Here is a 566,237-nt window from a genome sequence, read left to right as displayed (position 1 = left end):
GGGGGCTCTGCGCCTCTATTTCCATTATTCCCTACACTCAGAGTTGCCCATCCACGCTGCCCCTCGATGCCCCCCCAGTGCCCCGTCCCCTCTACACTGCCGCCCAGGGCCTCGTCCCTCCACGCCACCGCCCCGGGATCCGTCCCGACCTGAGTCAGGGGGTGTGTGTCGGGGGGTTCCAGTGACTTCCCAGTGCCAGGCTCCACGGGGGACCTCCCTTGCTGAGGGGCCACAGCACGTGCTGGTGACCGGGGAGCCTGGGGTCTGCAGGTGGCCAGCCCGCGGGTGGGGGGTGGGACAGGCCGCTCCTCTGCCAGCCCCATGTGGCCACTAGGGCTGGGCCTGTGCAGGGAAGTCATTCTGGGTGGGGGGGCACCTCCTTGGCCAGAGCAGAGCTATGGAGCCGTGTGTGGCTCTGGAAACCAGCTTTGTAGCAGCTAAGCTTCGTGTTCATCACCATGGAAACCTTGTCTGATTCTGTTGCCCCAGGTCCCAGGCTAGGCCCCAGTCTCCGGGTTCCCTCTTCGTCCCACTGAACAAAACAGACCTCCCTCGAGGGCCTGGCGCTCAGTTCTTGGGGCTGAGTTCTTGTTTCCATGGTGGCTGCTAGGAAGCTCGAGATTCTGCTTGTTGCTCAGTGAACACTCCGTTGGATTTTGAGTTTGTGACAAAATGAACTTCCTTTAGTGTCTCTCCAGTTTTAATGGTTATTAATCTCTGAATTGACTTTAATTTGCCATGTTTCTAACAATAGTACATGAGAGTGTCAGGTGCATCGTCCTCTTCTCTGCTAATCTGACATTTTTAATAGGTTATTTTTGGTTGCTATTTAAATTCTTATGTCTTTGCTGAGCATTTTTGCATGTTGTTATTTTCTCCTATAAACCTCTGTGTCTACCTCTTCCATTGTTATTAATCTAGGTGATATCAGTGATTCACTTCTTGATCTGTATGAATTCTTCAACTATTAAAATTATTTACCCTTGGGTTGTAAAAAAATTTTTTTTAATTGCCTGTTAGTGTATGTGCTTTTATTTTCAGCTGCCTCAAATAGTTTACCAGAAATAAGCGGGGCAGAAAATGAATGACTGGATTAAATTTCTTGTGTATACCCAACGAGTATTTATGGAGCAATCTTTCTGACCATCCACTTTATCTGTGATTTGGTTTCTATGGTAAGAACAATTGCTGGTGTTTATTGAGTGCTTATTATGTGCTAGACATTGTCCTTTACATGTATTAACTTACTTCATGATGACCTTATGAGGTAGTTATTATTATTATCCCCATTTTACAGAAAGGAAAACTGAGGCACAGATTAGTTCAGTAACAGCTAGCAGAGGGTAGGGCTGGGATGCTAACTCAAAGCCAGTACTCCACTGGTTCTTTTTTTTTTTTAAGATTTTATTTATTTATTTATTCATGAGAGACACACAGAGAGAGAGAGAGGTAGAGACATAGGGAGAGGGAGAAGCAGGCTCCATGCACCGGGAGCCCGACGTGGGACTCCACCCAGGGTCTCCAGGATCACACCCCGGGCTGCAGGCGGCGCCAAACCGCTGTGCCACCGGGGCTGCCCTACTCCACTGGTTCTTAACAAAGGATGATTTTTACCCCCAGGGACGTACGAAATGTCTGGAGATGTTTTTTGGTTGTCATCACTGGGGAATGGCTTCTATCATGTGCTGAGTAGAAGCCAGGAACGCTACTAGACATTCTGTGGTGCACAGGACAGCCCCCGGCACCTGGGCCCTAACAAAGGATGATCCGGCCCGAATGTTGGTAGTGCTGGGATTGAGCCCCCATGTAGACCAACCATTGCCGTATACTGTCTCCTTGGGCTTCCCCAAAGCTCTTTCGCCTGGTTCTTTGTCCTTGATCTGCTGGGTAACTGAGGATACCTCAGGATGGGCTCAGCAGCCGTAGCCTCCAGGGGACATGTCCTGGGGCTTGGATAGCCTCAAGAGTGCAGATCTCGGGGATCCCTGGGTGGTTCAGCGGTTTAGTGCCTGCCTTCGGCCCAGGGCGTGATCCTGGAGTCCCAGGATCGAGTCCCGCGTTGGGCTCCCTGCATGGAGCCTGCTTCTCCCTCTGCCTGTGTCTTTGCCTCTCTCTCTGTGTCTCTCATGAATAAATAAATAAAATCTTTTAAAAAAAAAAAAAAGAGTGCAGACCTCATTGAGAAAGATTTCTGAAGGCAAAAACCAAAACCCAGAAATCCTTTCTGCCCACTGTCATTGCAGGTCCAAGGGTCGGCGGGGGCCTGTCACCTTAGGGAATGGGGCCCATCCCATGATGAGAACCGGCCAGAAGGCCCAGGTCACTGAAGGCCCAAATAATGGCTCCAGGTCACCGTACACACCTGCTCCTCCCCGCCTCCACCTGTGGCTTCCCTTGTCCCAGGTTCCCAGGGACTAAGCCCACATCTTTCTGGTTGAAGCCTCTAGGAGCAGGTCCCTCTTAGCTGCCCCCTCCCCTGTCACCTAGATGTTGATGCTCCCTGGGGCAGGAGCCCTGTCTCCATCGCAGCCTGCCCCCCAGCCCACTGCAGGCCCTCCTACCGCAATCTCAGCTGCAGCCTTCTAGAGAATGTTGCTGGGAGAAAGCCCCTAGTTCTGGCAGCTGGGACACCTCCTTTGGAAGGAAGTGCTCTTGTGGAAAGGACGATGCACAAGGAACTGGCAGGTCCGGGCTGGGGGCTTGTGCCTCCAGGAGTCCTGCATGGGGCTCACTGCAGACCTGGGTTACACTTGTCTCCTGCATGGTGCCTGGCACGGGGCTTGGCTTGGAGCTGGTTGTCAACAGTCACTTGTGGGGTGAAATAAATGCAGCACTGCTCTGCTCTCTCCTATCTAGACAGATTGAAAGCACCTCCATGGATGGACTCAGGTGGCGGCAGCAGCCTACTCCTGGGCAGAGGATGCAGGACACAGGTCAGTCATGTGTGGAACACGGCTGATGAGCTTACCAGTCTCCTCCTGCTGCTGTGTGGCCGCCCAGACAAGTGGTGAATCCTGCCTCTTGTCTGTGGGCTTCACTCAGCCTACCCCTTACCTGCTTGGGCTAGAGGATCTCAGAGGTGAGGGGCCACTAGTGAATCACACACAGACGTACCAGGCGCCTGCTCTGTGCCAAGACCCGGGCTGAGTGCTGTAGGTGCAGCATTTAGTGAGGTCTGAAAGGGTGACGTTTTAGGTTGGCAAGAAACAGACGTGGGATTACAGCCACATCCTCGGAGATCTAGCTGGTGGTCCTCTGAGCAGCCCAGCTGCCTCCCTCCACTGGACTCCCTCCACGAGAAGACACCTGGGTTAGGGTTCTTTTATTTTTAAATAAAAGTTTTATTGAGATGTAACTCACATGCCATGAGAGTCAGCCTTTCCGAAGTGAACAATTTAGTGGGTTTTAGTAAATTCTAAATTCTAAAAATTTAGTAAATTCTGAATTCTAAAAATTCTGTTTTAGTAAAACAGAGTCGTGCGACCAACAGCACAATCCAATTTCAGAACATTTTCTTGCTACCTTGAGAATCTGGGTAGCCACTGAGTAGCGGCTGGTCCGGGAAGAATGAGGAGGTTCGTGGAGCCCCCCTGAACCCAACCGGCAGCTGGAGCCAACCACAAAACAGCCACAGCTGAGCCACAGATACAGGAGTGAAAAGAATCAGTGTAGAAACATGCAAGTGACTTTGGTATCAAATAGGCCTGGTTTGAGTTCCAGCCTGTGGATTCTATCATCTTATTACCTAATGTCTCTGTGGCTGTTTGCATGACTGTAAGGTGGGGTGACACATCTCTTACAGAGCTGCTTGAGGGTGAAGGTGGCGAGCCGCAGAGCCCCTCATATAGCAGGGCTCAGTGGAGCTGTGGGCTGCCCGCAAAGCAGCCCTTCCCCTTGCCCACATAATCCCAGTTTCTATTTAGGTTTCCCACATGCACCCCCATGCTTCCTGGGAAGCTGACTGCACCCTGAACTCCAGAGCTGGTCTTGATGAGCGGAAGGGAAATCCCCACTCTCTTGCCACCCTTTGGCCCAGGAACTCAGGTGTATGCCGGTCAGCAGAGGGCACAGGTCCATCCCCGGCCGTGTGCTCAGGAGTGGGTGTGGGTATCAGTCAGGTTCTTAGCTGCAATGACAGAGGCCAAGTCCGGGTGATTCAGCACTTCCAAAGTTGATAGGAAGGACAGTGGGTGGTTCACAAGATCATAGTGAGAGCTGGAAAGCCAGGTTCCGGGCCAAGCTGGCCCAAACCACTCCACAGGTCAGAGCTGACGAGAAAACTGCCACCGACACCAAGATCCGGATGCACGTAATGCAGACTGCCAGCAGCTTCTGGTCCAGGAACTCGACTTTACTCTGCAGCCACTAGTGCCTCCATTCTGTGGTGTGTGTGTGTGTGTGTGTGTGTGTGTGTAGCAGGCAGGCAGCGGGAGTGGAGGGGAGGGACGGAGAAGAAGCCACACTCCATGCTTTCTTCTTGCATCACCAACTCTTGAGCAAAAGACCCATGTCTGCGTCGGGAGAGCAAAATCTGGCTTCTACTTTGAGGAAGTGGGACTTATAATTTCAAACTTGTCCTAACAAAGGAAGAGCAAAATCTGGCTTCTACCTCAGAGAGGCAGAACTTATAATTTTGAGCTTGTCCTAACAAAGGATGAGTGTTCAAAAGAGCCAGAGTGACCACAAGTATGACAGATGTCTACCGCAAGATTTTGAGAAAATGAGGCACAAGGGGCTTGTTTGTTGGAACTTCTTATAAAGAATCTTCCTTGTTAATAAACGGAACCCAAGAAGAGATTCTTCTTTTCCCTGGACATGGCGATGTGTTGACGTGGAGTCTGGAGTACAGTAAATCTTTCCACATGAGGGAAGCCAGCCTGAAAATGAAGCCAATACATGGAGGAGGGAAAGAAAGCAAGAGGGGAGAAGAGAAAGAGTGCAGAGCTGGCCCTGAAGCCACCCAACCTCCAGATTTCCAGATATATGAGCAAGCGTGACTTGGATTTTCTGTTGCTGGCAACCCAGTGCGTCTGAACTGATATATTAGTGATTATACATCAGAAACTACTACAAACAGTGAAAGGTGAGGAAATGGTGGAGAGACCTGAGTTTTGGCCCCATTTCTGCCTCGTACCTCCCAGCCCAAGCATTAGCCTCTGGGCCACAGCTTTGCTGTGAGAGCGTAAGGGAACTGTGTAGACCAGAGCACAGAGGATTCTTCTTCCCCAGGGGCTCTTATAATTAAACAGGTCAGGGGCAAAACTAGGGTAATGCAGGAACAAACAAACAGCTGCTCTCTCAAAGGCTTGAACATGCCAGGTTCCCCTTTGGCCCAAGTTTTCATGTGTTCTCTACACTTGGCAGCTGGCTGGGAAGTGGTGGGAGGTAGGAAGGAGACGGAAACGCCTTCAAGTGGAATTAGGTCAAAGCTGATCATTAAACAGCGTATGGATTGGGGAGTTTGCCTCCCCTTGTCTCTGTTCTGAAAGAAGCACGGGGAAAACAGTCGGCTCCCTTCAGGAGGAGCAGGAAGGGGGATGCCAGATGTGCCAGGCGGGTTACCTTCCTTCTCTTCTGGTGTCCTCACAGCAGGTGTGGGGGGGGTGCGCCTCTGTTTCTCAGACGCAGAAGTGGTCCCAAGAGGTAAAGTCACCTGCTCTGGGTATGAACTTGACCTTGGTGCCCTGAGATTCCAGACCCAATGCTCTTTTTGATACCGCCCACTGGCTCCCAGGAAAACACAGAAACCTACTCCATTTGATATTTGAGTTCCAAAGGTTCAAACAGGAGCATTCCAGGAGGGCCAAGGGAAAGTGTTGTCTCCTCAGGTGAACTTCAATTGTTCTTCCTTCCCTGAGGGAGGCAACCATGCTATCGGAAGAACGTGGTTGTATTTGTACATACCAAGGGTATGTTGGAAGGACACTCAAGAGCTGGTCATAGTGGGTGATCTGAGGGTGGCGGGGAAGGGAGCCTGGTCACCGAGGGTGAGGAAGAGATAGTTTATCACCATTGGCCTTTTTCTTTGGTGAATGTTGCAGCATGTGCCTGTATTACCTACTGAGAAAGTAAATAAATGAAATGATTTTTGGCATTTAGGTGTTGGGTCTGCTGCTTCCCAACAGTGACCTGGGCTAGTCACTCTTTAATGTTTCCTCATTCACAAAATGAGGATAGAAATGTCTGTCTCTCAGGCCTGCTCAGGAAATTAGATCACATCATGCACATGAAAGAGCTTGGCATTCAGTAGATGTTCAATCAACAGAAGGCATTTGTCAAGACTGCAAACTCTAGCCACATGAAAACTACAATTAGTAAGTTATTATTGTTTGTTGTTCAGGGTGTTAATACAGATAATTTTGGAATATTTTATTTTATTTCATTTTTTTAAAAAGATTACTTCTTTATGCATTTGAGAGAGAGAACGAGCAGGGGGAGGCGGGGAGAGAGAGGGAGAAGTACGTTCCCTGCCGAGCACAATGCGGGACTCAGTTCTAGGACCCCAAGAACATGACCTGAGCCAAAGGCAGAGTCTTCACTGACTAAGCCACTCAGGTGCCCCTAATTTTGGAATATTTTAATTTTCAACCCGGACTACCTGCTGGGCCTACAGTAGTTTAAGTTCACCCTATGTTAGAGGAAAGAACACAGGGGTGGAGTCACACAGATCTGATTTCAGAACCTAAAGCAGTGTCACCCTGAGCAAGGCATTCAGTGTCTCTGAGCTTCAGCTCCTGATCATCCCTGGGCTGATTAGTTCCTCATGGGTGATCTTCAACCTTGTTTGATGCCCGCCTCCCAAACCAGATCCAATTCCATAACATATTGACTAGAAATCTTTTCTGGGGGATGTGGGGAAGGAGATACAGATCACACACCACACAATAGAATTTAAATCAAATTCCCCATCAGGCACCTCCCAGATTTCTCTTCCCTGCCAGGACTTTTTCTCTCTCTTTCTTTCTCTTCACCTCCAGGACTTCTTAAGACCCCTTTCGTTGTCCAGAGCAGTTCATGTCTACCCTCAGCTGGCATGCTCCATTCAGCAAAAAAAGACCAGGCGGCAGCTGCTTTCCTTGACTGTGTCTCCCTGCGGGTGGGAAGGGGTGGCCTCAGTTTGTCCGGCCACAAGTGAGTAGGGGATGATAATACGCCTGGCTTGCCCCTCATGAGGATGGGCAGAGCTGGGATCCAGGTCCAAGTTTTGGGACCTCAGGTTCAAGATCCCTTCCCACAGCTACCTCAAGATGACAGGATATTATAGAGTCTTGGTTGCTAGTTTTGTGGTGGTTGTTAACATTCAGTCTTTAGAAGAGACAAAGAGTTAGTCAGGAATGTGAAAGGAAGAATTCAATTTCCAGAGCCTGTGCTGGGGTCAGTACAAATTCATGCCAAAGTCTTACTCTCTGTTATCTGTGATGCCAGCCAGGGAAACTTGAATGTGGAGTAATGCCCCCTGAGACAGAATGGCCTCCTCCATCGTCCGAGAGCCACCTTATGTACACTGACTTCCACTGAGGCAAGAATGTGGCTTGAGATATTTCAAAAATCATCTGCAAGACATGAGATGTGATGGATGAGGTTTTCTTCTCAGCTGATGTCCCACTTCCTAAGCCTTCCAGCAAGTTGGGACTTTATCACAGATAACCTTCTAGGAAGGGACTCAGAGTGAGCAAGCCCATCAGTTGGGGTTGGCAGAGAGGCAAGGTAGTCAGTAGTAGGGCCCTGAACTGAGTGTATATTAATTTCCTAGAGCTGCTATAGCAAAGTACCGCAAATGTGGTGCCCTATCCTCTTGGTTCTAGAAGCTGGAAGTAAGAAAATCAAGGCACTGGCAGGGCCATGCTCCCTCTGAAGGCTCTGATCCTTCTTTGCCTCTTTCCAGTAGCAGCCCTTGTGTTCCTTGGCTGGCAGACACATCACTCTAATCTCTGCCTCTGACATCACGTGGTGGTCTCCCTGTGTGTCTCTTTATCTCTTTCGTCTCTTCTTATAAGGACACCAATCATTGGATCAGGCCCACCCAATCCAGGATGACCTCATCTCAACTAATCACACCTGTGAAAAAGAACTCTATTTCCAAATAAGGTCACAGTCACTGTGAGACTTTTTTTCTGGGGATTAGGACTTTAATTTACTGTTTTGGGAGACACAATTCAGCCAACCACAGAGTTTGCTGGCAATGGTGTCTATAGAAGTGATTTCATAGCTAGAACCCAACTAATGGTGATTGAAAGCAGGCGGGGTAAGAAGGTAAACCCGTAGGGAGCAACTTTCACGTTTTCAAAAATGGGGCAATGGAGCTCTTGAGTACCAGCTTGGGCCTTCCTATCCGCCTCCATTCCTTGGTGAAGGCAGATTTTCAAAACTAACGTCTGATGCTCATCTTACCCTGACCCATCACTTCAAAACTAATGCTGGCAAATTGGCCCGTTCATCATTTATAAGGCACAGTTTTGCATGATGGTTAACATCTCCTTCAAAGGTGGATGTGCGTGTAATTCACTCCAGTTTTTAAGAGGGATCTCCCAGAATTCTGCTCAGATTTATTATCAAATAACAGTTCTGAAAAATTGCATCTGATGCTGACTCAGGCCTGGCGGAGAGAATTGTCGCAGGCACTGAGCTTTGGCATCAGTTTGTGACTTCCCAGTGAGAGAACCTCAGGGGTGGAAGCCCACGGGCTGATTACCCTTTTGGATTAATATTTAATAGGATGACCGCCCCTCCCAGCCTGCCAGCCCGGATCAGTGCCACAAGCCAAGGCTCGGCCTTGCCATGTATGGGGGCTTTGAGGAAGACTTGGCAAAGTTTTAATTAATGAAGATAAATCTACACAGAGACTGTGAGTCCATTAGTTGGCACCACCACCCAGAGAGAAAAGGCCTCGCTAATCACACGCCACAGTAGGTGAAATGACCTGCAGACCAGCAGTGTCCATTTGCTTGCAAATTAAAAAATGCATTTTCAAAATAAATATGCATGTGGTCTCCATTTGTCATGTTTTCTCTCTTGAAAAGCAGGAAAGCTGAGTTGTTAATAAGCAACCGTTTTCAATATTTTTACTGCCCAGGGAAGCTGAAAACCCAGCTGCGAGTCCAGCAAAAAAAGGCTGGAATTGCCTGGAGAGGAAAGTTGTTCAGGAAGCCAAGCAAAGGCAGTCAACGATTGAGAATCATCCCTGCACAGAAGTGCAAAGAGCACAGTCAGCCTGAGTCCCAAAGCGGGTGAAAACTCAGGTGTGGCAGACATTTGCTCTTTGCTCCGTGTTGAGGAGTCAGTAATTCAATGGCCTTGGTCTATCCTGAGACGGCCAAGTGGCAGGGCTGGGGCTTAAGTTTCCAAAAGCCTTGAGGGAGGATTTTATAAACTTTTTGAAGATGGTCGGAAAGTGGGCACTCTGTTTGGGCCTTACAACAGATACTCATCACTTTCTCTGTAACAAGTGCAACCCACGTGGGTCTGGATACACAGCAGTGAGGGAGATTTCATAGTCTCTGCTCTTATGCACCTTATATTCTAGTTTGGGAAGATGGACAACCAGCACACAAGAAACGACCAGGTGACAACTAAATGCAGAGACCTGGATGGGGAGAAAGAGCTGGTTGTGCAAAGACCTGGAGAGCGTTCCTGGGAACAACAAGTGCAAAGGCCCTGAGACAGGGAGGAGCTCAGTCTGTTGAAGGATTGGAGAAAAGGTGAGTGGTTGAAGCTCCATGACAAAGGGGCTGAGTAGTAGAAGAAAATAGACGGGGGCAAGGTTAAGAAGATAGGCTTTTGTTCCAAGTGCAGTTATTGATGTGAAACTTGTCGTTCCCACTGGATTCCAAGCCCTAAGAGTACAGAGTCTATCTTGCTCACTCAATACGTAGGCTGTATTCCAGGGCACAGGCTGTCTGCCTTTTCATCATTATTTATCCCTTTATTATTACAGGTACAAGCATGTAAAATCCACCCCCGCAATAAGTTGCAAATCACTTAATAGTTCAAGCAGGGACCCCTCTCTTCTGACCCTTCTACTATGTGGCAGGCCAGCCTCCAATGACCCTTGTCTCCTCGTGTATCTCCTCTCACGCAGAATCGGGGCTTACCCCGTGTGGCCAGTAGTACCGGGTAGAAGGCACAGTGTATGACACTCAAGGTAGGCCATAGAAATCATCATGGCACCTGGCTTGGTCTCTTGGCTTCCTTCCTCTGGGGGAGGCCAGCGGCCATGCCATGTGGACACTCAAGCAGCAACGTGGAGACACCCACCTGGAAAGGAACTGAGTCCCCCACCAAGAGCCAGCAACAATCTGCCAGTAATGTGAGGGATCCACCTTGGGAATGGTCCTCTTGTCCCAGCTGACATCTGATCGCAACTGGCCCTGTCTCAGAATTACCCAGCTGAGTCCTCCTCCCCTGCTTCCTGACCAACAGAAATGGTGAGAAATAACCAAGGATTGTTTTTTTAAGCCATTGAGTTTTGGGTGATTTGTTAGGCAGTATTAGATAACCAGGATGCCTAGGATAAGGTCACACACGAAGTAGCGGGTGGAAGCACAACCACGAGGAAGTCCTCAAAGGGAGCTCCGTGGTGGGGGACAGAGGGTAAGGGACACCTGAGGTAAGTGGAGGGCTAACGCTCTGCCTTGAGGGCATCCAAGAGCAGGTGGTCAGAAGAGACCATTAATGAGATTATTTAAGACTGAATGTGGAGGACAGAATTTATCAATTATCTCCCATGAAGGCAACAGGAGCCAGGGGATTCAACCAAAATGTATCTGTAAGATTCTAGAAGCCATGCAACTTCCCCAACTTGGCTGTTTCTGTTACCCTGGGCCGGTTTGACAGTGTGAGATGCTCTTGGATGTTTGTTTAGGGTGATGAACAACCAACCTACAGTGGGGAGGCCCAAAGCTACTTTGGTGGCGTCTACCAGGAGGGGAGGAGACCAGGTGAGGTCCTGGCACCTGCAGAGGGAATCAGGTCAGGCCTGAGAGCCTGGCAGGGCCTGAGGCAGGCCCCTGGGGCCTAATCATTGACCGTCCATCACACCTGGACGATGCAGGGAGGGAGACCATTGTGGTAACTTCCCGGGGCTTGGGCATGGCCGTCCCCTGGATCTGTCTTCTCCTGGAGACTCCCTGCCTTCGTCAGAGCTGGCATCTCACAGGTGAAAATGTGCAGTCATCTCAATTAGAGGTGTGAGGCGCATGCCCAGCAAATTATCCTCAAACAACCCCCTCCTGACATATTTGTTTGGCCAGTTATTTCTGTAATTAATTGATATGGTTCAACTGAGGTCTATTGAATTCTCGTTTCAAAATAAATTTGATCTGGAACTCCCAGGTAGCCATCCGATCCAAGTGGTGCTGCTGCAGCAAAGGCCACAGTGAGAGGAAGGGCCCTGCCTTCCCTCCACCTGCCCTGGCCCCACTCGCTGTCCCTGCGAGGCCCTTCCCGGCAATCCTAATGTTCTAAAGATCATAGCTTGAGAACCATAGACTGAAGCTGTTCCAGAGTTTGTCACATTGTTTCAGGATGATCTGTCACTTGTGATTGTTTGCACTGTTTTCCTCATGACTGCAAATAGCTAGATTAATCTTCCTTAGACACCGCCTCATCTCACACTGCCTGTGCTTTAACATCCCCCATGGGATGCTGCTTCTCAGAAGCTAGAGTCAAAGTGCCTTTCCCAGGTCATCTATGCTTCCTGGACACAGACACGAAGCCTCCTCTCCAGTCACTTTATCCTTACTGTCCCCATGTGTCTGCCCTCCCAGGCCCTGCACTTGCATTTCCTCCATCTGGAACACCATCTCCTCCCCTCCATCCACCAGACACACTTGGACCCCACTACCTGTGAGGCAACTCTCTGCCCAGGGGACTTTTCCTCAGCAGTGTTCCATTCGCAAACGCGACCCGGAGTAGCCATTGAACCTCGGTCAAAAGTCACAGAAATGTGAGGATTGCCAGGGACATGAGAGATGATCTAGTTCAAGCCCTTATTTTATACATGAGGAGATGGAAGACTGGGGGTTGACATAACTTGCTCAAGATCACAGAGCTAATCAATGCCAAAGTCCCCTCCCTGGAGGCTGGATCTCCAGGCTGTGTTTAATACTCCGGTTGCTTCTTGAAGGCAGAGACTGTGTTTTACAGCTCTCTGAATTCCTCCACATAGTAGGTGTTCAATGAATATTTGTGGAGTTATTGGTTGGTTGGTGGTTGAGGACTGCTCTTCATTTTTGAAGATAATCAGAAGCCAGCACTGAGAGGAAGGCCAAGAGGGAGCAGCTGTGGGAAGAGTATTTGTTCCCCAAAATATAAGTGCTGGGGACTGGCCACCACCAGATCCTGCGTCTGGATGGAATTTGTGAAAGAAGAAGGGTCAAGAAACATCCCTTCATCCTGAGGCTGTGTTTCTCTAATCGTTAACTTTCTGGTCTGCAAAATCAGGTTCATCTGAGGATTGGGGTAATGTACTTAAAGCACTCGGTATATGTAGACACTCGATAAGTGGTTCTTTTTCTCTTCTTCCCTTTTTAAAAAAATCATATTATTCTTATGTGTTTGTATTTAAAAAGATTTATTTATTTGAGAGAGTGCATGTGAACAGGGGGAAGGGCAGAGGGAGAGGGAGAGAGAATCTCAAGCATACTCTGTGCTGTGAACCCACCCAGGACTCGGGTCTCATGATCTGGAGATCATGACCTGAGCTGAAACCAAGAGTCGGATGCTCAATCAACTGCACCACCTAGGTGCCCTATATCATTCTTTTTTTTAAAGATAGTATTTATTTATTCATGAGAGACACACACACACACTCACAGAGAGAGAGAGAGAGAGAGAGAGAGGCAGAGACACAGGCAAAGGGAAGAGCAGGATCTCTGCAGGGAACCCGATGTAGGACTCGATCCCGGGACCCCCAGGATCATGGCCTGAGCTGAAGGTAGATGCTCAACCACTGAGCCACCCAGGGGCCTCATATCATTCTTATCTCTTCCATTTATCGTGAGACTTTTCAAACATACCACAAAGCAGAAAGAATTGTACAATGAGCAGCTGTCTACTAACCACCTAGATTCCATCATTAGCATTGAAAATGGTTTTTTCACTTATCCATCCATCTCCCTATCCCTCTCTCCATCCATGAATCTATTTTATTTTAAGTGATGCATTTCAAAGTAAATTGCAGACATCAGAACACTTTCCCCTAAATACTTCAGCATGCATATCATTAACTAGAGTTCAATATTTGTTTAGTTTTTCATATGATGTAGAATTTAGTTGTAATGAAATGCATGAATCTTAAGTGTACATTTACCGAGTTTGCACAAACGCAAATACCTGTGTAGTCCAAATCCCCATCAAGATACACAGAGCATTTCCAGCACCACAGAGAGTTTCCTCAAACCCCTTCCCAGGTCATCCCTCCCCAACTCAGGGAAGCAACCATTGTTTAGATTTTTTTGTTCCTAGCCTAGATCACCTATTACAGAAAGTCACGGACATGGAATCACATAGGATGGACTCTCTGTCGAGCTCTGTCCTCCCAGTATGATGTTTTTGAAGTTTGTCCATAATGTTGTGTGATTAGTAGTCCATCTTTTTTATTGCCAGATAGGATTCCATTTGTTTGTTTATCCATTATCCTGCTCTTCATGTTTAATAAATGCTAGTTCTCTCCCTTCTTTCCTTATGGGAGCTCATCATCAATGACATCAACCACCAGAAAACTGGATCTGAAGAGATCTGGCACCTCTTGGACAGGAAGACCCTGGGCCAGTGAGAGAAGGTACTCTTTCCAACAGCCAGCTCTTTCCTGGCTGATGTCAATGCACCAAAAGAGCATCATGTTGATGGAAGAATCAATTTTAGTTTTCTCCTGGGAGATCTCTCATCCTGTCTTATTCTTAGTCAGTGCATTCTTTCTAGCTTCCTCCACCATGAAATGAGTTGAAGCCAATTAAGAGCCTTCTGCTTCCTCATCAGTGATATTTATGACTATGGGAATGTTTATGATGCATGGAGAGGGCCTGGGTCAGAGAGGAGACTGAGCTTTTACTGTCCTTGTAAATGGGATTTGTCTCCTGCTTGTTTTTGCCAGGGTTGTAAAAAGGAAGAGTTCGCATCATATAGGTTAGGGTTTCTCCCTTCCTCATCCCCCACCCATCTAACCTTTACATTCAGGCTGTGGATTAATCTATGATAAACAATTTTTATTACCAACCTCTGTGCTTGGAATGAAGGAGGCATTTTGGTTTTCCCAACCCTTTGGTAATGTTGCCTCCTTTTTCTGAGATTGCCCTCACACGGCCTTTCCAAGCTACAGCCATAATGTACGAAGGAAAGGCCTTTTAAATCCGATGACAGAACTGCATTCTGTAAGAGGCTCAGGAGCTGTTGGGATCTACCAAAATGCCTCTGCATAAATAAAAAAGGGTCACTTACTTCATGTTTTTGGTAAAATTCCTGAGAAAGCAATCCATTCACTTTAAAATACCCATTATTAAAAATAGCCCTTCCAGCATGCCTTCTCTCCTGTCTTCCAGGAACATCCTTTTCTTTCCTTCTGGACCCCAAGTTCTCCTCCCAGACCTGGCTGCATCTGCAAACGCTCCACTGCGAATGGCTGTTCCACTTCTGCTCGCAATCACTGTTTCTAGCTCTCCTGTAATATTCACAGATAGTTATGAAAATAGATATACATATCAATTGCACAACCAGACAAACAGATACGCTCACGGAATGCCTCCTAACCTTTCGTGGGGCTGCCCTCCCTTCCTCTCACTAGTGGGATTCTTGAAAACTGTCCTCTCTGCACTAAGTTTACTCACTGGTCAGCTCCATAATGTGTGGCCGACTCCCTCCACTGGCCTGTAAGGAGCCAGGAGGCCACCATGCACTTCTCAGCTTTCCTCCTGCCTCCTCTGGTCCTGAAGACCAGTCCCTTCTCTGATGACTTTTGTGACTCTGAAACACTCCTGTCACCCTTTACCTTTGCTGGACTTTATTTTTCTTCCCACCCCCTAAAGGTGCTCCTCACCTCCAAGTGGTGTCATTGGGGCAATTGCATGCCTTCTCCCACCACACTGTGGGCTGTCCCTATGGGCAGCTCCAAGCTCCCGGTTGCCCTCAATCCACAGTCTAGGTACTTCACCAGAGGCTTCTACCTGGGTCACCTTCCACCTAAACCCTGCTCATCTCCTCCCACAGGGGGAGGGGCATGGAACGTGGGTTCTGCCCTCTAGGAGCTTAAATTTAGTCAGAGAGACACCCGTGCCGACTCTGAAATGTTCTGTCACAAACCCCAAGACTTAATTAAAATGAAAGGTGCTGATATAACAAGAGTCCTATCACATGACAAAATGTTCAATGAGGGAGTGGTATTATCAATTCCATTGCCCAACACTCTCTTGCTCAGGCAAGGTCTTACAGACCTTGTAGGTCTTGTAGGTCAGCAAATTCACTAGGGAAGGGCAGAAAGGGGTGTTTATTCCAGACAAGAGCAGAGGAGGATAGAGCCATTCAAAGAACATTCTTTCAGGACAGGTGGCTCAGGGGTTGAGTGTCTGCTTTGGCTCAGGTTGTGATACCGGGGTCCTGGGATTGAGTCCCACGTCAGGCTTCCCCTGCAGGGAGCCTGCTTCTCCCTCTGCCTGTGTCTCTGCCTCTCTCTGTGTGTCTCTCATGAATAAATTAAAAAAAGAGAAAAAAGAACATTCTTTCAACCACACAGTAAATGATACTTCTTCACGTTTTTTCACCTTGCTCCCCTAGGAGATTTTGGAGAGGTTTTTTTTTTTTTTGCTGTTGTTAGTTGTCACATTGACTGAGGAGTGCTATTACCATTTAGTGCCTGGAAATCAGAAATGATAAATATCTTTTAATGACGAAATTAGGCTCATGCAAAGGATTGTCCTGACTGTAGCACCAACGTTGGAAAACATAAGTGGTAACTGACTCCTCCTTGCCACCTCCATCCTCCCAAGAAATTGAAAAACAGGGTCATCCTCCCCTAACCCCACCTTGGCTTGACTTTGCCAAGTCAAACCAGTAAAATCCACACATAGTGAATGGAGTTACCCTTGTATCATGGTAACTAATACCCAACGGGCAGACTCAAACACATGCCTAGGGCACCAGCCAGAAAGAAGAGTAAGTTCAGCTGCGTTGAGCTTATTCACAATTTTGCAGGCAAATTTTGCAAAATCTAGAGGTTTTTTTTTTTTAATTTTAGCATAAATTAATGTTTATTGTTGGATCGAAAAATAAAACTTTATTTTGAATTTCATGTGAGTCAGTTCCTGTGTACCTGTCAGGGGTTAGGGCCCATAGAGACATTAATTGGGCGCTGGGAGTGGCCCGGAATACAATACATGTATGACTGAGCAGTTGCTGGAAACAGTCGTCATGCTGAAGGGGCTGCTTTTAGGAAGGCAAGACGAGAAGGGACTGTGATTAGGGAACCTGAAGCCTCATTGAGGGTGCTCTATGTTGTCTGGGGGAAGACGGTAACCCATGACGGGAGGCCAGTTGGTCGGTGTGTGGGGGCACAGATAGTGACTAGTGTGTTCCGGGCACTGGGCCGGGCCCTGGGGTACAGCATGAACAAGGCAAAGGCCCAGTCCTCAGGGCAGGGGAGGAGGAAACAAGAAAAGAAAGAATCCTACAGCCCTAGGTCACATCCACATGCACCCAGACAGCCGTGAAGAGGGATTCCAGGTCAAGAAGGGAGCCTAGGGCACCGGGGGTCCGAGAAAAACACGTTGACAGGTTCATGGAGCACCTGCGGGAGCGGCGGGCGGGGGTCTGGTCCGAGGTCAGCGGGGACTGGTCCCGGCCGCACCCGGCCTAGAGGGGAGCGGAGAGGAGCCGACCCCCGGCTCGGGGAGCGGCGGGGCGGGACCGGGGGGAGCAGAAAGGTCCTGGTTGGCTGCGGGGACAGGGCCGGTGGGCGTGGCCTTTGCCTCATTGGCCGTTGGGCCGGAGGGGGCGTGGCCTGGTGGAGCCACCGAGGTGGTGCGGGCTCTGCAGCCTGAGGTCCGCAGCGGAGGGGATGCGGGATGCGCGCGACTGGGGGGGGGGGGGGTCCCAACCGGAGACACAGGACACCTTCGTCAGGATAACCGAAGAAAGGGAACTGACAGGCGTGGGTGCGGCGTGGGGGAGCCACGGGGATGTCGGGGTGATTTGGCTCCCGGGCAGCCCCAAGTGGAGGTGGGGAAGTGGACAAGAGAGACTGGGTGCAAGAAGCGCTCAGAGAAAGGTGGAGATGGGAAGGCGGTTGGGAGAGAGACTGGGGCCACCTCCCGGGGAGGCAGTGGGAGGCGGTGGGGGATACCGTGACCTTACCCCTTGCTCCCCAGTCTCCTGCCGGCCCCCGTTGGTCAGACCCGGTGGGGAGTGAGAGGACGGAGAGCAGGGAGGAGGGCTGAAGGGAAGCTACGCGGCACAGGGTGACGTGCGGGCCAGGGTGCCGGGGTCCCAGTTCTGCAAAGAAACCCTCCCTCGTGAGCGAGAGCCGGTCTCCCACGACGCTGGCTGGCGGCAGCGGAGGGTGAAGAGCTACCGAGCAGCCTGCTACAGGCCCCAGAGGCCTCAGGCACCGCGGGGTTCTGGCCCCGTCTGCTTCCTCCTATCCCCACCGCCTCACCCTCTGGCCACCACCTTTCCCTGACTGCATTTCTCCGACGGCGCCCTGCCTGGTCCTCCTGCCTCGTGGCCTCATCCAGATCTCTAGCCTGCAGCCTAATCTTTCCAAGATAGGGGCCAGAGCACTTCAGTTCCTTTCCTAAGGCCCCGGCCCCAGCAGCCAGCATGAAGTGCACACGTCCTACCGTCCTACCGTCCTACCGTGGCTTGGGGAGCTCTTCATGATCTGGCCTCACTTCCTGCCAGTCCTACCCTAGTTCTCCTTCCCTTCTTTCAACCTTCCCTCAGCCAAACCTTTCTCTCCAAATCGAGCCCACTGTGATACAGAACCACTCTCTGACCTTTCTCTGACTCCGGGGTTTGGCACATGCTCTTTCTTCTCTGAAAAGTCAGGAAGTCAATTCTAACCTAACCTTTTCTTATTCCTTATTCCTTCATTACTGGTTACCCTTGGCAAGCGTTGGGTGCCTCTCCTCTATGTTTGCACAACATCCTGGCCCTGCCCAAACCATAGTATTTATTCTTAAAATTCACTAGCTATTTACTGAAAACCTGTAATGCATCAAGCTCTTACCACCTCAGGACCTTCACTTATGCTGTTTTTCTGCTTGGCATGTTTTTTAATTCTTCATCCGACTAACACCCTTTGGGTGTCAGCTGAGATGTTATTTCCTACAAGAAGTTCTCCCTTCATGTCTGGGTGGCTCAGTCGGTTGGGTGTCTGCCTTCAGTTCAGGTCATGATCCCAGGGTCGCTGCTCAAGAGGAGTCTGCTTCTCCCTCTCCCTCTGTAGCCCCCTCCACTTGTGCTTGCTCTCAAATAAATAAATACAATCTTAAAAAAAAAAAAAAAAAGAAAGAAAAGAAGGCAGATGCTCTCTCCTCTCATTCTCCTGAACAGCATCCTGTATGATTTGGTTTACTTGATGTCCATATTCCCCTCTACGTATGGGAAGGTGCCAGATCTGCTTCATCCGTTCCTGTGTGCCTATCTGTAGTTTAGAGCCTGGCATGCAGTGGGCACAGATCACAATGCAGTGAGGGGAGGGAAGCAGTGGGGTTCTCCCATTAGACCATGGCAGGGCATAAAGGGCTGTAAAGTAAATTTTACTCTTTAAGTCAAATGCAAAATTACTAAAACAAAATCAGGCATGAAAGTGGACCTTTATTCAACTGTGAAAAGAAATGATAAGAAATTGTAGAGTTTTAAAGCTGAAAATACCAAAAATATCACAAAATACAGAAAGATGATACAGTATTTTTATCATTTTTTAAAAGATTTTATTTATTTTGGAGAAAGAGTATGTGCATGTGAGCAGGGAGAGAGGGAGAGGGAAGGGGAGAGAACTCAGGCAGACTCTGTATTGAGTGCAAAGCCTGATGCAGGGCTCTGTCCCACGACACTGAGATCATGACCTGAGCTGAAATCAAGAGTTGGACACTCAGTTGGTTAAGCCACCCATGTGGCCCTTATTATTATTTTAAAAGATTTTTTCTGAGTAATCTCTACACCCAGTGTGGGGCTCGAACTCACAACCCCAAGATCAAGAGTTGCATGCTTCACTGACTGAGCCAGCCAGGCACCCCTACAATGTTTTTATTAATTAACTGCCTAGCACACTGCTATAATTCTTTCTTCCTCTGCGTTTTTTGGCTGAATACTCTTTTATCTAAATATTCTGAAGAGGACAACAATTTTGTAATATTTTCTGCATAGAGAAAGGAAAGAATCAAGTCTTTGGGTTAACAAAAAATTGTTTTTATTATTAACAGTTGGGATGCATAAAACATGTGATTTCACAATCAGACATGCTTGCTGTTTGTAGATCTGCTATAGTTCATACCTTATAAACATAGGAATTCTGATAAATCCTATTGACATAATTCCCATCAAAAAAGAAAAAACAGTAGAGCATAGAGTTGTATCGCTGTATTACTGAATATTCCGGGTGTATATGAGTAGATATGTTTGAGAACTGGATCTTGCACTTAGAATTTTGTACATCTGATGATTGGAAGAAACCCCCATAGACTTTTATTTGGTGCTGTACGATGCAAATTTGGTTTCTCCTCCACTACCCACATGCTTCCCAGTGCCAGGCTCCATAGGACACTCTCCGATCTGATACGATCTTTGGCCTCGCTCCTCAGTGTCACAATGCCAACTGAGTCGGCACCAAGAGCAGTAGAAGGATTCCTGGAAGCCGTTTCCACACTGTGAGGGCTAGCACAAATTATTACACACAAAAGTGACTGCCAACCACCTAAATACATACCACAAAACACAAACCCAGTTATATCTCTAACTTCACTTCCCCTTCACCAAATCCCACAAATGCCCCTGGTCACTTCAGTGCCACCCTGTACTGGGGGAAACATGACAGAGGGACATCTGAGTGGAAAGAGACAGCATTCTTAACCAAGTGTGCTGAAAAGAGCTTGCTTTTGCAACGTCTACAAAAAACATGTGACCGCATCGTAAGGACCCCTTTTGGAATTTGTGCCAATGGGAGATCCTAAAACTTGAGCTTCTTGAACCTCATGGTAAATCTGCCTCTGTCTGTATCTTATTCACTATGGCACGCTGCCCCTTGCACCAATCCTGGCACATAATAGTTGCTTACGGATATATGCTGAGTGAGGGGAAGTGTTGCTTGGCCTCATTATGCAGGAGATATTTTTCTCCCCCCAGTAGATCTCATTGCCTTGATTTAAAGCCAGCGCTCATGGAATAGTTGAGTAGAGGTAGTGAATGCTGGGGGGCGGGGCCCAGGGTGGAGGGACCACTTGGTGGGATAAGCTTTCCATTCCCTCATTGCTGGGCAAATAAGCCAACGCCAAAACCTCAGCTGCCCTCATTAGCCTCAAGGCACCCTGGCTGCCCTCTCCAGGTAATTCTAATTGGCTCCAATCAGGGAGAGCTGGGCCTGGGCTTTATTAACAGTGACAGCAGCTCCACTGTTAGAATTGCAGGTAGAAAGGTCACGTTGGAAGCAGTATTTCCAAGCACAGAATAATTACAGACAGAATTCATTCTGGCTTTCGCAGCTATGCTGAGGAATATTTATTTATCCAGCCCTGCCGCTGAGGTCTTCTGATTTCCTACTTCCATTTTCTTCCTTGTTGTGAGGGCTGTTGGCCTTAAAAGTCCCACATTCATTTTCCTTTATGACCTTGGGTACAGCAAGCAGAAGCAGTCTGGATTCCCAAAGGGCTAGAGGGGTCTTCAGTACTGAAGAATTCATCGGAAATTCCAGGTAAGGAGGATGGGCTGCATTTCTAGACCAAAGGTGGTCACCTCAGGCCAGTGGTTTAAACATGCTGGTATAGGAGAACCAAGTGCAGTGAACCTCAGGCAGTGAGTCACTCCTCTCTGCTCCACAGCTTTTGGCTCATGTCTCTATTACAGGACTCATTGCACTATATTTTATTTATTTGCCTCACCATCTGTCTTCCAAGATGGACTGCCAACTCCTTGAGGGCACTGACCAAATCTTATTTGTATTTATATTCTTGGTTTCTTTGCTAGCATGGAGACTGGCACTTGTCAAATATCTATTGAATGACTCTCCAAATGAAGGGCATGGAAGATACTGGAAACAATAAGATGAAGTGATGTGAGCGTAAAGTTTTATAGTAGAAATAGCATGCCAAGTGGTTGAGCCTGGCCTTTGGAGTCAAACTGGTTTAAATTCCAGCTCTACTACTATGTTAATTAGGATTAGGTTTGGCTGTAAATGACAGAAAACCCCAAGCAATGGTGGCTCATTTCTCTAATTTCCCTTTCTTGTCAAAAGTCTAGAGGTGGGCACCTGAAGATTGCTGAGTTGACTTCTGTGGAGTCTTTAGAGACCCAGGCTCCTTCTACTTGTGGCTTTGTCTGTACCCTTGGTCGTGTCATGGCTCAAGCTGGCAGGCTTCCAGCTCTGGCTCTCATAACTACATTCCACAGCAGGAAGCAGGAAAGTAGAGGAGACTCACATGTCCAGGAAGTTGCTTTTGCATAGATCCTGTTACCTATGATTTAGTCAGACACGCCTAGCTTCAACAGAGTCTGGAGAACTTTTTTTTTTTTTAAGCTTTATTTATTTGGTAGAGTATGTGTGAGTTGGGGAGTAGGGGCAGAGGATGAAGGACAGAAGCAGACTTTCCTGCTGAGCACACAGCCCGATGTGGGGCTCCATCCCATGACCCTGAGATCACGACTGGAGACAAAATCAAAAGTTGGATACTTAACTGACTGAGCGACGCAGGTGCCCCTGGAGAATATAGTCTTAATTCTAGAGGACCATGTGGTCAGCTGGTAATGGGAGTCTATTTTTCTATAAGGAGAAATTGGATTTTAGATAAAACAGTCTCTGCCATATTCACTTACTATGTGACTCTGGGGAAGTGAATTAACCTCTCTGGTTCTCAGTTTCCTCATTCAAGAGTTAAAGGAATGCAAGCAAATACTTTAGCAAAATGCCCGGCATTTCCTAAGTGTTCAGTTATTGCTACTGTTACTAGTGGGGCTAGGTTGGCTGAAGGAGGTGTCCCTGCTAGGGAGCCTGTGTACTCAAGTCAGCCTGCTGGAGTCTGAGTCCCCTTTTTTTTTTTAATTAAGATTAAAAAAAATTTCTTTTTATTTACTCATGAGAGACACACAGAGAGAGAGAGAGAGAGGCAGAGACACAGGCAGAGGGAGAAGCAGGCTCCATGCAGGGAGCCAATAAGGGGACTCCATCCCAGGTCCCCAGGATCACGGCCTGGGCTGAAGGCGGCGCTAAACCGCTGAGCCACCTGGGCTGCCCCTGGAGTCTGAGTCTTAACCAGTATTGCTTACCTGCTCTGTGACTTGGGGGTGGTTACTTGACTTTTCTGAGCCTTGGTTTTCTCACCTATAGGATGGGGGTAATAACTCTATAGGGCTGTGTGAGGGTTGACATATTTTATGTAAGGCAATTAGCATAGTATGCAGCAAAAATACTCTGCATCACTGTTGGCTTCTTCTGTTATTACCAGTCAGGTCAAGCCCTGTGAGTGACCTTGGGTTTGACCCTGAAGAGGATAATGGAGAAGATTTCATAGGATTCTGCCCAAAATGCAACTCATTCCAAGAGGGTGGGACCAATTTTGTAACACAGGAGGCAATAATTAATTTGGCCTATGGTGACTGCATTAGTATGTTTGCATTTTGAACTATCTCCAAATGGAGCTGACTTTAAATGCAAAGGGAACATCCTCTGCCTTCCTGCTTATTTTCAATTTCCAAAGCAGTCAGCAATTCTCTCATCTACAGTGTTTTTCCTAAAGGGGTTAGGCAAGAAGCTCCAGGATGAAGAGTTCCAAGAAAAAATTTCTGGCCCCAGTAGGACCTGGGGGTCGGGGGGGTGGGGGGTGGGTGGGGGGGGGGGTGGGGTAGGGGGCGGGGTTGCCGTGCCCAGGCAGTATTTGGGCTGGGACTTCTGTCCCCTCAGGCAGGAGTTGCAGGAGAACAGAAAATATGCCAGGATCAGGCCAGACAGACTACAGCTTGATAAAATGAGCAAAACACACCGTTTTTCCTCTGCTTGGGCTCCTGGGATTAGCGGTTAAGTCCCTTGAGGATCCTGTGTGTTTATTCTCAGAAGACCCAGCACTCAAGGAGAGGGAAGAATTGAAGGCACACAGCCTCCCCAGGTAGCCGGTTGTTGCTTCTGCTTCTTGCAGGAGCTGAATTGGGACCCTCTGTTACCCTCTGTGTTCACAGGCTGCTTCTCACCTCACTGCTGGCCGGGTAGCTGCCAGGGGCCCCTGGGAAGGCAGAAAGACTGGGTGGGAAAACGGATGATCATAGCCCTGCTTGCACCTGTTGGCTCCCAGGTGCCCTTTGCATTCAGCCCCCAGGACGACCCCTCCATCAGTTACCATGGCTGCGGGGTGACCCCTGGGTACCCACCTGTACATGGAGCCACTGCTTGATGCCAGAAAACTGCCAGCTAAATGAAGATCTGCTTTCCTGCAGTCTAGAAGGGAGTTTATCATGTGAAGCAGAAAAACTGGAAACAACCTCAATGGCTAGGGGGGAATGGTTGTGCAGATGATGGTTCTAGTCCTACAAGGGATAACAGGTGGCCATTTAATCACAAAAAAATGCGGTGACTTGGAAAAACACTTATACCTATGATGTTGAAGGAAAATATGAAATCTCATCTTTGCCATGAGTAGCACCGTAAGAATTATCTGCATCTGGACAAGGACAGAAAGGACTCCAAATGAGAAAAAAATGGGGTGATAAGATTGCAGGCACAAATTTTCCTTTTTAAAATGTATTCTGATATCGACTTCTGCTGTTTGTGCACCTAAATAAGAAAATCATTTAAAGATCTTGCTTACTGCCCTAAGTCATGTACTTCCATGCCACCCCCAAAATGGGGGGAAAAAAACCCCCATTGCTGGAGTTTGCTAGTCTGGCTCCTGTGCTTATTTTGATATCAACTCTTCCATCAATATTCTCTGGAAAAGACATGACTATTTTAGGTTGAAAGCAAACCCCAGATGAACCAGGTTCCCTGTTCAATTCTCCTCCCAGTAGGTGGTGACCAGAGAAAGCAGCTCCCTAAGAGCCAAATCACCCCCGCCCTTGCCCTGTGACTGTAAACAAGGTCAGAACCTTTTAGATGCTTGCTTGCGCGTGGTGCCTGAATTCCAGGATCACAGACAATAGGTTCACCTGCTGCAGGCATGAGAGGTGGGGCCCCTTACTGTTCCACACTTGAACAAAGCTGCCAGCTCTCGAAAGCTCTTGACACTTTGGATTTGATGAGTGAACAGGGGAAATAAAAAATCATCACTTAGGGGCAGCCCCGGTGGCCCAGCAGTTTAGCGCCACCTTCGGCCCAGGGTGTGATCCTGGAGACCTGGGATCAAGTCCCATGTCAGGCTCCCTGCATGGAGCCTGCTTCTCCCTCTGCCTGTGTCTCTGCCTCTCTCTCTCTCTTTCTCTCTGTCTGTCTCATGAATAAATAAATAAAAATAAAATCTTAAAAAAAATCATCACTTAACAACAATCCAGAATTTCAGGAGCCACTTTAATACCTTTCCTGCCACCAACCCATTGTGTAAAGCAGAGGGAATCACTCAGCCACCTCTCCAGAGTAAGGGGGCCCGTTGTAACCGCCTCTAGACACTGCTGGGTGGAGAAATGAATGATAACAATGGCCCTGGGGAATTTCGCAAGTAGGAAGCAAGTCTGTTGGGAAGAACAGGGGATCTGGAATCAAGAAGTTTGGGTTCCAGCCAGGGCTTGGCCACTCATTAACACTTAAGCTGATAGTGTTTTCGTTTCCTCATCAATAAAATGAGGATAATACTCTCAATTCAGCTGGATTGTTGTGAAGATTAAGGAGCTCAGGTATGAGAAACGGCTTTGTCAACTCTACAGCATATGTGCTACTTGACTAGGGCTGCTCAAACAAGACACCATAGACTGGGTGCTTGAAACAACAGAAATTAATTTTCTCATAATTCTGGAGGCTGGAAAACTGAGTTTTGGGTATCAGATTGAGCACTGATTTCTTCGGAGGCCTCTCTTGGGTTTATAGATGGCCACCTTTCCCCTATGTCCTAATCTCTTTTTACAGGGATTAGCGGTCATTTGGATGAGGGCTCACCTTAATGACCTCATTTTAACTGAATTATTTCTTTACACCCTATCTCCAAAGAGTTGCATTCTGAAGTACTGGGTTTAGGACTTCGACATAGGAATCTGGGGTGGATTCAGCCCATAACAGCATATGTATTTTTCTGGACTTCCTCAGCACCACCCATAATGGGCATTTAAAACATTGTAAGAAACAGCTTTGCTGACTGTTCTCCATTATAGCATCAAGAGGCAGAAGATACCTGCCAAAACCTCTGAGCTCATTCCCTGCTGCTGAAAGCCTGGAATCTTCTGAGGCTGTTCTGCCTCCAGTCTTATTCAGCAAATAAATGACCCGTCTTCCTTTTGGGTTTGGAATGCTTTTGTGGAACAAATGCATTGTCAATACTTAACAGCTACTAACACAGAGCAAAGAGGTGTGTCTTCTGGAACACCCCATCTAGGTCCTATAAGGAGCTCTCATCAGCTGAAGGATAAACTACCTATCCGGAGGCCCAGTCACCTTACCTCCAAATTCTTCCCCAAGCTTTTATCTCAGCTGCTCAGAAAGGGCCTCAACAAACCTCTCTCAAGGACCTCCTTGGTGCCTGGGGCTGTGCTGGGGAGTGGAATGACTGTCCGGCCTGTGTGGCAAGCACAGACACTGCCTGACCCAGAAGGAGGGGCAAAGAGCCTATAGCATCAGGAGCTGGGAATTCCTGCCCTGCGAGTAAACTGGAGGAGGCCCTCTGTCAGTAAGTCAGGAGGTCTGGGTCTGCGACATTATCTTGTTTTCCTTGCAGATGTGCCCAGTTTACCAGCAAACCAACCCTCAGTGGCCAGAAGCCCATCCCAACATGCAATCACTGTGGGTCCCAGTGCCTCAGAGGTGGCTGGACTTAGGGGGAGGGTTCAGCACTCTTCATGGAAACTGGGATTCCAAGGCCAATAGATACAGCCTCTTTCCAAATACCTAGATTGATTCTAGCAGAGCTCTATCAACTTCCCACTGCCTCAAATAGAGCTCTCCTATGGACTGGAAGTAGCAGACCTAGGTTGTTTTGCCTACCCCCTTTAACCCCCACCGGCTTCTGGAGATAACGGCACACTTTCCCTTGAGAAACCCACCCCACAGGGTCAGGTGCTGCTGAGCTCCTCTTCCTATACCTGTCCTAACTGAAGCACAACTAATCAGTCCCTTCAGGCATTGCTATGGAAGTGAGGGGGAGAGGTGCTCTGCGTTCCTCTTGGCTAATGAACCCTTTGGAGAATTCTGGAGCTGCATGGGATCCTCCATTCCAAGATACAGAGTCACAGAGGAAAGCTCATCCCCGGAGTAAATGAAGCCAGCGTGCAAAGAGAAACAGAGCTGGGAGATGGAGCACGAAAGCAAACCTTAAAGGCGATGTTTGTGTCTCCTATCCTACTGACACTCCTTAGGGCTGGGTTTCTGTCACCTACCAAGGGACGAATCCTGGCTGGCAGGGGCAGGGTTCAGACCAAGCACCCCCAGAGATATCAGCCTTTTCTCATGCTCAGCCTGTCATGTTTCTCCTCAGCTGGAGCCCTGATTCTTTTTTTTTTTTTTTAAAGATTTTATTTATTTATTCATGAGAGACACACACACACACAGAGGCAGAGACACAGGCAGAGGAAGAAGCAGGCTTTATGCAGGGAGCCCGACGTGGGACCCCATCCCAGGTCTCCAGGATCACGCCCTGGGCCGAAGGTGGCGCTAAACCGCTGAGCCACCGGGGCTGCCCTGGAGCCCTGATTCTTATAAAACTAATTATGGGGCCCAGTATGGGGACCACATTCACTCCAGGAGTATCTTACCAATGACAATAACAGTTTACATTTGGGTTTTGTTTGTGACTGGGTCTCAAGATCCGCTGAGAGGAATGGCTTCTCCAATTTTCACTTTCATTTAGGTTTGCAAAATGAGAGCCTGTTCTGACTCCAAGGCCATAATGAAGCTTTTCTAACTCAATTTTCAGAGGTAATAAACAGAGTCACCCCTTGAACATTCGATCTGCAGGATCCTCTGCTTCCTTTTGCACAAGGTATTTGAACTGCTTCTCCTCCACTGTATAAGCCCGACAGCTTGGGTTTCTCTCCCTGCTCTGTGACACATCATGAGGGTTTGGACAAGAGCCTGGTTTTTTTTTTTTTAACGTTTTTATTTGTGTTATTGTCAAATTGCACCTCTTTAAAGGTTGCTTCTTGTCCTTAAAAAAAAAAAAAAAAAAGAAGTGGCTATATATCTTTTGCCCTGTCTGTATAAAAAGCCTTTTGTTATTGATGCAGATCTACTATTCCAGGAGCCTCACCTTTTCTGGAGGATCAAGAGCTGGCACCTTTCTCCAGGAGGTGTCCAGCCTCTAAGCCCACAGTGATGTGAATACAAAGCAGTCTTCCCTGAAAGCGTGGAGTCCATGGGCCTTAACTTGTGTGCAGCCTCTGGGATGCAGCGGGAAGAGGCCACTCTCTGCTTCAGCTTCTGGGATTCCAGCTGACCCAGAGAGGGAACACCAACGAAAGGATTTAGACTGGTGACCTCTCCATTCCACCCTGTTGTTTCTTTGAAGATTGATAGTGATTATAATTTACCGAGGATCTGTTACTGTGCCAGGGACTTTAAGCGCTCGGCAGATGTTATCTCAGGAAACCTTCAAATATGTATATGGGGTGGGGAGTATGATTCTTATTTTTATAAATCAACAAAGTCAGATGTTGAGGGAATACTTGAAAGAAGTGAAAAGGCTCTTGTTGAAGCCTGAGGTGGCCCTGGGCTTTTGAGAGTTGGCTGGTGGCCAGCACACGGGTGGGGGCTTCTGGATAGCCTGCAGACCCACAGAAGTTAGGAGGCAGAGATCCTGGAACCTACTCTAAGAAGGCAGCCTATGTGAGGACCTCCCTAATCCCAGCTTTCCCTGGAGTGGCAGCTCACCCACAAAGCCAGATGCATTCCCCAGAGGGGTGTGGCAGTTGAGGGGCTGTATCATCTTCCTAAAACTCCTGCTTAGTTTATGTTAGATTTTGTGGGGTTTGTTGATTGCATTTGTTAATGTAATTTTGTGCCCATGTGTCTTACGAGCTGTGGGCCTGAAGTAGAAAGCTATCATCTGATTTATTGTAATAGTTTTTCCCAGGGATTACACCAAACAAAGCAAAATACTTAAAAAATTCTTAATCAGACCCCCCTTGGGTTGGTAAACAGAGGTTACAGTCCTTTCAGAGTCTTATCCTGAGTTAAATTCTCAAATACCTGTGAGTTATCAGCATATCAGCAAAATGCCAGTCACCTGGAGTGAGATCCTGTTGCAGTCTTGACTCTTAGATCCTAAAGCAAAAGCCCTTTTTAATTGTTTTGCCAAGTCTAAGGAAGCCGGTATGTAGGGCCCAGGCCTGGGAGGGTTAGGGATTGCCACTAATCCTGATCTTTCAGCTCTGAGAATCTTTGACCTTTCCCATTCTCTTCACTGACACAGCTCCTGTGAGAGTCAGCAGCAGTAGTGGCCAAAGGGGAATAAACAGAATAACACCCTAATCCCGAGCTCACCTGCGGGGTGGGCTGCAGGGTGAGGCCAGAGTCCAGGCACAAGCGTTTGCCAGGGTAAATATATTTGAGTCAACTAGTGATGATAACTTTTCAGCATGGGAGGAGGAGGGGGAGGAGGCACTGCTTTTACATCCATAAGGATTTGCTTTACCGGATTAGAGTTCTAGTCACACTGTGGCTGAAATGAGGCCAACGGCAGCCAGAGTACAAAGCAGTATGGTGTGTGCTCTTGAAAATCTTGCTTATATTTTTCCATATAACCACACTATTAGTCTTTCTCTTTGCTTTGGCCCGTGGATGTGTCTTGGGAGTCGCCTGTGGCTCTCTTTTTTCTGCATGGCACTCTTGGGCTGGGCCGGGAACATGTATCTGCCCTGGGGTGCTTCCTCGTCTCAAGGACCTGGCTGCCCTTTGTCCTCAGTCTTACCTCTTTCTTCTTTCCTCTTACTTTTAGTTCTCATCAGGGCCCATGGAAGACACTGGGCCAGCCAGGAAAAGGAACCCTCTCTGGGAAGGTGTAGTCTGCGCTGGGCTGCAAGGCTTGGTGAACAGATAAGGGCTGCATCTGGACCCCTACTGTCCCCCTCAGGGGGTGCTCTTGTGCAGTGAACACCCTGCAGAGCTGAATGTGGTGGTGGCCTGTTGACACTTTGCATTTTCTTCTCCACAAACTGCAGAAACCCTTCGCAGAGCAAGGAGAGGTGTAGAACGAACACATATGTGTGCAGATATCTAAGTAGGCAGCTAAATTGAGAGGAGCAGGTGGTCCTGGCACAGAGAGTGTCCTGTACACCCTGGGGCGGTGGCGGGGGGGAGGAGAATGGGGAGCTGTCCTGGGAGAGGCTGTTTGGGAAGTGTACGTATGCTCAGCAGGGCGGGCTCCCGGGGTGAGGGTGAGCCCAGGCCCTGGCAGGAATGCAGCCTGGATTCTGAGAGGCCTGGGTGTGCTGATTTGGGAACAGGTAGGGTGATGCGATTGGAGGCTGCCAGTCGGACGCTGGCATAGAGGGCAAAAGAGCTGGCCTCTTGGGACTGGTAGGAGGAGGAGGACAGAAAGGAGAGGTGGTGGTGGGGTCGTCACTGGACATTTCCCAGGATCTGGGGGATATATTTTGTTCATGCCAGCTTGATCACAACTCCTTCCCTCCTCTGTTGGGTGGACACGTACCGGGCTGCTTGTATATGCCAAGTGCTGCGGTCCTGAGAGTGCAGTGGACACCACGGTTAGACAGAGGGTGTCGCGGCAGCACAGAGCGGGCCAGGGAGGGACGCTGTCGTGTTTGTGTTTTAGGCCAGTACATGTGTAGGAGTGTCCTTTGCTGAGACTTGGAACACAGGTGCCACAGATGGGAGATGGAAAATACGAGAGAAGCCAGTGTGGTGGAGGTGAGGACGGGCGTCGCATGTTGGACACGTGTGCATTTGAGGTAGGACACTGAGAGATGGCCAGTGGGTAGACACGCCATGAGAAGCAAGCTGTACTCCTCTCAGAGAACTTGGTGTCTGCTTTGTCCAATCCGCCTCCCCAGCACCTACAGGAGCTCCTCGCATACACAAGCTGCTTGATAAATATTTGTGCGGTGGCTATGTCACTCAGATGTGGTCCCGCCGGTCGCTCCACTCCCACCTTGGTACTGTACTTAGTATTTTGTGTACACTTTGCCATCCCTGCCAACCCTTCCACCCAGAGCCAACCCCACAGTGCATCACTAACACGTGCTGTCACATGGAGGTGCTCAGTGTGTACTTTTATATATTATAGATATAATTTATTATATATTAATGATAAACAGGTAGTATATTAATGTATTATTCCTAATATTAATGAATATGTATTAGATAGCATATTCATGATAAATAGATATCCTATATAATTTTTTTTTAATTTTTATTTATTTGTGATAGTCACAGAGAGAGAGAGAGAGAGAGGCAGAGACACAGGCAGAGGGAGAAGCAGGCTCCATGCACCGGGAGCCCGACGTGGGATTCGATTCCGGGTCTCCAGGATCGCCCCCTGGGCCAAAGGCAGGCGCCAAACCGCTGCGCCACCCAGGGATCCCTAGATATCCTATATAAATAGGTAACATGGCAAAGATTTCCGGGGAAATCAGAATAATCATGACACTGCCCATCAGATAGCAAAACAGACTTTTTAAAAAAAGATTTTATTTATTTATTCATGAGAGACACAGAGAGAGGCAGAGACACAGGCAGAGGGAGAAGAAGGCTCCCTGAGAGGAGCCCAGTGTGGGACTCGATCCCAGGACCCTGGGGTCACGACCTGAGCCCAAGGCAGACACTCCACCCCTGAGCCCCCGGGCGCCCTGGAAACAGACATTTCTTCACTCCTGCCTCCTCTTTCCTTTTCCTGGCGAGACCTCTGACCTCTCCCACGAACTGAGCCTCTGGTCTTTGGCTCTCCACCTGCATACCCCTGGGGGACCCAGCAGTCGGTCCTCTAGGATTTTCCGGGTGGCACTCGGTTCACCAGGAGAAGGGAGGCACATGGGAGCCCAGGGGGTCTGGGCCAGAAATACAGATTTGGGAGCCAGGGGAGTGAGGGGGTAGGCAGAGTGAGAGAAGGAGCTGAGGTGCCCAGCCTGGGACGGGTAAGGACAGGGAGAAAGCAGAGGCTCTGGAGACGGAGGGCTTGTGTGGCCAGCTTCCCCACCTCCATGTCCATGTCACTGCAGCCCCCACTAGTGTCACAGCATCAGGATCAGAATAGGCTATAAACAGTTTTTGAATGAAGAGAGTTCCTGTAATTCCTGTCAAAATAGACCCCCTGCTCTAGTAAACCCCAAATAATGTCAGTTCCTAGGGCTCTCTGTTCTTTCTTTCTCTCTCTCTTTCTCTTTCTTTCTTTCTTTCTTTCTTTCTTTCTTTCTTTCTTTCTTTCTTTCTTTCTTTCTTTCTTTCTTTCTTTTTCTTTCCTTTTTTAAATCTGCTCTTACCCATTTGTCCATCCATGCTTCCATTTAGTCACCCACCGGGTCCACTTACAAAGCCATGCTCACATTTTAGGTTCTTTTTTTTTTTAATTTTTTTAAAATTTTTATTTATTTATGATAGTCACAGAGAGAGAGAGAGAGAGAGAGAGAGGCAGAGACATAGGCAGAGGGAGAAGCAGGCTCCATGCACCGGGAGCCTGATGTGGGATTCGATCCCGGGTCTCCAGGATCATGCCCTGGGCCAAAGGCAGGCGCCAAACTGCTGCGCCACCCAGGGATCCCACATTTTAGGTTCTTGGGAGGTGGGGCAGCGCTCCATTTCCCTGTTCCCAAAATATGTGGACTTTTTTTTTTTTTAAATAAAGATTTTATTTATTCATGAGAGGATCATAGAGAGGCAGAGACACAGGCAGAGGGAGGAGTAGGGTTCCTGCAGGGAGCCCCATGTGGGATTTGATCCCAGGACCCCAGAGTCACGGCTTGAGCCAAAGGCAGATACTCCAGCACTGAGCCACCCAGGTGTCCCCATGTTGACATGTTTTAAAGTTCCCCAGGTCAACCTACCAGACTGAAAGTTCCTTGAGGGTGGGGGCTGAGTTTTGGCCTCTCTCTTGCCCTGAAGTCCCCAGCCTGACTCAGAGCTGATCCAGCCCAAGACACCGGCCCATTCCAGGCTCACACTGGCTCATCAGATAGACTTCCCTTTCATCCTAGGATCTTTCAACGTTTGCAGACCACTTAGTAGCCGGATGGGCAGCTACAGAAGAGGCACCACTGCAAAGAGGCATGGTACAGAAACAAAGAGAATAATAGCTCCATGCAAACTCTGTAGGGAATTTAGAGGCATCAAGGGAAAGGCTTCAGGGAAGGCTGGTCTAGTGGTTATGGAAACAAGGGCAGGATTCCCATTTGGATGTATGTATGTATGTATGTATGTATGTATGTATTTATTTATTTATTTATTTATTTATTTATTTATTTATTTATTGAGGAAGGATACTGCCTTTTAAATGACTCATTTTACTATTGGCATCTGCCCACCAAATGCAATTTCAGGGGCTTCACAGAAGTTCCTTCCCTCCCCCTGGCCCTATACCTTCTCTTAGATTTCCTAACCCCTTGCCTCCAAAGACTTCACCGTTATAAATTCATTTCTTCTGCAGAAGACTTTTGGGCTGTGGGAAAATATAAATACCTCTGGAGGAGATACACTCCAGGCCTTGCCTTCTGCTGGCTAGGGCAGTTTTAGAAGGAGAAAAAAGAAGAGGAAGCTACTGGCAGGATGTTCAGAGAAGAGAGAAGATGGTAGCTGGAAGGGACAGTGGTCCCAAGGAGCAGAGACAGCCACAAATTTGGGGATTTCAGGAAAGCCGGTGTTCTGCCCATGGTTCAGGGGGAGGCTGGCTGAGAGCTGCCACCTGCTCAGGGGCTTTTTGGCATATACTTGGCCTGATGGTCAGTTTATCATCAGTAAAGCAGTGGATATTTCACCCAGTGAGCAAAGATGGGGTCAGGCAGCACCAGGGGCCGTGGGCAGTCAGATGGACCCAGATGAAAGGATCAAACAGCTGTCACTCCAGGGATCTAGGTCAAGCTCAAAGCTGCCCTCCCCCTAGGCCATCTGGCAGATAGGCAAGCGCACAGGCTTTGTAGTGGGACAAACTGGAGTCAAACTGGGCCCTGCTCCTTGCTGCCGGGGCCGTAGACAAGTTTGCTACCCTCTCTAAACTATATCTCCCCCTCCTGTAATGTGATGATCAAACTTAGCCCAGAGGGTTGCTGTGAGAATAAACAGGAAAAGGTTTGTAACAAGCCTAATGCAGGCTCAGGGACATGGTAGATGCTCGCAAACAGCTGTCTTCTCTCTCTTCCCTCTTTTCCCCAACTTCTTGCATTTCATTAGTCAGATTTTCCTAGAACATTTCTGACTATGAACCATCCCGTACTGAAAATTCTAAAGGAGGGGTAAACTGTGTAGTGAGGACTTTCTAGGGACACAAAAGCTGGATCATTTCTGTACGTTCGTGTAACTATAGATCCGTTTTACCGAAGAGCCCGCTTGCACCACGGAGAGGGTACCACTCGCCTTCTTCGGCTTCTCCACATCGCATTTGATTAAGAGCAGAACAATGAGGCTGATTTTTGTCCTTGGATACTGAAGACCAACTAGCCAACTATATTTAGTACTTGAGATCCTGAGCCCTGAGGCAGAGCCTTCTGGATGATCTTGAGAAGCCATGTACATGCTCACAGCTGGACCCAAGCCTGATGTGGTCACAGCCAGGTCAGCAACAGGGGAGCCCTGAAGGCCAGTCTGGGGCCTGATCATCAGACCAGTCGAGCAGCACATGCAAAACTAGAGTGACCCTGGACCATGATCCCAAACACGTGCAGGCTGCTTGGAGACTCGCTGGCACAATGGTTGTGAGCACCATCACTGACACTAGCTCCAGTCAGCAGATGGGCAGTGAGAACCCACTGTGTGGGGGGCAGTGTTAGGCTTAGAGGGCAAAGACAGGACTATGGCATGGTCTCCACCCTCCCGAATTGTTAACACAATCAAGATCAGGGACTCGTTGGTGCCTCTGGAAATCACAGAGGTGGGGACCTCTTCTCAGAATATTTTCAAATGTATACTATGAAATAAGATCACAGGGGAACCCAGTCATATCAGAGCAGATGGAGGTCTCACGCACACATGGAGGAATGTCTCACTGCTGAGGAGCAGATTCTAATGGTGGTGGGTGTCTGGAAACTAGGGAGGAGATGCTGAGGACTTCCCAGGACAGAGCTGGGGGAAAGCATTCCACCAAGAGGGAACAGCATGAGCAAACACACGGAAACAAAGGAATGCAGGAGGGGCACCCTGGGGGGGCTCAGCGTCTGCCCTCAGCTCAGGGTGTGACCCCGGGGTCCTGGGATCGAATCCTACAATGGGCTCCCTGCAGGGAGCCTGCTTCCCTCTCTGCCTGTGTCTCTGCCTCTCTTTCTGTGTGTCCCATGAATGGATGGATAAAGTCTTTAAAAAAACAAAAAACAAAAACAAAGGAATGCAGGTGTGTTAAGGAAACAAAATAATCAAGTGAGGTGAGAAACACCAAGCACTTGTAACTCAGTCCTCTCCCTATCCCTTAGAGTCCTGGCCAGAGTGGGTGTGGACCACATTTGCAGTGAACTGCCTGTTCTCTCAGGCAGCCCACTAGTGATGCGAAAGTGAGCCTTCAGCACCGTTCACCTAGCAGCGTCTGCTAAGGAAGGTCAGAAAAGTGGAGGGCCCTGGCAGGGGCAAGAGAGACCTACGAGGAAGGTGTCTCATAGCAGCTCCATTTTGCCCAGAACAGCCGTGCTGGGGACCCCGATGTGCAGAGACAGAGGTAGCCCACTGCTGGCAGCTGACAGACCCCTGGGTGAGGCTCACTCACCAGCTAGCCCCTATTACTCTGCTGGAGCAAGTTTCTGGAAGAATTGTCAGAAGGGAATGACTTACCTCACTGTTGCTTCCATGAGCCTCTCAGCCCCATGTTAGTTCTCTTATGTTCTAGCAGAGATCAGAGTCTGTCCCCAGATAGGGCTTGTGCCCATGTTGGGGCCATCCCAGAACCCAGGTGAGCCCAGAATGCCCGCAGCTCGGGTGAGAGGGTGGGCCTGTCAGGGCTTATGGAGCTGCCAGGGGCAATACATGTCCTAAAGGCCGAAGTCAAGTTTGGCTCAGACACAATAGCCTGGTCAGCAGGGAACCTGCTGGTAACCTGGAGGTCAGCCAATGGGCAGCGTCAGACACCAGGCTGCTGGGCTGCCACAGATCAGGTTTATGAGGCGCTCAGGTAACCCTAGGTGCTGTAATAAGTCCTTTCCTTGCATTCTGTCCATCAGGCCCCAGCAAGGCCAGCCACGTACAGGTGATGCCTTTTTCCAGGCACAGAAACAGGCTTCAGGAGCTTATGCCAGTGGTCAGGGGCACACAGCTGGCGTGTAAGTGTAACCGTGGCTCTGCCACAGTTGTCCATGCACGTTAGGTCTAAGTGCTGACAAATACAGCACAAAGAACCAAAACACAAAATGCGAGTGCATTGAAGTTGGTGGTTGCTGGTGGTCAGATTCTGTGGGGAGGGAAGCAGGACGTGGGAGAAAGTTCATGGGTGTAGGGAAAAGGTCACACATGGCTGCTTGGAATCCCAGGGTGTGATTTCCAGCAAAGCATTGAATTTCTCAGGGTCCTGGGCACTCATCGGTTGAGCATCTGCCTTTGGCTCAGGCTGTGATCCTGGGGTCCTGGGATGGTGCCCCCCCATCTGCATCCGGGTTCCTGCTCAGCGGGGGATCTGCTTCTCCCTCTGCCCCTCCTCCACCACTTGTACTCTCTCTCTCTCAAATAAACAGTCTTAAAAATAAAAATAAAAGTCATTTAGTTTCTCAGAGCATGTTCTCTAACCTATAAAATGAGGGTTAATAATGCCAACTTCACCTCTTGGCTCTAAGGATTAAACGAGATGACATCAATAAAGCAGTCTAATAGAGGACTCGACAAACTGTGCTCAATAAATATACATTTTTCTCCCTTTACTCCTTCAGAAGAATTTTTAGAGGCTGTGTAGATTTTTGCAGCTTTATGTAAATTTGTGTGAAATGACATTCAATGAAATCGCTCATCTGTATGATCCCTTTAATGCTACCTGCATCTTCAGTAAAATTGAAATTTAAATCATACGTTTTATTTAATGGTACAACTTAGATGTCGGGGATGGGGGGGAAGAGGGAAAAAACACCCTGTGTTAAGAAGAAAAGATCTTAGTGCGAAAAATACTTATTAGAGGGTTGAAAGAGCTTTTGTTCAATGGACTCTTGTCCTTATGAAAAAAAAAGTTGAAATTTTAATCCAAAGATTTAGATTCAAATCAGGTTTTGAAAGAAAACATAACTTCAATATGGGGGCCCTATCATTTTAAAATTCTTTTGTCTTATGAATTTTTATTCCTATTTCTCATATATCTTGTTTTTTTTAGTGGGTCTTATCTTACTACATGAGAATTTTGAAGACTAAGTATAATGATTACTATTATAAAGCAGAACCATTGGGCAATTCTGGAAAAGCAATTTTGGGCTTTGAATTTAAGTATTTTTCAAAAAGATGCTCACCTACATGTTTTTAAGTATTCTTTCCAAACTGATAATGGATTTGATGTATTAAAAATACTTGTTGTAAAAAAAAAAAAAAAAGAAATCAGAAATACAGAAAACTGTAAAGAAAGTAAAAATTGTCCCAAATCCTACTACCCTGATAGAAGGATAGATGACTAAATTTTATGGATTTATGAAAACATTTTGTATATTGAAGATATTAACCTTATGCGGGTCATATGTATTTTCATAATTTGTCCACTCTCCAACTTTTTAAATGTATGTTTCTTTTTGGTGAGGAGATTTAATTTCCATACTGCAAAATCTACCAGTACTTTCTAATCTGAATTTTTTAATGTCATAAAGTTCTTTCCATTCCCAAATTATAAAAAATTTCACTTATTTTGTACTGTTTTTATGGTTTCATTTTTATGTGAACTTTTAAAATGATATTTCTGGATTTTATTTTGATATAAAAAATGAGGTTTGGATTAGGCTTACTTTTGTCAAAGGGCCAGCCAGTGTTTTTCATCACCATTTATTGAATAATCCATTTTTTTCTGTATTGATCTGAAAAAAGTGTTAATTTTTAAAATTTTTTATCTTTTAAAAAGATTTTATTTATTTATTCATGAGAGACACAGAGAGAGGCAGAGACACAGGCAGAGGGAGAAGCAGGCTCCCTGCTGGGAGCCAGATGTGGGACTCGATCCCAGGACCCCAGGATCATGCCCCTAGCCAAAGGGAGATGCTCAACCACTGAGCCACCTGGGTGCCCCGCTAACTTATTTTCTTCTAACTTGAAAATGTCAGAACTGAATGCATTTCCCCTGTGAGTTGGAGACTTCATGGGGCAGGTAGGACATAGTCCAGCCTCTGGTTGGGAATGCGGTCCTGATTTTCTGGCAGTTATCAAGGGGGAAGCTGTACTTTGATGAGAACTCTTGATTTGGAATCAGAAGAACCAGGTTTGGACTCAGCTCCACTGTTGAATAGCTGTGAACGTGGACAAGTCACAAAACATTTCTGAGTCTGTTTCTTTACTGGAGGAGAGGCATTACAGAACCCGTTCCACCTGTTTCACACACCAGAGTGAGAACCATTCATTCAGCCAGTTGATGCTGAGTAGCAGTTGTGTGCCAGGCATGGTGGCAGATACTGGGGCCGAGGGTGGGGGTAATGGGGGTGCAACCACAACATGAGACAGGCAGGGTCTCCATCCTGATGAAGATCATAGTCAAATAGGAAAGACATGTTAAATGAGTGAGCAGAGGTGAATGGAAGCGTAATGATTAGGGAAAGGAGATCCCATGTTGTGCTGAGGAAGTGCTAGAAAGTTTAAGTGAAAAGTGTGCAGATGGTAAAAAAGTCTGGAAGAATATACATCACACTATTCACAATTATCTATGAGGTGTGATACCAAAGGTCTTTAACTTTCTAAGTTCCATATTTATATATGATTGAAATGTTTTACAACCAGCCTATATTACTTTGTGTTTATAAAAAATAAAGGCATTAAAAGTTAAATTGGAGGGCAGCCCCGGTGGCTCAGTGGTTTAGCGCCGCCTTCAGCCCAGGGTGTGATCCTGGAGACCCGGGATCGAGTCCCATGTCGGGCTCCCTGCATGGAGCCTGCTTCTCCCTCTGCCTGTGTCTCTGCCCTCCCCTCCCCCCGTCGCTCATGAATAAATAAATAAAATCTTAAAAAAAAAAAAAGTTAAATTGGAAAAATGAAAGAGCATTCAAATGGCCTCAAGAATATGAAAATACTGATTTGGGGCTTGAGCTTTCATGCTGCCATTGATTTTTTTGCTGTGGTGAGTCAAGGAAAGTAGAGAATGGAGTGTTTGGATAGGAACTAGCCCATTTGCTTCGGATCTGCAGGTCGGCGGCAGTAAATGTGAGTGCTCCCTTGGGCAGCAAGTGTGGTCTCGTGGCTTAAACGAGGACCTCGCAGCATCTTCCTGTGGTGGTCCTGAACCGGCAAGGTTGGATGCCACAGGAGTAACAGCGAGTTAATCCTAACCAGTAGAGGGGGTGGAAATAATGGTAAGGGCAGCAAACTACAAATCCCATGACCATTTTCCATGGAGAACTGGCATGAATGCAGAGGGCTGGATGTGGAGACTTCTTCCTGTGCATTAAGTGTCTCTTCTCTACGGGTAGCAAAGGTCTGCCAGGTCACCGTGAACAGTCCAGAGCTCATTCCCTGTGCTCCCCATCAGTGCACACTGCCCTGTGGCCAACCTTTGTCAAAGGCACGCAGTTCACAAGCCACAGTCCTTTGTTTCAAAATGAGTGAGCCTGGGCTTTCCCCTTTCTTCATTTTCTTTTTCTGGCTCCAAATAGGTCTGTGAGTACACAGCAGATGGCTTTCTGACGAGGCTCAAATTCATCCCGCCTTTGGGGGAAAAAAAAACTATAGCAAGAAAGACTGTTATTCCAATCTGAAAAGGTTTTCTATTTTCAGCCGGAAAAATGAGTGCCTGTAAGTAGAAAAGGAAAAAAAATAATAGGAAAGTGAAAGGAACAAAAGGAGTCAATACTTTGCTTGAGAGACGGCCTTGGGGAGTTCTCAGATCTGTAGGTCCTCAGCCTCCACGCGCTGTTCTCACCTTGGCTCAGGAGCCATTGGGAAGGCAGCTCCAAACAGTAAAATATACACCTCAAATATACAGCTTCTGGACACTGTTTCCCTCTGAGGAAGGCTTCAACTGTTTCTGTAACTTTTATTTCTTTAAATTTTTTTTTTCTTTAAAAAAATAAATGGGCATAGTGGGTGCCCAAGTACTGTTAGTTATTAAGAATAGGACTATGGGGCGCCGGGCGGCTCACTTGGTTATGCATCGGAGTCTTGATCTCAGCTCAGATCTTGATTTCAGTGTGGTGAATTCAAGCTTCTATGTTGGGCTTCACGCTGGGTGTGGAGCCTACTTAAAAAACAAACAAAAACAAACAGGATCAAGGAACCAGTCTGCTGGGGTTAGGATACCAGTTCTTTCCAAGTTAGATAACCTTAGCAAGTTAACGAATTGCTCTGTGCCTCAGCTTTCCCATCTTTAAAATGGAGGTAAATAGGGGCACCTGGGTGATTCAGTCAGTTAAGCAGCTTCTTTTGGCTCAGATCATGATCTCAGGGTCCTGGAATTGAGTCCCTCGTCGGGCTCTCTGCTCAGTGGTGAGCCTGCTCTCTCTCTGTCAAATAAAAATAAATAAAATCTTTTTAAAAATGGGGATAAATAAGAACAACTATCTTATAGGGTGGCAGTGCAGGTTAAATGAGCTCATTTATTCATTCATTCATTCATTTGACAAACATTTATTGAGGGCCTACCATGTGCCAGGTACTGTTCTAGGTGCCAGAATATCTAGCAATAATCAAGGCACACAAAAAACCTATGTCCTCTGGGAGCATGTATTTCAGACAATGAGAAATAAGAAGCTACATAATGGAAAACATAGTATGTTAGGGATGAACACTAAGGAGAAACAACAAAGCCAAAGGTCAACACTGTCATTTTAGATAGGGCCGCCAAAGAAGGACCCCCGGAGAAGGGGATATTTGAGTAGAGCTCAAAGTTGGCGATTACCATCAAGTCTCAAGAAGAATGCCTGGCACTTGATAAATGTTAGCTGGTTTTTTTGTTTTGTTTTTTTTTAAGATTTATTTATTTGAAAGACACACACACACACACACACACACACACACACAGAGCAAGTATGGGGAGGGGCAGAGGGAGAGAGAGAGAATCTCCAAGTAGACTCTCCACTGAGAGTGGAGCCCTACATGGGGCTCAATCTCTTGACCCTGAGATCATGGCTGAAATCAAGAGTCAGTTGCTCAACTGCCTGAGCCACCCAGGTGCTCCATTAGCTGTTATTTTTATTATCTGTATTTGAAATATATTTTACTTGTTATGTTAACAATAAAACTCGCTAAGTCACCAAGAGGATAGATATATGGATATACAGAAATTACTAGAATAAATAACAGAACTTTCATAGCATTTTAGAAATGTTAGTCAAGGAATGCTTCACTGTATCAAGAAACCTTGATACCAGGTGATACTAAACCACAGAGGGGAAAAAAATCAGCCCCAAACCAAACAACTCAAAGGTAATTTGTATTTTAAAGAGAAAGACATAAAAAGAATTCAGTCATCCTTCTTTAAAATTGTAAACCGAAACTTATTAAATATATAGGACTAGGAATGAACAATCATTCAAGTTACAGAACACAACTGTAAATGGGAGAAGAATTCTGTATCATAACTTTTTAGAGAAGAGAGGAAGAGGGGTAGAAAAGCTAATGAAAGGAGAAATGAAAAGGAGAATGAAATTGGTATATAGAGTGAGGAACAGAAATGGACAAGCTGACACATATCCAAAAATAGGCAGAGAAAGAAGATATGAAATGACAGAAACACAAAAAGAGCAAGAAAAAGGCATAGAGTGAATTTCATGGAGTCTAACCTCCATCTTTTTGGCTCTTGTGGTGTCATCATTAAAAACTAAAATTAAGGGCAGCCTGGGTGGCGCAGTGGTTTAGCGCTGCCTTCAGCCCAGGGTGTGACCCTGGAGATCTGGGATTGGATCCCACATCAGGCTCCCTGCATGGAGCCTGCTTCTTCCTCTGCCTGTGTATCTGCCTCTCTCTCTCTCTCTCATGAATAAATACATAAAATATTTAAAAAATAAATATTTAAAAACTAAAATTAATACTGTGTTTTTGTGACTTTAAGTATTAATGGGTGCAGTGTTGGTGGTACTTTCTTTACTGGAAGGATAAATGGGAAAATGGAAAATAGTGGGCTTTAAATGTGCTGGAATGTTCTTAAGGATTCCACATGTGTCTGGAACCAGGCGAGGGTGGGCCCAAGGACTGGGCACCACCCATGGACCACCTTCCCCCACTCCAAAATATGCTGAAGTCAATAAAAGTAAAAAAATTGAGCAGCTTGAGCATATTATCCTACAAAGTTTCAGCATGGGAGATTATATCTATCCATAGCCCTTGTCTTGTTTTTAAGCAACCTCTTTCTACTGAGAGTAGACCAACAAAATCACAGGCAGATTTGGTCATGCAATCACCTACGGGATTCTGAAATACAGACTAATAAGACAAAGGTCCAAATACTCATCCCACCAACCAGTAGAGGAGCAGAGAGGATGTCACAACATAAGCTGCAGAGATAACAGGGCGGGAAAGCAAGCACTGGCATTCTGATGAAGCGTCCCATACAGAGGAGCCAAAATGGAAATACAGGCTAAATGAAAAAATGCAAAACGTTATTGGAAGAGAGCCCCGTGGAGTGTTTCAGGAGGACACTCTGATCCTGGTTGGGTGAGCTCAGAGCAAGAAGCTGGTTCCCTGAGACCCAGGGGAGCTGTGTGCAGGGAATAGCAATTACACAGAAGCAAAGTGCAATGGAATTAAGGACCACTCTACAAGGAGAAGCAACGCAAGAGAAAGTGCAGGGCCCAGGAAAGCAGCCGGCTCTGGGGACAGAGGAGGGAGACTCCCACAGAGCCCTGACGGAATAGAAAACGGACACCCTTCCAACATGCGGGATTCTTGAGGCCAAAGCATGTCCCATGCTTTATCTCGAGGGAATAAATAATGCAGGCAAAAAGGTACCTGTAGGGTAAGGTCAAATAAATTATGGCACATCTGTATGTAGACATTATACAGTCATGAAAAGGATAAGCAGTATACAGGCGCTCCTAGTTTAACACGGCAAGTCAAACCTCTGTATTTACATCTACTCCATTGGGAACAAAATTACATTAAATGATCAAAAAGGCAAAAGCCCAGGGCACCGGGGTGGCTCAGTGGTTGAGCGTCTGCCTTTGGCTCAGGCGTGATCCCGGGGTCCTGGGTTCGAGACCCGCATTAGGCTCCCCACAGGGAGCCTGCTTTTCCCTCTGCCTGTGTCTTTGCCTCTTTCTGTCTCTCTTGAATAAATAAAATCTTTAAAAAATTATCTAGACCCCAATATGACCTTTTGCCAGCCATGGGTCTGTTCCTTTCCCCTCCTTCCACGCCACAGGAGCCCTGCGGGTCTCTCCTGAGAGGGGCTGAGTAGTGTCCACATTGCAGACCATGGCTCACTCAGTACAGCCACGGGCAGGAGTGGTTTTCGAGTTTTCCCTTTGGGGCTCTTTTACAAATGATCTACAATGAACATACACTACTTGGAATCAGAAAATAATATTTAAACGTGGTAGGAATAGCGTATACTTGTAGAAAAGCAAAATGTTAACAGTCCTGAAGGGAATAGAGTTAGAAGTCCCCTCGTGCCCACTCTACTGCCACAGAGAGAAGCACAATTGATCGTTGCTTTGTCCATCCTTACAGAAATAAAAAGGTTTCACCAAATATAAAATGAAAGCAAAGCAGAAACAAAAAGGTGGGGTGAAGATCAGGAGACTTCAGTTTTGTTTAAACTCAGGAAAAGAAAAAAAAAAAAAACTCAGGAAAAGGGCAGAGATTCAGGCTTCCTTCAAGATTCCAAGAGATTCTAGGGCATGAAGGAAAAGGGACGGTGGAAGGAGAGAGGAAATGCATCCCTCTTGTCTTCGAAGATGTTGGTCAAGGTAAGGGGGTCCCACGGTCTCTTAATTTAAAAATTAAAATTTGTTCCATCATTAAAGAAACAATCTCTGTCACAAAAATAAAATTACAAATAGCTTTTCTCTTTCCTGTGATTCATAAATTTGCCCAGAAGGCTCTGACTTCCTGGAATTTTTAATAAAAACTGAATGTTCTGGGCACCCGGGTGGCTCAGCTAGTGCAGCGACCGATTCTTGGTTTTGGCTCAGGTCGTGATCCCTGGATCCTGGGATGGAGCTCCGAGTCCAGCGCTGGGCTCAGCACGGGGTCTCCCTGGCCCCTCTCTCTGCTCCTCCCTGTGCTCGCGCACACACTTTCTCTCTCTCGATAAAGTGAATACATAAGTAAAATTAAAAAAAAAAAAAGTCTGTTCTGACAGAACCAATTTTTGCTGTTAACCATTTGTCTATTCAAATGGTGAAATATCACAGCAGAGAGACAGACAGACAGAAAAGCCTACTACAGAGATGTCTTACAAATTTTAAATTTAGGACGAGGAGATTTGCATCCTGCCTCTACTTCTAATGATTAGATTTCAGGAATGTCCGCAGTCCTTGTTCTGCCTGCACAGTAAAATCACAGCTCTTCTTGTCTTATGCAAATATACAGATTTGCTTTCCTTGGCCGCTGCTGGCTATCCGCACAGGGGTGTCTTGCCAAGGTGAATAATCTTGATTAAATTAAGAATTTCCAAGGTCTTTTATGCACTTAAGGAAATACACCGCGTATGAAGTGGAAGTTTGATACGTCTTCTAAGTAGGTTACCCAGGCTCTTTCTTCAATCAAATTAGCAAATTCAAAATGCTTTAATAATGCTTTAAGGGATTCCTAGGGACTTCTGTATTTGAATCATGACATTTTGTTAAAAGGAACTATGGAATGGACATAGAAAAAAAAATCCTATTATATGGTGAGCTGCACTTTAGAAGATCGTTTTTTCATAATGTTCCTAGGAATTGTTTTTAATGTACTCAAGAACCTTGAGAGATTATAAAAGATAGAGAATTTGAGACTCACCCGAAATATCGTTAATGACTTTGCTCTTGAACGTAAAACAAATCCAGCCAGGAGGATCTGGGGCCTGTTAAAGGTGTTTTTGTGTTACTAGAAGTCAGCAAATCTGCTCATGGAAAATCTGCAGCAGACCATTGCTGAGATGTTCTATGGCTTGTTTGGTAGGTTTTGTTTCAGAACTTCTGGGTTGATAAGGCTTATTTCCACCTGACATATTAGAAAAAAAAAAAAGCTGTATTTAAAGCTCTTTTCTTTAGAATTTGTTGCACTTACACATGCTTCTGACGTTCCACACCTCCCCATGTGAACTTGCAGGGAGTGATTGCAAATCTTTGTGGAAGTGTGATAGCAGTGGTGGCGGGGGGGCAGTGAGCACAGTGCTCCCTGGCTCCTCTGGACCCCAGAGGAACACCCGCAGCTCACCCCTTCTGCATACGAGGAGCCTCCTTCCTTCCACCCCAAACATTGCTTTTTTACTTCATTTTACCGAACTTTAATGGAATGCCCACTCCACCTCTTTCTGTGGTACTTAAGAGAAGGTCACTTTCTGTAGAACAATCCAAGTCTAGGAAGGAGAGAAGAGACTCTTGGGTCTAATAAGGTGTGAGAGAATCAGAATGAGGTTAGCGTTCACAAAAGAAAATCTGCTGGTCTCTTCAATACTCCATTTTGAGGCCAGACTCTGCTCTGGCTTCCACCCCACCTTCCTCCAGCTTCAGGATCTGAAACTCCTTCATGCTTCTCTGCCCCATCCAGCTGCAGGAGTAAGATGCACCTGCAAGGACCGATAACACCTGGGGCAAGAGCCTGGGTGAAAGTAGGAGACAAAGAACTAAACATGCCTAAGGGATTTAGTGGAGGGAAGTGAAAGAAGGTGAGCAAGAGGGGTGTTGTCAGGGAGCTGGGGATCTATCTCTGTGAGCCACAGATAGTCTGTGGTACCTGACCTGCCAAACACTTAGCACCTAATTGAATATTCCCTTTAAAATTAAAAAGAAAAACTAGGGACACCTGGGTGGCTCAGTGGTTGAGCATCTGCTTTTGGCTCAGGGTATGATCCCGGGTCCTGGGATCGAGTCCCACATCAGGCTCCCCATAGGAAGCCTGCTTCTCCCTCTGCCTGGTCTCTGCCTTTCTCTCTGGGTCTCTCATGAATAAATAAATACAATCTAAAGAAAAAAATCTTTAAAAAAATTAAAATAATTAAAAATCCCCCAGGATTTCCTGCTGTGCTCATGTGGCTAAATTAGATCTTTTATTATTTTTTTTTTCCAGACTATAGGGCCTCCTCCCTCTTTCCACGATAAGGGATATAATGACGGTATAACACAAGTAATACAAATTACAGCAAAATCAGAAAATTTAAGTAAGCAAATCATAATAACAGTTACATATATTGAAATCCCGGCACCCTATAAAATCTAGAATTTAAGACTTCAGCGTGCAGACTACCAGATATTTTCCTAAGCGAATGAGTTCGGAATCAGCCTAGAGCCCAACAAGTGCTTTGTGGAGCCGGATGGAAGCTGGCAGAGTTCTGGGCCGAGTTCACCAAGAAAAAAATGGAACTGACAGGTGTCCTGATGTATATGACCACCTTGCAGGGGACTTCACATCCTGACAGTTTGGGAAGCACTGGTACTATAAATAGCGAATTAAAGCCAATGAGATAGGAGGTGATTTTTAAATCTAGAGGAAAGAATGTCACGTGAGAAAGTAAATGCAAATGGAAAAAGGAAAGGTTGTGTATACTATGTGGCTCAGCTATGAGCTGTATTTAGACTTTCTAATGTAAACACTAAATGCCATTTTCCAAAACAAAAAAAAAATGTTTCTTTTAGAATAATTATAGATTCACAAGAAGTTGTGAAGATAGCGCGGAGAGGTCCCAGGTTTCTGCAATGGTTTTACTGAGGCCGCTATAACATGGTATCAGTCACAGGCCGTTGATGTCGGTGCAACGTGTGTGTGTGTGTATTTCTTTGCCATTTCATCACGTGTGTAAACTCCTGTGACCACCGCAGTCAGGGTACAGAAAACCATCACACCAAGTGGCCCCTTGTGCTGCTCCTCTATAGCTGGGTGCCTGCCTCCCACCATTCTAAGGTCACCCTGGCAACTCTAAATCTGCTCTCTATCTCTGTAATTTCAGTATTTTGAGAATGTTACAAAATCCAAATTCCACAGTATGTGGCCATTTGACACGGTCTTTTTTCACACTCAGTCTAATGCCCCTGAGATCCACCTAAGGTTGTGTGTATCAATAGCTTTTTTTCCTTTTTATTATTGAGTAATATTTCAGCTCAATATTGGAATTTTTGGAAAGACTTATTTATGTATTTTAGAGAGACAGTGAGAGAGAGAGTGGGGGAATGTGCAGAGGGTGAGACTCTTCAAGCAGACTGTCCGCTGAGCACTGAGGCCCACGTGGGACTCCGTCTCATGGCCCGTGAGATCACAACCTGAGTCAAAACCAAGAATACAGCACTGAGCCACCCAGGTGCCCCTTTGTCATTAAATATTGTTTTAAATAAAAGTTGTGACGTAGTGCCTGGCTAGCCAGGACCGGAGTCTGGTAGTCGCTATAATAATAATAATGGCTAAGAATTATTGGGTCCTTAAAATGTGCCCCATGCTGCGTCAGTGCTTCTCCTGCGTTCTCTCTCATGGCAACAATGCCTTGATGCTCTCATTTTACAGACAAGGCGAGAGAGGCTTAGAGAGGTTAAGTAGTTTTCTCGGAGCTAAGCAGCTAATTACTGGGGAAACAGCATTTTATTTCTCGGCTTCAGAAGGAGACAGGCCATGGGCTATGCCCCTCACGACTGCGATCACCCTGCGGTCCATGCCAGCTGCCCCAGCTCTCTTCTAAGTAAAGGCTGGAGAGCACAGGCTCTTTCTAAAAATCCAGAAACTCAACTTCTGGTTTAGGCTACTAAAATTAGATTTGCCTTTACCACAGAAGTAGATTGACTTACAAGTGGCTTCTTAGTTTTAGAATTTGTACCAAGGACTCCAGGATCCTCCACTAAGTGGAGACCATTAAGGGGCTGTAAGTGGCAGTGTAAAGATTTAATATGCACAGAAACACAGAAATCCAACCCAGAGCCAGTTTTGAGACAAATGCCTTCAGGTCCTAAATGTGCCTGAGTGGTTTTTACAAAGCCTATAAAATTCGTCTTGTTATAAATGAGCAGCCAACTGTTCTGACAATAGGGCTAAATTAATTCACTGACTTGCCGAAACCAGAGGAAGAGTAAGTATGTTTCTAATAGGAGTTTCTGAAGAAAGGGCATCTTGGCCTGGAGGTGTTGCTAAAGGGTGCCCCTTCTTCCTTCTGCCTCTAGGGCATGTCCCTGGGAGGGGCAGGGCTGCCCGACGACCGAGGACGCCCCTGGCACTGGCCTTGCTCTAGTTCCACCAGCAACTAGAGGGTCCCCCGTCTGCAGACAAGTTGCCGGGAACTGTGGGTGCCTCAGGAAGAGGCACTAGGCGGAGGGATGGCCGTCCTTCTTGTGAACAACTTGGCTGGTGGCTGCAATAAGCCCGCGGCAATGACCTGTGACAAGCAGCCCAACCCTGCTCAGCATCCTCGTGATGCTTGCTGTGCACCCTGGGTGTGCGTGAGGAGATCCGTGTCCCAACAACCAAGGTGCGGACAGCAGTTCACCTCCACAGGATGCCTGCACATCGGGAACTTCACGTGTGTTGTTCCTTTAACCTTCACAAGCAGTCCCACGAGTTGGTCCCTAGGATCCTTCTCATCTCGTAAGTGGGAAAACCAGTTCAGTGAGCTGGGATGGCCCCGGGCCGCTGGCCAGCTGCAGTGGCGCTGCATAGACACGTTGGGCTGAGTTTCCTGTGTGAGCCCAGGGTCACCACATAGCTGAGGCAGGAAGTTGCCTTTATGGTGTGTCAGAGCTAGAAGGCCGGGGAAGAGTGGGAGAGGAGTAGGACCACTGTGTAGCTCCTCACTGAATTAATGGCATCAATCATCGGGCGTGGACATCAGTGGTTTCCAACCTCGTAAGACTCTGCCACACACCGAGTAGCTCCAATACCACCTGTGAAATGTCACCACATGCCGAACTTGAATCCGATTAGACGCCTCGATTTAATGATCGATTTACAGGAAATACAAGCCAGGGCAATACAGGAAGAATCTATGGAATGCAGTCGGCCAAATCCAGACAGTGGGGAATTCTACAGGGTCAGCTGGTGTCTTCAACAGAAAAATTTGTAGAAAAAGAGGAAAAGACTTGGAGGGACACTATGAATTAAAAGACACTTAAGATACAAACAATAGGGATGCCGGGGCCTCGGTTGGACGTCCATCCTCACAAGTAAACTGTCGGGGGAAGAGAAATGACTGATGGACAGTTTGGGAAATGTGAACACTGAGTATCTGCCACTACTGAGGAGTGCTGGTTGATTTGGGGGGATGTGACTGGTGGGGTTGAGGCTGTGGTTTCCAAAAGACGCGCACAGAAACACTTGACGTGATGACTTGGATTTGCTTCAAAGGAATCTGCAGAGCGGAAAGGTGGGTGGGGGTGGGGTACACACAGGATAAGGCACCAGCTGACTGTCACTGAAGCATGAGCATGGCCACGTGGGGCTCCATGGACCTCTCGTCCCTACTTTTATACTGTCTAAAGTCTTCTCTAAAAAAAAAAAAATGTGAAGGAGATGAAGAGGTATAAACTCCTAGTTATAAAATAAATAAGTTATGGAGACGAAAAGTACAGCACAGGGAATTATAGTCAATAATATTGTAATAATGTGTAGTGGCAGATGGTGACACCACCAATAGGAGTATTGGGAAACATCTAGAATTGTCAGGTCACTATGCTGTGCACCTGGAACCAATATAACGTTGGATATAATACATAAAATCAAATAAATATTTATTATCACAACTATGATACTATTGAAATATTAATAAAAATAATAAAATAATAAATTTCTTGAGAATTAAAAAAATTTGGCACAAAGAGTAGCCACGAATGAAGGCAGAAATGAAAGCATGGGGAAGTGTAATATCCCAGGGTCCGAGGGAAGAAATGCTTAGGAAAGAGGGAGCAGTCACACGGGTCGGATGCCATGGCGGGTCAGGTAGCTGAGCCCCAAGGATGATGTCAGGCACCTCTGGGATGGAGCCCACGCTCTGCCCTCACTTGGGGGTGAGTGCCCTGCTTCCCGGGGCAAGGGTTTCTCCTAGCCTCCTCACTTCGTGGCCTTATCCTCGTTTACCCCAGAACATAGAGCAATGTTCAGGCCTGTAGGACTCTCAGTCCCTGAGGCTGGTTACACTGCCCCTCTTTCCAATTCATGCCCTGCCAAGGGTTGAATTTTAAAAGATCTATTGATACAGGGCTCGAGGGGAAATTAGTGAAGTCTCCATGAACAATGCAAATGTAGTTTCTAGAATCTAGACCAAAGGTTACTGACTTGTGAGTTATGATCTCACGAAACCCTCTTATCTGTTTCATGAGGATTACCTCATTCATTTTTCTGGGTTTAGTCCTGATTCGGTTTTGTTATCTGAAGGGAGGACATTTTCTGGGGAAAACGTTAACTGCTCGGGCCACATTTTGCCAATTCCAGTTACACTTTCGTCAATGGTCTCCCCTCATCCCCTTTCTCTGCCCTCCCCTGCATCATGTTTGTGCTCCCACCTGACATCCCCTCTCTATCTCTATCCCCTTTTATCCCTGTCCATTAACCACCTACTGGAGGCAGAGAATATGGTGTCTGGAAGTTCTCTCTGCCTCTCTCTGCCTCTCCCCATGCATTTCCTTCCTTCTCTTTGTTCTAACCAGGTTTCTTAGAGCTCTACTGCATCATCACTTCAGATGACTCATGAAATGGTGGGGCCTCAAGGGCCACCACTCTACCATGAACCTTCTATTTCAAATACCACCCCTAACCAGCTTGCCTCAATGTGCCCAACTCAAATGCCCCAGAGTTGGGACAGGCTAAGCTTGGCTTATCTTTTTCTCATGGTCATTGGCCAGTCTGTGGTCTGGTTGCCCTTGAATCAGGTGCTCCACTCATCGAATCCACGCAGGGGAAGTCAGGGGTGGGGGTGGGAGTGGGGAGGTTATGTGGGGAGGCCTGTGGTAAGTAGACAGATTCCCTTGAAGGGGGTTGTGGACAGGAAGGTACCAATGGATAGTGCCCGGACATGGTTAACTGACAACCTCATCAATTATTGACCCAGAGATAAGGGAGTTAAAATAGATGTTACAGGGCAGCCCAGGTGGCTCAGCGGTTTAGCGCCCCCTTCAGCCCAGGGCCTGATCCTGGAGTCCCAGGATTGAGTCCCACGTCAGGCTCCCTGCATGGAGTCTGCTTCTTCCTTTGCCTGTGTCTCTGCCTCTCTCTCTCTCTCTCATGAATAAATAAATAAAATCTTAAAAAATAAAATAGATGTTACAAATTCCATTCACTAAAATCCCCCTACTCACAAGAAATCCCCTTGGCTATTCAATGAGTATTTACTTTTTTTTTTTCCCCAGAAAAAAATCTGCCTAAATATCTTGGTTTCACATCCACTGGAGATTCTAAGTAGCAAATCTAAGAGGGCCAAGAAAGAATAATGTAGACAGATACAAATAGCACTGAGAGTCAATACCCAAGAGGCTGATAGCATGACAAGAAAATCTATGAAAAGCAGACACAAGAACTCACAGAGCACAGGAGTCTGGGGCCACTTAAAATGTAGGTTAAAAACAGCCCTATGCAGCTCACCAGTCCCGAGGGTACTGCTGTCTTAAAGCCTCGTTAACTGCAGCTAACGCTCATGGTGCTGAACCTTGAGTATAGAAGGAAAGGCTAAAGGCTAAATTATGTTTAGAACATCCAGCTTGAGGAGGAAAGAAATTACATAATACACTTAAGAAAAATTTCCACGCACATTTCAAAATTGGTGTTTAAATTAGGAAGCTCTTGGCGATCCAAGAGCGAGTCATTTGCTGAGTGTTCCAGCATTGCTGCAGCCACTGACATGTGCTGTTTTTAATGCTTGGATGGTACAAGGCCCCTGCTCATCCAAGCTGCCCAGAAAAGATGATCCTACTGACTCTCTTGAAGCCAAGATATATAACATGAGGCAGCGGGGCATAGCTGTTGAGAGCACATGCTCCTCAGTTCAGTAATCTGGGTTTGGATCCTGGGGCCTTGAACCGCCTCTTGACCTGTCTGAGACTCCATTTCCACATCAGGAAAATGGGCACGACAACATCTCCAAGAAATGTGAGTGTCTAACAATCTGGGGAAAGTTTTACCTTGTTTGGTGTCTTTAGTTTTCATGTAGTCTCTCACATAATGAAAAGAGTGAAATTCATTTTTAAAATGTGGATTGTTTTCTAGATTTTTCCTATAGGCGGTGACTCTTCATAGAAAAAAGATGACAGCGACACCTCAGCTGGAATCAGTTTGTCAGATTAGCCCAGCGGCCGTATCATTTTTTCTAGAGGAGCAGGACAGAACTGGGAAGCCCCAAAAGGGTCGGAGGAGGACAAGAGGAAACCAAGCCAAGACATGGGGTTGGTTAGTAGGTTTGAAACAGGGGTGGAGGGAGAGTGGGTGTGTTTGAGAGTGATAGAGGGACACAGGAAAACAGAGAGGCACAGAAGGCAAGGCTTAATTATCTCAAAAATATTCCCAGGGTTATTGCCTTGGTTAAATTATGATTTTTTTGAAACATCCTCCAAAGGACAATTACAGGATTTCAGCCAGTGTAATTTTTCCTCTCTGTCCCCAGTCCTACCCCCTTGTACGGGGGAACTTTATTTAAAGTCCAAAAAGCCATGATGAGAGAATAAGAGGACTGTGATGTGTCCAGAATCCTTGAAATCTTGGGTTAAAAAGTCCTTTTGAGGTGTAGTTTGCCTGCCTGTCCAGAAATTCAATCACCGGAGTCATCTTCCTCAAATAAACATTATTACATTCCTTTTAAAAATAAACAACTCTGGCTTCCCAGAATCCCTGATAGATGAAGAGAGAGAAATTTAGTTGTCAGTCACAAGGTGAGGACATCAAATTCGCAAACAGAAAATTGAAAAGGAGGGCACAGTCACTTCATGCTCTTCCCCAGACCTGGTACAATAATGTGCACTGAACAAACTTGAAAATAACACGTGTACCAAGGACCCATCGCGCCATGTGCTTGGGTCGTCAGACTAAGATGAAAGGTTCCGTGTCAGAACTATTGCATAAAGTCGACAATCTTCAATCACGGACTAGACATACAGGTCCATCTCACTATGTTAGTCCTTTTTTTTTTCTTTTTAAGGGGATTCTTCCACTTTTTAAAAAGCGGTTTAAACACTTTTGCTAGTGTAGTAGAGATTTGAGGTTGTTTGTTTTTAATAAAAGTGGCTCTCGGCATCAATAGATTGCTGTTGTTATTTTACAGCCAAATTTTCAAAAATACTGTGATGAAAAGATCCGCCCCCTCCCCCCCAGTCTTCTACTAAGCTAATATAACAGAATTTTGCAAACAGGTGCTGCAAAGTCAGACAGCCTTTTGTGTGCACCTGATTAAATAAGAGATAAATCCTTCTGTCTGGGCATCAGTCAGTGGGAACCAGCCTCAACTGTTACGAAACACACTGGGGAGGCAGAGACATTTCAAATTATGTGTCAGCCCCAATCACTCGGTTGCTGATGTGTTTTGTTGAGAGGGTCTCATGGCTGGATCCCTGCTCATCAAGGAAGAGTTCTGCAATTAATTAGTGATGTCTGCTCAAGGTACAGGGCAAGGTGGTGACAGTATGTTTGCCACTTACCGCCTGTGTTGGCGGGAGATCTTTGTATAGCAAATTGGCAGTTTTGTTGCAGGAGATATTTTATATACATTTGGGAGAGAATCACTGTTCATTTACATCTTATGATGTAACAATTGCTCCAAAACTCTGTGGTTTCAATCAATGCTTTTATTACACTTATGGATCCTGTGGGTCAGAAACTTGGAAAGGACACAATGGGGACAGCTCCTTTCTGTTTCACAAAGTCTGAGTGAGGCCTTACTTGGGAGCCTTCAGAGACTGAAGGCGGCCCGGTGGCCGAGGACAAAAACTATGGAAAGGCATGCTCGCTGGGATTATCTCTGGCTGTCGTTGATGACCTTAACTCCTCACCTGGGGCTGTTGGCCAGAATGGACACACGCGGCTGCTTGGGTTTCCTCACAGCATGGTGGCTTGGTTCCAAGAGGATCAAGAAGAAGCTGTGTTCCTTTAACGACCTGGCCTTAGGAGTTACATCGTGTGACCTGGGCCATCATTATAAACCCTCCCAGATTCAGCTGGAAGGAACCTGGGCCCCACCTTGCCACCGGAGCTGTGCCAAATCATACATCCGGAGAAGCTCATAGGATGGGAAATGCTGATACAGTCTTCAGACAATGCAGTCTGCAGTGAGCACTTAGCTGGTGGATGTGCTAGCCCCCGTATCTCGAGACATTTTGTCATTTTTCTTCTTTTCTCTTGATGATGACATGCCTTGAGTAATAAAAATCCGATCAATTTGTGAAAGATGGTTAACTAGTAGAGATGAAACTTTAAGGAAAACTTAAAAATTCTCGAATTGTGGTTTAAAACCCGTGCAGTAAACCAAGGCTGAGGAAATAGAATCTAGAAGAATGTAATTTGCCTTTATATGCATTTTATTTTATTCTTTTTTTAAGATTTTATTTATTTATTCATGAGAGACACAGAGAGAGAGAGAGAGAGAGAGAGAGAGAGAGAGAGAGAGAGGAGGGCAGAGACACAGGCAGAGGGAGAAGCAGGCAGGGAACCCCATGTGGGACTCGATCCTGGGTCTCCAGGATCAGGCCCTGGGCTGAAGGCAGGCACTAAACCGCTGAGCCACCTGCGCTGCCCTATATGCATTTTAATCTTTGCAAATCCGGAGTTTGCTAATGGCCTCTGAATGTTTTCCTAGGTAATGTTAGGATGGTGGAAGACCACCTATATCTGTCTGATTTCGGGTTTTTTAATGTCGGCACCGCTGACATTTTGGGGCAGATAATTCTTTGTTGGTGGGGCAAGGCCGTCCTGCGCATTGTTGGACACTTAGCAGCCCCCCTGGCCTTCACCTCTCTCACAGATCGTGGAAACCAAAAATGTCTGGAAACAAAGCTGCTGTCCCCCGGGGGCGTGGGGGGGGGGAGAGCAAGATTGTCCCCAGCTGAGAACCACCGGGGCTACAAAAGTATTCTCCAGACCCCACTTCCCAGGCTACTCTGAAAGGTCTGCGGGGTCGTGGTCGCACGAGGCGGAGCTGTTAGGGTTCCCCAGCATTCTTTGAGACGTGACTCCCTAATAAAGCGAGCCCTTTCCCTATTAAAAAGTTCATTCTGGGGATCCCTGGGTGGCCAGCGGTTTGGCGCCTGCCTTTGGCCCAGGGCGCGATCCTGGAGACCCGGGATCGAGTCCCACGTCGGGCTCCCGGTGCATGGAGCCTGCTTCTCCCTCTGCCTGTGTCTCTGCCTCTCTCTCTCTCTCTCTCTCTCTCTGTGACTATCATAAATAAATAAATAAATTAAAAAAAAAAAGTTTCATTCTGCAGAGCAGAAACCCCTCGGCTACGGCTCGCACTAGACGATTAAGCCAGTCGGAGGGATGTCAGGGCAAGGAAGCAGGAGGGTATCAGGCGGTGGCCACCCTGCTCCGGAGCGAGTGGGTGGGTGTGCGTGGGGCTGGGAGCTGCGCCGCGCACCCCCCGCCCCGCCCCGGCGTCCGGGACCAGGTGTGAGTGGGACGGGGCAGGAGTCTCTCCCGAGGAGTGGCGTGGCCACGACTCTGCTGCTTGCGTTCGCGATTTGCCGCGTGGCGGATGGAGTCCCCGGGGAGGAGGGGGGAAGACAAGGACTGGGGTCCGCAGGGGTGTCCAGCGTGTGCGCTGCGGGCAACATTCCCGCGTGTAGCCTGGGCGGAGAGACGACGGGAGAGGCGGAGCCGCAGCCTCCCCAGATACTCACCGCGGCTGGTGGACAAGGATGCGGTGATGCGCACAGGCCGCTCTCAACTAGCAGGTTGATTCTGAAAGCGAATTCGCTAGAATATGTGGCTCCTCTCCCGTAAAACAGAGTCCGGTAGGCTAGCGACAGCCGCCACCCATTGCCACGGCCTACTTAGGCCCGTCAGCACTAAGCAGGCCGCCGGCACTTAGGGACCCGCATCCGACCCGCCCGGGGCTGGGCCTGCGGCCACAGACCTGGGTCAGGCGCTCTTTCCCCACTCCCCCCCTCCAGCACGCTTTCCCGGGGTCCCCCGAGGAGATGAGCCGGGCAGGGTGTAGATGCTGGGGCTCCAGGGACAAGGCGTCCCTGCTTTGAAGGCGCTTAACCGCCACCCCGGGCGCTCCAGCTCCCGCTGGCACCCGCGAGCCGCCGGAGAGCAGAGGCTCCCTTCCCAAGCTGGAGCGGGTGATCTCCCCTCTGGACCCCGGGCCCGGCTGAGGCTGGGGCTCCTGGAGGAGGGGGCGGGGACTGGCCGATCCCCACACTTCTGCGTGGGTTTTCTGTTCTTCATCGGAGCCTCTGACCAGCACACCTGCCCTTTCTTATAAGCAACTGCTGCAGATGGCAGGCATTTCCAGCTTCTCCCCAGCCCTCCAGTTCCTAAAAAACATAATCAAATAGTTACAGAAGTTTGTGAGTAGAAGAATGGAATTCAGGGGCACTCACCTGGTGGCTGGGTTGATTGGTTAAGCCTCTGGCTCTTGATTTCAGCTCAGGTGATAATCTCAGGGTCATGGGGTCAGCCAGCCTCCGGCTCTGCGCTGGGCATGGAGCCCGTTTAAGATCCTCCTGTCCAATGAACAGGAGTTCTCAGGCCCAGGGGATGGGTAAGGTCCAGCCCCTCTTCCACACAGGACCTTTTCCTCCCCAGCTCTGGGGTCAGCATAAAGGGGCCAAGTACATCTGACTCAGGGGAGAGCATCACAGGAGCCACCATGTCCTTCCAAGGAGAAGAGAAGGGTGTGTTATAGGGGGAAAGCAGCCCTGTGGATCGGGAAGGGCCCTCTGGGAGGGTTAATATTTGCACTGCAGGTCTAGAGGAGGGAGGTGGGAGGGTAAGAGGGCAAAATGAGAAATTCAAGAGTCCATGAGGGGCTTCGTGACATGGGTCAAACTTCCCTGATGCCTAACTCTTGGGTCAGGAGAATAATAGGAAATGGACATGCTAACTTTTCCTTCTGATGTTATGACTCCCCCTTTCTTTTTTTTTTCTTTTAAAGATTTTATTTATTTATTCATGAGAGACACACAACAGAGAGAGAGAGAGAGAGAAGAGGGGGCAGCGACACAGGCAGAGAGAGAAGCAGGCTCCCTGCAGGTTGCTCGATGTGGGACTTGATCCTGGGACCCTGGGATCACCACCGGAGCCAAAGGCACCCGCGCATCCCTACAATTCCCCCTACCTTATCCCCAGCCACTCAGGTAAGTCTGACACATGGTGGTGGGACAGGAGAAAAAAGGGAAGTCTGTCACCCCTGGACTGCCCCCGAAGAGGGAGAGGTGTCCCATCAGGGGACCTCGGAGTCAAAGAGAGTCAAAGCCAGCTGTGGGGTAGGGAACAAAAGAAGGACTAACCCCGCTGGAGGCGGCTGAAAGCACAGGTGGGACAGCCGGGTCCCTGGGACTCAGAGGCCTGGGCCGAGTGGAGGCTGGCACATTCTAACTCTTCTGCGGAGAGGCAGGCAATCTTATTAAACAACCAAATGTCAGATATCAAATATTTACACACACTATCTTGCCACGGCACATGTTTTTCCACCAGGGACACTGGTGAGACTGCTCTACTACGTGCACTGTTGCCAGAGTGAAATTCCGGAAACCTGCTCAGAAGCCTAGAACACAGGGTTTGTTTACTGTTTGTGGTCACAACACTTTGGAGGATGTGATGAAAGCTACGGTCTTCTTCCTGGAAAAATATATGCAGGTTTGCCTATTACCCTAGGGGATGGAGGTGGTAGCCCGTGCCCCGGTTGTCTCCCAAGACCTCGGATGAAAATCTAACTCCTCCCCGCCGCTGGGATGTTTCCCAGCCTCCCCTCATGCCAGCGCTGAGCCCCTCTACTTTCTCTGCCGTGTACCACATGTACCTTGAACTTTCCCACCTTTGAATCTGGAGTCAGAGGTCCTGACTGGTCCCCCAACTGCCGGGCAGCCAGGGCCACAGGAGGGGAGGGAACAGCCCCAGCCAGTCTTGAGCACCCCCACTCCCACCTCTCTGCTTGGCCAGTGCTGGCTCCTGACTTGGTGGTGCTTTCTTGGCCTGACTCCCATCTGTCCCCGGATTTGCATTTCCCACTGTTCCCAGACTTCACAGCTCAGACTCCTGGGGCTTCTGGACACAGAGCCTGACAGAGCAAACGGGATTTGACCTCAGGAGAGTCCTCACCCTTTTCTTCTCCACCTACTCATTTACTAAAAAGCAGTCTGGGCATCACTCAGTGTGCACCATGCTCAGGTGTGAGCCATGCTCCAGAGTGTGCTGTGCTTTGGTGTGCCCCGTGCTCAGTGTGCACCATGTTTGGTGTGCCCCGTGCTCAGTGTGCACCATGCCCTGTAGTGCACTAGTCCCAGGCATGCAGGGGGCTCAGGCTGGGGGCGGCGGGCAGCCTCACGGAAGTGCACGCCTGGAGGCCTGCCGCAGGGAGACAGCAGGGCCCTGGTACCGGCAGGAGGACATGCCTTCTGAGGGGGGCCATGAATGTTCCAAGGAGAAGGTGTGTGTAAAACATGTGAGACCAGAGGGAAGAAGGCGTCAGGATGGTCTGGGAGGTGCACGTCTTTCAGGATGTGTGGACTCAGTGCCTGCAGGGAGTGCCCAGAACTGAGGAGACACGGGAGGAACCTTCCAGTATCTCCAAGCTCTACCCCGAGGGCAGGGGAAGTGGTGAAGGCACCCCCCCCCCAGGCCCCTGCTGTCCTGCTGGTCAGCGCTGCCACCTGCCACTCCATCCCTGGGGGCCTTGGGCCCTGCACCACAGGCTCTGGGATCTATTCCTCCTGGCCCCTCCCCGCCCCTGAAGACAGGCACCCACGTCCTAATTGTTTACAGGGTTGGTGCCCATCACTATTATTTTTTTAGCTGTTAATCCCCAAGAGGAGCCAGAAAAGGCTAATATAATAACCTGAGGGGGAAAAAAAAATAACCTGAGGTGTGGGTGGGCCCTGCAGTGGAGTGAGAAGCTTCCAGAATCTTCCACAATCCCCACCCTTAGTCCTGACTTTGTCCTGAAAGCGCTCCCTTCGCTTTCATTCCTTGTGGTGGACTCACTAAAGCACCCCAGCCCTCATTCTTGCATACACGTTAGAGGAATGGCTCGAACGGATTTCTGACTAGGCCGCAGAGGACGTCTTGGGGCACGACCCGGGGCATGCACCCAGTACCCGCCACGTGCCACACTCCAACACAGTCAGTTTCCTGAAAAAAGATTGTACTTTCTACCAATGATGCCCTCTGATATTTTCTACTGTCGGTACTCTATTTCCTTCCTTCCCCACCCCCCTTTTTTTGGCGGGGGTGCTGTCGTCACAACCCACAGAACTGATTTCCGTACCCACTAATGGGCTGCAAGTGGCAGTCCAGGAAGTATCACGCACCGAAACGATGTGCTGAGACCGTCCCCAGGAGCCCCTCTTCCAGCTGAGATGCCCCGGCTGAAACCCGGAGTCCACCTTGGCTTCAAGAGTTATTTTGAGTTCCCAGCAGCTTCCTGGGTCTTTCTCGCTGGGGCGGGCAGGATCCAGGGGCAGCGGGAGGCACCGACAAAACGGGGGGCCACTGTGCAGGAAACCTGAACCGCACCTTACCCAGACCCCAGAAGTGCATGAACAGTTATGCCCCAGGCCGATTCCACCAGTCATATGCCCTAATACCTATCACCCTGCACCCACACACAACCCCTTACCCCTCCCCCTTGAAAAAGCCCGCTTGCCCCCCACACCCCCGTGACCTCCGGCCGCCGCCACTTCCTGCAGGCCTTTAAACCTCGCCCCAGAGCGCGGTCATTAAAAGCTTGGCCACAGTAACTTCTTGCAAGATACATCTATGAAGGCAAGAGAAACCAAAGCAAAACTGAATTATTGGGATTTCATCGAGATAAGAAGCTTCTGCACAGCAAAACAGTCAACAAAACTCAAAGACAACCTACAGGATGGGAGAAGATATTTGCAAATGACGTATCAGATAAAGGGCTAGTTTCCAAGATCTATAAAGAACTTATTGAAGTCAACAGCAAAGAAACAAACAATCCAATCATGAAATGGGCAAAAGACATGAACAGAAATTTCTCCAAAGAAGACACAGACATGGCCACAAGCACATGAGAAAATGCTCCACATCACTGGCCATCAGGGAAATACAGATCAAAAACACGATGAGATCCCACCTCACACCAGTGAGAATGGGGAAAATTAACAAGGCAGGAAACCACAAATGTTGGAGAGGATGTGGAGAAAGGGGAACCCTCTTGCACTGTTGGTGGGAATGTGAACTGGTGCAGCCACTCTGGAAAACTGTGTGGAGGTTCCTCAAAGAGTTAAAAATAGATCTGCCCTACGACCCAGCAATTGCACTGTTGGGGATTTACCTCAAAGATACAGATGCAGTGAAACGCTGGGACACCTGTACCCCGATGTTTCTAGCAGCAATGGCCACAATAGCCAAACTGTGGAGGGAGCCTCAGTGTCCATCGAAAGATGAATGGATAAAGAAGCTGTGGTTTATGTATACAATGGAATATTCCTCAGCCATTAGAAACGACAAATACCCACCATTTGCTTCGACGTGGATGGAACTGGAGGGTATTATGCTGAGTGAAATAAGTCAATTGGAGAAGGACAAACATTATATGTTCTCATTCATTTGGAGAATATAAAATATAGTGAAAGGGAATAAAGGGGAAGGGAGAGAAAATGAGAGGGAAATATCAGAAAGGGAGACAGAACATGAGAGACTCCTAACTCTGGGAAACGAACTAGGGGTGGTGGAAAGGAAAGCGAGTGGGGGGTGGGGGTGACTGGGTGACGGGCACTGAGGAGGGCACTTGATGGGATGAGCATTGGGTGTTATGCTATATGTTGGCAAATTGAACTCCAATAATTTTTTTTTTAATTAAAAAAAAAAAAAGCCTGTTTCGACCAGCTTTTGCCTGGCCTCTCTATTCCATTTCACTTGGATTAAACCTGACACTTGGATTAAACCTGACACTCGCCAGCTTAGAAATGTTCCCCTTCAGTCATTCCCACAAATAGTACAGGTTCTTGAAGTGTTAGCTCCCAGTGTTGCTCCGGCCCTGGTGTGCTGGTGAGAGGCTGGTGCGGGAAACAAGGGGAAGGCAGTGCTGTTTGGGCCTGAGAATAGCAACAGTGGCAACAACAACAACAACAACAATAATAATAATCCAATATCTGAGCTTGACCAGACCCTGAGTGTGCTGGGCTTTGCCTCACTCAGCCCTCACCACAACCCCTGAGGCGGCTGTCATCCCATTTTACACATCGTGAAAGGGAACACAGAGGACCCAGCAAGGGGACAGCATGGCAAAGGAGTCCCATTGGGATTAGCCTCGGTCTTCTGGACACCTGAGCCTGGGGCTTGATAAACCCCAGATTCCCGGGGCACGAACTCATCTAAAGGTACTTGGGAGACCTGTCACTTCTGATTTTGTGTAGAGAGTTGTTTTAGTCCACGTGGGCTGCTGTAACACGGGACCACTGACCGGGGAGCTTGCAAACTGCAGAAATGATTTCTGTCACCTCTGGAGGCTGGGGGTCCGAGCTCAGGCACCACTGTGGTCAGGTCCCTGTGAGGTCCCTGGGCTCTCCTCCGGGTTGCAGACTATCAATCTGTTGTATCCTCTCATGGTGAACAAGGGCTGCGGGCACTAATCCCCTTCACTTTTTAAAAATTTTATTTATTTATTCATGAGAGACTCGCAGAGAGAGAGAGGGAGACAGAGAGATGCAGAGACAGAGGCCAAGGGAGAAGCAGGCTCCGTGCAAGGAACCTGACGTGGGACCGGATCCCGGGTCTCCAGGATCGGGCCCTGGGCTGAAGGTGGCGCTAAACTGCTGAGCCACCCGGGCTGCCCCTCTAATCCCCTTCCTGAGGGCTCCACCCTTATGACCAGTCACCCCCAAAGGCTCCACCTCATAACACCATCATATACAAGGTTAGGGTTTCCACATATGAATTTTGGGGGGACACAACATTCAGTTCCTAGGAAGTGTGTGTATCCCACAAGTAGCTGTTGCAGGGGTTCCTCACTGGGGTCCATGCTCCCTTCTCAGAGGGCTCATGGGCTTTTCTTATACATGATGGAATCAGACTTTAAAGATATGTTTTTCTGGCTAACCTTTCAAAGTGGTGCTTGGCCCATTGACCCTTCTGGCTGAGCTAAAGCATTTGAATATAAATACATTTGCTAGGCCATGATGAATCTAAGTGTGGGGTGTGTGTGTGTGTGTGTGTGTGTGTGTGTGTGGCAGTTGGGGGTGGGGGTGCTGGTGGTGGTGGGGTGGGTTCTGAATAACCAGAGGGCCTGTTTGTAGATCCCCATGGGGCAAGGTATGCACATGGAAAGGAGATGCTTGCATCTCTAGTGAGTGGGTGATGGGGGGCAGATCCTGTCCAGCAAAGGGGATGGAGGCTGGGAGAGCTGCTTCCTGGTCTATAAATGAGGGATTGGTCTAGACTGGGTTTCTCAGAGCCCTGTTGAGTTCCATGAGATGTTCTAAGGCTCTCCTCCCACCACCTAGGGCTTCCAGCCAGCAGCTGTTCCCAGCTTTTGTTAGGGGGGAAGGGAAGAGTCTCTGCTACTTAAAAAAAGTAGGGGGATGGGCAAAGACCATAGCGGATCCCAAATGAGGTACATTCTCATAAAACCCGTTCAGCGCTCACAGCCTCCTCCTCAAGGTCATCTAAAACAAGGGAAGTCTGAGAAAGTGTCAGCCAGAAAGACACTAGGGAGACAGGATGACTAAAGGTGACAGGATATCCCCCCTAAGATCCCAGAACAGAAAAAGGACTATGGGTAAAAACTAAGAAATAAAGTGTGGACATTAGTTAATGATAATATAACAAGATTGGTTCATTTATTGTGACAAATGCACTAATGGAAGATGCTAATAATAGAGGAAGCTAAGGACGGGGAAAATGGAAACTCTGTACTACCTTTGCTGCTTTTCTGTAAACCCAAAACCATTGTAAAATTTAAAGCTTTATTTAAAAAGAGGGAGGGCGCTGCTGTTGAGCTTGCCGACTGACTGACCGACTGACGACAGACCGATGGATGCTGGCTTTCCCTGGGCAGAGTGTGCAGCAGGCCTGGGCGTGGGCTGGGGAGACAGGCAGCTCCTAGACATTCCGAGCACTGAATCCAGCGCTGTGGGCAGTGCCTGCTGCCCAGGGACTGCAGTGGAATATGATTTCGACTTGATCTTGTGGTCTTGCCTTTGGTGTCCAAGCAGAAAAGAAGCTACCCTACCTCAAGAATTGAGTGTGAGCATTCCATAATCCTAGATGTGACACACGCTTTCATCTCTTTCCACTTTTCTTGCCACTGAACACCAACCAGCACCTCAAAAGCAATGTATCAGGGCCCCTGGGTGGCTGAGTGGTGGAGCGTCTGCCTTTGGCCCAGGGCGTGATCCCGGGGTCCTGAGATCGAGTCCCACATCGGGCTCCCTGCAAGGAGCCTGCTTCTTCCTCTGCCTGTGTCTCTGCCTCTGTGTGTGTATGTGTGTCTCTCATGAATAAATAAAAATCTTTAAAAACAAAACAAAACAACGTGTCAACACTGAGCTCATGCCCTCCCCCTACCCCCGCACCTGCTCCTCTTCCTGGGTCCTGAGAAGGGCACTTGCTCCCCACTCTTCTGGGCGGGGTGGGGGGTGGAGGGCAGTGAGTCCTCCTAGATGCCTTTCCCCTCCTCACCCTTGCACTGTCATCATATCCGGAGCTGCCCAAGCCTGGTGTCACTAGTACCTGCACACCCTCCTCATCCTCACTCCTCGTCCGAGCTCAGTCTTGCCCTCCGGGCACCAGTCATTGCAACCCTCTGAGGTCTGGGCGCTCAACTTTCCAAAACATTATGATGAAATCTTAGAGGCAAACCAAAGGTGCAGCTAGTAATGTGATGATCCCACTACCAAGTACAAGAAACAAAACCTTAAAGCACAAGTAAAGCTCTCTATGTACCATGTCTGACTCATTCCCTGCCCTTCCGACCCTTCCTTTCCTGCTCTCATATGTTTTGTCATTTGTCTTGTGCCCACCCAATGCTGGTGTCTCTTGTGTGTCCAGATTTCTTCTTTTGCTGAGGACCCCAGTCAGGTTGGATGAGGGCCCACCCTACCCCTCACTTTAACATGATCACCTCTCTAAAGACCGTATTGCCATACACAATCCCATCCTGGGGGCCTGGGATTTTTCACAGGTGAATTTGGGGGGATCACAGTTATAGGCATCGCCTATAACAGTATCTGTTGTGCATTTCCGCCCACCTTGGCTACAGTATGTGCCCAATGTGGTGGTGGTTGGTCTAAAGATTTTTATTAATTTACTCATGAGAGACCCAGAGAGAGAGGCAGAGACACAGGCAGAGGGAGAAGCAGGCTCCCTGCAGGGAACCTGACTTGGGACTCGATCCCAGGACCCCAGGGTCATAACCTGAGCCAAAGGCAGATGGTCAACCACTGAGCCACCCAACCACTGGCCCCACCAGTGGATTTTATTAAATAAATAGTTCCAAATTTTGTGCTTAATTATGTGAGGGGAGACCCCGGGTTCATAGTGCTGAGCAACCCAAACACATCCATGGCCCTCTGTAGGATTTTCTGGGGGGCAAGCAGGGCAATTTTTCTGAACGCCCCCTTCTCGAGAGAGCATCTCTGCATCAGCCTCTAGGTCTGCGGTTCCCAGTGTTTGTGAGGCTGCGACACTTCGCGTGTCGTTTGATTTTGCTTCACTCCCAGAGCTCTGAATGGAACTGTGTGCACAGGAAACTCATCCTAGGGGTGAGGCACCCCAAAGGGCTGCGGAGTTCACAGGGAGGAAAAACCACTTCACCTTTGCCCTGAAGGTTCATTTTAAAAATCAAATTGACTTTCAATTACCTTCGTTGAGACAGTTTCATGACACGCCCCTTGAGATAACATTTACAAATAGCATTGGGAATCCTTGCCCTAAGATGTCAAAACAATTGCTGGCACAAGTTGAAGGTGTGCACACAGGTTGCCAGAGACCAAAAGACAGCCTGGCCTTAAATGGGTGGCACGGAAGCTTCCAGAGTCTCTGCCTTTGGGATGCGTTTGGCTGAGAAGCTAGAAAGAGGTGAGGGCCTCCTCTCAGCTGTGCTCACTTAATTGTCCCAAAATCCACCAGCCCTCTCTTTCTTAAACAACCAAGATGATTCCCAACAAAGGTAATTTTCTGCTTCTCTGGTTCAATTCAATTCATCTTTTTAAAAGCAATTAGTATCCCTTTAGAGTATTGCCCTTTAGAGTTCTTTTATGCCTGACTACTTGTGCCTTAGTTCAAAAGTTAAAGCTTCTCTCTATCCATTTAGGCGACTACAGTAAAATCTAATTAAAGTCCAGGCCAGACAAAAATGCATATTTTGGATTACACAGCTTCCTTAGCTTTGTAAGTATGTAAGTTTCCACCAGCGGGGGTGGGGGTGGGGGTGGGGGGGTGGTATGAGGGGGGTGTCCCATTTTTATTTTAAGGCATTCCTGAGAAGGATGTATTTCCAATTAACTGATTATCGAAGGAATTGGAAACTAGCACAGCTACAGGAGTTAAATATGCATTAAGAAAAATTCCACTACTCATGTGAAACTAGTTGGGAGGCCCGTATGTATCAGAAACACATCGTGTCACTTGTATTTTTCCTTTGTAAACCACACTTCTTGTTTACTCAAGTCCAGTAAGGCAATCTGGGCTCAACAACACGTTGACCCGATTAGACAGATCTTTTTATGATGTAGACGGCTTCAGAGACATTCCAGGTGTTACGGAAAAATAGCTGGCTCTGGTATGCTCCTGGTTTCCACGACAGAGACCAGCTGAAAGAGAATTTTAGAGTTCAAATAATCTTAGGATAAAGTCATCTATAATTTTGTAGGTCAACAAACTCTGCAGCAAAGGCAGGATCCGAATAGTTGCTCATTTTATTCCCAGTGCATTGGTCTTTCTTTCTTTCTTTCTTTCTTTCTTTCTTTCTTTCTTTCTTTCTTTCTTTCTTTCTTTCTTTCTTCTTTCTTTCTTTCTTCTTTCTTTCTTTCTTTCTTTCTTTCTTTCTTTCTTTCTTCTTTCTTTCTTTCTTTCTTTCTTTCTTTCTTTCTTCTTTCTTTCTTTCTTTCTTTCTTCTTTCTTTCTTTCTTTCTTTCTTTTTCTTCTTTCTTTCTTTCTTTCTTTCTTTCTTTTCTTTTCTTTCTTTCCTTTCTTTCTTTTTTTTTTTTAAGATTTTTTCTTTTTATTCATGAAAGACACAGAGACAGAAGCAGAGACATAGGCAGCACTCAACCCCTGAGCCACCCAGGTGCCCCCGCCCCCCCAGCTTATTGGTCTTTCTGCTGGAGCCGTGGTTCTCAACCTTGCAGCACGCTGGGATCGTCAGCCAGTTAAATCAAGTAAGTAAATAAATAAATAAGAATAAAAACAAACAAACAAAGAATAAAAACAAAACCTTCCCCAGAGATAGAGAGATACTTGGTCTGGGCACTTGAAGTTTTAAACACTCCTTTTTCCCACTCTGAGTAGTGGAGGGAAGGAAAAAGGCAACAAGTGACAAGGCACATGCTACATATCTGCAAGATATTTGCCCTAATCCACTGGACCTCACCTTTTAATGGGATGAATTCTTGAATTTTTAAAGAGGCTCTTCTGGAAATTCAACCTCCCTTCTTTTTCGATTTACAACATATAGCATTCTTTTCTTCTTCTAGTAGAGAGGGCCTGGAACAGATTTCCACTTGGCTCCTGGGCTGGTGTATTCATTGGGTAAACAGAGGATGGTATGCAGAATTCTGGAGACTGTGGAAGCCAAAAGAATCATCTCATCTCCTGGGAACCAATTAGGGTTCCTGAATGGCAAACCTCTTGTGTGGGTTTTCTTTTTTTTCTTTTTGTTTTTGTTTTTAAATAAAAATCACAAAGCATTCCGAAGAGGCACACTCAGAATTACTCTGGAACTTTCCACTGAAGAGACAAGCGAGGGAGGCTCTGGGCCAGTTTGGCAGAATGCTGGGCAGCAGTTAGACGCAAAGCAATGAGGAGAGGAGATGGGGTGACCACCAAAATCCAATACCATGATGTAACCCATGGCAGGCACACACACACAAACATGATGTATTGATTTTGGCAATGGTTCCCCATTATTTTTTATATCAGAAACCAGCCAAGTTGAAAAACCATTGGCAACCGAGGTCTAGAGCTGGATAGAGAGCTGGCAGGTCGTACATCTTGCTTTAATTCTGTTGCCTTGCACCTGTCCTGGTGGGGGGTGGGGGGTGGTCTAACACCCAGTCGAGAGGATGATAGAGCCATGAAACTGAAGCCCCAGCTTGCAAACCTTTCTCAACAAATCCAAGTGAACATTCATCTGATGAAGTTGAAAGTTTTCTCTGTTCAACTGAGTGGTGAGAAATAAAAAGAAACTCCATCAACTTGCCCAACTGGTTCTGAGGCTGGAAACCTGTCCTGCTCCTTTATGTAATATATAACCTGGATGCTAGTCCTGGCTCCACTCAGCTCTTTATTCACAGCAACACCCCCAACTCTGCCATCTTCCCAGATAGATTGGCCCCTTGTTAACAAATCCTAAAGATTTTAGCCTGGCACATTTTTCATCGGGGTCCAGGGCAAAGCAAATACTTTTAAAAGAAGCACTTGGTAGCAACAGAGAATTGGGAAGAGTGCCAAAGTGAATGAAAATCATAGAAACAGTCAATTAGCTGGTAACTTCCCGTTGTCTGCAGGCTGAACTAGGAAGAATGTAGAAGGAGGAAAAGCAGCTGCATCCCAATTAAACTCAGTAGCTCAGGTGCCCAGGAGGATTCTCACTTCTGGTTTACCCAAACAGATCTGCTTTCTGTTCTGATCTTAGGGGACTGCTGTGCAGAAGCATGGGCTCTGCAGATTTCCTCCTTTATGGCTGTTGATAACTGAGCTAAAAAAAAAATATATATATATATATATATATACACACACATATATATGCAAATCAAGAGGATGGATGGGTCACAAGCCTCAGAAATCTTGTTTTTCTTGGCTTGTGGGTAGAAGACAAAGGGAGACTGCTAGACCTTGAAGCGAGATTGAAGACGTGGTGGGCAGGCATAGCCCCGCAGCTGGTGGAGAGAAAAAGGCAGAACCAACACCCACTTGAAAGCCTTTGGGGATCCAGCCGATCCTTCAACTAATGGATCTGGAGAATCCAGAATACCCTGTTATGAAATGGGCTCTGAAATAATAATTATGTAACCCTGATAGTTGGGTGCTTTGATCAAGGCCCATGAAGTACTTCTGTGCCAGGTCTTATCACGTTTGATCTTTTCCATATGGAAAGAATTTTCCAACTTCAATTTCTGATCAAAAAATAGTTTTCATTTTAAAAATAGATATGTGTTTAAAGATTTTATTTATTTATTTGACAGAGACAGAGTAAGAAAGAGAGCACAAGCAGGAGGAGCAGGAGAGGGAGAAGCAGGTTTCCTGCTGAGCAGGGAGCCTGATGTGGGGCTTGATCTCAGGACGCTGGGATCGTGACCTGAGCCAAAGGCAGATGCACAATGGACTGAGCTACCCAGGTTCCCCCAATGTATATTTTTAAAGATTTATTTATTTGAGAGAGAGTGTGAGGGGTGCAGAGGGCGAGGGAGAGAGAAACCCAAGCAGACTCGACACTCAGTGTTCAGCACAGAGCCTAAAGCAGGGCTCGATTTTGTGACCCTAAGATCTATGACTTGAGCTGAAACTAAGAGTCAGACACTCAACCAACTGTGTCACCCAGGCGCCTCTAGTCTTCATTTTAAATCAATAAATATTTATTGAGGGTTTGTTCACTACCTAGAGCAGAGCTGTACTAGAGCAGATTCTTTCAGTCTGGCCCTGGACTAGTTGAGTCAGAATCCTCTGAGCTGCTTGTTTAAAAGATGCCCAATCTAGGATCAAAATCTCCTGGGTACCCCATTTTTAAAAATCAAAAGTTGTTTTTCATTTACTGTGAATATTTTTAAACACATGACATAAGAGAGAATGGCATGATGGACCCCATGTATCCATCACACAGCTTCAATAATTTGTCAACATCTTGTTATTCTTGTTTCAGTTCTACCCATCTATACCAACTTTTTGGGAGGAGGTGAGGCTTAAATATTGTAAATGAATCCCAGACATCTTATCCTTTTTCTCATGGACTCTTCAGTATGTTTCTGCAACAGATAAAGACTATTTTGTTTTGTTTTTTAACATAATCACAATGCCATCGTCACAGCCAACAACATTAACTTCTTGGAATCCAATCCCTAGTCCATGTTCGGCTTTCCATAATAGCCTCCAAAATATCTTTCTGCGTTTGATGTGTTTGCATTCAGTCCAAAAAGATTCACATGCTGTGTTTGTGGTATGTCTCTTTCAACTCATGACAGCCTCTTTCCATTTTTGTAACATCCTTTATTTGCTGGGGAAACAGTATCATTTGTTCTGTAGAATTTCCCACATTCTAGAATTGACTAAGTGTATCCTCACAGTGCTGCTTTTAACACGTTCCCCCCTCTCCCATATTCTTCCTTAAGCTGATGGTTAGAGGCTTGATTAAATTAAATATTTTGAGTGGAAGAACTTTCTATCTAGCTATTCCACTTTTAGTTAAGATTGATCAGTGAGTTCAAGTGGTGCTCTCCTGACCCACCCATTGTAACGTTCTCCATCAGCATTTCACCGAAGGGCTTCAGCAGGCTATTGGATCATTGCCTCGTTCTACTATTTCACTAGGGCTTACAAAATGGTGATTTTTCAGTTATATTTTTCTTCCCACATTTATTAGCTGTGATTCTTCTCTACAGAAGAAATTTCCTTCATAAACTATTTGGCTTAGAAATACAGTCTGTGGGGAAAAGTCAAGATAAAGACTTTATTCCTTCCCTCTATTAATCACATTTATATGTATTAGCATGATCGACATCCTAGTATTCCCAAAAGATGACAATGAAGTTCCTTTCTTGGTGTGGGGAAAAAGGAGGCACATGTGATGGGCTCATAAATTTCTATGTATTTGATGGGTTTTATTTCACTGTAGTTGTGACTTTTTCTCTTTTTTTTTTCTTTTATTTACTTGTTTGTTTGTAGTCATTACTCTTTTTCATGTTCAGACTGTTCCATCTTTGGCCAATGGGAGCCATTCCAAGTTGGCTTCTGTGTTTTCTTCGTTTGCTTTTTTGTCTCCATCATTCCCTTGCTTTGGGCAGAATGAGACACTCCAGGCTCATCTACCTCAGACCTCTAATGAGCCATTTCTCCAAGGAATCCTGATTCCTTTTAGTGGGAAAGGGTATTTAGAAATTACAGTCTGGGCTTTCAGGGTGCTCACTGCTGTTCAATCCTGGCATTTTTAGTGGACAGAGCTAGGAAATATGCATTCTTTAGAAAAAGTCAATTATGAATTAATACTAATGTTGGCTTTGTTTAGTGATATAATTAGATTCCTTTCTCTTTATTTTTTGTATAACTATTACTGGTTTTTGACTTGTAGATACCATTAGAGGTATATATGACCTCTTTTGCATATAGCAGTCTATCTTAAGTTGATGGTTGTTTAAGTTAGAATTTATTCCTTACTCCTCACCTCACGTTTTAGGTATTTGGTATCATGCTTTACTTCCTTTTATTTTGTGAGTCCCTTGAATGATTTTTACAGATTTACTTATTTTTATTGATTTTGTGCTTCCTACTTGTCTTATTCTTACTATTATAGTCTTTCAACTTACAGAGTCCATTTTAATATTTCTTGTAGGGCTGGTTTAGTGGTCATTTTTTTTTTCTAGGAAACTCCTTCTATTCTGAATGGTAGCCTCGCTACATAGAATATTTTTGGCGGCAGACTTTTTTCCTTTTAGCACTTTGAATATATCATGCCACTTTATTATGGCCTTCAAAATTTCTGTTGAAAAATCCACTGACAGCATTATTGAGTTTTCCTTGTATGTAGCTGTTTTCTTTTCTCTTGCTGCTTTTAAAATTCTTTCTTTCTCACTGCTTTTTGTCATTTTAATTACTATGTGTCTTGGTGGGCACCTCCTTGGGTTCATTTTGTTGAGGTAACTCTTTGCCTTCTGGGTATGATTTTTTTTTTTCCTTTCCCAAATTTGGGAAGTTTTCAGCTATTATTTCTTCAAACAAACTTTCTTTTCCCTTTTTTCTCTCTTCTTCTTCTGGGATTCCTATAATGTGAATATTATTATACTTGATGGAATTACTGAGTTCCCTAAATCTATTCTCATTTTGCATAGTTGTTTTTTCCTCACAGTTGCCCAATTTGATTATTTTCCATTACTCTGCCTTCCAGTTTGCTGATTCATTCTTCTGTTTATTCTAGCCTGCTTTTTATTCTATCTAGTGTATTTTTTATTTCAGTTATTGTTGATTTTTTTTTAATCTGTGTTGAGGATCTTAATGATGTACTACATTCTTTTCTCAAGTCCAGTGAGTATCTTTTTGATCATTATTTTAAATTGTCTACTGTCTCTTACTGTGGTGTGGTCCTGTTCTTTCATTTGAGACTTATTCCTCTGTTTCTTCATTTTGCCTAACTCTCTCTGTCTGTTTCTGTGTTAGGAATGGCAGGTACCTTTCTTGTTTTTGAAAGCAGTGGGGAGGTGTGCACTTTAGCAAGGTGGCACTGGTCCTTTTCTACAAGTTATGTGTAGCTGCTGCCAAGACCATGGCTGGTCTGGCTATTCTGCAAAAAGCATATGAGCAGGGGGAGCAATTTTAACAAGGTGTCCATGTCTTCCCTGAGAAGTGACCAGCCACTGTCACTGGGACCAAGTTCCTGGAAAATGGGAATCACAGTGTTGGCAAGGTTTATGACAGTCTTCTGGGGGAGGGGACCCACAGCACCAGAACTGAGGCAAGTGTGACTGGAAAGGGTGGATCTATCTACTAAAGTGCAGGTGTGTGTCTGGGGGGCTTGGTGTAAGCAAGTTGTAGCAAGTTGTAGCAAGTGTCAGCTGCACAGGTTCCCACAAGTGGCTATGTGTTCATGCTGGGGGGCAGTGGAGGGGAATGCTGTCTGCTAACTTCTTTGTTCCTTGAGAAGTCCCTCGGTGAACTCTGGTTAGTAAAGAACTCTACCTTTTGTAGGCCTCAGGCATTTTTTTCAAACTGCTGCTTCTATACTGTAGCTCCATGGGCTGGGCTGTTTGTCTGTTGTCTCTTTCAGAGTGGGGACTCAGCTTCCTGTCACCCTCCAGGCTCTCCTAGAGCCAAGCCGATTGATTTTGCAAGGTTTTTAGGCTTTATGTCCTGCTGGTTTTAAGAACTCATGAAATTTGGCCCCTTTACTTTTCAAAGCCAAATGCTGTGGGGATTCATCTTCCCTGTGCAGGCTCCCTGGTGTGATAGTCTGTTTCTTGCTCTTCTCTGCACCTGCAACTCCATCCTTCCAGCAGCCAGACCCACAGGCTTTAGCTCCCCACTGCATCTTTGACCTTTCTACCTTCTTTGATGTGGCATCTTCTCTCCTTTTAGTTGTGGAGTTTGTTCTACCAGTCTTTGGGTCATTTTCTGTATTATTTACACTGATGTGAGTGTTATGCGGTTGTATTCATGAGATGAAGTGAATTTAGGGTCCTTCTACTCTGCCATCTTCCCAGACTTTCCTTGTTTTTGATAACCTTTGATAATTTTGAGGAGTACTGGCCGGGTATTATGTTGAATGTTTCTCAGTTGGGATTTGTCTGATATTTTTCTCATTATGAGACTAGGGTTACATGTTTGGGGGAGGAAGACCTCAGAGGTAAAGTACTATTCTCATCACATCATATCAAGGGTACATACTATCAACATTCCTTAATCACTATGATGTTAACTTTGATCATCTGGCTTAGGTGGTGTATGTTAAGTTTCTCCATTATAAAATTCTTTTTGCCCTCTTTCCATACTGTACTCCTTGGAAGAAAGTCGGTATGCGAAGCCTTCATGTAAGGAGTGGGAGTTATCCTTCATCTCCTAATGGGTAGATATTTACATAAATTACTTGGAATTCTTTTGCATGGGTGATTTATGTCTTCTCTCCTGTTGATTGATTGGTTCAATCATTTCTTCATATCAGTGTGAATGCATAGACTTATTTCATACTTTGAGTTATAATTCAGTTCTACTTTATTTATTTATTTTTTGGGTTCAAATTGTTTCTTGTTTTTGTCATTGGGAACTCTTCAGCTGGCTTTTGTGTCTTTTGACATGACCTCACGATTTTTTTTAACTGCTTCCTCACTTTCTGGCATTATGAGATGCTCCAGGCTTATCTTGTATATTTCCTGCCCCAGTTCCAGTATTGGACATTTCTTTTGGGAGCCCTGGTTCCTTTTGTTAAAAAATGGTATTAGAAATCAGTATCTTGGTGTTCAGCATGCTTGTTACTATTGGGCTAGTCATTGCTTCTGGGCCCCTTCAGCTGACAGACCTAGAAATACATGCATGTGTACCAACCTGTGTATGTACACATATCTATAAATATTTCTCTGTGTAACCATATATATCTATATTGCTCAATATGCTATAGCTAATATTAAGCTAAACATGAATTCATGCTAATGTCTCCAACTCTCATTCATTATGACATACATCATTCTAGCTTCCTCCTCTTACTTGTCTACAATATCCCACTCCAACAGAGAGAAACCTGGTTATCATCCATTCCCTTACTTGTTCAATTCTTGTGTATAACTATTTCAGTTTGTTTCTAATATTTAATTTTGGTTTAGTTTTGTTTTTGAATTATATGGATACTTGGTTCCAAAGTCAAAATTGTAAAGCAAGGTACATTCAGGCATATCTGTCTTCATCCCAGTTTCTTTCCCACTGGTTTATCCCCTTCACAGATAATTTTAATTATTTTTCAGTTTATTCTTCCATTGTTTTCTTTTGAAAAAATAAGCACACATAGAAATAGTCCTATTCCTATCTTTCTTAACACAAACTGTAGCACACTGTACACATTTTTCTTGTCTTTGCTTTGTTCACTTAACAATAGATCCTGGAGATCGTCCAAACCAGTCTGTAGCAATCCTTCTTCCCATCCAGGAATCTTTTATATGGAGGTACTACAGTTATCCAACCAGGCTTCTATTGATTGACACTGGGTTCTCCCCCCAGTCTTTTGCTTTAACAAAGAGTACTACAATGAACAGCTTTGAACATACAGCAGTTCAGATTTTTGCCAGTGTATCGTTAGGACAGGTTCTCAAAAGTGGGATTATTGGGTCAAAAGGAATGTACATGTAATCTTGCTAGACTTGCCAAATTCCTGTCTATAAGAGTTTTATCTTTTCACATTTTCACTAGAAATGTATGAGAGATCCTATTTCCCCACAGCCTTGACATCAGAATATGTTATGCCACTTTTGGATTTTTGTCTATCTGAGAGGTGATAAATAGTAACTCAGTGAGACTTTGCATGTCTCTTATTATAATGAGGTCCGGCATCTTTTCATATATTTAAGTGTCATTTACATTTCTTATTCTGTGAACTGTCTGTTGATATCTCTCTGTACTAAAGTTGGCGAACCACTGCCGTGGGGAATACAAGTATAGCATGGAACACAGACAGGCCTTACCCTTGAAGGAACTTCTAGGGGCTTACCCAAATGACATGCTCAACATGATAATAGGGAAACAAATAGCAAAGTTCAAATTTTAAAGTCCTTGACATGGACTAAATGTTTTGGGAGCTCAGAGAATAGAGATAACTGTGAAGTAATCAGGGAAAGCTACACACAAGAGGAGGACTTTGAGCTGGTATTTGAAGATATCTGGGATGGCATAAGCAGAGGAGAGGAGGGTAGGGGGACATGCCAAAAATAGATTGAGAGCAAAGCAAAGAATATATGTATGTGGAGAGAAGACACAGTATGTGTAGCTGTTTGGATTGGGAGCTCTGGAGTCAGACTGCTTGGGTTTTAATCACAGCTTCACCATTTATTAGTGGTTTCAGATTCTTCATCTGTAAAATGGGATAATAATAACACCTACTTCAAGAGGTTATTATGAGGCATAAATGATAGAATGCTTAGTACAACTAGCATGTAATAAATATTGGCTGTTATTACAAAGTACAAAGGAGCACCTGACTGAAGTCAAATGTTCTATTTGGAATTATGGGAAGTTTAGTTGAAAAATATATGTGAGACAGGTAATAGAGGACATCAAACTCTATGCTTAGGAGTTTGGATTTCATCTAAAAGGCAAGAGAGGGGGTTTGAAGGGAACTCTTAAAGCAAGAGAATGACAAAGCAAAAGGCTATTTCATCTGTGTATAATCACAGTGTTGAACAGGAAGGCTTCCTAAAATGTTATCAGAAAGAGACTATTTTGAACTTCTGCTGTGTCTTAAAAATGGGGCAGGTTCTTCTCTTGCTCACCCTTAGAGTTTCCTTAAATAATAATCACAGTTTTAATACAATAATTAACAGTGTGCAGGACCATGTAATAATCAACATTTCAAAGCTGATCCTCCTCCCATTTCCCAGCTAGGTCCTCCCATGGGAAGGAGAGGAGGGATGTGGGCTCTCCCTGGCTTATCTACTGCTTCCACCTCTCCTCACCCTTTTCACTAAGTGCCACTTCTGGCTTCTTTACGGTTGAGGGGGAATGGGAGATGACAGCTAGAGAAGGCAGGAAAGTTCTCATTCAACTGGTACCTTTCTAATCGGGCTTCACTATTTAATAGGGGACCCATTTTAAGGCTCTTTCCTGGGCCTTTTTGTAGATTCTTGGAAGGCTTCATCGGAAGATTCAACAGCATTTCCTGTGACACAGGTGGTGCATTTCCCTCCAAACGACACTGTCCTCGGCCCCGGTTTCCTGGCAACCGTCTCTCCACAGACCTCCAGGTGGTCCTCTTGGGCAGAACTCAAAATGGCTCCAAGCCAGCCCTCATCTGCACATGAGCCACATGAGTTCCATAAGAAATATCCTCACGTTTGTTGCCCCCACACACTCTGTATGGGCAAGCTGCCAGTGCAGCCACTGCTTCTCCCTTGGCCATCAGAACAACTAGCCAGCCCCTCTTTACCTTTTAAATTTGCTAGTCTGCGATGCCCCCCTCACACTGGTATCACACATCAAGCTTACCAAGTGATCCCCTAAAGCCCTCTGCCCCTGACCTGTGGTAAAAGGGGAGCAGCCCTCCTCCAACCCTTGGGAGGAACGAGATTCACAGCCAGGTCCTACATCATCCTTTGCACGAATCTCTTGATCTCCATTCTCAACTCACATATTAGAGATGCAGACAAAAGGGTTTAAGGATCATCTCGGCTGCTAACTTTGAAATTCTTGCATGGTGGTGTTTTTAAGAGATAGCATCTTATCTTCTTGCCTTAGGAAAACTGAGATAGAAGAATCTAATTTTAGAACCTATTATATATATTTTCCCAGGACAGTGCCTACATCTTGGTGGTTGGTAACTGGCATGTCAAGGAGATGGCTATAGCTGAAGTTGGCAGGATAGGCTGGTATGAGGTAGAAGGAAGACTAATTTGAATCTTTAGTGATCCAGGAATAAGGAAACAAAGGTTGGTAATTTAGGAACATGTAGCTCAGAGAAGAAAAAACGTAGACGGCCATAGTAATTCTCCTATACACAAGGTATAGAAAAGGACTGTCCTACAGGAAAGAGGAAAGACTTGATTCATTTTGTTGAAGGAGAAGAATTGGGATAAGAGAATACATTTATAGGGAAACATATTTGGACTCTGTGCAAGACTTTTCAAATATCAGTGGCATGATAGCTTGTCCCTGCAGAGAGTTCCCAGTGTCATGAGTGTGCAAGAAGATATGTGATTCTGTCCACCCACATTTCCCCACTCCATGAAGTGACATCACTGTCCACCCAAGGCTGGAGCCCAAACCTAGGTGTCAGCCTCAATTCATCCCTTCCTCTTATCCCCACATCCCAGTCCATCCACAAGCCCTATCATTTCTGTCTCCAAAGTGTTTTTGACATATCTTTGTCCACTGGTCTCCACACACACAGTTCTCACCCAGCCCAGGCCACATTATCTGGCAGCGGGACTCCTGAGACTGCCTCTGAACTGCCCTTCCTCTCCTGAGCCTGACAACCCATACTCCGTACAGTAAGTAAGGTAGCCAGCATGATCCCCTAAAAAAGCAAAACAGGACATCACTGCCTTGCTTAAAACCCTACTCTGGCTTCACCTCAAACTTAGGATGAAGCTCCAACTCCCCAGCCTGGCCTGAAAAGCCCTTAATATCCTGACCATAGCCACCTTTCAAGGCTCATCTTATATGGTTCTCCTCTTAGGTCATTGCACTAAGCCACACCAGTCTTTTCATTGTTTCCCAAACAAGGCAGGGTTCTTCCCAAGGGCCTTGACACTGGTAAAGATGTGCCCTGCCTAGAACCCCTAGAACTCAATATGATTGTCTCCTTCTGGTCAGTTGGGTCTAACTGAAATGTCATTATTTTGGGGGGACACTGGGTGGCTCAGGGGTTGAGCATCTGCTTTTGGCTCAGGTCGTGATCCCAGGATCCTGGTGTCGAATCCTGCATCAGGCTCTCCACAGGGATCCTGCTTCTCCCTCTGCCTGTGTCTCTGCCTCTCTCTGTGTCTCTCATGAATAAATAAATAAAATCTTAAAAAAAAAAAGAATGGGGTACAGAACACTTAGATGCTGAAGCTTAGTTTCCAAAAGGAGAAAGGTTTCCCACCAGAGCTGGGCCATCTGTGCTGCCAAGATCCTGGTTCTTGTCCCAGGGCGGGCTCTTATGTTCTTTTCACACATTCCAAACCTTCTCTTCTCTCTTCAGATCCCCTTTCCTGACCATGCCTGTCTTGGCACAGGACAGTGCTTTTCACTTCACTGAGGTGAATGAAAGCCTCAGACTCTTCCCCTCGACTCTTTCTCTCTGCTTCCACACAGCCAGCCTTACCCATGGCCTCAGTGGGCTGGGGCCCTGGTACCCATTTCCCCTTTCCACAACATTGCTACTACTGCCTCTGTCACTGTTTTCATTCAAGGCCACCAGTCTCCTCAATGGCAAGATGGAATAGGAATCAGTGAATTCATTAACAAATTAAAAATAAGATCAGTCTCCCCATCTCCCCAAAAACCCAACCTTTAAAAACTTAAATCAGACTGTATAACTGTCCTGCCTATAACATGCCACAGCTTCCATCTAGACTGGCGGGGGCGGCAGGGGGAGCTTCCTTACCATAGCTAGAGAGCTCCACATGCTTGGGTCCTGGCTCCATCTCCAGCCTCATGCCCTGCTCCACCCCCTGACGCCCCCGCAACTTGCTGGGAATGCTCCAGCCACACCAGCCTTCCTGCTGCTCCTCCAACTCATCAAGCTTTTTCCAACCTGAGGCCTTAGCACTTCAAGCTTCCTCTGCTTGGGGTGCTGACACCCACATCTCTTTTTTCATATTGCTGCTCATCTGTCCCCTTCTCAGAGGGCAGGGCCAGCCACATAATTTATAGGGCTCAGTATACCATGAAAATGCAGGGCAGGGCACCTTGTTCAAAAAGCAAGAAGAAAAGCCTTTTCCTTTCTCTTGTGGTCTTTCACAATCTGTCAAGGTTCATCTTATTTGCCATACGATGTCATGCTCCTTTGGGTACAAGGATGCTTATGGGCTCATGGGGTAAGTGCAGACCTTCATAGGTGCCCCTCCCTGTGCCCACTCTGCTTCTCCCTGTGCCTGAGCCCAGGCCTCCACTAGGGTAGAGGGTGGCTGTGGTTGCTTGGGGTCTAGGGGAGCAGACAGCCAAGAACCCAAGAGAGGCGGCAGGAGGTGGCCGGAGGTGGGAGGAGGTGGGAGGTGGTAGGAGCTAAGGCTTCAAGCCCCACACACATATGCCCCATTGTCCCATGATATTTCATTTACAAATTACAGATGCAAATCTAACACTTTAACTCTTAAAGTAAACAATTTAAGATGGCAACTACAGAGAATTAAAGCCCAAGCACAGAGTCCCCTGTGCGGGGCTTGTGCAGCTGCCCCAGGCATACATCCATGAACCCAGCCCTGCAGAGGGGTCTTTCTTGACCACTATGTCCTGCCAGGCTCTCTTGTCCTCCTTCCTATCTTTCTTCATCACCTGAATCCTCTCCTGCTTCTTCCATCACTTTGGTCCACTTGGAGTTCTATTTGTTTATCATCTCTCTCTCCTGCTAGGAGGTCAGGGGCCCTGTCTGCCCAGCATGTAATAGATACTCATTAAATAGTTATCGGCGGAATGAATGAGAAGCTGCAGAATCAACTCGCACATGTGGCCTACTTTCAGCCACATGCAGCCTCACCTCATAAAACCATCATGCCTTTCTCACAATGTTCACCATGGCACCTTTCTCTGTATGTGAGCTAGAGGAGGGTGATGTTTAATTTTTCAGATCTCAGACGTGTTGTCTCTCTGCCAGGTCCTCATTTTCATCTTTCAAAGGAAAGATTAGAACCTGAAGTACTTCTCCAGGTGAAGAAAGCATGCTAAGGACTATTCATATTCTGTTCTGTTTGTTAAGCATCAGCAGGACAGGCCAGGAAGAACAGTTTCTCTCTCCTGTTCTTATTTCATGGTGGCCACTGAGCCAGGGGTTCAGGGTCTGTGGAAATCCATCCACGGTCTCACAGCACATGATTCCTACAATTTGTACAGGATCAGAACTACTCATTTATGTTTCGGGCTCCGTGGTCTACTGGGAGCTTTTGGAGAGGAAGAGCAGACTACAGTCCCCTTCCTGACATGCCTTCTTCCTCACTTAGCTACCGCCTGGGTTCTCTGTGTAAACATCACCTTCCCTAAGCACTCAGACCAGACCCTCCTCCTGCGTCCTCATGGCACCTTTACAGCTCCAACGTTTTCCACAATCTCAGCCAATCACTTAGTCATGTGATGATTTGTGAAATGACTGTCCCCCTTGCCAGGCTATAAGCTCCATGCAAGAAAGTGGTATAGACTGAACATTGTGTCCCCTCAAAGTTCATCTGTTGAAGTTCTAACTCCCACTGCGATGGTGAAGGTGGTGAGGCCTTTGAGTAGGACGTAAGGGTTCAGCCCTCATGAATAGAATTGGTGCCCTTGCAAAAGAGACCCTAGAGCGCTCCCTCATCCGGTCAGCAGCATGAGAATGCAAATAAAACATAGTTGTCTATGAGCCAGGAAGCTTGTTCTCACTCAGCACCAAATTTTCAACCTCCAGAATTATGAGAGGTAAATTTCTGTAGACTCTAAGCTACCCAATCTATGGTAGTTTTGTCACAGCAGCCTGAACAGACTCAGAAGGGATTGTCTGACTAATCGCTGTGCCCCCAGCACCTAGCCTTCTGCCTGGCAAAGAGTGGGCACCCGGTACATATTCGATAAATGAACCTGGACCCCCTCAAGCTTAGCAATGGTGTTTGACAGAAGCTCTATAGATGTTTGTTGAATTATACTGGAAAAATACATTTTTATCTCACCAGTTATGACTTGCTTAGAATGAGCCATATTCCTCAGGTCATGATCCCAGGATCCTGGGATCCAGCCCCAATGTCAGCAGGGAGTCTGCTTCTCCTTCTGGCCCTGTCCACACTTGTGCTTTCTCTCTCTCTTTCACTCTGTCTCTCAAATAAATAAATAAAATCTTAAAAAAAAAAAAAAAAGGAATGATCCATTTCCCCTTGTAATCACAATAAAAGAGTGGCTCGGGAGCCGGTTCCCAAATGATCTTTCCTGCCGGGAAGACCTGGCTGTTAAACCAAGCGGGCGCAATAGAAGACACGCAGCTCCTCGGAAACACGCCAGCTCCCGGGGGACTCAGGCCAGGGCACTTCTTCTCTTCTCTCCCTGCCACTCGCTCCCCGGCTTCTGCTTCCAGGCCAACGGCTGGGGTGCCCGGTGTAGACTATTCTCTCAGGCCCAGCTTTGCGGCCCTCAAAATCATCACACTCCAGCTTGGGGAAAAGTAAAAATAAAATCTTTAAAAAAAAAAAGAGAGAGAGAGAGAGAGAGAGACATATCCAATTGCAATATGTAGTTCTTACTTGGATCCTGATTCAAATTCTAAAAACATGTGACGTTTGTGCTACAAATACAAACACGGGCTGGATGGCCAATGCCCTTAAGAGCTACAGGGTTTTGCAGGGATGGCATTTGCAGTTCTATTTCCAAAATAATGAGTCCTTCTCTTTTAGAGATCCAAACAAAATATTTAGAGGTAAGTAATCAGAGGCCGACTCCTGAGAGGAAAGCCGGATTCATTCCTTCGTGGTCTCTCCCATCAGCACAAAGACCCTAGAGGGGAGGATTCAGACGAGACTGAAGGTGCAAATTGTTTTGTGCCCGAGGATGGATCATTCCTTGTCAGGGCCGAGGCGCTCCCCGTCTCTCTCTCTGGCCGGATCCACAGTGACCCTGGGCGAGGCTGGAAACAAATGCTCGGCCCTGGCGGCGGTGCTGGGTGCTGAGTCCCAGGAGAAGGTCCGCCTTTACTTGGCGATCGTGCTTTCTGCAGAAGGTGTGGATTCTCTGTTTGGTAACAGTGGGACCGGGCGGGGGGAAGCATCTCAGCCAGCAGCCACATCCTGGGCATGCGTTAATGCTCTTCGGACGTGTTGGGGGGTTTCGTTTGTGTGTGTCTTGCTTGCACGCGCAAAGCGTGTGCCACGTGCCAGCCGTGGCCTGGGGGCACGGGCCCCTCCACCACTGCCTTCCATCGCCTTCACCTTCATCGCGCCTTCCCCAGTGGGACGGTAATCGCAGGGAGCCTCGCCGGGTGGCCCTGGGGCAGACCACGCTCTAGAAATGTGACTTGTGGCCTTGGGACCGTTAGCCACATGGGGTCCTTTACCTTATGGCAACGGGTCGGGCTGCACCCTAACGTGATTCTGGTGTGTGCTCGCCCAATAAAACAACTTACTCTCACGTTCCCATTCTTATCAAGGTGAAATGAATCACTCTCCTCATCAAATGCAATTGCATCCTGGTTGGGTTTTTTTTCCCCCTTAAGACATATGACCAAGTTTCCTTTCCTCTAAAAGGCTCATTTAACAAGTTTCCTCTGGTTCAATATCCGGTGAATGGAGCCACAACCCAAAAGTTCAAGGACCTTGGAGGGGGTGGTTGGTGGCGAGAGAGACTGAATCTGAGCTCGCATCATCCTGTTGTGAGCACTGAAAGACCTTAGTAAACATCCTTACCCCTGCTTCAGCTACTCCCCAAAGGTGACAGCAGAGGCCGTTGACAATAAGGATGTAACACAGTTTGGGTTGGAACAGGATCTGAAATAAACAGCCTTGAGGTGGAAGCAGACGGTGTTAAGTCCTATTTAGGAATCAAGTTCCTGCTTAAAGAACTTTCTTCCCGGGATCCCTGGGTGGCGCAGCGGTTTGGCGCCTGCCTTTGGCCCAGGGCGCGATCCTGGAGACCCGGGATCGAGTCCCACGTCGGGCTCCCGGTGCATGGAGCCTGCTTCTCCCTCTGCCTGTGTCTCTGCCTCATTCTCTCTCTCTCTCTCTGTGACTATCACAAATAAATAAAAAAAAAATTAAAAAAATAAAAATAAGAACCCTCTTCCCTGATGTAATGGCCTCAGCCGGCAACATGTCCTTGAACACTTGGCTGGGATACCACTTCACTGAGACAAGGGACTGTCAGTCCTTCCACTACCGTACAATCCTCATTAGCACTCACCCTCTAAAAATGTACTTATTTGCTTTTACAATTTCTCTGCTTCTACCGGCCTTTGAGCTCTGGAGAGGAGCAGCCTCTTTACTTACTGCCATGTCCTTAAAGCCTAACACAGTGGCTGGTACACAAGGTACTCCAATAAAGCCACGTGCTTCTCTGACGAGCAGGTAAGTACCTTGGAAGGGTTATCTTGGAGATTTGGTCTTCTTTTTATTTTTTCCTTGTTAAAAAAGTTTTATTATGGAGAATTTTGAAGATACACATTAATAGGCAAGCTAGGATAATCACACCAATTCACACATCCACTTGCGATGGAGTCTAACCAACTGTCCACTTAGCCTCTTCCCTACTCATGTTGAAGTACATACAGATATTATATGATTTCACCTCTAAATATTTTGTTTGAATCTCTAAAAGAGAAGGACTCATTATTTTGGAAATAGAACTGCAAATACCATCCCTGCAAAACCCTGTAGTTCTTAAGGGCATTGGCCATCCAGCCCATGTTTGTATTTGTAGGACCTCACAAACGTCACATGTTTTTAGAATTTGAATCAGGATCCAAATAAGAACTACATATTGCAATTGGATATGTCTCTCTCTCTCTTTTTTAAAGATTTTATTTTTAAATAATCTCTACACCGCATGTGGGGCTTGAACTCATAACCCCGAGATCAAGAGTTACATGCTCCCCTGATGGAGCCAACCAAGTGCTCCAGATGATTGGTCTCTTATGCCTCATTTAATTTATAGGTTCCTGTACATTTTTTAATTTTTTTAACTCTTAATTTTGAGATAATTGGAGACTCACATGCAGTTGCAAAAAGTAATGCAGAGATATCCCTATTCCCCTCACCTACTTTCTCTCAATGTCAGTATCTTATGTGACTACAGTACAACATCACAACCAGGAAGTAGACATTGGTACTCTATACCAGCCTTACTCAGATTTCACGTTTTACACACACTCATTTGTGTGTGTGAGTGTATGTATGTATGTACTTGGCTCTATGCATTTTTATCATATGTGTAGATTTGTTGTATTCACTACTACAGTCAAGACACAATGGTTCTGTCACAAGGATTGCTTGTGGGCACAGCCAAATCTCTCCTTCCTCTTCTCCCTTCTCCCTAACCAATGGCAACCATTCATCTCTTACCCTATCTTTATAATTTTGCCATTTCAAGAACAACATATAAATAGAATCGTACCATAGGTAACCTTTTAAGATTGGCTGTCTTTCCACTCAGCCTAACTCCCTTAAAATACAGCCAAGTTGTTGTGTGCATCCAGAGTTTGTACGTTTTTGTTGCTGAGTAGTGGTCCATGGAATGGATGTACCACAGTTTATTTAACCATCTGCTCAATGGAGGGCATCTGGGTTATTTTCAGGTTTTGTCGATTACAAAGAAAGGAATACTTGTGTATAGGTTTCTGGGTGAAGTTATTACTTCTCTAAGATAAATGCTCACAAGTGTAGGTTCTGGGTCTTTGGTAAGCACATGTTTTGTAAGAAACTGCCATACTCTTTTTCAAGTCAATATGCCATTTTACATTCCCACCGGTAATGTAGGAGTGATCCAGCTTCTCTGCATTCTCTCCAGTATCTGGTATTATCATTTTTATTTAAAAGCCATTTGATAGTTATATGGTGATGTTTCATAGTTCTTCTTAAATCTTTAATCTCAGTAAAAAAGCTCATTTTGCCCTAGTACAAAAGCTTATTATGAAAAATGTAAGAAACAAGGCAATTATAAAATTATAAAAAAGGAAATAAAAATCACCCAAAATACTTCCACCCAGATAGAACTATAGTTAACATTGGTGTATGTCCATGTGGGTATTTTCTTTACAAGGATTTATCTGGCTATCTATATTTTACAAAACTGGAAACATATGACAGATAGATTTTTACACCTTAGTCTTTTTGATGACATTATATGAGAAATCTTTTCCTATGTATCCCATGGAATACTCTTTGAAAACATGTTTTTTTTTTATCTTTCTTGAGGTTTTTGGAAAAAACATGTTTTTAACAGCTATATGATATTCCATCATATGGAGATTATTTTTATTTTTACTTATTTTTAAGCTTCCGGGGTAATTACCACACACTGTTATATTAGTTTCAAGTGTACAATATTGTGATTCAACAATTCTACACATTACTCGGTGCTCATTTTGATAAGTGTACTCATAGCCCCCTTCAGCTCTTTTACCCATCCCCTTACCCACCTCCCCTCTGGTAACCATCTGTTCTCTATAGATAAGGTCTGTGTTTTTTTGTCTCTTATATTCTTTGTTCACTTTTGTTTCTTTCATTCCACATATGAGTGAAATTATATGGTATTTTTCTTTCTCTGGCTGGCTTATTTTATGTAGCATTATACCCTCTAGATCATCCATATTATTGCAAATGGCAAGATTATTTCTTTTTTTATGGCTGAGTACCAGTCATAGTAATTGTATATATATACCACCTCTTCTTTTTTATTTTTTTATTTTTTTATTTATTTTTTTTTTCCACCTCTTCTTTTTTAAATTAAGTTTTTATTTTAATTCCAGTATAGTGAAAATACAGTGCTGTATTAGTTTCAGGCATACAATATAGTGATTCAACAATCCCATACCCAGTGCTCATCATAAGTACATTCCTTAATTCCTATCGCCTATATCCTTACCCACCTCCGCACCTACCTCCCCTCTGGTAACCATAAGTTTGTTCTCTATAGGTAAGAGTCTGTTTCTTGGTTTTCCTCTTTCTCTCTTTTTTTTCCCCCTTAGAGTTCACATAAGTGTGAAATCATATGGTACTTTTCTTTCCCTGACTAACTTTGCTTAACATTATACTCTTTAGTTCCATCCATGTTGTTGAGAATGGTAAGATTTCATTCTTTTTTTATGGCTGAATAATATTCCTGTGTGTGTGGTGTGTGTGTATATGTGTGTGTGTACCATATATAATATATACCACATCTTCTTTATTCATCTATCAAAGAACACTTGAATTGCTTCCATAATCTGGCTATCATAAATAATGCTGCAATAAACGTAGGGATACATGTATCTTTCTGAATTAGTGTTTTCATATTCTTTGGATAAATACCCAGGAATGGAATTATGGAGGTCATACGGTAATTCTATTTTTAACTTTTTGAGGCTCCTCCATACTGTTTTCCATGGTGTCTGCACGAGCTTGTATTCCCAACAGTGCACGAGGGTTCCATTTCTCCACATCCTTGCCAACACTTGTTGTTTCTTGTGTTTTTTTATTGTAGCCATTCTGACAGGTGTGAGGTGATATCTCATTACCATTTTGATTTGTATTTCCCTGATGATGAGTGATGTTGAGCATTTTTTCATGTGTCTTTTGGCAAGCTGTATGTCTTCTTTGGAGAAATGTCTGTGCATGTCTTCTGTTCAATATTTAATTGGATTATTTGGGTTTTTTTTGGTGTTGAGTTGTATAAGTTCTTTATAGATTTTGGATACTAACCCCTTATCTGATATGTCATTTGCAAATATCTTCTCCCATTTAGCAGGTTATCTTTTTGTTTTGTTGGTGATTTCCTTTGCTGTACAGAAGCTTTTGATTTTGATGTAGTTCTAGTAGTTTATTTTTGCTTTTGTTTCTCTTGCCTCAGGAGACACATGAAAATGTTGCCACACCTGATGTCAAAGACATTGCTGCCTGTGTTCTCTCTGAGGGTTTTTATGGTTTGAGGCCTCACGTTTAGATCTTTAATCCATTTTGAATTTATTTTTGTGTATGCTGTGAGAAAGTGGTCTGGGTTCATTCTTTTGCATGTAGCTCTCCAGTTTCCCTAACACCATTTATTGAAGAGACTGTCTTTGTCCCACTGCATATTTTTGCCTCCTATGTCAGAGATTTACTGAGCATATAATCATGGATTTATTTCTGGGATCTCTGTTATGTTCCATTGATGTGTCTATTTTTGGGTCAGTACCATACAGTTTTGATGAGTAAAGTGTTATAGTATATCTTGAAATCTGGGATTGTTATACCTTCAGCTTTGTTCTTTCTCAAGACTATTTTGGCTATTTGGGGTCTTTTGTGGCTCAATACAAATTTTAGGATTATTTGTGCTAGCTCTGTGAAAAATGCTCTTGGTATTTTGATAGTGATTGCATTAATTCTGTAGACTGCTTTGGGTAATATGAACATTTTAACAATATTTGTTCTCCTAATCCATGACCTTAGAATATCTTCCCATGGTTTGCATCATCTTCAATTTCTTTCATCAGTGTTTTCAGAGTACAAGTCTTTCACCTCCTTGGTTATGTTTCTTTCTAGGTATTTTGTTATTTGGGATGTAATTGTAGAAGGCATTATTTTCTTAACTTCTCTTTCTGCTACTTCATTATTAATGTATAAAAATAAATTGATTTCTGTATATTGGTTTTGTATCCTGCAACCTTACTGAATTCATTTATCACTTGTAGCAGTTTTTAGGTGGAGTCTTTAGGGTTTTCTATATATAGTATTATGTCATCTGCAAATAGTGAAAGTTTCACTATTTCCTTATCAATTTGGATGCATTTTATCTCTTTTTCTTGTGTGATTGCTAAAGCTAAGACTTCCAGTACTATGTTGAATAAAACAGAGTGGACATTCATGGCTTATTCCTGAACTTAGGGGAAAAGCTCTTGGTTTTTCACCACTGAATATGATGTTAGGTGTGGAGTTTTCATAGATGGCTTTTATTACATTGAGGTATGTTCCCCCTAAACCTACTTTGTTGAGGGTTTTTTTTATTTTTTTACCATGAATGGATGTTGTACTTTGTCAAATGCTTTTTCAGCATCTGTTGAAATGATCATATGGTTTTTATCCTTTCTCTTGTTCATGTGATGTGTCACATTAATTGACTTATAAATATTGAACCACCCTAGCATCCAGTAATAAATTCCACTTGATTATGGTGAATGATGCTCTTAATGTATCATTGGATTCAGTTTACTAATATTTTGTTGAGGATTTTTGCATTTATGTTCATCAGAGATATTGGCCTTTTTTTTTAAAAAATAGTGTATTTTCTAAGATTTTATTTATTTATTCATGAGAGACACAGAGAGAGAGAGGGAGAGATATAGGCAGAGGGAGAAGCAGGCTTGCTGCAGGAAGCCCAATGTGGGACTTGATCCCAGAACTCCAGGATTACACCCTGAGCCAAAGGCAGATACTCAACTGCTGAGCCACCCAGGCATCCCTCTTTGTTTGGTTTTGATACCAGAGTTATCCTGGCCTCACAAAATGAATTTGGAAGTTTTCTTTCCTCTTATGTTTTTTGGAATAGTTTGAAAAAAATGGTTATTGATTTTTTTCTTTAAGCTTTATTTATTTGAGAGAGAAGGAGAGAAAGTACATGAGTGGGATGGAGGGACAGAGTGAGAGGGAGAGAGAGAGTGCCAAGCCGACTCCTCACTGAGCAATTAAGTCCAACGCAGGGCTTAATTCTATAATCCCAGGATCATGACCTGAGTTGAAACCAAGAGTCGAGACACTGAACCAACTGATCCAGCCAGGCACCCCATAATTTCTTTCTTTATTTTTTTTAAAGATTTTATTTATTTATTCATGATAGAGAGAGAGAGGCAGAGATGCAGAGAGAGGGAGAAGCAGGCTCCATGCAGGGAGCCCAATGTGGGACTCTATCCTGACTCCAGGATCACGCCCTGAGCCAAAGGCAGATGCTCAACCACTGAGCCACCCAGGCGTCCCAATTTCTTTCTTTTAATGTTTGGTAGAATTTATCTGTGAAGACTTCTAGTTCTGGACTTTGTTTATTGGAAGTTTATTGGAAGTTTTTTTTTTTATTACTAATTCAATTTCACTGCTGGTAATCAGTCTGTTCAAATTTTCTATTTCTTTCTGATTGAGTTTTGATAGGTTATATTTTTGTAGGAATTTATCCATTTCTTCTAGGTTGTCCAATTTGTTGGCGTATTTTCATAATATTCTCTTATACTCTTTGTATTTCCGTGGTGTCGTTATTTCTCCTCTTTCATTTCTGATTTTGTTTATTTCATTTGAGTTTTTCTCATTTCTTTTCAATGAGTCTACCTAAAGGTTTATCAATTTTGTTGATCTTTTCAAAGAACAAGCTCCTGGTTTCATTGATCTGTTTTGTTTTGCTTTTTTAGGTTCTATTTTGTTTATTTCTGCTCTAATCTTTAATTATTTCCTTCCTTCTACTGGTTTTAGGCCATATATATGTGTGTGTATATATATATATATATATATATATATATATATACACACATACACACATATAATACATATATATCTATATGTGTATTAGCTCTTTTAGGTGTAATATATATATACATAAGCATATATATATATACATAAGCTCATTTAGGTGTAATATATATGTGCATATATATATATTAACTCCTTTAGATGAAAGATTAGGTTGTTTATTATGGAGATAATTTTTAAACTCTTATTTTTTTAAACTCTTATTTTTGGACATTTATATTATTTTCAAATTTTTGATATTGTAAATATTTCTTTGAATGTCATCCTTATAGATTTTTATTGCATTTCTAATTATTCCTTTATAATAGATGCCTAAAAGAATTACTAGGACAAACTATGTAAACCATTTTTAAGAGTTTTGGTATATACATATGCATATCTGAAGTGTTTCCCAGAAAGATTACTTTTCATACTCACCAGAGTGCCTATCTCACTAGACCCTCAACTCCACGAAAATTTATGTTTTTATCTTCACCAAGTTAATAGAGGAAAAAATTATCTCATTGTTTAATTTGCATCTCCTTGGTAATAATGAAGTTGGAAAATGTTCATAAGTTCTATCTGCTATCTGTATTTCTTCCTTAATTAATTGTCATCGTTTGTCCTTTGCCTGCTTTTCTCTTATGTTTGTATTTATCTTATTATTTGAAAAATATCTTTATATGTTAGGGATGGTAATCATTTCTTTTCAGTACTTGTTGAAAACTTCCCTTTTCTTTTTGACTGTGTTTTTTTCAGTCATTCCTTCATTCTGTAGACCTATATTGGATATATTTTATAAACCAAAGAGTGTGTTAGTAATGGAGTGTTTTTTAAAAATTGAATATCAGATTCCAAGTCCTCAAGAAATTGAGAGTTTAGTGAAAAGCACACACATTCAAATGAATGTTTGCTCTATGCCAATTTGATAAGGATAGAGTTAAGGAAAATAATCCATGGATCTCTGGCTTCTTAGAGGAGGCAGTGTTTGAGTTGGACCTGCAATGATGAGTAAGAACTGCCTAGGGGCAGAGACGGGACAGCTGATGCCAGGCAGAACAAGTGTGGATATAAAGACACTCATAGTCACGAAGGTACATGGTGTTTGCAGAATGGTGTGGTGTGACAGTGTCACTGGAGCACAGATAGAAGTGAGGTGATGAAAATGCATCTTGTTTCTGAAAACACAGAAACTAAAAAAATTGGGGCAACACAGTAAGTGATTCTACATTAATGACATAATCAGAGTCTGTTTTTCATCATCAGTTGTACAGTGGTGTAACAGCTACAAGGAGATTAGTACCCAAGACCAACCCACTCTTGCATTCACCCCCACACTCCATCTTGGCCAAGGAGGACCAAGGCTGCAGAACCCCCAAGGGATCCTGCTAAAATCATGGCAACAGACTCTGCTGCAGGGTCTTCTGTTTCTCTAAGATGGTTAAGGATTTGGGACACATGGAAGTAGGAGAATGAGAAGGTGAAATGGTCTGGCTGTGGGTTGTTTCTCTATTCTTGTCCTTCCTCTTGACTTTCCATCTCATTTAAGTCAGGCTGATGAACCCAAAAGGTTGCTGATCTTCATAGATGTAGTGAATGGCAGGTATGTTCTCTCTGCGGTGATAGCCAGACTTCAGGAGCTGAGCTGTCACAGTCTTCACTCCATGAAGTATCCTGGAGACAGGACATCTGAAGTGTGTGGCATTGCATTACATAGCCTCCCTTGATTGATTTTTCTCTCCTTCCTGCTTACACCCTGTAACTTTAACAGGTGGGGTGATACTAGCGAAGTCAGCACTTGGTCTTCCCTCTAAAATTAATACTTTTATAAATCAAGCTGCAGCAGGTTCACATTTGGTAAAATTGGTATATGGCCCAACACTGAGGGTATATGCAAACTATAAAATGTACACTTATCTTTGCTTATCAGTTCATCTCTTTGTCCTCTATACCAAAAGATGCCAACGCCAATGGTGTTCATGATGTCATTGAAAAGAGTCAGGAAAGGAGAGGAGAGACCAGTGATTCCATGCTGCTTTCACTTGAGTGACTCCCACAAGCCAGGCACTACAATCCATAATCCATCCCAACATTCATATCCCACTGTCCTTACCACTTCCAGGACTCACCCAATTCACCATTCCTAATTTAAAGTTCAATTTTTTTTGAAGTTTAATTTTTAAGGTGTTCTTTTGTGCTTTTTAGACATCCAGGTAGCTATAACTGTAAATCTTGGTGATGTTTTCCTGCAGCAGTGGTCAGGCATTGATAGATTGGCCCATGAATGGGTGGAGAGCCCAGTGATATTTACCTGATTCCAACATCTTTTGTATATGCATCTCTTGGGAGCCTGGAACTTGGTGTCTGTGCCAGTGAAATAGGGGCATGGAGACACCTTTGTAATCTCTAAATTCCCCCATCCTGCACCCCTAGTCCTAACCATTTTAGGTACCTGTGGATCTCAGTGAGGACTTTTGGTTGGGATTTGTTGGGAACACAAGCTACCTCCCCAAAATCCTACAGGAATGCCAACTTGGGCTCTGCCACTTCAAAATAGTGAAGTGAAGAGGGCTTCAGTCATTTTGACAAAAGATACAGTCTGAAGAGCACATACCTGGCAGTCCCAGGCTTTTCCCTTTTATTGTGGGTTATGTTTTCAGAGAGCCTTCATTCTCAGGAATTTAATAACAGGATGTCAGTTGCAAGACAGTGGCATAGAAAGACAGCTGCATTGAGATCTGGGATTTAAAAAATAATCTAGGGCATGCACATGCACGTGTGTGTGTGTGTGTGTGTGTGTGTGTGTTCTACTTGACTTTCTCCTTGAAACAACCTTGGCTGAAACAGTCTCCTTCTTGGAATGCTGTTTCAGAGTAGGAATGAGCTCTTAGATTCTCCAGTGAAAACATGGAAAGTACATAGAGCAGCCCCAACAGTTTAGAATTGAAAACAATAATCTAGGATATTGGCATTTAAGAAGCTTCTGAAAAAAGCCAGTCTGGGCTGAAGGAAGAAGAGACATCGGGTGAAAATAATTGTAAAAAGACAGAGAGGAACTATATGCCATACCAATTATATCAACACTTCATACCAATGACTTCAGTTTCTCCTCATAGTATCCTAGGAGGAAGGAATGATGCCCATCTCACAGAAGACTAAACAAGTTTCCAGAAGTAAAGTAATTTGCTCAGCATCACACAGCTTGACAGTTGAGGCCACCCTGAGACTTGGCCTAGGCCATGCCACCGCCTCTTTCCACTTACTCCTCTCCATTGTCTGTTTTCAACACCACCACTCCTAGAACTCTGATCTGAGGGAAGCCGATTTATGTGTATACGGCTCCTGGCTCTAGGCTCACTTGGAGTTCAGATTATCCTGCAGGGTGTGGGGTCAGAGAAGTGGAGACTCACTACAAATACTTGCATCCTTTTTTATTTTTCTTTGGATTTCCTCATTCTCCTGATGGAGACCAACTATTTCCTCTCCGTTTCTCTCAACAAAATTCTGAAAAGCTTGGAAACAGGGTGACATCATTTGTCTTTGCCCAGCTGCAATGTCTGAGTAATGTCAGGGAAAGTTACCTATCAAAGCCAAACCACCTTCATTTGCCCCCAGCTATTTTGGGACATATGATTTGTTACATCTTAACTTCAACCTGTGCTTCTTAAAAGAGAACTGAACTGTATTTATAATCTTCTTTTCATCTTCAAAGCACTCTACAGTATTAACTAATTAAACCTCAGCAACACCCTTGATTAACTCCTTTTTATAGATGTGGGAAAAGAGGCATGGAAATAATAAAAAATGCCCTTGGCCATGATGGAATCAGCATTCCAAGGTAGGATTAGAATTTGAAATGTCCCGTCTCCACCTCTCATAAAACCACCAGTCCCGTCTCCTACCTTGGTGCCTGAGTGGAAGGAGATGATCTAGCCATCTCATTTCTTGCATTCCTTTGACAATAGAGCCTTCTCAAGAGTCTGTCCTTTCTCCAGTGCTCTTTACTATTCATTCTCTGTGGCATTATGCCATGAATTTATTCACTTCTTAAGTCAGAGGAGTTATGGGAAAAAGTGAACAAAATGCCCAATTCTTATGGTTCCACTCAGCTCTCCTGCATCTCCCTTTGGAGTCTATTCTTAGACATACCATCCGTTCAGGAATCCAAGGTAAGCCAGCTTTATCTGGCAGCGTTCCCCAAAGAGTTCTTCTTTCCATATGTCCAGACAGAAAGCTAAGCAGTAATTCAAAGACAGAAAGGGGTCAGCAATAATCATTTTCCCAGCTACCAGGCAGAAGCTCATTGTCGATTTCATCCTCAACACAATTTCCCAATCTTTATAATGTTGGAGGAATCACTTGAAATGTGAGATTTATGGGCAGCCGTGCCAGCTGGGTGAGACTCCTGCTGACAGGTATCAGACTGTTATTAGCAATCTGTGTTATAAATGAAAGGAGAAAACCTGTCTCTGACGATGTACCAGAACCTTGCAAGGTTGGTGGGTGGAGGTGGGCACTAGACAACCTAAGCAAACAGACCACTTCGTGGAGACTTCATCACCTTTAAGGACCCCCTTCTCTAAGAATTGATTACTCTGCTGGATTGACGGCTTTGGTATAGTTCACATAGGATTGTCACTGAGACAATAAGGACCTTACATTAAAACCCAATCCTGATATTTGGTGGTGCTTGGAGGTTGTGTGACTGGCCTCCTGCAGCTCTCACCCACCCCACCCCACCCCACCCCACCCCATGCCCTGTCCTGCCTTCTGCCCCACCCCCACCCATTTAAATCATGGGATTTGGCACAGAGAATCCAGATTTCAGCTTTGGCTCTGCTACCTATTAGGTATGTGATACTAACTTTACTGACTTATGTTTTTTTCACTCGAAAATGGGATAATAATAATAATATTATTTACCTTGCATAACTAATAAATAATTTCTAAAGAAATTTTTCTCTATTTTTGCTATTAATGATAATAGCCAATACTTATTGAGCCCTTACCAGGTGCCAGACATGGTGTTTTGGGGACTTTTACGTATAATTATTTCATTTATCTTCCCAAGAACCCAATGAGGTCAGCACTATAATTGTATCCATCTTACACATGAGGAACTGAGACCTCAGATCACCCTTCTAATAAGTAATGTGACAAGGATCCAAACCCAGTCCAGCTAGACCTATGCTCTCGGCCACACCACACAATATTGTCTTTAATCTCCAGCTCCCTGCTGGGCACTTCTTTTGAGGGACCCCACAGTTCTCTCACACGTAACAAGTCTCAAACAAAAAAATCCACGATCTCCTGTCAAATTACAGCCCTTGCACTAACAATCCCATTTGTCAAAGTTACTGTTTGGGGGCTTGAAATTTCTGGGCCATCTGTCTTTTCCTTTCCAGTAAGGAGTCACCCTAGCCATTCACTTCTGTCCCCAGATAGCTCTCTAATTCCTTTTGTCACGACCTGGGCAAGGCCTCCTTCCCTCGGACCTGGATTGTGAAAGAGCCTCTGAACTTGTTTTTCTGACTCGAGTCATCCATTGTCCAGCACACCACCGGCTAATTGATCCCAACCTATCATTTTCCACACTTACTCCCTCGGCCAAGATCGTTCAGGTGCCTGCTGGACGGGGTCCATGCCCTTGAGCCTGCTGCTCCTGGGCCTTCAGAGCCTGGTCCCACCCCTCTGGCCCCTTCTTCCCCTTCCGGCCCTGAGCATGCCCTGTGCTTTCTTGCTTTTGTACCTTGGCTCACGTTTCTCTTTCCCTTTCCTGAGTCCTGAGTCTCCTTGCTCCCTACCCGCTGAATGGCAGCTTCCCAAGACCCAAATCCAGTCCTTCCTTGACTTCCATTCCCAAACCGTGTTTCCTTCCTCCCAGGTCCGGAGAGTGCACCACTCGGCGGCCTCTGTTTAGCCTCGGACACCGCTGGGCCGTGCTCCCCGCGTACACTGTATTGCACCTTTGGGGGGGGGGGGAGGGCGGTGGCCAGAGCTCACCCCGTACTTCACCTCCACGCCCTAGACGAGGAAGCTTTGCGTCAGGCGCTCCGGCTGGGGCCTAGGTCACCACGTCAACAAGCAGCACCCGGGGTATGGAATGGGCTGGGCTCACGGCTTCTGGGAGCTCGGGGAGCACCGACTCGCCGGAGAAGCCAGGGGTGACCCGTGAGCTGACTCTTGAATCCAGGGTGAGTAGCAAACACAAGCCCTCCAAGGAGAGAAGACAGAGGAAGCCTTTTGAGGAACAGGCAACCCCACGTCCAGACCCCACGTGGCCCGGAGCGCGTCCTGCGCCGGGGGCAGCGGGCAGGCGGGGAGGTGGGAGGCTCCCTGCGCCCAGGGGCCCCAGGCGAGGAGGCGGGAAGTGGGGAGCCGCCAGGTGGAGGAGAGTGGGGAGCCCCAGGTGGTGCCGGGGAGCGAGCGGGAGCAGGAGCGCCTGGGGAGGGAGGCCAGGGGAGGCTCGGGCTCACCGGGGACAGCGTCTATGGGAACTGCAGAGAATTAACTCTGGGGGCAGCGCATGAATGAATTCTAGCTGGAGACGCCTGGGGAAGGGCCTGGGCAACGGCTGGGTGAGGGCCAGGGTGGTCGGATGATAAGAGGCAGCATAAGGAGGATGTGGCCGGCCTAGCATCTGGTGAGCAAGGAACTGAGAATGATGACTGAGGGGCTTTTGGTTTTTGGTTTTTAAAGATTTCATTTATTTATTCATAAAGAATGTGAGAGATACAGAGAGGCAGAGACACAGGCAGAGGGAGAAGCAGGCTCCCCGCGGGAGCCCGATGCGGGACTAGATCCCGGGACCCCGGGTCACGCCCTGGGCGAAAAGCAGATGCTCCCCGGCTGAGCCACCCAGGGGCCCCTGATGACTGAGGCTTTCCCTTGAGGGGCCCAAGTAAAGCAGGGAGACAGGAGGGCCGGTCGCTGTGGCTCTGGCTGCCGCTGTCATCCGGGCTGTTGGGTCCAGCAGGTAAGACGTTTCATGTGACAGGTGCTTGCCGGCAGGGATAAGGAGGGGCGGAGTGGCAGGTAGTACCTCGGTGCATCTCTCAGTGCCCCGCACCTGGTGGGTTCTCAGCAGGTGGCCACGTGGCCATGGAGAAACTAAGGGAGCATAGAGCAGGCAGGAAGCAGGACATGAATGAGCCCACGCCCAAGGAGGACCGGGCCCTACCCTCGGTGTGGAGGTCCCCGGTGTGTCCTGACGCCCCTAGGGACGACAGATAGCACAGAGCACGTGCCAAGGGCCCTCAGGTAGGTCAGCACACAGCCTGGGTGTCCTCTGCACTGAGTCTGCCCTGATGTCATCCGAGAGCCAGTAGGCCTGGGAGGGCTCAGACCCCTGCTCTCGGGTGTGACCCTGAGGACACAGCACCAGGCCGGTGAGGTTGCCCTCCAAAACGATGAAAACTAGGGATTTCCAAGCCAAGGTATGCAGACCTCACATGACTATTCTAAGCAAGACACGGGTATTTAGTACATTTGGGTTTCTTTACCCCAAGAAGCACGAAATACGCCCCGACAAACCCTAACTGGCACCATATGTACAAACTTTTTCTGATATCTCCTGAACAACATTCTCAATTAATCCCAGAAACCTGGGGTTGAGGAAAGGGAGAGGGCAGAGGGAGGGAGGGAGACAGTAGGAAGAAATAAAAATCCAACCGAGGGAACCTGGAGCCCTGGTCTGAACCCCCAGCAGGCCCAGCCCTCACAGCTCGGTCAGCGGCTGAGTGATGTCCTGTGACATGGAATTTTAAATATTAGCGGATGTGTTTCAGCAGCACAGCCCAGAGCCATTCATTTCCTTGGCGTTTTTTCGTACTTCGTTGCTGCCAAGCATTCCCATGACATTCACAGTAATAGAAAATTGGCAGGACAAGATTTTAGGCCTGCATGACTCTAGTTACAGACAGTGTCGGGCAATATTTATAAAGGTATAGACCCCATGCACACAGGTCCAACAGATGCTATTTGAAAGATGAGAACGCAGTTTGCTCACTTTCACTGTTTTTTTCTGCGGCTAGATTTTTTTTTTAATAATAAATTTATTTTTATTGGTGTTCAATTTACCAACATACAGAATAACACCCAGTGCTCATCCCGTCAAGTGACCCCCTCAGTGCCCCCCACCCAGTCACCCCCATGCCCCGCCCTCCTCCCCTTCCACCACCCCTAGTTCATTTCCCAGAGTTAGGAGTCTTCATGTTCTGTCTCCCTTTCTGATATTTTCCCCACATTTCTTCTCCCTTCCCTTATATTCCCTTTCACTATTATTTATATTCCCCAAATGAATGAGAACATATAATGTTTGTCCTTCTCCGATTGACTTACTTCACTCAGCATAATACCTTCCAGTTCCATCCACGTTGAAGCAAATGGTGGGTATTTGTCGTTTCTAATGTGCGGCTAGATTCTAATCACCGTGGCAATAGTGTGCTCAAGGGGCACGTTTCCAACTGTGATGTAAATGGCATTCTGTGTGATGTATGCATTTACCCTCCACAGTGATGCAGAGAGGAAGAAATAACATATACTTAGAGTACGATGGGCACTTTATAAATTTTATTGAACTGATTGCAAGTATGGGATGCAGTTTATCTGGAAATACCTGTTTTGCTTTGGAATATTATAAGGCTTCTCCTCTCCCGTTTTTCTCTTAAAGCCAAGATGATACATAGGCTGCTGATAGATATTACCTTCTAACAGAATTCCTCTATTTTACAGATTAAAAATCTGATAAGTGATGCATAGTTAGTACTTTCTTGGTTGCGAGTGACATAAGATCTAATATAAAGTGACATAAGCAAAAATGGGATTTGTTGGCTTCTAGAAATGAAACCTCCATGGGGCAAGCTTGGTTTCAGAGGTGTCTGGATTCAGATCTCTCTCTCTCTTTTTATTTTAGGATTTTATTTATTCATGAGAAACACACACACACAGAGACACAGGCAGAGGGAGAAAGCAGGCTCTTTGCAGGGGGCCTAATGTGGGACTTGATCTCAGGACCCCAGGATCATGACCTGAACCAAAGGCAGATAGATGCTTACCTGCCAGCCCCTGGGTGCCCCTGGATTCAGACCTCAAGCAGGGGTGCACCTTACGTGGCTGCCTGCCATGAGGGCACGTTGGGGAAAATGGCAGGGCACACCCCAACCCCCAAAGTCTTATGGCATTTCACTGACTGTACCAGGGTCACATGACCATCCTTGCAGCTAGAAGGTACCTGTGGCTTAACCTAGGTCACGTGCCTGAGCCAGGGAGCCAAGCGTGGGAGCCAGCGCATCACTCCAAGTACAAGGCCTGTGTGGAGAGGAGAGGCAGCTGCCTCGAGCACGGCTGAGGTGTGATGTGCAAAGCAGGGGGACTAAATCCTGAGTGGGGGTGGGGGAGGGGGCACGGTAAGTGGCCTTGCTACCATTTGTGTGTAGTCTTTGAATTAAAATTTTAAAATAGCCTGTGGACCCCCCTAGGTAAAACCTGCCCCCGCTTGGAGGAGTTGTCCCTGGTAGAAAAAAACGTAATTAGACTTGGCAGTGGTTTGAGGAAAGGTGAAGGATGCCTTGTGTTTCCCCATTGGTGCCCCGTCTCCTTCCTTACTACTGGCGTCACACTCAGACCCTCGCAGTATCTTCTTCAGAACAAAGTATTTAACAAAGATTTCTTTCTGGTTCCTGTGAGGAGGTTAATGGAGCCTTGGCTTCCCCAATGAATCCTGAAAAGTCTTATTTACTTCCCCACCTCGCTCACCCACCTTCCTGACAATTTTGGTGCTACCTTAACCTGAGAACACAGCTCCTTTCCCACATTGCTTGTGCTTCTTGTTTGAGACACTTGCCGAGTTGTTTATTTTTCATCTGGATGTCCGGCCAGAACCACATGCAAGTCAGACACTTTACTACCTCTCTGTTCCGAATACCTTCTATTTCTTTTGCTTCTCATCATTATTTTGCATCCTTCGGACCCTTGGTGTTAATTCCCCACTTGCCTCCTGGTCATCAATAGAGATAATGCATCCATACCCCTCAACCACATCCCCGGATTTGACTCAACCACTCAATGACATCCATTTGTCAGCTGAAAATCAATGTTCCTCAAAAACTGTTGGAAATGCCTGTGTGACCAAGCATGTTGACTGTCAGGGGCAAGAATCAGTGCTGCGACACACAGCGCGATGTCACAGTTACTCCCAGGAGCACAGCATGTCCTCATGGCCAGTAAATCTCCCTCCTGCCATTCAGAAATTCTCACTTTGTTCAGGTAAAGGTTCTGTCACCGTACTTTTTGAAAAATTACATGGACCCACTTCTATTCTTATTCATCCAGAATCAACTGGAATGGATAAGTGAGCTCCTCGGATTTGCCATTTATGAGTCACATTCTTTTGTCACCTAGTAAGATGCTTTATTCTCTCTTGCCTTGGCTAGAAACACAGAAAAGAGGACAAAAGTGTCTACCACTTTATTTATACATTTTAATGTGTTGTATTAGTTATCTCTTGCCTTAACAAGCCATGCCAGCAACTAGTGGCTTAAAACAACCACCAATTTATTTGTTCGTTGTTCTGCAAGTTGGCAATTAGGGCTGGTCTCGGCTGGTCTCTGCTAGTCTCTTCTGAGGCTTCTTTTGCCTGGAGCTGTTCATGTGGCTGCAATCATCGGGCATCTCAGGTAGGATCTGATAGTCTAAGAAGCACCACTCATATGTATGGAGGTTGTGGTGGCTGTGGGCTAAGTCACTGTCTCCAGCAGGCCAGCCTAGGTTTCCTCACATGGTACAGGGAGAGTTCCCAGCAGCAAGAGAGTCAAGCTTACCCTGCTTCAGTCATCTGCTTGTATCAAATTTGCTGATATTCCGTTGGCCAAGCAAGTCTTATGACCAAATCCAGGGTCAGTATTGGAGGGTACCATCCAAAGGCCTGAGTGTGGGGAGGCAGGATCCTTCGAGGACCCTTACTGTAAAAATTTATCGCATGAGTTAAACATCTAGATCATATCTTTAACTGAAAAATGAAGTTTACCTGGGAAAGTATCAGGGCCAACCAGGGCAAACCATTACCAGGAAGAAAATCTGTCAGAGATTTATAGATACAGAGCAGAGATATCAACCTCTTTTTTTTTTTTTTAAGATTTATTTATTTATTTATTTATTTATTTATTTATTTATTCATGAGAGACACACACAGAGAGGCAGAGACACAGGCAGAGGGAGAAGCAGGCTCTATGCAGGGAGCCTGATGCAGAACTCAATCCCAGGACCCCGGGATCATGATCTGATCCTAAGGCAGATGCTCAACCACTGAGCCACTCAGATGCCCCAGATATCAACCTCCTATAAATCTGTTAGCACCAAAGGAGCATTGTCTGTGCACTGAAGCACTACCCCAGTTGTAAAACCAAGCACACTTCAAAAATGAGTCTAGCCCTGTATCTGTAATCTGCTCAGATATTTGACCTGTGAATACATCTAAGGCCCTTCCAAAGAACTTGTATAGGAGAAGAAGAGGCATTTCCTGGTTAGGTGAGTCAGGTTGGTCATCCTGGTCCTGATAAGTAAGGAGGGAATAAGGTGACCAATAGTTAACACTTGCTAAGCTCCGAATTTCAGTCACTACGTGTGATTGATTGCCTTTAAACCTTGAACCACTGTGTGAGACGGGTAGCAATCTCATGTCCATTTATCAAAAGAGAAACAGTAGCTTACCGTCCCCAAGCTCAATAGGTTCAAACAGAAGAGTTGGGTCTTGAACCCCTGTCTGTTTCTAGAGCCTCAGTTATTTATACTAAGTCCTGCTGCTTGTTTCATCGCATGGGACAAACAGATGGGCTCCATGAAATGATGTATCTCCCAGGCCCCACCATCCAAATGTGTAGTCCTGTTGCAGGCTTCTCCTCCTTGGGTCAGTTTCCTTCCCTGGGACCTCACAGCCATTAATAGGAAATCCAGGAGGGCCTATGGGATGGCGATGTCTTCTACAGTTCTTACAACATAAGAATTGTTGATGATGGGATTGATTACTTCCTAACTGAGCTCTGGGACCCTTTTCAATTAAATTACTCCTGCAGAGAGAACTTTCAGATTGCTGCAGCTCTTGCTTGAGAGAAGTCAAACCTATTTCTCATTTTGCCCAGCTCTAAGGCAATGTTGTTTCTCAGCAAAATGGCTGATAAGCCCAGCATATCCAGTCTTCAGGGTATAAAAATCCTCTGTTTATACCAGTGCCTTCCCATCAAGCAGTGTAATTGAAGCTCAGAGATTTAGAATGACTGCCCTCCAACACATCTTCGTAATAGAGTTCTTCCAATAATACCAGTAGGTAGTGATGATGATTACAATGTGATGAAGGGAAGTAATTCTGGAAGTAAGTCCATTTCTCCCACAAACGTTAAGAAAAAAGCAACAACTCATAGGCATATAAGTGAATATAGTCCCCACACATCGGTGTTCAGTCCCAAGTCCCTGCCTCCGCCTCCAAGAAACTTGGGTGATCCTCCAGCACACCTTGAGCATCAACCAGATGTTAAGTTAGGTTTTTACAAATAAGATTTTTTGCTGTCATCCAGTCATGTGTGTTTTGGCAAAGAGGGGCAAAGAAGCGACAGCACGTTTCAGGCAAGTGTTCTTACATCTGTCCTCGCAGAAGGATTGATTGAATGGAAGAGAAGGCAGTGTTTAACTAATTTTGAGGAAGAATAAATGTGTTAGATGGTATTCAGTAAAGCACGATCTGCATAGCATGTAAATTGCACAGAATTGTAATGCAGAAAACCCTATAGTGAATGGGTTTAATTTATAGCATTTCTAGAGACTACAACATTCCATAACAGTAATTGGAAGGTTTATTTTCCATTTGATAATTTATTTAAAAATGCAAATAGGGTAGGGCCTTTTTTTTTAAGTAAACCTCTTGACTCATAAATTGATTTAAAAAACATAATATGTTAATTTTTTCTAATTCTGTACTGAAGATGTATACACATCACCCAGATCCATTTGCAAGATCTCAGTTCATATTTCTGTGTTTATAAAATTTGCTGTTCTCCAAAGTGGAAGACATCTTAGAAAAATTAATTATTTAATGAGTTGCAATATTCAGATTTGTGGTAGTTTGCTTAGAAATAGCATATAAATTTGGAGGCACATTGAAAATTTAACCATGGCTTGATGCAAATTAATATCCACATGGGCAATGTGCAGCCAGATAAAAAGAGGATGAAAAGAATGTCTTCAAAGAAGATGGGACATAGAGTCTTTATCACCATGAAGCTTGTTGTTTTGATCCAGTGGCATAATGAAGGTACATGGTAGGAAGGAGGCCTAGATTCTGATGCCAAATCCAGCCTTTAATGTGTTGCTCAGCACAGAAATGGGAAGAGGGTATCTGGGATTCTAAGATATGCAGGGCGTGGAATGTTTGCCAGGTATCCTCAGATTATGTGCATGAGGCAGACACAGACGGTGGCCTCAAGAAATGAAGCATCCAGTGTAGGGGATAAACATCTACCAAATATAAGAGAAGATCGTGCCATAAGTTGGGCACTTGATAGCGGTGGTGATTGGGCAGCATTGCGAATGTACTAAATGCCATTGAATTGCACACTTTACAATGGTCACTTTTATGTGATGTGAATTTTGCCTCAGTTTTTTAAAGCTGTGCTGGGAAGAAACACACAAGGAACAAGGAGGAACCCACGTCCTTGGGAATCTTTGCGCATCATCTTTGGAGCCAAGAAGGCTAATGCTTAGAAAGGAAGGAGCATTTGGGGGCCCAACACACTTGTGTGAATATCTCAGCTATGTTTTGTTTGGCCAGTGCACATCTGGTATTTTGAAGGTTCTACCTTTCTCTAGCCATTCTAGGTTAGGACTCAAGTCCTATGAAGACTGGAGAGGTGTTTGTCTACCTCGTGAGAGCTGGGAACCAAAATACTAGTATGCTGGGGCAGGGGGGTTGGGGGGGAGGACAGTAGATTCAAGACCACTATGCCCCAACTAACTGTGTGGCCATAGGCAAGTTAATTAACCACTCTGAAATTCTGTTTCCTCACTAGCAAATTGAGGCTCATAAAAACTATCTCACATGGTTTTGGAAAAGATTATTACCATAGGCAAAACGTCTGGCAGAGAGGAGACACTAATAAATTATAATAGCCTTCTGCCCTGGCCCACCTCCCAGCACCCTCACTTTGCTCCCCTGCCTTGGCTAGAACTTCTCATCATAGAAGTCATTTCCTACAATGTAGCAACAGCAGTGGCCTCATTAGGTCACAGTTACATTGGTATATAGCCTTGGCATGAGGGCCTTAGAAGGAACGGAGTCTGGGGCCAGAAATAAAGAAAGACCCTTTTTTTCTAAGCCCCCTTCCTTAGCACAATGAGGAATGTCGAGAGCGTTACCACGGAACCAAAAAATATTGGAATTGACTCTTGAAGGTCATTTAATCTTACCTTCTCATTTTATAGATGAGGAGCTGGGGCCCTTGAGAGGAAGGGGTAATCCTGTGAACCATACTTCCTTACCATCCCTCCAGTTGGTTCCTGTTAGAGAACATGCTGGATGTTCTCCATTTGTCCATATAGATCCACTCACTATCCTTCCCCAGCCTCCTCCCTGGCCTGGAAGCTCACCTCCAGGTGTATGGATTATATCAACTGGCTCCCTTGCGCCAATTGGTTTCCAATTGCATTTGACTGATGGGAAGCACCAGAAGTGGATCAAAGTGCAGGAGTCTGAAGTCAGAATATTGATAACCTGAGACCTCTTCCTACCAGGTGACCACAGGTTTTACGAGGCCCCCCCACCAAATGGCTATGGCTTCTGCCCAGACCTCTCCAGTATGGCTCGCCTCTCTGGGTCTGCTCTATACCCTTTCCTTTGCCAACTCATGACTTAAGTTGGGAAGTAGTAGCAATTCCTGATGTTGCCACTCCTGGGTGTATCCTTATTAGTTTCCCTAAACCCTACTCACACTTTTGTGAATCATCCCGTTTTTAAGTTTTCCTCGGGTACGCAGTTTGAAGATGTCACTTGCAGAGACCCTGACTAATATAAGAGTAAACTCCTTTTCCCTGCCAATGTATTTTCTTGCAGAAGGACCTCCTCTGGAGTAAGGGTCAGAAAGCCAAATCCAGCCCAAGAGCTGGGAATGATTTTTAACGTTCTTTAAAATGGTTGAAAATAAATCAGATGAAGAATATTTTGTGACACGTGAAAATTCAAGATTCGGGGTCCAAAAAAAGTTTTATTGAAACACAGCCATGTTAATTTGTTTATGTATTGCCCGTGGCTACTTTCATACTCTCCTGGCAGAATCGAGGCATTGCAAGAGAAACCAAACACCCTGCAAAGTGTAAAATATTTACCCTCTGGCCCTGTAGAGGAAAAATGTGTGATCTTCGCACTACATATTGTTCCTGGCCTTTCTCTCAAACTCCTGGTTGACAGCTGAATCTCTTGGTTGGGTAGAGCCAATCCATTAAAGACTATAGGATTTCTTCCCCTTTTCTTGCTTCTCTCTCCGAAGGCCCAAGGTGCAGAGGCTGGGAGAGTGAGAATAGAAGAGTCTTGAGAGTTTGAGAAAGCTCTTCTGGTAGCAGATTTAAAACCACATTCTCTGATGGGCTCCCTCTTGTTTGACCTGCATGTCCATCTCTCAATTGGTTCTAAACTCAGGAGGGAAGAGGGTATGATTTCTTGACTCCCAGAAATCCCTTTCTCCCTTAACTTAGTGCCTTAGTTTGAACACCCATCATCTCCCACAAGATCACTAACACATCCTTCTATCTGGCCTCCTTGCCTCTAGCATCAGCTTCTTCCCATCCATACAGCCAATGTGATCTTTCTAAAATACAAATCTGACCTTACACCTTCTTCAGCGTGAAGACTGACTTCATACCTCTCTATATCCACACCCCCAGATAGTACCTTCCCACACTAACTCTAGGCCTTGGCATGTGACTTGCTTTGGGCCAAGGGGATAATAACAACCTTGATACAAGCAGAGACTTGAAAAAGTACTTGCATGTTACCTCCTCTCTTGGACCCCTGCTAGTGTCACAAGAGCATGCCCACACTAGCCTGCTGGAGGACATGGGAAACACATGTACAAAAGCCTAGTTGTCCCAGGCAGGGCCATCTTTAGATGAGACAGGCCCCAGCCAACCTGCCAGTTCCCTGTGAATGCATAGTGAGCCCAGCCCAGACCAGTGGAACCACCTCACCAGTGAATAGACTTGTGTAAAACAATCAGAAGTTGTTTTAAGTCTCTAAGCTTTGGGGTGCTTTGTTATTCAGCAGTAGCTAACTGATACATCTATTTAAAACACTTCAGTGCCTCTAATCACCTCTGCAACAGAACCGGGATTCCTTAACTTAATAACACGTAAGACCTCATACCATCTCCCTGAGTTCCACTGAGGCTAACCGGCCCACTCTCATGCTGTGCAGCCATAACTATAAAAGTTGGTTCCCAACACCCTTGCTGGCCTCACCACCAATATCTTGAACTCTGTGCCATGCTCTCTCTTTCCTGATAAGTTCCTATTTGCTCTGTTCTGGTTGCACCCCAAGCTGAGCAACCCTAGCTTCCCTCTTTGTGACTTATACTTGCCCCTTAGTGCTCTCAAAACCTTGAGTCATGACCCACTGGTCAGAAGTTGAGAGAGTCATGACTAGCATTTTTAAAGGGGGAGTAGGAAAGACATTGGGACAGGATAAATTGTTCATAATAAGAGTATATTTTCAGTGTCTATGTATTGGTTTTTTATGTAAAAAAATATTTTTTTCTATGAGACATAGGCAAAAAAAGTGTGAAAATGTGCTGTGTTAAAACCAATCTTCTTCTGGCCACTCTGAGTGAATCCTGGCCCAAACCCATCTGGTCCTCACACTATCCCAGGACTTGAATCCTTCCCTAAGGACTTGCCCATTCTGTCTTGACCTTGTTCACCTCCCCACATCCACTGCCCCCACCCTTCGGTATGTCCCCCACCCATGCTTTTGCAATTTGGTATTTCCTCCACCAACAACCATCTTCCTTTCCTTAGTTTTCTGGAAAGTTCTGATTTTTTAGGGGGTGCTATAAATACATCCTGCATCACTGAATGTTCAGTGTGCACATTATTCCAGGTGCTCACCTCCAGAGAGCATCTCCTTCCCCTTCCCTGCCTCCAGTTCGTTCTACTTCCACACCAGACTTTCTGATACATCGCCACTTAGGAGCACTCTTTCTAGAACCTAACTTCTGTTTCCCATGTTTCCACTGGAGAATGGCCTGTGCTTCTACCTGCCTCCGGAGCCCCCACCTGTCCCTGGAGCCCAGGCGTGTAGCTGTCCTAACCCTCGGCGATCGCCGCCTTATAGTTGATGAGCCCATGTATGTACTTCCCATACAAGGTCAGAGCTCCTCGAGACAGAGGCCAGAGTCCTTGGATCACCAGCACCCACAGCAGGCCTTTGGCATCAGAGCGAGGTGGCACCCAGGTCAAGTTGCAACTGTCCCCTGAGTGTAGTTTGGGGTGCATCGCTGTGCTGGGGGCATGCGAGAGGGGGCCGCTGGGTGTCTGGGGGCCAAGGAGACAAGTTGGAGGCAAGCCCCCGTGGTGCTGGAGGGAAGCAGGAAAGCCCAAACCAGGCGACTGAGGGCGGGGGTGACCCTACGCTGTGTCTTCAGGAGGGCTTTGTGTGCCACCACACAGGAGACAAAGAAAGGGGCCTGGGAAGGAAGCAGAGGTAAGGAGAAGCTGGTGAAAGGCCCGAAACCCACAGGGCCAGGGCAAGGGGGCCCCTTCTTGGACCATCAAGGGGGCGGATGGAGATCAGAGCCGAAGCTGCCAGTGACCCAAGGATGGGTGGCCCGGGAGCCAAAGATGAAGCACATTCGTTTCTCGCAGCATCCACGAAGGCACAGAAGGCCCAACCGCTGAGGCCCCCGGTCGCCCCTTCTGGGGGTGCTGGTAGACACGGTCAGCCGCTAGCACAGGGCCTGGCACATTCTGAGGACAAATCCGCTGAAGAGGAGGCAGTGAATCATTTGTATGGTGCTCTCTCTCTCTCTATCTCTCTCTCTCTCCCTTTTGAAAGCAACCAAATCATTTTGGCCTGTAAGAATAGCACGTCCCGAAATAGCCGGGTGCTGACCTGGCCCCGGGAGACAGGGGGTGGGAAGGACAAGGGGCCACAGGGTGGGGGGGCAGGGATGTGTTCCCCATCCAGGCTATATTCCCACCGATTTCAAGGAGAAACTTCTCTACGTGAGGGTTTCTCAGATAGCAGCTCACCCGCTCAGGTCCGGAGGAGACAGAGAGCAGGTGAGACCTGGGGCAGGAAGGGTGCGAGCAGGGAAGTGAGTCTGGGGGCACCTGTCCTCAGGGTGGCAGCGGAGCCGGCCTCCTGCTTCTCTAATGGCTCATCATCCACTTGGGAAATGCGGGAATTTGAACCAGATGAGGAGTCAGTGAGCTCCGTGAGCTACAGCACCCAAACCCCAGGAGCGTCAGGAACCGGCGACAAGAAGAAGATCCGTGGAGCATCTTCTGAGAAGCAGGCTGAGCGGACCAGGGGCAGGTGGGTCCCTCCCCGCTCAACTCCCCCAAGGGCTCCCCTGAGACAGGTCCCCCTACCACTATGAGGCACCTTAATAAAAATAAGGTAGGAGGTAGTGGGAAGAGGGGTGCCTGGGGGCTCAGCCTTGGGCTCAGGTCGGACCCCAGGGGCCTGGGATCCAGTCCCCCACCGGCTCCCTGCTCAGTGTGGCGTCTGCTTCACCCTCTGCCTCTACATGCTGCTCTCCCTGCTGTGTTCTCTCTCTCTCTCTCTCTGTCAAATAAATAAATTCTTTAAAAAAATAAAAATTAAAAATAAAATAAAATAAAGCTCAAGTAATTAAGCGTGCTGTACTATTAGAGGACAGTGATTGAAAATCTTTATTTTAAGACAGCACCTACTAAGAGAAGAGATCTTTAGATTCTGAGTCATAGCGTGTGTGCCCTGAACACAGTTTGATATGTAAAATCAAACGGGAGTTATATTGCTACGTGTTCAAGTTGTATTGCTAGAGGAAGTATGTAGAGGCGGGTACCGGTGCTCTGCAGGCTGTACTTGACTGTTCCTCACTCTGCTGTTGGTCCCTAGCCAGTTAGTTAGCCATCCAGGTAAGCTAGGCCCTTACTTTTGTTAATCTGACCAGTCCTGACCTCACACAGGAGGCATTTCGGGAGCTACAATCCAGCTTCATGGAGCAAACCATCAGGTCATCTGACTTTAAGTCCAGCCTTGGCCTTGGCCCTCACTTGGATGACTAGCATTCTCTATTATTTAAAACACCCAGCATCTCCTCAGATTGCTAATGAGTTTCTACCTTAAGAACTCTCTGCCTGAGACATTGTTTAGATCACCTGCCTGCTACTTTAGCTTTTGTAGGTCTGGAGTCCAATAAGCCCTACTCACTGCCTTCTGTCCCAACCCCAAACAGGCATGGAGTGCAAGGCATCACAGTCCTCAGCAACCAGGCAGGGAATCAGTAAGGAGGTAAAACCAAACAACAGCTACCAGACACTCCCTCACCAGGGTGAGAAGGGTCTGGACAGAGGAGCAAGGGGAGTATGTAGCCTCTCAGCCTCATTTCAGAAATCACAGGGAATGCAGTGGGAAGAGCAATGTAGAGGAAGTAGGTAGAGTGGTGGCCATTCTTTACTCACATACAACCAGTACCCCAGAAAGCAGGCTGGGGTCTCCAAGAGAAGACCTAGTCCCAGAAAGGAGGCCTGGCAACAGCTATACAAAGTCTCAATCACTTGGATTCTTGTCCTAGGAAGAAAAGCTAAAATCCGTGCGTTTGCACACCAAGACCTGTAAATCAGGAAATGTCTCATGGAGAAGATACCGGAAAGATCTATTAGGCTAAGTGGGGGGGGGGGGGGGCAGTCATCTCATAGACTCTCCCCTGCTCCCAATCTTGCCCTTCTCTGGTTGGCCTTGTCTCTCATATCCAGACCTGCTTTTCTCAAATATAGTTTTTGTGAGGTCACTCTGGTCAGGCTCTTGGTCAAATGCTTGGTTATAACTAGGTATTTGTATCTTCAGGTGTCCAATCTAGCAGCCATCACAAAGCCTTCCAGGACAGGATAGCATGGTGCCACCAAAGCCAAGGTCCAGGGTACTGCAGAGCAGTTTATGGGGTGAAAACTGAAAATTGAAAATAGTTTTATTTTGTGCCTGGAAGGCTGTTGGAGACTTTTAAGTGAAGCTTTTTTTTTTTTTTTTAATTATTTATTTGTTTGACAGAGAAAGAGAGAGGGAGAGAGAGCACGAGTGCACAAGCAGGAGGAGCAGCAGAGGAAGAGGGAGAAACAAGTTCCCCCTGAGCAGGGAGTCTGATGCAGGGCTCAACCCCAGGACCCTGAGATCATGACCTGAGCCAAAGGCAGATGCTTACCTGACTGAGCCACCCAAGAGCCCCTAAGTGAAGCATTTTTATAGTAGCTTTGAGAATGGATGACAAATTAGGAGATGCTGATAGAAAGAGAGGAGGCGCAGGGTTTTGATTAGCTGAAGAGTAAAGAATGAATGCTTAGTGTGTGATGGAGTTACATGTGACTAATATTTTTCTATTTTTCACACCCTAATTTATCTATCCAATACTTATTCACTTATTCTACACATACTTGTTGAGTACCTCCTATGGAGGTACCTCCTAATGGAGCCAGGCTCCATTCAAGGTAAAGAGGACACAATGGTAAATAAGACATAGATGGTTCTACCTTTAGGCAATTACAAAGGAATGATGAGTGTGACATATAGCTTGTTACAGGAGCACATGCAAAGGACATCTAACCTGGGCCCTGGGGTCCCCTATGTCTCCACTGCCATTGGTCTCTCTAGCCAGAGTTTCTTCCCATTTCCCTCCATGCGTCCCACATATTCCTGACTTCAGGTATGGGATTATATTCTCACCGAGCCTACTGAAGGTCTGTCAGTTCTTTAAGGCCTATCTTGTGTCTCAAATCTCGTCTGAAGAGACTTCTAGTGAAAGTGGCATGTGAGTTAACGCTTTTCAGTCCATACCCTGTCCCAGGGCTCCAAACGCATTACAGTGGGAGACAAAAATATTTTAAAGGAAGCCCAAATACAAATGGCCATGCTCAAAAACTAAATAAAAGGGATCCCTGGGTGGCGCAGCGGTTTGGCGCCTGCCTTTGGCCCAGGGCACGATCCTGGAGACCTGGGATCGAATCCCACGTCGGGCTCCCGGTGCATGGAGCCTGCTTCTCCCTCTGCCTGTGTCTCTGCCTCTCTCTCTCTCTCTCTGTGACTATCATAAGTAAAATAAAAAATTAAAAAAAAACTAAATAAAAATTTTTATTGACCAAACATAATACTATAAGGCTGAAGCAATTGGCTGCTAAGTGTGAAAGTAGGCACAGGTGGTGAATTATTAATATCCGGCATGGTGACAGGGACCCAATGTATCCTGTGAGAGGCTGGGAACAGAGCCAGTTTTATCAAGTGAATCCAGTGCTTTTGTGGAGACTTTGCCACCCGTGAGAGGAAGATGAAGAAAGGATTTGTTGGACCCTTACCTGGAATGTGGAGGCTATGAAGCTGAGCATCTTGAAAGGTTGGAAATAAAGGATCTTACTTTGAAGCAAGAACAGGAGTCAAGCAGCCCCCGTGGGTTGGTAACAAAATCTTTTCAATGGGACAAGCACTTCTGAACTGCTAGGAAGAGGGACGGATGGAAGGAAGCCAGGGAGGAACGAAGGAAAAAAAGAAATCTACACTGGGACCTAGGGGGCCTGGAAACAGGAACCACAACATTGTCAGAGCCTGGGGGAATAAAGAGAAAGAAACAACAAAACCTCCTAACCACGATGAGCCTTCAAACTGAAATTCCAAAACACATGGAGAAAACTGAGACAAAAGATATAAATAATCAGGAGATAAACTGACTCCAGGTGAAATGGAATGGAAATAAGAGATTAATATGAAAATGTCTTCTAAAAGGTATGTTTAAGATCCTCAAAGAGATGAAGGGAAGAAAAGCATTCATTAAGAACAACAACAACAACAAGAAATGCTGAAACAAAACAACTAGATGAGAAGGAACAGGTAACTATTGGAAATCCTGGGAATAATAAATGCATTCCTTGAAATAAAAATCAGAATGAATGGGACAAACCCTAGACTGGACATAGATGAACAGATTATTAAAGAACTAGAAAATACTATTGAGAAACTCACCAGAACACAGCATGGGATGATAAAGAGATTAAAACCATGAGATGCCAAGGAAAACCAAGAAACAGACTCTTAACTCCAGAGAACACGCTGATGGTTACCAGAGGGGAGGGGGTAGGAGTTGGGTGAAACAGATGACGGGGAGTGAGAAGGGCACTTGTGATGGGCACCAGGTGTTGTTTGGAAATGTGGAATCACTATCTTGACTATATTGTACACCTGAAACTAATGTCACACTGTATGTTAATTAGCCATAATTTAAATTAAAACTTCCCCCCCCAAAAAAACCCCAAAACCCTATGAGATGCCAGTTAGAAAACACAGTAGATGGAAAGACTCCAGCACGGCCCTCAGAAGAATTCTCGAAAAAGAGAATAGAGAGTGGGAGATGAGACATATTCGTGGAGACTATAGCTGAGAATCTTCTGGACTTGAAAACAGATAAAGGCCTACCACTAATGCTGAAAGGAATAGATTTTTTTTGAAACGTCTTCTGAGCCCTAGCTCCTTACCAGCTCTATGGCCTCATCTCGTACTGCTTTCTTCCCCTGGCCTTGCTCATCTGTGAACTAACAAGCCCACTCCGACCTTAGAGCCTCTGCTTGTGCTCTTTCTCTGAAATGCTTTGCCCCCAAGATAATCTGTATGGCTCCTTCTCTCATTGGCCTTAGATTTCCCTTCAAATGTTACCGTGTCAGAGAGACCTTCCCTGATAGAACAAATAGACATTTGCTTAGGAAATGAATGACTGAGTGGGTAGGTGGATGAATACAGCCCTTTCTCTATTGCCACCTGACCCACCCACAGGTATGTGGTACTTAGTACAATGCTGGGTCCAGTTTAGTTTTGATTAAAAATATCCAGGTAAAGCCCTATGTCCCCAAGTCTGACATCACTGTGTGTGCATATGAATTAATATTTAATGACAGATATGTTTGATCTATTTTTGCCTAAAAGCTTCATTTTTTTTAATAGAGCAATTAAATCATGGAATTACAAAGTTTAAAGGGGGTTTAGAGCTCGGCTAAAACTTCCATATTTTACGTGTGAAAAAATGGTGGCCAAGAGAGATGAAATGGACTGTCAAGCAGTTTAACAGAACCAGAACTAGAAATCAGCCCCTTGAGTCAGAATCCAGCATCCTTTTTACCATGCTGCATGTCTGCTTTATCCTCCCTGCATTCAGAGAAACTGGGTCATAAATAATCCTATTCCCTCAACAAACATCTTAATCTCTATGAACACATGCGTTGTTTCCAGGTAACAATAGATTACCCCTACCTGCTTTGGAGAAGTTGGGGCTTCCAGGTGCCACTTCATTAAAAATGTAATTTTAACGTGTTTTTATTTCTACAGCTTCTTGTCATTAAGAGCCTATAATTAAAATAATTAGGAAAAGAATATTGCCTGTTAATCAGTCTACATTTCAATAAAACATTTTAAAATTCACAGTCCAAAGCTGTTACCTTATTATTTAAGCATGAGTTCTATTATATAAATTGTCACCACAGCACAGCCAACCAGTTATTTATAGAAAAAAATCTGTTAGCTTTTCCTTGGTAAACCAATGTCACTCTATGCTGAAGTTATTGAAGAAATTATAGGGAGATGGAAGATGGGTGGGTTGGCATCCCCCCAGCGTAACTGGGCTCTGGAAGATTTCCAAAGCCTCTTTTGGATGGAGTGTACGTCAAGAGGGTTGAGAAGAAACACAGTTTTGCAGCAGCAGTGAGAATTCATGGTGCTAAATTTTGGGTGTCATGCATACATATATATACACACAGACATATGTATGTGATGATAGTGATGAAAAGATTTTTTAAGCTGCTATAATTCAGGAAGGCTTGATTCCAATGGTACAACTGGGTAAGAGACACTAAAAAGCAATGATAATTATAATTGCTATAACCGATTTCTCATTGTATGTATTCTGTTCTCTATTTACTGTAAGCCTACACCTTTAGTCCTCCAGAGGCTTGTGCTAGAGCATTTTTGTGGGACTACTCTACTTGCATTGCTCACAGAGGTGAGCTTTGCATGACCTAGCAGGGTCTGGGCTGGAAGGCTGCTAGAGTTCACTCAGAGGGTTCAGAACTGATGCTATATATTTGTTATGAAATAAAGAGACCCTCATGAGACCCTGCTAACCCCACTAAACACGGGATCCCATGAGCCATGAGCTTCTTTCCAGAAGCAAGATGCAATTAATAAAAATTAAATTCCATGTCTTAAGAGATAAATAATGATATTTTTGAACAACCAGCATGAGACAAACATCCCAGTTGGGATTTTAAGACATTTTTAATAAATTATAAATCTTTCTGTAGTTTTGGATGAGGGGATTTACGACAAATTTGTGGAGTTGGTGGAGATATAAAGGAAAACATGGAACATTTGACATCTTTCTGTGGCTGATAGGCTCTAGATATACACCCCTACACCTCCTATTCTCCACATCCTCGTTGAGCCCATTCCCTTTGAGTGTGAGCAGGACCTGTGACTTGCTTCTAAGCAACAGAATATGGCAAAAGTGGTGAACTGTCACTATTGTGATTACATTATATTTATATAAGATTATATTATATTGTTATATAAGATTGTAACTTCCATCTCACTGGCAGACTTTCAGTGGCTTTGATCAAGTATGCTACCACAGGAGAGGCCCACGTAGCAGGAAACTAAGGACAGCCTCTGGTTGATAGAGGACCTCAGGAATTGAGGCCCTCAGTCCAACAACCTGTGAGTAATGAATGCTTCTAGCATCTATGTGAGCTCGGATGCAGACCCTTCCCCAGTCAAGCCCCAGCTGCAACCCCAGCCCTGGCTGATCCCCTGATTGCAATCTTATTGGAAACTTTGAAGTGGTTGATCCAGCTAAGTCATGGCCAGATTCCTGACTCACAGATAATGTATGTGTTGTTTTCAAACACTAAGTTTGTAGTAATTTGTTCAATAGCAATAGATAACTAGTGCATGCCTCAATGATATAAGCATGACGGAGGGCATTTTACATTCTGAAGAAAGAAGATGTAGAAAATTGAAAAGAGTCTGGGCATAGACACCAGAGGGGCCTGGATTTGAGTTCCTGCTGTACCATTAGCATCTATGTGACCTGGAATTATTTCCATGTCTTCTCCAAACCTCAGTTTTTATATCTCTAATATGAAGAAAATATTTTCTACCTCATGGCACTATTTATGGGAGTAAACCAGATATAATCTGTGTGTGTGTGTGTGTGTGTGTGTGTGTGTGTGTGGTATATCTGGCAGATGAAATGTTTAGTATGTGCTACTTATTGCCATAGACTGCCTCTACCGGAATAGTTACGACATGATATAGTGAGCCAGGTTGGTTTTGCTAGTTTTTTTGCTCCTTCTGGTTGGGACTTTATGTTTCAGAGAGGCTAAGTGGCCTTCCATTCAGTCCTGAAAAGGTTTTACTCTCATGGGTATTATAAATGTTTTCTTCTCAGTATGTGACGTGATTATCTAATTCCTTTTTGTCTGAAGCAAAACTAGGGAGATATGGGAATTATGGGGCATTAAGAATCCTTTTTCAAATAAAGAAACAGATGACATTCCCTCAGTGACATGAATATCTGACCCCAGCTCTGGTACATGAGGTGGCTCTGCATGCAGGAGAGACTTCATTAGCTGGCTAAGAGCACAGAGCTGTCAGTCACAAATTTCCAGCAGCCTTTTGCTGTCTTCATTGGCATTAACATATTAGAAATTGAGAAATTTTTATCCTCTACTCAAATGGTGTGAATAAATGCAATAGTGAAATACTTCAGTCTGCAACGCAAAGATTTCTTAGACTCTGCTCGGGCTATACCTTATCTATGAAAAAGAAGCTGTAATTTTGTTTGAGCGCCCTGTCTTGGTGACTTACAATCAGTGGAACTTGATACCTAAAAGTAGTCCATTTGGGAAACCCAGGAAAAAAGAGATCTGCTCTGTAACCACGTAGTGGATATCTGGACTATAGGAGGGCTGGGTTGGCCCTTATCAAGCTGAACCCATCCTTTCCCGACATGGAGAATTATATGAAGGTGCTCTTTTCCATGTTTCTCCCCCATTGCCCTCCCCCAAACTTGTCTTTCCTTTTCTTACAACAAAATAAAACAGAACAAAAATGTATCCCTGCCCTCAGTCTGTGTATGAACTGATTAGTTGAAAGACCTGTGTTCAAATCTAGGCTCCGTTGTTTAATATTGTGCTCTTGGGCAAATCACTTCGTCTCTCAAGGACTTGATTTCGTTATACTAAAGTGGAGAGCGCAGCTAGAGTCTCCAAGGATTAGTGTGAAGTTGCAATGAGGTAGGACATGTGAAAAGGCCAAACCCAAGCATCGTTTTCTGCGTACACATGCAAGGGTGCAGAATCAGTTTCAGGAAAAACATTTTAAGTTTCTCTTTTCCTCTATCTGCTCCATTTCCCTCCTGTCCAAGCAATAAGCCATCTAGGACAGTGTTCAGAAATGTCCCCTCTGAGCCAAGCACATTGTAATTCAAAAGATTGGCTTATGATGCCTATTAATGGAGATAATAAACCTAACGTTTCATTGAGCACTGGCTATCGGCAAGTGCTTCAAATATATTCATTCTCTCAATCCTCACTAACTCCAGGAAAAACTGAAGCCTGGAGAGGTTATATAACTTGCTAAGGGCTGTGCAGCTCAGTGGAGTTAGGAATCAAACACAGTTATCTGCATTCAGAGTCCACATGACAACCGCCCATGAGACACTGCCATGTATCTTCTGCAGAAGCTTGTTTATTGGGTACTACTAATCCTCTAAAGCAGTGACCAAGGAAACGGGGAGCAAAAAGTTTTGCAAGTGGGTCATGCAACTGCATGTGCAACTGCAGCTGGCGGTGCACTCATTCACGCCTTGGTTCCCAGAGACACATGTGCTGACTTTGGGGGAAGGAGCCCTAGGAATTGATCCCTGGTGGGCACATGCAGTAAATGTAATGCTGAGCTCTTTGCTCTTGTGTCCTGACTGGAACCTTCCAAGGTGAGTGCGTTCTTAGTAGAAAGTGATAACTTTAACTCCCATTTATTATAAATATATTCTTATGAGAAATAGTTTACCAACTATAAAAGAAACCATTTAAATGGCAGTGCTGCTGACTAGCTGTCCCTCCACCGGCTTCTGAAAAATTACATGACCCACGTGAGCAGCCTCGTCAATAAGCAGCTTTAATATAGTTTTTATTTTCTTATTTTCCTTGCGAATTGCTGTGATCCATGAGCCTTCCAAAGCCTAATCTATCCTAAGCATCAGCAATAAATCATAAATATTTATAGCGTTTAATCATGAAGCAGCCAAAGAACTAAGAAATGTTACATTATTCAGCAGTTCATTAAGCACCCAGCTTGCTTATAACCCAATGCTGAGGTCTGTGAGTGGTGCCTTCTGCCACCAGCCATCTTCCCTCTCTTCTGCAGGAAAAAAAAAAATCACAAATGCTCGCTATGCTTACGTTGTAGCAGGTGTAGACCGAAGTCAATTAGACCACCCTGTCTCTGATGTCTTAGAAATGTATAATTTAACAGAACATACCAATGTATCCTCCCTGCCATCCCGTTACAGAGGGAAGAAGGGAATGGGGGGGGGAGGTAGGGGAGGTAGGGAGGAAGACAAACAATTACTGAGCCCTCCTGCCAGCTAGGCAATAATAGTCGGAACATCACATTTACATTATTAATGATTCTATTTGACTTCAATTCCCACATTCCCTTTGTCTTATTATTCCTGAAGAGAAAATACCAGATATATTACTCAGTATACAAGAAGAGCAAAGAATAAGATCCATTCAAATGTGGAGTCGGGGCTCCCTTGGGAGAAAAGAGCCTCATCACTGGCGGTGTTCAAGCAGAGGTGGAGTGCCCCACTGTTGGGGTTTTGGAGAGGGGATTTCCTATCAGAAAAGATGACCAGGATCGCTTCCATAGCAAAGATACAAACCTCCTTTTCCTTCTCAACAAGAGAGGCTGGACCACTACTTTTCCACCCTCCGTTGACGATAGGAGGGGCCAGGGGACCCAGTTCTGGCTTGAGATGTTTGCATAAGGGGAGGGGTGGGGGAGGCTTCTGAGATAAGGTTTTCTGAGAGAAAGACTCACCGGAACTCTCATACACTGCTGGTGAGAACGTAAAATGGTGCAGCCACTTTGAAAACAGTGTGGCAGTTTCTCAAAAAGCTAAGACACCAGGGGGCCTGAGTGGCTCAGTGGGTTAAGCATCTGCCTGTGGCTCAAGTCATGATCCCTGGCATCAGACTCCCTGCTCAGGGGGGAGTCTTCTTCTCCCTCTCCCCCTCACCCCCACTTGTGCTCTCTCTCAAATAAATAAATAAAATCTTCAATTTATATAAATCTTTATATAAATAAAATATTTTATTTATATAAAATAAAAACACAGAGTTACCATGTGTTTACATAAAAATGTGTACACAAATATTCATAGCATTATTCATAATAGCTCAAAGTGGAAACAACCCAAATGTCTATTTAACCCTGTGTTATATCCATACAGTGGAATATTATTCAGTGATTTTTTTAAAAAATGGAGTACTGATTCTTCCCTTCGGTGGATGAACCTTGTAAAAATTATGCTCAGTGAAAGAAACCAGGCACAAAAGGCCACATGCCGTATAGTCCCACTTATATGAAATGTCCAGAAGAGGCACAGAGAAAGGGCACAGTGGTGGCCAGAGGCCAGGGGAAGGAGGTGGAGGGAATGTGGATCAGCTGCTAATGGTACAGGGTTTTTTGGAAATGATGGAAAGGTTCTGGACTTAGATAGTGGTGATCATTGCACAATCTTCCGAATATATGAAAAACCACTGGTTTTTTTTTAAGATTTTTATTTATGTATTCATAGAGACACACACACAGAGAGGCAGAGACACAGGCAGAGAGAGAAGCAGGCCCCATGCAGAGAGCCCGACGTGGGACTGGATCCAGGGTCTCCAGGATCACGCCCTGGGCTGCAGGCAGTGCTAAACCGCTGCGCCACCGGGGCTGACCAAACACCACTGTTTTAAACACTTTAAAGGGATAAAGTTTAAAGGGGTAAAGTTTATGGCATGTGAATTAAACATCTTTCAAAAAAGAAAAAGAGGGGTGCCTGGGTGTATCAGTTGGTTAAGTGTCCGACTCTTGATTTCGGCTCAGGTCATGATCTCAGGGTTATGAGATCGAGCCCTGCATTGGGCCCCTTGCTCACCAGGGAGTCTGCTTGAGATTCTCTCTCTCCTTCTGCCCTCCCAACCCGCTTATGCACATGCTCTCTCTGAAAAAAAGAAAGAAAGAAAGAGGAAGAGAAGAGAAAGAAAGAGAAAGAGAAAGAGAGAAAAAGAAAAAAAGAAAGACTCAGCTGTTGCCCTCTTGCCTGTGGTCCTTTCCCCCCATCCCTCTCTTCCATCCTGGAATGAAAATGGTAAGCCTGATGTGCAGCAGCTACATGATGATAATGAAGACAAAGGCCATTTGCTGAAGAGGATGGAGAGAAGGGGTCAGGGCCCAGTGGAGGCCCTATTGGTTTAAGCCTCTGTGTCAAGTTCACTGCTGCTGGTAGCTGAACGCAACCCTTCCAATTAATAGACCTCCCAACTTTAAGATTTCATGAAATGCCAATTACCATTAAAACAGAAAGGAATTGAGTTATGAAAGGTGTTGTGTAGAGAGATGTAGAAAAATAGTTCTTTGTGAGGTGCTGTTTAAAGAGGATTTCCCGTTTTATAGAGACATTTTGTACTTGTGCTATAACAAGGGTTTCAGTTTATGATGGTACGTCGCAACACAGAGTAATGGAATGTGAAATATGCATTTAAAGCATTTTTAGAAAAAATAAAATAAAATAAAATAAAATAAAATAAAATAAAGCATTTTTAGGAAAATACAATAAAAATAAATAATTGCCAGTGTAATCATTCCATGAAGACATGCTGTGTAGTCAAAGACAGTCTAGTTTTGGATTGTTTCCAAAGTGCCTGTGAAGAAACTCATAATGGTGGATCCTTGTCATATCACTCGATGAGACAGAGGACATTTAAAAACTACAACTTGTTAAGCAATAAATAGCCATCATCTGAGTAGAAGAGGAGCTATTATGAGTGAAGACCGTATAAAATATGTTGACATTTAGAGTTTTCTCTGAGATATTAGCAGGTTCCTCTGCCATTTTAAATCAAACTTTCCGAAATCTATGCCCATAAATTCTACTTTCACAGATTTTTATTGAATGGACAGCTATATTAGCATCCCCCTATGACTTATTTTCTGCTCTGTCCTAATGTTATAAAATTCTGGGGTTCTCAATTTTAAAACCACTGACCAAGTGAATGCATTGTGTTTAGGTTTGCTTACACTGGCTCTAACAAAGTTTAATTCCTGTGCATGATTATTCTCAAAAATAATTCATGAGAAAGAAAGGTAGTCCCAAAATCTTTCACTCATCAGGTGTTTTAAACTACCAAAGATTTTGTTCAAAGACTGAAAAAATCGAATTAATCACATAATTGCTTGAGTGAATAACACACAAGAATACCATGAATTCAAACAATGCAGATGAATCAAACAAGATGAATTCAAACAACACAGGCCAAGACACTTTTTTTTTTTCAGTTTTAAAGATTCCATTTATTTGAAGAGACGGAGAGAGGGAGAGAGAGAGTGAAGGGGAGGGGCAGAGGGAGAAGCAGGCTCCCCGCTGAGCAGGGAACCCAACATGGGACTTGATCCCAGGACCCAGGGCCATGACCTTAGCCCAAGGCAGATGTTTAACCTACTAAGCCACCCAGGCCCCCCAGAAGATGTTTTTTCTTAATTAAAAATTGGGGAAGAGACACAAAGAGACAGAATATGATTATCCGGTTAATATCCCCCAAATTATGCTTCTGAAGACCCCAGCTTAGTGTTTGTCTTTATGGAAGTAGAGATGGCTCACAATTTGGAAAACTGCACTGTTCCTCACAGGTCATATCTGAGTAATATGTTTTTCAGCTATGCTCACTAGGCTTTAAATTCACTAGGTATGTCACCCCTGGGTGCAGAAAGAACAGACAAGCATGTGCGTGAAACCCCACTGAAAAATCTAAAGGACTATAGGAATTTAAGGAAGTATTATGGTGATGGTGTTAGAAGTGATATTTTATATCTAATTATTCTGTTAATAATTCATTCTTTCTGTCCCTGTGTGTGTATCAGCTCCCAAACCACTCTCTTTTGTAAGCTCTTTGGATAGATGCTCAGTAAAAAGACCACATTGGATTTAAAACTGTGCAACTGTGGACAATAACTTTCCAGGGACTAAAAATAATTTCTAAAACCCCCCCACGATTTCTACATCTCTACCATCTCTTCCTATTGAAATGATGTCAGCTCATATTAAACCGCAGCTTATTGTTTAAAGGCTGTGTGCATGGTGTGTTGACAGGGGTCCTCCAAGGGTGGACGAGGAAATCATCATCTCCGGTGCCAACTGTTTCCATTAGGCTCGCACTGGCTTTCAGAGCAGGTCCAAACAAGAGAAATACTGTGTCACAGACAAAGAGCGGGGAGGAGGAAAAGGTAGCTCACCATGTGTGGGGACATCCAAGAGCATGCTTCCTAAGTATAGGTAGAAGCCATATGGAATCCCTCCAAAGCCTGAGAGATTTTTTTAGGGAGGAGAAGAGAAAATGAATATGTTTAGCTCTAAAGGAGCCTGTGCTGATGAAAATAATCACAATAATTAGTCATTGCATCAAAAATATATTGTGGAGTTTCTCAGCTGGAACAATTACTATTCTCCACCCCACTGACCTTTTAAGAAGCCTCATCTTGTAGTTAAATTTCATGTTCATCCCCCACACCATAACCCTGACTCCTTTCAAGGGATCAGTTATGACGCATGTTTCTGCGCTAAGATAGGCTTATAAATACACACAGATGTGCTAACAGGAAAGTCACTAGAGTCACGTTCAAATGCTACAGCTACCTTAAAATAGCAGTGCGTTTCTCTTGCATACTCTTTAATGAATCTGATGTGGTTTCCTTTTATTTGTTTGTTTATTTTTGCGTGATTTGTTTTTCGCTTTTCTAAGAAGCCCTGAAGGCCTCTCGAGGAACTCAGTGTGTGTTCCACATTCTCATCTGCAAAGCTGGTGACTTCCATTTGGTGGTAGGGGTCAAGATCTGACCCCTGAGGAACTTGGGGATAGATACCTGTCCCCTCCCCTTGGTGTCCTCCAGGGCTCACACAGCCCACTCAAGTCAACCTGAGTGATCTTAAGAGGAAGCAGAAGACCAATTCCTCTTCTTCTGGGGACTTGACGTCCCTCAGGCAGAAAGGTCTCTTGAGAGTGAGAGTAACAAAATCCGCCGTAATAATGGCTATTTTAATGACAAGTCAAATTTTAAGATCTTAAAGAATTACCCTAATATTAAGACTGTTAAGATGCAGAGCCACATTAAGAGAACAGAAGTGTTAGGAATTTCTGAAAGGGATGAATCTTTAGAAGGGGAAAAAAAATCACCTTTGGCTGATCCATGTGACTTCCATGTTGTTTTTTTCATTAATGACGGGATGTTACTATTTGGGGGCTTGTCATGAAAAAAAAAAAAAGATTTTTTTCTCCCCCTTGTTAAATACTACAGAATTAGTCAACTCTATTTCCCTGACAGGGCTATTAGGGAACATCTAAAGCTTACAGGATCACAATTTGGAAAGTGATTTCCTAATACGCTAACTTCAAAGGAACTTTGAAATCTCAGACTGTAAGATCCAGCCCAATGTCAATCCACCAAAGCACCATTTAGTGGCCTACTCGGGCTTTGTTTTGATAGGTCTTTAATAAGCAATCGAGCACTGAAGGCAGCATTCTGAGCAGCACATTCTTATGCTGCTTCCCCCATGTTTCTCTCTATGAAGGTGTCATGCTTTCTAACACCCAGAGTCCAGTGAACCTCCTGCTTCCATCTACATCTGCCAGCCTATCTCACGTGTAGTTCACTTTCCTGCTCCCTTAGGATTGCAGCATGGAGATCCAGACCTCCCCTTCAGGCCAAGGACTCTAGCCCCAAACCATGCAGTGTGACTGCCTTTCTTCTCTAGCTTTTATCATTATTATTTGACCTCTCAATAGAAGGAAGAATGGCAGGACAGGCAGCAACACAAAACAGCTGCTACAGATCCCACTTTCAATATGTAGGCTGCTGGGATGGCATGAATGATTAGACCAACTTCAAAGGGAGCCCCCCCCCCCGCCCTGCCCCCATCACCTCGCTGAAGAACCATGAGCGATGACGCAGTTGTGGCTTCTCCATGGCCATGCCCATGCCCATCTGGGCCACATACTCTTTGAAAGTTTGTGTGCATGCACGAGGCTTCAGGTGTTGCTTGTGGGGGGGGGGGTTGGTGTGAGAGGGAGAGATAAAGGTCTCTCTGTGTCTTGCCTATCCTGCGCAAAAGAGCATTTCTCTAGATCAGCTCATACATATGTAAAATCTCCTAACTGGAAAATACATCCATTAAATTGCTCAAGGTCCTTTCTACAAAAACCTCTAAGACAAATTATTTTCAGAGCTTGGTGTCAGAAAAGGTTTGTCTCTCCTGAATAATTGGCCTGTTTGCGTCTACTAGAAAAAAAGAGGTTACATAACTCATCATATTTTCCTCTTTGCCTTGGTTACTAGGAAACTAAATTTTGCATGCAAATACTGTTGCTTTCTTCTTCCATGTTTTTGTGAAAATATAATTTTCACCTCCCTTTTCTCTCCCCACCTGTATTCCTCCTAAATCTGATAGACCTGAAAGCTCTTCAAAAACCAAACTTTGCAGAGTTTATAAACAGTCAACTGAGAATAACAGTAACCACTCACATGAAATGTTCTAGAATATTTGTTCTATGTAGGTATGCAGTACAGACTTCTTACTTTTTCAAATTCCTACCCTATGCCCTCCCCACCTCCTACTCTAGACCCCCCCTTTTAAAAACTGGAACAAATCAGAAGGGAAAATGACACTTTCATTGGGTCACAGGATTCAGAGAAGTTCCTTTGAAGGAAACTCTGAGGGAACCATTTGATGATAAAGGGGTGCTTTGCTTTTCTGCCTTCTTTTCTGCAATTGAATTTGCTAGGTAGAAAGCACATCTGTCTCATTAAAATTTACAAGTTACAGCTGATTTTTCTGCATTTAAAGTTGAACCCTACTTCTCGAAATGGGGCATTTGTGGGCTGGTCATAAGTATCATGTCCATAAATCCTTGGTTATGAGGGACTTTCTAAATTTCAAATATTCTGATTGTTTCTCATGAAAAAAAGTCCCAGGAATTCCAGTAAATTTGGTATCAACAATGTATCTCACAAAATGTCTCTTATACTTGGTCGCAGGACAAAAATCCCAGGTCAAATCAGACATCCTGATTTGGAGTTCAGAGAACGTGGCTGCCAGAACCCCCAAATTTTAAAAGAGGTATAATTAGAGGAATTTGTTATTGCAATCTACTGTAAGAGAATGGCTCTGGCCTGTTGCAGAATCTCCTACGCTCGTGATGAAATCTGGGCATTTATAATTACTGACACCTAATATTTTCTTACCAAGACCATTACTGATAATGACCACACTCTTCCCCAGACAGAAAATTTCCAAGGAAGTCTGGGATCCTATATAAGACACGACATTTTATGATAATAATCATCTCTGAGCCATCCATTCAGAATTAGTCCATTCACCACTACGATGTTCACATAATTTGTTCCAGTAATACACACTATATATATTACTATTTCCATTTTAGAGATGGAAAAAGCGGAGGCTCTGAGATGGTCAGCGGCTTGTCCCAGGCTGCCTGGTATGGTTTGACAACTCCTTCACCAATGCTCTGCCTCTCCCCTGTACGAAGGTGTAAGGTGGCACTGTATTATCACTTGCTATGCAGCCTATAAAAGGTTCGCCAGGTTAATCTGCCTCAAGCGCTGCACGAGCCCTGAGTAAGCATGGGTGTGTATGCGTAAATGAACAGTCACATACCAAGTAGTTATTAGACTAGATATGTTTGAAGAAGGGTGCTCTAGCAAGAATTTCTAAAGCTAAGTTCCAGAAGTAAAGCCTTTTATGCAACAATCCTATTAACATTCTACAAAACTGTTTAAAATCGATGAGATCACCATAGAACATCGCTACGAAGCATACAGAGGAAACGAATACTCTTGCAATGGTGACGACTGCCCAAATGAAGGGGCCAGAAACTTTCTGAGGCAAAGCGAACATTGCTTTAGGGTTTTCATACGATCATGAATCTATCTCTACAAAGAACACAAAACAGCAGGTTTTGGAAAATTTTTTTAAAGCTTTTATGTATTTATTCATGAGAGACACACACAGAGAGAGAGGCAGAGACACAGGCAGAGGGAGAAGCAGGCTCCATCCCGGGAGCCCGACATGGGACTCGATCCCAGGTCTCCAGGATCATGCCCTGGGCCGAAGGCAGCGCTAAACCGCTGAGCCACCTGGGCTGCTCAGGTTTGGGAATTTTTGTTGTTTGAATTATCTGAATGATTACCTCTAAGTTAGTTTTTGTGTATGTATGTTAGATGAAGAACTGAAAATGATTTCAGGAATTTATATTTTGGGACCCCTGGGTGGTTCAGTGGTTGAGCATCTGCCTCTGGCTTGGGTCATGACCCTGGGGTCCAGGGATTGAGTCCCCCATTGGGCTCTCTGCATGGAGTCTGCTTCTCCCTCTGCCTTGTGTCTCTGCCTCTCTCTGTGTGTCTCTCATGAATAAATAAATAAAACCTTTATTTTTTGAAAAAAGGAATTTATATTTTAAAAATAATCTGTTCCTCAGGGGCGCCTGGGTGACTCAGCCCGTTAAGCATCTGCTTTGGGCTCAGGTCATGATCTTGGGGTCCTGGGATTGAGCCCTGTGTTGGGCTCCCTGCTCAGCAGGAAGTCTGCCTCTCCCTTTCCCTATACCCACCCCCAGCCTCGCTTGTGCTCTCTCTTTCTTAAATAAATAAATAAATAAATAAACAAACAAATAAATAAAATCTTTTAAAAAAATCTATTCCTCAAACATTCCTAATGATAAAATTTTTAAAAATATTTTTAAGTACAGTTGACACACACATTGCATTAGTTTCAGGGGTACAACATGGTGACTCAATGTCTCTATGCATTGTGCTGTGCTCACCGCAAGTGTAGGTGCCATCTGTCACCACGCAACGCTACTGCAGGGCCATTGACTATATTCCTGATGCTGCGTCTTTTGTCCCCGTGAGTTATCCACTCCATAACTGGAGGCCTGTGTCTCCCACTCCTTTTCACCCACTTTGCCCATCTCCTATCCCTCTTAAGAGAAGTCACCTGATGTTTTTGTTGGTGGAGGCAAAGGGAAGAGGAAACTGCTTTTGAGAGCACCAGCAGCATTGGCTTTGGCTCACCGTAAGCCCCCAAAAGTATCAATATTGCTCATCCTTGGCCCCTGTTCTCTTATCCATTTCAGGATCTTGAACCTATTGTTACATAAGAAACTTTCCCCTTTCTTCAAAAGGTTGCTTTGAAGAATTTCTGGTTTTGTTCAGCTCTGTTGTTCTTTCGATGTTCTTTTCCTTGTGTGAGAAAATGAAGATTGTTTGCATTTCAAATTCCAGAGGTTTACATGGTAGAGATGAAACTCTGGCTGGGGTGTTTTTCTTCGTTTGTTTTGTTTTTTGAATAATTAAGATTGGTTTATATCTTGGACAAACATTCTTCTCATTCATTAAAAGAAATGGAGTCGACTCTTCAGGCCCGGAATTCCTGCAATTCTCCAAAGGTCTGACCTGTTTACATCTTCAGAAACTGGAGAACTGAATTAGCCTCTCCTGGCTGGTAAGTCACTTGTTTCCATTACTCTTGGCCTAGGTGTATTCCCAGGAGCAAGGTTCCAGCTTCAAACATTTGGTCCTTAATCCCACGTATCATTTCCTAAAATTATCAAGATCACTTTATTAAGCAACTACTGAGCTACCTCGTGGATATTGCCAATGGTATAGACCTTTTCCTCTAGAGGGAAAAATTAGTTTTACCATTGGGAGTTTGGGACAGTCTTTTATTCTTTCACAAAGTTAGTGTGGGTTTTTTTTTTTTTAGTTTTTTTTGTAAAGATTTTATTTATTTATTCATAGACACAGAGAGAGAGAGGCAGAGACACAGACAGAGGGAGAAGCAGGCTCCACACAGGGAGCCCAATGTGGGACTCGATCCCGGGTCTCCAGGATCACACCCCAGGCTGCAGGCGGCGCCAAACCGCTGCGCCACCGGGGCTGCCCAGTTTTGGGGGTTTTTAATTGCTGTTGTTGTTTATTTTTATTTTTTTAAATAGGCTCCATGTGGAGCTTGAACTCAAAACCCTGGGATCAAGACCTGAGCTGAGATCAAGAGTCCATCATTTAACCAACTGAGCCACCCAGCTGCCTCAAAGTTGTGATGGGTTCATACTTGACTTCCCAAATAAGAGTATATTTTAAGGAAACTGCTGAGTGTGTATACTCAGGTATAGAAAGAAATATTTGAGAGGTAGAAAACAAGCTTCATGCCCATGTACACATGAGGAGTTTATGAACTCAGTGGGACAAAGATGCCATAAATGTGTTAAGTGGACAATCACATACGGTTGATAGATACTCTGGAAAGGAGGAAGCACATGTGGAGTCCTCTGGAACAGGGGTCAGTAAACTTTTTCTGTGAAGAGTTAGACAGTAACTATTTTAGGGTTTTCAGGCCATATGGGTTTTGTTGCAGCTACTCAGCTCTGCTGTTTTAGTACAAAAAGCAGCCATTGACAATAATGAGTGTGATTGTGTTACAATAAAACTTTATTTATTAAAAAAAAACAGGTACGGGGTCAGATTTGGTCAGATTTGCTGACCTCTGCTTTAGACTAAACTCCTCCTAATGCAGAAATGACTTTTGCAGCTCCCAGAGCATTCTATGCACGGTTATAATACCTAGAGGTTTTTCTTATACAAAGATGCACTGCATCCCCCTGAAACTCCCACCCACTATTACCACCACCATCTCTGACCTGGACCACGCAGTAGCCTCCTGATTTGTCTCTCTGGGCTTCTAAACGTGCCCTTCCTACGACCTAGTCTCCACCCAGCAGCCACTGGAATAATTCTTATAAAATGTGAGTCAAACCATGTCATGCCCTAGCTCAAGGAGCTCTGATGGTTTCCCATAGCATTTGAACAAGTCACGACAGCCTTGGCCTATAGGCTCTCTCTCTATATGTAAGGCTCTCCAACCTCATTTTCTACTACTCACTGAACTCTGACGACAACCAGCCTCTCAATATTTTTCAAATCCACTACATACATATACACTATATACAGCTCAGGGCCTTTGCACTTGTTTTTATTTCTGCGTGGTATTTCTTCTCCCACACATCTGCCCGTCTTGCTCCTTCCTTTCATTCAGGTCTCTGTTCAAATGTCACCATCTGAGAGAGACCTTCTCCCACTGCTTTATCCATCATGCTCCATGCTTTCTTTTCTTTTTAACTCTGCGTTATTTTATTTCAGAGCACCTAGCACTATCTAACATCGTATTATAAATACGTGTGTGTAGTTCCTTTTATCGTCTGCTTCCCCACTGCATGCCGGTTTTACATTAGACTGAATTTATGAGCCTTGCTCACTGTTCTATCTCCAGTGCTTAGACCAGTGACTGTATATATCAGGTTCTCACTAAGTATCTGTTGAATACATGATGCATGTAGCTTTGCCCTCTACAGTTTCCAAAAATGCCTATGATCCACATATTCTCATGACAACCTTTCTGCACACAAAGTCCAGCTCTACATTTCCCCTAAATCTCCTAGTGTCCAGGGCCATGTAGCTTTGACACCTGTCACATTTTGCATTATCCCTTAGGCCCATGCTTCTGAAGGTTTGACCTTGGCTCTGCGTGCACTTGCCCATCAGATCACATAAATCTGCCCCTGGCCGCTCTGGGTACCTACTTTCCCAGGTCCGCTTGATTTTGGGGAAACTTATTCCCTGAAGTTTGCCCAGGCACTTGTAAAAGGGAATCAAGCACCTACTGTGTGGACATTTGTCATTCCTTTTGGCTACTCAGCATCTGTGTTTGAGGACTCCCCAACCCTATGAGATAGAGTTGTCTATATGTCACAGAAACTACAATTTTCAAGTGCTCACTTTTCCAGACATTCTTACCTTACAGCAAGATGCTGTCATGTGATCTAGGCTTTGCCAATCAGATACTTTCATGCCAAACTTAGAGCAAAAACCAGTGAGGCTAAAAAGCAGTGGCTGCCACTAATCCATTCTGGTGACACTGTGACAAGGGCAGCCACAACAACCTGTTTTAAACTCAGAGATTCTAGTGCCCCCCAGAACTTACCTTCTAACTCACTGGATCATCTGCTTGTATATTATGTTTATTGTTTATTGTGCTCCACAAGGGCAGGGATCATTGTGTTGTTCATTTATGTGCCCCAAGCATCTAGAACAGGGCCTGGTGTATAGTAGGACCTCAATAAATTTTTATGAGGGAATGCACACTGAAATAACATTCTTTAATCTATCAGACTGACAGAAACTAAGTCTGATAACTCAAGGTTTATCAGTGAAAGTATGGGAAATAAACATTTGCATATTGTTGGTGAAATTATAAATTGCCTCTAACATCTTTTAGATCTAAAATTTTATACAGTTCCTCATCTAAGAATTTATTCCACCAAAGTTTACCAAGATCTTAATTCAAAGATGTTCATTGAAGCATTATTTGCAATAGCAGAATATTGAAAATAACCTAATAGTTACATATAAATATTTTTTATATATAGTTATATATAAATATATATATAAATATAAATATAAAGTGATATTTACAGATTTTGTTACAAAATAAACACGGTTAAGGTATCACACATTAAGAGAAAAAATAGGGACACCTGGGTGGCTCAGCAGTTGAGTGTCTGCCTTTGGCTCAGGGTGTGATCCCAGGGTCTTGGGATCCAGTTCCACATTAGGCTCCCCACAGGGAGCCTGCTTCTCTCTCTCTCTGTCTCTCATGAATAAATAAAAAAAATCTTTTTAAAAAGAGAGAGAGAAAAAATATTTTTAAAAAGAGAAAAAAATCTATATCGACTGCTAGATATAATGTATAGAATGATTATAATCACATTAAAAATATTCCTAGAAAAAAAAATACTACAACAAAATGTTACTAGTGAGGGGCTGGACTTTTCTCTCCACTGGTTTTCTATTTTTTCCAGGTTTTCTGTAACAAATGTTTCTTATAGAACTGTTCTATAAAGAAGGAATTGATGCACCTTTGTTATGATTTGTTCATAGTCAACTTATGCTGATATTAAATTGATCTACCAGTTCAATTTATTTTTGTTTTTAAGATTTTATTTATTTATGTGAGAGAAAAAGAAAGCACAAGCAGGGGGCGGGGCAGAGGGAGAAGCAGGCTTTCAGCAGGGAGCCTGATGCAGGGCTCCATCCCAGGACCCCAAGATCATGAGCCAAAGGCAGATGCTCAACCACTGGGCCACCCAGGTACCCAACCAGTTTAATTTCTAAATTAAATGCTCACTGGCCATTTCTTAAAATTGACTACAGCATTTTGCCAAGGACCAATCATCAAACCTATTGATTTTTATTATCCAAAGATACTAATTTGCTTATTACCAAGTACCACTAATTTTGTCTTCCAAGTATTTATTGACATCACCCCCCTTTTCTTACCTCCTGCCCCCACTATTGGCCCTGGCTAAAGCTTTTATCCTGACCATTCTCTCAACTTCATTCTTTCTTCCTCCCATTTTATCCTGCACTCTGCCTTGAGAGTAATCTTCTTACCACACTGACCCTACCACATGATTCATTTGCTTAAGCCTCTCTAAGGCTTTTATGGCTCAAGAGCTATAAGAGTTCATGTTCCTTGGTGAGCTTGCAAGGTCCTCCAGACTTGACCCCTGTCTATATGTCCCCATTTCAGTTCCAGCTCTAAGAATACATAAGTCATCATCGTTCTCTGAGGTCACACTGCCACTTTACACCTTCTTTGTTCACACCATTGCTTCAGTCTGGAACCCTCTTCATCTGCTAATACTCCACCTTCCTCAAGTGTCAGTTCTGATATTAGCTCCTCCAAGAAGATTTCTCTGACCCACCCAGCTGAGTAGCCCCCCTCCTGGTGTGCATGCACACACACACACACACACACACACACACACACAACTGCTTCTCCAAGGTAACATTTGTATGTTTCTAAAGGGCTTTCATATATAATAATACCTGTAACCCTCATGAAATAGGCAAGAAATACATAATCCCTATCGTATGGATAAGAAATGCAACCCTGTGAAATAGGCAAGAAATACATAATCCTTATCGTATGGATAAGAAATGCAAGATTCAAAGAAAATGCACTTAGCCACGGTGACACAGTGCATAGGGTGGAGTCAAGACTGGCACCTAGGTGTTCAGACCCCTAATGCAGGGCTCTCTTTTCTCTCAACCTCACTTCCTGAGCTGCTAAGATTAAAGAGGTATACACGAAGAGGCTGAGCAACTAGCAGGGAGGAGGATCTAGCTGACAGAGAAGCTTGAGAGCTACTTTAGGGAGTTCTTTTGGCTAGGTAACTACCATTTACTGAGTACCCACTCCATTCCAGATTTAGTGCTGGGCATTTCATGCAAATCGCCTTGCATAGTGGTTAAGAGCCAGGTTCCAGAGCTCAATACCTGGTTTGAATCCCAGCCCTGCTACTTCATCCAATTCTCAAAATATTCCCATTCTATATAGGAAAAGAGTGGTGGTCCATATAGGTTAAGTTGCCCGAGACTACACAGCCTGTAAATGGTAGAGACAGTTCAGATCCAAGCCTGTCTGATGCCCTTCCTACCACATAGAGACCCACATGGCTAAGTGAAGAGCTTGGGCTTTGTGGTCATAAAGTCATTAATCCACACTTTCTGGTAATGAGATCTTGAGCAAGTTACTCAAGTTACTTGACCTTCTCAGTGGCAGTTCCTGTAGCTCTAAGTGGCAGGACCTACAGCTAGTGCTCTTGTGCTCGTAGAGTAGCAGGGTACCAGGCATGCGTGAAGTGACCACATATGTTGATTCTTTTTATTAAGCCACTGCATTGCTGAGAGACATAATGGGAAGGCAGCTGTGTAGAAGGACTGGCATAAAGGAGGCAAGGGGCGGTTGCAATAGCCTAAATATGCGGTTGTGAGACCTTGCTGGAGGATGCTGGCTTTGGCAGGAGTGCAGGGGAAGAACGAAAACACTGAGCTTACAAGTGTGAGAGCAGGAATTGTAAGTGTGGCTGCTAGAAGCTTTAGAGTCCTCTAATTTCTCATGTCTTACATTCTATTTTATCCTGTTCCATTCAATAAATGGTACGTGGTTTTAGAGAAATATAACATTTTAGCATTGTATTTTTAAATGCTATCAATAAATCTCAGTAATGATAATGATTTCTACTAAATTTATTTCATGATCTAGGTCTTGAACTTTTAATCTATGTTATTGAGGAAATTAATATGAATTATGGATTTTTTTGAAGCAGGCTCCATGTCCACTGTGGGGTTTGAACTCACAACCCTGAGATCAAGACCTGAGATCAAGAGTCTCCCTGAGCTCCTGAGCTATCCAGGGTGCTCCAATTATGGGTATTTTTTTAACCTGATTGAAGAAATGGAGATCTCTACTAATTCAGTTAAGATTTAAAAACCCACCAAATATCATTATAAAACCTTCAGTCAGAAATCCATGTCTGTCAAGTAGAATCATGGTGTAACAAAAACTCTGTCTACAAGATCCAAGCAGGAAAAAATAATAATCAGTAATATATTATTAAGAATTGATGGCTAGGGGCACCTGGATGTCTCAGTGGTTAAGTGTCTGCCTTTGGCTCCGGGTGTGACCCCAGGGTCCTGGGATCGAGTCCTGTATCAGGCTCCCCACAGGGTGTCTGCTTCTCCCCCAGTCTCTGTCTCTGCTTCTCTCTGTGTCTCTCATGAATAAATAAATAAAATCTTAAAAAAAAAAAAAGAATTGATGGATAAAAGCATTATGTCCCAAACATACGCTGGACTCATTTTTTCCCCTTGAAGGTCAGGAATCATTTCATGGAAGCGGAGATAAAGCTGCAATTTAGAAAAAAAAAATGAACAGATTCATGTTATTTTCACTCTAGCAGAACAAAAGGACTGTTATATCAGGTTGATTTCTTCCCCAACAGGTAAACTCTCAAAATGACTCAGCTAATAAACTCTGTTCAGTGAGACTAGATAAGCAATACACTATCTGGCACATTTATTATGAAAAGTGATTGTTACCTAGACTAGCAAGGAAGAAAAGATGTTGTGTAGGGATTGTCCAACATAGAAAATTTACTGTACCCAGACTAATAAAGCCCTGTTGTTAAGGGGTATCATGTGAGAGACAAAGCATACAGAAGGACAATGGCCAGGCCATATATAAAAATAGAGCTCTGACCTACAGCCTGCAGCATCCTTCCCAGAAGACCAACTCCTTATCTACAATAAACCACCCAGGAATACAGCCCATTGTAAGTCACACCTGCAGGATGCCAGTTGGCTATCTCTGGTAACAATCCAGGAAGCTAAATAATAACTTCTTTTTTTTTTAAATAATAACTTCTATAACAATTGGCCCCAAATGACCAGGACATGTAATAACTGGCAGCCTCCCTCAATTTTGTTTCTGCTTCTAACTTAGGACACTAACAAGAGAAAGCCAAGTACATTCGCCAATCCAATAGATGCCCCTGTTCTAGTTAGCCTGTCTACAGCTTCCCTAAGCCGACAGTCTAGTCAGGGTATACCCGAAGCCTTCTTTTTTCCACTATCAAGCTTTACCATCCCACCACCTGCCTTTGCATCTCTGCCAAAATGCGAGTGACAGTCACTGACTTCCTTGCTGTAGAGCAAGCTCAGAATAAGCAGCCTTTGCTTTTGTTATTTGGGTAGTCTTCATTTATTTTCACACTTGAGAACATAGAAATAATGGCAAAACTCTGGGTGCTAAGAAACAAAATTCAGTACAGTAAATTTTAAAAATCTTCTTGGCTTTAGTCAACAGTTCATGAATTGAGCAGCATTCCATCTAGCTGAGAGGAATGAGGTCCAACGTGCTCTATGAAATGGAAGACTTCTGTAGGCAGGAGGGGGCGGGACAAGGAAGTTATTCTAGCAAAGAGCGGATTGTTTCAGGCAAGGTCACTTTTCTTTTGGGGGAGGGCAGGGGTCTATCAGGTGAGTGACCTCACTGGTGCTAGCCAGGTCATTCCAGACTGACCGGTTAAGATTGCATTCCTCGAAGAGGCTGAAACTGTACTTAGATTAGGTATTAAGTCTCAGTTTGCTGACACGGGCTTAGGGCAAGTGACTCTACTTAGGGCCAGTTGTTTCTTTTCTAATGATAGTATCAGCATATGATACTGTACTTTTGACATCAGCAGCAATTGTGGATTATACAAAGTCACAGGCTACATCCAAATGACTATTAGCACAGAGTGGGAGGACAGAAACAAGGAATGTAGAATTGGGATAAAAAGTAGCCACACGGAAAGAGGTATTGGATCATTTTTCTGATCCCATTTCTCTTTCCTTTAGAACAAGCCACATATGCAACCTCGTCAGTCATGAACAGGCCCAGGTCCACCACTCTTTTCTTTGTTCACTTCTCCTTCTACTTTTGGTTTCTGGGCTTGCCCTCTTTTCTTCAGCCAGCCTGATATAAGCCTTTTGCTTTGATCAAAATGAGCATCTTTTCCACCGTACACTCTGCTAGGCTGTAGGACCAGCTACATATTTCATGGGGCCTTGCACACAATGAAAATGTGAGGTCAGGCCCCTCGTTCAAAAGTTATTAAGATCTTCTAAACAATGGGGGTGCCTGGGTGGCTCAACTGGTTAAGCGTCCAACCCTTGGTTTAGCTCAGGTCATGATCTCAGGGTCCTGAGATTGAGCCCCGGGTCAGGCTTTGCACTCAGCATACAGTGTGCTTTTCCCTCTCCTTCTGCTCCTCTTCTCTCTCTATCTCACAAATAAATTTTTAAAAATTCAAAAAATTCAAAAAGAATTTCTTGACAGTGACAGCAGAACAGTAAGCCAAAGATGAGGCCCTTCTGAATGTAGGACCCCAGGGAGGAAACACTGTCTCTTCATTCTCTCTCGCCTACATCTACAGCACTTTGCCAAATCTGAGATCTGAGATCCTAAAGTCTAAGCACCTGGGGCTAGCAAACGGGCTTTTCTTGGAGGCTGGGAGGCCACAGCAAGGGCAGGCTAACGTGTTCTTTTTCAGTAGAGACAGAAATCTGTTAATGATAGATAAAAATTAGATACTTGAAGTTTGTAAACTGGGTTAAATTAGTCATTAGATAGTGTGTTATTTGCTTAAAATCATAAAAACGCATTGAATAGCTAGCAGCCACATTCCTTTTTTAATGTGTAGTGCGTTGCAGCTGTTCTAATGGACAATGAAGAAGAAATTGTGGGAAAGCAGTGCAGACAAAAAGGGGATTCTTGTTCTTTTTTTACTATAGAGTCAGGTTTGTTGTTGTTGTTGTTTTAATTAGAAAAAAATGAACCTGTGGTGTCCTGTGGTTTCAACATACCAGTCTTTGGCAACCGAGATCAGGTGATGTCTGTAAATATTATCGGACTAAAAAACATCCATCATTCACCCTCTTCTGGAAAACTTATTGCCCTCAAGTTTAGGGTGGATGATTTCATGGAAGACTTGAAAGTCTTTCAGAACAATATTTAACTAGGACCGCAGTCTATAAAAGTAAACTAAAATGTCATGTTTAATTACGTAACATGTAAAACGCAGGAGCCCTTGAACTCCGACCTGACTTTTCTATTGTCATAAGCTGGGGATTCCTGAATTTTGTGAGCTAAGGGAGTTAGGGCACATCTGGACTTATTTCACCTTTGTTTTGGGTGTCAGGTCACTAGACGCTAAGGTACTCACAGGACCGCTCACCCCGTCTGGCGAGGTCTTCCTTGTCACGTGTACACATATTCACACAGAAGCAAGTTCAAGTCCCTCTGTAAGCCATTCATTTAAAGGAACTAGTACAGGGGAAAGAGCTCACAGACTTGGGTTTGAATCCTCATGCTGTCACCAACTAGTCTTATGAACGTGAAAAAAAAAATCACATTATCTGTCTGAATCTATTTTCTCTTCTGGTAAAGCTGGGAAGTAATCAAGTTGTCAGAAGGACCCAATAAGATGTATGCAGGGCCTGGCACATAAAAGCGTGGTAGCAAGAAGACTCCGCTGCCTTCCCCGTGCCTCCCCACCCCTAAATCTGTTCCAGTCTCATTTTCCATGACACAGCCAGACTATTACTCACTAACCCTGAACATTGTTTCACAGTCTCTGCCTTTTCTTAAATGTTCTCCTCAGTCTAGAGAGCCTTCAAAGTCCCCATCCAGCTAAATCCTCTCACCCTGGAAGATTCAGCCCAAGCCTCACTGCTCCTCTGCAGCCTCCCAAGACATTCTGACACATTCCTGACACGCTGCTGTCTGCACCACGGGGTCAGTAGTCCACACTGCCTCTGAGCTTGCCCTGCTTGACCTGCTACCTTGTCTTCCCAGAGATGCTGTAAGCTGCTTGAGGGCAAGGATAGGCCCCGATTTTCCTTTGCATCTCCCACAGAGATGATTCCAGTGGGACATCCATGACACACGCTCAATAATTACATGCTGAGCATATGAGTGAGTGCTGTGTCATGTTGTGTTTTCTTAAATTCTACATATATGCCTAGGAATTGAAATATGAGAAAATGACATGGCTCTTCTTCCTCCTTCTAATGGAGATTGCTTTTTAAAATATTATCTGCCTAAGCTTTGTCTTTTTTTTTCCCACATATAGTATTTCTTCTCCAATATTTCAATATACCACTTAAAATCTGACCCGAAAAAAAAGTATTAAAGTGTGTGTTTTAAATGGAAGAAAAAAACGCACCAGTGATGACTAATGTCTTCAATTTATAGGATGTCCAATTTGGAAGAGACCATGCTTTTTCATAAGATTGCATAACGGCGAACAAAAACATTTTCAGCCACAGGATGTGTTTTGGAAGAATTTAGCCCTTTATTAGGCTAGGAAAAATGTAAAAAAACAAAAAACAAAACAAAACAAAAAACCAGGGGCACAGGTCTCCTTGATACACATCTTACCCTATGTAGAGAAGGCACTCAAATATTTGTCAAATTGAATGATTTCTCCTTAGAGAATGTTTGGTGGTAGGCAGACAGTAGATTGGAGCATTCTCAATTAAAATGATTCATTCTAAGTCAGATATTGCATCCTTGTTTAACTACGTAGATGTTGCCAATTATTGAGTATTAGCACTGAGGATGATTAAAGGGGATGAGTGGGAGATGACATGTATTTCTACTCCCATTATTCTGGATTAAATAATCAAAACAAAGAGGCCTGTCAATCAGCCACTTCCTAACGCTCCTGATAGCCCTTTAGAAGCGGAATAATGGTGAAGAATCCTCCAAATGAATCCTGAGCACTAGAACTTCAGGTAATTTGGTGACTGCAGAGGAAGTAAGACCCAAAAGAGGGTAATAGGTTACACTGGTGGCTATCTCAAATTTACAACTGTGTGTCTGCCATCTTTTTTCCTTTCTTTTCTTTTTTCCCCCCGCCATCTTTTCTATTCTCAAATATGACAGTGTAAAACCTGGCCCAGGCCAACATGTGGTGTGAGTTTAAGTTAAGAATGAACTGAACACATGTTCTTTACACAAAAATAACACTTGAAAATTTAGGAACTATAATTTATCAAATAATTCAATGGAAAAGCTTAAACTCTAGGTTGTGCAACAATTCAAATTTTTATTTTTAAATGGAGGTGGGGTGGGGGGCAAAAAAGACAACCCTGTGGTCTATGTCAACCTAATAAGAATGGATTTTAAATTCTATACTCTTATTTTGTTCCTTACCTTGAGGACTCATTTTGGACCTCAAGTGGAAGATGTGAGAATTAAGATCTATAAAACAAAGTTTGAATCAATCATCTGAAGCAAAACATTGTTTTCAAGGACCGGAAAGAATTCTGACATTTTAATTACAAGCTCACTGGAAAGTTTGGTAGTAGAATGTGAGCTCTAAAAATTATTATTATGTTGTCTTTAGGAATTAATGACTATAAAAGATGTCAGTTTTGAGTGGTAATGGTAAATTACAAAGAAAAATGTATGGAACGCCTTTTCATTTCCTGATGTACTAAGAGTATTCATCATATTTACTTAATTAAAAATACAGTGGAAAAATACAGAAACATAGATTTTTGTAATGGATTATACAAATATAAAGCAACTTTTTCTTAGCAGTTCAGAAGATGCTCATCATAACACCATTTGTAATATCAAAAACTGGAAATGACCTAAGTATTGAACAATATGAGAATGAATAAGTAAACTATAGCCTATTCAATTACTAAAAATTATATGTATAGAAAGATTATATCACAAATTTAAAAAAACAGATGCTGTAAATTTTTAAATTTTATATATGCAAATATTGATGTATGCTATGACTACAAACATATAAACATGCAACAGAGAAAATAATGGAAGGGAATATATAGGAATGATTATAGAATTTATATTTGGGTGGTGAGATTATGGATTTTTCATTATTTTTCCAAATTTTATGTAATATTTTCAATTCTACTTGTGACATTTTAAAATTAGTTTCTATTTTTTAAAGACCTATCATCTGCTGTGCTATATTCATTAGATCACACTGTATGAAATTGCTGGTTTTCAGTAATTTTTTTACTTACAAAAATAGCAACATACAGTTCAACATAACATTGTGTTATCACTGTCCAACTGAATAAACAAATCCTTTTTTGAAGTAAAAGTTGCTGATGTCTATTTTGAACTGTTCCTTAAAGCTTCAAAATGGACTTTCAAAATTTTGAAAATTTTTAGTAAGCTAAATTACTTGAAAATAAATTACTTGAGAATCATGTTTGGAGAGGCAACTCCAAAATATGGAGGTTTTCAATATTTAAGAAAAAAAACTCAGGCCTGGCTGTTCTCAGTTGATACAAAGCTATTCCCTTTGTATCTATTTTTTCATCTCTGCAATTAAGTGTCATGTTCATTTTTAAATTATTCAGTGGCCAGTATAAAGTAAAACTTCCATAATTTAATAAGTAAATTTGCTTCTAACCTGTGCCAGGAATGACATTTAAATTGCTTCATACTCTGATTACTCAAAGATAATTAGTCCTCTAAATATTACTGTAATTAAAACCATCGGTTTAATGAAGCATACACATCCAAACCAAGCAGAATCTTTCATTCTTTACTAAATATTTAAGTTCAGCATAACAATTGTTTAATGTTGGTTAGAATTTTTAAAAAGTAGGTTAGGGCAAACCAGGCCATACAAATGTGAAGTGACCTTAAATGTATCCATGGGAATTTGTAACAGCGGTCATTGAAAAAAGTTGAGCAGCCTGGATTTGAGGAGAAGACAGACTTCCCCTTGGCTATCTGATTGCCATTGTAAGTGTTTAATATTAAGGACCATTGTTTCTGAATTTCAGAGAAGCATTTTACAGTCTTTTTTTTTTTTTTTTTTTTTTATGATAGTCACACACACACACACACAGAGGCAGAGACACAGGCAGAGGGAGAAGCAGGCTCCATGCACCAGGAGCCCGACGTGGGATTCGATCCCGGGTCTCCAGGATCGCGCCCTGGGCCAAAGGCAGGCACTAGACTGCTGCGCCACCCAGGGATCCCCATTTTACAGTCTTTTATGGTATATTTGTTAGTAAAGTATAGGAATATGAACTCCTTAAAGGAAGAGACAGTAGAGACTGCGTGTGTGTGCACGCACGCACATATTTATATCACCAGCACCAAGCACAGTGCCTGGCTCATGGTAGATAACCAATAATAGTTTGATGAACAATTACCTGGTTGGTTAAATAGGTATATTAAAAACCAAAGCACAGAAAAAGTGCTTGAAGAGAGATCATTTGTGGTCCTTCACCTTGGTTGTTAAATTCTGTCTTCAGTGATTTGGACAGAGATCTACGGGGCACGCCAAACAAATGCGTCAAGTAAACAAGGTGATGGGACTAGCCAAAGACATCAAGATAGTAATCTTAGGCTTGGAATGATGCATTAAAGCCTGAATGATGAAAGGCTGAAGCAGTAATTGCAATGTCCTCCGTTTTAGTGTTTTGAAAAAAAAAAATCAGTTTTGCAGGCATAGGATGACAGACTGGATATGGTGGTAACTTCTGTATTAAGAACTGAGGAATCCCTATCACCACAGGCTTAAACTCAGCCAACAGTGCTTTTAAAAAAAAGTTGTAAAAAACACGTAAAATTACCATATCATCCATTTTTAAGTGTACAGTAGTGTTGACTATATGTTCATTATTGTGCAACAGATCCCTAGAACTTTTTCTTTTTCTTTCTAAAAAATTTATTTATTTATTTATTAATGAGAGACACACAGAGAGAGGCAGAGACACAGGCAGAGGGAGAAGCAGGCTCCATGCAGGGAGCCCAATGTAGGACTTGATCCCAGGACCCCAGGATCACGGCTTGAGGCAAAGGCAGATGCTCAACCACTGAGCCACCCAGGTGCCCCTCCCTGGAACTTTTCCATCTTTCAAAACCAAAACTCTATATCCATTGAAGAACACCTCCCCGTGTCCCTCTCTACCTTCAGCCTCTGGCAACCACCATTCTGCTTTCTGTTTGCAAGAGCTGGACTCCTTCAGAAACCTCATATAAGTGGAATCATATGGTATTTGTCTTTGTGTGTGTATGTGTGACTGGCTTACTTCACTAGGCATAATGTCCTCATTGTTCATCCATGTAGCATGTGATGGGAATTCCTCCTTTTTTTAAGACTAATAATCCATTGTCAGTATCTAGCACATTTTGCTTAGCTATTCACACATTGATGGACACTTGGGTTGCTTTCACCTCTTGGCTGTTGTGAATGATACCTCAACGAACATCGTTATGCAAATATCTCTTCAGGATTCTGTTTTCAGTTCTTTTGGATATACACCCGAAGTAGAATGTACCGTCTGATAATTCTGTGTTTAATTTTTTGAGGAATCTCCATGCCATTTTCCACAGTGGCTGCATCAGGTGATATTCTCACCAATAGTGCATACGAATTCTCGTTTCTCTACATCTTTGTCCCCACTTGTTATTTTCTGGTTTTTTGATAGTGGCCATCGTAACTAATGTGAGGTGGTATTCCGTTATGGTTTTGCTTTGTGTTTCCCCAATGATTAGTGATGTTGAGCATCTTTTCATGTGTTTTTGGCCATTTGTATATCTTCTTTGGGGAAATGTCTATTCAAGTCCTTTTCTCATTTTTAAATCAGGTTACTTCTTTTTTGGTATTGAGTTGTAATTCTTTGAAGTTCTGGGTATGAATCCCTTATCAGCTCTAGGATTTGTAAATATTTCCTCCCATTCCATAGGTTGCCTTATTACTCTCTTGATTGTTTCCTTGGATGCGCAGAAGTTTCTAATTTTTATTTAGTTCCACTTGTCAATTTTTGCCTTTGTGGCCTGTACTTTTGGTGCCAGATCCAAGAAATTATTGCCAAATCCAATGTCATGAAACTTTCCCCTTGTGTTCCATTGAGACTATTATAGTCTTAGCTCTTATATTTAGGTCTTTAATCCATTTGGAGTTAATTTTTATAGTAAGGTAAGAGTCCCAAGATTAACTTTTTTGCTGAGAATTTTTTATTTTAGACTTCTTTTATAGCCTTAACAATATTACCATTAAAATGGAAATAAGCCATCTTAAAACAACTTGAACTTTAAAACAACACCCAAACTAACAAAAGAACATATAATTGATTTTTTTTTCCAGGAAAAAGATGCTGGGAGTTTAGTGCAGATTTGTTACAAACATGGACTTTGGAGTCAGATCAGCATGAGTTTGAATCCTGTGGCACTATGTACAGCGGGCGTTTTGAATAAATTCCTGACCACTCCTAATGTACACTTTCCCTTTGGTTAGAGAACTGGAGTTTCTACCAGTTCTCTTTCTACCAGTTTCTACGCAGTGCAGCCTTACTGATTCTTTACAAGTCTAAATGTAATAATGGAATTCATAGTGTCTGGGGCTATTTTGTTATCATCAAATACAGATTTATTTCAGAATTTCTGTTCCTTCTGATTACCCTAAGATTTAGAAGCTTTTTAAATAAACAAAAGACTTTGAGAAGCTGATAGATCTAATTTTGCTTTCGTCCAGATGTGATGGAAAAGCTTCTATAGAAATCTCTCCCAGAATGTCTCTGTTACTTCCTCTGGAAACTTAACTGAAACTCCGCAAAAGTTGGGTAGGGCTAAGCTCTCACAATCCTGGCTTAGTGGATGCTCTAACACTCTCATGAGGATGTCCGTACTTTGCGTCTGCCTTTATTCTGGAAGCAAAATTTCATTTTTGTTCTGGGGAACTGTCCCTCCCTGCTGCATGCAGTCTTGGTGGACTTTTAGTGAAGCTGCAGGACCCTCCCTGGCCAAAGGCTGGGCATGGGATCCACCTGGACCAGTCAGACTCTTCTGGAATTTGCATTGCGTGACAGTGATTGACACACTGTTGGGAAATGATGGAGCTGATTTATTTCAAATAATGGAGCTTGAATAGGTTCTCAATTGTTTCCTATCCTCTGGATTCTGGGTGCTGTTCAAGCTTCTCTTGTTTTGAGGACCTGGTTTTCTCATTTTTTCCTTAAGTTTTACGAGCTGTCTCATATCCTTCCATAAGTTTTTTTTGGTTTTGGGTGGTTTGTTTTTGCTTTTGTTTTTGCCCGAGACAGCAGATCAGCATGTGTTACTTGCACCCTGAGAATCTGAATAGATTCAGCACTTGTCACTCTGTGCTATGATCGACAATTGACTTATCCATCCTCCCCTATCTTCTTGGGAATGCTCCTTGGGAATAAAAACTGTGACCACTGACACATTGCCTTGCCAGTGCAGTGACCAACAAATTGTTTTGTGAGGAGCGGAAATCAACCATAATCTTATATTTGCAATAGGAAGTTCTTTGTTCAGCTATTTTACAGGTCATCTTCATGACACTTAAAATTGTTGGGACAATTGAAAAGCATTCAAAAGTATGTTGGCTTTTGCCCAACTGCAGATTCTCCCCTCCCTCCATTCATGTCCCACCCCCAGCACATATTCAGAAAGATAACAAAAGTAACTAACTAAAATGTTACAAAGCCTGTCAAGTTCTTACATTAGCTGTCCCTGATCTATAGCTTTTTATAGGCCTTGTCGTCATAAAGAAAAGCTTCACCTGAAATTTTCTTCCTTTCCTACAGCTTACCAAAATCCAATGGACCTTTCCTCTGTAACGGTCCCTCTTTCCAGTCTAAAGAAGCTATTAATTCTTATTTTGAACTCCAATAAAATATTTGATTTCACCTTGTTACAAGAGGGTAATGTACATTTCTGGAGACTTCTGTGAAGGGTGTCACCCAATCTTTATCAGGGGAAGATTCCTCATGAGGCATTACTTTACAATGAGTAATGGGAATGTTTGGGCTCCAGGTCCATCTGTTTCTTCATTTATTCATTAATTCAGCAAATATTTATTGAGAGCCCCCATCACTTCTGCACTTTGTGCTAGGCATGGGGATGAAATGCAAACAAAAGTGGAAGAGAGTTAGCCTCTCAGAGTTGTCTGTCCTGTCAAAGGACAATGATAACCTGTACTAAAGGCCATAAAGGAAATTCACCCAGTGCTGTGAGAGAATCTTAAAAGATGACCCCTTCTTAGTTTGAGTAATCAAGAAATGCATACCCAAGAAAGAAACCTGATGAGTATGCTAACCTCCAAGTGGCTGGGTTCTAGATTTTATGAGGATAATAGCTGTCTTTATGACCTTAGGTATATCGCTGTACCTATCTTGACCTCATTTAGGTCCTCAATAAAATGAGAAGTTCAGACTAGGAGATTTCCAGATCCTTTCCATTTCTAACAGCATTTCAAAATTATTATTTTGGGTAGCAGATTTTTGAGGTGTACTTTACATACTATAAAATCCATCCATCCTTTTTTTTTAAGATTTATTTATTTATTTATTTATTTATTTATTTATTTATTTATGATAGAGAGAGAGAAAGAGAGAGAGAGAGAGGCAGAGACACAGGAGGAGGGAGAAGCAGGCTCCACCCCAGGAGCCCGACGTGGGACTCAATCCCGGGATTCCAGGATCGTGCCCTGGGCCAAAGGCAGGCGCCAAAACGCTGAGCCACCCAGGGATCCCCCAAATCCATCCATCTTATGTGTGTGTCTAAATGATTTTTAGTATCTAAAATTGTGCAATCATCACCACAGATTCTAGAATGCTTCCACCACTACTAAAAAGAATCTCATGCTCATTTAGTCATTTCCCATTCCGACCCCTAGCTGTGGGCATTCACTAACATACATTCTGTCTCTACTGATTTGCCTTTTGGGACATTTCATATTAGGACTCTTATAATGTACGTTCCTTTGTATCTGGCTTCTTTTACTGAACAAGAGTTTTTTGAGATTCATTCATGTTGTAAACATCATTCATGTTGAAGTGTGTATCAGTACTTTGCTCCCTTTTATTGGTGAATTGTATTCTATAATTCTATTTCTTAATTCATTCACCATTAACGGACATACGTGTTATTTCCAACTTTTGACTATTGTGAATAACAGTGCTATGAACATTTGCATACAAATCTTCATGGGGACATTTATTTTCATTTCTCCTTAGTAGATACCTACCAATTAGAGAAACTGCCAAATTGTTTTCCAAAGTGCCTGTGCCATTTTACATTCCCATCAGAGTGTATCAGGGGCAGAATTTCTTCAGTCCTCATCAACACTTGTCATTCTGTCTTACTGACTTTATCATTTCTGCTGAATGTGAAGTATCTCATGATGGTTTTGACTTGCATTTCCTCAATGAATAATGATATTGATCATCTTTTCATGTGCTTAGTAGTCATTTGTATCTTTTTTAGAAAGATGCCCATTCAAATCCTTTGCTCTTTTAAAAAAATTTTTTTAAATCACTGAATTGTAAGATTTCTTTATATATAGTAGGTATAGGTTCTTTATTAGATATATGATCTGAAAATACTTTATCCAATTCCATAGATTATCTTTTCAGTTTCTTGATAGTGTGTTTTAAAGTTTTTTATTTTGATTAGATCTGATTTATCTGTTCTTTCTTTTATTGCTTTCCTAATCCAAGTTCACAAAGATTTTCTTCTAAATTTTTTTAAAGATTTATTTATTTATTTGAGAGAGAGAGAGAGAGAGAGAGAGAGAACATGCGAGCAGGGGGAGAGGAAGAAGGAGAGGGAGACAAGCAGACTCCCCACTGAGCAGGAACCCAACAGGGAGCCTGATCCCCAGACCCTGAGATTATGGCCTGAGCCCAAATCAAGAGTTAGATGCTTAACTGACTGAGCCACCCAGGTGCCCTTCTTATAAAATTCTATAATTTTATCTCTATATTTAGATTTTTTATCCATTTTGAGCTAATTTTTGTGTATGGTGTGAGGAAGGGGTCCAAATTTATTTATTTATTTTGCTCGTGCATACTTTTTTTTTTTTTTTTTTGCATCTAGCAGAAAACAAGTACTTTATTTTTTATTTTCATTTTATAACCTTTAAAGTTTCTTAATTCAACTAGGGCAAACATATTTATACAAGGCCACCAGAACAAGGATCACTTAAAGAGCTGGATGTAAAAAATATTATTGCAGTATACTACAAATATGGAAACTTTTTTTTATATGAGCTACAAAAAGAAGCATTTACATTTATAGAGTTCAGTGCAATTTTTTACATTAAAAAAATCCTATAAATTAAGAAGGAAACATCAACATGACAGAAGAAAATACACCCTTCAGACACATGAGCTCCTCTCTGGGTAAGCACACGGGTGACTCTATGTTCCGCATAGCTGGGACAAATCGTCCCAGCACAATTTGTTGAGAAGGCTGTTCTTTAGCTATTTTTTTTTTTTTTTTGCATGTAGGTCAAAACTCAATTGACTGTAAATCTAAAGGCTTATTTATGGGCTCTCAGTTTTATCCCATAGATCTTTATGTTTGTCTTTATGCAAGTATCACACTATCTTGGTTACTGTAGCTTTGTATTAAGTTTGAAAGTTGGGATGTATATGGGGTGCCTGAGTGGCTCAGTAAGTTAGTCAGCTGACTTTTAGTTTAGGCTCAGCTTGTGATCTTGGGGTCATGCAATCGAGCCCCATGTGGGCTCTACTCAGCATGAAGTCTGCTTGAGGTTCTGTCCCTCACTCCCTCTGTACATATACCTCCCCCCCTTACATGCTCTCTCTTTCTCTCTCTAAATAAATAGAGTTGGGATGTGTAAGTTCTCCAACTTTGTTCTTCTTTGTCAAGATTATCTTGGCTATTCTGGGTTTTTGCATTTCTATATACATTTGAGGGTCAGTTTATCAATCTGCAAAAAAAAAATAACCAGAGTTTTTTTTTAACCTAAATATGTTTTAACATTATTTAAGCATGTTTTTGCATATTATAAAATTCACCCTTTTCTAATATTCCATTTGATGATTGTTAAAGTCATGCAACCATCATCATGAATCATTTTTAGAACACTTTCATTGCCCCAATACGATCCCATATGCAAGTTTACTGTTAATCCTGTTCCTCCTCACTCCTGCTCCAGGCAACCACTAGTCTACTTTCTGTCTCTATAGCTTTGTCCTTTCTGAATACTTCATATAAATGGAATAATACAATATATAGTCTTTTGTGCCTGGTGTTCTTTTTAGTGAGAATAACATTTTTGAGGTTCATCCATGTGGAAGCATATGTCTGCAGTTTGTTCCTTTTTATTGCTGACTAGTATTGCATTGTGTGGATACACCACATTTTATATATCCATTCACCAATTGGTGGACATCTAAATTTTTTTCCAATTTTTGGCTCTTTTGAATAATGCTACGAAGAACAATCATATACCAGTTTGTGTGTGGATGTATGGTTTCATTTCTCTTGGGTAGATGACTAAGAATGGAATTGTGAGGCCATAATAGTAAATTTATGTTTAGCTTTTCAAGATACTGCCACACTGCTTTGTGTAGCAGCTGTACCATTTTATATTCCTATTATTATAGTGTATGAAGAGTCCTGTCTTTCCAACATGGTTGTCTTTTTTATATTATATATGTATAGATATTTATTATAAATATATATTCATCTCTCTCTCTTTCTCCCTTCTCTCTCTCTCTATTCATATTGTCTTTTTATTCTAGCCATTAGAGTTGGTGTAAAATAGTATCTCATTATGTTTTTAATTTGCTTTTCCCTAATGACAAATGATGTTAAACGTCTTTTCATGTGCATATTAACTATTCATATATCTTCTGTGATAAAATATCTATTCAAGTTGCTCTTGGCCAGTTTTTGATAGGTTGTTTGTCTTCTTATTATCAAGTTGTGCACATTCTTTCTGTATCCTAGATACAAGTCCTTTATCAGATATGAGTTTTGCAAACATTCTAAGTGTATTGTTTGTCTTTTCATTGTCTTAGCAGTGTCTTTTGAAGGCCACCAGGGATTTTGATATGGGTTGTTTTGAAACTGTAGATCAATACATTGCTTCATTTTTAGGCTAAACCAAGACAAAAGGACTAATGTGGATTTTTTTTATTGCAGGATGATAAAATTCATTCATAAGCATTCAATCTGGATTTATAGATGAGTTAGTTTCCTTTCTATTCCATAAGATTGTTGGTCTACCTGTATTGAAGGTACAGATGGAGGAAACAGGCAAAATATCAGAAATGAGCAGGAAGTCAAAATGCCTGGTACATTGTGGGAATTCGCTGAATATTTTTTGAGTGAACAAATGAATCAATCAATGATTGAACAAGTAGTCAAAAATAGCTATAATGGTTTCCTTTAGTTTTCTGTTTTTTAGTTTAAATATTTCATATTACTTCAAGTGTTATTTACATGAAATAATTTCTAGACCTTTTCTATTCTGGTTACTTTAATTCTAGACCTTTTCTATTCTGGCTACTCATAATTCTATTATGAGAAACACAACATTTCTCATAATAGAATTCAACACAGTGAGCTATGGTATATGTAGTATGATATACCTATTTCCCAACATTTGGACACCATATTTCCTTAATATAGCCTAACATTGCACATTTTTGAAAAGCACTATTGTAGGGCAGCCCCGGTGGCGCAGCGGTTTAGCGCCGCCTGCAGCTAGGGCGTGATCCTGGAGACCCTGGATCGAGTCCCATGTCAGACTCCCTTCATGGAGCCTGCTTCTTCCTCTGCCTCTCTCTCTCTCTCTCTCTCTCTCTCTCTCTCTTTCTCCCTCTCTCTCGGTGTATCTCATGAATAAATAAATAAAATCTTAAAAAAAAAAAGTCATGTGATGTGTGAAAGGTACAGCTTTGGGGAGACTCAGGTACCAGTCCTAAGTGGACTAATCAGAAGTCGCTGTTATACATAGCACCATACTAATAATGAAGAGAAAAAACAATTTCAAAATGGTCAGATACCACAATTTTATCTAAATATATCTACATATACACTAGCAATTTGCTTTCTTAAGTACAGGTATAATAAAAATGTTGAATACTAAGTTGCTTTAGTCTGAACCAAGACCTCTCAGATTCTTTTTTCTGTAAGAATATCTTTTTAGGTAGTAGGTTTTTTTTTTTTTTTTAAGATGTATTTATTTACTTTAGAGAGAGCTAGGATGTCGGAGCACATGATGGGGGATGGGGAACAGAGGGAAAGAATCTCCAGCAGACTCCCCACAGAGTGCAGAGAGCCCCAGGCAAAGCTGGATCTCAAGATGCTGAGATCATGACTTGACCCTAAAACAGAAATTTAACCCCTTACCCATCCAGATGCCCCTGCTTTTTTTTTTTTTCTTTTAAGAAGTTTAAAACTTCTCATACTTTGACAGAGGAGCTCCTTCGATATTTGACTAATTTCAGCTTTGGAATCATTTGCAGCTTTCCTTACCTCCTCAATTTAATTGCAAACACCTTCAACAGAGTGCTAGCAAACTAATTAGCAATTCCTTTTCCTTAAAAAATACTTCTAATCAAGGAAGATAATCATTTTTGATTAAACAACAACCAGAGTCATGAAATGTAAATTTGCAATTGATTACAGAAAAAAATAGTGTGCTTTCCCTCTTAATAATAGTAAGCATATTTCTTTCTATTCAGTTATATTTAGTTTCTTAGATTAATTTAAGCTGATCTATCTCTTTTGATGGTTTATTCACTAGGAAAACCTCCATTATTTCCCAGAAGAATAATCCCTACCCCAATAAAATATCCAGATGCAAAGTATGCATATGATTAAAAAAATTCTGGCAGTTGCCCAAATATTTTAATAATCTGGTTGCCACTAAACTACTATAATTCAGCCGTTCAAATCCTTTGGGGAATAGTAAGGTCATTGGGGAAAAATATCTAGATTTAAAAGATACAGAGCAAACAGTCTCATCTTAGAAAGGAGTTCATTCTTTCATCCACTTATTCATCCATCCAGGAAAAATGTAACAAGCACCCACTATATTCCATAAATCTGTGAACACGACATACTGTGTCCTCGGGGAGGTTTACAGGCTGATTGGGAAGACAGGCAAGTGAAAAGGTCATTGCAAATCAGTGAGACATGCCCCACCAGTGGGAAATAAGCAGAGTGAACCTCCTCGTTATAGCATCATTTGGGGGGAGTCAGGGAGCCCAGAAGGAAGTGCAGCCTGAGTTTGAGGTTAGTCCTGGAGGATCAATAGGGGTTAGTACAATAGGGGTTAGTGAAGGAAGCAAATCTGAGCATGCAGACTTCCAGAGGTGAGAAAAAGCATATCTCTTGGGAAGACCTATAAGAAATTCAGCAGGTTTGGATGCAATGGTGAGAAAAAAGGTGAGAATGGTAAAGAAGGACCATTTTCTGAAGACTGGTATGCACCTTCTGAGGAAATTTGCATGTGATTTTGAAAGCAATGAAGACCTACTCCAAGGTCCATTTTAATAGATTTCTTATCATTGTGTGCAGGTTAAATTTGCCTTTTCCCTCCCGTATGCTCTATACTGGATTGCAAACTAGGTCCATCTCTGTTTCAGATAACACTGGGCAGTTATATTTTATTCTTTATTCTCTAAGTTATGCTTAACCTCAGTTTATATGGATAGGCGACAAAAGAGTGCTACCCCCAAACTTGAAGTTGCCTTCTGAAATGTAATAGGAAACAATGACAATAAGATCAACTGTTGGGATAGATTCTTAAGCACAGTTAAAATACATTCCCCATGGACAAGTAGTAGGACATTTCCTCGATATCAAAAACAAAACAAGAACAGAGCCCTCATCCTAAATTACCCATGGGCAGCTAAATTTTTTTGGGGGGGAAACACAAATTCTAATCCCAGTGGCCGGAACATATTGTCAGAAAAGTGTAACTGTACTGGTAGGCAACATAATGGCTAGACAATTGCTTTGTGACTATATAGCATATTGATTAAGAACTATGGCATTTGCATCAAATGCATCTAGATTTAAATCCTGATTCTGCCACTTACTGTCACTTTTGCCTCTCATTTGTCACTCCTGGCTTGTCCCCGGTTCTGTTTAGTGAAAAACAAGCTGTCTTCACATCAGATTCCAGAAGGAGTAGGACTTAAAATAATAATAATAATAACAAAGCTAATGACATGTATCCTTTCATTATACTTAGATAAATAGTTTATTATCTCACTTGAATAAAACATTTCTTGAGCATAGAGCATGCTCTTTTCTACACAAATGATAACGGTAAAAATGAGGCCCCAGAATGCCATTGTGGCAACAGCATTCAAGAAAAATGGCCTAGAAAATCATTCTGTCACATTTCTCTACAAAAATAGCCCAGTGTGGAGATGGATACATACATGTGTGCATACACACATACATACTGACTCAGTGCAGTAGCCCTGTAATAAATGCCTACTATGTTCAGAAGGAATACAAAGAGCAATGAGTCACACATGCTATATAAACTCCAGTAGGGCAGCAACCATATCATCAACTTAGCTTTTGAAAAAGCTAAGCCAAGTATCTATACAACTTTGTGATAAAAGGCAAAATATTTTGTGGCACAAGAGGGGTTCAATTCAAGAACTGTGAGGGTGCAGAGGAAGGGTAGGCCCAATTAGCAGAGGGATGTAAAATGGTTTGGTGAAGGATGATGCATTTGACATGGGTTTTGGAGAATGAGAGCATTGCCATTAGTCAAGAGTAGGACATTTCAAACAAAGGAAAGAGCAGGGTTCAAATCTGTATTTGCCACATTCTAGCTGTGTGATTTAGGAAATTTCTGTAACCCTCTATAACAATGTTTTTGTCCATTAAAGTGGGTTAGTAGTTCCTACCCTTACACTATTGTTGAGTTGATGAAGTGTCAAGTGTTTAATGTGATGCCTCAACGTAGCTCTATGAGTTGACACTATAACTACCATTATGAAAGCCAGAAAGCCCCATAAGATGGGAAAAACATATAGTCTATATTGGTTAAAAGGGAGAACACTGAAAGATAAGTCTGCAGTTAAATGTTGAGACGATATCATAGGGAGTCACGGAAGCAAGACTGAGGACTTGGAACTTACTCCAATAAGCAAAGAAATCCTTGATTGAAAAAAAAAATCCTTGATTGTATTTCTTCCTCCTCTTCCTCCTCCACCTCCTTCTTTGACTAGATCAGAATTGACTTTTTATTTTTATTTATTTACTTTTAAATATTGCACTCATTTATTTGAGGGATCCATAAAGAGAGAGCATGAGTGAGAGGGGGAGGGAGAAGCAGAGAGCCGACTTGGGGCTTGATTTCAAGACTCTGAGATCATGACCCGAGGTGAAGGCAGACACCCAACCAACGGAGCCACCCAGGTGCCCTTGAATTGACTTTTTAGATTAAATAAGCAGTATGTGGAGTGAACAATGGTTGAAAGTGGGAGAAGGAGTGGCAACAAGGTGACTGGCTGGAATGTCACAAAAATAATTGAGGAACAGAAAAGAGTTTCTGGGTGTTTGTGATGGCAGTGGCAAAGAATACGACATAAAGAAACATAATCCATAGACTGATATATAAAAGAAGTTACTTTTGAGTCTTTGAAATACTGAGCATGGTGGGGTTATTAATGGAAGTTTCCAGGCACACATTGAAGGAAAGGAAATGGGGAGTAGAATTTGCTAAGCCCCTTCTCCCAGCCCAGTGAGTCAACGAGAGGTAGAAACAGGAGCAGTGTTCATGTAAGACCAAGTGGATTTTTCTGCAAAATAATGTCAGTTGCAAACCCAGCACAACAAAAAACAGTAAAAGGTGGTGGGAGTGAGGGAGAGGGGAGCAAAGAGAACCTGGGTAGAGACAGTGCTGAGTAGGAAATGAGGATTTAAGAGGAGGAGGAGGCAGAAATGGGGAGGTGTGTGCTCCACACTAAGGAAGCATAAACTTCAAAGCTGAGATTATTAAAAGGATATGTTAGAACTGGGGAAGGGTGTACTGTTAACGTAGTAGAATTTTGTTCTCAGAAAAGTTTGCACCTAAGCCGATCTTAAGGTTCTGAATGGCTTCTTTCTGTCTACAGAAATCTCTTCTTCTGGAGGTAGATGGGAGCCGTGAGGTGAGCACTGACTCAGTTTTGGCTGCCTTGGGTCCTGCCTTTGTTGAATCCCTTTGTCAGAGTTATGATTCTTTTATCTGCCAGTCTACTCCTTTCAACTCACTGAAAGCTGCTATAGGTTTTCTAACTTGTTCTACTTTTCCACAAATGAAGTTAGAAATAGGAGCAATTAAACACCTCAACAACTTGAGAAGTTAGAAAAGAAGTGGCCCCCAGAAAAATAGGTCAGTGGATAACAGATACCAAGAGGTAATAGATATTTGCCGTAGAATCAGGTCATTTGCAAGAACCCCTATCAGGCCAACAGGAAAGAAATTTGGTAAGTCTGATCAGAGCTCCCCAGAACCTATTAATGATGCAGGACCCTTGACATTACAGAATCGTCCAAAGATTCCCAACCCTGGATTCAGGTGCCTACTGTAGTAATATACACCATCAGAAAGGAAGGAATAAGAAAATTATTTTCTTCATATTTTGATTAACAGGAATGAAACATATTTACTGTGTCAAGCACTGTGTCCAACTCTAGAGAAACAAGTATTTGTAAGTAAGAAACTGTCCCCATAAAAAAAAAAAAAAAAAAAGAAACTGTCCCCATTCTTAGCAGCTTCCATATTGGTAGGCTTCCTTAGAAAATGCGTAGTGGGGGGATCAGCTCATGTATATTTCAAAGTTACCTATAAAATCTTCTTAAAGAAGACTAGTCTCTGGAAAAACATGGAACCCAGGAAGATCAAAGTATACTAGCTTCATAGTGAAGCAAAACTGCTCTCTTAGAAACATGGAAATGTTTCTAATATGGAAATGTTCTAAATATAAGGAAAATTATCTATACAGAAAGCAGTTTTTTAAGTGACACAAATGTCTCTTAATGTACGGAGAATCATGCGTATCTTGTTGGAGACAGCAGCTGTTTGGCATCTCAATAGCTGAACCATAAAATACATGGAGTTCTTTCTTTATATGCCACAGCAATGTAAATATGCCATTTCCTATACTGAGTACAGTGGGTGTTCTAGAACCTATCCCAAAGAGCAGAGCCAGCTATGCCAAGGAGTTCAAGTCTCCCAGGTTAGCCTGTGAATGCAGCAGAGCTCTGACATCTGGGTGACAGGCAAGGGAGGGAAGAAAATGAAGGAAGGAGGATAGGCCATTTCCTCCCAGTCCTGTCCCTCAGGAGAGGTCTCTCCCTCCCACCAAGGTCCCGTTAAGCTTCAGGAAGCCTTGGGAGACAAACAGCCGATGTTTCTGTACCATCTCCTCATGGGGTGGGGATAGGGGAGTCAGGCTCCGTGGAATCCTGACCTTCTGATGGTCTATACTTCTTTCTCATTGTCACTGCTCTTCCTATTCCAAAGAGACTTTGTTCCTTCCTTCTACCTCTATACCGAAAACCATGTCACGTTTGTTACTGGAATCCACAGAAAAATAAGGCCGGCCATGCAGCATTGCCTAACAGCAAAAAAAAATTGAGAACCAATTTCAGGAGACATCCGTGATCATCCCAAGCAGTGATGAATGAATCTTCCAATAATGGATCTGATACAAAATATTCATCTAGATACAAATGTAGAAAACGCAGTATTCTTAAAATATTCCCCCCCCGGAAAGAAAATATGGGTTACCCAGTGATACATTAGTGTTTGCAAATGTATGATACGGCAAGGATTAAAATCTATTAAGAGTAGTGGTAAAAGGTAAACTTGGTAATCGTAAATCAAATTTACCTATTGGATTATTAACATTTATTGAGAGGAAATTTTACAGTGAGAATATGAACTCGTCTCCCCAAGGCACTAAATACAATTATACTCTTGTAAATGTTTAAGAACACCTCGTCCTGGTCATCATAAATACTCTGCAAGAACAATCTGCCACCGAAGAAACGAAGATGGGGGGCGGGGGGAACGCTATGGCCTGATTTGCTGGTCTTCAGTTTTAAGATTATATCAATTTTTAAAACGGCATCTTCCATTGTTCACGTTTAAAAGGAACCAGCAGGGATCCCTGGGTGGCGCAGCGGTTTGGCGCCTGCCTTTGGCCCAGGGCGCGATCCTGGAGACCCGGGATCGAATCCCACGTCGGGCTCCCGGTGCATGGAGCCTGCTTCTCCCTCTGCCTGTGTCTCTGCCTCTCTCTCTCTCTCTCTCTCTCTCTCTGTGACTATCATAAATAAATAAAAATTAAAAAAAAAAGAAAGAAAGAAAGGAACTTGGAATGCTCGCACATCCTCCCAGAGGGTACACATGGGCTGCAACCTTGTTACACACAATCTGGCAAAACATAGCTCTCCCCGGAGGGTGATGGTAGCTTAGAAGTCTACACCAAGATAACAGCTTTCCTGAGAAAAGTGTAAACCTAGAGATTACTTGTACTTGAATGGAATCACAATACGAGGGAAGTGAATTTCTATCACCTTGGCTGTCTGTAAATAGTACAATGCATTCTGCAAAAAAAAAAAAAAAAAAGGAAAAGACAGAAAGAAATTTTAAATTATATGTTGTTTCCAAAGCTTTTGATTTTCTTCGAGCTTTCCTGTGCCCCATCTTTGACTTGCTTTCTTCTATGCGTTTTCTTGTCCGTTTCATGAAACAACATTGTTAACCAAGCACTCCTGGTGTGGTCATACGGGTAACCTAGACAGCGACCACATATAGTGGCTGGCTGACTGCTCTATGGCAGAGGCAGAAAAATTAAGATTTTTTTTTTTAAAACGAAGTTTTCATTCCGCACACATTTTAGATTTACAGAAAATTGCAGAGATGCTACGCGAAGTTCCCATACTTTTCACTCAGTTTCCACTATGGCTAACATTTTCCATGACCATGGCTCATTTGTTAAATCTGAGAACTCAGCGTTGGCCCATGACAATGACCTAGACAGCGGACTTTATTTGGATTTCACCAGTTTTTCCATTAACGTCCTCTTTCAGATTCAGCATCCAGTCCACGATACCACATTGTAGTTACTTGTTAGGTGTCCTTACTCTCTCCACTGGTTGTCCCAATTTCTCAGTCTTTCCTTGTTTTTGACGACCTGGACAGTTTGGAGGAGTATTGGCCAGGTATTTTGTAGAGTGTCCTTCAGTTTGGGTTTGTCTGATGTTTTTCTTATGATTAAACTAGGGTTATGGGTATTTGGAAAGAATCCAACAGAGGTGAAGTGTCCTTCGGGATATCAGGATGAACCTGACATCCACACATCACTGGAGATGTGAAACTTCATGACTTGGTTAAGGTGGTGTTTGCTGAGTGTCCCCACTTTAAAGTTACTATTTTTCCCTCTTCATACTCTAGTTTTTGTAAGTAAATCATTAAATGTAGCCCACACTCATGGGTAGTGGTGGTTTGGTTTGCTTTTAAAATACCTTATATGCAAAATCTGAATGTATGATAAAGATTCTGCTTTCATTCAAATTCAATTCAACAAACTTTTAGGACATTGTGAGGAGAAATATTTTGGAGATTTATACAGCAACCATTTTAATCCCTAGAAGCAGCTTTGGATATTACCATTGTATGGAAAGACACAAACCTTAATCCTTGTAATGATTACAGATACTGAGAATGGTTATCTTTATCTTACCCGAGTTGTTATAATGACTGCTTATTTTTCTAAGCTCTTTTTAACGTCTGCTAAAATCCCTGGATGAATTTTCTTCTGAGAATAAGCACGCTACAATGCAAATTGTACACAAGCTAAAAATTCGTCTTCATATAATTGTACTCTGGGGTCACACAACATTTAAATGCACACACTGTTTGCAGAATCATAAATGCATAAATGAATTACTCTTTTTCAATGGTCATGTATTTATAAATCTTCTCAAAAGCATCCAACTTACAAAATAGCTTGCTTCTTTACATGTAAAGGCATTCCGGTTTATCATTTTCGTTGGAATCTCTGCTGTCATGCTACTTTTTAAAATGTTTTTATTTACAATTACTTTTTTTAAAATTCCACCTGCTTTCCTCAACATTTGAGTAATATTTTAGTTGGCATAATTTACATAGTAGGCAACAAGATGAAAATGTGTTCTTTTCAATTTAGAGAAATTATTTAACCATCTTGCAAATCTATAATTAAGGTCTTGAATTAGCTACATTTTCCTAATTTGATGATTTATATCTATCTTGTCCTGATTAAACTATGTCATCATAAAGATAGAATTGCTATAGTTAGAAGTGCATATCACAAGATAATATTTTCCTCTGGGCTTTATTTATTTTTTTCAATATTGATACCTTAAGACAATAGGTTAGATGCCGTGAGAGAAATAATGCAAGGAGCTTATTTTCTCATAAAGAAGCTCAAATGTATATGAAGTTTATTATAAAGTAGAAAATATGAAGTGACATAGAGGCACAAATAAAATGTATTAAAAATAGAAAGCAATGAGGAGATGCAGAAGGTTTTTTTAGCAGGCAAGGAACAACACCAGAGACGTCCTTTGGAAAAATTAATTTAAAAAATTTTAATTCAGTAGCATTGTATTGGATGAATTACAGTGGTAGAAGAGAAGGGAAGAAGGATAGGGAAGGGAGAGACTGGGGCAAAGAGATGAATAGGAAGCTCCTTATATTAAAGAGGTAATGTGAACTAAGATATTGGCTGTAGAAATAAAAGATGGGAATCCAAGAAATACTTCAAAGGTGAAACTAATAGGTCATGGCTACTGATTGAAGGTGGAGAATGAGGGATGGAAAAGATTCAAATAAAACTTTGATCCTTCAATATAGGAAATGTGGTTCCAGTAGTAAAAATGAAGAAGGAGCATTTTCTATCCGTATGTGTTTATATTTCTTCGCAACATTTTTTCCCAATGTCTTCAGCATGCAGGCAGAGGCTAGCCTACCACATTAGAAGATTTCCTTATCGTTATGTTTCCCTTATGATTCAATCATTATGGCAACCTCTATTCCTGTCTGGAATAGGTTGCAGTGTAAATAAATGAATATGCATTCATTACGCTTGATTATATAATTGTGCTCCCCTAATATGATGGCTTCTGTTCATCACTAAAATCGAACGCTTTTTTAAAGGGATGTCTTTGAGCTATATTGTGTTTGTTAGATATTTTATGACACCTAACTTTCTTACCAATAAGCAGTAGACTTCTACAGGAAGGAACTTTCTCATTTTAATTTGGAAAAAAAAAATCTTATTTTTCCTTAAAATCTATTCCTTTAGAATTAAATGCTTCTCATTTCTGTGTTGATACTGTATGAACTTTTCAGTAATGATCAGAACCACACAAGCAGCACCGCTAATACTAAGCATTTATTATGTTCAAAGCATTGTTCCAAGTGTCTTTTTTATTCCTCAGAATAACCCTTTTGAGTAAGCACTATTGGAAGCCCATTTTGCAGAGGAGACACAGAGAAATGAAGTAACTTGCACACGTTTATATGATGAGTAATTGCGGGAACCAGAATCTGAACTCACAAAGTCTGGTTCCAGAGCCCATGTGCTTGGCAGCTCTGCCCTCAACCACTTCCTCTAAGTGGTAAGAATCAAATTAGTTCAGCCTTAGACTTAGTGAGGTATATCTTACTGCCATAGATCTCACATTTCTCTGAAATTTGGTCTATTTTAATAGAGAGAAGAAAAAAATTTGCAACGCCCTTTGGCATTCTCAGAAGGCTTCATCATCAAAAGTCTACAAAAACATAATTCCCTACACACCAAGATATTAGATTTGGTAATTTTAAAATATTCTTTTCCTGTGGATAGCTGTAGGAAAGAAGAGTTCTTTATTTGTACTTAAGCTAAAAGTAGTAAAAAAAGAGAAAAGGGGGAAATAAATGAAGGTAAGTTGATTTTCAGCCAATGAAGCAGATAAAGACTTAGAAAGGTTAATCAGATGTGTGGGTGCCAGGACTACAGGGAGGCAGGATTCCTGGGGATGGGAGTCCCTGGTGTTAGAATGAGGAACAGGAGGGCCAGGAGAAGAGGCACTTTGGATATTTCGATCTTGGTAAAGATTTTTCAAGATGAAATGTTGACGGCTCGCCTCATGATGCCTCTAAGATAAATCCTTTCTTTATTTCAAAAATATGAAAGGACTGAATTATTTCTGAAGATACTAGAATATGGAAGTACATTTTGTCAGGAACTCATTCTCCAAATGCTGTTATGGAAAAAAAAATATCTTCATAGATGAAATATGCTGAAAAGATTACCTAACGTATCTCAGGAATTCATCAAGTGAATGGTCCCTGAACTCCGAGGCCTTCATCCTTTTATGCTTTTTGCTTACTTTGTGCACTTTGCTAAGTTTGGACCATGATATCAAGGTTAAACACATACACACTCGGATTTTCTTCTGCATCTTAGGCACTATTGCATAGCCTAAGACAAGATGATTTTCCCAGAGGAATGGCATAATATTAAAATTTTTAATCCTGTTTTTAAAAGATTTTATTTATTTATTCACGACAGACACACAGGCAGAGGGAGAAGCAGGCTCCATGCAAGGAGCCCAATACGGGACTCAATCCCGGGCCTCCAGGATCACACCCCCGGCTGAAGGTGGCGCTAAACCCCTGGGCCACCAGTGCTGCCCCTGTTTTTAATCTTGATTTAAAGTATTCTTCCCTGGGCAGCCCAGGTAGCTCCACGGTTTAGTGCCGCCTTCAGCCCAGGGTGTGATCTTGAAGACCGGAGATCGAGTCCCGGATTAGGCTCCTTGCATGGAGCCTCCTTCTCCCTCTGTCTCTCTGTCTCTCCTCTCATGAATAAGTAAAGTCTTTAAAAATAATAAAATATCCTTCCCTATAAAGTGGGATGTGTTTGACACTTTATCCTCATAGGTTCCTAAAAGTTAAAAGCTGAACAACTTTAAGTACAAATTATATTTTATTGAAATCACACACACACACACACACACACACACACACACCTGCAAAGTTGAACAGAAATGAATCTCCCCGCCTTTTAAATCTTAAACAGGATAGGTTAAAAAAAAAAAAAAGTACTGTTTTTACTATTTCTTATCTAGGATCAGTCCTACCTAAAAACATCTAATATTTTGGAGTTTTGTGCAAAGGTCACATTATTTTGAAAGGTAGGAGATTCTCCATCTAAAGCTGCTGAAGGATTTTACCCAAATATAAATTTTCTCCAGGTCTTCAAATCTGCTGTTTTCTTCAATTCTCAAAGGGCAAGTATGGAGGACTGGCAGGCTGGAGGCACATAGATTTTGGAAATTGCTTCAAAACTGGTGGAATTCAGAAGAATTAAATTAAATAACCAATGGAGACCCTTTCAGAATCTTGCCTGAGGACAATTGGTAGATCTCAAAAATTGGTCTCCCTATATAGCCAGGAACTTGTTAAAAATTTAAATTCTAAAAAAAAAAAAAAAAAAAAATTTAAATTCTCAGCCTTTCCCAGATCTTCTGAATTCGTAAATCTAGGAGAGGAACCAACAATTTTCCCTCTATCAACCCATTCAGGCAATTCTGCTGACTGCTAAAGTTCTGGAAACACCAGACCAGAATTACCTAGACCAGATGTACCTGGGATGCTTATTTTAAATTGCAGACTAAAGGGTCCTCCCCACACCCAAATCTCTAATGGTAAAACCCAGGAATTCATGATTTTAATAAGTTTCCCAGGTGATTCTTATGCACACTAACATCTGTGGATCATTGAACCGGTAGCTAAATCAGTTTACCAGCTTGTAATGGAAAGGAAGCAGGCTCAGCTTTCTCTGGTGGGAAGAGCATCAATGTTAGAGTTGTACTGACTTGGGCTTGAATTCCAGGTATGTCATACTCCTTTGTGATATTCAAGCAGTTATGCAAACTTTCTCAACCTGTTTCCTTATCTGTGAGACAGGCATAAAAAATACCTAGCTTACTCCATTCTGAGAGGATTAAACGAGATAGGTTATATATTCTGTATAATGTCTCCTACATTTTAATAGACCTTAATTTTCATACTTCTTTCCTTTGAAGATGGTCTAACCCATTCCTGTCATGGTGCCTAACACTTTGCTCATATTTGCCAGATACAGACAGGTCCAATGCAAAAATTTTGGGTTTGAGCCCTAGCTCCACTGCTTACTAGTTATGAGACCATGAGTGAGTTATGTGACCGCGGTGCTTCAGTTTCAGTATCTTCAAAATGGGAATAACAATTACACTTACTCCTAGGCTTATAGTGACGATGAATTGAGTTAACACATATAAAGCATTTATAGTATTTTTTAAAAGGATTGTTTATTTGAGAGAGAGTCAGAGCATGAGCAGGTGGGAGGATGAGAGAGAGGGAGAAGTAGACTCCCTGTGGAGCAGGGAGCCCAATGCAGGGCTTGATCCCAGGACCCTGGGATGATGACCTGAGTCGAAGGCAGATGCATAATCAACTGAGACACCCAGGTGCCCATATAAAGCATTTAAAAACAGCGTCTGGAAAACTATAATTCTCAAATGTTTTTGAAAGAAAAATTCCTCAGACATACACTTCTAACCTTCAGAAGGGTTTAACTCAAAGAAATAATGTCATACATTAATGTTTCCACAAACATTTGGATGTAATGTTACAGGCTCTGTGTGAAATCTTGGGGACACACGGTTCCTGGTCTCATGTAGCATGTAGTCTAAAGCACGAGGCAGACTGTAATTATGTCATTAGGCAAATGAGTATGTAATGACCAGAATGAGAAACAGATGTGCAGGAAACAGTATGTGGTGTGGTGAGAGCTCAGAGAGCTCAGAGAGGGAAATAGGGTGGGAGAGAGGAGGAAGCTGGACCAAGCAGGGTCATTCCACATCTGATTGTATTTCCAGGAACATCGGAAAGCCTTTGAAGAGTTTAAGCCAGAGAGTGACCCGTACAGATTCATAGTTCAAGAAGTTCTCTCTGTGGTGTCATGGAGACAAGATTGGAAGAGGTCCATGGGGGGGGGGGGGTGCAGGGAAGGCCAATGAGGAGGTTTTCACAAGAGTCAAGAAACAGTGGTCGCTGAGAGAGGGGAGCAGTGCAAACGGAGCGGCCTAGAATTCTAGAAGTGTGTTGGAGAGGAAGTGGCTGGGATTCAGGGATGAACTGGAAAGGACTGGATTGGAGGGCAAGGACAGACTGTGGCCTTGGGTATGTTAAGTTTGTTGCCAAGAGATGTCCAGATAGAGGTACTAAGCAGTTGAACATATGACTCTGAGGCTCAGTGCAGGGGTCTGGTCTGGAGAAACAAGTCAGGGAGCCCTAGGCTCAAGGATAGAAGCTGTGGCCTGGGGATTGAATTCCATTGCCTAGGAGGGAGTGTGGAGGCCAGCTTCCCAGGGAGCAGGGGGAGGAGCAAGAGCCTGCAAGAGAGGCCCTCTTGGCAGGGTAGTCTGTAGAAATATTCAGTGTGCATTTTCTCTCTCGTTTGCCCCTTTGAAGCTGATGGCTTGGTTTTATGATTTCTGGCTTCAGGGATCTTGACAGGGCCTATAGCAAAAGAGTCTTGAGGTTAAAGCCTCTCGCTTTTGGTAAAGGTCCCAAAGGCAAAGAGACAGAGGACTAGAGGGTCTCGAGTTGTAAAGACCCACACACACAGCTCAAGCTCTCAACCTTAGCAAAAATCCCAGGACCTTTCAGAGACCTCAGATGTCACAGAACTACTGGTCCTGAAGGCACCAGGGTGGGAGGAGGATGTGGGCAAGCATGTTCTGGAAATGGCCAATCAGTGGCCAACAAGTGGAGGGCACCACTCAGTGCCTGGGGGTTAGGTGGCTTCCAGACCTTCACCCAGCTCTAGGATAGCAAGCTCCAAAAAGGACTGAGCTTAAAGTGTTCACCAGGCTGGTGGGACAGTAGGAAAAAGTCTGAACTTCTGTTTAACAAATAAGAGTGCAATGTGCTATTTCTTGACAGTTCTGTAATATGCCACACTGAAACTTGAGACAGAAGAAAAAAATGAGACTTCAGGTTTAATGGAAGCTAATTCAACAATATTTTCAAAAGCTAACTTCTTTAGTTTCTTCATTTTCAATTAAGATAACAGAATTGCCAAGTTTCAAAATTTCTCTTGACAATCATCTTTAGTAATTTTTAAATTGAAGTAAAACCATCACTTCCTTTTTGGTATAAATATATTTAAACAACATATTGTTACATCTACTTTTTATTTTTTCAGTATGTTTCCAACTAATCCAGTGTTTGGGGGGGGGGAAAATTAGCTATTAGGAAATACATCAAAAGATGTACATGAAGACATACATTTTTTTCTTTCGCCCTGGGCTCCAATCTGAATCAGCACAGCACTGGTCTTCATTTAAAAGATGTGAATGTATTGCCTACTACCTCATTGAAAATTTTGATATTTTGTTCAATGTGGATTTCTTGCATTAATTGAGTTTTTAGACCTATTCATTGAAATATCCTGTTTTTGGAGTTATACAGCACTCCCTTAAGTTTTGTGCCTCAGTGAGTGAGTCCAAATATCTCATTTGCCTCCCCCTACTTCAGGGGCTATTTCTTGAATACCTAACTATGGGCTAAAAAAACATTTCCAGTTAATGGAGAAGAAGCCAGTCTTGTAAGAGGAAATCCAAGAGTAGGTAGCGTACCCAAAGGAAGAATTTCCAAAGGAGGAGGGAATCACAAAGAGTGTCAAATGTTGCTAAGTCAAATAAGGCTAAGACCAAAATGTACATTTGTTGAATGACCTTCAAGGTCATGGGTCGCTTAGTGTGCAAGGCCTCGGTGGTTTGATGGAGGTGGAATGGGGCTGAAATGGATGGAGGAGTGAGTAGCCAGCAGGGAGACTGAAACTTTAACTATAGGCAACTCTCCCAAGAAGTGTGACTCTGAGGGAGAAGGAGAGAATGGTAGCTAGAGAGAGAATAGAGTCAAGGGGTGGGGTAGTGGTTGTATTTTTATGTGATCCAATTTCAAGAGAGAAGTTTAATGTACAAGAGGGAATCTAGGGAATCTAGTAGTGTAAGCTCCCAAGAAGGTGGGAAGGAGATGGGATCCTAGTCAGAGATGAAAGGGTTGGCATTACACAGGAGGTAAAGTTTGTCTTGTGTTGCAGCCTGAGGGAAGAAGAGGGTGAGTGCAGACGTAGGTGGGGGTTTTATATTTGATAACAGGGAATTGAAGGAGATCCTTCTGAAGCCTTCAATTTTCTCTACTGAGTGGGAGACAAAGCCTGAAGAGAAGCGGGCAGCAGTGGGACGCTGGATGGTTGTGAGGAGGAGAAAGTGCTTGAGAGCTATGATGAGGGACCTATGGTTGGTAGGCGGCACTCACCAAAGCTCCTCTGCATCTGTATTAATAAACAGTGCTACCTCCACTTGAGGGGACTCTATGCCATTTGCAGGGAAAAAACTGGAGAAGAGGATGGAACTGTCTCTAGGGTATACCATTATGTGGGGGAAAAGTCCAAGATGTAGTATATCTAGCATAATACCTTTTTTAAAAAAATAAAAAGATTTTATTTATGTGTTCATGAGAGACACAGAGTGAGAGGCAGAGACACAGGCAGAGGGAGAAGCAGGCTCCCTGCAGGGAGCCCTATGTGGAACTTGATCCCAGAACCCCGAGATCACGGCTTGAGACAAAGGCAGACGCTCAACCACTAAGCCTTCCAGGTGACCCTAGCATAATACCTTTTGTGTGAAAAAGGGAAATAAGGATATGCGGTTAAATTAGCTTATATTTTATATAAAGAAACTTGGGAAGAATGTATAAGCAACCAATAAATAGTACTGGAGAAAGCAGGAGACCAGAAATAAGGTGAATGGGGACAGAGATGGGTGACAGACTCCCAATGTACGCCTTTTATTTTTATGTTTACATTCTGATGCTGAATCATGTGAATGGATTGCCTACTAAAAATAAAAATTTGAAATTTGAAAGATGAAGTTCCTACACAAATAGGTATACACAAAGAGCCCAGTCTGAGCTGTCAGGCACCCGGATGATGTTTTCAAATGACTGCCCCATCAATAAGATGATTGCATTCCTACATTTCTGGGAAGGATGTTATCAGGAACATCAGGGCCCTAAGAATAGAGCATTGTCATTACTCTCAGTCTTGAAGCTGGTGTGTTCTCTCTCCGTGGGGGTAGAAGGTCCCCCAACCATCTGCCTTTCCTCTTTTCCTCCTCTCCTTCTCAGTCAACAATGTCCTTCACTCCCTCAGCTTAGACTAGTCTCCACAATTTCTATCTCCCTTCCCGATTCTAGACCGGAAATCCCAATGGCCAGATCAACATGATGTATCACTTAGGATTTCAGCAGGAAGCAGATAGTACATCAAAACTGGGACAACTCCAGGAGGGTTTATTTACAAAGAGACTGTTTACAAAGGTTTGGGGACAGGGAAACCATAGGCAGCTAATGGCTTTTGCCAGCCCTAAATCCAAAGGGATAAGGATAAGGAGAAGTTACCAGAACCTAGAAGGAGAGAACATCATGGAAAGCAGGCTTCCTGGAGAAAACATGCCCTTCTACCTATACCGAGGGACTCCACCAGCCTGCAACTGCCTCATTAGAAAAAAAACAGAGAAGTAAATACCTAGACTTCACCCTCTTCCCTCCTTCTGCTCAGCTGCTCATTGGCCAAGCTCAAACAGAAGCCAGAGGACATGGGAAGCTACAGATGTCGTCTCTCAGATAAATATCCTGAGAGCCTAGAGTGTAGTGCAGAATAGGGGAGGATGGATGCAGATCTGAAGGGGCAAACCCTGTGACAAGCTTGGGTCCACTGATGGATGTCCTACCGGCACTTCAATCTCAGCATTTCCCAAACCAACTACATCATCTCCCCTTCATTAACCTGCCCTTTCTCCTGAATTCCTTAGTTCCCTTGGTGTGTGGTGCCTCTTTGCTTCACTGCCATCCCGGACTCCCCTCTCCTGCCCTGCATATACACAGGTGCACATACACAAATCGTCTCTTCCACTGGCTAGCAAACTTCTGGAGGTGGGATCCTTAAGCCTGGACTCAGCGAATGTCCCATGAGTAATATTCTTTTCTTTTCTAAATTGAAATACAATTAACAATCTATATTAATTTCACATGCACAACATTGATTCAACAATTCTATACATTACTTAGTGCTCACCACAATAATTGTAGTCACCATCTGTCACCATACAAGGTTACTACAATATTATTGACAATATTCTCTGTGCTGTACTTTTCATCCCTGTGACTTTTTTATTTTATCACTGGAAATTTGTACTTCTTAATCCCTTATTTCACCCATTTCCCCACCAACCTCCTTTCTGGCAGCCACCAGATTGTTCTCTGTATGTAAGAGTCTATTTTGTTTTTTAGATTCCACATGTAAGTGAGATCATATGGCATTTGTTTTTCTCTGTTTGACTTATTTCACATAGCACAGTACCCTCTAGGTGCATCCGTGTTGGTGCAGATGGTAAGCTCTCATTCTTTTTTGTGGCTGAGTAATATTCCAGTGTGGTGTGTGTTTGTGTGTGTGTGTGAATCACTTCTTTATCCATTCATCTATTGGACACAGTTTCCATACCAAGATAACATTCTTACAAGAGAGCATCTGACATGGAAGCTTGCCCACAAGGACCATGATGCTCCCTCTGCCTCTTCTGTTCAAGGTTGAATGGACCACCCTTGATGAAAACACAGTGTTCTGCAGCTGATTTTTTAAAAAAGTCAAATGTTGGCCAAACATTATAATTCAGAAGGCAAGGGTGGAAGCTAGAGCTTGAACTTGCTGCTGAATTGTAGTGGACAGAGGGGAAAAGGAGGGTATGCCAGGTGAGGAGGCCAAAGAACAGTGGGGAGGGATTGTAGTTTGTTTGTGGGCCTGTGTAGAGAGGACCTGGACCAGATCAGAGAATAAATATTCAGAACCAGTAGGATAAAACTGAGAAGGATGGAGGAAACCTAGATTATGGACGGCTTTGGAGTCCATGTGCCTGCTGAACCTTCCTGTAGAAGAAAATGAAAGTGGAATTTCAGAAAGTTCTTTTATCATTCAGAGGGTGTGTGGGACAGACTGGAAGTGGAGGATGATGTGGTGCTGCAGGAACCGGCCAGAGAACTGTTCTGATGGTCCACTAAGGAACCCCTGGACCAGAGTGAGGCAATGGGAGTGAACAGTGAGCAAAGCATACAAGAAATCTCTCAGAGAGGAAGTGGTCCATAGCACTTGCCCACAGACTGTTGTGCAGATGGAAGGGGCTTGGCCTTCTGCTAACATGACTTCAGTTTCTGGCCTTTGCCAGGGGCTTGTCATTAACCAAGCCGCTGGAGTAGAATGGCAGAGAAAGGAGAAAATAAGCTCGTTTTAGACCTCTTCAATTTGATGTGAGGGCCTAACTGGCCCATCAGTCGCTCCCCATTTTGCCAATGGAGAGATCTAGCCTTAGCAAACTAAGAGGGGCCAGAGCATCTCTCAATCCTTCATTTTTATTGTTATGGCTTTCCATATTTTTACCTTATAAAAAAACTTTTTGTGTCTTAACTTTGTGCCATTTGGGTTTTGCTCTCTATTAATTTTCAGTCAGTATACATCAAGCCCCTGAACACATCCAGCCCTGCTGCGATGTGTGTGCTGAGGCGGGGAGCAAGGTATAGCTTCGGGTATCATAACACACCAGGGTACTGAAGCCCTGTGATTCAGGACCAGCATACTGCGGCTCTAATTGGTAATATTTTCTACTTCACAGTAGCTGAGCTGAATTGCATAGACTTGGAGGAGTAAATGAAACAAGTGTTTTATGGAACAACAGGCAAACCATTTAAATCTATAACTACTATGCTTATGTTTCCTGTTTTCTTGTCTACAGTGGAACGTAAGTGGTATCTATGAGCCACACAGTCATTTCGTTTTATGTTTGCAAATAACACCACAGATGATATTATATCCTTGCTCTAGTTCCTAGGAGACTTAAAAGGCTGAGTTGACAAAACAGGAAAGCTTAATCATTTATAAGGATGTAAACAACCAGATTTCCCCCACTACCACTAGTCCCAAAATGCTGGAATATGGAAGGAATTCATAGAAACCAGAAATACTGATTTCTCTGCCCCACAGAGACAAAGATCGAAAGATTACACAGTTCTTTTTTTTTTCTTTTACTAGAAAGAACAGATACTTCTCAGAATTGCCTGTAAAGTTTTGCCACCTCTAAAATTTTGTAATGATCCCAAAGTTTAATCCTTAAAATTGGAATTATGTATAAAAATGCTTCTAGAGGGACATCCGGGTGGCTCAGTCAGTTAAGCATCTGCCTTCAGGGCAGGTGGTGATCCCAAGGTCCTGGGACAGGGCCCCGATGAGGCTCCCTACTCAGCAGGGAGTCCACGTCTCCCTCTGCCCCTCCCCTGCTTATGCTCTCTCTGTCTCTCTCTCAAATAAATAAATAAAATCTTTAGAAAATGCATGAAAACATTGCAAAGTACTTATCATTTATTTTATAATTTAAACTAAGAACAAAGACTAAAGGTACAGGCAGACATGTGCAGACACTTAGGCTGTTTAGAACAGAATGAAAGACTGTAAAACTGGCAGGGAACGTTTCCATGAATGGGCATAAAAACGGATAAAGAGGAGGGAGCTGCAGGTCTGTCTGATAAATTTTTCTACAAATCGGCCTTTTTCTTCTAAAATATGCTACTCTAACACATTTATACGTTACCTTGCCCTGAGACTGTGCTGATTTGGTCAGTTGTGCTTTATGTAGCAAAACTGCTCCGATAGGAAGGGTCCATCGTCCTGGTGTAAGAGCATGAGCATCGTCTTTCACTTTCAAAAGTACTCGGATTTTGGCAAGACACGGCCACCTGTACATTACAGTGCCATATGTGAGATCCAGGGCTCTTCACCAAATTTCATTCATTTAAACATTATCCGCTTTATATGCCGTTTACCTCCCATGTGCTAGGACTGATTGTCTGAACTATAGAAATGAAGATGTTGTCCCTAGCCACATGGAGCTTGTGTGATACAATGCGACAAGCACCCTATAATGATAGGGAAGTTTCAATAAACACTTTTTTTTAAGTTATTTTGTTGTTGTTGTTATTTTCTGATTAAGAATGATATATTTGTCAACCAAACGTGTTGGTTTTGGGTTAGCCAGAACAGTATAATGGTGACTGTGGGCAGTTTGTTCCCTTGCTTGCTTGCTTTTTTTTTTTTTTCTTTCAATTTTTAATTTTTTTTCAATGATTTTGAGAGTGAGAGTGGGGGGAGAGGCAGAGGGAGAGAATCCCAAGCAGACTCCCTGTTGAGTGTGGGACCCAGAACTGTCCACCATGAACACAAGAAAACAGGAGTGTGAATGGTTCTGGTATTTCCCTCTTACATAGAGGAATTTCTCTCAGGCCGGGGTTTTGAGATTTGGGATTTTTCCATTGGCTTAAGGAAAGGAAAAACCCTGAGTGAGTGTGTTGTCAGAATGCCTGGATTCAAATTCCGACTCATTAAAAGTCATGACTAAGTGGGCTTGGGCTCCTTACTCCTTTATTTCTCTAGTGTCTATCTGTAAAAATGAAGGTAATTAGTGCCTTACTTCACAGCATTGTCAAGATTAAAAGAGCTAACGCACGTAAGGATTGAGAATGGTGCTAACACATGTCATGAACCCTCCTTATGCTTTAGCTGTCATTTATTTTTTTAAGTTCTTAGTTTATTAATCCTCTCATGAAAAATCTGCACAATCATCACAGATAAAGTCTGCAGAATCTTTACTCCTTCTGTTGTCCAATATCCAGCTCACTTTTTTTTTATTATTGCCAGAACTGCAATGGCTTTTGCAGTCTCCCTGACTTTCTTTGGCCTGTTCTTGGGATCCTTTTTGCTGTTTTCCTGACCTCTTTTTCTTCTCATGTAGGCTATGTCTTGCAAGTCTATGTTTGGGTTTGTTTTTCTTTGCATCATCCAAGGAATCCTAAATCATGCCAAAGCCAGTTGTCTTGCTGCCACCAAAATGGGTTCTGAATCCATATACAAAGATGACATCTGGGAAAGCCTGGATGGCTCAGTGGTTGAGCATCTGCCTTTGGCTCAGGGCATGATCCCGGGGTCCCAGGATCAAGTCCCACATTAGACTCCTTGCAGAGAGCCTGCTTCTCCCTCTGCCTCTGTCTGTGTGTCTCTCATGAACAAATACATACAATCTGAAAAAAAAAAAGAAAAAAAAGATGACATCTGGTGTGGTCTTGTCCATTCTGGCTAGTTTTTCCCAAATTTCTTTCTTTCTTATTGATTGATTGATTGATTAATTATTTTTTTCTGAATTCCTTTCTTAGGTACTGTTACCTTTCCAAGGTGAAGAACATCAATGACCATCTGTTTCTGCTGAAGTGGTCAATTGGTCATGAACCTCCTGCTCCAGATTGTTACTGTGTCCTTCATGATGGCAGCTGAGCTTCCAGCAGCCAAGAAAGAGAAAGTAAACAATCACTGCTTTAAAGGTTAAAAAAAAGCTTCCCTCCCATGGTGTGAACAGATCCATGGTACTTTATCTATTTAGGCTGGATGAAGGGATGAAGAGTCCCCTGACACAGAAAAGAGAAGGTGTTAGATAATACCATTTTGCTCCAATTTATGAAAATGAGGGATCTAGTGGCACAGATGCTAAATTCTACCCAGTAAGAGCTGGCGTGAAATTTTTTCCTGCAAAGACCATAAAGAAACAGAGTATTTCCTAAATTGAAGAAGGGTTATCTACTGGGGCATGTTTTTAATACTAAGTCTGCTTTGTTTGGAAAGCAGATTCATTTCAGAATGTTTACATATTTTCACTTATTTTGCTGCTACTAATATTTGTATGCTACTTCTAATATTTGCTTCACAAGTCCCAGGATGGTAGCACCCATCCAGAAATCACTTCTGTATAAACTTGGCTCTTCGTTTATACCTTTATTTCTTAAAACTTCTCCTCCTCCTCCTCTTCCTCCTCCTCCTCCTCCTCCTTCTTCTTCTTCTTATTTGCTGAAAGGAAACCGAGCACCTTGAAAGATAGGCTGATTCCAGGTTTGTGGCAGGAAACTAAGAGGAGGAGTGTGGGACATCTTGCTGTGCTGGAAAACAAGGAAGCTATTAAGAACTAACGCCAGGTCAGAAAGACGCAGGAACGACCCAGGGTAAGATACTGGCAAAGGAATGAGAAAAAAAGAAGAAAGAGAGAGATGGAGCAACTATGGCAAAATCTCGACAACTGTTTAATCTGAGTGACACACGCGTGGGGGTTTGCTTTATTATTTCTTGTTTTTGTTTGAATTTTTTCATTTTTAAACTAAACACATAATTTAAACCTTCTTTACTGCAAAACTCTATAGAGTTAGACAACACAAATGAATAAAATAAAAAGCGCTGATAGTTCTATCACACGGAGAGAATTACTGAACTACTCTAGTAACTTGTTGGAATGCTTTTTCGACATTCTTTACTGCATATGCAAATGTTTAAAAACTAATTTCTTCTCCTTCAACTTCTATCTTCCACAGCCTAACAGCACCACTTTGATTATATTATTTCCCTGTTTTCTAATCCTCCAGAGCTTTCTATATCTATTGAATATAGTTTGGGCTCCTTGACATTCAGGGGCTTCCAACATTGTTTCCAGAATTCCATCTACTGCCTTGTCTCCATAGACCCCAGCTACACTGGATAGCCTACATTTCAGTTCAGATTGGATCCTGTATAGATGCCCCAATTTATAATCTGAATGAACACTCAAGACCTTTACAATAATATATTTTGGGATTTCACGGTTTAGGACTCTGGATACAGCTAGTGACTCGTCTCAGCACAGAACCTAATTTTTGTGAAAAGGCCAAGCTGTTACATAAGCATTTTGCTGAGATCCAGGAAAAGAAAACAAGAGCATGCAGTTCAGCCTGTAAGGGATGATTGAAAACTAAACAAAGGTGGGAGAATCTGCCTCCACAGGTCATAATGCTTCTGCAATATCTGTTTCTGCTCTGTGGTGATGGAAGGAGTGATAGCAGGCCTCTTGTTTGGCTGAATACAAGGGAGCACGCGGTGCCCTCAAAGGTCCTAGCATCACATTCTTCTAGAATTAGAAATTTTGGTTCCTTGAACAAGCTTGTCCTTTGTTCAACTACATTGCATTGACAGCACTTCTCTCTCTGCAGCTACAAAAGGTAATAATTTGGGTAATTAAAAGTTTAACTCCATTGTTTCTAAACATCAGCAATTCTGTATGTCAATTATTTTGTGTAGATTTTTTTAATCACTGGGAAGATTCTTACTCTTGGTAGATGAATATTATCCTCTTGTTTATTTTTACCAAATTTTCTAAAAATTAGTCTTTTTCTTTTCCTGGCTCGCACCAGTATGGGTGGTCAAAACTACAATCCAAATGAAAATCTAATCCTAAATGTCTTCCTTTTTCTACCCCACATGCTTCCGAATGCTGTGAATCAAAATATATGATCTTCTGCAAAGATAATTTGAAAAATAGAATATTTATCTCTCCATATGAGTTGGAGAATGGAGGAAAAGAGGGGTTTATGTTAAGCTCGTATTCCCCAAACCTAAGAAAGCCCGTCATGGTAAAATTCCCTTGTATTGTAGAGCCTTATTTGGTAGAAGGGAATGGAAAACTACAGTTTTCACATATTTAATTGTTCAGTTACTTAAGGATTAATTAATTTTTAAAAAGATTTTATTTATTTATTCATGAGAGACACACAGAGAGAGAGAGAGAGAGGCAGAGACACAGGCAGAGGGAGATGGAGGCTCCCTGTGGGGAGCTGGATGCTGAACTCGATCCCAGGACCCTAGGATTACACTCTGAACCAAAGGCAGATGCCCAACCATTGAGCCACCCAGGTGCACCTTAAAGATTAATTTAAAATGTGTATTTCAGTTTATATTGTTGAAAATGGCTCAACTTCATTTCCTTGCATTACTAGGCAGTAGGTGATTTTTAACTCCTCCACATCTAAAATGTTATGAGCCTATGAATCTTTCTCTCTGATAACTATGGCTTTTTGATGTCTCAGGGTCACTACTCAGAACTGTTCTCAATGTAATGCATCATTGCTGTAGTGATTATTAAGGGAATGGATAAAATCTCTCAGACTCCAGACATCCCAAAAAATTGGCTGGATTTTTTTTTTTAAGAATACTCAGAACCCATTGTATTGTGCTTTATTCTCTCTTCTAGACAATTAATTGTGGCAAACATAGAACTAGCTGACAGGGCCAAAGGATTCTGAGTTTTCATTTGTTAGATATTAAAAAAACCAAATCAGATATATATGTATTTATCCAGTTTTCTCTTTTACTCAGGTAAATTTTACGTTTTATCCAAAAGGACTTAAGCCAAAAGTAAATTTAATACCTTCAATTTTTTTCCAGTTTGATATATAATTGTCACATAGCATCGTATTAGTCTAAGATGTGTACAACATATTCATTTGATATAAGCATATAACATGAAATGATTACCAAAACAACTTAATGTTTATTAACTCACATAATTACAATTTTTTCTTGTTTTTTTTTTTAAGATTTTATTTATTTATTCATGAGAGACACAGAGCGAGAGGCAGAGACACAGACAGAGGGAGAAGCAGGCTCCCTATGGGTACCCTGATGTGGTACTCCATCTCAGGACCCCAGGATCACGACCTGAGTTAAAGGCAGATGCTCAAGCACTCAGCCATCCAGGTGCCCCCAAATTTTTTTTCTTGTAATGAGAACTTTTAAGACCTACTCTCTTAGGAACGTTCAGATTTACAGTATTGTTAATTATAGTCACTATGTTCTACATCACATCCCCACAAGTTGCTTATAACTGGAAGTTTGTACTTTTGACTACTTTCACCCATTTTCCCTCTTCCTCTCCCTGCCTCTGGCAGCCACCAATCTGTTCTGTTTCTATGAGTCTGGGTTTTTTTTTAGATTCCATATATAAGTGAGATCATATAGTATTTATCTTTCTGTCTGACTTACTAAAATCAACCAATTTGACACTAATAAATTCAAAACTGAATTCTTGAGACTTTCTCAAGTTTTACCACCTGTTTATCTTGGCTATTGCTCTATCAGTATTCTGTAATACCATGTTTAAATTCGCTTTAAAATAACTTCCTTTTGTAACACATTAACCTCCTAGATCAAGATAAACCCAGGCTAGAACACTTTCTATAGAAAAAACACCCCAATCTAGAAATGAGCTGAACCCCAAGTCTCTCCAAAAACTAATGTTGATGAAATTTCTGCCAATAAGTTTTTGTTCTAGTAATTTTTTTAACTATCAGCTTTTAATTAAAATACAATTAAACAGAAAGCAAAGCTATTTTTTTTTTTTTTATTTAAAATCATTAGAAGCGAGTGCCAGGGTGGCTCAGTTGGTTAAACATCTGACTTCAGCTCAGGTTATGATCCCAGTTTCCTGGGATTGAGTCCCACATCTGGGATCCCTGCTCGGCAGGGAACCTGCTTCTCCCTCTCCCTCTGCCTTCCATTCCCCCTGCTTTGCTCTCTCTCTCTCTCAAATAAATAAATAAATAAATAAATAAATAAATAAATAAAATCTTTAAAAAATAAATAAAACCATTAGAAGCATAAAACTGGTACCTATATAGAAATGTTAAATTGTCCTAGTGACTTCTGACCTGTCCATCTTAAGCTTCAGATAAACAACATGTTTGTGTTTTACATACAGAAATACATATAAAGGGTGTGTATATGTGTGTGTGTGTATGTGTATGTTTATGTAACATGCGTGTGTGTGTTTTCACCAAATGTTGATTTACCCATCATCTCCTCTAAAGATAGTAAGTATTAAGTGAGGTTTAATTTATTACCAGCATAGACTACCTCCAAGTACCAGAAAATTCCCTAGGCCAAGTATCTCATGCCCTAAGTAGTCTGGTTTTGAAAGATTAACCTGAGGTGAAAATACTGAACTGGTGCTTGGATGAGATTCCAGACTGGTAGTGTAGATTCGGGAGTTTTAATTATCCAGCATACTCTGTGTAAGACATGGGCTAGGCCATGTGGGACATGCAGAAGGGCAGATCTTGATTATTTTTCTTTCTCAACCACCACCATCTCCTGCTCCTGCTCCTCTCCTTCTTCTTCCCCTCCCCACTGTCCTTCTCCTTTTTGCTCCTCTTCCTACTTTTCTTCAAACATAGTATTTTTATGCTTGTTTTTTTTTTAAGTAATACATGTACAGTTGATCCTTAAGCAACCCAATCCCCTGTGCAGTCAAAAATCTATATATAACTTTTACTGTCCCAAAACTTCACTACTAATAGCTTACTGTTGACTAGAAGTCTTGACCAATAATAGTTGTTTAACACATATTCTGTATACTGTATGCATTATATACTGCATTCTTATATTAATGTAAGCTAGAGAAAAAAATGTTAAGAAAATAATACCCAAAGAATACAAAAAATACTAATTTGAAGGGATACATGCACTCCAATGTTTATAGCAACATTGTCTACAATAGCCAAATATGGAAACAGCTCATGTGTCCATTGACTGATGAATGGATGGTATATACACACAATGGAATATAACTCCCCCATAAAAAAGAACTGTCATTTGCTTTTTAAACTTTGTGGTAATTGTTTTGTCATGTCATGTCATTCAAGATCATTCATAGTCAAATTTAAGAATCTTTCAACACTACTCTGTATCTTGATGAGAAAGGCCTTCCTCCATCAATATTATAAAACAATTTTACCATCTTTTATTACAATACTAGTTGGATATTTTTATATTTAAATATCTGATCATCTGAAATTTATTTTCAAATAAGGACTATGGCACAGATCAAGGATCAACATTCATTTTTTTTTTTTCTCAGATGGCCAGTCATTTGTTCTGTAACTATTGATTGAATAATCCATCATTTCCTCATTGATAGAAAGTGTTCGGTTTTTTTTTTTAAAGATTTTATTTATTCATTCATGAGAGACCCAGAGAGAGAGAGGCAGAGACACAGGCAGAGGGAGAAGTAGGCTCCATGCAGACAGCCTGACATGGGACTCGATTCCGGGACTCCAGGATCACACCCTGGGCTGAGGGGCAGGTGCTAAACTGCTGAGCCACTCAGGGATGCCTGAAGTGTTCATTTTAAACAACTTGTTTATTGCTATGAAACTTACATGGTAAGATGTATAATCTGAAGTATAGGGCTAGACTGGTTTCTGCATATGTTGATAACTCCTTAAAGTGCTACCCATAGTAAGATGTAGAACACTGCCAGGGCCTCAGAAGATCATCTGTTTTCCCTTCTGTCAATACTCTCTCAAAGTAATCATGATTCTGACTTTAATCACCATATATTAGTTTGACCTGTTCTTGAAATTCGTATAGATGGAATCTGATAGTACATCATTTTGTGTCTGGCTTCTTTTGCTAAAAATTATAACTGTGACCTTCATCCATTTTGCTGTGTGCAGATTAGTTTTATTCCTACATTGTTGTGTAGTATTCTAAGAACACACCAAGATTTTTGTAGTTATTCTAACCTTAGTGGACATGTGAGCTGTTTCCAGTTTGGGGCTATTCTGAATAATACTTGTATAGATCTTTTTTGGAGGATATAAGTATTCATTTCTGTTGGGTATATACCCAGGAGCAGAATTGATGGATCCTAATGTATATAACTGTAGTAGAAACAGCCAGTTATCAAAGAGGTTGAATTGATTTACATTCTCATTGGCAGTGTATGAGAATGTCCACATGTCTACATTTTTTTTTTTTTTTTTTTTTGCTGACACTTCTAGGGTCAATTTTTTTCATTTTAATCATTCTGATGCAGCTGTAATAGAGACTGCTATTTCTTATTCTGAGGGTTCTGACGTTCTGTTCAACTGTGAAAATGTTTTAGAATGACCACCATGACAAAGAAAAGGAGGCTAGATTTGGAGTAAAAACATCTGAGTTCAAGTTTTGACTTATACTTAATGTGGAGAAATGTGTGAGCGCCTAGAGTAACTTTTCGGACTCCCTAGTATTTGGGAATATGGTGATAGCTGCCTCATAGAATTATTACAAAGATTGAATTGCTGTTTTAAAATTATTATGAAGATTAAATTATCTAGTATAATTAATATATCTGAAGGAAATTTGAAGGGAAAGCACTCGAGTAGACAAGTGTTTATTAAGATCCTACTGTAAGCCAGGTGCTATTCTAGGCACCAGGGTTAAATTAGTGAACAAATAAAGATTTCTGTCTTCCTGGAACTTAAGTTCAAAGGTAGAGACAGACATAAAACAATATATAAACAATTGTTATTATGTCTATAAAAAAGTGATAAATGCTGTGGACAAAGGAAAGAAAAGATGGAGCAGGGGCACCTGGGTGGCTCAGTCGGTTAAGTGTCTGCCTTCAGTTCAGGTCAGGGTCTCAGGGTCCTGAGATCCAGCCCCACATCAGGCTCCCTGCTCAGAGGGGAGTCTGCTTCTCCTTCTCCCTCTGCCACTCACTCTGCTGGTGCTGTCTTGCCCGTGCTCTCTCCCTCTACAATAAATGAATAAAATCTTTTTTTTTTTTTTTTAAAGAGTACAGTAAGGAGATCTAAGAGTTAAGAGGATGTTGCATTTTTTAGATAGGAAGGAAAAGTAGGACACATTGAGAAGTGACATTCGAGCCAATGTCAGATGGAGATAAGAGAATGAGCCACAAAGCTATCTGGTGGAAAGGGACTCTAGGCAGGGGAGAGCTGAGGCAAGAGCAAGTCTGCCATGTTGAAAGAATTGCAAGAAGGCCAGCCGTAGTTGGAGTGGAGACAAGTGGGGGGCAGTAGGAAAAGAGATCATAGAGGTAACTGGATGATGGTGGTCCTGTTGGTCATTGTAGGAACAATGGCTTTTTTTTTTTTTATTCTGAGTAAAATGGGGATACAATTAGTGTTGAGCCAGGAGTAACATGATCTAGTTAATTTATTTTTTTAAAGAATCACTGTGACTGCATGTGTCTAAGCCAGCTCTGCTGCCATGACAAAATACCATACACTAGGTGACTTAAACAACAGAATTGGATTTTCTCATAGTTCTAGGTATCGGAAGTCTGAGATCAGGGTGTCAGCGTGGTTGGTTTCTTTCTGGTGGGAGTGCTCTTCTCTTTTCCTGGATTGCAGGCTGCCTCCTTCTTGCTGTGGGGAAGCAGAGGAGAGATCTCTCTTATTCTCAAGAGACCATCAATCCTATTGAAGTAGGGCCCTACACCTGTGACTTTATTTAAAACCTGTAAACTGGGTTTAGCGCCAACTTCAGCCTGGGGGTGATCCTGGAGACCCGGGGATCGAGTCCCACGTCAGGCTCCCTGCATGGAGCCTGCTTCTCCCTCTGCCTGTGTCTCTGCCTCTCTCTGTCTCTGTCTCTGTGTGTGTGTGTGTCTCATGAATAAATAAATAAAATCTTTAAAAAAAAAGTTTAAACCTTAATTCCCTCCTTATAGGTCCTGTCTTCATATATAGTCACATTAGGGGTGAGGACTTCAACATACAAATTCAGGGGGATACAATTCAGCCCATAGTAGCTTGCAGTTTGAAATTTTTAATGTCAGCATTCTCAAACACACCCAAGTCAAAAAGAATGCCTTGAAAATTAACCACGTAATGATGGTATTAATGGTTTTGATGGTTTGCTATTGATGTAACCAGTTGCTCTGTTTTTCCTATTTGTGCCTATCCAACCACGAATGGACAGTATATGTTGATATTGATTTACTTGAGATTTAATTGTCATATCACAGTTTTAGATGCACAACATAACGATTTGATATTTGTATGTATTACAAAATGATCACCACAATAAGTCTAGCTAATATACAGCACCGCATGCAGTTACAATTTTTTTCTTGCAACGAACACTTTTAGGATCTACTCTTAGCAGACAGTTATTATATATTTAAATGTGCCATGATTAAGTTTAGGTTCTAAAGTACAGAAGCAGCTTCTCAGTACCCATTTTACCTAGAATGTTGCCCTGCTTCTGGAACAGAATTCAGCTCCTTCTCTCCTTCACTCAATACCCAGCAAGGTCACTCTCCATTTTTCAATGGAAAATATATAGACTTTGTTTAGATACTCTTGTAAAGTATAAGAAAGGCCACAGTCCCCAGACTTTGAAGGGGATGTGTTTATTTTAAGCTCATGTGGTGCGTTTCCAATAATTTTTACCATGAAATTTGGGAGTGTACATTTGGAAACACTTTACCTAAGTTTAGCCATGTTAATGAGAATTTTCCTTCTGTTGAAGAAAAGGATCTTCTCCTCATGCTTCATATCAGAATCCGTGAAAGGCACTGTTTATTTGCATCTAATCTGCAGTGAGAAGACTCAACAGCCTGCAGTTTTCCAACAGGTCAACAAAACTAAAGATCTTACATGGTAGTGAAGCTCTTTTAATACAAAGTTTGTGAATTCCTTAACAAGTCAGGAAACAAATTCTGCTTTTTAAAAAATATTTTATTTATTTATTCATGAGACACACAGAGAGGCAGAGACATAGGCAGAGGGAGAAGCAGGCTCCCTACGGGGAGCCTGATACGGGACTTGATACAAGGACCAGGGGATTACTACCGGAGCCAAAAGCAGACACTCAACAACTGAGCCACCCAGGTGCCTCCAAATTCTACTTCTTATAACAACACACCCTGTCAGTTAAAAGAACAGTATGCTGTTTCACAAATTTTAAGGTCATCGTAGACTTTGGGTAGATGTTGCTTTCTTAAGAGATCCAGGAAAAACCTTGAACTTAGCACTCCATTTCTCTAGGTGCGCTTCTTAATAAACACAGCAAAATAAAGAACCTGTATAAGTTTAAACTTAAGTATTTCCCCTATTTTTTATTTTCTAAGTTCCTTCTTCTCACTGGGAATGGACGTTTCAATAAAGCATTACATTTCATAAAGCTCATTAAATACAATTGTAACAGACGTCTTTAACTGTGATAAGTCTCTGAAATTAAAACTATAATTTCTGATTTTCATGGTGCACTTGGTAAGTTTTCATTTTCACTGTTTCTACCCTGGTTCATGCCACTGAGCCTTCTCAGTGGGCTCCTGTACCAGATTTTTTTTTTTTTTAATCTAGAGTCCCTGATTCTACTGTCACCCTCCTTCTCTGTGGAGCCATCAGAACCATCAGTCTAAAACGTAAGCCAGATTCTACTATTCCTCTGAGGTCTCTTTATTGGCCTGGAACACTCAGGTCTCTGGTCTTCACTTGGTTCCCTCTTGTCATTCATGTCAAGCAAACTGTCATCTTCTCTGTCTCTCTCTATTTAAAGATTTTATCTATTTATTCATGAGGGACACAGAGAGAGACAGAGACACAGGCAGAGGGAGAGAAGTAGCCTCCCCACAGGGAGCCCGATGCGGGACTCGATCCCAGGACCCTGGAATCAATGACCTGAGCTGAAGGCAGATGCTCCACCACTGAGCCACGCAGGTGCCCAAAAGTGTTACCTTCTCAAGCAGACCTTCTCCATGATTTCTATCTGATGTAACCTGTGTCTTCTCCTAAACACCCACCATTTCATTCTGTGTTATCTTTTTTTTTTAAAGATTTTATTTATTTATTCATAGGGACACAGCTAGAGAGAGAGGCAGAGACACAGGCAGAGGGAGAAGCAGGCACCATGCAGAGAGCCCGACGTGGGACTCGATCCCAGGTCTCCAGGATCACACCCTGGGCTGCAGGCAGCGCTAAACCGCTGCGCCACCGGGGCTGCCCATGTGTTATCTTTTTTAATTACAGGACTGTTCCTATTGGAAATTATCTCAATCATTTACTTGCTTTGGGTTTGCTGTTGATGGACTTCAGGATGTGATCCCCTAAAATACGGCAGCTTGGCATATTGAATATTTGAAACTATAACGGTTTGAGAAAAGAGGAGAAGCAGGCAGGTCTCTCTGACCTTCTCCCTCTTCTTCTCTGAAGCAGGTCCTAAGAGGTACCCTCTCCAGACCCGGAGTAAAAAAGGAGCATCTGGATATCCAAGTTGGAGGGATATCAAGAAGATTCTGAGAAAACAGGCTTTGCTGAGTTTTCAGGGTTTATTACTCTCAGCTCATATTCTTTGCCCTATCACACCTTTCTATGACTTTCAATTTTTCATCAGTAGCTTATAACCACTGAGGTTTAATCATTTCTTCTGGTCTTTATTTCCTTATGAAGGCTCCTATGTCACATAAAACTTAAGTAAAGTTGTATGCTTTTCTCCTGTTAACGTGTCTTTGTCAGTTGAAATTTCAGACCCAGCCAGGGACCTAAGAGGGTGGAGGAAACTGTCTTTCTCCCCTACACTGTCATCCTCCCCCCTGTCATCCTGTTCATTGCCATAAACCAACCCCTAAGACGATGCCTATTTATCATGGGCACTTTATTTTTTGAATAAATGTGTGCTAACTATACTAAAGACAAAGTACCCAGACCTATGGGAGAGACACAAACAAATCAGGGTGAGATCTTGCTCTCAAGGATCATGAGGTCTACTGGAAAAGGAAACACATAGAGATAGCATGCTTTTAGTTCTGGAGAAGGAAGAGCTGACATCCAGCTATAGAAAATCAAGGCTGGCCTTGAGTAGGAGATTGTATTTAAGCTGAAAGCTGAAAGATAGGTATTTTGGTATGTTCTATTTCCTTCAATGTTCTCTTTGTCCTGCTTTGCTAGAGGAACTTGACATCTGACTGCTTAACTAACCCCCTTTCAAAGCATGTTGGCACTGCACTCGGTTTTGAATGTTTCTATTGTTCTGTGATTTGGGCTGGATTCATTTAGTCATTTGCAGGTAAATGCGTCCATGGGCAAAACTGCATGTTTATATATGAAACATAGTAAGTAATACAGATTTTATTTTTTTATTATTTTTATTTTTTAGTAATACAGATTTTAGACAATAGTCTGTTTAACTGAAATACAATCTTCCGTGTAACTGCTTTTGTAATTGAGCATATTTTAGCATTAGCATACAAATTAGCTCACAGACCTCAGCAAATAAAAATGCTAATAAAATGTAAAGATATAATGGAACATTAATATTGAATTCAGTTAGGTTATTAATGTTAGACTACATTACATATGTCGTTTCCATAATACAGGTAAATATGGATGTTTTCTGAGCCCGTGAAAGACTTTGTTGACCAGAATTTTAAAAATTCCAGGTAATTTTATTATAATCTGTGGGAAGAAAAACAAGATGAATGTTCTGATGCTCCACATAGAAGGCAAACCTTTGTTTTATCTGTATACTCCTCTTCTCCCCCACCCTCTGCCACCATCATACTTGAGAATGACTTCACCTAAATAATGATTTGATTTATGATTACTAGTGATTCAAGTTTTCACAGAAGAAATGACTGAGGATATAAAAACAAGTGAAATCAAAGGTTTCTCCCTGCACTTGCCTTGCTTGGGCACAAAGCCATGCACAACTCCAGGGGTGCTGACCACACGGCTGCCAGTGTGGGTGATGGGCTTGGGGCCCTCCACACACAAACTGTACATGGCACCTCAGACTGTACAGGGCGGTAGGTAAGCATGAGTCATTTCAGAAAAATGGAGGGGGGTGGGGATCCCTGGGTGGCTCAGCGGTTTAGCGCCTGCCTTCGGCCCATGGTGTGATCCTGGAGACCGGGGATTGAGTCCCATGTCGGGCTCCCTGCATGGAGCCTGCTTCTCTCGCTGCCTATGTCTCTGCATCAATCTCTCTCTCTCTCCCTCTCTGTGTGTGTGTGTGTCTCTCATGAATAAATTTTAAAAAAATCAGAAAAACGAGGAATTTCTACCTGCCATTCTGAACTTTTCTAAGTAGAAGGGTTTATTTAGCTTTCATTAGGAACACTGTGTCCAAAATCATAAAACAAAACACACCCCCTGCCTTGTCAGAAACATTGTATACTAGAAGCAAATTAGTGTAGTCTGTTTGTGGAGGACACTGTGGATTGCTTACGGAAAAGCCGGGCTTCCCTTCTTCATATTTGCTAAGAGAACACCATTCACCACCCCCACCCCCTGCTGCCTTGCCCCAAGTTCAAATATTGTGCAGCCGTGCAGTTTATAAGATGCTCGATCTCCTTTTGAGCACCCAAGGGTGAAACTGGTTAAGGATATTTCATTACTCTTTGCACCTTCAGTTTAGGAAAGGGCATTTGGGCAATTTCGCCCAATAAGCTGGAGGGAAAGACTTGCTCAGAGCCTCATGGGGAGAGGTTTCCTTGGTTTCCAAAAAAGAAATGGGGGAAAGGAGACAACCACTTCTCTCCTTTTCATCTTTAAACATTGTGATACTTGTGTTGGTGTCTCTATAGCCGTCTTGGGACCTAGGTGGTAAGCAGCATCTTGAAACATATCTACGTTTATCATATGGATGGTTGGGAGTAGCTCAAAGAAATCTTGGAGATCATCAAATTCCATTGTATCATTTATTTTTGTTAAACCAGTTTCCATATTGTTTGGCTTATTAATACTCCTTGGTGGAAATCATAACTATTAGCCCAACTATAAGTTTAGGAAGCTGTGATAAACATAGATAGAATTTGGTTATTTGGTTAGGTGCCATTTTACAGATGGACACTCATAATGTGACTCTTTTAATTATGCAGTGATTTCCAGAACAATATCCTACCAGAATTAATTCACTGGAGGGGGCAGTTTATTTCTAAAATATTTTAAAAGTAGAACCTAGACTTATTAAGATGGGTGAATTTAATACTTAGAGAATTACAAGGGTGATGAACAATGCTTTTTGTCTTGTCACAAATACAACTAGCACAAACTAATTTCCTGAATGTTTGCTTTTATGCTAGATCATATGTTAAGTGCTTTCTTGATTCAAATAGCTCCATTCAGTTCTCACAACAACTCAGGTGAGCACTGCTATTATACTCCTTTCAAGGATGAAGAAATGTAGTTTAGGTAAGGTTAAATAGTTTACTCAAGATTATAGAACTAGTAAGTAGAAAAGCTGGGATTTGCAGTCTGACTCCAGAGCACAAGGTCCTAATCACTGCAGTTTTCTGCCCAAGAGTCAAGATAATGTATTCTTGGTTGAGGCATGCGGCACACACTGTCGGGTGCCTACTTGACATTTATTCTTTCTCCTCTCAAACAGAACCCCTATTTTGTTTGGGGTGACTCATGATCAATTTAATGAACTGTGGCAATCTCATTTTTTTTTTTGCCACTAGGCTACACTGGGCATGTGACCATTTTCTGGCCAATAAGGGAGATTATATTGGTTGGGGTGGGGGTTGCAGTCTGGGAAAGATTTTCTCCTTCATACACATGGGAGCAGCACTGTCTTTCCTTGCCTTCCTGCTTGTACAGTGACCTCTGAGGATGTCCTATCTGGAGCTGTGGCAGCCACATTGCAGTCAAGAGGTGATGAGCCTGGAGATAGAAGCTAACATGCATACGATGGTAGAGAACAGGCACAAAAAGAACTGGGTCCTTAGTGACATGATCGTGCTACTAAACTAACCCTGAGATTACTTAACATATGAACCTTGTGTTAAAGATATAATACATGACCTTATTCTTGAAGCTGTTAATATTTTGTTCCTCGTGGCCAAAAGTATCCTAATGGATGCAATCCAGGCAGGAAAAGACATTTCCCCCAGAGGTACTGTGAAAGTAGATGATGTGGAGGTTATCAAGATCTCATCCAGGAATCTGTTAGCTTAGGTAATGCTTCAGAAAAAATACTCCAACTTTGTCTCAGATCTGGGTAAATCTGAGCAATCTGTGTGTCTGTACTAGATGTTTCCCCCTTTTCTCTCTAGATGCACACTTTCCTCTTCTCTGTGTGACTGACTGAGATGGATTGCAGCAAAGGGTTCTCTTGCCCTCTGGCTTCTGGGTGGATTTGGCCACTGGGATGCACCAGCAGGAGACTGGAAGAGGGAGGCACAAGTGAGATAGAAATCCTCCAGCATCATCCTGGGGCGATTACTTAAGCCGACTGCATCCCTTGATTGAAGTTCACACATTCCTGTCCGGCTGCCCTTTTTGTGCTGAATTTTGGTTCCTTCCTCTTCTGCAGACCTAGGAGCTTACAGCCTGGGGGTTCCACACTACCCTTGGGGTTTCCCACATCTTTGTAAAGTACCATTTGTTTTCTGTCAGGCTCTGACTGATACTATGGCATGAACAAAATCATGAAACTTGATTGCTGAAACTTGGTCCACTCTATCTGACACATGATGAGATTCGGTGGAGTCATTCACTGTGTAAGTAAGGGCTTTCCTCAACTATTAAAGGGAGGCAGGAAACTATGAAATTAGGAGTCACTCTGCAAAGGTAAAACAAAGTCTCATTGCTCAGAGAAAGGTTTCTACTTTGAGGACAAGGAATCAAAGAAGGCTACCTGGAAGAGATGGCATTTGGACTCAGGATTTGCAAAGATTTTATTTACTTTTTCATGAGAGACACACAGAGAGAGGCGGGGACACAGACAGAGGGAGAAGCAGGCTCCATGCAGGGAGACCATGCATGCAGCAGGTCTCGATGGAGCAGCATCTCGATGGATGCAATCGAGACCATGCAGCAGGACTCGATTTCAGGACCCCGGGGTCATGACCTGAGCTGAAGGCAGACTCTCAACCACTGAGCCCCCCAGGGGCCCCCTGGATAGGATTTTTACAAGACAAAAAGCTGGGGAGAGTGTGAGGGAATGAAAATGCTCAATTGTTGTTGTTGTTGTTGTTGTTTTTGAAAAATCAGTGCTGAAAGGGACCCGAGATGCTCTTTATTCAATGTTTGCTCTCCCATCGCCGCCTCCTTTACAGATGAATGAACTCAAATGAAGCCGAGATTCGGCCAAGGTCAAAGCAGCGAGCAGAGCAGCCCGCAGGTCTGGCAGTTCCCGGGCGAGTTCTGATCCTGACTCCTACCTCCACATCACCCCTCATTTTGGGCGGCCTGTAGACTTGCCGGTCTCTCCACCAGAACTACGATCTAGCACAATTTCGGACATAAAGTCATCGTCCATATCACCAGCTACCGAGGAGGAACCACCCACCTTCCGCGAGGCGCCGTGCAGGTATTTTACACGTACCAGATGCCAGGCTCACAGCAGTTGGGAGGAGTGTGACCATCCCCACTTTGCAGCTGCGGATGCAGCGGTTCAGAGAGGTCGTCTAATCTGCCGCAGGTCGCACAGCAGTACGCGGGGCTCGGAGTCCGACAACCTGTCTCCGAGGAGCGCACGAGCGAACCAGAAACACGCCGCGAGTGCAAGGGGTCGGCTGGGAGACGCCTCCCTGGAGACCTCGGCACGTCGGGCAGCGGGCGCCGCGGGCCACGCCGCAGCCGAGCGAGCACAGCTTCCCCGGGCAGCGTCCCGGGCCGGCTCCGGAGCTCCAGCCGCCGCCCCGCCCGGCTCTGCGGCCACGCCTCCACCTCGGAGTTCTTTCCGCTTTCCCGGTCCGAGCGTTCGCTGGGCTCCAGCCGCCGCCAGGGGGGCCTCCGTCCGCGCGGCCGCGGGCGGCGGGTCCCATCCCTCCCCGGCCCCTCCCTCCGCCCTCCCTCACTCTTCAAACTTTTTTTCCACCCTTTAAACTTCACTCATCCCAGTGCCCGCCTCCTCCCCTGCCCCCAGCCCATCAGCGGCCCGCGCTGTCGCCGAGGGCCCGCCCCCTGCCCGCCGGGGGCCAATCGCCGGCGAGGGCGTCGAGAGCCGGGGCTGGCGTCCAGGCGCGGGCCTGTGACGGCAGCGCGCCGGGCGCCGCGCGGCGGGAGGGGGCGGGGCCGGGCTGAGGGCCGGGCCGGGCGCGGGCGCGGGCGAGGGCGGGGGCGGGGGGAAGGGCCGAGGGAGGCGGAGGGGGCTGCGGCGGGTTTGAACGCGGCAGTTTCCTGGCAGCTCCGGCGGGCGTTGGGCTCCGCGCTCCGGCTCCGGCTCCGCGGCGGCCGCGGTCGGTCCTGCGGCCGGTCTGCGCGCGCTTCTGCGCGCCCCCGACGGATTTTTCTGGTTCCGGCCCCTCCTCGCCCACCTCCCCGCCCCCTGCCCTGCCTCTCCCGCCGCTCCGGCGCGCAGCCCGGGGGCCAGCCGGCGGCCGCGACCCCGCCCGGGGGCCGCTCCCGTCTGCTTTTCCGGCCTCGCGCGCCCGGGGCGGCCCCCGCGGAGCCCGGTAGCCCCGGGGAGCGCGGCCGGGAGGGGCGTCGGGGGGCGTCTCGGGGCTCGGGGCGGCGGTCGGGGCGGGGGGCGCGGGCGCGGCGCGGCGCGGCGAGGCCGCCTCGCCGGGCTGCACGCGCTGCACGGGCCGCCGGGCCCCCGCCGCCCGCGCGGGGTCTCCCGCATGGTGCCGCGGGGGTCGGGATGTCGAAGACGCTGAAGAAGAAGAAGCACTGGCTCAGCAAGGTGCAGGAGTGCGCGGTTTCCTGGGCCGGGCCCCCGGGCGACCTGGGCGCCGAGATCCGCGGCGGCGCGGAGCGCGGCGAGTTCCCCTACCTGGGGCGGCTCCGGGAGGAGCCCGGCGGCGGCACCTGCTGCGTGGTCTCGGGCAAGGCGCCCAGCCCGGGGGATGTGCTGCTGGAGGTGAACGGGACGCCCGTCAGCGGGCTCACCCACCGGGACACCCTGGCCGTCATCCGCCACTTCCGAGAGCCCGTCCGTCTCAAGACCGTGAAGCCAGGTACGCCGGCAGCAGCGGCCCCTCCTCGTCGCTCGCCGCCCTGGGCGATCGCGGGCTTCCGGGGCGCGCCCGACTCCCTGGCAACGGCGACGGGGACGGGGACGGGGGGCGGTGGCGATTGTCCATTTCGCGGATGGGAAAACTGAGCTCCGGCGCGGCGAGGCTCGGCGAGGCTGCTCTGCGGGCTGTTCCAGAATTGCCCCTAGAAACTGGGTTTCCTAGATTCGTAGCCTCGTCTCCTATGGAGAGTTTTGGACCAGAGAGAGAGAGAGAGAGAGAGAGAGACAAAAACCGGCCTTTGAAGCTCTCCCTTGCAGAGAAGGGTCCTCCTGATCGTAGCGTATTCTTGGGAACAGCCGCACGCATTTTCTGATGGGGACGGAGGTTCTGTGCTGTCGAGGCACTTGGTGCCAAGGTTACCGCCGAGCGTGCCCAGGAGGGCTGGGCCGCCCCAGTGTTTCCTGCGCACCAGCAACACCCCGGGGCTGACAGCCTGACTCGCGCAGCCCAGGTGGCGTCAGGTGTCCGGGTATCGATGCTGTGCAGTGCGCGATGCGTGGCGGAGTCGTGCGTGCTTGTGGGGAGCTGTTGAATGGTCCGGGCTTCGGAAGGAGACCTAGACCGAGGTGCCTCTTCCGAGTACAGCCTCTTCCAGATCTTTGATTTGACACAGATTTTGTAGAAGCGGTGGGTAAAACGGACCCCCGCTGCCCTGGTGTCTTTTATGCAAGTCAAGTCTGCAAAGCACGTCAGGTTTATCTTTCAGAGCATTGATCAGACTGCGTGCAGCGAGATCCCATGGCGTGCCGTGGCCCTTACGTGTGTGTGTGTGTGTGTGTGTGTGTGTGTTACCCACAGCGCTCTTGGTCGGCCCGGCATTGGTTAGAATGTGGTTCTGTTTTCTGAGATGCTTGTAACGTTGTGATTGATCCTAACGTTATTAGAAATCAGTTCTGCAGAGTGTGCTCTGTCTACTGGATTACATAGTGCATCGGAATAGAATGGGCTGTTTAATTGTGACTCGGGCTAGAGCGGTCAGTCCACCCCTTCACTGCAAAATGCTAGAAAATTCGGGAGAAAAATTTAACATGTTCTCTCCCTCACCCTGTTTTTTCTTTCTCAGCAGCTCACTTTGGAGATCTCTCTTTCATAGTCCTTGGGCTTAATGGGAACTGATGGTTTGTGGTGCAGTATACATATGTGTGAGTATTGTGGGTGTATGCACACACACTCACATGTCCCTGCGATCTTAAGATTTTCTTCATGTGGTCTATTTCATCATACTCATTTTAAGCTTACAGTTTACATAAGGTTTTCTGCTTTATTGTTAATTTAAAAAGACTTTGGCAGACTTTAAACATTTTTTTTTTTTTTTTGGTATAGTTTTGCAAATTAAGGAATTCTGGACTCAAACTTTTGGAGCCATATATGAAAGGTGGAAGAAAGGTTTTGAGGGCTGTCATTTAGTCAGTCAGGCACTGTCTGTAATATGCAAAATACTATATAATACACCGTTTACTAGTGTAGGTGCCATTTAGTTCAAATCCCACGAGTCAGGGAATAACGAGAACATCTACATCATTGTGTTTTGTTTTGATTAGTTAGGGGCATGAATGAGAATGTAACTTACTTTCAAAAATAGTTTAAGATTTAATAGATTGAGGAAGTCAATATATACTCAAGTCATTGTGGTTCTTTTAGAAGACTGGGGAGATCTTTAATATATTAGTCTGATGGGGATCCCTGGGTGGCGCAGCGGTTTGGCGCCTGCCTTTGGCCCAGGGCGCGATCCTGGAGACCCGGGATCGAATCCCACATCGGGCTCCCGGTGCATGGAGCCTGCTTCTCCCTCTGCCTGTGTCTCTGCCCCTCTCTCTCTCTCTGTGTGTGACTATCATAAATAAATAAAAATTAAAAAAATATATATATATATTAGTCTGATGGCATGTTATATATTTTCTCAAGGTTTATATCAAATTTGAGAAAATAATTCAAAGTTTAGAGTGTATTCAGTAATATCAATTAGCTGGGTCGAATAAACATCACATGCCCCAGAAGTAGTTGACATTTTTATGGTAATAACATTTTGCCCTCCTGACAACCATAAGTACTTTCGTACTTTAAATGTTTAGCCAAAAAACGGGAATGATTTATATTAATGAGTGTAGCATATTTTCTGATCATTAATAATAAAACTTATTTCTTTAAAGATATGCTCCGCTTCGGTAATTTCTAAAGGAAACCACTGTGTGTCATCTGAGATTATACTCTTGTTTCTAAGTAAATTGTAATTTTAAAAGGTTGATTTCTCAAAGAATAGTGTTCTTAGTTTCGAAATAGCCTCATGTTAAGCGTGAAGTGAATTGGCTTTCTTAAATGGTTCTGCTTAAACAACATTTGTTATAAAATAGCAAGGTTTTTGCAATGAAGCACAAGACTTCAAATATTAAGGAACTAGAGGAGGTTATTCCTAGAACTTTGGGGGCATATATACACCATCTCCAGAGGAGACAAGGATTCTGTACTGTTAGGATTAAATTTGAAAAGTATGAAAATACAAAGCAAGGAAATTTAAAAAGGAATGTGCTTTGCACATTTTTTTTTTCATTTTATCTAAACTTTGTGAGAGAAATGGATTTTCCATTTTAATATGGAGTTGTAAAGTGTACTTTAACACTGTCTCTTGTCTTGATTTAGTAACTCTTGGTTAAACTGTATCTATAACATGTCATTTAGAAACTAGTACAGCGCAAGAGTAAATTTAGCATTTCTCTGAGATGTAATATGCGTGGGGAATTATCTCACATTCGTTGTTTTCTGACAAAGTCCCTGGCAAAAGGATGAGTGTGGAACCTTCCTAGCTTTCTCCTTTTTGTCTTGTATGAGCTAAGGGGAACTCAGCCAAAGCCAGCATCAACACCTGGATGACTTAAGTTCTTTCTGGCAGTGATTGTCTTTAATCTTTGATTTGGGGCTTTTAGTATTTTCTTCTCCTTGCAGATTCCATTAAAGATTACAACAAAATTAACTCTTTAAAATACGGTTCCTAATCCTAGGCTTTTCTTGAGAGAATTAGGGGATTTCTTATTGGAATCTTATTCTTGCTTAGTGTTCACATAGTATGTAGCAATCAGTGCATTCCTGCTTCTAGGACAGTCTTTATTTAGTTCCACCTATTTCTTGGCCTAGCTGGTCAACTGTTTCTTAATTACAATTCTTTTTTCTTTTTTCTTCTTCTTCTTCTCCTCCTTCTTCTTTCTTCTTTCTTCTTCTTCTTTTTTTTTTTTTCCTGCAAAGAGAAAAGTTTTCCATTGAATTTGAACTTTGTAGTTTCACAGTAGTAAAGGAAGTTGAACTTTGGACCTCTGATGAAATTGTTTCATGATCTAGTCCTGTAACCAGAATTGGTTTCTTTGATTTTTTTTTTCAGAGCATATTTTTAAGCAGTTTCTTTTCTGATTAATGATAGGAGTAGTTAATTTTGTTCTAAAATTCTCTAGACTATGAATGTTCACCTCTTCATATATTTATTTATTTATTTATTTATTTATTTATTTATTTATTTATGATTTCTATTTATTTATTTATTCATTCGAGACACAGGGAGAGAGAGAGGCAGAGACACAGGCAGAGGGAGAAGCAGGCTCCAGTAGGAGCCTGATGTGGGACTAGATCACCGGTCTCCAGGATCAGGCCCTGGGCTGAAGGGGGTGCTAAACCGCTGAGCCACCTGGGCTGCCCACTTCATATACTTTTAAACACATATTTCAGTGCTTGCTTATGATGTGGATTTTACTACAGAGATTTAAATATAGATAGATTACATGGAACCATTGTCTACTGTTTTTATGCACGCACTGCTTTCGACTACCTTAAATCGGCTACTGTGTCTAGAGATGAAAATCATGAGAAACAATGTTATCATTTAAGCAAAAACTAATTTGAAATAGATCTTGTGGAAATGCCAGTTAATTTTAGGTCAGAGTTTGCCTTTGACTCTTTGAGACATCTGTCTTATAGGGGAATTTTGTTAAAAACAGCACATTCCTAGAAATCCATTCCCCATTGGTGAAGAAACATTACTAGAAGCTTTTAAGTAAGGGTGTCTGTGTTATGCCAATGATGAATAACTTTACCTCTTTCTTTTAACTTTGGGATTTTTTTTTTCTTTTGGGGTTTATTGGGTAATTTGGGACTTGTGAGTTTTGTTTAGGTGGTTGTCATATTTGTTTTTTTTTTTTTTAAAGATTTTATTTATTTATTCATGAGAGACACAGGGGGAGAGAGAGGCAGAGACACAGGCAGAGGGAGAAGCAGGCTCCATGCAGGGAGCCCAATGAGGGACTCGATCCGGGGACTCCAGGATCACGCCCTGGGCCGAAGGCAGGCACTAAACCACTGAGCCACCCAGGGATCCCCTGGTTGTCATATTTAAAGACGGGAAGGGTGGGAGAAACTAGCTAGCCTGGTTGGTTTCCAAATCAAAAAACTTTGTTTTTTAACAATAGAAACTAAAGATTGGGTGAGGCAGCCTCTTTGTTAGAGAAACAGCATTAAATTTTGATAAACCTGAAGTTGGAAACTTTCCTGTCCTCTCAAAATTTGGTAGCAATTTTTTTTCGCATCTAAAATTGGCCTCAAAATAACTCCAGTAACTTCAGCTTCTGGACCCTATTCCATCCAATTCATGTGAATGATGAACTTATGCCATAGAGGCAGAAGAAACACTTAATATTTGGCTCTTTTCAGTTTTCAGACCATTTTTATTTTATTCAGTTTAATACTAAGACTGATTTTCATGGAACATAACTGTGTTCCTGGGGAATAGAAATTGTTTCTCCTCTGAGATTCTGGGATGTACTTGATAAAACCTCTTATTATAAGAGACAGATTTCAGTGTGTGTGTGTGTGTGTGTGTTTCCTGGTCTCTAATTTGTGTAAATTGATGGTAAAACAAATCTACCTTTGCTCCAGTATCTGACTTGTGAAGTCAGTGCATAATCTTCTCAGATGAATAGTTTCTTTACTATGTAACCTCCAAGTGCTGTATAAATTTTGTGAGCATTTAGGAGTTTGGAGAGTATGCTATAGGAGAATTTCAGTTTTATGATCCACTACAGTATTAGGTACCAATTTCAAACTCTGCCAATTCCTAGGTCAGATTTTTGTTGTTTAGGGTTTGACAAAGGATAAGTGTTTTGGTATTGGAGACTAAAACTGTGACCCTTTTAACTAATTAATCGTTTTGTTTCTCTTCTGAATTTTTGAGAAATAATTTCCTTGCAGTACTGCACCTTGGCAGAGAGAATGAATGTCCTTTATTTAAAACTGCTCTTAAGGGTAACATTTTCTATATCTCAGGGGCTAGTCTTATGAGAGACTTGTTTGTGGGGAAGAGTTGCTCTTCTCCTTGAACGGATATTACTCAGAATGTTCCCCCCCGCCCCCCCCCCCCAAAAAAAAGTGCTTATTTTACTTTATAAAGAGAAAACAAAAGTTTGATTACTGGCACACATTCCTTCCTTTAACAGCCATTTGGTGGTGTACCCATGTCAGCTAGCGCCGGTGATATAAAAACATGAGATAAATAAATGAATGAGAAACGATCTCTGACTTCCAGAAGTCACACTTTAATGGGAGCTTAAGGTTTCATTGGTAAAGAATCCCTGTAGTAAGGGTTTTACCTTTTTTACTCTTCTCCTGGTACTTTAGTGTAAAACTCTTTAGGTAAGTCTGAGTATGAATTTTGGTGGGAGCTGGACTGATTAATTGGTTGCCAAGCACCCTGTTCTAAAAAGTGACGTGGGGTCACATCTCACAGAGGATTTGGGTTCTCAAGTCATTACAAAAAGAGGGTAACCAAATATAAACACAATTATCCTTTGACAAGCCCTTAGTTAAATTGCCCTCAAAATACATTGTGTCTGTGTTTATACTCACAATGTATTTTATACACTGGTTTGTACCATTTGTAGAACAAGTACTATATACCTCTTTTCTGCCCACCTTGGAACCAGTTGCCATGTTTCAGTTGAACACCAGATGAAACAGTTTGCTTGCAGGGAAGAGTTAGGTTTTTGTTTTTGTTTTAATAAAAAACCTATCTCTTAATTTTAAAAATTATCCTCATCTGGGTGTGCAGAGTGAATTTGTAGAAGGTAAATGTGTACATGAGGCGAGAGAGAGTGAGAGCTTTCATCCCTTTGTGTGTCTTGTTAGGGTCCTTGCCTCATGCCTTTACCTGGGGAGAGAATTGTGAAGAATTTTGAACGTAGCTTGGCTTTGAAAGATAGCTAGGTTTTGGTTTAGTGAAACTAGTATCCTCTCAGTAGTATGTAAGAAGCAGAGGAGGAGAAAAAGATGAGGCAAGAATATTCGATATAGATAGGTCTACGGTATAGTCAGTCTCAATAGTGAACGTGTGTAAAACCTTATTTTTTTATAAATGCACAAAATTCACATTATAGAATAATTAGAAAATGGAGAATCATATTAATTGTTTAAATATGTAAGCAGTTCTAATATGAATTGTCTCATAAGTTTTTTTTTAATTGGAACTTGAAATTTTTTTTTTTTCTTCTAGAAATAGTGCTGGCGAAGTGCTTAATGCTATTTCTACCTTCAGCCTTCCTCAACTCATAATGTAATGAGTATTTTTATTTAACCCATAATGTAGCTGAAATGTTACTAGTAGTACTGTGCTTTATGATAATAGGCTTTCTTGTGTTGCCTTGGAAGCCTAGCCAATTTTATAGGAAAATGCAATTTGCATTTGAGGTGAATAAAAGAGAACTGGAAATAAATTTCCACCTTAACTTCCCCTTTTCCTTTGTTATAGTCACTGTTGACTGACTTCCAGAGAAAAGGGTTGCACCATTATACCTCCATCCAATCCCCTCCTCCCCCCACCGCCAACCTTTGCACTGTGTCCCCATGCAGCTACACGGCAGTGGTTCCCAGGAGCAGTTCTGCATCTCTCCCCCAATTTCAGTCACCCCATCATGGCCAGGGGATCATGGACTACATTTTGAGGACTGTCATTTGACTTGTGACATATTTAAATAGCTGAGAAAGGACAGACTGTGCTCAAATTGTAAGGTACCTTGTTTTAGTAATACTTGTGCTGGAGATACTGTTTTAGAGACTCAGTAAGAAATAAAGAGGGTTAAACTGTTTGCTATAATGTATTTGGAGTTTATAAAAAATATTATGGAATGCAGATTGGAAGGAAAATTTGCTTCAGATTTATTAAAATTAGCATCTATTTTATTTGGAGGATGTCCTTGTCTTGGGTATGTATTATGAACAGTAGCTGATCTACTTAATTAAAACTTTCTAGCATCTTAGGCTCTTTGTTATTTTATTTTATTTTTTTTTAGATAATTTTAAACACATAATTGTTTTTCTTGCTTTCAGGAAGTTTGTGAATGAATACCCTGTTTCTCATTGTTGTTCTGATTGGGAAGTACATGTGACTCTGAAAAATATTTTTTTCTTTTTTAAAGAATTTATTTGAGAGAGAGAGAGAGAGAGAGTGCAAACAGGGGGAGGGGCAGGTGGAAAGGGAGAGAATCTTAAGCTGACTTCTTGCTGAGCCCAATGCTGAGCTCTGAGCTTGATCTTACAACCCTGGGGATCATGACCTGAGCTGAAATCAGTCGACTTGGACGCTTAACTGACTGAGCCACCTAGCCCTCCCTGCATTCTCCCCACCCCCCCCAGAGAAATGGAGTTTTACTACACATGATGACATTTCACAGAAGTAGTTTTATGGAATGAAAATACTCTGAAAGGGAGGGTAAAGGGAAGTATTTATTAATAAATAATTTATTTCTGATCTTCATCAAATAGAATGAAGTGAAGTTGTCTTTTTTCCCCTCTAATAAAATGACTTAAAAAATCCCCTTTAAATGGAGCAGCCCTAGAGATCTTTTACTCTTTGGATGTGGTTATCCATTTTGCAACAGGTATCTATTGATATGTAGGTCAGATCTCATCAGGAAGGGAAAAAAGAAACCCTAATTCACATGTCAGTTTCTGTGTTTGTAAGAGTTCTGTAGCAAGTGACAGGAACTACTGAGGTTAATCTAGGCTGAGGAATGTATTGGCTTACATACATGAAAACCCATACCTAGGGCTGTAACAGCTAAATTCATGCAATCAAGTGATGGTCATTGGGACTTTCACTTGGCTCTTTTCCTCTGCGTTGGCTTTTTCTTTAGCTCAGTCCTCAGTGTAGCAAGAAAGGTGGCCCTGAGCCCCCAAGTCATACAGAGTCCTTAAAGCTTCTCATCTTTGTCCTGGAGTCCAATAACGAATTTCACTCAGGGACTTTGTGTCCATCTTTTGGACCAGTTGTAGAGAGAAGGCAATGAGGTACCGTGATTGGCCAGGCCTGTGTGGCATGTCTACTCTTGCGGTTAGGTGTAGAAAGTGCAGTGTCTGCACTGTCTTAGAACCTCAGGAGACAAGGGATGAGTAGTTCCTTAAAAGATGGGATGCTGGGGAGATAACACTACAGGAAATGGCCTCTTTTTAAAACATTAATCTCTCCTACTTTGAAGCCAACAGGAGTACACAGTTGTTATAAAGCTGTCATTTTTTAAAAACCAGGTATTGATTATAGACCAAAGGCACTGATTTTACTCAGTTTACTTAAATATTATAATTTTTGAAGTTTTTAACCTAAAAGCTGCTTTGATCTAAATTTTTTTCTTTAAGATATCAACATCTTGGGCTGCCTGGGTAGCTCAGTTGGTTAAGCATCCGACTCTTGATATCCGCTCAGGTCTTGATCTCAAGGTCATGAGATCTAGTTCTACATCAAACTCTTTACTCAGCAGGGAATCTGCTTGAGACTCTGTCTCCTTCTCCCTCTGTCCCTCCTCTGCCCCCCGACGTGTATGAGCCTGTGCTTTCTCTCCCCTAGATTTAAAAAAAAAAAAATCTTAAAAAAAAGATGTCAACATCTCAGTTTTTTAATGTGTACAGCTAAAAAGTACTTTTTCAAATTTTTTTTAACATTAAGATTCTGTTAATCAGTGCTGCTTGTTCTTAGGTAGATCTGATACTTTGGAGGATCAATCAGTTAATTATCTTTGGCATTGAGAAAATTATTATTAACCTAGTTAATGCAATTTTTTAAACCTCATTGTACCATTTTGAAGATGAAATTCTAAAATAATTGCTTTCCAGGATTTTTGGCTATTTATTTATTTATTTATTTACCTACTTACTTACTTACTTACCTACCTACCTTTTATTTCTTTAAATAGGCTGCATGATGGGGTGTAGAGCTCAGGACCCTGAGATCAAGACCAGATCTAAGATCGAGAGTCTGGTGATTCAACTGAGCCACCCAGGTGCCCCCAGGATGTTTTGCTTTTAAGACAATAGCCTTTTTAAATATAACTTGAGGCTACATTTTTATTGTATTATTGCTACGCATTCTATAATAATACCTTTTAACTATGATCTCATAGAAGTCAAACATTAAGAAACTACTTCATTGACTCTTTGAAACACTGCATAAGTGTGTAATGTGGTTTTTGTTTAATCACCTAAAAAAGTCACTTGGCAGACACAGTAGGCTAAAATCTGACCCCCTTTGTTTTTTTCTGCCTCTACCAGGGCTAGGTATTTGGAGTAGAGGTGGGAGGTCAAAAAAAAGGGGTGGGTACCTGAATATCTTTTCATACTATTTTTATATTCTTGATTACCATTTGAGTATATTCAACTCTGGTATCGGGAAAGTGATTTGAATATCAACCTTCAGTTTATGTATCATGTGCATGGTAGGAGTTTTGCAGTTTGGCTCAGTGTTGTCTGGTAGTTTGTATCTTTAGTGAATATTAAATATTATTAAATTATTGGTAAATACGCTATTGTATATCAAAACCAACATTCATGGTATTGGGTATGATTCATCAAAAATCATAGTGTGACTTTGTATTTTGAGATTAGTGTATGTCTGTCTTGGATGTCTTTAGGTTGTATTTGGAAAATCACTGCTTCTATTGCAGAAGCCTATTGCTAGGGTTCTCCAGTATCAATTCTATATATTGATTAATGAAGTCATGAAATCTGTTAAAATAATACAATTTCCTTATCTCTGCTCACAGAACTATATCTAACCTACTTCTATAGCTTTGGGCAGAAGAACATTTTGTTAAAATATTATTAATTTTAGCTAAGGATACTTTTCACTTGTTTCAGTGTTTACAGTTAGAATGTCCGTACTACTTAAAAATTTAATTTCCTTTTAATAGAGTTAGAATTGCTAACTAGAGCCATCTCATAGTGAAATGCTGGTGGATGAAATGATACATCAACCTTCCCTTGGTTTGTGACTCTTAAGTCAGCGGCCTTGCTTTGAATCTAATAGGAATATTCTGACTTGGGGACTTATCATTAAAATGCTAGCTGCCATTTCCTGAGTAATAATCGTATGTCCATACATTATACACCTGTCTCATTTGTTTCATAAGGATGTGTATTTTGGCACACATGTATTCCTGTAAAAAATTTTATATTTGTGATTCTCCATGAGTCAGACATTATCCTCTCCCTTTTATCCATGAGAAAACTAAGGTCCAGAAAGATGAACACAGCAAAGGTCTCAGACTCAACGAGTACTGTGAACTAAAGCAGTTTCAAGTCTTCCTTCTTCACTTTCCAAATAGAATATTATTTCATTGTGTCTGAAAAATCTGCCTTACTTCCTTTTCCTCTGTTAAAAGGAAAAAAAAAAAACAAAAACCCCACAATTCTGAATTGTTTGAGTGGGTGTTAAAGGCAGTGAAACATTGGGCAGCTACTTAAAATAAAAGCTGCATTGCTTGGTTCTGTTTCTTTCTTTCTTTTTTTTTTTTAAAGCAATTTTCTTTATTTATTTATGATAGAGAGAGAGAGAGGCAGAGACATAGGCAGAGGGAGAAGCAGGCTCCATGCACTGGGAGCCTGACGTGGGACTCGATCCTGGGTCTCTAGGATCCCACCCTGGGCCAAAGGCAGGCGCCAAACCGCTGCACCACCCAGGGATCCCCCTTTGTTCTGTTTCTAAACAAGTTTGTGGTCTTGCAGTTTAATCTGTATAGCTAAACTGCACAATGAAGTAGTTATTCCCAAGAATTACCAATCAACCAGAAAGTTAGCATTAATTCTTGCTACCTTTTGTAAGATCATAATTTTAGCAGTTCTCTGTAAAAGCCCGGATACTCTTAGGATAAACAGACTTGTGAAAATTGTATACTTGATACTGCAAATAATATCTGGTTCTCATGTTTCCTGTCCACTCACTCTATAATTCACTCATCAGGAAGGTGTTTGTTCGTACACTTATCTTGAGGCTGGTGGCCTAAAAAATGTTCTGAAGAATGGAACAATGAATAAATTTGGGAACTAGGAATGTTTTATAAGTATGCAGACCTGGGCACCGGGTGGCTCAGTTGGTTAAGCGCCTGCCTTCGGCTTAGGTCGTGATCCCAGGGTCCTGGGGTCGAGTCCCTGCATGGGACTCCCCACTCAGCGGGAGTCTGCTTCTCCCCCCTTCTCCCCCCGCCCCCCACTGCTCCTCCTACTTGTGCTCTCTCTCTCTTGATGGCTCTCTCTATCTCAAAGAAATAAGTAAAAATCTTTAAAATAAAATAAATAAGTATGAGACTATTCAAAGTATACTTTGCTTTTAAATAAAATTTAGCGGGGCAGCCCGGGTGGCTCAGTGGTTTAGCACCGCCTTCAGTCCAGGGTGTGATCCTGGAGACCCGGGATCGAGTCCCACATCAGGCTCCCTGCATAGAGCCTGCTTCTCCCTCTGCCTGTGACTCTGCCCCTCTCTCTCTCTCTCTCTGTGTCTCTCATGAATAAATAAAATCTTTAAACAAATAAAATAAAATTTAGCCAAGCTAGGTAGAAGTAGATCATATTCAAGTAGATCTCTTTTCTTTCGGGTTTCAAGTACTGTGCAGTAAGGTGGTCCCATCAAAGAGGCCATTAAAGCAGGTTGTGGAGTTTAGGCACCTCTTATTCTTTAAGTGTTCATGCTGTTATGTTTTCTGTTTCGGCTTGAAGTCAGTCATTCAACTGGAAGGAACCATGGCAATCCAACTAAGACCCTGAGTCTGCAAATAAATAAATTGAGGCTTAGCAATGGCAGGTGACTCTGCTCAGAGTCCCTAGCACAAAGCTGGCTGAGTGTGGACTGGAATTCTGGTTGTTCTTGTTTTGGTTTCTGGCGTAAGATTTTCTGTGGGAAACTGTAGTGAAATTGGTGAAAAAAGAAGTAGCCTGTTAAACATATTCTGTCTCTTTACGAAATCTGCATTGCTTTGCCATTAAGTATCACAGGTGGGCCTCAGCCTGCTGGGCCATCAGCATGCGTGAGCATTGTTGGCAACAGTTGTAATCCAGGAGTTGGAGCCTAGGGAGGAATGTTGATCATTATGTGCCACAGGTTTCCAGGACATTTGTAGTCTTATGTGATGCGGTAGCTTATGATTAGATCTAAATAGTCAGAGAATTGTAAGCTGGTATAACAGCTCTGTACTTAAGTATTGGTTCTTGTTGTTTTAGCTTTGGAAAATGATTTCTCCCATCGAAAGATTCTTTGCAGTGCTTTCAGTAGACTCCTGAATGGGTGCTCTGTATGGCAGACTGCTGTTGCTCGTCTTACCCTTCTCGGTGGGGTGATAGCGCAAGTCTAAATTACAGCCAGCTCTCCTTTTATTTTTCGCCTTCGCCTGAGTAGGGGATGCAGTGGGTGAAGAGGGATTGTGGAGCTTGGGACTGCTCAGGGGTGTGGTAGAGGAACTGTCAAGGGCACTTTGGGCTCAGGTCCTTGAGCTCCTCTGGCTGTAATGCAGGTTAACAGGGCTGAGCAGGGAGCTGTGCTCTTGCTCGGGATGGGACAAGCCGATGTCCCAGGCCACAGAGAGCTGGCCACAGCAGAGAAGTTACTCCCTGGCGTTAGGCAACACTTAAGAAGGGAGAGGTTTGGGCAGCCGGGTGGCTCAGCGGTTTAGTGCCGCCTTCAGCCCAGGGCATGATCTTGGAGACCCGGGATCGAGTCCCACATTGGGCTCCCTGCATGGAGCCTGCTTCTCCCTCTGCCTGTGTCTCTCATGAATAAATAAATAAAATCTTAAAAAAAAAAAAAAAAAAAAGAAGGGGGAGGTTTGGGTGTTAGTTCTGGGGAGACTCTTTTCATTAGGTGTGACCAATGGGAATGGTACCGTCTTGCCCGGGCCATTTGTGTGCCTGTGAAAGAACAGCATGGGTGTCGACCTGAAAAGATATGTCTACAGCCAGTCTTCCAGAGACTCTAGTAGTATCAGTGGGGGGTCAAGTGCAGGAAACAGAAAGGTATGTAATACAGGGAATCTGTTGCTTAGGGAATCTTAAGGGGGCTGGAGAGCTGGGCTCTAGGCCAGGAATCTGAGAGTGACTTCTAGGGTACCTTGGAACCACATGCCATGGGAGCTGTCAGGATAGTAGTCCTCAGGAGGCTGTCACTGCAACTAAGGTAAGAAAATCCCACCGCCCTTGTGACGCAGGGGACCGTAGCAGCCACTGCTATTGCTATTGTAGCTGCTTCAAGTCTGCAGTGTGGTATCTGGCCAATGCTGGGCCACCTTCTTGATGCCTCTGAGCTGCTGACTAGATGCTGGCACTGCCTTCTGTCACTGTCCCTCAACAGCGTTGCAGCTGGAGACTGGATTCTGACATCCTGTGACGTTCTTTGCCGACCAAAGACCACTGAAAGCTGCAGGCTGATGGAACTCCGATCCACTTCTGCCTTCCATATTTTGTGTCCTACATCTTAAACAGTGGAACTGAATTTTCACCCCAAATACTAACTGTGTAAAGGAACCTGGAAAATACAGTTTCTGATTTTCCAATCCCTGCCTTTCAGGAAGGCATGCTATAAGTAGGTGGATGCTAAGTGCCAGCGGACCCTATCTCGCACGCTCGTCTTCTTAGGGATCGTATTTAAATGCAGCGTAACCCTTCCCTGATAACTCACTGTCATTTCTGTGAGCTCATCTTTTTGAAATGGCCTGTAGTTGGAATGAGCACAAGGCCGATGGATTCTTAACATCTTTATCTTGGTACTGGCTTACTTCTGCCCTACCTCCTGTCCCTGCTGCTGAGACTTCTGTATTTTCTATCACTTGATCTCAACCTCCACTATAAGCCGCAGGCATCCAGGGCAGGGAAGGCATCTCAGCTGAAACGACCAATTCCTAGGCTGGTCAGCAACCTGTGATTTCTGGGACTTAGAAAGAGGAATGGGGCCAGTAAGAATCTTTCCTGGGGATTTGAACTAAGACAAAAAGGAAAGCATGTCCAGTTAGCGGTAGGGAGTTCAGCTGAGAGGTTTTTCAGTGAAGCACAGGGGTTGGCTATACTCTTTCTTGACTCTGATGGTTAAATGTTCAGGAATTGAGCAAGTTGGTTGTCCAGCACAGCCATTTGAAAACATTAAGTTGCATGAAATTGCAAATAAGCAAATCATGTTAAAAGCAAAGGTACTTAATACTCAAAGTCAATGATGTCATTATTTTCAGTTTTACTGAGGTACAGTTGATGAAAGTGTGATAAATTTAAAGTATACAGTGTGATGATTTGACATACATAATACATTCCTCTGGGATAACAACCTTAATAGAACATTCTGGAATCTTCCGGTATTTTTTATTTTGATGAGAACACATAAGTTAGCACATGTCAGTTATGCAATATAGCATTGTCAACTATGGTCACCATGTTATACATTAGGTCCTCAGACCTTAATCATGTTACAACTGAAAGTTTATTCCCATTACCAATCTCTTCCCTTCCCCCTCACTCCAGCCCCTGGCAGCCACCGCTCATCTCTCTTTCTGTGAGTTTGACCTTTTCTTTCTTTCTTCGTTTTGATTCCATGCCCTTTCCTAATTATTCTAGTACCTTTTACTACCATCTATGCCCTTGGGTTTCTTTACATCTGTTATATCTGAGTAGTGGAAATACTATATAATAGGTTATCTTCGCAGCCCTGTTTTCACTTGTCACAACTATGGTGGGAGTTGTTAGCATTTACAAAACACACCACCCATTGTGAGGTGGGGAGTCAAGGTTGGAAAAGGCCATGCGAAACTTATGTACAAACTAAGATTATGGGAGAAGAAATTGATGCATGTCGTAAGGCCAAGGGGTGTTCCTAACAGACCACTGGAAGGAAGGGCCATGAACTCCTCTTCCCAAGGTCCAGAATCATTCTGGAATCTTCCTACAGCTCTAGCCTCCAGGAGATGCAGCCATAATTTACTCCCTGTTCTTGGAATTATGTGAAATTGTCAATTCCCTCTGTGTCATCATTAATAGAACAGTCTGGAATGTTAGGATATTTTATCTATCTATCTGTCTATCTATCTATCTATCTATCTATCTATCTATCTATCTATCTATCATCTATCTATCTAGTTTATTTTACTCATGAAGAGGAGACAAGCTGTGGAAAATTTTGGGTTCAGATTTTCTGGGGTAGAGATGAAGGTATGAAGGTCAAGAAGGGCAGGAGCAGTGTGATAACGGGGGAATTTCCAGAGCGAGGCATTTGTACCTTATAGTTTATGGTCCACATCCCTTCCCCAAGTAGATTCTATATTAGAGTAAGATTGAAACCTCTACTACGGGATGCCCACTGTAAATATATACATTTTATTCTGTGGCAGTTTTCCTGTATAAACACTGCACAATTATGGTTGCTGGTGCATAGAGTGGCTTGTTACTGTATAGATGCTCTAAGCCTCAAAGGCTAGAGTCTTGGGGCACAGGTAGCATTTCTCTCCTCCTGTAGCCCCAACCTGTGCCTTTAGGAATTGCTGAGGTGCACAGCAGTATCTGTAGCTCACTGCCTCAGCCTCCTCAGCTGCCTTTGATCAGCTGCTAGCTCTCTGCTCATCTCCCCAGTTTTTGTTTTCTCTTTACTCTGATTGCTTCTCCCACGTGTCTCTGCTTCCCAAAGAAAAAACTGACCTTGGAGGGATCCTGTCAGCCAATTGCCAGGTTCCTTGACTTCCCCTGGTGGATTGTCCAATCTGTCAGAGGGTCAGGTGTAAACCTAAGGTGGCAGTCTTCTGTTTTCCTTTATGTTTGTCCTTGCTTAGATATTCGGGAGCTGCTCTGTACCCCCTGAACATCTGTGTATATATATATTTTTTTCTCCATTTCTGGATTTGGAAATATGCCAGAAGCCTGGTCTCTAGGTAATATTTTATTTGATATCCTTGTTTTAGAGGTTCAATTTGGACTGCATGTAGTAAACAAACCCTGTCTTTGAAAAAGTCATCTTAAAAAAAAAAGTGATTGGAAATGGATCTTTGAAAGGCCAATAGATAGTCTCAGGATAATTTCTTACTAATTGAAAGAATAAAACGTTGCCTAATTATGGCCTGTTAGTCTGCTGTTAAAGTGATGTAATGCAGATGAGAATTTCATCAGTATTAAGGAACTTACTATTTATTAAGTAAACAATATAGAAATATTTTATCATTCCCTAGGGCACCTGGGTGGCTCAGTTGGTTAAGTGTCTGACTCTTGGTTTTGGCTCAGGTCATGATCTCAGGGTCATGAGATCAAGCCCCGCTGCACATGGGATTCCAGCTCCATAGAGTGTAGCCTGCTTGAGATTCTTTCCCTCTCCCTATGCCCCTCCCCCTGCTCTCCCCTCAAAGGCTAGAGTCCTGGGGCACAGGTAGCATTTCTCTCCCCTGCTGGTGCACCCTCCCCAACAAACAAACAAATAAAATCTTAAAAGAATATTTTATCATTCCCCCCAAATACCAGATGGGAATGGGTATAATTTGCCTCATTCCCTGCAGTTGGCAAACTTTTCACCTCCTAAGGTACTACTTTGTCTCCACCATTGGCACTGATGCTATTAGAGAAGCATCTATGCAAATGATATTTAAAACTCACAGCCCTTCTGTGGCTGTTTTCTAACTTTGGGATCCTGATTAGAGGAGAGGGTATGGTCAGAATTTCTTTTTTGTGCCTATGTGGAGCCCCTCTCTTTAAGCGATGGTGCAGCCTCCCCAGGCTGTTCATGAGTTTACTGCTCATAACGTAACTGAAAGAACAGTCTTACTGGGGTGTAGTCCTAACGTACCCCTTGGCCAGGTCTCTTTCTTGCCCACAGTTTTCACCTCAAGTTGCTATAGGAATCTTTTCACTGGGTGTATGTGGTGGGGAGGGGTGATGATGACAGGAGCACCTCCACTTTTGTTGTCCTTTATTTGTTTTTAAAAACAATGTGACTAAAGAGAAACAGCACTTGGTGCCTGTAATTTTACTGTACACATTACATTTTAGGACCGGTTGTCTTCATTATTGTTCATAGAGGTGAAATCACAGCCTCCAGGCCATCTTTTGGCCAAATCTAAATGGCTTTTAGTAAGGTTTGATGGAATTTTACATAAAACTGGCAAAGCACAGTTAAGTTGTATGACTTTAAAATGTGGGTTTGGAGTCAATCTGTGGTGGAATTTCAGTTCTACCACTTATGGACTGTTACCTTGGACAAATTACTTAGATTCTTCATCTATAAAGTAAGTATCATACTGCATATCTCATGGGTTTGAAAAATAAATTGTGTTAGCTACAATCAGGGTGTTTTCCCCAACTCTTTTACTTTTTAAATTAAATTAAATTTTTAAAGATTTTATTTGATGGAGAGAGAGCCAGAGGGCACAAGCAGGGGGAGGGGCAGAGGCAGAGGGAGAAGCAGACTACCCTGAGCAGGGAGCCTGACCCTGACCCTGACCCTGACGTGGGGCTCTATCCCAGGATTCCAGGATCATGACCCGAGCCGAAGGCAGATGCTGAACTGACTGAGCCAACTGTTTTAAAATGAGGGGCCCCCCATCATCATTATTATTTTATTCATGACACTTGTTTGTAGCAGGTTTAGACTATTTGCTGCTTTAGATCACTGATGTAATTATATTTCCCATCATTATGAAGCTGTTAATTCAACTGTGGAGGTAACTTTGAGTTATCCTAGAGAATTGGGACCAGAAATAAATATGGCTCTTCTTATTGAGCATCAGAATTCGGAAATATACTTGTGCCTGCCTTAAAGAAAAGTAATATCTCGATGAGCTGAAAAGTTGGCAGCTTGAGGTAAGAATGCAGCGTATACCTAGATACACGTTATGGGTCAGGTTGTGTGCCCTAAAAAGACATGTTGAAGTCCTACCCCCCCCCAGTACTGCATTTTGCAAATAGGGGCATCGCGGACATAATTCGTTAAGACGAAGTCCTCTCGAGTACGGTGGGTTCCTAGGAGACACAGGTTGGTGAGGGGTGGGTGCCACGTGACCGCGTGATCAAGGAGGTGGCGCCTGAAAGGGCCTGAGCTGCCGCCTGCAGGGCAGACTGAGAGCTCTCCCCTAGAAGCTGGAGGAGGCGCAACCCAGCCCAGAGTTTTGGGAGCGTGTGGCCCTGGTGACACCTGGACTGTGGGCTTCAAGCTTCCAGTACTGTGAGAGAAGAGATTCTTACTGTTTTGAGCCACCTGGTTTGAGGTACTTTGTTAACTTCTGTATATTTTATAATGGCAAATATATCCACGCTGCTTAAGAAACGTCTCAGTATGAGAAAAAGAGAAACCTCTCAGTGCCTTAAAATGATCCCCTTCTTTGTAACCTACTAAATTGTGGATTAATAGGCTATGGGTAATCACATATTTTTCTTTCAGCAATTAATATGATAGATGACAAATGCTAATTACTATCTCAATTCCCTAAGGCTAAAGGACTACAGCATCAGGGAGAAGGTGATTTTTACATTGGTTTCCTCGCTCATGTTCCCTACTTGTGTCTTTATCTGTACCGTTTAGATGCAGGGCACTGTGTGATCTTCCTTTATGTGTCTGTTTTCAGAGAATTTGGAAAACTTCTGAAGCCAAAGAAAAAAATGCTACATTGTAGGTAAATGTTTCCTGAGGACAAATGAAATAGTCCCACAGTCAAAAGTAGGAGCTAGTGATGTTTTCATTCAGTGGAAATTTACTGAGTACCTGCTAAGTGCCTGACCATGTTGGAGGCACTGGGGATATGGCCATAAACAAAGCAAACAAGGTATCTTATGGAGTTAGCATTCCATTTGGGGAGGTAGGTAATAAATAAAGAAGAGAATATAAATTAATGCCATAATAATAATAGTAGTAGTAGAGAAGACTTCAGTAGCTTTTATTATATGCCAGGCATTGCTTTTAAGTGTTCTCCTTCATATTTATTTAGTCTCACAATGGCCCGGTGAAGTTGTTCTGTCTGTTTTACATATGAGACCATCTAGGCACAGAGAAGCTAAGTAACTTGCCTGTGGTCATACAGTTTTGGGAAGTACAGAGCTAGAGCGTGAATCTAGGAGGTGTGACTGCAGTCTGTTCAAAAGCGATGTACTTGACCCCTCTCAAAAGCAGAGATTTGGATGAGGAGATAGTACATTGTTTAGATTGGGTGGTCAGGGAAAAAGCCTCCCTAAGGAGAGCATGTAAGCCGCAAGTTGAACGACCAGAAGGAAGGAACCTGCCAAGTGACATTTTTGAAAGGAAACATCGTGGAGGGAATTACTAAGTACAAAGGCCTTAATATAAGAGCTGGATGTGTCATAGGACAGTAGAGGCCAGTGTGGCTTCCACCATAGGAGTGAGGTCAAGTCGGCAGAGGCCAGCAGGGGTCTATAAGCCATGGTAAGGGTCTGGATTTTATTGATGTTCTTAGCACCACCCGAGAATTTAAGGTGGAAAGTGAATATCTGGTACACATTTCAGAAAGTCTGTGATTCAGGAGGGGCAGGAGTGGTGGAAGAGGAGGAGGAGGAGGAAGCTTGGGCCAGTATGAGAGGAGGGCCTTTGAACTCAAGTGGATGGACTTGAGAGTGGTCTTGAAAGGTTTGCTAACAGATTGGCTGATGGATTGCAAGGTCGGGGAAGAGGAAGACTCCAGGGTAACTAATAGGCCCCCCCCCCGCCCCCCGGCTTTGAGCAAATGGGTGTGTGATGGTGCCATTTCCAGGAATGGGAAAGATGGGAGATTGGAGCTAGCGAAGAGCTTTTTCCGTGGAGGAGAGGTATATTATCCACCATCTAGATTATTTTCTTGACTTTTTACACCCCCCCACTTTATTCTATATTAACCTATCCCTGTGTCCATCTATCAGTTGTTTTTTACACATTTCAAAGTAAACTGCAGTCATAAGTACATTTCCTTGAGGAAGGTTTTTCAAATACCTAGGTTTTTCATTTTACAGATGAGAAAACTGAGGAGATATGCCCAAAGTCACGTTGCTAATTATTTTCTGAATCCAGGATTAGCATGCCAGTTATCATTAGCCTCAGATTCTAATTTGATTATATTTTAACATATAAATAAGAATGAAAGTGAATTTTGAAAACTGGACAAGTTTTGCTGCCAACTGGTATATGTGCTAAAAATCTCTTGGACCCAAATTTCAAAGACAAAATGTAAAGGATGTGGTCCTACTGTTGCATTTGATTGGGTTACAAAGTTAACTTATCACTTAGGACTTGTTGGAAAATACAGTGTAACGTAAAATTGAGGACATTTTCAGATATTTGGTCCAGGAATGTAGCTTGGGATTCTTCCAAGCATTAATCCTCCTGTTGGCAAAGCCTTTGTGTTTAATTAGCAAATGTTCCCTGCATGCCTACTATGCACTAAGCCTCACACCAGGCCAAGATACCACGGGGAATGATTCATTTCCTTTCAAGGAATTTTGCCTTTGAGTTTTGTTTCAGTTTCCTCAAATCTGTCTCCATCTTTTGTTGTGTGTTTAAAGATGTAATAAAAGCTGTAGTTCAAAAAAGGTAAGGACGTTTATTTAATCTAGGTAAAATTTCAGCCTTTGTGGCAAAGCCCCTATATGCATAAAGACATAGGCTACAGATTTTTTATTTCCTTCATGTGAGTACCATATTTTCTGAGGAGTGAAAAATATGCTGTTTTAGTTTCTATCTGATGAAACTAACTAGCTAGGTTATCAGTGAAGTCATTATCAAGCTTGGAAGTTAATAATGATTTGAGTTGGTATCAGAATATGAGACATGTTTATCTTTAAAAGCAGACTTAAGTATCTTAGATTGATGTTATTTTTGTCCTTTCTTGTAGAAAACATTCTCACTCTTTATTGGCTACTGATAGTTTGGGTTTTTAAGGAAATCAACCCAATAGAGCATTGTGTTCTTTCCTTGCTGTGGTTGCCCTCTGTTCTAACATTTAATATCCTCCAGCGACCCTCTCTCCACTCTTATCTTCCCAACCTCATTTTCTCATTATTTCCCAGTGTGGATACACTGTTATAGGCAAACAAAAGTGTTTGCTGTACTTCTTCAAAATCTCATCCTAAATTTATTTCCTTCAGAGATTGTTCTAGACTTAATCTATTACAGTTATTGTTCTCTGCTTTGCAATTCCAGGATACTTAAATAGTTTTGTAGTTAGCATAATACATTATTAATTTTATGGCTCCTTTAGTTCAGTAACTTAGACCCTACCCAGCAGACTATGGTGATAGAATTGGTCTATTACCAATGCTGAGAAAAATGTACAGATTTACATTAGTCAATAAAACACTTTCTAGACAGAAAGGCAACTGAGAAGCGCTTTGCTTTGGTGCAAAAGTTCAAGAAGAACATACAGTTTACTCTCCCAGATTTGACAAGTGGAATTCAATTTTTTGTCAGTAAGAATTAAAAAAGTATATGGAGAGGAGAGGAAGCCAAAATTGATGACTATTTAAATTTACCTGGGATATGTGTTTCAACAGGAGTTGACTTTTTAAAACCTGTTCTTAAAAACATAACACAGACAGAAAATGACAACTACAACAGACTTAGTTGAATTAAACAAGTTAGATGTCTTTTTTTTTTTTTTCTTTTACTTAGGTTTTGGAAACCAAGTTGAATAAAGGAAGGAGATGTGATATCATTTGTATAGTTCCCATAAAATGAATATGGACCTTTTTTGTTGTAGTTATTTTAAAATTCATGAGAGACACAGAGAGAGAGGCAGAGACATAGGCAGAGGACGAAGCAGGCTTCCTGCAGGGAGCCATTGATGCAGGACTCAATCCCAGGACCCCAGGGTCACAACCTGAGATGCTCAAGCACTGAACCGCCCAGGTGCCCCTGTACCTGGTTTTATAAAGAATAAAATGATCATATTATGAATGTTTTCTTTGATGTCTGATTTATGTGCATGAATTATTCCTGAAATTTTTACAATTAACAAAGGAGAGTTTGGTCATGATTGGTACCAGTTTGGTCCAAATCAAATAGGATGTCTGGGATACGACTTAAACATCAGTGTCACTGGTATTGGGGAGAGGAGAGGGCTTAGGGTAGAGGTAGGTATGATTATTTTTTTTTTAAGATTTTTATTTATTTATTCATGAGAGACACAGAGAGAGAGAGAGAGAGAGAGAGAGAGAGGGGCAGAGACACAGGCAGAGGGAGAAGCAGGCTCCATGCAGGGAGCCTGACGTGGGACTCGATCCCGGGTCTCCAGGATCAGGCCCTGGGCTGAAGGCGGCGCTAAACTGCTGAGCCACCCAGGGATCCCCTGTAGGTATGATTATAAAGTGGAATCAGTGTTTGGTACAAACCCCATCCCCCACACTGTTTTCTCTGATCTCTTCCTCATTTTTACTTGCTTCTGTTATTTCCCTGTGTCTGGACACTGCCCCTGGCTGTCTAGGCTCAGTACCCTCTCCTTGGTTGGCCCTCTCCAGCACTTGGCATTTTCCCACTATAGAACAGATAGGGAGAGTTATCTGATTAACCTGTACGAAGTTACACCAAACTGATGGGAGAAATTATCACTGCCAAACCCACTCAGGGACATTTTCCCCTTTGTGTCATATATGACTCAAAATTTCAAGCAGTGCTATAAAGACTCTCCTCAGACTGCCCCATTACACATCTTCTGCCTAATTTAATCGACTCTGGAAAGTATAAGGCAGGTCCGTGTGGTTGCCCCTTTTTTGACCTCACATCACGTTTCTTCAGGCACTTCCACTTCTGTTACCTGAGGGTCACCTTTCCCCATCTGTTGTCTTTACCAGATTGCTTTCTGTGATGGTGTTTTGCTGTTCAGAATAAATTGAGGGAGTGCCCTGTATTTTGAGATTATATCAGAAGGACTGAAGTATAAGCTTCGCTTCTTTTTGATGGGGTTGGCAAACCTCTCTATATTATAAAATAAGTCTGGAGTTTGGATTTTGGTTATTCATCCTAAATTTGAGCTCCAAAAAAAAAAAAAATAAAATAAAATAAATTTGAGCTCCAGCGCTGCCATAGTTCTGTATTCAGAAGTTTCATAAAGAATCAGGATAAAACAATGGCTGCTAGTAATTTACCACCCAGAAGTAATCATATATATTACTTTTTCTTTTGCTACTTTGTCAGCTGTGACATTCCTAGACATGAGATTACTTGGTAAAAAAAAAAAAAAAAAAAAAAAAGGAACATTTTTGGGGAACTTGATAACTGTTACCTGACTTTTCATCATACTGTATTGTCTTCTTATCTATGGAGGTTTACTTTTTTCTTTAGACAAATGTTCAGATCTTTTATTATTTTATTGTTTTAATATTATATTTATTCATGAGAGACACGGAGAGAGGCGGAGACACAGGCAAAGTGAGAAGCAGGCTCCCTGCAGGACCTGCTTCTCATTCAGGACCCTGGATGCTTCTCATGCAGGACTCATCCAGGACCCTGGGACCATGCCTTGAGCCAAAGAGAGACACTCATCCACTGATCCACCCAGGGGCCCCAAAATGTCAGCTCTTTTAGCCCGAAAGAGATTCTTCTTTTGGTCTAAAAGTCCTCCCTTATTTTGGGTTATTTACTAAATTATGAACAATGCAGAGAAACTCAAGCCCTTCCCTCACAGCAGTCACTGGCATGTGGATAAATGATCATGATATACAGGGCTGTTAGCCCTGCCTTGGTAGCTAAATGGCCCAGTGAAGATGCTGCGTACCTGTTGGTGATTGGTTGTATTTTGTCTTCTATCCAAAATTTTGCCATGGGTAATTGCTTTGATCAATATAAGATATGGTCCTTGTACTCTATATGTAAACATCTTCTGTAATTTGAATCCCTGACACTTAACTCCTGATTTCCCAGTTTCTGCCCTCCTCCAGATAGCCAGATGGACCTTGTGTAAAGCAGAAGTAATCTTGGCTCTACAACCAAAGTTGTTGATTATTTCCATTTTTAAAAATTTTTTTTAAAAGATTTTATTTATTTATTCATGAGAAATACAGAGAGAGAGGCAAAGACACAGCAGGGGGAGAAGCAGGTTCCATGCAGGGAGCCTAAGGCAGAACTCAATCCCAGGACCCTGGGATCACGCCCTGAGCCAAAGGTGTGATCCACTGATCCACCCAGACATCCTGATATTCCTTTTTTTTTTTTTTTTAATTTACGATAGTCACACAGAGAGAGAGAGAGAGAGGCAGAGACACAGGCAGAGGGAGAAGCAGGCTCCATGCACCGGGAGCCCAACATGGGATTCGATCCCGGGTCTCCAGGATCGCGCCCTGGGCCAAAGGCAGGCGCCAAACCGCTGCACCACCCAGGGATCCCTTGATATTTCTATTTTAAACAACTGAATCAGTCTTAAATTTTGAGTCCCTAAGTCAATTAAAAACCAAAACCAAACCTGGGGTAAGCTGTCAATAAATTGTTGAAAGATTTAAAAATACAACCTTGACAAATATATAAACCCTAATATACAACCTATTCTCAGAAACTTAATCTTCTCTTTATTGAGTGGCAGCGTTTCAGTATTAAAGCTGAACTGTGGGATCCCTGGGTGCCGCAGCAGTTTAGCGCCTGCCTTTGGCCCAGGGCGCGATCCTGGAGACCGGGATCGAATCCCGCATCGGGCTCCCGGTGCATGGAGCCTGCTTCTCCCTCTGCCTGTCTCTGCCTCTCGCTCTCTCTCTCTCTCTGTGTGACTATCATAAATAAATTTAAAAAATTAAAAAAAAAATTTAAAAAAAAATAAAGCTGAACTGTTTGGACACATTGCTCTTAATCTAGTGGAAAGCAGTGGGCTTTTAAATCGACATGTACACAGTCTCCTTCTTAGTACTACAAAAGGCCTTTTTTTCCCCTAAACCTTATATTTTCCTTAATGACTTCTGATAGTATAATTAAGCATCTCTCGTATTTTTTGTCAGGCTAATTTATAAATGCTGGTTTTCATGTATGTCCTGGTACATTTGGAATTCTCACCTTAGATCACTTCCCATATCTAATCTCAAGTAGTATCTGAAAGTGTCTTTTTAATTCACAATGATTCTTGAAAAATTGATGAAGTCAATGAGCTATAAATTTTGTTAGAAATTAGTTTCTAACTGCTTTGAAGGGAATTGATTTGTTCTTTCATTTCCTCCCTGAATCTTGAGGAAAAGATTATTTTTAGAGAATGAATTTTCTATCCAGTATCTATATAAAAATAAAAATAAAAAATAAAAATAGATATTTACATTTGGTGATAGTAATAGAATGACTGTCTATTCTGTGAATAGAATAAGTTCTGTGAATTAACTTATTTCAATCCAAGTTAACATAAATTACAAAAGCACATTTAAATAAAGGATGTTTATGTGTAATATGCTGCTAGATACTATAATTAGGACTTAAGAATTTCTTTCATATTTGCAACACTAATTCCATTTGTGATGTGAAATATGGCGTATTATTTTCATAAGATGACCTTATTATTATAGGTTTCACAGTATTTGTGTGAATGTGTTATAGACCAAATAATGAAAATCTGAAGCAAATCTTTGCATTTTTAGAAACGAGCAATTTTTAATACCAGATCCCCTTCCCTATTGTGTTTTTGGGTAGCTTTCTTATTGTTTGAATTACCCGGGCCCATTGCTTTCCAGATTGAATAATTTCTGTTAATTTTAATCAAACTATATGGATGAATCTTATAACCATCCCTGCCCAATCACCCCAACAGATGTGCCTGATAGGACCCCCACCACTGTCTAGTTTTTTTGGGGAGGTTATGAATACCAACAATAGCTGAGAAGGATGGTTTCTCCTTGTTTCCTAAATTCCTGCCACCATTCAAGTCCTTTTCATGTTTAGACTGTTTACATTGGCTGTGATCTTTCTTAGCCTCTATTTTTTATTTCTTCTTTGCCATTACATCCTGTACTCCAGCCCCAGAGTAATTTCCTTGAGCATCACTTTTGTTACGGCATTCTTGTGTTCAGAAACATCCATGATGGGGGCGGTTGGGTGGCTTAGTAGGTTAAGTGTCTGATTCTTGGTTTTGGCTCATGATATCAGAGTCCTGAGATCAAGCCCGGAGTTGGATTCTACTCTCAGTGTGGAGTCTGCTTGTCTTCTCCCTCTGCTCCTCCCCCGATGCTCTCTTTCCATCTCTCTGAAATAAATAAATAAGATCTTTTAAAAAAAAATCCATGATTTCCCTTATTATCTACTAAAATTATCAGGTTAGCAGGCAGGTCTTAAAAGTGTAGACCTAGGGACACCTGGGTGGCTCAGCAGTTAAAGTGCCTGCCTTCAGCCCAGGGCGTGATCCTGGAGTCCCGGGATCGAGTCCCACGTTGGGCTCCCTATATGGAGCCTGCTTCTCCCTCTGCCTGTGTCCCTGCCTCTCTCTCTCTCTGTTCTCTCATGAATAAATAAATAAAATCTTTAAAAAAAAAAGTGTAGACCTAGACTGCTTTTCCAACCTCCTCCAGAATATGCCTATACTTCTTTTAAAACTTCTGGTATGTTACCTCTTTACCCCCTCTCCCAGTATCTTGCCTTTCTAATAATTTTTAAATCATTTTATTGTATATTTTCTGGATAGAGTTGTATCCAGAGGTCAGGTTATGGAGGATTTGAAAGCTAATGAGAGACATTTGCATTTTATCCTAAAGTCAGTGAGAATAGCCAACTGTTTTTGAGCTGTTTTGAGTTTATATAATTAATAAAAGAATATATGCTTCATCTGGCACTGGTATGTAGGACAGACTAGAGGAGGTAGAGTTGAGTGTGGACACCTTTAAAGGAAGAGTCCTATTTCCCAGATAGGTAGAACTGGATACTGTGGTAAGAGATACCAGGTATTAATGGTGACAGATCTTGAGACACAGAAGAAAGGAGAGTTTGAAGACAGCTGGTTTAAGGAGGAATATGACTTAGATTTTAAGTTTGTTAGGAGGATGATAGGATATGAGTGGGGACCTCAGGTTAGATGCTGAGTCAGAGTATTCAGACTTGTTTCTCAAATTTAGGATGAAATACGGGGAGTACCATTTAAATAAAAATGATAAAGTCACAAATTTATTAAGATGTATGTGTTCATAGCCTATGCATATACAGTACTATAAATAGTAAAGTGATAGTGGCATATACTTTGTTTCTAATAAAACATTAAATAACTATTCAATCACCTTTAATAATCACTACTGAATTCAGCAAGTAAATCATTGGTGATTTGGGGGTCAGATTTATTAAGATATAATTTACCCAAAGTAAAATTCACCCTTTTTTTTAGATATACTTCTGTTGGCTTTGATGAATGAATGGTCATGTAATCACCATCACAATCAAAATTCAGAATATTTTCATGACCCATAAAATTCTCTAGTGCCCCTTTTTGGGTAGGTAATCTTTTGAGCATGTAATTTTACCTTGAAATATGCTTCATCAAAATAAAAATTTGGGGTTTCAATGAAACAAATTATTATAGGAGTAAATATTTGGAGTCTTCTAAATTGGGGACACGTTGGTTTCTGATAGCTTATACTTAATTGAGTAATTTAAGAATGAGTCTAATGTATATGTGTCCTTTCATGTTTCTGCTTCTTGCTCCTCCACCTCTTTTGTTATTTGATTTCCTTCCTAAAATCAGTTTCCTCTCCTGCTCTCAGTTTTGAGGTTATGTACTTGTCGTATGTGCTTTACTTTACTTATCCATAGTGTTTGTCACACTGTTAGTAACAATAGTTACTCTTCAGTGCCCTGGTAGTCTTTAGGCCTTGCTGATGTAGTTCATTGTCATGGCCATTATTTTATCCCTACCACCTTGCTCCGTGACTGTGACCGGCATACTAGATACTTGCTAAACAGTTTCCAAATGCATTTTCCGTCTCATCTGGACTTAAATACTTTAGAATAATATTAGACTCTTGAAACCCCTGTCCTGAAAAAAGAAAAAAAAATAGTGCCAAGTTTTGTGAGTTCTTTCTTCATAATACTTGTTTATATTCTCATCTATTTTCATATCTGCTTTCTTATTGGGGTTTTCTTACCTCAAATCTGGGGCTCTTTGATTTTAGTTTTTTGCTTTTCCCTTTTATCTTGTAAACTACTGTTAATTTAATTTTATGTAAGTCATTCTCTTACCCAGAAGCCTCATCGGTTCCCTGTTACTTACCAGAGAAAATACAAGCTCATTTGTCTAGCATTCAAGACCTTTCTTTAGAAAGTTTGAATGTCAGATGCATGTAATGCACTCTGATGGGTGACTTATTTGGCTTTGTAATTTGTTGTCAACCCACTTTTTGTGCCATCTTTTTCTACTTCCTGACATAAAATTCTCCACAGTGTCCAATTTGGTTGCCTTCTGTTCTTTGAGTATGTCTTTTGCCACCTTGTCTTTATGTGTACAGTTTCACTAGTGTGGTATGTTCTTTGCCATTTCTCTCTGAGTTCTCTCTAGGTCACATCCTACTTTCAACTTCTTTGATCCTTTTAGTCCATAGAGCACTCTCTTTGGAACTCTTTTATGACCCTCACTGTCTATGCTGCCCATTTGTTCTCTTGCCTAGTATTTATTTCTCTTTTCCTCCTTTTATTGATAAATATGCTATCTTCTTGAAGCTGGGGACCATGTCTTCTACATATTTGAATTTCCCACTATCCTAATGTAGGGCTTGGGCTGAGGGATTTTCAGTAAACATATATTTGATTAGAATTAAGTAGAGACCTGTTTGCCCTTATGCACAGAAGCTTAGTGAGAAAGTATTATGGTGAATGATTTAATATCCAATACAATTCTGAAATATAATGATCAGAGTGCACTAAACTTTAACATCTATGAATAGAATGCAGTAGGACAAGCTTTAAGATTATAAAGTGAGTTTTACTATTGGTACGATGCTTATTACAGTATTTGTCAAACAGTTCACTTACTATTATTATTTTTTGCTGTATCATTATTATGCTGGAAGAAATTAATGTTGGCAGATAAAGCTATTATATAAGCATTTAAATATTTTGTAAAAACATTTGGCTTAACTAACACTATACTTTTGTGTAATTGATTTTTGTGATAAATTCTACAGTTTGCATGATAATTAAAAATAAATGTAGAGTTTAGAGGACTCAGTATTAGGAAACATCAGTCATATGCATAATATAGGGAACTTTTACTTTTATCTTTAGGCTCCACGGTGGTTTTATTAAACAAGAAGTCATATGACTAAAAGTCTCAGTTGAGAAGTCCTCTGTGTAATGCCTTAAATCCTTATAGATGGAAAAGAAATTGAGGATTCTAAAATTATTATACTCGGTTTGGAGAAGAGGAAGAATAAGGCCTTTTAATCTTGTAGGAGATCGGAACTGTTGGGATTTCTGAACAGTTGTTTCATTTGAACTTAAAACTTGTTTATTGAGCAGTGATTCTGAGAATGTACTTGGTAAGGGCCAGTGGACCAAGTGGATAGGGCTTTGGACATCATTGCTGGAGGGAAAGTTTAAAGCTATTTTGGGAGAAGAGGTTACAAGGATAGGATGAAGGAAACACATGGGTTTCAGACAAAAGAAAGATTGGGAGTATCTCAAAGGGTGAGACTTGAAACTGTGTGCATTTAAAGAGTACTTGACGAAATCTTTCAGTTTGGAAAGATAATGAGTCTACTCATTTCCTATTGCTGCTGCAATAGATCACCGTAAATTTAATGGCATAAATGAGCATGGATTTATTACCATGCAGTTCCAGAGGTCAGAAGCCTAAATGGATCTGCATGGCTACATTCCTTCTGTACGCTCTAGGAAAGAATCTAATTTCTTGCCTTTTTCAGCATCCAGATGCTGCCTGCATTCCTGGGCTTATGGCCCCTTCCTTCATCTTCAGGGAGCATCATCCAGCCTCTACCTCCTTGTTCAAGTCTTATTCTCTCACTCTGGCCCTTTTATTTTCGTATTATAAGGACCTTTGTGGTTATATTGGGCCTACCTGGATAATCCAGGCTAACCTCTCTAACTCACAATCTTTATTTATTTATTTTTTTAAATTTTTTCTCACAATCTTTAATATATCGAATCTGCAAAGTCCCTTTTGCCATAGAAGATGATATTCTCAGAGATCCTGAGGATTAGGATGTATTCAGCCTACCATGATGATCATGGGACACTTGATCACTCCCTTCAAATATTTGAAGGGCTGACATGTGGAGAAGGATTGGGCTTTTTCTGTGTGGTCCCAAGGGATAGAATTAGAACTCGTGGGTGGAAATTGCAGAGACAGATTTGTACCCACTATAAGAGAACTTTCTAACAGCCAGAGCTGTGAGAATGGAGTGGGCAGTCTCAGAAAGCAGCAGCATGTCCCAGATGCTGGCAGGGTTGAATAGAGGAGGAAGAACCTCTTACTGGAATTGCTGCAGAAGAATCTCGGCTTTGAGCGAGGCAAGCCTTGGACCCTTGGTAGCCCCGAGACTGAGTGATTCTCCACACGCAGTCCAGTCCATTAGCATCTGGACATGGAACATGGCACCTGCCTTAAGGAATTCCATTTTGGGCTCCAGTAATTGGTCTCCTGCTTTATTGTCATCCTTTCAACATTGCAGCAAATGAGAGGCTGAAAAAAGAGATTGAAAACAAGGGCTATAGATTTAGGAACTCATTGCCAAGACAGTGACCTAATTCTGTTTGGTAAACATTCTTGTGGATTAAATAAATATTTACTTTATTTTATTTCATTTTAAATTTGACTTATTTTTAAATCAGTGCAGGGCATGGACTCACAAGCTTGAGATCAAGACCTGAGCTGAGTCAGATGCTTAAGCGACTGAGCCTATGTGCCCCTATTTTCAGTTATTTTAAAAATTCCAATTCTTTCATTCAGGTGCAAAGAAAAAAAATCAGACTTTTAAAAAACGTAATAGATGACATTCCTAAAAGTTTATATGTAGAGCAGTTTGAATCATCCTGCAGTTTTCCAAATTGAAGAAAAGATTTGGTCAGCAAGAAGACTAGGTGAGAATATAGTAAGGATAGAGTCACTTTATCCATGTTGAATATTTTATGGTTTCTCTGGGAAGATCTAGTCTCTATTAGTAATTCATTTTCAGGTGTACTCAAAAAGCTACACTGCAGCTCAGGGAATCCAAGCCTCAGGTCTGTATACTGGGGAGTGGCTCTTATGCTGATAGTCAATAAAGATTGCTTTAGGAGGCCTGAAAAAGTTTGGGTACTTTTAGACATCTCATGATGTATTATGTACCAAATTAATTTCCTCCATACATTTTTAATGAGTTTTCTAGATTAAAACTTTTTTTTTTGAGAGGATAGCATTTGCTTTGAGATGTATTTTTGCCAAAACTGAGCTAAATTGAGCATATTTTCTAACCAGACTGACATAGTGCAGCATCATGGTATTGACCTTTTTCTCCCCCTGAGGCCTACTGTGCTTCCTCTTTTCAACTTAATGATCTTTTGACTTTACTGACAATTCACAAAAGAGTTCATTTTTTCTTTAGCTTCCAACTTATATTTCAGACCTATCTCCCCGATGGTAAATATGTTTAAGGATTCTGTTACATAAATGTTCAGTTAAAAATCTGTGCCATTTATTTGACAAAGAGAGGTAATGCCATCAGGGGTTTGACCAGGGTATGAATCATTTAATGATACCATTGGAGGGAGAGGGCTTTGAGAAGTTGTCCTATCTGACCCTCTTCTTTAAAGAGGTAAATGACTTAAGTTGCTGGATTATGCTTCTCTAAGCCAAGGTGTCATAAAATGTGGGCTATAGGATCTTCAGGGACCCTTAGCAGCTGCATGTAAAATTACCATGAATATATCTTTTTATTGACAAGAGCCCACTGGCTTTTATTAATTCATTGACAAATTATTCTCTCTCTCATTTCTGTTTTTTAATAAATGTTATGTGTCAAGGTTGTACCAGGCATTTGGATATCACTCTTAATATAACAGACAATTCTTAACAGACTAGGCTTTTTGGTTTATCCACAGCCTTGTAGGAAGTAACCAACCTTAAATGACAGAGGGAACTGCATACTGCTATTATAATAATGGGTGTCAATAGTTGTTGTGATTAAATAAGTCTCACAGAGTTCTGATTATTTTAGGAAGGAAAGCCAAAGTGGACATCTGCATGTGATAAACCAGATATAAGGGGCTATGACTCCGTCATAACTTACAGTTCTTTTCTTATTGGTATATTGCTGGTCTACTCTTGTTTTGTCCTTGTATTCTGTGGTCTAGAAGTACTTTGGCTTTTTTTTTTTTTTTTTTTTAACCTATGTGTGTTTGGCTTTGGCTTTGCCTTCTCATCGTCTGATAATAGGATTTGGTGACCTGGATGCTGGAATGTGTGCTTCCTTTTTTTTTTTTTTTTTTTTTTGAATGTGTGCTTCCATAGAAGTCATGTTGTTTTGAAAATTTCCTTCTTACCATTAGTGTAAGCTGACTTTATAGCTATAGATAAAACCTGCTCTTCCCAGCTCTGTCTTTACCTTTTTGACTGTCTGTAAGGAGTGAACTTAGATAGCAATTACTGTTTTTTGTTTACTTGACATTTTTGTTGATGTGACTGTAAATCCACATATCGTCATAAAAAATAATAGAGATCCCATGTACCTTTTCCCCAACTTTCTCCAATGGTAGCGTCTTGTACAGACTATAGTGCAGTATTACAACCAGGATATTAACACTAATACAATCCATCAGTCTTACCCAGTTTTACTAGTACTTTTGTGTGTACAGTAAAACTAGTACAGTTTTACTAGTACTTTTGTGTGTGTGTGTGTGTATTTTGTTCTATACAGTTTTATCATTTCTGTAGGTTTGTGTATCTACCATCATAGACAAGCCATATGACCATTCCTTCCTTCCAGCTGTCACTTGTAACCACACTCATCCCCTTCCCTCCTTCTCTCTTCCTAACCCCAACAACTACTGTTTGTTTTCCACTTCTACAATTTTATCATTTCATAAATTGTGGTCATGCAATATGTAACTTTTGGGGATTGGCTTTTTTCATTCAGTATGATTTCCTGGATATTCGTCCAAGTTGTTGCATATGGTGATAGTATGAACATTCATGCACGGGTTTTAGTGTACACATAAATGAAAAGGTAGCTTTGGCCTCACAGAATGACTTGAGAACTGTTCCCCCCCTTCTGTTTTCTAGAAGAGGTTCACAGGTTATATAAAATTGATGTTAATTTTTCCTTAAATGTTTAATAAAAGTCTCTGGTGAGATCTTCTAAGCCTGGGGATTTCTCTTTTTAGTTTTTAAGTTACAAATTTAATTTCCTTAATGTTTGTAGAATTATTCAGATTATCTGTTTCATCTTAGTTCAGGGGTTTTTGAGGAATTACCATTTTCTTCTAAATTATTGAATCTATAAGTATAAAGTAAATTTGCTAATATTTACTTATCTTTTTTCCAAAAAATTTTTTAAAGATTGATATATTTATTTTAGAGAGAGAGTGTGTGTTTTTTAAAGATTGATTTATTTATTTTAGAAAGAGAGTGAGAGTGCATGAGTGAGGGGAGAGGCAGAAGGAATCTCCAAGCAGATTCCCGACTTAGCACAGAGCCCAATGCTGGGCTTGATCCCATGACCCATGGGATCTTGACCTGAGCCAAAACCAAGAAGTCAGGCGCTTAACCAACTGTACCCAGGCGCCCCTACTTATTATGCTGTAATGGCTTCAGGATCTGTAGTGATATCTACTGTTTCATTCCTGATATTGTTGATTTGTGTCTGCTCTCTTTTTATTAGTCTTTGTAGATAGAGGTTAACTGATTTTAATGATATATTTTGGTCCGCTCGGGGCTGGGGTGCGGGGAATGTCCCGGGTCGAGCTCGCTGAGGTGCGCTCAGCTCGGCCCGGCTGCTGTCTGCACGGCCTGAGGCCCGCCGCCTTCCGCAGTGGCCGAGCAGTCGGACCAGACCATCAAGTACTACACCCTGGAAGAGATCCAGAAGCACAACCACAGCAAGAGCACCTGGTTGATCCTGCACCACAAGGTGTACGATTTGACCAAGTTTTTGGAGGAGCATCCTGGTGGGGAAGAAGTATTAAGGGAACAAGCTGGAGGGGATGCTACTGAAAATTTCGAGGACGTGGGGCACTCTACAGATGCCAGAGAATTGTCCAAAACATTCATCATTGGGGAACTTCATCCGGATGACAGAGCGAAGATAAACAAGCCTTCGGAAACTCTCATTACTACTGTTGATTCTAATTCCAGCTGGTGGACCAACTGGGTGATCCCAGCCATCTCAGCACTGGTGGTAGCCCTGATGTCTCACTTCTACACAGCGGAAGATTAAACACGTTCTCAGAAGCCAATGAAAGAAAAGACTGCTTTGGGCCGGAGAGAAAGAAGCCAATGTTAACTGCTTCAACTGACAGAAACTTTCACCCAAAACATAATTTTAATACACCAGTTTCCCTTTCTCCTATTTTGAATCAAACCAAAAGAGAACTCTTCTGTTCTTTCTACTCCTGAACTCTTAGAATGTGCCTTTTGTTCATCAACTTTTTCTGATGTTCCATCACTACATAATTTACTTATTATAGACGTGATATTTTAAAAATATATCTGGCTTTTAAAATACAAAAAAAAAAAAAGATATATTTTCAAAAAAACAGCTTTTGTTTAATTTTCTTTATAGGCCTCTCCCACTATCACTGATTTTGCTTTTATTTTTATTTCCTTCTTTCTGATTGCTTTGTGTTTTTTTTTTTTTTCTGGTTTCTTGAGGTAATAACTTAGACTATTTGAGACCTTTTCTTATATAAATATTTAGTGCTATACAATCCTTGTCCGCATGTTTTAGCTCCCTCCCATATATTTTGGTATGCTGTACGTTCATTTTCATTCAGTTTTGTGTATCTTTAGAAGTTCCTTTGAGACTTCATGTTTGACACACGGGTTATTTAGAAGTGGGTTGCTTCATTTTCATGTGTTTACAGATTATTTTGCTATCTTTTTTTTTTTTTTAATTATATTTATTTGAGAGAGAGAGAGAGATAGCCAGAGGGAGCATGAGCAAGGAGGAGAGGGAAAAAACAGGTTCCCTGCTTACAGGGACCTGGAATCATGACCCGAGCTGTGAAGGCAGACACCTAACTGACTGAGCTGCCCAGGTGCCCCTATTCTATTAACTTTCTTTATTGATTTCTAGTTGGTTCTATTATAATCAAAGAACACACTGTATATAATTTCAAGTTTTAAAGATTTGTGAAGTTTTGTTTTATAGCCCATGATATTATCTCTCAGTGAATTTTCTGCGGGTCCTTGGGAAAAAAAAATTGTGTATTCTGCTGTTGTTGATTGGGGTGTCCTATTTATGTCAATTAGATCTAGTTGATTAGTTTTGTTGTTTAGATCTTCTGCATCCTTATAGATTTTTTTGTTTCCTAGTAGTTCTGTTAGCTGATGAGGGAGGTATTGAAATTTCCAACTATTAATTGTGGATTTGTCTATAAATCCTTTCAGGTTTGTCAGGTTCTGCTTCCTCTATTTGAGGCCCAGTTTTTTGGTGTATGCACTTTAAGGTTCATGACGTTTTCCTGGTCGATTGATCATTTATTGTTCTATAATATCTCTGTTTGTTTTTCATAATTTTCTTTGTTCTGAAGGCTGCTTTGTCAGAAAGTATTGATATCACTCCTGCTTTCTTAAGTTAACATTTACATAGCATACCTTTTCTGTCCTTTTACTTGCAAAATACTTCTGTTGTTGAATTTGGACTGAGTTTCTTGTAGACAGCTTGTATTTGAGTCGCTTTATTTTTTTTAATGCATTCTGTCAGCCTCTGTCTTGATTAGTATTTAGTTCATTTACTTTTAAGGTAATTGTCTTAAGTCTGCTCAGGCTGCTGGAACAAAGTCTGTAAGCTGGTTGACTTAAGCAGTAGACATTTATTTTCTCACAGTTCTAGAGGCTGAAAAGTTCAAGATTAAGGTGTTGGCAGGGTACGTTTCATTCTGAGACCTCTTCCCTTGGCTTGTAGGTAGGGGCTGTCATTCTGTGTGTCCACATGACCTGTTCTTTGTGTGTGGGTGGAGGAAGACTGGAACTCTCTAGTATCTCTTCTTATAAGGACACTAATCCTATTAGGTCAGGGCTGCACCCTTTGACTTTGTGTGACTTTCATTACCTCCTAAAGGCCCTTTCTCCAAATATAGTCACATTAGAGGTTAGGACTTCACCTGTACAAATAGTAGTAATTATTAATATGTTAGTGCTTAGGTCTGTCATTTTATTATTTGTACTCTGTAGAGTTTTTATAGTGTTGCTTGGGCTTCTTTCTTTCTCAAACACACATACACACAGTAGTCCCCCCTTATCTACAGTTTCACTTTCCTTAGTTTCATTTACCTGCAGTCACCTGCAGTCCAAAGAAGATGATGATCCTCCTCCTGCCCAAGGTCAGGAGGTTGGTAGTTCATTAAAGCTTCATCACAATGCCTGTCATTCATCTCACTTCATGCCATCATGTAGGCATTTTATCACCTTACATCAGCACAAGAAGACAACACAAGACAATAAGATTTTGAGAGACAGACCACATTCATGTAACTTTTATTACGGTATACTTTATAATTGTTTTATTTTATTCTTATTGTTAATCTGTTACTGTGCCTAATTTATAAATTAAAACTTATCATAGGTATGTAGGTATTGAATAGACATAGTATATATAGAGTCTGATACTATCTGTAGTTTCAGGTGTCCACTTGGAATGTATCCTCCCATGGATAAAAGTGGACTACTGTAGATTCTCAGTCTCCTGGATCAGCATTCTACCACTTTGAGTAAAGTATGAAAGCCTTACTTCCATTTATCTTCCCTACTTTTAAATATTCAACACCAGGTGTTTATCATTTTTGTTTCCATCTTCAAATATGATCTATAAAACTCACGAGAAGGATAGTTTATTGTATGTACCCAGATTTCTGCTCTATTACTCTTTCTTCCTGGCGCTCCAGGATTCCCTTTTTTCTTATTACTTTCTTTTATTTTAAGAAACTTCTTAAGCCATTCTTTATTTTATTTATTTATTTATTTAAAAGATTTTATCTACTCACTCATGAGAGACACAGAGGGAGAGGCAGAGGCACAGGCCGAGGGAGAAACAGCCTCCCCACGGGGAGCCGACTTGGAACTTGATCCCAGGACCCTAGGATCACGACCCAAGCCAAAGGCAGACGTCCAACCACTGAGCCACCCAGGCATCCCTTAAGCCATTCTTTAAGAGTATGTCTGCTAGTGACAAATCCTTCTAGAAATTCTTCTTTGTTTGATAATGTCTTTTTTTCTCTTCATTCCTGAAGGATAATGTCTCTAGATATAGAATTTGTGGGTAACAGTTCTTGTCTCTCAGTGCTTGAAAAGTGATGCGTGTTTTTACTTTTGGCCTCCATAGTTTTAGATGAGGTATTCCTCTGTAGATAATGCAGTGTTTTTCTCTGGCTCCTTTCCAGATTTTTTCTTTCTTTAGTTGGCAGAGGTTTAATTTTGCTGTATTTTGCTGTATACTTTCTTGGATTTATACTGTTTCGTGTCTCCTCAGCATCTAGCCTCTGTATGTTTGTTTTGCCAGTTTTGAAGAGTTTCTAGCCATTATATCTTTGAGTACTCTTTCAACCCTATTCTCTTTTCTCTCTTCTTTCTGGGACTCTGATGATACAAATGTTGTTGGTTCTTTTATTAGAGTCTAACAGGTTCCTGAAGCTTTTGTTCATTTGTGTTCAGTCTATTTTCTTGGTTGTGTAGACTGGTTAAATTCTACTACACTTTTCTAAGCTTTAGTGATTCCATCTTCTGGCATCTCTACTATTGAGTCCCTTTAGAGAGTATTTTTTTATTTCTGCTACTGTATTTTTCATTTCTGTAATTGCCTTTTGGCTCCTTTTTATAACTCCCCCTACCCCCCCTGCCCAGAGGTTTTTATTTTTTCATTTGCTCCAAGAGAATATGAAATTGATCACTAAAGCATATTTATGACCACTGCTTTACAATTTCTGTCAGATAATTCCAACATCTGATTCATCTTTGTGTTGATGGCAGTTGATTGTCTTTTCTTATTCCAGCTGTGATATTCTTATTTTGTGGTGAGATAGGTGATTTGTTGTTGTATCCTGGGCACTTTATCTATTATGTTGGAGACTCTGAATCCTGTTTCAATCTTTAACAGGTATTCATTCTGTTAAGGTTTGGCATGACATCCTGCCTCCTCTTGTTATCTGGCCATCCGGTTTTTTCTCAGTAGGGCAGGGACATCTCAGTTCTTGAGAAGGAAATTGTTGCCCCTGACTGCTTCTTGTTAGTGGAACCTCCATCATACCTTCTTGCCTTTAGTGGTGGGCTCAATTGGTGGTGACATTGGAGAGATTCTTGTTGAACCCCAGAGAAGAACTGGTCTGCCTGCACTGCCTTGTGTGCTAGATTGGGGATTGGGACATGCTAGGGTTAGGTCACCTTCTGGATAGGTCTTCTTTAGTTGGATGGAAGGGAGAGCACAGAAGCCTTGCCTCTGTATCATATCTCTAGTTCTGGGATATATAACAGTTCTAGTGTGTTTTCCTTTTGACACCTTCCAAAGTTGTTCTTTTGATGTCTCTTGCATTATTTTTAGGATTTATAGTTGTACATTGAGGGAGGAGTAGGGAGAAATCAGTTTAATCCATCTTGTCTGGACTGTAAGTCTTAAGTATTTTTTTAAAGATTAGTTTTAATTTGAGGGTAACTTTTTCAGAGGAAATCTTTCATTTGAGGATATTTTTTATATACCAACTCCAACAGTGACCTTATGTAGTCTGTGTAAAGGTAGATTTTGTGTACATTATCTTTACTTTCACAACCAGGAATGTATATAAGTACTTATAAATAAATAAAAATTGGCTAAAAGTTTTTGTTTCTTGAATGGGTAACATTCAGTTGCTTGAAAATTTGCTTAAGTAAAACATATTAACAGGAGAACTATGGTCAAATATTAGGGTATTAGGGCACCTGGCTGGCTCAATCAGTGGAGCATATGTTTCTTGTCTCAGGGTTATGAGTTTGAGCCCCACATTGAGTGTAGAGATTACTTAAAAATAAAATCTTTAAAACATATTAAGGTATTAATGTATATACAATGGATATTTTCTCTGTGTGTGTATGTGTGTATGCACATGTGTCTTACATACTGTCCATCTCTTTCACATGTTCCCCCTTTTCACCACTCTGGCTTGCATTTTCATTCTCTTAGTGATGTCGTTTGATGAGCAGAAGTTCTTAATTTTAGTGTAGTCTAATTTAGCTATTTTATTTTATTTTATTTTATAAGATTTTATTTATTTGTTCATGAGAGACACACAGAGAGAGGCAGAGGGAGAAGCAGGCTCCCTGTGGGGAACCCAGTGCAGGACTTGATCCCAGGAACCCGGGATCATGACCTGAGCCAAAGGCAGATGCTCAACCACTGAGCCACCCAGGAATGCCTCTAATTTAGCAATTTTAAAAAATGATTAATACTTTATAGCCTGTTTAGAAATCTTTGCCTAGCCCAATGTAATGAAGACACTCTCTTTGTTTTCTTCCAACAGCTTTATTATTTTGACTTTCTCATTTAGATATACAATGCAACTGGAATTGATTTTTATTATGTGAGGACTCAAGATACCTATTTTCCCCCCTTCATTTCACTCAACTCCATTTATTGAAAAGATCATCCTTTCTCCACTTCACTTGCAATGTAATCTTTCTTATAAATCAGGTATAAATGAGTGAATCTTTTTCTGGACACACTACACTTGGGCTGTTTAGTAAAAGTATAATGCAAGTCACAAATGTGAGCCATACATGTATACATATAAATTTTCTAGTAGCCCCATTAAAAAAAAGTAAACATAAACTGATAAAATTCATTTAAATAATATATCTTTTTAAGCCCAGTATGATAAAATAATATCTTACTATGTAATCAATATGGAATTGAGATACTTTATATTTTTTTGTTCAGTCTTTGACATTTAGCATGTATTTCATTCACATTTATTACACCACTAATTTCATACATTAAATTGTCATCATTAATACTTGATCTGTAGTTTGATTTCACAAAACTTAAAGTTGAAAACATAGATTCATATAACTAAGTTGGTCCAAACTATAGTTTAGTAAGTTTAATCTTGAATTTAAATTCATTAAAATAAAAAAGAAATTAATTCACTTTCTGCATTGCACTAGCCACATTTTACATACTCAGTGGTCACATAGGTGTGGTAACTACTGTATTGGATAGTGCAGTTCTATCCTGTTCATTTTTCTGTTGTCTGTTCTTGCTCTAGTGACATGCTGTCTTAATTACTGTAATTTTATAATAAGTCTTAATGTCTGGTATATAAATTTGGAGTACTTTATTCTTGGCTATTATGAATCCTTTAAATTTGCATATAAATTTTAGAATCCTCTTGTCAACTTTCACAAGCATTTTTTTCATAGTTATTAATACTGTTCACTATGTTAGCTGCATAAATGATAGCAAGAAAAACAAAGCCACATTGAAATATGGAGCTTGGATAGTTAGTTGCCTTGGTTGTTTTCTTAGCTTAATAACTGGTTCTGAAATATCAGCCTCACTGTTCTTACCATTTATTATATGCAACTCTGCTAATTTATAAAATAATATATGAGGTGGCATAGGCTTTTCAGGACAGTAGTGATTATCAACTGTTAAGCCACAAATGTAAGCCATGATTTTAAAAGTATAATACAGTTAAAGAAAAAATAAGAAAATGTCCTTATTTCCTCTTGTTTTATTAGAGTGGAGCCTATGAAGGTATTAGGACCAGAGAAAAGGTTGGAGTAGTTACTGGTTTGGAAATTACATTCTTCTGTATACTGTTTCTTTTATGTAGCACAGGGCTTGCTACATAGTAGGTATTCAAATATTTGAATAAAGAAGTAGAAATAATATATTTAGCAGAACTCTTTGATCACGTGTAGACCATTATACTTACAGTGTATGAGTTAGGCCCTGTGATACTGTAGGTGGAAAATTTTTTAGAATTCTTTTATTTTGCATTAAACAACACATATTTATTATTTCATAAATCTAGAAGGCTAAAAGTCCAAGATCAAGGTATGGGCAGGGCTGGTTGCTTCTTAGACTTCTGTCCTTGGCTTTTAGATGGTCATCTTCTTCCTGTATCTTCCCATGGTTTTGTTTTTTGTAACTTTCTATGCCCTAATCTCTTCTTATGACACCAGTCATACTGGATTAGGGCCCAATCTGATTACTTCATTTTAATTTAATCACATTTTTAAAGACCCTGCCTCCAAATACAGTCACATTCTGAGGTAGTGGGAGTTAGGACTTCAACATATGAAGTTTTAGGGAACACAGTTTAGCACATAACATTAGAAAACAAAGATGGAAATTTGATAATATAGGTACCAGGGTGTCACTTGATAAGAATGCAGCTGAGTAGGTGAGAAGTCTCTCTCCCCTCTTATCCTCCCATCTCTCTTTCTCTCTGTCTGCTTCTTTCTCTTTTATGTAATTATGTATGTATATATATAAAAGTATATACATATATTTTATAGAAGAATAATGACCATCTATGTAGCTGCTCCCTGAGAAACTGACTCTTTCTAAACTGAGACTTTGGTTAAAATGGGTAATATTATACAAAATAATATATGGCATTTTGACTTTGTAATATTTATTTTTATTTTTTTAAAAAATATTTTATTTATTTGAGAGAAAGGAGAGAGAGCACAAGTAGGGGAAACGGGTAGAGGGAGAGGGACAAGCAGGCTCCCTGCTGAGCAGGGAGCCCGATGTGGGGGCTTGATTCCAGGACCCTGAGATCATGACCTGAGATGAAGGCAGATGCTTAACTGACTGAGCCATCCAGGCACCCCAACTTTGTTATATTTCTTAAAAATTATGAAAAAAGAGGTGTGTGGTGAGATACCTGGGTGGCTCCGTGGTTGAGTGCCTGCTTTCAGCCCAGAGTGTGATCCCAGGGTCCTGGGATCAAGTCCCACATAGGGCTCCCCGACAGGGAGTCTGCTTCTCCCTCTGCCTGTGTCTCTGCCTCTCTCTCTGTGTCTCTCATGAATAAATAAATAAAATCTTAAAAAAAGAAAAAAGAGGTGTGGTATAACTCATGCTGGATGATATATGACTAGAAAGTGAATTGCCCTGATTTGAATAGAACACTATTAAAGTAAATTGCCTCACGTCTTTTGTGGTTTCCAAATTGTATTCACACAAGACCAGTTATCTGGTTAATTATTCTAATACAAATATTGCCATATTTAAATCTTTGATTTCATCACCACCCTGATTGAACGGGCTTATTAAATTCTTATTCCAGAGGAATTTTCCTATTGGAATAGATTATCCTGAAGTAACTGCCACACAGTTCTTTTAAGCTAGAAAATAAGAACTTGATATGGCTATGGCATTAGGTGGAGCAGTCAAGAAAACATTCATTGGATTTCAGGTTGAGCAGTTAAGAAAAGTATTCATTGGATTTCTTTTTCTGACAGTATAACTGCCTGAACCTTTTGGTTCTAAAACATTCAAAATATGCTTGCTTTAAAAAAAAAAAAAGGCAATCGCAACAGAAAGTCCTTTTAAATGAATGGATGAATCTGCATAAAGGAACAAGCAGGATCTCAGAGAAATAGCATGGCTTTGAAGCCACTGGATACCCTGGGGACATATATGGACCTACGTGACCTGTAACTTAAGAGCACAGAGTGGCTGAGGACTAAGATCAGGGCTTCTACAGTTTGTGAAGTCAGATTGGAAACTACTTTAGGGAAAAGGCAAGCAAGTGGCAAGGGGAAGAAAATTCTTACCCTCTTCCAGAAGTAGGCAAAAGAAAAGATTCTCTATGGTATCTGAATAGAGGTTAAAAGCAAAAGTCTCCTCTGAGTATTGGTAACCACTCACTTGCCCTTGTGTGTGCATTTGGGGTTTAAATTAATACTGTTTGCACAATCTGAAAAAGCCTAAATCTAGAATTATAATTTAAGATGGTAAATAAATGCTTTAATAAATGCTGTAGATGCTTGGCAGAACCATACTCCGATTCTGCTGGGAAGTAAACATCTTCAATCAAGCTGCAAAGAATTGCCACAGTTACATAAAATAGGAGCACACAATCAGAAATTACTATCATAATAAGCCACCATGTGTGAAAGTCAGTAGGAACAGCATACCAAAGAACCAAACCCGGTAGACTTCTGTTCTTGGAATATAAATGCAGTTTATGAATGAAACATTTTAATATTGTTAACGGAATAAAAGATAACAATAACATGAGTAAGGAGGGAGTCGCTATTATTGACCAGGCAGTTTTGAAAATGAACCAATTAGAAATTGTAGAAATGCCAAATAAAAAACAAAAAAAAATTAATGGTAAGGATAAATAAGATATTAGATACAGTACAGGAGAAAAATTACTAAAACATAGGTCTGAAGCTGGCATAAAGAAGATAGTAGAGGAGCTGAGGGGTAGATATTGTGATGAAAAGGATAAGAGAAGAGTAAATTTCAGAAGATGGTAGAGGGAAAATGGGAGGAGAGACAATATTTGAAGTGTAAAAGATTTTAGAAAAAACATTGCGATCTTCATGTTTTGGAGGCCGAAGAAATAGCAAGAAAGCCATACAGGGGGGTGCATGGACTCATTCATTGTAGCAAAATGTGTAACGGTAAAGACAAACACCGAGATCTTTTTTTTTTTTTTTTGATTCTATTTATTTATTCGAGAAAGAGAGAGAGAGAGAGAGAGAGAGGGAGGGAGAGAGGCAGAGACACAGGCAGAGGGAGAAGCAGGCTCCATGCAGGGAACCTGATGTGGGACTTGATCCCGGGACTCCAGGATCACACACAGGGCCGAAGGCGCTAAACCACTGAGCCATCCAGGGATCCCCAAAACACCAAGATCTTAAAACAGAAACTCACACAGTGGAATTATAAATGTACCAAAAGAAAATAAAAACTGTTCTAGAATTGTTTTCTAGTGACGAAATAGTTCTTTGAACCATGAAGGCAAAATAAAGGTATTTTGAGATAAACAAAAATAGGGAGTTTATCTGTTTAGCTAAAAGCCCCATTCCTCCAAGTAACTTTGAATGATTTAATTCTTATCTTCAAAAGGAGGTTTGAGATGTTAGAAAGAGCATAACGAAGTAAGGTGGTAGATATGGGGATAAATGTAAACATACATTAATGATGTAAAACAGAAACCTGTAACTTACGGAGTTTAAAAGACCACAGTAATATCAGGGTAGTCATAAAGAACTGTACTACAATTTGATATAAGTGGGGAGGAGATAATTAGATTTAAAACCTCTTAAGGCCCTTGTGTTATTTGGGATGAAGCTAAATTTCATATTATAGATATGGAAGTTAAAAGTTAATGTTCAAAAGAATGAAAATGGGTATCTTCTAAATGAGAAAAGAAAAAAAGAAAAAATATGAAAAAACTCGTCAATTTAACAAAAGGGAGGAAAGAGAAAAAATGTGGGCAAAATAAAAGGCACAAGATAAAATGGCAGAAATAAATCTAAACATCAGTAATCAAATTAATTATTACATCAAACTGAAAAGGGAAACAATCTAGTTATATGTTGTTTGTAAGAGAACACCTTAAAGAATGAGGACAGAAAAGGATTGAAAACAATGGGGGAAAAATAACAATTACTAACCAAAATATTTCTTGTGTAGTAATGATATTATCAGACCAAATATATTTTATGGCAAAATATTAGTAGCATCTGAGAGGATTCTATATCATGATAAAATATTAATTTTTGGTAGGAAGCTGTTTCTAATAAGTTTATATGAACCTAATAGCTTAATTCCCAACTTATAAAGAAAAAAGTAGACAAATTATAAGAAAATTTTGACAAGTTCATTATCATAGTTAAAGATGTTCACACACCTCTTAGTAATTTTAGATTCAGCAGACAAAAAAAAAAAAAGAGAAAGAAATTATAGAAGATAGAACATTATTAAATTTGATTTGGTGAATATATATACAACCCTATTCCCAACAATTGGAAAATATAACCCTTTTTTTCAACCACATACTGAACATTCATGAAAATTGACCATGCTTTAGGCCATGGGTTTTGCAAGCTTTTGATAAATGGCCAAATCCTAAGTATTTTCTGCTTTGAGATAAACATTTTATCTCAAAGTTGGGGATTTTTTCCCCCAGCTATTGGCAACTTTATTTGTAACTATTCAGCTCTGATGTTGTAAATTGAAAACAGCCATAGGCAATATGTAAATACTTGGGTGTGGCTATATTCCAATAAAATTTTATTTACAAATAGTAGGTGCCTGGCTGGATTTGGCCTATAGGTCTTATTTCATCAGCTCCTGCTTAAGCCCTTAAAAGTCTCAGCAAATTTCTGTGTCATACAGATTACATTTTCTGACTGAAGTAGAAGGAAGTTAGAAATCAGTACCCTCCTTTCCCCTCCAACCTATATACTTATGGGGGGAAATATCTTCCTAGTTCCTTGATCAAAGAAAAAATCATAATGGGAATTTAAAAAATACTTAGTACTGAATAATAATGAAATTGCTGTAAATCAGAGCTTATAGAATGCAGTTTAAACTGTTCTCAGGAAAATTTATAACCTTAAAGGAATTTAAGAAGAAAGGTGGAAAACTAATGTATTTAATCATTTGGCATAAGAAGTTTAAAAAAAAGGAGAGAAAGATCATGTCTATGGATAGGGAGACTGGGTAACATAATTCAGTCAGTTTTAAGAAGTTGATTTCTAATTTATGCAGTTTCATTCCAGGTTCCAAAAACTTTAAAAAACCAATGTGAAATCTTATTTTAAAATTTGCAAAGGACAAGTTATCCTATAAACTTGAAGAACAAGTTAGGAGTGGGGGCTAGGTGTATACTGTCCAGTGTAATAATTACTGTCAGGAACTTGTAGTTAGGCAGTATGGTGACAGCACAGAGATAAATACATCAAAGAAGCAGAAGGGAGGCACAGAATTAGGCCTTTATGGAAACTTAATATGTCAGAGTGATGATGCACATTGGTGGAAAAAGGGTAGACTCTTCACCATGTATTGCTGGAATAATTGGCTGTTTATATGGGTAGAAAATGGAATGGGATCTCTACTTCACACCCTACACAAAATCAAATTCAGTCAGATTAAAGCCTTAATAAAAGCCGCTATCACTTCTGTAGTGCTTATTATATACTTGACCTTCTTCTGTCACTTTATACACATTTAGTCCTTTGATCGTTGCATTTATCTTTATTGTAGGTGCTATGATAATGTCACCATTTTTTATGTGAAGAAACTGAGGCAAGCACAGAGAGACCAAGTAATTTGCTCAGGGTCATAGTAGCAGAGACACATTTGACCAGGTCGTCTGGCTTCAGTCTGTGACCTTAACTTCCATGCTATACTGGTTTTACTTAAATGAGCAGGACAGAATTTAAATTTTTAATATAGAGGCATGTTTTTGTGACCTCAGGATAGGGAAGAATTTTTTTTTTTAAAGAAGGATTTTACGTTTTTCATAAAGGAACAAAAATTAATAAATTTGGCTACCTTAAAATTAGGAACTTCTATTGTTAGTGGGTACCATAAAATAAGTGAAAAGGCAAGTTAGAGATTGGTAGGATATTTGTGATACTTAGAACAGGAAAAGATTACAATAAAATATAATGAATTCCTACCACACTAATAATGTATAAGGGTTTTGTTGATCCACATTATTCTCCACCATTGGAATTTCTTCTGATCCTAGTGGCCATAAAATGGTATATTTATAGTTTTAGTTTGCAATCCTTGATTTCTAGTGAGGCTAAGCATTACTTATTATTATTAATAGTCATTTGTATTTTTCCTTCAATGAAGAGCCTGCGGAAGATAGGACCTGGGGCTAACCAGTTAGCCCTCTGAGGATTGCAGGTCTTCCTCCAAGTACTCCTATATCTATAAATTTTATTAGAGAAGCACCTATGATCAGATTGCTTCTCTGGCCAGTTTTTGCTCTCTAGGATATTTTTTGTTTATCTTCATTTAGAGCTGTACTCCTAAATCATTTAATAGAACACTGAATGTGCTGGTACAGTTTATAACATTTGGAAGGATTAACATTTGATTTATGCTCTATAAATCCCACAGCTATTAGAAAATAGCCTAAAACTTCAGGATTTACTTTGCAGAAGTGATTTCCTTCTAATGTATTCTCTTTCAACAGAATTCAGAATCCTGTTACATAAGAGGCTATACAGATTTAATTCCCATGCATTTGTATTTAGTGACCATTATAGTTTAAAAAGTATAAAATTTCCCTATTTCTCAAAGTAACACATACTTAAAAGAAAATTTGGAAAATACAAACATGTAGGCAATAATAAACTATTTAAAGAACTATGACTTATGATATACTCCTTTGTGGTATTTTGTGTTTATATCTTTATGTACCTGGTAGAGAATAACTATCCCATTTTAACTGAATAGCTTTCACTTGTTATTATGCCAAAAAAGTAATTATAATTATTTAGAAATTTAATTAAATAGAAGTTGAGTCACCATATCTAAAGAGGTTTGAGCTTCTGCAGGGAGTAGGAGGGGATTATCCTGTGCATTATAGAATATTTAGCATTATGCCTGGCCTCTTCCTACTAGATGCTGGTAGTATACTCTATCTCCTCCAGTCAGACTATCAAAAACACTTCCAGATCTTGTCAGATGTCCCTTGAGGGGACAGAATCACCCCCACCCCCTGCCCCGGACCTCCCGTTGAGCACCTCAGGTATATATAGTAGAATACTCTTTCTTCCATAGTTATGTTTTCTTCTCTTGGTTTAGGAGAAGAAACCTTCTCTTGGTTTCTTGCCTCTCTTGGGTCCTTTTATACATACTGCTTCTTTTCACTCTGCTTTGCTGCTTCCTCTCTCCCTGGCTTCTTAATGTCCACACCGCTCTCCTGAACTCTACACTCATTTATCCAAGTGATCGTCAGACATCCTCACTCCTATCTCTAAGAGGCATTGCAAATGGAATGTGTCTATACACAAAGTCCTGACCTCTGCCTCCCCTAAACATCTTCATTGCAGCCATGCTTATTTTCATTTGATGCAATTCCTGTTGTCTAGCCCCAAACCTTACAGTCTTGTCTGACTGACTTGTTACTCAAAACCTCACATGCAATACATCAGGAAGTCCTATTGGCTCTACCTTTACAATTTATTCAGAATCTGACCTTTGCTCCCTTTCTCCACTGCTGTCACCATCATCTCTTGGTTGGTTTAGTGCAGGAGCCACCTAACTAGTCTCCCAGCTCTGCCCTTGTGTCCTTAATCTTCTCTGAGTGACCTTTAAAAATGTTCAATCAAATCATGTCTTTCCTCTCCTCAGAGCTCTGCAATGGCTTCTGCCTTTCACTCAGGATAAAGCTGAAGTATGGTATATAATAGGTCCTCAAAAATACTTATTACATGATGAAGAGGTAAATCAAATCATTCAAATGGTTTTTTCACCGTCTTCATCTTGCTGATACTTTGTTACTTTTAACTACAACTTCTTTCTTGAACTCTCTTCTCGTATAGGTATTTTCACTTTTCTCTCTGGTTGGTTGTCTGTCATCTTCATGGCTCTATTACCTGTATGTACAGTCATTAAACTTCTGTTTACATCCTTGACTCTCTTTCTCCTTTCTGTACCCTTCGTCCTTCTTTGAGGATTTCAGTCACACCAGTGTCTAAACTGTCACTTCTTCATTGATTCTTTTCAATTGCATAGTACTATATAGAAGTCGTTTTATTTTTTATCCCCACTGAATACAAGTTCCATGAAAGCAGGGACTGGATCTTGCTGGTCAACTACTGTATGCCCAGGGCCAAATGTGGTTCCTGGTACATGGTGGTCATTCACTACACATTTGTTGATTGAATGATTTTTCTTTTTTTAAGATTTTATTTATTTATTTATTTCATGAGAGACACAGACGGGCAGAGACATGGGCAGAGGGAGAAGCAGGCTCCCTTCAGGGAGCCTGATGTGAGACTTGATCCCAGGACCTGGGGATCATGACCTGAGCCAAAGGCAGATGCTCAACCACTGAGCCATCCAGATGCCCCAAGTGAGTGATTCTTAAATCTGTTTTTCATAACTGCTTTTTGGTCATCTTCAGCTAGATGCTTTTATATCAGTCCATAATTAGTATGCCCAAAATCAGACTAACTATTCTCTATCCCCCACCCATTGAACCTGTTCCCCCTCATTGCCACTCTGCCTTTTCAATAAAGGGTACTCCCATCCACACCAGTTGTTAAAGCCAAACATCTAGGTTTCTTTCTTCTTTTTCTTCTTCTTCTTCTTTTTTTCTTTTTTTAAAGATTTCTCCCACTTTTTCACCACTCCTAATCAGTTACCAAATTTTGCTCTTCTTTTTAAAAACAAAACAAAACAAAACAGCCTTATGGAGGTATGATTTACATATCATAAAATTTACCTGTTTTAAGGGTACAGTTCAACCATCACCACACCTAGTTTTATAACCTTTCCATTACCTTGAAAAGAAACCTTATAACCACTTAGAGTTGCTCCTCATTTTCATTTGCAGTCTTAGGCAACCATTAATCTACTTTTTATCTCTATATTTGCCCCTTTTCTTGAACATTCATGTAACTAGAATCATACAATATGTGTTTTTTTTTTTTTTCTGACTTCTTTCACTGAGCACATTGTTTTTGAGTTTCATTCATGGTGTATTTTGTTGTCAGTTACTTTGTTCCTTTTTATTGCCGAATCGCCTTCCATTGTATGGATCTGTCAGATTTTTCTAATTCAGTCAATTGTTTTCCACCAGCAACCTATGAAAGTTCTGATTTCTCTACAGTCTCACTGATATTTGATATGGTTTTTTTGGTTATAGCCATCCGAGTGGGTGAGAAATGGTATTTCATTTGGTTTTAATTTGTATTTCCCTGATGATTAAAGATGTCCAGCATCTTTTCATGTGCGAATTAGCTATTTATGTGTCTTCTTTTGCCCAATTTATTTACATTAATTTATTTTTAGAGTGAGGGAGAGAGAGTACGTCCACAAGTGAGGGAGAGTTGGGGAAGGAGGAGTAGAGAAGAGAGAATCTCAAGCCGACTATGATCATGGAGCCTGAGGTGGGGGGGTGGGGTGCTCAATCTCAGGACCCTGAGATCATGACCCAAACCGACATCAAGAATTGGATGTTCAACTGACTGAGCCACCCGTGTGTCCCCCTTTGCCCATTTTCAAATTGAGTTGGTTGTCTTCTTATTATGAGCTACAATGAGTCCTCTACATATTCTAGACACAAATCTCTTATTAGATATATGACTTACAAATATTTTCTCCTAGTCTATGGGTTATTTTTAAATTCTAAAATGTTTTAAAAACTTGAGATATAATTCACATACCATAATACTGACTCCTTTAAAGTGTGCAATTCGGTAGTTTTTAATATGTTCACAGGGTTGTGCAATCATCACCACTAGATGATTTCAGAATATTTTCATTACCTCCAAAAGAAAACTAATATCCATTAGCAGCCACTCCCCATTCCTTACTCCCTTCAGCCCCAGGCAGCCACTTACCTTCTTTCTATATAGGGATTTGCCTAGTTTGCTTCTTTTACTCTCTTGAATGTTGTCTTTTGAAACACAAAAGATTTTAATTTTGATTAAGTTCAATTGATCAGTTTTGTCTTTTATCTTATGCTTTCTGTGTCCTATTTCAGAAGGCATTGCTTAATTCAAGATCTTGAAGATTTACTCCTGTATTTTCTTCTAAGAGTTTTATAATTTTGTTTTTACATTTGGTCTGTGGTCTGAGTTAATTTCTGTGTTTAATGTGAGAAAGAGATTCAAATTCATCTTTTTGTGAGTGGGTATCCAATTGCCCCAGCACCATTTTATACAAGAGTATTTCTTTGAATCTAAAGTATGTTACTTGCAGACAACAGATAGTTAGATCTTGAATTCTTAGCCAGATGCACAATCTCTGCCTAGAATCTTTTTTTTTCTACCTCAGATAGCTTTGACTTTGTTCCTTGTTTTCTTCTCCCATTCCCATTGCCTTTGTCCTTACCTAGACTGTCAGTGATCCCCCTTCCCCCATTATTTTACTCAGTTTACTTGTCTGACTCCTGTGGGCCTTTGAGTTTGCAAATCCTGGCATGAAATATCATGTCTGCCTCCTGTAATTCTTCCTATTCATTATTTTATTCACTGGGCATTTAGTGTTTACTAAGTGACAGGTACTGTTCTAGGTAGAAAGCTAGAGTAGTATATCTGTAAGCTTTTAATGATTAACTCACTACTCAAAAAAAAAAAAAATGTAGTGGCAAAGGAACAACCAGTTGCTTAGTTCCTGATTCTTGGGTTGACGACTTGTGAGTGAAATTCTCTGGTCTTGCCTGGGCTGTCATTTACAATCAGCTAGATAGTTGAAGTTGGTTGGTCATCATCTGAGGCAAGAATTGGAAATCCTAGTATGGTCCCTAAGCTAAGAATATTGTTCATATTTTTGAAGAGTAGCAAAATAAAAAGACAAAAGAATATGTGAAGAGATCATATATTGCCCTTAAAGCCTAAAGTTTTTACTGTCTGTCGCTTTACAAAATATTTGCTGATCCCTGGTCTAAGGCAAAAGGAACTGCCTGGGCTATGTGTCTCTCATCATCCAACAGGCTAGACTAGACTTTTTATGGTTCCGAGACAGTGGAAGTGTACAAAATTTTTGAAGCTTACATTTGGAACTGGTCCAGTGTTGCTTCTGCTATATTTTGTTGGCAACATCAAGTCACAAGGTTGGCTGAAATTCAACAGATGGAATAAAGGACTTTATTATTTATTTTAGTGGGAAGAGCTATAATATCACATTTTAAGATGTGTGAATAAAAGGAGGAGACAAGTTATGGCCATTTCTATTGCCTCCCACGAACAGTAGAAAAACAGAAATCTCTTTGCTTTTGTAGAGTTATACATTCTATTGAGGCAACAAATTCTCCTGTTTCAGTCTACCTCCCAAATATGCCCCTAATATAACCATTCTGTCCTCTTGCATGTCCCTGAAGAGTCCTCTGATTTTTCACTTTCTTGTACTATAGTCATGCTTTATGAATGTCTGTGGAATGAAAAAATATATGAATTTCTTCCCTCATATTCTTGGTCAATTCCGTCTTCAAGTTTGCTCACTTCTCGGAGGCATTTCCTGACATTATGCTCTGTACTCGATGTTTCTCTGTGTTCTCTGACATACTGTATTTTAGCACTGGTGAATGCTGAATTGTGGTTAGTAGTTCAGTATCTTCTTGGTAAGGTTTCTGAAGAAAAGGTTCCTTCCTTGTTGACATATTTCCATTTCCGGTCAACAAATAATTGTCATATACCTATTCTGTGTCAGGCACTGTGCTGAGTGGTAGAAATAAACACAACAGACAAGGAAGGAAAGTGGTTGCATTCATGGAACTACATAAGTAGCATTTTTAATAATGCTGGGGATTTGTTTTTATTTTATTTTTTATTTTTTATTTTTATTTTTTTAAATTTTTATTTATTTATGATAGTCACACAGAGAGAGAGAGAGAGAGAGAGAGAGGCAGAGACATAGGCAGAGGGAGAAGCAGGCTCCATGCACCGAGAGCCCGATGTGGGATTCGATCCCGGGTCTCCAGGATCGCGCCCTGGGCCAAAGGCAGGCGCTAAACCGCTGCGCCACCCAGGGATCCCGATTTGTTTGTTTTTAAAGCAAGATTAGTATATTAGGTTTTGTTTTCTTATTATGGCTCCAAACCATTTTTGGCCCATAAATCTTCTGCGTTTTAGTATTGTAAAGTTTTACCTTTAAGGCATTTGCTATGTCACTTTTGATTTTTTTTGTAGCTGCATCTTTTGTGTGAGGCAATATGTGTATTTTGAAAACCAAGCATACCAAATTGTTATGTTGAAATTCATATACTATTTTGATTAGTAGTTTGCTTTCTTCTTGGTCATTCACTTTTTAAAATCTTGGTAGTCCATCTCCAAGGACAGCATGTTATACCCATTTTGGAACACAGGTTTGAGGTTCCATATTCTGAGGAAAATTAGGTTTTAGTGCTTATTATGGTGCCCTATTCATAATGGGCACTTAATAAGCATTTGTTCATGGTAATAGCCTCTTTGGTTTTCTGTTTCATTGAGTTTCACCCAAAATGATTATTCTCAACTGGCTTTAAATAGCTAAATAAATTCTTGACCTTCAGTATAATAATTATAATAACTTCTTTTCATTCTTTATTATAGTGATACTCCCTTTCTCTCTTGCCTCTCATTCCACCCTCAATAATATTAATGTGTAAATTTGGAAATGTCTCTATTTTCACGGTTGCCAATCTGCTTGAAGCATTTGAGAATGTGCATATGAATTTTATAAATTGATGCCTGCAGAAATTAAGGACCATTTAGAGAACTGATTTATTACCTGAAAAGAATCAATGGTATGCTTCTCTGTAACTTGTTATTAGATAGTCGTATCATTGAGTTTCATTCTTGGTTCAGTCATTCATCCATTTAATATGTACTTTTTTGAGTGCCTGCAATACATCAGTCACTGTGCAAGATGCTGGTGTTACAGAAAGGAGTTAAAAATAGTCCATGTGCGCAGGGAGGTCTTTATTTTATACTTAAATCTCTAAGGTTTAAAGTATTACAGAAGGCTACAATATAAATATTCACCAGATAGAAAGGAAGAGCAAGGAAGAACTCCATGGGATTTTACCTTTCTCTGGCATCCCATGTAACCATTCTGTGAAATGTAGCAAATGATATTCTGATATTTTGAATTGAAAGCATAAGGCTATAGATCTTTCATAAATGTTGGATTTTTGGAAATGCTAATAGCTTCTGGTTATTACTGAATCTTCAAGTGTCTTATATTTGTTGCAATGAGTGTGGGGATGGAATTAAATGTTTGGAAATAAGATTGTTGAAAAGCATGTATATAAACAGGTGTATTATGACGGCTGATGTCACATGAATTATTTAATATTTGGGCAGTTCAAACTGATGAATAATTAGAATTCTTATAGAATAATATAAAATATTTTGATTGTAGATTTAGAGAAAATATTGTTTGATCAGAAAAAGTTTGAAAAACAGTAATTTTCCTCATTAACTTCTTGACAACTCAGTATGTTGGGTAAGACATATTCTTTTATATAAATGAAATCATATAATTCTATATTATATTTTGTTATGTGTAGAGAACCAAATTAAGAGATGAAAACCTTAATGAGATAAAAGGAAAAAATTTCTCTCATGGCCAGTTGGTTTATAAGAAGGGTAAAGAAGCTACATAGCAGCTCATATATGTAAAGCCTAAGTGATTTTTATTGTGTTTTTATTTACACATGACTAATGAGTTAATCCATAGATCAGCAAGGAGGTTTAAAGTATTCAAAATTAAAAGCTAGGCTATTTGGGAGGGAGAGTTAACTTTTTCATTTAAAATGGGAAGGATGATGGGATCCCTGGGTGGCGCAGCGGTTTAGTGCCTGCCTTTGGCCCAGGGCGCGATCCTGGAGACCCGGGATCGAATCCCACGTCGGGCTCCCGGTGCATGGAGCCTGCTTCTCCCTCTGCCTATGTCTCTGCCTCGCTCTCTCTGTGTGACTATCATAAATAAATAAATAATTTAAAAAAATAAAAATAAAAAAAAATAAAATGGGAAGGATGTTATTTAACTATTAACTATTGATCTGGATGATGACAAGGGAATATGAAATGGTACTTTTTCACCTGCTGGTAATCCCTTAATAAATATGCACTTCTTTTTTTCTTTTTTCCTTTTTTTATTTTTTTCCAGTATTGTAGAAACACTTTGGGGATAAAATTGTTGGAATTATAGCTGTATAAGTTATATTGTTGTACTAAAGTAAATAAAATACTGAATTTTAAAATACTGAATTTATTTTTTGAAAAGTTTTATTTAAAAAGCAGTCTGAAGGTCCCTTTGAAGGCCCCTTTTCATTTTGTATTGCAGGAGTTCTAAACTCCCAAAGTGCTCCTTGGAAAGGCCCTAATTATTAGTAGTTTGGTATTTACCTTGGCTAAATAAATTAGATATTATGTTTCACTCAGTCTGTACTCCCACAGTGAAGTGTCCTGTGTATGTGTCTATATAATATACAAAAAGTGCATAGGTTTTCCTTTTTCCCCCTAAGACATTCCATGTTTTATGAAGATGCATTTGTGCATCTATAGAGTGATTTGAACATGACATTAATAAAGAATTCAAATAGGAATAAAACCAATATTGTACCAGGTATTTTAAGGCTGTTTTAAAATAAGGTAATTAAAAGTAACCATATTAGAACTAAAATTCCTTTGATTTTTTTTTTCCCCACTCATTCTTGGCCTACTTTTTATATAACTTTATGTAACTATTGCTTAATATTAGTATTGCTTAAATTTTAATACTCTCTTTTTAATCTTTACAAGTTTGGAATTCAACTTGTCCCTCTCTATTAATGTTTAATAAGAATAGTAGAGATGAAATTTGAGCAACACATGTTCCCTTTTAAGTGGAACTACTACTTCCTTCCTTCATACTGATTAAACTGCTTGATTTTTCTAAGACCCTTATTTTCCTCCTTTCTTTTTCTTGCCTATCCCATTGTCTTTTAATTAATTTGTGTTTTTTAGATTCACCCTCCCCTCCCTGTCCATAGTAGAAAGGGAAATAAGGTAGAATTTAGGGATTACTTTATTTTCATTCACTTATTATTTAACTGTCTGCTGCTGGCAGAAATATCTGTGATCTGCGTACCACCTTTGTATGTATTGAAGAATACATAAAACTACATATATCCAGTTACTCTTTCAGTCCAAAGACAAGTAGAATTAATCTTCTTTTTCTACTTGAATTTAGAGCAATCTAGTTAATAGTCCAGAAATTTAGAGGCTTGTCTTATTTTTTCTATTTGTATCCTGCCATATTATTGCTGCTGCTGTTAAATCTTTCTGCAGTGTACTGCCTCGACCCTCACTGGCCATCACCCCCCGCCCTTTTTTTTTTAAGATTTTATTTATTTATTCATGAGAGACACAGAGAGAGAGAGAGGCAGGCAGAGACACAGGCAGAGGGAGAAGCAGGCTCCATGCAGGGAGCCTGACGTGGGACTCGATCCCGGGTCTCCAGGATCAGTCTTTGGGCTGAAGGCGGTGCTAAACCGCTGAGCCACTGGGGCTGCCCATCATCACCCTTTTTTTATATGAAGACTTTTACAATCTTTTCCTTGCCTTACTCTCCATCCCCTTCCCTTGTTGCTCATTATTATTAGCCCCAACCACCCTGAACGACGTGTAGTTCCTGAAGTATATTTTGTTTTCTCTTCCCTTCGTGCCTTTGTACATACTGTTCCCTCTACCTAGAGCATCCTTGCATGGTTGCAGTGCCCTTTCTCATTGCCAGGCAAACTCCTTTAAGCCTATTAGGAGGTCATTTCGTCTGGTTGCTTCATGACACCTTTCCCTCTTCTGGGCTTCCCCAGCATGGTATGTAAGCCTCTAAGATGACTATCCAGGATTGTTTGTCACCTCACTTGGCTATGAGCTTTGTGGGAACACAGATGGATTCTTCTCTCTATGCTCTGCACAGAGCACTTAAATGATAGAATGGAGAAGGGAGCGGAAGCTGAGGTTTGCATGTCTCCTATGCCTGGGGACATGTTTTGTTATTTTGGAAATAGTTGGATGAATTCTGTTGCCACAACAATATGGAAAGACATGTTATTATCTCTATTTTATAGTTCAGAAAACTGAAGTTGATTTGTCCAGTGATGTAGAGTACATAGCAGAGCCAGAATTTGAACCCAGGCCTGGATTGATTCCAATCTCTTGTAGCACGCTGCGTCCTCAGTCATGGATGGAGTGAGTGAGTGTGTAAGGCAGCAGAAAGAACATGTGCCCAGTCACCAGACATATCTGGGTTTGAATTCTAACTTGCCATTTCACCAACTGTTGGCAAGTTTCATGATCTCTATAAATCTCTGTTTTCCCTTCCTAAAAACGTGGCCAATACTGTATCTACTTCGGGGGATTTGCTGTGCGAATTAAATAAAATATGGCGGGAAGAGGGTTGTGTAGTGCCCCATTAGAGATGGCCATTGGGTCAGATAACACTATATATAGCTACAAGCAAAAGAAAGACTAATAAGAGTTCCAGCAAAGACAGATTTTAAACAGTTTCACATAAGAAGAAGTCTGGAAATAGTCTTCAGTGACTGAGTCTCTTTCTCATAATCACAGGGCGTCTGTGAAGTCTCCCGCACCATATCAAAAGCTGGAGAAAGTGAGCAGCCATGGGCGGGCAACAGTAATGGCTTAAGTGTTCTAACCACAGTCCACCTTTACCCCAGAGACTGGATGGTGGAGAGTAGGGTAGTGGCGATCAGACCAATGACCCTTTTTCAGTCCTCACCTTCGTGAGGGAGGAGCATACTGCTCCCTCCTCCCATAAAATTGGAGACGTACCTTTCCCAGTAGCTGTCCTGCTGCTGCTGTGTGATCCGACCTCACAATGAAAACAGTCACAAGGTGTGCTTGCTTATCACTTCGTGGGGCTGAAGCCACGAACAAGGAAACAAGCATGGAGCATTGTTTTAATCCCTACCAAGTAAGGGCCAAGAGTAGATCAGTTATGTCCTAATCAGATAATTATTTAGGTATTAATATTTCACAAAATGGCTTTTCAGTCATTTTATCTCACTGGCTTAAGACTGCTTACAAAAAACTGCTATAGCTTATAACTGCTTCCACCCCTCCCCACCCCAATCCAACATACCAAACAACAGAAGCCAGGTAGACAACCATCACCTCTAGACAGACAGCAGCAAAACCTTACAATGTCATTGGAGTCCCTCTGATAGTTGGATGGCTGCTGCTGTTTTCCCTGAGGGAACAGAAACTTCAGCTTCAGTAGCCCAAAGTTGATGATATGCTTAAAGCTCCCCTAGGGACTCACCTTTGAGTCTTACCCTGCCACTGTTATCAGACTCAGAACAGGATCTTCTTGAGTTCTGCTTCCTCCCACCCAGCTTCCTGGTGATAGAATTTTGCATGGCTGTTCGACCTCCTGCCACCTGCTCACCCTGTTGATTTTTGGCTGACTGGCGAGAAAAGGGAAACTGAACTGTGGAGCTCTTGCTGCTTTGCCAGTGATGGGTTACATTTCTCAAATGCTCATTTAGGTTCTAGAGTGGAATTTGCTATAGAAACAGTGGTAAGAAGGACATTTGGGTTATATACTGTCATTAGTTCAGTACTTCATTTACATTTTGGAGATTGCCCTGAGATCCTACTACCATTATCTGTTATTCCTGTACGGAAATATTTGATGACTTCCAACCAATTTGAAAACAAACACTTGGAACAATGTGTGACATGAATTGAATGGCCTGTGTTTGAGCTTTAACTTCCTGCATGTTGGTAGGATGCTGGAGTAACACTTGTCCAGAGAGAAAGGCAGGAGAAGCAGTTAAGGACATGGATAACTCGTAGACTGATTAATTAGTCCCTTAAAAGAAAAAGTGAAGTGTGCAGAAAGATCTTGGATGCAGAATGTGCTTGGTTCTTTCCTGTGTACACTTCATACAAGTTTTTCTTTTTAATATTCACATTTTGAAAGTTCAGTTATTTTTCCAGTAGAGCGCCACTCAGAGAACCTAGAGATATATATGTAAAGAGTAATGTCCAATTAGGGCATGACTCATATTGAGTTTCATTCTTTGGCTCAACTATGTTTTACAAATTAACGTTAATACTAGATTTTCTACAACTTAGATTCGCTAAATGGTTTTTAGTTACTCAGAAGCCACTGATAATTTTGTAAAGTAATAAACATAACAATGATGATCAAGTTCAGCCTCCAAATACTGAGAGGCATGCATGCTTTTCTGTGACAACTTTTAGAAACTGCTTTGAGGTAGATGAAGAAAAGGCAGAAGCTATGTTGAGAAGCAGATGTTGTATGACTAACGTGCCCAGCTGTGTACTAACAAAATGAACCTCATGCCGATTAGTTAACAATTCTTTGGCAGTCAGAGACCTATGTAAAGCAGTAAGCACAGCATGGGGAGATAAAAAAAATTAAAAGCATTTTCTAAACTTAAAACATTGGCTTTGTCTAGTCTACCATCTGTGTTACTGAAAAGTTGATTTTGTTGTGGGTAAGTCATACCAAGGTCACTTCCCCCCTAAAATTGGTTAACCCATAGAGTCTTCATTCTCAAATTAGTATTAGATGCCTTGGCACTTTGAATTAGTGAAAAATGTTGTTTCAATAAAGTAAGCTTCCCTTGGGTGCATAGAAATCTAAATAATTTTATACTGGCACTCTGTTATGAAACCGCTTTTTTTTTTTTTTTTTTGGGTTTCTGTTCAATTCTTGTTGGAATATTTTCAGGTTAAATCTATCAGTTATTTTAAAATTTTCTATTGAAATGCTTCTTGGCCCGATTTAGATGTATGATCATGTAAATACAAAGGGAAGTGCCACTGATCCTTCTTGTCATGGTCTTCTGTAAGAAAGCGTAGGGCTTTCTTGTCCTAAAAGTCCTCCTCCTTTGATTGAATCGTTGGTAGTCTGTAGGATGGCCTACTTAGGCTAAAAGTTCACTCTTTAGTACTTAAAAATAATCTGTTCCATTTTCCCTTACAGAACCAAAAATTGAAAATTTATACCCATAGATTATTTCTATATACTACATCAGCTCTTTGTAATTAGTTTCTTTTGGCTCAGCAATTTTCTTCCTCAGTAATTAGAGATGTTGCAAAGCACAACATGGGATTTTCTAAGAAGTAAAATGAAATATCTTAGAACTTTATAAAAATCAAGGCTGATATAATTTGTCTGAAATGAAAACAAAAAGCATAATCAAACATTTATTAATGTGTTGGTGTGATGAAATTAGGCTGCACAAAAATTAATAAGCTTTGGTATTCATATTATATTAATGGAGTGCAATAAATTGAAAACATACTTTTACCTTGATTCAAGAACTAAATGAAGATAGTTTTATCCTTCTCTGAATCCAGGAGAGTCTTTCATTAAAGTATTCAAGTTTCTTTTATATGACTTATTTTTTTAAGATTTATTTATTTATTTTTTAAATATTTTATTTATTTATTCGTGAGAAATAGAGAGAGGCAGAGACACAGGCTGAGGGAGAAGCAGGCTCCATGCAGGACGCCCGATGTGAGAATTGATCCCAGGATTCCAGGATCACGACCTGAGCCCAAAGCAGATGCTCAACCACTGAGCCACCCAGGCATTCCTATTTATTTATTTTAGAGAGAGAGAGCATGAGAGAATGTGGGGGGAGAGGAAGAGGAAGAGAGAGTCTTTTTTTTTTTTTTTTTAAGACTTTATTCATGAAAGACAGAGAGAGAGAGAGAGAGAGAGAGAGAGAGAGAGAGGCAGCGACATAGGCAAAGGGAGAAGCAGGCTCAATGCAGGAAGCCCGATGTGGGTGGGACTCGATCCCAGGACCCCAGGATCATGCCCTGAGCTGAAGGCAGACGCTTAACCACTGAGCCACCCAGGCGTCCCTAAGAAGAGAGAGTCTTAAGCAGACTCTGCACTGAGCCTGGAGCCCAGCATGGAGCTTGATCTCACAATCCTGAGATCATGACCTGAGATGAAACCAAGAGTCAGATGCTCAACCAACTGAGCCACCCAGGTGCTGCAATATATAACTTATTTTTAAACTAAGAGCTAGGATTCTGAGGGCCTTTACATCCCACATAATTTATGATATTGTTCTGGTTATGATATCTACAAAAACTTTTGCTCATTGGCTGGTCTTATTTTTGCCTATATAGCTTTGCTTTTGATTGGAGTTGAAACGTTTTATGCATGGGATGTGGTAATGCTTGCCTTGTTGAGTATTGAGAGAGAAATTTTGTTTTGGTTAAACACCATTCTGGCAGAACTTTATGAAGCTTATATTGGAAGTGGATAGAGACAGAGGGCTGCATACAATCAAAGGAGTGAATTATAAAAAGAAAAAGGAAAGAGGAAAAGTAGTGGTCATTACTGGCATTTAGAGATTTATTACAGGGGATTCTAGATACTCCATTAATTCATACGGTATCTTTGTGAACTGAGGTCTTACAGAGGACTATGGAAAGAAAGCTGCTTATAACTGTTATTGTCTCTATAATTATATTTATTTCTCAGAATGAAGAAAACAAATGTTAATTAAATTTCAGTAACAATGTATTTTAGGAAATATATTTGCTTGATTAAAAATAATTTAAAAGTTATTAAAGACAGGGACGCCTGGGTGGCTCAGCGGTTAAGCAATGCCTTCGGCCCAGGGCGTGAAGTCCCGCATGGGGCTCCCTGCATGGAGCCTGCTTCTCTCTCTGCCTATGTCTCTGCCTCTCCTTCTCTCTGTGTCTCTCATGAATAAATAAAATCTTTTAAAAGAATTATTAAAGTTAAATTTTCATATTTAAAATTTGTCATGTGTTGCCCCTGGACGCCGCCGAGTAAGCATCGTTAAAGTCTCCCCTCCCACCGCCGTCCCGTCTAAGTCAGAGTCTCCCAAAGAGCCTGAGCAGCTGCAGAAGCTCTTCATCGGAGTTTTGAGCTTTGAAACAACCAATGAGAGTCTGAGGAGCCATTTTGAGCAATGGGGGACGCTTACGGACTGTGTGGTAATGAGAGACCCCAACACCAAGCGCTCCAGAGGCTTTGGGTTCTCACGTAGGCCACCGTGGAGGAGGTGGACGCGGCCATGAACGCTCGGCCACACAAGGTGGATGGAAGAGTCGTGGAACCAAAGAGGGCTGTCTCAAGAGAAGATTCTCAAGACCTGGTGCCCACTGAACTGTGAAAAAGATTTTTGTTGGTGGCATTAAAGAAGACACTGAAGAACATCATCTAAGAGATTATTTTGAACAGTATGGGAAAATTGAAGTGATTGAGATCATGACTGACCAAGGCAGTGGCAAAAAGAGAGGTTTTGCTTTTGTGACCTTTGACGACCACGACTCTGTAGACAAGATTGTCATTCAAAAATACATACTGTGAATGGCCACAACTGTGAAGTACGGAAAGTCCTATTGAAGCAAGAGATGGCTAGTGCTTGGTCCAGCCAAAGAGGACGAAGTGGTTCTGGAAACTTTGGTGGTGGTCGTGGAGGTGGTTTTGGTGGGAATGACAACTTTGGTCGTGGAGGGAACTTCAGTGGTCAAGGTGGCTTCGGTGGTAGTCGAGGTGGTGGTAGATACGGTTGGTGGCAGTGGGGATGGCTAAAATGGATTTGGTAATGACGGAAGCAACTTTGGAGGTGGCGGAAGCTATAACGATTTTGGCAATTACAACAATCAATCCTCTAATTTTGGACCCATGAAAGGAGGAAATTTTGGAGGCGGAAGCTCTGGCCCCTATGGTGGTGGAGGCCAATACTTTGCCAAATCATGAAACCAAGGTGGCTATGGCGGTTCCAGCAGCAGCAGCTATGGCAGTGGCAGAAGGTTTTAATTACTGCCAGGAAACAAAGCTTAGCAGGAGAGGAGGGCCAGAGAAGTGACAGGGAAGTTACAGGTTACAACAGATTTGTGAACTTAGCCAAGCACAGCGGTGGCAGGGCCTAGCTGCTACAAAGAAGATATGTTTTAGACAATACTCATGTGTATGGGCAAAAAACTCAAGGACTGTATTTGTGACTAATTGTATAACAGGTTATTTTAGTTTCTGTTCTGTCCAACAAAGGGTTTTAATGTAGATTTTTTTTTTTTTTGCACCCATGCTGTTGATTGCTAAATGTAATAGTCTGATCATGATGCTGAATAAATGTGTCTTTTTAAAAAATAAAAATAAAATAAAATTTGTCATGTCAATTATAATTTTTTTAATTTCAAAAAAAATTTATATCATTCAGTAAAATAATTTGTGTTTTCCTAAAGTTCTGTAGTTGCTTATTCTTTAAAGAAGAGTTTTATTTATTCATTTGTTAAAGATTAATTGAGTTTAGAGAGAGTGAGCGCATGTGCATGAGTGGGAGGGGGAGAGGGAGAGAATCCCAAGTAGACTTCCTGCTGAACTTGGAGCTTGATGTGGGACTCTGTCTCACAACCCTGAGATCATGACCTGAGCCAAAACCGAGAGTCGGATGCTTAACTGACTGTGCTACCCAGGCACCCTTATAGAAATAGTATTTGTTGAAAACCTGTATTATAACTGTCACCACTACATTACATTGAATTCTTTTGATTTTTATCACAGTAATTTCAAATTTTCCATATCATAGGTTGGGGATAGAAGAAAGTTTTATAATAGGACTCAGAGTTCTGTTAAGCAAATGAAGAGTATGAATAGCGTTCTATATATATATATTGACTGGGCACAGTATACTTTATTGATGGTACATGACAAGGTAGGACTTCCTAATCCCCTCCAGTTCTTCAGGAGGTCTGGGATGGAAATTGGAAACTGTTGAGGTCAGGACATTCTCAATGTGTCAGGGGACGAGTTGGGGTAAGGACTCTACAGCAGAGAGATGGCCCCTCTTCCTCTTGCTCTTGCTGGGGCTGATGATCTAGGGGGCTCTTAACTTCTTGGAGGCCATGTGGACTATAAGGTCCCTCACCTGGTTGCTGTAGCCAAATTCATTGTTATACCAGAAAATAAGCCTGACAAAGTGGTCATTGAGGGCAATGTGAGCCCTAGCATTAAAGGTGGAAGAGTGGAGGTCCTCAGTGTAGTCCAGGATGTCCTTGAGAGGGCTGTCCAATGCCTGCCTCCTCCTCCTTGATGTCATTACATTTGACAGCTTTCTCCAGGCAGCAGATCAGATCCATGACTGACACATTGTGGGTGGAGACACAGGAAGCCATGCCAGTAAGCTTCCAGTTCAGCTCAGGTATGGCCTTTCCTATAGACTTGGTGGTGCCAGTAGAAACAGGGATGTTGTTCTTGGCAGCCCTTCAACCATCATGTCACAACTTCCTAGAGAGGCCATCCACTGTTGTCTGGGTGGCAGTGATGGCATGGACTCATAAGTCCTGAGTCCCTCCATGATGCCAAAGTTGTCAAGGATGACCTTGACCAGAGGAGCCAAGCAGTTGGTGGTGTAGGAGGCATTGCCAACAATCTTGGAGTTGTGTCATAGTTCTCATGGCTCACACTCATCACAATCATGGGGGCATTAACAGAATGGTCAGTGAGGATGACCCTCTTTGCCCCACCCTTCAAGTGAGCACCAGCCTGCTTCATGGTGGTAAAGACCCCAGTGGACTCTACAACATACTTAGCACTAGCATGACCCCATTTGTTGTTGTCAGGATCTTGGAAGATAGAGATGGGTTTTCTGATAAGTTTCCTGCTCTCAGCCTTGACTGTGTCATTAAATTTGCTGTGGATAGAATCATCCTGGAATACGTGAACCATGTAGTTGAGTTCAGTGAAGGGGTCATTGACGGCGACAGTATCCACCTTGCCAGAGTTAAAAGCAGCTGTTGTGACCAGGTGCCCCAAGTAGCCAAATCCGTTTACTCCAGACTCCACCATCATGTCTTGGAGACTTGGCTGGCACTGCACCAGAAGATGTGGCTGTGTGTCGAAGAGCAGAGAGCCAGCATTTAATTTATTAACACGCTCATCCTATGTATATCAAGGAGTGGTGTGACTTTTGGGATGTTTCTTCATTTTGTGGGTCTTCGTTTTCTCACCCAAAAAATAAATGGCTGTCATATATTAGACAAACTCTGAACTTTGTATTTAGGAGACCGTTGATTTTTTTATTCAGTCTAAATCCTATAGTATGGTGTTCAAGCCCTTTTATAGCTAGAAGTCTTTAGTTATGTTTTAATTTAATTTACTTTCACAAATTTTGTTATAGTATTCACCATTCTTTAGACTTAACAGATTCTGTGGCCCACAAGCAGAAATGTAGTATACTTAGCTCATCTCCATTTACAGTTCTTCCTGTATGTCCTATCATGGTCAGCGGGATTACTGTTAACCTTGTCATCCTATGTACCAGGTACGGTGCTAAGTGCTTTACATGCATTCTTTTCTAAGTCAGCCCTCATGACAACCCTGTGATAGGTCAGCACTATTATTACCTCCATTTTACGGAGGAAACTGAAACCCATAATGATGAAGTCATTGCCCAACATACACAGCTGAAATGAGTCAGAGCCAATCAAAAGTGTTTTCTTTCTTTTTTTTTTTTAAGATTTTATTTATTTATTCATGAGAGACACAGAGAGAAAGGCAGAGAGAGAGAGAGGCAGCGAGAGAGAGAGAGAGAGAGAGAGAGAGAGAGAGAGAGGCAGAGACACAGGCAGAGGAAGAAGCAGGCTCCATGCAGGGAGCCCAATGTGGGACTCCATCACAGGACTCCAGAATCACACCCTGGCTGAAGGCAGGTGCTAAACCACTGAGCCACCCAGGGATCCCCCCAGAAGTGTTTTCAAAGCCTATGCAAGCCTTTACTTCTAGGTGATATTCCCTTCTCTCTCTGCAGCCTCCCAAGTCCTGTTGATTCTACTTTGTAAATAAGACCTAAGAGCCTTTCTTCATCTGTCCTTCTTTCGCCATTAATTTAGATTCTTCATCCTCATCATCCAGACTACTTATTTTGTGAGTTTTCCTGCTGCTCTTCTGTACCTGTTCTCTTCTTATCTAATGTAGAAGTAGCTGATTCAGATCATATAATGTTTTCCTCACTACCTATTGGTTAAACTGTAAGAGTCTCAATGTTTATAGACTGTCCCAGTGTATTTTACTTGCTCACTTTCAACTTGTATTATATTGTAGATTCCTTGAGTCTAGGGCTATTATCTTTATAGTCCTCACAGTATTACGAATGTAATTGCTTAGAAAACAGAGGTAGACCGTGGCAGCGTGGCAATTCAGAAAGTACTTTGCTAGAATGAAAATGAATTACTCTGTGTAGTAGGAATAGTAAGGTTATTTTAGTATATTAATAATTCACACATTATTATTTTAATGTAGTAATTCATATAGTCCTCCAAAAATATTAATTTTACTTAATACAGTTTTCAGTTATTACATGCAGTTCTGAGTTCCTGTAGAATTTTTCTAGAAGGGAATTAATAGAATTGAGACACAGCAAAAGCTTAAATACTAGGTTTTGGACATTTATTGTGGGACAGAATAAAAATTAACAGTCATTGACTTCTTGGTAGAAATTTGAGTAAAAAATTTATGATATTTACTTTGTGTAAATAAGTCTGTAATCAGGATCTTTTACTATGCTCAAAATGTACCAGTGATGCATGAACCACTGTAAAAGATAGTGCAGATAACTGGTATAATCCTATACTTGGTTTTGTTTTAATTTGCAATACTTCTTAAGTCTTTTTAAATCTAAACTTTTGTTGGAGACATTGAAACATGGTAAAAGTTATTGGTTACCAGTTGTCACATTATTTTTAACAGAAATGTTTATATCATAAAAGGTTTCTTAACAAATGCATAGATGGGCAAATTTTCATGATAGATAAAATATTTAAAATAGGCTTCATTTAATATCTCCATGTCAGTAACTGTGTATTTTTTGTGTTTTTATTCATTACTTTAAAAAATTGAAATATAATTCACATACAGTAAAGTTTACCCTTTTATAGTGTGCAGTTCAGTGGCTGTTAGTTTATCCACAGAGCTGTACAGCCATCCATCACTGACCTATAATTCCAGGAGATGCTTTACCACCCCACAAAGAAACCAGTGCCCATGAGCAGGCATTTCCCTTGCCTGTCTCTGGCCAACCCCTGGTGGCCAATAATCTACCACCTGTCACTATCAGTTTACCTATTCTGGACATTTCAGATGGATTTACACAGTATGTGGCCTTTTGTGTCTGGGCTTCTTTCACTGAACATGTTTCCAAGGTTTATCCATGTAGTAGCATATATTAGTTCTTTATTCCTTTTTATAGTGGGATTCTACTGCATTGTATGGCTACCACATTGTGTTCATCCATTTATTAGTTGATGGATATTGAAATTTCCACGTTTTGACTATTACAAATAATGTCATGAACATTTGTATACTCATTTTTATATGAATAAATGTTTTCTGTTCTCTTGGATGTATACTTAGCAGCAGAATTGCCCAGTTATATGGTAAGTCTGTGTTTAGCCATTTAAGAACCTGCTAGACTGTTTTCCAAAGTGGCAACATCTTGCATTCCCACTAGCAGTGCAGTATATGAGGAATCCAAATTTCTCCATATCCTCGCCAACCCTTGTTATTATATGTCTTTGATGATAGCCATTCTAGTAGGGGAGAATCTCTAAGATAAGTGACTTTCCTTATAACATAGTATTAAATTAATGAAGGTAATAATTATTTTCCAGTTTGCAGAAAACTAACTAAATTTACATTTTCTTCTATAACTATTACTAAACAATTGAAACCTATTAATTACACCAGCTCCAGATATATAAAATTAAATATTCATTAAAAAATATACATGTAAATGTTTCATGTTTCTGGTACTCCATTACCTAAATAAATATGAGAACTACTATTTTTTATACATCTAAGGCATAAGTGCTTAAGCTCACAGACACTTGCTTTTTGTTTCATTGTTCGTGTTGATTGTGAACAATTATCTTGTCAATATATTCACATTGATTCTAATAGAGCTAGAAGTGTAATTGAAATAGCATTTTAAGTCTTAAAAATATGCAAATGTTGCATTTTAATAGGTTGACATAAATGGATAGTGGAACTTTAATGAAGTGAAAATAAGCTATAATAAGAAATATGTTTTGTGCTGGTTTTGGTAGTATTCACTGTATTTTAAGTAATTAAATACTGGTAAAGAATGAGCAAATAATGCTTCTAATCATTTTCTTCAGTTGGACTGAGATAGAGCCAAGAAGCTTCTATAAAGGCAGCTAGGGTGGAGAGAAGGCTATGAGAGTACTTTGAATGGTTCTTTGTGCTAAAAGTCATAGTTGGGCTTCTTGTTGATTTTCTGTGTGAGCATATACAGCTAATTCAACTTATTTTCTCATACATTTTTTGAGGATGTCTATAAGAATAAAGATTAAGTTTTAATATTAAAATAGGCCTTGTGCATGGGGTAACATCATTACTGTAATAAAGATCCTTTCTTTACCCAAGCTGGGAGTTGAGTGCCTGGCAGACTTCAACCCATGCTTCTCCTTTTTAATATTACCTGTCATCAGTGTCCCTGAGGTCGTAAGAGCAGAACTGTCAGCATTCTCTTATATAACGGATAGGAAAAGTTGTTTTAATTGGTAATCTCTGTGTGGTAGTACGTCTATATTCTTTCCTTTGTCTGTTAATAGGTACGGTGTCAAAAAAAAAAAAAGGTACAGTGTCCTGCAAACTAGCACCATAGCCTTTAGGTTGTTATAACATGCCAGCTCGGGATAATTGTGATGTTTTTTCATATAGATAACCCTCATTTCTTTTCTTTTCTTTTCTTTCTTTTTTTTTTTTTTTAAAGATTTTATTTATTTGAGAGAGAGAGTGAGAAAGGGGAGGGTCAAAGGGAGAAGTAGACTCCCCGCTAAGCAGGGAGCCTGACTCAGGGCTTAATCCCGACTTGTGAACACGACCTCAGCCAAAGACAGATGCTTAACCGACTGAGCCGCCCAGGCACCCCCTCTCATTTCTTTTAAAGTAATGATTTATGGTATTATCCAAATGCATTTAAAACATTTTTTTTCATTAAGTAATCTCTGTGCTCAACATGGGACTTGAATTTACAAACTCAAGATCAAGAGTTGCGTGTTCTATTGACTGAGCCAGCCAGGTACCCAATCCATATGCATTTTGTAATGTTACATTAGTTGCTTAAAAGAAAAAGAACATTTTGCAGTGGCAGGTGGCAATAATGTGACATATTGGTTGGTAAAGGATCAGTGCTGAAACAGATGCCTAGGCCAAATAAAATGGGTAAGGAGGGGCTGATCGTGATTGATGATGAGAGGGACATCACAGGGGCATGAGTTCCCTTGTTCAGTCTCATGTTGGGGCAGGAAATGAATTTGTTGTAAGTGTTGTATTACATTTGGGGGGTGGGGAGAGAGAGAGTTTAGACTTCAATTCTTAAGTCATATAATGTTAAGAGACAGGATAACCTATCTAGAAGATTTGGGGTTTGGATTTATATTTTGGGGGGGTTATAATTTCTAAACAATTGGGAGGAAATCCATCCAGAATAACTTGGAAATTTTGGGTAGATTATCTGCAAATATATTACTTCTTTCAATCAATTCAGTTAATATTTGTATTCAATTTGCTGATTTTTTTTTAGAAGAAAAATGTATCTGTATGGAGTGAAATTGGTTTGGCATTTGTACTTAGGGAGGCTTTTCTTAAGTTTTGTTATCAGGATTATGTCAGTCTATAGAATGAGCTGATTAATTTAATATAAGGATTATGTGTTATTTTAGGCTTTAACTTCTAAAGATGAACTCATCCTAAATGACTTTGAGGGTATATAGATAAGTGACTATTTTTTCCAGTCCCTGGCTTTCAGTATCTTCAGATAGTCTTTACCTTCTCGAAATACTTTTTGTAATGTATATTTTTCTAGAAAATAGGCAAAACTCTATAGGTTTTTACATCTTCAAAAAAAATTTGTAGACAGTATTACAGACTTTCAAGAAATTTCCCACATATGCAATTATATCACTCTTTCATTTATGATATTCCAGAAGTCTCACTTTTTGACCCCAGTTTTCCTGAAAGTGTCATAATGAAGAATACTATAAGAACAGCTTGAGGTTTTTGTCCCTCATAAAGAAATAGACCTCACTTAATATATTTTTTGAGATGGAGATGGGCAGTACAGTCAAGCAGGTATAATCTCTTGGTGATATAGCATGGACAGGAGAAAATCATCCAAATATTGTTTCCTCTGTATAGTGGGACTCTGGGTGGTTTTTATTCTCCAGCATTTTCTTTTCTATTTTTGTACATTTTCTACAGAGAAAATAAATGCATAGGAAAAATAAACATGATCTTAATTGTCAGGGCAGTGTGTCTGTCCACAATACTTTTAACTCTCTACCCATCCTTCATTGTCAGTCCACCTGGTTAAACAGAAATGAGGATGGATGGATAATGAATATTTCTTCATGATTACTTTCTTAGCTCACAACAAAGATTCTAAAGTATTCCATTTCATAAAATAGCCAATTAGAGAGGTACTGAAACCATTTCCCCCCCCTCTGGAGGGATAGTCTTTCCTTACAGAGTAGAGAGAGAGATCACAGTGTCGTTCTTTCCTGAGCAGGAGCATTAACTGCCTAGATTTCTCTTTTTCTTGCAAAGAGAGGACCTTGCTTACTGCTCCCACCTTCCCCTTTCAGGAAGAGGAAGGAATAAGAGAGACAGGAGGTAAACTGAGTATAGTTAGCACTAGCTATAATAATGTTCCAATCTTGGAGATCTGGTGCTGCAATTTTTAGGTAGTCAAAGTATGTAGCCATAAGGGATTCTATTTGGGAATCAAAGTGCAGTGAAGTCATTTGGCATCAATTCATTTTGAAGTTTTGAGACCATTGACTTCCTCTTTGAAAAATTTTAATCTGAAATCTGTCTTGAGGATTGATAACTTCTCCAAAAGATCTCTCCACAACTATTCCAAGAGGATGTCAGATTTAGCCAAGTATTGATGTATTAATTCTACTAGATTAGTTTCTATGTGTACACATACTCATGCACTGAAATCTGATTGTCTTCTGAAAATGTTATTTTTTAATTATTTGACCTCTTTTTATATACTATTAAGAGATATTAGGATGCAAATGCAGTCCTGTGAGTATTACCTAGACAATAAAGGTATTCTCTCTCTCTCTTTTTTTTTTTCATGTTTAAGAGTATACCAAAGCCTTTTGCAGTGGCTTCTGATACAGGAAGTCTCTTAGAAGTACTGCTTTAATATTATATAGTGACAAAAGGAGAGTCACAAACACAGTTGTGTATTTTTTTCCTCTGTTGATTTGAGTAGGATTATACAACCTCTAGCGTGATGTGCCAATTCAACAAAATGACAAAGACCAAAAAATAAGGAGGTTAATGTAAGATGAGGGAGAAACAAAAAATAAGACAAAAGAAAACCCAAGATGAGAAAGATTCAGTGAGGAAGTTTTACTCAAGGACATGAAACAGTTTTTTCCCTCATTATCCCCAATGAATATGGCAGGAATTTCTATCTTAATTATTCATTAAAGTAATGTCCAGAGTAGACTTTTAACAAAATTCCAATAAAATAGAGCAACCCATCACAAATCTAATGGAGGAAAAGAGAAAGAAATGACTTTACAAACTAAAAAAGAATACTAGGGGGCACCTGGGTGGCTCAGTTGGTTAAATGTCTGACCCTTGATTTCAGCTCAGGTCATGATCTCAGAGTTGTGAGATTGAGCCCTGCGCATTGGCCTTTGTGCTTGGTGTGGAGCCTGCTTAAGATTCTCTCTCCCCCTCCACTCTGGAAAACAGTATGGAGGTTCCTCAGAAAGTTAAAGATAGAGCTACCCTACAACTGAGGAATCCCATTACTAGGTATTTACCCAAAGGATACAAACATAGTCATCTGGAGGAGCACCTGCAACCCAGTGTTTATAGCAACAATGTCCACAATAATTAAAATATGGAAAGAGCCCAGATGCCCATCGATAGATGAATGGATAATGATGTGGTGTATATATACAATGAAATATTTTTCAGCCATCCAAAAAAAAAATCTTACCATTTGTTATGATGTGGATGGAACTAGAGCCTGTTGTGCTAAGTGAAATAAGTTGATCAGAGAAGGACAATTATCATATGATTACAATCATATGTGGAATTTAAGAAACAAAGCAGAGGATCATAGGGGAAGGGAGGGAAAAATAAAGTAAGACAAAGTTAGAGACAAACCATAAGAGACTTTCAACTCTAAGAAACAACCTGAAGGTTACTGGAGGTGAGGGAAATGGGGAGATGGGGTAGCTGGGTGATGGACATTAAGCAGGGCACATGATGTAATGAGCACTGGATATTGTATGTAACTGATGAATCCCTGAACTCTGCCTCTGAAATTAATATACCATATGTTAATTAATTGAACGTAAAATTTAAAAAAGGATTCTCTCACTCTGCCGCTTTGCTCTATCCTCCATCAAAAAAAAATTAAAAAGGAATACTAGAAATTTGGAAGAGATTAAAAAATTATGAGACCACTATGCAGAGTTTTGTGGTACTATTCTTGGAAATCCTGATGAAATCTAAAATTTCCTAGCAAACGTAAGCCATAAAAATCAACTACAAAAGTAGAAGAATGTGATTGTGACTTCTCTGTTTGAAATTCCCTTTACTGGCTTCCATTCTTCAAAAGGTAAAGATAGCTTCTACTTGCCTTCAAATCCTGTATGACTCATGCCTGCCTCTCTAGCCCTGTAGCCTTACTCCTTTGGTTCCTGCACTCTAGCCAGACCTATTTTCTGTTGATCTTGCATACACTATCCTCTTTCACTCTAGGACTTTTGTACATCCTATTTGTTTTGCTTGGAATGCTGTTACCCCTTGTCTTGAGCAGTTAATTTCTATGTATCTTTAGGTTTCAATTCAAATTTTTGTGTCCATGGGGAAACTATCCCTTAATCTTCAAAGCCTTGGTTTGGGTATTTATGTCATATGTTTTCATAATTCCCTATACCTTTTCTTCATATAGTTAATACTGTTAATAATGATTCTGATTATTTGTGTCTCTTTTCTCCCAACGAGACTATAGTCTCTTTGAGGGTAGCATTGATGGCTGTTTGGCACACCATTGGAACTTTAGTGCCTAGTGCATAGATGGGTACTCAACAAATACTTGCAGGATAAATAAATACCTTCATAATCAAGTAACTTTTCCATTTCTTTAATTATAAGAATTAGAAACCCATTTTCTCCAAACAAAACAAAACCTAAATGGATTTATGGACGCATTCTTCCAAGCTTTCCAAGAAGTAATTTTCTATATTAAACTGTTTCATGGTATACCTATATACATATGGAAAGCTATCCAGTTCATTCGGTGCCAATATCAAATTTGACAAAGCACCAAAAAGTAGTTATTATTGATCTAGTTCAGTTATGAGAAGCCAATATGAAATTCTAGCAAATCAGATTCAACAGGATATTAAAAGAATAATATCTCATAACCAGATAGAATTTCTCCATTGAATAAAAAAAATGCATGTGGTTAGGGGGTCAAATATGAAAACTACATGATTATTTCAGCCAATGCCAGAGGAGTTTGATAAAACTCAGTATTTATTTCCTTATAGTAAATCTTTGAAAAACTTAGAATAGATGTGAATTAATATGAAAGTTGAAGTTGAACAAAAGAAAAGGTTAGTGACGTCTATAACATAAGAAAATAATGTAATGGAAATGCACTATTTACTATAGCATCAAAGAATACCTTGATGAAAATAAGGCCAATCAATGAAGGAAATTATAAAATTTTGCTGAAAGATAAAAGAAAATCTAAATAGAAAGTCATATTATGATCCTGAATGGGATGACAGAGTAAAAATAGGCATGCTTCCAAAATTGGTTAATATTTATTGTGCCAGAATTCCAAAGTGTTTCTTTCGAAATTTGACTAGAGAACTTAAGTTCATTTGGAAGGACAAAAACAAAGACAATTTTCAGTGAACAGTAATTAGGAAGAAATAATATTACCATTTTTTATAAAAATGATATGGAAATACCATGTTTTATTAAAAAAACAATTTAAACAACATAATATTGAAGAATAGACAGACATATCTGAATAAGCCTAGAAAGACATTTCACTGTATGTATGAAATTAATACATGCTTTTGAGAAGAAATTTAAAGCCGGCAGGGTGGCAATAATATTAAAATAATAATAATAATGAAAAAGAAACTTAAAAAGTCAGGCAATTAGCTTCATAAAACAGAGGTATATGAATGGCCAGCAAGCACATGAAAAGATGATTGATATCATTACTTATCAGGTAAATACAAATGAAGACCCCAAGGGGATTCTCTCTCTCCCTCTCTCTCTCTCCATTAGAATGGCTAAGTTTAAAAAACTGACAATAACAGGTGTTGGCAAAGATGTATAATTCTCATCAACTGCTGGTAGAAATGTAAAATGTTACAACCACTTTAGAAAACTGTTCAGCAATTTCTTTATTTTTTATTTTTTTAAGAGTTTATTTATTCATGAGAGAGAGAGAGAGAAGCAGAGACACAGGCAGAGGGATAAGCAGGTTCCATGCAGGGAACCTGATGTGGGACTTGATCCCAGGTCTCTAGGATCATGCCCTGGGCACTGCTGAGCCACCCAGGCTGCCCAGCAATTTCTTTTAAAAAGTTAAACATACGCCTAATCATACAATCCAGTTATTTCATTATTTGCTCAAGAGAAATGAAAACATATGTTCACTCAAAAACTGGTCTATAAATGTTTATATCCGTTTTATCCACATTAACCCTCACTACTAAGACCTGTTCTTTACTCATAACACTTCTGACACCAAATGTGGTTTTTCCATATCAAGCAATAAATACTCTTATTCTCTGCAGGTACCAAATGGGAATTCTACAATTTAATTCAGTTCTGACACTATCCTCAAGTTTGCACAGACCTCCTGGTTAAGGGTTCAGGCCCCCAAGACTGCCCCCTACTTCAGACACCAGTCACATGTAGTGGGTCATGTAATGGGTTATCCACACTTCAGTCTGACTTGACTATCAATCGGGGGGTTCTTAACCTCCTTCTCAGTTTCCATAGTTTGCTATATCATGGCTTATAGACCTCTGTGAGAGGCTTACATATTATTTCTGGTTTATTATAAAGGATACTATAAAGAATACAAACAAGCATCCAGTTGAAAGGGTGTGGGAGATCTGGGAGTCCCATGTGCAGGAGCTTCCTTCCCCATGGAGTTTGGTGTGTACCATCCTGCTGACACTTGGATAGGTTTACCAATCTGGAAATCCTCCAAACCCCATCACTTAAGGTTTTTGGGAAGCTTCTATTATGTAGGCATGATTAATTAAATCATTGGTTTTTGGTGGTCAAACTCAGTCTCCAGCACCTGGATGTCAGGGTTAGGGCTGTAGTTCCAAACCTTTACTCATATAGTTGGTTCTTCTGGCAACCAACCCCCATTCTGTAGCTATCAAGGAGCCCATGACAGCCACTATATTAACATGAACTCAGATATGTTGAGAGAGGGCTTATTACGAATAATAGATGTTCCTGTCACCCATATCCCTCAAAAAATTCTAAGGATTTAGCTTTGTGCCAGGATTTGGAGGAACACCAATAAAATATGTATTTTTTTTTAAAGATTTTATTTATTTATTCATGAGAGACACACAGAGGCAGAGACACAGGCAGAGGGAGAAGCAGGTTCCCTGCAGGGAGCCTGATATGGGACTCAATCCCAGGACCCTGGGACCACGCCCTGAGCTGAAGGCAGACGCTCAACCGCTGAGCCACCCAGGAGTTCCAAAAATATGTATATTTTAATTGAGGTATAATTGACATGTAATGTTAGTCTCTGATGCACAACATATTGATTTGATATTTGTATTCATTGCAAAATGATCACATGACAATGTCTAGTTAATATCTATCACTGTACCTAATTATAGAATTTGTGTGTGTGTGATAAGAACTTTAAGATTTACTCTTTAAAAAAAAAAAAGATTTACTCTTGGGCAGCCTGGGTGGCTCAGCGGTTTGGTGCTGCCTTCAGCCCAGGGTGTGATCCTGGAGACCCAGGATCGAGTCCCACATCGGGCTCCCTCTGCCTCTCTCTCTCTCCTCTCTGTGTTTCTCATGAATAAATAAATAAAATCTTTAAAATAAAAAAAAGATTTACTCTTATAGCAACTTTCAAATATGCAATATAGTATTATTAACTATAGTCATCATGGTGCACATTACATCCTCATGACTTATTTATTTTATAACTGGAGGTTTAAACCTTTTGACCCTTTTTATCCATTTTGTCACCTCCTTGCCTCTTGCCTCTGGAAACCACCAATCTGTTCTCTGTATCTATGAGTTTGATTTGTTTCTTTGTTTAGATTTGACATATACATGAGATTATATGGTTGTCTTTCTCTGACTTATTTTACTTAGTGTAATGCCCTCAAGGTCCATCCATGTTGTCACAAATGGCAAGATTTCCTTTTTGTATTGGCTGAGTAACATTCTGTTGTATATAGATACCGCATCCATTTATCCATTGATGACATTTAAAGTTGCTTTCAGGTCTTAAAAATATATATATATATATTTTTTTTTTAAGATTTTATTTATTTATTTGAGAGATCATGAGTGGGGGGATGAGCAGAGGGAGAGGGAGAAGCAGACTCTGTGGTGAGTGTAAATCATGACTTGGGGCTTGATGTCACCACCCTGAGATCATGACCTCAGCCAAAATCAAGAATCAGATACTTAACTGGTTGAGCCACCCAGGCGCCCTGAAAATATGTATTTCTTATACCACAGTATCACAGACCCAAACTGAAAACAACCCAAATGTCCATCAGTGGATGAATGGAATATAAAAAGTGGTGTAACTATATAGGGCATATACCACAATTCAGGAATACAAGGGGATGATCCAGTGAGACATGCAACAGTGTAAATCAATCTCAGAATTATTATATTGAATAAAAGATGCCAGACTCTAAATACTTTTATACTGTTAATATTCCATTTATATAAAATTCTAAAAATTGCTAACTAATTTACAGTGACAGGGAATAGCAGATCACTGCCTATCTAGGGACTGAAAAGGAGCATGAGAAACCCTTTAGAGATGAAAGAGATGAACTGCTTCTTGATTGCAGCAGTGGTTTCATAGATACATACAAACTCCTTGAAATATACAATCCAAATGGATGCAGTCTATTATGCATGTATGTCTATATTGTATGTATCATGATATATTATATATTTATAGGTTTCTCTCATCTGCCACATCCAGTTTGTCAGCACATCCTATTGGCTGCACTTCCAGAAAGTTATCCAAAATTCAGTGACCTTTTGTTACTCCACTGCTACTCCACTAGTCCAAGCCACCATGATCTTCTGCATCGATCATTGTTCCAGACTTTCTACTGGTTTTGAGATGCTACACTTGCCTTCCGTATATCAGTAGCTAGAGTCATTTTGTTAAAACCTAAGTCTAATCACATCAGTCTCCTGCTTAATACTTTGTATAATATTCATTTTACTTAGAGTAAGTCCATCTTACCAGAGTTCTTATAGTGGTCCGCAGGAACTTACAAGATCTGGCCTCCTCATACCTCTGTGACCTCACCTCCTGCTGTTCTCTGCTTCATGCATTCCAACTGTATTACCTTCCTTGCCTTTCCTTGAGCATTCCAGGCAGGCTTTTATTTTAGGGACTTTGACCTTGCCTTCCCTGTAGTATTTTTCCTCCAGACATCTATGTGGCTATTCCCTGACTACTGTATTTAAATCCCTGCCAGCCCCCAACCCCTACTCCCTCTTTCTCTTCTCTGCTTTTTTTCTCCATAGCACTTATTACCAGCTCACACACTATGTTTCATTTATTGCTGATTTCTTATGTTTATTGTCTTTCTCTTTTCCCAGTCTAGGATGTAAGCTCACTGAGGGCTGGGAATTTTGTACCTGCTCCTACCCCAGCTATTTTCACATAGTAGGCATTCTAGGTATGTCTGTGGGGTGAATGAAATGCTTTCACTTGCACTACATACAAATCAAGTTCACAGTGAAGCTCGCTGAATAAATGAAAAGTGGGATATGCTTCTGAAGCAAGTTATTGTAAAGTTTCTGATCTCATTTTCCAGTAGATATTCTTCATCTAAGATAAGGAATTTTAAGGAATTGTTCAATTAGGGAATTAATTTTTTTCCCTAAAGATTTTATTTATCCATGAGAGAGACACAGAGAGAGGCAGAGACACAGGGAGAGGGAGAAGCAGGCCCCCTGCAGGGAGCCCTATATGGGACTTGATGCCAGGACCCCAGGATCATGCCTTGAGCCAAAGGTAGATGCCCAACCACTGAGCCACCCAGGCATCCCAGTTAGGGAGTTCATTTTATCTGGAGTATTTTCTGGTTTTCCTTGTTTGTAAAATGAGGTAGGTAGACTGATCCCAAAATTCCTTTTTGTTTCAAAGTCTGTGACCCTTTTAACCTGAACCCTTGGTGATTTGCAGCTGCTGAGAAACTACCTTTTAGTTTCTCTCTATAGACAGAGATTAGTGCCTTTATTTCCTTCAGTCTTTATTCCTTTTTAAACATCCCTATAGCTTTGGGGAAGAAGAGGTTAATATTAGGAGAAGGGTGGCAATTGGGGACCAGAGCTTATCTCAGCAGCTGGGCTGGGAGGGAAAAAAATCGTTTCAAATGACTACGAGTGGCCAAGATGTAATCGGAGTAGGAATCTGAACATACTTTTCTTTTGTCTACTGATTGAGGAATTTAATGGGGGTTATGCCCCAGAATTTAGTTTCAAATTATGAACGTAAGTCAGGAGAGAAAGTAAAATTTGATACATTACATTTTATAGATAGCAAGGGCTTTGTCCTATATATAGTTAGATTTAAAATTTTTTTAAAGGCATAAGATCTGCAGAAGACACAGCTTTTAATTCCTTTGGGCCCTGTCTTGAAAAGAAAGACGTGCTTAAAAGAAAGTATGCTTTTACTGAAAAGTGAGGAGTAATACAAAAGGTATAGTAAGTTGTTTTCATGATCTAAAATGCAGTTCTTTTTTTTTGTTTATTAGTAGCAAGAATTACTATCAAACTCCACTCATTGGGCCAGTGAGCTTGTGATGTTAGCGGAAGACTTGCCCCTCCTGTGGCATACTACCTTTGCTTGTTCTTCAGCCTGGTGTTCTTCACTGGTGTTCTTCAGCCAGCCAGTGGCTAAAAATGCAGTTCTTTTTATAGTCTTTAATTTCAAGGTAGTATTGATGTTGGGTTACAGACATTTTAAGTTTCACCTACCCATGCTTTTAGGATGTAACTAGTTTGATGTGCTTCTATCAGTTCTTGTTTCACTAATTTGGGGAAGCATAAAATGCTGTTATCATTGATTGGTTTTGATTAATGAATCCATCACTTTTTATAAATATGTTCATAGGATTATTGTTTTACATTGCTTTTCCGTCAAAAGTTCAAAAGAAGAGATGTCTTGAATATTTTCAGTACACTAACACTGTTTTCTTGAAATACCTAGATATTTGTAACAGCTAGTATGTTGAGAATTAAAACAATGACAATGTCACTTACGGAGTAGAGCAAATGCCATAGGTTGTTTTTCTGATAGTACAGATATTTTTGAGCTGATTCATCCAAAGGTGTTCCAAGCTTGTGTGCACTTACTGAGTTGTGTCTGCTGCCAGGCTATCTTAGTAGTGTGCAATCATGAGTTAGGGGAGGAGAAAGAGCCCAACCAACTCCCTATGTTGTTCTGAGCCATATTTTTTCTTTTCAATGGAACTAAATCAATGTGAATGTTGGGAGAGATCAAAATTTGGCAGCTTTTCATTTGCTTGATATTTATAAACAGGCTTTTCTTTGGGGAAAGGAATTTGGAGGAGGGCAGAGATGTTATTCTCATTTCTTACAAATAATCTTACATCTTACAAATGTAAGAAATATTACATATTTGTAATTTCCTATTTGACCCAGGCAGATTAAACATTTTTAATGTTTAAAAATTATATCCATACTATCCTAAAAATGGATGGAGTCCATTTGAGTATGAGGCTGTATGACAATAATGGATTGATATACAGACATTTCTGTACCTTACACAGTAAGGAAAACTGAGTAAGTGTTGGTGTGGAGGTAATGTGCTGACCTATATATACACTTCTTATCTTGTCCTCAGCAAGGAATAACTTTTGTGGATTCCCTTTTGTTGTTTAAATGGCCAGTATTTACTGAGTACCTAGTAAGTGCTAGCTCTTGTTCTTGGTGTTAGGAATGGAGTCGTTGAGAAAAGTAGTTTCTATTCTTTTTTTAAAAAGATTTTTTATTTAGTTAATTAGTTTATTTTAGAGTGAGAGATCACACATGGGGGGGTGGGGGGGTGGAGTGGGGGTGGAGGGAGGTAAGAGGGAGAGGCAGAAGGAGAGGGAGAGAGAGAGAGAGAGAGAATCTCTAGTAGGCTGTGCACTGAGTGTGAAGCCTGACAACGGGCTCTCTCATGACCCTAAGGTCATGACATGAGCTGAAACCAAGAGTCAGACAGCTCTGCTGACTGAGCCACCCAGGTGCCTCATGCTAGTTTCTACTCTTAAGAAGATTGTGTGTGGGCAGATAGATAATAAACATATACATAAATAGGATCATTTTTATTATCAGTAAGGTTATAATAAATGTGGAGAATGTAAAATAGGTTTTGGTAGATTGTGAAGATCATGGGGTATGGTGAGAGCCATTTAGCTAGAATCAGAGAAGGCTACACTGAAGAGGTGACTTTTGGATTGATACCTGAAGGGTAAAGATGAGAAACCACAAAGGCCATCTCTAAGGACATTCCCAGCAGAAAAAAAACTACAAGGTGACAATAAACTTGGTATATTCAAGGACCGAAAGCCAAGGGGGAAGAGGAATGAGAGATAAGTTGGAGAAATAGCCAGAGGCCAGGTCACATGGAAACTGGTGAGCCATAGGAAGGAGTTGGGATTTTTAAAAATGTGATGGAAAACATCTAGAGGGTTTTTCAAAGTTTATACTCTGTGTGGAAGAAAGACAAGAGGACAATAGAAATGGGAGATAGAAGACCAAGTAGGTTGCTGTTGCTAATGTTAGGGGAAGATAGTGGTGGCTTCAATCACTATGGGAGCGGTGGAGATTCAAACAATGACGCCAGTGGAAATTGATGGAGAGGTTGGACAGGTATGAAGGAGTCAAGGATGACCTTGATTGTTTGATGTCAGTAATTAAGTGTATAGTGGCGCTATTTGCTGAATTAGGCAAGTCTAGAAGTTGCATGTGGAAGTCTGAGTTGAGGACCTCCTCTCCATTTGGGCCATATTAGCCCTCTGTATACCAAGGAATATAGTCATCATCATTTGTCAGCTGAATCCATGGTACCCTTTTTACTTTTGGTCTTTATATTTTTAAGTTATTTTACAAAGTGCAGAAGTACATGTATAGGAATAATGAAAATAACTTTATTAGAAATTTTAATAAGAATTTAAACATAGCAAACTCAATTAAAAAAAATGCTTCTTTTATTCCCAGCAGTTTTAGGTTCATAGTAAAGCAAAGTACAGAGGTAACACATATGCCCCCAAACCCCACTCAGCCCCAGCCTCCTCCATTACCAACATTCCCTATCAGATTGGTACATTTGTTACAATTGATGAATGTACATTGACATATTTATCACTCAAAGTCCATAATTCCCCTTAGGGTTCACTCTTAGTGTTGTATATACTATGGATTTGGACAAATGTACAATGGCATGTTTCCAACATTGTAGCGTCATACAGAGTATTTTCACTGTCCTAAAAATACTCTGTGCTGTGCTTGTTCATTCTTCCCTCCTCCATAGCCCCTGGCAACCACTAATCTTTTTACTGTCTCTATAGTTTTGCCTTTTCCAGAATGATGAGAAGACAAGCCACAGAGTGGGAGAAACTATTTGCAAAAAACATGTATAAAAAAAAAATGTATAAAAGCCCTTTAACCAGAATGTTATATAGTTGAAATTGTACATGATGTAGCCTTTTCAGATTGGCTTCTTTCACTTAGAAATATGCATTTGAGGTTCCTCCATATCTTTTTATGGCTTGATAGTTCATTTCTTTTTAGTACTGAATAATATTCCATTATCTGAATGTGCTACAGTTGACTGATTGACCTACTGAAGGACATCTTGGTTGCTTCCAAGTTTTGGCAATTACGAATAAAGCTGCTCTGAACATTTATATGGGTAACCTGCAGGCTTAGGCCAATTTGTGTGGGTATAAGTTTTTAAGTCCTTTAGGTAAATATCAAGGAGCATGGTTACTGGATCGAATGGTAAGAGTATGTTTAATTTTGTAAAAAAAAACCTACAAACTCTCTTCCAAAGTGGCTATGCCATGTTGTTGTATTCCCATCATCAGTTAATAAGAATTCCTTTGGTCTACATCCTCACCAGCATTTGGTGGTGGTATCTCATTGTTTTAATTTGTGTCTCTGTGGTGACATATGATGTTGAGCATCTTGTCCTATACTTACTTGCCATCTGTATATCTTCATGAGTGAGATATCAGTTAAGGCCTGTGGATCATTTTGTAGTGGAGTTGTTTTATTGTTGTTGAGTTTTAAAAGTTCTTTGTATAGTTCGGTCAATGGGCTTTTATCACATATGTCTTTTGCAAATAGTTTCTCCCACTCCGTGGCTTGTCTTCTTATCATCTTGACAGTGTTTTTCACAGAAGAGAAAGTGTTTTTTAAAAAATTTTATTTATTTATTCATGAGAGATACGGAGACAGAGAGAGGCACAGACACACCGCAGACGGAGAAGCAGGCTCCATGCAGGGAGTCTGATGTGGGACTCCATCCCGGGACTCCAGGATAACGCCCTGGGCCAAAGTCAGGTGCTAAACCGCTGAGCCACCCAGGGATCCCCAGAAGAGAAAGTTTTAATTTTAATGAAGCCAGTTCTTCAGTTTAATCAATATTTTCTTTGGTTGGGCTTTTGATGTCATAGCTAAAAAGTCATCACCAGGGGATCCCTGGGTGGCTCAGTGGTTTTGCGCCTGCCTTTGGCCTAGGGCGCAATCCTGGAGTCCCGGGATCGAGTCCCGCGTCGGGCTCCCGACATGGAGCCTGCTTCTCCCTCTGCCTGTGTCTCTGCGCCCCCCCATCGCTCTCTATGTCTATCATAAATAAATAAAAATAAATCTTTAAAAAAAAGTCATCACCAAACCCAACACCCATCTCGACTTTTTTTTCTACGTTATCTTCTAGAAGTTTGTTAAGAGTATAAGATCTGTGTCTCGATCAATTTTTTTTCATGTTGATGCCCACTTATTCCAGCACTGTTTGTTTAAAAAGACTCTATTCTTTTCTTTGTGTTGACTTTGCTCTTTTTGTCAGGGATCAGTTGATTATATTTATGTGGGTATATTTCTGGGCCCTCTCTTCTTTTCCTTTGATCTGTCTATTCTTTCACCAATACCACACTGACTTAATTACCGTAGCTTTGAAAGTCTTGAAGTTGGTCAGTTTGTTCTTGTCTTTCAATATTATGTTGGCTATTCTGAATCTTTGGCCTCTCTATATAAACCTTATTAACTTATTTATTTAAAACCAGAATGTTTATTGTGTGACTAATCATTGTAATCCTTAAAATGAATTGCATGCTGCAACAGCTGCCCTCTTGGGTTTAGGTGTTGTTCCTTCATGGAATCCATGCTTGATTCTGTGGTATACAATTTTTAGAGGTCTCATTTAACAGGTTCCAGTGATATTTCATCTTTTAGCCTTGGCACTCCAACTATACTTTCTCTTCTGCTTGGCAGGAGAGCTACATTTGCCACAGATTGACTTCTGAAGGTGGTAGACTTTAGAGTGTCACAACTGTGACACATGTACATCTTACTGTGATGCTTTCCAAATGACGACGACCCCTTCATCATCTTGTTTCCAACAGCAAGACCAAAAAGTTGAATATAAATTTTAGAATCAGTTTGTTGATATCCAACAAGATAAGTTGCTGGGAGTCAGACTCAAATTTTTATTTGTTCCTGGTTGTGAAAGCATATACATATTCAAAATAAGAAAAGTCTTTAAATACAATTAACTACTCATCAACTGCCATTGATAAACCTGGAACATAGACATTAAATACATACTAATTTCATATTTCAAATACACTTCTAACAGGCTTTGGCTTATCATTACTTCTTTTGAAAATTTTGATGGCTAATGTTTTGTCTTCAAAAAGGATGACCATTAACAATTGAAGTGCATTTTTATTTTTTAACTTTATAAGTTCCCAATTAGAATGATTATCCAATGATTTTTTCATTTCTATATCAAAAGTTTCCTTCTCTTCTGTATGTATACCTTTGTATAAGTGTCTGCCTGTAGCATTTATACACATATGAGCTTTATTAAGTAGATTTTGTGTACAAACATTATAAAAGATGAAAGAATACTGCTACACATCCTTTTAGGCAAATGGGATAGTCCAGGTCCTTGTAACCTAGTACATGACAAAGTCCTTATTGAATTGACTACAAATCCTGTATTTCCTTTTTTTCCTTAAAAAATACATTGGCAAATGAATTGTAAATTCATTGCTTCTTAGATTTGAGAAAATTCGTTTTTAGGAATATTGCCATTTGCAGATTCATTTTCTGAAATTTTACTGTGACCTGCCTGTTAACACTCAACATCTAATAATTGTGAAGTATTTTTCTCCATTGATCTCTTTGCCATTATGGATAGATAATAAAAAATTCTGAATCCTCAGCTGTGTCCACTGAAACCCAAAACGAATACAATGATGGTGTCCCCAGACTTCTTTTTGAAAGATAAGGCAATACTTTTTGGATAACGCAATAAGAAAACTGAAGGTACAGTAGTGCATCCTCCCTCGAGACGAGTCCATCATTCATCCATTATATTATTATTTAATATTTTAAGTATAGTTGGAAATAATTGATGGGTAATGATGAAGTAATTCCCAGGATGATGAACTAGAAAAGATTGCAAGATGTAGGAAAAACACTGAAGTCCCATAATATATCTTTGATTTATAAAAGGGTCCAATATAGCTATATGGTAATTGAAAAAAAAATATATTTTTTAAAGTAAATTTTCTCTTTGTTCTTTGGAAGACCTCTAGGAAAGAAAGTCATGAAATATCAATCCTTACAAATTGAACTACGCAAAAAAAACTTAGGAAAAAAACTCGATCCAGTAGACCCTGAAGGTATTACCAAGGGTTAGGTTAGAAATGCATATTGGGCACCCTGATGGCATTACCAAGGGTTAAATTTGAAATACATATTAGACATGTAGAGTAGTAGTTGTCTTTATGAGGCTGGAGCTCTAGGATCTCCAGGCTAGAGATTTTGTCCGAGAGCCATCAACATATTTTTGGTATTTGAAGCCTTAAGTCTAGATAGAATCACCTGGGAAGGGAGTTTGAATTGTAAAGAGGAAAGAGCCAGGAATAGACCCCTGGCATAGTAGGCTTTTTAGAAGTTTGGTGAAAGAAAGGAAACTACTGAGAAGATGTAATCAGTGAGTTAGGGCCCTGTGATATTCAGAGGAGTGTTTTAAGGTGGAAGTAATCAATTGGGTCAAAGGTTCCTGAGAAATAATTTTTTTAAAAAGTGAGATCAGAGAAGTTTAACCATTGACTTAAAAAAAGAGAAATGGGAATCGTTGATGACCTTGAGAAGAGCTGTCTCATTGAGGTGGTAGGACTAAAAAGCTCATTTGTAGTGGATTGAAGCAAAGAAGTAGAGATAAAAAGTAGAGGCAACTTTGTCAGTAGATTTTACTGTGAAGAGGAAGTAGAGAAATGATACATAGTTGGTGGGGGTTTCTTTTAATCCTTGTTAGGGGATTGAGAGAAGTGAGTGGAGTACCTAGAATTGGGATATGAGCTAGGGAGATATTGTGGCACCTTACATATTATAAGGTTCTTTTTTTTTTTTAATTTTTTTTATTTATTTATGATAGTCACACAGAGAGAGAGAGGGAGGCAGAGACACAGGCAGAGGGAGAAGCAGGCTCCATGCACCAGGAGCCTGATGTGGGATTCGATCCCGGGTCTCCAGGATCGCGCCCTGGGCCAAAGGCAGGCGCCAAACCGCTGCGCCACCCAGGGATCCCTATAAGGTTCTATATTAATATTCTCTAGGAAGGAACAGAATACTCCCTCTTCAGTTTCTCCCTCCCTCCCCTCTTTCTTTTCCTTTTTTGATGTTAAAAAAAAAACTCTGTAGGATTTTTACTTGCTTTTTGTTGTGTTAGAGACAAAAACACTGAGCACTGGCTTGCCTTGTCTTATTTTTTTTTTTTTATATGAATCAACAGAGAAAAAATGAAATCTTAGGCAAATCCCAGTTTTCTGGGGTATATTTAATACCTTAAATGAAATGTACTAGTAGCAAGATTTCCTTATCTTTTGGGGCTTGTATGAACTATAACAATTACTGTCTGAATGATAAGATGAACTGAAATAGCATTTAATTAAGAATAGTCTAAAATTTGAATTTAGCTATTGTTTTCTTGACTGTTGCTTAGGATTGTGAAGAACAAAGTTCTGAAATATATTTTATGTTTTGAATTATAAATAATGAGAATTGAAGAAAAGTGTTGAAAACCTTTGGTATAGAAACTAATTTACTAAGTATCTATTGAATGGGTCAGTTTGGAGCAGTAAGAACTTAAAATACTATTTTGGATATTGTTTTGTTTCCTTAAAAAAATAATATTTCTTCAGAGTGTGTAAAGGTTATTATCCAGCGAAGTTGACTCTGATCATAAGTTTTCTTATCTGCCTTAGATTTGGCATATGATTTTTAGAAAATATTCAGTTGTTTGTGATATGTAGTTGTGCCAATTTCATTATTTTATGATTTACAGAAATCAAAACATCTTCTTTACAACTTTTCATATTCTGTATTTTATTTTGTGTTAAAATCTTAATCCCTGGGGATCCCTGGGTGGCTCAGCAGTCTAGCGCCTGCCTTTGGCCCAGGGCGCGATCCTGGAGGCCCGGGATTGAGTCCCGCGTTGGGCTCCTGGCATGAAGCCTGCTTCTCCCTATGCCTGTGTCTCTGCCTCTCTCTCTGTGTGTCTATCATGAGTAAATAAATATATATATTTTTTAAATCTTAGTCCCTGGGGCAGCCCAGGTGGCTCAGCAGTTTAGCGCCGCCTTCAGCCAGGGATGTGATCCTGGAGACCCGGGATAGGTCCCGCGTCGGGCTCCCGGCATGGAGCCTGCTTCTCCCTCTGCCTGTGTCTCTGCCTCTCTCTCTCTCTCTGTCTCTCATGAATAAATAAATAAAATCTTTAAAAATAAATAAATAAAACCTTAATCCTTTGTGTTATATATGATAGCTCAATATTATAAGCCTGCTTAGAAAATAGGACATTCTGGAACAATCCTAACTGATATTCTGGGAACTTAGTGGCAGTTAAACAATACAGATGTCTTTTGGCTTTTTAAATTTTCATGGTTGGCTTTCACTAAATGAGATTGTTGGATGCAGATATTATTTAGCATCATTCTCAAAAGTCTCTTCAGACTACTTTCCAAACCTAACTTCTAAAACTCTCCAAAGAAGCAAGATCTCAAAAATTTATAAAGTTGACTATTTAAAAATTCTTTAATGATAATGATAAAATGATTAAACTTATTTAGGGTGTATATTTGCCAAAGTATTATTTTACATGTTTATGCTCATAAATTTTGTATTTTAACATTTATATAGCTTCTTTGATTCTCCCCCTTTCCTCTCATTTCAAAACAGTTCTTTCTTTTTAAATTTCACCACAAATTTAGAGACAAAAGGCTTCCTCCAACAAATCGTTAGTATCCTGCAATCTTATATCATGGACTGTAAAATACTTGAGATTTGGTCCCTGCCCAAGACCTGGCTAGTTTCATGTCTTCATTAATCTTGATGTATTAAAGTTTTGCTAATAAACCCTTTGAAGCTCCTAGGCCTTTGCTCATTTTTTGCATACCTTTTACATGTAATATTGTCTCCTAACTTGCCTCTTTAGCAAGTTCCTGTTTATTCTTTGCATTTCTGCTGATATTTCACCTCTCTGCAATGTTTCTTTTGGTGCTACTTCTTAAATATTCTTTCTATGCTTTGCAGATACTTCTGCTATAGAAATTATTTAAATATAATTGTTGCACATTTGTCTTCTCCCTAGACCTGCAGTGTCCAATAGAGTAGTTCCTAGCCATGACTGGCTAGTGAGCACTTAAAGTGTGGCTACTGGGACTGAAGAATTGAAATTTTAACTTGCTTAATATATATTAAATGTGAATAGCCACCTGTGGCTAGTAGCTACTTGGATAGATAGCATCATTCTTGGCTTTGTAGTGTGATGATAGGATGAATATGGAGAGATGTGGGTAAAGATCAGTATTTCCAATAAAAGTTTAACATCTGAATTGAATGTGCTTGCAAGTGTAAAATACACTCTGACTTTTGAAGACACTACCAAAAAAAGGAATGCCATTAATAATTTGAAATATAATCTATTGCAGTGATACAATTTTAGTATTTTGGTTGTTTTTTTTTTTTAATTCTATTTATTCATGAGAGACACAGAGAGGGAGGCAGAGACATAGGCAGAGGGAGAAGCAGGCTCCCCATGGGGAGGCTGATGTGGGACTCAATTCTAGGACCCCAGGATCATGACCTGAGCTAAAGGCAGATGCTCAACCACTGAGCCACCCAGATGCCCCTATATTGAATTATATAAAATACATTTATTTAAAATAATTTCACCTGTTTACTTCTACTTTTTTTTTTTTTTTTAAGTAGCCACCCAGGAAGTTTAGAATTCTACATTTGGCATAAGGTTGGGGCTCACATATTTCTGTTAGATAGTGCTGCTCTGACCATGAGCTCTCCTTTGTAGGCAAGGACCTTATCTTTTTATTTCATCACAACCATTACAGCACCTGCCATAGTAGGTGCCCAGTAACCAGTTGCTGAATGAATGAAATAAATTCTCTAGAAATGTAACCAAAGGCTTTTGAAGAATTAAAACTTTAGATTAAAGGAAGTGACTTTGCAGGTCTTTAGGTGTGTGTCTTTCATAGTATATTTCAGTAGGTGATAGATAAACACACGTGCACATAGAAGGAAGAAGCAAGAGATCTAGAAAGACAATATTGTTGTAGCACTTTTCTGGAGCACTTTCTATAATTAAATCATGAAGTCCTTGAAGCAGCATCTATGGCTCATCAGTGAGGCAGGTTTTATTAATAATCACCATTTACAGGAAACTGAAGTAGAGATACTAAGTAACTTGCCCTAAAACACATAAATATTGACTGGTGGACCCATGACTTCAGTACAGGTGGTCTGGCTTCATAGTTTGTACTTTTAACCACTATGCTAAGGATGTATAAGGTAGATAGTTTTGGTCACCCATTATTTTTTAAGTACTTTCAAGATATGAAAGAATTTGTGTGAATCAGTCTTGGGAACACTTGGACTTGGAGGACTTTGGTGTTTAGATTCCTTTGCTTTCCTAGAATAAAGGAAATTTACTTAGAATTTGCAGTCTTTTAATGACTTTAAGATTTATTAAAGTTCATTAATCAAATTATGTTTCTGCCCATTCAGTGAGCTCTTATATTTCTGTTTTTTTTTTTTTTTTTTTTTTAAATTTTTATTTATTTATGATAGTCACACAGAGAGAGAGAGGCAGAGACATAGGCAGAGGGAGAGGGAGAAGCAGGCTCCATGCACCGGGAGCCCGACGTGGGATTCGATCCCGGGTCTCCAGGATCGCGCCCTGGGCCAAAGGCAGGCGCCAAACCGCTGCGCCACCCAGGGATCCCTATATTTCTGTTTTTAGTGAATTTTTTTCAGGTTATAAAAGTATATAGAAAATGTTGTCACTGGTAGGTTATATGTGAAAATTGTTGTTTGACTTTTGGGAAAACAGGAATGTGTAATGGTTGCTTATATTCTGGTTCTAGGAATCAACTTCTTTCTTGTACAAATAAGGAAAATTTCTTCTCAATCACAGACCTATAATACTTCACTTTTTGGGGAAAGTGAAAAGACAAGGATGTAAGTTTTTTTTTTTCTCCTCAGCTTTCTATTAACATTTCCCACTGAAAGTTATATTTTATATCTAATTGAAAATCCAGTATGCTATTATACCGAATAAGTCTTATCAAATGAATAGTCATGAAGCAGCAGAGTATAATATTCAAGGGAAAAGATACATTCCTTTTCATTTTTAACGTGCTGCCACAAATTCCCATATATGCTGTTTCCCCCCCTCTTTTCACATTATTCTTTTTCAGTAGTGACATACCTTTTGAGGATTCATACATTTGTAAAGGTATTCTGGAAAATTTAGCTTGAAAAATATGTTGAAGGAGTCATTTGGACTCTAGGTAGTAAAAATGAATTTACACGTAGGCATTATCATTTTATAGGCAGAAAATTGGTTTTTTCTTTTGCTTCTGTGTTGGTGGGCACTTGGGTTCGCAGTTCTGCTCCACACTGCCATCCAAGGACCTGATTCTTTTATCTTGTCCCATTGTCCCCTAAGGAAGGTATTGTTCTTGCCAGAAAAGATGAATCTGAATCAACACCACCACATTCATATTCTATTCTGTGTGACTAGGGTAAAAACAGGTAGAAAGCAAGCATCTTTAAAAAAAATATATGACCTGGAAGTTACATACAATATTTTATGCTCCTGTCCCATTGACTTAGTCACATGGACACATCTGTCTGCATGTGAGGCCTGGAAATGTAGGGTGTTAATTTTTAAAAGGAAGAGAAGAATGAATATTAGAAGATTATCAGTTTCTACTGTATGAATAATTCCTATTTATTCAGCATCTGTTGTATGTTAGACATTATGCTTTAGTTGCTTTATCTGTGTTTTCTTATTTGGTACTCGTGGCTGGGATGCAGAGAGTTTTAATGGCTAAAGTTAGCTCATCCAGAAGTAGAAGAGCTGGAATTTGAACTCAAGGTCTATTGGACTTCCAGAGTTCATGCTGTTCCCACCACACATGCCTGAGAGCTTAATTAATTAGAAGAAGGGATCAAGATGTTTAACAACTGGAAGGGTAGTGCTGTCATTAACAAAGGCAAGTAGGTTGGACAATTTTGAGTGAGATGATCATTTAAATTTAATATACCTGTTTAATCCAAGTGAAGATTTGGAGTAGACAGTTGTATATGCGAACTTGGAGTTCAAGATAAATGGTTTGGCTAAAGACGTTAATTTGGTGGCTCCTTGTTTATAAATGGCATTTAAAACAATGAAGAGAATAAGTGTAGATAAAGAGAATAGGTCAGACTGGAATATTTCATCATTCAAGGATCTGTAAGATGAAGAAGAATTGGAAAGGATGGCTCTCATAGATGCACTTCCATTCCTCTCCTCAACTTCCTCAGTGTTTCCTCTCACACAGAAGCAGGATGTCCCACTCTCTACTGCTTTTGAATCCATGTTGTATCATTCTAAGACTCAAAGATGGTGTGTTTAATTGGGAAGTATAGCCAGAAGTACTTGAGCCAAGGAATCCAGGAACAAGAGACTTGATTCCCATTATGCGACTTTTAAATGAAATGGGAATCTGAAAGCAAACTCTTAATCTACTGATATCTATAGTCACTACTCCCATATTACTCAAGTATGACTACACATCTCTCTTTCCTTTTCTGGCAGTATGCTTTCTAATCACTTGCTTGTTTTTTTGTTTTTAATTTTCTGAGTTTCCTGCATCCATTTTCTAGTTAGTAATGAGTATTACTTTCTAGAATGTGCATCTCAACAAAGAGTACACAAGGATTTAGAGAGACTTTTTAGAAGATCTCTACTTACTTGATCCCCAAAAGCTTATAAGCTTTGCTAGGTCTGCCTTCAGAGTTCACCATCTGAATCTGTTCCCATATATCTTAATTGCTCAGATAGAGGTATTATTCTAGAATAATGAACACCACACGTTGAAAGAAACAAATGGATGAGTTTCACTAAGTTCAATTATGCTAGCAAATTAAAATCATTTTACAAAGCTCGCAGCTTTGAACTAATGAGAACTGCATTTTTTAGCTTTAGATTTTTGAAAAGGAGAAGTAAGCTTCTATCTTGATCTTTGATTCTTACGCAACTGGAGCTTGTAGCATGCATTTTGTTACTGTGATTGGCGAATTCCTCAATCTTACACATAACCCAAATCTCTCGTTCCTGCTTTGTTTCCCAGATCAAGTCTAGTATTTTCCATAGAATCCCATCAATCACCTGTACAATAGACTTGATTCTTTATTTATATTTAGTTTCCAGCTGTTCCTATAGCAAATGACCACAAATTTAGTAGCTTAAACCACAAACATTTATTATCTTTCAGTTAGAAGTTCGAACGTCTAGTTTGGGTCTAAGACCAAAACCAAGGTATCGCGGGGTTGCCTTCCTTTCTGGAGACTCTAGCAGGGAGCCTACTTCTTTGCTTACTCAGGTGCTGGCAGAGTTCAGTTGCTTGAGCTTGTGAGACTGAGACCCTGTTTTCTTCAATGGAGGGCTGTTCTCAGCTTCCAGAGGCCACCCACATCTTGGCTTGTGGCCCCTTCTTTCATTTTCAAAGCCAGCGGCAGTAGGTTGAGTCTTCCTTAGGCTCTGAAATTTTTCTCCTCCAATCTCATTTCTCTCTGACTAGCAAGTTAAATTCCTTTTACGGACCCTTGATTAGTTTGGGTCCATTGGGATTTTCAGGGGTAATCTCGACATCTCAAGGTTTATACTCTTTTTTTTTTTTTTTTTTTTTTTAATGATAGTCACACAGAGAGAGAGGCAGAGACACAGGCAGAGGGAGAAGCAGGCTCCATGCACCGGAAGCCCGACGTGGGATTTGATCCTGGGTCTCCAGGATCGCGCCCTGGGCCAAAGGCAGGCGCCAAACCGCTGTGCCACCCAGGGATTCCCTCAAGGTTTATACTCTTAATCACATGTGCGAAATCCTTTTTGTCATGTGTAAAGTTACATATTCCCAAAGTTGGTGGAGGAGGGCGGCTTTGGGCGGGGACATTTTCAGGTGTGCATTCTGCCTATTACAGTATTTCTAATGTTTGTATATTTCTAAATAAAATATAAAGTATAACTTGGCTTTAGCAATAATAAATAATTTAGACAAACTCATTTCTTTTTTTCTCCCCTCATCCCTTTTAATACGATTGCAATCCCATGGTATTTAGTTTAGAATTTGAGAAGAGTTAAAATTAATCTCTGTTACTAAAACTTCAGAATAACTAGTTTTATCTAAGTCACAGTATTTCAATTCTCCATTTAATTGTGATGCTCAGAAAACAGGAGAGAAAGGCTTTAATATTGACAGTGACAGTGATGGTGATTATGATTATGATGTCGAACCTTTGAGGGGTTCATTTTCCTTTTCATACATACGAAAGCTCTTTTGTTGTCTTTTGAAAATTATCTTCTAATTGTTAAGATGCCTGAGAGTCTCGTGTTTAGTTCAGGTTGTTCAACTCATTTTTTTTAACTGTACCTAGGGATCTTATTCTGATTTGAATCTTATAATTTATATGGAAAATAAAATGTATTTGTAAACTGACAGCATGGTTATAAACATGAAGGCTTTTTAAAATTACTCTGTCAAAAAAATAAAATAAAATTACTCTGTCAATATGAGAAATAAGAATGTGTAGTATACTTTTCTTATACTTTACCTACCTTTTAAAAGATCATTGGAAAATTTAAATGTGCCTCATATTTTAATATGTGAATGCCATTTTGGTACAAAAGCAAGCTGGAATTGATATTTACAAATGAGATCTATACTTAGGTAACTGACTTCTGATGCTATTTCTTCTTGCCAGTGTTTAGATAAATTCTAATCTACTAAAAAGAAGTGCCAGTGCCTCAAAGTTCTGTTATTTGAAGGATATCAAAGAAATTCCTTAAAGGCCTCAAATGAATATTGTTTGGGATGGGGTGGGATTTGAATGTATATATTTTTCTCCACCTTTTTATTTTGAAAAATATCAAGCCTCAGCATAGTTGCAAGAAGAGTACATCAAACACTTGTATATCCTTCATCCATATGCACAGATAGTAAGTGCATAAATGTAGCAAAACATTAATGTACGTAAATGTGTGTATCTATTAGATGTAAGTACAGATTTTTTTCTCCCTGAATCATTTGACTGTGGTTGCAGACATTTCACTTAGAAATATTTTAGCGTGTTTTCCTACTCAGGACATTTAACATTGATATAATACAATTATGTATTATTTAGTTCATATTCAAATTTCCCCACTTTTCGGATTCTGAAATAGCAAATGATTTTGAAAGGGCATTTATTACTTTGAAAATAGGAAAATCACTTTGAAAGGAATTTTAAATATTTATCATGTGAAAACCATGGCAAATTCTAAATGAATGCCCTGGAGTACAGTTCAGAGCCAGAGAAAATTCAAGCTGTGAATTTTCAATATAGTTTTAAGGCATCAAAACTGTCAGCAAATCATGTGAGGTCCTAAACTCTGTACTATTGATGTTTTCTTATAATTTACATACTTTTTTATGAAGATAAAAACATACAGTCTCCAAAATCCTGAGATGTGAACAGAGTAGGTTTCTTGTCAAGTTCTCTTTGAACTCTAAAATTCTATGATTTCAATAATTTAACAGATATTAACTATCTATTAAATATGTAACATTGTGCTGGGCGCTCTAGGAAATATGGAGATAATCTTTGATGTCTAAGAATTCAAGGGGAGAAAGAAGTTGTAATGAAGCAATGAATGAAAGTAAAATGTATATGAAGAACAGTAATATGTATACATACATATACACACACAAAACAATGAAAATTCAGAAATAGAAGAAACTGGGCTGGGTGATAAGAGAACAGATAGGCTTTACTATGTTGTAAATATTTAATAGAAATCTAGGGTTTCTACTGTAGTTTTCCTGTTTATGTAAAAATTTTAACTGGAATTAACTGCATTTATCGTAAGGCATGCGTAACTCAATTAGGTTAACTGAACAAAAATAGAAACTCCTGTAAGTGGTTCAGTGCAAATACAAATAACCATTACAATTTTTAATGAAAAGAGTATATTAAAATAAATTTAAGTGTAGAGAAGTAGAAATTAAACAGGAAAATATCCATAGCCATCCCATTGAAAGCCAATACCTGCCGATATGTCACCCAATTTTCTTTACATCATCTCTTCTGTCTTGTCTGTGTATTTACATTGGAATCTTGCCAACTATAGGTTATATTCTGCTTAAAATTATAATCATTGTTTTCATTTCATTTTTGTTTTAAGATTTATTTATTTGAGAGTGAGAGAGAGAACATGCAGGGCAAGGGGCAGGGGGAAAGAATCTCAAGCAGATTCCCTGCAGAGCACAGAGCCTGAGCCAGGGATAAGTCTCAGGACCCTGAGATCATGACCTAAGCTAGGTGCCCCAATTTTTTTACATTTTAGTATCACTTTGGATAAACCCCATTTTAAATAGGAACATAACATTGAGTGCTTGTGGCTGATTCATTAGAACCATCCCCTGTTGTCAAACAAAAGAATTCAGTCTTTGTAAAGAGGAAACAATTGCAGAAATAGTAAAGGGCTGGTGAGAGAACAGACTTGTCTCCTTGAAAAGTTCTACCTTCATTTTTAACTCTGACAATTCACCACACCAAATGCTTCATTGTCATTTCTCTTGCTAATTTGTGGCTAACATTTAGCTGACCATTACTAAATCATTCAAACTTTCCATTAGATCAACTCTAGAAAATTCTATGTTTCATTGACTGTTGGGAAGGAGTATTCTGTATATAGTTTGCTTTTCTAAAATAACTTATTAAAAGGGGGAAAGGCATAAGAAGCAAATGAAGAGGGGCACCTGATGGCTCAGCAGTTGAGGGTCTGCATTCAGCTCAGATCCCCCATTATTCCCTAGTCCCCAACTTCTGCCCAGTTGTTTCATAGGCATCTCCCCATCGTGCATCTAAAACAGGACTCCTGGCTACCACCTTTCTCCCAACCTGTTCCTTTCCAAGTGTTTCTCTCTACTGTAAATAGCAACTCCATTTGTTGAGTTATTCAGGCCGGAACTCTTGGAGTTGTCTTCAGCTCCTGTCCTTCTCTCACATTCCATATCTAATACCAGCAAATTTTGTGAGTCCTAACTTCAGGATATCTCACATCTGACAGCTTTTCACCACCTCCACGTACCCTAGTCTTACCTTTCTCTTAGAGTTGGACTTCTGCTGACCTCCTGATGATCTCCCCCATGTCCACACCTGCCTCTTTAAAGCCTCTTCCTGGAGCACCTGGGTGGCTCAGGGTGTGATCCTGGGGTCCCTGCAGGGAGCCTGCTTCTCCCTCTGTCTGTGTCTCTGCCTCTCTCTGTATGTCTCTTATGAATAAATAAAATCCTTTAAAAAAAAATCTCTTCCCCACAGAGATTTTAAAACTCTTTCTTTGAAAACATTAACTAATTGTCTCACTTCCCTGTTCAGAATTCTTTGATGACAACTCACAACACTTTGGATAAAGTAGCACAGTTCCTACCATGGCTTACAAATCTTTACATGGTCTGGCCTGGATACCTCTCTGACTATAAGAGCTTCTACCACTTTCTCCCATGTTTTCTGAGTTACAGTATTAGTTTCCATGAATATTACCAAGAACACTCTTAAGGCCTCTCCTCTTAGTTTCCTTTCCCTGAAACACTCTCAGATATCCACATAACCATTCACAGAATGCTTCCCTCAGTTCATTTCAGTATCAACTCAAATGTCATCTCTTCAAATCTTACTTGGCTACCTCATCTACCTAGTTACCCCATTCTTTCCCATGCTGTGTATTTCCTTGACTTGCTTTGTTTTAATTCATAGCACTTATCTCCTTTACGTCATGATTTACATTAATTTATTTTAGTCTGTTTCCCCCAGTAGGCTTTGTGTCTAGTCACTGCCTCATTACGTGGGGCAGTGCCTGACCTATGAAAAGTAGTACAGTATAATATAATATTTTGAGGATCCCTGGGTGGCTCAGCGGTTTGGTGCCTACCATTGGTCTGGGGCGCAATCCTGGAGTCCCAGGATCGAGTCCTGCATCGGGCTCCCGGCATGGAGCCTGCTTCTCCCTCTGCCTGTGTCTCTGCCTCTCTCTCTCTCTCTCTCTCTCTGTCTACCATGAATAAATAAATAAAATCTTTAAAAGAAAAAAAATTATATATAATATTTTTAAAAACCACAGAACAAACAACTTCTGGTGGAAGATTGTTTGGTTCACATGCTATTTCCATTACTGTGATCTTAAGCAGGTTGCTGAACTTTTGTGTACCTCAGTATTCTCATCTGTAAACTGATTAAGTTTCTGACTCTATGGATTGTTCTACATAAAATAAATTAATCAAAGTTGAAGTGCCAGTTCCTTTCACATAGTAAATGCAGAAGTTATCTGTTGCAGCATCACCTATTATCCCAAAATAAAGTGGCTTAAGACAACAATAAATGTTTTTATCTCATAATGCTTCTGTAGACAAGGAATTTAGGAGTCGCTTACTGGCTCATGGTCTCTCATGAGGTGGTAGTCCAGATGTAGGCCAGGGCTGCAGTCATCTGAAGGCTTTCTTGGGGCTGTGAGATTTGCATTCAAGATGGCTCATTTACTCTCATGGCTGGCAGATTGATGTCAGCTATTGTTGGCAGGAGGCTGCCATTCACCACGTGGTTCTCTTCATAGGGGTGTTGAATATTCCTCTGGCTTTCCCCAGAGCAAGTAATGCCAGAGACAGCAAGGCAGAAGCCACAATGTCTGTTATGATTTAGCTTTAGAAACCATACATCAGGGGCACCTAGGGGCACCTGATGGCTCAGTCAGTTAAGCGTCTACCTTGGGCTCAGGTCATGATCTCCAGGTCCTGGGATCAAGCCTCATATCAGGCTCCCTGCTCAGCAGGGAGTCTACTTCTCCCTCTTCCTCTGTAGTTCTCTCTGTTTGTGCATGCTCTCTCATAAATGAATGAATGAATCTATCTTAAAAAAAAAAAAAAAAGAATCACACACCATCATTGTTAACAATATTCTAGCAGTCACACAGGGCAGGCCAGCCCAATGTAATGTAGGGTTGGAGCATACTTCACAAGGTGAATACAAGGAGGCAGTAGTCATTGGAGGCCATTTTGGAGTGTGGTGACCTTCATAAGTGATATATAAATTTTACTATCATTATAGTAGATAAAATATATTTTTTAAGATTTTATTTATTCATGAGAGACACAGAGAAAGAGGCAGAGACATAGGCTGAGGGAGAAGCAAGCTCCCTGTGGGGAGCCTGATGCAGGACTCGATCCCAGGACCTGGGGATCACAACCTGAACCAAAGGTAGATGCTCAACCACTGAGCCACTCAGGTGCCCAGGAGATAAAATATTTGATTGAATGCACAGAAGCATAAGGATCCAATTCATTTTGATGATGTTGTTGCACGCTATGTTCCTCATCCTGTAGTTGTCAGCTTCTCTGCATTCTTATACTTAAGGTGCTCTTTTGTTAGTATCATATACTTTTAATTAACTACTTAGCCCATTTACATTTAATATAAACATTTTGTTTTGAATCTTTTTGTTATTTTTTATTTGTTCTACCTGACTTATGCCATATGCTTTCCTTTCTTGCCTTCTTTTGAATTATTTTTTATTTCATTCTTTTAACTTATTATATATAATAAACTATTCTTTTAGGGATTGATTTCCTTGAGGTTAAAACATGCATTTTTTTAACTTGGTCTGATTGTCACATCATGACAAGGTGAGGACTTGGAACATTTCAACTCCATTTATTACCCTTTTGCTTCTGGGCTGTTCTTGTGATTTTAATTCTTTGTATATTTTAAACTCAAGACATAATTTTTGTTGTTTTATATAATCATTGAGACTTAACCACATTTTCGCCCTTTCCATTGATCTGCATTGTTATTCATATCATTGCTTCTTTCTGAGATTATTCTTTGTTTGCTGGAAGAGTTCCTTTCATTCTTTTTAGTGCAGTTCTGCTGATAATAAGTTCCCTTGATTTGTATTTGTTCACAAATGTCTTTATTCCACCTCCATTTTTTGAAGAGTATTTTTACTAGGTATAGAATTTAGTAGGGCATTATTTTTTTCCAGCTCTTAAAATATTTTATTCAATTGTTTCCTGACATATTTGCCACTGAGAAGTGGGAGTTGCTCTTTTGAAGATACCACTCTGCTGCTTTTCAGAGTTTCTACTCGGTTTAGCAATTTGTACTATGATGTGCCTAAGTGTGGTTTCCGTTGTGGTTTTTATCCTTTTTAGTGTCTGTATTGCTTCTTGAATCTATAGTTTGATGTCTAAGGTCAATTTGGGGAAGTTTTTGGTTGCTGTGTCTTCATATATTGCTTCTGCTACAGCCTCTTTCTCCTCTTCTTTGGGACTCTAGTTACATCTATGAGACCTTTTCAACATATCTCATGCTCATTGCCATATTTTCTTACCCTTTTCCTGTATTTTAGTCTGGATAATTTGTTCTTTATGTAATATGTCTATATTTAAAGTTTCCCAGTTGTCCTAATAAAATCCCTTATAGCTGACATACCCGCCCCGCCCCCCGTCCCAATCAAGGGTTACATATGACATTTAGTTGTCCTATCTCTTTGGTCTTCTTTAAATTTGAATCTTTTCCCAGCCTTGTTTGGCTCTTCTTTGGCATCCACATCTTTAGGCTCCGGGCCAGTTGTTTTGCAGGAGTTTCTCCAATTTGGATTCATATAATTGTTTCTTCATGATTAGTTTTGGATTAAACATTTTTGACAATATATCAGAAAATCATGGTCAGTTTGTCTTATTATTGGTGTTAAGTTTGATCATTTGACTAGGTGAAAATGCTTATGAAAATCACAATCTCTAAATTAGTAATGGTTCATACATGTTAAATGATGTATCAAAGTATTTCTTTCCCTAGAGTATGAAACTTGGCAGAAATTTAGATCATTTCCAGTACTAGAGTATTTCAAGTGGAAGGATTCAGGAGTTCTGTTCACATTTTATGCCTGACTCACTGACAACTCAGTTAACATGTCCATAAACAACTCTGTTTTAGCTAGGGGGTCTTTTCCCTTTTGAATTTTGATTGCTCAGCTAAAGGCTCTTTAGTGAGAGCTGATGTGAGTACTTTTATATGCTTAATTCAGATTAATTGAGTTTTGTTAATAATGGTTTAAGCTAGCTAGTTTATGTTTACTTTTTTTTTATTTGTAAGAATGCTTGATTCCAGATCTGCTCTGCTAGCTTAAATAGATCCTCAAAGTAAGTCCATACATTTAAAACAAAACCAAACAAAAAAATCCCATGTATATTGGAAAGACTTTATAGTTTTTTGTTGTACCTGATTTTTTTCTGGGTTTTCATAAGAATTAATTTTTTGTTTTAAGAATTAATTTTTGGGTGGCCCCGGTGGCGCAGCGGTTTAGCGCCGCCTGCAGCCCAGGGCGTGATCCAGGAGACCCTGGATCCAGTCCCACGTCAGGCTCTCTGCATGGAGCCTGCTCCTCCCTCTGCCCGTGTCTCTGCCTCTCTCTCTCTCTCTGTGTCTCTATGAATAAATAAATAAAATCTTTTAAAAAATTTTTTTAAATCTCTAAAAGAATAATAATAATTAATTTTTATAAAATACTTCTTGGACTATATTGTCTGCAGGCAGATACTCCATTTACTTCAAGAGATGCAAAAACAATTGGAGCCAGTGTAATTGCTAATTGATTAGAAACAATTCTAAATACATGGACTTAAGGAAATCATACAGTATCTAAAGATTTTTAAAACCCATTTGTCAGGCTCTCCTATAAATGTAACACTTGATGGAGAAAGCTCCACATGCTTTTTTAGAATTCAAGAAGATATTTAGCTTGTAGACTTCCAAAGAATGTGGCGTTGTATTTTGGTTTAGTTTTTGAGGATATCGTACCTTTCTTTTAATGCTGGTTTATAATGCATATTTGAACTTGTAACTTTATAATTCTTTGAAGGTAAGATAAATGTAGTAGGAACTAACTTATTAAGATCCTTTTTATCCAACATCATTAATAAAATAAACAAATTGAATAATCATTTAGGACTACAGTTAGTGTTTTTTATTAGGAATATAAAATCTTAAAAAAAAGGAATATAAAATCTTTAGGAGCTTATAGACTAACAGACGGAGGTGTAAACAAATACTTAAAGTATATATAATCATCAGAGAAAATATGGAAACATAACAGAGAGCTCAGCTAACTGCCATTTTAAAACAGAGCTCTATTATGACTATGTAAATCACAACAGCTAACATCATCACACCTGTGATGATTTATAGAGGTCTTTGCCTTGGCAAATAGTTGTGCTATCGTCGAAGATATTCCTGGATCTTCTTTAATATACCAGATAGACCTGATTAATGGTTATGAAGCTTTTAAATCTTCTGAAATTTAAATCTCTTAAAAATCTTTTTTTCAGCTTTTGTTTGCCTTTACCTGATATTATTTTAGCCTCATAGTCAGAAAAAGGAATTGTGTTTTAATTTACTTTTTTTGCCTGTTATTAACGCTATTTATGATTTTCAAATATTTGACTTTAGTATTGAGCAATAAACCTATTTTCAGGTAGATATTATACTTTAATTGATTGCTACTTCAATTTAAAATTTGTTGATGGGATCCTTGGCTGGCTCAGCAGTTTGGCACCTGTCTTTGGCCCAGGGCATGATCCTGGAGTCCCAGGAGAGTCCCACGTCAGGCTCCTTGCATGGAGCCTGCTCTCCCTCTGCTTCTCTGTGTCTCTCATGAATAAATAAAATCTTTTTAAAAAAATAAAGTAAAATAAAATTTGTTGAAACTTGTCTTTGCCAAGAATAAGATTTCTGGTCAATATAAATAGAATGGTTTTGTATTTTTGCTCTAAAAGAGGTGACATGTTTCTAAGTTTGATGTTAGAATTAGGAATTAGGTATGCCAGTGGGTGGATGAACAAATGCTTGTGATAGCTAACTGCTTCTCAGGTCCTACATATGTTTGTTTAATGTGGCTGTCAGCATTGAGTAAATCAGTAAGCAAATTACTCTCCAAACCCAAGTAAGGATCTGCAAAGTTTCCTAAGATTTCACGGAAGAACCAAGCCTCTGCCTTGACAGAATAAGCACTGATAATCAGCTTGTGTATTTTCCTAGCACTTTATTTTATCTGTTTATTGACTTATTAATTTTTTAGTATTTATCATGATTGCATTTTATTGGGAAATTTTTACCCTACTTTTTATGACACTGAACCAATTTTCATTTGTTTAAAATTTCAAGTTGTTTAAATGTTTGTATTTATATGGTTTTCCAAATTTTTGCTCAGTCTTGGGATAGTACTGATTACCAAAGAGAACCAGGCTCCTAATGAGCAAGTAAATTTCCAGGCCAAAAACATTTTTTTGAATTAATTTTAATGTAAGCCAGATTACTCTTCACGATATGTGATTTATTGCCTAAGGCTTCTTACATCTCTTATAAAATGCATTATATTGCCTGGCCCAAATATAATATTATCTAGGTAATACAATTTAATTAGAGTTCAACTGATTGAACCAGATTAAAGAAAACAGTACTAAATTTTAATTTTTTCAATACTGTAAATGTCTTTTTCAATCTTCAGCTCGGTTAACTTCTATAATTTGCAATTATTCCAGTTACTGCCTAATATAGGCACTAGAATTCCTTAAAACAGATCTTGGGAAGCATTTTCACTGTACACTATTTTCCCTCTCTATACAATATATTTATATATTCAGATATATGCATATATACATTAAATACATACTACTTTTCCATGACTTTAAGGTCAGAAGCTGTGTTTTCCTTATCTTTATTTCCTTCCTTATTTTCTTCCTTCTTTGCTTCCTTCCTTCCTTTCTTCCTTTCTTTCTTGTAGGCTCCACACCCAGTGTGGAGCCCAGCGTGGGACTTGAACTCAAGACCCTGAGATTGAGATATGAGCTGAAATCAAGGGTTGGACACTAACCAACTGAGCCACCCAGTCTCTCCTTTATCGTTGTATTTCTAATATTTGGCATCAAGTAGCTATTCATTGGAAGGAAGGGAAGAAGGAATTGAATGATCTTCAGGTACTAAGAACATCACAATTAGTCCAATTTCCATTCTCTTCTATAATTACTAAGTTTGGTTTTTTCAGTAAGAATATGAAAAGTATAGATATCACCCAGAATGAAATGAATAAAAATTCCTAGAAAATGGAATGGTAAGGTCTGGGGAAGTGGTGTCTCATCACTGCAAATGAGTGCTCAGAGGTTAGATTATTCTTTGACAACGATGTTGAAGAGAGTCCCTTGTAATGGATAGAAAGTTTAAGGTGACATCTAGTATCTTTTTTATCTTCACATTTCTGTGAAAAGTCTATTTAATAATTAGAAAGTCAGGTTTTACAGCATGGTGACTAGAGAGCCAAAAGAACTTGATGTAAAAAAAAAAAAGTGAGGGGAATTGTTCTTAGAGTATACTTTAAGGATAATTTCTCACGTTCTATGTGGGAAGAAAGGAACTTTGATATTTAAGTAGAATTCATCCTTTAGAGAACCTTCTTAATTAAACAGGAAATCTAGATGTTGGCCAAGAAGAAAGAATGATTTTGGCAATATAAAAGTTAAAACTTATATTGCAAGTGAACATAAAAATAATACTCCAGCAACTTTGTAAAATATTTGTAATAGGGATGTCAGATAGAAGTGTTTATATGTATAATATGCAAAAAGCTCTTACAATTTGATAGAGAGTCAAGTAGGAGAATAGAGAAAGGATATGAGTTTTACAAAAGCAAATTTATATGGTCAATAACATTTTAAAAGATGGGCAGACTTATGAGCAGTCAATGAAATGCAGGGTAAGATAATATCAAATTATTATGTTATATCCATAAGACTGACAAAAATTAAAATGATCCAAAACACCTGTTACATGGGATGGGGCTGTGGGAAGTTATGTGCATACATTGCTTATGGAAATACCAGTCGTTATTGCCTTTCTAGGAAGACAATCTGCCGATCTCTATTAAATTGAAAATACACATATTCTATGCTCTACTAATTCCACTTTAGGAAATCTATCTCTAAGGAAGAAAGCACTGGTATGTACAAGAATGTTTGTTGCAGCACTGTTATAATATGGAAAGTTACAAACAATTCCTGTTAGTAGTGGAATGGATAAATTATATAGTACATAACAATATACAATAGTATATTACCGTCAAAAACAGCACTGTCTGAGCTTAGAGGGACTTTCTGTGAGCTATTCTTGAATGAAGGAAGAAATATGTATAGAAATATGTATTAATACATCCTATTCTTTTGTAGAACAACAGCAAAAAACTCTGTGTGGGCTTATGTATGTTATGTCTACCTGCACATATATACCTTCATATGAACGTATTAGCGTGTAATGACATAGAGAAATCCATCATTAGAGGAGTAAAATGTTTTGGAGACTGATAATAAGGTGGCAGGAGTAGGAAGAGGAGAGTGGAATGTGCATTACCAGGCAATTAGACATGAGAATGGAACTTGAGGGGGAAGTCAAAATCTAAATTTGAGAATCCATTATAATGGATTAGTATTAGATGCCAACAAAAACCTTGCCTTGCTGACCTCTTAGCACTTATCTATATTTTCTGCCCTATATTTTTACCACTATCTGCTTTGCCTTTGCAAGAGCTCAGCTATAGGCTTTATATTTTCTGCTCCAACCAGCTTATATAAAAGCAGTGTCCCTTGGATGACCTCTCACATCCAGGAGTTACACAAAAATCTTTCAGCTGATAACGTCTTGATTTTTGACTCACAAAATAAAGTCGTCATACTGTTTTGCTTTCATGTCCACACTGCCCAGCACAACACTTAGCACAGAACAGATGTTTAGTAAATGTTACCTGAATGACTAAATGAAGAGACCAATTTCTCTTTGTAACATGGTATCATCTTCTAAAGAAAGACAGGTTTGTTAGCAGACAGGAAAATATGACTACTAACTGTTCCCATTCAGCCACCCTAGTGGACAGAGATCCCTTCTCCTAGTGTTTACCTGTCAGTCAGCCTTATTGAGGATCCTGGGCGTTTGGGACTTTCAGCACAGCCAAAAGAAGACAGATTATTTCCAAGCAAGTCTCTTTTTTAATCCACGCTAATTTATGTAGAAGTGCAAACTCAACAAAGATTTTAAAAAGAAACGTGGTATGTAAACACGGGAAGCGTACATCTCAGTATTTTTATTAAGGGGAAAAAGAGAGAGACAAAAGGGAGACTCTGTTAAGTGATTGAAAGGTGGAAATCCTAAGGATGAAAACCCCTTTTCAGGTTTCCTCGTGTGGGTCTTGACTTCTCTGGTCAGGGGTCTGGAGTCCAGGCTGTGTTGGCAGGCTCATTTTTCCAGTTTTTTCCTCACAGGCTCCAAGGTCCACTGAAGTGGTAAATAAATGCACTTTGAAGCTATTACAACTCACCTTGTTTAGCTGAACTTGCTCAGGGGCAATTATCACAGTTCCTAGTCAGCCAGGCTTGTTTGTGTTAACTGTGGAGGAGGTGTGAGAAAGAACCAGACAGGGAACCATTTGGGAGATGGGAGCGTATGAGCGCCCATGGGCTCTCCCCTCTCTGCCAGACATCAGGGTGCTTCTCCTCTTAGCACTCAGTATACCTGTGCCACATTTTGCTGGGTGCAGGAAGCATTTCCTAGTGGAAGAGTAGAGTCAGAGCAGGAGGAAACACCTAAGCTTTATCGATCTGTATTTATCCTACATCACTCCTCCCCACTGTGAAAACGATTGATTTTTTAAAAAACCTTCAGGAGCCTTTGTTGGGTGTTGTCATTGCTGTTTCAAAACAGGGAAACAATTATGCATAAATTGTGGGGAGAAAATATTTTTCTTGGTATTTTTTCCCTCCTAACAATGAGTGGGAGGAAATTACACAAAGTGAGTAAATTATGGTATCATTTATAAACCATTCCATTTTCACTCAGGCATCCCTAGTGTTAAGCAAGAAGGTCTTTGTGACGACTTTGCTGTTATGTTTGCATATTTACCAAAACCCTTTGATAGAGGAGTCTGTTTGTTCTTAAATTACCATTTTGAGAGCTAGAAATTTTTTTCCCACTGCAGACCAGCAAAGCCAGCTCCCCCACCAAAAGAAAAGAAAAGAGAGAGAGAAAAAAAAGAACTCTATTATTTTAAACACCTTTTTTTCAATCCTCTAATGAGTGACCCATGGTTATTTTTGCTTTATTATGGATTCTCTCAGCTGAAATTAGGAGAAAGTTCCAATTTAAGTCATCACTAATGAATGCTCTTCAGTGATCTTTTCGTGTAAATTATGTCATTGTTGTACACATGCGGTCTCTGTGGCATGAGAATGGTTATTCAGTAATTCATACACAGAAGTCTCAAAGATTGCCCATGAATAGTATTTTCTATATTGTTCACCAATAATTGCCCCCACTTTTTCTCAATAGTTTAAAAAGTGCAATCATTAAGTTCTTTTTAACCAGATATTTCCAAACCATAACCTCTTGTATATTGTTGGTATTGTAATTGCTACTTAAGTAACAGGAATTGAGTAAGTATTTGATAAGATGCTTCTGAACATGACACAGAAGAACAATAAGCTTCTAAGATAAACAGAGGTGTCATACAAAGTTAATCCTGGGCTTTGACCGAACTTGTTTTCTTTTTCATCCGGGACATTGTTATCTCTCCCATGACATTTCAAGTGTGTAAATGTGCACATGACTCAAATCACTAAGTATCTGTTTGGTCTTTTCGGTATAACTCTTGAGTCTGTCCCTTCTGCCAATAACTTCATCTCTCACCAAGACAAAAAATAAACTGTAATTCAGATCTCTCCTTGGAGTTCTTCATACTTGAGCTGTTTCTCTTTCACACCGTTGCCAGATTGTTTTGCCACATTCAAAGTCTTGGTCATGCCACACTTATGCTGAAGACCTCCAGCATCTTGAATTGTGTAGAGGAGAAATCCTAAGCTCTAGAAGTCCTTCAGCTTTCTGGCTTCAGCCTAATTTACTAGTTTCATAATCTGTCCTGTGATCTCTCCCCCACCCCCAATCACATCCTATTGAATAGCTTGCATTTTCTCTAAACTTGCCTCTATGACTCCACCTTCCCAGTCACTTTTCATTCTCTTATTTTGCTATTTAGATGCCCTTTGATTTCTCTAGGACCTTGCATCCTTATAAGATTAATATATTACCAAATCTCTGTTATAACATTAATATATTACCTTATGACTATTTATATCTTTCCCACTAGATTAGGGACTCTTTAAAGATATGGGCTAATCACTGTTTTTGTAAATTCTCCCTCTTGTGTCCATTGCCGTGCCTGACATATACTAGGTGTTCCATATGCCTTTGGATGTTGAATTGAGTGCAGCTATAGGATTTAAACACCTTTTCATCCCCCAAAGAACTTGTTTCAGCTGTAAAAATGCCTAAGGAATATAGTCTCCTCTTTTTATCACATTCTTCCGAAGTAGCACTTGTTCAGAATATTTTGGTAATTTATTTTATTTTTTAAAAGATTTTATTTATTTATTGATGAGATACACACACACACACACACACACAGAGATAGATAGATAGAGAGAGAGAGAAAGAGAGAGAGAGAGAGAGAGAGGCAGAGACACGACACAGGCAGAGGAAAAAGCAGGCTCCATGCAGGGAGCCCAATGTGGGATTGGATCCCAGGGCTCCAGGATCACACCCTGGGCCAAAGGCAGGCACTCAACTGCTGAGCCACCTAGGCGTCCCTATTCTGGTAATTTAGTTGTAGGTCAGGGAAGGCAACTTTAAAGATTTACTTTAACTGGGAATATTATAGGCGAGTGATCATATATGAGCACAAGCTGGGAAAGAATGAAGGGATAGTCATTTTAATTTTTAATCAGACAGACTCTCAAATTATAAATTATAAAGTTGTCTTTCCTTAAGTTATTTGTATGTTTTGTTTCTGCTATGTAGAAAATAGTTAAGTTCAGAGTGCCAACTGTTGGGTTACTTGGAAGCTTGTCAGTTGAAGCAGGTGGATGGATTTAGTGTGTCCATGCCTCAAGGGGGAAGAAAATCAGTTTTGCCTTATATCATCTGATTTGTTGTTTCCTTTTTTCAGTTAGCAACAAATCAGTTTCAAATTTAAACATAAGTATGACTGAACTTAAGTATTTGCTCTGCAAATGTTATAGGTGTGTACTTTTCATTTTTATGTCTCTAGGTGATTAGTTTAAAAGATTCCACTTCATGAAATGGCAGATGTCTTCTCTGCCTCCATGAGGTAATTACAGGTTGATTACATTTTTATGTGCTATCTGCATAAAAATTTGCTTATCACTGCATAAAAATTTGGCATACCATCATGTTGAATAATTGCATTCATCAGGCAAATATTTATACCACTATTCACCTCCCACCCATAAAAAAAGACTCAAACATCATAAGGAAAATCAAGTTAAGTTGAATGTCACAAATAGTATGAAGGAAAAAAGGAAGCCACCTCTTAGCAGACAGCCTGAAGGTCAGCTGTTGAAGAGCTCTGAGGGATAGCTTTACAGATAGCTTTGCCTTGTTGCCATGGATATGAGAACCAGTTACCTTCATCATCTATCAAAAGGTGTGACACAAACTGGGCACTCGATATGTGTTTCAATGAGTAGACGGCTGAGAGTTTAGATTATTTTAATAGCAAAATTGGTAGTACCACCCCCACTTACCATCTCCCTAGTTTTTGCTAAACTCTAGGGATTATTCTCTGATCTGAAGTCAAGTTAGGGTAGTTTTGTTTCTCTTGTTGTTATTGTTCTAAATATTTTCTTTCAGTTTTAGGACGCTAAGGCCCAGGATTAGAATTTATAATTGTATTAGATAGTAATTAATAGGAAGTGGAGTGAAGATAATTTTGTAAGAAAGTCAGGTATTCACTGTCTAGGCAATCTTGTACAAGTCCTTCATCTTTTCTGTGCCTCATTTTCTTTGTACAATTCAATGAAAGGATCGACTCAAGAATCTGAAAGAATTCTTACTGGGGAGTTATAAGTGGCTAGTTTTATGAAAATTAATAAGGATATTTAATGAAGCTGATATATGGCTATACCTTAAATGGTTTTGACCCAGTGGAATTTGAGTTAATTGAGGAAGAAGTCACCTTTCAGGAGCATTGCTCTTAGGAGGCAGCAAATTGGAACCGTAAAAAGCAGTACAATTATAGTCAAGTATAAACTACTTCCTTACATGTCAGTTAGAATTAACCAGTTCCAAATATGGAAGATGTAACTCTTTGAAATGTTTTGGGCAGTATTCGGGAAGTTGAGGTGAATGGGGAAAGCATGATTTTTAAAGTTAGAGTAGCATCATTGCAAACAATTCTCTCCATTACACCTTCCCTAAGCCACCTCATGTAACCATAGGAGAGGCTGAAGTTCCTGGCTCGAATCTTCTGGTCTTGTTCCATATGCATGATAAATTTTTTAAAAATAAGGAAGTTTTCCCTTTAGTCTTCTTTATTTCTCTTTAAACTTAGAAGTCATTTAATATTTTAAGTATTTTTGAAGCTTTAAGTTTTAAATTATAAACTTTAATTTGAGAATACTTAAGTGGCAAAAAAAAAAAAGAGCCCCACATTTAAGTTCAATAAAATAATAATTCTTAGGGTAAGATGGAGTGGGTAAGAATGATTTGTACATCTTTGTGGGTCTAAGGGATTCATCACAAAAAAAACTCCCTATATGTCAAGTGTTAGATTTTTAAATCAAAGTTCTACTTTGCAGATGTTTAAGCACATTAATCTTCTATTCTGAAAACTAAAAGACTTAAAAATGAAATGTTAATATCTATCTTTATTTGGCTTCAATTGTAAATTGCAGGCCTTGAAGAGAGCATAATTAACTACTACTGCAGCAAACATTTAAAGATGTAAATAATTTTGAGTGTTCTATTTGAAAATTAGGGAGAGAATTGCTCTCTACAAAGCTATCCACAGCTCTCTCTGTTTCTTTTATTGTGTTTCCTCAGAAAATTGTTTGTTACATCTCTAAGGAAGAGGAATGAAAATATACTTTGTGGGGGCATAATGCTTAAAACTTTTATTTTATGTATGTATGTATGTATGTATGTATGTATGTATGTATGTATTTGGGAGGGAGTAAGAGAGGAGGAGGCAGGGGGAGAGGGAGAGAGAGAATCTTATGCATGCTCAATGCCCAGCATGGAGCCCAGCGTGGGCTCAATTTCAAGACCCTGAGATCGTGACCTGAGCTGAAATTAAGAGTCAGATGCCTAACCCAGAGAGCCACCCATGCGCCTCATAATGTTTATTGAACATTTTAAAGCCTTTTCTCTTCATTCTGTCCTCTTCTGAGTGGTCTGCTTAGTGATCATGCACAAAACATTTATACTCCTGTAGCTTTCCTAAACCACAGATCCAAATGCCAAACATAGAATTCACCTCCAGCATGAGAGATGGTAAAGCATAATGCTAAAATGTAAAATTTGAGGAACAAGTAAGAAAGGAATTTTCATACTGTAATAAATTCTGACATCTAGTAGTTCTGGGTCAGTGCCCTCATTGCCAACCTTTGCCTGATATTTGTGAGTCTACATTACGTGTGGCTGTAAGTAAATCTGATGTGGATGCAATCGAGTTTTTCAAGTAGATGTTGATTTTGGTCTGTGACTAAAAGTTTTTTTTCTGTAGAACTTCACAGTGGCAAAATGAAAGTATAGGAAGGAGAAAACCACTTCTTCAGTAAAAATGGCAAAAAAGCTGTACTCTCATTGCAACAAGCTCCTGAAGGCCTCTAATGTTTATCATTTTGTTGCGGTATTTGAGTGACATGAGTAGTGTTTGGGAATGTTTCCTAAACCAGGTTTTTGTGACATGACCTTTGTTGTAATGGAATCTAACCTGTCAAGTGGTAGTAGCAAGGCTTGAGGTAGAGTTTTGAATAAGAAGCATAAGTGAATAAAGACCATGACATTAATGGGGCACCTGGGTGGCTCAGTCGGTTAAGCATTTGACCCTTGGTTTTGTCTCAGGTCATGATTTCACAGTCATGAGATCAAGCCCTATGTTGGGCTCTGCACTCAGCACAGAGTCTTTTTCAGATTCTTTCTCCCTCTTTCTCCTGCTCTCCCTCTCTCTCTCAAATAAAATAAAATCTTAAAAAAAAGCAAAAAAAGATTTGGGCATACATTTTTCTATCTCTCCTCAACTGTCTAAAATTAATCAAAAAGTTCATTACGTTGAAAAGCAGTTAAATTTCACAACTTAAGTCAAGAAGCTCATTACATTAAAAAGCAGTTAAATTACTAATATATGACTTCCAGAAGTGATCTGACCTCTTTGGAATACATACTCTGTGCCAGTGTGCCAGACCATTTACATGATTATCACACTATCTCATTTAATCCTTAAACAACCCTGTAGAGTAGAATAGATATGATCTTCATTTACAGATAAGGAAAGAGACCCTGAGGTAAGTAAATCTCTCAAGGCCATTTATCCAGCTAGTAAATAAATGACAGAGGCTTGTCTCATTCCTCCCAGCATATCACATCATAGGTCCCTGATGGATCTGAAGCAGAAATTCAATCCTTTTGAATTCCCTTTCTCTTAACCTTTTAATGGTTCCTCATTGCTGCAAGGAAGGTGTTTCCTGTACTTGTCCCATATCCTTCAGTACCTCTGAAATCGACCACTTCCATCTTGTGTGCCCCCACATGTATCTTACCTGCTTCTGAAATAACACCAATAACATACCATTGACATTGTTCCTAGAGTGCAAAGACCATCCAAGTGATGCTCCATTCATTTTGATTGAATAACAATGAATGAATGAAGTTAGATTTTTGGCTATGGTTTCCATTCACTGTGTTCAACATGACTGCTTTCCTGTGTGTTGATATTTTTTTAAAGTATGGCTTTATGCATTCAATAGTAGTAACCAGATATTTTTTACTTCTTACAATCAATGACTTTCCACAGAACATTATGATTAGCCTTATACTTAATTTTAGTTTGGTGGTTGGGAAGAGCAGAGTAGTTAAAAATCCTATCAAAAAGTCACCTTGCTGTGTTTTTTTCTTACTCATTTTATATTGTACAGCAAAAGCACCATCATTTCTATCTTAAACGTAGCTGTTTGATTAGATATGGAAGCATTTCACCACCCATAATCACAATTGCAAATCTCCACTCCTATTTATTAGTTACCTCCATTCATACTGTGATTTAATGTTTTGACAAAGCACCTAATCTTTCTCTTAGCTGGTGGAATTATTTCAAAGTAAAATTGCTGTGAAGCTTGTTAGGTCAAATACATTTCCTGTGACAGATAAAAATGAATATTGTGTATTGTCTCTAAAGGGATCTTAAATGTAACCATTTTAATTTAAAAAATAATTAAATTTAGAATGTTGTTTAATATTTGGTATAAAGAAAAAAATATTTGGTATAAAGTATACTTACACATCTAGGGGGGCCTGGGTGACTCAGTCAGTTAGGCATCCGACTCTTGATTTTGGCTCAGGTCATGATCTTAGGGTCGTGAGATTGAGCTCCATGTAGGGTTCTACACTCAGTGTGGAGTCTGTTTGAGAAACTCTCTCCCTCTACCCCTGCCCCCTGACTCTCTCTCTCTCCCTCTCTCTCATAAATAAATAAATAAATAAATAAATAAATAAATAAATAAATAAACAAATAAATAAATCTTTTTAAAAAATGCTTATTTATCTTATTCAGTGAATGTCAATGCTTATTTATAAATTGAAATATATAATACAAGAGGCAGCTAATCATTGAATATATACTGTCTTTCAAATTTTATTTCTTTTGATGAATGAGCAACAGTTTGTTCCCCCCCATTGCTATGAGCTACATATCATTTTAGGAGAAGGAAAACGGGGGAGGGGATTGATGCTTTCTTTCTCTTTTTTTGTATATTTTTTTTATTGGAGTTCAATTTGCCAACATAGAGTATAACATCCAGTGCTCATCCTGTCAAGTGCCCCTCTCCGTGCCTGTCACCCAGTCACCCCATCCCCCCACCCACCTCCTCTTCCACTACTCTTTGTTTCCCAGAGTTAGAAGTCTCTCATGTTCTGTCACCCTCACTGATATTTCCCACTCATTTTGTCTCCTTTCCCCTTTCACTATTTTTTATATTCCCCAAATGAATGAGACCATATAATGTTTGTCCTTCTCTGATTGACTTACTTCAATCAGCATAATACCCTTTCCACAATAGACAAACTGTGGAAGGAGCATTGATGCTTTCTGACATCACTCTCATCCTGTCTCTGCAAACAGAAACAAAACCCTCAGGGATTTTTCTTTTAAAATGTAACCTTTTAAAAAAAATAAATAAATAAAATAAAATGTAACCTTTGTGCTCCAGAAACCTGTTCTAGACATATTTCTTTTGGGGTTTATATGAACGTTTTGAGGGTAGGTTGGGATGGAAATGAGATTTCTTAAGAATAATTCCATTACTTTGGAGGCTTGAGACCTGGTTCATTGCTTAAAGTTTGATTGAATTTCTCATAATTAATTATCTTTTTGCTTCCTTATCCCATGAGGGAAGCGTATATTAACCACTGGATAGAAGTAATTATTGTAAAACACAGTCCAAAGTCAAAATCTTAATGGCTTCTATTAAATTCCTTTTTGTTATGACTTTTTATGGAAATGTGTTAAATGTTTGATAATGTTCATTATCCCCAAATAATTAGACTACTATCTGATACAGCACGCCTGTGTCAGGGGTCTCCAAAACCACTCACAGGTTCAGTGATTTGCTAGGAGGACTTACAGGACTCAGCATATAGTCCTACTTGTAGCTATGAATTACTTACTGCAGTAAGAAAAGGCACATGGCACAAAGTATGAAGAAACCAGGTTCATGCTCCCAGTGGAGTCACACAGGATGCCCTTCATTCTTCCAGCACTGAGTTATGACAACAGGTGTGAAACATTGTCTACCAGGGAAGCTCATTAGAGTGAGTGCCCAGTTTTTATAGGGGTTGGCACATAGGTTTCCTCTGCCTAGCACGTACCAGAGTTCTAGGCTCCTAGAGGGAGAGCACATATTCAGCCTGAACCACATTCTTTTCACAAACAGGCCCAGTGAGACATTCTTATCTGGAAACAATGTGAATGCTCCCGAAAACCCAGAAAACCCACGTTCCCAGAGGCTAGCCTTCTTGCCAGTAGGCCTTTCTAAAGATAGCCATCTCAGGTCTGCTGTGGTAACTGGTTTCTGCACACATGCTGTATAACTTGAATGATTATGGGTGAAGTTTGTGTGTCACAATTATGATAGCTTTGGAAGATGATAATAAATTCATGCCTGTTTTATGGTAGCTAATATCTGTGGTTTGAAATAAATATAAACAGGGTCAGTTCAGACTTTAATACTTCAAGCATGTTAACTTTGGGATCTGATGGGTTATTTTTTTAACAGAAATAAAAAACTGCATGTTACAAAATGATCACAATATGAATGAATATACTGAGATCTTATTTTTCTCAATTCTTAATTTTGTAAGTTCTATAAACATACATAATAAAAACATTTGAGTGCATACCATGTACCTCTTCCTGCTTCAGAGACCAGGGGTATAAAAATGAACCAGACAGGGCTCCTTCCTTAAAGAAAGTTCATATTCTAGCAAAGGTGATAGAAATGTAAACCATAAATGTTTATAAATTAACATAGGAGATGTTGTTTTGTTTATCAAACTATTTTAGAAAATGTTTTTAAATACACTTTCTTATGCCACTATTTAAGTGTCCATGTATTCTGTGGACACTACTGTGTAATCTGATGGCTTTCATTTTTTGAAATGCCTTTAGTGTCTTGTTCAGATTTCTCAATTTTTGTGTTAATATGCAAGCTATGTTCAGATTTCTCCAGTAGTTCTAAAAATGTTCTCTGTAGCTTTTTTAGTTTTTTCTTTCTTTCTCTCTCTTTTTGAAAATGTAGGATCCAAAGAAGAACCACATTTGCTTTACTTGTCTTGATTCCAGTCTATTAATTTAGACTAATTTTCCTGCCTTTTTTTCTTTATCTGTTTATCCTTTCATGACATTGACATTTTTGAAGAGTCTAGGGCAATTGCTTTGTAAAATGGTCTTTTGAAAACTGCATATGGAGATTAAAAGATAGTAGACATTGTTAAACTATGTTTTCTCTCTATAGACCACTTAATTATTACAGTTTAAAGTTTTGAGAAGTTAAATGACTAATGGAAGTAATCTGAACAATGTGGAAAATCAATAAAAATAAAATAAATGGGACACCTGGGTGGTTCAGCAGTTGAGCATCTGCCTTAAATTTTTTTAAAAAGAATAAAATGCAACAGAACTTAAAGCTTTGCCAAATAAAACAACCTTCTTGGTCTAATCATTTTTTTTTTCTTCATAAATCTAACTTTATCTTTGGGAATATTCTAATCAAAACATTTATTATTTTATTTTTTTAAAAGGTTTTATTTATTTATTCATGAGGGACACAAAGAGAGAGAGGGAGAAGCAGGTTCCCTGTGGGGAGCCTGATGCGGGACTTGATCCCAGGATCACAACCTGAGTCGAAGGCTGATGCTCAACCATTGAGCCACCTAGGTGCCCCTTGTTATCATTATTGATTTGATATGTCATTGAGGGAGAAGAGCCAAGATTGATGCCTGAGTTTCTAGTTTGGCCTCTCAGGCAAATAATAACGCTTTTGGTATCAGAGGAAGTTGATGAATTCACATTTGGACTTGCTGGTTTTGAGGAACTTTTGGGACACCCAGGTAAAGACATACCAGTAGGCTGAAGAGTTTGGAAGTAGATATCATTTGGGGAATTATTAGAATATAGGTGATATGACACACCCCTCATCCCAAAGAAGAGCATAAATAGAGAGGAAGGCATATAAAGACTGTGTTATCTCTAAGAATGTATTAGCTCAGAAGCCAAGGTATAAAACATGGTACCCTCCACTGGTTTATCAAAAGACTTTCAGCTTTCAGTACAACTTCATTTACAGTAACTTGGGCTTCAGAGGACACTGAGCTGAGGTCAGGTGGCAGGTAGGCGAAAATTCTTCCTCCACTGCGAAAAGTTCCAAGCCTAGAGGAGTCAATTTGCTAACACAAGGAAGATGTAGCTGACTGCTGTTTTTTATCTGACTGAAGGAAATAAAAGATGTAAGACCAAGTTTCTAATTGTCAGAATATAGAGTGAGTTCTGAATTCTTTTTGTGAATTATGTGTTCTATTGAAATGCTTATTGCTAGGATTAGTTAACATTGTGTTTACTAAGGAATTCTTTTTTTTTTTTTTCCAACTTCTTGTTAGGAAAATTTTCAAAACTATGAAAAACTTAAAACGATTATGATAGTGAACACCCATATAACCCACCTAGATTCTGTACTTTTCACCTGTCCTTAGCCAAACCGTTTCAAAGTCAATTGCAAATTTCCTGATACTTCATTCCTAAAAATTCCTAACTATTCAGCATGTATTTCCTGTTGTAATAATACTGTTACCATACATAGGAATATTAACAGTAATTTCTTAATATTCCTTACTATTTGAGCCATATTTAGATTTCTCTGTTATCTCAATGTTTTGTAAAAATTTTTTTTCCTTCCTAAACAATTCATTCAAGGGTCACATGTTGCCTTTGGGTGTTATACCTCTTTAGTCTCTTTCATCCTAGAACATCTTCATACTTTTTCTGTTATTGTTTTGTTTTACAAGGCAGCATTGGCTTTTAAAGAAACCAGAATATTCTAAATTCTCTATTTGTCTGAGTGTTTCTTTGTAGTATCATTTATCTTGTTCCTCTATGCTTTAGAATTCCTGTAAACTGGAACATAAGTCTAATGGCTTGATTCTACTCAGATTAAAATTTTGGACAAGAATATGGGTACATTATAAGGGGTACTGTGAACTTCATGTTGTAACACATCAGGGGGATAGCAGATTGTCAGATTATTAGCAATACTAAAGTCAATATTTTCTGTGTCATAATATACTCTTCCCCTCCAAAATTAGAAAGTAATTTGTGAGGTAATAATTTCACACCAAATGCCTTGATCTATTAATGATTCTTTCCTGAACCAATTATTTCATTGGTGGTAGTGAACTCTATCCTTTCTTTTGTGTCTGTTAGCTGATGTAAAGCACTTTTTCTCTTCTGCTAGAGATGAATGGCAGTTCTTTCCCCAAAAGGCAGAATAAATGCTTAATTCTTTACTTATGTGAAGTTTTGAGGACAGGGAATTTTTATTATCTCCACCACTGGTTACACATGAGCTCTTCCCCTCACCCCCTCTGGTTAGAGTACATTATGGACTCATGGATTTTTATTTATTCAATTTGTTATAAACAGTTACAACTGTTCTTTTTGATGTTCAAATTCTCTCAAGTGGCTGATGAAAGCCTCTCAAAGCTGGCTCATGTGCCTTTTTGACAGCCCTTCATTAGTTTTTTCCTTACTTTTCAGAAAAAAATAATGAACTATGCTCACTTATATTTTCCCTGCCCTAGTTCTAGAACCAGTTGTTTCTCAAAGAGCCCTGGTTCCTTTTAATGGAGAAGGGTATTTAGAAAGCAAGATCTGAACATTAGAGATATTCATTGCTTCTGGGATGCCATTACCTCTAGTGGATATAATGAAGTTGTGTAGACAGACTACATTTCTAGTTATGTTTAGATGTGCATGTGTATTTTTAAAGTCATGGCTTTTTGTCGATACTTGTGCAGATTACACAAGTCGACACCAGTCGATACACCAATATGGTGTTTTCTGTCTTCCACTGAACATCTTGATTCCTAATAGCATTTACATAGCTACCTTTTTGTTTTATCTTATAGTGCAAATTAAATTGGTTAAAAATTATATGAACCAATATTAATAATACAACTGTCATGGGAAATTTAATATTTCTTTGCAATTTTATTATCCTTAGAATATATCCCAGTATATGTCAGAATACTATGTTCAAAAGTGACCTGAAATATTTTTTGTCTTCATGTGGTTTTGTTACTAACTTGATATGCAGTCAAGTTCATTTATTTACACTTGTTTTCATTGTTAAGGTTTGCTGATTTAGATTTTTTACTCCATCTTATTCTCTTGAATGTATAAAACATTTGTATGGTTCAGAAGTCAGACTGTATTAAAAAAGTATAGTTAGAATTTTGCTTCGGTTTTCTATCCCTACCCCCTACCCAGTTCTTTTACCGCTTCCATGGTAGATAACCATTTTTATTCATCTCTGGCTTAGCCCACCAGTGTTTCTCTTTGCTGTTATGTAACCAGAACTCTAACTGTCCCTATTTTTTTTTCTTCCACGCTAGTTGTATCATTTTACACTCCATAGTGGCAAACCTAGTGTGTTTGATGCCTGGAGCAGGTAATTTTTAGTACATGGCTCTTCTATATGATAAAATTATTTTCAGTAATAACTATGAAATAAAATGAACTGTATTGATAGAAACAAAATAGAAACAAATTATTTTCTTTTATTGAGCTTTTAAATATATAATCATGCTAGTAAAAGTAAATTAAAAATAAAATAAATGGTATATTAAAAAATGTTTACTGAAATATCTCTGCCAGAAAAATCATCTTAAATTTATATTATATTTGACTAAAAAAACCCTGCAGTTTTTCTTCTTTTGCAATATTGAGAGAAAATGACTGAATGGTCATGAACATTGATGTTATTTGCTCCACTAGTTTATAACCAAGCATTCAAATAAACATTGCCCTTTGGTTTTTTCCAGTAACAGCAGTATCTTTTGTTGTCTCTCCTACCATTCTTCCAAATTTGATTCTTTTTTCCATGTAAATGTCCATTTCCTTACATTTTGTTGTCGTTTAGTTAATGACCTTAACCACAGTTTCTGTGCACTGTTCTTTAAATAACTGTGTTTAAAGCTTTGTGTTTTACTATTCATTGTTTGAGGCTGAATCCAGCTGTCTGGAAATATTTTGGGGTCTGATGAACTCATCTGAAACTTCCTACCAGGAGAAAAACAGATAACCTAGAGAGAGAAATATCATACAGCTGTCTTTGTTTATTTGAAATATATTATTTCAGTGCAGGACTACGTAGTATATCACAGGGGCTTGAGACTGTGCTCAAGATTTTGAACCATTTCAAAACGCTACAAACTTAATTTCTGAAATGAGTATGTAGAATCGAGTCCATGTATATCTGAGGCTGTACTGGGAGTTCTCCAAATGAACTTATGTATATAATTCAATGTCTAAGAAATAGTTAATAAAAATGTCTAATTTGAGTTTGCATAATGTTATTAGAACATAGCAGCAGCCACAACAATTATTTAGAATTAGGAACAACAAAAGGTTTTTTTAGGGAATATTTCATTGCTTATATTTTCTTTAAAAAAAAAAAAAAAGATTTATTTATTTATTCATGAGAGACACAGAGCGAGCAAGTGACCGAGCAAGCGAGAGAGAGAAAGAGAGAGAGAGAGAGAAAGAGAGAGAGAGAGAGAAAGAGAGAGGCAGAGACACAGGCAGAGGGAGAAGCAGGCTCCATGCAGGGAGCCTGATGTGGGACTCGATCCTGGGTCTCCAGGATCACACCCTGGGCTGAAGGCAGGCACTAAACCGCTGAGCCACCCGGGCTGCCCTGCTTATATTTTCTTAAAAAATTACTGGCACATGATGTTAAGCAAGTCAGCTTTAAGTTTTGGTTGTAAAATCTCTGTAGACAATGTTCTTTTTTATTGTGGGTACCTGGCATGGTGTATTTTCACCATCCCACTCTTGGTATGCCACTGCACCCGCCAACAATGTATAAGAATGCCTGTTTTTTCACAACCTCAGCAATGGTGTCGAGGGTTTCATCATTCTGCTGGGTAAGAAATGATATCTCAGTGTTTTAATTAGCATTTATCTTGTCATGAGTGAAGTGAAATATCTTTTTTTTTAAATATCTTTCTAGAAGTTTAAAGATCATTGCATTTCTTTTTCTGCAGTCTAGTCATTTATTTCACCATATTTTTTCCTAGTGGCTTCCCCCCACCCTTTTCAACTTACAAAAAAATTCTATATTTAAACAGAACTTACATGGGGGGAGAAAGCAGGATACCATTTTAGACTAAATTCATCATGCTTATGGGAAGCCTTAGTACATGACATGTTATTAATAGAAATCCCTGTTACCCCCTTTTAAGGTGACTGAGGCATATTGTGGTCCTCTTGAGGAACTAAAACAATCTCATACATATTAGTCTGGTAAATCCATACTGGCAGAGCAATGCTTTTCAAATTGGACTCTAGTCTTAATCCACTCTTGTACATGGAATTTGTTATAACATGTTTTTGAAGATAGAATTCTGTTTTTACAAAAATATTTAAGCCATTGCTATAGAGTTGTTATTTTAAATTTTATAATACATATACCATTGTTCAATGACAGATAAAACGACTATGGCTAAAATAATTAGAAATCATTAATTTAACAAAAGCAATTAAATTGGTTTCTTCACCAGTTATTATCACATAAATATAGCATTACTGCTTACATATTCATTCTTTGATAAGAAAAATGATGCATTTCATTTTTATGGAGCCAAGTATGAATCTTTTTGTATGTCAGTTTTTCATTAAATTTTATATTAAAAATATACACAGCTTCCCAGAAATAAAACTGAACATGTTTTCATGTCTATAAATTCCCTTTCAGTCATTATTAATGTATATATTTTTGTCTTCATAGTTATAAACAAAATATAGCTACATATTTGTGTTTGGCTTTTTCTAGTTGGTTTTGTAATTGTAAAAATAGTAACAACATTTAAGACAAAGACTTAAGGTACAGTCATTCAGTCATCACTAATGACTAATTTTTTTTTTTACCAATTTGTTTTATAAAGTATCAGCTAAAATAATCATATCTGACTCTTTGTAAAAGCCCTTGATAATTAAGAATAATTTTCTTTTCAGTAGTGGTTTTTATCATCTGCTGATCCTTCTCTTAAATAGGGTAGATAGTATTTTCAAGAGCAGCAGAAGTGGGCTTGGTTTTAGTTTTAAATTTAAAGTTGAACAAAGTACCACAGGTGAAATTTACTGAGGTTAAGGCACAAATGAATCATATTATTTCTTGCAGAGTTTAGAAACATTAATTTCAATCATGTGTATTATCAAAGTGCCTCAAAGTGTTATTAGCAAGGTGATATAATCATATGATACAGCTTTTTGGAGCCACTAAAAATGAAGTTAGTCTTGAACTTACCATAGGCTTTTTCCAACCTAACTGTGATCAATTTATGTCTTTCTATAAAGGAGTAATTTTTGACTTTCTGCTGTGAAAAATAAGATAGTTTGTGGCTTGCTGCTGGTATTTATTGGTTTTGTTACCTTGCTTAAGCTTCTTGTTTCTTCTTCATGTGTCACCTGTTTATTTTTTCATCACGATAGCAATATAATATAGCATTTTCCTACAGCAGCTCTAAATTATCAGGTTTTCTTTTACCTTCAGTCTTAGAGTTCTAGGTTTCTCCTTTCATTGTTCTCTGAAGAAAAGCTAGTTAGATGAAAAAAAAAAATTTTAACCACCACCCCAGAACTCTGAAAGTTTCTTTGTTTTCAAGCAAATCACATCATGTCTTTCACTATGGACCTGTCATCTTAATCTCTCTCAATTTTGACTCTTTAAATATCTATTCTTTATTTTGGGAAGTTTGGAGACCCTTGCCTCCCCCCACAAACAAAAACTAAAAGAATTTAAATTTGTCTCTTTTTGATGCTACTGCTGTTGGTCTTTCTCTTGAGGCAGTGGTGAACTTTTCTATTTCCAGTCTCATTTCAAGTTTTCTGCTACACTTCTTGTTTATTAATTGTTCATTTCCTTTTCTCCTTCTGAGACTCCTGTAATTTGAGTTACAGCACTCTGCAAATTGCGACGCATTCATTTCATTTCTTGGTTAATTTTTCAGGTTCAGTGTATGTTTCTTGAGTCAGCCTCCTAGCTCACCCATCCAATTTTCTGCTGCATGATTCTTCTATTACTGCTTCCAATGCCAGTATTAATTGCTTTGTGGCTAAATTCATTCTATGCTGTCTCCATGCCCTCCAGCTATTCTCTTGTCTCTGAAGTCCCTATTGTTGCTGGAATGATCCATCTAAAACAATGGCTGTGCTGTTCCCCTAGTAAAACTTTTAGTGACTTCTTCACTACAGAATAGTATTCCAACTCTTTATTGTCCCAAGCAATGCCTTCTGTTATCTGAGCTTCCTACCTGTCTCACTAGTTTTATAATCAATTGCCATTCTGCTTTTTACCCTCAAGGCACCGTGCATGTTCCTCCTCTGCCTGGAAGGCCTGTTGTGCTTTCTTTTCTATCCTTCCCATCCATACTCCCTATCTAGAGGAACTGTCTTTCCCATCAAACACAACTATTATTTTCTCTTGGCTATATACTCTCATGCACCTTATACCTGCTTCTTAGCTGAGTTTTCTAGTTATTTGTTTATCCTTGTCTGTGATACCATAACACCAGGGCAGGTACTACATTGATTTTTATAACCTCAACACTAGCACAGTGCTTGGTGTTTTGTTTTATTATACTACTGTCTTTTGGTTTTATTTGCTTTAAGGAAGAGGCTGATAATCTCTATCATATCTTTCTATTTTTTTTCTTTCTTATGGGAAATATTTTTATTGTGGTCAGGCTATTTGTTTTTCTACTATTTTCTTGTATGTAATTTACTAATCCTTAGGATGTGGTCTATATAACTTGTCCTAAATCACATTATCATACTCAATCCCTGAGTTGGGGTTCAGAAACTAGTTCTGTGAGTGATGTGTTAAGCATTCAGTCACACTATTCATTTCAGTCATCAAATTACAGGCATAGGTCAACCAGGACTAACTCATCTAGCCTAATTGTTTGGTCTCAAGCCTGGGATGGTGTTCCAACTTTGAAAATGTGTTTCTAGTTATATAGCCCTAAAATTTGAAAGCCAGCTGTATTCAGCCAGGGTAATCTTCCTCTCCTGTTTTTATTGTTTACCTCCAAGATTATATTGTGCTCTAATTCTTAAACAGTAAAGAAAAAGGAAAAAAAAAACACCTTTATAGAGTTCTTGAAAATCTATAAAAAGATATGCTTTGGGTTTTTTTTAAACCTCTCAAATAATATAGAAAATTACAAAGATGAGGGTAGAAATCACTTAACCTCTCACCATTCAGAGATGAGCACATTTTAGAATACATTTTTGCATACAGACACATAAAAAGCATGCACCTGTTTCATAAATGACACTTTGCACTGAATGCTGTTCAACGAGCTTCCTCTTTTTTACTCTGTAATATGGTGAGATTCCATTAGGCCTCAGTATTTGAAGATTGTGTTTCATCATTTACAGTTACCAGTTGCCTGTCCTGTGGTTGGACATTTAAATGCCTTGTAAATAGTGCTGTGATGAACACTCATCTTGCACATTTGTTTGTTTAGTGTGAAGAGAGCTTTCGTAGAGCTCTCCCATCAGAAGATGTGCAAATACATGGTAAAGATATTGCCATAATGCCTTTGAGAAAGGTTGAAGCAACTTACATCCCCATCAGTAGTGCATGAAACTTATTGCCCCACATCCCAACCAAGGCCACATTTTTGTTGATTAATCCCTGCGAGCTCAAGAGTCTCAATTCACAGCTCTAAGTTCAGATGTCTTGGTATTTTCACATGATGTCTGCCTCAGTAGCATCTCAAATAACATGCTCCAAATCATAACGTAATTTCTTGCTTCAATTCCTAAAACTGTTCCTTCCTCCTTCTACTTATTTTTTCATAATGGAACTCAAATTCACCTGATGATTCAAGTTAGAAACCTGAAGTGATCTTTTTTTATTATCTCTTTTCCCCTGACTCTTCTGTCTAGTAGATTGCCAAGACTTAGAGGTTCTATTCATAATATCGCATAAATCCAAATATTAGGAGACCCAGAGTTAAGCTATCCTACAGTTTTTAAAAAGACTCTTTAAAAAAAATATCCTTTGACTAGGCAGCATGAATCTAAACTTTGAAGGATAGAATCAAATTTCGATTTTTAATATCCAATTTAGTTATATGTGTGTGTGTGTGTGTGTGTGTGTGTGTGTGTAAAATTTAGAGATATTTTCCCCACTATCTCATGTAAAAATTTTGTTCCAGCTCTTCAACATACATCTTGAGTATTTTGTCAACACTGGGATGAGTCATCCAACATGGCTTTCCAGATCACTCTCTCCTCCCTTCCATCCAAGTTGCTTGAGATACTGTGTTTTTAAAACTGTGTATAATTCTGTCCCAGCCACAAGTACAATTAGAGCAGATTTTTTCCCCTCACTTTTTCTGTTGGCATATATTCATGATTTCATAACCTAAGCATGGACTGAGTCACTTTTTTCAAGTGATCATTGAAAGATTGCTTGACAGTAATGTCTACCACATGTGATTGTGAAGTAATACTCCAAGGAATAATCACTAAATCTTCTCACTTTATTTGCCTTCCTACCATCCCCCACCCCTCAGCAGTTGTGTCATATTATCTCTGGAAACAGTTGTTGGTTCAGACTAACATGTCTTTCCAGACAATAATTTGTTGTTGTTGTTGTTGTTTTTAATAAAACACTTTGTGGATAATTCTGTAATTGAAGACTTTGTACGGATCAAATATAAGACAACTTCTTCTTCTAAGGATCCTGTTTGGTATTGAAAAACCCTTAATATATGTGGGTATATACAATGAATCTTAGATCCGTCTGCTTTTTTCCTCCACTACCACTGCTGATCTAAATCATCTCTCACCAAGACAGTGACTCTCATCTTTTAAGTGTCTGTGCCGTAGCTGTTTTTGGCTCCTTCCCCGGTATATTCTCCAGTTCATTTTTATTATGCCAGTCTGCTCTTGTTGTCTCTCTACTTAGAACCCATCACTGCTACTTCTTGAGTAACTTTCATATGTCCCTGGGTTCCACTTGGCTTTTATCATTAGCACATGAACTCTCTAGCTTGATGGAGAAGTATCTAGCCTCTGTTTATAGCATCAGATGTCTGGTAAGGTACAGGGGGCTAGGGAGGGAGCAGAGCAAAGGGCAGCTACATTTTGGGAACTTTGTCACTGTTTCTCTCTGAACTTTCTGTCTCTTGCTCTTAGGAATGGGGAGCAGGAAGCTCATACACAGTTTGTTTTGGAGATCAGCATGTATCATTCCACTCAAAGTCACTCTGGTTGGCAGCTTTGAAATAGGTTTGCCTGCTGCCTTTACGCCTCCCACTTAAGAACCTAGGACACCTGGGTGGCTCAGTGGTTGAGCAGCTGCCTTTGGCTCAGGTCGTGATCCAGGCGTCCTGGGATCAAGTATGCATGTTTCCTACTTAAAGTCTGTAGAATGTGTTTGGCTTAAGAGGTAGAACACTGCATATCAGTTTCTGCTATTTTCTCAGCGTGATCCAAATTGTTTTGTATCTTTAAAATTAATGTTGAATGGATAGAGAGTAACCTTTTTCTTTTTTTTTCTTTAAAAAAATTTTTTTTTAATTTATTTATTTATGATAGTCACACAGAGAGAGAGAGAGAGGCAGAGACACAGGCAGAGGGAGAAGCAGGCTCCATGCCCCGGGAACCCGACGTGGGACTCGATCCCAGGTCTCCAGGATTGCGCCCTGGGCCAAAGGCAGGCGCCAAACTGCTGCGCCACCCAGGGATCCCTTTTTTCTTTTTTTAGATTTTGTTATAGAGTCTTATTTCTTTTTTATAGCTACATAGATTTCTATTGTAATGGAATCCATAGCTTATTCAACCTTTTAAAAAATTAATTCCAGTATAATTAATATACAGTGTTATATTAGCTTTAGGTTTACAACATAGTGTTTTTCCTTCTATTTTTGGTTTTTGTAAAAGTGACTTATACTGCCAGTAGCCAAGAAGATTCTCTTTTAGTACTTGAACCTAAATTCAGGATTATCAAGGTAGAAAATGCCACGTAGTACTCTTGATTGTGGTTCTTAGAGTGCAGTTTCTTAGTTCCAACTGATAGAATTTATAGAAATTCCATTGTCTTTTGGAATAGATTTATTTTTTGCCATTGGTTACTTTAGAGGTGTTGATTTATTTCTTCTTTCTTTCCTTCCCATCCTTTAATGGGGAATGGGAGGCTGGAGATCTTCTGACATTTTTATTTTCGTTGATGTTTTCTGGAAGGTCCTGATTCACTCAGCCTTACAGGTAGGGTGAGTGGGGGAAAGGATTTTTAGTGGAGAAATCTGAATGGGGGATATGCATAGAAGTAGCCATTTATCCCCAAAAACATTTCTTTGGAATTTTGACATTTTTCATAACCATATTTTATAAGGATAACTTTAAAAATCTTTTAAAATATGTTACTGATTAAACAGGGATTAGAAATGAAAATGGAGAATAGTTAAATAATTTTATATAATGAATGCTGATTCTTGTTAGAGTCAGATCACTTTTGATGTATACTATAATTTGTAGAACCATCTACTTTAGAAAATTTCTAAGGATTAGTATAAATTCTCATATTTAAAACTGATCAGAGAAAAAGAGTCTATGAAATTGCTTCTTGAATAGTGATTAATTATATTTAGCGTACTACCTGAACCCAGAGGTTCAGTTTGTTTACATAATGATGTATCTTAAAAATATAATGTGAATTCTCTAATAGCATTGTTTTGGTCAGACCTCTAATCAAGTACATCTGTGTTCCCTTTCAGCTGTCTCTATCAGCTGTTGTAATGAAACTTTAGTAACAGATCCTCTGCCTCAAGTCTTGGACAATCTGTTGAAGCACGTAACTTTGATTTGCAAAGACTACTGAACCCAGTTATTCTGTTTTCAGGGAAAAGGACAGGGCACAATAGATGGCTTTGTACCCTCTTGTCAAAAGGATGAAGCATTAATACTGTGATTCAGATATTGGTGTGCCAACCAAGCACTGGTTATCTCACATTATGACAGATTTGCTAATGATTCCTGACATGAGTGTCACAAAGAAAAAATTGTAAATAGCCACAGGATAGCACTTTACAAATACTGTTTTTCTTTAAGTGCTAAATCTACATGATCCCATCAAATAAAAGCTTCATCCAAATAAAGGACCCACTTCTGATGATTTATTCCTTATTTTTTCCACTCTGTTCTGCTAGGAAGTTTCATTTTACTTTGCTCTTTCTGATAAATGGCTTCTTAAGGGGAAATTGTGATTTTTGTCATGTCTTTTCTAGAGTGATAATTTCTAATTTTTCAAATGTAGATTTTAGTTCTGTAGTGTATCAATTGAGAGTTTCAGTTAAAAGCAAAATGGCTGCAGTTTAATCTAGCATGGTGAAAATAATACTTATTTTCTACTATATACCTCAATTTGTCTCTTTATTTATTTTGAGAGAGAGAGAGCATGCATATGCATGCACAAACATTGAGAGGCAGAGAGGGATAGAGAGAGGCGGGGAGATATAGAATCCTAAGTAGGCTCCACACCCAGTGCAGAGCCCAACAGGGGGCTTGATCTCAGGACCCTGAGGTCATGACCTGAACTGAAATCAAGAGTCCAATGCTTAGCTAACTGAGCCACCCAGGTGCCATGAGATGTTGAGATCTTAAAGAATGAGCGTTTAGATAAAAGCAGCTTTTAAATTAAAAACTTGAAAAATTATATTATTTAATGAACTGAGCTACCCGGGTGCCCCCAAAATAATACTTATTAAAAACAAATGATTAAAAGAAAACCTACACAACTAGTCTCAGCATTCACATAGAACTTTGGTATATTTTTTGTCATATTAGTCCACTGGGTCAGGCTTCCTTTTCCACTAATGACCTTTGAAGGGCACAGTTTTTCAAAATACAATCTAATTTCTAAAAGTGTTTTCTTGTTAAAGTAATAGGTTTTCACTATAAAAAAATTTTGCAAATACAAAAACTATGAGGAAAAGAGTTTTTAAAGAAAATGTTTGAAAAATTACCCAATAATTATATCCTACAGTAATACTGAGTATTTTTAAGTATTTAAATATGTGTTTGTCTTATGTATGTTTTTCATTTGCATATCCTGAGATTACTTCAGTTTGAGGTCCCAATGAATATTTTGTATTGTGACCTGCTTTTCTCATTTAAAATATATCTAGAGCATTTGACCACTTTGTTATAGTGAAGACATTATTTTTTTTGAAGACATTATTTTTTAATGCTGCTGCTTAATGAAAGGATTTCTTTGTCTTTGAGAATTACAGTAGACGTGTTTTTCTGAGATGGATTCCAGTTAAAAGTCCATCAGTATAGTAACCCCATTATTTAAAGTGCCAGTTTGGTGTGTTTAAGGGAAATATTTACTCAGCACTATGCTAGGCATTCTGAAGGGAGATGAACGAAGCATAGTTCTAACTTCACACAGGCCTAAGACCCAGTGAGGGAGGCTGCAGGGTGCTCCACTGCTCTGTAGCACAAACCAGCAAGGAGGAGAGATGAAAACGGAAGCTTCTTACTGCAGACTTCACAGTTCCACTTGGGTCTTGGCTTCAAAGAGCAGGTGGACAAGTGGCCAGTGTGCAGACCTTTTCCCCTGACAGTATTTATATGTACACAACTCTGTGGGGTGCCAGGTAGAGTAGACACAAAACTGAAACCAGTAGGGGTAATAGCGGAAGGTAGAGGTTAGAAGGGTGGGGCAGGGTGTTAGCAGGACCGGTATAGTTGCCTCCAAAGTAAGAACCTACAAAGATACAATGGGCACCAACTCTTTTTCTATATAATTCAGAGCCCTGGCCATGCTTCAGAGTTGGTTTTGTTTTGTTTTAGAGAAATGATTGTTATTTGCAAATACATCCTACACTGAAATACTTGCTTTATTTAAACCAATAAAAACCATCAAAAATTTTTTTAAAAGCTTGATAATGTGTTTTACTTATACATAACTTGAATATAATGAAGCCATTTGAATGCTGTATTAACATTGAATTCTACATGTAATAAGCAGTGTTAGGCATCCAGGAATGAATATATTTAGTTTGCTACAGTTCAGAGATTTTGCAGATGTATAATCTACCTAAACCAAATAATTGCTTCTTTAGCTATGGTCTCAGTTCTGGAGGTAGGGAAGGAAGAAAAGAAGGAAAGAAAGGGAGGAAACAAAAGAAAGCCTTTCTTGGGTGTACAGAGAAAGAGCCAGGTAGGCAGCAACAGACTTGATAGTGATGTAGGACTCAGGGTGAAGATGAAATCTGACTCATGTATTTATGACGGCTGCTTCCAGGCACCAGTGGAGAATGGACACTCCCATTTTAACAGTATACTGTTGCCATAAATTTGTAATATAGGCAAAAAATGTGACCTGTGACAGGAAAGACAAATATTGTGTGTTCTCTTATTTGTGGAATCTAAGAAAGCCAAACTCATAGAAATAGTAGAATGGTGGTTGCCAGGGGCTGTGGGTGTATAAATGTATCAAATCGTCACATCATACACCTTAAACTCACTTGTGTTACGCGTCAATACTATCTCGATAAAGTTGGCTAAAAATTACACTCAGTGTGACCTCCATGAGCCGGAGGCTTTCTCCTAAACAGTCAGGTGGCAGCAGTACTCTGCAGAAGGTGGCAACATTGCGTGATTGCTTCAGTCTGGATTTCTTCAAGCTGGAACTCAGAGTACTGGACACCAACTAGTTGCAAAAACTGAAATGGCTCAAGGGATTCTAAAGTATTTAGTGCTTTTCAGATTTAGGACTGAGTAAGAATTTAATTATATAAATTATTTTTAAACTTCATTAAGTTCCTTCCTACTTGCCTGTAATGACAGAGACACAGACGATTATGTAGATATGGGTCTTCCAACTTTATGACTGTGAATGTAGAGATAGAAGACAGAACAGAAATAGGGACACAGCATTTGAGGTATGCAATGTAGAGGTGGCCAGTAAGAACATATCCATGGTTGTTGGCCTAAAGCAATTATTAAGGGCCTTGGTGTCAGATGTAAGTTGTTGATGTTCTCATTATTGTGAGGTGCTAGTCAACCCTCTGGTCACTACAACTCTTGTCTCAGCTTGTGGGAACAATTCCCCACTCTCTAAGAACCAGATATACTGGATTTCTCTCCCTTCCTGTAAGCACTGTGTTCTTTCGTCCCTCAAGTTAAGTGTCTTTGCATGTCCCGTTCCCTCAAATCCCCAACCCTGTCCCCTACCCTTTTTTTGGCCCAGCCAGCTCCTGTTTATCCTTCACGTTTCAACTACAGTGTAACTAACTTAGTGACTGTCTTCCCAGACTGCCCAAACTAAAGATCTAGATCATAGACTCCCACAGTGCTCTATACTAATCTTTCCTAACGCTCCAGTGTTTGAAACATCTTCAGTGTTCATCTTCCATGCAAGGTCTGTGTTTCATTTGGGTGCACTCTCACTCACTGCTGTACCCGCAAGCTCCTACTACTTGGGACTTGGTACATACTCGTTTACACAGTAGCTGCAGCTGCTGCAAAGAAGGGTAGGGTCTTTTCTTTCTTTTTTTTTTAGATTCTATTTATTTATTCATGAGAGACACCAAGCAAGGCAGAGACACAGGCAGAGGGAGAAGCAGGCTCCCTGTGAGGAGCCTGATGCAGGACTCCATCCCAGGATCACAACCTGAGTCGAAGGCAGATGCTCAACCATTGAGCCACCCAAGTGCCCCTTGTTATTGTTATTGATTTGATATGTCATTGAGGGAGAAGAGCCAAGATTGATTCTTACATCTCCTCCCCTTCACCCCCCCCTAGAAAAAGCAGAAGGCTTTGGGACGTTTTTTCTTGCTTGGACTTGTTAACCTCAGTGTTGCCAGAACACAATAGATATGAATGGTTAATTTAGCCTTATTTTATATTTGCAGGATAGCCAGATACCATTTTGTGAATACATTTAAAAAATTAATAAACAGGGCAGCCCTGGTGGCGCAGCGGTTTGGCGCCGCCTGCAGCCCGGGGTGTGATCCTGGAGACCCGGGATCGAGTCCCACATCAGGCTTCCTGCATGGAGCCTGCTCCTCCCTCTGCCTGTGTCTCTGCCTCTCTCTCGCTCTCTCTGAATGAATAAATAAATAAATCTTTTTAAAAAATTAATAAAGAACAAAATTTAAGAAATTAGCATATAAACTATAATTAAACCTACTTTTAAAGACTTACAGAGCTTGCTGCTTCAATGAAAATGTATTTTAGTTATTTTGATGGTCAAAATAAAATCAGTTTCATTGTTTAAGAAACAGGATAAAGTTGTAATATAGACTATTAAAAAGTAGTGTATCATCTGAGTAGTGAATATTCTCTTCTAAAATTTCATGTATTCGAAGGTGAAGAGGGTCAAATGAAAAATTAAAAATACAAAATTAAACTGTCACTCTGCGTGCTAGATACTAAAACTAAATCTGTTAAAACAAACCGTGGCCTGGCCCTCAGCTGACAAACTTGTATGTTTAATAACTGTATAAGATAATTTTAGAGGTGCCTGGGTGGCTCAGTCATTTCGGCATCTACCTTCAGCCCAGACCATGGTCTTGGGGTCCTGGGATGGAGTCCTGCTCAGTGGGGAGTCTGCTTCTCCCTCTCCCACCCACTCATATGCTCTCGCTCTGTCAAATAAATAATCTTTTTTAAATGAGATGATTTTGAATAACTTCTGTGTCATAGATTTTATTTTACTGTGAAATGTGTAGATTGATTTTTCCAGAAAAGTCTTGTTCAAATACCATTTATAGTTTCACAAACAAACAGACTACCATTTGATATATTTTGTTTTGGGGCATCCTGTCTTAACCAAGAAGCCAGTTTGGAGTTAAACTTCTGTATATCTTTTTACCACTTTTACATAGCTTTCTCTTACTACTATAGAGTCAGGGAATGGAAGAAGCAATGAAATACACTGCGAAGTCTAATGGGAAATAACTAATGAGTAATGTTCATTGTGTTGGGAAAGTCACTAGACTATCATATAGTCTCCATAGTAAGGAAGAGAACTAGGACAAGGTTATGCCCATACTTTTTGCCTTTGAGGAAAACAGATTTTTAAAAGTTTATAGCATTTCTAGATATGGATCTAAGACTGGAGATTTCTTTTTCTTTTTTATTTGTTTCTTTAAAGACTTTATTTCTTCATGAGCTAGACACAGAGAGAGAGAGAGGGCAGAGGGAGAAGCAGGCTCCCTGTGGGGAACCTGATGCAGTACTCAATCCTAGGACTCCAGGATCCCGACCTGAGCCAAAGACAGATACTCAACCACTGAGCCACCCAGGCATCCTGAGGCTGGAGATTTCTAAAAGAAAAGTTATGTGAGGAAGTTGTTTCCTCAAAATACTCTGAGCTGCTCATGTTTTTAATAAGATGTGTATGATTGACAAATGGAACGAGCACATAATCACATTTAACAGAGTTACTAGACTACTAGACTGTAAGAAATGAGCATTTAGGAATTTTCTTCTCTACAGGCCAACAATCAAAAGGAGCTAAGATACTTCCGGGAGCAAAAAATGCTTTTCAGGTTGTATCTGGAGCAAAAGCAACAGGGAAGGAAGAGGTAGGCTTACTTTTGGAAGATGTTGTTAATGTTAGATGTTTGTAGGCGGAAATCAGACATATACTTTGCTTCCATAATCTTGAACTAGCAGAATTACTTTTCCAACAGTAAAAGGAAAACAAAGAGCCCCAAACAGAGGAAATTCAATATTTAAAAAATGAGAAGATAGTAAAAGTTTCATTCACTTTAAATGAATTTTTATTTTCAAAACTCAACTGAATTGCCTCCCAGAAATTGAATGAACTCAAGATTTAATCTCAGAGCTATTGTCACTATTCTTTATGAAATCATGGAGAATATGGAAAGTACCAGGAGACTAAAGAGACACAAATGTTCCAGTTTCCAAAAAGGCATGAAGTAGATTTGAAAATTCACATCTGCTTCCTTAACTTGAAACTGGCAAAATTTGAAGAGATTGAAAAAATATAAAATGTTTTAAGTGTTTAGAAAAGAATGGGATGACCACTATGAATCAGTGTGAATTTGTAAGAACAAGATATGCTAAACTCATCTCGCTTTTCCCTCCAATTTTATAATTGCTACTGGATTAGAGAATATAGTAAAGTCACGTACCATCTTGACTTTAGGAAGTGATTGGCAAAGTGTCCTGAATGACCTTATAGAAAAGGCAGTGGAATATTGACAGTTAGATTGGTTTATAGCTGCTTGCATGGCCACTCCCATGCTTGTGTGCCATAGGTTTTATCTAATAACCAGTGTCTCTACACATGGATTCCTCAAACAGAACTGCTAGCAAATATTAATTTACATATATTCAGAAAGTATGGATTTGTAGTTATGGGTTTTTTTTAACTAAGAATTCGTATGTTGAAACTTGAGCATCTGGATTTATTCATATAATTGAGATTTCAGTTACAGTTACAAACTTTTCCCCCAGTGGAGCTGTATTTATAAGATATATAGATCTATTTTATGTTTCATAAATAAACCTATAAATCACTTAGAAGTCAGGGAATAATCTTAGCACTTAAAGGCTGGGGCAGCCCCTGTGGTGCAGTGGTTTGGCGCCGCCTGCAGCCTGGGGTGTGATCCTGGAGACCCAGGATCGAGTCCCACGTCGGGCTCCCTACATGGAGACTGCTTCTCCCTCTGCCTGTCTCTCTCTCTCTCTCTCTCTCTCTCTCTGTCTCTATGAATAAATAAATAAAAATCTTTAAAAAAAATAAATAAAGCAAAGGCTGGCTGGGTAGGAATGCTAAATTATGAAGAATCTTTTCCTCTTCCTTGTTTAGCAACAACTGCATTAACCCCAAGTAAATATTTTTCATACCCTTTAAATGTCAAATTTCTGTGAAACTATGCCTAAATAAAAGGCTGACGTTTATATACAACTTGATAATACAGATACACTCAGATGTGTTTTTGTGAATTAATGTTTCTGTTGGCCTTCTAGCAATTCCGCAGTATCTGCCTACTCAGGATATTTGTACTTTTTTTTTTTTTAAACAAATTCTCTGGAATCCTATTTAAGAGGGAACCATAATATTCTGTCCCCTTACAGAAGGTCTTTGGTTTCTTGAGGCAAGGAAATCAATGAGGACTACTATATCCAAAATATTTTACTATTAATTATTAATCTGAAAGAATGCCAACCTGTATAAATTGTTAATCTTTTATAATCGACATTTCACTGATATTTGTAATAGTTTGTTTTCAACCTTGAAGGTTTTTGAATGACCTGCACATTTTAAATAAAATACCACATTTATGAAATTATCCCTCACCCTTTTCTTGGCAACTGTTCATCTCGGTGTTGTATCCAGAACCCCAGCAGGGGTTGCAGGTGGTAACTGAGAGTGAGTGCAGTTCCAGATCTGATAATCCTAGATGTGATGCCTTAACTCTAGTTCTTTCTCCTTTAACTGGCCTCTCAGTCTTAAGATCTTGTAGGCCCTTGACAGAAAATGAGGTGTTTTAACTTCATTTCCACCAGAGGAAACCCCTTTATACTGTAACTTGTGATCTGTGTTTTGTATTATGGCTTTGTCTTTATATCTGATTTAATGGCTGTTATTTTAATTGAATTAAAATCCAATCCCAGTTCTTAGCATTTTATAGTTCCCTCTGTGGGCTATACCATATCTTTTTTTTTTTTTAAGATTATCTTTATTTATTCATAAGAGACACACACAGAGAGAGAGAGAGAGAGAGAGAGAGAGGCAAAGACACAGACAGAGGGAGAAGCAGGATGCATGCAGGGAGACCGATGCGGGACTCCATCCCGGAGCTCCAGGATCACGCTCTGGGCCAAAGGTAGACGCTCAACCGCTGAGCCAACCCAGGTGTCATAGGGTATATGACCATATCTTAAAGTTTCAAATTTAAAAACAAAATCTTGAGTTAAAGTAAAAGTACTATATTATTTTAAATGGAAAAAAAAATGATGGATTCTCTATCTATTCAAAAACTAAATGTCCACAAATGTCACTAAAATTTTTAAGCACCTATATAGCAATCTATCAAAGCTTTTGTATAATATTTATTATAAAACACTTGGAACACACCTAATTTTTAAAATATTTAATAAATTCATTTTGGGACATGTTTTATTCAATAAGAAATGAGACTATACAGTAATTTTTTAAAATTTAAATTCAATTTAATTGACATATACTCTATTATTAGTTTCAGGGATAGAATTTATGATTCATCAGTTGCATATAACACCCAGTGCTCATTATATCAAATGCCTTCCTTAATGCCCATTACCCAGTTACCCCTGTCCCCCTCCCTGCACATCCCCTCCAGCATCCCTCATTTTTTTCCTAGAGTAAAAAGTTTCTTATGGTTTGTCTCCCTCTCTTTTTTTTTTTAATAAATTTATTTTTTATTGGAGTTCAATTTGTCAACATGCAGAATAACACCCAGTGCTTATCCCGTCAAGTGCCCACCTCAGTGCCCGTCACCCAGTCACCACCACCACCCCCCACCCGCCCACCTCCCCTTCCACCACCCCTAGTTTGTTTCCCAGAGTTAGGAGTCTTTCATGTTCTGTCTCCCTTTCTGATATTACCCACTTATTTTTTTCTCTTTTCCCCTTTATTCATCTTACTTTATTTTTCCTTCCTTTCCCCTATGTTCATCTTGTTTTGTTTCTTAAACTCCATATATGAGTGAAATCGTGATATTTGTCTTTTTTCTGACTAGCCTATTTTGCTTAGCCTAATACCCTTGAGTTCTCTCCATGTCATTGCAAAAGGCAAGATTTCATTCTTCTTGATGGCTGAGTAATTCCATTATATGTATATACTACATCTTCTTTATCCATTATCTGTCAATGGACTTCTGGGCTCTTTGCATAGTTTGGCTGTTGTGGACATTGCTGCTATAAACATTGGGGTGCAGATGCCCCTTTGAGTCACTATGGTTGTATCCTTTGTTTTTTTTAAAATATTCTTTTTTTTTAAAGATTTTATTTATTTATTCATGAGAGAAGAGAGAGAGAGAGAGAGACGGAGACACAGGCAGAGGGAGAAGCAGGCTCCATGCAGGGAGCCTGATGTGGGACCCGATCCCGGGACTCCAGGATCACGCCCTGGACCAAAGGCAGGCGCAATACCGCTGGGCCACCCAGGGATCCCTGTTTGTATCCTTTGGATAAAAATACCTAGTAGTGCCGTTGCTGGGTCATAGGGTATTTCTATTTTTAACTTTTTGAGGAACCGCCATACTGCTTTCTAGAGTGGCTGCACCAGCTTGCATTCCCAGCAGCAGTGTAAGAGGGTTTGTCTCTCTGCATCCTCGCCAATATCTGTCGTTTCCTGAGTTGTTAACTTCAGCCATTCTGACTGATGTGAGGTGGTATCTCATTGTGGTTTTGATTTGCATTTCTCTGATGCTGAGTGATATTGAGCATTTTTTCATGTGTCTGCTAAGCCATTTGTATGTCTTCTTTGGAGAAATGTGTGTTCAAGTCTTCTGCCCATTTCTTGACTGGATTATTTGTTTTTTCAGTGTTGAGTTTGATAAGTTCCTTATAGATCTTGGATACCAGCCCTTTATCTGATAAGTCATTTGCAAACATCTCCCATTCTTTAGGTTGCCTTTTAGTTTTTTTGGCTGTTTCCTTTGCTGTGTGAAAGCTTTCTTTTTTTTTTTTTTTTTTTAAGATTTTAATTATTTATTCATGAGAGACACAGAGAGAGGCAGAGCCACAGGCAGAGGGAGAAGCAGGCTCCATGCCGGGAGCCCGACGTGGGACTCCATCCCGGGTCTCCAGGATCACACCCTGGGCTGAAGGTGGTGCTATACTGCTGAGCCACCCGGGCTGCCCGTGTGAAAGCCTTCTATCCCGATGAAGTCCCCATAGTTCATTTTTGCTTTTGCTTTTGTTTCTCTTGCCTTTAGAGCTGTGTCCAGCAAGAAGTTGTTGTGGACAAGGTCAAAAAGGTGGCTGCCTGTGTTCTCCTACAGTATTTTCATGGATTCCTCTCTCACAGTTAGGTCTTTCATCCATTTTGAGTTTATTTTTGTGTATGGTGTAAGTGGTCCAGGTTCATTCTTCTGCATGTGGCTAATTTTCCTAACACCACTTGTTGAAGACACCGTCTTTTTTTCCAGTGGATATTCTTTCCTGCTTTGTCAAAGATTAGTTGACCATAGAGTTGAGGGTCCATTTCTGGGTTCTTGAGACTGTACAATATTGATTATGAATTAGGTTTTTTCCACCAAGCAGTGAGCAAGCACTGTTATAAAAATAAGAAATGGCATAATATGATTCCATCTAAATGGAACTCGGGTTGGTAGAGCCCCTTGAATGCCTGGCAGAAACCACTTCTGCAACCAGGATTTTTCTGTTTATCCCTGTAAATATCTTTCAGGCTCTCTTCTTTGATCACAGAGGGGTCCCCCTTCCTCAGCATCTATTTTTGGCAAGGCAAAACAAACTTTTTTAGTTTGTTTATTAGTTTAGGATCTGAATGTTATCTTTAAACTTGAGCAGCACCCTGGTTTCCTGCTTGTATTAACACCTTCTCATTTGGTTCTGCTTGTTTATACCTGTGAGAAAAGACCAAAAAGAGAGGATCAGAAATGTTACATTATGGAATAACAGTTAAAAGAATGAAGTGATCTATAGTAAGATCTGTTTTGGCTTATCTAACCTTGTCACAAGCTGTTGCAAATAAAACAAAGAATATATTTTAATCACCTAGTCATTTCTTACTGGATACAGTAATCCATTATATTTTAACATTGTCCTTTTGTAATGTGGTGAATTCATATATAATGAACAGTGTTCAGGCTGCTTTGGTTTCATTTTAAGTTCAACCTTTACTATAAATTCACTGCTATCAGATTTCTATAATCTTTCATTTTTCTGTTTACCATTCCTTTGAGACTTCTAATAGTCCCGTTTTTATCTCCCATTTTCCCCACGAGTAAGGAAAAAAAAAATCTTTCATTCTCTCATTTAATCACATTGCATCTAGGAGTCAAGTGAGTGGACAGGAAATGCCTGTTCAGGCTTTGAGGTAGGGCCCATTTGGCCTTTTTGAAGATCAGAAATCTGGCCACTGTGGGTAGAAGAAGCATGGCTAGTTGGGGGTTAGTGAATGGGTTTGGGTCAGAGATGGTCAAAGCTAGAACATGTGGAAGTTTGGATTTTATCCCAAGTGCAGTAAGAGGTCATGGGTGGGGAAGGGCACTAAAGAGAGTGGGGATTATCTGGTTTATATTTGAAATTTGTGCAGAAATATGGCTTTTGTGCAAATGGTGGGAGCAGGAAGGAGGCAAGAATGAATGTAGGGAGACAGAAGGCTGTTGCAGAATTCTAAAAGGGAAATGATGGTGGTTTAAGATTAGGGTGGAGGCTCTGGAAAAGGAGAAAAGTGGACATGGGACATGTGTTGGGAGTAGAACTGACAAAAGGTGCTAATGGATTGAATCTGGGGGATAGAAGTGAAAAGGAGATAACAGAAACTTCTGATGACTTCTAGTTTGAGGGTTTGTTCCCCTGGGTCAGTGGTGCTATTATTTGCTAAGACAAGGAAAACCAGGGCAGAGGAAAAATTGGGGGAGGATGGATTTAAGAGTTCTGCTTTGGCTACCTGAAATTTGAGGTGCTTATTTGACTTACAAATATACCTGCAATATATATGAAACAGTTTGATGGCTTTGGAGCTTGGTGGACATAGGCCAGGAATGGAGACTTGATAAGAACCTAGGAGTTATCGGTACATAGATGGTATTTAAAACCGTAGGTGGGGGATCCCTGGGTGGCGCAGCGGTTTGGCGCCTGCCTTTGGCCCAGGGCGCGATCCTGGAGACCCGGGATCGAATCCCACGTCGGGCTCCCGGTGCATGGAGCCTGCTTCTCCCTCTGCCTGTGTCTCTGTGCCTCTCTCTCTCTCTGTGACTATCATAAATAAATAAAAATTAAAAAAAAAAAAAAAAACCGTAGGTGGAAATTATCTTGGGTATTTGTCATATTCTTTGATCTGTACCTTGTCCATCCCTACTCTTTTAAAATTATGCCCACATCATTTATTTTAGGTATATATCATTAATTATAGTACTATAATAATTTGCTTTTAGTAAGACAGTGTTGTTTTTAGTAAAACACTCTGATTTCTTTTTTCTGTCTATAGACAAATGGATTAAGTGTATTCAGTCACTAACATCACTTTTTATTGGAGATCTAACAGTTACATGTTCTGTCTTCTGTGTTTTTTTCTGTAGGCAAAGTCATTAATAAAGATTTGCGACATTACCTGAGTCTTCAGTTTCAGAAGGGATCAATTGACCACAAATTGCAGCAAGTAATCAGAGATAACCTCTACTTGAGAACCATTCCATGTAAGTATGAGATAGAATAAAAGAAAAGGAGGCCAATATATTCTTATTTAATCAAACATAGAAATAACTTAATTGAATATTTCATATCAAATTGGGAAGACTCAGTTGGGGCACCAGAATAAAACAAAAATTGGATAAGGAGAAGAGTTTTCCGAGGACATGCAGGGCTTTTGTTTTTAAAGTAGAAAAACTAGGAGATTTTATTGTTATCTTTAAAAACAGACAGACTTTAAGAGTTTAAGAATATATATGTACATTCTGCTAAGTAGATTTTCTTCTATAAATCAGTTCCAAATGTTTATTTGGTAAAAGTTTTTTTTTCTCTCAGTGCCAAACATTTTTTGTATTAATTTTTAAGACATTACTAATTTTAAGTGCTCCTTCCCCAAAAGAAAAAAGGAGAAAATGCAGTACCTTCTTTGTAGTAATCTATGTTGAATTTTTATCTAGATGTTTGTGTATCTGTTCCAGTCTCCGTAGTTTTTATAGGACCTGGTGATTGTTGTGGTGGTGGTGGTTGTTGTAATGATGCTTGTGTTTGTGTGTGTGTGTTTTAACGTGTAACAAGAAATCATGAATGCTTGTATTAGCTCAAGAAATCATGAATGCTTGAGTTAGCTCAAGGCTGGGGAAGAATAAAAAGCAGTAAACAGTAAAAGGATAAAAAGGATGTTCTGGTTTGTTTTCCTTTTCAAGGTATTTGTTACTCCTTGTAGATAGTAGCTCCTATAATGGCTCTGGAATTCTTTCTTTCTTTTTCTTGTTATATTCTCTTACACAATGTCCAGTCTATCACCAAGCCTGCCACATATGCTCCTTAAATAGTAATCCTTCTGTACTTCCTTAGACTCTCGCCTTTTCTTACTTGAACTTTTTTTTTTTTAAACAAATAGCAATATGTGGGGGCAAAGAGCTAGGTGAAAAATCTTGATCCTTGAACAAGTTACTTGATCTTCCTGAACCTCAGAATCCCCATATATAAAATATGAATAACAAGAGACACCTCCCATAGTTCTAAGAATTAAAACGAGGACATGAGTGCAGACCACCTGTCCTAGAGTAGGCCCTCGGTGTCTGCCCCCTTCCCCATTCTAGCTGCATCCCTGCCTTCCATGTCCCCTCTGTCTGATCTGTCTTTAAGTGCACACCTGACTCTTATCTATGTACAGTTTATTCTTCAAAGTCTCTCATTGAGTATAAGTCTAGACTCTTTTTTTTTTTAAGATTTTATTTATTCATGAGTGAGAGGAGGGGGACAGAGACACAGGCAGAGGGAGAAGTAGGCTCCATGCAGGGAGCCCGACGTGGGACTCGATCCCAGGACTTGAGGATCACGCCCTGGGCCAAAGGCAGGTGCTAAACCACTGAGCCACCCAGGGATCCCCAAGTCTAGACTCTTTAACATGGTATAAAATGTTTTTGTTTTTGTTTTTAAAACCAACCTCTTAAGATTTTCTTCTGTAAATCTACCTGGTCGGATTTCAGAATTGCAACTCCTGCCTTCTTTGCATTGCTTTGCCTAGTATGTCTTTGTCTTTTTATTCTTTCATCTTTTTGAAGCTCTTTGTTTTACAAATAGTATTGGATGGTGTAGCCAATGTGAAACTTTCTATTTATTGATGATAGGTCTTTAGTGTCTGTTGTGTCATGGTTTTCTATTTTACCCATATACACGTCTTTCATTTAAAAAGCCTTTCACTATGTAGTCCATTTTATTTGATCTCTTTTTGGAAAGTTTTGCATCTTTATTCCAATGGCTGCCTTTATGCTTTTATATAATATTGTGTTCCTCCTCCCTTCCTTTTTTTGTTTTTGTCCCAACCATGAACAATATTAAATGATCTACTTCTTGCTTCTTATGCCTTTCTTCTCTCTTCCATCATCTGACTTGAAATAATATTTTTTTATCCCAACAAATATAATTAGAAAGCTTATTCCACTTCACATGCTTTCCTTATTTTCACTGTTTTTTTGAAAACTGTACTTTTCTAACACTTCTTCTCTACTAGATTTTCCAGGAAAGAGTGAGAAGATCATCATAGTTGGTCTATGGCCCTTAAACTTTTAAGTTTTTTGGATGTAGATGAAATCTTTGGCTCATATTTTCTTGCCTTGACTATTTTAATTCTTCAATTATCTGTTGTCTTCTGGCATAAAGCATTGCTCTTTAAAAGCCTGAAAAATGATTTTCATTCTCTTATAAGTAACTTGGTATTTTGCCTGTGTGGGGTGTCTCAGGGTAGCATTTTTAGTTCCATAGCTCTAGAGTTCCCTCTTCTCTTGTTAAAACAAGTTAATAAAAATACGTGTTTGTACTTTGTGCTGTGCTCTGCACTTTTACTTGGATCCTCTTTTAAATTTACTTTTACTGTCCTAGTTTTGCAGTTTCTCCTCAGTGTGAGGTTTTGTCCTAGAAAGGAGCTATAGTTTATTTAGTGTTCATTCATAGGGTCCAAGCAGCTGCAGCCTTTTCAGATCCTAACTGGACCTATTAGCCTACACACTGACGTGTCCACAACTCCTCCAAGAACACAGTGATATATCATTAACAGTTAACACACCAAATGGTCTGTAATTACTGTTCTTTACTAAAAGATACCAAATATTCTTGGAGAAAATTCTGATTCTGGGTCTGGAGCAAAGAAAGTACAAGATGAGCTTGGAACATCTAATTGTGTCAGAAAGTATGTAAATGCCTAAAACACGATGGGGACATATCAGAAGCACATTTTTTAAAAAAAAAAAAAAGAAAGAAAGCCATCTAGAAGGAGTGCCTACTGACAAGATCTGAAACACTTTGAGTAGCAAAATTAATAAGTGAAGGAAAGATTTCTGCCATTGTCAGACACTGCACTGTTGAAAGGATAAGACTGTTATCCCTAATAGAAGTGGAAAGATGACTGCTCACAGTGAAGTCCTATGGCTTCCTCAACCTTCTGCCTGGAGCCACTTTCTGGGCCATAGTATGGGGAGGTAAAGGCCAAGCAGAGTACAGAAGATTCTGAGTCGAGAGGACAGAAATCTCAGTTCAAGAAGTCTGAGGCACCTGAGATTTTCAGGACAGATGTCAGAGAGGAGAGAGCTATGAAGAAAAGGAGCTCAAATAATCCCAAAAGGATCAAGCAAATACACATATAACTTAACTATCAGCAAAATGAAAGTAAGGAAGGAGGGGAGAATGGGAGAAAGGAAAGGGCGGGGGGGATCAACACCCTTTAAAGGAAGATAACAAAATCTCAACACCGAATAACATAGGATTCACGATGCCCAGTGTCTAATAAAAATTATTAGATATACAAAGAAGAAAGAAATATGGCCCATAATCAATAGAAAAGTCAGCTAATATAAAAAACAAAACAGAAATGGCATATGTGACATAGAAACGGGTATAACCAAAGCATTCATTTTAGAGTTTTTATAAATATACTCAAGGATTTAAAGAAATATGGATAAAATGAAGAGAAAGTGAATTTTTTTTTCGAGAACCAAATGGAACTTCAAAAACTCATGGATGGGCTTAACAGCAGATTAGAAAATGCAGAAGAAAAGATTAGTGAACTTGAAGATGTAGAAATGTAAATGAATCAAACTGAAACAGAGAAGAAAAAAAAAAAACTGAAGACATTAATTTTTCTTTTAAGCAACCAGAGAGAGGGGGAGAGAGAGAGAGACATTTCTGCTTCTGCCATGAAAGACTAACTGGTACTAGATTTACCTCCTTACTGTAAACAGAAATTGGGCAATATACATGTAATAGCAATATACATTACATGTATATTACATGTATATAGCTGCTTTCGGAAATTGGGTCATAGAACAGCTCAATATGAACACTGTCAGAGCTAAGAGGGAGGAAATGGAAAGAAACAAATGAAGAAATAGGCTGAAATTTTCCCAAATACGATGAAAACTATAAATCCAGATTTATATGGATCTCAACAAAGCCTACGCAGAAGAAGCATAAAAAAACACATCTAAGGATATCATAATCTAATTGCTGAAAACCAGTGATAGAAAAAATGTGAAAGCCAGATAGAAAATAGATACATTATTATATACAAGGGAACAAAGAATGACTATAGACTTGTCAACAGAAACCAGTACAAGCCAGAAGTCAATCAAATGTCATCTTCAACGTGCTGAAAGGAAAAACTGCTAACCTAGATTTCTACATACAACAAAAATATCCTTAAGAGAAATAAAGAATTTTTCAGACAAAAAAAAAAAGATGAGAGAATTTTTCACCAGAGGACTTGCACTGTAAAAAAGAACTAAAGAAAATTCTTGAGGAGGAATGGAAATGATACGAATGATAGGCCTGAAAGGAAACTGACAATTTCATAATTAGAGTTTAAGATTTCAGCACCTATTTGGGGAAAGTAAGCAAAAAAAAAAAAATCAGTAAGGTTATAACATGGATAACCCTTTGAACCAACCTGACCTAATTGCAATGTATTAGAACCTCTCAACAACAGAAGAATATACATTCTTTTCTAGTGCCCGTGGAACATTTACAAATGAAGACCATATTCTGGGCCATAAAACAAGATTGAATAAATTTAGGAGAATTTAAGTCATAACAAAATATATTCTGTAATCATAATGGAATTGTAAGAAATCACTTAAAAAGAAATTATCTGGAAAATCTCTGAATATTTGGAAATTAAATAGCACACTTCTAAATAGCCTGTGAGTTAAAGCCACAAGGAAAATACAACATGTTACACATAGCATATCAAAACATATCAAACTCAATATACCAGTATGTGGAATGTTGCTCCAACAGTGTTTATAGGGAAATTTATAGTGTTAAATACTTAGAAAATAATAAAGATCTCAATCAGTGATCTAAACTTCTTTAAGACTCTAGCAAAAGAAGAACAAAGTAAACCCAAATTAAGTAGAAGAAAGGAAATAATAAAGATAGAAGCAGAAATCAACAGACTAAAAAACAGAGAATGGAGAAAAATCAGTGAAACCTAAAGCTGATTTTTTTCTGATAATAAAACTAGTAAACTTTTAGCCATACTGCTCAGGTAAAGGAGAGGGAAAACACTCTTTAATATCAGGAATGAGAAAGATGGCATCATTAAAAATCATACAGATGTTAAATGGACAGTCGAGAATATGTTAAAGAACTTGCTGACACTGAACTGAACTCAGATGAAATGGAAAAATTCCTTGGAAGAAAAAAACTACCAATGTTCACTCAAGAAGAAATAGATAAGCTGAATAACCGTTCCCAATCAGTTAAAGGTATTGAATTTGTAGTTTGTGGCTTTCCCATTAAGAAAGCATCAGACCCAGATGGTATAGGTGAATTGTTCCAAATACTTAAAGAAGTAATACCAATCCTACACAGACTTTTTAAGAAAATAGAGAAGGAAGGAACTTCCCAACTTATTCTGTGATCTGATCATTATCCTGATTCTAAAACCAAACAAGGACATTAAAAGAAAATATTAGTCCACAATTTTTCATGAACATAGACTTAAAACTCCTTAAAATATTTTATCAAATCAATCTATAGCAAAATGTAAAAAGGGTAATATGTTATGGCTAAGGAGTGCTTGTCCCAGGAATGCAAGATTGGGATAACATTGAAATTAATATAGTAACAGACTGGAAAAGAAAAAACAAAATAGATGATCTTTTCAAATAGATGCAGAAAAAAAATTTTGATAAAATTCAACTCCCACTCATGGTAGAATTGTTCAGAAAACTGGCCTGCCAGTTATTATTTAGTGCCTCTTGGCTTCAAATTACTTTTTTTTTTTTTTTGCCTGGGTATGATCTTGCAACATTCCCCCTTTGCCAACTAGTACAATGTCAAATTATGTTGAGGCCGGCAGGAAAGATACTAGAGAAGAGAAAAAAGAGTCTTTTCCTAGTTCCAATGTGTCTTTTTCTTTTTGCTCCTACCTGCAAAAAGACACTCAGTAAGTTTCAGCAGTGCCCCAGCAGTCAGCTTCCTACCTCATAGGCGTCTTTATGAATTCCACCAGTGCACCTGCTGACTTCCTTGCAGTTTCCTGATGAGTTTGATAGGCACCCCCTATGGCTCCCCAGATTTCAACAATATTCCCTGTAAGTGGTTTCCTACTGGGTTTCTGGCAAGTCCAGCCAGTATCCCAGATGGTTTTCTAGTAAGTTCGAAACAGTCCTCACTACAGTCAGCTTGCTGGTGAATTTCATCAGTACTCCAGCAGATTGTTCCCTGTCTGCCAACCTTGACCCACAGACTATGAACAGATCCATCCCCAGGCTACAATCATACCTTCTCCAAAGAAGTCTGAATCCCAGAGTTTGGGAGCATCCCTCCCTTCCAAGTCTGTTCCTTATTTGAGTATTCTCCCTCAACTTTAGAGTGGTATTCTTTAAAGGTCTCTTTTATTTCCTCTTAGTTAATTCTTTGTAAATAGTTAATAATTTTTTATATTAAGCTTTCCTTGTTCATGTTACCATATTTCTCTGTCCTATTTGGATCCTGGCTAATACAGAATTGGTACTGGTAGTAGTCCCAGGAGACAGACTCTCCAAGAAGGAACTTTAGATTTGGTTGTGTTCTTGGGCTTGAGCACAGTGCCACGTTCATTCCAGTGGAAAGTAGGATGCTCATAATTCACTACAAGTGGCATCACAATTTAATCACAGTATAAGCTGTGGTTGATTGAGATGAAGTGCTAACTAAATCAAATACCTTGGGAACCCAATGACTACTGCCCTTGACCTTTATGGCAGTAATGATGGCTACAAACATCATGGCATGGAATGGATTCTCCTTAGTGTACCAAATATTTTTAAAATCACACCTGTTTTTTAATATTATTATTATTATTATTAGCTAATAAGACAAGACTATAATAACACTTTTCAACGATTATCTCTCCCTGATACAGACATTTGATAATAGGAAACATTAAAAGAAGGAAACATTAATACAAAATAAATGCCAACTAAAAATCAGTTAAAAATTTGAAAGATAAACCCACAAATATATAATATTTGAAAGTTTTACTCCTAAGATGAAATTGTAATGTACAAAAAGTATAACTTGTATTGTCGGATAGTTTTGACTTTGGTAACAAGTATTCTAGACATAAGAAAAAGTTCATACTGAATTGATACTCTTCAGATTGTTAAGTGTGTGTCTGAAAACATCTTCAGATTGGGCATTAGTCATCAGTCATTTGACTAAGCTTGTTTTCTTTGTTCATGATGAAAATATGTTGTCTCCTTGCCCTGATTTTGGTTTTGCCATTGAAATGTACATTGCACCCTCATACACTGTTGGTGGGAATGTGAACTGGTGCAGCCACTCTGGAAAACTGTGTGGAGGTTCCTCAAACAGTTAAAAATAGACCTGCCCTACGACCCAGCAATTGCACTGTTGGGGATTTACCCCAAAGATACAAATGCAATGAAACGCCGGGACACCTGCACCCCGATGTTTATAGCAGCAATGGCCACGATAGCCAAACTGTGGAAGGAGCCTCGGTGTCCAACGAAAGATGAATGGATAAAGAAGATGTGGTTTATGTATACAATGGAATATTACTCAGCTATTAGAAATGACAAATACCCACCATTTGCTTCAACGTGGATGGAACTGGAGGGTATTATGCTGAGTGAAGTAAGCCAGTCGGAGAAGGACAAACATTATATGTTCTCATTCATTTGGGGAATATAAATAATAGTGAAAGGGAATATAAGGGAAGGGGGAAGAAATGTGTGGGAAATATCAGAAAGGGAGACAGAACGTAAAGACTGCTAACTCTGGGAAACGAACTAGGGGTGGTAGAAGGGGAGGAGGGCGGGGGGTGGGAGTGAATGGGTGACGGGCACTGGGGGTTGGGTTATTCTGTATGTTAGTAAATTGAACACCAATAAAAAATAAATTAAAAAAAAAAAAAAGAAATGTACATTGCTTTTACTTCAGATTTTACACCAGTTTCTGATTTCAGGTTGGAGCATTCCACAGCAACATTGACTTCTCTCTGCATTTCTTCTATTGAAGTATTTACAAAGCACTGAAGCTCCCAGCTCACAAACAGTAGAAAATGCCAAAGGACAGACGGTGTAGGATAGTATTCAAATAATGTTCAGATCTCCCTTCAAGGTTAACATCATTACAAAGAATCACATGTCAGAACTGCTGATTTAAGGACTTACTTAGCCTTCAAACCTGTGATTTGTGGGGGTACCACTCCCACTTTATAAAGTATAAATGCATCTAACCATGCTAATGTATTTGCAAGCAAGACTCACCGTTAGCAGACAGGGCCTTGACCTCACACTTGTAGCTTGGGAATGAGTGGATTATGACTGCTGTTCTCCCCACGTTCTTCTGTCTTGCTGCTTGGAAATGTCAACTTGACCGTTCAGTTTCACTTTTCAGTCTTTTCTGTTCATGCTTTCAGCTGATATCTTTAGATTCCTTTAAAATCAGTAACATCTCTGTGTCGAATGATTAAGCTTTAATTCTCACAGGAGAATTATCATATTTTTTTCCCATCATTTTCCCCATCAACCATTTTTCCTGGGGATTTAGAAAAAGTAAATTTGCCAAGAGACTTCAAGGAGGAATCCCTATATGGGAACACTAATATAAATCAACTACAACTCTCATCTAGGGGTTGGTGAGAATACAAAGTATATTTACCTTGGGACATTTTCTTTTAAACAGACACTTAGCTTATAACCCAGCATTTCCACTCCTAAGTATTAACTCAGCATAAAATTAAATATATGTCTTCCCAAGGACTTGTAAGTTTATAGCTGCTTTATTTATACTGTCCCAAATCTGGAACCATCTCACATGCCCATCAGTGGCAAATACATAATCAAATTTTGGTATATCTGTACAATAGAATACCATTTAGCAGTGAAAGGATATTGAACCACAACATGGATACAAAAAGGATGGATACAAAAGAAGACAGATACAAGCCACTACTGGAATCAAATTATTGTATGATTCTATTTATAGATATTCTATTAAACACAAAACTATAGTGACAGCAGATCAGCAGTTGCCGCAGAGTGGGGACTGCAGAGGGTCTCATGAGAAAACCTTTAGGGGTGATGCGCCCAAAACTCACAGAATTGTACTGTTAAAATTAGTGAATTTGATTGTAAGTCAATTATGTCTAAATCAAGTGACCAAATAGATTCCCAAAATTATATTCTTTTATATTTTTAATAGTTAGAAAATGAGTTTACAAAAAGATATTTATAATAGCATATAAGTATTTGGAATACCTAGAAATTAATTTCTAAAGAAGTGTAAAGATAAAATTAAGGGGCCATAAAGAGGATATAAAATACTAATTCCTTGTTCCTGGATTGAAGATTCAGTATGGTGAAGACAGGAATTCTCCTCAAATTGACAAATAGATTTATTCTAATCCCATAAAAACTCTCGCATTTTTAGCCTGTTTCTCTGATTCCAGATTTTATATGGAAAGGCTGTAAATAATAATAGAAAAAAATAGGTGGACTTGCTCTACTATAAACCAAGATTTATCATGGAACTATAATGATTATAGCACCATGGTAATGGTGCAGGAATGGTCAGTGGATAAATGGGATGTAATAGCCCAATAATATACCCAGTTTTATGTAGACATTTCTATGAGGTTTCTATGACAGAAGTGACATACCTGATCGGAGGGGAAAATAATTGACTTTTCAATAAGTGTGGCCCCAAAAGATCAATTTTAGTGCATTAAAGTACTAGGTGTGAAAGGCAAGGGCTTTTAACAAAGAATATAGAATATCTCCATGGCCTTAGGAAGGGTTTCTTCAACAAGACACAAGCATTAGGACTGATAAATTTGACTACAATGAAATGAAAAACTACTATCATTAAAAGACCATTAAAAAAAAAATCACAGAGTGGGAGAAGATACAGTCTGTTCTGCTACAACATTTGTTTCTGTTAACACCAGTAAGTTCATATATATGATTGGTGAGTAGGTGGGATAATGATGTCAATTTAATGGAAGTAATATTGGTTCTTACTCCATTTTCCCTAGCAAGCTAATGTTTTGTGTCATCAAATAGCAGCAAGTAAACAGAATATACATAGTTGAGTGGTGCATGCACTGTACATGATGCCCGTCTACCTCAACATGGCCTGTTTTCTCGATTTAGACATGTGCTTTATCTTAAAAATCATTTATTGCACCTTTCACCTTATCTTCATTATTCAGTAGCTCCAACCTTCTTTTTTTTTTTTAATTTTTAATTTATTTACGATAGTCACACAGAGAGAGAGAGAGAGAGAGAGAGAGAGAGAGGCGGAGACATAGGCAGAGGGAGAAGCAGGCTCCATGCACCAGGAGCCCGATGTGGGATTTGATCCTGGGTCTCCAGGATCACACCCTGGGCCAAAGGCAGGCACTAAACCGCTGTACCACCCAGGGATCCCTCCAACCTTCTTTATACCCCTTTCTGTCAATCTATCTTTTCTTTTCTCTCTTTTTAATTATTATTTAAAGACAAAGCATTTTATTTACTCTAGTATTTTTATTAGGAATTTAAAATATCTTTTAAACTGTATTAGTATTTTTAATTAGGCTTCTTAGTGATTTTGCTAGACTCTGGTTACAAAGTAGCAATAGGCTTTGAGAAATCAGCCCTGACCCCATTTTCTCTGTAATCTCTACTATTTGAGGAACACAATTTTGCAGAAAGTACCATTTCTTTTTTTTTTCTTTGAAAGTACCATTTCTAGAAAGCATATTTCACATTTTTTAAAAAAGATTTATTCATTTTAGAGAGAGAGAGTGCACAAGTGGGAAGGGCAGAGGGAAAGGGAGAGAGAATCTTAAGCAGGCTGTGCTGAGTTGCAGAGCCCACTGTGGGGCCCAATATCATGACCCCTAGGCCATGACCCAAGCCAAAATCAAGAGTCGGATGCCCAACTAACTCTGCCATCCAGGTGCCCTCATATTTCACATTTTTGCAGAAACTCCCCCTTTGCAACACATCTGTATGACAAAGGACTGCAGTGCTTCATCAATGGGAAGACACAATTATTTCACACTTTAACCTCTCTACAGTTGGATTGTATTTTACAGTAGGTGGAATCTTTTGATTTTAATTGCCAGTTTTTTCTTTTTTAGTGGTGCATTTTGGAAGCTATTGGTTACTTAGATTTGATAAAGTACTGTAGTAAAGAACAACAAATCAAGTTTTAGAAGACAGGCAACCCAACAGAGAAGTGGCAAAAACCTTGAACAGTCACTTCACAACAGAAGAAATCTCTGTGGCTAGTAAATATTTGAAAAAGAACGTGTGATCTCATAAACCAGTTGCACATTAAATATACAGTGAGATGCTTTTACATGTTGACAGAAGTTTAAGAAACTGACAACAAGTGTTGATGTGGACATAAAAAGATGCATATGGTATGATTCTGTTCATATGAAGTTAAAAACAAGCAAAACTAAGCAGTGTTGCTTAGGAATGAGTTATGTAGTTGGTTTAAAAAAAAAACATTTTAAAGAAGAAGGGAAATCATCATCACAAATGTCAAGATGATGGGTATGTTTGGGGGTAAAAAGGGGAGATTTATGATTGGAGGCATACAAGGAGGCTTTTCGTCTCCTGGTGCACTCTGTTTCTTCACTTGGATGGGTTTATTATTGTTAAACTTACATATATGTCTTATGTAGCTGTGTATTTCAGAATAAAACCAAAAAGAGGAATCATCAATTATAGCAAATGTTGTTGATAGGTCCTTGGTAATATGAGGACTGAGACTTGAACATTGGGTTAAAGCAAAGTGGAGACTCCTGATGAACACAGCCAATTATCTCAGTGGAGTGGTGGGGCAGTGATTTGTTTGGAATGGCTTAAGAGACTGACAGGAGAGGAATTGAAGACTATGAGTAAGCAGAACTCAGGAAAATTTTTAGATATGAAGGAAAAATATAGTAGGGACTAGAGGCTATATAGAAAGTTTTACATTAAATATATAGAATATCAGGAGAATATAAAGATAAATTTTCTGAAATGCCGAAGGTAATAGGGTAGGATAAAGGAAAGGAGAATTTTTTTGTGTGTATGGATTACAGTTTTGGGGAGAGGATGGGAAATTTGTAATACCTATATTTGTGGAGAATTAACATTAAAGCTACTTTTAAGTCTTGGATATGTACATATGCCACACATAACATTTCATATCTACTAATGGAAAGAATCACGAACATCATCTTACTTAACACTTTTCTGAAAGAGGATGAACCAGAGGAATTAAGTGCTTGCTTAAAATTGTACCATTACTAACAATTCTAGCATAAAACACAGATTAGCTCCTGCCCCTTGGTTCAGTGCTCTTTTTATAGTATTATCTATAATACGGCTTGCTCTTAAGTCAGGTTTTATATAATCATTATATTTTATAGTAGAGTTTATTTGGATAATACTTCAGTTAGCCTTTGCTGCATAATAAATCACCTCAGAACTTAATGGATTAAAATAACCATCATATTATTATTTCTCATGATCCCATGAGTTAGATGAGCTCAACTGGGACCATTCATGTGGCTGCAGTCATTGGCACCTCCACCAGGAGGAGAGGGGCTAAAATGGCCTCCCTCGCATGTCTGGAACCTTGGTGCTATTTGTTGGCTGGGGCTTTCTCATCATAGTGTAACCTGGACTTACTTACTTGGTGGTGAAACCATTCTAAGAAGGCAAACATGGAAGTCTAGACTCCTGAACTTGTACAGTATCACATCCTCCACATTAAATGATTCAAAGCAAATCACACATCCAGTCCAGATTTCAGAGGTGAAGCAGTAGGCTGCCGTATCTCTTGATGAAAGGAGGTACAAATTATTGTGGCCACGTTTTTCCATCTATCACAGATAATTATAAATTTTAAATTTAATCATTAACTTTATTTTCTAATGTTAATTTTTACTTAATATAGAGCTAAAAGCTGTTGATTTGGGGTATCTAACAATGTAGTTTAGCTAATACATGAGAAAAGAAAAATTTGACAATGAAAAAGTATTTAACAAAAAAAAGTTGTTTTCCAGATTTTCTATTCTCTGTGATATAAAGTAGACAAATGCTTATTTTTTAATAAAAGTTGGCTAAGGAAATTGCACTGCTGGGAATTTACCCCAAAGATACAGATGGAGTGAAACGCCAGGACACCTGCACCCCGATGTCTATAGCAGCAATGTCCACAATAGCCAAACTGTGGAAGGAGCCTCAGTGTCCATTAAAAGATGAATGGATAAAGAAGACGTGGTCTATGTATATAATGGAATATTACTCAGCCATTAGAAACGACAAATACCCACCATTTACTTTGACGTGGATGGAACTGGAGGGTATTATGCTGAGTGAAATAAGTCAATCGGAGAAGGACAAACATTATATGGTCTCATTCATTTGGGGAATATAAAAAATAGTGAAAGGGAATAAAGAGGAAAGGAGACAAAATGAGTGGGAAATATCAGAGAGGGAGACAGAAGATGAGAGACTCCTAACTCTGGGAAACGAACAAGGGGTGGTGGAAAGGGAGGTGGGCAGGTGTGGGGGTAACTGAGTGGCGGGCACCGAGGGGGGGGCACTTGATGGGATGAGCACTGGGTGTTATGCTATATGTTGGCAAATTGAACTCCAATAAAAAAAATAAAATAGAAAAGTTGGCTAAGAACAAGGGGGAAACTTGCTGAATATCTTTGTTGCTTATAGTATTGGATAAATCATTATTTTCTGAGATTACCATTAATGTTTTATTTTCATCTTTGTGGATTTTCATGTTACAGAATATAATGGAATGTAATGCAACTAAAAAGAGCAATTAATAATTTTCCATGAAGTATAATAATAGTAAATTTCCAGGCACTGTGCTAATTACATTTTTGTAAAATTTCACATAAGTTTACTTGACAGCTGTCTATATCGAGTACCTACTATGATTCTTTTGCTGTGCTAAGACTTGGGACTATTACTTTGAACCATGTAGACGTGATTCCTTCATATTCCATCCCAGGTGAGAATCAGGGAAGTTTCTCTAAAGAAACTTTCTAAGCCAGGACCTAAAGGTTAGCTAAGGTAAGAGTGGGAAAGGAAAAAGGAAGTCTTCGGGAAAGGAATGGCTTGGACAAAGGCCTTGTGGAGGTAAGCAAGTGTAAGGAACATTAAAAGAACCAGGAAAAAAGAAAAACAACTATTATGTTTAAAGCCTAGAATGTGAAAGGGGTGAGGAAGAGAAGATTTTTATGCTAAAGACCATAGGAAACCTCTGATAGAGATTTTTTGCTCAGATGATTGTTTTAGAGAAGTCACAGGCTGTGGTCTGGGTAAGGGGCATAGCCAGGAAGAAGTAAGAGTTGACCCTATGAGACCATCAAAACAGATATGAATTAGGTGAGTGTGAGAATGAAGACAAGTGTATGAATCCTAGAGGTATTGCGGAGATGGAAGCAACCAGATTTACTGACCAGATATGGAATAGAGGGACGAACGCAAGATGGCAAACTCTTGGTCTCCTGGCTTGTAGTGCCTTTAATGACTTGGAGCATAAGTGGAGGAAGAGGTTTAAGAAGGCATTCTTGTACAGGGTTTGCTATAATATCCTAACTCTGTTTTGAGGCTAAATACTTGGGTCTCTTTTTTTGTATTCTCTACTATTTGAAGTAATTTTTCTAGTATCAACTAAGAAAAGTATTGATTCATCTTCAGTAAAATCCAGTCAAGTGTAGCAGTGCTGCCATAACCTGAATTTATACTTCTGATCTGAAAGATTTTACTTTAGCATGAACTCCTTAATAGATAGAATAGTAATATTCTGTTGCCATAGTGTATTTCATTAAGCAGTGTACTTCTTAAATTTTTGAGATTGCTTAAAGAGAATAATGGTTGAGAAGCAATATATAGATACCTATTTTTAGCCTTAAGCCTTTTATTCATTGATCTCACATAATTTCATAATTAATATTTGTCCAAGATTTAAAACTAGAGTTTGTTAAAAGAACTTTTAAAAATTGTTTGTCTCTTTTTCATTTGATCTTAGCCAAAAGGCCGAGAAGGGATTATTTCTCTCATTTTATTGTCCTTCATGACTCTAGGAAGTAGAAGAGTAGTTTACATTTATACCAGGAAGAAAAAATACATAAGATAGCTTGATAAAAAAGAAGCCTATGTACATGGGAAACTAATATTGTATGTCAACTATACTTCAATTAAAAAATTCCCCATGTCCCCCAAAATATGAAGTCCGATCATTGGTAGATTTATCTTTCCTTTAGATGTTTAGTGATAATTAAGGTAAAAGAATTAACTATTATGTCTTAGAAGGTCAAGCTTCCTTTGACAATAGAACTTTTTTTAGTCTTTGTGGTTTGAATTTCATAGCTATCTGTAGATTATATATATATTTTTTTTTATCTGTAGATTATATTATATTTAGTCATCTTACATTATTGTCCTACTTAAACCTAAAAATGTTGCCTGAAATTTTCTGATCCTCATTCTAGAAGGTACCATATATTCAATAGTGTTTCTCCCATGTGTTCTCCATAGACTGTATTTTCTATTATTCTCAATATTTTGTAAGTTTAAAAGCAACCTCTTTTTTCTCTTGTTTTTTCCTTAGGCACCACAAGGGCCCCCAGGGATGGGGAAGTACCAGGGGTGGACTATAATTTCATTTCTGTTGAACAGTTCAAAGCACTGGAAGAGAGTGGAGCATTATTAGAAAGTGGAACATATGATGGTATGTCCCCAACTATTGACAACAGCAGCAACCCAGAAAACTATCTTGGATGGCTAGAATTACTCAAAGGGAATTTGATCAGTGAAATAGCATTTTTTTAAGTTGTTTTCTGTTGGTCTTGGGAAAATTTTCTTTTGGTTAGCCTATTTGTAATTTACTGCCTAAAATGGGATTAAATAATAAGCAGAAGTGTCCCATCATATTATAAAGCTGATTATGAAGAATGTACTAAAATCATTCAAACTAGCCAGTTTGCATATTTTGTAGTAATTCGAATTCGTCAATATGAACTCAACAAGCGTTTATTGTTTGCTTTCTGTTTGTGGTTAGGAATCCAAATACCGTGTACTTTAAAAACATCTATAGCTTGTCTCTCTTGGAGAAAAGAGAATAGAGATTGCGATGAAAACAAAAAATGGAGTAGTTGATTTTCCTTTCATATTTCTTCTCTACCCACTTGTTTCTAGGAAGTAGAGACTTAAGATCAGTTTCCGTTTTTAAATGATGCCATGTTCCCTCTTCTGTTCTCCCTTATCTAACACTCTTCACTGGCAGGCTTGTCCATTCCCATGGCACACTACACTTCTCCATCATTGCTTTATCATACTATTCCAGTTGCCTTTTTCACAAGCTTGGTGAAAGCCACATCATGTCTTTCTTACCCAGTAATATCTTCAGTACCCAGAGATGGTGTTCAAAAAACACTAACCTTGAATTCAGCATATCTAGGTATGCTTGGTGTTTTATCCAAAAGAGTAATTATTCATAATTCTTCTCTTTAGCTGCACTATGAGCACAAAACAGAGTCAGCATTTCCCTCTTCCCTATATTTTGCATCTGTCTGTCACCATATCTAGCCATTTCTTCCCCTGGAGCAGCTTTCATGATGCCTTTCTTTTCACTCTCACACCTCCTGGTAGGCCCTGACTGACCTTGTGTCTGGGCTACTGTGGCTGCTTCTTCCCCCTATCCAACCCACCTGCCCACTGCTCTCTCTCTGTTCACAGTCTTCTGTGATTTCCTTTTGCCTGCTCAGTTTGCCTCAGAGCTGCCCTTTCTGGGCATAGCTCCCACAACTCATTCCTTCATTTATTCACTCATTCATTCATTTGATCCTTCTTTCATTCATTCAGCAAACTGCTTATTAAGTACCTATGACGTGCCAAGCCCTATAAGAGGGACTAGGGATACTGTGGTGAATGATACTGAGATGTACTGCCTTAATAAATCCTATATCTGAGTAGGAAAGGCAGTCAGAAAAAAGCAAGATCACTGTAAAAGGGGATGTTATGAAGGAAACAAAAAATGAGATTGAAAGAAAATAGTAGAAATGTCTTATTTAGATAAAGTGGCCAGTAAAGACTTCTTCACTGAAGAGGAAATGACCACTGCTTATTACTTTGATGCCAATAGCCTATTCTCATTCACCTACTCTTAAAGGCGCAACCATTCTGGTATGTTTAATAGAAATGCTTTTATTCATAGGCATTCTTGCAAAATGTGTCCTATGTGCATGCATTTATTATTTGCATCTGGACTGTATTCTGTATCTTTCAATTTTTAACTACTTTCAGTTATTTCAGTGTTTTTTAGATTCATCCATGTCGCTGTCCTGTATTCACATGTTAATTCATTGCTTTTTAACCCCCTCAGTGCTCCACGTTGTGAAGCCACTGCATTTCACTTAACCCCTCTCCTAGTGATTGACTTCCAGATTACTTCCAAGCCTCCCTCACCACAGATAGAGCTGCAACATCTTCTTCTTCTACACCTGTGTGAGGATGTTGGTGGTACATATACCCAGAGGCAGATTTGTCGGGTTCTAAGGTCTGCAGGTACTTAATCTGATGGAGCAGTTGAGGCTGCTTGGTAGCTGCATTCCCACCAGCCTTGCTTGAGAGGTTGATTCCTGTAGCTGCTATAGTAAGGGCTTGACATCCTCATCATCCAGTTTTACAGTTTTGTCAATCTGATGGCCGTAGAAATCATATCTCCTTTTAATTCTAGCTTCACTGGTAGAGAGTTGGGACATCTTCTCATATGCTTGTTAGTGTTTTGGACTTCTGCAAATTATCTTCTCATTTGTTTTGTACATTTTTTTAAAAGTTGGATCTCAATCCACATTCCAGTTTGTGGACATTCCTTAGATACTTAGATATTTATTTAGATATTAATTTCTTATTGGATATAAATATTTTCTCCCATTTGGCCACTTAATAGGCTTGTCCTGTGCTTCTTCGTTAAACAGAAATCCTTAGTTTTTGTCAGATTTATCACTCTTTTTCTTAGAGTTTGTGCTTTTGAAGTTTTAAGAAATCCTTCTCTATTCTTAGATCACAAAGACATTCTCCCTCATTTTCCTCTGTTAAGTATAAGAACATGGGAGATAACAAAGTGGCATATTACATATTATTAATTGCCATGTGCTAAATTCAAAGGAAATACAAATTGAAATGTACCGTTTCACAGCCTTCAGATGGACAGAAATTTTAAAGCCTGTGGAAATTTTCCACTTGTGGAAAGTGGGAATTCCCAAATACTGCTGGCAAGAGTATAAAATGAATACCATACCTTTGGGGAGCATGTTGGCAATAGCTAGTAAATTTGAAGATGCACTCAACTGTGACCCAGCAGTTACCCCTCTGGATGCCTGCTCTAGAGAAATCCTTATCTATGTGCATATGGAGTCACATACTAGAACAGTCGTTACAGAGCTATTTAAAATAGTAAGAGAATGGAAACAACTCTGTTTTAGTAGGGGAATTCATAAAATGCATTTTAACTTGCTCATGAAAATGGACTATTATACAGCAATTAAATAAACTTGAATCTATATGTATGAACAGGAACAAGACTTAAAAATATAACTGTATGAAAGTAAAGTTGTAAATACATACAGCATACTGTTTGTAAAAAAGATACGAAATGTTATAAAAACCTTTATGAACCTTTGAAAACAGTGGTATTTATGTTATGTATGCATATATATACATCCCAGTTGTACACAATGTGCAGGGAACTGACACATACCAACCTCAGGACAGTTCAGGGAGAGCATGGAAAGGATTGACAGGAAGTTAGGGCTTTAATTGAATATGTGACCATATATATCCTTAGGGGAAAAAAAGGGAAACCTGAAAGGAAGCTGGCAGAAGTTAAATAAATAAGGATGTTTCTAAAACAATTGTCTGTGATTTTGTATGTATCAAAAATATTTAATAGTTCATAGTTCTATTTGAAAAATGAAAAAAAAAACAGAAAAGGACAAAGCGGGGGGGAACAGCTTCAAAAAGATGAAAACTTTTTTCTGTCAACACCTATAGTCAGGATTCACAAACTATGTCATTTTTATGCCTTAGTATATCTGAAATCTGGTTATTTACCAACAACTCAAGAAACATAGATCTAATTTCCTTGTATGCAATGCTTATTTTCTTTTTTAATTAAAGTCCAATAGGTGTGTTTAAATAAGGAAGCTACTGGGATTTATTACAAAGTCCTAAAATTTTAATGATCATGGGGAATAATCAAAATATCCTAAATTTGTCTGATTTCACCCAAGAAAACAGTTCAACTACCTAGTGTGAGATAATAATTACCAAGACTACACAGTACAGTGTGTATCTAGTGTTGCTACTAAAACTACCATCCGTAGGGAAGGTGGATATTTGATTTTTGTCATGGAATATACAAATTCCAGGGTAGCATGATTGTTGGACATAATGCAGGAAAAATTGAGATCCTGGAGCATCCTGTTCCCCAACCAGACCTCTCTTGAGAACATTTCTGGGCCTTCTGCCCCAGAGAAATGTGAGCTGGCATCTTCACTGGGTCCTTGTTTTACCATGGGCCAGAAAGTTTGCGGAGACCCTCTGAGTCTGTTTTAATGAGAATTTTTGCAGCGTCTGCCTGACAGGAGTAATTCCATTTCAAATGTGGATTTGGAAGCAAGGGAAATCCTTGAGTAGGGGGAGGCGAGATATAGTTGAAAATTTATTTTGCTTTGATTTCATTGTTTTGTCTTGAATATTTTAATGACAATTACTGCCCAAAGTCAGATTTCCAAAAGATTTATCTTAATGCTTTTCCCTCAAGGCACACATGACTCAAGGTAAACCGACTTGTAGATTTGCCTTGGTATTATCGTGAACACCTATAGTGTTCTCATCTGGGACAAATAATTCATCATATACCCCATTAATTTACTTTATGTGATGAATGTCTTAATTGCCTCCTTAGGAGCCCAGGAATTTGATTAGAAGGTGTGACTTTAAAAATAAATAAACGAAGGAAGATCACGAATATTTTATTCCCTACCCATATCTATCTTTCTCTATAGCATTAGCATAGTGGCTGATAAAAGGTAAAAACTTGCAACCGTAAACTGTTAATAAGCTAGACCTTTTGAATGGCTTTCCATTGTATTTGGCTGCCTCCTGAGAACTGCATGACAAATTAAGAAGATATTCAATTGTTTTCATTCTACTCTGGAGCATTTATTTTTACTGCAAAAATTCCTGATCCTCAAGATGTAGCATATCAAAGTATTTCTTGCTTTCTGAGAGCAAGCCAATATTGAATTATGCTAATAATGTCTCTATTTGTTCAATAAATTATTAGAATGCTCAGAAAACCTAAAAATTACTTTTACATAAACAGCCTACATTTCAGCACACGCTGGTTCATAGCTTTATCCTTTACCCACATATTTCCTCATTTTACCAAAATGGTTCATTATGTTACACATCAGAACAGAATTCTTTGAGTTCATTTTCTCTTCCTTTAACTCCCACTTCTTATGCCAGTTAGTCTTAACACAAGAGCATTGATGCATTTAATTTCACAATCAGGCCATCATTTAGAGCCCATGCAAAGTAAGCCCTGTAGGAATAAATAATCTGTGTACATGAAGTCAACTTCCTATCCTTAGTACAAATAGTATTAAAAAGTTAGATAATGTTAGAATATCCATGATGAAGGATACTTGAGAAATTAGTTCTTTCTGTTCTTTCTCCCTCCTCCACTTCCAAGAAGAAGTATTTTGGCTTCCTTTTGGCCAGTGGTGGTCATTCAGAATCCTTGATATAAGACAGCAGGGCAGAGACGTACCCTGGGTCATACTGTTCTGACTCTCAATTCAACATCATTCCTTTCAGCTGCTGTTATTTTGTCCATTTCAGGAAACTTTTATGGAACTCCTAAGCCTCCAGCAGAACCCAGCCCTTTCCAGCCAGATCCAGTTGATCAGGTCCTCTTTGATAATGAGTTTGACACAGAATCCCAACGGAAACGAACTACGTCTGTCAGCAAGATGGAAAGAATGGACAGCTCTCTTCCTGAAGAAGAAGAAGATGAGGACAAGGAAGCTGTTAATGGCAGTGGAACTGCAGGTTTGTGAATAGATGAATAACTTTAACTGATCTATCTTCCAGGTGGACTTTAATGTGACACTGAATTGAAAGTAGTTAAAATCTATCCTAAAGCATGTACAGAGCAAGTGATGTGATTCTAATTTTTTTTTAAAGGTTGTGTATGGAACGAAGTGTATCTCTGTCAACCATCTTAGAAACTGAAGTGAGTTGCACCAAGTGGCAATTTTGATAAGTCAGTAATAAACTATCATTAGTAATAATATAATATATTATGATCCTACTGCTTAAAAGATTTGAGGTTCCAAGTATGAGAATGTTGTTGGCCTAAGTCATACTTTACAGGACATGAAAAAAAATACAGTTTTAAGATACGGCCTTCAACTGAAAATGCAGAGGGATAGAAACATGCCAGTAAAAATTATCGGAAAGATTTGTTAGCTGTGTGTTGAGTTTAAATTCTGAATCACTCAAATAAATTTCCAAACCTGACTCTTATTTTTCATTAAATGCAAAATCACCAGAAATTTAGTGGTGGAGAATCTTCCTTTGAGTACCCCTAAAATATGTTATGGTTGCTTCAGAGATTCTTACTCTTCTAATTGAGTGTGTAACTAGGAAGCCACAGAATAACAGCAGAACTAATTTCAGTGCTATTTATTATAATATTTTTATTCAAAACACTAGAATATGAGCTTCATAAGGGCCGGAAAGTTTTTGCTTTTGTTCATTGCTGCATCCTTTATTTTTTTTTTTTAATTTATTTATGATAGTCACACACAGAGAGAGGCAGAGACACAGGCAGAGGGAGAAGCAGGCTCCATGCACCGGGAGCCCGACGTGGGATTCGATCCCGGGTCTCCAGGATCACGCCCTGGGCCAAAGGCAGGCGCCAAACTGCTGCGCCACCCAGGGATCCCTGCTGCATCCTTTAATCATAAACAGTGCCTGGTGCAAACTAGGAACTAAGAAAATATTTTATTGATATACAATAGATGAATGAATTTGATCACATCCCCAAATTTGCAGAACCCATTACCATATTATTTTCCCAAAGCATCTGATTTTTTCATCAACTACTGAAATTTGTTGTGTATATTGTATTTACTGTCTTAATATGTTCATTTGTGTCCTCCTTCAGAGTGTGAGCCCTGTCTTACAGTCCTAACATCTCACATAATAACATAATAACATGATACATAATATGTTTATTACCCCATTGTATTTGGGTGTAGAGACTGCAAACAGGCCTAAAAAGGATTAAGTGAATTTACATCTAATTCTTTAAGGGCTATTAAGGGAAATCATCACACAGTAGAGCCTTTTTTTTTTTTTTCAGTGGAGCCTTTTGATGTTGATGTCCGCCTTCTTCTCCCACAGAATTAAGTCTGTTAACATTCTTAAATGTTTAAGACTGAGATTAGAGACCATGTATCTATCCCAATGTGGGAATTTGTATATTCTTATTTTGAGGATGGGGGGGATGTTCTGTTTTTACTTTCTGATGTGGAGCTTTTCTGTTACCACTGGAGTTCTTTTAGAGAGAAACCTATCTGTGATCTCCACAGTTTTATGCTTATCATGTAAGCTGGTTGCTAAGCCAGATGCTACTGACTTTCTGGTGGTCATATTTAAAGGGAGTGTATCCAAGAGTGGGAGGCCGTTTGCATACTACCTCTTGTGTGTAGATACCGTAGGACACTTCCACTGGATTATGTATGTCTTGGTAAGAGAAAATATTCAGACTATTTGAATGAAAAAACAATAAAAGACATGACTAAATGCACTTGGTCTTTTCTGAATAAGTACTAAGTCTAGTTGTTAACTTATTGAAATACACTTTGTGTGTTGCTTTTGGGTATTAGAATTCCTGCCTTGAACAATCAGAAAATTGTTGGGGATGGCAGTGGGGAAAGAAGAGTTAAAGATTTATTTGTATATACCAACATGTATATTATTTTATATCTTGCTGAAGAATGTAAGAATGCTAATATGCCCACATAGGATGATATATGTTATATAATAATGCTAAAATAAAATCTTTTTCCAAGAGATGATTGTTACATAAACAGTATTGTCAAGTCATTGACTATTAAGGAAACTTAATACACAGTCACTTTGAATTATATTCAGATAAGTATGAGAAATCATATAGTTCCTTTGTTTTCCTCCATCATACTTCTGTCCCAAGAATGTAACTCCCTTCCAGATTGATTTACACATTGGGTGCCTTTTAATTTCTGTCACTTTTGTTTTGCCTGGAGAATGAATCTTGTGTTTTATTCAAGCTATTCATTCAACAAATATTTATTGAGCACTTGCTAAGCTACTGCGTGCTAGGCATTTTTCCAACAGCTAGGAAAAAAGCGCTGAACAAAACAGACAAAAACTCCGTCTTCAAAATTTTGCCTTCTAGTGGGAAAGAATTATCCAACATGAATGAATATAGCATGTAGTATATTAGAGAGTGCTAAAGAGAAAAACAAAGCAGAAAAGGAGAAGGATAAAAAGTAACAGTGGCCAAAAAAAAAAAGTAGCAGTGGCCGATTTGTGATTTTAGATAGAGTAGCAAAAAAGATCTCACTGAGAAGAGGACTTTGAAAGAAGTGATGATGTAAACTCAAAATATCCAGGAGAACAACATTCCAGCCAGAGGGAATTTTAAGTACAAATGCCCTGAGGGGAAAAAATACCCTGAGGTGGGAGCATGCCTGGAATATTCAGACAAAGGCCAGGAAACCAATATAATTGGATACAAAATGGACAATGCATTATATGTGGTTGGAACAGGGCAGCCCCTGTGGCGCAGCGGTTTAGCGCTGCCTGCAGCCTGGGGTGTGATCCTGGAGGCTCAGGATCGAGTCCCATGTTGGGCTCCCTGCATGGAGCCTGCTTCTCCCTCTGCCTGTGTCTCTGCCTCTCTCTCTCTCTCTGTGTCTCTATGAATAAATAAATTAAAATCTTAAAAAAAAAATTTTATATGTGGTTGGAACAGAGTGATGGAAGGAAATAGAATAGTAAGCAATGATTGGGGGGTGTGGAAATGATATTATGTAGGATCTTATATGTTGTTGGAATAATTTTGCTTTTTACTCTGAGATGAGAAACCATTATAGGGTTTTGAGTAGAAGGGTGACATGATAAAACAGATTTTAATAGTCTCATTCTTGCTACTGAATTGAAAATAGGCAGTAAGAGGGTAGGCATAAACAGTGATACTAGTTAAGAGGTTAATGCAGTAATTTAAGTGAGAAATAGTGGTTTGGCTCTGATGAAAATGTGACAGGGAAGTGGCCTGACCCGGTTACATTTGTTGGCAGACTGGATTTGAGGTCAGAGAGAGCAGAGTCAAAGATCATTTCCAGGGCTTTAACTTGAATATCTAGTAGAAGAATAGAGTTGCATTTATTGAGATAAGGTAGATTTTAAGAGGAGTCAGTTTTGGGTTGGAAAAGTGTAGTAGGGGCTTCAGTTGGGATATGTAAGCTTGAGATGCTCATTAGACATCCAAATGAAAATGTCATGTTTGATTTTGGATTTAAAAGTCTATGTCTGGTCTGAAGATGCATATTGGGACATCAGCATACAGCTTGTACAGCGGTGACACTGAATGAGTTCCAAGAGAGTAACTGTAGAAAGAGAAGAAAAAATGTCCAAAGAGTGAACCCTGAGAAGGCCTTCTAATATGTGCAGTCAGGGAGACTGAGTCGAGCCAGTGAGTTAGAAGGCATACAGGAGGGTGGAATATCCTAGAAGCCAGGAGAAGAGAATGCTCAACAATGCTCAGATAAGATGGCCACCGAGAAATGATCATTGAATTTGGCTATGTGGAGGAAACAAGGTCATCCAGTGAGATTAGGGATAAGTAGTGGTAGATCTCAGAAGAAAGAATGTATGAAATAGTTATCTAGGAGAGTGTCAGAGTGAATGGACTAAAGAAGTTTCCTGTGATTATCATATGCCATTACATGCCCTCTTGAGGTTAGTGATCATATAGTAGAAATGAACTAGTTAGTGTTACCTGTGTTTAGCTACAGGTGCTGGTGTAGAGTAGATGGAAAGATTTAAGCAGAGTTGTGGTTCAGCCGGGCATGTACCCTGAGTGAAGAAGTAAGGTTGGGGCAGAGGAAGCAGTAGTGTTTGCAAGGGAGCCATGATCGTGGCTGATTACAGAACTTAAGTTGCATAAGTAGGGCAATGATGACATGGTTAGGGCACAGACTGGGGGGCAGCTGAGGAACAGTGAGGGGTAGTAAGTAGTAGTATTAATGAATTACAGAACTCGGTTGGATAAAGGACAGTTGGAGTGGAAATACTACGTGTAATGAATCTAAGGCCTCTTCTAAGATTCACTCATTCTGAGGCATCGCCTGCAGTTTGGAGTTGTTATAAGTCTAGAAATGAGTTTGAAGTGCATGAATTGTGAATTCCCTAGATGGTAGCCAAATTTTATTTTATTTTTTTAATTTTTTATTTATTTATGATAGTCGCAGAGAGAGAGAGAGGCAGAGACATAGGCAGAGTGAAAAGCAGGCTCCATGCACCGGGAGCCCGACGTGGGACTCGATCCCGGGTCTCCAGGATCGCGCCCTGGGCCAAAGGCAGGCGCTAAACTGCTGCACCACCCAGGGATCCCCGGTAGCCAAATTTTAGTATTCTTACTTACCTTAAGGACTCTGGGACTTTCAAAGGATTGTAATGTCACCAATAGAGAATTATACTTAACAGGAAGTGTATTGAGCATAATTTTTAAAAACTGGTATTATTTTAAAGACCTGTATTAAAATGTATACAAGACAGGTTGGTTCATGCACATAAGAGCATGAACCACTTAAATTTGAATCCTGACTTTGCTGTTACAAAATTAACCTCACTGTGCCTTGGTTTCCTCATCTATAATCCAAAAACCAGAATAGTAATAATAAGTAATCACAGGGCTGCTGTGAGGATCATGAGTTCATATATATATAAAGCGCTTCAATTAGAGCCTGGCCCATGGAGGGATTGTGTAAGCACCCCTACAGCCCTTACTGTCAGTAGTCACAATGTACCAAATTGATTCTAGGGTTGCTTTTCACTTCTTTCCCAGACTGGCATGAGAGGTGCTAGACTGAGTTAATGTCACTTAGCAGATGAAAAATATTCAGTATGTCTATTTGCTACTTCAGAACTTGTAGGAGCGTAGATATAATGCACAAGGAAATGTGCAATAAATGTTTAACATTTTGTTGGAAATGAAGGGAGCTGTTTGAAGAGAGTGTAACTTTACCTTCTTTGCACACTGTTCTGTGTTGAATGGCAGAAAACAGAGAGAGGCACTCTGAGTCATCTGATTGGATGAAGACTGTCCCAAGTTATAACCAAACAAATAGCTCCATGGACTTCAGAAATTATATGATGAGAGATGAGAATCTGGAACCACTACCCAAAAACTGGGAGATGGCCTACACCGACACAGGGATGGTCTACTTCATTGAGTAAGCAAATGTCTGTATCTCTCCTAACACGCCCTGTCACTGTGAGGTTTTGTCTTACCATTTCTTTATCCTCATTTCACAAGGCTTCCATTTCTTTTTTGTTTCTTTAAAGAGATTTTTCATACTAGTAACAGTTAATTCTTAATCTGATGATTTTCCTGGATGGTGTTTCATTTTTATTTGACTTGGACAAACAAGTCATGTATTTGACTTCTGGTTTTATAAAAAAAGAAGGATTAAAAACAGGTTTATCACTAATAGTGAAAAATGTAGGAATGAAGGGTATTTTGCCTTGATGTTTTTTTAAACTTTTGGTAGATTGTCCAACCTAATGAGCATTTCAAGAATTACCATCATGTGATGGAGGGCATATTTATTATCGGAGTTAAATATTTTCATTTATACATTTTCTAGATGTATTCAGGCAACATATTTGAATGACATAGAAGAGAAATATCATTGATCCTCAGGCTAATTGGTACAATAAGAATTGACAAACCCTAATTTATGAGAAAGCACTATTAATATAAAGTATAAATGTATTTATAGAGATACAGGATATCACATGTATTTGATCAGAATAAATTTTTTATGGTTTGTACCAGAGAATATTATGCCAATAATTTTTTCGGAAGTTTCATTATGAAGCATTTTTATATTCTTATGCAGCTGTATTTCTCATCCTTAAAATAATTTTCACAGAGGCAGAATATATAATGTAGTGAAGTTATAGAATATAATAGTTAAAAAACAAAATGTTGAGGGCTGGATACCACAGTCAAGGAATATGTCCTTAAAAATGAATTAGGGAGGGGATCCCTGGGTGACTCAGTGGTTTAGTGCCTGCCTTTGGCCCAGCATGTGACCCTGGAGTCCCAGGATCGAGTTCTGTATCGGGCTCCCTGCATGGAGCCTGCTTCTCCCTCTGCCTGTGTCTCTGCCTGCCTCTCTCTCTTTCTCTCTTTCTCTCTCTCTCTTTCTCTCTCTCTCTCTTTCTCTCTTTCTCTCCCCCCACCCCCGGTCTTTCATAAATAAATAAATAAATAATCTAAAAAAAAAAAAGAATTGGGGATGGGAGACTTGAACCTGTTTCCTCATTTGGTCACATAGAATGGGACCACATCCTTCCCATAGACTGAGGATCTTGCTTTACCAAATCGGATTCATAGTATTTAAAAGACATACATTTTGTGTATATTGTATTCTTTTTACCATACATGGCGCATTATTGATTATATTATATACTTATATAAACATTAATGACAAGGAGTATGCAAAAACAGACAAAATCGGGTATATGCTCTTCTTTATGGCCAATTAAAGGTGTTGTTCAAAGGTAATTTAGACTTGACTTTCATTCTGATTTTAGGACTAAATCCCCAAGTAAGATGTAAAGCTGTTAGAAGTGGCTAGAGTATCTTTAGAAACAGGGTATGAGATATCGAACCTGACAGTGCTTTATCCTATAAATGGGGATAAGTTAGTAAATTATAGAGAGGAGAGAGAATTTATAAAAGAAATGCCATTAAAAAAATAGAAATGCCATTATAGTTGAACATTATTAAAATGCATTAAAGACCTAGATATGAGACCTGAAACCATAAAACTCCTAAAAGAAAACACAGGGGCAAAGTCTCATGGCATTGAATTTGGCAAGGACTTCTTGGCTATGACACAAAAACTAAAGACAACAAAACCAAAAATAGACAAATGAGACTTCATCAAACTTAAAAACTGTGCAGCAAAGGGAAGCAATCAACGAGTGGAAAGCAACCTGCAGAATAGGAACAAATATTTGCAAATCTGATAGGGGGTTTGTAACCACCCTATAGCTAAATAGTATTTGCTGCTGCAGCTAATGTATTTGGTCTGTGTTACTACTGTTAAATCATGCATCTGTATGAAAATAGGTCTTTATAGCCTTTAGCTATTATGTTTTGAATATAGCCCCTCTGGGCATTTCTTTACCTTGGGAAATAGGTAAAATCCTAGCAGATTGCCTGCATCTGCTAACTTAAGAATGAAAACTTTGGATCATAGAAACCAAAGTTAAGCTTTTCTCAAGTAGCGATTGTGAATTTCGTTTACTGAGATATGTACATGATTTTTTTTTTTCTCCTAACAGTCTACATGCTACTAAGCCTCTTTGGAGTCCTGATCCTTTTCATGTTGCTAAAATTGATTTAACTGGCTTGAGTGTGGAGAAATTATCTCTTTGACAGAATGGATAACACAGATTTTCTAGAAACAATCCCAGTGTCTCCTCTTCAGATTATCCATTATTCAGCATAAAAACTTGTTTCTGCCACAGTCTACCAGCTAGTATCCTACCTGGTAATGCATAAGAAATGGTTGCATGGCCCTAGGTGGTTCAGGAGTTAGAAAAGACATAGAAGGTATGATTAATTCTCTGAAACCATTGGCTTAATTTCCTAAGAGTAATTAATATAGAGATTAGGGAATTCATTTTACAATAAAGATGACAAGGAATGATATTTTGTTCATGTTATTAATCTCACACTGCTTTGATAATAACTTTCCTGAATATTTTCCCCCATGGTTTTTTATTTCTTTAATATCCTCATAATTCTCATGTTTAAACTATAACACCGTCTACTCAGCAGTGTGATGGCTTTGTTTTAGCATTAGTATCTACTACATGGTTGCACTGCTCTTTGAAAGCATCTACGGCCTCCTTCATAAAAAGGAGTGTGTGGAAGAGTGGAGTGGGACCTTTGGTTCTGCTTTCTTTTTCTGTGTGGTATATAGCCCATATCTTGTAGAGTTAACTATACCCATCAGTTTTACTTGCATATTGCAGAAATAGAGGTTTGGAGGTTTTTTTATTTTATTAAATGCTTTCATTTTAAAGAACACTTATGAGGGCAGGGGCATCTCTCTCTCTTCAACTGTATCCCAGCCCTCAGCACATCACTATATCACAGCCCACATGTTGCAGGTACTCAAGGAATACAATGTTTTTTGAAGGGAGGAAGGAAGGAATTCAGCCAACACCAAAATAGCAAGCATCAAACAAGGAAGGAATTCGATGCAGCTTTTTCAACAGGATAATGCACAGTATGGGGCTATATGCCCAACCTTTGAAATATTTTTGACTGTTTCAACCAGTGTCTGTTAATCTGTACTTGGTATTTTTCCCCTTCTGTAGATTCTTCTTTCTCACTTTAGTGCCTCTAGCATTACCATCCCTTTACGGAAGTTTTGAAGTAGCAGTCTGAGATCGAATCCGAGGTGTACAGAGGCTGTAGGAGATAATGTGCAAACATATACATTTTGGTCACTTTTAATCTTTGCTTTTGAGATACTTTTCTCCCTCTTCATCGTACTGTTTCTAATTGAGATCTTTATTCTACAGCCACAACACCAAGACAACAACCTGGTTGGATCCTCGTCTTTGTAAGAAAGCCAAAGCCCCTGAAGACTGTGAAGATGGAGGTAGAGATTCGGAAATCTTTTATATTGTGCTCATTCACCTAATCCCTTTTCTCTCTTCTTGCTTGGATAGTGAGCTTTCCAAAACCCCAAACAAATTATAATGTACATAAGCACATAAGCAATGGGTGGATATCATACTTAACTGACTTGTAATTACATCCTTGCACCTAATTTTATATTTTATTTCCTTCATTTTGAGGACTATACAATGACATCCTTTATAAAAATCTTAATAAAAATGCCCCCTTTTTACATTTGTTTTAAAGACAAATTTAAAAATTTCTAAATAAATATTTTAATAAATCAGATACATTCTTAACTACAGGGTAGCCTTATTATTGGCTATTGAACCTTCAAAAATATATTTAATTTAGTATCGCTAGGATAGATATGTTAGTATTTATGGCTGATCTTTTATTTAGAGCATTAGTAGAGACTTAGTGAAAGTCTTTAATATACCCTTGCCCCCACACTATTTTTATTGCTTAGTAGAAAAATTTCTCTAAGAACTCTTAGGTAATAATGCTTGTCTATCTTGTGTATTATATGGTGTTTAATAGTATAGTCTTACACATAAATATAGACTTTACTCCAACCAAAATTGTTTGCTATGCCTTCTTTAATATAGAGGGAGCATGAATAAAATTTGCATTCATTTTATATCACTGAATCAGAAATTATTTACCTTGGTTAAAAAATGAATGGCTATGAGTGAGTTTCAGGTAGTCCTTCTATAGACTGAACTCCAATCTATAAAATAAACAATTTATACATTTTGTTCAGCATGATTGCAATATTAAGATTAGTTTTAGGAAAGACCAATTGGAAAATGGAATTATTTTAAAATTGTTTGCAATGATATTTAAAAAAAAAAAAGATACCTTGGAGCAAAACTATTGAAAGATGCACAAGATACACTGAAAACTACAAAATATCCCTGAAAGAAATTAATGAAGACTTGAAGTAATCGAGGAGATGCACTGCGTTCACAGAATTAATAATATTTTTATTATTCATAATAAATAAACAATATTTATTGTTAATGATGTTCATTTTCCTTAAATTGATATCTAGGTTCAATACAGTCCCAGTTAAGACCCACTAAGTCTGTCTTGAAAAAATCGTCAAGCCAATTCTAAAATACATACAGAAATACAAGGCTCCAGTTAGCCTGGTAGTCTTAAAAAAGGACAGAGATAAAGGACATAGGCTACCAGATTTGAAGAATTACTATAAAGCTCAATAACCAAGACTGTGGTATTGACATAAGGATAGACAAGTAGATCATTGGAACAGTATAGCATCCAGAAATAGATGAACACATATGATCACTTAATCTACAGCTCAGTTGCCAAGTCAGTTCAATGAAAAGGGGAGCAACAAATGGTGCTGGAAAAAGTGGATGGATATTCGTAAGGAAAATGAACTTCAACTATACATCACTCCATACTCAAAAATTATTTTCAGATGGATCAGAGACCTAATCATAAAAGCTAGAACCCTAAAGCTTTTAGAGGAAAATTTAGAAAAATATCCTCATAACTTTAGGATTAGCAAAGATTTCTTAGGCCCCAAAAAAGTATGAACCATAAAAGAAACACTTGATAAATTGTACTTAATAAAAATTTTAAATTTTTGTTCATCAAAAGACACTATTGAGAAAATGAATAGACAAAGTTGTAGGATTTGCAATATGTATCTGGCAAAGGAATTATATCTGAATCTGTAAAATATGGTTATAACTCATTAATAAGACAACCAAATTTTAAAATGGGCAAAATATTTAAATAGACATTTCATCAAAAAAGATACAAATGCTTAATAATGACTAGAAAAGCTACTTAACACCACTAGTCATTGGGGAAATGCAAATTGAAGCCACAGTGAGACACTATTGTATATTCATTAGAATGATTATAATCAGAAAAGACAGATAATAACATCTATTGGTAAGGATAGGAAGAAATGGTAACCCTAGTATAATGCTGGGCAGAATGTAAGATGGTACAAGTGCTTTAGAAAGAGGTTTGGCAGTGCTTAAAAGGATAAAAATAGATTTAGTGTATCACCTAACAATTCTACTGGTATGTATCTACTTAAGAGGAATGAAAACATATGTCCACGCAAAGACTTGCGTGTAAATATTCATGGTAGCACTATTCATAATAGCCCCAAAGTAGAAACAATTCAATATCTATCAACTAATGAAAGGATAAATAAAATGTGTAATCATCTAGTGGAATAATATTCAGCAATAAAAAGGAATGAAATAGTATATATACTACAACATGAGCAAACCTCAATGTTTTATGCTAAGTGATAGACACTAGACACAAAGACCAACTACTACATGATTCCATTTATGTGAAATGTCTGGAATAGGCAAATCTATAGAGATAGAAAGTAGATCAGTGGTGGTTGCCCAACAGTGAGGATGGGGGTAGAGATTAAATAACATGAGGGATCTTACTGGGGTGACCAAAATGTTCTTAAACTGGATTGTAGTGATGGTTGCACAACTCAGTAAATTATTAAAACTCATTGTTTTGAACACTTAAGACAGATTAATTTTATGATATGCAAAATATACCTCAATAAAGTTGTTTTTCACAATGGCCAAAGAACTCAGACACTTCTCCAAAGAAGACAAAGGAATAGACAATAAAGACATGAAAAGTTGCTCATCATCCTTAGTCATCACTACAGCGAGAGGTCATTCACACTTCTTAGAAGGGCTAGAGTCAAATACACTGAGAACACCAAAGATTGGGGAGATTGTAGAGTAGTAGCTGGAACTTTCACTAGTTGGTGGGAATGTAAAATTATGTGACCATTCTAGAGAACTTTCCACAGTTGCCCATGAGGCATTGTCTTAAGAGAAATGAAAACACATGTTCCCCAAAGATCATGACAGCCATATTCATAATAACTCAAACCTGGGGACATTCCAAATGCCCATCAACAGAAGAATGGATAAATCATTTTTGGTATATTCATGCAGTGAAATACTACTCAACAGTAAAAAAGAAAAGACTATTGATAACACTCAACAATTTCAGACACTTATTGAATAGAAGAAGCCAGACACAAAAGAACAGGTATTCAATTATCCATTAATTAAAATCCAACAACAGGCAGACCCATCTATGCTGATAGCACTTGGAAAATGTGGGTAATGGGAAAGTGGGTGAATTAAAATAATTCTCTGGAATGATGAATATGTCCTCCACCTTGCTGGGGTGGCAGTTAGGAAGGACATGCAAATTGCCAAAACTCATTTTTATAACTGAATGAGCACTTAAGATCTCTGTATTTTGTTGGGTGTTTATAACATACTGCCCTTGTCTATAAGGCTTTCATCAGTAGATTCCATATGGTGAAACCAGCTACTTTAAACTAGATATGTAATACCAGAGAATTTGACTTTTTAAAGCCTGTGAATGTGGTGTTAGTTTGCTCGGGCACGTCTCTATTTCTGGTCTTCCTTCCTTTTCCTGTACACTGATTGTTCCAGTTCAGTTCTCTGCCTTTTCCTATTTTCCCTTGTAGAATGTATTTATCATTAGACCTTTATTAATTAATTATAGCTGGACCTTTTACTGAATCTCTAGTATTGTCCTGTTTTGAATTCTGTTTCTGTATTTCCTACTGCATTTGAGACTTAAAAAAAATTGCCCTAGTAGCACTTCTAATACACATATTTAAAACGAAACTGAACATCTTTCTCCTAAAGTCACCCCATCCCTCTTTCTGTCATAGGCACCATGCTCATAGTCATCCGGGCCAGATGCTCAGAGGCATATTTGCTTCTTCCTCTCCTCTTGCTCTGTTCCCTATATAGTTTCCAATCCCTGTTGCTCTTTCTTTTTAAATGTTTGGAAGGAGGAGAGAGGGAAAGGAAGGAAAGAAGCTACTCTATCCCACAGATTATTTCAGTCTTCTTCTTAAAAATATTTTTTTAATCTCTATGAAGTTCTGGGAGGAAGCCATAAATAGTAAAGTCTGTCTTCATTCACTTGTTTAGAGTCAATAGAGAAATCAGATCCAGGAAACAGTGTTGGTTTAGAATGCTAGCTGATGAGTGAACATGGCTTTAGCTCGGCATCTACATGGGCTTACTGGCATTTCACCCCTTTAGGAGGCAGCCTTCACTACTCAATCTCTGACTTCTGTTCTGCTGGAGCTTCCTCTGATTTGCAGGCAGGCAAATCAGACTTGACTGCACCCTCTGCCGGCAGGCTCACATCCAGAACAGTGAGGGGAACCCAAGAGACCCTGAGCCAAGCATACTGAATTCATTCTCTAAAACTCTCCAGGCAGGGCAGCCCAGGTGGCTCAACAGTTTAGCGCTGCCTTCAGCCCAGGGTGTGATCCTGGAGACCCAGGATTGAGTGCCACGTCAGGCTTCTCCTTCTGCCTGTGTCTCTGCCTCTCTGTGTCTCTCATGAATAAATAAATAAAATCTTTAAATAAATAAACAACCAACCAACCAACCTCTTCAGGCAGATCAGACACTGTTTCTTCCTTAGAGAAGAACGGAAGAGGGCTCAGAGAAACTGGAGTGTTTCTCCCCTGCTTTCCCCTCTGTGGAAATTTGAAAAATTAGATGAGTGTGTCTCCCTAATGCTCTTTACGTTAAAGGTGACAATATGTCTTGGTTGGCTCCGGACTAACCCAGCTTATTCCTTTTGTCCCAGCATAATTAATAATAGTGTCCTCTTTTACTCTCAGAAGTGGGCGATATGTTATATGGTCATCCTCATTATATCTTTCTTTAGATAGAGCAGCCACAGTTGCTTTTAGTGTTGTAGGAACATTCAGAACTTTTTACTAGAAGTGCTACTCTCCATCTCCACAACTGGGTATGCCTCCTGACATCACCTGTACTTACCCCCATAGTTTGGACCCTTGAGCCTCTCTGTTTGATGCTCGGCCAACTGTGCACTTGGCCTCCACCCCAAGATTGCTAGAACTCATACAGCAATTTGGCAGTGTGGCAGGATACAAAATCAATGCCCAGAAGTCAGTGTCATTTCTATAAACTAACAATGAGGCTGAAGAAAGAGAAATTAAGGAGTCAATCCCATTTACAATTGCACTCATAAGTATAAGATACCTAGGAATAAACTTAACCAAAGAGGTAAAGGATCTATACCGTAAAAACTACAGAACACTTGTGAAAGAAATGGAGGAAGACACAAAGAGATGGAAAAATATTCCATGCTCATGGATTGGAAGAATTAATATTGTGAAAATGTCAATGTTACCCAGGGCAATTTACACATTTAATGCAATCCCTATCAAAATACCATGGACTTTCTTCAGAGAGCTGGAACAAATCATCTTAAGATTTGTGTGGAAACAGAAAAGACCCCGAATAGCCAGGGGAATATTAAAAAAGAAAACATGAGCTGGGGGCATCACAATGCCAGATTTGAGGTTGTACTACAAAGCTGTGGTCATCAAGACAGTGTGGTACTGGCACAAAAACAGACACATAGATCAATGGAACAGAATAGAGAATCCAGAAGTGGACCCTCAACTTTATGGTCAACTAATATTCGACAAAGCAGGAAAGACTATCCAATGGGAAAAAGGACAGTCTCTTCAATAAATGGTGCTGGGACAATTGGACATCCATATGCAGAAGAATGAAACTAGACCATTCTCTTACACCAGACCCAAAGATAAACTCAAAATGGATGAAAGATCTAAATGTGAGACAAGAATCCATCAAAATCCTAGAGGAGAACAAGGCAACACCCTTTTTGAACTTGGCCACAGCAACTTCTTGCAAGATACAAGATACATCCATGATGGCAAGAGAAACAAAAGCAAAAATGAATTATTGGGACTTAATCAAGATAAGAAGCTTCTGCACAGCAAAAGAAACAGTCAACAAAACTAAAAGACAACCTGCAGAATGGGAGAAGATATTTGCTAATGACATATCAGATAAAGGGCTAGTCTCCAAGATCTGTAAAGAACTTATTAATTCAACAGCAAAAAATCAAACAATCCAATCATGAAATGGGCAAAAGACATGAACAGAAATTTCACAGAGGAAGACATAGACATGGCCACCAAGCACCTGAGAAAATGCTCTGCATCACTTACCATCAGGGAAATACAAATCAAAACCACAATGAGATCCCACCTCACACCAGTGAGAATGGTGAAAATTAACAAGACAGGAAACCACAAATGTTGGAGAGGATATGGAGAATGTTGGTGGGAATGTGAACTGGTACAGCCACTCTGGAAAACTGTGGAGGTTCCTCAAAGAGTTAAAAATAGAACTGCCCTATGACCCAGCAATAGCACTGCTGGGGATTTACCCCAAAGATACAGATGCAATGAAACGCCGGGACACCTGCACCCCAATGTTTCTAGCAGCAATGTCAACAATAGCCAAACTGTGGAAGGAGCCTCGGTGTCCATCAAAAGATGAATGGATAAAGAAGATGTGGTTTATGTATACAATGGAATATTCCTCAGCCATTAGAAACGACAAGTACCCACTATTTGCTTCGACATGGAGGGACCTGTAGAGTATTATGCTGAGTGAAATAAGTCAATCGGAAAAGGACAAACATTATATGATCTCATTCATTTGGGGAATATAAAAATTAGTGAAAGGGAATAAAGGGAAAGGAGAGAAAATGAGTGAAAATATCAGTGAGGGTGACAAAGCATGAGAGACACCTAACTCTGGGAAATGAACAAGGGGTAGTGGAAGGGGAAGTAGCGGCTGGGGGTGGGGTGACTGGGTGATGGGCACTGAGGGGGGCACTTGGCGGGATGAGCACTGGGTGTTATGCTATATGTTGGCAAATTGAACTCCAATAAAAAAAATTTTTTAAACTAAAGAAAGGGTTGTGGTTTGTTAGTTGCCAAATAAAATGTTGAATCTACTTCCAGATTAATGCTGAAATATATTTATGTTGATCTTTTATCCTTATTAAGCATTAATACATTCTTGTGAGTTTTTTAGATATCAAATGGTTTAAACAGTTCTTGCAGTTTGCCAAACTTTCTAAAGAGAAAGCATAAATTCAGTTATGGTGCAGTCAGAGGATCCATCCTCACTCAGCATCACTCAGTTCCCATGCTATTTCAAGAAACTGTTAAAAGAGATCTCTTTCATGGAGGATCCTTAATGGTAATGCTTTGGGTAATACTATTAAAGAACATTTTTTCCAGATATAATCCAACAAATACTCCTCTCCATGTAATGGTTACCTGTCATAAAATATTGTACCTACTTAATTGACAATTATTTGCTTCATAGCTGTGGATGATCAAAGTGAGCTGAAGTGTGTCTCAAGTCTTCTCAGCTGTTTTTTTTTTTTTTAAAGATTTTATTTATTCATCCATGAAAGACACAGAGAGAGAGGCAGAGGGAGGAGAAGTAGGCTCAAGGCAGGGAGCCCACTGCGGGAATTGATCCTGGGACTCCAGGATCACACCCTGGGCCAAAGGCAGGCACTAAACTGCTGAGCCACCCAGGGATCCCATTCTCAGCTGTTTTGTTCTGTTTTCACATAGCCATTTTCAACTATTCCTGTCTTTTCCATCTCAGACATTTCAGCCAGGTCCTTCAAAAGAAAAATCACAAAAACTCACCAAGCTTCAGAACTACCAATCAATCAATCAATTGGGGTGCTCTGTATATATATACATATATGTACATATATATATATATATATACACACACACAATACATATGTATACACACACATATACACGCACAGGCAGAAAAATAAGATGGAAAAAAGGAGTGAAGGTGATTCAGAGCTTTACATCAAGAGGCTAGTTATCTATTCTCCCCCTTTATTCTGAATGTGAAATAATTTTATTAGAGCATAATAGTTTATATAGCTTGTCAGCTTCATTACAATGAAATTTTTATTTACAAAGTCAATGCATCAGGGGATTCCTGGGTGACTCAGGGGTTTAGCGCCGCCTTCGGCCCAGGGTGTGATCCTGGAGTCCTGGGATCAGGTCCCACATCTGGCTCCCTGCATGCAGCCTGCTTCTCCCTCTGCCTGTGTCTCTGCCTCTCTCTCTGTGTGTGTCTCTCATGAATAAATAAATAAAATCTTTTTTTAAAAAAAGTCAATGCAGGAATCCCTGGGTGGCGCAGTGGTTTAGCGCCTGCCTTTGGCTCAGGGCATGATCCTGGAGACCCGGGATCGAATCCCACGTCGGGCTCCCGGTGCATGGAGCCTGCTTCTCCCTCTGCCTGTGTCTCTGCCTCTCTCTCTCTCTCTGTGTGACTATCGTAAATAATTTTTTAAAAAATTAAAAAAAAAAGTCAATGCATCAGAACTTTGGCTAAATGAGGGAAATTAATAAATCTTTGGATATATTCTAAGCCTATTTGTTGTCTAACATACATTGTGTGCACATGTGTGTGTTTCAGCCTAGCAGGAAAACACTAAAAGAAATTGAAAATAAAAATTGAATCATCATAGTGTATAACTGGGTTTTTAAAACAAACTCCTTCTTGCTGGACTCCTGTGTATAAGTTGTTAGCACTAAAACCACCTGCTAGAAGCATTCCTGCCAACTTAATCCATTTCTAACTAATAAAATGATTCTTCAGAAGCATTAACTTGGAAAACAGGCAGAGTGGTAAGGAAAGAGGATTCTTTTTTGAGAGGGCCAAGAAAGGTCAAGAAACAGGGTTTCTATTGGAAAGACTAGAATTATTATTATTATTATTATTATTAGCTATCAGAAATTCAGCTACCGTCAGTTTTTCTGGGTATATTTCATTGATCAGTTACCTGGAATGAATAATATGTAATAATCCTGTGTAAGATATTTCTCTGTTACCAGACGAAAATATGGATTCTGCCCAAGGTACTATAGTAGCTATTTTACATTTTCCTTGAGAAACTCAAGTTAATGCAAGGGAAAGTAGATATTTTCTTAGATTTCAAGGAAATCTCAATTGCCCACCAGAAATGGCAAAAATCCAAGGCTTTTTCAAGGGGAGAAATGGGTCAGAATAACAGAAATAATTGACAAAACTTATGTATAATGGTGAAAAATTGAACAAGCAGCTGCTTCTTGTATTGAACTAGAGGGTAAGTGTGTTTTGCATTGTCAAGCTGTTTAAATGAAAGATCTATACCAGATGATTTTTTAAATAATTAACTTTTGTTTCTTCAGTTTTGAGTAAACACCTTTGAGTTGAATGTCATCTTTTGTTCTGGGCTCCTAATTACCTGCTGAGACACTCACTAGCTACTGAAGAAGCCACTGGACTCAAACCATGTTTGTTCTTTTAAAGCCAGTCCTCAGCTTTCTGTCTGTCTCCCAAATATTAGTGTCATGAAATAAAAGACACTTAAATTCACTCATGGTGAATTCTTCTCTGTTGATTTTGAATCTGGCATTTTACTCCATCTCTTTCTTTTTTTTTTTTTTTTTTTTTTTTTAATTTCCAGAACTTCCTTATGGCTGGGAGAAAATAGAGGACCCTCAGTATGGGACATACTACGTCGAGTAAGTTTGTTTCCTCAGTTAATATTCTCCCAAACGTTTTCCTTCATTATATGGCATTAGGGAATACTCAAATACAACACTTTATGTTTCTACAATCCAACTTTCGGAATTAGAAGTAGGGGCAGTGAGCATTTACTTCAGTGGTTCTGAGCTCCCCAGAAGTTTGCTTTGAGTTAAATACAGCAAGAGGGAAGTTGCTATGTTGATGAATTACTGGAAGTGTTACCATTACTACAACAGCATCTAAAGGGAAAAGTAGTGTAGAAAACTGTGAAATGAGGGGATAGACTAGATGAAATGTTAAGATCACTTCCAACACCACAGCTCTTTGGTTGTGAAGGCAGTGAAAGCACTCTAAGGGCAGTAAGCTGTAATGATCCCAAGTTTTGGAGTACAGGTTTAGAAGAGTATTATCTCTTAGGGAGTTAATCAAGGAACACTTAGTATTCTTTTGGGGGATGGAGGAAAGTTGCTTCTTACCCAGCTGTTATGGTTAAATTTAAACATAAGTTTATGTTGGAATAAAGCACCAAATACCTGCCTATGAGAAATCAGACTCATATCAGCATCTTCGGATTTTTCTTTTCTTTGTCTTCATTTGTCCAATTGCTGCATTGTGATGATCAGAGATTGCTTTCTTTCCAAATGCTATAGGTAGAATTTTGACCTCAGGCAAATAATGGCATTAAAAATGTTACTAGCATGTACCTAGAAACTAGTAGTCTGTACCTACTGCCGAGGTAGTGAAGGCAAAATCTTATTTCCCGAAAAAAGTAGCAAGCATGGGTACCTTCTAGTTTTATGATTGCCTATTAATTTTTCATTACTTTTTGTTGTAAACAAGTGCCATTTCCTTGTATTTATCCCTCAAGTAAGGATCTCTGACTCCTGTTGTAACTCTAGTCTTTTCTTTTTAATGAAGTATAGTTGACACACAATGTCACATTCATTTCAAGTGTATATCTAGTCTTTATTCTAATGTGTAGATTGTTATTTGAGTACCCACGGCCAGATTTCTGGAATGATTTCTTAAAATCTAACTTGTACCATAAGAAAACAGCTCCATTTGACCCGTAGGTATATAACTTCACAGTGTCAACACTTTGGTTCCTTTGGAAGGCTGTGCTAATTTTATTTTCATTATGTTATTTAATATCTTGCTGATATTATCATGTGAAAAGTATACAGCAGCTCTTTCATTGTGTGTGTGTGTGTGTGTGTGTGTGTGTGTGTTTTCTAAAGCATATTTAGGTAAAACAAAGAAACAGCCATTTCTCAAAGAATTGTTTGAAGGCTAACTAGAAAGGTTTTGTGGGATTTTTTTCCCCTAGCTGTTTAGTCTATTTAAATTTGACTTCAATAAACTATTAATTGTCATTGACACTGCTGAACATTTCTGCAATAATGATTCTCATTCTCTTATTGTCCATTCCAAGTAAGTTTGAATACATGGTCAAGAGGTGAAAGTCATTTGCCTGTAATAAAATCTTGGGCTAAATGATCTGGTTCTCATTAAGCAAAGATATAATATTGAAGCAACTTTAGGGTAAATCTTGAAGTGACCTGCTCCTAGTTGTCACGGAGCGTGTGTAAAATATCCTGAATTAGAAGGAACAGCAGCAAAAACATGATTTTGTATGATTGTTCCCAGGACGAGCTCATTTTACAGGAGGGTAATTTATTAGATTAAGAAAGAGCAGGCTGTACTCAAGATGCACATTAGTATGGAGTCAGCTGAGCTATGGAGTGTGGCTTGATTCCCAGATTAGTCAGATTTTGAATCCCGACCATAGTAATCTGCAGTGAGTTTACTGATGGAGATAAAAAGCTGTTACTTGAATGGCTACTCTTTGGCTCTCTCACTTTGTCAAACCAGATGGCACAATGATTGCTTTTGGCAGAGCCTTGTAGTAGTAACACCAACTGCAATGGCACTTTTTCTTTGCAAGTATTTATTTTCAGGGATGAGATTCTGAAATGGATTAATTTATTTTTGAAAATAAAATTGTTCCAAAAACTTAATGGCAGGCCTTCTCTAAGAATGCTTGCATATTTAGAAATGTTGTCTTCTTGTATTGCATTAAGTGTCTTGATGCGCTTAGGTTTCAAAGTCAAAATATACATCTGCTTGAGTATCTCAAATTCTTCGTGGACGAAGAAGGATTTTGTTTGTGGAGATAAATTATTAAAGTCCACCTATTGTAGACAAAGTTTTAATGCAGATGAGATTCCAAGTTATACATTCAGTATTTAATAATGCTTCTTTGCTACTCTTTTTTTAGTTTTTCTGGTAATCTGTGATATTCTCCTATCTTACTTCCCATAGCTAGTTATAGGGAAAACAAAAGCTCTTAAATCTTAACAATATTGAGAATATAAGTAACTAAATGAAAAGGAGGGTGTTTTAACTTTTCTGTATTGTTTTGTTATTTGGGTGGCATTTTAATCTAAATAGTTCAAGGTGACAGATGCAATTACTCTCTGCACTAAAATCTTACATTCTTTTGTCAAAGAATTTTCAGGAAAGGGCTTACTCATTTGCATACTTCTACTCTCCTCTCCCACACATTACAAAGAGTGTAAATTACTACTTTTTCTGTTTTAATGCCTAGGTGGCAAAATGAGCCCTTCATCTGATGACGTTAAAGTCATTCTAAACAGGTTTATTCTTTTCTAAGTGTCATTTTCTTGTAGTTTTACTTTTCTAAGAATATGTAAAATGTCAGTACCTAATAAGTAATGTTTAAAATAATCCCTAAATTAATACCAAAGATCTCCATTTTCCCAGAGGGCTTAGCACTTAACTCAGTGATAAGGGCTCCTCCCTGAATAGGAAGCAGAAGCTACTTGAGCTTTAGTGAAGTTATCACCCAAAGAATTTCAAGTGGAACTTGCCATATTTAGAGCTCTGAAACTAAATAATTGCATCTGTTGCAGAGTTAATAATGCACTAAAAACCTAAATGACATAGAGAAAGCCAGCATACCTTGCCCTGACAGGTCCCTGCTACCCTTTTCCATCACCACCATTAATGTTTACAGATGGCAAAGTAATTATCCAAATTGTATGGCTATTTGTATGCAAATTTTATAATATTCAGCCTATCTAAGGGCAACCATGATCTGAGATTCTCATGATTTGATATTTAATTGTTGATATTTGCTAATGTCACTTTTTGTTAAAATGGATTCTGCTGGAAAATGCTATCTATCATTTGGCTGAAATATATTTGTACCATGGAAGTGCTAGAAAGTAATTCCTGTTACTTCTGTATCAGAACTGGTTCAAATAACTTCTATACAGTAGTTGCATTCTTAACCAACTTCCACTTGACTGACTTGCCAGACCAACCAAGTGCTCTGCTCCCCCGGTGAAATGCACTTTTGCCCATCATGTACTGACTACCATTAGTTAATTGTTCACCCTTAGTCTCCCCGTGCTGTTCTGCTTTCCCCTACAGACTTGTATGCTTTCCAAGGCAGTTGTGAATGTTCCCAAATCAGAAGTACCAGTTAAATTTATACTATGATCATAATTATTTTAATTATTATATAATTATGAAAAATGTTGAGTGTGGAAGAGTTATTCTGTGATACAAATTGATAAAAACCAATCTCTTTTTTAGTTCTGCTAAATTGATGTGGGTGAGTCAGTTGGAAAAATAATAGTAAAATTCAAGAAAGCCTCTATACTTAGGTATTTCCAGAAGCGTCTGTATTAGCGACTTCATTTTAAAGAAACTTGAATTAAAATCCTCCTACCATTAACTGTCCTTTAGAAAATGAGCTGATCCATTACCATCCATTCTGATTGCATTAGATGTGAGAGCTTCTCCTATGGTTTTGAAAACTGTTATTGGCTCTCTGCTGGGTACCTTGAGGCAGAAGCTATAGTGAATGCTTCAGCAGCTTTCACTTCTAGGCATCTTCAATGGGCCTTTCTTTAGTTGTTAAAAGCCCTTCCACTACCATCATTCAGCTTCTCTGCATTCCATAGTTTGGAGATAAACGTTTGCCCCTTAACCTATGGGAATGAGTTGGTATAACACTCTATTTAAAAATAATGTAACTCTTTCATCTTAAACTGAAATGCCTGTCTTTCTACATTTTACAGTCACCTAAACCAGAAAACCCAGTTTGAAAATCCAGTGGAGGAAGCCAAAAGGAAAAAGCAGTTAGGACAGGCTGATACTGGGTCTTCAAAACCAGGTAGAACTTTTTTTCTCAATCTTTTCTTGTAAGAATGCCTTGTGAAATTTATATACTGAATTCATGAAAATAAGGTTTGAACTTTTTATTGTTGAGGATCATCAGATAATGTCTACTTTTTATCACTGTAAGGGTGGGAATAATCTTAATAAAACATCTAGACATTTTGAGAATACTGTGATTTTCCCATTCTGCTAGTACAGAAAGTTGGCAAAAAGTATTAAATAGCTTTGTCATGGGCCTGAGGTTGTGATATGAAGATTGCATTGTTTCCCATTGTTTCAGTCCAGGACAGTCTGAGATCTCTACTCCATTATGAACTTCTCCCAAGTTAATGCTTAGGTCTTATGTCTTTAACCATTCAGGACTCTTTATTAACTGATAGGAATAAATCCACTGTATTATTTGCCAATAACATTGATTCTCAAGTGGGATGGCAGCGTATTAGTAATTCAGAATCATTTGGGGAATATTTTTAAAATACATAGTCCTAATATTTTGATGAGCCTAGCCATGTATATTTTGAAAAAGCTGCCTGGGAATTTCTCACATTCCACTTATGCCTCCCCATCTCTTCCCCAACCTCCATCTGTCATTAATAACCAGGGTTGTCTGTTTGGTCATACTGTACTAATTGAATAGATTCCTCACTTCTGTTGTCCATGAGAGAAGCACTTGTTTTTTATAGCTACACTTCAGAAACATAGTCCTGTCCCTTAGCTTCTGCATTTGATTTAATGCAGAGCAAACATTTTTATTTAACAAATATTTTTGAGCACGTACTATATGCCTAGTGCTCTACCAGTCACATAATATTCAAAAACGGTTAGGAGTAAGACAGATCTTGCCCTCAAAAGTTCACATTCTGGGGATCCTTGAGTGGCTCTGCAGTTTAGCGCCTGCCTTTGGCCCAGGGCGTGCTCCTGGAGTCCCGGGATCGAGTCCCACATCGGGCTCCCTGCATGGAACCTGCTTCTCCCTCTGCCTGTGTCTCTGCCTCTCTCTCTCTCTCTCTCTCTCTCTCTCTCTGTGTGTGTCTCTCATGAATAAATAAATAAAATCTTTAAAAAAGAAAAAAGGAGTTCACATTCTGATATAGGAAATTAATGGCTACCATATATGGTGTTACGTGTCGTCCTCGGATAACAGTTAAATGCACAGAAGGTAGAGCAGGTATGAATCCCAAATGCATAACCTTGAATGAGTTCCCTAAACTCTTTGTGCTTCTGTTTCCTCATCTATAAAATAGGAATAAGAACAGTATTTACCTCTTAAGGTGGTTCTGAGCATGCAAATTAACAGGTATAAAGTGTTTACAATGCTATTTGGCAAATGGCTGCCAATAAATACTAGCTTTCATTGTTATGAATAATGATGTACATGTTATATTCATGGAAACATATTCATAGGTGGTGTAAAAGAGGGAATGCTCACCTCTTGGTTGATAGAGAAAGTCAAGGCCATGGGAAGAACTTTCAAAGCAGAGGATGCATTAGAAGTGGATCTTAAAGCGTTAGGAAAAATTAAATCAGACAGATGATAATTTCAGAGGAGCAAGAAGGCACACCTGGTAGAAAGAACAAAATGTGAAAAACCATAGATGCATGAAGTTCCAGGGGCCAGAGAACAGGTACGAATGGCTAGAACATAGAATATTTGTGGGGTAGTAACAAGAGATGAGGTTGTTAGGGGAGCAGGCATGAGAAGAATGATTTTCAAAAAGAAATTGAGTGTTTGTATCCTGTGTTGCTGAAAAGTCCAGAAAGGCAGAAATTGAAAAGTGTGCACTGAAGTTGACAATATGGAAGTCACTTGTCACTCTAGCAAAAGCGTGGGGAAAGGATGTAAAAATGCAATGGAACAAAGAGGGAATGGTAGGTGATGAAGTAGAGGTAGTGGATATGGGCAACTGTTTTCATAGCGTTGACTGAAAGAGGGCAGGCAGAGGAGGCTAAGTGGAGAGAAACATGAATCTCTACTGCACATAATGGAAACTGAGACTTTGGTAAAGATAAGCCTTTTGCTCAGAGACCTAGTGAGTGTCAAGCCAAAATTTGCACTTAGTTTTACTGAGTTTAAATTCACAATTCTTTGTATTGTAACATAGAATTCTCGAATGCCCACGTCTCTGTGGCACATATCGAGGGAGATTTCTCTTCCTCACTAAACTCTAAGCTCCTTGAGGGCAGAAACCATGTGTATGTTACTGATCTAGATAACCAGGCACTCTCCTATGAGCTGGGCATTAAAAGGAGAATAATGACTCAGCCTTTGTCTTTCAGGAGCTCATGATTTAGGCAGGGAAATAGACACCTAATTTTAGTACAGTATGATAATAGACATAACAAAGGAAAGAGGAATTAAATCTGACAGTGGAAAGGGCAAGAAAAGCTTCTTAGAAGTGATAGAAGTTGTGCAAGTTCTTGGAGATTGATGGCCACCATTTACTGAGATAACTGGGTCCAGTGCTCGATTGGATGCTTTGCACACACCCTCTCATCTAAGACTCAGAATATCTCTGCAAGGTCCCCTTTCAGATGTCTCGATGGCATCAAGTTGCAGTCATTTGATTCATCCATTCCAAGGTGATGCTCACCACAAGGACAGAAGTACTCAACTTTATGAGTCAGAAGCCTCCTTCTATAGACAGTATGTGTGTTTGTGCTCATCTGCATTTATTGAGCAGTTACTATTGGTCAAGCTCTGTTGCCTGTGCTTTTGATGCTTGCCCTAGTTTAGTCTCTGTGGCCATTGCATGAATAAGGTACTATTATCCCTATTTTGTAGATAGAGTATTTGAGATTTTAAAAGGTCAAAGAACATCCCAAGATCACTCAAGAAAATCACCCAGCATGGATTTAAAATCAGGAATTTTAGAATCAAAGACACTTCCTCTCTGTTTTTCTTATTCTCACTTTTCCTGTGTTTAATTCTGGTAAAACCTAATTCTGAGCGACTTCTCATTAGCTTTGACTATTTTATTAGTATTTCTCAAAATTAGATACATTGTTAAATGTCAGAGGCTTAACAAGAGCTCCACAGTGCACAGAGAGGTCACCACAAGCAGACTGGCTGGCTGGCCAGCTCTGGGAGGCACCCCCAAAACTGTCTCCATCTGGTGAATGTGCTGCCATCTGGAGTCTAGTCCTCTAGTTTGAGAAGCCCAAAATAGCTGATTTTTCCTTCTTTCTTTCTTCTTTCCTTTCTTTATTTTCTTTATTTGTTTCATGCCGAGTGCCTTTATTTGTAAGAGATCAGCAAACCTGGGAAGAACAGGTCAAGTAAAGTAGACCTATTCCTGCCGCAAGCCAGCCTTTGTGAGTACCTTCCGGGCAGGCCTCCCTCTTGTGGGAGCTCTTTACACCACACAGTCCTTGCTGCCATAGGGGGCAGCCCCCAACCACTACTCTTTTCTAACAACATGCTTTAATGTTTACTTCCTAGATCCCTTTGCTAATAACGGCAGCAGAGCCTATGGGCGTATAACTCTGGCCTGGATACTAGTGTTGAGGGTGAGCTGGGTAGGAAACAAATCACCTTTGTTTATGTAAGTCATTAGGGAAATGAGCATCAAAACCACAGCCAGATATTACTCCTGCCCACCAGAGGGGCTAGAACTGAAAAAGCACACAGTTATCAGTGTGGGCCACGCTGCAGAGAAATTGGAGCTCTCACCCATGCTGGTGGAAAAGTAAAATGGCGCAGCCTCTTTGGAAAAGTTTGACAGCTTTTCAAAAGAGTAAACATAGTTGCTGTATGTTTAGGACAACTGCTGCACTTCTAGTCCTAGTCTCTACATAAGCGGAATGAAAATGTATGCCTGCACAAAACCTTGCACATGAATGGTAGTAACAGCATCACTCGTAATGGCCAAAAAGTGGAAACAACCTACATGTCCATCAACTGAAAAATGGATAAGTAAAATGTGATATATCCCTACAGTGGAATATTATTTGGCAGTGAAAAGGAACAAAGTACTCACACATGCTCAAACACAGATGAACCTCAAAAACACTACACTCAGTGAAAGAAATCATTCAAAATTCCACATATTCCATGACTCTGTTTCTGTGAAATGTCCAGATTAGGCACTATAAACAGAAAGTAGATTGGTGCTTGCCTAACACTAGGGTGTGAGTGCAGATGAGAGAGAAATGGGGAGTGGCTGCTAACAGGCATGGGGATTTCGCAGAAGGGTTTCATGGGGTGCCGGGTAGAGGGGCTCCTACAATCTGGTGGTGGTTGCACAACATTGACTTATATACTTTAAATGTCTGAATTCTATCATATGTGATTCTATCTCAATAAAACTATTAAATATTTGGCAGCAAATATCAGACCATCTTCATAAAAGTTCATTTAAACAGTGCTTTGTAAATTATTAATCGCACAATTTGATCTTTTCATGGCTCCCAGAAGTACCCTCATGGCAGCCACAGTCGAGAAGGAGGAGGGGAAAGAGAAAGAGCTGTATAAATTCATTATTTGCAAATATGGATCATTTTCAGTTTTACGATCATCTGAGGATGCCTCGGAAAATAAGCTTTTCAATGGAGCTGTATGTGTTTTCTTCTGAAAGTATTCACTGAACACGAGTACAAGGGAAGAAACGTGAAGCCCTTTACTGATAGTATTTTCAATTAGGATATGGCATCTCTCATGAACAAAGCAATGAGGGGGTGATAGAGTAGGTGCTTTTACCTTTCAAATAACATAGAGGAGTCCTATCAGAGAGACATGAGGCATTGGCTAAGTTTTTAAGTGATTTAGTTTATGAATTTAAATTATGTTTTGTAATATTAGATTCTAATGTGCTTCCCTTTATGGTTTGTTATATATAAGTTATATAGACTCTCTTAGAGGTTGACTTTGAGGGCCATGTTCATTGTTTTTATTTTTGTCCTCAACCCCATTTCTCATTTTGGTATAGATATGGAAAAATCCCACTTTACTCGAGATCCATCGCAGCTGAAAGGTGTCCTGATTCGAGCATCCTTGAAGAAAAGCACAATGGGGTTTGGTTTTACCATTATTGGTGGAGATAGGCCTGATGAGTTCTTACAAGTGAAAAATGTGCTGAAAGATGGTCCTGCAGCTCAGGATGGGAAAATTGCACCAGGTAACGAATTTCTCAGAATTATTTGAAGAGCAATGATACTATAATAAAAAGTATGGTGAAAAGGTTTTGTTTATATATATATTTATAAAACATATAATAAATATGTATTTACATATCTAATAACTGTATATGCATATATTATACATATAGTTTATATATAGAGAGAACTAGATTATACAACTGGGAAGGGGGATTTCTGTATTAAAATAGTTTATTGTCTAAATTCAATGCATGCTAATTTTGAGAGAGGGCCATTTTTTACAAGTGCGTACTTAGAGAAAGCATACTAAATGTATTGATTTTGTGAGTAATTTGTATCATCTCAAGATAGCTCCTCGACTGTGCTTAAGATAAAGATTATTAATCATCCCAGAGAATGGTTTGGTTGTTTTTCTTTGATGATGTAGGGTACTTGGGGAGCTATCTAACATGTACCTATAATCTTTTCTGAAAAATGATCCATCATGGTGTTTATGGTGATTTCAAACAAAAGATGCCCCACAGCTTTTTCCCAAGTTTTGTTGTTTGATATGGTTTGCTTTTTGCTTCCTTAGTCTCACTGGTTGTTAGTAAAATTAAACTCCTACGTTAAGAATTACAGACATGAAATTACCATTTTTACAGGGCCATATAAATTTGTCTTTTGTATCATTTTCCCAAAGTCTTTGCTTGGTAATTGTTAGATATTTTTATATGGCCGACAGTTTTTATGGCTGAGGGGGTTAGAGGAAGTTACACTTATGGGGGAGCTTTTAGCACTTTTTCCCAGACAGATATTACTATGCCTTGAAGGTCACTTCTTGCCCTGCTTGCTAGTGCAAATGCATTTCCCCCATTTGGATAATTCAGTTGTCATAGTACTTTTTTTTTTTTTTTTTTTTTTTTTTATTCATGAGAGACAGACAGACAGACAGAGAGAGAGAGAGAGGCAGAGACAATAGGCAGAGGGAGAAGCAGGCTCCATGCAGGGAGCCCGACATGGGACTCCATCTCATCAGGTCTCCAGCACCACACCCTGGGCTGAAGGTGGCGCTAAACCGCTCAGCCATCTGGGCCACTCCATAATACTTTTAATGGCAGATATCAACTTATTTTCAATTAGGATATGGCATCTCTCATATTCTGCTTTCTCATTTAAGACTTAACATAAGACTTAAAACAAGAAAACAAGATAATCAAAAGTTATATTTATAAGGAAAATTTTCACTATTACTTTGTAAGATTAACAAACCCTGGAGAGTTAAAATTATCAGTAAAACCTTTAAGCTCTCAGTTTTGACTTTTCTTTAACATTTTATCCACAAAACACATTTTGTAGGTATTCTGTGTGCTGTCAGGGTTTCATAACATAGATGCAGATTTGTCTAAAACTGATGTCTAATTTACATAGCAATACCATACTTCCACGGAAATTCTGGAAACTTGACTAGGGGAGGAAGAATCCAAACCTTGTTTCTTGGGCAGCCCTGGTGGCTCAGCAGTTTGGCGCCACCTTCGGTCCAGGGCGTGATCCTGGAGACCTGGGATCGAGTTCCACGTAGGGCTCCCTGCATGGAGCCTGCTTCTCCCTCTGCCTGTGTCTCTGCCTCTCTCTCTCTCTGTGTGTCTCTCATGAATTAATAAGTAAAATCTTTAAAAAAATAAAAATAAAAAAAAACTTTATTAGTCTAATTTCTGCATCTTCTTAGATTATGAAACAAATTTCTGCACACTAACATTTGTTTTTAAATACCATTTGTGTTGATTTTTTAAAGCCTACATGCAATCAGAAAAGATTAAAACACCTTTATTTGGCATTAACCTTTTAAATAATCATATTCAAATAAAAGCAGCAAATGGATGAGACATTAGAGGGCAGATTTTAAAAGTTAAGGCTGCATTAAAAAAATTCACCAACTGATGAATGTCAAGTAGTAATGATTCTGCAACAAAGTGGTTGTAATAATGTAAAATCAGGAAAGCAAAACCAACTCTTTTTTTTTTTTTAAGATTTTATTTATTTATTCATGAGAGACACAGAGAGAGGCAGAGACACAGGCAGAGGGAGAAGCAGGCTCCATGCAGGGAGCCCGACATGGGACTCGATCCCGGGTCCCCAGGATCACACCCCAGGCTGACGGCGGTGCTAAACCCCTAAGCCACCGGGGCTGCCCAAAACTAACTCTAATAAGAATTAGTTTAGCTGACTTTTCAGTGTCTTAAATAATATGTTCTTTGCTTATGTTGAATTTTCTTGTTGCTTGTTTCTCCTTTTGAAATCTGAATTACAATAAATCAAACATCTCTGCAATAAGAAAGATGCTAAAGGAAAATACATTCATAACTTCACATTATTCTAATCATCAGCCTTAACATTTTCAAACTAAAATGAATTTATAGATGCCTTGTAATCACTGGCCTCTTAAAATCAAGTACCATAATGTGGTATTTAAAGATCTCCTGTTTGTGTAAGTAGCTAGCTAGCCAGTGGAGTTATTTGCTCCTCTTCTAAGTGCTGAATACCTACCACCATGGACCTAACTTTCTGTGGCCACTTAAGTATGGCTCAGAAGATAGACTAACAATGACAGTATGAATTCACAGTTATTTTTCAAATGATTCCCTCGAGCTTGAGGTCATAACTCTGTGCCACAAAGATAATTAAGGTTTTATACATTTATGTTCTTTTAAGAGAAGAATCACAGAAGAGAAAATGATGTATCTATGTTCAAAATCTGTCCTTTCTGCAGTTAAGGAATAGTAAGAGGTTTCCAGAATTCAAATTTAGATGATAAATTTTTGTCCCACCGTGCCCCAACAAAAAATGAACTCGGTGGTTTTAATATTTTTAACCTGATTATGTCTTAACAGGTGATGTTATTGTAGATATCAATGGCAACTGTGTCCTTGGTCACACCCATGCAGATGTTGTCCAGATGTTTCAATTGGTACCTGTCAATCAATACGTAAACCTCACTTTATGTCGCGGTTATCCACTTCCTGATGACAATGAAGATTCTGTTGTGGACATTGTTGCTGCTACTCCTGTCATCAATGGACAGTCATTAACCAAGGGAGAGATTTGCATGAATACTCAGGATTTTAAGTCAGGAGCAGTGGTTCTGGAACAGAATGGAAAACCGGGACACGCCTTGATCAGTGACCGTCTCAATGGACCATCGGATCCGAGCGAGCAGAGAGCGTCCCTGGCGTCATCTGGCAGCTCCCAGCCTGAACTAGTGACTGTCCCTCTGATTAAGGGCCCTAAAGGCTTTGGGTTTGCAATTGCTGACAGCCCAACAGGACAGAAGGTCAAAATGATATTGGATAGTCAGTGGTGTCAAGGCCTCCAGAAGGGGGATATAATTAAGGAGATTTACCATCAAAATGTGCAGAATTTAACACATCTCCAAGTGGTAGAGGTGCTAAAGCAGTTTCCAGTAGGTGCAGATGTACCGTTGCTTATCTTGAGAGGAGGTGAGTAAAAGCACAAGGGAAAAAAAACCTTCATCGTTCATGCATTTGTATCTGCTAATCGTCCTTACTTCCAGGGGAGAATCCCTCTTTTCTCAGCCTACTTCACTGGTAGTTCGTGTGCATTTTCCTTCAGGTTCTGTCTCACTGCTTCCGTAAGCAGTATCTTTTGCAGCAGTTTTTTTTAGTTATTAGTGGTCTCATTTGTGTCCATTATGGATTTTCTTCCCTCTATATTCTTTTTAAAATCTGATTTATAGCTGTAGTAATCAGAGAGAGTCACAGCATTGTGCTGCTTCAAATGAAATATATCCTCTTAATTTCATTTTCTCTATTGATGGCAGTTATAGAAATTGACGCTTTCAACTATGGTACTTCATCTGGGCCTCTGTAATGTACCGAAGATGTTTTGAAAGAGCTAGCATCTCTGTGAATAAGCAAAATGTTGAATGGTGTGTTAATCTGTTCTGTAAAGCAATCATGATAGCTTGCGCTCGTAAAGCTTTTATCTCAAGCTTTATTATCTGTCCATAAATGTTAATTAAACCCCACAGTACCCGTGTGAGAGAAATATAATTTTTATTTTCCAAGGTCATCAGCTGACTTGAACTGCTCACAGACATAAATCCAGTTCCAAGGACTGATCATAAAGTTGTGTTTTGATGGGCTTTCTTAAATCCCTACCTATGAATGACTAGTATTTTCGAGAATAAAATTTAGCCCTTCACACTTCTCTCTCTGGCTTTTAGTTTTCATTTTTGAGGCAAATGAGCAGTTTAACTTCATTGGGACATTTTTCATTTTTTTCTTATTTCTTTGAGCAATTCTTGTTTCTTCTCTGGGTGATACAGTAGAATGTGCTCAGAGTAAGATCTATAGAAGATCTCTTTGTGAGTACTGGAAAGTTATCCAAGGTTCCAACAAATATAACAAGGAGACCAGGGTTTGGTGTCAGACAGGACCCATGTCCATTTCCTGCCTTGCTACCTGTCGGTTCTATGGTATGAGGAAATAATGCAATCTATTTGAGTTTTTGTTTACTTGATCTGTAAAGTGGTAGTAACACTTATGCCTTAGGACTGTCATGAAAATAAAGTGAGATAATGTATGGACAAAGCCTGGCACATAGTGGGAGTTGACCATAGGATTTACTAGCCTGCTAAAAGTCGAAGCTAGTTTTGCCATAAACATGAGCAGTATTTGTGATCTGGAAATGCTTCCTCTGTTTTTAAAATATGGCTCATTTTTTTTAAGGTCCTCCTTCACCAACTAAAACTGCCAAAATGGTGAGTACACAGTGGTCCTCAAATGCTTCTTCCTAATCCAGCAAGACAGATGCAGTGCTCCCCTCCGTAAGAACAGCCCTCCGTGGTGGTGATTATCTATTGGGAGAAGTGAGGACGCATACTTCCCTGGGCTTGTATCAGAAACTCTGGGGAAGCATGTGTGTTAGAAGAGGTGGGGTTTCTGTTAAATAGACAGAAGGGTTAAGTATTTCTGTTGAATTATAGAGGCACATATGACCAGTAATCCTGTCCTCTAAATGGTAAAGCACAAGCACACTGAAGTGACTACTTAGAAGTCTTTTGCTTTCTTCATGTTTCCGAGGAGGGTAAGGAAATCGCTAAATGTTAGGGCAGATAATAAACACTCTTCCATCTTCTCCCTGACACCCAAAGACAAGCAGTGGTAGCTTCCCATAATTTCCTGGGGACTGCAAACACCCACATTTAGATAATCTTCTTAATGATGGATTAAGCAAGACTTTCTAGAGTAACTGTGGCCTCTGGGCTCAATTGGCTTGTTATCAAAGTGATAGGCTGTCAGACTTAAAAGGTTTTCTTTGGCATTCTTCTGACTGAGTAGCCTATTTCAGGACCCGTATAGCCAATAAGACCTAACAAAGGGTACAGCAAACAGTGCCAGGAAAGAAAGTGTGCTAGGTATAAGATATGAGGCTGCTGAGATCTCCACAACGAATGTGGGTATGGCTACAAAGACAATTACATCTAAAATCATAATTTAGTTCTACTTTGCTTGATTGGGAGTTATCATTGTACATTTTTTCTAATCTAAGTTAAATGTGTCTTAACCAAGTACACATGGCTGTAAGGGTGAACCTCTCCAAGACTGCAGACAGCCTGTGGCTCTGACCCTGCCACCCACCCAGCTTGTAATCCGTTGATGTACCCAGTTAACACAAGAGTTTTATGAACTAATCGGCTATCTGTTAAAAAAAAAAAAAAAAAAAAAAAAAAACTAAGTAAGGCCCTTTTCTGTTTCAGAAAACAGATACAAAGGAAAATTTAGGAAGTTTGGAGGCCATAAATGAGCCCATTCCCCAGCCTATGCCTTTTCCACCCAGCATTATCAGGTCAGGATCTCCAAAATTGGATCCTTCAGAGGTCTACCTGAAATCGAAGACTTTATATGAAGATAAACGTAAGTAGTTGTAGAATATTTCAGGAGCACTTGAGACAAAATACATTTGGATTTTTTGAAAAAACTGGAACCTTCCCATCTTTCAAAACCATATTGAAAAATTATTCCTTCATCCTCATTTTCATATGACTCTGGGCTTCTTCCATTTATTTTCAACATTCATTCCTTCATTTTTTTCAAAACCAGGGACTAAGTGCCTACTATCTACCTAACACCGCAGTAAGTGATGGGAATACAGAGACAAGTAGGTTCTGTAGGCAGTGCGCCACAAAGATGATTAAACCTAAGTGGAAAAGATAAATATATAATAAAAAAAGGTGTGCATAAAAAGTACAAATAAGCCTCACATGGATCCAAAGGAGGAAACGGGCCATTTTAGCAATGGGGGTAGTAGGAAGTATCAGCTACTGTTCACCAAGTCTTTAAAGATGAAGAGGTGTTAAAAAAAAAAGAAGAAGAAGAGGTGTTTATGAGATAAAAAGGGAAGAAAGCAGGAATAACCTTTGCAAATTGACCTTGCATGGCCTGGGTTCTGCAAGTAGCTCAGGTTGGCTGGGTGCAGTTGGCAAGGGAAACCAGAGGGGAGAGTAGGCTCAGCTGGGGAAGGTGGGTTAGGCCATTCTGAGGAAGCTGGAGTCCATCATTGAAAGATAGAGAGCCTTGGGGTGGTTTAACTGTATGTAGGGATGATCGCTTTGGACTTGGGTTTCAGAGAGATTTTCCTGGCAGGAATAGGAGGGATAGTGGATCAGAGGGTGTGCAGCCTGAGGAGGAAAGCAGATTAGACTGCTCAGGGGAGTCCAGCTCAGGGGTGATGAGCCAAGAATGTGCATAAGGCAGAAATTCATTTTTTTGTGCTAATTTACTTAAAATGAGAAATCTTTTCCAAAGTAAAATTGCAGGCTACATAGGCTTGATTTTTTTAAATTAATTTGTTTTTTGAGAAATAGATCTAAATCTACCTTAGAAACTATGTACACAAAAAAATAAAATAAAAAGAAACTATGTACACAAGTGGAAATACTACGTATAGTCAACTTCATAGTTAACCAATTCCAGATCTTTATCTTCATAGACCTAGGCCATATTCAAAAAGATGAAAGCCAGATGTAAGCACATCAAAGCAATAATTTAAATTAATGGAATCATGGAGAATCCCTTTCTTCTGACTTCTCGTTGGGAGCCCAATATATTTTTAGTATTGGTAGAAACTACCTAGTCCCTTTGGGCCACACCCATAAAGTAACTGAGTTGGGGCTCAAGAGTCTTTTATCTCTAAAGTTCTGTAATTCTAATAGGAATCATTTCTCAAAAGAGACTGCTCCTAAGGAACATTATCAAGATCTACCCCACACGGTATCACTTTTTATAGAATCCCCCAATACGTTTCTAGCAAACACTTCTCACTTGTGAATAACATTAATATTTTCTTGAAGATCAAATTATTTTAGTGGTGAAGTAGATTTTCCAGACTTAATATTCTGGTGAATGCAAACCTTAATATTCTGTTTGGGGGACAGAATAGGGTGGGCTAAGGGCCCGGACCCTAGAAACCAAGCCGAGTTGAAATCTCAGCTCTGCCATTGATTTACTTTCTGCCTGATGCTGAGCACTTACCTCAGCCTCAGTTTCTGCAGCTGGAAAATGGGATCTGATGATAGGTGTTAGCAATCATTATTTTCTTCTAAAATAATATCATTTTGCAAAATTAGGTGAAGCGAATACGGAATACTTTTCAGAAACAGGTTTTAGCTTGGGAGTAGAATTAAGGCATCTTTTGGGCTTTCTTTCTAGGATTTGTCCACATGTTAATTTAGGTAAATTGTGCCTATCAAATGTCTAACTTAAATTGGATGATTCTGAATTTAGTGTCATAACATTGATCTGGAAGCATTAGGACGTAATGGCAGTATTAATGCTGAATACATGGAAGTGGGGGAAATGTGCCTGAGCAATCTCGATACAAAGTTTTATTTAGAGTCAGATTAGGATTGAATTTTTTTAGGAGTATGCTCTCATATAAGTTTGCACAAACCAGAAGTTTCTGAGGTTATAGTTTATTGAACCCTATAATATTATCCTACTAAATAATTGCATTGTTTTATTGTAATCCTTTTCAAGTAAGTCAAAGTATTTTATTTTATTTATTTACTTTTATATTTTCTGGTTCTCCTTAGCACCAAACACCAAGGACTTGGATGTTTTTCTTCGGAAACAGGAGTCGGGGTTTGGCTTCCGGGTACTGGGAGGAGAGGGACCGGATCAGTCTGTAAGTTCAGCTACTTCAGAATTTGGCTACTCCTATGAACTTTCAGGTGGCCATTTGGTAGAATATGGTGGTTTTGTTTTATTTGATTTTTTCTTTTTTAAGATTTTGTTAAAACTGTCTTCTCGGCATCTCACTAATGTAGGCAGGATTGCATTTCTGTTTGTGTGGTGGTCTCGCAGTTACCATGGTGTGGCTGAGGCCAGAACTGAGTGTGTCCACCATAAGTTGACCCATCATTAATTTCTGTATTTCTCTAGGTGCCTGCAGCTTATTTTCAATTTTTATTTCCCTTTGCCTTTGGTAAATTTGAAGACTTTTGCCTTCTGTAAGAAAGAAGCATCCTGTTTACCACAATCAGTCTGTTTGAATGAATGCTCCATAAGCAGGTGGCATGAGTCTGCGCATATTATGTCACCTACTCTTATTAATGGGTTGACATTTTTCATGCTCAGTCCTTTGGGTGCCATTTCATCTGCTGTACCTATGAAACTAGGAAAATATAAAATAATTGAGGTTTCTGTTCTGAAAGCATAAGGGTTATGTTTGTAAAGCATTTAAAATCTAGAACTTTATACACAATTCTCACATAAGTTTTGAGAACACATGTAATGGGTTCTATTTTTAAGTTTTGCCCTTAGTTTGAATGACAGAGAAGTAATATGCTTTTTTGTTAAGTTGGAGAACATATTTAAGTTCTTTACTGTATAGTATAAGAAAGACAAAAAAAAAGACATTATTATCAAGCTTGAAAGGTAACAATAATCTTTTAAAATGACAGGCTTCTTTCTATTTCTGAATAGAACAGTTGATTTATGTATTATAAATGTGATCTAATTAGCCATATTTGCTATAGTAAAACAGTTATCAGAGACAAAGCTTAAGGCAGGTTGACTTATGCAGGGCAAATAGACAATACCTTGATTGTTCTTGGTAGAAGACGTGATTTTGTTTTATTGCTTCCTATTTTGTTGATACAGTCAGTGGTGACTAAGACATTTTAAGAATTTATCTCAGGGGCGCCTGGGTGGCTCAATCAATTAGGCATCTGCCTTTGGCTCAGGTCTAGATCCCAGGGTCCTGGGAGTGAACCCCACATCATGTTCCCCGCTAAGCAGGGAGCCTGTTTCTCCCTCTACCTGCTGCTCCCCCTGCTTGTGTTTTCTCTCTTTCTCTCTCTCTGTCTCTCTCAAATAAATAAAGTCTTTAAAAAAAAAAAAAAAGAGGAGGAGTTTATCTCAATGTGGGAGAAACCTTTCTCTTAAATGTCAAGTTTTAGCAGCTCTGAAATTAGCGCAGACATTCAGGATTCCATAATTACAGGATTCTAACTGCTGGCAAACAAAACGAACAGATCCACTTACCTAGATGTGAGTGGACCTCAGGCCACTCTCTTCTCCCCTAAGATATCACTGCTCTGAGACTTAGGAACAAGAAATGCTTCTCTGTTGTATATACTGAATTTCTACTAATAGCCATATGTTACAGGAGTATCTTAAGAATTATCCTGGTTGCTGTGAACAGTGTGTAGAAAAACCTTTGCTGATGGCATTCGGTATACTTTTTGTGCTTTTTAGTAGCTACTCCACAGAACTGCATTTTTTTTAGTGCATTTGTTTTGTTGTATTGATAGAAGTGAATGTGGCACTTCTAAAGTTCTTGAATAGCTTTGCATTTTCCATCTTGGTTGTACTCATCCCTGAAGATCCAGAAGAGATCATGTAGTGTAGTTATGTGAAGTGCCATTTTGGAGAATAGTCGCTTTCTAAGATACTACCTTTCTCAGGTGTTCATAATTGAACTGCAAAAATCTGTTGGTTTCCTTAGCACTAGATCAGGAAGTCTTTAACTTAGTAGGGAAGGGTCATGGTAGATCTTAGTTGACTGTGTAGATTGACTGATCTTAGTTGACTGTATAGACCAACCTATACTTTGGTATCTTATCAGATCTACATTGGAGCCATCATCCCTCTGGGTGCAGCAGAGAAGGATGGTCGGCTCCGTGCAGCAGACGAACTGATGTGCATTGATGGAATTCCTGTCAAAGGGAAGTCACACAAACAAGTCTTGGACCTCATGACAACTGCTGCTCGAAATGGCCATGTGCTTTTAACTGTCAGAAGAAAGATCTTCTATGGTGGTATGTGAACTTGTTCCTGCTCTGATAGGTTAATAAAGAAACAAAGACACTTAGTCTATTTTCTATATGGTTTTGCAGATTACTATGTTTTAATAGTGTATGAGATAAGCCATTTAGTGTGGTCCAGGGCCTCATGGTGGAAGGCCATATAAGGTCAAAAGGATCCAGAAATAATTCTGCTATCAAAAAAGAGAAAGAAATTTGGTGCCCCTATATTAAGATTACATGAACATATTGACAGACTTTGCCAATGTGGTATTGGGTATTGTGGATGGGAATATCAAGTTAAGTCTGTTTTCTTAAAAACAAATACAGTTAGTTTTTTAGTCATATCAAGATATCCCTTTAGCTGAATATCAAAAGATTTTGTTTGGGTCCTGATGATCCTAAATATTCAAAGAGAGCAGAATGTTTCTGCTTGTTAAGTATTAATATGATATAATATAACATTTAAGAAAACCATTCATTGAGTGCTTACTCTGTCTCAGACATATAGGTTCTTTTATGTAGTCTTTATGACACTATGATGTAAGTACTGTCATTATTCAGTTTTATAGTTACCCACAGAATAGTTAAGGGACACACAGCTGGTAAGTAGTAGGACCAGGATTAAAACATGGAGTTTAATTATAGAGCCTGGGGTCTAAACCATTACATGAGGATATAAATACACTTTTCTCATCAATAACTCTGTGAGTATTATATCGGAATTTTCAGAAGTGAATTCTTGCCACTTTAAGATTTTAAAAAGACAATCCTATAGCACAAGAATGTAAGCTTCATAAAGGGATATTTACCCACTGAGTTAACTGCTATTTCCCCAATACATAAAACGGTGACTGCCTGGCACAGAGTGGACATCAGTGAATGTTTGTGGACTTGATGAATATTTGCATTACTCTTAAAATGAGGCGCTGTGTTTTTGATTGCAGCATCCAAAGTAAAGGCCTGCCTGTTTTCTTAAGTATCAGACATTTAGGGCAGCTCTGGTGGCTCAGCGGTTTAGCACCGCCTTCAGCCCAGGGCATGATCCTGGAGACCTGGGATCAAGTCCCACATCGGGCTCCCTGCATGGAGCCTGCTTCTTCCTCTGCCTGTGTCTCTACCTCTCTCTGTCTCTCATGAAATAAATAAAATATTTTAAAATAAATAAATAAATAAATATCAAGCATTTAGAGACACATACAGATTTTAATGCAGTGTTGGTTGTGTTGGGGTCGGAACATAACCACATGAAGTAAAAAATGTGATGTGCAACTAGAGGTTGGTTCTCTCCCTAAAGCATCATGAAGTTTCATAGTAGTTTGATATTATTGGAGTCATTTAGCTAGTTCATTATAACCATACATTATACCAAAAGAAACCTTTGTTTTTCATTAATTGATGGGATATTGGTGGTACTTTGTTGAAATTCTAAAACATAATCCCAGAATTATGTAGTTTTTGAGCCAAAGGAGCCCTTACATATGGGTATTCCTCAGTGGCAGTATGTTGTGGTTGTTGTTAATGATGGTTTGCATCAAATTATGGCACAAAATTTGCCTGTTTTTTAATCGGTTAGTACTAACTTGTGTCATTCTTTCTCGAATTCTTATGTCACATTTGAATAGGAAAAAAACGATAGAAGTTAACTCTCCATTTCCTGAGTATTCCTATGACCTATTCTATGCCGAAGAGAATTGGCTGTTCATGTGGACAGCTTGTTATATGCTGGACGGGGTAGGAGTAGGGCTGCTGGTGGTTAGCGCATCTGATATCAATCAGGAAAACTGCATTTATAAAACACATCGTAGAAGACAAATCCCGTGTTGATAGCTAACTTGTCCACCAGCTAGGGGCAGGATCTCGACCCTGATGCTGTGACCTCCCCAACATCACGAACATTAGTCCTGTGCTAAGTTATATTTAAAGTTGATTTTAAAAGGAAGTTTGCCGTGTTATTTTTCATTACCGGCTTTTGTTAAAATTATTGGTCAAAATCTTGCTTGAATTAAGACAATTTCAAGAAGGATTGGTTTACCATGAACTTTCATGGAAGCTTTGAAAAGCTTCCTTTAGGGCAGCCCAGGTGGCTCAGTGGTTTAGCGCCGCCTTCAGTCCAGGGCCTGATCCTGGAGACCCGGGATCGAGTCTCACATTGGGTTTCCTGCATGGAGCCTGCTTCTCCCTCTGCCCGTGTCTCTGCCTCTCTCTCCTCTCTGTGTAGTCTCATGAATAAATAAATAAAATCTTAAAAAAAGAAAAGAAAAGCTTCCTTTAGGGCAGCCCGGGTGGCTCAGCGATTTAGCACCGCCTTTAGCCCTTGGCGTGATCCTGGAGACCTGGAATCGAGTCCCACATCAGGCTCCCTGCATGGAGCCTGCTTCTCCCTCTGCCTGTGTTTGTGTCTGTGCCTTTTTCTCTCTCTGTGTCTCTCATGAATAAATAAATAAATAAAATCTTAAAAAAAAAAAAAGAAAACTTCCTTTAAAGGAGAAAATATATATAATTCTTCCAGTTACACACTTGAAGAGAATTTAAGACGTCAGACACTGCTGCAGCCTATATTTGCGCTCTGATTACGTCCAGAGCTCACATGGGGGGATTGATTTTCTATACTGTAGGCTATCCAAAACTACATTTTCTCATGAAAGGTATAGCACAAAAGCACTTTAGTTAACAAAAAATATGATGTTCTGAAAATACCAGAATTGGTCATGTTTATTATAGAGAAACAACCGGAGGATGACAGCTCTCAAGCCCTCCTCTCAGCACAGAATGGCTCTCCCCGCCTCAACCGAGCAGAGGTCCCAGCCAGGCCTGCTTTGCAAGAGGCCTATGATGTAGTCTTGCAACGAAAAGAAAATGAAGGATTTGGCTTTGTCATCCTCACCTCCAAAAACAAACCACCTCCAGGAGGTAAGGGCCGCTGGATTGATTACCTATTGTCCCTGCAATTTTAATCTCCTGAGTCTCTCAATGGGCTTTGTGAGACTAATTAGGAATTATGTATAAATTGCCTTAGAGACTTATCTTTTTAAGAATGATGGATGTTTTCTTTATTTTCAAAACCAGGTAATCCAAACCTAAACTTCCAGGCTTCAGGTTTATCTATCATCTCAGATTCCATAAAATCGGTCTTGGCAGCTCCGGTTGCATCCAGGTTATCCCATGGCAGTAGATTAGGGGCGTGCCCTAATAATAGATTCAACAAAAGGACAATGCTGAGTTTTTTTCAAATAAGGAGGCATAGGTGGTTGGTTTTGTTTTGATTTTTTAATTAGGAGAAACTGTATGCAGAAATGAATTAAATGCTAGAAGCAGTTGCAAAGAAGCAAAACAGATTAATAGAAAAATCATGACCCAAATATGTCTTAAAAAGTCCTTTTGTATTGTTTGATCATAATTGCCACATTCCAGCTCTAAAGGAAACTCCTTGAGTGACAAGAGGCATTCTTATCTTTTATATATGTGTCACTGAAAGTAAAAATTTTGTCAGAACTTTAAACATTAATCTAAATATCCTGAACCCAGTTTAACAGAATATTGTTACCTGGGAAGGTTGAATATATATATTAATTCCTTCAACAAAGGAGGAATTACCTCTAGTATGTACAGGGCTCTTACGATCCAGCAAATTAAATATTTGTTTTGCCTTTATGTTTCTAAGAAGTAATCATCTTTAAATATAAGCATAAGATCCAAATGAAAATAAGATGAGAACCAGAAAATTGGGATTGATCGATCATACTTGTCTGGTGACTTTATTTTTCCAAGTCAAATGGTAAACATCTTTGACCACAGGAAAATGTGCTCTTGCCTTTGCGGGTGGATTTGATTCTATCGTAAATAGTGAGATCCTCTTAGACTAAACGGTCACTAAAATCTTAGAAAAAGAAGAAAACCCTTTCAGTAGTTGTAAGCCAAGCCAATTTGCAAAAATATTGCTAAAATCAATGCAAGTGTGTAAAGGAAGAAGGTTTCTGTGACATGGCTGAGTTATTACTATAGTATCAGGTCACTGCTCACTGATAACTAGTTTCCATTTTCCAGAAGCAGTTGCTATGGTAACACTTGGAACTGGAACTGTCACTGATGCTCTGAGGATGATTATGTGGCCTGTGCTAGAAAAATGAAAAAAAGCAGATTTCTGGTGGATTTCGTGTTGTATCATTGGAAATCAGCTTTTCCTAAACCAAATAAGCATGTTAGATAACCATATTGGTATTCTAAGGCCATACGATGACCCTACACATTCAGAGTAATAGAAATAGTGCAAGATTATTACTCCGTGTGATAGATGCTGACCGCTTTTTACACTGAAGATCATCCTTTTCTAAGACTGCCAAAAGTAAAGGAAGAGTCTAGGGTCCCCCATAAAACAAAGCAATACGAAGGAATTCAGTAAAATAAGTTGCATTGCTTTATATAGGTTTAAAATTTCTATATTATTTGCTTATGTTTAAAAGTTATATTGCATTTTAATATATTAAGTATATCCTTTTTGTGTAGATTTGTCTGTATTTAAATTTTTAAAATATTTTTTTATTTATTCATTTTGTTTCTTACTATGTTGATGGTTCTGTGTACCAGAGATGCTAGATTTCTGTATGAGACAGAGTCATTAGGTGCTGGGCTCTGTAATCAGACAACCTTGGATTCAAAGCCCCGCTTATGTCTTTTAATAGCTGTCTGATCTTGGGCAAATTACTTACCCTCCAAGAGCTCCAATTTCCTCTGTAAGATGAGGATGATGATAACACTTCTTGTCTCAGAGGAGTCTAAGGATTAAAACAGATAATACATGTGAGCCTTTAGCCTGGACCTTCAATGAATGTTGGCTGCTGCTGCTTGTCGGAGCTTCTGCTGCTCTCACCATTGTGTTATTTATAAAACTGTTTGTCACTGACTCTTGCTTTTTTTTGGGGGGGGGGGGGACTTTTAAAAAGTTTATCAATACTTGAGTAACGAGATGGGAAAGAAAGCCCAATTAAAATATAAGATCAAGGCAACAGCTCATGTATAGCAGGAAATGAGTGTTTGCAGCTCATTAATTATCAATCCAAATGGTAAATTAGTTAGGCTTCGGGTGTCCATGAATTTTATATAAAGTACCTGAGATCTTCTGTCATTGGTGCAAACCCAGAATTGGTAATTTTCCTGAAATGCTAGTTGATGTTCTCACAAAATGCTGAGTCCTACGGGCCTTCTTCTTGGGATCCCACTCGTCTCCTATAGATAGAAGGAGGGTCCTGGGGGGTGTAGGTGAGGAGCTGCCACTCACAACGACTGAGCAGTAGCTTGCGAACTGCATCACAGAGGAAGTGTGCTCTAGACAAGAGTTAGCACAGGTGAAAAGGCAAGGGAAACTGTCGGAATAGATCACTCTTTATGGACCCCCTCTTGCTATACGTTAGTACTCTGTTCAGGATAGATTATTTCTTCCTTCTGATTACATGTATTTTCCAGCAACATTTGTCCCAAGCAGAGTTCCCGGTAGCATCTCTGACACCAGTCATGAAATTCTGAGATTCTTGGGCGCCTGGGTAGCTCAGTCAGTTAAGCGTCTGCCTTCAGCTTGGGTCATGATCCCAGGGTCCTGGGATCGAGCCTGGCGTCAGGCTCCTCGCACAGCAGGGAGTCTGCTTCTACCTCTCCCCCTGCTCATGCTCCCTCTCTCTCACTCAATGAATAGAGTACCTAGAAAAGACCTCTATTTAAGATGAAAAGGACTGGGATCCCTGGGTGGCGCAGCGGTTTGGCGCCTGCCTTTGGCCCAGGGCGTGATCCTGGAGATCCGGGATCAAATCCCACGTCAGGCTCCCGGTGCATGGAGCCTGCTTCTCCCTCTGCCTGTGTCTCTGCCTCTCTCTCTCTCACTGTGTGCCTATCATGAATAAATAAAAATTAAAAAAAAAAAAAGATGAAAAGGACTTGGCTAGTTTTTGTTTTGCCAGTGCTTCAGAGGTTTTAGTATTTCCCTTTCTTATCATATACTTTTCAGTTCTGCTTGCAAAGTGTTCTTTGAGAGGGGACATTTCCAGTTACTGCCCTTTCTTTTCCTGAAAGGAATGTTATAAGAGCACGAAAGTGACCTCAGCAGCTGGACAAGCCCACCTGGGAGGCAGATTTAGGCCAAAGATGAATGAAGACGGATAAACTGGTTTTATGGCAAATGCCCGTGGACTTTGTATACCAGCAAAAGCAAGGCAGGACTTCAGACTTTTGTTGGCTATGTGTACTCTCCAGGGTTACCTTGAAAACTTTCTAGCCTTTAGAAGTTCTCCTTCTACTGGTCTCTTTGCTGTTTTCAGCTGTTTTGGTAGAACTGCTGTAAATGCTCAGGCTGTAATAGACTACTTTTGCCTTCTTCACCCAGACAGCTAGCCCTTCAGGATGTTGTGTACCAAGATTTGCCCGTTCCCTTTGAGCAAATTGCTCCCATGATGAGACAGGTACCCCTGGCACTTCAGAGACTCATTTTGTTTGATGCTTTCCCAAGTCTGAACAAACCCCTTGCAGTGTGTCCAGGGCTGACTGATTGGCTTCTCAAGACATGTAGGATGAACACCATGTCCCGGTAGATCTTTTCTAAGGTAGAGAGTAACTGAGGTATTGCATTAGGTCACTACCTGGCCACTGTCCACCTCAGCATCCTTTTCTGACATGCCACCTACTCTAAGTGAAGCACTCACACCAGCCTTGGCTTGGGACATGGCCCATCCTGCTCTGGCACCTTTCTCATCACTTTGTTTGCAGGATAAGTGCTTGATATAATTCAGAGCTAAAAGGCACTTGCTCCAACATTGACTTCCTCCATTTCAGGATAAACGCTCTCTCAATGTAGAATCCTAGAAGGGCCGGGGAATGGCATTGTCTGTGGGGCTGTAAATCATGGCCAAGCATAACTTCCAGTTCAAATGAAGGCCTATTAAAATGTCCCTAACACACACCTACTCTGACTCAGAAATACTAGTCAGGAGCCCATTTTACTCTGGAAATTAAACATACTCAGAGTGCCATTTTAAACATAAATTATTCGTAACAGTCAGTGGTCAACAGGAGGCAAGTGCCTAAGAAGTTTACTGACCTCAATAAGGAAATTAAGGAACATGGGAGGAACATTTCTTTCTTAATTCAAATGCCTCTTAATTAAAAAGGGTAAAAGATATTTGGACAAGATTTCCTGAATGTCTGAGAACTCATTTTAAGCCGTAATAACAGCAGTGTCTCAATAGTCTAGGAAAGCCTTCAGCATCAGGAGCCAGTAGAACTGCACAGCGTATCTTCGCAAGTCTCTTAGACCCTGCTTTGTGCATTCAGGGTAGAATTTTATCCATGAGCCAAATAATCTCAATGTTAAACATTTTGTATTCTGATTCCCCTCAGCTTTTCTAATTTTAAAAAAATTTGAAGGCAAGGTGCTTAGGTGGCTCAGGGTTTGAGCGTCTGCCTTTGGTTCAGGGCATGATCCTAGGTCCTGGGATCGAGTCCCACATGGGGCTCCCCATAGGGAGCCTGCTTCTCCCTCTGCCTGTGCCTCTGCCTCTCGTGTTTCTCATGAGTAAATAAATAAAATCTTAAAAAATATATGAAGGCATAAACAAAAGGAGTTAATTTTGCTATAGAACTAAGTAGGATTCGTTTTAACGGTCAGTCGTTTCATCGTGCCTGTATTTCTGACCAGTAACCTCTGAGTCCTGACCTTGAATTTGAACTGCATTTATTTACAAGGTCCCCCGGGGTAATAAATGCCCCTTCAGCAGAACCACAGATGGTTTCATTGTGGCGGTTTCTGAAATAGCCAAAATACGATGCAGCCCCAATGGCCAGCAATAAGCAGGAAACACCAGCTTCCTGAGCTGGTATCCTAAGTTTCAATGAAGTCGGTAGCCTGCAAGCAGGATTGTTAGGACAACAATATAAAATTGGAGAAAGGTTTATGTGCTCTGATTGCAGCTGTGTAAAGAGGATCTGTGCATGTGAGCCCAGAGTGGAAGGTGGTGTGGAAATGGTTACAATTGGGTAAGATGATCACATGCAGGGTTTTGGGGGTTTTTTTGTGGGATTTTTTGCTCTGCTTTTAAAGAATGTTTTTTGGTGTTATGTTGAATTTTTAAATGCTGATAAATCCAACACTGACATATCTTAAATAATTGAAAAACTTGGGCAATTTCCCCCTCCCCCCTAGTTATTCCTCATAAAATTGGCCGAGTCATAGAAGGAAGTCCTGCGGATCGCTGTGGAAAACTGAAAATCGGAGATCACATCTCTGCGGTGAACGGGCAGTCCATTGTTGAACTGTCCCATGATAGCATTGTTCAGCTGATCAAGGATGCTGGCGTCACCGTCACACTAACGGTCGTTGCCGAGGAAGGTAAGGAGGGTGCTTTCCCCAGGCCCACGCAAGCATCCTGGGGCCTGTGGGAGGTGGCGGCTTCTTGTAGTGCCGCCAGGACCAGGGCAGGGATCGAACCATTTAGAACCATTTATACACCCCAGGGTCTCCTATTTTGCCTCTTTTGTTTAATGAATTCACAAGACAGTTTATTAAAAAGTTGTCAGTAGCTTAAGAAAAATAATCTGGTTTGTGAGTGGTGGCCGTTTCTTTTGTGCCAGAGACACAGGCACTCAGAAGTGAGAGAGACCACGACACTTCTCAGATCTTATTTTCTTTTTTTTTATAATAAATTTCTTTTTATTGGTGTTCAATTTGCCAACATACAGAATAACACCCAGTGCTCATCCCGTCAAGTGCCCCCATCAGTGCCCGTCACCCATTCACCCCCACCCCCACCCCTCCCCTTCCACCACTCCTAGTTCGTTTCCCAGAGTTAGGAGTCTTCATGTTCTGTCTCCCTTTCTGATATTTCCCACACACTTCTTCTCCCTTCCCTTATATTCCCTTTCACTATTATTTATATTCCCCACATGAATGAGAACATACACTGTTTGTCCTTCTCCGATTGACTTCCTTCACTCAGCATAATACCCTCCAGTTCCATCCCCGTTGAAGCAAATGGTGGGTATTTGTCATTTCTAATGGCTGAGGAATATTCCATTGTATACATAAACCACATCTCCTTTATTTTCTTAAAATAATGTGTTAAGTTTCGGCTTGCTTGTGGGAGAGGAAATCCTCTGAAGATTCAAAGAAAGTCACCTGTGGCTCCCCAGCCTTTCATGGCAGGCCCAAGCACAGTGTGGCTCTCCTGTATCCCAGCAGCCTCCGTCTAGGTTGGGGAAGGCCAGGAAATAGGGCATAAAATACATTTGGGGTCTTGCTTCACGTTTGAGCTGCCTGGTTATCCATCATTAAGAGCTTCTAATTAGGAACCACGTTGAATGGCGCCAGTTCACACTTTGTTTATGAATCACAACGTCAGCACCACAGAATGCGCACCTCGTTTTCCCTGAGTTTGCAGAACTAAGGAGGAGAAGCCCCAAATAGCAGAATTATGAAGAGTTGGTCTTGCATGTGAAAATCCCTTGTACTATGATGTGTATTCATGCCCCCTACCCCTAGGTGCCCCCATGGTCCTCTAGTGTTGTCAGTTTCGGGATCTTTTCATTCTTGATTCTTCTATTCTTGTTTCTTCCTGTTGCCCTTCCCTCATCACCTCCTCCATTGTGGCTCCTTCCCCAGAACCCTGAGGGGTGCTTTTGTGTGCACAGGATGCCTCCCAGCTGCTCCCAGGGGCCTTTCCTACCCCTTAGACCCCATGACATCCCTGCCCCTGTCCATTTCTCTTTTCTAGTCTGTTCCAGACTCTGCTGCTCCTTCCTCCTAAAATCCTCCTCTACAGAAGCCCTAGTGCTTCCCCTTCCTCTGCACAGAAAGTGTTAGGATTTTACTCCCAGGCACCTACTAAATTGGACTCCCAGCATTGGCAGCAGACCCTCCAGCGAGGCCCCTTTGACTTCCCCTGTGAGTCCCACAGCACCCTGTAGCTCTGTGGCCCATCGAGCGTTGTTCCTGTTTGACTGTGTCCCGGTTGAAATGCTCTGCTTGGACAGCTTGGGTGGCTCTGTGGTTTAGCACCACCTTCATCCCAGGGCATGATCCTGGAGACCCTGGGCTCTCTGCATGTAGCCTGCTTCTCCCTCTGCCTGTGTCTCTGCCTCTCTCTCTCTCTCTCTCATGAATAAATAAATAAATAAAATCTTTTTTTTTTAATGCTCTGCTCTTGGAAGACCAAGAAAGTGTTACCAATTGAAAACATGAAAGCTTAGTAGGCGGTCAGTAAATATTTTTTGAATGAAGAAATGAGTTAAGTCGCTGAATGAAGGATGAGGGGATGAATAAACGAAGTGAAAGTTAGGAGACTTTGAGTTCTGTACTAGGACCTTGCAGGGGCGTGGATCCCCCTAAAATTGAGCCTCCGACAGACAGAGCCCCTGACGCCTCTCAGCTTGGCGGATGGCTTTAAACAAGCCACTTAGTGTCTCCCTGCTGCAGGTTTTTTCCTGTAGAATGAGGATGATCATGTGTATTTCGAGATCGCCTTGAAGATGATAGGTGAGAATGTACACCGTCTGCACAAGGCCCCTGAGGTGCTCCCTCCAACAGAAGCTTATCACCAGCCCCCTCAGCATAGCTGAACCCCGCAGCCAGGTCGCACCCATGTTTCACCACCACAGGAAAGACTCATGACATCTAGTGGGCACTTAACCACGTGGCAGGTGTGATCCTAAACACCTGATGCCTGTTCATGCCTCTCCCACTCACCCAACTCCAGGTGGGCACTGTCAGTCCTCCGTCCTGCAGATGAGGACGCTGAGCCCCCAAACAGCTGGAGAACCTGCCCACGGTCACAACACAAGTGATGGAAGGGGCGCACGAGCCTGCAGACCGGCCCAGGCCCTGCGCTCCTGACTGCCCAGCCTTCCCTAACCTGGGTATCAGAACCACCCCAGCGCCCCCTTGCCTTGCTCTGCTTGGCTTCCCTGCACTAACTTCTACCTGAGGTTATGTAACCAGTGCTTTCTTTGTTTATTACCCTCTTTCTCACCGGAATGTGGAGCCCTAGGATTCCTGTAGTTAGAGGCCTTGTCCTGCTCAGTGCTAAGTCCCACGGGAGGGCCTGAAACAATAGTAAGCACGTAGTAAGTGCTCAATAAAATGTTTCTTGAAGGACTGTTGTTACTTAATGTGACTTGGGTCAGGCTTCTTTGTCGCCATTTCTTCACTGTGATTTCTTTACTATGATCTCTAGAATCTGCTTTTTAGCCTTAAGTTTGTTCTGTGATACCCCCCCCCCCCCACAAAAAAAAAAAAAAAAAAAACGGCATTAACTCACAGGAGATTACATGTCACATTTGTTTGATGGCTGCGCACAGCAGCAAGAGGAGCTCCCCAGAGTGGTGGAGCTTGCAGTCCTGTGGCTCAGTGTTTCTCTAACCATCTGTAAAAAGGATCAGTGACTTTTCTAGTCCCCTACAGCCAGCATTTTTGTGAAATACGTAAAAATTAAATGATAAATAAAAACGGAGACAGAAAATTATTTTATCAAGTCATTAGAAGATGTTTTAAATGCTTTCTCACAATGTCTATACACATCTTTTTGCTAACTGACCCAAGAACCGCACACTGAGTCACCCTGGAGAAGACGGCTCAATAGGAGACTGCTCCTTTCTCTTAGTAGAATTTTTTTTTTTCCAAAATTACCCTCTACTGTTGATAGTATTTTTTCTGAGAGGTTATCCTAAATTGCTAAGGCTATTTTTTTTTCAAGGAAAAATTAACTTTGATACTATGATCCAAAACTTCTGGATGTACTCAGGATTTCCTATATAATGCCAATTATTGTTTAGGAAAAAGAGAGCCGTGCAAGGAAACCCCCTAGCAGTAACTATTTTACAGTCTATTTTATTCGCAGGCACAGCCTGTTAAAATACAATAACGTTTGACTCATCAAGTCACATTTCGGGTCACACCTTACTTTATCATATACTCAAGTGCTACTAAACTGTGGAAACATTCTGAATCTCTTATTTTTCTAAGGAGAAAAAAAATGTAGAAAGTGTCTCTTCTATCCATAAAAATGTGATTCGTGGAGTTTGTACGTCTTCCAGGTTTCTCATTGTATTCGGTATAAAATCTATCAACTGCACTGAAGGGCCAGATGAATATTTTTGGTGTTCACACCGTGTTCCAGAATCTCACCTTCAGGCCAGGGTTCAGAGCTGCGATTCCTCCCCACCCGTCCCACTACCCAGAGTTGCTTGCTGTGAATACACAGATGTCGCTGGAAAAAAGGAAATGTGACCTTTCCTTTCTTGTTTTTCCCCTTTTACCAGATACTGTTGGAGAGTTTTTATGGCCAAGGAAATGGTTAACCAAGTTCCTAAGCCAGGTGTCACAAGTGGTATAAGCTCTCCAGCGTGTTGGTAGCCAGAGACTCCCCACAGCACCGCCACCACCATCAACGTCGCCACCACTCTGCCCACCTATGTTCCCCAGCAGGACAGAGATAGGCCTGCCTGGCTCTTCTAGTCGACTGTAAAGAAATCTTCAAGTCATACTATTTTCCAGCATTGGTTTCTCCTTCTGTGCCAGGTCTTGTTCATGACACTGGTCACCAGATCTACCAAGGACCGTGTCAGAATGGCTCTGGCATTGTTGCCACGGAGTTTTGGCTTGGTTTTCCCTTTATTTATCTGCATGTTCCCATTTGTCTCTATTTTCTGCTGTCATTTCTCTTCCTGCTCCCACTGGCAACCATTCTGGTGCATCATGTATGCCTTGTTTTATTTTTAAAATCCGTATTTGTGTGTGTTGGCACTTATTTTTGAGTTACATAAATAGTATTGTGTTATAGATTTTATGTGGGCTTTCTTCTCCGAATGCTCGAACCATATGTTTGTTTGTTTCTTTGACATCATGTTATTGTTCCAGGATCCAGTCCTGAGTCGTACATGATATTTATTCCTCAGATCTTTTTCCTGTGGAAAAAAGGAGTGTGATGTGCTATCTCATTGTGGGTTTGATTTTTGTTTCCCCCAGTGACAAATTATGTTGAGCACCTTTCCATGTTCTTCTGACCATTGGTGTATCTTTTGTGAAGGCCTGTCTGAATATTTCCCTCACTTTTAATTGAGTTGTCTTTCTTACTGTTGAATTCTAAGACTCTTTATATATTCTGATAGTAGATCCTTAACAGATCTATGCCTACAAGGCTTTTTTTCCCTTCTATGGGTTCCCTTTTCACTCTCTTATGATGGTTTCCTTTGATGCACAGAAGTTTAATGTTGATGATGTCTGATTCATTTGTGTTTTACTTGGTTGTTTATGCTTCAGGTATCATAGCACCATGTGATGTTAAGATCTATCCATGTTGCTGGATGAACATAATCAGTTTCCTTTAATGACTTGACTGTTTCTCGTAATGCATATTTACCACATATTCCCCATCCACTCCCCCCACAGGCAGCCACATTGTCTCCAGCTCCCCATGAGCACACACTCTCCCAATACACTTGCATATACACCCGCATCTTATAAACGGGATAAGAATTTCTTGGAGTGAGGTTGGTTGATAAAATATGTACATGTGCTGAATTTGACCAGGTCCTGTCCAGCTTCCTCCATAATGGCTGCACCTTCATTCCTGCCAGCAGCACACGAACACTTCTGTACCCGGACCTGTCTGCCAAGATGGGGCTCCAGCCTCCTTTCAAACTGGCCAGGGTATGGGAAGTGTCCTCTCATCATTTCTCTTCTTACTCATGAATTTGAGTATCTCATCAGATGCTCCTTTCAGGTTTTTTTTTTCTTCTTGTGGATTGCCTCCTCACATCCTTGTCTCATTTTTCTTGTGGGATTGTGGTCTTTTTTCTTGTTGATGTTTAGAGATTCCTTGAGAATTTTACAGGCAGTAGTCCAATTTAGTTTTAGAAAGTACAAAGACCTTTTCCTGGCATCTGTATGTTAATGTTGACCATGGTGCCCTCCACTGTACAGATATTCTTAATTAATTAATTTATTTTTTTTAAAGATTTTATTTATTTATTCATGAAAGATACAGAGACAGAGGCAGAGACACAGGCAGAGGGAGAAGCAGGCTCCATGCAGGGAGCCTGATGTGAGACTCGATCCCAGGACTCCAGGATCATGCCCTGGGCCGAAGGCAGGCCCTAAACCACTGAGCCACCCAGGGAACCCCCAGATTTTCTTAATCTAGACATAATCACATTAACCAATTTTTTTTTTTACCTTATGACGTATGCTTTTGAACTTTCACTTTAGAGAAGTTCTCCTCCCCCATCCCGTGTCACAGAGGTTTTCTCTTATGTCATGGTCTATTTGATTTGTAATTTTGCATTTAATTCTGTAGTACATCTGGAGCCTCCCTTTTACATATAGTTTTAGGAGGAATCCAGCTTTATTTTTTTATTCTCATATTGAGCGGGCTTTTCTAGCATCAGCTCTTAGATCACTTCTTTTCCTCATTGATCCATGGAGCCACTGCTTCTGTGTATTTACCTCCCCTTTCAACAAGAGTCTCCTAGCTGTTCTGTTCTATTGATTTATCTGTTCTTAGGTTAATTTACGTATATATTTCTTCACAGTAATATACATAATATATTTTTAAGTGTGTGTGTACATGTATATATATACAAATATGCTTTTTTTTAAAAAAAGTGGTATATCCTAATATCCTTCTGTTAAGGCAAGTTTTCACCCAACCACTCCTTACACACACTCCAGATTAACTAGAAGTTCATAAAGACTTTTCTGTATAAAATTTTAGAGCAGATTATTAGTCTCCTCAAAAAAAAATCAAAAAAAAAAATCCAACTGTAATTTTTATTTGGATATATTGAATATATATTAACTTTCGGAAAATTTATACCTTTAAATACTAAGTCATGCCACCTAAGAGCATGAGATGTCTTTCTAATTATTCAGATCATCTTTTGTGTCCTTTAATCGAATTTTAGAAAGTCCTTTCATAGGGTTCTCATTTATTCTTGCAAAGGATGATTCACAGTACATTTTAATGTTTGCCACTATTGTTTAATGTTGCTGTTCTTCCTCTGATAATATACATTCTCTTAAATAATTACATAAACTTCAGAAAAAGTTTAATTCTCATTGAGGGAGAGATATACTTAACCCATTACTTTACTATCTGAAGAAATTGCAGGTAAAACTAAGGGAGAGTATAGGCTGATTTGGCATCATGGAATAAATGTGTAACTCTGAGAACTAGAACAGCTCTCAACACAGAAATAAATTGATGAAGCCATGTAGCATGGGTCAAACAGCTAAAACTGAAAAAAATACCAATGATAGAAAATTTTATTTAACCTTGACAGGACAAGGAAAGAACATGTGACTGGTACCATATGCTACAGTGACATCTCTCATCCTTAGGGAAAGGTAGGGGAAGAGTTGAGATTGGTCAGCTTACTTTTACTGTCCTGAAGTCAAACACCCATTGCTCCAGCCAAGCCAAAAAATTATCTAAATTGGACTCCTATAAAGGTACGAGTATCTCCCAGTCATCTTGTTACTAGAAGTAATTTCTCCCATCAGTTTCCATTCCCTTAATGGTGCCCATGAATTTACAATGACAGACAAGAATTCAACTATGTAATGAACACTTAAGGTTAGAGGCAGGTCACTTCAAATTAATGTATCCAGTAAGCAAAAATGGAAGGACTTCTGGGAATTTCTGGTGGGGAGAGGAGTATAAACGTAAATGAGGTGTGATTCCTGCAATCAAGGAGTTCACGGTCTAGCAGGAGAAGCAGGTGAGATTTCACGGAGAAAGTGACATTTTGAACAGGAGATGAAGTGGGAAGACACAAATGCCTGGGTGATAAGTTTCGATAGCATCTTAATTAAGAGCAATTAAAAGTTACCATAGGTTTTTAAGCATGGCAGAGGCATGTTTCAGTTTATATGCTAGGACTGGAATCCAGGAAGGTGGAGTGCAGGGGGGATCAGTAGCAAGGAGACCAGCAAGGAGGACCAACACAAGTAACTTGGTAAGCTAAATAGAAAAATAAAATTCATGATGTAATCTAAAAGAGCAACAAAAAATTTACAGGTTCCCGCCCCCACCAGAAAGGTTCATACTCCACCCTTCCTTCTTGGAGCACTTGACTTTAAGGCATTGAACATTTTTGGCTAAGTAAGGTCACTATTTCAGAATGTATACTTTAAGAGAAATACAGCCCCAAATAAGACTTTATCATTTTGATGATTATGAGAATAATAATAGAAACATTTATATAATGAATAAAATATGCCAGGCACTGTTCAAAGAAGGCTGTATGTTTATAAGCTTGCTTATTAATATGATAACCCCATGAGATGGCTATATTTCCCTTCTGAAAAAAAAATTTGTATAAATTCAATTAATTGACATGTAATGTATTATTACTGGTTTCAGAGGCAGAGGTCAGTGATTCATCAGGGGTTTTTTGAAGTTCGATTTGAAACATACAGTATAATGCCCAGTGCTCATCTCGTCAAGTGCCCCCATCAGTGCCCCCATCAGTGCCCATCACCCATCCCCCTGCCCACCTCTCCTTCCACTACCCCTTGTTCATTTCCCAGAGTGAGTCTCTCACATTCTCTCAACCTCTCTGATATTTCCCACTCATTTTCTCTCCTTTCCCCTTTAATCCCTTTCACTATATATTTATATTCCTCGAATGAATAAAATCATATAATGTTTATCCTTCTCCGATTGACTTACTTCACTCAGCATAATAATACCCTCTGTTCTATCCACGTTGAAGCAAATGGTGGGTATGCGTTCTTTCTGATGGCTGAGGAATATTCCATTGTATATAGAGAACACATCTTCCTTATCCATTCATCTGTCAATGGACACCGAGGCTCCTTCCACAGTTTGGCTATTGTGAACATTGCTGCTATAAACATTGGGGTGCAGGTGTCTCAGCTTTTCACTGCATCTGTATCTTTGAGGTTAATCCCCAGCAGGGCAATTTTTGGGTCATAGGGTAGCTCTGTTTTTAACTCTGAGCAACCTCCACACAGTTTTCCAGAGTGGCTGCACCAGTTCACATTCCCACCAACAGGGCAAGAGGGTTCCCCTTTCTCCACATCCTCTCCAACATCTGTTGTTTCCTGTCTTATTAATTTTCACCATTCTCACTGGTATGAGGTGGGATCTCATTGTGGTTTTGATTTGTATTTCCCTGAGGCAAGTGATGCAGAGCATTTTTCCATGTGCTTGTGGCCATCTCTATGTATTCTTTGGAGAAATTTCTGTTCATGTCTTTTGCCCATTTCATGATTGGATTGTTTCTTGGGTGATGAGTTTAATAAGTTCTTTATAGATCATGGAAACTAGCCCTTATCTGATATGTCATTTTCAAATATCTTCTCCCATTCTTCAGATTATCTTTTAGTTTTGTTGACTGTTTCTTTTGCTGTGCAGAAGCTTCTTATCTTGATGAAGTCCCAATAGTTCATTTTTGCTCTTGTTTCTCTGGCCTTCATAGATGTATCTTGCAAGAAGTTGCTGTGGCCAAGTTCAAAAAGGGTGTTGCCTGTGTTCCTCTCTAGGATTTTGATGGATTCTTGTCTCCCATTTAGAGCTTTCATCCATTTTGAGTCTATGTTTGTGTATGGTGTAAGAGAATGGTCTAGTTTCATTCTTCTGCATGTGGATGTCCAATTGTCCCAGTGCCATTTATGAAGAGACTGTCCTTTTTCCAGTCTTTCTTGCTTTGTCAAATATTAGTTGACCATAGAATTGAGGGCCCATTTCTGCATTCTCTATTCTGTTCCATTGATCTATGTGTCTGTTTTTGTGCCAGTACCACACTGTCTTGATGACCACAGCTTTGTAGTACAACCTCAAATCTGGCATTGTGATGCCCCCAGCTCATGTTTTCTTTTTTATTTTTTTATTTTTTTATTTTTTTAAATCTTTTTATTTATTTATGATAGTTACACACACAGAGAGAGAGACAGAGACACAGGCAGAGAGAGAAGCAGGCTCCATGCACCAGGAGCCCGATGTGGGATTCGATCCCGGGTCTCCAGGATCACACCCTGGGCCAAAGGCAGGCGCCAAACCGCTGCGCCACCCAGGGATCCCATGTTTTCTTTTTTAAAATTCCCCTGGCTATTCGGGATCTTTTCTGATTCCACACAAATCTTAAGATGATTTGTTCCAACTCTCTGAAGAAAGTCCATGGTATTTTGAGAGGAATTGCAATGAATGTGCAAATTGCCCTTGTTAGCATAGACATTTTCACAATATTAATTCTTCCAATCCATGAGCATGGAATATTTTTTCATGTCTTTGTGTCTTCCTCCATTCCTTTCAGAAAGTGTTCTGTAGTTTTTAGGGTATAGATACTTTACCTCTTTGGTTAAGTTTATTCCTAGGTATCTTATGCTTTTAGGTGCAATTGTAAATGGAATTGATTCCTCAATTTCTCTTTCTTCAGTCTCAGTGTATAGAAATGCCACTGATTTCTGGGCATTGATTTTGTATCCTGCCACACTGCCAAATTGCTGTATGAGTTCTAGCAATATTGGGGTGGAGCCTTTTGGCTATGTACAGTATCATGTCATCTGCGAAGAGGGAGAGTTTGACTTCTTCTTTGCCAATTCGAATGCCTTTTATTTCTTTTTGTTGCCTGATTGCTGAGGCTAGGACTTCTAGTACTATGTTGAATAGCATGGTGAGAGTGGACATCCCTGTCTTGTTCCTGATCTTAGGGGAAAGGCTCCTAGTGCTTCCCCATTGAGAATGATATTTGCTGTGGGCTTTTTGTAGATAGCTTTTAAGATGCTGAGGAATGTTCCCTCTATCCCTACACTCTGAAGAGTTTTGATTAGGAATGGATACTGTATTTTGTCAAATGCTTTCTCTGCATCTATTGAGAGGATCCTATGGTTCTTGTTTTTTCTCTTGCTGATATGATGAATCACATTGATTGTTTTACGAGTGTTGAACCAGCCTTGCATCCCAGGGATAAATCCCACTTGGTCATGGTGAATAATCTTCTTAATGTATTGTTGGATCCTATTGGCTAGTATCTTGTTGAGAATTTTTGCATCTGTGTTCATCAGGGATATTGGTCTATAATTATCCTTTTTGATGGGGTCTTTGGTGTTGCAATTAAGGTGATGCTGGCCTCATAAAACGAGTTTGGAAGTATTCCGTCCCTTTCAATCTTTCAGAACAGCTTTAGTAGAATAGGAATTGTTTCTTCTTTAAACCTTTGATAGAATTCCCCTGGGAAGCCAACTGGCCCCGGACTTTTGTGTCTTGGGAGGTTTTTGATGACTGCTTCAAAGTCCTCCCTGGTTATCAGCCTGTTCAGGTTTTCTATTTCTTCCTGTTGCAGTTTTGATAGTGTGGTTTTCCAGAAATGCATCCATTTCTTCCAGATTGCCTAATTTATTGGCGTATAGCTGCTCATAATAAGTTTTTTAAATCATTTGTATTTCTTGGTATTGGTGGTGATCTCTCCTTTCTCATTCATGATTTTATTAATTTGAGTCTTTTCTCCTTTCTTTTTAATAAGGCTGGCTAATGGCTTATCTATCATATTAATTCTTTCAAATAGCCAACTTCTGGTTTTGTTGATCTGTTCTACAGTTCTTCTGGTCTCTATTTCATTGAGTTCTGCTTGAATCTTAATTATCTCTCTTCTTCTGCCAGGTGTAGGTTTTATTTGCTGTTCTTTCTCCAGTTCCTTTAGGTGAGTAGTTAGCTTGTGTATTTGAGTTTTCTCCAGTTTTTTGAGGGATGCTTGTATTGCGATGTATTTCCCTCTCAGGACTGCCCTTGCTTTATCGAAAGATTTTGAACTCTTGTATCTTCATTTTCATTAGTTTCTATGAATCTTTTTTTTTTTTTAATTTTTATTTATTTATGATAGTCACACAGAGAGAGGGAGAGAGAGGCAGAGACACAGGCAGAGGGAGAAGCAGGCTCCATGCACCAGGAGCCCGACGTGGGATTCGATCCCGGGTCTCCAGGATCGTGCCCTGGACCAAAGGCAGGCGCCAAACCGCTGCGCCACCCAGGGATCCCTCTATGAATCTTTTTAATTCTTCTTTAATTTCCTGGTTGACACATTCCTCTTTTAGTAAGTAGGATGCTCTTTAACCTCCATGTGTTTGAGTTTCTTCCAAATTTCTTCTTGTGATTGAGTTCAAGTTTCAAAGCATTATGGTCTGAAAATATTCAAGGGAAAATCCCAGTCCTTTGGGATTTGTTGAGACCTGATTTATGACCCAGTATATGGTCTATTCTGGAGAAAGTTCCGTGTGCGCTTGAGAAGAATGTGTATTTAGTTGCATTCAGATGCAAAGTTCTGTAGATATCTATGAAATGCATCTAGTCCTGTGTATCATTTAAGGCCCTGGTTTCTCTGGTGATGTTGTGCTTAGAAGATCTGTCATTTGCCGAAAGTGCCGTGTTGAAATCTCCTACTATTAGTATATTATTATCTAAGTATATCTTTGCTTTCGTTATTAATTGATTGATATACTTGGCAGCTCCCACATTAGGGGCATAAATATTCATGATTGTTAAGTCCTTTGTTGGAGAGACCCTTTAAGTATGATATAGTGTCCATCTTCATCTCTTACTACAGTCTTTGGGATAAACTTTAATTTATCTAATATGAGAATTGCTACCCCAGCTTTCTTTTGAGCACCATTTGAATGGTAAATGGTTCTCTAGTCTTTCAGTTTCAGGCAGGATGTGTCTTAGGTCTCAAATGAGTCTCTTGTAGACAGCAAATAGATGGGTCTTGCTTTTTATCCAGTCTGAAACCCTGCGCCTTTTGATGGGATCATTTAGCCCATTCATGTTCAGAGTTACTATTGAAAGATATGAATTTAGTGTCATTGTAATACCTATTCAGTCTCTGTTTTTGCGGATTATTTCTTTGGGCTGCTTTTTTTTACAGGATCCCCTTTAATATTTCTTGCAGAGCTGGTTTGGTGGTCACATATTCTTTCAGTTTCTGCCTGTCTTGGAAGCTCTTTATCTCTCCTTCTATTCTGAATGAGAGCCTTGCTGGATAAAGTATTCTTGGCTGCATGTTTATCTCATTTAGGACCCTGAATATATCCTTCCAGCCCTGTCTGGCCTGCCAGGTCTCTGTGGAGAGGTCTGCTGTTAATCTAATATTTCTCCCCATATATGTTAGGGATCTCTTATCTCTTGTTGCTTTAAGGATTTTCTCTTTCTCTTTGGAATTTGCAAATTTCACTATAAAATGTTGAGGTGTTGAGCAGTTTTTATTGATTTTGGGAAGGGACCTCTCTGTCTCCTGGACCTGAATGCCTGTTTCCCTTCCCAAGTTAGGGAAGTTCTCAGCTATGATTTGTTCAAATATGCTTTCTGGCCCTCTAGCCCTCTTGGCGCTCTCTGGAACCCCAATTAAATGTAGATTTTTTCCTTCTGAGGCTATCATTTCCCCTCAACCTTTCCTCATGGTCCTTTAATTGTTTTTCTGTTTTTCCTCAGCTTCCTTCCTTGCCATCAACTTCTTTTCTATGTTACTCACTCTTTCTTCTACCTCATTAAGCCTCGTTGTTAGGACCTCCAGTTTGGATTGCATCTCATTTAATTGATTTTTAATTTCGGCCTGATTAGATCTAAATTCTGCAGTCATGAAGTCTCTTGAGTCCTTTATGCCTTTTTCCAGAGCCACCAGTAGCTTTTTAATTGTGCTTCTGAATCGGCTTTCTGACATCAAATTGTAATCCAAATTCTGTAAGTCTGTGGCAGAGAGTGCTGCTTCTGATTCTTTCTTTTGTGGTGAGTTCTCTTTTCTAGTCATTTTGCTCAGTGCAGAGTGGCTGTATGAGTGGGCTGAGTCAAGAATCATGACCTAGGTAAATTTTCACCCTCGATGATTCTGCCGAAGTCAGAGACCAGAAATTGAAAACAAAGATCAGAACGATATAACACAAAAGGACTACTAAAGTGAAAAACAAATTTTAAAACAAAGCAGTAAAAAATAAAAGGCCAAGAATCCCAAAGAAGAAGAGAAAAAGAAAGAAAAAAACAAGGAGAAGAAAAAAATGGGGGGCTGATTGGGAGATGGTGGTGGTGACATAGTTGTAGTGGAGGGAGAGTATATTCTACCTGAGGGGTTCTAGAGGGTGATCCTCTTGTTTCTAGTATATTAAGTTCTGAATGTTAGATGGTGCTCAGTGTCAAATTTATATAAGCCAGCAATACTTGTACAGAACCCCAACACTGACCACCAAAACATAAATGAGATAAAAGAGCAGGGCAGAATGGGAATGAGGAATCTCACAGAACAAACCAGCACGGTATACCACTTGGTTCTTAGTGCATGCTGGTCATGTTTTAGAATGTGTTAATCCCCGCCCCATTTAGAACAGAATGAGGCAGAGAAAACAAAAAACACAAAACAAAAAACATATCTTTTATATCTCCCAAAATTAAGTTGAGTATGTTGAAGGGAATCTAGAAGTGGAAAATATATCTAGGACCTGTAATTGTAGAAATATGAAAGTCAAAAAGGAAGAAATTTAAAAATGAAGAGGTAGTAAAATATTGTAGTTATGGTGGAAAAGAGAAAAAAAATGGAAATTTACAATCTGCAATAAAAATGAGTTGTACTGGAAAAAGGAAGAAAAAAAATAGGAGGGGTACCCTCTGGTTCTATATATTGTACATCTCTCGACTTCCCCTGGAGCTTTCTAGCACTGCTTGATCAAGAACTTGCTCTTACCCCATCCTTCCAGCTGGTCCTCTGGGGGAGGGGCTGCTGTGCTGATTCTCAGGTGTGTGCACCTGGGGGAGCTGTCCCATCCCCTGCCAGGTGCCAGTGCCACTGGGAGCTGTTTACCCCGTGAGGCCTCTGTCCCCTGGTGTCCCTGCCTCTCCCAGGCACAGGGTGACACAAGGAGGAACAGCAACACTGGCAGGGGCCAACTCTCCAGCCCTGGAGTCAGCTCCTCACAGTACCTACCGCAGTCTCCCAGTCCGTACTGTCCTGCACAGCTTGGGGGCACCCAGCGGCAGGAGAGTCCTCGCTGTCCTGGGCCCTCCCCACCTCCGCCTTCCCCCAGGGGGAGCGCAGGATCCTGGGCTGTGTCCGCTCGGGGCCTGGGATCCGGGGCCTGTGCTGCTGGCCTCGCGTTCCCGTTCCCGTTCCCGGGGCGCAGCTCCCGCAGGCAGCAGGGCGCAGCCCCTGGTCCAGAGCCGCCGCCTGACCCACCGGCTTCCCCCCGGGGCCCCGCCGGGCGCGCTCCAGCCCCTGACCGAGACCAGCCCGCCGCGTGCGGGGGCTCTCCCCGGGCGCACCTCCTCTGTTAGTGGCTCCGGGAGCCTGGGGGAGTCCCTGCCCCTCCCGCGGTGCTGCGCGGGTTCCCTGCTGAGCACCTTTCCTTCCGGGGAGAATCCGGTGCGGATTTTTTAAAGTTCCCGCATCTTGGGGGCTGGGCCTTCCAGTCCCGGAGGCTCTCGCTGCGGCCTTGGCCCGGCTCCTTGCGGGGCCTCTTGTCCACTTGATTCTTTTTTTTTTTTTTTTTCCGCCTTTCTACCTTGTTAGAAGCGAAAACCCTTCTCTCTATAGCGTTCTGGCTGTTCTCTTTTTAAATCTCAGGTCGAATTCATAGGTTTTCAGGATGGTTTAAAAGTAATCTAGGTAAGTTGGTGGGGCCGGGGGAGGTGAGGCCCTCCACTCCTCCGCCGTCTTCTCCTCAACCCATTGAGCTGGCTCTGATTCATCAGACTTCTGTAATACCCAGTGCTTACTACCTCAGGGGTCCTTAATGCCCATCACCCAGTTACCCCATCCCCTTCCCCTCCCTTCCAGCAATCCTCAGTTTATGTCCTATGGTTAAGAGTCTCTTATGCTATGTCTCTCTCTCTCTCTCTGATTTTGTCATGTTTTTCCCCCCCTTCCCCTATGATTCTCTGTTTTGTTTCTTAAATTCCACATATGAGTGAGATCATAGGATAATTGTCTTTCTCTGACTTATTTCACTCAGCATAATGCCCTCTAGTTCCATCCACATCATTGCAAATAGCAAGATTTCCATTTTTGATGGCTGTGTAATATTCCATTGTGTATATATATGACCTTTTTTTTTATTCATTCATCTGTCGATGGATATCTGGGCTCTTTCCATAGTTTGGCTGCTGTGGACATTGCTTCTATGAACATTGGGGTGCAGGCCCCTTTGGATCACTGCATCTGTATCTCTGGGATAGCTGCTCAATAGTGCCATTGCTGGGCTAGGGTAGCTCTATTTTCAACTTCTTGAGGAACCTCCACACTGTTTTCCAGAGTGGCTGCACCAACTTGCATTCCAATGTAAGAAGGTTCCCCTTTTTCCACATCCTTCCCAACATCTGTTTCCTGACTTGTTCATTTTAGCCATTCTGACTGGTGTGAGGTGCTATCTCATTGTGGTTTTGATTTGTATTTCCTTGATGGCAAGTGATGCAAAGCATTTTCTCAGGTGTCTGTTGGCCATTTGAGTGTCTTCTTTGGAGAAACGTCTGTTCATGTCTTCTGCCCATTTCTTGACTGGATTACTTGTTCTTTGGATATTGAGTTTAATAAGTTCTTTATAGATTTTGGATACTAGCCCTTTATCTAATATGTCATAATTCCCTTTTATGGATGAGATGATTAGAAGCACAGAGAATATAAGTAATTTCCTCAAGAATACACAGGGCTTATCCCTTGTCAGTCTTGCCACAGAGTTCATCATCCTATTTACTGAGCTATGCTCCCTCTCTCTCTGATATTTTAAATATCCTATGTTTAATATATGGACAAGATAAAAAATTCACGAGTTTCAGCTTTACAAATATGAAAGTGCTAGCCTTAAAAGTCTCTCTTAACTGTTACAACCCATGAGTTGCCATCTCCATGCAGGCAGTTACTACCATTCTTAATTATGGGATCTGCCTTCAAGGAGGTCTGGGGCTGGTGCTGAGATGGTACAGACAGAAATGATAACTCCCTCCCCCTGCATTTGTGCTCTCAGAGTACAGAAGCAGTGAAGTCTTCATAAACATTTGTCAACACTCAGAATGGTTCTATAAGTTTGTCTTTGGTATTTGTGTCAGGCAAAATAATTGCTCCAATATTAATGCACGTTCAAAGATCTGTGTGGATGCAGACTGGCTTCTGTTCTCCACCAGTCCTGAGACTGAGCTTTGTCATCTAGAGTTGTTTACCAGTAGCGGGGTGTGTGCTCTGGAAGCCCGTAGGATAGGCTGACAGATAGTTCCTGGAACTCTGTCCTCTAGATGATATTGTTGAGTGTGTACATTTCTGATTTTCACGTCGTATGGGTGACCAAAAGAGGGTGAAAGAGGGAAGTGTGTGCAGTAAGATATGATGCTTGTTCCCTTCAAACACAGGCATCAATCAAAGCCACAGGGGAAAAAATATTAATGTTCCAGACAGCTGACAGCAGCGCTGTTCATGCTAAAGTCATGAAAGTCAGTATAAAGCTTTAAACATTTGCTACTATCTCACTTTTGTAAACCACTTGGCCTTTATATTTTTATGTACAAATTCTTATTTTTATTGTTTTCTCATCTGAACAGAGCATCATGGCCCCCCATCGGGAACAAACTCAGCCAGGCAAAGCCCAGCCATGCATCACAGACCGATGGGACAGTCCCAGGCCAACCATTTACCTGGGGACAGGTGAGGCTGCTCTCCCCAGGTCTGGGCTTTTTTCTCTCATCTCTCCACCCCCACCCATGCACCCATACAGGTGTCCAGGAGCCAACTGGTGAGGTCAAAATGAGAACTCCTGGATTTTCCACCTTCAGATACATCCCTATGCCCTACACTCCCTCAGAACCTCCCGCCTCCTCCCATCCTCATCCCAGGGTGCAGCATAATTATCCAATCATGCCTGACGAGTGGGGATTAGGAATAACAACAAAAAAGTGGCAGCAGCATCCAGCTCTGCCTACCTTCGTCCTCATCATTTTGGTAGGGAAGCCCCAAATCCAGATGACCTGAGCAGACCAGAGCAGCATTTGTACTTACTTCTTTCCTCTTTTGTTGAAAATACCAGCCATGGAACAAAAACTAGATTTCCAGAACTTCAGCATCTTTGTGAGCACTGGGGCTGCTGACAAGGTCAGCTTATCTGCCCTCTGGCTCAAGTTACTTGAGTGCAGTTTTCCTTAACATAAACTGCACCCAGACTCCCTTGAGACCAAAACTGAACCCGACCAAAACAATGTGGGGTGTTGACCGCCTTGGTGCTGGAGTGAATGATCAGCTGTGCCCTAGCGTCTCTGGTCCTAGAGGTGGTCTGCCCCTATAGCAGTTTGTCAGGAGAATGGCCAGCCTCGGCTTTGGAAAGACATTCATCTGCATTTACTTTAAAACTGTTTCCATTTTCTCAGTTCAGAGAGTGACTGGATTTCTCTCTTGTAGGAGTGCTCTAGAAGGTGACATTGGGAAAGACGTCTCCATGTCTTACAGACATTCGTGGTCTGACCACAAGCACCTTGCTCAGCCTGACACGGCGATGATTTCAGTCGTAGGCAGCCGGCATGATCAGGTGCACAGATGCCCCTCTTTCTGCCCCCAAGACGCAGACTGTTATTTTCAGTTACTAAATCCCTGACACTGGTGAATTTTTACTGCAGACCAACTCAGATAACATTAGTTCCCAAGATTAACAACTCCTGAAGACTTGCTGTGTGTTTGGCATTCTGTTAGCTTCCATAAGAGAATGTCAGTGAAAAAGTATACCCCATAGTTGGAGAAATGAGCCCACTGGGTCCAGTACTTAGAAATAGCAGTGTTTGAGCTCATCAAAGTAGGGTTGGGGGGGGGGGGGGTTGTGCTTTTTTTCTTTTTTCAGAACAATTAGTCAAAATCTCCATAAAGGAAGCATTTCCCCAAATTCTGTTCTCTGATTGTTCTGTTGCACATTGACCAACCAGTAGAGATAACGTGATCTTCAGACTAATTTAGATTGCATCTATAAAGTAGTAGATTTTCAACCAAAACCATTCCTTTCTTAAGATACAGAAATGCATAATGAAAGTATAAAATCATATCTCCCAGCTCCAAAAGTAGTCTTTCTTCCAACTGTCAATAGTCCATGAAAACTTGTTTTCCTTATGCTTCTTCCTCTCCCAGAGCCTTGGTTGTCACCCAGTGGAGCTGGAGAGAGGCCCCCGGGGCTTCGGGTTCAGCCTCCGCGGGGGGAAGGAGTACAACATGGGGCTGTTCATCCTGCGTCTTGCTGAGGAGGGCCCCGCCATCAAAGACGGCAGGATTCACGTGAGTTGGTTTCCTTCCGCAGCCTTTGGCTCCGGCTCCCAACTGGAAACTACTGAAAATAGTTGATCAAAAAGAAAGCAGAAACCTCCCAAAGCTAAGCATCAGAGGTTTTGGTCACTAAATCTAAAAGCACCCAGGGCGCGATCCTGGAGACCCGGGATCGAATCCCACATCGGGCTCCCGGTGCATGGAGCCTGCTTCTCCCTCTGCCTGTGTCTCTGTCTCATTCTCTCTCTCTCTCTCTATGACTATCATAAATAAAAATTTAAAAAAAAAAAAAAATAAATAAAAGCAGCTGCTCATTGTTTCACCTTCTGATGCCTGGCAATTTCATGTTGCCAGGTGCTCTGGTGCGCTAGGCAGTACCACAGTGACACTGTTCTTACCTTCTTGACTTTGGATGATAAGGAAACTTATTTTTTACTTATACCATCAATGTTTGAGGGCAAATGGATTCGTAAATAAAATATCCTTTCATCTTATTAAAAGTCTTGGAAAAGCCAGGATAAAACAATCTTCAACCTCTTCCCAGAAATAATAGCCTAAGGATTTTATTTTCCTCTTAGCCACCTACAGAGGTAGCCAGAAATCCAAAAGCATGACTCTTCCAACTTTTACTATTATTGAAAGACTAGAATTCACATGGGTAATGGTCCATCATAGGTGTTCTCAACTCTGGAATGCTGTAGCTTTGTCCAGGGCCCTGCAGACCAGATTGTCTGCAGATCTGCACCACAGGTATTTCCCCCCTCCTCTGAATGTTTCTTCAGGAGGAATCTCACATAGAGGATGTGTGCTGGCCTCAATTTTTAAAAAAATAGTTCACTGATATTGTTAGGTGATACATTAGAAATTTTAAATTCTAGATAGCCTTCCCCCTGCTGCTCAAGAGAACTTTGGATTTCCTCCCTTCTGAATAGGTGGCAGTGAAGATTTTTTTTTGAAGATTTTTTTTTAATAAATCAGATGATACATTCTAATAATGTTTGGAAAAGGCAGACTTCCAGGTGATTGCAGCTTTGAATTTTCCATATCACTGCCCCTACTCCCATTACTCATTTGGTAAACATGTGTTGAGTGTTTGCTTTACCCCAAGCTTTTATGAATGAATACTGAATGAGCTGGGAGCAAGGGTGACCCTAAAACAAATAAGACACCACCCTCTTCAAAATGACCAGATTTGTGCACAAGTTCAAAGAAGGTATGAGTGCAGATTTCACAGAATGGGTGGCATGGGAAAGTGGGTAGGATTTCTTTTCTTTTTTTTTTTTTTTGTTTAATATTTTATTTATCTATTTGAGAGAGAGAGCCCAAATGAGAGAGCACAAGTAGAGGGAGAGGGAGAAGCAGAGTCCCCACTGAGCAGGGAGTCTGACATGGGGCTTGATCTCAAAACCTCAGGATCATGACCTGAGCCCAAGGCAGATAGATGCTTAATGGACTGAGTCACCCAGGCACCCAAAGTAGGTAGGATTTCAGTAGACAGAGATTGGTCCTTTTTCTTCCCCTTCTTTTTTAAAAATCAATTTGGGTATATTTTAAATCTGGGTGTTTTTTTTTTTAAGATTTTTATTTACTTATTTATGAGAGACACAGAAGAAAATGTGGAGTCTGTAGTCTTCCAGGCAACACCTGTTTTCACTTAGTGTTAGCCTCAAAAAAACCCTTTAAGGGAGGTGGCATTGTCCCCACTTCCCGATATAAAACCAAGTCTCTCAGAGTCTAGGTCCCTTGCTGGGGTCTCTTGGCCTGTGACAGCTGCAGTGGGACCCAGTTCGCATGCTTTCCATGTCAGGCCCCAACCTGTGTTTGTCTGGATTGACTGTTTGGGGAAGCGTAACGGTTCTGGAGGCCTTCTAAGATAATGTAAGCTATGTACTGGAAATAATATTTTGTAATTTCAATACAAGATGTAAATTTTTAGTGGCTGTTAATATAGTAACATTTTTAAGGAACAGAGTATTTCTCTATCCCCTTTTTCTGCTTCTTTTCTTCCCTTGGTTCTTCTATTCTGCATTTTTCCTCTCTTTGATTTCTGTCTCCTCTGTCCTCCATAATTTTATTTTTCAATAACATAAACCTGAACTCAAATTGTTATTGGTTCTATTTATCAAAAGATGTAGTCCTCATTTTTTGACACATTTAAATTTTTTTAAGTAACAGAATTTTTGAAGAATGTTCAAATTTCTTCCATTTTTTTTTTTTTTTAAATCGCCAGCTTCATACAGTCCAGTAGAGAACCTGTTGTTCCCCGCAACCCCCTGCCCCACCCAGGGCCTGTCTACCATAAATCTTAAAGCCATAGATAGGGTTCTAGTGTCCTTCTCCACAATGTGGTTTTAAAGTTAAACAAAAATGACACCTGGTGGCAAATCTGTTCAATTACAAGCTTTATTGCAATTTATTTGTTGTACTAAAAGAGGAAGAAATAGCTTATTAGGACAGTGAATTCAAGCCAAACTATGTGACTGCAATTAATGATAACCTCAGTCATGTTCACAAGACACTCCCAAAGCATGCTCCTAGTACTCTCTGCCTTAATTTTCATTTCTCTAATTATCAGCAGGACTTTATATGCAGTGGTAATTTATTATGAATATTTCCTCATGAAAATAATTTTTCTTCAGTCACTTATTAGGGAAATCTGAGTATTGACTTTTGTGTCACTTACATATTCTAGGTATACACTTTTTTATTAATATATGTGTATGAATTTTTCCCATCTTTTTTTTTTTTAAGAGTTTACTTGAGAGGGAAGAAGAGAGAGAGCAAGAAGCGCTCCAAGGGTAGGGGCCAAGGAAGAGGGAGGATCAGATTCCCCACTGAGCTGGGAGTCTGACTCTGACTGGATCCCAGGCCCCCCGGGATCATGACCTGGGCCACCCAGGTGCCCCTATTATTATCTTACTTTGTTTAAAGATTTTTCTTCTGCTTTCTATGTTAAATCCATCTATCTTATTTGACATCCTCCATTTCTTTAAGAGACTCCTCTTTTTTTTTTTTTTTTTTTTTTTTCCATAGTTTACTTGACATTTTTTGCAGTGTAGAGAGGAGGTTTGAACCTCAGGTAAATCTGATACATTTGAAGTCTTTTTTGGCAAGACTGGGAAATAGAGAACTTGAAAAGTAACATTTGTCTGTTTGCTGTGTGATCAGGTTTTCTCTCATTAAATTGTCCCCAGCACTCAGGAGGTGGGTGCTGACGTTATCCCCATTTCACAGGGAGGAGACTGAGACCAACCACTCTGCCAGCAGGAGGTGGAGGCAGGAGTGGACCACAACACCCACTTTCCTGGCCCCTGTTCTTTGTGCTATCTGTGGTTCCAGACTCTTCCCCCAGCCTCTGTTAAATAAGTATTGGGTCATCCTGTGTTATGTCGGGATGGTTTTAGTAAGCTCATAAATATTTGAGCTTTTTGGAATTTCAGTCCATTGTTCACTTTTTCTCTTTTGAAGCTGGTACCCTATGCTTGCTCATCACCTTGAAACATATTTTAACATCATTACCATCCTTATCTTTATTCAGCTCCTTTACAGAAGTTATATTTGGTTCATCCATATTTTCCATTTAAAAAATGATAGTAACAGCTTTTACAGTAAACAGCAGTGGTACTGAGGCATCTTTTTCTGGTTCCTAGTTTTATGTTTCCTGAGGAAATTATTTTTCAATAAAGTCATGAGCATAAGCCAGTTACTGGTTTTAAATAAGCATTCATATTACTATATTCTCCAAGCTGAAGTGTTTCAGAGTTTTAATCTAATGCTTCATAGACATACGGGACATGTGGGCTATACAAAGAGGTGGGGTGGGCACCTCTCCCCCAGAGGCCAGGAAAGGCTTCAGAGATGAGGATCCACCTGCCTGGGTTTCAGAATAAATTCAAGATTCAGCTCAAATTGAAAAGTACCCTTCCCAGGTGGATCATTCAGCTACAGCCCTCAAGTATCATGTGGATTGCAGAGACCTCACCTCTTGTGTTTATCCTTTGCTGGAAAACTCAGAATCTGATTCACAATTTCAAGGTGCCCAGATCCCATTCACTAGTCATAGAAAACTTTCTCCTGTGGGATTTCTACAGAGTGAATAAAGCTGGACACTATCCCTTCCTATTGTTGTCATCTGTCCACTCCTCTCAGCCTTAGTAGAATGGCACGGTGTACAAGGTAAACATCTTTCCAAGGAGAGAAGGTCACTCAGCCAAAGTTGAGTGGCTCCAGAGTGGACAAAGTGGAAGGAAGGATGCAGAGTCACATGTCATTCCTGTGAATGTTCCCTCTCTAGGTGGGGGACCAGATTGTTGAAATCAATGGGGAACCTACACAAGGCATCACACATACTCGAGCAATTGAACTCATTCAAGCCGGTGGAAATAAAGTTCTTCTGCTTTTGAGGCCGGGAACTGGCTTAATACCTGACCACGGTAAGTGAAGTAGCTCACCTGTAGCTGAAAAGTTGCCCATGTGTTATGGAGGGGGCAATGGCAGGAAAAGGATGTCTATCTGAAGGGGGCAGATACCATACTAGCTGGTTCAGAGAGAAACACCAGAGCCAGCTGAAACTAGTTACACTGCATAGTTACTATAATATCACGAAGTAAGTGGCTCCGGGCATGATTTCTGTTGGGATGGAAGATGCTAAGCAATTTCAACGGAAAACATACAGTTGCTTTTGTAGAGAAATGTGTCTGTAAAAAAAAAAAAAAAAAAGGCTATCAGAAGCAAGTGATTTAAATGTCACGAAGAACATCTAAGAACTTTAGGCTTTTCTGGTCACTCGTCAAAAACCAGTTACTGTCGCCCTACTGCAGTCAGGAAGTTGGACGTGGGACCATGTCCCTACTCCTGTACCGACCTTCAGCTTGGTGCCGTATGTTTTTGAAATAGCACAGGATTTGAAAATCATTTTTTAATTAAGTGCACTAGCCTAGAACTCCAGTACCATACCACCAGGACTTGTCCCTTCTAGTCCCCCTCCTCCCCCCACCCCTAAAGCTTCGGAGGGACAGGTGTAGGCGTGACCTCCTGCAGTCCCCTTCCAGCCTGTAATTCTCTGACTGTGTGATCTTCCACCATCTGCTTGTAAACCATACACGTTCCCAGTGACATCTTTGCTAACTGCGCTGTGATTTTTTTTTTTTTTTTTTTTTTTTTTTTTACATAGTCCTAGGCTTTTTCTCTTCCTTCTTCAGGTTTGGCTCCTTCCGGTCTGTGCTCCTACGTGAAACCTGAGCAACATTAAGGCTTTCAGGGCTTTTCTTGGTCTTTCCTTAAAAAGACTTGGTAAATTTGCATGTCTTGTAAATCACTTCCTTCTTTTTTTTTTCTGTTTAATTAAAAAATGATGCTATTAAATACATCTCTATCTTCTGCACTTTTCAGTTTCCTTTGACATTAAATTTGACCGCTTAATGCCAGAAAATTATTTACAATTGCCCATGAACCTCTCGTTCTGGTTACCACAGCTAGGTCGCCTTTATTAGTGATTTTGGCATATCCATAAGCTGTATCTTTTGATAACAGCCAAATTAGTAAGGTTCCTGGACCAAGTAATTTGGTCCAATTTTATTACTTATTTCTTCTAAGTTTTATTGGGCTTTACTTATGAAGAATTCATACATCATATATTATGTCACTAATTATACATGTTATTGGAAAAATGATAACTGTTATTTTGTGTATATTTAAACAACCTACTTGTAGTACCACCACCCTGTGTACAAGTACAGCTATCTCTATGACCTGCCTTAGAGAGAAAGAGAGAGCTCAGCATATATATAAGGCTGTTTAAGCAGTTAGTACAATTCAAATAGCTTGTCACAGTTCAGAACTTATTGTTCCTGTTTGTAATTCTAAAATTTAATAATGTTCCACCCAAATCCCTTTTTGTAGGTGATTGGGATGTTACTAATCCTTCGTCTTCAAATGTGATTTATGATGAGCAGCCACCATGTCCCCCATCTTCACATTGTCCTTCCGTCTTTGAGGCATCTCCCATGCCAGGAGTGGAAGAGTCTTTAACAAGAGCTCAGATATATGAAATGACAGAGGAATTAAAGGACGGCGTGCCTGAAAAGAAAAGCACTTTCAATGAAAATCAGTCTGATAAAAAGCAGCCCTCTTTTCTCCAGAAAAATGTGAATAAAAGGGATCCACCCAGCAGCACTCATGGGCAGAGTGACAAGAAAAACCTCCTCCGAGTAGAAAACGATGTTACACCAAGAGGCCGATCTGCTAGTCCCAGGAAGCCTGCCCTCCGACATGTGGAAGAACGTCCAGACAAGCTTCCCACTCCTCTAACAGCTGACCCCCCAAGGAGACCCAGGGATCGATCACTCAGTCCCAGGAATCGATCACTCAGCCCCAGGAAAGGTGACCGGAAAGGAGGTCAGATGGGTGCAAGGGTAGAGTCTGGGCAGGAGCACTGCAAAAGAAGCAGAGGACGATCTGCAAGCCCCAAGAAGCAGCCAAGGACTGAAGGGAGCAGAGGCCGAGCGAACGCTGAAGCCAGACTATTAGGGTGTGATGGGCAGAGAGGAGGGGGCCGTGCTGGGGATGGTGCGGAGCAGACCTCCGAGGGCAAAGAAGAATCAGGTGTTGTCAGGAAAGACACAAAGCAGAGCCTGCCTGGAAAAAACAGAACCAGGTCTCCAGAGACAAAAAGCAAGAGAATGGATGAAAAGTCTCTTCCGTCCAAAAAGCCTAGTCCCACTGCTAGTAAAGTATTACCTGATGGGGAGAAAGGGAGGAAGGCGACCTCTGGAGAGACAAGTTCCAGCAAAGAGAAGATGGGAGAGAATGCCAAAATACCAGACAAGAAGCGGAAGCAGGACCCTGAAGAAAGGATGGTTTTAAACAAAGCCAAAGCTCCCCAAGGGAGAGAACAGGAGGCAGCTGATAAAACGAGGGAGAGTGGAGGGGTCCGGCCTGAGAGCACGTCTCCTGTTAAGAAAACACCCATAACTCCAGGGCCCTGGAAGGTGCCAAGTGCAAATAAAGCCACAGGCACTACGGGTGTGGCCGAGAAACGGCTATGACCTTCGGTATAAAACAGAGAAACAAGCTGTAATCTCTTCTTACCAAGAAGTGTCATTCTCCAAAAAGACACACACACACACACAGTCATTTTTTTTTTTTTTTTTTCAGGAAATCTGACACACACACATTTTAATTTGAGCATTAAGTGACCCTGGCTGCATGAAGGGCCTCCAGGATCGCTGAGACCCCACTGTCCCCCAGCTGGCTGCCCTGCCCTGCACCCAGCCCATCTTCGTGAGTGTCCCACCAAGTGACACACGCTGATCTGCACAGTGTGGTCACAACTCACTTTATATCTGTGCCAAGTTATCTACTGTATCATGTCTGTTTTATCCATCTCACTCAGCGATTTCCACGGTAATGAAAAAACTAGGTTTGGCTTGGAAGTTGATATTCTCAATAGCATGCTGCATGTTTACAGAGAGACACATTTGCGTCCTTGCAGAGGAAGGGATTGTTAGCCCGTCATTAATGATGGCAGCTGCCTCTTCTAACAGCTACTGGTGATGGCCCAGGCCCAGTTTTAAAAATGATACTCCGAAACATCACTACTGAAAAGAAAAACAAAATGTGGTCAAATAGCGACACTTCCGTAGGGTTCTTAAATTCAGCTGGATCAGGTATTTCAAGTAACTTAAAATATTACAATTGGATGATCAAAATGAGCTAGTGCTTTAGGCAATGAAGAGTTCCCCTCTTGCTATCGTGTCCAACCCTGATGTGGTCTTAGCATCTCAGGTCACCCTTTCACTTCGGTTATTTCATTATGAAACCAGAAAGAAGCATGCGGAAATATTGCCTACTGCCGTGTCAAGGAAAAGCTACCAGGTTTCTATTTCTGGCTATTTGGGTTGGACCTCCTAGTACTCATTCCTTAGTCGTTACTACATGGTGCCTATGTGAGGAGTCCAAATAGCATACAGACTGCGAGGACCGTGGTCACAAAACAGTTTCACAGCCCATTGCCAGCTGACGGACCAGCGCTTCTGGCAGCAGCTGTACAAGTTTGGGTGTTTAGAGGCAGCACACGTGCTCAGGACAGACAGGTCAGGAGGGCAGACGTGGCACGGCGGTAGATAGCACTTGCTAGATCGTATTTCATTTTAATTTCTATCTACATTAACTTATTTGAAAAACAAGAAAGGGAGACTAAACATCTGCTTAGAGCTTGTACACATTTTCGGAGTTCTTTTTAAAAGATCTAAATAAAGATGTTTGTTGGGAGGTAGAGACTGGTTTTAACTCCATAAAAGAGATCCAGGTTTTTCCAGCTCCCGAAGCAGCCACTATGAATAAAGAAACAATCTTGGAACGAAACCATTTTATGGAGTATTTGAACACACCTGTTCTGTCATTTGGGTTCATCTTGTTCCTGTGAAACATGTTACATCCAGGCCCTGTCCTCTCAGAGTCCGACTGTGAAAGTCTTTAATGTAACAACCGAAGCTGCCCTTGTAGCTGAGACATGCTTCCCAGAGTGAGATTCTGAAATCCCCTTTCATCCAGAACTATATTTACCCACCTATTGTAACTACTTGAATAGAGAAAAATTAGGAGGCTTGATAACATGCTAAGAATTTATCACCACAGAAATGATTTATTTTCCCTATAGTCCACAATTAGTGATAAAAATCCTATTTTTATTGTTAATTGTGACATAACTTTGATGTCATATGTTGTCAGTCTGATGTGGCTCTTTTCTTTCTAAGTAATCTGTCACTGTACTGATTATAGTGATGTAGCAATGTGGCCTTGGAATGCTAAGCAAAATATGGATGTACTGGTTGTAAATGTTTATATATTGTACAGTACCTTTATATATACACTTGAGGTTCTGATTAGAGAAAGATCTGTAAATCGCTCGTTATTTTTTATATAGATATTAAAAAAACAAAAACAAAAAACTGTTTACAGCCTGCATTTCTTTTACTGTCAGGTTTATTTAATGTTGCTTTCTCCTTGTGGAGCTAATTCATATTATAGTGTGACTCCTTAAATAGATTCTGTTCCTCCAAGTGACAACCTTTCAAAATCATACAGTCAGGAAGACTCATAATGATGACTGTACCTGTATAGCTTCCTTTTATCAGTATGCACACCTTGAAATTGGTTTGAGTTAATTATCATTATGCTTGTTCATTGTAAAGAAAATAGCTTTGCAAAAGTAATTTGCTACACCCCAAACTCTTTTCTTACACTGTCAGGAGAGAAAAGGACTTGTCTTATTGGAAATTCAGTGATTAGACCTTTCTAATGGATAGAGTAGTCGAAGTCTAGTTTCCTGTAAGGTCACAAAACTCTTTTTCATCAGACTATGTCATTTCAACAGTAAATCATTTCATTTACTATAGGTTACACTTACTTTCAGAATGAAGTGTTTTGACTTAGATTTCATTTACTTTTTCGTATGATTAATGCTCAAAACCTATTTCGCAACCATGGTTCTTCTGCCCTTGCAGGTAAAAATAAATTCCTACCCTTGCATGAATTCACATTAAAAATAAAATCAAACCCCAGGTTCCCAAACCCCACAGTGGAGACACATGTCATAGCAAAAGCTGTAGAAGTGGCAGCAAAATTGTTTGGGTGGACAGTGCACCTTCTCACGAAATTCTGGGATGCTACCGCATTGTCTTGAGAGACTGAGATCCTAATTACATCAAATTTTAAGACCGAGTAGCTGTTGAACAGGGTCAACTATTTCAGAAGTCTCAGACACAAAAGCATTTGGCTTTTTATTTCTACATGAAAATATCTTGGGTTTTTTCCCCCCTTTAAATAGCCATTCCCGTGTAGAAAAAAACAAATGCTTTTAAACACATGCACAAATGAAGAATTTCGTGTTTAGTATGCCCGGCAATTAAAGAGAATATGGTTTTTAAAAAGCAAGGTATATTCAAATTAAACTAACAGTTAACAGTCTAATGACCTCCACAAAGATGTGTTTAAGCTGAAGCTTAGTCCATAGATTGCTCCATAGAATGTTGGTATAAACACGGACTTTTGCACAAAATGTGATGTTACACTATGGTATGAAGGATACATCAGAGGAACTTTTTACATCATCGTGGAGTGCTCCAATGCCTAAGAGCTATCTCTATGTGTTAAACAATAACAGATTTTTTTTTAAAGATTTTATTTATTTATTCACGAGAGACACCAGGGATTCCCACAGATTTATTTATTAGGCAGCTCCTTACTGGTCACGCTATTAAGGTTTATCAGCAATACAATGATTTTCTTTAAAGCATGCCCTAATTATGATATGAAACCTGTAGTCTTTGCTTTAGTTAACTATTAGTGGAAGAGAGCCACTAACTTGGATCTGTTTTCATTGTTGCTATGCAAGAGAGCCTGTGTTAAGAGTGTGATTCTAACCACTAAACTCTGAGTCATTCTCAGAGACATTAAAAATATAAAAGCATAGCCGAATGCTTTAGCTAGCCTAAACATCTAAATTTTAACAGAGAATCCTGAGAATTTGTCTATTTTACAGTGTTTGCATTAAAGTCAAGCAGAACTATTATTAGCAAGTACACAAATCAAGAGGCTTATTTTGTCCTTAATAAACAACAATCGTTTGTTACCTTGAATAATCCCTTATTACAGTTTATACACTCAGGCATGCTGCAGGAAAGTATGGAATTACTGCACATTTGTGAAATCCAAACTTGATTATTCAGGATGGGCACCAATAACTGCAAGAAGCAAAAGATTACTTTAAATGATTAAACTAGTCAATACATGTATACATGAGATTAACTTTAATGAATTTCTCCATAATCCCAAACCATGTGCCACATTGGGAGTCAGACCCACTTGGCCTACTATGAGTGAGTAGATCTAAAAAATTTCAAAAGTGAATGTAATTAATTTGGAAGACTATTATTTTTACAGAGCACAAGACCACTTACTTATAAATACAGTGAACCAAAAATTCAAAGACCCATAAGCTTATACCCTGTGAGGCATTGTGGTATTTAGGATTTTTCTACATGTCTCTGAAAACCAAGAAACATGGGTCAGTTAGGCAAGTATTTGGTTCTTCAACTATATGAAGTATTTGGCTTATATTACACATTAGCTGTAATGTACATATTTAGGAAATTTCTGTTTTTACCTCCATAGCAATTTTAAGTGGGATAGTTTTTCCTGATACAAATTAAGTAAACAGCTATTTCTCTTAGCCTTCTATAGTTATTATTATCATTCCATTTAAATGTATGAATGAGAAAGGGAGGTAGGTGGGGGGTTGGGGTGACTGGGTGACGGGCACTGAGGGGGGGCACTTGACGGGATGAGCACTGGGTGTTATTCTATATGTTGGCAAATTTAACACCAATAAAAAATAAATATATAAAAAAATAAAAATAAATGTCTGATCTAATCTAGCCCTGTTTTTACACAATAGTTTAGTTTCTCGGTAACAGCTAAATACCACTGAAGTTTATCTCCAATTTCTGGGACCAAAACAAAATCCCAAATTATGGGGTGCCAGGGTGGTGGCTCAGTCAGTTGAGCATCCGACTTGATTTCAGCTCAGGGTCATGGGGTCAAGCCCTGCATCAGGCTCTCCGCTCAGTGTGGAGTCTGCTTGTCCCTCTCCCTCCTCCTTGGCCCAGTCATGCACTCTCTCTAAAATAAAGTCTTAAAAAAAAAAAAAAAGCCCAAGTTCCTAGAAATTATACAGAGATAAATGAAGCACTGAGAGTAGGAAGGAAGTTGCAACTCTTCCATCCTAACAAAAAAAAAGTTGCATGAATGTTATTTGAGGTCCACTCATTCATTCTGTACATTTATATTGAGGACCTATTATGGGATCAGGTACTGTTTTGCATTCTGGGGAATCTAAGGGGTAGACGAAGAGTCCCTGCCTTAAGGAGATTACACTCCAGTAGGGAGGGACCAGAATCAAGTAGGCAAAAAATCAGTGGAAGCTGCAGAGTAGGAAGATCGTCCCTTCCTCCCATGGACACACCAAGGCTGCAACTACATAGAGTTAAGAATGACCTGAAGACTAGCAAAACCTCTCTCCCACCACTAAAGATACAGAAGAGCCACACTGGAAACAACACTATGCCTAGGCCCCCCATACTTGTACACTGAACCCTAAAACTAAGCCTACCCCTACCTTTGCCCCTACATGTACACCTAGCCTTACCCCTGCCCCTACACCAACAGCTACATGTAACCCAAAACCTACTCCTAACCTTACCTCTACATCACACCAAACCCTCCCTCAACACCTACTACTACCTGACCCCTACACCTAAACATACTTATACACTGACACCTGACCTAAAGCTAATCCGACCCCTACCCCTACTGTTAACACTTACTGCTACACTATTCCTTACTCCTCCCCTTACCTCTACTCCTACCTCTAACCCAACTGCTAGCCCTACCTCAACCCTACCCCACCCCTAACCCTATTCCTATACATACTTATACCTTTTGTCCCACGTCTACGCCTAACCCTTGCCCTACTGCTACACCTTAACCTATACCTAACTCTACCCTTACTGCTAACCCTAACCCTACTCCTAAACCTGCCTTTCACCATAACCCTACTCCTACCCTTAAACCCTACTCTATGCCTAACCCTAACAGTATCCCTATGTACTCCTACCTCTACACCCATCCCTACCTTTATACTTATCACTAACCCTACACTTCCCCGACACCCTACACCTAACAATATCCCTAGCTCTACTCTTAACCCTTCTACTACCCCTACCAGTACCCCTACCTATAAGACCTTACCACTACAATACCCTACCCTACACCTAGGCTACCTCTATCACTGCACCTACCTCTAATGCTACCCCTAACCCTACCCATACCCCTAATCTTACTCGTACCCCAACCACTACCTGTACTCTACCCCTACTCCTAACCCTACTCCAACCCCTAGCCCTATGCCTACCCATAACCCAACCCCTACACATTCACCCTCAAACTCCTAACCTAACATACACTTATCACTATCTCTATGCCTACCCATACGCTGAGCAATAATCCTATCCCTACACCACAACAAAAGCACTCCTACACCTACGCATACCACTACACCTAAACTATCCATACCCATATCCCTATCCATACCCTTAAACCTACCCTAACCCTACACCTACCTCCACCCGATTCTTACATCTACCTTTTCCTAACCCTAACATACCACTACCCCTACTCTTTCCAATCCCTACCCCTGCCACTACACCTACACCTTGCCTTCCACTTCCCCTAACTCTAACCCTAGCCGTACACCTAACCCTATCCCTACCCTTATAACTAACACTAACCCTAATCCTACACCTACGCCTAAACCTACTCCTACCCCTACCATATCCTTAAAACTACCCCTACACATAACCTGAGGCCTACCACTAACTCTGCTACTACCAGTATCCCTACACCTAACCCTATCCCTATCCTTTCCCCATCCCTAAACTTAACCCTATTCCTACAACTATCCCTACCCCTAACTATACTGTTCTTTTCATACCACTAACCCTACCCATAACCCTGTCCCCACACCTACTACTACAGCTAATCCACCATCTACCCCTACCCCTGCCCAACCCCCTACTCCTAACACTACACCTATACTTTCCCCTAACCCTGCCCATCACCATACCCCAACCTCTATTCCTATCCCGAACCCTACACATACCTCTACTTCTACCCTTAGCCATACCTCTAACCCACCTGTAAACCTATCCCTCACCCTAACCCTTTCTCTAACTACACATAGCCCTACCCCTAACACCTGCCACTACCTCTAACCCTAGACTATCCCTAACAATACCTCTACCCATACCCCCTACCTGTGCCCCTCCTCCTTCACATACCTACCTCTAACCCTGCACATATCCCTAAGCCTACCCTTACCAATAACCCTATAACTAATCCTAACCCTAACCCTATATCAACCCTATCATCCTCCTATCCCTAGTACTACACCTACCCCAACCTTACCCCTATACCTACTCTACCCCATCCCTACCCCTAAACCTACCACCTCTCATGCCCACAGCTTTAACTCTACAACTATTTCTACCCATAACCCTACACTGCCCCTTCCCCTACCCATAAATCTAGCCATACTTGTACCCCTAAAACTACCCCTACACTTTAACCGAATTCTACTCTTACCACTAGCATACCCCTACCTGTACCCCTAAAGGTAACCCTATGACTACACTTACCCCAACTGCCCCTAAACCTACTCCTACCCCTACCCCTAAACCTAACCCTACTCCTACCCCTAATGGTACTCCAAACCCTATCCCTAACTCTCAACTTACCCCTAACCTTATCCTTATGTCTATCATTAGACATAACCCAAACCCTACCATTTCCCATACCCATTGCTCAAACTCTACAACTACTTCTAACCATAACCCTACACTATCCCTTCCCCTACACTTAAACGTAGCCATACCCCTACCACTAAAACCACCGCTACCCCTATGCCTAACCCTAATCCTACCCCTTCCACTAACCATACCACTATCCCTACCCCTACATGTATCCCTATGACTACCCTTACCCTAACACCTAAACCTAACCCTACTCCTACACCAAACCCTAAACATAACCTTACCCCTAGCCCTAACGTACTCCAAACACAACCCCTAACTCATACCTAACTATACACTTAGCCCTACACATACTCCTAACCCTATACCTACCCTTTCCCCTACTAATACCCATACCATTATACCTACCCCTACACCAAACCAATGCCTATCCCTACAAATACTCCTATAGGTAACCCTATCCCTACCCCTATCCAACACACTAACTCCATTCCAACCCCCTTCATAACCCTTCACAAAGCCTTCCCTAACCATAACCCTACCATAACACTACCCCTACAACTTCCCCTACCCCTACCCCACCACATACCCCTCCCCTACTCCTACCCCAATCCCTAACATGACCCACATCCCTTTCCCTAACCCCACCCATACCACTACACTAATAGATATCCCTACCCCTAAGATTACCCCATTACTTCATCCCTTAGCCTTAACCCTAACCCTACCCTACCGTAAACCTACCACTACAACTAACGCTAACCCTAACCCTACAACTACCCCATCCCAAATACTATCCCTACCTACCACCTTACCCTTACTCCTACTTCCAAAACCCACCCCTATCCTTAACCCTAACGCTACTCCTACCCCTACACCTAACTCAACTCTCCCCCAACATCTATGACTACCCTGAAACTTATCCCTAAACCTACCTCTACCCCTACCCCTAAAGCTAATCCTACCCCTGTCCCTACCTTTATCCTTACTGCTACATTATTCCTTACTCCTACTCTTACATCTACTCCTACCTCAAACCCAACTGCTAGCTGTACCCCTAACCCTACTCCAACCCTACCCCTAACTCTACCCATACTTGTACACCTACTGCTCCCTCTACCCCATCTCTAACCCTACACCGACACCCAACCCTACACCTAACTCTACACCTACTCCTAAAACTACCCTTACCCCACTGTTACCTCTCCCCAGAACTCTGTAGTAGTAGGTCCTCTTACAGCTAACTCTTCCCCTACACCTCCCGCAAACCAATGCATAAAGCTATCCCTAACCCTACACCTACCACTACCCCTACCCCTTTTCCTACACACATCCTTACTCCTACCTTAGCACTATGCATAGCCCTGCCTGTAACCTCACTCCTACCCCTACAGCTTAACCTACCCCTACCCCTACCCATACACCTAACCCTAATCCTACTCCAAGCCCTGCCCCTAAACCTACAGCTACACTTAACCTGAAACCTACACCTAACCCTTACTCTACACCTAACTCAACTCTCCCCCAACACCTACGACTACTCCGAAGCCTATCCCTACCCCTACCACTAAAGCTAATCCTACCCCTACCCTTACCATTGCTGCTACACTATTTCTTACTCCTACCCTTACCTCTACTTATAGCTGAAACCCAACTGCTAACCCTACCCCTAACCCTAACTCTACCCCTACTCCTATACATACTTATACTCATCTTAGCCCTATCCCTACACCTTAACCTATCCTTACCGCTTACCCCTATACCTATCCCTATTCCTACTCCTACCCCTACACCTCCCCCTAACACTACCCCTCCACATACCCCATTTCTTCAGCTATACCTACCCCTACATCTTTATCTACTCTTGCCCCTACCACAACCCACACATCTTCCTAAAAACTCACCCTACCACTAGCCCAAAGACTACATTTACCTGTACAACTACCGCTAGCCTTACCCATACAACTAACAAAAGCCCTACCTGTACCTCTATCCCAACTTGTACACCCTACCCTACACCTTCCCCTAACCCTACCTGTAACTCTACACCAACCTCTCATCCTGTCTAACCCTGCCCCTACACATGCCTGTATACCTAAACCTAACCCTAAGCCTATCACTAAGTCTGCCCCTACTCATATCCCTGCTCTTACAGCTACACTAGCCCTACCCTTACATCTACTCCTACTGCAATAACTACCCCTACTCCTACAACTACTCTTATCAGAAACTCTGCTCTTACCCAAAACCTACCTACCCCTGACCCAATCCATAAACCTAACTCCGAGAAACAAGTGTTCCTTGAAGGCAGTTTCTGACAAGCCTCTCACATAAGGGAGTTAGAACCTAAGTCCACAGTAGGGGTGGAGGCCCAATGGAAAGGCCCTGTGCACAACTCTCAGAAAGAAGCATTCCTTGAACGCAGCTTTCAACCAGCCTCTCACCAATGGGAGTTAGAACCTAGCTCCACTCTAGACGTGGATGTGCCATGGAAATGCTCTGGACCGAACTCTGAGACACAAGCGTTCCAGTGCTGCAACTTGCCACTAGCCTCCGAACTAAGGAAGATGGAAGACACAGGTGTGGAGAGGCCAAGGCTATCCTATATAGTTCACTGTGAGCAACTGCCGTTATTTGAACGTAGCTTTCCACAACCCTCTCACCTAAAGTCATTAGAACCTATAAGGAAAGAACCTGTGGAGGATTGAGGGAAATGCCGTCGACTTTGAGAAACAAGCATTCATTGAAGACAGCTTCTGACAAGCCTCTACCATAAGGGAGTTAGAACCTGTGTCCGCAGTAGGGGCAGAGGTCAGTGGAAAGGCCTTGTGTTCCAGTCTCAGAAAGAAACATTCCTTATGTGGCTTTCAACCACACTCTCACCACTGGGAGTCAGAACCTAGCTCCAATGAAGGTGAGGAGGTGCCTGGAAGGTGCTGGACTGAACTCTGAGACATAAGCATTCCTGCGCGGCCGCTTTCCACCAGCCTCTCCCGAGGGAGGTAGAAGCTATCTCCAGGAGGGGAGGGGCCGTGGGGATGCTACACAGGTAACTGGGAGCAACACGCGTTCCTTGAGCGCAGCTTCCCACTACCCTCTCCCATAAAGGCCTTAGAACACACGTCAAAAGTAAGTGTGGAGGATGGAGATCAAGGCGGTCTACTTCACCCTGAGAAACCACCGTTCCCTGAAGGCAGGTTCTGACAAGCCTCTCACGGAAGGGACTCAGAACCTACGTCCACGGCAGGCTGGAGGCCCCGTGGAAATGCACAGTTCATAACTGCAAGAAACAGCATTCCTTGAAGGCAGCTGTCAGCTTGCCTCTAGGAAGGGAGCTTGACTCTCTCTCTCTCTCTCTCTCTCTCTCTCTCTCTCTCTCTCTCTCCAGTAGGTGGCGGAGGCGCACTAGAAGGGAGCTGTACTTCCCTCAGAAAGAAGCATTCCCGGAATGCAGCTTGCAACTAGCTTCTCACCCAAGGGAGTTAGGACCCATCTCAGCAGGAGGCGCAATGGAAAGGCCCTGTCTAAACTCCGACGATGGGTCCTTCCTCCTATGCGGTTTCCTCCAGCCTCTCACATGCTGCTTAAGAACCTCTCTGGGGGGATCCCTGGGTGGCCCAGCGGTTTAGCACCGACTTGGGCCCAGGGCGTGATCCTGGAGTCCTGGGATCGAGTCCCACGTCGGGCTCCCTGCATGGAGCCTGCATCTCCCTCTGCCTGTGTCTCTGCCTCTCTCTCTATCTCTCTCTCTCTCTCTCTCTCTCTCTCTCTCTCTCGTGTGTGTGTGTGTGTGTGTGTGTGTGTGTGTCTCATGCATAGATAAATAAAATCTTAGAAAAAAGAAAAAGAACCTAACAGTAGGTGTGGGGACGCAATGGAAACGCACCGGGCTCAACTCTCAGAAACAAGCACTTCTTGAATGCAGCCTTCAACTAGCCTCTCACATACGGTTCATCAGGAAAGCCCCGACTTTTGGGGAGGACCCGATGCTGGGCTCCCTTGGGGAGACACTCTGGTCTTCGTTTCGGTTGGTTTGTTGCTGCAGCTTTCGGTATCTTTGCACGAACCCGGCCCTGTTCTGATTGGTCATGGTAAACCACGGATGGATGGATCCAGAACCTGGTCAGGCTACCTGGCAACTGGGGGTGTTTTCATCAAATGGAGAGATTGGAACATCGGGTCTTTCGTGACCTCTCCACAAACAGGAGTGAGACCGAGGCTAGAGTTTGTTGGCGTCTTGTTTGTGTCTACGTGTCCCTATGTGTCCTAGGGGAGAGGTTTCCTCCACCTGCGGATGCCACTGCTAACATCCCATTGCACAGGGACTCTAGCTCGTGAGCTGGAAGGCAGGCGCGGGTAAACCGCGGGCACCGTGCGGCTCAGAGAGATAAAGACGAGCCCCAAAGCTTTACAAGTTCCCATGATCTGAGATGAAATGTCCCACATTCGGGACACCTGGGTGCTCAGCGGTTGAGCCTGTGCCTTTGGCTCAGGGCGAGGTCCCGGGAACCTGGGATCTAGTCCCACATCGTGGAGACCCCTTCTCCCTCTGCCTGTGTCTCGACCTCTCCCTGTCTCTCATGAATAAATAAAGAAATCATTAAAAGAAAAAAACCAAAAACTTTAAATCGGCCTCAGGCCTTGCGGGAGGCTCCCCTGTAGCTCCCCCCCCACCCCGTTCCCCCCCCACCTTCCCCTCCACCTCCCCCCACTTTTCCGCAGGCCTCCCGGGCTGCAGTGGTCAACCCCTCTGCCATCCCCGGTGCCCCCAGCGCCATCGCCCCCCCACCTCCCCACCCCCAGCGAGGAGCCAAACCCACCCCAAGCCATGGGGCCACCTCCTTCTGAGGTTCACATTGGAGTGCCCCCCAGATCACCAGGCAGGAAGGGGCCCCAGGGCTCCCCTGGACTTCAGACTTTCCCACGGGAGCCTGACAGTGAGAGTGGGGAACACATCCACTGACGTTGTAGCGGACACAGGGGCGACATATATAGTTTTCAAGCCAATGCAAGGCTGTTGGTTTATTTTAAAAGCACGTGTCCTTGGAGCAATCAATGTCACACGTCACACAGTTAACCAGCATTCTCCCTCCACCCCCACCCCTCCGCCCCCCTCCGGTTGTAAAATCTCTTGATTTTCAGTTCTGTCTGCCTTACAAGCCCTTGGGGGGTGCTGGCTCCGCCTCAGTCTGGGAGCCTGGAATGCTGGTGACCCACATAGACCCCTCCGCCACCTTTATACGAAGAAACCACGGTTGCCCTCTTGTCATGTGTCACACAACAGGCACAGAAACCAAAAAGAGAACTACTCCCACCCTGGCTCCACCGGACCGCACCGACCAGAGGCTGGAGGGTTCCAGGCCCCAGGGAGGGCCCTGCTCAACCCCGCTGTTACCCCAACGGATTAGTTAAGTTGTACCTGCTGTGATTTGTCCACAAAAACTGCTTAAGATGGTCCATTTTGTCTGCCTCGCAGACCAGTCACTGTTGAGGTAAAACAAGAGAAAAAGCGTTTACAGGTAAACACTTACAATAGCTTCCAAAATCTTTGGTGACCTGAGACTTCGAAGTTGGACTAGGTTAACTGATACATTGGGTTGAATTCATCGGATACCTGCGTCTTTTCAACAGAAGGTAAAATACTAACACCGTGAATCACTAAGACACCCAAGGTGGTTTTTGTTTTGTTTCCTTGTGTTTTCCTTCCTCCCTCCCCTTTTCTTCCCCTCCCCCTTTTTTCTTTTGATCTTTTGTCTTATTCAGGAAAACTGCAGATACCTGCGTGTGTTAGTATACATGTCTCATGCTTTCTTGAAAATTGTCTTACACACACGCACGCACACACACACACACACACAAACTGTGTTTCTAAAAACTATGACATGTTTTCATACATTTGCCAATCTAAAGGATTCTGGTACAGTAGACGGTGTGCCCGTGGTTCCTACTGACTTTTCACCAGAGACTGAGGTTTCTGGGAGTTAACAGTCTGCCCCGTGGGGGACGCCTGGGTGGCTCAGCGGTTGAGCACCTGCCTTTGGCTCACCTTTGGCTCAGGGCGAGATCCTGGGGGTCTGGGATAGAGTCCCACATCCAGCTCCTTGTGGGGAGCCTGCTTCTGCCTAGGTCTCTGGCCCTTTCTCTCTCTCTCTCCGCCTCTCATGAATAATTAAACAAAAATCTTAAAAAAAAAAAAAAGAGAAAGAAAGATTCTCTCTTTCTCCCTCCCTCCCCCCCTTCCCCTTCACACATTCCACATGGAATCGAGACTGCTGGAAAACGATAAGGAAAACAACTCCGTGTGTGAGAAGGTAGGAGATGTGTAGGAGAAGAGGCACAAGGCATGAGAATACATTTTTTGTTGAGGGAAAAGAAAAAAATGTCTTAAAATGAGCCTGGCTATTTTTTAAAAATTTTTATTTATTTATTCGCGAGAGACACAGAGAGAGGCAGAGACACAGGCAGAGGGAGAAGCAGGCTCCCTGCAGGGAGCCCGACCTGGGACTCCATCCCTCAACTCCGGATCATGCCCTGAGCCTAAGGCAGAGGCCCAACCGCTGAGCCACACAGGCCTCCCAGAGCCTGGCTTTTCAGGGAAAGAAAACTTAAGACTGACTCTGAATTACAAAAGGACATTTCAGAAGGGGTTTCTGAAGGAGACTTTCTGAAAAGAAATTGTGTGCATGATCCAGACGGACTGAGATTGGGAGAAGTGAGTTTTACAAGCACACTGGTATGGCATTCAGATTTAGCTCTTCTCTCTGTTAAAATGCCAAGGTTTACTTGCATTGGAAATCTACTCTTGGTAAGAGATTGTGAACAGAGAAGAAAAGACCGTGTTTTTATTTCTTTTCTAACTGCCCAGAACAGCAAGGTTTTTATTTTTTTTAATATTTTATTTATTTATTCATGAGAGACACAGAGACAGAGAGAGAGGCAGAGACACAGGCAGAGGGGAAGCAGGCTCCATGCCGGGAGCCCGATATAGGACTTGATCCCAGGTCTCCAGAATCACACCCTGGGCTGCGGGCGTCACCAAACCACTGGACCCGGGCTGCTCAAGGCTTGGTTTTCAAAGTGAAGCAGGTCATGTTTCCGCTGCCCGTAAGCAACCCTTGAAGAAGGGTCAACCCTTTTTAAAGAGGCTGGTGGAGACCTGCATTCAAGTATCTGGCATCCCAGAAGGACTCCAGTCCATATACGGTGCCACCAAACCTGCCATGGATATAGATTTAAACTGCCTTGATAGAGAGGCTAGCGGGCTAGGAATGCTGAGTCAGAAAATTAATGCTGGGTCATGTACATTCAGCCTCCATAGCTGCTGTGGACGTAAGGTCTACCTGGCCTATGGGACAGGCCTAGTGGAGAGTTCCCTCAGGGAAACTGTCCAGGATACTAAGAGGGAAAGGAAAACAATGGGCAGAACTCCCTTAGGCATGTTCAAAACTTTTTTCTTTCTTTTTCCTTTTTTTCCCCTTTGGTTTGGTTTGGTTTGGTTTTCTGGTCCAGGTATTAGAGGGCACCCGGCTGGTGCCATGTGACTCTTGATTGGCGGGGGTGGTGAGTTCCAGCCAAGGGCTGTTGGATGGGTGTAGGGATCACTTGAAACTAAAAAGCTTTCGGAAGCCTGGGTGCTTGGCGGTTGAGGCTCTCCCTTTGGCTCCAGGTGTAATTCCGGAGTGCAGGAGGAGAATCCCGCATCGGGCTGCCCGCGGTGAGCCTGAGCCTGCTTCTCCCTCTGCCTAGGTCTCTGCCTCTCCTCTCCTCTCTCTCTCCCTCATGAATAAGGGAATTTTCAAAAATCTTAAAAATCAATAACCCCGACAAAAAAAAATCAATCACAGTAAAAAGCTTTGAAAACCAACCAAACCCAAGGGACCACAGGACAAGGAGAAGAAGAACTATTGAAGATAGACACCTGCGAGCATTAGGCAGTCATAGGAAAACATAAACAGTGGTGGCAGAGGATAGGACCCTGGAGGTGACAAAGCAGCATCCTGTCTAGGTGCTGGGGCACTTTGACGCTTTCTGGGGCCAGTAGGGACCTTTCCAAAACTTCACCCTCCGATCCAGACAGGAAAGGGCACAAGCCCCCCAGCAAGAATTCCTCTGATGAAGGGAACTCTTATCACGTTAGGTCACCAATGGGCCATGGGCTTTTAAGGGTTTCATTTCCCACCCTCTCTGTTGGGCTTCTCACCTGTATGAATCCCTGATCCCACTTCACAGCGTCCACCCATCGGGGATGAAAACTGTTCCCTGCACATCCTACATCCTGAGCACTATGAAAGCTCCCGACCAGACGCGACAAGAGAGAAATCAAGCAAGTCGGGTGACTCGGAAGGCTGGACAGCCATCTGGCGGGGGGGAAGGTTGGCCAAACTCAGACACTTGAAAGGCCGGCCCCCGGCCCCCCGCCCCCCGCCACCCTCCTCTGGGGCCCCGGGCCTGACCGCGGGAGGGGATCGCTGGGTCCCCTGGTGCGAGCCTGTGCCCCCCCCCCCCCAGGACCTCGGCCCTCTCCGGGACCCTCCTGCGGGTGGCGGCTGAGAGCCTCGGGGCAGCACCGCAGGGAGCCAGCGAGGCCCAAAGGAGACCCCTGGAACCACAGACACCGCAAAGGACGGCGTCCCCAGGGCACCCCCGTGACCTCCACCCTCTCGCGGCTGGGGCTCCAGACCCCAGGACAACCTTGACATCAGAAGGATGAACGAGGAAAGGAGAGGACGAGTTTGTCCCCGACAAGCGTCCCGTGGCAGACCCCTCCCGAGCAAACAGAGACCCCAAGGAGTGGCCAACCCTACCTGCTTGTCCGTTGGGGTGAACAAGGAGAAGAGATTGTGGGAGAGGAACTCAACTATGTGGGGAGGCTAAAGGCACATACGGATTTCTTTTCTTCTCTTTTCTTTTTTCTTTTCTTTTTTAAACAAGATCCATCTGTCCAGAATTCTCCTGCTCATGCTCGACTCCCTGTCCTTGAAGACAAGAATGTCATTCATCCCCTCCTGGCACCTCCTCCAAGGCACCTTCCAGGGGCCTGGGAGGGGGTGTCCTTCTCCAAAGAAAGGGAGGGGGAGTCAGCACACCCTCCTTCCACCTGCTGGGGGGGTTGCGTGTGTTTCTTCGCTGCTGCCGCTACTTTTTAAGTGTCTATAGTTCAAAACTGTATTCTGGATTCCTTTATATCCAAGTCTTATCTCAGACTTGACTTTTGACAGGAGGAGGGAGGGCAGGCCACATTTTCTCCTGCCACGGTGGAGAAGCATAAGACGGGTGCAGACCTGTGCATACTCCTCTCTGTCGTTGGGGTGAGCAGAGGATATGGACTCAGCTCTTGCGGGTTGGGATCTAATCTCTCTGTGAACAGTCGGGCAAAGTATCAGGCGAGCAGAGGGCGAGTGCAGATGAGAAGACCATGGACAAGATCGGCTACAGATGCTGGAGTTTCCAGAGCAATGACTGCATCAGAGGCACGTAAATGTCGAAGACTTCCCGGGACCTTGTTTATGGATGCGTTGGCGGGTAGGTCCTTTCAAATGGACAGTGCTCCCATCCGATCACTTCAGCATATGGTCTCCAGCTCCCGTGAGCAGTGTGGTCCTGCAGTTATAATATGGGCCTGATGGGGGATGGGATTGTGCCAGAGAAAGGGAGACAGCGTCAAGTCATTGAGCCTAAGGCATGTCTAAGACAGTGACTCTCTTCAGTAGATTGAGGCAGAAGGAGGACAGCTGGATTTCTGTTTTGTGGGTTGAGTATTCTGTGGCAATGTGGTGGGTGTAGGTGGCTGTTGTTTTGTTTTGTTTTCTGGACGAGGTGAACGAACTCTTCCAGTGGAAGTATTTGCACAAGGGGTCTGGCGGGATGGGAGGGTGTGGGTCAGTCCATTCACCAAGAAAACAGGAGAATCAGGCTTTTTAAGAACTAGGCAATGGCAGGAGTTTAGCTTGGCTCATCGCAGCAAGTGGCAACAGCAGAAACAACAGAACATTCCCAGAATGAATTGAGTTGCAGGAGCCAGCATGAGCCTGCCTCGCCACCCTAGGGGGTACATACCTATTGTCACACACACACACACACACACACACACACTTCTGTTCCCAAATCCACTGGAGGACTCAGCCTTGGTGGGGGGGATGGGGGGTGGCTGCCATCTGAAGGGAAGTTCAAGGTGATTCGTTCCAATGGGCCTCATTCAGCCATTTCATTCAAATGCACAAGACTGTCTCTTAATGTCCTCAGGGCCTGGGACTTGCCTCCATTGAATGGCTTTCTTCCACTCCCCCAACCCTCAGGCTGCAGCTTCCAAAGGGGGGGAAGGGGAGGGGAGGAGAGGGGAGAGAGACAGAGGGGAAGGGAAGGGAGAAGAGAAGGGAAGGGGAAAGGGGATGTCTGAAGAACTCACCTTGTCTGGGGGCCAAAAAAGTCCCCTCCTCGATTCCTAACCCAGGAAACCCCAATAAACCCTTTGGGATCCTGGATGTGGAGGACGACACCTCACTCTAATGCCATCCAGGGGTGGGGGTGCATCTGGGAGAGCGTGGCGTGGTGTGGCCTGCTCAGTCTGAGGGGGGCTTAAACACCTGAAGGTGGTGTCTTGTGGAGGCCGAGAAAACTAAGGCCAACCCACCTCAAGTTCAGCATTAGCACAAGTACAGCCATCTTAGGCCCCTGTGAATAAGAGCTGAACTTTATGGGAAAATGTCCTCAGCAGGGAATCCCAGGTCAGATCTTAAGAAACTCCCCCACCCTTTCCCCCATATTGGAATGGAAAAAATTCCTCCACCCCTTCTGAAAATCCCCTAGACCAGCCCATAAAAAACCCAGCTGTAACCCACTTCGGGGTCCAGCCCCTGCTCCGCTGTGTCGGGTATACTTGGACCCAGGCTCGAGCTCGCTAATAAACCCTCGTGCGCTTGCATCGGGGTCGGCTCCTCGGTGGTTTCTCGGATTCGCAATCTTGGGCACAACAGTCTTAGGGTCCAGAGGCCAAACACAGGCACAGAGGGATAAGGGCGAAGGACTAAGGGAGGCCTGGCCAGGGACAGTTCTGACTCATCCACCCTGGGTGAGGACCCAGCAAGGACACTCTTTCCTCTAAAGCGACGGGCCAACAGTTTCCTGGTTCCCCATCGACCTGTCCTCCCTCTCGCACCCATTTCCCAGGGGAAATCCTCAGTCTCCTTGGACATAGTCACTGGCTGTTTCACAAGCCACCTTCTGTCCACTAAAAGGAGGAAGGAAGATGGACAAACATGAACCAGCCCCACAGATGGCACCTCCCCTGGAGAGGTGGGGAGTGGCGGGCCTCATCGGACAAATGGTGACTCTGAGCCATGATCCCAGGGTTCTTGAAAAAATGAAATGGAAGGAGCACCTGGCTGGCAGAAGAGCACTCAACTCTTGATCTCAGGCAGGGTCGTGAGTTCGAGCACTACGTTGGGTCTAGAGATAATGAAAAACGAATGAACGAACATTTAAAAAATTAAGTATATATGGGACGCCTGGGTGGCTCAGAGGTTGAGTGTCTGCCTTTGGCTGGGGGCGGGGATCATCCCCGGGTCCTGGGATCCAGTCCTGCATCCGGTTCCCTGTGGGGAGCCTGCTTCTCCCTCCGCCTGTGTCTCTGCCTCTCTCTCTGTGTGTCTCTCATAAAGAAAGAAATAAAATTTAAAAAATATATAAAAATTAAAATTAAAAAAATGGAATGGAAAGATAACGTGGCAGGAGGATGTGAAGGTGCCTAATACTGCTGAACTCTAGGCTTAGAAACGGCTAAACTGCTCCACTGCAGGTGATGTCTATTTTTAACCGCAACTTAAAAGCAAAACAAGACCCCCTGTCCTTGGCTCAGAGTAAGGGAGTTCCTGGGTCAGGTTGGAGGGGGTCCTGTAGTCCGCAGTGTGGAAGACCAGGGTTCAGCAATCCGGAATTTTTTCTTCCTCTCCAGGGAGACAGATGTGGTCACTGACGTCATCCCTGTAAAGGCAACTCAAGAAGGAAGAACTTCAGCATTTCAAAGCACCTTTTAGGGGCACCTGGGAGGCTCCGTCAGGTTAAGCATCTGACTCTTGGTTTCATCTGCCAGGAGGTGGTATTCTTGACTCATCTGGTCAGCCTGTGGGGAACTCTGGAAGGAAGGTACCAGGCCCACAGTCTCCAAGGCGCTTGATTGGCTCCAGAAAGTGGATCTGAGTTTCTCCAAGTTGTCTGATCCTATCTGAGTCTATGCATGTGTCTAAGGATGAGATTCCAGGGGCGCCTGGCCAGCTCCGACAGTAGAGAGCAGGGCTCTTGATCTCAAGGTTGTGAGTTCCAGACCCATGCTGGGAGTAGAGCTTACTTTAAAAAACAAAACTGGGGTGGGGGGGTTGGAGGAAGAAAAAGAAAAACAGATGCCATTCTAGTTAAGGCCTTGGTAATACAACCAGTCCTTCCAAGGGTGTCTGGTTACAATGAGAACAGATTCCCACCGAACTTCTGCAGATGATTTCCAATTGCCATAAAAGAAAGATTACTTGGTGAGAGTTTCTGAACTCTGGAGGGTCACAGGTAGGGAGAAAGATAGATATTTTAATTTGTTCACAAAACACTTTCATAAAATTTCTGTAACTTGTAGATATCTCTAGAGACAAACAATCTTAACAATCTGGAGGAGCAAACATGAAGGGATCAACAATGTTTTGAACAAGAGTCGTTACAAACGGTCATCGTTGTCCTTCACTCATTCAGTTCCATGTTGTTTGTTTTTGTTCTGTTTAAATGCAGCTTTTTCATTAGTTCTGGCAATTCATCCTGTAGTTTGATGATCTCAGGATGACAAGAAACCAGTATTTGTCCAAAGTCCTTTTCGTGAGTCTTCTGGAAGCTGGACCATATTTTTGCAAGAGCATCGGAACAACATCTGCAAATGACAGGGCGGTCAACAATGGATGTGGTGAAAGACCCGATGAGAGTTCATTATAATGCAGTCGAGTAGAAAAATTATTTTTTGTAACACACAGCATTTTAACAATTCGAATGTCGAGTGATGGCACTGTACCAGGACATTTGCAACTTCAGGAATTTCATTTCGTTTCTGGAACACTGACAGCATTCACACACCCAATATAATCTAAGAGGGTTTATCATTATTTATCTGTTTGACATGCTTCTCATGTGACTTCACATAGCAGGTAAACTACATATATTAGTCAAGAGACTCTATTTAGGGTTTGACTTTCTGGGAATCTGTTGAAAATCAATGAACGAATGAGTGAAAAAGCGAACAGCCAGCCAGCCAGCCAAAGCAAGCAACCAACCAACTAAGGCAGAAGCAGGCTCCCCACAAGGAGTTGGATGTGGGACTTTATCCCAGACCCCCAGAACATCTCAGAAGGTTTCAAGGCACCTGCCTACAAAGGATCCCTGATCATTACCAAGCTGAGAACTTCCGTATCTGCTTCACCGAGGTGGCCCTAGGAGATTCTGCAGGAGGTTATAGAGCTGTCACCAAAATGTAGCTCCTTTAATATTGAGAAGTTTTCACTCTCTTATGTAGGTAAAGACCAGATGAAAATGAATATAAAACCTTGCTGGGGGCAGCCTGGCTGGCTCAGCAGTTTAGCGACTCCTTCAGCCCAGGGCCTGATTCTGGAGACCCGGGATCTAGTCCCGCGTCGGGCTCCCTGCACGGAGCCTGCTTCTCCCTCCCTCTCTGTCTCTCTGTCTCTCTCTCTCTCTGTCTCTCATGAATAAATAAATAAAATATTAAAAAAAAATAAAAACCTTGCTGTTCTGGGCAGTTAGAAAAGAAATAAAAACACGGTCTTTTCTTCTCTGTTCACAATCTCTTACCAAGAGTAGATTTCCAATGCAAGTAAACCTTGGCATTTTAACAGAGAGAAGAGCTAAATCTGAATGCCATACCAGTGTGCTTGTAAAACTCACTTCTCCCAATCTCAGTCCGTCTGGATCATGCACACAATTTCTTTTCAGAAAGTCTCCTTCAGAAACCCCTTCTGCAATGTCCTTTTGTAATTCAGAGTCAGTCTTAAGTTTTCTTTCTCTGAAAAGCCAGGCTCTGGGAGGCCTGTGTGGCTCAGCGGTTGGGCCTCTGCCTTAGGCTCAGGGCATGATCCGGAGTTGAGGGATGGAGTCCCAGGTCGGGCTCCCTGCAGGGAGCCTGCTTCTCCCTCTGCCTGTGTCTCTGCCTCTCTCTGTGTCTCTCGCGAATAAATAAATAAAATTTTTTTAAAAATAGCCAGGCTCATTTTAAGACATTTTTTTCTTTTCCCTCAACAAAAAATGTATTCTCATGCCTTGTGCCTCTTCTCCTACACATCTCCTACCTTCTCACACACGGAGTTGTTTTCCTTATCGTTTTCCAGCAGTCTCGATTCCATGTGGCACACTTCTTTTTAAATTGTATCCATTTACATTTTTTAGAGAGAGAGAGTACTGTGTGAAGGGGAAGGGGGGGAGGGAGGGAGAAAGAGAGAACCTTTCTTTCTCTCTATTTTTTTTTAAGATTTTTGTTTAATTATTCATGAGAGGCGGAGAGAGAGAGAGAAAGGGCCAGAGACCTAGGCAGAAGCAGGCTCCCCACAAGGAGCTGGATGTGGGACTCTATCCCAGACCCCCAGGATCTCGCCCTGAGCCAAAGGTGAGCCAAAGGCAGGTGCTCAACCGCTGAGCCACTCAGGCCTCCCCCACGGGGCAGACTGTTAACTCCCAGAAACCTCAGTCTCTGGTGAAAAGTCAGTAGGAACCACGGGCACACCGTCTATTGTACCAGAATCCTTTAGATTGGCAAATGTATGAAAACATGTCATAGTTTTTAGAAACACAGTTTGTGTGTGTGTGTGTGTGCGTGTGTGTGTGTAAGACAATTTTCAAGAAAGCATGAGACATGTATACTAACACACGCAGGTATCTGCAGTTTTCCTGAATAAGACAAAAGATCAAAAGAAAAAAGGGGGAGGGGAAGAAAAGGGGAGGGAGGAAGGAAAACACAAGGAAACAAAACAAAAACCACCTTGGGTGTCTTAGTGATTCACGGTGTTAGTATTTTACCTTCTGTTGAAAAGACGCAGGTATCCGATGAATTCAACCCAATGTACCAGTTAACCTAGTCCAACTTCGAAGTCTCAGGTCACCAAAGATTTTGGAAGCTATTGTAAGTGTTTACCTGTAAACGCTTTTTCTCTTGTTTTACCTCAACAGTGACTGGTCTGCGAGGCAGACAAAATGGACCATCTTAAGCAGTTTTTGTGGACAAATCACAGCAGGTACAACTTAACTAATCCGTTGGGGTAACAGCGGGGTTGAGCAGGGCCCTCCCTGGGGCCTGGAACCCTCCAGCCTCTGGTCGGTGCGGTCCGGTGGAGCCAGGGTGGGAGTAGTTCTCATTGTGATTTCTGTGCCTGTTGTGTGACACATGACAAGACGGCAACCGTGGTTTCTTCGTATAAAGGTGGCGGAGGGGTCTATGTGGGTCACCAGCATTCCAGGCTCCCAGACTGAGGCGGAGCCAGCACCCCCAAGGGCTTGTAAGGCAGACAGAACTGAAAATCAAGAGATTTTACAACCGGAGGGGGCGGGGGGTGGGGGTGTGGAGGGAGAATGCTGGTTAACTGTGTGACGTGTGACATTGATTGCTCCAAGGACACGTGCTTTTAAAATAAACCAACAGCCTTGCATTGGCTTGAAAACTATATATGTCGCCCCTGTGTCCACTACAACGTCAGTGGATGTGTTCCCCACTCTCACTGTCAGGCTCCCGTGGGAAAGTCTGAAGTCCAGGGGAGCCCTGGGGCCCCTTCCTGCCTGGTGATCTGGGGGGCACTCCAATGTGTACCTCAGAAGGAGGTGGCCCCATGGCTTGGGGTGGGTTTGGCTCCTCGCTGGGGGTGGGGAGGTGGGGGGGCGATGGCGCTGGGGGCACCGGGGATGGCAGAGGGGTTGACCACTGCAGCCCGGGAGGCCTGCGGAAAAGTGGGGGGAGGTGGAGGGGAAGGTGGGGGGGGAACGGGGTGGGGGGGGAGCTACAGGGGAGCCTCCCGCAAGGCCTGAGGCCGATTTAAAGTTTTTGGTTTTTTTCTTTTAATGATTTCTTTATTTATTCATGAGAGACAGGGAGAGGTCGAGACACAGGCAGAGGGAGAAGGGGTCTCCACGATGTGGGACTAGATCCCAGGTTCCCGGGACCTCGCCCTGAGCCAAAGGCACAGGCTCAACCGCTGAGCACCCAGGTGTCCCGAATGTGGGACATTTCATCTCAGATCATGGGAACTTGTAAAGCTTTGGGGCTCGTCTTTATCTCTCTGAGCCGCACGGTGCCCGCGGTTTACCCGCGCCTGCCTTCCAGCTCACGAGCTAGAGTCCCTGTGCAATGGGATGTTAGCAGTGGCATCCGCAGGTGGAGGAAACCTCTCCCCTAGGACACATAGGGACACGTAGACACAAACAAGACGCCAACAAACTCTAGCCTCGGTCTCACTCCTGTTTGTGGAGAGGTCACGAAAGACCCGATGTTCCGATCTCTCCATTTGATGAAAACACCCCCAGTTGCCAGGTAGCCTGACCAGGTTCTGGATCCATCCATCCGTGGTTTACCATGACCAATCAGAACAGGGCCGGGTTCGTGCAAAGATACCGAAAGCTGCGCAACAAACCAACCGAAACGAAGACCAGAGTGTCTCCCCAAGGGAGCCCAGCATCGGGTCCTCCCCAAAAGTCGGGGCTTTCCTGATGAACCGTATGTGAGAGGCTAGTTGAAGGCTGCATTCAAGAAGTGCTTGTTTCTGAGAGTTGAGCCCGGTGCGTTTCCATTGCGTCCCCACACCTACTGTTAGGTTCTTTTTCTTTTTTCTAAGATTTTATTTATCTATGCATGAGACACACACACACACACACACACACACACACGAGAGAGAGAGAGAGAGAGAGAGAGAGAGAGAGAGAGATAGAGAGAGAGGCAGAGACACAGGCAGAGGGAGATGCAGGCTCCATGCAGGGAGCCCGACGTGGGACTCGATCCCAGGACTCCAGGATCACGCCCTGGGCCCAAGTCGGTGCTAAACTGCTGGGCCACCCAGGGATCCCCCCAGAGAGGTTCTTAAGCAGCATGTGAGAGGCTGGAGGAAACCGCATAGGAGGAAGGACCCATCATCGGAGTTTAGACAGGGCCTTTCCATTGCGCCTCCTGCTGAGATGGGTCCTAACTCCCTTGGGTGAGAAGCTAGTTGCAAGCTGCATTCCGGGAATGCTTCTTTCTGAGGGAAGTACAGCTCCCTTCTAGTGCGCCTCCGCCACCTACTGGAGAGAGAGAGAGAGAGAGAGAGAGAGAGAGAGAGAGAGAGAGAGAGAGTCAAGCTCCCTTCCTAGAGGCAAGCTGACAGCTGCCTTCAAGGAATGCTGTTTCTTGCAGTTATGAACTGTGCATTTCCACGGGGCCTCCAGCCTGCCGTGGACGTAGGTTCTGAGTCCCTTCCGTGAGAGGCTTGTCAGAACCTGCCTTCAGGGAACGGTGGTTTCTCAGGGTGAAGTAGACCGCCTTGATCTCCATCCTCCACACTTACTTTCGATGTGTGTTCTAAGGCCTTTATGGGAGAGGGTAGTGGGAAGCTGCGCTCAAGGAACGCGTGTTGCTCCCAGTTACCTGTGTAGCATCCCCACGGCCCCTCCCCTCCTGGAGATAGCTTCTACCTCCCTCGGGAGAGGCTGGTGGAAAGGGGCAGAGACAGTAGAGGCTGTAGAGACACTGCAGATGCTTCTGGCACTGATCCATCAAGACCATCTTGTTATGAGATTGTGCTTGTCACTCCATGTTGTGCGCGCTGCAGCAACAAGATCAGGGTCCTGAGGATATGGGGATGAGGAAAATAAAAGAAAAGTAAAGAGATGGGGACAGGAGGGACACAGTGGATGATGTCCAAGCAGTGCCAGCTTTATTCAAGGTTCTAGAACATTATATAGCATAAGCAAAACGAAGACAAAGAAGTATCTGTTCTTAGCATGTTTGTGAAACCCTCCAAGGTTCCCCTTTCTCAGCACGCAAGACAGACCCACTGGCGCCAGAAGACCTTGGTAAATAGATAAGCTTGTTGCTCCAGATGTGCACACTTCAAAGGAATATTAGGTGTGGTAAACAGACCAGCTTGGACAGACAGACCCTTACTTACATTTATGCCCAGGTCAGAATAAGTTGTGTCTATTGTGCTATGTGGGCGATCACGTACAAGCGAGCCTGAGAACCACTGCTCAAGCCCTTTCTCAAGCATCTACCAACTATTCACCCTTTAGGCTCTCGAGCCTTTTGAGTGAATGAGGGACACAGTCCGGGCCTGGTTTGGTTCAGTTACTCCAGCTAGTCCGTGGTCGCCCACAACTCCATTCTCAACTTTATTCCTCTTTTACCACTCCTGAAGATGTTTAACATTTTGTGTATCCATTTCCAATGTTTGGCTCGCTCTCTCTTTTTTTAAAGATTTTATTTATTCATGAGAGAGGCAGAGACACGGGCAGAGGGTGAAGCAGGCCCCATGCAGGGAGCCGCCTCGGGACTCCATCCCCGGTCTCCAAGATCATGTCCTGGGCCAAAGGCAGGTGCTAAACCGCTGAGCCACCCGTGCTGCCCCTGGCTCTCTTTTAAAAGCTAGTTTCACCTTTGGAGAAAGAATGAGCCAATTTCTCAAAACAGATTCATCTGCTTTAAACCAGGGAGCCTGGTGAAATCCTTTGGACTGTGAGATAAGTATGGTTACTGGGCCCCTCAATGTTTGGTCCCAGAAGTCTGTGGATGTTGGGAGGCCTAGGGCTTTTGAAGGTGCCCAGCAGAGCATGGTTGTGTGTAGGCTGGGAAAGAGGTTTTAAGAGGGTGCTGGGGCACCTCATTTCTGGGGCAAGAGAAACAAATGGAGACATTTCATTCCCAGACTCATTTCATTCCTATTAGAAATGTAGAACTTTGGTCCTGCGGCCATTTCCAACCCCTTGCTATATTTCTAAGCAGTTCTTGGTTTCTATTTCAAGGCAATGGGGCTCTGACTGACACAGGAACCCCCAGGGATTGCTGGTGAGTTCCCACTGTGGTCCTGGGCAAAGCAGGTGATTCAGTGCCTGAACTCTTCCCCCTTTTCCCTCCCCCAAAGGGGTTATGCTGTCCCTGAGGGCTTGCTGCTTACCCAGCTTGGCAAACATAGTGATGGGCAGCCAGCTTGCTTACCACCCCTCACTGACCTAGATGCCTGCATTCTGAAAAGCAGGAGGTTCACACATGTCAAGTATGCTCTGGGACCTGGTCAACACAGAAAGAGCCCTTTCAAGGAATACTGCCCCAAACCCCAGTTCCAAGGACTTGCACATTACTCACAAGCACCCGTCGACTGACTACCACTGAACCCCTGTTGCCTTTATCTACTGATGGGAATTGCAGGGAAAAAGAGCCAAGGCTGAAAGCTTTATCTCTGTAAGTGAAAGAATATTGTAGGCATCTTGCTGACAGAGCTTCTAGGTGTTGCTAATGGGAGTTTCTTCCTTCCTTCCTTCCTTCCTTCCTTCCTTCCTTCCTTCCTTCCTTCCTTCCTTCCTTTCTTCTTTCTTTCTTTCTTTCTTTCTTTCTTTCTTTCTTTCTTTCTTTCTAGATTTATTTATTTATTCATGAGAGACACAGGCAAAGGCAGAAGCAGGCTCCTTGCAGGGAGCCTGATGAGGGATTTGATCCTGGGATCATCACCTGAGCCGAAGGCAGATGCTCAACCACTGAGGCACCCAGGCACCCCAAATGGGGGTTTCCTTTAGCCAAACCCCACTGGTGTTTCTTGTTCCTGAGATGGCCAGCTTGCTAGGAGAATGTGCTAGTAACTGCATTTTCCACATTCATAGCCAGCGTCTTAGAGCCATGTCCTCTGATTTCAACTGAGGAGTCCAGTTGACTCTGTGGGACTGTGGGATAGGTTGCACAAGAGGGTCCCTCAAAATTTGGCTTCAGAAGGATGTGGACATCAGAAGGACTAGGGAACTTGAAGGTGCCCAGCAGAGAATGTTTGTGTGTAGGCTCAGGCAGAGGTTTTGGGAGGGAGCTGGCCTCCTTTTTGGCACAAATGGAAACAAAGGGAGCTATCTTCCTGAATGATTTATCCCATTCCACCACTCAACCTGTAGAACTTTGGAACTCGTTGTAGTAATTCCCATGTCCTCGCTGTTTCCCTAACAAGGTCTTGGGTCATCTTCAGGAACCCTCATGTTTTAACTCACACAGAACCCAGGGTCTGGTGGTGAGTTCGCACTCTGGACCTGTGCTCAGATAAAATAATCTGCATCTGATATATGAAGGCAATATTTGCCCTTCTGTCCCTGAGCACTTGATTCTTGGCCAACTGAGGATGCACACAGATGAGTATCTGGCTTGCCTCACTCTCCTGGTTAATTTTGATACCTTCATTCTGAAGAACAGATGGACCGTGGATGCCTACTATGCTCCAGGACCTGTTCAGTGCAGAAATAGAATGCTCCAAGTACCAGTTCTGAACATTTGATCATTAGCTGGGAGATCCAGCCTGGTACCTCTGAATCACTGCTGTCTCTATCCACTGATGGAAGTGCAAGAAAAATTCCATGTAAGAAGATTCTTTTTCTAAAGAAAGAATGAAGGCACCTTGGGGCACCTGTGTGGCTCAGTTGATGAAGCATCTGACTCTTGATTTTGGCTCAGGTTACGATGTCATGGTTCTGAGATCCAGCCACACATAGGGCTTCGTGCTGACCCTAGAGCTTGCTTAAGATTCTCTCTCTCCCTCTGCCCCTTCTCCATTGTGTGTATGCTTGCTTTTGCTCACTCTCTCTTTCTCTGTCTCCAAAGATTAAAAAAAAAAAAAAAAAGAGAAAAAAGGAATGCAGACCTTTTCTTTACTCATTTCCCAGGTGTATCCAGTGGAAGTTTCCCTTTGAGCAAGCACAGTGGAATTTCTTATTCCTAAAACAGCCAAATTTTTAGGACATTTTCCAAGTCACTTAATTCTCAGTATTCTCTCATTCTCATCTCTGTGAAGCATGTTGGGCCTTTGTGTGTCCATTCTCATTTTTTTGTTGTTGTTTTTTCAAACAAAATTCAACCTAGGGGTCATTCCAAAGAAGTGCCTCAGAACCATATTTTCTGCTTTAATCTAGGGAGTCTGGCAGAGTTCTTGGGACTATGGGATACCTTGGACCACAGCGCCCCTTCACTTTGAGTTTCAGAACTCTGTGGACATCATGAAACCTAGAGCATTTAAAGGTACCCAACAGAGAATGTGTGTAGGCTGGGCCAGAGGATTTGGAAGGGTGCTGGTGTCATTGCTGGGGCAGGAGAAATTTAGACATATCCATCTCAGATTTATTCCATTTCATTTGAAATGTAGAACTTTTTCCTCCTTGTAACCAGTAAAGAACCTTGCTTCCATGCATAAATATTCATCCTTGCTCTCTCTCTCTTTTTTTTTTTTTCTGAGGAGGTTCTTCTTGGAGGCCATTGAGTGCCAGTATTCTGAGTGCAATATTTTCTGTTTTAAACTGGGGAAACTGACAGAGCCCCTGACTGTGAGATAAGTCATGCCACAGGGCCCTTTGTAATTTGGCTTCAGTTCAATGTTGGCATTTGAAAGAACTCCAAAGGTTTGTGCATGGGTTTGGCCAGAGGCTTTGGAAAGGAGCTTGCCTCATTTCTGGGGCAAGGGGAGATGAAGTTAGACATCTTACTCCCAGATAACTTTTATTTTCATTTGAAATGGAGAACTTTGGTTTTCCTTGAAGCCATTCCCATTGTCTTGCTGTTTTTCCTAGCTAGGGTTGTTCCCATTCAGGGGATAATACAGTTGTCCTCACACACCCAGCACCTAGTGTTAGTTGCAGGTTCCCATTCTGGTGCTGTATGAGAGCAAAAAGTGATAACCTAAAGGAAAACTCCCCCTTCTGCCTCTGAGTGCTCGGTTCTTGTCCTGCTGTTTTGCATGCTGTGATTAGTAGCCACGTGGTCTCCCTCCCCTGGCTGACAAGAGATGTCTTCATTCTGAAGAGCAGACAGGGCATCCCTGGGTTGCTCAGTGGTTTAGTGCCACCTTCAGCCCAAGGCATGATCTTGGGGACCCGGGATCGAGTCCCACATCAGGCTTCCTGCATGGAGCCTGCTTCTCCCTCTGCCTGTGTCTCTGCCTCTCTCTGTCTGTGTCTGTCATGAATAAATAAAATCTTAAAAAAAAAAAAAAAGAAGACTTCACACATGTGTAGTCTGCTCCAGGACCTTTTCAGTGTAGAAAGAGCTTTTTTAAGGAATACTGCTCCAAGGACCATTGCCAAACACATCATCAGTTGGAAGAACCAATCTGTCAACCTTAAATCACTTCTGTTTTTTTAATATTATGTAATATTTTATATTTATATTTATAATATAATTATAATGTGAATATAATATTTATAAATATTTGATATTTAATATTCTATAATATTCCATATATATATATATATATATATATATATATATATATCCATAGCATTTTCCAGAGTGGCTAGATCAGCATGTGTTCTCACCAACAGTGTTAGAGGGTTCCCCTTTCTCTACATCCTCCCAACATTGATTGTTTCCTTCCTTGTTCATTTTACCCATTCTACTGCTGTGAGGTGGGATCTCATTGTGGTTTTGTTTTTGTTTTTTTTCTTTTTTTTTTTCATCGTGGTTTTGATTTGTATTTCCCTGTTGGCAAGTGATGAGGAACATTTTTTCATGTGTCTGCTAGCTATTTGTAAGTCTTCTTTTTTTATTTTTATTTTTTATTGGAGTTTGATTTGCCAACGTACAGTATAACACCCAGTGCTCATCCCGTCAAGTGCCCCCCTCAGTGCCCGTCATCCAGTCACCCCATCCCCCCTGTCCACCTCTCCTTCCACTACCCTTTGTTTGTTTCCCAGAGTTAGGTGTCTCTTTTTTTTTTTTTAAGAGTTAGGTGTCTTATGTTCTTATGTTCTTTCACCCTCTGATATTTCCTACTCATTTTCTCTCCTTTCCCCTTTAATCCCTTTCATTATTTTTTATATTCCCTGAATGAATGAGACCATATAATGTTTGTCCTCCGATTGAGTTTCTTCACTCAGCATAATACCCTCCAGTTCTTTTTTTTTTTTTTAAGATTTTATTTATTTATTCATAGAGACACAGCTAGAGAGAGAGAGGCAGAGACACAGGCAGAGGGAGGAGCAGGCTCCATGCAGGGAGCCTGATGTGGGACTCTATGCGGGTTTCCAGGATCAGGCCCTGAGCTGCAGGCGGCGCCAAACCGCTGTGCCACCGGGGCTGCCCAATACCCTCCAGTTCTATCCACGTTGAAGCAAATGGTGGGTATGTGTTCTTTCTAATGGCTGAGTAATATTCCATTGGATACATAAACCACATCTTCTTTATCCATTCGTCTTTCGTTGGACACCGAGGCTCCTTCCACAGTTTGGCTATTGTAGACATTGCTGCTAGAAACATTGGAGTGCAGGTGTCTCAGCTCTTCACTGCATCTGTATCTTTGGGGTAAATCCCCAACAGTGCAACTGCTGGGTCTTAGGGCAGCTCTAGTTTTAACTCTTTGAGGAACCTCCACACAGTTTTCCAGAGTGGCTGCACCAGTTCACATTCCCACCAACAGGGCAAGAGGGTTCCCCTTTCTCCACATCCTCTCCAACATTTGTGGTTTCCTGCCTTGTTAATTTTCCCCATTCTCACTGGTGTGAGGTGGTATCTCATTGTAGTTTTGATTTGTATTTCCCTGATGGCAAGTGATGCGGAGCATTTTCTCATGTGCTTGTTGGCCATGTCTATGTCTTCTTTGGAGAAATTTCTGTTCATATCTTTTGCCAATCTCATGATTGGATTGTTTGTTTCTTGGGTGATGAGTTTAATAAGTTCTTTATAGATCATGGAGACCAGCCCTTTATCTGATATGTCATTTGCAAATATCTTCTCCCATTCTGCAGGTTGTCTTTTAGTTTTGTTGACTGTTTCTTTTGCTGTGCAGAAGCTTTTTATCTTAAGTCCCAGTAGTTCATTTTTGCTTTTGTTTCTCTTGCCTTCATAGATGTATCTTGCAAGAAGTTGCTGTGGCCAAGTTCAAAAAGGGTGTTGCCTGTGTTCTCCTCTAGGATTTTGATGGATTCTTGTCTCACATTTAGATCTTTCATCCATTTTGAGTTTATCTTTGTGTATGGTGCAAGAGAATGGTCTAGTGTCAGTCTTCTGCACGTGGCTGTCCAATTTTCCAGCACCATTTATTGAAGGGACTGTCCTTTTTTCCAGTGGGTAGTCTTTCCTGATTTGTTGAATATTAGTTGACCATAAAGTTGAGGGCCCATAGTTTTAAAGCAGAGGATATTACTCTGAGACATTGGATCTGAATGGCTTCCAGGGCAAGCCTAGTTTGAAAAAAATAGCAGAAGGCTGGAAATGAATACACAGGGGGCCAAGGTTCTTCATTAGAGATGAGGATGGGATAATGTCAAGAAGGAAGTGATTAGCACAATGTCTTAGCAAGCAGCCTGCCTCAGGAAAAATAAACACCTGTGGGCTTGGGCAAAGGTAAACCTTGTTTCCTGTGCTTGGGAGCCCTGTCAACAAGGGGACTGCATTCTTCCTTCTGAAAGAGAGGGAAATCTCCTGGTGCTGGTTTATTTATTGCCCTTCCCATGAGTAGAGAGACATAGAAGGGATTGAGGGTAACAGATTAGTTCTCCTGGCTGATGTTCAAGTGTTTGAAATTAGGCCTTTGGTGTAAGATTCCTTGAAAGGGCTCGCTCTGTGCTGAATTGTCGGATCTTCAGGATGGAGGCATCTAAATCAGCGAAGGGGGAAATAGAACCTGGCTACCTATCACCATGCTAATGCTACCTGCCCTCACAACAAGCTCAAGGGCATTAGGAACATCTTTCTTTAGGATATCCAAAACACCGATGCTCTCACTTTGCACAGAAGAAGTATGGAAACTTTCCAACAATCCCTGGTGTAAGCTATGTGGGTAAAAGCCCTTTCCTCCTTGATAGAGAATCAGTAAAAAGTTGGGGTAAGGAAGGCTAAAAAAATCGACATTTAAAATGAACAAGGGATAAGTTTGTGAACGAAATGTATAACTTCATTTTCTTTTACCTAAGTAATAAGGACAGCTCCTTCTAAATACCTGTGGTAGAGCCTACACATCAACACTCTCTGTTAGGCAAGTTCAAGTTCAACCATACCTCCTTTAACTTTTTTTTTTAATTTAAATTCAATTTAGTTAACATATAGTGTATCATTAGTTTCAGGGATGAAATTTGCAGTTCATCAGCTGCATATAATAGGCAGTGTTCATTTTATCAAGTGCCCTCCTTAATGGCCATCACACAATGACCCTATCTCCCCCTCCAGCAACCCTCGGTTTGTTTCCTAGAGTTAAGAGTCTCTTATGGTTTGCCTCCCCTTCTGTTTTTATTTTATTTTATTTTATTTTATTTTATTTTATTTTATTTTATTTTATTTTATTTTATTTTATTTTATTTTTTCCTTCCCTTCTCCTTATGTTCATCTCTTGTAATTAAGTTTAAGTTTTATTTTTTTATTTTAAAAATTTATTTATTTATTTATTTTACATTTTGTTTTTTTAATTGAATATATAATTTTATTTTTTTTTACATTTTTGAGATGTAAATTCAATTTGTAACATATAGTATAACACCCAGTGCTCATCCCATTTTTTTTTTTAAAGATTTTATTTATTTATTCATGAGAGACACAGAGAGAGAGCAAGAGAGGCAGAGACACAGGCAGAGGGAGAAGCAGGCACCATGCAGGGAGCCCGATGTGGGACTTAATCCCAGGACTCCAGGATCACGCCCTGGGTGGAACACAGGCGCTAAACCCGCTGAGCCACTCAGGGATCCCACTCATCCCATTTTTTAAATTTAAATTCAATTTGCCAACATAGACAACATATAGTATAACACCCAGTTCTCATCCCATCAAGTGCCCTCCTTAGTGCCCATCCCCAGTTACCCCATCCCCCCACTCACCTCCCCTTCTGCTTCTGCAGCCCTTTGTTTACCAGAGTTAGGAGTCTCTCATGGTTTGTTTCCCTCTCTAATTTTTCCCACTCAGTTCTCCTTTCCCTTATAATCCCTTTAACTATTTCTTATATTCCCTGTATGATTGAAAGCATATAATGTTCGTCCTTCTCCCATTGACTTACTTCACTCAGCACAATACCCTCTAGTTCCATCCATGTCAAAGCAAATAGTGGGTATTTGTCTTTTCTGATGGCTGAGTAATATTCCATTGTATATATAGACCACATCTTATTCAAATTTGATTTAACATATACTGCATTATTCATATTAGAGGTAGTATTTAGTGATTTATCAGTTGCATACAATACCCAGTACTCATTCTTAAAGTGCCCTCCTTAAAACAAATCACCCAATTAATCCATCCCCCAACCACCTCACCTCTAGGAACCCTCATTTTGTTCCTAGAGTTAAGAGTCTCTTATGTCTTGCCTCCCTCTATGTTTTCATCATAGTTTACTTTTCCTTCCCTACCCTTCATATGTTTTGTTTCATAAATTGGACATTTGAATGAAATTATAGGGTATTTGTCTTTCACTGATTGACTTATTTTACTTAGCATAATGCCCTCTGGTTCAATCCACATCATTGCAAAAGACAAGATATCATTCTTTTTGATGGCTGAGTGAATAGATGATAGATAGATAGATAGATAGATAGATAGATAGATAGATAATAGGGTTCTGATCTGAGCCAGCCCCAGAGCCTGGCCTTGAAACCTAAGGGACTGATGACACATGAGCAGCACCACAAAGCTCAGCCATCCACCCAGGAGGAAATGGTGTCATTTTAGGAGGGGCAGATACCAGAGGCTGAGAAATTCAAAGGGCTCCCTGACTACTGGACAATGTTCAGGGCCCCTTGAATACCAGCCAGGAATCTGAGCCTCATCTAAGACTTGCGCTCAACTCTGCCTTCTGGGGACATTTCCCCCATGATGGCAGATAGGACCCTCAGCTCCTGGGCCCTAACCCTATCCCTAGATTGGGTTCTGACCAGCCCCAGCCCCAGAGACTCACCCTGAAACCCAAGGGACGGACCACATGTGAGAGACACCAGAAATCTCAGCCATCCACCGAGTAATGGTGCTATTTGGAAGACCAGCAGATAGCTAGAACCTGAAAAAACTGAAGGATCCCCTGAACTCAGTCCCATGATCAGTGCCCCTGTACACCATCCTTGAACCAGAGTCTCACCCAAGCCTTGCCCTCAACTTAGCCCTCCCAGAAAGGACACCGACAGGGCAGCGGATAGTACCCTCCAAGCTCCTGGGGCCTAACCCTAACCTGAGATTGGGTTCTAACCCAACCAAGCCCCAGGGCCTGGCCCCGAAACCTGAGAGACTGGCAACACCTGAGGGACATCGCAAAGCTCAGCCACCTACCTAGGAGGAAATGGTGCCATTTTAGGAGGGGCAGATACCAGGAGCCTAAAATATCCGAAGGTGTCCCTGAACACTGAACAATGCTCAGGGCCACCCTGCACACCTGCCAGGAGGCTGAGCCTCATACTAAGCCTTGCCCTCAACTCAGGCTTCTGGAGAGGTCACCTCATAGTGGCAGATAGGACTCTCCAAGCTCCTGGGCCCTAATCCTAACCTAGAATGGGTTCTGACCTGATCCAGCCCCAGAGCCAGGCCCCGAAACCCAAGGGACTGATGACACCTGAGTGACACCACAAGCCTTCACCAACCACCCAGGAGGAAATGGTGTCATTTGGAAGACTCAAAAGATAGCTAGAACCTGAGAAATCTGAAGTTCCCCTTTAGCCCGTCAGCACGTTCATCAACCCCCTGCAAACCAGCCTTACATCTGAGCCTTACACTAAACCTCACCCTCACCTCAGGCCTCTGGCATGGCCATGGCAGCAGATAGAACCCTCTAACCTCCTCAGCCCTAACTCTAAGCCTATATTGGGTTCTGACCTGACTCATCCCCAGAACCTGGCCCTAAAAACCTGAGGGCTGGCAACATCTGAGCGACACCACAAAGCTCAGCCACCCACCCAGAAGGAAATGGTGCCATTTGGAAGTATCTGTAGATAGCAGCTGAGAATTATGCTAAACTTTACCCTCACCTCAGGCCTCCCAGGGAGGTCACTGTCATGGCAGCCGATAGAACCCTCCAAGGTCCTAGGACCTAAATTCTTATCAACTCCCCTTAATAATGTAAAGTGCAATTCATACTACCCCTCACTACCTCAGAGGGTTGTTGTGAGGATTAAGTGAATTAAATGTGGTAAGGTCTTAGACCTCATGGTTGGCATGTGATAACAGTTCCATTAAAGTTCATGGGGGTATGGCTATTGCTGTGGCTTTGCTATTATGGAGATCAAGAGCAGGCTGCCCAAAAATGTGCCACTCTGGCATACCAATTATTTTAAATAAAAGCTACTTAAGAAAGCCTGTGCTACTACTGGGGATTTACCCCAAAGATACAGATGCAATGAAACGCCGGGACACTTGCACCCCGACGTTCATAGCAGCAATGTCCACAATAGCCAAACTGTGGAAGGAGCCTCGGTGTCCATCGAAAGATGAATGGATAAAGAAGATGTGGTCTATGTATACAATGGAATATTCCTCAGCCATTAGAAATGACAAATACTCACCATTTGCTTCAACGTGGATGGAACTGGAGGGTATTATGCTGAGCGAAGTCAATTGGAGGACAAACATACGGTTTCACTCATATGGAAAATATAAGAAATAGTGAAAGGGATTATAGGCAAAAAGAAGGAAAATGAGTGGGAAAAATTAGAGAAGGTGACAAAACATGAGAGACTCCTAACCCTGGGGAACGAACAAGGGTTAGTGGAAGGGGAGGTGGGCTGGGGGATGGGGTGACTGGGTGACGGGCACTGAGGGGAGCACTTGACAGGATGAGCACTGGTGTCATACTATATATTGGCAAATTGAACTTCAATAAAAAAAAAAAAAGAAAGCCTGTAGTAAAAGGACACTCAGATCCTCCTCCATCCCCCTGAAAGCAGAAAATAAATTTCCGCATGTGAAAGGCACCCTGTAGCAGGAGATAAAGATACTCTTATCACCAGAGGTGGAGTATTTAGATCAGAGAAGGCTGTATAAACAACTCCTGTTACTTTTTATTAATTTGCTACCTCCAGCTCTCAAAGTTAAGTTTTCTTTGTTCTGTCAATGCCTGACAAATTTATTGTCTCTCTGTCTAAAAAGTATAAAAACTGCCTGCCTTGGTCATTTCTTTAGTTCTCAATTTCATTCCTGGGCCTCTGTGTGCGCTTAATAGAACTTTCATTTTTTTCCTCCTGTTAATCTGTTTCATGTAAATTTAATTCCTAGTCCAGCTGGAAGACCTTGAGGTTAAAGAAGACTTTTCTCTTTCCTTCAGTATCTATTAGTCCTATCTGCAGCAGGAAGGAGGTGCCTTTGCAGACACCAGCCCTGGCAGCCCCTGGGAATTTGGTATTCCCTAGAACAGCCTGGCCTGAAGCCTGTGGCACACAGGCCTTGGCAGTTCTGAAGGAGCCTTTGGAGAAGGAGAGACCCACCTCTTTCATGGCTCCTGGATTCTGAGGGTGAGAGGGGTTCTAGAGCTCATCTTATCAGTTGTTTTCCACAGCTATAAGCCAGGAAAGGAAAAAAAAAAAGATGTCAAATGAAGTTTTCTTTGGTTCCAGAATAAAATAAATCTGGCTAAATCCCTACATTTTATAGAAAACTGAACCCAAAAGGTCCAGATGACCTGTTCAAGTTCACTCAGTGAGTTAAAGAAAGGAAGGGACACTCAGAATCTGAGCATGGCACCCTTCCTTTCACCCCCCTGGACAAAGTCATTTCATGGTCCCTCCTTTCTGACAAAGTAAAGTAAACAAGTCAGCATGGCAGTTAGGGATTTTCACAATCTTACTCCAAGTGACCTTTTCCCACAGAATGAGCCCAGGTGGGCAAGATATGGGCTCACCTCCTGGGCTTGCCCACACTGGTCCCTGGCCACTCCCAACCACTGTAATTCCACAAGGGTTTTTTTTTTTTTTTTTTTTAAGATTTTATTTATTTATTCATGAGAGACACAGAGAGAGAGAGGCAGAGACTCAGGCAGGGGGAGAAGCAGGCTCCATGCAGGGAGCCCGATGTGGGACTCGATCCCGGGACTCCAGGATCATGCCCTGAGCCAAAGGCAAACGCTCAACCCCTGAGCCACCCAGGCGTCCCAATTCCACAAGGTTTTAAGACATTTATCCCAACTAGCTCTCCCAAAAAGCTTCTTGCTTCTCCAGAGCAGAAATGATATCTTCTTCTTCCAGGTGCCCATGGATTTCACCTGGGCCTCTTGGTGGCTCCTCACTGCCTCCCCACCTCTCCCTCCCAACCTGGACTCCCCAGGCTGTACCACACCTGCCAGGTCTCAGGATCTCCAGAGGCACAATGGGGGGCCTACATGTCTGTGGAATGGAAGGGCAGGAGCCACGCCTGGGCAGGACTGGGTGTGTACAGGCAGCATTCCCAGCCTGGGAGGACAGCTGCTCTTCCCTCGGTTGCTGTTGAGTTATTGGTCAGAGTGCAAAATCCTGTCTTCATACTGCCTAAAACTGCCCACTGTTGTAGCACACCAGATTTTTCATAGGTTAATTCCATCTTCATTCCAGGTTGATCATTGCTCCCACCTTACGGTGGCCTCCTCCATCAGTGAGACTTGGGGAAAAACATACTCCACCACCAAAGTTCCCCCACCACCCCCTTTAAAAATTTATTTATTTATTTATTTATTTATTTATTTATTCATGAGAGACACAGAGAGTAAGACAGAGGCAGAGGGAGAAGCAGACTCCCTGTGGGGAACCCGATGCAGGACTTGATCCCAGGACCCTGGATCACAGCAGATCCACAGAATGGACACCCATACATGAATAATTAAGATAGCTGAATGCCTAATAATATTTAGTGTTTTTTTTTCTTCCTTCATGGAATCACTATATGTGATTTCATTTAATCTTCAAAACAGCTCTGTAGGGCTTTTTGACAATTGAGGAAACTGAGGCTGGGCTTGGAGAGATTGCATCACCTTCTTAAGGTCTCATAGCTAATGCATACCAGAAATGAACTGAGTTTCTGTTTCTTTGTCTGCATATTAGGCTGTTCTCCAGGTTGTTCATATTCTTTTTATAATGGGTGGTCAGAAGTGAACAAAAAACCCAAAGTTCACAGGAATAATTACTTCCCTGATCCAACAATATTCTTTAATTTATAAGATGATACCTGAAAAACCCTATGCACATGGTGTAGTTCTAAATTCATGTTGTAATAATAATGATAGCAATGACAAAGAAACAAAGATAAAAAACAGACTCTTATAGACACAGAACATGCTGGTGGTTCCCAGAGGGAGGTCAGTGGGGGGATAGGTGAAATAGATGAAATTAAGAGGTACAAACTGCAGCCATAAAATAAATAAGTCATGAAGGTAAGTACAACATATGAAATATAGTCAGTAATACTGTAATAACATATGGTGACAGACAGTGACTACACTTACTGTGGTGAGCACTGAGTAATGTATAGAATGTTTGAATCGCTGTATTGTAGACCTGAAACTAATGTAGCATTGTATGCCAATTATACCTCAATAAAAAATAATATAAGCAATGCATCCCAAGACTGCCTTTTGGTCACACTGCTTACCCTACTGGCCCAGTGGATCTTTCCATCATAACTGCTATTAACCCACCTCTTACCCCATCATGCCCTCACCAGGCCTGTTTTTCAACCCAAGTGTGGGACTCCAGTTTGTCTTGATTTGTTATATTATAGCAGTATTTCTTCATGGTTAAAATCTGCTGAAATCTTTTGGATTCTGATTTCATCATCATCTATGAGGCATAGCTCCTTCTTCATCTTTAGCATTTTATTCAAATCCTTCACAGTCACCTCCTAAACATCCACAGGCATTGGTCAACAAACTCCAGGCACTCCTACATACATTGCCCCACTTGACTTTTGCAAGAAGCTGCAAGGAGGGCACGTGCTCCCATTTCCTTGACAAATAACTGAAGAGATGTGGTCAAGAACCTAGATTGAAACTCATTTCCCTGCATCACCATTGTTTTGTGCAGTTTTTTCAGAAAGCTACCTCCAGGATGATAGTTATCTTCTAGCCACAAGTCCCTGTTGTTTGATGCAGAAACCACAAATGCAATGGCAAGTGCTATCAGTCTTCTACTCCCTATAATTCTGTGAGTGCTAGAAGGAGAAATTGTGGCTAAAGTGTGTGCATGTGTGGGGTGTGTGTGGTTTATGTGCATGTAGTGTGTGTGGTGTGTGTGTGGTGCAATGCCACCATTCATTCTTATCTGTTTCCATTATGCAGAACCCACAGTCATCATTCCATTTATTATCAGTATTCTTATATACCCCAAATATGAATTTTCTCTTGTTTCTTGTTTCTAAATTTAACTCTACTCCTAATTATTCTCCATTCTCGTTCTTTTTTTTAAAGATTTATTTATTTATTTATTTATTTATTTATTTATTTGAGAGAGAGCAGGGGTAGAGAGAGAGAGAGAATCTTAAGCAGACTGTGCTGAATACAAGCCCAACACAGGGCTCTATCTCATGAACCTGAAATCATGACCTGATCCAAAACCAAGAGTCTGATGCTTTAACCAACTTTACCATCCAGGTACCACCCCCCTCTTTTCTTGTTCTTTTTACATATATGTCATTTGTTTCACATTTCAAGTGTGCATCTTCTGGTCTAGTAGCCACTAATCTGGATGTGACTCCTTATTAACTCTTCAAGATAACTCTGGGCACATCAGCCTGACCCAGGCACACAGGGAGTAGTTTTGTATTTATATAGTAAGCCAGATATGACAGGTAGAAGGACTTTTATGAGTGATGTATGGCTTGTGGAGGGTGGATAGAATTTCATGATCTGTTGACTTCTGGCATGTGAGGAAATTAAAGGTACACTGCTTAAAATCACAGAGATTCTTAAAAATCACAAAGATTCTTGGTTTGGATTCTAGCCCAGTGAAGCTAAAGGCACTTGTTCAACCCTTTTGGTTTGCTAGTCTGTAAAGTTTAGGCAATAATTAAATTCTCTGGATTGGTATTTAAAGGGAAAAGAGAGGAAAGAACCCACAATGTCACAAACAAGCTGAAGTATAAAAAAAAAACCCCATATGTTCTCACATTTGAAAAATCCAAAGACAACCAATATCTCCTTCCCTTAGGGAGGTTTTCATCTGGAGGTAAGTAGGAATAAGGGAGGGGGATGACTGCACCAAGGAAGTGACATGAGTTGGATCTCAGGCCCTTCTCTGTCTCTCAAACCCTCCCCCTCCCATTTCTTTGCCTGATCAATTTCTATACATTCTTCTGTTCTTGGTCTAAATGTCATGTCTTCTTTCACTCATATGTGGAATTTAAGAAACAAGACAGATGAACATAGGGAAAGAGAAGGAAAAATAAAAAAAGAAGAAAATAGAGAGGAGGATGATCATAAGAGATATTAAACTCTAGGAGGCAAACAAGGTTGCTGGAGGGGAGGTGGAAGGAAGGGGTAACTGGGTGATGGGGCATTAAGGAGGGCACTTGATGTAACGAGCATTGGGTGTTATATGCAGCCAATGAATTACTAACTTCTACCCCTGAAACTAATAATACTGTATATGTTAACTAAATTGAATTTAAATAAAGAATTTAATAAAAATAAAATAAATGTCATGTCTTCAGAGAACTCTCTTCCCCTTACCATCCACCAGCCATGGACTCATTCAGATACTTGCCCTTTCCAACAGTGCCTGATTTGGAACCACATCTTTAATTCTGTTATTCATTTTATATCTGTCTTCCTCACCAGAAGTTAGCTTTATGATGGCAGAGACCTCTGCAGTATATCTTTAGTTCCTGAGATGATGTCAGATATAGCACCACATAATGGTAGCCTAACTCATATTTGTGAAGTGACTGAATATCCTCAGTATCTTCTTTGCAGCTGTAAAGTTGAATTAGGTGACCTGGGCATTTTTCAGGTATAGGGGTACCAGTGTGGGCTGACTCCCCTAGTGGTTTGGGTAGAAGTTAGGTGAGCAATCAGCAGCAGAAGAGAGCAAGAGTCTTGCTGTGGCTTGGCTAGGAGGTGGTGCAGGCAGGCTGGCTCCCTGGCCAGGGCAGGGGCTGGGCAAGCCCTGGGGGTGTAGAGTTGGAACATCTTCAGGCCAGTGCAGCAATCCCAACAGATGCAAGCACAGGAGAAAAGGGAGAATAGCTGGAGATGCATGCAGACCTGCTGGGGCACTTGTTGCACAGATGTGCAGGTTGTTGGCATCCTGTACTATGGTCACCAAACTATTACTGGCACATCAGGATGACAAGTGGCAAGGTGGCCTGTCCTGAGACTGAGGTCAGAGAGGAGATCCAGCCACCCTCCTTATGGGTTCCCAGTGCTGTCCTGAGACAAGTCTTCTGCTTGCTTGGTAAGCTTCTGCTCACTAGGCCCTTAAAAACAACCTCATGTTTCACTTCCACTTCCTTCCCCAGGCTTCCCTCTCACTTTCTTACTTTCATCATTCCTGTGACTGAGCAAGTGTGCCTGCACCCCATTACCAAAACTCTCTTTGCATCAGTCTCTGGGATGATGAGTCCACTCTTCCATTAAGGTCTAACTTTCTACCCCTTCCTTTGATCTCCTGCTGAGCTTTTTTGGGATCCCCATTTTTAACTCATCACTTTACCTTCATATTTATAATCAAAACATCTTTTTTGAACATGAGGTTTCAATTCTAACTCTGTGCTTTTTTTTTTTTTTGTGCTTTTTTCAACTTGGATATCTAGTGGAATCTTTGAGTCTCAATTTTATTAGTTCGTCTCCATATGCATATAACTAAACTTTGTTGTTGTTGTTATTGTTTGTCTCCTGTTAATTATCTCATGTCAATTTAAGTCTTAGACTACCTGGAAGAATCTTGAAGGGTAAGGAAATATTTTCTTCCCCAAGAAGGCCTACCCACATTCTTGAGGGTCATTTCCTGTACCTAATGTCAACTGATTGTAGATGATGGCCATACAACAAAATGCCCTTACAGCAACAAATAGATTAATGTTTGATTAAGTAAGTGGGTACTAACCTGGCCAAGTAAGTATATCAAACTAGTGGTCATATATCCCAAAGAGCTACTCCCTCAGTGTAAATGTGAATGAGAAGTATTTTATCCTGCAGAAGAGGATAAAATTGTTTATTGAAAATTACTAGTAGGTATCAAGAAAAAAATCCCTTCAGAATTTATAAGTACCAGCTAGAAGGCATGCGAGCTTGTGATCTGAATGCATTCTATCATATGACTGAAAAAATTGAAAGTGATTACATAGTAGTATGCATGGAGACTGGAAAGACTAAGTATACATTCTTTATAGAGGAGCTGACTTCAACCTAGGACTCAAAATATTCCACATTTGAAAGCTCCTAGTAAAATTGGCATGATACAGTGAAAAACACAAGCCACAGAAGGTACAAAATACAATGAGTAAGAGTCAGCAACCTGACACAGAAGAATTAGATAAAGACATCAGATACTAAAATTGTCAGCCATGAAAAAAATGACATTGCTTACTTGTGTTAAACTAAGTTGAAAACTCTGACAAATCAATAGGAAAAAGACAACTCAACATGGAATGAACAAAAGTAAAGAAGAGACAAAAGAGGGTCTCTAGATATCTAATAAATATATGAAAATATGCTTAACTTTATCTTTCATCAGAAAGATGTAAATTAAAATTACAATAAGAGGGGGGAGTTAAGATGGCAGAGAAGTAGGGGACCCTAATTTCATCTGGTCCCCGGAATTCAGCTAGAGTTATCAAATCAATCTGAACACCTGCAAACCCAATGGGAGATCTGAAAAAAGAATTGCTGCAATTCTACAAAGAGAAAAGCAACTGCTTTTTGGAAGGTAGGAGATTAGAGATGTGAATCTAGGGTGATATATCAGAAGATAACCCATAGAGGGGAGGGAACTTGCTTAAGGAGGCTACCACAAGTATTATAAACAGTTAGAGCATGGAATTGTAACTTTTAGGAGTCTGCTACAGTGTGGGACATCCTTGGCTTAAAGGTGGTCAGGTGGCAAAGTGGGGCAGAATCGCAGATGGGACAGCATGGCCTCAGGATCACTGGGGTCAACAGAAGAATGGGGGTACCTGAATGCAGCAGAGTGTCCAAGCATCAGAGCAGGAAAGCTGGCCGAAAACAGCAATCTAGGTGCTGGCTTTCTGCTTGGTGTTGCCATAAACTGTGAACCACCACACAGCTCCATGACCACTCTCTGGGCAGGGGCCTAGCAAAAGGCAAAAGCACAGTGAGACCTCCTTTGCTTCCACCAGGAGGAACAGTATGGGTCCACACCACAGGAGTCTGTAAAGTTTGCAGACTCTAAAGTGGGTCATGTTCCTGAGATAAAAATGCTTGGTCACAGGCCAAGAGGCCTGGTGAACACAGAGTTTGGTGGGAAACCAGGGAGACAAGAGTGATTGGCTGCTTTCCTGTGAGGGCTCACTGAAGAGTGGGCAGCCCCAACTTTCAGTTCCAGGGCTACAGATCAGAGTGTCACCATTATCATCCCCACACTCGCCACTGGTGCTGAAAGCCTTCGGGGAGCAAAACAGGGCCTCATAGTGCATGCAACCCAGAGACACTTACACTGAGCCCAGCCCCCTGGCAAGGGAGATGCAATTTCACCAGGGCAAAGACACTTGAGAATCACTGCAACAGGCCCCTCCCCAGAAGACAAACTTGCTAGCACCAAGCTTACCAATCATAGAGAACTGCAAAATTTCAGCTTTTGGGGAAAACACTATATAGCATTCACAACTTTTTTTTAAAAAGAAAGATTTAGGGATCCCTGGGTGGCGCAGCGGTTTGGCGCCTGCCTTTGGCCCAGGGCGCGATCCTGGAGACCCGGGATCGAATCCCACATCGGGCTCCCGGTGCATGGAGCCTGCTTCTCCCTCTGCCTGTGTCTCTGCCTCTCTCTCTCTCTCTCTCTCTGTGTGTGACTATCATAAATAAATAAAAATTAAAAAAAAATTAAAAAAAAATAAAAAATAAAAAGAAAGATTTACTTATTTATTCATGAGAGACACAGAGGCAGAGACACAGGTAGAGGGAGAAGAAGGCCCCTCACAGGGAGCCCGATGCTGGACTTGATCTCAGGTCCTGGGATCATGCCCTGAGCCAAAGGCAGATGGTCAGCTGCTGAGTCACCCAGGCATCTTCCCCTTTTTTTTTCATATATATATATATAATTTTCAACTATTTTCTCATATTTTCAATTCTTTTTTCTTCTTTTTAAATTTTTATCTTCATATATATATTGCTTCCTTTCATTGTGTTTTATCTTATATATATACATATATAATAAATATATGCAAATATAAGAAATATATAAATATAGGAAAAACAAATTTTTCTTTCTTTCCTAATTTGGATTCTAATTTCTTTTAACAAACAGACCAAAATACACCAAAGATCTAGTTTATTGTTTTGTTCTGTTTTTTTTTTTTTTCTTTCTGGTTTGTAGTTTTCTATATTGTTTTTATTTTTGTCTTTGCTCTCTTTCTTCGATCCTTTTAGGGGCATATGATGAGGTGGAGAAACTGACCCCCCCAAAAAAAAACAGGAGGAAGAACTCACTGCCAGGGATTTAATCAATATTGATATAAATAAGGTGTCAAAACTAGAATTCAAAACAATGATTATAAAGATACTAGCTCAGCTTGAAGAAAGAAAAAAAGCTATTAGAGAATCCCTTACTCTAGACATAAAATAACTGAAATCTAATCAAGACAAAATTAAAAATGCTTCTACTGAGATGCAGCAAAAAATGGAGGATCTCACTGTTAGGATGAATGAGGCAGAAGAGAGAGTCAGGGGTATAGAAGACAAAATGATGGAAAACAAAGAAGCTGAGAAAAAGAGAAAAGCAACTACTGAAACACAAAGGGAGAATTTGAGAGATTAGTGATATCATAAAGTGAAATAATATTTGAATAATAGGGGTCCCAGAAGATGAAGAAGGGGGTGGGCAGAAGGTTATTTTGAACAAATTATAGCTGAGAACTTCTGTAATCTAGGGAAGGAAACAGTCATTCAAGCCCAGGAGACACAGAGAATCACCCTCAAAATCAATAAAAACAGGCCAACACCTAGACATATTAGAGTGAAGCTTGCAAATTTCAAAGATAAAGAGAAAATTTTGAAAGCAGTTTGGGACAAGAGGTCCTTAGCCTACAAGGGTAGATGTATAGGCTGACAGCAGACCAGGAAGCAGACCAGGAAGGATTAATGTAAATGGACATAAAGCTCCAATCAAAAGACACAGAGTATCAGATTGGATACAAAACCAAGGTCCATCAATACCCTGTCTACAAGAGACTCATTTTAGCTCCCAAAACACCTCCATACTGAGAGTGAGAGGGTACAGAATCATGTATCATGCTAATACACATCAAAAGAAAGCTGGGTGACAATCATTATATCAGACAAACTAGATTTTAAACTAAAACCTGTAATAAGAGATGAATAAGGACATTATCTCATAATCAAAGGTTTTTTTTTTTTTTTTTTTAATTTTTATTTATTTATGATAGTCACATACAGAGAGAGAGAGAGAGAAGCAGAGACACAGGCAGAGGGAGAAGCAGGCTCCATGCACCAGGAGCCTGACGTGGGATTCGATCCCGGGTCTCCAGGATCGCGCCCTGGGCCAAAGGCAGGCGCCAAACCGCTGCACCACCCAGGGATCCCTCAAAGGGTTTATCCAACAAGAAGATCTAACAATTTTTTTAATTTTTATTTATTTATGATAGTCTCACACACACACACACACAGAGAGAGGCAGAGACATAGGCAGAGGGAGAAGCAGGCTCCATGCACTGGGAGCCCGACATGGGATTCGATCCCAGGTCTCCAGGATCGCGCCCTGGGCCAAAGGCAGGCGCCAAACCGCTGCGCCACCCAGGGATCCCAGATCTAACAATTATAAATATTTATGCCCTAATTTGGGAACAGCCAACTTTCTAAAGCAATTAACAAGAAAAATAAAGGTACACATTGTTAATAGTACAATAATAGTAGGGGACTTTAACACCCTGTTCATAGTAATGGAGAGATCATCTAAGCAGAAAATGAACAAGGAAACAAGGGCTTTGAATGACACACTAGAACAGATAGACTTCACAGATATATTCAGAGCATTTCATCCTAGAGCACAGAATACACATTCTTCTCATGTGCACATGGAACATTTTCCAGAAAATTTCAGATACAGGGTCACAAATCAGGTCTCAAATCGTACAAAAAAGATTGAAATTTGCATATTTCAGACCATAATACTCTAAAACTTAAACTCAATCACAAGAGATAATTTAGAAGGAACACATATATGGAGGTTAAACAGCATCTACTAAAGAATGAATGGTTCACCCAAGAAATTTAAAAAGAATTTTAAAAATACATGGAAACAAATGAAAATGAAAACATGACAGTTCAGAACCTTTGGGGTGCAGGAAAGGTGATCCTAAGAGGGAAGCATATAGCAATACAGGCATCTCACAAGAAACAAGAAAAGTCTTAAATACACAACCTAACCTTACACCTAAATAAGCCGGAAAAAGAATAGCAAATAAAGCCTAAATTCACAGCGGTTTAGCACCTGCCTTTGGCCCAGGGTATGGTCCTGGGGTCCCAGGATCGAGTGCCACATCGGGCTCCCTGCATGGAGCCTGCTTCTCCCTCTGCCTGTGTCTCTGCCTCTCTCTCTCTCTGTCTCTCATTAACAAATAAATAAAATTAAAAAAATAAAGCCTAAATCCAGCAGGAGAAGAGAAATAATAAAGATTAGAGCAGAAATGGGAGTGCCAGGGTGCCTAAGCCAGTTAAGCATCTGCCTTCGGCACAGGTCATGATCTCAGGGTCCTCAGATCAAGCCCCATTTCTGGCTTCCTGCACAGAGTCTGCTTCTCTCTCTCACTCTGGCCTTTCTGCCACTCATACTCTCTTTCTTTCTCTCTCTCTTTCAAAAGAATAAATAAAATATTTTAAAAATTAATCAGACATCAATGATATAGAAATTAAAAACATACTACAGACCAATGAAAGTAAAGGCTGGTTCTTTGAAAAAACTAATAAGATCAATACACCTCTAGTCAGACTATATATATATATATATATATATATATATATATATATATATAAAGAGAGTTTGTGTGTGTGTGTGTGTGTGTGTGTGTTTCTGTATATGTGTGTGTATACAGACCCATATAGTGGAGGTGGGGCAAGATGGTGGAAGAATAGGGGTCCTCAACTCACCTGATCCCTCCAACTTACCTAGATAACTTTCAAAACATCCTGAACACCTATGAATTCGACCTGAGATTTAAAGAGAGAACAGCTGGAACACTACAGAGAGAAGGGTTTTCACTTCTAGAAAGAATAATCTAGGGTGAAATTTACTTAGGTTGTGGTTGATATTCTAGACTCAGCCCACTCATACAGGCACTCTGCACTGAACAAAATGACTACAAGGAAGAATTCACCACAAAAGAAAGAAGCAGGGATCCCTGGGTGGCGCAGCGGTTTGGCGCCTGCCTTTGGCCCAGGGTGCGATCCTGGAGACCCAGGATCGAATCCCATGTCGGGCTCCCGGTGCATGGAGCCTGCTTCTCCCTCTGCCTGTGTCTCTGCCTCTCTCTCTCTCTCTGTGTGTGACTATCATAAATAAATTAAAAAAAAAAAAAGAAAGAAAGAAGCAGAAACAGTACTCTCTACCACAGAGTTACAAATGTGGATTACAATTTGATATCAGAAAGCCTATTCAGAAGCACGATTAAAAGCTACTGCTGGCTCTGGAAAAAAGCATAAAGAATTCGAGAGACTTCATGACTGCAGAATTTAGATCTAATCAGGTGAAATTAAAAATCAATTAAATGAGATGCAATCCAAACTGGAGGTCCGAACTACGAGGGTTAACGAGATAGAAGAAGGAGTGAGTGACATAGAAGACAAGTTGATGGCAAGGAAGGAAGCTAAGGAAAAAAGAGAAAAACAATTAAGAGACCATGAGGAAAGGTTAAGGGAAATAAATGATAGTCTCAAAAGAAAAAATATACATATAATTGGGGTTTCAGAAAAAGCCGAGAGGGCCAGAGGGCCAAAAACATACTTGAACTGATCATAGCTGAGAACTTCCCTAATTTGGGGAGGGAAACAGGCATTCAGACCCAGGAGATAGAGAGGTCCTCCCCCACAATCAATAAAAAGCATTCACCTCGACATTTAATAGTGAAACTTGCAAATTCCAAAGATAAAGAGAAAATCCTTAAAGCTGTGAAAGACAAGAGATTCTTAACTTATATGGGGAGAAATATCAGATTAACAGCAGACCTCTCCACAGAGACCTGGCAGGCCAGAAAGGGCTGGCAGGATATATACAAGGTACTAAATGAGAAAAACGTGCAGTCAAGAATACTCTATCCAGCAAGGCTCTCATTCAGAATAAGGGAGATAAAGAGCTTCCAAGATAAGCAGAAATTGGAAGAATATGTGACCACCGAACCAGCCCAAGAAATATTAAGGGAGACCCTGTAAAAGAAAGAGGGAACCCAAAGAAATAATCCACAAAAACAGGGACTCAATAGGTATTATGATGACACTAAATTCATATCTTTCAATAGTAACTCTGAACGTGAATGGGCTAAATGACCCCATCAAAAGGGGCAGGGTTTCAGACTGGATAAAAAAGCAAGACCCATCTAATTGCTGTCTACAAGAGACTCATTTGAGATCTAAGGATACCTACAGCCTCAAAATAAAGGTTGGAGAACCATTTACCATTCAAATGGTCCTCAAAAGAAAGCAGGGATAGCAATCTTTATATCAGATAAATTAAAGTTTATCCCAAAGACTGTAGTAAGAGATGAAGAGGGACACTATATCATGCTTACAGAGTCTGTCCAACAAGAAGACCTAACAATCATGAAAATTTATGCATCTAAAGTGGGAGCTGCCAAGTATATCAATCAATTAATAACCAAAGCAAAGACATACTTAGATAATACACTAATAGTAGGAGATTTCAACATGGCACTTTAGGCAAATGACAGATCTTCTAAGCACAACATCACCAAAGAAACAAGGGCCTTAAATGATACACAGGACCAGATGGATTTCACAGATATATACAGAGTCTTGCATCTGAACACAACTGAATACACATTCTTCTCAAGTACACATGGAACTTTCTCCAGAACTGGCCACATACTGGGTCACAAATCAGGTCTCAACCGATACCAAAAGATTGGGATTGTCCCATGCATATTTTCAGACAATAAGGCTTTGAAACAAGAACTCAATCGCAAGAAGAAATTTGGAAGAAACTCAAACACATGGAGGATAAAAAGCATCCTTAAAGATGAATGGGGCAACCAGGAAATTAGAGAAGAATTAAAAAGATTCATGGAAACTAATGAGAATGAAGATACAACCATTCAAAATCTTTGGGATACAGCAAAAGCAGTCCTAACATGGAAATATATCACAATACAAGCATCCCTCAAAAAATTGGAAAAAACTCAAATACACAAGCTAACCACTGATGTAAAGGAAATGGAAAAAGAACAGCAGATGAAGCCTAGACAAAGCAGAAGAGAGATAATAAAGATTTGAGAGGAAGCCAATGAAATGGAGACCAGAAAAATTGTATAACAGATAAAAAAAAACCAGGAGTAGGTTCTTTGAATGAATTAATAAGATAGATAAACCATTAGCCAGCCTTATTAAAAACAAAAGAGAAAAGACTCTAAGTAATAAAATCATGAATGGAAGAGGAGAGATCACAACCAATACCAAGGAAATACAAATGATTTTAAAAATGTATTATGAGAAGCTAAAGGCCAATAAATTAGACAATCTAGAGGAGATGGATGCATTTATGGAAAACCAAAAATTACCAAAACTGGAACAGGAAGAAATAGAAAACCTGAACAGGCCACTAACCAGGGAGGACATTGAAGCAGTCATCAAAAACCTTCCAAGACACAAAAGGCAAGGGCCAGATGACTTGCTAGGGGAATTCTATCAGACGTTTAAAGAAGAAAAAATACTTATTCTACTAAAGCTGTAACAAAAGATAGAAAGAGTCGGAATACTTCCAAACTCAGTGATGCTGAGGCCAGAATCACCTTAATTCCAAAACCAGGCAGAGACACCACCAAAAAGGAGAATTATAGACCAATATCCCTGATGAACACAGATGCAAAAATTCTCAACAAGATACTAGCCAATAGGATCCAACAGACTTTAAGAAGGTAATTCATCATGACCAAGTGCCATTTATCCCCAGGATGCAAGGTTAGTTCAACACTTGTAAAACAATCAATCTGATTGATCATATCAGCAAGAGAAAAAAACAAGAACGATAGGATCCTCTCAATAGATGCAGAGAAAGCATTTGACAAAATACAGCATCCATTCCTGATCAAAACTCTTCAGGGAGTAGTGATAGGGGGAACATTCATCAGCATCTTAAAAGCCATCTATGAAAAGCCCACAGCAAATATCATTCTCAATGGGGAAAAACCAGCAGCCTTTCCCCTAAGATCAGGAGCACCATAGGGATGTCCATTCTTATCACTGTTAGTCAACATAGTACTAGAAGTTCTAGCCTCAGCAATCAAACAAAAAGAAATAAAAGGCATTCAAATTGGCAAAGAAGAAGTCAAACTCTCCCTCTTTGCAGATGACGTGATACTGTACATAGAAAACACAACAGACTCCACCCCAAGATTGCTAGAACTCATACAGCAATTCGGCAGTGTGGCAGGATACAAAATCAATGCCCCCAAATCAGTGGCATTTCTATACACTAACAATGAGACTGAAGAAAGAGCAATTAGGGAGTCAACCCCTTACAACTGCACCCAAAAGCAGACCAACAAGCACATGAGAAAATGCTATGTATCACTTGCCATCAGGGAAATACAAATCAAAACCACAAGGAGATATTACCTCACACCAGTGAGAATGGTGAAAATTAACAAGATAGGAAAGACAGGTGCATTTACAATTGTACCCAAAAGCACAAATACCTAGGAATAAACCTAACCAAAGAGGTAAAGGATCTGTATCCTAAAATACTTCTGAAAGTATTTTAAAATAAAATAAATTTTATTTATTTTATAATTATATAAATAATTATTATATATAAATATTTATATATAAATATATATATAAATATATATAAATAAATATATATAAATAAATATATAAATAATTATATAAATAATTATAATTTATTTATTTAAAATAAATTTTAAAATAAAATAAAATAAAATAAAATAAAATAAAATAAAAATAGTACACTTCTGAAAGAAATTGAGGAAGACACAAAGAGATGGAAAATATTCCATGCTCATGGATTGGCAGAATTAATATTGTGAAAATGTCTATGCTAACAAGGGCAATTTACACATTCAGTGCAATTCCTATCAAAATACCATGGACTTTCTTCAGAGAGTTGGAAAAAGTCATCTTAAGATTTGTGTGGAATCAGAAAAGACACTGAATAGCCAGGGGAATTTTTAAAAAGAAAACCATAGCTGGGGGCATCACAATGCCAGATTTCAGGTTGTACTACAAAGCTGTGGTCATCAAGACAGTGTGGTACTGGCACAAAAACAGACACATAGATCAATGGAACAGAATAGAGAACCCAGAAGTGGACCCTCAACTTTATGGTCAACTAATATTCAAAAAAGGAGGAAAGACTATCCACTGGAAGAAAGACAGTCTCTTCAATAAATGGTGCTGGGAAAATTGGACACCCACATGCAGAAGAATGAAACTAGACCACTCTCTGGCCCCATACACAAAGATAAACTCAAAATGGATGAAAGGTCTTAATGTGAGACAAGATTCCATCAAAATCCTAGAGGAGAACACAGGCAACACCCTTTTTGAACTCGGCCACAGTAACTTCTTGCAAGATACATCCACGAAGGCAAAAGAAACAAAAGCAAAAATGAACTATTGGGACTTCATCAAGATAAGAAGCTTCTGCACAGCAAAGGATACAGTCAGCAAAACTCAAAGACAACCTACAGGATGGGAGAAGATATGTGCAAATGACCTATCAGATAAAGGATTAGTATCCAAGATCTATAAAGGACTTATTAAACTCAATAGCAAAGAAACAAAGAATCCAATCATGAAAAGGGCAAAAGACATGAACAGAAATCTCACAGAAGAAGACATAGATATGGCCAACAAGCACATGAGGAAATGTTTCGCATCACTTGCCATCAGGAAAATACAAATCGAAACCACAATGAGATACCACCTCACACCAGTGAGAATGGGGACAATTGGGCAGCCCCAGTGGCCCAGCCATTTAGCGCCGCCTGCAGCCCAGGGTGTAATCCTGGAGACCTGGGATCCCATCCCACGTCGGGCTCCCTGCATGGAGCCTGCTTCTCCCTCTGCCTGTGTCTCTGCCCCCCTCTCTCTCTCTGTGTCTCTCATGAATAAATAAATAAAATCTCAAAAAAAGAGAATGGGAACAATTAACAAGGCAGGAAACAACAAATGTTGAGAGGATGTGGAGAAAGGGGAACCCTCCTGCACTGTTGGGGAGAATGTGAATTGGTCCAGCCACTCTGGAAAACTGTGTGGAGGTTCCTCAAAGAGTTAAAAATAGACCTGCCCTACGACCCAGCAATTGCACTGTTGGGGATTTACCCCAAGATACAGATGCAATGAAACGCCGGGACACCTGCACCCCGATGTTTCTAGCAGCAATGTACACAATAGCAAACTGTGGAAGGAGCCTCGGTGTCCATTGAAAGATGAATGGATAAAGAAGATGTGGTGTATGTATACAATGGAATATTCCTCAGCCATTAGAAACGACAAATACCCACCATTTGCTTCAACGTGGATGGAACTGGAGGGTATTATGCTGAGTGAAGTAAGCCAATCGGAGAAGGACAAAGGAGACCATTATATGGTCTCATTCATTTGGGGAATATAAAAAGTAGTGAAAGGGAATAAAGGGGAAAGGAGAAAAAAATGAGTGGGAAATATCAGAGAGGGAGACAGAACATGAGAGACTCCTAAATCTGGGAAATAAACAAGGGGTGGTAGAAAGGGAGGTAGGCGGGGGTGGGGGTGACTGTGTGACAGGCACTGGGGGGGGGGGCACTTGATGGGATGAGCACTGAGTGTTAGGCTATATGTTGGCAAATTGAACACCAATTTAAAAAAAAAAGAATATTTATCCCCTGAATGTGGAGGCTGCCAAATGTATCAATCAATTAATAACCATGTAAAGACATACTTAGATAAGAATGCACTAATACTGGGAAACTTCAACGCAACACTTTCTGCAAATGACCTATCTCCTAAGCACAACATCCCCAAAGAGGCAAGAGCTTTAAATGATACAGTGGACCAGATGGATTTCACAGATATATACAGAACTTTGTATCTGAACACAACTGAATACACATTCTTCTCAAGTGCACATGGAACTTTTTCCAGAATAGACCACATACTGGGTCATAAATCAGGTCTCAACTGATACCAAAAGATTAGGATTGTCCCCTGCATATTTTCAGACCATAAGGCTTTGAAACAAGAACTCAATTGCAAGAAGAAATTTGAAAGAAACTCAAATGTGCAGGTTAAAGAGCATCCTGCTAAAAGATGAATGTGTCAACCAGGAAATAAGAATTAAAAAGATTCATGGAAACTAATGAGAATGAAGATGCAACCATTCAAAATCTTTGAGATATAGCAAAAGCAGTCCCGTGAGGGAAATACATCGCAATACAAGCATCCCTCCAAAAACTGGAAAAAACTCAAATACACAAGCGAACCTTGCACCTAAAGGAACTGGAGAAAGAACAGCAAATAAAACCTACACCCAGCAGAAAAAGAGACTTAGTAACAATTCGAGCAGAACTTAATGAAATAGAGACCAGAAGAACCGTGGAACAGATCAACAAAACCAGGGGATGGTTCTTTGAAAGAATTAATATAATAGATAAACCACTGGCCAACCTTATTAAAAACAAAAGAGAAAAGACTCAAATTAATAAAATAATGAATGAAAAAGGAGAGATCACAACCAATACCAAGGAAATACAAATGATTTAAAAAACTTATTATGAGCAGCTATATGCCAATAAATTAGGCAAGCTGGAAGAAATGGACGCATTCCTGGAAAACCACAACCCATCAAATCTGCAACAGGAAGAAATAGAAATCCTGAACATGCCAAAAACCAGGGAGGACTTTGAAGCAGTCATCAAAAACCTCTCAAGACACAAAAAGCCAGGGCCAGATGGCGTCCCAGGGGAATTCTATCAAAGGTTTAAAGAAGAAACAAAACCTATTCTACTAAAGCTGCTCGGAAAGATAGAAAGGGACGGAATACTTCCAAATTCGTTCTATGAGGCCAGCATCACCTTAATTCCAAAACCAAAGACCCCACCAAAAAGGAGAATTATAGACCAATATCCCTGATGAACATGGATGCAAAAAACCTCAACAAGATACTAGCCAATTGAATCCAAAAATACATTAAGATTATTCACCATGACCAAGTGGGATTTATCCCCGGGATGCAAGGCTGGTTCAACACTCATAAAGCAATCAATGTGATTGATCATATCAGCAAGAGAAAGAACCATAGGATCCTCTCAATAGATGCAGAGAAAGCATTTGACAAAATACAGCATCCATTCCTGATCAAAACTCTTCAGAGTGTAGGGATAGAGGGAACATTCCCCAGCATCTTAAAAGCCATCTATGAAAAGCCCACAGCAAATATCATTCTCTTGTTTTCTTTTTTTTATAAATTTATTTTTTATTGGTGTTCAATTAGCCAACATATAGAATAACACCCAGTGCTCATCCTGTCAAGTGCCCACCTCAGTGCCCATCTCCCAGTCACCACCACCCCCCGCCCACCTCCTCTTCCACAACCCCTAGTTCCTTTCCCATAGTTAGGAGTCTTTCATGTTCTGTATCCCTTTCTGATATTTCCCATTCATTTTTTCTCCTTTCCCCTTTATTCCCTTTCACTATTATTTATATTCCCCAAATGAATGAAACCATATGATGTTTGTCCTTCTCCGATTGACTTATTTCACTCAGCATAATATCCTCCAGTTCCATCCACGTTGAAGCAAAAGGTGGGTATTTGTCGTTTCTAATGGCTGAGGAATATTCCATTGTATACATACACCACAGCTTCTTTATCCATTCATCTTTCGATGGACACCGAGGCCCCTCCAACTGTTTGGCTATTGTGGACATTGCTGCTAGAAACATCGGGGTGCAGGTGTCCTGGCGTTTCATTGCATCTGTATATTGGGGGTAAATCCCCAACAGTGCAATTGCTGGGTCGTAGGGCAGATCTATTTTTAACTCTTTGAGGAACCTCCACACAGTTTTCCAGAGTGGCTGTACCAGTTCACATTCCCACCAACAGTGCAAGAGGGTTCCCGTTTCTCCGCATCCTCTCCAACATTTGTGGTTTCCTGCTTTGTTAATTTTCCCCAGTCTCACTGGTGTGAGGTGGTATCTCATTGTGGTTTCGATTTGTATTTTCCTGATGGCAAGTGATGCGAAACATTTCCTCATGTGCATGTTGGCCATGTCTATGTCTTCCTCTGTGAGATTCTGTTCATGTCTTTTGCCCATTTCATGATTGGATTGTTTGTTTCTGTGGTGTCGAGTTTAATAAGTCCTTTATAGATCTTGGAAACTAGCCCTTTATCTGAACATCATTTGCAAATATCTTCTCCCATTCTGTAGGTTGTCTTTGAGTTTGTTGACATTACTTTTTGTTTTGCAAAAGCTTCTTATCTTGATGAAGTCCCAATAATTCATTTTTGCTTTTGTTTCTCTTGCCTTCATGGATGAATCTTGCAAGACGTTACTGTGGCCGAGTTCAAAAAGGGTGTTGCCTGTGTTCTCCTCTAGGATTTTGATGGAATCTTGTCTCACATTGAGATCTTTAATCCATTTTGAGTTTATCTTTGTGTATGGGGCCAGTCAGTGGTCTAGTTTCATTTTTCTGCATGTAGATGTCCAATTTTCCCAGCACCATTTATTGAAGAGACTGTCTCTTTTCCAGTGGATAGTCTTTCCTGCTTTGTCGAATATTAGTTGACCATAAAGTTGAGGGTCCACTTCTGGATTCTCTATTCTGTTCCATTGATCTATGTGTCTGTTTTTGTGCCAGTACCACACTGTCTTGATGATCACAGCTTTGTAGTACAACCTGAAATCTGGCATTGTGATGCCCCCAGCTATGATTTTCCTTTTTAAAATTCCCCTGGCTATTCAGTGTCTTTTCTGATTCCACACAGATCTTAAAATAATTTGTTCTAACTCTCTGAAGAAAGTCCATGGTATTTTGGTAGGGTTTGCATTAAACGTGTAAATTGCCCTGGGTAACACTGATGTTTTCACAATATTAATTCTGCCAATCGATGAGCATGGAATATTTTTCCATCTCTGTGAGTCTTCCTCAATTTCTTTCAGAAGTGTTCTATAGTTTTTGGGGGTATAGGTCCTTTACCTCTTTGGTTAGGTTTATTCCTAGGTATCTTATGATTTGGGTGCAGTTGTAAATGGTATAGACTCCTTAATTTCCCTTTCTTTAGTCTCATTTTTAGTGTATACCAATGCCACTGATTTCGGGGCATTGATTTTGTATCCTGCCACACTGCCAAATTGCTGTATGAGTTCTAGCAACCTTGGGGTGGAGTCTTTTGGGTTTTCTAAGTACAGTATCATGTCATCTGCGAATAGGGAAAGTTTGACTTCTTTTTTGCCAGTTTGAATGCCTTTAATGTCTTTTTGTTGTCTGATTGCTGAGGCTAGGACTTCTAGTACTATGTTGAATAGCAGTGATGAGAGTGGACATCCCTGTGTTGTTCCTGATCTTAGGGGAAAGGCTCCCAGTGTTTTCCCATTAAGAATGATACTTGCTGTAGGCTTTTCATAGAGGGCTTTTAAGATGGTGAGGAATGTTCTGTCTATCCCTACACTCTGAAGAGTTTTGATCAAGAATGGATGTTGTATTTTGTCAAATGCTTTCTCTGCATCTAATGAGAGGATCATATGGTTCTTGGTTTTTCTCTTGCTGATATGATGAATCACATTGATTGTTTTATGAGTGTTGAACCGGCCTTGCATCCAGGGATAAATCCTACTTGGTCATGGTGAATAATCTTCTTAATGTATTTTTGGATCCTATTGGCTAGTATCTTGTTGAGAATTTTTGCATCCATGTTTATCAGGGATATTGGTCTATAATTCTCCTTCTTGGTGGGGTCTTTGTCTGGTTTTGGAATTAAGGTGATGCTGGCCTCACTGAACGAGTTTGGAAGTACTCCAACTTTTTCTATCTTTCCGAACAGCTTTAGTAGAATAGGTATGATTTCTTCTTTAATGGTTTGATAGACTTCCCCAGGGAAGCCATCTGGCCCTGGACTTTTGTGTCTTGGGAGGTTTTTGATGACTGCTTCAATTTCCTCCCTGGTTATTGGCCTGTTCAGGTTTTCTATTTCTTCCTGTTCTGGTTTTGGTAGTTTGTGGCTTTCTAAGAAATGTGTCCATTTCTTCTAGATTGTCTAATTTATTGGCATATAGCTGTTCATAATATGTTTTTAAAATCGTTTTTATTTCCTTGGTGTTGGTAGTGATCTCTCCTTTCTCATTCATGATTTTCTTATTTTGAGTCCCTAATTTTCTGGTTGACCCTTTCATCTTTTAGCAGGATGGTCCTTAACCTCCACATGTTTTAAATCCTTCGAAACTTCTTCTTGTGATTTAGTTCCAATTTCAAGGCAGTAGGGTCTGAGAATATGCAGGGGACAATCCCAATCTTTTGGTATAGGTTCAGACCTGATTTGTGACACAATATGTGGTCTATTCTGGAGTAAGTTCCATGTGCACTTGAGAAGAATATGTATTAAACTCAACAGCAAAGAAACAATCAATCATGAAATGGGCAAAAGACATAAACAGACATTTCACCAAAGAAGACATACACATGGCCAACAAGCACATGAGAAATTGCTCCACATCCCTTGCTATCAGGGAAATACAAATCAAAACCACAATGAGATCCCACCTCACACCAATGAGAATGGTGAAATTTAACAAGACAGGAAACCACAAATGTTGGAGAGGATGTGGAGAAAGGGGAGCCCTCTTGCCCTGTTGGTGGGAATGCAAACTGATACAGCCACTCCGGAAAACAGTGTGGAGTTTCCTCAAAGAGTTAAAAATAGATATACCCTATAACCCTGCAATTGCAATAGTGGGTATTTACCACAAAGTTACTGATGTAGTGAAATGCCAGGATACCTGCACCCCAATGTTTAATGTTTATAGCAGCAATGTCCAAAATAGCCAAACTGTGGAAGGAGCCTTGATGTCCATCGAGAGATAAATAATAAACAAGATACAGTCTATATATACAATGGAATATTATTCCGCCATTAGAAAGGATGAACACCCTCCATTTGCTTCAATGTAGATGGCACTGGAGGGTATTTTGTCAATCAGAGAAGGACAATCATCATATGGTTTCACTTATACAGGGAATATAAGAAATAGTGAAAGGGATTATAAGGGAAAGGAGGGGAACTGAGTGGGAAAAATTAAAGAGATAGGCAAACCATGAGACACTCCTAACTCTGTAAAAAAAACAAAGGGTTGTGGAAGGCGAGGTGGGCGGGGGGATGGGCTAACTGGGTGATGGGTTGAGGGTGCACTTGATGGTATGAGCACTGGGTATTGTGCTATATTTTGGCAAATTAAATTTAAATTTAAAAAATTATGAATAAAAAATGCCCAAACCATGTTTACCGAGAGAAAAAAAAAGAAATTTAACATTGAGCTACCCCATGACTCAGCAATTGCACTTCTGGGTATTTACAACAAAGATAAAGATGTAGTAAAAGAAAGGGGCATCTATACCACAGGGTTTATAGCAGTAATGTCCACAGTAGCTAAACTATGGAAAGAGCTGAGATATCCTCAACAGATGAATGGATAAAGAAGATTTAATATATGCATACAATGGACTACTGCACAGTCATTAAAAAAAAGAAGTCTTGCCATATACAATGACATGGTTGGAACTAGATGGTACTATGCTAAGTGAAATAAATCAGAGAAAGACAGTTATCATATGATCTCACTCATATGTGGAATATAAGAAACAAAACAGTGGATTATAGGGGAAAGGAGGACAAAATAAAACAAAATGAAATCAGAGAAGGAGACAAACCATAAGAGACTCAATCATAGGAAATAAACTAAGGGTTGCTGGATGGGAGGTGGGGAGGGGATGGGGTAATTGGGTGATGGGCATTAAGCAGGGCATGTGATGTAATGAGCATTTGGTATTACATAAGACTGATGAATCTCTGAACTCTACTTCTGAAACCAATAATACATTATGTTAATTAATTTAATTTAAATAAAAATTTAAAAATAAATATCAAATAAAGGAAAAAAATGTAATGAAAACACAGCATATTAAGATTTGGTATATAGAAAACTAATTATAAACTAGGTGATGGGCACTAAGGAGGGCACTTGATGGGATGGGCACTGCATGTTATGTTGGCAAATTGAATTTAAATAAAATATTTTTTAAAAAAGAAAACTAATTATAGATCACTGACTGAGCATCTTAAAGCTACAACAAAAAGAAACAAAACCGTTTCTACTAACAGTAGAAAATACAAACTATAATATATTTATGCACTGGTAAATGAAATGGCAATGAAAAATAGGAAGGTACTGCTCAAAGTGATGTAGAAAATGGTGGAGTTTGGAGCCAATGGCCAAGAAAGAATTCTTGAGACATATTTGATGCAAAAAGGTGGTTTTATTAAAGCACAGGAACAGGACAGGACAGGGCAGAAAGAGTTGCACTGGGGTTGTGACTAGTAACTGATTATATACTTTCAAGTTGGGAGGTTAGGGATACTGCAAGTCTCTAAGGAATTTTGGAAGTAAGTTTTCCAGGAGCTTTAGGAGGATAGCTATTATTAGGAAAAGGTCATTCACTGCTCTCTAATAAAACTCTTGTCATGAGACCCTTCAGATGTATATCAGTAGGCCATATACTTGAAGGATGATTGTTAACATGTATCTCGGGGGGTAGCGATAAAGGAAATTTCCAAAGGAATTTTTATATGTTAAAGAAGACTTACAGTATCATGTGGAGGCCAGGATAATATTAAGCTAAAATTGCCTTTTGCCCTTAACAAAGTATCAATATTGAGGTAGCTGAGTTCCAAGAAGAAGGTCAGTCTGCCTGTTTTAAGGACTGTCAGTGGGAAAGTAGTAAGGAAATTTAATTTTTCTATAGTCTTTGTTTCCCACGTCAAAGTCAAGCACATGAATGAATTTCTCAAACATAATACTAAGCAAAAGAGGTTGGACACAAAAGATACATATTACAGGATTATATTTACATAACCTTCAAAAACAAGCAAAATTAGGGCCACCTGGGTGGCTCTCTGGTTGAGCATCTGCCTTTGGCTCAGATCCTAATCCTGGGGTCCTGGGATCGAGTCCCGCATTGGGCTCCCCACAGGGAGCCTGCTTCTCCCTATGCCTATGTCTCTGCCTCTCGCTGTGTGTCTCACATGAATAAACAAATAAAATCTTTTTTAAAAATCAGCAAAATTAATCTGTAATATAAGTCAGAATAATAATACCTTTTATATTTAATGATTGAGAAGGAGATAAGGAATGCTTCTGAGGTTTGGTTATTACATGAGTTCATTTGGTAAAAATTAATCTGTCATTTACATTTCGTACGTCTATATACAGATGTTTCTCAACTTATAGATAGGTTGAAACAGTCAAGGACCTTGGGAATAAGCTCCTGTGCACCTAGAAAACTCTCTACTCCCTGCTGGCCCTCTCTTTTCTTGCAGAACAAAGCCCCAGCTAAGAAGCAGGCTCATACTGGTACAAATCAACCTGCACCAAGATGGACCCCAGTGCTGAACTTGCACTGACACTCCCCTCATTATAATACTAGGAGTCATGCCCAGGTGTGGAGATTTACGTGATAATTTCACATGCAACTCAAGAGGAAGCATGACCTTTAAGTGCACAGGTGCTAATAAATCTTCTCCTCTACATGCTTAGATGGCACCCTTTTCCCACCTAAGTTTCTTTTTTTAAAATAAATATTTTATTTATTTATTCATGAGAGACACAGAGAGAGAGGCAGAGACACAGGCAGAGGGAGAAGCAGGCTCCATGCAGGGAGCCTGATGTGGGACTCGATCCTGGGTCCCCAGGATCACGCCCTGGGCCAAAGGCAGCACCAAACCACTGAGCCACCCGGGCTGCCCTGCCCCATTTCTTATCTTCTCGATTATAGTAATTCTGACTGGTATAATGTGATAGCTCATTTTGGTGTTGATTTGCAATTCCCTGATGATTTGTGATGTTGAGTGCCTTTTCATGTACCTGTTGCCCATCTGTGTGTCTACACAATTGTATATTCTAGCTTCTCTGCCAATGTTTAAATTAAGTTGTTGTGTTTGGGACGCCTGGGTGGCTCAGTGGTTGAATGTCTGCCTTTGACTCAGGGAGTGATCCTGGTCCAAGGATCAAGTCCCACATTGGGCTCCTTACAAGGGGCCTGCTTCTCCCTCTGCCTTTGTCTCTGCCTCTCATGAATAAATAAATAAAATCTTGAACAAAAAAAAATTGTTGTGTTTTTGCTGTTGAATTGTAAATAATTTTTATAAATTTTACATATTAACCCCTTATTAGTTATACAACTTGCAAATATTTTTTCCCATACTGTGGGCTGCCTTTTCATTTTGTTGTCTTTTGCTGTGAGGAGCTCTTTAGTTTGAGTTAGTCTTATTTATTTATTTATTTATTTATATCAAAGATTTTATTTATTTTATATCCTAGGACCCTGGGATCATGACCCAAGCCAAAGGCAGATGCTTAACTGAGTCACCCAGGTATCTATTTATTTTTGCTTTTGTTGCTTGTTTTTTGTTGTCACATCCAGCAAAATCAATGTCAAGGAACTTCATCCCTATGTTTTCTCCTAGAAGTTTTACAGTTTCAGGTTTTAAATTTTAGTCTTTAATTCACTTTAAATTCTTTTTTTTTTTTTTTTTTTTGCAGTGTTGTATTGGTGTAGTTTTCTTTGGGTTAATCCTGTTTGAAGTTGACCTATCTTCTTAAATCTGTAGATTTATGCCTTTCACAAATTTAGGTAATTTTGATCTATCATCTCTTCCAATATTTTTTTTTTAGTCACACATTCTCTTCTCCTTTTGGGACTCTGATTACATGAATCCTAGCTCTTTTGCAGTGCCACAGGTTCTTGAAGCTCTCTCTCTTTTCTTCTTTTCTAGCCTATTTTCTGTCACTGACATTGGATAATTTCTATTGATCTATTTTTGAGTTCACTGATTCTTTACTGTCATTTCTATTCTGTTATTGAACCTATGCAGTGAATTTTATATTTTTCAATTCTAAAATTTAATTCTATAATTGTTTATTAAATTTTTAGTTCAAAAATTTCCACTTCATTCTTTCTTTATATCTTGAATTTCTTTGCCAAGTTTTTCTATTTTATCAAGTGTGTTTGTAATTTCTTGTTGAAGGTTTTTTAAAGTCTCTGTCAAAAATCCCAAAATCTATATCATTTCAGTGTAGTATTGTGTCTTTTTTCATTCAAGTTGAGATTTTCCTGGTTCTTAGTATGATGAGTAATTTTTGACTGTGTGCTAGACATTTGGTATATTGTGTTATGAGACTCCAGATCTTATTGAAATCTTCTACTATAGCAGGTCTCTGCTAATACTGCACCAGTGAAGTGTGTGTGTGTAGGGGATATTATCTTCTCACCCCTAGGTCCAGGTAGAAGCCCAATCTTCCAATTCTTTTTTTTTTTTTTCCAAGATGGTTGGCTTAAGTAGGGTGGATATTGCCGAAAAAGATTTCTGCCTTGGTAGGTCACGTCTTTATCTCTTTCTTGGTCCTTTGGATAAAGAAAATAGTTTGGGGGGGATATTTTTTTGTCTGCACCTGTTGGCATTTCTTGGTTGTGAACTTTCCAGTGCCCAATCTAAGATAAATAGGAGGCATAAAGAAAACCCAGGGAACTTACCACAGTGTCAGTCCTCAAGTTCTGAGGACTGTAACTATTTTGCCTTCTCTCTACCTTTTAGACTTTCCAAAAGTTTTTAAAAAAATATATTATGACCAGATACTTTAGTTATACTTAGCAGGAACAATAGAAAGAAATGAATCTACTCCATATGGTACAGAACTAAAAATCCATTTATTAAAAAAAACCCAACAACATAGAAATAACGTACTGTTTGGACTTGGGTCTTTAAAGCTGCTGTTTTGATTGTGTAGATGGAAGAGTTGGGTAGGGATAATTTGTCTTTTTGTCTCCAGCAATGAATGAGTAGGGAGAGTACTTTGGTTTTTTGATGTAGCAGGTGTTTTGCTTTGAGTAAATAAAAAAGTTAACATTTACCTAGAGCTAGTAGAATTAGGATATGAAATGGGGCCTGGGAGAGTTCCTGACCAGGTTGATGTTCTACATCTCTTTTGTAAGCTGTGCAATTAATGGAGCAAGTGTAGTTTCTTCCTTGTTAATGGGTATGCTTCCTGCATTTCCCCATGACCTCTCTGGTACTGGTGTTTATCGTATACATTTATGCTGTATATTCCTAAATTGGGTGAATCTCCTTTAAAAGAGAAGAAACAGCTCCTCTACATCCTCTTTTCATTACAGGTGCCTCCTAAACAGTCTTACACACTGTAGGGGGTCACCAATATCTGAAACAGTTATCCTTTCTCCTGTGAGTCTGGGTAGCATAAGCTGGTCCTCCTCATATGCAGCCACCCTGCTTTCAGACCTTGAAGAGTAGACTCTGCACTATGAAAGATAGCATTTCCCCAGGGCAGACCTGTCTTTAAAAAGCACTGAGCTCAGGGTGAAGACCCACAGTGGCTATGCAACCCACCAGGAGCTGTTTATAGAAATCTCTTCCTAGGATTTCTGTGTTTGAGGATCATCTCACCATCATAAGCCATAAACCAGAGCTCGCATCCTTGTTTATTGGTTGCCAGCCATTCCTCACTCCTCTGCTGACTCTCTTCTATCCACCCACTCTGCTTCCCCTAGTAGAATAAATGTGTTTGTTGAATGAATGTACACGTAGACGAGCGGATGGAGGAAAGATGAATGAGATAGTATGAATGAACTTAGAAGCTACAAAGGTGCCGGAAACGCAGAAATTCTCATGAATTGCAAATTTATTGACTGAGGATGTACCGGGGTTGGGAGGTAGTTGTACAGAAACCAAAGAGGAAAAAATGCAGAACAAGATGCAGCCCCAGAACTCAATGGCTCCAGTGTTAACACCTGTAGGATTTGGGAACCTCAGGGCAATATCATGAGAGCGCTAAAGCCACTGGCGCCCACGGAGAACACCTGCAGCTCTTTCTTCTCCACGGCTTCCAACGGGCCTTACTTGGCTGGCCAGGTAGGCGCCTGCTTCTGCTGGGTCTGGTGGCATACCGGGACGCCCTTGCCGCCCCCGGAGGAGCCGCTGCTCCCACCACTGGAGAAGCAGCCCCCGCCGGCCCCGGACCCGGAGGAGCCGCCGCCGCCGCCGCCCCCACAACTGGAGAAGCAGCCCCCGCCGCCCCCGGACCCGGAGGAGCCGCCGCCGCAGCCGCAGCCGCCGCCGCTGGAGAAGCAGCCCCCGCCGCCCCCGGACCCGGAGGAGCCGCCTCCGTAGCCCTGCTGGGGCGTGCACGAGGTCTGGGGGGTCTGTTGCGACGAGAAGCAGCCGGAGCCGCCCCCGGAGGAGCCGCCGCCGCAGCCGGAGCCGCCCCCCGAGGAGCCCCCGCCGCAGCCGGAGCCGCCGCCCGAGACACCTCCGTAGCTCTGGCACTGGACCTGCTGGCCGGAGCCGCCGCCGCCGCCGCCGCCGGAGTAGCCTCCGCAGCCGGAGCCGCCGCTGGAGGAGGAGCCGCCGCCGCAGCCGGAGCCGCCGCCGCCCCCGGAGTAGCCTCCGCAGCCGGAGCCGCCGCCGCCCCCGGAGTACTTGGTGCTCCCACCCGAACCTCCTCCGGAGCCGCCGCCACCGCAGCCGGAGCCGCCGCCGCCGGAGTAGCCTCCGCAGCCGGAGCCGCCGCCGCCGCCGCCGCCGCCGCCGCCGGAGTAGCCTCCGCAGCTGGAGCCGCCGCCGCCCCCGGAACAGCCTCCGCCCCCGGAGTACTTGACGCTCCCACCGGAACCTCCTCCGCAGCCTCCGGAACCTCCTCCGCCGCCTCCGCCGCCTCCGGAGCAGCCTCCGCCCCCGGAGTAGCCTCCGCAGCCGGAGCCGCCGCCGCCGCCGGAACAGCCTCCGCCCCCGGAGTACTTGACGCTCCCACCCGAGCCGCCGCCGCCGCCGCCGCCGCCGCCGCCGCCGCCGCCGCCGCCGCCGCCGCCGCCCGAGGTCTTCCCGAAGCCCATTGGAGGCATGGGGGTGGGCTGCTTCTTCTGGTGAGACATCTTGCGCAAGCAGGAAGCGAACCCTGAAAGGAGAGCAGCGCCTTCCTGGACCGGCCGCAAGAGCAGCACCGCGGCGGCCAAGGCAGCTGCAGCCGAGGGCGCCCCCAGCCGCAGGGCAGCACTGCCGGGCCCGGCTCGGCGCCCGGTTCACACTGGGAGAGCTCTACAGGGCCCTCCTAGGCTTGGTGCTTGCAGAACAGAGCTGCGCTCACCTCAGGAAGTCTTGACCAAGCTTTAAAAAGACCAGGTAGTGTTGCCCATTTCTTTCTCCTGGCTCTGCCTCGGACACCTGCTAGGTGATTTGGGGGCAAATAACCCTCACTCCCTCCTCTGTACTCCATTCTTGTAAAATGAGAGGGTTACGGCACTTTATCTCTCAGGTCTCGGATCCTAGCAAGAATTCTCCCAATGCAAATAGAGATTAGCACAAACCTCCACCTACAGGGGGCTGTGCGTGTGTTACCCATCCCTGGCACGACAGAGGGAGGTTTGTCCGAATGTCAGAAGGCTGCTGCTCCCCACTCCCCGTTCTCTGCAAAAGCTCTTAAGGCAGGGGCTCCTGGGTGGCTCAGTCACTTAATCTTCAGACTCTTGATTCCAGCTCGGCTCATGATCTTGGGGTCATTGGATCAAGCCCAGCAGTAGGCTCCTCATTCAGCAGGGAGTCTTTAAATTCTCTCTTTATCTCTCTCTCTCCTCCTCCCCCCTGCCCCCCTCTCCTCCTCTAAAATAAATGAATCTTTAAGGAAAAAAAAAAAAAAAAAGCTCACTGAGCCTAGCCATGATACCTGAACTAGTTATCAAAAAAGGCTTCTCCCTGGTCCTGTCTGGACACAGGGGAAAGGACCCGGCGGTCCTTTGGACCAACATTCCTGACCCGAAGAGGTAGGCTTTGCTTACATCCAGGCTTGGTTGAGGGACCATTGCTAGTAGGAAGTTGTGTCCCAGTATCTCACACCATTTCTCTTCCAGCACCGGGTTCCTGTGCTTCTCCAAATCTCCCCCATTGGCAGCATTCTCTGAATTACTCTCCCCATTCTCCCTTACTCCCTGGAAGTAAGATCGCCTCTCCTCCTGACACGTGGCGCAGGGTTCATCCTGCTCACTCACAGGAGCAGTCTGCAGAATGTCCCTCTGTGCCCATCACTGGCCTGCTCCTACTGGGATGCCAGAGAGACAGGAGATACTCTTGCCTTTGTGGAGTTCCCATTCTGGCCAGAAGATTAGAGACACCATCTGCACAGCAGCAGCTCACCACTACCACCCACCCCCCAACTTCCAACCTGAATTCCCTCTAAACATGAATGCACTTGGAAAGGCACACAGAGGTCTTGTAGCTTCCAAAGAGGAGAGAGGCCTTGCAGGTCTGTCTCTTGGTCTACCTAGCTGCAGCGGGGTGGAGAAGACTAGCTGGGAAGACAAGAGCTAGAACTCACACTTACCTGAAGCACAAGGGGCTGAGTGTGGAGAGGAGGAGAGGAGATGCTGGCTTCTGTGAGCAGCACTGGAGCTCCCAAGGTTTTATACTCTGAGCCCTGACTCATCTATTGATCTGAGCCCGCCTTTCATGTTTAGACTCAGTTATGTGACCTATGGCTGTCACCCCACCTGTCTGTTGATTACAGGCACAGGGTGGCCCATTCATGAAGATTTTGGCATACTCAGAATGAGCAGCCTAGTGTGTAACTGGCCCCTTCTCTGATGCAACTATATGGCAGCAGGGATGGCTAGCCAGAGTGGATGGTAGACATTGTTTCCAAAACCTCTGGCAAAGACCTAGGTCCGTGACTCTTGAGGTGGCCCCAAAGAGTCACACTGGAGATCTCAGTCCTTAGTGTGAAGAGTAGGACCTCCTATTTGGCTTCTAATCCCATTGCTTGGAACCCTCAACTTTATAGAGAGCCTGTTCCTTTTTTGCCAACAGTTTCTCCCCCCAGTGTTTCATGTGTGATTCACTGAGGTGTTCCTGTCTTGAAACTGGCACAAGAGCGGGCACAAGCCTCCAGTACTCACTTCTGGCATGGCCAGGGCTACAAATAATAGGACATGGGTGTCTACTTTGATTTACTCCTGGATATTTATTCTTCTGAAAAAAGTGCAGATGAACAAGCTAAAGAGCTTGACCATGTGGTCCTTCCCACCATGGCCCTTTGGCCCTGGCATCCTGTGGTCTTGTGTGGTGACACTGACCTCAGCCTATGAGGCAGCTGTGGAATGGAAAGGATTTGAAGTTAGGTGACTAGATTCGGGTGCTCCCCATGCTACTTGCCAGCTGTGTCACCTTGGACAAAGTCACAGCACAGGAGGCACTCAGTAAGTATTTGTTGTCTATTCAATGAAAAGGCTTCTGATGCTCAGTTACCTTGTCTATTAATAGTAATATCTATTTCATAGGCTCAGGAAGAGGGAAGAGTCCGTTTTATTGTTTTCTCCTATTACAGCACAGTTTTACCTCCAACTTGGCTTGCCTTGGACACCAAGGCCAGAAGGGAGTCTATGGATAGCTAGAGGCAAGTTCTTAAGTAAGAAAATAACTCAAAAATTCTCCATTGACCCTAGACTGGTAGCATCACCTCTGTGTGTGAACAGCATGCTCCTCTCTTCTTTCATCACCAGAACTCAATTGCTATTGTTTAAGGTATGGCATTTGAATTTTGTTCCACCCACCTATGTGTTGAAATGACAGCTCCAATAATAAGTTGACTGTTAATTACGGTGGCTTAGTGATCAAGTGATCCTGATTAGAGTGTGGTCTTCGGAAACTTGTGGCACTAGTTCTAGCTTGGATGGCATGAACCCAGGCAAACCCACATGATCCCCTCCTGAGAGAATAGCCAGAAGGGAAAAGCCAGGATCTGTTGGTAAAAGCATGTTTCTCAGCTTGAAGCTGAGGCACTAGGGAGATTTTGGTTTTGTGTTTTTTTTTTTTTAAAACCTTCCTGTTGTAACTTTTTTTTTTTTTTTAAGATTTTATTTGTTTATTCATGAGACACACAGAGAGGCAGAGACACAGGCAGAGGGAGAAGCAGGCTCCATGCAGGGAGCCAGATGCGGGACTCGATCCCAGGTCTCCAGGATCAGGCCCTGGGCCGAAGGTGGTGCTAAACTGCTGAGTGCCCCGTCCCCCCCCCGCCCCCCTGGGCTGCCCACCAGGGAGATTTTGAAGGAAAACCGGCTCCAACTATATGATTGCCATGGGTATAACAAAGAATGGTTTTACTTAGTTGGTTATGTGACCAACTTCTCCTCTGGAGAAGGGGAGAAAATATAGATCATGTGCAGTTCCAGCCCTGATTTGTAGACCCATGTTGGCCCATTACTCTGTGTTCTCTAGAGGAAAATGTAAGTTAAAGGATTTCAGCAGTGCATTCTCAAGGAGAAAAGTCTTGAATTTTGAAATCATGGCCTTCCTACTTTGTGTGTGTTAAAATTTAAAGTGTTGGAAACTGCAGGAGGCTGTAGTTGTTTCTTTCAAGTTCTTACTTGACGAAACAAAAACAAAAAGCAAACAAAACACATTTGGCTATAATAGAACAGTTCCCATATTGTTTTGAGGGAGATGTTACCACACTACGAAATTCTGAAGTTTGGGAACCTCAAGTGCAGGTTCCCAAAGCCTCAAAGAGCAATAATCTTCAAATTGCCCATGTCCATTTGGAGGGTTCATGTTCTTAAAAGAAATATATGATGTTTTCTTTCTTTCTATAAGATATGAGATACTAGGGCTTTATTCATTAATCCAGACAACAGCAGTGTGCTGGGTACTGCAAGGAGTATTATGAAAGAGTCAGAAGCCTTGTCGAACCTGTGCACAGATAACCTTGGTGGATTTGGGAGAGAGATACTCCATGCCTGCCTCTGCCTCCCTAGATGGCATTTAATAAGGAAACTCTTTAAATGAGTACACCTACTTTGATAACATGTAGAAAAGGGTGATGCAACATGGTATTGACAGCAATGCTAGATCTTGTGGCTTTAAGTTAGCCTTGCCGAGGTGTGAATACATAACTTTGTTCTCCGTTTTATCTCCTTAGACCAGAGGTAGTAAGGTATTGTGTGGACAGCAACTGATTATCACATTTCATCAAATCAATGAAGAAATGATGGAAGTTTATAGAATTATTACACTTGGGCAGTTGGAGTTTTATAAAACTTTACATGCCATAGTTTAAAGATTTATAACCTTAGACACTTAGCCCAAAATATGTGCTTCCTAACATGCCTGAATTCTGTTGCCTCACAGATTAGATCTAGGTTCCTGCCTGTACCTGTATCCTTAGAGGGGATGGGCTGTAAAGCAAATGCATCAGTGTCCAGTGTAGGGCCATGTGTTAATAGCTGCTCAGTAAATCCTGGTGGAAATGAAGGGAGTTCTTAATGCTGATGACTAATAGCCCTGGTGCAAGGAGGGGCATGGTTCCTGTCCCAGGCAATCCTCAGTCTGAGGGGAGATCATAGCTTTTGAGTTTGGGGAGTCCCCAGTCTGAAAGAAACCTGTTCATCACAATCTTTAAGTATCTAAAACTACACCAATGCATTTTCATGGCTGAAGGCTAACAACCTCCCTACCTGAGACTTAAAGGATAATGGGTGGTTTGCAAAGAATAAAATGGACACAGGGCAAGGGCTTAGGAGTATTGGCAGGGCAGGCATAAAGCTTGGAAGCCCTTAGTATTGTTTATATTCAGTGGGAAGTTTCCCCTTAGAGTCCTGCCCAGAAGGTGCCTCAGAGCCTCAGACACCCCCCAGGCTACATTTCCATCCTCTCTCCAGCTCTTCTGGGTTAGCAGTTTGAAGAGGTGGTTGTCGTTGTTAGAAGTCTGGGAGAAAAAAAAAAAAAAAGGTCTGGGAGGACAGCTCTGTGGTGGTTCACAGTTGTAGAATTCCTTCTCTAGGAAGCTTCTCTAGGTTCATCTACCCACTGGTTCCATCTTCTTTGCCACTTTCCCTTTCCAAGTCCTTAAGGAACAGTTGTACTAGTTACAGCTAATGACACATCTGGTAGCCTTGTCTCGTTTTTCAAATCATAACTGTTCTTGACAGCCAGGTCCCCATTAGTTCTTTAGTCTATACACTAAGATTTAAAAAGAGTTCATAGCATCCTGGGGTTCTATCTTGACATGTTGACTCTTGAATGACTCTTTTGGGTGCTCCTGGAGCTCATCCTTACATGGAGAAGGAGGCCCACAGTTGAGTCATTCCAGATGCATGCAAGATGGGCAGTGTGCCTGCCCAAGGACTGCACTTGCTTGGCTCAGACACTTTGTGTGGACAGACTGTGGTGTTTATGAACTGCTGCCACATAGGTGTTTTGTCTGTTCCTCACCAGAGTCCTGTGTGGGGTGCCTGCGTGGCTTAGTTGGTTAAGTATCTGCCACCTTTGGGGCAGGTCATGGTCTCAGGGTCCTAGGATCAAGCCCCTCGTCGGGCGCCCTGCTTGCAGGAGTCTGCTTCTCCCTCTCCTCCCTGCTTCGTGCTCTCTCACTATCTCTCTCTCTCTCTTAAATAAATAAATAAATAAATAAACAAACAAACAAACAAACAAAATATTTAAAAAGACAAACAAAACAAAAACAAGGTCCTATGTGCCCAGTGATATGTTATCCTCGTTTCCCAGATAAGGAAGCAGCCCATCAAGACTAATGGAATTGCTCAAATTGCCACAACCTTTTAAGTGGCGAAGCCAGGATTTAGACTCAGTTCTTTTGATTCCAAATCGTGCATTATTTCCTGGTACTACATGTCTCTTCCTTATGAATCAACATAGGCAGAGTGAGGGGATGACATCCCAGTCAGGCTTAGCTCCACACCCTGCTTCTCGTGGTCTCGTGGCCCTCTCCCAGCTGCTCATGGACAGTTCTACTCACTGGTGGGCTGCTGTAGAGGTCATCTGATCGACTCTTAACACTGGTGAATGTAGATGAAGAACCCAAGGCTCAGAGAGGCCGAACCACTTTCCAAAGCTACACAACAGGACTGAGACTAGAACCTGGATCTCTGGCCTCCCCACTCAGGCCTTTGTCTACGATAGACTCTACTGTAGAAAGCTTTGTGCTTTCTCCTGACAAGATTATCTTCAGGTGTTGGGAGTAAGACCAGGGAGTAGTTAAAATGACAGTGAAAGTATTTCATAGCTGAACTAACACGTTCAGGGAAGCTCCTGAGCCTGGATGCTCTAGCCTCTGGGTCTGGAATTAAATTGCTGAGTGGAGGCCTTCAACAAGTGGTCAGCCGCTGGGTAGCCTGAGGGCTCAGGGCCAATCTCCTGAGTTCACATGTAAACTATAAGCAGGGAGGAGCAGTGAACAGCATCTGTGGGCCAGTCCTGCTCTGAGATACACGATAAGGGGAGACCTCTCAGGACTTTTGTGCATCGTGGAAGTTGGTGCTCCCAGAATGTTGGCCCAGCTCATCCACCGATAATCCACTGATTATCTATCCACTGGTATAATCCATGTTGCTTTAACTGACTCCCAAGCCAAATGGAATCTGGAAACCAATATGATATGAAGGAAAAAGCACAAACATTTCAGACCCACAGCCTTCTAGGGGCATGCTGCTTCAGATGACTGTCACCCGCACACCTTTGTTATTTTCAAACCAAGATACGTGCCCTTTCTGCTTTGGTCTCAAATTCCACTTTAATACTTAACAAGCTTCTCTCAGGAACTCCCTGAGACTACAGCGACATTGAGTGTGACCTCTCTAACTCACAGGACAGCTAATGGGATTTACTACTGAAGACCAGAATTTAGGTCCAGTCTCTCTCTTGAATAGTAGAGCTTGTTTGTCATACTTGCTGATTATCCTGAATGTTTGCTCATTCTTCAAACTATACTCATTTCAGTAGTTGAACTTGTTCAAATTGGATGGATGATTTGTGGCAAAACATCCCACTGCTTAGAAAAGTGGTAATGATCACAATTTGTTTGGTGGCTTTCTGCTGACTTCTTCACTGGTTCCCTTCATGTGCTTGGAGAGTTCCAAGATGAGGGGCTTTGGATCCATCTCTCACATCTGGTATAGATTCCTAGGGCCTTCCCTTCCAGACTAGGAGCACCATCCAGACAAAATCAGATACTCCTAAATTTTCATATCTCCATCTGCTTCAGAGTATTTGATAAATATTTGTTCATCAGCCAATGAGATGATGAGAATTTAGTCATATCTCAGGGCAAATGGAATCTGATTTAGCTTTCCATGGAAAGTAGCCTAAGTAAATTAGCTATGGCAAACTGCTTTCCACTGTGATCCCTCATCTTTCATCCAAGGTGCCTGATTCCCCCATCATCTCCTGCTTCTTATTTTTCAGAATATCCCTTGGATCATGCCTTCCTAGAGCTTTCTGGAGGGGCCTGAAGCAGAACCAGGGGCACTTCTGAGGTTTGCCAGTCTCTGGTCTGTTCGGAAGGGTAGGGATTAGAATCTTTCCTCTTCTGAGGTGTTGGAGTCTTGGGAATTCTGTGATCTCAACCTGTGAGCTTGGGCAAGGCATTGTTCCCCTCAACCTCAAATTTCTCCACCTAAAAAGTCAGTCTGACTTCTGACCAGTTTCCTTTAGGCCCCTCCTTCCCAGGGCCCCTCTCTAGACAGAGAGAAGGGAGAAATGAGGGTCAGAGGCAGTGGCAGGGAAGAAACTTAGGTAGGATGACAAGAATCAAGGGCCCCTGAGAAAAGAGCCCAGAAACTCTTATATCTCTCTGTGTGTTAGCCGTAGGCTCCTGAGAGGCATTTTGGTAACTTTTCTTTCTCAAGAGCATTTCCCCTTGCCACTTCAGCTTGTTGTGGAGAAAGAGGGAGAGATTTAGCAGAAGGCTGGACAAAGTTATTGGAGAAGGACAATCGTCATATAGTTTCACTTATATGTGTAATATAAGAAATATGAAAAGGACCAAAAGGGAAGGGGGGGTGTGGAAACTGAATGGTGAAAAATCAGACAGGGAGAAACCATGAGAGACTGTTAACTCTGGGAAACAAACAGGGTTGCTGAAGGGGAGGTGGATGATGGGATGGGATAATTGGGTGATGGGCACTAAGGTAGGCATGTGATGTGATGAGCACTGGGTGTTATATTGTATGTTGGCAAATTGAATTTGAATAAATAAAAAAATTAAAAAAAGATTCTGTTTCTTAGCTGCTTATCTCACTGTTTTTTCCCCTTTGTTTTGTCCCGATATATATATATATATATATATATATATATATATATATATATATATATATAAACTTTATTGGAGTTCAATTTGCCAACATATAATATAACATCCAGTGCTCATCCTGTCAAGTGCCCCCATCAGTGCCCATCACCCAGTCACCCCAGCCCCCTGCCCACCTCCCCTTCCACTACCCCTTGTTTTTTTTCCCAGAATTAGGAGTCTCTCATGTTCTGTCTCCCTCTCTGAGATTTCCCACTCATTTTCTCTCCTTTCCCCTTTAATCCCTTTCACTATGTTTTTATATATTTTTTTTATATTCCCCATATGAATGAGACCATATGATGATTGTCCTTACTTCACTCAGCATAATACCCTCCAGTTCCAACCACATCGAAGCAAATGATGGGTATTTGTTGTTTCTAATGGCTGAGGAATATTCCATGGATACATAGACCACATCTTCTTTATCCATCCATCTTTTGATGGACACCGAGGCTCCTTCCACAGTTTAGCTATTGTGGACATTGCTGCTATAAACATTGGGGTGCAGGTGTCCCGGCGTTTCATTGCATCTGTATCTTTGGGGTAAATCCCCAATAGTGCAATTGCTGAGTCGTAGGGCAGGTCTATTTTTAACTCTTTGAGGAACCTCCACACAGTTTTCCAGAGTGGCTGCACCAGTTCACATTCCCACCAACAGTGCAAGAGGGTTCCCTTTTCTCCGCATCGTCTCCAACATTTGTGGTTTCCTGCCTTGTTAATTTTCCCCATTCTCACTGGTGTGAGGTGGGATCTCATTGTGGTTTTGATTTGTATTTCCCTGATGGCAAGGGACGCGGATCATTTCCTCATGTGCTTCTTGGCCATGTCTAGGTCTTCCTCTGTGAGATTTCTGTTCATATCTTTTGCCCATTTCATGATTGGACTGTTTCTTTGTTGTTGAGTTTAATAAGTTGTGTATAGATCTTGGAGACTAGCCCTTTATCTGATATGTCATTTGTTTTGTTTCTCAAATTCCACATATGAGGAAATCATATGGTATTTTTGTCTTTCTCCGGCTGAATTATTTCACTTAACATTGTACTTTTTATCTCCATCTACATGTTGCAAATCTTTTAGTGTGTATGTGGGAGAGTAGGGGGGAGGGACAGAGAAGGAATCAGCACTTTAGTGGGGCATTTGGAAAATAAGTCCTTAGGATGCTTGAGTAAATTGGTAGCCAAGCATCTGAGGGACAAGGAGATGCAGAGAAAAGAAGCCACTGGATAAGCCTCCTTGGAAGAAGGGTTTTAAGTTAGGATTGGAAAATAGTGGAAACTATAGATAGGTTTCTCCAGATTTGGGTTTTGGCTTTCATATTACCTTTATGTGTATGTGGCTGAGTGTGCATGTGTGATGTGTGTACACATGTATGATGTAGATGTGCCAAGTGTGATGCATGTACACATATCTATATGTACATATTATATGTGTATACATGTCGATGTGTGTATGATGCAAGTAGATGTGTGATGTGTATATATATGTCCACGTGTACATGTTATATGTGCATGTGTGTGTGTATACATGTATCTCTCTCCTTCCACAGATGTCAGTATCACTGCTCAAGTCAGACTTTTCCCAAAGAACCTGTTCCCTTTCTCCTAGGAATCCTGGCCCTGGAATTGCTATTCACCAGCCCTCAGTCTCCACAGTAACTGTATTTTTAAAGAAGGTTTTATTTATTTATTTGACAGAGAGAGAGAAAGAGAGAAAGAGGACATGAGCAGGGGGGAAGGGTAGGGGCAGAAGCAGACTCCCCTGCTGAGCAGGAAGCCCAACTCAGCACTTGATCCCAGGACCCTGAGACCATGACCTGAGCTGAAGGCAGGCTTAACTGAATGAGTCACTCAAGCGCCCCCACAATAACTATATTGTGTGTGGATCTGGCCCACCTCATTTTCCATGACTTGTGTCTCTAGCCATGGTAGTAGATTTGCTGCAATTAGGCCATTCTTTAGCTAAAAGTTTTCAGTGTCCCTACATCAGAATGAAGCCCAGATTTCTTAGTCCAAAGGGCTTTTTGTGGTTCAGTACTGCCCACATCTGACTGTTCTCTTATAGAAGCATTTTGCTCTAGACAAACCCATCAACCCTCTCCCCCACTGAATTGGCTATGTTTAATGCCTTTGTATATCTTCTTGTGCTTTTCCTGCATCGGTTAATCCACCCTTTCCTTGATTTGTCTCTTATTTTCCATTTATTTTTTATTTATTTATTTTTTTATTTTCCATTTAATATTCTATTAGACATCACCCCACCCCTCTACCCTTGCTCAACACTCCACCTGATTGAGAGAGCACCTATCTGCAGCACAGTAATCCTGCCCCTACCAGACTGGGGACTCCTTGCAGGGTTGCTGAGTCTTATTTACTATCCTGCATCTCAAGCATCCGCACATGCCTGGCATAGCCTGTAGTGGATGCTGGTAGAATGGAGGAATGTATAATGGACTCCACATCTGCCCACATCTGGAATTGTCAGTGGCCTGGATATTGTGTGTTAGCCTGGGCGGGGAGCATATTTAGTCTCTGTCCTATTTTCACTTCCCTGACAAGATTGTTTGCTTCTGGAGGGCAAGGGTGGCATCGCAGCTCTTAGTAAACCAGGAGTAAACCATAGTAAACCTATGGACATACCAGGCACTGAATCAATGTTTATTGAAGGGAAAGAAAAAAGAAAGAAGGAAGTGGAGAACAGAAGGTGAAAGAAAGAAAAGAAAGGTAGGAAGGGCAGGCGAATTATTGGAGGTTTTGTAGCACTGCTACCATGAGTCTGGCCAGAATACTGGCTTTCTCTTTCATCCCAAATTTGTTTTTTTTTATCTTATTCTGGCAACTGCATGAAATTGTAAGACCCATTTGGCCCCCTTAAAAGGAGATAATCAGACATTACATCATTTTAGAAGTTCTCTGAAGGTTTTTAGTAGTTTTCTGAATTATTGCTGTGGTTTCATTTCAATATGATTGATGTTAATATCTGATTAAATTATTTGTGATATTTAATTGCTCTCCATGATTAATTAAAACATTTTACTCCTCATAATCATTTCTGGATCCTGTATGGATTACAGAGGAGCTACATAAAATGAGGTGTGCTTTCTACCGATGAATCACAAACATTCCTTATTGTAATAGCTATGTATGACCCCGCCCCCACCTTATAAAACTATTGATATTTGTTCTAGACCATGTATTCGATTCCTGAGTTATTCCCTTAAATAGTTGTGGAACCTGGGGCAAGTCACTTGACCTTACCTTAAAGTAAGGTATAGAGTATTATCAACCTCACAATTATTGGATTAGTATATAAGAGAACCAGATTTTAACACTGGACCATAGATAGAACATTTCTAATCGAGGGGAAAAGATTAGGAAACAATCTGGGAATATGATTACTTATTTTATTTGAGCATTGAGAATGAAGAGAAAAAGCAAGCAATTTCTCCACATCCCTCCCTCTAAAAAATGAAAATGACTTGTTCATGTTTCAGATTGTGGATGTAAGTAGAAAACATTTATTAGACATATGTAAGTATGTAACTGGGTGATAATTTACAAAAGGAATAGATAAATGTTATTAAAATGTTACTTTTGGGACATGGGGCTCTTGATCTTAGGGTTGTGAGTTTGAGCCCCACATTAGGGGTAGACTTTAGTAAAAACAGAAGCAGCCAAAAAAAAAAGTCACTTTGACCTTTAAAAAGATCCTAATTGGTTTAATATTTTTATTCATTTGCTAATTTGGATAAATTGTCAAAGTAAAACTTTACTTTAACCATCTCTTCATGCCATGAATAAAATACAAAGGTCATAGCTTTATAACATGTGAAATATTTTCTAGAAATATTTGTCTATACTTTTCCACTATTTTTAATGTGTATTAGAACAAACACTTCAGATTTATGATTTTTATGGATATTATTGCTTAGGATGAGGCAAAAGAAAGTAATACTGTGGTAATATACCTTTTAAAATAAATTTGGCTAACTGAAAATAGTGAGTGGATCTGAAGAAAACTATTAATAATGCAGGGATTATTAATACAGTATTAATAGTGCATGTATATGGAAAAATCTGTAAAGGGGGTATGTGAATTACTGAGGTTTTGGAAGCCCTAGATTACAGCATGGGCCGTGCTGTTTTCCTTCCTAGGATTCCAAACATCTTCCTGGAAAATACAGACTGTGGTGTGGGAGTCAGGCCTCAGGTTCAGCTGAGAGTGGGAGAGGCTCCATTGTGACAGCAGGCCCAGCTCCATCCTGCCCACACAGCATGGACCTGGGTGACACCAGGACTCAGGAGCTAACCCAGAGCACTGCCTTCAGGGGCAGGCCGGAGTCACCCTCAACTAGGCAATGTGTCCTGTGAGGTGAGCCCCACTCTTCCCTTCGGAGCCCCCAGCCTCTTCTATTTTGTACCCAGGTTATTATCAGAAATAGTCTCTAGTTTGTGGCAAGACTTTGGTGACTGAACAGGTGTCAGGAGACATGGGGCAGAATCCTGGTTCCACCCTTCACTAGCCATGGCACCATTTGTACATTATTATTTCACCTTTCTGAACCTACATCTCTATGTGTCAAATGGCTTTGGCCTGCCTATATTTTGAGGGTGTTGTGAGGATTAAACGAGGTCTACTATCTGGAAAAGCTATTGGAGAATAATAGATGTTTGATTAAATGACAAACTCAAGGAAAGATTGTACGATCCATTTAAACTAGAGTATAGACATCTGATATTAGTTTGCAGTGAGTCTCCAACTAGGAGGCACAAAGTTTGTAAAGGTCAGAATTACAGTTGAAAGGATGAAGCTCTTATGGTAAAATGTCAGGTATCATTGAGGAGGTGAGGGTGGAGAGGTGATCAGGGGAAATCTTTCCAGGGGAGATTTCTCCAGTGAGGTTGCATTCTCTTTGGCTAATGTTGGGTTAGGGGTCTGGCTGGCCTCATCCCTTTTGTCCAATTTTCTCCCATATTCTTCTTGAGTTACCCATTCACTACTTAATACTATTATTACCAATGTTGACAACTACCATTTGTTGAACACTTACTATGTGACAAGCACTATGTTAAATATTCTAGTGTCTCTTCATTTAAACTTTACCACATACTTGCTGTGAGACTATTACCCACATTTTATAATGACAAAAGTGTGGTCTGAGGAGCTGATGAAAATGTCCACAGTCACACGTTCAAAAGTAACTGAGCCACAATTGCAGGCAGGCCTGTCTGACTCCAAAGCTCATGCTCTTCAAGTTCTGCTATCTTGTGCGCAACAAGTCAGCATTGACGATCAGCATCAGCATTCTGAGAGCTGTCTACTTGTCACTCTTTACTCTAGACAGACATAAAACACACACACACACACACACACACACACACAAATCCCCTTCTGGACCAAGACCTTTGAGGAACCCAGAAACTTCAGAACTTTTGGAAGCTGGAATGAAACCTAACTTATTAAGCTTCCATGACAGAATGAGAGGCATTATTGTGGTTCTCTTCCGCAAGGGATGTCCAAGCATTGGGATCCCAAGCCAACCTTGCTTTGGGCTGGATGGAAAGGAGGTTTTCAGTCAAGCCAGAGAATATACAATCCAAAAGGCCTCTTCCTACACTACGCTATGTGCCCCCTTTCTGAGTCCCTAAAATGATCTGAGCTTATTATATTTTTAAAAACCACTTGCCATATTGTGTTTACATCATGTGTTAATGTCTGTCTCCCTTGCTGTGCTAAGAACTTCAGGATAGAACTGAAACTTACTGATCATCCAACTTCTAGTACTTAGCCCAGTGTCTGTCATGCAGTGATGCCCTGTAGATATGGAGAAATATCATAAACAAGGTAATTGTACTCAGTAGGGAATAGGTAAGCGACATTTGAGAAAAAAGGAAGGGGAAAGAGTAATGATTTTAGGAGATACTTGGCATTTGTGTCTCTAGAAGGATACTATTTTATCAGAAGTGGAGTTTGTCACAGTGAGTAGGTCACTCAGCCCTGGTTGGGAGTCCTTAGTGATGCCACTACCATCACCATTCGTTATCATTACCACTTAAGACTTGGCTACAGACAATATGTATGGATGCCACACTTGACTCTGAGCCTTGCTCAGTTAAGTGTCTGATCTTGGAGAGCTAATAATCTCAGAGGAAGGCACCAAAAAGAGGTGAGAGCCGGTTGATGGTAATTGCTGCCTACTGTGCTGCCTATTGTGCCTAATCCCCCAGGAAATCAAATGTGAGACAATGGAGGTGGTTCAGCCAAACTCCTGGCTGATGGAGATGGAATTAACTTGGATTGAGTCCAATTAACTTGCTGCCTTTGCTGCAATGAGTCTCAGAAATGCCACTGAGTTCCAGAGATGCCATGGGTGTTGTGGCTGTTCTATTTACACAGGATGTTATAAGCATCCTGTTTTTCTTAAAATAAATTGTGTTCTGATTCCTGAACCTAATTGCTTACCATGGTATCTGTGGCAGAACAGGCCAAGTGTCCCTCAAGAGGGCTCCATGTCTGTGGGGGTGTTAAGCCAGGTGTGGCTGGTGGGGCATTGCCACCACCACTGAAATGTGGCCTCACACTCCTATCTGTTGACCACTCCCCATAGGGAATGGCAAGTAGTTGAGCCAGGCTCTGACAGGTCTGGCCAAGGCTATCCCAGTAGGCTAAGGGAGACCTGAAGCACCTGCCTTGGTGGGCTTAACTTTACTTTCTACTCTCTTCCCATTTTTCTTTCTCTCAAATGCACACAGAAGTTGCCATCCTGGACAAACCCAAAATGAAGTGGATGTGGAAGGCTGAGATCCAGAACAAACTACTGTGACTGGAAAGGAGAAAGTACTATCCTACAGACCACTCTTCCCCAGGAAATATCATCTCCTTTTCTGCTTTCACTCCAATCCATGTGCTTTCCCCTCTACATGTCCTGCCAAATGGCAGCAGCAAAGTGGGGAGGGACTTTGGTCTCAGTAGCCAGGTCCCCTATGCCACCACCACCGTTACCACTGCTACTGCTACTGCTACCATGATCCATTCTCACCCCTACCACCATTAGCACCACCATCACCATCACTACTCATTTTCACCACCACCATTACAACTAGTATGGGGAAGAGAAGACTTGGGGGTTGATGAATAGTCATCTTTGAATGATTAAAAGGCTATAAAAGAATAGTTAAAGTTACTAAGGATGGGTAAAAAAGTAAAGTTAGAAAAAAGGGCAGAAATTAAGAGGAATTATTTTTTCGTGGTGCCTCCGAGGCAGTAGGCCACTTCAGGATGAAGCTGAACATCTCTTTCCCAGCCACTGGCTGCCAGAAACTCATTGAAGATGCCAAGCATCTCCTAAAATCATTACTCTTTCCCCTTCCTTTTTTCTCAAATGTCGCTTACCTATTCCCTACTGAGTACAATTACCTTGTTTATGATATTTCTCCATATCTACAGGGCATCACTGCATGACAGACACTGGGCTAAGTACTAGAAGTTGGATGATCAGTAAGTTTCAGTTCTATCCTGAAGTTCTTAGCACAGCAAGGGAGACAGACATTAACACATGATGTAAACACAATATGGCAAGTGGTTTTTAAAAATATAATAAGCTCAGATCATTTTAGGGACTCAGAAAGGGGGCACATAACGTAGTGTAGGAAGAGGCCTTTTGGATTGTATACTCTCTGGCTTGACTGAAAACCTCCTTTCCATCCAGCCCAAAGCAAGGTTGGCTTGGGATCCCAATGCTTGGACATCCCTTGCGGAAGAGAACCACAATAATGCCTCTCATTCTGTCATGGAAGCTTAATAAGTTAGGTTTCATTCCAGCTTCCAAAAGTTCTGAAGTTTCTGGGTTCCTCAAAGGTCTTGGTCCAGAAGGGGATTTGTGTGTGTGTGTGTGTGTGTGTGTGTGTGTGTGTTTTATGTCTGTCTAGAGTAAAGAGTGACAAGTAGACAGCTCTCAGAATGCTGATGCTGATCGTCAATGCTGACTTGTTGCGCACAAGATAGCAGAACTTGAAGAGCATGAGCTTTGGAGTCAGACAGGCCTGCCTGCAATTGTGGCTCAGTTACTTTTGAACGTGTGACTGTGGACATTTTCATCAGCTCCTCAGACCACACTTTTGTCATTATAAAATGTGGGTAATAGTCTCACAGCAAGTATGTGGTAAAGTTTAAATGAAGAGACACTAGAATATTTAACATAGTGCTTGTCACATAGTAAGTGTTCAACAAATGGTAGTTGTCAACATTGGTAATAATAGTATTAAGTAGTGAATGGGTAACTCAAGAAGAATATGGGAGAAAATTGGACAAAAGGGATGAGGCCAGCCAGACCCCTAACCCAACATTAGCCAAAGAGAATGCAACCTCACTGGAGAAATCTCCCCTGGAAAGATTTCCCCTGATCACCTCTCCACCCTCACCTCCTCAATGATACCTGACATTTTACCATAAGAGCTTCATCCTTTCAACTGTAATTCTGACCTTTACAAACTTTGTGCCTCCTAGTTGGAGACTCACTGCAAACTAATATCAGATGTCTATACTCTAGTTTAAATGGATCGTACAATCTTTCCTTGAGTTTGAAGTAGATGATGAGCACAAACTGCGTACCTTTTTTTTATGAGTAGCGTATGGCCACAGAAGTTGCTGCTGATGCTCTGGGCAAGGAATGGAAGGGTTACGCGGTCTGAATCAGTGGTGGCAATGACAAACAAGGCTTTCCCATGAAGCAGGGTGTCTTGACCCATGGCCATGTCCGCCTCCTGCTGAGTAAGGGGCATTCCTGCTACCGACCCAGGAGGACTGGAGAAAGGAAGCACAAATCTGTTCGGGGTTGCATTGTGGATGCCAATCTCAGTGTTTTCAATTTGGTTATTATGAATAACGGGGAGAGGATATTCCTGGACTCACTAATACTACTGTGCCTCATTGCCTGGGGTCCAAAAGAGCCAGCCAGCAGAATCTGAAAGCTTTTTAATCTGTCAAAAGAAGATGGTGTCCACCAGTATGTTGTTAGAAAGCCCCTAAACAAAGAAGGTGAGAAACAGAACCAAAGCACCCAAGATTCAGCATCTTGTTACTCCACGTGTCCTCCAACACAAACCTCAGCATATTGCTTTGAAGAAACAGCATACTAAGAAAAATAAAGAAGAGGCTGCAGAATATGCTAAACTTTTGGCCAAGAGAATGAAGGAGGCCAAAGAAAAACACCAGGGACAGATTGCCAAGAGACGGAGGCCGTCCTCTCGAGAGCTTCTACCTTGAAGTCTGAGTCCAGTCAAAAATGTTCTAAGAGTGACAAAATAAATAAGATCAGATTTTTAAAAAAAGGAATTAGAATTGCATTTGGGTGAATATAAGCAATGTGTTTCATGGAGCTAACGCAAACAAGAAGGGTGAGAAGATTGATGAAAAAAGGTGATGAGTAATTTGCAGCATGTGAGTTTATTTGCCTAAGATGACAACCAGCCAGAGTGGACCAGTAGGTGACCTTGTAGCCACTTATTAATGCTTGGACCCCCTCTAAGGAATTCCTTAAGAATGGCAATGTAAGCCATACATCATCAATCCTTTTAAGATTAGGGAACTCATTTAATTTGATGTAGCTAGTTCCTTCTAGCTATTTTTATTTTATGAGTTTCTAATACTAAAAAACACTGTCTTTTCAAAAGTTTTTAAAAATTTTATTTATTTTTTCTTTCTTTTTCTCTTTTATTTATTTATTTTTGTATATTTTTCATTGGAGTTCGATTTGTCAACATATGGTATAACGCCCAGTGCTCATCCCGTCAAGTGCCCCCCTCAGTGCCCATCACCCAGTCACCCCATCCCCCTGCCCACCCCCCTTCTACTACCCCTTGTTCATTTCCCAGAGTTAGGAGTCTCTCATGTTCTGTCTCCCTCTCTGATTTTTCCCACTTGTTTTTTCTCCCTTCCCCTTTATTCCCTTTCACTAGTTTTTATATTCCCCAAATGAATGAAACCATACAATGTTTGTCCTTCTCCGATTGACTTATTTCACTCAGCATAATACCCTCCAGTTCCATCCACGTCGAAGCAAGTGGTGGGTATTTGTCATTTCTAATAGCTGAGGAATATTCCATTGGATACATAGACCACAGCTTCTTTATCCATTCATCTGTCAAAGGACACTGAGGCTCCTTCCACAGTTTGGCTACTGTGGACATTGCTGCTAGAGACATCGGGGTGCAGGTGTCCTGCCGTTTCACTGCATCTGTATGTTTGAGGTGAATTCATTTTACCAATTGCTGGGTCATAGAATAGCTCTATTTTTAACTCCTTGAGGAAACTCTACACAGTTTTCCAGAGTGGCTGTAAAATTTAGATCAGGTAAAATTTTTCCTGGTCATCATTCCCAATCCTTGTGCCAAGATCTTGTTGTCTTGCACAGACAACCAGTGTTATTATTCAGAACAATTTTTTTTAGCAGATCATTTCCTTGTCTTTATGTACATATTCAGGAACAATATAATATTGCATTGTGTGTACATTTGTGTGTACACATACTCTTCGTGTCTGTCTGACTCTTGTTTTTTTTTTTTTTTTTTTCCATTCAACAATAGATTAGTAGACTAGGGAAGAGGATAAACTCTGGGGCCAGACTGCATGGATTCAAATCACAGCTTTGTCATTTGTTATTTGTATGCTCTAAATTATTGAACCTCCCTTAGCTTCAGTCTCTTCCTTTGTTAATTAGTATTATAGTATACCTATATCTATTAGGTTCATGTGTGGATTAAATGAGTTAATTTATCTAAGCACTCAGGTCAGCACCCTGTACATATTGTAGAAGAGTGTTAAGTCACATTGTTGCTTGTCACTATTCCTTAGTAATGCGTTGGTTCTGCCACAGTCTATTTAGCCATTTTTAAATTGATGGCCATACATTGCTTTGATTTTCATTCTTGCAAACAAAACTTCTATGCATATTATATATGCTTCCTTAAACACAGAAACAATAGTTTCTCAAAGGTAGAAAGGATATAACATTGCTGCATTTATTATTTTAAGGGCTTTTTAAAGAAAAATATAATGAATAGATATCTGCCTTCTGTTTTTTCCACCTGCTGGTTTTAGTTCTTACTCCCTTGGGCAGCCTGAACCATATAACAACTCTAAAGTAGTAGACCCCAGTGGTTAGGACTTACAACCTCAGGTTCAGATCATCTTTGAGGGAGAGGGGGTCACATTTTAGGGGAACTTACTAAGCATTTATATACAATAATTCACTTAATTACTATGATGTAGGTGCCATGACTATCCCCACTTTAGTTATGAGGAAATGGAGGCAAAATTACTCAGGGTCACACAACTGTAATGGTGGATACTTCGTATAGGTGTGAACATTGAATCAGTCCATATAAGGTTTCTTAATATATTGCTCAACAAATAGAAAACATCCAATCAATGTTACCATTATTATAGAGTTAATTGGTGATTATTAGGGCTATAGAATTATTATTACTACCATTACCCTTACTAACCTCAGACTGTGATAAAGATTATCTCCAGAAGTTCATTTCGTTTGCCTGAACAAAATAGTATGAAACTGTGGTATCAAGCCTTGGTTCGCCAATCTTTTTTATTCTTTCCCATAGCCGCAAACAGCATTCTTAAACTTTGAGAGAGTTGCCATAAAGCACCCTGATGTTTGCCCACAGGTAAGATATATGTGCATATAGTTAAATGCAAATTTGGATGCACATAAGTTCTCATTTGTGATGGGGGCCTGAGTTGTGCTGGATGCCCAGGAGAGAGTAATGGGGGGCCTGTACCTGGCCCTTGAGGAGGACAGTGGGCCGGCTTGAGATGCTGGAATGTTGGAAGCAGATTATAGAAAGAATTCCCTTCTGGAGAGAATGATATCCATGGATGCACTGAGCACTACTCTGGGATAGAACCTGAGAAACCACAATGAAGAAGATAAAGCCCCTACCCTGCAGGGCTTACATGGTAGTCTGGAGGACAGACATATTGCTGAACATTTGCACCACAGGGTGACACACAGGGACACACTCTAGAAGCACTATATAGTATGGTAGGGTCTTCCTGGCCCTAGGATCCTTCAGAATAAGTCATAGGGATGAAAGGGTGGGTGGGAATCTGAGGCAGAGGGAGAGGCATGCATGAAGGCATGGATGTAACCGAGTAGGGAGTGTGCAGGCCCCTGCAAGGCCTACGAAGGATGGATCTGTGGTGCAGTGCATGTGAAGAGGAAGGGGTAAGGCATCACAAATAGGTCTGAAAGCCATGTTAAGGGTTTTTTGTTTTGTTTTGTTTTGTTTTTTTTTACTTTTAAAGGATATGGGCAGCCACCAAAGACTTTTTTAGAAAGGAAAGAAACATGATTAGATCTTAACTGTACAAGCTGTTCCTTCAAATAGTGGTACCTGAGGAAAAGTTGAGCTGCCTTGAGATGAGAGCAGGCTTGTGGGGGAGAGAGCACAGCGGGGAGGGGGTCCAGGCAGGGGCTGCAGTGGCCTCAGGAAATGTTGGAAGGTGGATCTTGTAACCATGACTAAGTTTGACTGACTACACGGGCCTATCTGATAATCTCACATGGAATGAACAAATAAATCATCAAATATTTTTGCCCTGACTAGTAGTCACAGAGTTGTTTCATTTAACCTTCAAAATAACTTGTGATTTTGGCATCATTATTATTCCCTCCTGACTGTGAGTAAATGAAGCCTCAGGGAAGTCAAGGAAGTGGCTTCAAACCCCATAGTATATGAGTGCTAGTGTTCATTTGGTACAACACAGCACTTCTTTGCTGCCAGGAGCATCACCAGAGGCCAGGGAAGAGAGTACAGTTTGTTATGCTGAGTTCCCGATTGTAGCATAATCTGTGTGGCTGCAGAAATCATCAGTACCCAAAGATGACTCATTCTGTGGTAAAGTGGCCCCACAGGGCCCCATCTGGTATGTGAGATGGCCAAATGTCTTGCTGAGGAAGAGGGGTAAAGGAGACCCAAAGAGATACATATTCTCCAGGTGGTTCCCTCCTTCAGGGTGGAGGCATCAGGTAAGACCTCCACGTTGTCCCGTGACTTTCATCACGAGAGAATGACTGGATCAGCACAAATCCATCATTGATTCTAGAAAAACTGCTCCCAGGACATGCCTGACTCTGCCAACAGAACTCAGCAGGGTGGTTTGGCAACGTGGCCCCTCAGGTCCTGCCTTTCTTCTGCAATGTTTTGATGACAAGAGAAAGGGATTTCATAAGTGCTCAGCTGTAAGAATAAGTGGGTGGAGGGGGCTATGGTGAAATGGGGTACAACCCCTCCCTACCCTGCAAGGCTTTCTGCTGCATCAGGACCTTGGATCTTGGCAGCTGTGTAGACAGTCATACCTTTGAGTTCAGGAAATTGGGATGCCTTTTCACACTTTAATTCTTTGGTTCTTCAGATACAGGCATACCTCATTTTATTGTACTGTGCTTTATTATGATTTGCAGACATTTATTTTTAATACATTTTAAAAGATATTTTTAAATTTTTGTTATTTAAGAGAGAGTGAGTTGAAGAGAGAGAAAAGAGAGAGAGTGAGCAAGCACAAGAACAGAGGGAGAGAGAGAAGCAGACTCCCTGCTGAGCAGAGAGCCTGATTTAGGGCTCAATCCCAGGACTCTGAGATCATGACCTGAGCCAAAGGCAGATGCTTAACTGACTCAGCCACTCAGGTACTCCTGTATTCTTAAAAAATTGAAAGTTTGTGGCAACTCTGCATGGAACAAATCTATTGGTACCATTTTCCCAACAGCATTTGATCAATTTGTGTCTCTGTGTCACATTTTGGTAATTCTCACAATATTTCAAACTTTTTCATATTACTATATTTATAATGATGATCCATAGTCAGTGATCTTTGGTGTTACTATTATAATTATTTTGGGACCTCACACACCACTTCCGTATAAGATGGCAAACTTAATCATAAATGTTGAATGTATTCTGACTTTTGTGTGTGCTCCATTGACCAGTCATTCCCCTGCCTCTCTCTTTCTCCTTGAAACTCACTATTCCTTGAGACACAAAGACATTAAATTAGGCCAATTAGTAACCTTACAATGGACCCTAAGTTTTTAAAGGAGAGTAAAAGTCACATGACCTTCATTTTAAATCAAAAGCTAGAAATGACTGAACTTAGTGAGGAAGGCATGTCAAAAGCCAAGACAGACCAGAAGCTAAGTCTCTAGAGGTAAACAGCCAAGTTGTGAATGCAAAGGGAAAGTTCTTTCTTTTTTTTTTTTAAAGGGAAAGTTCTTGAAGAAAAATAAAAGTGCTACTCCAGTGAACACACAAATGGTAAAAAAGCAAAAACTGCCTTTTTGCTGATATGGACAAAGTTTTAGTGATCAGATAGATCAAACCAGCCACAATACTCCCTTTTAAGGAGTATCAAAGCCTGATCCATAGTGAAGCCCTAACTCTATTCATTCCTGTGAAGTCTGAGAGAGATGAGGAAGCTGCAGAAGAAGAATCTGAAGCTAGCAGAGGTTGGTTCATGACATTCAAGTGCTGATGTCAAAGCTGCAAAGTTATCCAGATGATCTAGCTAAGATCATCAGTGAAGGTGGCTACACTAAACAACAGGTTTTCAGTGTAGATGGAACAGCCTTGTGTTAGAAGATATCACCTGAAGTCAGTGCCTGGCTTCAAAGCTTCAAAGGACAGGCTGACACTCTTGTTAGAGGCAAATCTACTTGGTGACTTACAGTTGAAGCCAATGGTCACTGACCATTCCAAAAGCTCTAGAGCTCTCAAGAATTACACTAAATCTACTCTGCCCATGCTCTAGAAATGGCACAATAGAGCCTAAACGACAGCACATCGGTTTACAAAATAGTTTACTGAATATTTTAAGCCCAATAATGAGACCTATTGCTCAGAAAAAAAGGTTCCTTTGAAAGTATTACTGCTCATTGACAATGTTCCTGGTCACCCAAGAACTCTGATGGTGATATACAACAATATTAATATTATTTTCATGCCTGCTAACACACCATCCATTCTGCAGACTATGGATCAAAGAGTAATTTTGACTTTCAAGTCTTACTATTGAAGAAATACATTTCATATGGCCATAGCTGCCATAGATTCCTCTGATGCATCTGGGCAAAGTCAATTGGAAACCTTCTGGAAAGGATTCGCCATTAAGAAAAATTCATGATTCATGATATTCAAAATATCAACATTAATAGTTTGGAAGAAGTTGATTCCAACACTCATGAATGACCTTGAAGGGTTCAAGACTTCAGTGGACGAAGTAATGTAGGTGTGGTAGAAACAGCAAGAGAATGAGAACTAGAAGTAGAACCTGAAAATGGGACTGAATTGCTACTATTTCATGACCAGACTTGAAGGGATGAGGAGCTGCTTCTTAGAGAAAGTGGTTATTTGAGATGGAATCTACTCCTGGTGAAGATGCTGTGAAGACTGTCGAAATGACAACAAAGAACTTGGAATACTATATTAAATTAGTTGATCAAGCAGTGACAGGATTTGAGAAGGTTGACTTCTTTCAATTCTAAAAGAAATTCTGTGAGTAAAGTGCTATCAAACAGCATCCCATGCTGCAGAGAAATCGTTCATGAAAGGGAGTCAATCAATGGGGCAATTTCATTGTAGTCTTATTTTAAGAACTTGCCTCAGCCACCTCCACTTCTAGCAACCACCACCCTGATCAGTCAGCCGCCATCAACATAAAGGCAAAAAGATTTACAACTTGGTGAAAGCTCAGATGTTGGTTAGCATTTTTTAGAAGCAAAGTATTTTCTGTTTATTTTTTTAAAAGATTTTATTTGATTATTTGAAAGAGAGAAAGTGCATGTACATGCATGCACAAGCAAGATGGAGATAGTACACAAACAGGGGGGAGTGGCAGGCAGAGGGAGAGGGAGAAACAGACTCTGCACTGAGCAGGGAGCCTAATATAGGGCTCAGTCCCAGACCCTGGGATCATGTCCTAAGCTGAAGGCAGATGCTTAACCAACTGAGTCACCCAGGTGCCCAACAAAGTATTTTTAGTTAAGGTATACATATTGTTTTTTTTTTTAGACATGCTACTGAACACTTAAGCTATAGTATAGTGTCAACTTTTATATGTATTGGGAAACCAAAAATTCATCTGACTTGCTTTATTGCAATATTAACTTTATTGGAATGGTCTGGAACTGAACCCCAAAATTTTTAAAGGATTTCTGTGCCTTTATTTACCCTACACAATATGTCAGCTGCCTTGACAAGAGTTTTACAGCAAGGACCTAATTTTATCTCCACAACAACTCTGAGAAATATGTACCGATGTCTCCATTTAACAGATAAGAATATATCTTTATATATATATATATATATATATATATATATATATATATATATATATATGGTAACATGCATTACCGTGCATGTCCATTTGATGCCATGTCCACTGCTACTCCATGCACACAGACAGGTGCTGTTGTGGACACTGGGGAGACAGCAGAGAACAGGACCACAAGGGCCTGGTACAGGGTGCCAGGCAAGCTGCTCCTAAGATTGTGTGAGATTATCTGGACAAATGTGTTTGCTAGGCCATAAAGTGCTACATGCCTCAAGGACATCCTGGCAGGAATAAAGGCTTAGTACACTATAGAAGTTGGATAATACTATACTATTTGAATCAGAGATCATAGAAGACCTTCATGTGTCACCGTGCCACCACAGCCTTCAACTGGGAGGCTGGTGGTCTCGCCTTTCAGGGTCCTAGAAGTTAGAACATTATGCTGATTGCCCAATTTTCACAAACTATGAGGAGATATCCTCTCCACTCTACTCCTCATCCTCCACATGTTCTAGCTCCTTCCACAGTGCCTGTTCTGGGGAAGGATGCTCAGCAGAGAAGGGCCCAGACCCCTGATACTCCTCACCCTGGTGTGGAGTTGGGGACTCATCCTGCTCTGTTGATCTTGAATCCCTGCCTGGAATTGTGCTTGAAGGTCTGAGAAGCACAAACATATGAAGAATGCTGTGGAGGGTCGTCATGAATTAACTCTGAATTCACAACTTATGTTTTTTTTTTTTAATTTTTATTTATTTATGATAGTCACAGAGAGAGAGAGAGAGAGAGGCAGAGACATAAGCAGGCTCCATGCACCGGGAGCCCGACGCGGGACTCGATCCCGGGTCTCCAGGATCGCGCCTTGGGCCAAAGGCAGGCGCCAAACCGCTGCGCCACCCAGGGATCCCTCACAACTTATGTTTGTGATAAACTGTCATTTCCTGGTGACATGAATGTTTTAGTCAAAAATTGTTTATTGCAATATATATTGTTTATTAATATATAATAATAATAGCAAAGGATACCTATAAGTTTTATGAAATAGAAAATCACAGCCAAGGAAAGGAGACATATCAGATATGAGAATCAAAAGGAATTGCTTTTCTTGATCATTTTAAAACAATGAACAAAGTATATAACTTTCTATTATAAAGCAGAGCATGCTTACTTAAAACATTTGTAAAATATAGAATGCATCAAAAATAAAAATATTCTATTGGCCTTGTGTTACTCTAAAGAATATGATTTCCGTATTATTATTATTAACAAGTATTTTATTGTATGCTCTCAGTGTATATAAAATAAATTACCCTTGTGAAGTAGAAATTTATGAAAATTCAGAGAAATAGATGTTAAGGACTGACAAGAGAAGTTTATATTGATAGCACCTATTACAGGGATAAGCTTTTGTACAGGCTTCAAATTTACCAGTTCATTAAAAGTGTTTAGAAAAAAAATCCAAAGGTTAGTTTTACTACAAAAAGGAAAAGATTTTCTGCAGTCTGAAGGGATTCTTGAAGATACTCTACTCAGCAGGGGGTCATGCTGAGCATTTGTTTCAAATATGTGGCTACCTGGGAAACCTTCACCCTGTGGAGCCTGGCGTCCACCTGGAGCTGTTAAACCACTTTCTTGGAGGAAGCAGATGTGGCACTCATTAGAGCTGGACAGACTTGTGGGTGCATGAATTGGCCATGTCTTAGATGCATGGGGCCAGAGGGTGGGGCAGTGTGGCCCATATTTATCATTTTAAAGCCTACTTTTTTTACTTAACATATTTTTATTTTTCTACGGCATGTCTTTTTTTTTTTTGTGTGTGTGTGTGTGTGATATTTTATTTTATTTTTTATTTATTTATTATTATTATTATTTTTTTATTGGTGTTCAATTTACTAACATACAGAATAACACCCAGTGCCCGTCACCCATTCACTCCCACCCCCCGCCCTTCTCCCCTTCCACCACCCCTAGTTCGTTTCCCAGAGTTAGCAGTCTTTACGTTCTGTCTCCCTTTCTGATATTTCCCACACATTTCTTCTCCCTTCCCTTATTTTCCCTTTCACTATTATTTATATTCCCCAAATGAATGAGAACATATAATGTTTGTCCTTCTCCGACTGACTTACTTCACTCAGCATAATACCCTCCAGTTCCATCCACGTTGAAGCAAATGGTGGGTATTTGTCATTTCTAATAGCTGAGTAATATTCCATTGTATACATAAACCACATCTTCTTTATCCATTCATCTTTCGTTGGACACCGAGGCTCCTTCCACAGTTTGGCTATCGTGGACATTGCTGCTAGAAACATCGGGGTGCAGGTGTCCCGGCGTTTCATTGCATTTGTATCTTTGGGGTAAATCCCCAACAGTGCAATTGCTGGGTCGTAGGGCAGGTATATTTTTAACTGTTTGAGGAACCTCCACACAGTTTTCCAGAGTGGCTGCACCAGTTCACATTCCCACCAACAGTGTAAGAGGGTTCCCTTTTCTCCGCATCCTCTCCAACATTTGTTGTTTCCTGCCTTGTTAATTTTCCCCATTCTCACTGGTGTGAGGTGGTATCTCATTGTAGTTTTGATTTGTATTTCCCTGATGGCAAGTGATGCAGAGCATTTTCTCATATGCATGTTGGCCATGTCTATGTCTTCCTCTGTGAGATTTCTGTTCATGTCTTTTGCCCATTTCATGATTGGATTGTTTGTTTCTTTGGTGTTGAGTTTAATAAGTTCTTTATAGATCTTGGAAACTAGCCCTTTATCTGATATGTCATTTGCAAATATCTTCTCCCATTCTGTAGGTTGTCTTTGAGTTTTGTTGACTGTATCCTTTGCTGTGCAAAAGCTTCTTATCTTGATGAAGTCCCAATAGTTCATTTTTGCTTTTGTTTCTTTTGCCTTCATGGATGTATCTTGCAAGAAGTTACTATGGCCGAGTTCAAAAAGGGTGTTGCCTGTGTTCTTCTCTAGGATTTTGATGGAATCTTGTCTCACATTTAGATCTTTCATCCATTTTGAGTTTATCTTTGTGTATGGTGAAAGAGAGTGGTCTAGTTTCATTCTTCTGCATGTGGATGTCCAATTTTCCCAGCACCATTTATTGAAGAGACTGTCTTTCTTCCAATGGATAGTCTTTCCTCCTTTATCGAATATTAGTTGCCCATAAAGTTCAGGGTCCACTTCTGGATTCTTTATTCTGTACCCTCAAAACTATAGAACACTTCTGAAAGAAATTGAGGAAGACACAAAGAGATGGAAAAATATTCCATGCTCATGGATTGGCAGAATTAATATTGTGAAAATGTCAATGTTACCCAGGGCAATATACACGTTTAATGCAATCCCTATCAAAATACCATGGACTTTCTTCAGAGAGTTAGAACAAATTATTTTAAGATTTGTGTGGAATCAGAAAAGACCCCGAATAGCCAGGGGAATTTTAAAAAAGAAAACCATATCTGGGGGCATCACAATGCCAGATTTCAGGTTGTACTACAAAGCTGTGGTCATCAAGACAGTGTGGTACTGGCACAAAAACAGACACATAGATCAGTGGAACAGAATAGAGAATCTACGGCATGTCTTAATGACTGGTTATACCTCAATATAGTGAATCATTTTTCTACTGCTGATAATTTACATTGCCTTTTCCTCTGCTTTTATAAATTTTTTGCGCTAAATACCTTTATACGCAAGTTTATAAATATTGCCAATTGTTTTCTTAGGGTAAATTCCTAGAAGCAGGATCCCTGGGTCACAGCACATTGATCACATTATATCCACAGGCAAGGACACAGGCTCTAGAGTCAGACCACTTAGGATTGAGATCCAGCTCTGCCAGCTGCCAGCTGAATGGCCTTTGAAGATCTTGCAGGTTTCCTCCCTTGTGAATATGAATATTAATAGTACCTCCTTTATTGAGTTGCTATGACACACAAGTGGCCTAATACATGGTAAGCCCTTAGATCCCCGCCTGGCCCCAGTTAGTACAAAATTCTTGGCTATCATTATTATTGCTGTTGTTGTTATGGGTGCCAACTTGTCATCCTGAAAGAGTGTCCCAGTTTTAACTCCCACAAGCATTGTATGAGAGCATTTATTTCCACACACCTTTGTCACGCTGGGTATTATCATTCCTTTTATTATTTCACATTTGCCAAACTGATAAGCAAACTTGTTGCTTTAATCTTACTTCTTTGATTACTAGTTATAAACATATTTTTGATGTCTTGGAATTTACTTATTCATTAGTGAATTTCCTACGCATTATTTCTTTTGTTTTGGGTAAACTGCTCATCTTTTTCTTTATGGATTTCTTTAATATATTAATAATGCATGTTAACCTTTGCTGGTTATATATGTTGTAAATGTATTTTTTTCCAGCTTTCTGTATGCTATTTAATTTTGTTCCTACTTGTAGACACAGAAATTGTATTTTTTTGTTGTTCTTGCCTATTATGCTTGTACACTGAAAAGACTACCATGAGATAAGGTGCCTGTATTTTTCCAAGTTTAAAAAAAATTTTTTTTTTACTTTAACTTTTGAATTCAAATGAAATTAATTTGGAATTTCTGTAGTTAATTTTCCCACTTTTTTGTTTAATTATTTATCAATTAATTATTATAGACTAAATTATATATTTTGGTTTGTCCTTTGGCTGTTTATTCTTTGCCATTAATCTCTCTCTTTTCCTATGTTTGTATTTTAAATTTTTTTGTTGATACAAGTCCACTTTTCACTAATTTTTTAGAAATATTTTCTTGGGGGGTGGGGGTGACTGGGTGATGGGCACTGAGGTGGGCACTTGACGGGATGAGCACTGGGTGTTATTCTATATGTTGGCAAATTGAACACCAATAAAAATAAATTCATTAAAAAATATTTTCTTGGCTATTATCATCTGATTATTTTCATAAATAAACTATAATAATTCATTACTTCTAAGAATACTGACTTTGAGTAACATTGCATTATTTTATAAATTGACTAGGGGAGAATTGATATTTTTTTCTGTTTGTACTTTCCTACCTAGAAACATGGACGTTATTTCTTATTTAATCAAGATATTTTAAAATCAATTGTTTCAAATTTACAGAAAAGTTGCAAAGATAGTACAGCATTCCTGTTTACCCTGCACACAGTTTTCCCTATTGTTAAGGTCTTGCATTATTGTAGTGCATTTGTCACAACTAATGAACCAATATCAATATATGCTACTATCAGCTAATGTCCACACTCAATTTGTCCATCTCATTTATTTACTCCTAATGTCCTTTTCCAGCCCCAACATCCCATCCAGGATACCACATTAGTCTCCATGCCCCTTGGGCTCTCTAGACTGCGGTAGTTTCTCAGACTTTCTTTGTCTTATACGGCCTCAACCACTGTGAGGAATGCTAGTCAGGTAGAGTATTCCTCAGTTTGGGTTTGTCTGGATTTTTATTATTATTATTATTTATTATTTTTTTATTTTTATGGTTAGACTAGACATTGTTTTTTAGGTCATGGGAGCTAGAGCAAAAAAGAAATCAGAATACGTTACAGAGGTCTTGCTTTCCTCAAAGGAGACTAAAAAAAATAAAAAATAAATGTCTATCAGTGGGACCTTACAGAAGAGGAATCTCCAGGAAGAGCGTGGTAACACACAGAGATAGTTTCCATGGCCCCCTTTTGTTAAGTCATGCATAAAATCCCAGGTCAGCAACCAACATCTTGGCCCAAAGAAGGTCACTTTTTGAGCAACTAGGTTAATATATTTGACTTTTGAGTCTTATACTGATCTAACTCGTCTCCTAGATAGAGTTAGAGGATGCGAGTGATTAGATACAATTTCTGCTGACTACCTTTCCAGTGCTAGGAGTAAAGACTGACAGTCAAACTGCCCAAGTTCAAGTCCTGGCTTAACTTCCTCATTAGTGCTCTTTGACCTCTCTAAAGTGTAGAATCCAAGTCTCAGATGGAGGAAGCCATAGCCCCTACTGTAGAGAGCTGTGGAGCAATACATGAGCAGCAATGTTGGTTATAGTCATCATTAGCATTCTCTTGGGATGAGCCTTCTGGAGTCCTGAATGGGAAGGTACCCTCTCAGATACGCACCTGAAATGCTGGTGAGTGGATTTGGAAACCAGAGGAGGAGGGAGCAAGCCTGACAATCTATTATGAAAACTGAGAAGTCAAACCAGTGCTCACACCGGCATGGTAGGTAACCTGCCTCTGTATGGAGCCAGGCTTTGGAGCCACCTGCAGGTAAGGCTGACTTTTCTCTAGGAAGCGGCTTAGGCTCAGCTTTAACCCTTACAGAGGTCCTTCCCTGAGCCAGTCGTCTGTTCCGGAGTACAGGCAGAATTAATTTGTCCTGAAAACAAGAAGTTTGATAACAGGAGTACCTTGGCAAAGTTCTCCTGGTCCTGAGCCAACCAGCTTCTCTCAGGAGGACCCCTTCAGTTTTGAATTAGCTGCAAAATGGCCTTCTGCCCTTTCTGGTGCAATGTACAAGTCTGCTTCATGGAATTACTGAATCAACCGAATTTTGGAGAAAATTTGTCAAAGACAGCCATTTTCAGTGATGATCAATTACTATTGCTCTGTACTCTTTGGTTGTAATTACAATCTAGATTCTGGTCCCTTGAGGCCTACCTGAATCATAATATAGAACTGCATTACACATCTTCCAACCCTGCCTGGCCTGAAGACATAAGTTCATTACATCCTGAAATATTCTTGCATTATAATTATATTACATATTATATACAAATGGCCATATATATAATATAATTACAATTAATTCATAGTCATGAAGAGGGTGCTAAAACATTGTCATATTTACTAATACTTGGAAATGTCCTACACCTAAAACGTTACAGTTATATTGAGATTTGAATGTTACTAAACATTAAGGATTGAACATTTACCTGAAACTTTAGTGCCTGAGCTCATAGCTGACTTTGACCTGTAGAGACTGAATTGTATTTGTATTTTGGGCACTTGCCTGCACTTGAAGACAGTGTATTGATTCTCTGATGTTCAGAACTTTATGAGCTGGACAAGAGCTCTGTGGACATTCCTTCATCTTGTAAACCAAGACACTGAGGACACAGGTGATTTCCAGATAGCTCAAAAGTACCAGGTATTTGAGGTCAAGCTAAAGGGTTTCAGCTATTTCCTTTTCTTTTTTTTTCTTTTCTTTATTTTCCTTTTCTTTAAGATTTTATTTATTTATTCATGAGAGACACAGAGACAGACTCTGTGAAGAGTCTAAGAAGCAGACTCCCTGCAGGTAACCTGATGCAGGACTCTATTCCAGGACCCCGGATCACGCCCTGAGCCAAAGGCAGGCACTCAACCACTGAACCACCCAAAAGCTCCTTCCCTTCCCTTCCCTTCCCTTCCCTTCCCTTCCCTTCCCTTCCCTTCCCTTCCCTTCCCTTCCCTTTTTCCTTCCCTTTTTTCTTTCTTTCTTTCTTTCTTTCTTTCTTTCTTTCTTTCTTTCTTTCTTCTTCTTTCTTCTTTCTTCTTCTTCTTTCTTTCTTTCTTCTTTCTTTCTTTCTTTCTTCTTTCTTTCTTTCTTCTTTCTTTCTTTCTTTCTTCTTTCTTTCTTTCTTTCTTTCTTCTTTCTTTCTTCTTCTTCTTTCTTCTTTCCTTCCTTCCCTTCCTTCCCTTCCCTTCCCCTTCCCTTCCCTTCCCTCCCTCCCTCCCTCCCCTCCCTCCCTCCCCTCCCTTTTCTTCCCTCCTCCCTTCCTTCCCTCTCTTTTCTTTCTTTTTCTTTCTTTCTTTCTTTCTTTCTTCTTCTTTCTTTCTTCTTTCTTTATTCTTTTCTTTCCTTCCTTCCTTCTTTCTTTTTCTTTCTTTCTTTCTTTCTTTCTTTCTTTCTTTCTTTCTTCTTTCTTTCTTTCTTTCTTTCTTTCTTTCTTTCTTCTTTCCTTCCTTCCTTCCTTCTTTTTTTCTTTCTTTCTTTCTTTCTTTCTTTCTTTCTTTCTTTCTTTCTTTCCTTCCTTCCTTCCTTCCTTCCTTCTTCCTTCCTTCCTTCCTTCCTTCCTTCTTTTCCTTTTCCTTTTCCTTTTCCTCTCTTTCTTTCATCACAGCTCAATTATCTCTACTTTCATGAATTAACTTCCTCACTTATATGGGCAGGGTTGCTCATTTGGCCATCTTTAAGATTAGATATTCTTATAACATTGTATTTCTTCTATCATATTGTATTTTCTTTGACTTTGTCTTATTCTTCTCTGAATTCCTAGAGTTTGGCCAGCAATGCCAGACACAGCAGGTTCCCATTAGATGTTTATTGAGTGAATGAACAGGCCAATGGACAATCTTTGCATTCATATTTAGATGTCAAGAATTCTTTATGCCAGCAATTTGCTGGTAGTCTGCAGTGTGGCGCTAGAGACCAGCCTTCTATCTTGGGATCTTGTACCAGGGTGTTCTGGCTGGGTCTGCCATTTCATATATGTATGGATGATTTCCCACTCCAGGGTTCTTCCTGAGTCCTGCTTAGAGCCACTAGTTGTAGCCAGATGGAGTTTAGTACGATCTCATATTTTCACAGGTAAAGAGGGCTTAACATGTTTTATATCCCTGGCTTTTGTTCACACCAGAGCTGGAACAGAGGGCAGCAAATGAGACTGATAATTTGATTCCAGATGAAGCTGAAACAGAGTAATCCTTTTATACTCTTTGAGTACATGGGTGGAATAGCCAATGAGACTCACCCATTTTTGGCTTTTGCAACAGCTGGAGTTCTCAGCACCAAGGTGGATTTGTCACCTGGATATTCCAGTAGAAGCAATGATAATTATCAGCTGGTCCTCCTTCTTGCTGCCTCAAATCTGGCCCTCCTCGCAGCCTGTCAAAACACACCTTGCACAACTGTCTTCTTTCAAATGCACAGGAGACCATTCATTCTGTGTCAGTTCTGCTGCGCTGTGTCATCAGTAAAGCAGATGTGGCCTTGGGAGTTTCACTTGGGGTCTGAAGAGCTGTGAAGAGGGTGATAAACTGTAGCATGGTGGCCCTGATGAGAGCTTTACCACAGGGGTGTGTTAACATGGATCTCCAGAGGATCTGCTGGAGAACCCCACATTCCCAGTAATTTGGCACCATCCCCTGTTCTTGATCCCCTCTTAACCTCTGATATGAAAACTCTTGAATTTAAGACTGAGTCAAGATAAATGTGGTGATAGTGTTGGTGGTAGGTATATTAAGCTGCAATGATATACAGACTAGAAATGTCAGAATCAATGTTTTGGCCCAGCCTGGGTTAGGGCTTAGGTAAGTACCCAATATATGGGTGGAAAAAATGTTTGTCATATTTTAGACAGAGCTTTTTAACAGATGAATAGTTTAGTCAAGTTTGTGTGTGTGTTTCATTTGTTTTTTATACCAAGTCTTTGTTTTCTTGTTTTAAATAAACACTTTGATTATTCTAATTTTTTAATCTTTTTTTTTTAATTTTTTATTTATTTATGATAGTCACACACACAGAGAGAGAGAGAGGCAGAGACACAGGCAGAGGGAGAAGCAGGCTCCATGCACCAGGAGCCCGACGTGGGATTCTATCCCGGATCTCCAAGATCGCGCCCTAGGCCAAAGGCAGGCGCCAAACCGCTGCGCCACCCAGGGATCCCTGATTATTCTAATTTTTTAAAGTAAGCTCTATGTCCAAGGTGGGGTTCAAACTCATAACTCTGAGATCAAGAGTCACATGCCTCACTGATTAAGTCAGCCAGGTGCCCCTCTACCAATGTCTTCTTAAAGACCAAAGTTTGGAAAAGGTGAGAGGATGAAGGTGCATGAGATGGGTACTCTCAAACTTTATAAGGTCATTAGCATCTCAGGGTCTTCTGAGGCCAGGGGCTTTTCCTTGCTTTTCAAACTGGGGGTGGCCTTAAGGCCAACACTATGTCTCCCTGGAGGCTCCAGAGGGTAGGGTTGGGGTCTCCTTGAGGTTAGCTGTGTCCTATTTTCCAACTGGGGGTCTCTGTAAGGGTTGGATCATAAGTGGGATGATTCCTCCAACACCAAATGGAATCTATAAACACACAGGCCTTTGACTGAGGACCCTATGATGAACAAAAATAGTAGAGATGCATTATCAAAAGACAGAGCTGTCATTTTCCTTCTGCCTCTGTGGCTACATGGCTTGTGCTTCAGGCTCAGGCAGTAGGCAAAGGGCAAGGGGGCAGCCATGGTGCCAGCACCCAGAGTCATCTGCGCTGGCTCTGTAGGAGGACCAACTCTGTGTGTGTGTGTGTGTGTATTTTGTATATATGTGCATGCACAAGTATTATGTACATGTGTACATGTGCATGTGTGTTGTGTACATGTCTGTGGTGTGGTGTAAACCCACAAAGGGCATATATCTTGTTTGTTTACACGTGGTATAGGATATCGTGTTAGAGGTATAGTGTATAAACCTTATGTTTGTGTGAAGCTCTAGCAGGTAAAGAAGTGTTATTCCCTCCTCCAGGAAGACATGATAGGGACAGAGAAGCAGGGATGGGTGGGCTGAACTTCATGGTGCAACTCCGTGTGGAATCTGACTATGGCCTAAAGCGCACTCACCCTTTGGACCTGATTTAGCCTCTGTAGTGTTGAAGGCTCAGGTGGGGCTGCCTTCCCAACTGGGGTGCAGTTTTCATGTGAGTCCCAAGTCCACCCATGGAAGCCCTATAAATAGGGCCCAGGCTTCAGTATTAGCTTTTCTGGTTTTGGGAAACGACTACTCAGCCATGCATCTGCTCATTAGCCTGTCCACAGCCGACATCCACAACCACATCTCTTTCATTAAGGCCTCTTATGTCCCAGGGTAGTTCCAGTTTGAGATTTTCTTTGAACAATAAATCAACCCAACTGAATTCTAGATCCTATATTTAACACCATTATGTGCCAGTTCTCATGCAGAACTTTGGGATGAAGGGAGAAAAATGATATGCTTGATTTTGGGGGGCTTGCAGCTGAGTGGGGGAGACTACCACATCTACAAACCATTGGGTACAGTGGGGTCACCTCCAGGAGATGGTTTCTGTGTGAATAGCTGCAAATGGGGACACAAAGTAGTTACCTACTGTCAGAAGAGGATCTGCTGGAGAACCCCACAGAGGATGGGACATGCAGGCCAAGACTTAGGTGTTTGCCTGGCAGATAAATGGGGAAAAGGCCATTCCCAGCAGAGGGAAGAACATATGTAGAGTCTAATATATTTTGAGAACTTCCAATGGGTTGGAACAGTCATAGCTGACAGGTACTGCCTACTGGATGAGTCTTTCATATTTTCTTTTTTTTTTCTTTTAGACTTTATTTATTCCTGACACATACACACACACACACACACACACACACAGAGAGAGAGAGAGAGAGAGAGAGAGAAAGAGGCAGAGACACAGGCAGAGGGAGAAGCAGGCTCCATGCAAGGAGCCTGATGTGGGACTCGATCCCGGGACTCCAGGATCACTCCCTGGGCTAAAGGCAGGCGCCAAACTGTTGAGCCACCCAGGGATCCCAGAGTCTTTCATATTTTCTATCTCCTACACTCCTTGCCCCTACACTCAGCCCATGACTGTGGACTGCAAAGTGGGCTTCATTGAGAAAACAGAAGTCTTCCTCATCTTCCCTCTTGTTACAACTGAGCAGGTGCTCCTACCCCTCTCTCCCCATGGGCCCTTCTGTTTACATATATTTATTTATACTCTCTGTATACTTGCTATTGCTCTGATGGTATAAACATAGTCATGGACAACACCAACAAATTTATGCCCTCTTAGAGCTCATATTCAAATGGGAAAAACCACAATAAACATCCAAACAAAAATTTATTATCTGGTCAACTGACACATGAAAAGATGCTCAACATGACTAATCATCAGGGAAATGCAAATCAGAACCACAATGAGATATCACCTCACACCTGTCAGAATGGCTAGAATCAAAAACACGAGAAATAACAAGTGTTGGCAAGGATGTGGAAAAAAAGGAATCCTTGGCACTGTTGGTAGGAATGCGAATTGGTGCAGCCATTGTGGAAAACAGTATTAAAAACTTAAAAATAAACTATCATATAATCCACTAATTCCACTACTGGGTATTTATCAAAGAAAACAAAAACAAAAGCACTAATTCAAAAAGACATATGTTCCACTATGGTTATTGTAGCGTTATTCACAATAGCCAAAATATGGAAGCAACCCAACTGTCTATCCTTAGATGAAAGGGTAGAGAAGATATGGCAAATATACCATTGGAATATATAACTCAGACATTAAAAAGAGTGAGATCTTGCCATTTGCAATGATGTGGATAGAACTAGAGGGTATAATGCTAAGTGAAATAAGTCAGAGAAAGACAAATACTATATGATTTAACTTATAGGTGGAATTTGAGAAATAAAACAAATGAACAAGCAAAATAGAGACAAACAAATAAAAACCAGACTTTTAAATACAGAGAACAAATTAGTTGTTGCAAGAGGGGAGGTAAATGGAGGGATAGAAAAACAATATTATCATTATTATTATTATTTTAGGTAAGTGTTAAGAAGAACATAATAAACTTAATATATAGAAAAAAGAATGCTGATGGTAATTGTGATGGTGGCATGTGTGTGCATGTGTGTATGTGTGTAACTGGGAAGCATGTTAAGACCTTTCTCAAGAACTAGCATGAGCTGAAACCTAAACAGTGAGGGTATCAGGTCTCTCTTGTAAGTACCTCAGTCTTCAGTGTCTCCCTTCATCTTTATCCTCAATCTTCTCTCCTCTCCTGGATTATTTCTTAGTGCCAGTTATCCTAAGAAAAACCAAACAGGTCAAGTGTCTTTGACTCCTATTTTAACCTCCAGCTATCTCCTCCTTTCTCTGTTCATGTTCACAGTCAAGCACCTTGAAAGAACAGTCCTTAGAAAGGATGAATACCCACCATTTGCTTCAACGTGGATGGAACTGGAGGGTATTAATACTGAGTGAAGTAAGTCAATCAGAGAAGAACAATCATTCTATGGTTTTACTCATATGAGGAATATAAGAAATAGTGAAAGGGATTATAGGAGAAAGGAGAGAAAGTGAGTGGGAAAAATCAGAGAGAGTGACAAAACCCGAGAGACTCCTAACTCTGGGAAATGAACAAGGGGTAGTGGAAGGGAAGGTGGGTGGGGGGGTGTGTGTGACTGGGGACGAGCACTGAGGAGGCACTTGATGGGATGAGCACTGGGTGTTATACTATATGTTGGCAAATCGAATTTCAATTAAAAAAAAAAGAAGAAGAAAGAAAGAAAGGAAAGAAAGAAAGAAAGAAAGAAAGAAAGAAAGAAAGAAAGAAGAGTCCACACTGACTATCCTTGTTCAGCACCTGCCTTTTGTTCCTTAGACCCCTGCCACTCATTCTATTCTGGCTTCTGTGCTGCCAGTCTTGTCAATGGGACCAATGACCTCTGTGATGCTTGACTCAACTCATTCTCCTTGCTTTCTAAGACTCCTCTCTTCTCCTGTCTCCCAAAACCCTACTCATTTTCACTGTATGCTCATTATCAACTGGTTGGCCATGTTGGCTTCCCCTCTACTGTCCAAACTTGAGACCTGGCAGTGTCCTGTTCTTCAGCTTAGGTGATCTCAGTCACTCCCACATACTTAAGTATCTTCTATGTGATGATGACTCTCAAATTTATGTTTCTGCCCTAAATATCTCTGAGCTTGAGACTTATATATTCAAATATTTCCTACTCTTCACTTCTCTGTAAATGCCCCAACAACCACTCAGTACAGAAACCTGGGAGTACCTCTGCATTTTTCTCTCTCCTTCACACCACACATTGAATCCATCCACCTGTTCACTTCTCCTGCAAAACACTTCCCAGACCCACCCTCTTCTCTGTCTCTGCTGCTGCCATCCATCATCTTTACTCATAACTGCATGTCCTTTCATGCAAGCTCTCATCCTTCCTTTATCCACTTTGCGGATTGAATCACCTTTCAAGGTCTTGAATCAAATCAAATGTTACTTCTCTGCTTAAAACCTTTCAGGGTCTTCCTTTCGCCAGCTGGACCCCAAGACCTGACATGTATTGCCCACCTGCTTGTACTCACTGACCTTTGTCTTACATTTTTCCTTAAACTCTTCTTTCCAGCTTACCTCAACTCAGGCAAATGAAACCTGAAAACACCCCTCAGGTGATGGTGACTGCCCTGACAAGACCCCCTGTCGGCCCAGACCACCCAGACCTTTTGAGCTAAAAGCCCAACTCATGCTTGCACAGATGGACCATGGAGTGACCCCTGGAATGACCTACCACTACCTTTTCATCATCAATACTAAAATCTCATGGGATCCCTGCGTGGCACAGCGGTTTGGCGCCTGCCTTTGGCCCAGGGCGCGATCCTGGAGACCCGGGATCGAATTCCACATCGGGCTCCTGGTGCATGGAGCCTGCTTCTCCCTCTGCCTGTGTCTCTGCCTCTCTCTCTCTCTCTCTCTGTGACTATCATAAATAAATAAAAATTTAAAAAAATAATACTAAAATCTCTGCCTAAGGAGGAGCCCCAGCCTCATTTACATAACATTCAATATGTGCATAGGCATGTTTCCTTAAGCCACCTGTGTGACCTTCTGCCCACATCTACATACAGTGACAAGGATTTCCTATCTAAATATTCATCTTAACCATAAACAGAAGGAACCCATCCACCCTCTCTTGAGGAGTCATGGTTTTGGAAGTCATTTCCTGTGATCTCATTTGCTGCAGTTAAAGTTTTCTTTGTGCTACAACTCAACTTGGTGCAGTTTCTGACTCATTAAGGAATGAACTCAGTTTGGTTTTGTTAGGAGTTGGTTGGACAGTTATGTAGTCAGGGGCAGGGTCCACAACAAGGACATCTGGAGGCAGGACAGCTAACATAAAATAGCACTAACATCTTGATTTTCAGCTGACCACACTGACATTCTGCTTTGCAACCTTTCCAGAAATGACTTCTGCAAAATGACCTAAAAAGAGACAATTAACCACAAAAGCATTTGTCAATATTATGGGCAAGGGGCAGTTAATACCTAAGCCCCCAGATGTCAGCAAAAAAAAAAAAAAAAAAAAAAAAAAGGTCAATCAGCATGTAGACATTAACCTAATCCATAGACAGATATGCGACCAAAGCCCTGATTTTCACACCCTGATTGCTTAAGAAAGTTCCACAAAAAGCTCATAAGAACCCCTAAACTTAGAAACTCTCAGGGCAAACCACTCAGGACCCCCTCCCTCTCTGGAAGCTTTATACTCTTGCTCAATAAACTTTGCTTTGCTGCCCACCACTCTTTGTCTGGTCTTCATTCTTCAATGCTGCATGATCAAGAATCGCAGGCACTTAAGTGTGAAAAGGGAATGGAAGCCCAGCTGAGAACAAAGCACAAGCTGACACCCTGCAAAACTTCAGCCCAAACACATACTCACTCCTGGGTGGGATTTGTGTGACACTCCTCCAGGAAGTTCCCAACTATCTTAATGTTAATGTCTTATGAGAGGGGAAAAGGACCTTAACTTGACTGTGGCCAGGCCTCTAGTATACTGTGAGTCTTCTTTAACATATGAAAATCCTTTTGAAAGCTCCCTCCCCTTTTTTTTTTTTTTTTTTTTTTGCCTCCCTAACTCCCAAGTATTTAATCCCTAGCTCCTCACAACCCAAGGGACAGCAACTCTTTCTGCTTAGGGGTCCTGTCCCCTTGTTTTAATAAAACTACCATTTTGCACCAAATGTTGTGCCCAAGATTGCGAATCTGAGAAACCACCAAGGGGCCGACAACGATGCAAGCACACGAGGGTTTATTAAGGGTTTATTAACAAGCTCGAGCTTGGGTCCAAGTATACCCGACACAGCGGAGCAGGGACTTGGATGGACCCCTAGGCTAGGAGGTGTAGCAGTCTTGTAGGAGCCAGTAGCCAATGAGATTGTAACACACACAGAAAGTTGCAGAGTCATGTCAGTCCACACGCACGTGGCCAATTGATTTACAATTTACCCTATAGGGACGGTTTGAACTAGCCTATCATTCTGGTCAGAATTGGCGCTAGGGGTTCCACATTCCTATATGAGCCGGTTTCCGGTTTCCGGTAAGGGTGTGCTCAGCGGCTTGACTAGGGTGGGGGAGTGTCTTAAGCAATAAGGTCACGTGGGGGTGATACAGGAGATGGCGGGTGTAGCACAAAATTGAGGTAGTCCTGCTCTGCTTGTCCAGGGGTAGGGGATTTTTGTTAAGTTCCTTGGGTCCCACACAAAGACATCTCAAACATCTTTCTTGGTCCTCAGCTCCAGACCTCAGCCCACCAAACATCACCTATATTCCAAAACTACATCAAAGGGACACCAAATCCTGTTACAGTTTGGTTGCAATGTATAGAAATGATGTATAGCTGCACACAGCAGTATGGATGAATCTCACAAATATAAATTAAGTGGAGGAGAGGGAATAGAGACACAAAATTCATTAGGATGAACCCTGTGAAGTTGCCTTTATAGAAGTCAAACTGTTGAATATTGACAAATTTCGTGGTTCAACATAAAACATACTTTTAAAAATATCATTTATATAACCTACAGAAACTGGCAAAGCAAGACTGTTGTAAGGGTCAGAATCCTGGTTACACTGAGTTGAGGGAAGGATGGTGGTAACCGGAAGGCAGCAGGAAGGAGGTTTGTGTGTCCTTGCTAATATTCTGTTTCTTAATCTGGGGGCTGCTTACCTGGTTGTGTTATCTGTGAAAATTCACTGAGCTGTGCACTTAAAATATTCATCCTTTTCTGGATGTATACTTTAATAAAAAGTTTAAAGTTTTGAGGTCATCATATAATACATATATATTGTTTACAAGCAATATATATGTACTATCATCCTAACATATAAATTATAAACAAACACAAAATGTAGATAATTTTAAGGGTGGTGAAATAAAGATAAACACAGAAAAACATTCAAATAGTTTGTTCCTTCTCCTAGTGGATGGTTTTATACCCCCTCAGTGGATGAGCAGCTCCCTCTGGAGACTTTTTGTAGCAGGATTCTGGGTTACTTAGCAGCTCCATGACACTGGGCAAATCTCCTGGTCTCAGTTTCTACAGCTGTGAAATTGAAAGGCTGATCACCTACCCACCCTTCTCCTACATGCCTATCCTCAGGATCAACTTAGATATTTGTGAAAACACAGTGTAAGTGCTAAAATATGAGGGATTATTGATTATTACTGTGATACTGTGATTTGTAATAAGAAATATATATTTGGTTTTCATTGTTTCTTACACGGAACTCTTAAAACCCTTGGCATTTCCTGAGTAAGAAAGATTATAAAGATATTTTTTGTTGTGCTAAGGACACATGACTTTTGGACTGCACCTAAGAATGGGGCTGGTTGCCAGATGAATCAAACCTGTAATTAGAGTGTTAGAACTTTCAATCCTACCCCACTGAGCTCCAGGAAGTGGAGTAGGGCTAAAAGCTGAATCAGTGATGTCCAATGATTTACTCAGTCATGCCTATGTAATGAGGCATCTGTGAAAACTCAAAAAGATAGAGTTCAGAAATCTCCCAGGTTGGTAAGCTTGTACACAGAGAGAGTACCACCTCAACAGGGCATGGAGCCTCCCACCTCCCTCCCTATCCATTCCTTCCATCTGGCTGTTCCTGAGTTATCCTGTTACAATAAACCAGTAATCTAGTAAGTACAAGGTTTCTCAGACTTTGTAAGCCACTCTCTCAAATTAATCAAACCAAAGGAGGCTGTTATGGGGACTTGTGATTTATGACTAGTGGATCGGAAGTACAGGTGACTGATGAGGGAACAGAAAGCTAGCTGAGCATAAACAACAAGCTAATACCCTGCCACCTCCCAGCCTCCCAGTCCTAGGTAGGAAGAATATCTGTGACATTCCTCCAGGAAGCTCCCAATCGTCTTAATGCTAATGCCTTGCTAGAGGGGAAAACAACCTTAGCTTGACAATGGCAAGGCTTCCATTGCATCTTGTAGGTCCACTTTAGCCCATGAAAATTCTTTTGAAAATCTCCCTTTTCCTGACCTCCCCCAACTCCCAAGTATATAATCAGCACCCCTCACAACTCCAGTACAGCAGCTCTTCCTGCCCTTGGGCCTGTCCCTGTGCTTTAATAAAACTAACTTTTTGCACCAAAGATGTCTCAAGAATTCTTTCTTGGCCGTCACCTAACAGGCCTCACCCCACCAAATGTCACCTATATTCCAAAACTACATCAACAACTTGGACTATTTATTGGTATCTCATGGGTAAGGAGGAGGACATAACAGTTCTGAGGGACTGAGCCTTAACTCATCAATGAAATCTGATGGTATCATCTCCAGGTAGATGGTGTCAGAATTGAGTTGAATCGTTAGGACACCCAGCTGGTGTCTGAGAGTAGCTTGTTAGTGTGGGGAACCAGAATCACTCTTTAATTATAATTAGCACAGTGTTTGCATTAGCAGAGTCACCAAATAGTTTTGGTTACAAGTAGCTCCAGGTTTCTGAAAGAGCTTTCCCCAATCAACAAGTTGGACTATTTATTGCTAAAATTGGCAAAACTACTTGCCAGGAATGTTGTGGTCATTTCTGTACCAAGTAGAGAGTGGAGGTGATAAATGCTAATATTTACAATCTCTTCCCATTCAGTAAAGCTCAGTTGATATCAAATAAATTTCCTTCATTAATCTATTATTCAACAAATATTTTTGGACACCAATTACATGCCAGGCACTATACTTTGTATTGGGTATTTCAGATGTTATGGGTCTGAGACCCCATAACAATACGGTTATCTTGGTGTGGGGACATCATGGTGATACGGGAGGGCCTGGTTCTTGTCTCATGTAGTCAAAGAATAAATCTCAATAACACAAGAAAGTGAGTAAAGCGATAGAAGTTTATTAAGCAAAGATACAGAGAAAGCTCTCAGAAGTGAGAAGAGTCCTGACAGCGTTGCCACTGAGGGCCTTTTGGCTGGCCTTTATTGGGAACCTAACCAGGGGGCCCAAGGCCTGAGGTTTCTTTGTACTATCTCAAGTATTGACATATGGCTGTTTTGGGGTCTGGTGAATCTCTGGAATTGTCTGGCAACCATCAAAGGGGATGCTCCCTAACACTTTGGAGCTAGGGAGCCTGGTCTATTCATTTTTTCTGTTTTTACTATCTTATCTGTTTCCTTGGGATGGGTAGGAGCCTGACTCTGGACCATTCGGTGTCCTTGGGATTTATGGGAGCCCGACTCTGGGCCTTTCCCTTATTTTTCCCTGCCTTGCCCCATCTGCCCCTAACCATTCCTACATCAGTGGCCAGGGTAAATATGCACATGCATATGCATATACTTGTTTATATGAATAAGCATGCACCGAAGTGACTGTCTGTCCCACTATACCTCAAACATGTGTACATGATGGTTAATTTTATTCAATGTGCAGTGGGAATGTAACCAAAGCAACATGAGTTTGATCCTTGGCAAGTCACAGAAACTGCATCAGGCAAGTTGTTGCATAAAGAAAACTTTAAATGCAGCAAATAAAGAGATCATAGGAAATGACTTCCAAAACCATGACTCCTCGAGAGAGGGTGGATGGGTTCCTTCTGTTTATGGTTAGGATGAATATTTAGATAGGGAAAGCTTGTCACTGTATGTAGATGTGGGCAGAAGGTCACACAGGTGGCTTAAGGAAACATGCCTATGCACATATTGAATGTTATGTAAATGAGGCTGGGGCTCCTCCTTAGGCAGAGATTTTAGTATTAATGATGAAAAGGTAGTGTTAGGTCATTCCTTTGCCCCATTCCAGGGGTCACTCCATGGGCCATCTGTGCAAGCATGAGTTGGGCTTTTAGCTCAAAAGGTCTGGGTGGTCTGGGCCAGCAGGAGGTCTTGTCAGGGCAGTCACCATCACCTGAGGGGTGTTTTCAGGTTTCATTTGCCTGAGTTGAGGTAAGCTGGAAAGAAGAGTTTAAGGAAAAATGTAAGACAAAGGTCAGTGAGTACAAGCAGGTGGGCAATACATGTCAGGTCTTGGGATCCAGCTGGTGAAATCATTGTGTGCTCTTCCATTGTAGTGATATCGGAAAGATGTCAGGGTTAGAAGCTGACAGCCATAAAGAATTCTTAAGACTTGTTTGGTGCAAAACGGTAGTTTTATTAAAGCATGGGGACAGGACCCATGGCAGGAAGAGCTGCACTGGGGTCATGAGGAGTGGCCCATTACATACTTTCAAGTTGGGAGGAGGTTAGGGATGGCATAAGCCTCTCAGGAATTCTGGAATTCCAGGATCCTGAAGGAGCTAGCTATCATTTGGGAAAGGTTATTTATTCCTGTTTGGTAAAAGTTCAGTCATGAGACCCTTCAGATATATATCATTGCATGCTTGGAGGATGATTGCCAACATGTATTTTTTTGAGGGGGGCTAGAGATAAAGGAAGTTTCAAATGAATTTTTATTTATTTATTTATATTTTTATTTTATTTATTTATGATAGTCACAGAGAGAGAGAGAGAGAGAGAGGCAGAGACATAGGCAGAGGGAGAAGCAGGCTCCATGCACCGGGAGCCCGATATGGGATTCGATCCCGGGTCTCCAGGATCGCGCCCTCGGCCAAAGGCAGGCGCCAAACCGCTGCGCCACCCAGGGATCCCTCAAATGAATTTTTATATGTCAAAGGAGACTTACAGGATCCTAGGGATTGGGCTAAGATTGCCTTTTGTCCTTAGCAAAGTATTAACAACGAGGCAGCGGTTCCTAGAGGAAGGTCACTCTACCTGTTCCAAGGACTTGTCAGTGGGCTGTAGGCAGTAAGGAAATTTAGCTTTTTTTCTTTTGCCTTTGCTTCCCACATCATTAGGGACTGCAGTCTGAGAGACTCAAAGTCGACTAAAATTGAGTGTGCTGTGGAAAGACAAAGGTTAGGGCTTTTAAAGAGGAAAGTAAGAGATTACATAAGTTGTTTTGAGCAAAATGTGATCAGTGCTGGTCTCTACAGTTGCACTAATCTGTGTGTGATTGGTTACTAGGGCTAGTGCTGGGCAGAAAGTTCATTTATGTCCAATCTTTTTTTTTTTTTTTTTTTCATTTATGTCCAATCTAATGATGCGGGAACACAGGGCTAGCTGAGGACAAGGCACAAGCCAGGGGCAGCACATTGACAAGTCCTAGAAACAGGCAAAGGGACATCCCTCTACAGACTCAGGTGCCTCCATGTTCATCCTGTGCTCAGGGCAGAAGGCAATCTTGGCCTGACTCCAGGAGCCTATAAGTCTACTTTAACATATAAAAATTCCTTTAGAAATTTCCATTGTCTCTAAACCCCCAAGATACATGTTGGCAATCATCCCCCAAGCACATGGCCCACTGATATACATCTGAAGGGTCTCATGACTCAGGTTTTAAATATTAGTGACCTTTTCCCAACAATAGCTGGTGCCCTCAAGGTCCTGGAGACTTACAGGTCCTGGAGACCCTGCTTCCAAAATTCCTTAGAGAGTACAGCTATCCTCCAACCCCTCCCAACCCCCAGGTGTAATCAGCCGCCCCTCACAGGCCCAGGGCAGCAGCTCTTCCTGCCCACGGATCCTGTCCCCGAGCTTTAATAAAACCACCGATTTACACCAAAGACGGCTCAAGAATTCTTTCTTGGTCATCGGCTCCGGACCTCACCTATATTCCAAAACTTCATCACTAACATGCAGCAGATGTCTTGGCCTATAGCTGACTGAGTTCAGCAGCAATTGTAAGAATTTGACACGGAGGATGTGATTAAGTCCCAATTCCTCAATGTGCTTCTGTCTCTGAAATGAGAGAGCTTGGTTCTTGTCTCATGGAGTCGAAGAATGAATGTTGTAGACACAGGAGAGTGAGAAAAGTGATAGAAGTTTATTAAGCAAAGACACAGAGAAAGCTCTCAGAAGTGAGAGGCCCCGACAGGGTTGCCACTGAGGGCTCGTAGCGGCAGTCTTTTATTGGGAACTGACTGGGAAGCTTGTGGCCTTGAGATTCTTGTGCCGTCTTGGTTTGAGTTAGGACTGGTGGTAACATCTTTAATGGCTTACTTCTTGTTTGGGGTCTGGTTATTCTCTGTTGGTCACAGCTGACTGTCATAAAAAGACACCTTCCCCACCCACACCCAGGGCAGGGTGGTCTGGCTTGCTCCCTTATCTCTGGTTTCCTTAGACTCAGCATTTTGGGGGATTTCAGTGAGCCTGATTCTGTGGCCCCCTACCTAGCCCTGCCTAGCCCTGTTTGTCCCTAACTCATCTCCGTCTTAAATACTCCTCTGAGCAATGCTACTCCATTTTATTTTCTCCTTTACCACAGAGTATATGCCTAGAAGAGGAGTTGCTCCATCAATGTCTAGTCACATGTTTGTCGTTAATAATCTCTAGTGATGAGGGAGCAGAAGGCAAGCAGAGAGCAAAGCACAAGCTGACCCCCACCCTTAGCGTGACATTCTCCAGCCACTCCTAGCTGCTCAACAATAAAGGGAGGGGAAAAACAAATGGTTAACTGATAGAGATCCCAGTCCAGTAGAGTCTCCAACAGTTTACAAATGTCTCAGTGATTTACAAGAAAATACTTTTATCCATAGTTTAACTTCCAGAAACCCATAGCCTCAATTTCCTGGAGGATTAACATCACTTTCCCCTCCATAGTGATGTGGGAAACTCTCAACTGTCTTAATGCTTTGTTAGAGGGAAAAACAACCTTAGCTTAACCATAGCCAGGCTCAAATCCTCTTTAGCACAAGAAAGTCCTTTTGGAAATTTCCCTTTTTCCTTACTTTCCCCAGCTCCCAAGTATACAATCAATCATCCCTCACAACGCCAGCACAGTGGCCCTTTCTGCCTTTGGGTCCTGACTTGGTGTTTTAATAAAAATCACTTTTTTGCACCAAAGATATCCAAGAATTTTTTCTTGGCCATTGGCTTCAGACCCCAGCAACACTAATCCAAAACTATTACATCAACTACCAAAATGTTTTCCAAAGTAGTTGCACCGATTGGCACTCCCACAACCTCAGCAACCATCCTTTTAATTTTAGCCATTCCAGTGGGTTGTGGTGTCCCATTGAGGTTTTATTTTGTATTTCTCTGATGAATAATGAGGTTGAACACATTCATATATTTTTAGGTCATACACAAATATTTTCTGTTATGAGGGAATACAACATAAAGAGTTTTAAGACCCAGGAATACTCAGATATTTTCTTGAATAGTTTGGACTACTTTTTCCTCAGACCACTACAGGGGAAGAAATTCCCATCTCCAGTGTTGTGACAGAGAATGGAAGCAAACTGAGAGGGGAGATGAGGAGAACTTCCACTCCTCATCTTTATTGTTGTGCCCAAGATTGCGAATCCGAGAAACCACCAAGGAGGTGACACCGATGCCGGCGCACGAGGGTTTATTAGCAAGCTCGAGCTTGGGTCCAAGTATACCCGACACAGCGGAGCAGGGACTTGGGCCCTGAAGTGGGTTACAGCTGGGTTTTTTATAGGCTGGTCTAGGGGATTTTCAGAAGGGATGGAGGAATTTCTCAAGTTCTGTTTACATTCTGATATGGGGCTTAGGGCATTGAGCTCTGTTCTCATTCTAATATGGGACTTTCTACCATGGCGTGGGCTCTGTTGTCTTTCTGATATGGGATTCCCTGCTGAGGACATTGAGGACATTCTGCAGTTTTTCCCGTAAAGTTCAGCTCTTATTCACAGGGGCCTAAGATGGCTGTACTTGTGCTAATGCTAAACTTGAGGTGGGATGGCCTTAATTTTTCTCGGCCTCCACACTTATTAGCATCTGCCTGGGTTTGAGTAAAAGCTTGTTCTGTATTTGACACCCAGTTTTCCACTCTGATATGCCATAGTCTTGGTCCTAAGACTCTGGGACACATATCCCTTCAGTGATTGGCTGGCAAAAGCTGTTTTCACTATATTCAGAGCAACCTATAAGCGATTCAAGTGCAGGAGTAGAGGAGACTTACAAGTGATAAAGGAGGAGATCCCTGGGTGGCTCAGTGGTTTAGCGCCTGCCTTCCGCCCAGGGAGTGATCCTAGAGTCCTGGGATTGAGTTCTGTGGAGGCCGAGAAAATTAAGGCCATTCCACTTTAAGTTCAGCGTTAGCACAAGTACAGCCATCCCAGGCCCCTGTGAATAAGAGCTGAACTTTACATCACTTCAGTTACAGGGAAAAAAAACAGCCTACAGCTTAACGTCCTAGAAAGTCCCATATTAGAATAAGAACAGAGCCCAAGCCAAGGGCAGGAAGCCCCTATTAGAATGAGAACAGAGCTCAGTGCCCTTGAAGGCCCCATATCAGAATGTAAACAGAACTTGAGAAATTCCTCCCCCCTTCTGGAGGTCCCCTAGACCAGCCTATAAAAAACTAAGCTGAAACCCAGCTCGGGGTCCAAGTCCCCGCTCCGCTGTGTCGGGTACACTTGGACCCAAGCTCGAGCTTGTAAATAAACCCTCGTGTGTTTGCATCGGTGTCGGCTCCTCCGTGGTTTCTCGGATTCGCAATCTTGGGCACAACAAGTTCCACGCTGGGCTTTTTGCATGGAGCCTGCTTCTCCCTCTGCCTGTGTCTCTGCCTCTGTCTCTCTCTCTGTGTGGGTCTCTCATGAAAAAAAGTAAAGTCTTAAAGAAAAAAAAAGCTTAAAAAAAAAAAAAAAACAAGTGATAAAGGAAAATTTCAACATTTGTGGGCCTTATTCCTGGGCTCCCAGGGAAGCTATGCTTTAATATTTGCCAAGGTCAAGATGACTTAACAAGACTTCAAAGTGATAAAGGATAGTGGGAAGACAGGCAGGGAGGAACCAGGGGCTCCAGCTCCAGCCCTACCACTCTTAAAAGGATTTTACACCATCCTGGAAGAAGCCCTTCACCCTTTCCCATGTGACAAAAGGGTGACAAAAGCTTGACTGGATGACAGGCACAGGGAGGGTTAACCGCCCACCAACAAGCCCATAAAAGCTCCTAGATTTAGAAACTCCAGTGGCAACCATCACAAGTCCTCTTCCTCTTCTAGAGCTTTGTTATATCGCTCAATAAACCTTGCTTTGCTGCCCACACTCTGGCCTTTGTCTTCATTCTTCAGAGTGGCGTGACCATGAACTGAGGGCACCAGCAGAGAAAAAAGTAATGTAACAAAAGCATGGGATCTGTTTCTGCCCCAATCACACATTGTACATCTGCATCATTACAAAAAGATAATAATAACCAAAAGTAAAGATAAGAAAAACAGCAAAACCTTCCTGGTTCCCATCAGATTAAAGCCATGATCTTGCACATACTAAAAACGTAAGACAAAGCCTGTAGCTTAGCTTTCTGGAATGCCCTTTGTCGTGATGACTTTTAACTATTTGAACTCCCCCCCAAAACAAACAAACAAACAAACAAACAAACAAGCGGGAGAGTGAGGTTCTTGCCTCAGGGATCAGCATCAAGACTGAATCTCGAGGACAAAGGAGAGTGAGTAAAGAGAGTTTCACTAAGCAAGGATACAGAAAATACTTTCAGGAATAAGAGGGATCCTGACAGGGTTGCCACTAAGGGCTTTTAGGGTTGGTCTTTTATTGAAAGCTTGCCAGACACTTAAATCATCTTAACCCTCTACTGATATCACCACTGAGTAAGGACTAGTGATGACACCTTTAATGGTGCACTTCCTTTTTAGGGTCCAGTAATTCTTTGTTGGTCACAAGTACCTGTTATAACAACAAGACCCCACCTCTGACACCTGGGACAGGATGGTCTGGTTTCCCTTATCTCTGATTTCCTTTCACCTCCACACTTTTGGGATTTCTGTGAGCCTGATCCCTGTAGCCCCCTACCTATCTCTCCCTACCTAGCCCTGCCTGTCCCTTACTCAAAACCTGTATAACATTATACCTTAACTGTATACCAACTTATACCTTTTAAATGTTTCTTCCCTGGAGCACTCTACTTATGAAAATTGTGTATCCTGGACAGTTGTCCTAACTAGGGCTCGAATAAAACTTTTCCTTTCTCTTTAAAATTTTAGAAAAGTTTTGTTCAATTTTGTGTTGATGCAAGATTTTTAAAAATCTAGTTCAAAATTTTTATTACCATTTGGCCTCTTCTTGCATACTTTCACTACTGTACAAGTAGCCCATTTCACTGCTGGGCCATTTGATTCCTGTTATGAGTATAAACCTGCCTTTCTGTACCCTAAACTCACGGAGACATGCTCTTCCCCTCTGGAGTCATATTGGAAAAATCTAAAGACAGCTGCCACATGCTTTGGAAATCTTTCTCATCTCTGGATGAAATACTCCCATTTATCAATCACCACCTGTATGACATGGTGCCCAGAGGCCTTGCCCTTCCACCCACATTCATTTGAATGGATTAAAAGTTGGTCAGTGTCCACCTTCAAATGTGTATCTGGAGTGATACTCCAGAGGCCACTGTCTGTGGAGCTTCCTTGAGTTCCTTATTGCTCTGCTAAACTTGCCCCCAATCCCTACATGGCTGGCTCCTCTGGCTCCTTCATGTTTATACTTAGATGTCACCTGTTCAGAGTAGCTTTTCCTGACTAAAGAGCACCCTTCCTTACCAGAGTATTTTGTCACTCTTTTATTTCCTACGTTTTCTTTATTTATGCATTTGCTCACATGCTTCTTGTCTGTCTCCTCCTCTTCATGTAGGCTCTGGGAGGCAGAAACTCTATGCATCTAGTTCACTGCTAAATCTTCAGTGCTTGCAACAGTGCTTGGTACCAACAAGCCTTCAAAAAAAATTTTTTTTTTAAGAAAGAATAGGTTTTATTTATCTATCATCTATCTATCTATCTATCTATCTATCTATCTATCTATCTATTTATTTTATTGGAGTTCAATTTGCCAACATTTAGCATAACACCCAGTGCTCATCCCACCGAGTGCCCCCCTCAGTGCCCATCACCCAGTCACCCCAACCCCTCCCCCCCCCGCCCACCTCCCCTTCCACTACCCCTTGTTCATTTCCCAGAGTTAGGTGTCTCTCATGTTTAGTCACCCTCATTGATATTTTCACTCATTTTCCCTCCTTTCCCTTTATTCCCTTTCACTAATTTTTATAGAAGGTTTTAATCCTTACAGTCGGATTCCTGAGCCTATATTCTGAACCACCATGCCTAATGCACCTGCCACATATGTTATATAACTCTGTCTTGCATATTAAGCCTTCCTCTTATTCCATTAGATGCTACATCTCTGCTGTTGCCTCCACCAGCACCTTGCCTTGGCTAACCCTCAGTGTGGCCTTCTCAGACATAAGGCCAGGATGGGTGTGGCCCACAGAAGGCCCAGTGCCTCTGTGGCCAGTAGATGGTGCTCTTGGATAAACAGAAGCAGTCCCTAGGGTTTTTTTTTTTTTTTTTAAATTTAATTTAATTTAATTTAATTTAATTTAATTTATTAATTTATTTTTTTAAGAGGGCTGGTGGGTACAAGATTGGTTGGGAGGTTGGGAGTGTGGGAGATGCAGAGCCCTGCCAGCCCACCCTCTCTTCTTCCAGCCACCTCTAGGTGAGAGGCAAATATCCATGGGAGAGAAGAAAGAGCAAGAGTGGCTGAGTCCAGACCTGCCACCCATTGACCGAGGCATCCTGAGGTTAGAGATGGCAGTGGGAATGGAGTGGAGGACATGGGGATATCTCCCACTATACTACTTCTCTGGCCAAGGATCTAACAGTTTGTACTTATACAGGGCTAGCCTGGGGACCTGCCAGTTGATCTAGTGTCCCTCACCCAACACACACAGACACACACAGACACACATGCACACGCATATGCATACCCAGAATGGTGCTGTGATGGACAGCAGGCAGTAGGCACTAAGCCTTCTGGGTACACAGTTTTTCAGAAAGTTCTCCCCATTTCAATCTTGGGCTGCAAATTCCTCCAGCATAGACATCTCATCTGCTTTCCCTCTGTGTTCCCATAGCAACAAACATCATGTCCTATATATGCAGGTACACAGACAGGGTAACCAACTTCTCTTGGTTTCCCTGGGACCAGTGCAATTTTAAAATCAAACGTCCTGCATGCTGGACACCCCCTTAGTCCCAGGCAAACCAGGATGTTTTGTCACCCTATAAATAAAAGAAGCCTTTTTTGTCTCTGCTCAGAGGGCATGCTGGTTTACTGACTCTGGGAGTTCCTAAGACTTCAAGGTAGTTGGCCCCATGAAGACAGGCAAAGAGCACAGCAAGGCACAGCTGCCATCCAGGGCTCTCATGCTGACAGGAGATACAGGTAATTACACACAGGGTAGCTGCAAGGGGGAAACAGACCTCTCGAAACTTGTGTAGATGCACCTGCTGGCTCCTTGACATGGAAGATTTCCAGGAGGAGGTAAGTTTGAAACTCATGGGCTGACAGACACAAGCAGAGGGAGAATCCTGGGTGGGAGAGAGAGAGACAGATGCAGGTAGAAAGGAGGCTATGATGGGTTCTCAGGTACACATGCACTGGAATAGATGGGCCACCTCTGGCCCAGGAGAGAAAGGAGGTCCAGAAGGCAAAGAAGCAAGGAATAAAGGGGAGAGAGATGTTCTAAACCTAGACTGGGAAGGTTGGATTTGGAAGTTGGTGAGGAATTATTATAAGGTACTACTTAAGGATGAAATGTTTGGGCCCCATAAAGATACTAAGAAAATACCTAAATTTGAGGGAGCCACTTGCCATCACTTAACTTCCTCCTTTCCTTAGTCTCAAGCCATGAAGCACCCTGTGCTGGTCCCTAGGGCTTCCAAGCAGTGTCCTAGAGGCCAGAGTAATTTTCTCTGTCTTCTGACCTCAGGGTCTGGCCTTCTGAGTCTCTTTGTCCTGTTACGTTCCCCTGCCCCTGGGTCCCATTTTGCCCAGGAGAGCTAGATGAGCTAGTTGAATCTTAGTGCCGGACAGGTTGGGCGGAGGCTTAGTATTCACACTTGCCATCACTCCCTAGTTGCATTCTTCTAGTTCATGGGAATGTAGCATGTCCAAGGGAAGCTCTTGTCACCAGCAAACAAATCTCATCATAAGAAAATTCTTAAACTGAACCAAATCAGTAACTTCTATCCATAGATCCCCACTGTGTCCTTTAGAACCTCGCAGAAATCCAATCCCTTCCCCACTAAAGCACTTAAAATATTGAGAAAAGCTATCCTGATCCCTTGGGTATTTTATTTTCTAGTCTAAATATATTTCAACAGTTTCTAATATGAAAGTGTTCAGGCCATTTTACTATCACATGGGTCCATCCCAACAGTTCTCCAGAGCCTGGTGCAGAGTGGGTTCTCTGTAAATATCTACTGATGTTTTCTTGATACTTTTACTCTTGACACATGGAGCCCATAGGTCCACTCTTGTCACATATTGAATTCACTGTATCAAAACTGAAATCAAATCAAGTTAAGAGAAAAGGACAAAAGAATAGTTTACCAAACTGGAAGATTTCAACATGAAAGTAGCAAGAAGCTCACAAAATGAGGCTTACAGCTCAGTTGATAAAGCGTAAGTACATCGATCTCTATTAATGATTGACTACTAGAGGCCTACATTCTTTCTAGGGAACAGTGCTGCACAAACTTACTTGCGTGTTGCCTATAGGCTCATGAAGCTGTGAGGTCATGCTCATATGAGGAAAGCTTAAGTTCGTTTAGGGTCAGAGCTCACATTTGGGGGGGAATCAGGATAGTTGTGAATTTCAGTTATGCAGCTATGGGTGCTCGATCTGGGAGTATATTCAAATTATGGGCTCCAGTTTTGTCTTTTCCTTAGGGACTGTCAACTAGAACTTCTAAATCCAGACTCCCCTTGTTAATGTCTCTCTCCCTCTTTCTGAAAGGTTTCAGCACAGATACAAACACCTACATCCTAACCATCCCATGTCCCAGACCCATGTCATTAGGGCCCTGACCCTGTAGCAGCAGTGTGGGCAGGGCCTAGGTCAGAGCTCTGTGAGCACGAGGAAGGTATGGCCGTTCTCACTGCAGAGTGCGATGAAGGTCTTCTGGCTCCTTGATGTCTGTTCCTTCATCTACAATCTGTAGGTGTGTCTCCTTGCCATCTACTGAGGCCTCCCCTGTAATCAGCAGGCAGTTCTTTCTCTGATGTTGATGGACTCTCTCTGCGTGTTAGCATGCACTTCTGCTCAGCGTCTGAGTGCCCTATCTTGGACTTCAATCTGTGTATGCTTTTAGTGCTGGAGAACAAAGACATTTCTTGGGCTTGAGCCAGGCTGGAGAAGTGTCATGAACCTCTCTCCCCTCCCCCAGCCCAGTTAGAAGCTCTACTGCTAGGAGGGTTCTCTGGGCCTGTTGTAGGTTGTGGCCCAGGGGGAGCACAGGCTTATTCCAAAGCCAGAAAATAGAAGAGAGAATTTATTCCAAACATGCAGGGAGGGAAAAGAACTGCGATTCAAGCACCTGGAGACGTTCAGTACTTGGGATGTCCAGGTTTTAGAGAGGCCCCCTAGGCAGGCATGGCCTATGGAAAGCAGCTTTCTAGTTCTGCTCAGGGATGCTGCCTGCCTGTTCACCACTGTCTTTCTAGCCCCTGGCACTCAGTAGGTGGATGAATAAATGAATGTGAAGTCAGTTCTGGAAATCTTTCTGTGTGTCATAGGCACTTCTTCATACAAGTAAAAGCTCTATTCTGGAATCAGGAGGGACTCCAGTTGGAATCTTGACTTCACCACTTACTTGCTTTGTGAGGCCAGACCAGTTCCCTAATAAAGATAAAGGGGCAATGCATGAACCCCTCGAGCTGCTGCCAGGATTCCCTCAGAAAATGTGCATAGAGCTCAGGGCCTGTGTTTGCCATCTGCAGAGTCAGTGAGCCCTCAGGGCTTCATGTCACTGCTTGAAATCTTCCCCCAAGTTTCCCCCTGCATCCTCCTCTCTTGCCTTAGAAAATCTCTAAGATTAAGGGATTGAGGTGAGTCCAGTGCTGCAAGGCCCTCAAGTCAGCCAAGTAGCTCCCCACTGGGTCTACTCATATGGGCTGACTCGGAAGGGGGGGTGGCCCAGGGGTGTGATGGGCCTCTTCAGATCTTAGGAGACTGGCTCTATGACTTAAGAGTCCAGATCAGACCTCAAGGCACCACTGAGGAAGCAGCTATGAGGTCTTTCATGTAAGTAAGTCTTGCTTCTACTGGATCCTTTCAGTGAGAGGAAGTGGGTGTTATGCTACAGGGAGGTAACCTGGGCTGACGGGCTTTCCTGAAATCTGAGATGGTAGGCCTATTTTGGTCCTTGAGTCTATTCATCTCAGAATTATGCTTAGTTCTTCCTTCTGACAGTGATGCTATCTATGCTTGAAAGATATCATAGATTCACTGGGGACTCCTTCTTTCATATAATACTCCTCCTCCCCATTTGAGTCCTTTCTCCCAAAAGCAAGGATCAGAGAGGAAAGTCATAGTGGCAAGAATTCTGGATGTGAAATTCTGAGTGTAGGCATGTCCCAGGCTCTGATGGATTCTCCTAGGTGGGAAATGTGTGCATAAGTGAGCTCATGATGCATTATGAGTGGGAGTGGAACAATCCACGTGAACTTCTATGAGGCCTCTGTCAACATTGTTGTTTTATCTGCACCTGAGAACTCTGTTTTTCATTCCTACTCCAGATTGTCCAAAAAAAGGGGGAACATGATCATCACAGGGAGGGACTGTGGTTGGGCAGTGAGGAGGAAGAAAGAACACACATCAAGCCAGACTTCAGCCTTGAGATCAATTTTATTTTATATTTTACCTTCGCCAGGGAGAAGAAAGCAATGAAGCTGGAGAACAGCCCAGATTGCACCACACAGACACAAATCACATCTCTAAAGCATGTAATATGAAATTATAGGGCCCAAAGCAAACCAGCCATCAAGCACAAGATCAATCAGGACCCCAGACACCCCATCTCATCTGTCCTTATTGACTGTTTGGATTAAATCATTATATGCTTTTGTTTCATTTTTAAAAGCACAACTAACATTCCAATGTCCAATCATTTGCATTTCCTTTTTAGGATGCATAGACAAAGTGACCCAAGTTTTTATTTCTGTAACACCACCAACCTCTTCTCAGTATTCATGGTGGTGGTGGTGGTAATCAGTGCAAAGTCCATCAAAAGTCAACTTGTTTTGATGCTCGAGTAGAGGCTGATGCTCTGAATGATGTATGGAAGCATCATTCTTGGCTGTTACACACTCAGGGCTGGGTGAGTTCATGCCCTATGGAAGCTGGATGATGTTTCTATGGTCTTCCCTTATAACAGCACTCTTCCTACAGTTTCTACTTTCCACTAGACTGCTGAAAACAATACTTATTCACAGAGATTGATGAAATGCAGAGAAAAATGTCTTCAGAGACAACAGACCCAGTCCTGGAATACTGAAGAAGCCAGGCAGCAAGAACAAAGTGCACAGAGAGGTACCCACAGGTGGAGGCTACCATTGCATGGGCTTGGATTCGGTTTTCATCTGTTGGCCATCTTCTTGACTCAAGATGGCATTATGAGACCCTACTTTCCCTTGCTGAGGGATAAGCACTTTTCTTGAACTTTCTGTGGACAAACTTCCACACATTTTGTCTGAGATAGCTCCTGGTATGGCTCTATACACTGAGGTGGGAATTGGTCTTGGACCTGCTGTGGGCAACTCTCTTGGTTTAACTCCTGGCACTGAGGAAGACACACCTCCTGAACTTGCACTGGGCACTTCTCTTGGCAGGGATCCTGGCATGAAGGGAGGCATACCTCCTCAGCCTTTGCCTGGCATTGCTCTTGGGTCTTTTGAAGACATGGAGGAGGCACACATGGCTGCTTGCACTGTTGTTCATTAAATGACATCCTAGGGTGGATAGCAGGACCTGAAACAAACACAAGATTTGAAATTAACTTTAGTAATAGTACTAGGATGGGAACTGGGAGATGACGGGTTGGTAGAGGGAAATGGAAAGTGAATGATTATTAACCCTAAGAACTTGTTTGCAGTTTTTTAATTTTTTATTTATTTTTTATTTTTTTTATCCTTTTCTCTTTTCGATCCCTATTTCAGCTCCCTCTGATAACCATATCCTAGGTGGGAATATTTTCATAGCTCTTGTCTAGATACTCATAGCCCAATCCTACCTGACACTTAGTTCCACCACAGATCTTCCCTTTTCCTCTATTTGACTAATCTTTTTGAAAACCAGGTACAAGAGACTAGACAGATACACAGGATGGTGTGAGAGGCCCAAGAAATGGCAAACCACTGAAAATCAGTGGGAAGTACAGTGCAGTGGAGGAAGAGAGGAGCCTCCTGAAGGCAGAGCAGCAAGTGGGAGGGAGAGAGGGCACAGATGTCTCCACTTACCTGTCTTCAGCAAGACTCAACAAAGGATGTGGATTGCAGGGCTCAGCAGAATAGGGACTTTTATATAGTGCCTGGTCCTGCCTCCTGCAGTACTGACTGGCCACGTGGGCTGATGTCCTAATTGTGGAGTCAACATAACGAGCTTCCTCTGAAATTGCCCATAGTTTGAGTCACTGCTTGGGATGCCTGTTAATCAGTCTCCATTTGGGCTGCTGGGTCCTTACCAGACCTCAGCAGGGAGGGGCTCCTTTCAGATCTCTCTCATTAGAGGTAGCAGCGAAAGAATGTTCATAAAACGTTATCTTAGTCTGTTAAACTGGGATGGGGTTCCTTGTCTGCCCAAACTGGTTCAGGAGGTGGCAAGAGATAAGATCCATCTTACTCATCTTGTCTTTACCCACAGGAAGGCCTAAGGCCTTGGGGTCTATCTGGGTCAAGGCCATGTATGGCCGATTTCAGACATTTCCACTGGATGTCTCTTCTTTGAGCCTGAAAATCACACTTCCAGACCCAAGGAAGATGGATTGTCCTATGGTCCCAAGCATACAAAGGATCTACAGTCTCCTGGAGATAGTGATTTTCCTGCACAGAAGTCTTCGGGGAAATTGGAGTCATTTGTTACTCTTTTTTTTTCCCCCCATTTGTTACTCTTAAGTTGTGAAGTACGGTGGAGGAAAAGAGAGGGAGAAGGCCGATAACCTTCATTTTCTTAACTTTGATTTATGACATTTCTAAAAATGGAGTCACTCACAGAATTTTCACAGTGACCAAGAAAACAGGATGGAACAATATTGGTCTGCCTCCTTGCTTTCTGGAAAAACTTTTCCTACAACTTAGGTCAATAAAAGCCGGGGCGATGAAAGGAAAAGTTTCAAAGCAAACACAGCCAGTTTTCCCTGCTTCCAAGCCTCTGTGTGGCTCCCAGTTCTGTCTTGTGTGCCCCCTCTCTCTGTGACTTGTGAACCCCTAAGCCCTCTGCAAGGCTCTACTCAAGTCTACCTTCCAAGAGCCAGAAATGAATTCACCTCCTTCTGAACTCCCATAATGCCTATTGTTGGTGCTATTTATGTGATATTTACTGTAGTTATTAGGAATTCCAGTTACTTATGTACAAGATCTTATTACTACCTGGGTTGTAGGTTTCTAGAGGCTAGGGGTCTAGTAGGTGGAAGATAAATGACCATTAATAGAGTGAATGCATTAATTAAGGAATAAAGAAGGTGAACGTAAGAGACGATTGAGAGTGGAGAAGGATCTCATGTATTGGAGGATGGGAAAGTATTTGTTATGAAAAAGCCCCTAGACCACTTAGTGGTGGGCTTGTGCTTGTTTGCTAAAGTTGGTCAAACCCCAGGGACTTTTTTTTTTAAATTTTTTTTTAATTTTTATTTATTTATGATAGTCACAGAGAGAGAGAGAGAGAGAGGCAGAGACATAGGCAGAGGGAGAAGCAGGCTCCATGCACCGGGAGCCTGATGTGGGATTCGATCCCGGGTCTCCAGGATCGCGCCCTGGGCCAAAGGCAGGCGCCAAACCGCTGCGCCACCCAGGGATCCCCCCCAGGGACTTTAAACATGATGGTGGACACCTTAACTTGAAGAAGTGGAGGACATTTCCTAAGAAAAGTATTTGGCTAAAATCAGATGTTCCTTTTAAGGCTTATACAGTTTTTGGAGTCTTTATCCCCCAAATAGTTTTTAGAAGGTGAGTTGAGGACAGACCAGGTAACATTTTGATCTTTAGGACTGGTGCATGGAGGATTTAGGTAGCACCAGCGTGGACACCATTGGTGTCCTGTAAGAGGTAAGTGCCAAGGGTGGAGGAGTCATGCTGCTGTTCTTGTGAGGGAGATGATCTTCTGGGGCTGGGTGGAAGTGGGGCTAGGTAGGATGAGGAGAGAGACTTGGAAGACTCATGGGTATATCTGAAGGGGTAAGGTAATTTAGAGAACCTGGAAACTGGGTGATTAAGTGTAGGATTGGGGAGCTCTCCTCTTTTTCCTTCTTTTCTTTTTTTTCTCTTTCCATTTCTCACAGGCAACACTGTGGAGTCCTAGCAGACAAGAACTTCTCCATCACTAGATTTATTCATTCATTCTTTCAGTCATTCAATACCCTGCTTTCAAGGAGTCCACAATCTCATGGGGAAGATTGGCAGAGGTAAGCCCCCAAGCCTCAAAAGAAGACCGCTTTTTCAATACTGGATGGATGGAAGGTCCTAGAGGGCTGCTTGGGGATGAATGTGCTGTGTTTTGCTGTACAGTAGGAATTACCAGGCAAGGAGGGTAGGCAAGGGTGTTATAGGCCTGGAAGAAGGAATGCTGTTAGAACCCTGCTGAAAGGAGAGCCTGAGGCTGGTTCAAGAAAGTGGTGGGTGAGGGGATCCCTGGGTGGCTCAGTGGTTTGGTGCCTGCCTTTGGCCCAGGGCGCGGTCCTGGAGTCCCGGGATCGAGTCCCACGTTGGGCTCCCGGCATGGAACCTGCTTCTCCCTCCTCCTGTGTCTCTGCCTCTCTCTTTCTCTCTCTAGATCTATCATCAATAAATAAACAATCTTAAAAAAAAAAAAGTGGTGGGTGAGAGGCTGGGGAAGGGAGGCTGCTTGGTTGAGATTTCCTGAAGTTTTCTACAACAGGATGCATCAGCTGTCCTTGCTTGTGACGCATGCATTTCTGTGTCTTTGAGCCTCAGGAGGAGACCAAATAGGGATTTGCTGAACAATGGAGAAAGCAGGTCATGTTCTCATGGAGGAGGGTGAATGCAGTTAGGAAGAGGCCACAATTCAACTTCTCTCAAAGGACTCTCTGCCTCACAGTAAGCTGATAACAGTGAAGTGGGTCCAATGTAATCACAAGAGTCCTTTAATGTGGAACAAGGGGCAGAAGAATCAGTGTCACAGTGATGTAATGTGAGAAAAGTTTGACTGACCATATTTGCCTTTGAAGATGGAGACCATGCGCCAGAAGTGTGGACAAACTACAGAAGCTGGGAACGGCAAGTGAACAGATTCTGCCCTAAAGCCTCCAGAAGGAGATATAGCCCTGTTGGCATTTTGATTTTAGCCCAGAGAGACCGGTGTCAGATTTCTGACTTCCAGAACTCTAAGATGATATACTTCTGTCATTTTAAGCCACGAAAGTTATGGTTACAGCATCAATAGAAATTTAATACACCTTTCCCAATGTCTGAAGCTCTTGGGAAGTCTCAAATGAAGACATAAAATTCCACTTAGCACTCCCTCATTTAAATATTTACTCATTGGTTATGTCAACCCCTCAGTCAAAGACCAGCACTTAGTGATGCATGAGAAAAGAACTGGGCTCAGGACCCCCACTGACCTGGAGTTGACTCAATTACAAAGAGTATGTGTATCCTGGATAAGGTACTTCTCAGAGCCTAGATTTCTTCTTGTTGGGAAGGTTAACAGTGCTTCACAGATTCCTTATGAGGAATATATTTGAGAACATATGCACACTTAGGGCTATCAAGGTACTTCCAGAATGTTAGTGCCATCTGACTGATCAGGATTCAGCTCCCTCATGAAGCCTTTCCAATTCTCTCAGTTCTTATTCCATCTCCTTTATCTGTCCCCCCCCCCCCCCCCCCAGGACTCCATCTTTTCTTATACTTTTCTACTCACTGGGATGTAGTAGACAGTGTACTGTGCAGAGGCCCAGAGACCCGGCTCTGTCCCTAACAAGTTGTGTGACCTCAGGCAAGCCCCTGAGGCTTTCTGGCCTCATTTTCTTCATCTTTAAAATACTAAACGTAGCCTAGGAGTCAAGCTAGGTCCATTGCAGCTTTGATAGACTGTGATATTCATGAATGGTTAGCTTTGACGTCTATATGACTTGGTAAGTATGTGGAAGCATGACTGTGTGGTGGTGGGGGGGGGGTAGGAGGCTCTTCCTTGATTAGATTATGATTTATAATCCACCTAGTCTTCTGTCTTCTGTGACTGGCAGTGGCCCAGTCAAGTGACTGAATAACCTTAGGTGGCATATCTTTTCCTAGATACAGAGTGGGAGTATTTGGGGTCCAGGTCCTCAAAAACCAACCTTAGTGGCCCAGTATCTGGAGTTGTGACCTGGACAGCTTTGGGGAGATTGTCTCACCCTACATCTTAAGATAAGGAGCTTAAATACTTTAACCATCCCCAGCTATCCAGTGAGACTGGGGCTAATCTGATTGAATGCCATCTAAGATTTAAGATTTTAAATTTCTGCAGCTGTCATTATTGGGAGTCAGGGTGTGATTATACAGGGTCAGCAGAAGAGAGTCAGGTGTGTTCAGGCCATGCCTCCCCACCCCCTACCATCCTCATTCAAATAACGATCGCCTTTGTTCAGATCATAAAAGTTCCCAGACTCTTCTGATTCATTTGGCTGGCCAGTCTGCATATTACAGGGCAGTGGCTCTGATAAAGCCAAATGGTGCAGAATGTAGCTCACCCTGTTCCCTGGGAGCAGGTGACTCTGGAGAGCTTGTGGGCTCCTAAGGGAGAGTCCACCACCCTTCCCTGCTCCAGTGTTCCCTGCACGGAGAGTCTGAATCAGAGGTTGTGGGAGGGGTTGTGGGTCACAGGTCATTGCTCCCAGAGGGGACATGACAGGCCACCTGATTCCTTTTCCTCGTTTCAGTTCAACACGTGCTTAAATAAGAGGCACTACATTATTTATCAACTGCATTCTTCTTAAGATGAGGCAATTGAGGTACAAAGGTATTAAGTGCCTACTTTAAGATCATGTGGTTAGCTCATGCCTGGACTAGGCAATGGCCCATTTAAAAACATTTAGGACATCACTGCACTTGGGACTCTTTATAAACTTCAGGAAAGCAACAAAGATGCAGATCAGCCAATGGTTCTTAATAGTATTGAGGTGATGAGGAAGTTTATACATAGGTACGCATCTTTACCTTCAGGAGGTTCATGGCCTCCAGGTTAAAGACCACAGACACAGGAAATGGGGAGAAGTATGTTCCAAAATTGTTTAGGTTCATACTAGTCTTCAGTCCTTTTCCCTTTGACTCATCATGGCTTAAGTTGGGCTTAGAAATCCTAGACTCTTCTAGCAACCAACTCAATGTGATCTTGTTTAAGATGTTTCCTTCTCTGGAGCTGAGTTTCCTCTCCCAGACAACTGAGACACTGGGCACATTTTTGTGCCACATCTAGCACTTATACTCAGTGATGCAAAAGTCCTCATCTGGCTCCTACTGTGATTTGTGGGTTCTGGGGCCCACTTTGGGAACAGGATGGGAGGTTTGGCCTTGTAAATCTACTTCCTTCAAAGATATTTGCCTTCCTTTCTTTAACTCTCTCTTTCTTCCTCAAGCCCACTGCACTCCACAGCAGAACAGAAGAACAAGACATGTGCCATCATAGATAGGGGTGACGACTCCAAGTGCTAACCAGTTCTTGAGTGCTTTTGTGTCCTGGCTTTCTAAGTTCAGTTTCCCATGCTGGGGGCTTTGCATATACCATCTCACTGGTCAGTCATCTCCACACCTCAATGAGACATTTCTTCTCATTCTTCAAGGGAAGAAACTGAGACCACTTCTTCTATTGAGGTGACACAATTTGCCTGGGCCTCACAGTTGAGAGTGTACAGCTCACTTTGAATCCATGTCTTTGTGATGACAAGACATTTCCCTTTACCATGCTGCCTTCCAAAGTAAGAAATCTGCTGGGAGGCAGGCTGTACTTCCCAGGCGAGGCTGGAGGGTAGGGCTGGCAGGATCTGTACCTTGTGATCAAAGGGAAAAGTGACCAATGCCAGGGATGCTTTTTTCTCAGCCAGAAGCCACCTATATTCAGCCCTGTCCCCCTCTCCTATCCCTGAATTCTGGGAATGACCCATGTGGCAAGGGCACATAACACAATAGCCAGGGCCTCAGCCCAGAGCAGTCCTTTCCTCTTTGGAAAAGTGCATCCAAAGCCACTGAATGTGCACTCATTTATTGTTATTGAATATCTGCTACGTGTGCCAGGCAGTGTCTGTTCTCAAAGAACTTACAACCCAGTGTAAATAGATGGACAGAATATGGTGAGGTAAGTGTTATAGGAGAAAGGCATGGATTCTCTGAGACCATAGTAAGGGGCATCTGACCAGCCTTCGGGGGCAGAGGGGGAAGCTTCCTAGAGTAGGTGACCCCTGAGTTGGGTTCAGAGGGAGATGAAGACCCACCCGCTCAAGTGGATTATTCAGAGGAGGACTCAGTGGGAAGAGGAAGAATGATAGAGAATAGACAAGTGTAAAGTCACACAGGCCAGAAACTCTCTGCTGTGCCAAAGTGCCACCAGTTACCTGATGCTGGGCTGCACAGTTCTAGGAGAGAGAAGTGGCAAGGTAAAGCCAGACAAGGAGGTGGGGGCCAGCTCTGGAAGACTTATGCGTGACTGGTCAAGTCATTCAAGCTGTTCTTTAGGCAAAAAGGAACCTTTTAAGGGTTTTAAGCAGGGGAGTGACATATTTAGATTTGGATTTTAGCCAGCCTGCCTTCTCTGTCTTACACTGGAGGAAGGACTAGAAGGTGAACTTGGAATCTCAGAATCCAGTTAGGAGGTTCTGGATGGTATAGATGAGAAACTATGGGGATTTTCCTGGTGGGAAAAGCATGAACCCGCAGTCTGAGCATCATTTCCTTCAAGCCTAAGAGAGAGCCCAGAACTCTGTAGGTAAGGCATCACAGGTTTTATGCAGCCAGTGCACCTGAAAATAACCTGCTATGGATTTTACGATCAATTTGTATTTTAGCATCTTTATGTGTTTGGCAATTGACTTAATGTATTAACCCACTGATTTCTTTGCAGAGCATAAGCAGCTGGGGCACAGAAGCAGTTATAACTTATCATCAATAAAGCCTCCCAGGATGTGTCTGTGCTTATGTTCCTGGCTGGAATATTTGGTCATGTGGAAGCAAGACAGGAAAATAAGACAGGTTTGGTAACTGGTTCCTTACTGCCATCTCCCCAGCTGCCATTTGCATGTAGGAGATGAATGAAAGTGAGCTCTAGGGTGCTTTCCAGCTGCAGGGCTTCAAAGCAAGACATTCCTGTGATTGTGTGCCAGCCCTTTCATATAGCACTGGCCCAGCTCACAGCAACGCCCCTAGCTGGCCTGGTCTGGGAGGACTTAAAAGTCCTTTTGCAAGGTCAGCAGTGCACTGCCTGCTTCTCAAGAAACAATGATGCATGGGGGTCTGTGGTAGAGTCTCTTCTTACAGCTTTTCCATGAAAGGAGAGGCTTGGTCCTGCCCTATCACAGTATCTGTGAGCCATCAAGACTGACACCACACAGGTTCTCATCGTGCCATTCTTCAGATGTTGCTAATTCACTTAAACAACCCTTTACCATTTGGGGCAGGGCCTTGGTGACTGTCGCTGGGGCTGGGAGTAATTATGGCATTCTGCAGGGAGGCAGCATACTCATCACGTTGTAGCCATCTTCCCTGGCATTGCCTTTGATCCAGGTTTTGTTGGGAAAGTAGCCATTAAGAGATGTGTATCTTTGGTTTCATTTACATGAGAGAAAAAGAACTAAATTGGCAAATGGATGGTTTCATGTTCTCAGAGATGGCCTCCACCCAGTCTGTCCCCAGAGTCCTCAGAACCACCCAGGAGAGCACCAACACCTGAACCACACTGCCATAGAGCCACTGGGGGCCTGGAACTGAGACCCTATCTCTCAAAGGAAGGCATCCAAGTTGTGTACTCAGATGTAGGAAGATGTTTTTCCTTTATTTATTTATTTATTTATTTATTTATTTATTTATTTATTTATTTAGTTCATTAAGCAAATGAAAGGACTTTGGTGGGTTTCTGAAATATTCATGATTATGTAATTTTTTTTCTATTACATGGGAAATAAAAACTTAATGAAAATCCAAAGACTAGTGAAAATAAAAATACTCCATTGGTTACACATAACTCCATTGTACTAAAATTACTAGAATGTTGACACTCCCGTGTACCTTTCACTAGAATTCTCTCCATGGAGACGTTACCTAAGTATGGTTCAAAGTATCCAAACCAGCCAGTTGACATTGTGTAATCCACAACTCCAATTTTGTTTTTTATTATTTATTTATTTGTTTAAAGATTTATTTTTTTACAGAGAGAGAATGAGTGTGAGTGGGGGAGGGGCAGAGGGAGAGGGAGAGACTCTCAAGCAGACTCCCCTCTGAGTGCAGAGCCCGATGATGGGCTTAATCTCATGCTGCTGCAATGATGAAGCCAAAACCACGAGTTGGACACTCACCCAACTGAACCACCCAGGCACCGCTTTTTATTTTTTAGATGAGGGCCTAGCTGTGCTTATAGGCATAAGTTAGAACCTAAATATTGTACTCAGGAGACTTATAGCCTGATGGTGAAGAAAGGCACAGAGCAGTTATATTCAGGTGTGACATGTGACACCTGGATAGGTACCATGTGTTCCCCTTTCTGAGGGCTGGCTATGTCCCAGTAAATTGGGCACTGGACACACTTTACTTCCTAAGCCTCATGACAACTCTGTAAGCCCACTGCTAGCATCAGCATTCCTTTTATAGAGACAAGGAAATAGCAGAGTTAGAGTTTAAGCCCACACAGCCTGTTTTCAGAGTGTTCTGCCCAAGCATTATGCAGTGGGATTAATAGCTGAGGGTAGAATTTTTCCTCAGCCTTTCTGGACTGGACCTTTCCTCAACATCCCACTCTTCTTTCCCCCTTACATCTTCTTTCTGCATCATGGCCACTTGAGCTCCTGAGGTGAACCACTGTTAACAGCCATATTTATGGCTCTGCCAGTCTGCATTCCCTACGTGCACCCCTCAGGAGATGCCACATCCTTTTATGCAGCAGGTGGGGCCAGAAGGTAGGCTATCTTCAAAAGTTGTTGACTTTGGAGTGCCAGGGTTCTAGCCTTACTCTCTAGGGATTGCTTGTTGGTGTTTTAGTGCTGGAAAACAACAAACAAACCCCAAACTACCAAAAACAAAAACAAAAACAGGAGAAGAAAGCTTTGCACAGCAGAGGGACATATTTACTTGTCAGTTCATGGCTTCAGCTTTCAACACCAAGATGGTGAACATGGTAGAGATGTTGGAGGTAGTGGGTTGAGTGGTACCCTTGGTACCTCACTCTGGGGGTGGGCAGGGAGATGGGCATTTAGGAGGACAGGGCTTGGCACAGGGCTTGGGGGGGCAGGAAGTCGGGCATGGAGAAGGGCATGGTGGGGGGCACGGTGGGCACTTTGGTGGTGCTGGGCACTTTTCTCGTGGGTACTTTTCAGAGCACCTTTGCAGCAGCTTCTTTAAACAGCTGGGCTGGCATTTGGCTTCACACTTTTGTTCACATCTGGGATCACAATTCTTGGGCTCATTCTTGGGTTCACTAGATTTATTGTTATCATCACTCGACATTCTTTGATTTTCTATGCCCTGCAAAGAAATATGCAACAGGTAGTATGTGGGAGACCACTGCAAGGTGGAAGAGGACCAGCAAGCCTTCTCACTCACACTTCCTGTCCATCCTTGCTTCTACAAAAAATTTTCCTGGAATGGTTGGGGCTCTATACCAAATTCCCATTTAAGGGCTGTCCTCTGGGCTGTCCTCTTGTCCATGGAATGGATTGATGACAACATTTCTTGGTCTCTTCACTCTTACCCTGCTTTTTGTTCACTTACCCTTGTCTCCATTCCATATCTCCCAGCAGGAGTTCTCAACTTAGGGTCCTGGAACTACTATCCCTTCCCAATGATAAAACCATATTTGATCATATGTTACCAATATGATTGATATCATTTGTAAGTCCATGTCTTTTAATTAATTCATTTAAATACATTATTCTGAAGTCATGAATTTGGTCAGACAGCTAAAGGCATCCATGGCACAAGGGTTTTAAACAACTCCTGCAGGGCCACCTCCCCAACCCTCTGGAGATGGAATGAGAGGGTATATGAGTGGGTTTAGGAACTCAGGGACTCAGGACACTTCTTTCATTTCTGTGCCTTGCCCAAGCTTTCAAAGCATTGTTTTCTTGATAATTGCTTTCTTCCCTTGGAAACTGGGGATGGGAAGATAATTGAATCTCCATCTCTACCATGGTTGAACTCCCATTGACCATTCCAATCCTCCTCCTCGTGATTAGAGGAAGGGAAGAAGTCAGGAGAGGAGGAGATGAACCGGGAAATTCTAATTCCTCTGAAAATATGAATGTGAGAGCCATAAAATGATTTTAAGGATTTAATAATAAAATATGATTTTATTTTCCCTATTTTCTATTTTGAGTTTTGCCCTGAGCTAGGTCTTCTATGGATGGTTTGATTTCTAGATATGCACAGGGCTTTTTAGCCAATGACAATACTTGCAAGTTGTATCTAACTGGCACTCCTTTGATTAACAATATAAAAGGTAACTTTTATCTAATTTGGTTTTTTTTTTTTTTTTTCTAATTTGGTTTTAAAAGCAATATGGCTCTCTGGAGAAATAGATCATTAAGTTAAACTCCAAAATTGTTAAGAATCTCTCCTTGAAATAAGCTGAGCATAGCTCAGTTCTTGCTACTGAAAATGAAAGGAAGCTTTCATTGAAAAATAACCATCATCTCAACCCTGTTCAATGCCTGAGGTGCTTTAAGTCACTCTTAAGAAAGGAGAGGAAAAAGGCAGGGCATGTGTGGTTGTCCAAACGCAACTCACCCCTTTGTGTTGGTAGTGAACTTGACAAGTAGTCGAGTGAGGTGGATGGTATTGCTGTGTGTGAGAAGGTGGATTTTCCCTCTGATTCCTCTGCCTAACTCTGAGGAAGCCAGAGATGGGGGGGAAGGGGAGCACCACTTGTGACCTCATCACTGCATCACCGGGTAGCGATTGTTGTGTGACTCTAGAGCAGCTAGTTCAACTCAAGCTCTTGAAAATACACTGTGCTAAATCATCTCCTTTGCTGTCCTGTTCCCTCCCAGGGTCACTCAAAATTCACGCTGGCGAAATCAGACCATGATGAAGACTATCGAACTCTAAGCATAGGGAGGTTCATTCTTGCTAGGAGCAGAAAAGCTCTTTTTACACATGGTCTCTGTCCCCCCAAATTTTAATTCCTTTGAGCTTGCCCCTTCTCCACCTTTCTAGGAGAGCTTCCTGGACTGCTCACATCCATTTTGATTCTCTTTTCCTTATTTTTCTAATATCAGATTCTGAAACCTCTTTTTACTACTCCGCACAACCTAGCCAAACTCCAGGGATTATTTTACCTCTTTTTCTGTGTTTCTGCCTATAACTCACTAATTGTTGTGTTTTTTAATCAGGGAGTGGCCACCCCTTGATAGCCAAGATAAACCTTGGGTTTGGTGCTCCTGACTCGTTCTGACATACTGGGTTAACCCCAGATCCTGTCTTAGAGTAGAAATATTTGCCTCTGAGAAAGTTCTTTCCTTGCCTTTTCAAAGGCCTGGCCATTGGGTCTCTGTGGTTGGACCAGCGGTGTGTCTAGGGTGGTCGTAGGAAGTTGGTGTGGGAAAGACAAATGGGGTGGAATACATAATACCTTGAACTCGGAAAGTTCATCTTGGTGGTCATTCACTGACAGCCATGAGTGACTTTTGATTAAAACTGTGAAATGATGATGTCTAAGGTGTTGACAGAGTTTTCTGACAGCAAAGTGTGGGATGGCCTGGGCGATGGGGCAAAGGCCTGTTTCAAAGAAATTATAAACATCCCCAGGTTTGAAGGAAGGCAGTGGTGGTGGTAGTGAAAGTGTTCTGAAGAGAAGTATTATCAGAGAAGTATATTTATGGGATTAAGTTAACGGGAAATTTAGAAGAAAATTATGAAAGATGACTCCCAGGTGTTATTGTTAATGGGTGCTGGGGAAAGAGAACAGATTTCTGTTAGAAGAAGATGAGTCCGGGCATGTTGAATGTGGTAATAGTGGAACATCTTGAACAGTTAGTGGAAATGCAGCTCCAGGCCTGTGCCACTGAGCAGACTGAGACCTTGAGTTCAGTTCAGGACAACAGGTGTTTGCTGAGTGGATAAGGATGAAAGAGGATTGGAGGAGAAAAGAGAAAATGTACCAGGGATGATGGGGAACCCCTTTATAGGGTTTATTTTGGTATTTACAAAGGAGAAAGGATGTCATACACAATTGGAACCCAAATAAAAGGGGAGAGTGGGCCACAATTTAACTCCCTGCCACCAGGATAGCTGGCATTAGGCCCACTGTCTCAGTATAGCCTACCCCTCGATATTCATTTTCTTTGCTCAATATTTTTCATTTTTATGAGCTCTTCAAAGCTGTTGAGAAGCAATTTCTGTACTCCTCTCAAGAGACTCCACCTCACCTGCTGTTCAGCTCTGGACCAAAGCTAGCAATCTGGTTATGGAGAAGGCAGTTATTGTGGCAGTGATGTCAAAAGATGTGGTGATTTGGAGGAACCTGGGTGGTGCAGTCAGTTAAGCATCTGATTCTTGGCTTCAGCTCAGGTTGTGATCTCAGCATCATGAGATCAAGCCTTGAGTTGGGCTCCGCACTCAGTTGCAGTCTGCGTAAGACTTTCTGTCGCTCCCTGCCACGTGTGCTCTCTCTCTAATAAGTAAATCTTAAAAAGAAAGAAAAGAGATGTGGTGATTTCTACTGGCCCTTGTCTAGCTGCTATCCTCTTCCTCTCTCTCCTTTCTTTCCTATTTCTTGCTCAAGAAATTCCCACTGAATGTAAGTATATCATCCATTAGACTTTCATTAGGACACTTACCATCTTTTCAGTCTTCAAAACCCTCCTTTATTTTTTTATTTATTTTTTTAAATTTTTATTTATTTATGAGAGAGAGAGAGAGAGAGAGAGAGAGAGAGAGAGAGGCAGAGACATAGGCAGAGGGAGAAGCAGGCTCCATGCACCGGGAGCCTGATGTGGGACTCGATCCCGGGTCTCCAGGACCGCGCCCTGGGCCAAAGGCAGGCGCCAAACCGCTGTGCCACCCAGGGATCCCCAAAACCCTCCTTTAAAGGCCAAGACTCATGGCAGTGTTACATTAATCTCTTGGCTATCACCCTCACCTTTGGGTCGGGGTTTGGTTGACAGTGTGGTTGGCAGCAAGGCACTGCCAGGTTGAACACAGAACAGTTTCTGGAGCTACTGGGTCTCAGAGGGAAAGAGGCTGAAAGGAGAGAAGAATGGGTGTCAGAGTGAATACCCTGGAGTCAGATCCCTAAATCCAAATCCCACCGTCAGTTTTTACTTACCAAAGGACCCCTGGTAATTTTGAAAAGAAAAGACTTCACTTTCTAAGTCTCAATTCCCTCACCCATAAAATGTAATAATAGCACTCATCTAGGACAATATATAGCTTATATGGAGTGCTTATAACATGCCAGGCACATTTCCAAGTACAAAGCCTATAGGGTATACCTGACACTCTTCCTGTACTCATAGGTTGCTGTGAAGATTAAGTGAGATTCTATGAACGAAGAGCCCCCAGTAAATGTTTGCTGTACATGTGAGTTGTTATTTTTGTCAGTGCTTTCCTGGACATTTCATCCCTTGGCTTACTGGATCTCTCCTGCTCCACTTACTAGATCTTGGCCCTGAAATCCCGCTTCACCAGATCCTTTTTTCCTGATGTCCAGCCAAAGTCCCTGATGGTGTTCACAGGAGAATTAGATAATCAGAGCATTCAGTGGTTTATCTGTGTGAGCCTGCAGGCCTTGTCTACCTGCATATTATATCAGGCCAGGGAATTCTATGTCAGAAATTTAACTTCGCTTGAACCCCCCTCTCTGTTTTATAGGTGAAGTCTTCTTTTTCTGTCTTTTTCTATCTGTGTATTCTTGTTGAATAAATAGTCTTCTCAATTAGAAAGCAACTCTATTCCTCCCATTGGTGCCTCTTAAGACCCCCTCTGTGAAGTTGGCTCTTCCCTTCCTACTGGGATGGAATCTCTAATAGCATATGCTAGACTTTGAGGATCATGCTTAGACAACAAGCTCTCTAGTCACTTCTATTTATTCTAAACAATTTTATTTCACTAACCAGAAGGTATATTTCCCTGAACATTGGATTTCCTTCTCTTTTCCTCTTGGGACCAGAAAGGAGAGCATCTTCTCTATTTGCTTTTTGGAGTTTCTCCTCTTCCTTCATTCGTCCAACTGCCCCTGGTTTCACGAAAGGGAAGAGACAGAAAAGACAGGAAAGTTCTTACCTGAATGATACTGTTCTGGTGTCCTGATACTTAGGAGCTTTCTGGGTTTGGCAGATGGTTGAAGCTGATCTTTTCTCTTGTGGGGAGTTTGAATGTGTTCTTCAGGGGACCCTGTCACCCCTCACTGGGGTGCTGAGCACAGTGCCTACTATATATAGTATAGCTCTTACAGTGCTTAGGCATTTGGCAGCTCCCTTTCTGCTTCTCTCTGCTGCAATTACCTCTCCTCCAGGCAGCCCTCTTGGATAGGATTTCACACAGCTCAGAGAGCCAGCTCTCACCCTCTTTCAGGCTGTATGTGGCCCATGGAAAACACTCATAATCCTCCCCCTTTCTTTGTTCAATGACTGTTAGTGATTTTAAAAAAAATATTTTATTTATTTATTCATGAGAGACACACAGAGAGAGGCAGAGACACAGGCAGAGGGAGAACCAGGCTCCCTGTGGGGAGCCTGATGCGGAACTTGATCCCAGGACCCCAGGATCACCTGAGCTGAAGGCAGAGCTCAACCACTGCACCATCCAGGTGCCCTGTTAGTGATGTTTTCCTGATGTTTATGCATTTTTGCTCATTCACTGTGTATGAAGCAAGATAAGTTCTATGACATCTTCATGGACATGGTTCCATATTGATCCAGTTTGAGCTTACTGCAGTAGTTGACACTCTTATGTTCTCTTTTTCACCCCTCTCACCTTGGATTCCTTTAATACCTGGATAGTGGCCCATTTCTCTGGCCTCATCTACCCTCCTTCATGAGTTCTTCCTCCTCTGCTCAAACCTTTCAACTTTACCTGGCCTCATTCACCTGACATATGGCTGCTGACTTTGTCTACCACTGTTTTCTCTCCAAAGCCCACACTCTTCCATTTTCTCCAGGGCTAAATGTTTCTCCAGGGCTAACATTCACTGGGTGTCCTTTGGCATTGCAAACTGATCTCACAAAATCAGAATTTGTCACCTTCCACATCTTTTCTTATATGATGTCTTTGTGCATTCTAACTCTGCAAGGCGTGTTCCCATATGCACCATATGTAAGACATCCAGGTCAGAAACCCAAGATACCCAACCTCCTGCTTCCCACTCAGCCCTACGCCAAATATGTTAGCAGCATCTGCAATTCTATCTCCCAACCCACAGGCTCATGACCCAGGCTGGTGTTGGGAGCCACAGTGCACACCTCTCTTCTCACATCCCCCCATCATCTTCATGGTAACTGCAGGTGTTTCATTGAACTTGTCATTGTCACAGGTCACTCAAAGCGCCCTAGCTCTAATTCATCCTCCACATCACCCTTAACTAAATTTAGAAGACAAATCCCAATTTTACCATCAAATTGAGGACAAGACCCAAGGGTCTCAAAATTTGGGTCTACAAAATTCTTTCAGATGTTTTATACTTTTGTCATAGATTCTGTAGGTAAACTACTTGTGGTTCCCAAAACGTCCTGGGCCTTTTTGACTCTGTGCTTTTTCTCTGCCAGTCACATCCTCCTTCCTTCCTTTTCTCTCCTCCTACTTCTGCTTCTCTCCTTGAACTTCTAGGACATTTTGTCCTGGGCACTATTTATCTGATCCTCCCAGGCTGTTAGTTGAGACCTGAAGAGTATTGGGGGGCCTTTCCTTCATTTCTGCTGTGATGGGACCTCTCTCACACTCCTAAACAGAAGCTCTTCATTGGTGGGCTGAGAATTCACAGTGGGACAATAACCACGAGGGACCTAGAGGGAAGGGGAGTGGCACTGCCTGCTCACACATTTTTTTACCCTTTGTGACTGCCGTCTGTCCACTGGAGTTAGGCACAATCACGGGAACCACCAACGCCACTTCTGCCAGAAATTCAATTCGGAACATGGATCCTGTGCCTCCCTCCTGGAGCTGCTTATCATTGTGTCGGTCCTATCAGATCCACTCCTTATAGTTGGAGGAATATCATCATCTGAAATGCCCGAAGATGAGAGAGATGAAAATGGGGCAGAACCAGGACATAGGATCATGTAAAAAATGCTTTTAAAAAAAGGACTAGGGGATGCCTGAGTGGTTCATCTGAACGTCTGCCTTTAGCTCAGGGCATGATCCCGGGGTTCTGGGATCGAGTCTCACATGAGGCTCCCTGCAGGGAGCCTGCTTCTCCCTCTGCCTGTGTCTCTGCCTCTCTCTGTGTGTCTCTCATGAATAAATAAATAAGATCTTTAAAAAATTTTTTAAAAAAGGACTAGGAACCTGAGGAAGAGAATATTTGGGAGGGCAAGAAACTATTTATAGATATAGAATTATAGATATAGAATATTTATAGAATGTGTGTTAATTTTCTATTGCTGCATAACGAATCACACAAACAGCAGCTTAATCAAGACATACTTACTATCTCATGATGTCCTTGGATCTGAGGTATAGGCCGGAGTCCTCTGCTCAGGGTCTCACCAGGCTCCTGGGTTCCTTTCTGGAGCTTGGGTCCTCTTCCAGACTCACTGGGTTGTTGGCTGGATTCAGGTTCTTCCAGATGTAGGACTGAAGTCCTCAGCTGCCAGAAGCTACCTATAGCCCCCTGCCACCTGGCAGTCTCCATTACAGTGCTGCAATTGATCAGCCACTAACTAGCTGGCGCCAACCAATGGTAACTGGTAACACTGCTACGGGGAGGGCAGCAAAGCCTGGATTTGTGTGTTTTGGGTGTAAATCCCGGACAATATCAAGCTATCAATGGTTAACAACAGGCTTCCAAAATTTCTGAATATTTAACAGAAAATGTGATACTCCTGAGTATCATCTCTAGCAGGCCACTAGACCTAGTCTAGGCCCCCAGGGCTCATGAATCAAGTGCCCTTTATGCCCCCACCCCTTGTCTCATCCTCTCACCTCCTTTATCCTTCAAAAATTTTAAGCAGGGGGAATGAAGTTTCTTTTAGTTTCCTGTTTGCTGTAACAGATTACCATGAACGCAATGGTTTAAAACAACGCAATTTTATTATCTTAGAGTTCTAGAAGTCAGAGTCTAAAATTAAGATGTTGGCAGGGCTGTATTCCTTTTGGAGCTTTCAAAGGAAAATCTGTTTCCTTGCATTGTCTAGCTTCAAGAGGATGCCTGAATTCCTTGGCCCATTTCCCCTTGTTCACATCACTCCAATATCTTGCTCTTCTCATTGCATCTACTATGACTCACTCTGATCCTCCTCCCTCCCTCTTACGAGGACCCTTGTGAGTACATTGGGCTCACCTGGATAATCCAGGATGCTTTCCTTATCTCCATACCCTTCACTGAATCCCATCTACAAAATCCGTTTTACCCTGTAAGGTAACATATCCACAAATTCCTGGGATTTATGTGTGGACATCTTTGGAAGACATCATTCAGCCATTCAGTCACAAGGTTATATTCATCCACAAACATACATCATTTAGAGTTCTGGTGGTGGTTCTATTTTCTTATGTCCCCTACTAAGTTGTTGTTGTTGTTTTTTTTAAGATTTTTATTTATTTATCCATGAGAGACACTGAGAGAGAGAGAGAGAGAGAGGCAGAGACACAGGCAGAGGGAGAAGCAGGCTCCACGCAGGGAGCCTGACGTGGGACTCAATCCCAGGTCTCCAGGATCACACCCTGGGCTGAAAGTGGCGCTAAACAGCTGAGCCACCAGGGATGCCCCCCTACAAAGTTTTATGCCTTATATTTGCGTCTCCCTAAATACATAGAAAGAAAAGCAGCTGTTATATAGCATCACTCACTATGGGCATCCACTTTTTGATACTTCAGGAAAGTTTTAAAATTACCGTGTTTCTTTTTTTTATTTAAAGATTTTATTTATTTATTCATGAGAGACACAGAGAGAAAGAGAGGCAGAGACACAGGCAGAGGGAGAGGCAGGCTCCATGCAGGGAGCCTGACGTGAGACTCGATTCCGGGTCTCCAGGATTACGCCCTGGGCCGAAGGCAGGCGCTAAACCGCTGAACCACCCGGGTCGCCCCAATTACCGTGTTTCTTTTCTTTTAACCATTCTTGTATTAGAATGAACCCCACAATATCCAACGTGGGGGAGGTGTTTGATCACAATCACAATCATCAAATCCTTTGAGCTCTGAGCTGTCAATCACAAATGCATGCTTTATAACTGTACACAATAGAGGTCACATGCTGTTTTGAAGCTTTTCTGTTCATTTAACATTGTAGCTGAAGGATGGTATAATAATCTAAATATAATTCAAGGGGAATATTTCCACTTCCCTGAAGGTTCTGTTGACCCTACAGCTCCTCAGTTGTCCCATCAATCCACCGCCAAAGCTCCCTACCTCTTCTCCCTAGAGCAGACTTCCTCTGGGAAGAAGGCTGAGGAGCTGAGGGTAGAGCCCATTTTTGGGGCTAATCAGTTGCATTTGGATACTGAATGGTGGGTATTTCCAAGGGGAAGGAATTCCTCCCCCTTTTCTTGTGTCCTGTTTTCTTGCATAAGCCATTACTCCCTTTCCTATAACTCCTGTCATTCCCCAACTTCCCAAACCCTGTCTATATCTATGATGGTCTGCGTATTAACTGAACAAAAGTCAAGATTCCTCAGGGATAATATTTTTAATGGATCACACAGAGAGGCAGGGGCATGACTCCAGTGGGACAGGGGAAGGGGCTGCAGAGCCAGGGGTTGGTCCCAGGAAGCGTCGACCTAGCCATGAGAGATGGAGTAGGGAGGCGTAGGGAAGGTAGGTGGCTTCAACAACTACTCTGTGGCATGTAGAAGAGGAGAGTGTCTTCTCATGTGAATTTTAAGATAATTTAGGAGAATTCTGTTTTCCTTTGTGAAACCTAAAGAAAAGCTAATGTTTTCTTTCTTTTGTGGGATTCTTCTTCAGCTTCCGGAGGTAGAAGTTGTCATGGTGAGACCAACGGCATTGTGAAGAGAGGGTGCTGTGGTGGAAGAATGACCCACTGTAGATGATGGTAGCCAGAGAAGCACACACCTGTCCAAGCTCCAAGGAAGGCCCTGAGAACATCACATCCAGCCAACGTCTGCTGTCTGGGGCAGATGGGAAAAGCTGGTAGATAAACTGTGGTTTCATGATTCACCTTGAATTTGGAGAAGTAGCCTCTTCTGGGACCATATATGGTTTCATGTTATTAGGTGAAAAGAGAATCTACAGTGAGAGGAAAGAGAATCCATCTGCTTCATGACAGGTTGAGGAGGGTGGCTTCAGAGGAGTCACTTCTGCTTTGACAGGTATTCTTGGCAAGGGGGAGGCTGCACAGGATAACACTTCTGCTGGCTAGGGGGTGGAAGACATGGCTCAGGCTCCTTGGGAGGGCAGGGCACAGGGACTTGGGAAGGGTAGGGCACAGGGACTTGGGGAGGGTAGGGCACAGGGACGTGGGGAGGACAGAGCTCAGTGACCTGGGGAGGGGGCTGGCAAGGGATTTTGCATTGTTGTTGCTGAAAAGACATCTTTCTTAGTTGAAGAGAATCTGTAAGAAAGAGGAAATACTTTTTTTTTTTGTTGTGTTCATTTTTTTTTTTTGTTGGTACCGCCTCAAATTACCACAATCCTATTCTCAGGGACAACCTTCCTGTCAAACTTTCTGGAACATTTGTCAAGTCACAGGACCAAGCATGGGTAGCAGCTTCCAAATAAGAAAATACTTTAGGACTATAGGACTCCTGGTCTATGGCACTCGAAGTCTAGTGCCTAACTTAGGGGAAGGGGCCAGCAGGTCTAGCATCAACAATATAACCAAGTGTGAAATCAAGAAACTGGGAACATAGGTCAGATAGACTTGGCTGTTGACCCCTTGTTGCCAACTTAGACTAGCTGTGTGAGGAAGAATAAACCAACTACCTTTGTTTTTCCTCTCCAGAGCTCCTTCTGGTCACAGTCTTGGACAAGGTCAAGGGTCTGACCTAAGGATAGGCTCCTTTCTATGGCCCGTACCTAACCCTTTATCTCTTCCATATTATTTTGTTCTGAGCATCCTGTCCTGCTTAGCTCACTCAGTGATGATGTTTGAGGGGTGTATTATAGCCTCCCCTGCCCCCGACTTCATTGTCCAAACAAGCAAGCTGTAAGCAAGAGCCATCTTGCAGCTTAACATCCAAATCCTGGAATATAGGAATATTAGCATACAATCTTAGTTTAGTTTAGTTTTGTTTTAACTTAAGGGTTTCACCCAAGCCTACTTTCTTACTTAGCCTGTAATTTTACCCAAACTAAGGAAAATGAAGGAGTGCTAGATTGAAAATTGGGATGTCCACTGTCTAGTTTGTCCTGACTTTCCACATCCTTCCTCTAGGACTTTGGGAAGGTCATTTAACATTTATAGCATGCATTTTTCTCACTGAATCATGTTATATTACAATGAATGGTATCCAAATTTCTCAAAGAAAATCATTCTATATATTCTATTTGTGAATCCACATGTCTATCCATTAACTCACCCATCCTTATCAATACTAACTTCCATTTCCCATCACACCCACTGAGAAATCCAAGTCAGGGTCCACATTCAGCATCCACTGCGGCCCCTAGAAGGCCTTGGGAGGTACGAGGTGCCTCCCCGGGTGGCTGAGCCACTTCACTCACCTGCCTCTCCAAGTGCACCTGTCCTGCAAGGATAGATCCAAATTGGCTGAGGAGGGTCCAGCCCTGGCCCTTTTATTGTGGTGTCAACCCTGCCTGGGAGAACACCTGCGATTCCTCCTAACTTCCTGGTTCTAGGTGTAGCTCTTCAGTTCCTAGAAACCCTTGTCAAACTCCTTCTCTATCCAGAAAATCCTACTTTGGCTCTTCCTGGTGATTAATGACATATCCTTCTCCTTAAGAAGGATAGCCTAGGCTGAGTCAGTCCGTGGCCACCCCCTCAGGCTCCAGCAGGGCAGTTTGTTTGAATGTGGAAACCCGCAGTGAAGGGTCATGAGAGGGGTGGACTCCTTTTTTTTTTTTTGTTCTTTTTTTATTTTTTATTTTTTTTTAATTTATTTTTTATTGGTGTTCAATTTACTAACATACAGAATAACACCCAGTGCCCGTCACCCATTCACTCCCACCCCCCGCCCTCCTCCCCTTCTACCACCCCTAGTTCATTTCCCAGAGTTAGCAGTCTTTACATTCTGTCTCCCTTTCTGATATTTCCCACACATTTCTTCTCCCTTCCCTTATATTCCCTTTCACTATTATTTATAGGTGGACTCTTTGAAGCTGAGCTGTACTATCCAATTTCTTTCAGCCCTCCATCCCCCATGCTTCTTTTGTGTGACCAAGATTCCCTATTTTTTATTTGTAAAAAATTTTAATCAGTATATTTGACATACGTTATATTAGTTTCAGGTGTACAACATAATGATTCAACAATTTTATACATTACACAATGCTCACCAGGGAAAGTGTAGTCACTGTCTGTCACCACACACACTTATTATGATATTGACTATATCCCCATGACTTGTTTATTTTATACTTGGAAGTTTGTAGGTCTTCATCTCCTTCATCTTTTTGGCCATCCCCTCTGGTAACCACAAATTTGTTCTCTGTATTTATGAGTTCCTTTCCCTTTTTAGTTGTTGTTTGTTCATTTGTTTTGTTTTTTAAGATTCTACATATAAGTGAAATCATATGGTTTTTGCATTTCTTTGTCTGACTTATTTCACTTAGCATAATGCCCTCTAGGTTCATCCATGCTGTCCCCAAATGGCAAGATCTCATCCTTTCTGATGACTGAGTAATATCCCATTGTGTATATATACCATATCTTCTTTATTCATTCCAAAGTTCCCTTTAAGTCTTGTGCCAAACATCTTCCTCTCTACTTTTTATTTTGGGTAGATGTATTATTCAGGAGTTTCTAGAGAAACAGAAACAATAAGATGTGCATATATATATCTTTTAAAGACATTGGCTTGTGTGACTGTGAAGTCTTGGCAAGTTCAAAATGCGCAGGCAGGGTGGAGATGTAGGGAAGAGTTTGTACTTCAAGTTCAAAAACAGTTTGCTAACAGAATTCCCTTGGGGGAGGTCAGTCTTTTCTCTATGAGGCCCACCTACATTATGTAGACTGATCTGTTTTACTCAAAGACTATGGAGTTAAATATTAATCCTATCTTAAAAACTATATGCCTAGAAGCATATAGAATAATGCTTAACAAAATATCTGGGTACCGTGGCCCAGCCAAATAGACAGAAAAATTAATCACAGCAGTTAAAATCAGATAATCCTTAATCCCACTAGCAGCTTGAAAAACACGCACACACACTCATAAACTCGGAGATGTACACATGCAAATACACACTCAAATGCACATGCACACATGTTTATATATGAGCATGCAGGCACACTACACATATACAACACACACACGCTATAAATTCCAGGGCAAAGCCTAATGTGATAGAAGGTGGGAGTCAAAGATTCCTGAACAGAATTTATGATTTTGGTGAGTGATTTAGGGTTTACTTCCCTTTCTCTTGAAATACCTGATAGCTCTGCTCTCGACTAGCAGGTATGCACACAAAACCATTTGCTGCTCACTGGGTTCCTCACCAGCACGTTTGCCTCTGTGTCCAGAGAAGTTAGTTAGAGAGAGCCCTCACCGCCTATCTCCTGGTCTTCTATAATAGGACCTGAGGAGCAAAATCAGTCGCAGAATTAAAGTGAAATAAGTCAGTCAGAGAAAGACGATTATCATATGATTTCACTCATATGTGGAAATTAAGAAATAAAACAGAGGATCATAGAGGAAGGGAAGGAAAAATAAAACAAGATGAAATCAGAG

The 566,237-nt window shown here is 41.3% G+C and overlaps 6 protein-coding genes, 5 long non-coding RNA genes and 1 pseudogene across 17 annotated transcripts; 6 read left to right on the top strand and 6 right to left on the bottom strand.

The window, feature by feature from the left end:
• The first annotated feature begins 56,776 nt into the window (after positions 1-56,776).
• LOC125752767 (uncharacterized) lies at positions 56,777-60,561 on the top strand. The gene is made up of 3 exons (XR_007402981.1): positions 56,777-56,952; positions 57,293-57,454; positions 59,503-60,561. It is a non-coding gene; the product is annotated as an uncharacterized LOC125752767 (long non-coding RNA).
• A 4,244-nt stretch (positions 60,562-64,805) lies between these two features.
• On the top strand, positions 64,806-66,700 carry LOC118351256 (uncharacterized). Its single transcript, XR_004806425.1, has 4 exons — positions 64,806-64,949; positions 65,094-65,170; positions 66,016-66,159; positions 66,475-66,700. It is a non-coding gene; the product is annotated as an uncharacterized LOC118351256 (long non-coding RNA).
• A 28,681-nt stretch (positions 66,701-95,381) lies between these two features.
• On the bottom strand, positions 95,382-97,159 carry LOC125752773 (uncharacterized). Its single transcript, XR_007402996.1, has 2 exons — positions 97,045-97,159; positions 95,382-95,814 (listed from the first exon to the last, which is right to left on the bottom strand). It is a non-coding gene; the product is annotated as an uncharacterized LOC125752773 (long non-coding RNA).
• Positions 97,160-167,104: 69,945 nt separating this feature from the next.
• LOC112664951 (uncharacterized) lies at positions 167,105-185,968 on the bottom strand. The gene is made up of 5 exons (XM_049095357.1): positions 185,896-185,968; positions 184,727-185,234; positions 169,578-169,740; positions 168,977-169,080; positions 167,105-168,834 (listed from the first exon to the last, which is right to left on the bottom strand). The coding sequence occupies exons 1-3, from the start codon at positions 185,966-185,968 to the stop codon at positions 169,587-169,589; spliced, it is 735 nt and encodes a 244-aa protein (XP_048951314.1). The 3' UTR covers positions 167,105-168,834; positions 168,977-169,080; positions 169,578-169,586.
• Positions 185,795-422,996, top strand: MAGI3 (membrane associated guanylate kinase, WW and PDZ domain containing 3). Of its 4 annotated transcripts, XM_049096159.1 has the most exons (22): positions 185,795-186,302; positions 325,806-325,922; positions 341,548-341,667; positions 346,848-347,057; positions 352,339-352,513; positions 355,890-355,969; positions 365,428-365,485; positions 369,599-369,693; positions 374,624-374,812; positions 377,663-378,268; positions 379,520-379,551; positions 380,551-380,707; positions 382,885-382,976; positions 384,921-385,113; positions 387,823-388,011; positions 393,284-393,469; positions 410,658-410,760; positions 411,508-411,634; positions 412,222-412,365; positions 416,648-416,786; positions 417,555-417,645; positions 418,255-418,313. In XM_049096159.1, the coding sequence occupies exons 1-21, from the start codon at positions 185,987-185,989 to the stop codon at positions 417,602-417,604; spliced, it is 3,378 nt and encodes a 1,125-aa protein (XP_048952116.1). In that variant the 5' UTR covers positions 185,795-185,986; the 3' UTR covers positions 417,605-417,645; positions 418,255-418,313. The 4 variants fall into 4 exon arrangements, with proteins under 4 accessions (XP_048952116.1, XP_048952114.1, XP_048952115.1 ...); XM_025452933.3 differs by lacking the exon at positions 417,555-417,645 and having other exon boundaries at positions 185,802-186,302; positions 418,255-422,996; XM_049096157.1 differs by lacking the exons at positions 393,284-393,469; positions 417,555-417,645 and having other exon boundaries at positions 185,797-186,302; positions 418,255-422,996.
• Positions 206,035-221,129, top strand: LOC112665118 (cytochrome b5-like). The gene is made up of 2 exons (XM_035700964.2): positions 206,035-206,182; positions 220,528-221,129. The coding sequence occupies exons 1-2, from the start codon at positions 206,035-206,037 to the stop codon at positions 220,947-220,949; spliced, it is 570 nt and encodes a 189-aa protein (XP_035556857.2). The 3' UTR covers positions 220,950-221,129.
• LOC118351125 (uncharacterized) lies at positions 419,455-436,932 on the bottom strand. The gene is made up of 3 exons (XR_004805970.2): positions 435,527-436,932; positions 432,142-432,206; positions 419,455-423,098 (listed from the first exon to the last, which is right to left on the bottom strand). It is a non-coding gene; the product is annotated as an uncharacterized LOC118351125 (long non-coding RNA).
• Positions 436,933-484,177: 47,245 nt separating this feature from the next.
• On the bottom strand, positions 484,178-485,444 carry LORICRIN (loricrin cornified envelope precursor protein). 3 transcript variants are annotated; one of them, XM_049096161.1, is made up of 2 exons: positions 484,958-485,444; positions 484,178-484,885 (listed from the first exon to the last, which is right to left on the bottom strand). In XM_049096161.1, the coding sequence occupies exons 1-2, from the start codon at positions 485,442-485,444 to the stop codon at positions 484,410-484,412; spliced, it is 963 nt and encodes a 320-aa protein (XP_048952118.1). In that variant the 3' UTR covers positions 484,178-484,409. The 3 variants fall into 3 exon arrangements, with proteins under 3 accessions (XP_048952118.1, XP_035556738.1, XP_048952117.1); XM_035700845.2 differs by having other exon boundaries at positions 484,178-485,062; positions 485,114-485,444; XM_049096160.1 differs by having other exon boundaries at positions 484,178-485,444.
• A 22-nt stretch (positions 485,445-485,466) lies between these two features.
• Positions 485,467-505,246, top strand: LOC125752859 (40S ribosomal protein S6-like; annotated as a pseudogene).
• A 10,430-nt stretch (positions 505,247-515,676) lies between these two features.
• Positions 515,677-525,226, top strand: LOC112665027 (uncharacterized). 2 transcript variants are annotated; one of them, XR_003140173.3, is made up of 3 exons: positions 515,677-516,226; positions 522,848-522,940; positions 524,097-525,226. It is a non-coding gene; the product is annotated as an uncharacterized LOC112665027 (long non-coding RNA). The 2 variants fall into 2 exon arrangements; XR_007403340.1 differs by lacking the exon at positions 515,677-516,226 and adding an exon at positions 519,458-519,627.
• A 16,463-nt stretch (positions 525,227-541,689) lies between these two features.
• On the bottom strand, positions 541,690-543,456 carry LOC112663922 (proline-rich protein 9-like). The gene is made up of 2 exons (XM_025452939.3): positions 543,319-543,456; positions 541,690-542,830 (listed from the first exon to the last, which is right to left on the bottom strand). Exon 2 carries the CDS (start codon positions 542,808-542,810, stop codon positions 542,484-542,486), a length of 327 nt encoding a protein of 108 aa, XP_025308724.1. The 5' UTR covers positions 542,811-542,830; positions 543,319-543,456; the 3' UTR covers positions 541,690-542,483.
• An 8,863-nt stretch (positions 543,457-552,319) lies between these two features.
• LELP1 (late cornified envelope like proline rich 1) lies at positions 552,320-554,151 on the bottom strand. The gene is made up of 2 exons (XM_025452940.2): positions 553,999-554,151; positions 552,320-552,738 (listed from the first exon to the last, which is right to left on the bottom strand). The coding sequence occupies exons 1-2, from the start codon at positions 554,146-554,148 to the stop codon at positions 552,436-552,438; spliced, it is 453 nt and encodes a 150-aa protein (XP_025308725.1). The 5' UTR covers positions 554,149-554,151; the 3' UTR covers positions 552,320-552,435.
• Positions 554,152-566,237: the final 12,086 nt, after the last annotated feature.

Source organism: Canis lupus, chromosome 17, assembly GCF_003254725.2.
Source record: "Canis lupus dingo isolate Sandy chromosome 17, ASM325472v2, whole genome shotgun sequence".
Lineage (NCBI taxonomy): Eukaryota > Metazoa > Chordata > Mammalia > Carnivora > Canidae > Canis > Canis lupus.
Note: the sequence above shows the minus strand (reverse complement) of the source record. Positions and strands in the feature narration are given on the sequence as shown.

What these genes read in the sequence shown, in the direction of transcription:
- LOC112664951 (XM_049095357.1), bottom strand. Translation starts at nt 185,968, where the DNA reads ATGCGGGAGACCCCGCGCGGGCGGCGGGGGCCCGGCGGCCCGTGCAGC. An exon ending in CAGCCCGGCGAGGCGGCCTC is followed by an intron (nt 185,235 to 185,895) that starts GCCGCGCCGCGC and finishes CACTGGGATGAG; the next exon opens with TGAAGTTTAAAGGGTGGAAA. An exon ending in TGCTGTGAGCCTGGCATCTG is followed by an intron (nt 169,741 to 184,726) that starts GTACGTGTAAAA and finishes CTTGTTTTCCAG; the next exon opens with CACAGCAAGATGTCCCACAC.
- MAGI3 (XM_025452933.3), top strand. Translation starts at nt 185,987, where the DNA reads ATGTCGAAGACGCTGAAGAAGAAGAAGCACTGGCTCAGCAAGGTGCAG. An exon ending in GAGAGGGACCGGATCAGTCT is followed by an intron (nt 382,977 to 384,920) that starts GTAAGTTCAGCT and finishes GTATCTTATCAG; the next exon opens with ATCTACATTGGAGCCATCAT. An exon ending in AACGGTCGTTGCCGAGGAAG is followed by an intron (nt 393,470 to 410,657) that starts GTAAGGAGGGTG and finishes TCATCTGAACAG; the next exon opens with AGCATCATGGCCCCCCATCG.
- LOC112665118 (XM_035700964.2), top strand. Translation starts at nt 206,035, where the DNA reads ATGGTAAGGGTCTGGATTTTATTGATGTTCTTAGCACCACCCGAGAAT. An exon ending in GGAGGAGGAAGCTTGGGCCA is followed by an intron (nt 206,183 to 220,527) that starts GTATGAGAGGAG and finishes GCACGGCCTGAG; the next exon opens with GCCCGCCGCCTTCCGCAGTG.
- LORICRIN (XM_049096160.1), bottom strand. Translation starts at nt 485,444, where the DNA reads ATGTCTCACCAGAAGAAGCAGCCCACCCCCATGCCTCCAATGGGCTTC.
- LOC112663922 (XM_025452939.3), bottom strand. Translation starts at nt 542,810, where the DNA reads ATGTCATTTAATGAACAACAGTGCAAGCAGCCATGTGTGCCTCCTCCA.
- LELP1 (XM_025452940.2), bottom strand. Translation starts at nt 554,148, where the DNA reads ATGAGGTCACAAGTGGTGCTCCCCTTCCCCCCCATCTCTGGCTTCCTC. An exon ending in TTCACTACCAACACAAAGGG is followed by an intron (nt 552,739 to 553,998) that starts GTGAGTTGCGTT and finishes ATTTCTTTGCAG; the next exon opens with GGCATAGAAAATCAAAGAAT.